Raw genomic sequence first — 568,656 nt, forward strand, 5'->3', positions numbered from 1 at the left:
GCTCACATTTATTACTTTAAAGAAAGAGACTCGTCTATCAAAAATTTGATACAAGTTTTTCACTTATTTTCAAACATCTACTAGAATAATTTTCATTCTTCCAGGTGTTCAAAGTGCCCAAGCAGGATGTAGGTTAGTTCTACCCTTAAACTTAAGGTGTAGATTATAAGCACGTTTTCCATTTGCAACACAACAGTAGGCATTCTTGTTAAATTAGTTTGAGAAATTTGTTTTATTTTGTACAAGGTACAATCCCTCTGCACAGTGAACATATATTACAAATCTGTGATTTAAAAAAGTATTGCCGTTTCATAGTCTCATTAATACCTCTGTACAATAATGGTTTTTCTTTCATTCATTTTAATTGTACACATATTAATTTTTTGAAAATTTAGTTTCTGAAAAATAATTGAACAGATCTTTCAAAGTCACCCATAAAATGCACAGTATACATGTTTAGGCTGACCATGAACCTATTTGTGATGGTGTTAGACAGAAGTTTCTAACAGTTGCTTTGTAAGATTGAAATGTCTTTTACTGATAACTGTTCGATAGGGGAAGGCAGCTATTGTCACCATAATCACACCCTCTGCCTTTCCCTTCTCCTCTGTATTGCCTGGTTTGACTTGTATTACATTTCCTTAAAAAGTCATGGACTGCTAGAGCTGAAGGGTTAGTAGAGCTGTCTTCCCACTCTCTGCTTCTCCCCTTTTTATGCATAGGAAAAAAGGGAGCCCAGAGAGGGCGACTAACTTGACCAGAGTAACACTGAAATCTCTTGATTCAGTGTCTAGCCATTCCACCTCTTGCTGAATACCTTTGCCCAGAGGATAGTTGACAAAAGCGGCGAAACTTCAAACTTGAGTGATGCTGCTTGTTTGCAGTTTGCCAGGCAGCAGTTATTGTACATGCAGGATAAGGGAAGAAGAGAAAACCTGGGATTGAGTTGAAGTTTCTCCTTGCTGATCTGACATCTTCATGCTGCTCATCCTTGCTTCACAAACACTTGCTGCCCTGAAATACTGAGGTAAGCTGCTTACCTATATTTCTTTCTACATATGTATGAGAAATATTTACTTGGGTCTCCAAAGTAATTTTCTAATATTTATATTTTAATAAGGCTTTTTTGGAAAGTAAATTTACTATTGCTACTCAGTTGCTCCCATGCACACATGCAACATTCATGTAAGTATTACATATTTTCCTCTAACAGTAAAATCTGCTTATGCCTTGAGTGATGTGGGAAGGGGAGATGTACTCATTTATTTATTTTTTTGCTTTTTCTGATTATTGCCCAAAGTATTGTGTTCCATGGCAGGCTTCCAGTTTCTATCAAGGGTTTCAGAACTCTCATACTTCCTGTAGCAGTATTCCAGCTTCGCAGTCATTTAGTTCCTCTTCTGTGTATCTTTTTGGAAGTGTTTTTTACTGGCTGGACTGTACCAGTGAATAGAGTGGTACAGGAGTAGCCGTTAGCTTCCTAGGTTTGCCCTTTTTGTTTTTAATTCTTGTGAGAAGGTTCTCTTTAGGGCTTGGGAGTTGATTTCATTTCATTTGGACTTATCTGAGCCTCAGTTTATCTGTGTTCATAGTGGAAGGTATAGACACATCTGAATACTGGGATCTGGAGCATTAGCTCATTGTAATGCATATTGGGCTAGCTCAGTAAGTAGTAGTTTTAAGATAGAAGGTGGAAGGACTTCATATCCTCATGCTGTTTACAGTAACGTTTTTACATCACGTTACAGCAACTGGTTACAGTCCATTCTTTTTTTGATCATTTAGTTCCATTAAAAAGCATAATGTACTTTAAGCAGTGTAAACTTGCTGTATCCACATTTGTCCAATTTCCTGTATACTTTTAGGTTTCATACTACGTCAATCTCAAGATTTATGAAGAACTTGAAAGCAAGTACTCTTGAGTCAAGGGATGCTGACCAAATAAAATGAGGAGGCCAACTAGCCGTCTTTTACTTAATCCCGACCAGTCTATGACTGCTTGCTTAAAGGATCATCTTAGAGCTCTGTTTTACATGGAATGATTCAGGTGTCGGATGGACTAAGTAGATATGACAAAGCCAGGACTAACTTGTAATGTCCTTGAACTTTGAATTGGCAAAATTTGATAAAGCTGCCCTAGGAATCTTATTGTAGACTGAAAGAGACACTGCTGCACTTTGGAAACGTGTGTGTGTGTCTCTGTGTGTTTAAACCTATCACTTAGGGGGCAGAAGAAAGTAAAGTCTTGTTTTTTAAAATAGAAGTTGTCAGCATTAGACTATATAGATTCTGTAATCTTGGCTGTTGTAATTTGATGGACCAGACAGATATGTACAGACATTTTAAGACTGTTCTGTTTAAGAACAGTTCATGTCTGTGTACTAATTGTCTTCGGTAATAAAACAGATGTTGATGGTAACAGCAACCAAAAGTACATATACGTTTCAGGTGCTTTAAAGTAATCCTCTTCCCTCCCCAGTCTCCTTTTTGTCCTAGGAAGGTTTGTTAAACCTACATGTTTTTAAAATATCACGTTTCAGATAAATATATATATATATATCAGCTATATTTAGCTGATGTTGATGAGTAGCTGTATCTTAAAATGTTTTAAAAATCATATAATCCAGGGCATTTGGGGCTGAGTGGGTGATAGGATTTGCCTTTGAGAACACAATTCCTTGAACAATTATCCCAGTCCCACCTGGACGCTCTTCTTTAGTTCCAGGTGAACGTAATAACTAACATGCAGCTGGAGCCAGTCTGTACCATTACTTCAAGTCAAGGGACTGTCTTCTTTCAGAGTCAGAATATTCAGTAGAGCACACTGCAAGAGAGAAGCTTATCCCTCTTAAGATTGCTTGTCCTGGGACGGCCCATTGGCAGGGCTCTGTCTTACTGGGAGGAGGTCATAATGACCAGGAATATGGCTGTTCCTAGGTAGGTCGTATGCATTCTGGATATAGCTGGAGTTATGACCGCAACCTTCTTGGACCACACTGACTGTGGGCTCTAAGAAATATAGTGAAAAATGAGTTCAGAGAACAGATTAGCTTTGGTTGCCTTGTTGGAGAGGAAGAGAGTTCTACTTAACTTGGGGAAAGGAGCCAGGGATTTATAAATCTATGGCAAATACATGAGGGTTAGGACTGAGGCTTGCTCAGGAGATGGAAAACTAAGTGAATGTGCTGTCAACATCCAAGCCTCTCATCAACACCAAAGGATTTAAAATATCCTAGAGGTAGGAGTCTTACCAGTGAGCCCAGGGACATAAACTGGGAGAAGGTAGAAGGTGATTTAGAGACTTGTTGATGTCTCTGATTGCTTTCTTTTTTAAAATGAGATTTGTATCAACAATCTGTGTGTGTGTGTGCGCGCGTGCACGTGCATGTGCCCATTTCCCACCCCCAGTATTTGTTTCATATTAGTCCTGGTGTTTTTTAAAGCAGAGTTGGTACAATAATTTGACTTCCTGCATTAGCTAGGAGGGTAGTCCTAGGAAAGACAGTTCACCTTAGAGATGCCTTTAAAAGCAACAAAAGAAGGATGTGTGGTCAAGGTGGGGTGAGTGGAGAGGGCTTGCTTTTACTTCAAATGCTGCACTATTGCCCTGATTTCACTAAGTTACTTATTTGAGACACCTACCAACTTCATATATATTTTTATTAGATGTCGACAAGGATGGCACATCTGTGTACGGAGACCCCATGTGCACAGGCGACTTCATTTCTACATAGCTGCTTTCTGGAAGCTTGCAGGTGAGGATGGGTGGGTCCTTAATTGTGGCGTAAGGGTTTTCACTGCTATTCAAGGAACAAGTACTAGAACTGCACACGGATTCTTTCATGTAATCTGCAAGGCAAGAGACATTTCTTAGGACAAGCAAGAATACAAGTCTTCATGTTAATATCAGAAGCAGACTGCAGTTGAGTTTATGTGCCTTCAGGATCTTAGAGCTGGAAAAGCCAGGATAATCCAAGATTTATTTACTTATTAAATGTGCTGAGAAGTGCTCTCCCAGGTAGGCAGAGTTCTTTTTCCAAAGAAACTTATGTTTTTGGAGGATAGGAACATTTTTGTTTTTAGTAGTTGGGTATTAATTCAAGATATGCATAATATGCTTTGACATGTATTTAATTTTTGTAAATTCCTGCAAGGGTTGCTGATAGTTGCATTTTATGAGATCAAGGCTCAGAGATATGAAGTGACTTAGCTAAAGTCACACAGCTAGTGAATGGCAGTGCCAAGAATTGAATCCATGCCTTTGGACTCCTTGGCCTGTGCATTTTCTGTGATGATATTCTTGTGAATTCTTCTTTTTTGAGATGTTGCCTAGGCTGGTCTCAAACTCCTGGGCTTAAGTGATTCTCCCGCCTCAGCCTCCTGAGTAGCTGGTATTATCGGTACGTGCCACCACACCTGACTTGAATTGTTTTCAATGACTGAGAAGCTTAGGTTCAGAAGAAGTAGGCATGCATGTTTTAGCACAGATGTCAGCAATTTGACAGCCTATAAGTGGCAGACTCTTAGCAGTATCCCTGCCCTCCAGGAGCTCATCAGAATAGGGTAGACTGAAGTGTAATTGAGGTGTAAAAAGCACGTCAGTCTTAAGCTAGCCTTTGGAAAGTTCCTGTTTTCTAGCAAGCCTGTAACGTGTTCTTGGGTTGCTTACCCCCCTGTTCTTGTCAATGCTAACTGAAACCTATTTCAGCAGTATCTTTCTGATACTAGAGCTCATGCTTCCTTTCCTGCCACCTCTCAGTTGTATAGTTGTACCATCCCCGAGACTTCAGAGTACAAAAGGATGCAGGCTGGTTTCCAAATATGAAATGAGGTACTGTAGTTTCACTGGAGGAAGATGGGTTCTTTAGTGACTGGGAGTTACGGAAGGAAAGGGGATTCCCTCTTTCAGCCTCTGTACCATTCTCTGTTTGGGGAAGATCACTGACTCCTGCAGATAGTCCCAGGCAAGGCAGGATTTGCCTGGAAAGAGCAGTAAACTCTAATCTAGCAGCTCTGACCTTCTTCTGTGAAGCTCTGCTAGACAAGGGATCTAGACACAAGCACTGAGCTGCTTGAGTTGATAGAAGTGATCTAAAAGGCGTCTCAGCACTAAATTTCTGTGAAAGGTAGCAGATGGTGAAATTCTTGGATGATCTGTCACTAGAACTACCACAGTTTACATTTTGGGCTGCTATTTATGCTGTCTCCAATTTGTGAGAGTAATGAAAATGGTAAAAAGTGAAAGTGATAATGTAACTCAATGGATGTCTTAGATGTACCTTGGGACCCTGAAAGCAGAACACTCCGTATGGCTGAAGTAGCTAGATGTGTGCCACCACAAGTAGTCTTATCTCCCATAAAAGGCAACTGGTTGGAAGAGTATTTACTTTTCTGTTAAAGTAGATGTCCATTCTGTTGATGTTTGTTTCAGCAGATAGTATTTCCTCAATCTTGTACAAAAATATGTTCAGCCATTAGTTCCTTCAAGTGTTCACACAACACTCTGTGGTATAGGTAGAGCAATAATTCTCTCTCTCCTTCTCCTCTCATTGCTTATTGAGGAAGTCATTGCTTATGAGATTTAGAGTGGAAATTGACTTCCTCAGGATCACACTGCTTATCACTAGCAGAGCAAACTCTGTAGAACCAGGCTCAGCATTTTCCATCACAATTTAGCCCAGAAGTAGAGAGGGATATTGGCTTTAGTCACGTCTTAAGATTGTGGCCTCTTTAGCATATGACTCTAGAGAGAAGGAGAAAACATCCTTGCGAGACACTGAACGATCTCAGCTAGCACCAGCAAGGCCTAAAGGGAGGCCAGATATAGGCCCAGATGCTGGTTGACTTTTATTTCAAATGCTGCACTAGTGCCCTGATTTCACTAAGTTACTTATTTGAGACACCTACCAACTTCATATATATTTTTATTAGATGTCGACAAGGATGGCACATCTGTGTATGGAGACCCCATGTGCACAGGTGACTTCATTTCTACATAGCTGCTTGGACCCTTGACTGTGACCTGCCCAAACCACATAAATTTGCCCCTTAGAGGGTACTTAGTTTTTTAGTACAAGGAAGTGGTGGTAAGTCCAAGAACCCCAGCATGGCCCATCTGTCCCACTTTGGGTTCTCTGAACTCACCAGCCAAGGAGTAAGGCAATAAGGCACAGAGCTTCTGGTTTGGAAGCTGAGGACTAGTAGTATTTAAAGAAAGGCTATTGCACCTGCCTCAACTGCATATTTTCTAACGTGATGAATAACCACTTTATGTAGCAATTATAGTCTTCATTCCAATTAGGTCATTTGAAACTTGTTACATAATGAATAGGGCTGTGCAGAAAGGACTATTACTACTTCAGAATGAGGAATCTGAAGCTCAGAAAATTTGCTAGTATAATTCCTAATGTTAGTAAGTAGTTGAACCCCTATTGTCTCTTAGTTGATACCAATCAAGATGTTTTCCCTCACTACGTGTCTTGTTATCCAGTGCTCCTGTCCTTATCTCTAAAGGCAAACTGTATCTGCAGCAGCTCCACCTTACTCTGAACTCACCAGTCAAGGAGTAAGGCAGTAAGGCACAGAGCTTCTGGTTTGGAAGCTGAGGACTAGTAGTATTTAAAGAAAAGCTATTGCAGCTGCCTCAACTGCATATTTTCTAACATGTGAGGAATAACCACTTTATGTAGCACGTATAGTCTTCATTCCAATTAGGTCATTTGAAACTTGTTACATCGTGAATAGGGCTGGGCAGAAAGGACTGTTGTTTCTACTTTAGAATGAGGAATCTGAAGCTCAGAAAATTTGCTAATATAATTCCTAATGTTAGTAAATAGTTTAGTCAGGACTCAACCCCTGTCTTCTCTTGATACCAATCAAGATGTTTTCCCTCACTACGTGTCTTGTTATCCAGGGCTCCTGTCCATATCTCTAAAGGCAAACTGTATCTGCAGCAGCTACACCTTACCCTTAACAAGGAATGTCTTTCATCTATGGGGCTAAGCCCAGCTGAGAGAAAAAGGCTAAGCTCTTAAGTTTTTTGTGGATATCCCATGACTGAGTTAGGGCAGTAGGAGAGCCTTGAAGTTCAATGCCTAAAAGAACCTCGGCCAGTTGATAGTGCCTCTTCTCATTTTCACCAGAAAAGTCGGGGCTACTTTAAAGTTTTGGGGAATCAATTGTTGGCTCTGGAGCAGGGGATGATCCTAAATGGATAAAAGAGAAGTTGATGTCTGTGGGGAGGGGCTAAGCTCAGGGGGAAGTATCTTCCATACAGGAGCAGAGGATGGAGCAGTGCATGTATGTGTTGGCTGGGTGGTGAGAAAAGGGTGTTGAATTATGGACTCTTCTGTACCCCATCTCTACTGGGACTGGAGAATGGGGAAGGGCTGGGCAAGCTGGAAACTCCACCTCAGGAAGCCACTTTGTTCTCCAGCTGAGTCATCCACCTGCCTGCAAGAGGGGAGGGCAGGGTTGAGTGGAAGAATAACCAGCTGCTCTTAGATACTTCCTCATCCTTTCATAGCCCCACCCCTGTCCCAGTCCCAGCCCTTCAGGGCATTTTGCAAAGAAAGAGGAAGCATCAACCCAGGCTACCCAAGCTCTGGGAGTCACTCCTCCAAGGCTTGTCATTTGCATCAGGATTGGCGGCTTGGTCCTGTAATGCCCTGGCATTTGGTCTCATCTGGTTCCTGCCTCCCCACATAGTCATACACTGTCAGAGACAGAGGGGGCTTCTGAGATGAACTAAACATTTTCATTTTATAAAGGGAGCATCAAATCTAGAGAGAGGCAGTGACTTTCCAGGGCCACCTTGTGTGTGGGATCTGAGCCCACCTTGGCTTCTAGGTGCATGCTAACCTCCACTAAGGCCCAACTTAACTGTCAGGGAAAAACCCAGGCACCGAATATCCATCTCTTGCTTCTTGGCTTGCTACTATTAATAGAAGGCCACACTGCCTCTTCTCTTCCTGGGCCATAAATTAGCATCCTTCTCTTGATTGAGAGATAGGAGGAGGAGGTCTTGGGGTCAGAACACTGGCTTTAAAAAGTAATCTTCAGGATGTCATTGGGCTCCTAACTACCTAAGAGCCCAAGTTTACGCAAAGACAGACTTGGAAGTTAGATGGGAACGAGCACACAGGTGGGGAAAGTGGCAGCAACAGTGGGCTCAAGGATTCCAGCATCATAAAGGCGATGGAGAATAGCAATTTGAAATGGCTGACAAGGAATTGAACACGAGGCAGTTTGTTGCAGAATCACTGTGCTAGGGGGAGAAGGGGAAATAGAAGGGTGTTGAGCAGTGTAAGTGGTCTCCCTTAACCTCCGGGATGACAGTGAGTGGAGTTCTTCAGTAAGTAACAGGGGAAAGGGCAGGCATTGACTAAGGCTTTTGGAATGTCAGAGCTTGAAAGGGCCTCAGAGATGCTGTTAGTACAGCCCCATCGTTTTATAGTGGAAGAAACCAAGACCCAGAAAACAGTGCTGTGACCTGGTCAGCACCATACAGCAAGAACTAGGACTACAACCCACATTCCTTAACTCCTAGGCTAGGGCTTTTTCCCACTGAGTTCAGAGAACACTGAGACTCTTAATTCTTAGTAGTTCTGATTTGGTTTGGCCCAGTAGTTTTAGGAACTAGTTTCATTTGTGCTAGACTAGCTTATTAAGTGTTTATTTCGGGGGGCGTTAGCCAATTAGTGGGATTTATTCCATGTTTTGGTAAGTATTGTTATAAAGTTCTGAACTGTGACATCATATTTTCCTCTTTTTCAGTTCTCTTATTCTGATGTATTGGTCCCCAACACCTGCTGGTACATTTGCTTACATAGCTCTCTTTTCTTTTTAAAGGATGATTGTAGCCAGAGTGGTAAAATAAGATCTGGCTGGCTGCCTGCTGAGCCCTCGCCTGCACTCAGAGGTCAGATATATGATTCTACACAATAGTAATGAAATGTATGCTGAGGCAGAGACACTGCTTTCCTGAGCTTTGTTTTACATGTATGATTGCGAATCTGAAAGTAACCACCCTAATCAATGTACAGGACAACACAGTGCATAGGAAAGTTGTGTGTTCAGTTATTGGGGTTTCTGGTCCTGAGTTTATTCATGCTTGAGTCATGCGTGTTCTTCAGCTAGAAAGGCCCTTAGAGAGCTTTCTGCCCAATCCTTATACCTTTTTGAGAAAGAAACTGAGGTGCCAGGTCATAGTCACGAAATAGAACTGTTCTTTGTTTTCAGCCTTACCTACTGTTCCTCATTTGGATGGTTTAAGTCAAAACACACAGAAAATTGCCAAAATAATGCTTCCAAGGGAGTAATGTCTGTTGGCTGGCTGGGGATGACCTTTTGTCCTCAGACAGTTCTCTTGGGCTGTGTATATCCTAACAAAGGCCGATAGTGACTCAGCCTTATCGCTGTCTTGTTCAGAATGCAGTACTTACCACCATCCCCTACCCTGAGCTCACCCCACATCTAATCATCTCCCCAAAAGGACTGTAGACGACTAGCTGTTCTTGGTTAGGGAATGGTTGTGTCTTGGTGTATGTAAAACTAGGTCTGAAAGACTAGAACGGTAATCAGGGACATCTGGGTCAGTCTAGACCAGTGTTTGGGGAATAAGCTGCATAAGGGTACCCTGAGGGTGCTCTTCACACATGCAGATTCCAGGGCCCCACTCTAGATTTGCATCAGAGTTTTGAGGAGATGGGGTGTGAATATCTGTATTTTTAATAAGCTTTCCAGGTGATTCTGGTACACTGTTAGATTTAGGATATGCATTGGGACCTCTGCTGTCATATCTGTTTGGCTTAAGCGCTTTTTTCTGAGACAGAGTCTTGTTCTGTTGCCCAGGCTGGAGTGCAGTGGCACGATCTGGGTTCACTGCAACCTTTGCCTCCCGGCTTCAAGCAATTCTTGTGCCTCAGCCTCCCAAGTAGCTGGGATTACAGGTGTGTGCCACCATGTCTGGCTAATTTTTGTATGTTTAGTAGAGACAGGGTTTTGCCATGTTGGCCAGGCTGGTCTTGAACTCCTGACCTTAAGTGATCCACCTGCCTCGGCCTCTCAAAGTGCTGAGATCACAGGTGTGAGCCACTGTGCCCGGCCTTAAGCTGTTTTAAATAGACCTCCTAGACAAAAGAATAGCCCCATTACATTAGTACCACCTTTACAGTATGCAAAAAACACTTCCCATTGGTGATTTTATTGGTTACTCATGATAACCTTGTTAGACAGTAGGACAGGCATTAGACAATAGGACAGGCAAAATTATCCCAACCTTGCAGATGAGGAAACTGAGCCTTGGAAAGCTCACAGTCCAGTCTAAGGTCACAGTTAATGAGCAACAGAGTGGCAAGTGACAGAGTTCCAAAGCCCCCTATTTCACACATTCCGGCATTTAAACCTAGGGCAGGACCTGACCTTTCATCTTTGGCTTCACCTGTAGACTTCCTAGAGGGATGATCCAACTTGCAGTTCCCATGTGTTAGGGATTTGTCTTGGCTTCTCTGCTCTTGGAGGCAGAGATCTCTTGAGGTTGGAGTGCCATACAATATTAACACTGCGTATCATTTTCATTCCTTGTGCCCCCAGAAAGCCAGCAGGTGCAGGGTGGCATTCCTTGCTAGTGCAACGACAGGAGGCCTCTGGGGCAGGTAGATCAACTTTATTTCAGATTTTATAATCAATTTAACTCGTACTAATTGGTTGGATAATGACGCTTTACATTTCCGAAGACATTTAGTTGGCATCTATAAAAAACCCACAAGCATTTGCTAAGCAGGTGCAACTGAAATCGAAAGATGAATTCATTATTATTATGATTGATTGCTCCTCCTGGGCACAGCTACCCAACAGCCCCAGGCCCTGTGGTCTTTTAACCTTCTGTGGGGGGCAGGCACACACAGTTTGTCTCAAGTGGAATTCCTGGCCATTTCAGATCTGCACTCTTTATCTTGCTAAGCCCTCTGTAATAAGACAGCAGGATTGGATACTCTACCTTTGAAGCCTTTGTCCATAATGTATGTGTTCTGACGTCTATCCATTCCACAAGCACCTGTGTAAAAATAACATGTAAGGAAAGAAAATATGGGGGTGAGGTTTACTTAGACTGCTTGTGTTCTTCTTTCTTTTCTTGCTTTTCCCCCCCCTTCTCCCCTACCCAGAAAATAAATAGTTGTTTATTGCTAGAAAATGATTCTGGGGGTTTAATCTACCTGAAATTGTTTTGATAAATGATTCTGGGTTTAATCCATCTGAAATTGTTTTGATTATAGGAATTATTAAAAGGCTCATAAGCTACAGCGACCCCCGGCATATTCAGCACTCCTTCCCTTTAACCTTCACCCTAGGGGAGTGTCTTTCAGGAAGGAATAAAAGGCTGTTCTGATGCCATTCCCTGCAGGTGAAACTCCAGGCTCCAAGGGTATAGGATAAGGAATGAAGCAGAACCAGTTCTTGGCTTGAGGGAAAGTTGTATGACATTACAAATCACAGTTCTGTTGGAATTTGGCATGGGTTTGAAGACAGTATTTATCACCTCTCAGCTCTGGTCCTGTCTGTCCTCTCCTGGATCCAAGGCTTATCTGAGGGTAGCCAGAGAGAAACAGAGGGAGACAGGTGGCTGAGGTTCTTGATTAGTCATCTTTGTAGGATGTACAGACATTCCCTCCCATAGCCAGTTCTCTTAGTTACTCATTTTTTGGGGTGTGCCATTTGCACATAATGTAGAATTGTTTTTGAAAAGTATTACCAGTGTTTTCAGCCCCAAGGATTTCTTTCTACCTTTCGGCTGTCAGTTTTTTCCTAGGCTCCAACAATGCATGATGGCCCTGAGCCTCAGCCAGAGGCTTCAGGGACTAAGCTTGGGTTCTTTGCTGCTGGTGATCCCAGAAAAGAAATTGTTTGGCATTTCTAGGTTGGGACAGTAATGACTCTGGCTCAAAGTCAGAGCAATTTTTTCTTCTAGCTTTTAACTGAGGACACAGCACCAAGCAAGGCCTGCAGCAAGTACTTACTAAAATACAGTTTGACTCTCCTTGACTCTTCCCAGTTTCTGACACTGAAGACCACCCTGTTGCTATCGCTCCTCTACGTAGAGTTCCCATGTTGAATTTGAAAGCGTCTACTCCTATCTGCCTACGTTCCACATATTACTGAGAGATATGGCAGAACCAGGCCCAAGTTTTTCTTTTAAGTTTGCTATTTTTCTTTTTTTCTTTTTTTTTGAGATGGAGTCTCGCTGTGTCACCCAGGCTGGAGTGCAGTGGCGCAATCTCTGTTCACTACAACCTCCACCTTCCAGGTTCAATCGATTCTCCTGTCTCAACCTCCTGAGTAGCTGGGACTACAGGCATGCACCACCACTCCCAGCTAATTTTTTTGTATTTTTAACAGATGGGGTTTTACCATGTTGGCCAGGCTGGTCTTGAACTCCTGACGTCACGTGATCTGCCTGCCTCAGCCTCCCAAAGTGCTGGGATTACAGACGTGAGCCACCGTACCCAGCCTCAAATTTGCTGTTTTTTCTGAGAGGCTTATAGGTACCTGTGTCCTTCAGAATCATGCCTGCAACTGCCTATATGCTGGCATTAGTTCAGCACTTTATGCCAGACAAGGGCTTCCTTTGCCCTTCCTGAGGGAAGCTGGCTAGGGTATTAACTTTTCCTTTTTACAGAACAGGGAACAGGCCCAAAGAGCAACAGTGGCTTGTCCAAAACCACACTAGCAAGTGAGAAGCTGAGTTACAGTTAGAGCCCAGATCTCTCCAAGTATTCTCTCTCACTGGATACCAGCCTGCCTGGGTGTAAGACAAATGCCAGCGCATGGCGCTCTGGCTACGCTAGTTGAAGAGTGAGATCTGTAAAGCAGGGAGAAATCTGGCCTAGTTCAGAGGATACTCCCTTGTAGAAAGAGATACAGGGTGGTGGTGGTGGGGCTGTGTGTGTGTGTATATGCTGGAATGGGAGAGATTGTAGTTGGTGGGGTTATTAAATGCCCTAGATACTGTCCAGGGGACCCACAGCTAATAACACAGCCTCCTGAGTATAGGCCCAGGGTCCATGCAGCCCATGCCTGCTCAGTGGGCAGATGAATTCAGAACATTCACCCTTCCTGGTATTACTGGACCCAGGGACCTGCAGGGATTGGTAGAGCAGCTCAGTTTCCTTAGAGTTCTAGAAGCCACCTAGAGCCTGAGGTCAGGCCTAGAGTTGTCTGGTATACCAAGGCCCTGCCCCAGGGTGCCCCAGAGGAGCCACATTGTAGGGAGGCCACATTCTCTGTTCATTCATTGCACTTGTTCCCATGATACCTTCTGTAACTCCTACCCACATGTTCCCATAATCAGGGCTAACTTTCCAAGTCTCTTGTGTGTGTGTCTCCCAAGCCACCAGATTTCAGCCCAGGCTGTACTCAGTACATGAGTACAGGTGATGTTGGTTGATACATCCTGCCCCAGCCTCTCCAGATCCCTGTTTGACAACCCTACCCTGTGATTTGAGAAAGCTTGGCTTGGGCCACTGGGGTTTCTGGAGTCTCTGGGAGACATTGGACTTTATTGGCCAGAGAGCTAACTCCCTGTTATCCACTCCAACAGGGCCCAGAGAACCCCAAAGATGTCGCCATCCCCAAGTCATTTTTGAAAGGTGTAGGATTGTATTTTGTGGCCTGTAGGGAGGGCAGTTTTGTTGTATCTTCTCCACCCTAAATAGCCTGTTTGTTCACATCCACCGTTCACTATGGGAACAGAATGGGTGATGGGGAAGATCCAGACAGGTTTCCATCTTTAGATAGGGGATTGAGCTGGTAGACATGTTGGGAGGGAAGAGGGCTTAAAAGGGAGAGTTCTGGGACCACAGGGTGGGGGTCAAGGTGCAGGGATGGGGATTAGGGCAGGTGCTGGGTCTGGTCTGGCATGAGGGGGTGGAGGGTAGGGCTGGGGTCTGACCTGGTGAGTGTGGCTCAGCGGGGCGGCTGAGGTGTCTAAGTTCAATGTAGAAGTCCTCGGGCGGGTACCTGGCCTCCAGGGCACTGATCTGGAAATGGGAGTCTAGTGAGAGGAATGACAGGGAGGAGCCATTATTCCCAGGGCCCTGGTATAGCAGGGGAAGGGGGTAGGAAGTACACAAGTGGGCCAGGGTCAGGGTGAGGCAGGCTGGGAGGACTTGGGGGCCTCTGTGTATAGCATCCAGAGGGGCCAGGGCCAGCGGGGCCAGGGGCTCTGTTAGAGCCAAGGTCATCTGCCTTGTTTCCCCTCTCCTTCCCTCCCTCCCTCCCTCTGCAGGAATTAGTGCTCCTCCACCAGGGAGGAGGCAGGGGGAAGAAGCCCTTGAAAGGAGCACCTTGGTAGGGCCTGGGTCAAGCAGAGGTTCCTATCCAGATGGTGAGTGTGTCTTTTGCTTCCATCTGGAATCCCTACACCCTGGCCCTGGTTTTCTCCCTTATGGTCCCTGGGTCATAGCAGGGACTTAGCCCTAATATAGTAATGGAAAGGGATTCTTGGGCTTCATCTGCTTGTGAGAGCCAAAATTTCTCCCTGGGGGAAACCATGTTCAGAACTCATAACCCTGTCCCTTCAAGCTGGGTGCTTCTCAATATGGAAGAAGAATAGGGTGGGACATGATGGTGGGGACCAGACTCACACCACTACTGACCTAACACGTTCACATAGCTGTAGGGGGTCCAGCCTGCTGTGTCTCTGTCAAGGGACTTGTTACTGAGCTGTTTGGAGAGTAGGAGAGCCAGTTAATATCTAGTGCCCCAGGTACCCCTCCCCAGTCTTCACTTTGCGTAGCTTCAGTGCACACACCCTGTAATAATCCTGACCCACCTGGGTCCTAGGCCGTTGAGAGAAAGGGCGAGCTAGGTGTTCCATGACAGGCCACCATGGTGTGGTTGATGCTAGTGGGAATAGAACATACCCCACCCCAGCTGTTGGGCTGAAGTTGTAGGGTTCCCAGGCCTCCTGGGGTAGCTTGAGCCAAGCTGGCCCTGACAGAGGAAGCAGATTAGCTGGGGGGTGGGGCTGAGCTTTAGGAGAGGGGCCTCTGGTGATGTCTCAGCTGCAACATGAGGCCATCTCCAGCACAGAGGGAAGTCTTGAGGCTGCCTGCAATATCACTGTCACCTCTGCCACCTGATCCTGATTGGGGCTGAATGTGAGATTTTCCTTTTCCTGCGACCAAAGGAAAGCTTCAGAACAGAGTGTCTTGAGGCTTATATTGTAGTCCTTCCATTCTCTGCATTTTCACAGCTGCCCTTCATATGAGGCAAGGATGGTTATCCTCATTTCACAGATGGCGACCTGAGTCCTGACTTGCGTGCCTTGCTCATGAACACACACGAGTCAGTGACAAAGCTGTGTCTGGAACTCAGTTCCCAGTGCCGTGTCCTTTCCATGTCATCACAGCTGCCTGCCTCTGCTGCAGATGCCCTATCTGTTAGACTGGTTAACCACAGAGAGCCACTCTGGGCCCCTGGGCTGAGGTGACCCAGAGGGTCACCAAGTTGGCTACTCTGCAGTAATTCCAGCCCCTTACCAAAAGAGGGTGGAGGCTGAGAGTGGCCTTGGGGTGTTGGCTTGATAGTGGTTGCCCTTGAGGCTGTATAGTATCTATATTACTATTGCTGGACCAGGTCTGTAGGCTGATGGTCATTCTCCATGGGACAGACAGGGAAGAAAGGACTCCTAGATCTCTAGGGCATAGCCGTGGACTATGAAAGCCATGCTTTTGTCCCTGAATGGATATTATGGGAAGCTAGGAGTCCTGAGATTCCCACTCCCACCATGGCCCTGCTCCCCACTGTTTTGTGTCTATGGGCACAGGCACAGGTGGGTGTCCAGAGGTATGCAGCATGAGCCTCTCAGACCTGTCCTTGGGGGCTGTTCTTCCTCACTTCTTGTTTCCCACTCTGCCTGGTATGGGTCCGGGCACATTAAGGGAGCTCCCTATGTATTATCTACACATAGGTGCTGAGACATCCTTGCCCAAGGGCCTGTTGACTATAAGAGGACATCTTGCCAACAGCCAGGGTTATGCTGGAAGCTGTCAGGGAAGGTCCTGTCCAGAAGGGTGCACACCTGCCATGAAGACCTACAGAACTCAGTGTCCACAGAACATTGGCTATGGCTGAAGTTTGGGTTCCACATCCCTTGTTGATTCAGACTGCAACAAACGGTTATGAGTGGGTACTGATGAAATGGATAGGTTCAGATAAAAGAAACATTGTGAGGTGGTTATCTGAATAACAGTAGTTACTCTATAATATGCCACTTGCACACATTGTGTTGGTAGCATACTGCAGTGATTTGTGGTAGGTGGTCTAGTTGTTGTTGTTGTTTTTTGAGGTGGAGTCTTGCTCTGTCGTCAGGCTGGAGTGCAGTGGCGTGATCTCAGCTCACGGCAGCCTCCACCTCCTGGGTTCAAGCGATCCTCCTGCCTCAGCCTCGCAAGTAGCTGGGACTACAGGCGTATGCCACCATGCCCAGCTAATTTTTTGTATTTTTAGTAGAGATGGGGTTTCACCATCTTGGCCAGGATGGTCTCAATATCTCGACCTTGTGATCCGCCTGCCTCGGCCTCCCAAAGTGCTGGGATTACAGGCGTGAGCCACTGTGCCCAGCCTACAAGGTGGTCTAGTGTTTTGATTACGTGTTGACATGTGGCAAAAGTGTCTACATGATTATAGGTGATAAAGCAAATACATGATTACATGACTTGGTACCAGTTGGTTACACACAGGGTACAGGGGTATATGTTATACTGAGTGATGCTGTGGGTTGGTTACACGGCACTCCACATAACATGCTGGCTCCATTACATGCCTCACAGAGTGTTTACGTGTACCACGGATTGCAAGGTTGCTTTTAATGTATTGGTGGTCAGTTCTACATGGACCCTCCATGTGGCGGGGGGCGTGCAGTTCCTTCCTGGGCAGAGGTGAGGGTTAAATGAGAGGGCAGTGAGTGGGGGCTGGGGAATCAGGGGCCCGGTACCTTGGTGGGGCTGTTCCTGTCCAGAGTGCTGGCCTGGCTGGTGGCAGGCCCCCCACATGCCAGTGCGTGGTAGCTGGAATTGGAAAAGCAGTGGGCATGGCTGCTACTTTGAGACAAATCTGGGAAGAGAACAAGGTGCCACATACCATCATACCCCTGCCCCTGGCATGAGATACCCCCAGTACTAATGCTTGCGCTGGGAGCCTTGAGAGAGCCCTGCAAAGACAAACAGGCAAGTACCCCATCCCCCAAGCTTCCTGGCATCCACTACTCCTACTGAAATCTGGAGAGCCTGATTTGCTCCTTCCCTTACGCTGGTCCTCCCTGCAGCATGCAGAATGCAGGATAGGCTCACCTGTGCCAAGGGGAGGCACTATCAACTGGAGCCTGGATGGGGCATGTTTGCTTTGATAGCCTTACATGTCCCTGAGTCCCTATTTAGGGCTGGACTCACCTGCTTCCTTCTAGGGTCACATCCTGGTAATGAGATCATAAAGAGAACCTCACTTCTGACTCTGCTCTTCCCTCCTAAGGATTCCAGAACCTCTCCATAGGGCTGGGGAATACCAGAGGAATGGCATAGGAAACCCTAGCCAGCCTTCTCAGTATAGTCATAGAAGAAAATCCCCAAATCTGTGTGTGGGATGTCTGCTTTGGCTGTAGTGTGGCATGTAGACCAGGAGCTCCTTGAAGGCATGGTGTGCACTGGCCTGCCTCTGTCTATCCTGCAGTGCCTAGCATGAAGCTGGACATACAGAAGGCAACACTTAGCAGGAATGGGCTGAAGTGATCTGGGTTTTCTAAGCACAAGATGCAGGAGGCTGCAGATGAGCCATGAGCCACGTGCCATGGAGCTACCTGGAGAGAGCTGTCACCTTGTGCTCACCCAGACAGGCTCAGCCTCACATAGCCCAGGACTATAGGGCAATTTCAGAGCATTTTGGCCTCTACTGTTTAGCCAATATGAAGCAAAAAACCTTTCGTATTTCCAAGGCAGCAGTCCAGGGTTCAGGGGAAAGGAAGGATATCGCCCAGCAGCCCCATCTTGACCCCACTCAGACTCCCAAATAAAATGCCTATTGGAGCTGTTAACCACATTCATGGATGCACTGGGCTCTGGCACACTTGCCAGAGGGACATTGTCCAAACTTTCAGACCTCCCAAGTCAGGTACTGTCCCCTTCCGCTGTACTAATAGGACCCTCCTAACTGGGAACTGGGAAGGAGGGTTGTCCTGAGGCGTTCACCAGGGAAACAGAAATGGATGAGCTCTGGGCACTGGGCTCCAAGGTCTAGCCTCCTGAGGTGGTACAGGCATCAGGTTGGGGAGACAGTCCTCTGGAGAGCTTAGGAAAGTGACTGGTTAGTGTGGGTGCTCCTGAGGCCGAAGGCTGGTGAGAAGGATAGGGAAGCTCTGGGAAAATGGCAGGAGGCTCCCAACCACAGCTGCTCAGAGCTAGGGACTCAGGAAACAATTTTCCCTTGGAACCCCAGATATCTTCTCTAGGTAGGCTCCTGCTCCCCATCCCCACTGTCACTCTAGGGGAGACTGAGCTTCCACATTCAGCCACAGCAGCCAACCCTACAGGCACAACCATTCCTGGGGTATGTGTGTGTGGAGGGGAAGAGGAGGGAGGCCAGGAGCATGGCCCTTACCTGAGAGGGAGTAGTCGGTGCTGGTCATCCTCATGGCAGGTGTGTAGGAGACACGGGGAGCCAGGTCTCGGCCCTTCTCTTTCTGCCGCCGCCGATGCCAGGCAAATAGGCCCAGCAGCACCACAATGAGGAATAACAGGAGCATGATGCCTGTGACAGCACCCACCGAGTGCCGCTCTGCACCCAGTGCTGGGCTGATCTTGGTGTAGGGATTCAGCTCCTCCATCATGAGGGCAGCTGCGGGCAGAGGGAGGGCCTGAGCCTGGGGCTGGCCTTCTTGCGCTTCAGGTCTCCTGGGCCTGGGTTCAGATGCGTGTAACCCCTCTAATGTTAGGAGATCTGGTTCTGGCTTTGGCCCGATTCCTGAGTCCCTATGTGACTACCCCCAGCCCTCACTGTGCCTTCATCCCTAAAGGGGATGGAGTCTCAGGGTCATGACAAGGAGCAATTGTGACTGTCGATGTGAAACAATAAATATTATTTTACTCTGTTCCAAAAATGAGTTAACAGATATTAATTCATTTACTCTTCAGCCCTGTGAAGGGATTAGTATTTTCCTTTCACAGATGAAAAAACCAATTTATCAAAAGGTTAGGTAATGTGCCCAAGATTACATAACCTATAATTGGCGGAGTCAGGAAAAATTGAACACAGCTCCTCTCCCTGCTTCCTAATTGTGTGGCTCAGAGTCCCTGGTTTGCTCATTTGTAACATGGGGACAATAACCCCACCCTCCCCAGTCGTGAGCACCAAGTGATAGACTGGCAAGGAAGGCTCTTAAGTACTGTGCTGTTATTTCCAGGATGACTGCCCGCAGGACCCCTCTTGGTTATATATGTGAGGGCTGCCCCCACCCTCCATGCTGATGCTTAGTCTAGGAGGCTGTCCTGCCAGGCCCACAGTGTCTAGACTTCTCCTTGACTGTTGGCTGCTGGCTGAACTGAGCTGGCCAACATCACTAGGGAGGTAAATGTGCTGCAATATCGTTCTCAGTGATTTATCCTCAGAATGCAACGGAAATCTGTCTTTTGGCTCCTTTTCTGTAATGTGAATAATTGAGAGCCCATTTTCATCCCCCATCTAGAACCAACATGTTTGCAGCACATTATAAAGGCTTTTATATAACAAAGCCAGCATTTATTGGAGTGTTCACTTATGGGCCAGGCACCCCGCTGAATCTCTTACTCATACTGTCTCAACGTGATTCTCACAACTGGACCCTGGGACTCCATCCCCTTTAGGCCCTATGAGGTGTCATCCGACTGTAGTGCTAGAACCAAGGTTGAGCCCCTTTGGGCTCCTCGGCCTTCAGAGTAACCTTGTGTCATGGGGGAAGATGATTAATCTACTCTTCCCGCTTTGCATGTGGAGTAACAGGCCTAGCAAAATCAAATAACCTACCCAAGGACACCTGGCGGGTAAGGCAGAACCAGAACTTGGCAGATATTCTAACTTGGTCTGGTGGCCTTTCCATAGTACTAGCTTGTGGCTACCCTTGCTTGGCTCATGGGAAACTTGCCAAGGGTGAGCCTAGGGAGGCTGTGACTGAGAGACTGCCTGCTCCTTATGCCTCTTCAGCACTTGGAGCCTCTGCAGCCCACCCTATTCCTGCTGTCCTCACAAATGTGAATAAAGGGAAGTATCATCAAATCCAGCTGTTCGAGTTGGAATCTCCCTAGAGCTGCCATGGGGCCCTTTCCACAGACCCCGGGGCTCTGCCACGTGTGTATTACCTTGGTCACACCTGATTCCTTTGAAGCCAGGGCTGCAGTAACAGGTGCCGGTGACATGGTCACAGGTGGAGTTGTTCATGCACTCACATAGCTGCTGACACCCATAGCCAAAGGTTCCTGGGGCACATCCTGTGTGGCACAAAGAGTTAGGGTAGAGGACCCACTCACTCTCCACCCCTCCCCTTCCATGTTTAGACAGCTATGGCAATAAGCCTGTTTTGCCTCCCACTGAGTGAAGCCTATTCCCTTAGCTCCTGTTGAGGAGCATTTATAGCACTGAGTGGGGGACACAGGGACAGAGGAGGAGTGAGCAGGGCCCACTCACCCCTACTTCCTCCTCATGCAACACATTTAAGCAGTATCTTCCACCTGCCATGCCCTAATCTGAATGCCATAGGGACTTTAAAGAATAATAAAAAAAAAATCCTGCCTCCCACTATTCTCTCATTACTTGCTATGACCTCTGCCCTAAATGCCCCCACCAACTGAAGGGAGAAATTCTTCAAACAATAATGTAGGCATGACCTTCCTCAGCATTTTTCCTTGGAAGTTGTCCCCAAAGTCAAGGGACCAAGGGGTACAGAGCCCTGAGTGAGTGGACCTTGAAGTGGGAGCCATCCTCTGCAGGAGGGTAGGGCCCAGCAGCATCACCCAGGATCAGGGGTCAGGGCAGCTTACTCTGCTCACAGTGTTGCCCGGTGAAGCCTGTGCGGCAGGTGCACTTGCCACTGATGTGGTCACAGCTGGCGCCATTCTGACACTGGCATACGCGCCCACAGTCCTTCCCAAAAAATGCTGCTGGGCAGCCTAGAGAAACAGGATTTCCAGTCACGAGAGTTGCTGCTGGGTGGGGACAAGGGGGACAGCAGGAACCAGACCTGTCTTCTGTCTCTTTTTTTGCTGAGCATGGGATGAAGACTAGTGAGACCCTGCACCAGAGTTGTCTCCCTGCTCAGGATCTTCATGCTGAAGTGGTAGGGGCAAGGTGATCGTTGCCTTTCCAAGACAGAGGGGCCTTGGAACCACAGGTCAGGCTAGGGTCTACTTCCTGTGTGGACACAGGCTGCTCCTCCCCACTCTGGGCCCCACTGTCCAAGGAAGGTCTGGTCTTGGTGATTGCTGGAGTACCTTGCAGCCCTGACCTTCCAGGACTTTGGGCTTGTCAATCCCCTGAATCCAGTCAGGTCTGGAGCTGCCCCTGCAGAGCTCCTCAGTTCTCGTGGGGCAGGAGTCAGGTACCACCAGTCCTGGGGCTGCCTGCATTCCTCCCTCCCTGCTGGTCTGGACAATGCCCACAGTGGCCAGTAGGCCGCAGCATGGTATTCTAAGTGGCTGGGAGGCCAGGAGGTGGGGCTTACGCTGTGTGCAGAAGAGTCCAGTCCAGCCAGGGGTGCAGTGGCAGGCCCCGTCCTCGGCGCTGCAGCTCGCCCCGTTGTGGCAGCTGCATGCGTGGAAGCAGGCGGGGCCCCAGAACCCGGGTGGGCAAGCTGGGATGTCGGTGAAATGCAGAGGGTGAGGGGAAGGCAGAGAGGGGCAGACGGAGAGGGAGAAGAAGGGGGAGTACATGTCAGAGCCAAGATGCCAAGATGGACCTGGCTGACATTTCCTGGCTTTCAGGGGCTTCATGCACTGTTCCCAGAATTCCTGCACTTACTTCTTGGCTTAGTTACCCAGGATTCCCATTAAGCCCAGATTCTCTGCCCACTCTCCAAGTCTTTGATGACTGACTCAGCAGGACTCTGAGGGCCCCCGAGCCTCCCCTCTCAGGGGACTGATTTGGAGCATGCGGGTAAACACTGTGGTTTACCGTGTATGTACTGTGTGTGTTTCCCCATGAGAATGGGGACTTTCCTAGGGCAGGAGCTCTCTTCTCTCAGTTGGTGAGCTCCTGATGATGGAGCCTGTCTCCTCATCAGAATGGAAATTCCCTCAGCCATCTAACTAGGACCTCCCCAAGGGTACTGGCTAGGTCTCACCCATCAGACAAGGAGCTCCACAGGGTCTCTGTCCTTAGTTTGGGGGCTTCTGGAAAGGGGCTGTTCCCTTCACATCAGATTGGTGCACTTTACATGAACAGCCTCAAGGACATCATTCACATGGGCCACCCAGAGGGCACTGCACCCTCCTGAGGTGGCTGCCCGGGCCTCATCTCACTTCCCTACTCCCAAACTCGAGCATGCTGTTGCACCACCTCTTCCCCATCCAAACTCGGGCTGCTCCTTGTGCAGGTGCTAATGGAGTGTTAAGTCTCAGAATTCATAGCATTAATGGTACTATCAACAATATCAGTACCTTTGATACCAGCAGTTAATACCAATGATCAATCCTAATAATCCATCATGTTAGCTATAGAGCTAAATGGGGCTCATTCCTACATGCAGAAGGAGATTTCATCCCTGGAAGTGGAGGCACCAGGACAGAGAGGTTTTGGGCAACAAAGGGAGAATTTTTGGGCCTGACCCCAGGTAGGGGCATTCCCAGGTGGCAGCAGCTTACCCTGTGAGCAGTCCTTGCCAATCCATCCAGGAAAGCACTGGCAGGAGCCATCGATAGGGCTGCAGGTCCCGTTGTTGGCACAGGAGCAGAGCTGGGCACAGTCCTGCCCAAAGTATCCTCCAGCACACACTGTGGGCACAGGGCAGCCTGGCACCCATCCTCCCACCTGTGTTCCTCTGACCTCCACCCACAGCCTCATCCCTAGAAGTTCCCAAGCCACAGCCATGATCACCCAGGGGTCATGGATCTGGATGGAGACCACGCCCGCCTTGGTACCCTTGTCACCCTTCTCCATTTGCACATAAATGAGTTGCCCCTCTCATGCCTACAGCTGCATTCTTCAGAAGGCTCTATTATGATTGCCTTTAAGAACAGCCTGAGGCCCATGGAGGTAGAATCACCTGACTTAGGTCTCACAGATGAGAAGTGGGAGGCTGAGCACTGTACTTCTGGACTCACAGTCCAGTGCTCCCTGTACTGTTCCACAGCCTTCTGCTTTCTATTACCACTTTCACCAACATCACGGATTCCACAACCACGAGGGTAGAGAATATGTACAGCTGGACAGAGAGGGACAAATGCCATGTGGCAGGCCTGCCTGCGGTTTGACTGTTAAAGGACCAGCCCTGAATGTCTGTCCCTGCCTGCCTCTTTCCTCTGACCTGTTGCTCAAGCCTCTCAGCTCAACATCTTCCTCAAGAAAGCCCTCCTGAGTTCACAAGGCCCTCTCCACCACTGGTATTTCCAATTTGAGTCACTTGGAGGATTTTGGTCACAGACCTTCCTGGAGGAGTCACTGCTTGGTCCCTGGAGGAAGAGCTGGTTTCCTCAGTCAGGCTGCAAAGCTCTTTTAGGACTAGGTTTGAGTATTCATTGAGTATTTAACCTTTTGTTTCCCTGTGCAATTCATCCCCCACCTGCTTTCTACAGCTTGAGCTCTCTAAAGCACAGCTTTCTTCATGGCACTCCTATGTCCTGCTTAGAGAGCCTCAGTGGATTCCCCATCGCCACAAAATAAAGTCGATCCTGGAGAGCAGCACAGAGAATGATGGGAAGGTGTTGATTCTTGAAGATACATGACTTCCCCAGGGCCCAGGTCTCTCACATCTTGGGCTGAAACCCTCTGCTTTATACCACACTGCCTCATATTGGTAGTTCTTCCCCAGCCAGACGGTGGGCCGCTAGTGGCTAGGATCTGAATCTACTCAGTGCCTCTCCTGGACGTGATTGGTAGTTGAGACAAATAATACAGGCAATGGTGGACCAGACTCTCCAGTCCAAAGCCTTGGATTTAGGTCTAAGTTTTCTTTATGTAGTCAACAAACATACACATGACACTTAAATGCACCAGACACTGTTCAATGTGCTTCACAAATACAGGCATACCTCAGAGATGTGGGTTTGGTTCCAGACCACTGCAAGTGAATATTGCAATAAAGCAAGTCACACAAATGTTTTGGTTTCCCAGAGCATACAAAAGTTATGTTTACATTATACTGTAGTCTATTAAGTGTGCAATAGCCTTATGTCTAAAAAACAATGTACATGTCTTGATTAAAAAACACTTTATTGCAAAAAAAAAATGCTGACACAGACACGAAGTGTACACGTGGTGTTGGAAACATGGCACCGACAGGGCTTGCTTAAGGCAGAGTTGCCACAAACCTTTGGTTTTTTTGTTTCGAGACAGAGTCTCGCTACGTTGCCCAGGCCGGAGTGCAGTGGTGCAATCTCGGCTTACTGCAACCTTTTCCTCCCAGGTTCAAGCGATTCTCCTGCCTTAGCCTCCCCAGATAGGCACGCGCCACCATGTCCGGCTAATTTTTGTATTTTTAGTAGAAACAGGGTTTCACCATGTTGGCCAGGCTGGTCTCGAACTCCTGACCTCAAGCCTTGGCCTCCCAAAGTGCTGGGATTACAGATGTGAACCACTGCACCCGGCCAAACTTTTAATTTAAACAAAACAAAACAAAAAACAACAAGCAAAATGCAGTTTCTGTGAAGCACAATAAAACAAGGTATGCCTGTATTTAGTTCACTTACTCTTGGAATACTATTATATAGTCTCACTATTATGCCTTATCATTAACTCTGCTTTGTAGATGAGAAACTGAGGCAGGTTAAGTAACTTGCCCAAGGTCACACAACTAGGAAGTTGTACTGCTTGCTGGCTAAGTGCCTTTGAGCAAACTCTCTGTTTCCTCATCTTTGAGGTGGGAATGGGAACCCTCACCGACTGTCCTAGGACCATGGTTAGTAGCTGTGGCAGGCTGGCTGATTTGGGGCCCCATGCTTCCCCTGGCAGAAACCTTGGCTCCCTTCCAGGAAGTTCCAGTGCCAAGAGGGTGACATGCATCTCACCTGTTTGCAGCTCAGGCTCCAGCTTTTTGAAAAGCAGGCTGCCCAGCCTCTTCTTTCCTACCTCTGGGAGGTGCTTGATTTGGGGAACCCATCCCCAAGTCCTGGCCCTCTGTGGGGAGTAGGGTGCCAGAGCTGCTCCCCCTACCCTACCCCCAAAATGAACTCTGAGCTTCTCTAACAAGAGTCTTATCTTTGAAGTCTTTCTCACATACATGAGGCCAACAAATTTACCCACAGAACTGCTAATATGATCAATCTAATCCATTAATTGGTCGACTTCTTAGCTGAATCAAGAGTAAGGCAAAGAGAGGGGCAGTGGACAGAAGGGGGGCTGGTGAAAAGAAAACATCTGGTTATATTTAATCTGTGTTTAATGATTCTGCGTAAGCAGTGTCTGTAATTTGTAACTTGCTGGAAAGCCAGTCATTAGAAGGTGTCAGTTCAATTTTTTACAAGGTTTAAGACTTAACCAGGGCAGTTGCCATTAATAGCAAACTCCATTAGATCTATATGTGGGAAATACTCATTAGGCCAGTGGGCGATAAATCAGACAACGCAGCATCTGAGAGTTACTCCTCGGGCTGCATGGGTCCTAATTTAGACCTAGACTATCTGTATTGATGGCCTAGTCTCCTGTGTTTAATAAGTGAACCTCGACATGTCAGGTTATGATTAAACCATCCTAGGAGGGCTGCAAGTAAATGAAACTGTCACATATGTTTCTCTGGGGCTCAAACTTCTCATGACCTCAAAGCATCATGTAGTAAACTTTCTATTCATACATATTAACAGCCCACACACTTGCAAAAATAGCCCAGCTCAGCAGTGATTATTCATCAAAAGAATGGGTTCCCCTGGGAGGTAGTGAGCTCTCAGTCAACAGAAGTATTTAAGCAGAGTCCAGATGAGATTTCTTGCATAGATGACCTTGAAGTTGCTTTTAGCCCTAAGTTTAACTTACCCTAAGCTCCCTTCACTCCTTTCAGGTTAGAATGCAAGTTCTGTAACCTTGTGTTCAAACCTGTTCTGAAGGTCCCAGCCTACCTTCTGAGCCCCATTTCCCACCCCCAGCTACCATATCCATCAGCTGTTCCCTGTAGCATGCCCATGTCTCTGTGCTTTGCCCAAGCTGCTTCCTCTACACAGAATGCTTTTCTTCCTTTTCCACCTTTCAAGCTAAGGCCCAGCTGAAGTCCTGCATGGTCCATGGAGCCTTCACCCAAATCCACACTGTCTTGTCCTAAGAAAGCCAGGGATGGCAATAGGCAATGATGTGTGGAGGCAGCTCCTACCTTCTCACTGGTTGTTCAATATTTGGGAATTTTGTGAATGATGTTAAACCATTGGTACCTTAAAATCAGCCGTGGTAGGAATATTTATATTTTAAAAATCTGCAGATGTTACAGATCAGGGTTTTTCCCCCACAAAGAGCTGGTAGGGTGGAACACCAATGCAAATAAGCTTTATATCTCTTTTCAACTCCTGCTGAGTGGTAGCAGTTCTTGGAGTCGGTATTGTGAAGGATTCTGAGGTCAAGTCAGGAAAGCATATGGGGAGGGATTAGGGATGGTGGCCTGAATATGACGGGGAGAAGGGCTTGGAAGTTGCCATCTCCAGCCAGAGCCAGCTCCTCTGCACTCCCACAGCATTCTCTGCCTTTACCCTTGGCACTCGGCACAGACCACATGGTGCCACTTCTGATGCAGATCTCTGTGCTTGTTTCACTTTTCATCCCTTCAGCATGCATGTCGGAATCAGAATTTGTTTCTGCCACTTGCTAGCTGCGAAATCACAGACAAATCATTTCACTTCTGTGAGGCTGTTAACTGTGTTAGGGCCTTTGTCTCATGCCATGTGGGGCTCAATTCTCATAAAGGCAGCCCAAGTCCTGAAGAGGGAAGGAGCTACCTCCATAGCGTATGATGAAAATCCCCAAGCCCTTCCTTCCCTGCCACTTTCCTCCCAGAACCTCTCACCTCCCCACCCAGTACCTTCCCACTGGAGACAGTACCTTGGTTGCAGAGAGCTCCAGAGAATCCTGGGAGGCACTCACAGATGCCGCTGATGTGGTGGCAGGGCCTGCTGCTGTGCACGCAGAGGGGGCATGGCTGGGCGCAGCCGTGGCCATAGAACCCAGGGGGGCAGACTGAGGGTGAAGGGAAGATGGTGGTCAGCAGCCCAAGAGACCCCAGCCAGCCTAGCTACCCTTCCTGTTCCACACTTCTCAGAAACATGGGGAGACCTGCATCCTTCCCTCATCTTGGAGGGCGCATCCCTTTCTGCAGAGAAGAGCTGTGGTGTGGCCCTGTTTCCATTGAGTAGCTGGGCTGGGCCCCAAACCTGGGGACAGAACTGCAGAGGGAGAGACTAGAGGGAAGGAAGAGATGGGGGCTGATTCAAGAGCCCAGCCTCTCTCAGGCCATGGCTAGTTCCAACTGGAGAGGGCTAGGGAGGATTAGCCCTCTGAGCTCTTCGGGGTCAGGGGATTAGCCTTACTTCTCTGGCATAAGGGTCCTCGGAAGCCAGGGGCACACTCGCAGCTCCCATCCTCTGGGGAGCAGGAGCCTCCATTCTCACAGCTGCAGGAGACAGAGCAGTTGGGGCCCCAGCGGCCAGGTGGACACGTGCTGTCACAGCGGATGCCTGTGGGCCAGAGGCAGACTCGGGTCAGTGGTAAGAGAGGTGAGGATGAAGGGAAGAATGGAGGGAAGGGGGACAGTGCAGTATGAAGAGGTGGAGGCAAGCATAGTGCATCCAGGAATGTAGAGGAGAAACCCGGCTGAGGCTTGGCTGGTCATGGAGGATTTTCAGGAAGAAGTGATGTCCAGAGTTCTAAAAGTCGAGGAGGAATTGACCAAGCAAATGAAATTATATGTACAAAGAGCAGGAGGCAGGAGAAAGAATCATGTCTTGAAAGAAATTACAAATAGCAAGTGTGGCTGAACCACAAAGTGCAAAATGGGGTACGGCAAGAGATGAGATTGTGGGAGTAAGAAGGGACCAGATCACAAGGGCCTCTTCTGTATGGCATCCAAGAACAGGACCGGGAGGAACCAACTATGGGCAAGTAAGTGCCAGCTGGGAGTGAGCCATATGCCCACGCATGTTAGCCCAGGAGCCACTGGTGCTGCTGGGTCCCTGCCAACCCACCCAGGGAGGGGCTCAGAGAGTAGGTAGGATCTTTTCAGATTCTTCTGACCAGACTCCTCAGCGCAGTATGTGTATCATTCATGCATACATACAATAGAAACCAGTACTTTGCAAAAATTACATTTACTGTCACTATGTATGTTGGACTCTGATGTTTTCTCTGTACTATGATGTATTCGATTTCAGCTTTTAAAATGCTAGTTGTAACCCAACAATTTGATTTAATGACCCTCAGTTTGACAGAGGCTTATGGGGGAATGGATGGAATTTCTCAATAAGAAAAAGGAACAAAGTCTATAATAGTCTTTTTGGGCTCAGGTAGAGGAAATGTTTGTTAGGTTCCCTACAGCCTGAAGGTGAAGAAGGAATTTTAAAAGGCCTGAGGCTGGATGCCCCAGCTCTGGGGTAGGTTTTCTTCCCAGGCAGAAAGGCTTCCAGTCTGACATGCATTAGGGAAATGGAACATGTGAGCCCAGGAGATTGGCTTGGCTTCAGCAGGTGAATATCAGAGGCTCAGAGAGGGGCAGAATTAGCTGAAAAATCATGTCTGCCTTGTTATAAGGACAGTGATTGTGGGAAAGAGAAAGAAAGGAGAAAGACACTCATGCCCAGTGAACAGAGCCAGCCCTACCAGCAGCAGGAGAGCAGTGGGACCAATTTAGAGGCAGACTGGAATTGTACAAGCCCACCTGGGCTGGCGAGGAGAGGGGAGGGAGGGTGGAACCACCGGAGAGGGGAGAGGGAGGGAGATGCAACAGGCTTTACTCATCCTCCTGTTCCTCAGTCTAGCCCAGCATCTGTGCTCCCTCCCTGTAATGTCTCAGTTTTGCAGCAGGGTAGAGGCTTCAGATGCCACTCTCTGGGAAATGGTTGCGGGTGGGTAGGTGGGGTGTGGGTGGGGGGGGGGGCAAGTGGTTTCCTCCCCAGGGAATGGGATCTGGCAGCCATATTTGCCATATTTTACCCATTGACAGGGGTCTCTCCCAGTGGTGGTTCAGGTGCCCAAGAGGTGAACCCTGGACAGGCATCATAGATTGACTAGAGGGAGCTTGGGAAAGTGGAAACCATAAAACTGTTCAAGGTTTTGGATCCATCTTCAAGTTTCTCCTTTTCCTGGGCATAACAAAAGCTGTGATCTGCCATAAGGCTTTTTTTTTTTTTTTTTTTTTGGAGACAGGGTCTCACTCTATCACCCAGGTGGGAGTGCAGTGGTGTGATCTTGGCTCATGGCAACCTCTGCATCCGGGGTTCAAGCAATTCTGCTTCAGCCTTCCGAGTAGCTGGGATTACAGGTATAAGCCACCACCACAGCTGGCTAACTTTTGTATTTTTAGTAGAGACGGGGTTCCTCCATGTTGGCCAGGCTGGTCTTAAACTCCTGGTCTCAAGTGATCCGCCCGCCTCAGCCTCCCAAAGTGCTGGGATTACAGTCGTGAGCCACTGTGCTGGCCTAGGATTTCTTTTGCCTATGGTTGTTGGAAACCCAGGATTCAGACCACAGGCCTAGGGACAAAGCTGTTCCTTGCACTGAGGTGGAGCTTTGCTGTCCACAGGGCCTCCAATTCCACTGCACACCAGGCACTCTTTGCCAGCTGACCAAGGCACATGTGTCACACGTAGACAGTGCTCTCTCCTAAAACTATAGGTATTACTGTGTTCATAAAACACAGTGTATGTGAAAGCACCACTGAATTCGTGGCAGCTGGTTGCTATTGTGTTTATCCCAGCCAGTGGCTATTAAAAGTATAGCTACTCTCATTGTGGAATCCTTAGTGTTTTCATGTCAAAAGGGGTCCTCATTTATGGAGATTGAGAACCATGAGTGTACCATGTTTATTCTCAGACTGAAGGTGGCTGCAAAGTCCCACTGGGTTCTAGGACTTGGCAGTTATTATATTCTGGGCCTGTTTCTGTGGGAGTGGGGCTGTTTGTGGTTCTTATATGTCCCAAGACCTTCTTGGAGCTTAAGACATGGGATCTAAGTGGAAAGAAGGGTCAAGGATTTCCCCATATGGAGTGCCCAGTTCCAGAAGCAACTTACTGATATGATCAAAGGGGCTGGCCTTGGCCTTTGTGGGAGGCTCCCAGCTGTAGTTTCTGAAGAAGCAGCTTCAGTTACCTTCCTGGGCCCCAGTTTTCGCTACAGTTGGATAGGGATAGTCCCCCTCAGAGGTCCTTTCCTTTCTTACTCTAGGGAACCCCCTTGCTTTATTTTTCAGGACTCCTCCCCACCCCCACATCTAAATTGGTGGGTAAACCTAGGCTAGGAATCCATACATGTTGATCTCTAGTTCATGCAGTGAAGCCAGTAGCCACTCAGCAGCCCATATCCTTCAGGGTCCGTTTAGGGCCCTCCTTCTCCAGGAAGCCTTCTTGGATGTCTGCCCAGGGAGACAAGCATCTCTTTGATAATCAGCAGCATACAGCTTTGTCTCTACCTGTTACTTGAAAGCTTCATACACAAGACCTGTCTCCCCTGCCAGCAATTTGAAGACAGGTACCATGGCTTACTGCCACTTCTGACTTTGCTTACCTAGGTGCTCCTTATGGACAGGATGCCATCTTGGTCATTTTTGCATCTTTGGTGCCCAACAGTGTTTGGCACACAGTAGGTACTCAGAAACTGTTGCTTTTTACCATTTACTGCTGAGTCTGGCATGGTGCTGGGCACAAGGTAGCTGCCAATATAAAGGCTTGGTAATTGCTTGAGTCAATAAATGCTAGTTGATTGAATAAATGGTTCCCCCTTAAGATACAATCCTGAGTCTTTCATCCTATTGGCCCTAATGTCCTGAGACCCCAGACAACTCCTTTTCCTTATCTGTGGCATGAGAAGGTTGGTGGAGATAATCTTTAAAGCCTCCCCCACTTTAAGGGGAAAAATTATGAATGGTTATAGGCCAACTTCCAGTTTATTTCAGTAAACATTTAATAAGCACATATTATGTGCAGGGCAAGATGAATAAGACAAAATGCCAACTGTCAGTAAGCCTATGGCTTATGAGGGTTAAGGGGAGACACATGCACAGCTCAGGGCAGCCCCAAACCTGTGCCAAGCCAAGGAATGAGCGGTGTGCCAGGGACTGGGAAGTTAGGCACAGATTTTTCTTGAGGCAGAGGTGAGTGGGGAGGGCTCAGTGGGAGGCCCATCTCTGTCTCTCATTGGCCCCCTTCTGCATGACAAACCTCAGGACATCAATCACTTCTTTGAAAAGACTTCAGGACCACATTTGGGGAAATTAGGTTTAGAACAGCAGAGGCCTTGCTGAAAGGTGGTTCACCAAAGACAGAATTTTTAAGCACTAGATGTCATTAAAATCTTAATTGGCTCACTCAAAATTAAGGCAATGAAAAATTAAAGTTGATTTCCACTTGGCTCCTGCTGAGATTCTAGGGTGCCAGTGACCAGGGTTGAGCCTTATTCTTTACTGACGGGCAGGAGCCAGCAGGGCAGGGGAAGCCAGGCTGGAGATACTGCAGAGGAAGCAATGTCCCTGGCTCTTGGCTGCTTAGAAACTTTCTGGTTATGAACACAGGCTGTGCAGCAACCTGGTGTTAATTATTTATCTGAGAACCTATACTGCCAGAAATGACTATATTTCTTTCTCTTTGCTGCTCATCACCTTGGGACTGGCTAGTAGGTTCACTTCTGAAATGCTTATTAAGCACTTCCTGTATTCATGGCCTGCTTTTACTGAGCACTTACTATGTGCCAGGCACTGTTAGCACTTTATAGGTAGTAACTCATTTAAGCTTCAAAACAACCCTGTAGTTGCAAGGATAATTATCTGTATTTTATGGATGGAGAGTTCAGGCCCTGAGAGGTTAAATGACTTGCCCAAGGTCATAAACCCCAGCAGTCTTGCTCCAGAGCTGGGTTCTTAACTACCGTGTTATCCATATCTCAGTGTGTGGCAGGCAGTGGATACAATGGTGAATAAGGCAGATGCCTCCATATAGCTGATGGCCACATTAGGGAGGCAGATAATAAACAGTTACCACAGTTGTCATTGAACTCTGATTTAAGTACCACAATAGGAAAAGTGTAGGGTAGAAGAATTAATAAAGGGAGTGCTTTTGTCTTGGTCAGGTTGGGGTGGGTATTGTAGCAGGGGAAGTGCCTTCCCAGAGGAAGAAAGCTTTACATTGAAATCTGGTAGACAAGGAGTTATCAGGTGAAAAGGGGAAGGAATGATCCAGGCAGAGGGAATGGCATGTGCAAAGGCCTGGAGTCAGGAAGGTGGTTGGCTTCCTGAAGAAGTAGACTGCAGCCCTGGTGGCTGGAATGTAGTGAGCCACAAAGTGAACAGAGTGAGGTGGAGTCAGGCAGAGCCAGATCCCGTGGGCCCTGGGCCATGGTAAGGATTTAAAATTTTATGTAAGAGTCGTGGGAAGCCACTGAGGCATTCTGAACAGGGACTGAAATGGCAGATCTGGGTTTGAAAAGTTGACTCTGGCCACCAGGTGCAGAATGAATGCAGCTGGGCAAGAGCGGAGGCCAAGGCAGTGCCAGATGCGGGATGGTACCCAGCAGACCGTGTGGTGGCAGTGGGATGGAGAGAAGTAGATGGATTCACCTTGTATTTAGGAGGCAGGCTGACAGGATAGATATAAGGACCAGGATTCTGAGACTGGACTAAGGAGAAAGGCCCTTGTCCCCTTCTCCATCATATTCTCTAGATTGAGCACTTACACCAACCATATGTCAGCTTTTGACCTACTGGAGTGACTCCAGTGCCTTGGACAGAGCTTATACCTAATAGATGTTCAATAAATATTTACTTGAATTAAATGGAATGGAGAACTGGAACCCAGAGCAGATAAAGGGAAAGATGCATACTCAGGGATCAAGAAGAGAGGTATTGAAGAAGAAAACGGTCAAGAGAAGTAGGATACCAAGAACCCAGTTTCACAGTACCTGGGTGGTGGCACAGCAAGGGAAGGTTACCTGTCCATCCGGCCAGGCAGCAGCAGTGGCCTGTGACGGGGTCACATCCATCAGCATGGCTGCAGTCACAGTGTTCACTGCAGTTCAGCCCAAATGTGCCATCCTGTGGAGAAGACAGGGAGAGAAAAATGATCAGACCCAAACCTCCAGAGGTTTGTGTACTTCTATGGATCTTTTCTTTAATTTTTACTTTTGGAGGGTCCAGTGAGATCTACTGGATCTTGATGACAAAACTGAGCCAGAACCCCACAGAGATGCAGGGAGACTGGGGCTGGGGCACAATGGGGACACGTTTTGTAAGTGGGGATAACACAGCCATGAAGACACTCTGAAGAATTATTTGGCTGCATTAACAGGAGTATGAGGTTGAGAAGGAGGTGATACTCCTGCTCTACTTCTCAGTGGTCAAGCTCAAAGGCCTGTAATGATCATTAACTAAAACTGTAAATGAAAGTGCACTTTGCAGATTGTAACACATTGATCATCTGTGAGGAATGACTATGATTTATTCTTTGTTGCCGGGGAAGAAGGTAGTCACCAATTCTTATATGCTCATTAGGTATCAAGAGCCTCATATACTTAATTTTTCTTAATCCTCACAGCAATTCCATGATATGATTCCATTGTATTCCCACTTTAAAGATGAGAAACAAGGTTAGAGAGGTGAAGTAACATGCTCAAGGTAACAAAGGATGTGACAAAGCCAAGATTTGAACCCAGGATTGCAGGACTCCAAATTGCTCATTAAGGACTGCATTGCTCATCCAGCAATATCATATCAGTGGGTTTAACTTATTTGTATCTCAGACCTATAAGATGAAGTGATTAAGTCTGGGTGGTTATTATTGAACAGTGCTTGCTTTAGTCACCACACACTCTGATCATAAAAGTACAGACTGTTGGAACCAGAAGGAAGCTTAAACATTATCTACCAACGAATGGCAACTCTCATGGATTAGTAAGGGCTGTCTTGTAGCACTGGGTTGTGAAGGAATCTGAAGCTGCATTTGAGCTCAAGTGCCAGAGTCAATAATGTTTACCAAGAGCAGCACGGGAAAAGTGATGCCATGTCACCACATCTGCCAAGTATTTGCCATTTTATAGACGAGGGGGATGAGGGCCAAAGTAGTAAAATAGCCACAGAGAGGTTAGGACTAGGACTGTGACCTAAATCCAAGTGTCCCATCACCTAGCTTAGTGCTGTTCTCTGTGCACTCTTGTGGACGAACTAACACCAGGGAAAGGGCGTGAGGGGATGCGGAGCCCAACCTGTCCCTCCCCACCCTGGCACTCACCGGGCAAGGCAGCTCACAGGTGTCTCCCAGCCAGCCAGGAGTGCAGGAGCAGGAGCCGTCTATGGGGCTGCAGGCTGCCCCATTGGCACAGGTGCAGCTCTCGTTGCAGTTCAGGCCCCACGTCCCACTGGGACATGGCAGGGTGCAGTCCAGGCCCTGCCACCCTGAGGGGAGGGAAAGGGACTGTCACTTCTCCATCCAGGCCCAGTGTGTCTTTTTTGCCCACTCCCCCCAGCTCTGCACACAGCATTCCACCCAAACCACTGCTTTCCTGAGGGCTGGGTTAGAACACACATTCCACACAGAGTTCAGAAATACAACAGAGCTGTTAGGAGAGCTGGGGCTAGAACCCAGGTCTCCTGCCTCCGGGTGCTCATTGTTTGTGCTGCAGGCAGATGATCCTACCTGGAACAGGCACCAGCTCAGGTGGGGAGTGCTGTTTCTGCCCAGGGTGGAGTCTGGCAGCTTATCTCAGGACCCTCTGTTTGAGGGACGTCTGATTCTCCATTCTTAGGCTGGTCACTGGCCTCTTTGCCTACCACACCATTTCTCCCCTTCCCTGTTCATGGTGGGGGCTGACCCCTGCAGGCTGCACATCCCAGGCTCCCCCTCAGCTGGCTCCCAGCCAGGCTGCCTGCAGGAGACCGGCCCACAGACTGGAGAGCGGGAGCAGGAGAGACAGGTGTGTCCTCTCCCTCTTTCTCTGCCTGGGGCCTCAGGTGGTGGCGCAGCCCCTCTCTCCACGTCCCACCTCTTACCAGGTGGCCCTCACTCCCAGGCTCTGGGAACGCTTTCTTTTGTCCCTCCAACCCTAAGAGTGATAGCAGCTTCTCCCACAGGTGTTAACGTGTCTCGGTTGCACACTTTCCCTGTGTGCTGTTTAGCTCTTCAAACAACATTGCAATGAATCCCCTCATTACATTCCTGCTATTGAAATTCCTGGCATGGGTTTTCTTGCCTGGAACCCAACCAATATAGGCTCCCTGACCTTGCATGTGGGGGCGGGGGTTGGGGCAGCCCCACCTGAGACCCCTCAGCTGGCAGCACCACCTGGGGAATGTGCTCATATGTCAGGGATGGGCTTGGGAGAGAGGGCACATTACCTTCCTTGCAGGTACAGGAGCCATCTACTGGGGAGCAGGTGCCACCATTGTTACAGCTACAGATGGACGAGCAGTTGGGGCCATAGGTCCCTGCTGCACAGGAAACGGCACAGACCTCTCCCTGGAAAGGGAGGGGGTGAATTTTGGATCAAAGGTTGCTCCATGTTGGATGGCTGTGGTAGGCAGGATAATGACCCCTGCTGCCCCCAACATGTCCATGTCCTAATCCCTGGGATCTGTGAATATGTTACCTTACATGGCAAAAAGGGACTTTGCAGGTGCGATTACGGACCTGGAGATGGAGAGAATGTCAGGCGTTCAGGGGTTATCCAGGTGGGCTCAATATAATCATGAGTCCTTAAGAGTAAAAGATGACCAAAGAAGGTAGGTCAGAGAGATACACCATGAGGAGCCCTCCACCCGCTTGTGCTGACTTTGAAGATGGAGGAAGGGGCCACGAGCTGAGGAATGCAGTGGCCTCTAGAATCTGGGATCAACAGCTCTTTTACAGCTACCAAGAAAATGAGGGCCTCAGTCCTGCAATCAGAGGAACTGAATTCTGTCCACACTGTGAGCGAGCAGGAAATAGACCCTCTCCTAAAGCTTCCAGGAAGGAACATGGCCTGCTGGCACCTTGGCTTCAGCCTCGTGAAACCCATGCCAGACTTCTGACCTTCAGGACTGTCAGATAATAAATTTGTGCTGTTTGAAGCCACTAAATTGTGATTTTTTACAGCAGCAATGGAAAACTAATATAATCCTTCTCAGTTATTGGAGGGGTCAGGCCTCCAGACCACAATACCAGGGACCTTGACTCCAAAGTCTGTATTAGGTCGAAGAAGCACCAAGTCTAACCCATTGTCTCCCAATCTTATTTCTCACCCATAACCCCATGACACGAGTAGTAATATCCTATCCGCATTTGCCTGAGCCTCAGAGAAGTTAAATGTAAATGATAGCTAATGCATATTGAGTCCTTTCTCAATATCATGTGCCATACACACTATCTCATTTAATTGTCACAGCACTCATAGGAGATAGAAGCTACTGCCTCAGCATTATTCTCACCTAACAGATAACTGCATGGAGAAGTTACTTAACTCTGCCAAGGTCACAGAACTAAACCCAGTTGCTCCTTGCTGGAACCCAGGCTGGCTGCTTAACCATTACATTACCGGGGATCCTAAACTGGCTACCCTGGAAAACATTCTGAGATAGAGATTAGTGAGCTCTTGAGAATAATCCCGATGAGAATAATCCCGATAAGGGATAAGGGAGGCGGTCGAGGCTGAGGAAAAGTTGAACCAAGGCACAGTTACAGTAACTTCTGCTGATCTGGCAGGAAGCTCTGAAGCTGAGATGACCCCTGGAGTTGTCCCACATGGGGGTAAAGGGAGGGAGATCCTTTATGCCTCCATCAATCACTGGCCATCCACTGGGATGGGGGAAGGGGCCATGACTCCTCAGGTGAGTTGGCTAACTTGGAGGGCGATGTCTATAGAGGGCCTCACCTGCGAGCCACTAAATTTCTGGCAGCTGGGGAAGAATGAGTGCTTCTGTCCTGAGGGGTGAATCTGGGCGTCCACTCTACCGGTAAGTGGGTATGCTGTTAGCTCCACTAAACAATTTGGACGAGGGGCAAGTTACAGGGTAGGAGACCAGGAATGGAGGCTTCAGAGGCCTTGAGGGGTGGGAGCATTTAATCAGAGAAGAGTGGGGTAAAGGGGATCCAGGTAGGAAGAGGGTTGTGGACAAGAGTGCAGAGGAGTATGAGCTGGGAATGTGCTAGGGGTGGCTGAAGGGAGGAGTGAAGGAGATAGGTAAAAGTGGGGCTGGGAGTCTAGAATGCCAGGGGAGGGAGTTCAGGCTTTCTTCCCTGAGTCCCCCAGGACATGCTTCCCCACTTAGGAACCTACTGTGGGGCTGTCTATGCCGGAGCAAGTGGTCACTGGATGTTGAATTCCCACCTCCAGCCCCTAGGGAGTGTCTCCAGCCAGCGTCTCAGGCCTTACACCTAAGCTTTCCGTGGGAATCCTGATAATAAATTTGTCTGGGCTGGGAGACCAGAGCTTGTCTGGGCCCCACTAGCTGTGTGACACCAGATATGTACTGCCCGTCTCTGAGTCTCAGTTCCCGCATCTCTGAAATGACAGGCTTGGCATAAAGGAGCTCCCTTCTCAACTCTAAGGGTCCAGGCATCTGGCTTCACTCCTATGTGGGCCACAGAGAGAACCGAGGGTGTGGGTCTTTGCCACGGAGAGGCTTCTCTCCAGCCCTTTTCTGCTTCTGTCTCGCCCTTGGGGGCAGGGAGTGTGGAGTCCTTCCCCGAAGGCCCCACGGTTCCTGCTCTTTCCCCCACCAGTCCCCAGCAGGCCTGACCAGTTGGAGTCTGTCAGCTTTCCCATTACCCAGAAAACTCCAATTTCTCCAAGATGATAAATAGCACATAAGAATCTGACCTCTGAGGGCCTTGGACTGGGTGCAGACTGCAGGCACAGCGTATGCCTTTCTCTTCATGAATCTGCTATCAGAAGGGGTTTCTCTCCCAGTGTCCTCATTAGTGTCCCAAACCCTGATCTCCCTGCAAGGCCTCAGGTTGCCTGTGAGCCCTGTTGCAGGTCTGTTGATGGGGCTCAGAGAGGCCTCCTGCCCTGGCCGTGATCCATGGGACAGGATGCAAGAAGCCAAGCTCGACACATCTGCTCCCCACAATGCCGTGTCAGTTTCCTCCCAGAGAAGCCTATGCCTGGTCTTTGCGACAGTCCTGGGAGGCCACTGGGCTGAGATGGCTTTCTGCTTCCCAGAGAAGAAAAGGGAGACTCAGAGAGGGGCAGTGGCTTATCCAGGACCCCTGGTGTGTTAGTGCCAAGGTTAAGGAGAAAGAACCAGATCTTCCATCCTGAAAGGCAGCAGGGGTGAGGGATCAGAGGGTGGACTCTGGTACCATCCTGCTTCCACAGCTTATTCACCATGTGACCATAGGCAATTTACGACATCCCCTGAGCCTCAGTTCCCACATCTGTTAAATGGGAATTAAAATGTCCTCTTCTCATAGGATTAAGAGGATTAAATTAGTTATTGTTTGTGTAGCAGTTAGAATAGTGCCTGATGGGTAGAAAGCACTATACAAGCTATTAGTGCAAAGATATAGCATCTCTTAGGGAAAGAATACCTTGTTTACCTTTTTATCACCTTCTCTGGGCTGGCTCCCTGTTCCCCCTCACAGCTGACACAGGCTGGAACTTTTATCACCACACACTACAGGTATGGTCTTGGAGGACGGAATGACCACTCCCTGAGGGCCACTGTTCCAAACACTTTGCATTTGTCAGTTCCTCTGATATTGTGAAATATAAGGTCTTCATCCAGTTTCCTGCCAAGCAACTCCTGGAATCCTTAGAATCTCCAAAGTGAGTTTTTGTTTGTTTGTTTGTTTGTTTGTTTTTGAGTCGGAGTTTCGCTCTTGTTGCCCAGGCTGGAGTGCAGTGGCACGATCTTGGCTCACTGCAACCTCCACCTCCCGGGTTCAAGCGATTCTCCTGCCTCAGCCTCCTGGTAGCTGGGATTACAGGCATGTGCCACCACACCCAGATAATTTTTGTATTTTTAGTAGAGATGGGGTTTCTCCATGTTGGTCAGGCTGGTCTCGAACTCCCGACCTCAGGTGATCCACCCACCTCGGCCTCCCAAAGTGCTGGGATTACAGGTGTGAGCCACTGCACCTGGCCAAAAGTGAGGTCGTTTTGTATGCTAATGACTGATGGCTGCTTCAGGATGGGGGCTGGTCACCAGAAAGACCAAGGCAGGATTAGAAAGTTGGGACTTACAGCCCCACCCGCTGAAGGGGGAAGGTATAAGGAAGAGGGGCTGAAGTTTAAGTTGATCACCAAAGGCCAGCAATGTAATCAATGATTCCCATGTAACGAAGTCTCCATAAAAACCCCAAAGGACAGGGTTTGGAAAGCTTCTGGAGATAGCTGAACATATGGAGGTTCCGGGAAGATTGTGCACCTGGAGAGGGCATGGAAGCTCCATACCCCTTCCCACATGTCTTGCACTCTGCATCTTTTCATCCATATCCTTTGTAATATCCTTTATAATAAACTGGTAAATGTGTTTCCCTGAATTCTGTGAACCTCTCTAGCAAGTTAATTGAACCCAGGGAGGGAGTTGCAGGAACCCCGATTTATAGCCCATCAATTAGAAGCACAGCCAAGGCTGGGCGTGATGGCTCAGGCCTGTAATCCCAGCGCTTTGGGAGGTTGAGGCAGGCGGATCACGATGTCAGGAGATTGAGACCATCCTGGCCAACATGGTGAAACCCTGTCTCTACTAAAATACAAAAAAATTAGCTGGGCGTGGTGGTGCACACCTGTAGTCCCAGCTACTTGGGAGGCTGAGGCAGGGGAATCGCTTGAACCCGGGAGGTGGAGATTGCAGTGAGCCGAGGTCACACCACTGCACTCCAGCCTGGGTGACAGAGCGAGACTCCGTCTCAAGAAAAAAAAAAAAAAAAAAAAAAAAAAAAAAAAAAAAAAAAGGCAAAACAGCCTGGAGCTTTTGACTGGCATCTGAAGGCAGGAGGGTGAGCAGTCTTGGGGCCTGAGCCCTCCACCTGTGGGATCTGACGCTATCTCCAGATAGATAGTGTCAGAATTGAATTGGAGGGCACCCAGCTGATGTCTGCTGCAGAATTGATTGATTGCTTGCTGCTGGGGAGAAATCCCCACACATCTGATCACAGAAGTCTTCTGTGTTGATTGTTGTTGAGTGGGAGAAGAGAAGAAACTCTTTGTGTTTTTTTTCCAGTCAGCTCCTAATAGCAAAAAGTCCAAATGGGGAATCAGAGAGTTTCTAAAGTGCACAGCTCTGCCCTGAAGGAGTGTAACCTTGGCACAGCTAACTTTGAGCACTCTGCTCTTCCACCTCACTGTCCCGGCCCCCTGGCCTCAGTACCAATGCATACCAGGTTCTAACACCTCAACAAGCACAAGTATTACACTAACTGTTAAAGTTTTTTGTCAAATTCCCTAACTTCTAGCCTCTGATCTGAGGGTGAGGCCTGGTGTATAATTGACTGGCCAGTCTCCGGTGATTGATGTTCATAGCAAGCCAATCACGAGCCTATCTCAGATTAGACTATCAGCTCTGCCCACCCCGGCATATCCCCTGGCCCAAGGTGTAGTGATACCTTTTTGATTTGGGGGACCACTAACAAACAAGCCTTAATCATGATGGTCTGTGTGGGACCCAAGTCTACATGGGTTGGCATTGATGTCCACACGTGCTCAGGCAGTCAGTGTATACATCTGTGTGTTTCTGTGGGTGTTTGCCTTGGGTATGTCTGTGTACATTTTCTCCTGGGTGTCTTCCCTGACACTCCTCTCCAGCCCACCAGCCCTGCCCTGGTGGGAATTGGGTGCATACATAGCAACCTTCATCCTAGCACTGGATGGTTGTGGTTGGCTCAGTGCCTTCCTCCACCTTAGGCCTGTGAGCTCCGTGGGGATGGATCTGATTGCATTCATGTCTAGATTCTCAGAGCTTGGGCCCCTGCTGGTACATAATGGATCCTTGATAAATGTTTAATTGAAATGAGATGTTTGTGTGTACATGCTGGCTTCTACTGTGGACAGGAGCAGAAGGACTTGGCACTTTCCATATGCTTTCTCTTGTATGCCAGGCAATTCAGCAAATGTTTGCTGAGTAAGGGCCAACTCTGAGCTAGCCATGTTGCAGGCTCCAAGGGCACAGAAGAGACTGGGACCCAGTCTCTGGCCTTGGGCAACTCCCAGGCAGTACCCACACAGGTATACTCATGCCTACATCCAGGTATGTTTCTTTGTCCACTTATTTACTCTCTGCCTCTCCCAGAGAGACTAGAAGCTTCATGAGAAGAGGGGCCTTACCTGTCTGGGTTCCCCAGTACCTGGCACAGAGTATGGGAATTTTGTAAATAATGTGTGAGTGAGGGGCCCTGGTAGGCTGGGTTCTGTGGTTCTCATCACACACAGGCAACAGAATATTGTCTAGTCTAAGGATGGGCCCCATGCTAACACACTTGACTCTGAGCCTCCATGGGGCTCTTGTGAGAAAGGAAAGCCAGGAGATCCTGGTCTATGCTTCCATGCCTCACCCCATCACCCCCTGCCCAACTCTGCCTACCAGAGAGTGAGAAGCACAGGCAAAAATTACCCAGTTGGCCTCTAGAGTATCCACTCTGGGAGACAAGACCTTCTGAGCTGAACAGACATTAGAGATGATCAAATCCACTATGAGCCAAAGTGGGCCCGCAAGGCAGAGCTGGGACTTGCAGGCCACTGCTCCCAGGGAACTGGCTGCAAGGGTTGTGCTGTCTACACCTGCCTCCTCCTGCCTAGAGCCTGACCCAAACCAGCCCTCAGTTCATGTCAGTTGATCTTGTCACACACTGGAGAAAAGGCCAGGATGAGAGCCAGGGTTGTGAGCTGGGGAGTTTGCATTTGGCATGTCATGTGCTTTGCTTAGCCTAGCAACTCTGCCTACTCCCTCAGCCAGGCCTGTCCCCTAAGGTCCTTTATTGAGGTTGTTCCCCTAAAATCACCATCCGGAATTCCTGCTAGAAGTAGTCTATCTTCTCTTCCGATAGATTCATGTTAATGCAAGATAATGTACAGGCCTTGGTTTCTTTATCAATCATCTGAGGCTATTGAAACCAGTCTCCCCAACTTCTCACCACTAAGGACCCTTGTTAGTATTCTCCGCCTACAAAGCCCTCTCCATTTGAAAGACACTGCAGTCACTCTGGGCTGGTGTCCAAGGCCAGTCATATATTGGACAAATACAATTTGGCCAGTGGCCACATGCCATGTGACTCTAGTGGCAGCCTCTTGTCCACCAGTCATGATCTAGATATTCCTATGATGTCACCTATGACCAATCAGAGCTTCTGATCAGCACACACTAACCAGGGATATCACATAGAGTTAATTTAATTCTAATTAAAAGCAAAAGAAAAACCTTGGTGTTTCAGTTAACTTCATCACAGGTAATACAGGATTTCCTGTAGGTTTTGTGAAATGTACCAAACTGCTCTTGGCAACCTGCTGCAGCCTTTGCAAGTGTCCAGCTGGGAACCACTGGCTATGTGATCTCTAAGGGCCCTTTAGCTCTGACTCTGAGCATCTTCTTGCCTGGACTGGGGGTCTTAACCCAAAGGTGTGAGGAATGGTAGGAAGGAGGGCCAAAGACGGGGAGCCCTCTTGGGCTTCTAAGAATCCCACCAGCTGTGGTCCACCTGCTCTGCTAATGCATGGCCTCGGCCTGGTCACACACCTGTCCTAATGGTGGGTAGATAGCCCATGATGCTAGAGCTGAAAGGGACACTGGGAATCACCTGGTCCAGCTGCCTTGTTTTATAGGTGAGTAAACTGAGGCCAAAAAAGGGAAAGTGACTTGCCCAAGATCACACAGCCAATGCAAGGTGAACATTCATTTGGAACTCAGATCTCCTAGCTCCCATTTGGGTCACAGGATGCTAACAGCCTAAATGTGGGAATTCTGGGTTGGCCTGTGCCATCCCTGTTGATATGGAAAGTGCACTTGCCACCTAAGCACAGAGCAAGACATCCAGAGGACATGGCCCTGATCTTGAGGGAGTACCACCCACCAAGGCCTAGATGCTCTGACCCTTTCTTAGCACCTGGAAGTTGATGCTTGGGTGTCTTTCTATCTTCATCTATCCCCATCTCCCCAGTCCACACCACCTACAGGGCAGGTCCCCATGCTTCTGCTGGGGATGCCTGCCAGTCCTGTTCAGCATCTTTTTTCTGTGAATGCAGAATGAATGTGAACCCTTCCTCCCATCCAAAGGCCTGTTAATTATAGATGCAGTACTGGCTATTAACATCTTGAGCTTGATTTGAAAGCACTACTAACAAACCCTCGACGCTGGTCCCACTAAAGATGCAAATCGCTCCTCTACCTTCCACCTGCCTCCATGCATAACATGATGGCACAGGCCCAGACCCCGGTGGGTAATGAGTTGTATGTTCTATTAAATTTGTTTCAAATATTGTTTATTGAATTTTCTCCCCTGCAATATGCTGCTTTGTAGTTTGGCCCTGTTTGGGAAAATTAATCAACAGCTGAGCTTCTCATGTTGATCATCTGTTTTCCTTGCAATGGACAGGAGGTTAATGAGTATTTTTTGGACTAATTGGAGGAGGATGGAAAGTGGTTGACCCTCCCTCACACAAAAGAGGGAGGCAATTGTGTGAGTCTGTCTTCTAGTCCCCTTAAATATGCTCTGTGGGTAGGAGGCAGTGTAAATGGAGTGGAACTGAGTTCTCTAGATACAGGCCAAGGTGGCATGAGCCTGCCAGCCTGTGGGAGCTCAGCAGAGATCACTCTGGGACCAGCAACCAAGGAAGTTGGCCTGGCTCAGCTATCCTTTTGTTGGAGGAGTAGGTGGGGTAGGATGACTCAAGGCAAGAATGGGTTCTGGACCTGGGGACAGAGTACATAGGTTCAAGTGAGGCAAAAGCACTAGCCCAAGGTGACTTCCTCATTCATTCATTCAATCTGTGTTTCTTGAGCATCTATGACAAGCAAGGCACTGTGATAGGCCCTGGGTCTTGCTAACCATTACACTAGACTAGATGAGACCTAAGGTCCCTTTCAGCTCCCAACTTTTTTTTTTTTTTTTTTTGGAGACAGAGTCTCGCTCTGTCGCCCAGGCTGGAGTGCAATGTTGCAATCTCAGCTCACGGTAACCTCCACCTCCCGGGTTCAAGCGATTCTCCTGCCTCAGCCTCCTGAGTAGCTGGCATTACAGGCGCATGCCACCACACCTGGCTAATTTTTGTATTTTTAGTAGAGACGGGGTTTCACCATGTTAGTCAGGCTGGTCTCGAACTCTTGACCTCGTGATCCACCTGCCTCAGCCTCTCAAAGTGCTGGGATTACAGGCGTGAGCCACCGTGCCCAGCCCTCTTTAACTCTCCCCCAGCCCTCCCACTTCCAGGGCAAGTTTCCCTGTTACTGCTCCTTTGTGTCACTTACCACAGTTGTAATGAAATAATCATTTAAAAAATTCAGCTCTCATTTACTTGATTGCAAGTTCCATGAGGATAAGGATTGAGTCATTTGTGTTCAGTACACATGGGTTGAATTATTCAGACATTCAGGAAATGTTTCTTAAGTGCCAGTATGTGTCAGACACTGTGCGAGGTCAGGGGATACACAGGGAGTGGAATAGAGCTTGTCAGTAATGTCTAGTGGCTAGACGGGGTGGGGCATAAAATGAGGCTGTGGCATGAAAGGGGCACAGGCTAGTCCCTCCCTACTTCCATGGGTTCTGCAGGCGGCCTGTAGTGGCTCTGGTTGCTTCTGTTCATCACCCCAGCCATTCCTGGAGTTCCGGAGCTACTAATGGGGACTGCTTTTGGTGTCCAATGCCGCATCCATGCCAGCAGCACACAAGAGTTGCATGCTTTACTGTTTACAAAGCCCCTTGCCAAGCAAGTGCCTGCTCCTTGTCAAGCAGAATGCCAGCCCTGGGCTGCTGCACTCTCCTGCCCACCCTTGTCAGTCACACCCCACTCCCAACTCTAAGCGCTAGGACAGTGGGACTCCCAAGTGGGGAGCCTTATTTGTAATTTCCTAGGGAGAAAGAGTGACACGTGGCCCACAAGGCAAACAGAATAGCTTGTCCAAATGCCAGCCACAGCAGCCTCTCCAACGCAGAGCAAACCTCGCTGGACCTAATTGGTGCGTCACTGATAAAGCAGCAACTGACAGCAGGTGCATGTTGGGGAAAAGAAAGTCTGCATAAGGTATGAGGAACAGAGAGCCACAGGGATGAGAAAGAGAGAGACTTGGAGGCCACTTGTCATATCCATCCCTGACCCTGCCTTCCTATGCTGAGGGAGAAATGTCCACAGCCTGTGGGGCTGAGTCATTCTGTCTGGCTCCCATGCAGGTGGGAGGAGGAGAAAGGTTAGGACTGGAAGCCCCATGTAGTATTCACTCTCACTTATGTCTATCAAAAATGAATAGGCTGCCAGTGATCTGAGGTTACTCTGTGCAGTTGTGTAGGGTGTGCACTGCACAAATCTAGAGGTTTTATTCAAATGACAGTCATTATAGATTTGTGTATATATTACATCAGTTTTCTGGCAGATGTCAGTAGAATGTCTTGAGAAAGGGGTAACTTATTCTAATTTGCACAAATATGTGATATGGCTCTGACATCTCAAGGGGCCTCTTTGGAGGAGCACAGACACCTTCCAACAGTTCCCAAACAGACACCAAAACATTTCAGAGAGATCTGGCTGGGTGCAGTGACTCATGCCTGTAATCCCAGCACTTTGGGAGGCTGAGGCAGGTGAACTGCTTGAGGTCAGGAGTTTGAGACCAGACTGGCTAACGTGGTGAAAACCTGTTTCTACTAAAAATACAAAAATTAGTTGGGCGTCGTGGCAGGCATCTGTAATCCCAGCTACTTGGGAGGCTGAGGCACAAGAATAGCCTAAACTTGGGAGGCTGAGGCACGAGAACAGCTTAAACCCGGGAGGCGGAGATTGCAGTGAACCAAAATTGCTCCACTGCACTCCAGCTTGGGTGACAAAGTGAGACTCCATCTCAAAAAAAAAAAATTCAGACCCAAGAGGCGGTCCATGTGGCCAAGAAAAGGTGTTTTAGATCAAGTTGAGGCCGTGCCACTTACTGGCTGAGTCATCCAGGGTGCTCCTAGGGACTCAGTTGCAGTTCTTGTGGAGCAGTTTCTTTTCTCCTCTGTATTGATGCTCTTGTGCTACCTGTAGCCCCTTCTCCTTTTCTAACCATTCTCTTTCCTGAGATTCTGTACCGAGTTTAGAGAAGGCATTACTGGCTAATATGGACTTATTGAGCAAACTCATGAGAGGTATTTGTACTTTACTAGGAGACCCAAAATCTAAAATCTCTGGAGATGTTTGCACAGTATATGCATGATGGCCAGCCCCAGGAGGGAGTGGGGAGCAGGACCCTGGTCCTAACCAATGACCACACCCCTTCACCCCTCCAGACAGGGCTGGCCCTGTGGCTTAGGGCAGACCCACACATCCCTAGTGCTGATGACAGGAGAAAGGAAACTCCATATTTTTCACGCCCCTGCCCCTTGGTGACAGGCTTGTGCCAGGCACTTTTTTTTTCCCTCTTATCTCCTTTTGTTCTATAACAGCCCTGCAGGGAGAGAATTCCCTTCCTAGAGAGAGAACTATCCTAGAGAGGGTTTGCAAACCAAGGCCGGAGAGGTCGATTTGCCCCAGGTCACAGCATGGGAAAGGGAAGGGGCAACTGATTCCAAAGCCCAAGTTCTCTCCCCTAGACCAGGCTGCCTTGACTGCACACAGGTTGGAAATGATGGGGACTCAAATGTCCTGAGCCCATGCAACGTGCCAGGCTTGCTACCAGGTGCCTGTGATGTGTAATTTCATAATCTCCTGTCCTACCCATTTGTTGTTAAATATGTGTTGACAATGAAGGCAGAAATGGCTTATGGGGGCTTATGGAGGGAACTCTTAGGGGGCATTTGTATCTTATGTTGTTAGGAAGCTCCTGAAGTACAAAAGGTTTCAAGACTTTAGGGTATAAAGCTAAGATGGCGGAATAACAGGCAGTGGGAGTGAGTTAGTATTTAATAATGTATATCCTTTGAATGAGAGAAAGCTGGTTTGATGATGATGATGATGATGACTATGGTGGTGGTGGTGGCGGTGCTGTGTTGCTGCTGCTGACCTCAGATGCTATCAGCATCCCACATCCAGGCAGGTCTCTGCCCTTATTTAGAAGGAAGGAGCTTCCTGCTGCAGCTTTGATTCCCCGTGCCTGGCCTCATCTCTCCCTGCTTCCCTGGCGCTGAGCCCTGTCCAGAGCTCTGTGGTTCCTGAGGGGCTGGGGGTGAGGATGGTTATGGCCACAGGGATTCAGAGCATCTCTTACAGGTCTGCTGGGACCTGCTCCCTCTGAGAACAGAATGAAGCTTCCCTGCAAATCCTGGGCCTCAGTCTTCAGGGGTTTCTGGGCAATCATTGACAGCATATGACCCTAATCAATCTATGTTAGGTTTCATGATATCCATAGTGCTAAAAACAAAACAAAACAAAACAAAAACAAAAAAACAACTTGGCTTTTTTTTTTTTTTTTTTTTTTTTTTTTTTAACACGGAGTTTTGCTCTTTTGCCCAGGCTGGAGTAAAGTGGCACAATCTCGGCTCACTGCAACCACCGCCCCCCGGGTTCAAGCGATTCTCCTGCCTCAGCCTCCCGAGTAGCTGGGAGGCACATGCCACCAGGCCTGGCTAATTTACTAAAAGTAGAGACGGGGTTTCACCATGTTGGCCAGGCTGATCTCAAACTCTTGATCTCAGGCGATCCACCTGCCTTGGCCTCCCAAAGTGCTGGGATTACAGGCATGAGCCACCACGTTCCACCCAAACCTTGTCATTTTTAAGTGCCAAAAAAATTGCCTCTAAACTTCTGGGAAAACCTATGTTGGGTGTTGGGGGAGGTCTTTCTGAGCATTTAGAGGAGTATGTATGTGGACCATGGAGGCAGGGAGGGGCACAGGCTGGCAACTTCTCCACGTGCATGTTCTGCAGGCTGTTTTGGTGAGCTTGTGTATGTGTGCTAGCGGTGGTATATATTCCTGATGTATTTCGTGTGATTAACACGTGAGCCCTATGTGTGTCAGAGGTACTAGATGTACATGTGCTCTGCATGTATGGAGAGCAGGTTAGGGATAGGATTTGGGCCTGCTGTCCCAGTGTCCTGGTTTGCATGGTAACTTAGAGGGTCACCCCCTACGTGATCCATGTAGTATGTGAGTTTGGTATGTGTGTGTGATATGTATTGGTGGTGTGACAGCTGTGGGGCAAGCTTAGCATCTGCATGTCAGACATCTGGGCTGATCCTGGCCATGAAGCCCCAACGGTGATTTGATCATAGTGGCTTTGAGCATGGTACGGGTCAAAGTCAGGGAGGGGTGGCTTGGATCTATAGGGTATACATGCATGTGTACCGTAAAAGAGCCCAGCGCCCTAGGTGAGGGCTGTGTAGTGTGGACTTGGGGCAGTGGCCTGCAGAGCCAGAGTCTGACAATAGTGATGGTGACAGTGTCCTAGGTGGGAGCCAGACTGTGGGGGACAGAGGGTCTTGCAGAGGCTAATAAAGAAAACTAGGGTCCAAGTAAAATGCGGTGCATTCACATTTTAGGGGATGCTTCTAAACTATCTGTGCATTTATTCAACACATATTTACTGACACTCTGTGCAGGGGACTGTGCCGGGCTTGGATAGGCTGGGGGTTAGGAGGTGGCAGGGTGGGGAATAGAGTAGGCACACAGGGATGAAATGGACAGATCCTTGGAGCTTTCTGTTTAGTAGATGGGAGAAAAACATCCACAATGTGCCACCAGAGTGGGTATGTCAGTGTCCTGTGGAAAGGCTCTGTCCCATAGGGAAGACAGCAAGAAGGCTTTATAAGGAGGTGGCAACTGAATGGAGACTGGAGGGTGCACCAGCAGGATGTGGCTGAGGGGGATGGAGAGCAAGGGTATTCGAGGGAATGGGCAGACTGAACAAAGGCGTGGCAGTGGGGCCACACGTGGGTTGGGGGGCTGCAGGGTAAGGCAGTTTGGATTTGCTGGAGTTCAGGGGTTAGGGAAGGGTGATGAGAGGCAGCAGCAGGAGCCTGGAGGTCAGGCTGGGCCCAGCCAGGATGGCCTTGAGCGACAGGCATGAACTTTGCTTGGGAGATAAAAGAGGGCCCCCTAGAGCAGGTGAGTGACTCAGTGTTCCAGCCTGTTTTAGAAAGGTGCCTGGGCCCTTCCTCTCTGGCTGAGAGTCTAGACTCTGGCAAATCCAATTGCTTATTGATTGTGGAGTCATTATAAAAACAATTATAGGCTGAATGCAAAGACAGCCCAGAATTTAACACTGGAGAGGCTTTTACTAGAGAACAAAAAAGGAGTTGGGGTGGGGACGGCTGCCTCTACTGTCCAGTGTCCTCTGGTCCATCCGCATCCCCAACTCCCCAACTCATATAAACTCTCAGGTTTTTTTTTTTTTTTTTTGAGATGGAGTCTCACTCTGTCACCCAGGCTGGAGTGCAGTGGTGCCATCTCAGCTCACTGCCACCTCCATCTCCCGGGTTCAAGTGATTCCCCTGCCTCAGCCTCCCGAGTAGCTGGGATTACAGGCGCACACCATGCCTGGCTAATTTTTGTATTTTTAGTAGAGGTGGGGTTTCACCACATTGGCTAGGCTGGTCTCGAACTTGTGACCTCAAGTGATCTGCCCTCCTCGGCCTCCTAAACTGCTGGGATTGCAGGCGTGAGCCACCGTGCCCAGCCCCTTGGGTTTTTAAAGCTAGTTTCCTCTAGATTTTTCTGGCCCTAGAGGTTTCTCAGTCAAGTTCTCACAGAGTGCCTCACCACACAGAACACGGGCCTGGAATGTGCCCTCCATGAAGGCACCCAAGCCCAGGAAGGGGCAAGTTTGATGGGAGCTCAGGGCAGACTTCCCTGCAGGGCAGACCTGGTGTGGGGCTGCAGGCCTGAGGGAGGAGAGGGGAGCAGAGCTACTGAGGGAGATGGGGTGGGAGGGGGCACCCTGGGGAGCAGTGAGGGCCTGAGGAGGGGCTCAGCCCTGGGCTGGGGAGTGCTGAGATGCCCCAGAGACTATGTAACCTTGCCACGCCAGTTTATTTATTGGTAAAATGTCGGTGGCACCATCACAGCCCTCAGAGGGCAGTGAGAGCACATGAGATGGTGTTTATTATGAGTGTTTTGTATTGGAGAACAGTGATACGGATGGACAGCGTGGTGACTGGGCACTCCATTCCTGCCACCACCTGGGGAACGGACACCTCCCCTGAGCTGCCTGACAGGTGCCTGATTCCCCCATCATTTGTCAGCCATTTCCAAATTCAGCTCTCCTGGCTCCATCACCCCCAAGGCCACAGTTAAGGTTTCATCCTGTTGGGGGCAGTGAGGATCACTCTGGGTTTACCCGCAGCTCACAGGCAGGGGCAGGCGGGCGTGTCAAGCTCATGGACTATGCAACCTGACTATTGGGTTCAGGTCTTGGCCCTGGGGCTTTTTGGACCTTGTGCAAGGTGTTAACCTCTCTGTGTCTTAGTTTCCCTATCTGCAAAATGGGAATTACAATAGTATCTTCTTCCAAGGGTAGTGGTGAAGATGAAATAAGTTAATATATGTAATGTTCTTAGAACAGTGCCTGGCCCAGAGTAAGTGCTATAGATGCTTTCAGCGTTTTATTATTACATATGACCCAACAGGAACTAGGCCCACTGCAGGTGCAAGAAGAGGCTATGATTTACCTACTCTGTGCCAAACACTTTTGTAGAGCTTGCCCTGTCTCATGCTCACAACCGTCCTACAAGAAACATCCACGTGTGAGGCGAGCAAAGGGTGAACCTACCCTAAGCCACCCAGGAGGTGAATGGCAAGGCTGAGATGCAAACTCAGGTTTCCCTGACTCAAAGTCCATGCTCTCCCCACTCTGCCAAGCAGCCTCCAGTGAAGACATTTGGGGAGGATGGGATCCAGCATCTACTGAGCACCTACTACATGCTCTATCACCCAGGCTGGAGTACAGTGGCGTGATCTCGGCTCACTGCAAGATTCAAGCTATTCTCATGCCTCAGCCTCCCAAGTAGCTGGGACTACTGGCACCCACCACCATGCCCGGCTAATTTTTGTATTTTTAATAGAGATGGGGTTTCACCATGTTGGCCAGGCTGCTCTCGAACTCCTGAGCTCAGGTGATCCACCCACTTCGGCCTCCCAAAGTGCTGGGATTACAGGTGTGAGCCACTGCACCAAGCCTGCGTGCTGGTTCTTATTCTGTGACATCACCATCTCCCGACACAGAGAATGGAGGTCAAATACAGTACTGTTTTGTCACAACCCTGCTCGAGACGGCAGTGGCTCCCTCTTGCCTGCTGACTTAAGCACAAGACCCCACCTTGGCATGCAGGGCCCACCTGCTCTGCTCCCACTCTTTTCCTTCCACTCCCTCCCTACACCCTCCTCGACACCTGTGCCTCATGGCCAGGGAGCCCCTGACTGGCTTCCCTGGGCCTGTCTCAGGGAATTATATCTCCCTCCTCAGAACTTTTAGGAGAAGCAAGAATATGAATTTTTTAGTGTTTTTGGGAGATAACTTTTAAATAGATTTTTTGTTATGTTTTTTCTGTTTTTTGCATTTACCCCCATTGTTAGTTTTCTTATTAGCCCCACTTTGAAATAATTTATTCATGACCTTTTTTTGCAATATCCTTCATTTTCCAGACATAATCACATCTTCTGGCAGGAATCCCTTCCCCTCCTGGGGTTGATAATTACTCTTGCAGATGGAATTATCGGCACTAATGACTAAGGGAGAGGTGGCTGGGAGGGGCTGGGCTAGGGGGCTGGGGAGCTGGGGCACTGAAGCTTGAGCGCAGGGCTAGCAGGAGCTTTCTTTGTTCCAGGCCTGCAGATTTTGTGGGGGGACTAGAGCCTGTGGGCTCTTCTGCACAATGAGGGTGCAAACGCTGACCCCCTGTCTCCTGGGGCTGGTGTAAAGCTCCAATGAAACAAGCTGTTGGGAAGGATGGGTAGAATCCCAGAGTGCAAAGTGGGGATGCTACAGCCCCACCCTACAGGGTTGTTGTGAGGATTAAACACAATGTACATAGAACAGAGTGCCTGGCCTAGGGCCCACTGCAAAATATGAGCCATCATCACCCCCATTTGGTTGTCTACTTTCTCCAGACCTTTCAGGGAGGCTTCTCTGATTTGTGGCCCTATCCCTGCCCTCTAGAATTGGTGAGGTCAGACCCAGGCCCTGGGTTCTGGCTAGGACTGGGAGCCAGCAGAAGCCCCATCTATGCTGAAGACTTGGACAAAAAGAAAACCGGGTATACTTAAAGCATAGATGCCGCAGATCTGCTCCAATAGCTTCTTTTGCTGCACAGAGATTGCTGCGGCCACTAGGCCTGAGACAAAGCCCCAGCCCAGACCCCAGTAATGAGGGTACTGATAATAAGGACATCAGGAACATGACAGCAAGAGGGTGGTCTGAGATGGCAAATGTTTATTTTTTAGAGTAGAAGAGTCAGCAGTTTTCCCTAATAAGCTGTACAGTGGGGTCCCAGAGGGGGAAGGCTGGCCTCATCTTAGTGACATAAAACCAATTTTCCCTACTTTGCTCTGTGAATTAATTGACAACATGACTTAACCCCCTGGTGACTCCCTTTGTGCCCCCACCGACCTGCCACCCCCACCATCCCTCCCTGCCCAGGGAAACATCAGTACGTGTCTGCTGTGGGTACAGGAAGCTCATGAGATGGAGGTAAAGGTGGAAAGAACAGTAGGCTGGGAGTCATGTCGCCTGTATTCCATCCCAGCTCTGTTACAATATGCTGTGTGACCTGAGGGAAGTTCACTTTCCCTTTCTGACCTTGTTTTTTTTTTGCTGTGCACTGTGGAAGCCCTGAGCATTCTTCCAGCTCCACCATTATGAAGCTGTTTTACAGTGTTACACCTGTTTTACAGCGTTACACCCTGCATCTCGCTCAGTGCGCATACCGACCCCGAAGGGCTGGCATTATTAATCCATCTCACCAATGAGAAACGGGCTCTAAGAGGCTGTGTTTCCTAAGGTCACACAGCTACTGAGTGACAGATGTGGGATTCCAACCCAGGACTGTCTGATTCCAAAGTCCATGTCCTTTTGCTTGCAGTGTGTCTTCTCTCCACAACCACATAATAAACCCTGACAAACATTTACTGAACATTCGCTACGTGCCAGGCTTTGTTCTAAATATTTTATCTAATTCAATCCTCAGAATAACACTACAGCATAGTGCCATTAATTATCCTGTTTTATTGATGAAAAAATGAGGCTTGAGAAGCTTAAGTAACTCCAACAAGACCACATAGGAGGTGATAACAGAGCTAGGACTTGGGTACTGGAGTGTGTGTGTGTGTGTGTCTTATTTTTGGATGATCATTTCTGCTATTTTGCAGTGTTTGTACTCCTCTGTTCGCACAGGCATGGCAGCTAGAGGATGAATTCCTCATTCCCGGTGCTGCATTCAGGAAAATCTTTTACTACAGTAATTGGGAAATGAGTCAATAGTGGGAGGTGAGGGGATGAGAAGCTGGTTTTCTGTTCTTAGGGCTAACAGCCTGTAGATCTCAGCTTGATGAAGAATGAAACAATTAGAAAAGAAAATGCACACACATGATATCCATGTCACCTGGCTGTCATTTTCAGTCTGCATTCTCTACTGGTCACACTTCTCTCACTCCCTAGTTCCAGCTTAGGAGCCACCCAAGAGGTGGACACGCACTCTGCCCAGCTGGGGGAGGCCGGGGGAGCGTAACGTCTTTAAAGGACATTGGAAACCTTGGAGGGAAATTCAATCACTGCTCCACTGATCTGAATTTTCATAACTCTTGCGCCCCGCTCCCACCTTCCCTGGTCAGAACAGCTGAGGTTTCTGTATGACCTACCAGTGGCACAGAGAAAGGTGAGAAAAATGCAGAAACAAATTTGTTCATTTGGGTGATGGAGTGCCTGCTCCCCTCGCCAGCATGCAGGGTTGAATAATGGCAGACAGGGCTTCAAAAAATTGCAGCATAAATAGATGAGCCCTTTAAGGTAATAGAAATGCTGTCATCCTGGGGAGAAATATGGGCCCCAAATCCTATGGGAGGGGACACTGGAGCCCCTCTCCTCTGCTTCCCGCATTCCCGTCTCCATCACAGTGGAGCTGAAAGGGAGCATCTGGGCTGAGGAATGGCCAGAGGGCCCCTTATCTTCCAGACACGCAGGACCCATGCGGGAGGAGGCAGCCGGAAGGGGGTCTGAGAAATCAAGTTTTTGCAGCCCTGGCAGTGACCTCACAGACAGTTCACTGCAGGCACCAAGGTGGCAGTAATTAGTCCTACAGCAGTGGAGGAGGCTCCATCAGTCTGGCCGCCTAGGTGAGGCCTTAATTAAGGAAAGGAAGCCTAGTCAGCAGAGGAGCATGGTGGAGCCGAGAAATCAGCCTTCTTCCCCCGTGTGAGCAGGAAGTCTATTCTCGGTTCTGTGGCTGCTCTTGGGAACCCAGGAGCCCTTCGCAACCCTGCTGTTCCCAGCCAAGGGAAAGATTCAACTAACTGCTTCCTTTCTCTCACCCCCATTTCCACCTCTACCCCCAAACAGGGCACTCAGGCCAGGACCAGTCATCCTCTTCAAGTGAGAGACCCCTTGGTGTAAATAACAACAGCAGCAGCAGTAGTGGCATCATCATCATCATCAACAGCAATAACAGCTAATGCTTGTTGAAAGATTACTAATATGCTAGACATTCTAAGCACTTTATATTTGCTAATTAATTTAGTCAGCCCAATAATCCTACAAGGCTATGTTATTATTCCTTTATATAAGAAACTAGAGGCAGGCTGGGTATAGTGGCTCACGCCTGGAAATCCAACATTTTGGGAGGCCAAGATGGGCAGATCATGAGAGGCCAGGAATTCGAGACCAGCCTGGGCAACATGGCAAAACCCCATCTCTACAAAAAAATCAGCTGGGCATGATGGCGTGCACCTGTAGACCCAGCTACTTGGGAGGTTGAGGTGGGAGGATCGCCTGAGCCCAGAGAGGTCAAGGCTGCACAGTGAGCCAAGATCGCACCACTGCATTCCAGCCTGGGCAATAGAGTGAGGCTTAGACACACAGACACACACACACACACACACACACACACACACACACACACACAAAAGGAAATAAAAGAAACTAGGGGCACAGAGAGGTACAATATCTTGCCCAATGTCACACAGCTAATATGCAGCAAAGCTGGTATTCGAAGGCAGAGAATTTGGCACCAGAGTCTCTGCAAACCACTACACAAAATTTCATAAGGCAGAAGCTCATGCCACTGCTCAAAGAATCTGGAGATGGTGTGTCAGGGGTCAGCTGCTCCAGTCCCACTGTAGCTATCTGTTTACATAAATTTCAGAGAAGCCAACAGGTAGAGTCAAGTCCCAGCCCTACTGGCAAGGCCTCTTGGGAAATGCCATGAATGTCCTTACTGTAAAGCTCAGGAATGTTCCAGAAACTTCTGCTTTAAGGGCATTGGGTCTACCAGGGATTTCATTCATTTCAGGGAGTTTGCTGAGCAAGATATTTGTGTGGTAGGCATTGTAGGCTTGTTAGGAGGTCCAGGGTTAGAGGGAAACATGTTATTGTCCTTAGGGAGATAGAACCTGAGTATGAGCCACACACAGTGGAAACAAAGGGATGGAATGGTTAATTCCGAAGAGAGGAGTATTCAGGGAAGGCTTCATGGAAGAGGCAGCCTTTGATTTCCTGAAAGGCTGAGAAGGATTTTCATAGATGCGATAGGGACTATGGGAAGGGCATTCTAGGAAGAAAGAGAGGTTTGAGAAAAAGCACAGAGGCCCCAAAGAACATATAGTAGTGCCCCCTTATCCTTGGTTTCACTTTCTATAGTGTCAGTTACCTGAGGTCAACTGTGGTTTTAAAGTAGGTTTGTGGCTGGGCACAGTGGCTCAAGCCTGTAATCCCAGCACTTTGTGAGGCCGAGGCGGGCAGATGACATGAGGTCAGGAGTTCAAGACCAGCCTGGCCAACATGGTGAAACCCCGTCTCTACTAAAAATACAAAAATTAGCTGGATGTGTTGGCACATGCCTGTAATCCCAGCTACTCAGGAGGCTGAGGCAAGAGAATTGCGTGAACCCGGGAGGTGGAGGTTGCAGTAAGCTGAGATCACGCCACTGCATTTCAGCCTAGGCAACAGAGCAAGAGTCCATCTCAAAACAAACAAACAAACAAACAAACAAAAAAACCCCAACAAAGTAGGCTTGTACAATACAAGAAGATATTTTAAGCCTAAGATGAGAGGATTGCTTGGGGCCAGGAGTTCCAGACCAGCCTGGGCAACATAGTGAGACTCCATCTCTACAAATTTTTTTTTTTTAAATAGCTGGGCATGGTGGTACATGCCTGTATTCTCAGCTGCTCAGGAGTCTGATGCAGGAGGATCACTTGAGCCCAGGAGTTTGAGGTTACAGTGAGCTATGATTGTGCCATTACACTACAGCCTGGGCAATAGAACGAGGCCCTATCTCTAAAAAAAATTTTTTTTAAAGATATTTTGAGAGGCCACATTCACATAAATTTTATAGCATATTATTATAATTGTTCTATTATTAGTTATTACTGTTAATCTCTTATTGTGTAGTACATACAGAATTCAGTACTGCCCACAATTTCAGGCACTGGAGGTCTTAGAATGTATCCCTCATGGATAATGGGGACTACTGTACTGTGTGTGGGGAGGAAATGAGTTATGTGTGCTACAGATTGTGGCAGGACTTAGTGGGAGATGAGATTAGGGTAGACTAGGTTCGAGGGCATATTACAAAGGCCTGGGATTTGAGGTTTATTTGGTGGGCAGTGGGGAGCCACAGAGAGGGGTGATGTGATGCCAACCTGCAAGTGGATGGACAGCTCCACTTAGTCCCCTCATCCACAATTCAGCTAATTCCCTAGCTCAGCGGGGTGTGAAGAAAGGTCCTCACCTCCTGGATAGGATCATCCTCACAAAGACAGGTATTTCAGGACTCTGCTGGCCTGACCACTGTGTCATATGACCCCTCACTCTGCCTTCTCCCATCCCTGTTCACCCTGGTGTTCTGTCTGGGCGAGGACCCTGGATTCTAAGAAGGCACAGAGTAGCCTTGAATCCCTGGCTCATGAGGCTGTCCAAGGTGCTGAAACGATGCCGTTTCCACTTGTAAGCACTCCCACTGGAATGACTAGCTCCCACACCACTGTTTCCGATGGGCAGGGAATTTCATTCCCATTTTATAGATGAGAAATAGAAACCCAGAAAGTTAGCAGAGCTAAAGCTACAAACTCATTTCTTGTTTTCTGGTCCAGGGCTCTTTGCCCCCACTGGGCAGCCACAGTGCAATTTACCAATGCATACCCCAAGTGATTCTATCACTGCTGCCAAACAAACATGTAAAATGCCCAGGCTCTCTTCCCACCCCCATCTCTATCTCCATTTCCCCAAATGTTGAGAGGCTTGTCCACTCGTACAGTGCCCCCTGAGACCGACCATTCAGGGTGACCCACAGGTGCTTGGGTGGACCTGCCTAGAACAGCAGTTGTGCACGTTCATGGCTCTGATCCATCAGGTATCCGTGGGTACAGCTCATCCCAACACCCTCCTACTGGTATCACGGGCATGGGGGAAGCAACGTTCCCCCACTACTCTCATAGCTTACCGGTAATTGCTGCCATTTCACCAAGTGTCTGTTGTATTTCAGGCACTGGCTTTGAACTTCTCATATAATGTTCCTAATTCTCATAAGCAAAGTCTTGTTTTAGCAGATGAGGAAGTTCCATGTCAGGCAGGATAAGTGGCTTGCCAGTAGTCAGTGTGGGGATTGGAGAGCTAGGATTTGAACTTAGATTTGTCTGGTTCCATGGTCACCCTTCAATCAAAGCTCATCAACTAATATGAGAGTTCAGTGTCTCCCACCACCGCTGGCTTTGTGATCCCAGGCAAGTCGCTAATCCTGTTTGAACTCCAGCTCCTCATCTGCAAATTGAGGAAAGTGAAAGTGCATCTCCATGGGCCCTTGTGAGGCATAAGTCAGACGAAGCATGCAGCCAGGATTCAGTGAGTGTTCACTGCTAGTGTGAATGTGCTTATTACTAGAACACAGGTTCCTGGATGGGGGTCTGATTAGTCTTTCCACATCCCCACCTGCCCCCTAAGTCCTAGCAGAGGAAACATCCAGTATTTCACATTTCAGTGAACAGGATTCCACTTCCAATGTCCTGGGAAGGAAGTGGAAGTGTGTGAAGGCCAATCCAGAGCCCCAAGCAGGACCTGCTTCTGCCCCGTGTCCCTGTGCTCTCGGGGGTGGAGACCACGTGACTAGGGCAGGCATGCCACTGAGCTCACAGGTGTGGTTCTGCACTACTTCATCAGCACTCCTCACGTTTATGTTGAGCCCGAGACCATTCTCAGCCCCTAGAGTCTACTTTCATAAAGCTGTCCCAATATCCTCCCTAAAGACCCCGGGCAGGGAGAGCTGGGGTGGGAGGGGACAGCTGAGGATGCGGTTTCACATCCACTGTCATGGGGGATACTCACATCCAATAGCAGGCAAAACTGATTTACTCCTCCCATCGTTCAGATAGGGAAATGGAGGCCCAGCAAGGTAAAGCGACATGTCCAAGATTACTGAGCCTAGAATGAAGGTCTCCAAACACTCAGAAAAGGGCTCCTTTAATTAGTCCTTAACTGACTACCTATCCTAAAATCATTCAAGGATAAAGGCGCGTACATACATTCACAAACCAAGCAACCAACAAAGGCATTGCTAATTATTACTGACTGCGGGACATCTTGAGGCGAGTCTCTGCTGAGTCTGCTCTGCTGATTGCTCCTACTTTGACCAGAACTGGCTGATTGTGGGAAGTTGCATTCACTCAGAAGCTGGAGTGAGGACAAGAGTAATGGCTTCCCCCTCAGGGCTTGATGCATACAGGAGTGAGTCATGCTGGTTGAGAACAATGAACTGTTCTGTAATCACCTCCTGCAGCCCCTGCCCAACATCCAACAGAGCCCCAGAGGAGCCTTTCCAGGAATAACGAGGCTGGGTGGGAGGAGATGGATGGGAATTCGCTGGGTCTCACCAGGGCAGCTTGACTCACAATCTGTATTAGCCCTGAGCCCCAGGCAGGGGGCATTCCACAGTGAGATGACTCTGGCATGCACCTGTGCCCCAAAGTTCAAGGACAGGAAGTCATTTGCATCTCAGGTGCAAGGAAGAGAGGCAGTGGCCTGGCCTCCAGACTGTTGGAGCACTGGGGACAGTGAGCAAACAGATGCTAGTCTCCCAGGCCTTTCTGGGGCCCCAGTTTTCCCTTGTTCTGAGGAGAAATGAGTAGGCAGGCAACTGGGGATAAAGAAGGGGGAACAGGGAGGAAAGACCCCCAGCAGACACACAGACAATGTATATGACCAGACCGTAAAACCCTCAATGAGCTTCCCACTCCTATGTATACACATACCTTCTTGCTCCTACTTTTCCCCTTTTCCCCCAGAACAGTGTTTCCTGACTTGATCCATGGAGTCCATACAGTGGACCATCTTAGAAGTTAATAGGTTCTTCTCTCTCCCTGTATACACCCCATCCACAGATGCCCAAAGTCCTACAGCTATGCTAGAAGCCAAGCTGGGACAGGGGTCACCCATGAGCAGTGTGGTGCAGTCACCTGACCACTTGGCTACGTGAGATTTTTTAATCCCAAACAATTATTCTCTCCTACCCAAATTCAAAACCCAGGGCACCTCCATTTTACTGTGGAAATTACAACAAAAAATGTACACTAACAAAGGTAAATTAAGAGAAAACCAGACTTCCTTCTCTTTCAAAGATGCCAAAGAGTTCATTTTTACCCAGTTTTATCTGCACTGGGGAGGAAGAAGGGGGATTGTAACTGTTTTTTTTTTTTTAATCTTAGTATAATCTTAGTAATGTGTTTTTACTTAAACAAATATATTTAGGCCAGAAGTGGTGGCTCATGCCTGTAATCTCAGCACTTTGGGAGGCCAAGGTAGGTGGATCACTTGAGGCCAGGAGTTCAAGATCAGCATGGCCAACATGGCAAAACCCTGTCTCTACTAAAAATACAAAAATTAGCTAGGCGTGGTGGCACATGCCTGTAATCCCAGCTACTTAGGAGGCTGAGGCACGAGAATTGCTTGAACCCAGGAGGCGGAGGTTGCAATGAGCCGAGATTGTGCCACTGTACTCCAGTCTGGGCAACAAAGTGAGACTCTTAAAAAAAAAAAAAAAAAAAAAAATATATATATATATATATATATATATATATATACACACACACACACACACACAATACTTTAAATATATAACATGTAATCAATATAACAAAATGATTGAGGTATTTTATATTCACCTTTTCATACTAAGTCTTGGAAATCCAATGTGTATTTTCCACTTCACATCTCAATTCAGAACTAGCCACATTTCAGTTTGAACAATGTTTTGTTCTGGGCCTTGCTCTGCAGACCAGGGGCAACCTGGCTTTAAAAGACATTGTCACCAAGCAAACCCTCGCTTGATCTACAAGAATTCCCTGTGGATCAGTGGATCTCCATCTTAGCAGCACACTGGCCTCAGCCAGACCATGCCTAGACCAAATACATCAGAATCTCTGGGAGTGGGGCCCAGGCATTGATGTTTATAAAGCTTTCCTAGTGATTTCACTGTGCAGCCCAAGTTGAGACCCATGGCTACATATCAGCGTCCTACTCAAAGTGAGGACCACTGACCAGCATTATTGGTATCACTTGGGAGCTTGTTAGAAATGCAGAACCTCAGGCCCCATCCCAGACTGACTGAATCAGAACCTGCAAGTGAACAAGGACCACAGGTGCTTAGAAAATTTACTACTGCCTGAGAAGCCTGCTAGAATGCACTCTATATATCCCATCTTGACACCTGATAGCAACCTTGCGAGGCAGGTGTTCTATTTCACGGGTGAGGAAACAGAAGTGAAGAGAGGTTGAATCACTGGTCCAAGGTCACACAATTGGTGAGTAGGATAGCCAGGGTGCAACCTAGGTCTGGTTCCAAAGGCCACACTCTTTCAACTGCACAATTGTACCACTTCCTACAGCACAATTAAACATGGCCATAGAGAACCCCTGAGTGTTTGGCTCCTTGAGCCTGCTGGGCATGCCCTGCCTTTGAACAGGATTCCACTTCCAATGTCAAGTTCCCCAGAAACAAACCTCATAAAGACCAGCATAATTCATGAGAAAATACAAATTGTAAACAAACATAGGGAAGATGTTCACTCTCCCTCGTAATCAGAGAAATGCAAATTAGAACAACATTGAGGAACCATTTTCTACCTACATAATTAGCAAAAATTAAGAAAACCTTAGCAAAGTTATTCTGAAATAGGTACATTCATACACAATTGGTGGCGGTGTAGATTTATAGAACACTTGAGGAAAGTAATATGGCAACATCCATCAAGAGCCGTAAATATATTATGCCCACTGACCCTGGGAATTCACCCTAAGGAAATAATTCAAGGGTGCGGTGAGGGAATGCTATTTGTATGAAGATGCTCACTGCAACATTCACTGTTAACACTGGAAACAATATTCAGCAGTAAGAGAATGGCTGAATAAACTGGGGGTACATCTGCTCCTGCAGTGTTATGAAGCCATTTAAAATGATAATTAAGAAGCCTAAGCAGCAACATAGCAATGTGGGTGAAAGAAAGCAGAATGCAAAACTGTCTCTGTACATTGTGGTTTTTCTGATGTAAAAATATTGTGTGCATAAGGATATGGACAGGCAGGAGCTGGGCACAAAGGAAGGCAACCTTCAGAGTTGGGGGTGATGGAAAGACCCCCTCCTCCTATTATTTTTAGTATTACAAACCCTGGCCCTTTGAGAACAGCTTCAGGGGCTCTCCCCTCATGAAGTCTGTCTCTGAGGCGGACACAAGGAGGCAGCTGGGTGCAGGGCCACAGTCCTGATTGCACCAGGAGGTGAGGGGAACTGGCCCGGTGGAGGTCAGGAAGGCCACGGGAGGCCCCTCCCATCTTACCATGAAGCCCGGAGCACAAGTGCAGCCCCCAGTGATGCTGTGGCAGTCGGCGCCATTCTGACAGGTGCAAGGCAGCTGGCAGCCATCGCCATAGTAGCCAACAGGGCAGGATTCATTGCAGTGGTGACCAGACCAGCCTGGCTGGCAGGTACAAGCTCCAGTTACTGGGTGGCAGCTGCACAGATGAGAGAAGGGTGAGAAGACAGCTTGTTCTGGGAAGCAGCCATGTCCCCGCCCTCTGTCTACCCCAAGCCTGGCTTGCCTAGGGTAGCAGGATCAAAGGACCTCTGGGATTAAATTGCTCAATGCCTTTTCTGTTTATCAGAAGATGCCAAGGCCACATGGTCTCATTAGCACCCAGAAGCTGAGGCTCAGGGTGATTATATAACTACCCTGAAGTCAACAGCAAGGAGAAGTCAAGAGCGGGATTAGAACACAGGTCTTCTGACTCCCACACAAGCCTTCTTTATAATTCAGACACATGGAAACCAAAATGGAGAGTGGCCTTTTAGTCCCTTGGCTTATAGACTATGCAGTCCAAGGCTTCATCCATCCCTCACCTAAGGTGAATGCCTAGTGTGGGAACAGGACAAGAAGGTAGCAATGATACCCCAGTGGCTCTCCACATTGTAGGTGTTCAATGAATGTTGGGCTGAGTGAAAACAAGACTTTGGGCCAGATGTGGCCTCCTCTCTCTGGCAATGTCTGCCCTGGAGAGAGCAACCCCAACCTACGCTTTGCCAGGCTCTTTAACAGTGAGCAAGCTCTTCTCCATCTCCTGTTTAGGCTAGAGAAAGGACCATTCGGCTAGAGGCAGGGGATCCCTGGCATGACCTCCAGAGAGTAGGGCAACCTCTAGCTGGCAGCCATCTGATCCAATAGCCAATGTCTATTCATGATCAGCGGGATGCCAGTTGTAACCATGTGCTGTTCAGAACTTCTGCGGGAGCATAATTGACCTATGGCCCCAGTGCTGAGTTTGAAATCCAGAGGCCACATTTCCCCTGCGCCACTTCCAGCTGGAACACAGCAGGGATACTAAGGTGGGCACACTCTTGGGAGATCTGGGACTCCTCTGATGGTTACCTTGGCTTTAAGATACCCCATCCTGGCAAACTTTCTTAGAACCGTGCTGTGGGTTAAGACTCTTTCTCCCAACTTTCCTTCCTTCCTTACATGTGATCTGTCAGCTGTCCCAGCCTCCTCAGCTTCCTCCCCACTTTCCCTCACAGATGCTTCCCCTAGTAAACCTCTTGCTCTTGGTATCTGCTTCTGGAGCAGCTCAAACTAACACACCAAAGAAGTGCTGGGTGGTAGAGACAAGCCTTTTAGATTCCTTGTGGCACTGGCCTGCCTGCTCTGGAGCCCAGCTCTGGGGATAAGGTCAAGAGAAGCATGCCCTGGGCTGGCAGGGAGAACCTGGGGCAAGTCTTGGTTCTGCTAACTTCCATGGGGCCTTGGCACCTTGCCCCGCTGGACCATTGGTGGATCCCCAACACCTGGCTCATATTCACTGCCCTGGTGAATATTTGGGAAATGAATACAGCTTCCTCTAAATATAATTATCTTCCATTGATTCTTTATTCTTTTCTACTGATTTATCATCTGTCTTCTCCACTAGGTTGCAGCTCCGTGGGGGAGAGCCGTTTGTCTTGTTCCCTTCTCAGGGCCCAACAGAGTCCCTGGCACACTGGAGGTGCTTAATATATATTTAGAAAATTAATTAATGAGCAAACTAATTGTGTGAAGCCTAGCCAAGCTGTTTCTCTTCTAGGGACCCTGGTTTTCTCACAGAAAATGAGGGGGTGGACAGGAACAGGCAATTCCTGAATAATACTTGCAAGTAGCTAGTAATCATTTCAGAAAAGTGTTTAGTCTCATTAATCAAGTCTAAACAACAATTGGACACCACTTTTCCTCCATCAAAACAGTGAAGATGCTTTAAAATGCTGGTAAAGGTTTCAAAACAATCTGAGGCTACATATCAGGAGACTTACTTTTAAGTCTTTAATACTTTAATACTTTTATTCAGACTCTGGTCTCATAATTCCATTTCTAAGACTCTATCCTAAGGAAATAATCATAGCTGTGGAGAAAGATTTATGCACAGAGATGTTCCCTGAAGCATTATTTATAACAGTGGAAAATGGAAGCAATTTAAATGATAATAAATAATATGTGACTAGGCTATTGAGGCACCAGGCACGTTATATATATATTTCTAATCGTCAAATAAGCCTGTGAATTAGGTATTTGAGCCTGTATTTCACAGATGGCATTTAGAGGTTATGTGACTTGCCCAAGGTCACATAGCTAAGACAGTGAGTGGCAAAGCTGTGATTCAAACCCAGGTCTGTCTGGCCACATTTTGTCCACTGCCTCATGCCACCTCTCACCACAGGGCATTGGTTAAATGAATTATGACATCCATATGAAGGAATGCTAAGAGATGTATTCAGTTGTTTCTCAAAATGTTTAATGATATAAGGTCAAGTGAAATAAGCACTTTGTATACAAAGCCATTTCTATCAATCAATGCTGCATCTGTTGGCTAAATCAAATCTTTCAAATATGAAAATATATCAAATCTAAAATATGAAAACGATATAGACATCGACAGATTTACCCCAAAATGGCTTTTGTGCTATCTCTGGATTGAGAAACTGAGTGATGCTAAGTTTTTTCTTTAAATGTATTCCCTAACTTACCAAAACTGAGCATCTATTTTATTTATAAACAGATGTAAAGCAATAAAAATTGTAAATATCTAACGAAGAAGAATGGGTGTAAAGGATGAGTGTTCAAAGACTTTCTGACCTTTACAGTTTGAGAAAAATTCCTCTCTGAGCCCCAAGGCACTGGAAGGGGAGACAGCGACCTGCGTGGGTATCGTGGGGAAGGCGTGCCCCTTGGTGGCCCTGACGCTCTGCTAGATGGTTTTGGAGCACTCTTCTCTTTAGGTTGCATCTTTCCAAGAGCTTCCTTTGAGGTTTAGGGTTAGCGTAGAGAGACTGGCTCAGTCACGGTTGTGGAGACTGACATGCTTGAACCTAGGAATGACCTGGCAGGTCTTGGCTGCAGCCATCAGCTCTGCTGAGCACTGGAGATTCTAAAAGGTCTCAGGCACCTTTCTGTCTCTTCCATCAATAGATGCTTCTGCTGTCTCTGCCTAGCAAATGGTCACGCTGGAGCTCATCCATTACACGCTCTTATTTTGGTGAGGGCACCACCTGGTGAAAAGCACACTCCACACACAACGAGCTAGCAAATGCTGACCTAAGTACTCTTTGCATTTCCTGCTTTTGATCTCTGCTGCCATCACTTTGGCTGCTCAGGGATATGTTAGGCACTAATTTTACTCTTTACTCTGAGAACCAGAAGGCTCAAAACCAAATCTAAAATCATTCCTTTTTTTTTTTCATATCCCTACAATTCTTCTAGAAATGGGATATCTACTTTCTTAATTTGATTACTCTACTTATCTTATAGAAACTCCAAAAGTCCCTTTGAAAAGAGGATGGAGAGTGACAGCTGACTGATCATGATGGAGAGCTGTGATTGCCATGCTTGGAACCTTTGTCCCTCAGCAGAGTGACTTGCACAGCCCCTCTCCCAGGCATCCCTTCTTCCTGGTGGTGGTCCCCATTCTCTTGAGTCACATGGCAGGCCAGGGACTGCTGTTTTTGGCTCAGGCAGAAGTTACAGTCACTTGTGTTTAGCCTGGTTCCGTTCTCTCTGGTTTTTTCTTTTCTCCCATTTCCCCCAGACATAGATTAATCACAAGTTAATAGGAACCAAAAGCTGAACAATACAGGAATCCTTCCAGAGTGGATTTTTCTGCCTTTCTTTCAGCTGCTATGAGATTTCTATCAATGCTGCATCTGTTGGCTAAATCAAATCTTTCAAAGGTAATACACGATCATGGCTGCTGGAATTAGTCTATGACAACCCAATTGTGGAGGGGACATTTAAGATCCCTGACACACAGGTGCTTTCTCTCTCAAGGTTATTCCTGTATAAAGGAGGATGGTTTCTTTGTGTGTGCTGCAAATAATTGATAAAGGGAATGAAGAGTTGGAGAATCTCACCAGCCACTTCTTCCTTCCCAGGGCATGGATTCAATCTCTGTGCAGCAGCCTTGCCGGAAGGGCACAGACCAGAGAGAGGCTGGAGCTGGGTGGCTAGGGCTTTCTTTGGCTGGGGGCTGGGATTACTTTTTCTGCCTAGGAAAGATGCTCAAGACCTTGCACACTGTTGTGGTGGGGGCTTTGTTGTAAGTTCTGCAGAAGGCAGGGAGCTTTGAGGCTAGGCTTCTAGGGATCCCACGTTCCTTATCTCAGGGAGTTGGGTGGAAGCTTCACGTTCAAAGACCACAGGAAAACATTTCCCCCACTGGGTTGATGAAAGGTGATGGACAGATTGGGAAACGTATGCATAGAGAGGAGAAGAAGGACGTATATCTTATGTGCATATATCAAGTGCCCTTATTACGGATACTTGCTTAGACAGAGATAGGTTTGAGGGCAGGACTCAGAAGTCCCAATCCCCACTCAGTACCTGAACTTTAACTGTCTTAAGATTAGAAGTCACAGAGTCATTCCTTTGCTTTTCTTGAATCTCAAGAGAAGACTCTATAATGGGCCAAAAAAGGCTCATGGGAAGAGAGGGGCTGCCCTCCATCCACATAGAGGAAGAGAGCTGTTTTCTGGTGTCCATAAGAACAATCAAGCGCAGCACGAGAGAGTTCATTTAGCCCAGAGGCTCTCAACCTCTGGGAATTTTTCCTGCCCCACCCCACCCTGGGACATCCGGCAATGTCTGGAAACATTTCTGATTGTCAGAACTTGGGCAGTGGAAGAAGGGTGCTACTGGCATCTAGTGGGTAGAGGCCAGGGATGCTGCTCAACATTCTACAAAGCACAGGACAGCCCTCTACAACAAAGAATTACCCAGCCCAAAATGTTCATGGTGGCAAGGTTGAGAAACCCTAACTTCAACTGAACAAAAACTTTGTGCCAGGGGCTCAGTCACTGGGCCAGTGTACCAAGAGAAAGGGAGAAATATGTTTTTTTAAAAAATAGGGTTGACGTCAGCTAATGGGTAGAACCTCCTAGAGGGATGGGCTGTTTAAGATGAGTTCAGGGACTCCTCTTACTGAAGGCCTACTCTGTGCAGGCACCGTGCAATGCTGAGGCTAGAGGCCACAGGGATGGACAAGCCAGGCTGCTGGTGCCCTCAAGGAGGTGGTGATGCAGACTCAGAGGAGACCAGGCTGGGGAGTAGACTGGTGGGCACGCTCAGAGCCCCCACTCTGAAGAACTGCTACTCCCTCCCAGTCCCTGAAACATGATACGTTTTAAAGACAGTAAAGCAAATAATCATCAATATTGGATGGGCTGAGATTAGCGGGAGAGAAGAGGGGGAGTCCTTTCAGATTAATAATGCATCGAGGACTCCTTCAGAGGAAGGATGAATTATACAGGGCATGGTTGCCCAGGCACAGGAGGAAAACAGTAACCCTTTAATTTGGGGCTTGGTTAGATTTCTGTGGCAGGAGCTCCCTGCATTGGACCCCGGCATCAGCCTTGCTTCCTGTCTTGGAGAGGGTCCTCCCTCAGCTTCCCAGCAGGAGCGACAGATTCTGGAATCTTAATATTTAGACACATGCAACAGTCTGAGCCAGCTGCCCAGTCCCCTGACCAGCCATATGAGATTTCTGTAATTAGCGCCTTGGAGCTCTCACTCTGCTCTCCAAACCCAGCCCAGATGCCACCTCTTCTAGGAAGCCTTCCCTGACCAGCATCACATAGTCCTGGGTCACAGTTACTTGGGCACATGTTGGGACCCAGCAGGGCCAGCCACATATATTTCATCAGTTCTAAGATGTACTTCTCCTCTACATTTTCACATCTCTGATATTGGGTAATTCATATCTCTGATATTGGCTATACAATCAATGGTATGTCATGGTTCAGTTGATAGAATTTTCCTAGTAGTAACCCAAATAAAGCTATGCCTCACTACTGGTATTGTCTTGTATTTGAAGAAATACGGTAGAAGGTGCTCGGGGTTTCCTCCTCATAGCCCAGCCCTGTGGGCGCTCAGTGTTTGTTGAATGAATGACCGAGTGAATGAATGCTCAGGTCATGGACAGGCCAGCTCCACTGGCTCTAGCACCCTCTCTGGACAGTCTCTTTCCCGGGCCTTCCACCTCTGCCTCACACCACCCCAGCTGCTCCACTCCAGGGAGGGAGGACCTTTTAGTTTAACTCGTTAACACTTGCCGACATGCCTCTGCTTGCAGTGAACGAGGCTCCAGAGTGATTTGTGAAAGATCAAAGCCTGGAAATGAAGAGGGGCCCAGGCTAAGTCCTGGCCGTCCCAGCGACAGGGCTGCAAAGCAGAGGGATTCTCTGTCTGCCCTGCCAACAGCAGCAGCACCCATGCCCAGGGTGGCCGGTCTTCCCTGGGCTGTCCGTAGGCCTGAGGGAGAAGGGATGCTCCCCTGACCTTCATCACCCAGATAAGAGGCAGCCACGATAAAGGGCTGTGGGGGCGTTCATCCAGGGCTGACAGTCTCAATTGTTACCTGGGGCAGTGCCAGCTGGTGCGTGAAGCGGGCAGGGAGGGGAGCTGGGAGCAGTAGCCCAGAACAGCTCTGCCTTCACAGGTTCAGGCTCCTTTGGAAGTGGGGGGTGGAGGGACAACTTCTGCCCGGATGTCCCCAAGCCACAAACGACACAGAGTGCTGGGGGAGGGGCTGGCCCCAAGTTCAGGCCCTGATAAAGGGCTGCCCCTGTTGTTCCTGCTCCTCTAGCCTTGCCAGGGTCTGCTGGGACAACCCTCCTTAGGCCCTGGATGGCCCTCGTGATTTTTAAGGTCCCTTCGAGTCCTGACCTTCTGCAGCTCAAGCCTCTACTTCTGCCCTGGTGCCCGTGTCTCTGGTTGGATGCCACGCAAGTGGAGGGAAATATTCTCCAGGACAATGTGCTCAGAGCTTGTGGCACCCGAGCCCTGCCATCCTAGCCCCCAGGGTCATGCAGCTGTGCTCCACCCCACCTCCTTGTTCTCTCCTTGCTCCCATGTGTGGAGTCTCAGACAGGCACATTTGGAAATGCAGGTAGCCAGGTGGGGTGGACAGAGGTGAGTGATCTGGCTCTAGTCCTGACTGTGGCTATGTGGCCTTGGCTTCCCCTTCTTTTCATCAAAGTGGTTCTCAGGGCTCAGTGCTGAGGTCCTAGCCCTTTCCCCCACCTGCCTGGATGTCCATGCTAGAGGTGGGGGGCCACATCCTAGCAAGCCTCCTCTCTACCTGAGCACCCCCCGCCCTTGTCCCGGGCTCGCCCATTCCCAGCTCATACCTGATGGTGTTGTCAGCGTCACAGGGGCAGGGCAGGGTGCAGCCTGGGCCATGCAGGCCCTCCGGGCACAGTCGCTCCTGGCAGCGTGGGCCCTTGTAGCCAGGCTCACACTCGCAGGCACCCGTGGTGGGTGAACACTGCCCCCCATTGTGGCAGTCACAGTGCTGTGAGCACTGGAAGCCGAAGGACCCGAAGGGGCACTCCTCTTGGCACCTGTGGGAGAGCAGAGTGGGGCTGAGGCTGTGGGCCAGGATCCCTCACCTGTGCTTCAAGATCCTCCAGGATGTGGTCCTCCTGGCCATCTGGCCCAGGCCTGGTGTGCTCCACGCTGCTCACAGCCTCCTCCCCTTTTCTCTCTCCTCCTCCAGGAAGTAGTCCATGGTTTAGTTCGCCCCAGTCATTTCTGCCTTTCATGCCAGGTCGGCTCAGTCCCCCCAGCAATGAGTTTGTACCACCATATTTTATTGATTCCAAGCCTAATAATTTTTAAAAATTAAAGTTGTGGTGAAATATACAGGTTATGGTTTAAATGTTTCTCTCAAAATTCTCATTGAAACTTAACACCCAATGCAATGGTATTAGGAGGTGTGGCCTTTGGGAGGTGATTAGGGTATGAATGGATTAGTGCTTTCATAAAAGGGGCTGGAGGGAGCCAGTGAGGTCCCTTTCTTTCTTTCTTTCTTTCTTTCTTTCTTTTTTTTTTTTCTTTTTTTTTTTTTTGGCTCTTCTATTCTTTTCGCCCTCTGAGGATGCAGGCTTCAAGGCACCATTTTGGAAGCAGAGATTGGGGCCCTCATCAGACACCAAACCTGTCGGCCCCTTGATCTTGAACTTCTCAGCCTCCAGAACTGTGAGAATCAATGTCCATTGTTTATAAATTACTCAGTCTTGGGTATTTTGTTATAGCAGCATGAGCAGACTAAGACAGTACACCCCATAGAATTGACTGTTTTAACCACGTACAGTTCAGTGGCATTAAGCACATTCGCACTGTTGTGCCACATCACCACCACCCATCTCCAGAATGTTTCCGTCTTCCCAAACTGAAACTCTGCACCCATTAAACAAAAAACTGTTTAGGTAGGTTTAAAAACACCTTGCTTTTTTTGTTTGTTTGAGATGGAGTCTCACTCTGTTGCCCAGGCTGGAATGGCATGATCTTGCTGCAACCTCCGCCTCCCAGGTTCAAGCTATTCTCCTGCCTCAGCCTCCCGAGTAGCTGGGACTACAGGGGTGCACTGCCACGCCCAACTAATTTTTGTATTTTTACTAGAGACGGGGTTTCACCATGTTGTCCAGGATGGTCTCAATCTCTTGACCTCATGATCCGCCTGCCTCGGTCTCCCAAAGTGCTGGGATTACAGGCATGAGCCACCTTGTTTTTAAAAGATATTTTTATATCTCTGAAATTAGATAAGTCTTGTAATTGGTGACATGTCATAGTTTAATTGCCAGTGTTTTTCATTCTTTGCAGCATATGAAACAGTGATGCATCTTACGATCAGTGGCACCTTAGGTTTGATGAAATGGGGTGATTTTGTTTCTATACAGTATCTCTGGTTTTTGAGCCTTTGGGCCAGATGTACAGTCTCTCTTGTCCTACTGGGAGACATATCTCCTCCCTGACTGCGGATTTTCCCTCGAGTAGAGGAAGCGTCTTCCTGCATTGGACTATAGAATGCCCTGTGACAAGGCTATTTTCCCTTCCTTGGAAGAAGGTCCCCTCAAGGTAGGGTCTGAGTCTCTCCCATCAGCCTGTGAGCCCCTAAGGAGGAAGCCTGGGACCACCTTTGTGTCCTGTGTGTGTCTGGGCTAGTACTTGGAGATCCCAACATAAGGATAATTATTCAACTTCATTTAACCCACAGCCATGGGTGTGGCTCCTCCGTGGGCGAGTGTGACCCCCCACTGCTGACCACCTGGTTTCCTGAATGTGCCTCAACACCCCTTACCCCCACCCTGGGCTCTTTCCCAGAGGATGCAGACTTATTGTCACAGCAACTAGATCCGGATAAGTCAAGGGTTAAACCTGGAGGAATAGGGGTAAAAGAGGGGGATGACTTCTGGCATCCCAAAGACAAATGGAAATGGCCTCTAGCCTCTGGGGTTCTGGGATATCTTTGTTCCAGCACTGATTCAACAGTGCGGATAATGGAGAACTAACCTAAAGCTCTGACATCCTCTTCTTTTTCATAAAATGGGACGATACTCACTAAACCTCATCGGGTTCTGTAAGAATTAAATGGGATAATGCGTGTAAACATTTAGAAAGGCGCCCAGACCATAATTGGGGCTCAATTAGAAAAGTTAGTTATTTTCACTAGTACTCATGTTAATATTGTTTTCAACAGTTCTTATAACAGAGCCCATCTGACCTTCTGGCCTTAAATTCAGGCATGAAAAAGCCCAAAGGGAAAAATTCTAAAATGTTAATAGTAGAGTGGATTTAAGGAGTTAGTGTTTTAATTATCATATGTTTCCATTTTCCAGGCTTTCTGTATATCTTCTACAGTAATCAGAGGGGAAAAGCAATTTAAAAAAAAATACAGCTCTAACTTCTTTATTATGTATTTTGGAGGATCGTGGGGGTGGAAGTATTCTTCTACAGACAGGGCAGGGAGATTCTGTGTCTGGATGACTCAGTTGTCTATGGTGAGGGTGAGTGGTCAGACCCTCGTGGATGTGGCAGGGCCAGCTAGCAAGTGTGTGGGGGATGAGAGCAGCCAGTGTGTGGGGCACCAGCCTTGGCAACTTGAGACTGGGGTGTCCTTGTCTCTGTTCTGTGCCTTTGCTGCTCTGTGCCCACAGTGACAAGGAGAAGAGGACGGTGACTGGGGTCTGGCCTTGAGTGCTTCCTTCCCAAGAAGATGCCACTAGCTCTCCCCTCTCAGAGCCACTGTAGCAAAGGAGTGATCTGGCAGAATAGTGGGGCAGCAGGGATCATGATGACAACACCCCCGGGCACCGTATACTGAGGGGCTTCCAGCTGCTCAGGCCCCAGAGCCTGTCCCCAGCCCCTGGAGCAGCACATATTCTCATCACCCTCACTTTAGAGTTAAGGAGGCTGCCATGAGACAAGTGAGGCAACTGCTCCAAGCTCACGCAGCCTGCATGTGGCTAAGATGACCCCAGATTGTCTTTCTGCAAATCTTGTCATATTTCAGCCAATCTGAGGCCTCATGAAGGGAAAGAGAGCAGAAAAGAGAGGGAAGAGGAGGCAAGAAAGAAGGTGATGTCTGGAGAAGGAATGGAAAGTAGAAGACAGAAGGAGGAGAAGTAGAATGGGGGAAGGGAAGGAGGGAAACTGAGGCAGAAGGGGAGGAAAAAGAGCAGCTGAAGACCCAAATAATCACTATCTGAGTTGCCAGCCCCTGTTCAGCCTGCAAATGGATTTCTCCAGAAGTCACTGTGCTTTGCTGGCCTCGAATGTCTCAAATGTCGGGTGAAAAACTCAAACCAGATACCTCCTGATACCTGTTCCTTTTCAAACATTCCTGCTCCCTCCTGCTTAGCAGGACTGGACAGAGCCCTGAACCCTAAACTCCTCTGAAGGGCAATTCCCTAGCCCACTATATTTTTGGGGTGCCTGGATCTACAGCCCCAGAAAAACAATCTGGAAATGAAATATTGACAACCTAATTCATTTACTTAATCAGCCTCTTTTTTTTTTCCCTACTCACAATTTAAACAACTTATTTATTTAGAGATCAAGCAACGATGGCTAATGAATTTTACACAAAGCATGCTAATAATGGGGCCTGCGGAACAGAAGGATAATCACAGCAGGAATTAGTTTTCTACTTAAACATCCTTCCTTTGCACCATATCAATCTAATGTGTCCAATATTGCCATTAACAACCAGATACATTGCTCAATTAAATTACAAAATGAGCTGCAAAGCCCTCGTTACATTTCGTGTTTAATTTGCACTGGTTTCTGCCTATCCGGGGAGGCCTGCATTATTACACCCACTCAACTTTAATATGCTCATGATGATTTGGGGTGGGTTAATGCAGCTGTCACCTACGAAATTAATGGAGGCAATTTTACAAAATATTAAACACCAGGCAGCCCGTTTAGGTGAGAAGCCCAAATGCTGCCTGGCCTCCTATTGAACCCTCCTGTGGTTGATTGGCAAAGCTTGCTGGAGGGCCCCTTGGCTTTAGGGGTTCCTCTCTGCCCAGGATCATGGACCAGGCTCCAACAAGCAGAGAGATTTTGGATTCTTTCTCTATTTGGCACATCTCGACAGGGAAAATCGACAGCACCAATGAGCTAGGGTCTACTGGTATGGAGTCCAGCCGGCTAGAGCCCTGGGCCTGCTCATTTCCAACAACAAGCGGGCGGTTTGCACTCTCATGAGAAAGTGGACTGAAAAAGGAGTCCTGTGCTGGCTTGAGGATCTTCCTGATTCCAGTCCGTACTGGCTCATCCTGAGCATTTCCTTATTTGGGGAGATGGTGAGGATGGGAACATGCACTCAATGTTTCAGCCCTCTCTCCCATGGGTCAGGGAGGGATGGATCCCCAGATGCCACACCCCACGTTCTATGCTGGGGAACAGTGTTGATGAACACTGGCTCACAAAGAGATCAGATCTGGCTTAAAAGACTTCCAGCTGGAGGTAAATAAGCCCAAGGCTAATGGACAATCTCTTTTCTGGACATCACTAAGGATTTGGGGCTGATTCTAGTGGGAGCTGGAGGAGCCCCGATTATGTCTATTAGAAATGGAGGGATTCATTGGTTAACTCAGCCTACATCCCGGCTTTCTGATGTCACCCAGGCATGGAATGATGAAAAATGTTTCCTCATTTTGTCTGAGAAGAGTATAAAGTCCAAGAGCCAGAAATGAAACATGGATCCCCACAGAACCAGGCATGGGGTGTGGGGGCTGCCTCTGTACGGCCCTTCTCTGCTTGAAGAGATCCATGTGGTCAAGAGTGAGAGGGAGGAGACTTGGCCTGGGTTCTGTGGGTTTCAAATATCTTTTTCCAGCTTCCAATCTACTCACCATCACACACACCGGTTGCTGTTTCTCCCTTTTCCTCTGCACCTGCCCTGTCATCATGGCCTCCTTCTTCCCGCTGTGGCACATGTGCACACATGGCAATTCCCCAGTTCTGTGTTTTTTTGATTATCCACTCTGCAAGGCTGGTTTCATTCCAGGACATTGGCACCGTCCTTCAGTCTGCTCTTAAGCCACAAGCCTTCAGAGGATGCAAACTGATGCCAGTATCCTTTTGGTGGAACCCAAATTAGGACTAAAAATGCCCTTCCAGAAGAAATCGTGCAAAACATATGAATGAAGTGATTTTGTACTCTCAGCTTCCTTGGATTATCTGTGCCATTGCCTCCCTCTATGAGTGCAGAGAGTAGAGAGTGGGGGCAGGTGCTCACCTCCTTCCCCCAGGTGAGCCCATTTAAATTCAGGGCTTGGGCCACTAGGCTAGAGAAGAGGGTGTCTCTGCAGGCCGAGGGTGAGGAGGGATCAGGTGCCAACCCTCCCTGGCAGGAGAGCTCAGAGTGCTTTCTGAGAAAGGAACTGGAAGGCTGGCAGAGAGAGGGCTATGAGCTGTTCTCTGCAAGTCTCCTATGAATATGAGTAAAATGGACAGCAAAGATAACAGTTAACACTATCCTTACCTGTCCCCCATGTATCCAGCTGTACAGTGGCACTGTCCAGTCACGTGGTCACACTGCCCTCCATGGTGGCAAGGACAATCCTGGCTGCAGTTCTGGCCAAATGTCCCTGGTGGGCAGGGCTGGGCACACACTGCTCCCTAAAAGAAAGGTGGGAAGACATGCATGGCGGTGCTCCAGAAATGCCAAACTTTCCTGGGAATGGCACACCTGCTGTGGCTCCAGGGACCACCCAACTTCCCAGAAGAAGTTCAGACAGCTGGACACCAGGGCTCCAAAGCCCTCCTCTTAGAGATGGGAGATGGGAGACTGAGGCCAACTTGCTCATCCAGTTATTCAGCACAATTTAGGAACTGCCTATTGTATACGAGGTGCTGTGTGAGACACTAGGGGTGATTCGATTTGATTCCTGTCCTCCTAGTCTACCACAGAAAGAGCCAAAAAAACCGCTAAGTACAAGGCAGTAAGTACTCTCACATGGGTACACAGTAAAGTGCTGAGAAGACATAAGGAAGGAGGCTGAGTAAACATGCTGGTATGGAGACGTGCACTTTGCTCAGCTTCTTTCTCAAACCCAGCTGACATGAGAGTCAAAGGGGTACAGGTATAAACCCACAAAGAAAAGAGGAATAGGAGACAAAGGATGTCACACACTGGAAGATGGAAAAGCAGGTGGAGGAGTGATAACTGCTTTGGTTTCTGCTTCCTGGGCAATGTTAAGTGCCTGCAAAGGGAGCGTCACAATGCTGGATGATGAAATCCTTTGTAACCTCAAAAAGCTCAGGAATCAGAGACACTGGGACCCTCCGAAGGTGAAGGTGCAGGTATGATCAAAACAGGACTGTTTGAAAGTTTATAAAATAGGGAATTAGACCCCCAATCTCTGCCCCCACCTTGAATAGCAGCCAGGTGAATTGTCCAAGTCTTTCAGAGAGGTTGGTGTCACAGGCTGTGGACAAGGGACACAGGCACAGATGAAGGTGGGGGTGGAACTCTCCTGCTGCTCTCTTCCCTGCTGCGCTCCTAAAGGCTGACTGCCGGACTGAACTCCCTGTGGCAGGAGGTTGGAGGGTTCCTTTCTAGGGACACTGAGGAGCTCAAGAGAAATGACCTAAAGATATTGATAGTTGAGGGTCCCATCAGTCAACACGCCTGACATCTCCCTCCACCCCCAGGTGTCCAATTGGCTTTTCTGGGGCTCACTGTAAAACATGAACAGATGGCCAAGGATCACCAGATATTTGAAATAGGCCCTCACATGAAAGAGAAACACTGAAATAAACAAATAGGCAACAGGAACACAGAGGAAATAGGAACCATGCCTGGAGCAAGGAAAACCTAAAAAAAGAGAAGGAAAAAAGCCTCTGTCATAATTAAAATGAACATGCTCATGTAGCTATAAGAAAACATTGCACCTATGAAAGAACAGAGTGCTATAAAATAGGATATCCAGAGAATAGGAAAGAGGTCTTGAAAATTAAAAATAAAATGGTGGAAATTAAAATGTTGCAATAGAAGAGCCAAAACATAAAGTTGAGGAAATTTATAAAGTATACCAGAGAGAGAGAGACAAAGATAGAGAGATGAGATTAAAAATAATAGAGAAAATATAGAGGACCAATTCAGGTGGTCTGACATCTAATTAACAGGAGTTCCAGACAGTAGAACAGAGAAAATAGAGGTGAGTAAATTGATGGAAAATATAATAAAATTTCCCAGAATGGAAGGATGGAGAACCTGGGTTTCTGAACTGAAAAGGCCTACAAAGTCTTTAGCAAAAATATAAAACAAGACCCACATCAAGGCATGTTATCGTAAACTTTTATATCTCTGTGGATAAAGAAATGATGTTAACAGATTTTAGAAAGAGGAAAACAGGCTAGGTATGGTGGCTCATGCCTATAATTCTAGCACTTTGGGAGGCTGAGGCGGGAGGATCTCTTGAGCCCAGGAGTTGGAGACCAGCCTAGGCAACAAAGCAAGATCTCATCTCTACAAAAACAAATAAAAATGAAAATACAAAGAGGAAAACAAACATACAAAAATCAGGAATTAAGAGGGTTTAGACTTCTTAACTGGAAGCCAGAAGACAATGGAGCAATGCCTTAAAAATCCAGAGGAAAAAAATAATTTCCAACTTAGAATTCTACACCCAACTAAACTAACACTCAAGTAGGGGACTCAGTAAAGACATTTTCAGATTTGAACAGCCTCAAAAAGTTAACCTTCCATAAACACTTTCTCAGAAAGCTATTGTAGGATTTGTTTTCCATCAAAAAGAATTACTCAAGAAAGCTGGGCACGGTGGCTCACGCCTGTAATCCCAGCATTTTGGGAGGCTGAGGTGGGTGGATCACCTGAGGTTCCAGACCAGCCTGACCAACATAGAGAAACCCCGTCTCTAATAAAAATACAAAATTAACCGGGCGTGGTGGCACATGCCTGTAATCCCAGCTACTGGGGAGGCTGAGGCAGGAGAATCGCTTGAACCTGGGAGGTGGAGGTTGCAGTGAGCCAAGATCACACAACTGCACTCCAGCCTGGGCAACAAGAGCAAAACTCTGTCTCAAAAAAAAAAAAAAAAGAATTACCCAAGAAAAAGAAAGGCATGAATTCCAGGAACTAGGGACTGCAACAGAAGACAGAGGTAAAAGGAATCCCAGGATAGCAGTGAAAGGAAGCCCCAGATGACAGCTATGCTGCAGGCCTGGAGAGCAAAGAGTTAAAGAGTTCAGACTGGAACAGAAGAGACAGGCTTCTAAGAAACTTGCCTCAAAAACAAAACAAAAGCAAAAACTGGAGAGACTTCTAATGGGTCTGACCTTATTGAGAGGAGTTTGAGAGCTCTGTTAGAGAGTTTTAAGGATAAATTAGTAACAATACACATGTATATTAACATAAATATTAAAAAATAATTTAACCAAACTGGACATGGTGGCACCTGTCTGTAGTCCCTGCTACTCAGGAGGCTGAGGCAGGAGGATCACTTGAGCCCAGGAGTTCAAGGCTGCAGTGAGCTATGATTGTGCCTGTGAATAGCCACTGCCCTCCAGCCTGGGCGACACAGCCAAATCCCGTGTCTTAAAACTTTTTTAAATGATTTAACCACAAATTGTAATATAACTCCACTGGGAGGGTGGGAGAGGGGTTGCGTGTTTGTATGGGTGTGTATGACAGAGCTGAATCTTATTCTGTGGCAGAAAGTCAATGGATTCAATGACTGTCTAAGATGGAAAAGTCAAGAAACGGCTATAAAGCATGTTATGTAGAAAAATGGAGGGAAATGCCAGAAGAAATACCTAAAAGATTTGAAAGTGTTGCCTTTAGGGAGCAGGATTTGTAAATGGAGCAGGGGACTCCCCTGCCCCCCAGTATTAGCCTTGTGGTATTATATAACTTAAAATTACATGCATGAGTCTTAGGTTTTTAACAGATCTGAGCCTGCTCTTGTCTCCTGCTGCCCTTCCAGCCCTGCGCATACCCGACAGTCATTTCTCTTATGGAGATCAAGGATGTTCCTCCAATTAATTAATCAATTAGTTCAACACACAATTATTAAGCACCAATAATCACCAACCCTGCAGAAGCTAGTTTATTCAGGAAAATTGTGCCAGACCAGAGTCATCTTTCAAGATCATCCAGTTTACTTGTAATGAGTTAAACAGGAGGCCATTCAGCTTAGACTCTCCTCCACACACAAGTCAGAAGTAGGGGGGCTAAGAGGAGGGGCTGAGGCGGGGAGGGGAGGGAGGAGTGAAGGGCAGAAGCAGCCGAGGACAGTGAGAGAATGCGTGTGTGTGAGAAAAGGGGAGAGAAGAGTCACTCAGGCCAGGTGCGGTGGCTCATGCCTGCAATCTCAGCACTTTGGGACATCAAGGCAGGTGAATCATTTGAGGTCAGGAGTTCAAGACCAGCCTGGCCAGCGAGGTGAAACTCCATCTCTAGTAAAAAATACAAAAATCAGGCGTGATGGCAGGTGCCTGTAATCCCAGCTACTCGGGAGGCTGAGGCAGGACAATCACTTGAACCTGGGAGGCGGAGGTTGCAGTGAGCCAAGATTGTGCCACTGCACTCCAGCCTGGGCAACACAGTGAGACTCCATCTCAAAAGAAAAAAAGAAAAGTCAGAGTAGGGGTCCTTCTTCCTCCTGGAGGTGTGGGGGTACTCCAGGCATGGCGGGGGCCTCTCTCAGTGCACATTATAAGTTCTAGGTATTCAAAAGGGAGGAGAAGTCTTTCTGGCTTCTATCTGACTCAGTCTTCTACAGTCCTGGGCTGGATAAGGACACTCTTGGAAAAACTTTCTTTTTTTTTGAGATGGAGTTTCGCTCTTGTTGCCCGGGCTGGAGTGCAATGATGTGATCTCGGCTCATGGCAACCTCCACCTCCTGAGTTCAAGCGATTATCCCATCTCAGCCTCCTGAGTAGCTGGAATTACAGGTGCCCGCCACCACGCCCAGCTAATTTTTGGTATTTTTAGTAGAGATGGGGTTTCACCATGTTGGCCAGGCTGGTCTTGAACTCCTGACCTCAGGTGGTCTGCCTGCCTCAGCCTCCCAAAGTGCTGAGATTACAGGCATGAACCACTATGCCCAGCCAAAAGAGATGGGGTCTCACTCTGTCATCCAGGCTGAAGTGCAGTGGTGCCATCCCAGCTCACTGTAACCTTGAACCTCTGGGCTCAAGTGATCCTCCCGCCTCAGCCTTCTGAGGAGCTGGGACTGCAGGCTCATGCCACCACATCTGGCCAGGTTCCTGTCCTTTTTAGTACTTCTCAGACACAACCAGTGCTCTCTGAGGTCAATAGAGAAGTCTGGTACGTAGAATGCATCCTTCCGGCATTCCCTAGGGAAATCAAGCATCCTTGAGACTTTTTAGTGAAGTGGGTGAGCACCTCTTTCAGCCCCTGCTCAGGATTCCCAAACTGCAGGCATCCAAGCCCGCCGAATCTCTAGTCCTCTTCCCTGGTTTGAGCTCATGGGGCCTGAGAGAATTTGATATCTTGGAGGTCCTGTTGCCTGGTCTGGTGGGAAGAGCACTGGGTTCAAAGTCATGATTTGGGCTCAGATCCCAGCTCTGCCTCCTCCCAGATAGGTGAGCTAGGATAAGTCAGGTGATCATTCTGAGCCTTAATTTTCTCATCTATAAAATGGGAGTAGTAACTCCTAGTCTTCCAGGTGGTTATAAAGACGAAGTGAGATTAGAGATGTGAAGGAACCTAGTACAGTGCCTTAAACAGGGGGCACTTAATTAATAGTAATTGAACCAAGTTGACACCTGATGAGGTGGCACATGGTGGGAGCCCCATATATCCTGAGACTGAGAAGAGTAGAAGAGAACTGTAGGAGTCATCACCCACTGCTGGCTGGAAGAACAGCCTTTTGGGGAGAGGCAGGGGGAGAGAGCAGCCAGAGAAGTCAGCTTAGGAGAGGGCTATGGCCTGTGGTTTCTCTCCTGCTGCAATGAGCTGAAGTGTACCCCTTCAACATTCCTTTTTTTTTTTTTTTTTTTTGAGATGGAGTCTCGCTCTGTTGCCCAGGCTGGAGTGCAATGATGTGATCTCAGCTCACTGCAACCTCCACCTCCCAGGTTCAAGCAATTCTCCTGCCTCAGCCTCCTGAATAGCTGGGATTACAAGCATGTGCCACCACACCCAGCTAATTTTTGTTTTTAGTAGAGACTGGGTTTCATCATGTTGGCCAGGCTGGTCTTGAACTCCTGACCTCAGGTGATCCACCCGCCTCGGCCTCCCAAAGTACTGGGATTACAGGCATGAGCCACCACGCCCGGCCAACATTCCTATGCTGAAGTTTTAACCTCCAGTACCTCAGAATGTGACTGTATTTGGAAACAGGACCTTTACATAGGTAATCAAGTTAAGATGAGGTCATATGGGGGGGCTCTCATCCAACATGACTCATGTCCTTACAAGAAGAGGAGACTAAGACAGACCCAGAAAAAAGACGACATAGAGACACAGGGAGAAGATGGCCATCTACAAGCCAAGGAAAGAGGCTCAGAAGGAACCAACGCTGCCGACACCTTGATCTTGGACTTTCAGCCTTCAGAACTGTGAGAATCAGTTTCTGTTGTTCAAGCCGCCTAGTCTGTGGCACTTTGTTATGGCAGCCTCAACAGATTCATGTACTTGCCCTGTGGTCAGTTAAGTGTGTATCTCCAATTGTAGTGGGATCTTGGACTGCTGTGGCATCTAGAAGGTTGTACATGGGGTAAGGTGATATTTTCTGTTCCTCTCAGAACTGGTTAGACCAAATGGCTTTGTCAAAATCTGGACAACAGTCGCACTTTAAGAGGATCTTGGCGGCCAGGTCCAGTCGCTCATGCCTATACTCCCAGCAATTTGGGAGGCCCGTAATCCCAGTACTTTGGGAGGGCAGATCACAAGGTCAGGAGATCGAGACCGTCCTGTCTAACACGGTGAAACCCCGTCTCTACTGAAAATACAAAAAGTTAGCCGGGCGTGATGGCGGGTGCCTGTAGTCCCAGCTACTTGGGAGGCTGAGGCAGGAGAATGGCATGAACCTGGGAGGCGGAGCTTGCAGTGAGCCGAGATCGTGCCACTGCACTCCAGCCTGGGCAAGATTGAGACTCCGTCTCAAAAAAAAAAGAGGATCTTGGCTAAGTGGAACATAAAAAGAGAAGGGGCCAAGATGGTGAAAGGACTTAAGGCCATGCCAGCTCTCCTGGAGGGGAGGCAACTCAGCCTCATCAAGCATCTGAAGGCATTTCTAATGATCAGTGATGCTCCAGGGTGGCATGGACACCCTCAATGGACAGTGAGCTGTGGTTGGTATGGGTGCTGTGAAGGTGATCCAGGCCACAGGCCGGGAAGTGGGGCTCCATGAATCTTCCTTCTCAAACCTGAGCATCTGTGATGCTAGGCCTCGGCCCCAAAAACTCTCTCCCTCTTTTTTTTTTTTTTTTTTTTGAGATGGAGTCTTGCTCTGTCACCCAGGTTGGAGTGCAATGGCGCAATCTTGGCTCACTGCAACCTCTACCTCCTGGTTTCAAGCAATTCTCCTGCCTCAGCCTCCGAATAGCTGGGATTACAGGTGCCCACGACCATGTCTGGCTGATTTTTTGTATTTTTAGTGGAGATAGGGTTTCACCATGCAAAACCTCTCTTTGGCCCTCTAGGATAACTGGTCCTATTTCCCAGCTCCTCAGCCTCCTCTCTTCCAGTCTTTTCTTTGTGTGTGTGTGTGTATGCATGTAGGCACACACACACTGCATCCAGTCCCCAACGTAAGACTGTGAACTCCTAAGGGTGGGGGATGTCAATCCTATTTCCTCCTGCCTCTCTGTCTCTAGTGCCCACTCACATGAAACTACTCAGACTTGGTTTCTCTGCTTTGAAAGGTCTCAGAGCCCAGAAAAAGAGGAGAAACAATTCCCCAGGCTCTTTGCAAAGACCCCTCCTGAAACAGGCTTCATGTTGGGCTAGCGGAATATCCTGTGGGCATGCTTAGGGCCTGGTGGCCAGGAATCTCTGAGGAGGGGCCTGGAGGGCCAGAGTTCCTAGCAGCTCCTCTCTCCAGTTCCACACAATGGCCTGGGTCTTTGGGGAGGTGCATGGTGTGAATAAGCAATCTCTATATCTCTGAGTTGGAAAATGTGTGGTTGAAGTCACATAGGGCCATTGGGAAGTCAGGCAACAGAAGATGCTAAAGTGGGAAGCCTTCTCCCCAGTATCCATTCCTTGGTCCCAGCTCTCCCTGGGAGGAGCCTCAGGCATGAATGCAACTTCATTATACAGTGACTCTGCATGCACAAGGGGTATTAATGATTCATACAAATCTGCAAGTTAAATGCTATGTCAAAAATAGAAATTCAATTGTCTACAATAAAATTAAAAACATAAAGTCCTCAAATCCAAAGGCTTCTATCGACAGTTTCCTGTCATCTGGAAAAACAAACCTCTTGCTGTGCTGGGGAGAAATACAATCCCTCCATGTGTTTGCTTCTCACCTTCCCCCTGTTCAACCACCCGAGCCTCAGCAGTGTCTCCAGAGAGGCCTTTACAGGCAAAGGGATGCTGTGTGCTTGTTCTCCCCACCACATCCTGATCCAACCTTTCTGCTGCAGCTGGGCCTCTGAGGACCCAGCCTGCTGGGTGGATTTCTGAAAGCTGGTTGGAGATGAGAGGGTCTTTCCAGAGACTGGTTCAGGGTGGAAGAAAAGGTGGTGGCGGTCCCTTTTTCTTCCTCAGAGGAGACAGACAGATGGACAGACAGACACCAAGGGCTGGGAGTCAGAAGACTTGGATTCTAGCTCCACCTCACTCCTAACCACCAGTGTGGACTTGAACAGGTCCCTTACCCTCTCTGAGCCTCAGCTTCTTCATCTGAGAAAGGAAGGTATTGACAGACCAGTGGGATTCAAATCTCTTAAAGCTGGGAAACCCTGTTTTTATGTGAAATCTTACCTAGAGCACCTCAATATAGAAACTAGATTAAAATGGAGAGGTGGGGGTGGGGTGGGCACCAGAGTCCTAACGATTAGGCTCCTGCCCCCACTCTCCGTCAAGAAACCCTAGGGTTCTGTGAAACACAGAAGGAAGTCCTATGGTCTGGATCAGTTCTTTCCAAATGAAGACCTGCAGACAGGACTGGCTGCCTCAGAACCATCTGGGGAGCTTATTAAAAATAGAGATCCCCCAGTCCCAGGAGGTCACAGATGCAGCCTGGGAATCTGTATTTTAACCCCCCACCACCCCCTTGTCAGCTCTGGGGTGCAGTCAGGTTTGGATACTGTGGGACCAAGTGGTCCCCAAGGTCCTTTCCTGCCCTAAAAAAATTCTGTCAAGACTGTGCCTGCATCGATGGGCCCTGCAGGTGTCCTCCCATCTGTCCCTGTGACCTCTGCATTCGCAGCCTCCTAAAATATCCTGCTTCTGCTCAGCAGCCCTTTCCTCTCTGGCTTTGCAAAGCCTCAGGCCCCAGGGGAGGTGGTGGACTGTGTCGCTGAGCTTCCCCTGAAACGGAGCGTGTTACTGGAGAGTCAGAGGCAGGGACGCAGCCCAGGAAGGTCAGCTTCAGCTGACTCACTGCCTGTAAGGGCTTGGTCTGCGAGGCAGGCACTGACAGGCAGGGTATGTTGGCTAAAAGGAGGCTTGTGGAGGGTCTGTGGCACCCAGGGATAGAAATCAAGCTATCATAGAGGGCTTCAGAGTTTGCAAAAGACTTTGGACATGCACAGCCTCACATGAGCCAGCCTCCAACCATGGCAGCTGGGCAGGGCAGGGCTCACTGTTGTTATATCAGTTTTGTACTTGGGGGAAGGGGAGTAATTGAGGCTTTTTTCAGGGTCAACATTGGCTTTGAGACCTGAATTTAGGCCCATGAGGTTACAAATCTTACCCTCCTTTCCCACAGTGGTTTTTCCCAGACATGAGACCTGGGCTGCTTCAGGCTACATCAGAATCACCTATAGTACCTGTTAAAATACAGATTCTGGGGCCCACAGAATCAGAATGTGTGTGTGTGTGCAAGTGCAGGGGGCGAAGTTAGATAAATTCAGGTCATCCATACCTGCTGTTTCTCCTCCTTTCCCAGCCTTTTCTGCCACCTCTGGCCCAGGGCCTGTGGCAGCTCATGTGGGTGCTCACACCCAAAGACAAAGCTAATCTTACAAGAAGAATTCAATTTCTTTGCACACGAGAGACCACAGGCTCAGAGAGGTGAGTAACTTGCTTCAGACCACACAGCACTTAGAGATGGCAGACCTGGGATTCAAAGCTGTGTCCATGGCACCACTGGCAGCGTTTAGTGATGCCCTATGGCGATAAATAGGAGGGAGGGTATTCAGAGTGGGAGAAGAATTCAGCTTTTTTTTTTTTTTTTTTTTTTTTGTGAGACAGAGTCTCACTCTGTTGCCCAGGCTGGAGTGCAGCAAATTGATCTTGGCTGTGACCTCTGCCCCCTGGTTCAAGTTATTCTTGTGCCTCAGCCTCCCGAGTAGCTGAGATTACAGACGTATGACACAACGCCTGGCTAATTTTTGTATTTTTAGTAGAGATGGGGTTTCGCCATGTTGGCCAGGCTGGTCTCAAACTCCTGACCTCAAGTGATCTGCGGGCCTCGGCCTCCCAAAGTGCTGGGATTACAGTCACGAGTACCATGCCCGGCTAGTTTAGCCTTTTAAGGTATGTGTGAGTGATGAAGGCTCAGCCCTCCAGTGCCCCACCCAGATCCTTTGGGCCCACTTACCGTCCAGCCTGGGGGGCAGGCACACTCGCCAGTGATGTGGTGGCAGGTGCCCCCATTCTGACAGGGGCAGCGCAGCTCACAGTGAGCTCCATGGCTCCCAGGAGGGCACAGCTCCTCGCAGCTGCATGGAGAAGCAGAGGTGTTAGACACAGCAGCATTCAGATCAGGTGGCAGGGCCCCAGTGCTCCAGGGTTCCCTAGGAATTCCTCCGCAGTTAATGGATCTGTATTAGGCACAGCATCCGCTGAACTGCAGTCCTGCTCCCTGCCAGGAGGGGGAAGCAAGGCTCAGACTGAATACATTGGAATGTAGGGTGCTTGGGCCAATACTTGTGGGATGACTTAAGTGTTCTTAGTGTACAGAAGAGTATTCTGGGGAGGAGGCTGAGGAAGGCTTCCCAAGGAGGAAGGCATTTTACTTGGGCCTTAAAGGTGAAGTTAATTTAACCAGGAGAATGGAAGGAAGGGCATGCCAGGCCAAAGTCATTGCATTAATGAAGGCACTGAGAAGTGCTCATGGATCCCATCTTTAAGAATCCACCTAGATTCAGAGAGGGGAAGAATCTGGAGCACGTTCCTTCCAGGCTCAGGAAGGCTCCCAGCTCCCATGACAGGCTCATTTGCAGGGACTGGGTGCTGTTGAAGGGTGGGGCAGGATTTGCATGGGGTCTTGGTCTTGGGCCTTCATCCAATGGCCCTGGCCTCTAGCTCACTAGGACTTGGGAGCTGGCCAGACATCGGGGTAGGGAACACCCTCAATCAACAACGTCTCTGTGGTCAGAGTCCTTGGCCACCCCTCAGGATCTAGGCTGTTGGAGAGGCCACAGAGTCTGCTACAGGGTTGGGAGGAGAACTTCAATCTTGCCTCTGAGGGGGTCTCAGCTAAGCAGTCTTGTAGGTCTCCTGTCAATACTACTCTCTGGGGAACTGGAATGAGGGGCTGTTTGGTGTCTGGGGAGAGAAAGTAGGGGAGAGGAACAGGCAGAGTAATCCTCCCAAATCTGTACATGGTATCTGCCTAGGACCCTCACCTCTCTCTGTCCCAAATGCCCTAGAAGGGAAGGCCCCAGGTGAGCAGCATCATTTGGGTAAGGTCAGAAGAGACTTTCAAGATAAGGGCTGTCTCTGCCAGGAAGGGCCTCCTGGGAGGGTTTTAGGGAGTGCCCACTCGGGCAGTCTCAGGAAGGACCAGTCAACGCGGTCCTGGAAGGAAGGAATCTGAGACCTGCGTGGGTGAGGCCTGGGCATTTAGACTCACAGGAGATTTCACAGCCAAGACTATCCCTCCTGGTCCCACCACCCAGCCCACCCACAAGGAGCCCAGGGCTGGGCGTGCAGCTGCGGTGAGGGCAGCCACTCCAGGCCCCGCCCCAGCCCCTCCACCTCCTCTACCCTCCCCACCCAGGCACCCTCCAGGTCCCGCCCCTCCAGGTCCCGCCCCTCCAGGTCCTGCCGCATGACTCACTAGACGCCGGTGTAGCCAGGTGCGCAGAGGCACTCGCCGGCGCGGGGGTCGCAGCTGGCACCGTGTCGGCACTGGCACGGCAGCTGGCATCCCTTGCCGTGGGTGCCAGGTGCGCAGAGCTCCTCGCAGCGCCATCCACGGAAGCCGGCGGCGCACACGCAGGCGCCTGTGATGGGGTTACACAGGGCGCCGTTCTGGCACTGGCACCGGTTGCTGCAGTGGGGCCCCCAGTGGTCGCTGTCGCAGCCTGCAAGAGACGGGACAGTCAGGGATCAGGAGCCCCGAAGGCTCTCCTTGGGGCAGGGGCCAGGAACCGATGCCCATGCGGCCTTCCCATCTTTGCAGCGCTGCTCCCCGGACAGGTGGCAGCAAGGGGTGCCTGGAAGCTTTGGTGCCTCATAACCTGCATCAGTTCTTCCACCAAGCCATGCAAATAGTCGCACAGGCTAAGAAGGGCAGAGCGTTTGTTTCCTCAAGGCAGCTTCAGAACCTACCTCCTGGTCCGGCCATTCTCTTCCAACCAAATGGCTGCCCTAAGCCCCCCTCTCCTGTATTGAAATTCCGGAGCCACAAGCTGTTTACATCCCTCTTTGCTAAGCTCTTGGTTGGCTGCCTGTTTCTGTTCCTTTCTGCCGGGCCCTTTCTTTTCCCATCTGCCACCCCTCTCCTCTGTGACCCTACCCCTCTCTTCTTGGGACCTGCGGGACCCAGCCCATTCCAGCTCCCATTTCTCTATCTTTCCTGCCCGCTTCTCCCTCTTCCCCACACGCATTGGTTTTCTCACCATTTGCATTTCACTCACTCTCTGGGAATATTTCCTCTAACTCCCTGCCCCTCCCCTGGCTCCATCTCCCTGTCACCCTTTTCATCTCTTCCTCATGCTTCTTCCTTTCAGTAATGCCTACGCCCCCTGGTTGCTTCAGCTTCAGTTCAGTTTCATTACTTTCCAAGCAGCCAGCTTCAGAAGGAGCAGGAAAAAGAAAGGCTTCCCTGGGAAGTAACAGGCAGCCTTCAAGATCTTTACATGTAATTAAATGTTTCAAAGAGAGATAGCTGAGCCAGTGTTGCAGAAATTCACACTCTACGGCTATGGAAAGGGGCTGAGTAGCAGAGCCCCAGAGAGGTCACCAAGCCTGCTGCCACCTCCCACTCTGACCCTCCCCGATGCATATGGGACACACAATAACAAGATGTCCTCAGTTATAGCCTCATTCGCTCAAATTCTGGGGTGAAAGTAGGGTGTGGAGTTCAGGCATGGACAGGCACACATAATGTTCTGGGAGAAGTTGGATGGAAAGAATGATTGCTCCCAGCTAAGGAGACCAGGCAAGGCTTCTTAAAACAGAAGCCATCTCAAGTGGGCTGTAAAGGATGTCTCACTTGTCTGGCTAATAGGGTGAGCAACCATCTTGCTTTCAGCACTGAAAGTTCCACATTCTGGGAAATCCCTCAGTCCTGGGCAAACTGGAGTGGCCGGTCACCGAGATTATCTGTTGCTGTTTGTGCTCCAGGTTTCTAGGGTTTAGACACTCAGAGAGGAAAGGGGGCAGGTGAGTGGGACTGGGAAGGTGTCACTGGGGTAGACTCAATATAAGCAAAGATACAGTGGCGTTCAAGTGTTGGGCGTGTACAAGGGTACAAGGTTCCAGTGTGGCCAGTAAGTGCATGTGATCTTTGGGGGCTGAAGGTTGGTGGAAGGATCAGCCCCACCAGTCCCCGACATGTCCCTCCTACCTGCTGACCAAGGTCAAGCGGTCAATGTCATGGAGCCTGCCTATCATCCTGTAGCAGACAGAATCACCAAGGCCTGGAACTCCCATTACCCTATCTTGGTTCATCCCTTCTTCATCTGTGCCCCAAGTATTCACACACACACAAACTGAACTGCCAAGTTATGAGTGAGTCTCACCCTATATTTTCCACCTGCTATTACAGTGAGTAAAGCAAAAATTAAATCCATTTATGCTACAGCCTCCACTCACATTGAAAAAGGCTCACAGAAGGCTGGACACCGTGGCTCATACCTGTAATCCTAGCACTTTGGGAGGCCAAGGTGGGTGGATTGCTTGAGCTCAAGAGTTCAAGAACAGCCTGGGCAACACGGTGAAACCTCATCTCTACTAAAATACAAAAAATTAGACTGGCGTGGCAGCATGCGCCTGTAGTCCCAGCTACTTGGGAGGCTGAGTCAAGAGAATTGCTTGAACCCGGGAGGCAGAGGTTGCAGTGAGCTGAGATTGCACCACTGCACTCTAGCCTGGGCGATAGAGCAAGACTCCGTGTCAAAAAAAAAAAAAAAAAAAAAAAAAGGCTCACAGGACAGAGAGTGACTGAGTATCCAGCAGTCCAGCACCTCCTACCTCATCCTCTCTTTGGGACACACACTCAGTGAGCAGAAGGACTAGCAGAATTATCTATGGTACCATTTCTCTTTTAGTTGCCAAGCACACGTAGTTGAATTCACATAGCTTATTGTCCATATGTTGTGACTATTATGATAATGACAACCACATTTTACTTATTTATTTATTTATTTATTTATTTTGAGACAGAGTCTCGCTCTATTAGGCAGGATGGAGTACAGTGGTGTGATCTCGGCTCACTGCAACCTCTGTCTCCCGGGTTCAAGCAATTCTCCTGCCTCAGCCTCCCGAGTAGCTGGGATTACAGGCGCCTGCCACCACGCCTGGCTAATTTTTGTATTTTTAGTAGAGATGGGGTTTCACCATGTTGGCCGGGTTGGTCTCAAACTCTTGACCTCAGGTGATCCACCTGCCTCAGTCTCCCAAAGTGCTGGGATTACAAGTGTGAGCCACCACGCCCGGCCAGACAGCCACATTTTAAAAGCTGCCTGTGTGCCAGGCACCATCCTAGAAGTGCTACATACATGACTAAAATTTAATCCTCACAACAACCATGTAAGTTAGGTTTTCTTATTTTCCCATTTGACGGAGAATACACGGTCAGAGAAGTTAAGTGATTACCTGAGGTTACAGCAAGAGCAAGCCCAGCTCTCCTGGTTCTAGCTCTCCCCACTGCAGGTCTTTGGGACACTTTCTGGAGGATGAGTCCAAGGAGTGAAGTTTAGAGGTGGCCTTGGGGACAAGGTGGCAGCCACGAAGCACAGATCAGGGATACCACAGAGACTAGCCACTTCTTCTCTGTTCGTCACTGTGAACCACCACAGGATCCAGCACAAGGAATTTCCTTCGTTTGTTGGGGCTGCAGTTACTGCCCTGAGACCTTGGTTCTGTATGAAACTGTTGGAGCCAAAAGGCAGTTTGTTCTCGGTGCATCGCAGGGCATACAGTTATGCTTTGCTTATCAAACAACCTCTGTTCTTTCTGGCACAGCCAAAACCCAGTAGGAAGCAAAACTAGCCGCCTGATAAGGAAGCCAGAATATTGTCATAAAGTCCACATGGTAACACTTGGGTGTTTTCATTCTTCTGCTTGTCCATTCAAAAACATTTACCAAGGACCTGCTACTGCCAGAAAGCACCCTGCCCTATTGGGGTGCACAGTCTAGTAGGGGCAGAAATGCTGGAGCAGCATTCATGGTACCCTACGAAAGTGCTCTAATAAGGGCAGCTCAGGGGATTATAGAAGGACATGTAAACACAATTCTATTAAGCCTGGCACTCTGCTTTCTCACAACACAGACTGGCATGTGAGTGTGTGTGTATATGCACATGTGTATGTTTGTGTCTGCATTTTTTTTTTTTTTTGAGACAGAGTTTTGTTCTTGTTGCCCAGGCTGGAGTGCAGTGGCACGATCTCAGCTCACTGCAACCTCCACTTCCCGGGTTCAAGCGATTCTCCTGCCTCAGCCTCCCGAGTAGCTGGGATCACAGGCACCCACCACCATGCCCAGCTAATTTTTCGTACTTTTAGTAGAGACAGGGTTTCATCATGTTGGCCAGGCTGGTCTCGAACTCCTGATCTCAGGTAATCTACCTGCCTCAGCCTCCCAAAGTGCTGAGATTGTGGCTCAGGACAATGTCTGCATGTTTTATGGGGCTCCTAAAAAGTATGTGAGCAAGAGCTCTGTGTCATAGTAAGAAACTATGGAAATAGGAAACATTTATAGATGAAAAAAAGCAAAGCAACTTGCAGCCATTAATATAGGGGCAAATAGCCTCTCATATCCAAATTGACAGGAAGAAGTGACATTCAATTTAGAATATTCTGATTAAGGAAGCAGAGAAGTGTGTAATTCATTCCAGAGAAATTTCCCACCAGAGTGATTAAACAAAAAAAAACAATGTTAGGGTTCACAGGGATAAGCTTCAGTTATCTAGAAAATTCACTTAAAACACCTCATTCTCCAGCAATGACAGAGAAATGAGGCAGAGCTGCAGCGAGTCAATTATCAACTCTGCTGAAGGTGACTAAAAACTACCATCATTATAATTACAAGAAGACTTTGCATTCTTTCACAGAGAATCGCAAACTCTTACCAATTTGGCCTTGGAATGTCACCCCTCACACATTTCTTTTTTTCTGTCCCAGGCTTTCCTTCCTAATTATATTGGGCTTTGGCTGATTTTTCCTTTTTTTTTTTTTTTTTTTTTGAGACAGAGTCTCAACTCTGTTGCCTAGGCTGGAGTGCAGTGGTGCAAACTCGGCTCACTGCAACCTCTGTCTCCTGGGTTCAAACAATTCTTGTGCTTCAGCCTCCTGAGTAGCTGGGATTACTGGCTGATTTTTTAAGTGGCTAGATTGTCTCTGGGCAGCTACTGGGGGCTGAAGGGCACCTGGAAGTGTGTGGCCCGGCTTGTTCTGTTCCTCGAGGCTGGGCAACTCACCCCCTTCCCCTGCTGACTGCTTCAGACTTTGGGGTCCAGGCTTAGTGTGCCCCTGGGTCCCCAAGAGGGCAAATGGCTTCACCACCGTCTTCTTCACCGACAGGCTTTTAAATTTGTAACTACAGTTGATCAGGCAGTTACTAATGCCAAGTCATGAGATAAAGGTGCAAAGTGAATTTTCTCATTTAATTCTCACAACAACCTATAATAATAGCACTTGCTGCAGATGGACACGGTATGCTGGCAGCCAGCCTGGGCTTAAACAGCCACCCTTGAAAATCCATAAAGAGGTGAGAGCAGAGACTGATTTTCCACAAGTGCCTTATTCAGGGACTGGTTTATGTGTGAATGGTGGGCGTAGGTCCTAGGTTTTCCACGACTGGCCCTATTTCCCAAAATTTTATTCTCTTAAGATTATCTATTGTTTACTCAGATTTTTTTTCTATTGTGGTAAAAGATATATAGCATACAAATTTCCATTTTAATCATTTTTAAGTGTGTAATTCAGTGGCATTAATTACATTCACAGTGTTGCACCAACTATCAGCACTATTTCCAAACTTTTCCATCACCCCAAATATAAAAACTCTGTAGCCATTAAGCAGTAACTCCCTAGTTCCTCCCCTACCACACTGGTAACCTTTAAGCTTCTTTCTTTCTATTTTATTATTTTTATTTTTTTGACAGAGTCTTACTCTGTCACCCAGGCTGGAGTGCAGTGGTGCGATCTTGGCTCACTGCAACCTCCACCTCCTGGGTTCAAAGGATTCTCCTGCCTCAGCCTCCTGAGTAGCTGGGATTATAGGCATGCGCCACCATGCCTGGCTAATTTTTGTATTTTTAGTACAGATGGGGTTTCACTGTGTTAGCCAGGATGGTTTCGATCTCCTGACCTCGTGATCTGCCCACCTTGGCCTCCCAAAGTGTTGGGATTACAGGCATGAGCCACAGTACCCGGTCTTTTTTTTTTTTTTTTTTTGATGGAGTCTCGCTCTGTCCCCCAGGCTGGAGTGCAGTGGTGCGATATCTGCTCACTGCAACTTCTGTGTCCCAGGTTCAAGTGATTCTTCTGCCTCAGCCACCTGAGTAGCTGGGACTACAGGCGTGCATCATTACACTCAGCTAATTTTCCTATTTTTTTGTAGGGATGGGATTTCACCATGTTGGCCAGGCTGGTCTTGAACTCCTGGGCTCATCGATCTACCTGCCTCGGCCTCCCAAAGTGCTGGGATTACAGACATGAGCCACTGCACCTGCCCTCTGTCTTTATGAATTTGCCTGTTTAGATATTTCTAGATTCTAAATGGAATCATACAATATCAGTCTTTTGTATCTGGCTTATTTCACTTTGCATAACATTTTCAAGGTTCATCCATGTTGTAGCCTGTATCAGGACTTCATTCCTTTTTATGACAGAATACTATTCAATTGTATGGACAGACTACATTTTGTTTATCCATTCGTCTGTTGATGACACTGAGTTGTTCCACCTTTTGGTTATTGTCTAGAAGACAACAGTGAACACTGGGATATAAGTATCTTTTAGAGTCCCTGAAGACAATTCATTAAAGGGACACAACTAAATATGTTTTGATGCCGTTATGGACTGTACTAGGAATAATAAATAATGCGGCCGACCATTACTTTTCTGCCTTCACTACTGTATAGGAAGGTTTAGGTGCCTGTGCCCAGTCTGCTGCATTAGCCCTGGAGTCTCTCTGGGCTGGAGGAAGACAGGAGCTAAGGTGTGTCCTTAGTTTGTGATTGCCCTTTACTTTCCCCACATCCACCATCTGGTCCCACCCTGCAGCCAGCTCAGCGGGGCACAAGAAGAGCTGTCAGCAGTGCTGTTGAAGGTGACTGGCCAGCCCTTCTCCCAGCTACCAAAGAACCCCCTCCCAGCTGCTTGTAGGATTCACTTCTTCAGACAGTGGTTCTTGGCCTGGCTGCAGATCAGCATCACTGGGGCAGTTTTAAGAAACACTCTTGCTTGAGATCTACCCATGGCCATTCCAAATGAATTGGTCTAGGGTGGTAGGGCCCAAGCATAGGTCCCTTGAAAAGCTCCCCAGGTGAGAACTCTTTTTTCCCATGATCTCTGTTCTCACTGGTCCTCTCAGGGAGATGTGCAGGAGGATGCTGGGCTGGAGGTGGGGTGGGAGAGAAGGTTAGTCCTTCCCATTCCATAGACAGGAATCCTGAGACCCAGCAAGCAGGAGGAGTTGGCCTCTGAATTGAAGGTCAAGGGATGGAAATGAACCTGGAAGCCACTGCCCCTGAGCTACCCCAGCTTGTACTAAGGACTGGGCCAAGGCCCCCACCTCCCTTCTCCTCTCCAGCAATGGGAAGGCCTGATGCAGTCACAGCCCCTCCCAGAAAGGTCTGTGGCCCCCAATCTTCCACCCCACCCACAGAAGCAGCAGCGAGAGCTGACAGGTCACGGGATTGCTCCTGAGTTTACAAAGCAGTAGGCAGGGAGGCAGAGATGGAGCAGCAGCCGCCGGAAACCATTCCAGCTGATAAATAAAGTGACTTCCCAGTGAGTGAGGCCATTTGTCAACTGACTTGCCCCAGTAAAAGCAAAGTCAAGTTCTCCGAGGCTGAGCCCCTTGCTCTTTCCAGGCCTAAGCTGCAATTCTGAGGGAGCACTGAAGGATGGGTCAGAGCCAATGCTGGGTACTCCTGGGCAGCCTCCTTCCCTCTTTGGGCCTCTGTTTTTACATCTGTAAAACAGGTTTGGATCAGTGGTTCTTGCCTGGAGTAGGTCACCCTCCCCAAGACAGCATCTGGAAATGGGAGGGGGGAATTTAGGTTGTCACAAATAATCCCAGGGACAATTGTACACAATTTAGAACTGTATCCTGGCTGTGTGCAATGGCTCGTACCTGTAATCCCAAAACTTTGGGAGGCCGAGGAAGGAGGATCACTGAGATTAGACACTTGAGACCAGCCTGGACAACACAGTGAGACCCTGTCTCTACCAAAAGCTAAAATTATCTACCAAAAGCTAAAATTATCCAGCTGTGGTGGTGCACACCTGTAGTCCCAGCTACTTGGGAGGCTGAGGTAAGAGGATCACTTGAGCCCAGGAGGTCGAGGCTGCAGTGAGCTATGACTGTACCACTGCTCTCCAGCTGTGCAACAGAGACTCTGTCTCTAAAAATAAGATAAATAAAATACAAATAAAAAATGCCAAAGATGTCCCCATTCAGAAATACTGGGCCAGATGCGGTGGCTCACACCTGTAATCCCAACACTTTGAAAGGCTGAGGCAGAAGGGTAGCTTGAGTCCAGGAGTTCAAGACCAGCCTGGGCAACGTGGCAAAACCCCATCTCTACAAAAATTATAAAAATTAGCTTGGTGTGGCGGCATGTGCCTGTAGTCCCAACTACTCAGGAGGCTGAGGTGGGAGAATTGCTTGGGCCTGAGAGGTCGGGCTGCAGTGAGCTGTGATGGCGCCACTGTACTCCAACCTTGGTAACATGGTGAGACCCTGTCCAAAAGCAAGCAAACAAGCAAGCAAGGGAAGAAAGGAAAGAAAGAAAGAAAAGAAAAGAAAAGAAAAAAAAGAAAAGAAAAAAAGAGAAAGGAAAAGAAAAAAGAAGGAAGGGAAGGGAAGAAAGGGAAGAAAGGAAGAAAGGAAGAGAAAGAAAGAAAGGAAGGAAGAAAGAAAGAAAGAAAGAAAGAAAAAGAAAGAAACAAACAAACACTGGTAGGTAAATGCTGGAGACTCTTCAAGTCCCAATGCTGTGTGATTCTCTGCCCTGTTGCCAAATGTCCCCACTTGAGAAACAGGCCAGAGGACACAGGGATAGGAGGTGTGTTTGTATGAAAAAGAAAAATTGGAGGTGGTTACCCGAGCTCTGAGCTGAGCTATCACTCAGTTTCCTATCTTTCTGCCACTTAGATTGTTGGAATTAAATATTAATAGACCAAGGTAGATTAAAACCCAAATCTCTTGACACAGTCCCTAAGCCTAGAAGATGCTGACAGCACAGGATTATAATGATGTATCATTAGCTCTTAGTGATCTATTTATTACACTTGTTACTCGGTGTTACTTAACCACACCGTCTATACCTCCCTTAAACCTCCAAGGGGAGGCTGGGATTCACAGAGGCTGCGGCTGCATATCCCACCCATCTCCTAGGGTAGCAGGGATGGAGGAGTGAGCACACGCACGTGGGGAAAACCCTAACCCCGAGAGCTTACCAGGGACCAGCTGCATTCTCCCATGGGTTGTTTCCTCTAATTTTCTTACTAATCCTGTGCCAGTTATTCATACCCTGCCTCATTCCAAAGAGGATCTGAGGTAAACCATGTGAGATGTGATTATGATTCCATTTTCCAATGAGAAAACTGAGGTTCAGAGGCATTAAATAACTAAATCAGGGCTTCTCAACCTCAGCACATTTTGGGCCAGAAAATTCTTTGCTATGGGGAACCATCCTGTGCATTGCAGGGCATTTAGTGGCATCCCTGGCCTCTACCCACGAGATGCCAGTAGTACCTCCCCGACACACATACACACAATTGTGGCAATCAAAAGTGCCTCCAGATATTGACAAACATCCCCTGGCAGTGGGTAACATCACCTGATTGTGAAAGGTGAAGTTGAGAGTCATATATTGGCTTTCTTTACTGCTAGGCTTTAGAAGTCATCTTGTGTACACTCCACATTTTACAGGTCAGGAAACTGGGCCAGAGAAGCTGAATGACTTGCCCGTGACCACACAGCTAACAAACTGGAGAGCTGCATTTGAAACTAGCTGACTGTATCCATCTAGGGCTCTTTGCCTCCCATCACACCAGCTATTACGAGATGAGAGGCTCAATGTCAAACAATTATCAAGCACCTATCATGTTAGGGGCTCAGAAGCCTGCAGTCAGTTTGAGAAACAGACAAGCAAATGGGAAACTGTCAGAACACGGGGTGATGAGAGGAGCTCTGGGCAAGCTGTCTGCTAAAACTGGGGAGGGTGCTCCACTGTCAGGCTAGAGACAAGGAGGCCCGGGAGCGGGCAGTGTCTCGGGCAGCAGGGCAGGAGGGGGAACAAAGGCCATGGGTACATTCAATGCCCTGAGCAAAGGCAGTTGCTCCAGCTCATTACCTTCCTCATCTCTATTGCCGTAGCTTCCACCACAGCTCCAGGCAGCCAGGTCCATTTCAACCAGGAGTATCACCATCAACATTTCAGGAGTGAGTGGGGAGATTCAGGAGCAGTTTTATCAGAGCCGGGCATCTCTCTGCAGATGGCTGAATTGAAACCAACACTGAGCCCCTGCTTGAAATATCACTGCACCTGCTTGGCACTGCACCATTAGGACCCCGTTCCTCAAGGGCTGCAGGAATCCCTATTAAAATGCAAACAACCCCGTTTGTGCCTCTGTGTGTGTGTGTGGGGGGGGGGGTTAGTCACATCCTGAGGCACTATCAGCCATTAATATCTCAGTTATCTCTTAATATCCAAGTGGCAATTAGCAGATCTGGAAGCCAGATTCAGCAGGGTATGTGTATGTTTATTGACCTGCTTTAGGAGAGAGGAGGTGGGAAGATGGGAAAGTCAAATTTATCAACTTCGGGGACTTTATCAGGGACTTTATCGGGGACTTTTTTTTTTTTTTTAAATCAGCATCTGCTCTGGATGTAGAATGCCACAGTATTGTGTGGACAGATAATGGGAAGGAACAGTAAGTGTGAGAGACTTTGCAGGTATGATCTTGTTCAATTTAAGCCACAACTGCTCAGGATAGCTATAGTTATCCCCCTTCACAGAGGAAGGAACCAAGGGCAGGTGTGGCCAGGTGGCTTGCCCACAACTTCACAGCGAGGGTGATCTCTGGCCTGTTTCTGAGATGAGGACATTGAGGACCCAGGAGGCACCGCAGAGCTGGAACATTGGAGTTCTTTTATACTTTGTTCAGAAGAAGGTATTGACACCCAGAGAGCCAGATCACCCATGAGAGGCAGGAGAGGAGCAAGACTCCCGGAACTCCTGCCAGGTCTCCAGACGGTGCTGATCACGGAGGCTGATGCCACCTACCTGCGCTCCCGGCAGGAGCACCCCGCACTGTCCTCCCTGCTGTTCTAGAGTCCAAGTCAGCACTCATGCACCACCCCCAACCTCTGTCCTGTGGCATTTATCCCAGCAGATAAAGGTACCTCAGTGACCCCAGCACTTTCACCTTATACCATACAGCAATGAGGTCTATGAGGCTCGGGGTGAGAGGCAAACTGCAGTGGGCTGTCCCACAGGGACCCAGGGACCCAGAAAGCTATCTGTCCTTAGCTCTGCTCAAAGCCCTCCCCTCCACCCACAGGCTTTTAATGAAGGCCCAGCTCCCAGCGGCCCAGCAGCTTCTGATCTGTTTGCATCACTGCCTTTGAAGCTTCCCAGCCCCAAAGACCATTTATCTCCACAATTTGCCTGGAAAGCCTCATAAATCATGTCTGTGCACAAAGGAATTACCTCTTTGGAAGAGCCTTTCAAAGGCAGCTGGCAGAGACACCGGGCTAGCCTTGTTGGTCCTGCACCCTCCCCGACGTGGCCCCCTCACTTGCCTTTTGGGGTCCCTGAGCAAGTCTCAGGCTGTGTGGGGGCGGGTAGGGGAGGGAGAGGGTAGGGATCAAGGGGAATTTGGTGATGCTTTCCCAGCCATGTAGGCTCTGAGGGAAATGAATTCACAGTCGGAGTGGGCAACGGCACTGGAAGTTGTGGGGTCCAAGCCCATTTCCTCTGAGGAGTGAACTCCAGACATGACCATTTCCCCATCATTCCCCTTCCCACCATGAGGTCTGGTCTGGAGGAGGGAGCCTCTCTCTATCTCTCTCACGGGCTGTGGGCAAGGCACCACCCTTCCAGACGTCAGTGTCCCCCTTGGCAAAAAACAGGATCAGGCCAGATGACTGTGTGCCAAGCTGTGCCCATGGAGTTCAGAGGAGTTCTCTGCCTGGAGCGGGGTTGGGCTGTGACAGGGGCCCCGGACCTCCCATTTCCAGGGCTCCAGAGCTGCTGTGTTTTCGACCTGGATCCTCACACAGGGACAAAGCACTAAGCAGCTAAAAGCGGGGAGGGTGTGCAAAAACCTAATTTCTGCCTTTAAACGTCTGTGTTTAATTCCTCTCACACTCAGAAAGTTCTTCCCTAGGTCTCACTGAGGAAGTTCTCACTGGAAGTTCTTTCTTTTCCATCACCCACTCACTGAGCAGCCACTTCAGGGCCTGGCACTGAGAAGGATGCTTGTGGGGAGGCAGTCAGACTGGTACTGTTCCTAAGGGACTTTCTGCCTGGTACTGTGGGCCACACCCCCACTAAGAATAAGCAGGAAGCAGAGACAGGAGCAGTGGAAGTGGAGGCTGTGCAGAGGCCCGGCTCCCTGGTGGGCCCACGGAGCATTTTGGAATGAAGGCCTGCCTCACCTGTTGCCCTATTCATGCTGGAGCTGGGGGCCTTTTTCACCGGGTGGGAAAGAGGAGTGAGAGAGGAGTTGTGTTGAAGCGACTCCAGCAGCTTATCTGTGGGTTCACAGGCACCAGGGAGAGGTGAAGCAAGTTAGGGTGATTTGGACCTGGGCAGCCGAGAGTCAGCCAGAAGGGGGCCGTGGGCCAGGGGCAGGAGGGACCTGGGATCTGCCCTCTGGGCTGTTCATCCTGGGAGTTGATGCTGCACCCCAAAGGCCTGGCAGGAGGCTGTTCCCACCAGCAGGTTCACTGGCTCTGCTGATCGTCCAGCAGCATTCACACCACCACTGTTTCAGCCAAAGGAATTCACAGTTGTGCCACCTTTCATTTTGGCAAAGGCAACATCTGGAGCCAACTGGTGCTCCTGGTGCTTGGAGTTGCTTTGGCCTAGGTCTACTAAGAACTGATTGGATGTAGGGTCCAGACTGGGTGGGGCTTAAGTGCAGCAGCTAGAGGTCACATGAGATGCTGAAGGCTGGGCTTGCTAGAGGTCAAAGTGCATTGGGAGCTTGGGTGTGGTGGGGAAGGGGTTAATCTACCTAGGATGGCCTTGTGTAATGAGTGGGATTTGATCTGGGATCTTGAAGGAGGAACGGGATTCTGATGGGTGGGAACACAAGGGAAGACAGTCTGAGTGGAGGGGCCGGTAAGAGCACAGGGAGGGGGCGTGCAGGGCTGGCAGGGCAGCCTGGAAAGGCGGGTACACAGCCTGGGTAGGCTGCAGAGGGCCTGGAAAGGCTAGACCACTACTTCCCAAACTCTCCATGGGGAAAGACCAAGTGTCTTGTTTTGTTTGTTTTCTAATCCATCATATGGTCCTCACTGAGCATGACTCCTGTGATGTTCATACCACCTGGGACTCATCATGAACATCTGACAACACCCAAGTTTGTCTATACTCTGCTCAATGAGAGGAACCCTCCAACCATGTGCGTGGCTGTGACAGCAATGTCAAAATTACCATAAAGGTTGCTAAACGTTTACTCTCAATTTCTTACTTATTTCATCATTGGCCAGTAACAGCCCCTAGACTGCATGTCTAGAGAGCACACTCTGAAGAGCACTGGGCTAGGCGCAGGTCAGAGGAGAGCTGAAGAGCCCATCAAGACAGGTTTGCAGGTGGTTTTACTCCAGCTAGGCAAGATTCCTGTCCTTTCTGTGTCCTTCAGGAAGTCCTGCAGATTCCCAGAGGCTGCTGTGCTACTTAAGGGATGAGGCACTTGGGGATGATAAATATAACCAAGGATGATATTCAAATGACTTCCTTACTGGCAGAGCAGGGTGCCCACCAGCTGCCTGGTGGGTTGGCGCCTGCTGGCTGTATTCAGGACGTCCAGGGCAGTGGCAGCAAACACACAATGCGCCCTACTATATGTGAAGCACTGTCTGAGTGCTTTACAAGTAGTATCTTACTGTACCCTTCCATCATCTCCATTTATAGATGAGCAAACTGAGGCACAGAGAGGTAAGGGACCTGCCTAAGGAGAGCATCCAGATGTCACCAGAGTCCTGGGGAAGCCTCCACCCTCCCTGCCTCTCACCCCATCTGGGAGCTGTGGACACTGGGGTCCTAGTCCAGGTCCCTCTGCTGACTTTCGGGGTGGCCTCAGGGAAGACACATCCCCTCTTTGGCGTTTAGTTTTTCCATTGTAAAATAAAGACACTAGCACTGGATGCTCCTTGACATGCCTTCCATCTCTCAGAGTCACCTGGGGAAATCCGTAGGGCAGGGATGAGAAGAGCACGTCCAAAGGGGGAAAGCAAATTGTGGGGTGCAAATGAGTGTTGGGCACCTCTGCTCACAGCTGCCATTGAATGATAGGCAGAAATAGAATTTCCAAACCAATACAGCAAATGAGCATTTGCCTCACTTTATGTAGCCCTTCTTCCAAGTTCTTGTGCAATGAACTTGCCCTTTAAATACTGTGGGAAACTTGCTATTTGAAATAGCCCTGTTTATCTCTAGCACACTTTTTTTTTTTTTTTTAATCTCAGATGGAGTCTCACTCTGTCGCCCAGGCTGGAGTGCAGTGGTGCGATCTTGACTCATTGCAACCTCTGCCTCCCGGGTTCAAGTGATTCTCCTGCTTCAGCCTCCTAAGTAGCTGGGATTACAGGCGTGAGCCATCACACCCAGCTAATTTTTGTATTTTTCGTAGAGACAGGGTTTCATCATGCTGACCAGGCTGGTCTCAAACTCCTAACCTCCAGTGATCTGCCCACCTCAGCCTCCCAGAGTGCTGGGATTACAGGCGTGAGGCACCATCTAGCATACTTTTGAGCTTCCACAGCACCTCTATGCTGACCAGAGCAAACACTGGCATTCCCACTGGTCAGATGGATAGCCTGGGGCCCAGAGAAGTAAAGCAGCTTGCCCAAGGCCATTGGTCTGGTGAGTTGGAGAGTTGAGACCCCAGGTCCACCCAGCATTCTCCATGGCGCCACTTCCCCAGTGGAGTCACTTCACATGGGCCCCACCTATCGGTGGGAAGCACGTCGCTTTGGGATTGGGGACTTCCTCAACTCTGTCTTGCTATTTATGTTATTTGTGTCATGGTCCATTTGTCCCCAGGCAGGGGAGGGACTTTGAGAGGAGCTCCCAGCTGGGTCTGCCAGTCAGAGGACACTCTATCCATCACTGCTGGACAATGACCCCTGGTTTCCCTGGAGAGAGGAGGCCTGAGAGTGAGTGACAAATGGTATTCCTGTCTATTGAGAGTTATTATCAAAGGATGGGACTGGATGCTCCTGGGATCTGCCAGGATGAAGCCAAGGAACGACACTTCTGCTGCAGCAGTAGGAGGTCAGCTTGGTGGGTCATTTGTTCATTCACTCAACAAGACTTGATTGCTATGTGCCAGTCACTGGGGATTGAGTGGGGAATAAAAGCACCATGGTCCTGTCCTGGAACTCACAGCCTAGCAGCAAAGTGAGACAGTAAGCAAAGCAAGGCCTTTATTCCTCTGCTCAAACACTACATCCTTAGAGTCTTCTTGGATTACCCTTTCCAAGCTCTCTCCCCCATCCTCTGGCTTTATTTTTTTCTTTAAAGCGCTTATTCTATCTAATACGATGTAACCACTATATTGCCTACTTTCATCCTTTTGTTTACTGTCTGGGATTCTTACTAGAATGTCAGCTCCATGAGGGCAGGGGCTCTGTTTTATTCACTGTTATATCCCCAGCGCCTCGAACAGTGTCTGGCATATAGTAGATGCTCAATAAATATTTGCTGAATGAGTGAATAAATTAACAAGTAAGTATATAATTATAAGTTGCAGTAAGGGTATGGAGGTGTAAACAAGAGCTTGATAGAAAACAATGAGAGGGACTTCCTTTCAATTGGGAGGCCAGAGAGGTCGCTCTGAGAAGGTGACCCGGACACTGAGAACCGAAGAATGAGAAGGAGATGGCCATGGGAAGAGCGGGAGGTAAGAAGTGCTTTCTAGGAAGAAGAAAGGGCCCGGGCAGATGTCCCGGGGTGGGGAAAGGCTTGGTAGAGTCAAGGCACGGGCAGGGGTGGGGGGCACTGTGAGGGAAAGGTGGCTCTAGGTGAGGTAGAGAAGGCAGGTGATGTGTGGCCACAGCAGGGAGCTGGGATTTTAAGAGCAATGGGAAGCACTTTAAGTGCTCCATCATGAATTCATGAAAGCAGTAAAGCAGGACTTCCCTGTGGCAGGACTTGCAACCCTGGTCTAAGAGGGAGACAGTCCCTCTCTGCAGCTCATCATCATCCCTGGTAGGCCAGTGCCTGCTCGCTTAGAATGAGAGAGAGAAAGAGAGAATGAGTCTTTCCACTCCTCAGATTTGTTCATGACACTGCCCAGTGCCGGTGAGATGCACTCCCCTGCCAGGTAAGAAAGACACAGCCAGGGAGGAGCCAGGTGAGGGCAGGAGGAGCAGTTGGGGCAGCTCAGTGCATCCAGGAGATTCAGAAAATGTGCTGACAGCTGTACACAAACCGAGACTTCTTAAATTACAGCGCCCCTCTTTAGGAGCAGCGGAGGCCTCACTAAATATAGTTCCCCTCATTGTTATTTATGTCTCTGGGTGCCAAGCAATGATTCCTGAAATCTTTCTTACCCGTCACTAAAAGCGGGTGCTGCATTTGCCAGAAGTTGGAGACGTAAGAGGGCAGGTCACGGTGGTGGTGGGTCCCCACATGCAGCTGAGAGTTATGGCAGGAGGTTCGGGGGTGTGGGGAGGACCAAAGCCATTCTGGGAGCTGATGGCCTCGTCAGTCACCCAGCAAGGAACACAGCCAGCACTTGAGCAAATGGTGTGAGGTTAATGACCCTTAGGATTTCTCATGACCTCAGGCGTGGCCCACAGCAGCAGGAGGCTTCATTAAGCAGGACATCTACATTTTCTGCTGCTGGAACATCCTGGGAGCTCTTAGGGGTTTGGGACTTTGGAGGGAATCTAATGACCTTCACTTGGTAGAAGTGGCCCAGGCCTCAGCACCCCCTCATTCTGTCTAGCGGGGCCCAGCCTCTTCCAAAGGACAACGCTTGTCCTCCATGTGGGTGTCACTTCTTTTTTTTTTTTTTTAAGACAGGGTCTCGTTCTGTTGCCTAGGCTGGCACACAGTGGCACAGACACAGCTCACTGTAGCCTAGGCCTCCTGGGCTCATGTGATCCTCCTGAGTAGCTGGGACTACAGGCACATACCACCATGACCGGCTATTTTTTTTTAATTGTAGAGATGGGGTCTCCCTACGTTGCCCAGGCTGGTCTCAAACTCCTGAGCTCAAGCCATTATCTGGCCATGGCCTCCCAAAGTGCTGGGATTACAGGGGTAAGCCACTGCACCTGCCCGGTATCACTTCCTTAAAGACCCTGAAGACCCTACATGAGGGGGGCTTCTCCATCCTCTAAAAGCCCCCTTATCCTTAATTAGGCTCAGATTAATGCTTCCTCCTTAGAGAAGCTTCAAGAACCTTCCTGCTTCCTCCACCTCATGTGCCCACTGCTTTTTGCATTGGGTTAAGGTGGATACTGACCCATCAGGCCCCTGAGCTTTGGAATCACACAGACCTGGGTTCAAATCCCACCTCTGCCTCTTACCACCCATATGACCTGAGGAAGCATTCACTCCTCGGGTCTCAGTTTCTTCATCTCTCCTATAAAATGGGGCTCTTGTGTGCCTGATAGGGTTGCCATCAGGATATGATACAAAAGTACCTTATTCAATGCCTGGCAAGAAGGAGGTGCTCGGTACTACATTTCAACAAAACATTCAAGAAAATGTGGAGATAAATGAATGAATAAAGTCAATGATCAAGGCATCATGCTATGTGCAAGTAAATTAATTAGGTAGCAGAATTACTGTCAGGATTGACGGTAGGTCATTATCATCATCCACTGGCTGTAAACTCCTTCAGGGGAGGCACTTGGTTTGGGCTTCCCCAGAAGCAGACCCTGAGGTGGCTCCAGGAAGCCAGGTAAGGGAAAGGGGCAGTGCACAGGGAAGGGAAGGGAGATGAAGTACAAGTGCTGCTTAACCCACCGGACCTCTGGGAGACTATGAAGGCCACTGCCTCAGTTATCCCAGTCAAGGGCACGGAAGCCAGGGCATTTATCCATCAGCCTCTCTATCCTGTCCTTGGTGAAGGGCAGCTTAGGTGTTGGGTGCTCCCCACTAGCTCTGTGTGTCCTTCTGTGGTGGAGTGACAGGTGCTTGCTGGGGGCAGCCTCTGGTGTGTAAAGGTGAGCACTGAGGGGTCTAGGGAATCAAGAGCATCTGCAGCTGGACATGGTGGCCCACACCACTTTGGGAGGCTGAGACAGGAGGATGGCTTGAGGCCAAGAGTTCAAGGCCGGCTTGGGCAACATAGTGAGACCCTGTCTCTACAAAAAAATTTTTAAATATTAGCTGGACATGGTGGTACACACCTCTAGTGCCAGTTACTTGGGAGGCCGATGTGAAAGGATTGCTTCAGTCCAGGAATTCCAGGCTGCAGTGAGCTATAACTGCACCACTGCAGTCCAGCCTGGGTGACAGAGAGAGAACTGTCTCTTTGAAAAAAAAAAAGCAAAAGCACCAGCTTCAGGGCCCAAGTCTGTTTTGTTCCCCACTGTATACACAATCCCTGACATAACATGCTGTCTGATGTGTATCAGGGGTTGATATTAATATTTGTTGATTCAGTGAATAATTCATCAGCAAACTCCATACAGGAAATGGTTAGAGAAGCTAGGGATAACAAAATGACATGGTCCTCAGGTCTTCACAACCTAGAGTGGAGAGACGGAGACACTATTCCACAAGAAAAAAGACAATGGCTAAATCACACTAAAAGTGGAGAAGCGAAAGGCCCCAGGAAGAGGTGAAGGCACTTGAGGTAGGAAGAGGAGGATAGCCTCAGGGCTGGGAAAGCTTTAGGAGGAGATGAGACTTGGTGGGGCCTGGAGGGAGAGTGGGCTTAAAGGATGGGGTGGAGCTTGGGAGAACAGCATGGGCAAAAGGCTGGAGGCAGAAATGGCATCACAGGTGTGTTGGGAAACACTTGGGCAGGATACTCTGGTTGGAGAGTCTCTAGGTTCTCTAACCTGTCTGGTTCAGAGTTGACATGTGGGGACAGAAATTTGGCCTCAGAGGATGTCTAGAGTTAGGATTGGGAGCAGCCGCCAGCAGTGTGTGCCAGTAAGTGCATGTTGGAGAGGCTCCCTGCTGCTCTCAGATGCTGCTGGGAAGGCTGGAGTCCCCCCACACATCCACACGCCCCCACGAAAGTTTCTCTGTGTCTATTCTATGCAGTGCACAACCTGAACATCTGTACCTCGTGGCTCTGTCTGGCTGGTATGAGGAAGGGAGGAGAGAGGAATAAGAGGCACTTAGAAACTGAGGAAAAATAGACACTTCCCCAGGCTGGAAGGATTGGGAGCCCCTCAGGTCTCCAGCCTCTGTACTCCAGAGCCGGGTAGAGGATGCTGTCACAGCCAAGCATCGGGTTCCCTGGAAGCTGAAATACTAAAATGGTGGTCGTCACTCTGCTGCTCAGCCCCACCCTGAGAGGACAGGAGGCTGAGAAGCAGCTTCCCTGGTGTCTCTCCTCTCTCTCTGTCTCTATTTCCATCTCGGTGGCCTCACTCTCATTTTCACCTCCTTTACTCTGCCCCACCTTTCTTTCTCTCTCATCTCCCCTCTCAATGGCTGGGTCCTGAAGAGGTGGAGGTGGGAGGACTAGGTGAGGCTGTCCCAGACTGACATGCTGGGAGATGTAGGGGGGTAGCTGGGAGGCCGTTTGAACTGGATGTTTGAACCAAAGGGGGTCCCAGTGGGCCTCCCCGAAGTGTGGGGTTTTCTTTTCTTTTCCTTTTAAAACATTTCACTTTCAAAGGAAGCCAGGCCCTGAGTGAAAGGAGCAGAATAAACTCAGGTGCACAATCAAAAGGCCTTTGAGCCTGGCTGAGAGCTCTGCGGTCCTCTCCTCTTCTGGGTCAGGGCTGGCAGGGGGATGGGGGACCTTTCAGTGCCTAATTGGCAGCTAATTGAATACTGGGGGTGGGAAATGGAATCCCCTCCCCTCACACCACAACCCCAAGGAAGTTGTTGGGGATTGGGTGAGCACAGATCTTTTCGACTCAGTGTAAAAGTGGATCTGTTACAGGTTTTCTTGCCTGCATCTTGGTGGTGGGGAGACAGGCTTCTGTTGCTTAATGAGCTCATGGCGCAAGCTGTCTCCAGCTGCAGAGCTCGCAGAGGATTTCAAGGCAAAGTTAACACTGTAGTTAGTTCTAGCTGGCTACCTGTCATCACTCAGGCTCGAGAGAGAGAACAATCTTATTAAAATGAGCAAACAGGAGGTAGGCTCCTCAGTAGAGCTCTCTAGGGGTGAGGACGGGGGTGGAGTCTGGTCACTCACAAAGCCCAGGAGAGCCCCAGACAAGTTTTTGCCTCATGGTTTAAAGTGGACCAAGGAGAACTTGGAAATCACTACTGTGGGGGCCTGGCCTGGGCCTGAGCTTGGGTCTGGGCATTAAGGTATAGGAATTCAGAGCATGAGCTGTGGACACCAATGGACCTGGGTCAAGTCCTGCTTCTGCAGGTGACCTTGGGCAAGTTACTAAAACTTTCTGTGCCTCAGTTTCTCCCATCTGTAGAATGCAAATGATAATAGCATTGACATGGTAGGGTAGTTGCAGTAATTGAATGTTTTTACACAGTGCAAGCACATGATAAATGCACAATAAATTGTAGCAATTATGATTATGAAGGACCAGGGCTGAGCAGGCTGTTCGCAGACCTCAGAGTCAAGAGTCCCATAGGTGACTCAGAGAGGTTGAGGAGGAGGATGTCAGTATAAAGTATTAGAACTGCAGAACCTGAGCAATCAGCTAGTCCAGTTCTCCCTTTTTGGGGTGAAGAAGCAGAGGTTTAGAAAGGGAAAATGATTTTTTCAAGGTCACAGGATGAACCAGGGCTGAGCCTAGAATAGTTCTCTTAAGTCTAGGGCTGTTTCTTTCTTTTCTTTCTTTTTTCTTTTTTTTTTTTGAGATAGAGTCTAGCTCTGTCACCCAGGCTGGAGTCATGCAGTGGTGCAGTCTCAATTCACTGCAATCTCTGCCTCCTGGGTTCAAGCGATTCTCCTGCCTCAGCCTTCTGAGTTGCTGGGATTACAGGTGCGCACCACCACGGCTGGCTAATTTTTGTATTTTTAGTGGAGACAGGGTTTCACCATATTGGCCAGGCTGGTCTCAAACTCCTGATGTCAAGTGATCTGCCTGCCTTGGCCTCCCAAAGTGCTGGGATTACAGTCGTGAGTCACCACGCCTGGCCCAGGGCTGTTTCTATCAGAGCATCTGAGCTGAACCACAGTCCTAGACATCCCCATGTGCTTGTCTTTTCCCTGCCATGTGCCAGTGAGTTATGGAGGTTTTCCTTATTTGTCATGTTTTTCTTAGGTCTCATGAAAGCAAATTTTCTATCCTTAGGGGTGGCTGAATGGAGGGTGGGGAGGAGATGGCCTAGGATAAGCCAGTGAAGCCTGAGAGTTGCCTTATCTGCCAAGCAACCCAACAGCACCAGGAGAAAGAGCAGCCGTGGTGGCCACAGACTGTTGTAACAGGCTCCCAAACCAGCACCCCACTTCGAGTCCCCTCCCTCACCCCACCTCTGCCCACCCCAGAATGGTCTTTCCAAATGACTAATCTGGTGAGGTCACTGCCCTGCCAAGAGCCTCTCCATGGCTTCTTTGTAAATCAAGGTTCAAGTCCAGGTGCATGACGGCCTGGCATTCAAAGCCCTCAGTGCTCAGGCCCAGCCTTCCCACTGCCCAGTCCCTCCATTCACCCCTTCATGCCCAGGTTCCTGGAAGCCCCTGCTTTCCTGTGCCTTAAACTTCACCAAAGCTACTCCTCCTGCTCCTGCACCCACAGTCCTGCTCCACTCTGTCCCATGCTAGACCTCCGACAAGGCAAGTCCATTTGATTTCCCTTATTATTCAGTTATCTTGGCCATGACTCAAATTTCTCATATGGAAAAGGGGGTAGGCTGAGGAACTTTTCCAGTGGTGATTTCTCTGATATTTCCACTTGCAAAAGGGTGACTCAATATCTTGGAGCTGAGGGAGAGAGCTAAAAAGTCAGAGAAACAACCCAAACACCTGTAAAACGGACATACCAATCCATGTCCTGCCCCACATTGAAAGCTGGAATGAAAGTAAAGATAATAGCCGTAAAAGTGCTTAGGATCACCCCTGAGCTCTTAAGTCCTCCCCCTAGACCTTGTTTTCCTCATTTGTTACATGAAGGGATTGAAAAAGGAGGTCTCTAGGAACTCTTCTGTCTCTGACATAACTTTCTGGATGAAGGGTCTTAACAACCATACACATGACCCCTGGGGAGAAAGAGAGGGAGGATAATTCAACCAGGGAGGGGCACAGAGGGGGGGCTTCAAGTATTTTTGTAATATTTTCTTTTCTTAAAAAGAATCTGGGGCAAATATAGTGAATATTAATATTTGTTCAGTCTGAGTGGTGGGTGTTTTTCATGTTATTTTCTCTATTTTCCTGTATGTCACAAATATTTAATAATTTTAAAAAGAATTTGGTGAACCTCTTCTCAACAGCCACCATTCCCTGACTTCCTGCACTTACGGAGATGCTGTCTCTAAGTGCAAACTATGGATCAACAGAAAGGACTGAATTTGGGGGTGGTAAGAGCCCCACTGCAAAAGGTATTCAAGCAGAGGCCAGATAGGCACTCAATATTGTGGGAGTGAATTCTACAGTGGGTGAAGGTTGGACTCTGTGACCTGAGAGGACCTTTCCAATTCTCAAGCCTCACAACACCCAGGGCTAGCGTATTTCTGCAGGCAATGGGACCCGGTGTGCTGTCCTTGGTGCTGAATTCCACCCCAATGAAATTTTGAACACAGACCTTGGAAACTAGAATAATAATCTTGTTACTATAAGACACAAATTAAGCCAGGCATGGTGGCACATGCCTGTAGCCCCAGCTACTTGGGAGGCTGAAGCAGGTGGATCGCTTGAGCCCAGGAGTTCGAGGTTGCAGTGTGCTATGATCATGCCTGTGAATGGCCTCTGCTCTCCATCTGGGGCAACATAGGGAGACTCCATCTCTTAAAAAAGAAAAACAGATACAAATTAATGGTTTAATTTCCAGGATATCCTGGTGATCGAAATGACAGGAGGGGATTCTGGCATTTGTTCTCCTGAAACTTCTTCTCCCACCTCCACTTTCTGCTAGTCGGTGCTTGTTCTTTCACAGCCTTAAACTGAAAAATACAGAACTGGGAGCCAGAAGCTCAGAATTGAGTTCAGGTTCAGTCACTGATAGCCTTTGTGACCCAGAGCAAATCCCTTACAACAGTGAGTCTCTGATTCTTCATCTGCCAAGTGGAGATCATTTTACCAGGTGATAGAATGCTTGAAAACATGCTTGTGAAAACACTTAAGTGCAATACTATAATTAGAAATTGGCAATACTCTTATGATTCGTGCTCCAGTAAGTATGCAGTGGAACGATCTCTCAAGGTGGGAAGCAAAAAAGGCAGGAGTGTGGAGGCTTGAGTTAAGCTGGAAGAATCCTTGAGAAAGTTTTAAGAAAAATGGTCCAGTTGGCTTCCCTGTGGGTAAACAAAAACCTTTTCAGATGGTGGCTGGTGACATTTGCAAGCATCACGGACTTTCAGAGTGGAGGTGGGCAGTGACATATCTTAGGTGGGAAGGATGATGTCACAGCGTTCATACTCATTGAGCTGAGGGACAGTGTCATCGTGTCCAGGAAATGGGGTCCACCAGGGATGGTATAAAGTGCTAGCAGGCTGAGTGTCAGAACCCACACTCTAGCCCTGGCTCAGCCACTAACATGTACACGCAGTGAAGAGTAGCCGGGCTCAAGTGCAACTTACCCACTGACTAGCTGTGGAAAGTCATTTCACTTCTCCAACCCTCAGTTTTCTCTAGGGGGAAGTGAGTTTACTAAAATCGATCCACCGAAATGGCTGTAAGAGTAAAACTGAATCAGATGACAAAGGGCTTGTTAACCAGAGGCGCTGTACGATGTTTGGTATTTAATCTTTCTAAGCCTCAGTATTCATCATCTGCAAAATGGAGACAATAAGACCTGACCTCATAGAGAGATAAATGGGATAAAGATAAGATGAGTCACACATACACCCTATTTGTTGTTGCTGTGAAGGAAGAGGAGAGGCAGGCTGGGACTGGGGAGAGATGGGAATCAGGAGCCCGGGGCTCTGGCTGCTGTTCTAACACAGGGTCTCTAGAATGAAGAATGGGACTCAGTCCCTGCCAGCTCTAATGTTTTATGCACCTAGGCACCAGGCTTCTCCCTGAGTTCCCTGAGCCTGCAGAGCTAAAGCAGTGCTGGCCTAGAGCCCTCTGAGGGGGATGAGGAGAAGCCAAACCATTCCATTTTCATTTAATCTCTGCTTGGCAGGGCCAAGCATCAAGGTCTGGAGAGTAAACAAACTTTCTCCTTCCCCCATTCTCCACATGTGGCTGAGCTCTAAGGGCATGACTTATACATGGTGGGCCCAGGGATTCCAGACAGAGACTCCTAGGGCTGTGAATTCCAAATCCTGCTGTTGTGTTGAGCTCCCTGCTCTGGCCTGGCTCTCTCTCTGCTGCTGGCATCCTCGACAGGAAAATTAATTGCTGCTGTCATTCTGCTTTTTGTTCCAGTCTATATCCCAGGAATAAGAGATCCGAATGACATTAAATAACCTGTATATAAAAGCCCTTTCTAAAGAGCAGAGCAGTGAACATGGAGAGGTGGGCTTTATGGCTGGGAGACAGCCAAGGGCAGCTCCCTGCTGGCAGCCCCTCCAGTCTCCAAGAAAGGGAAGCGTGCACATGTGGACACATAATGGGAGGGAGACCTTCATGCTTTCCCTTGGAAGCAGAGGAAATTGAGCCCACTGATCCAATATTGCAAACAAACACAAGCCCCCTCCCTCTCCCTCACCCAGGGGTTTACCTCACCACATTCTTTCTATTAGCCTGGTTTGAATTCTTCCCCTCTTGGCTCAGTGGCTAACAGCAAGGCTAATTCAGGTTCGGATTCAGCGGCTGCACGCTGTTGACCTGCCTGGGGCTGAGGGTCCACCGTGCCAGCACTGAGTGTGCTAACTTAGGAAGACTCATAGGTCAGCACACGTGAGTCACCAGGCACTTTGGCTAGCCCTGGCTACTACCTTATGTTGACGGCAGCGTTTACATGCATCACTAGCAGCATGAGGCTTATGCAATGTTTAGCCTTAAGCAACAGCCAAGCCCATACTTGGGACAAACTCAGGAAAATAAAGTCACACATTTATACCACATAGCATATTCCAGAGGCAAGTGAAATGGCTCCCCCTCAATTCAAATATTTTGATTCCCTGCTAGGTTCTCCTTGTCAGGGAAAAGTTGAATAATTTCCCTGTGTGCATGCTAGGGTAAACATCAAACAAAAGAAATGATGGCCCAGGCTGGGTGTGGTGGCTCACGCCTGTAATCCTAGTACCCTGGGAGGCTGAGGTGGGTGGATCACTTGAGACTAGGAGTTCAAGACCAGCCTAGGAAACATGGAAAAACCTTATCTTTACAAAAAATACAAAAATTAGCCAAGCATGGTGGTACGTGCTCGTGGTCCCAGCTACTACTCCAGAAGCTGAGGAGAAAGGATGGCTTGAGTCTGGAGGCAGAAGCTGCAGTGAGCTGAGATTGTGCCACTGCACTCCAGCCTGGGCAACAGAGGTGGACCCTGTCTCAAGAAAAGAAAAGAAAAGAAAAGAAGGCACAGAGGGCACATTCTCATTACCCCTTCACCCAGTCAGTGACTATTTACTGAGCATCTACTAAGTGCCTAGCACTTATTTAGGCACTGTGCTGCTAGGGGGCAGTGGTGGGCAAGGGTTGGGTATTGGAAAGAAGCATCAATATAAACACAGATCAAGCACAGTCCCTGGCTGCATGGAGCTGTGGCATGGTTGTCAGGGTTTCAGGCCCTCTCTGCAGCACCTCCTCCTGCCTCTTCCAAGGAGGATGTATGGGACAGTGAAGTGTCCACTATGCAGACCAAGAGCCCAGGGGAAACACAGGGTCATCAACTCAGAGGCTGTTGAGGTAACAGGAACCACACACTTCACTGTGGCCTGTGGTTTTCAACAATGTTTTTTAAAATCAGGGAACCCTGTCTTCTAGTGAAACCATAGAAAGAACCACAAATACAAGATATACAAAAGTAGAGATGTTGTAGTTGAAGCAGAGATAGGAGTCAGGAAGGGGTCCCTGAGTCCTACCCTCTTGGCCCTTCCTTCAACCCTTTTTCTAAGCACTAGGGGAAAACCATCAATTTTCCCAGCGTCACTTGAGCACTGTGCTAAGTACTAAGTCATTCACGATGAAACACACATGCACACGCGCGCGCGCACACACACACACACACACACACACACACACACACACACAAAATTACAGCCTAGTCTAACTCCCTTCTTTTAAAGATGAGGATGCTTCTGCCCCTCAGGAGGGACAGTGACTTGCCCACCGTAAAAGAGTTATAGGGCATGGTGGTTCATGCCTATAATCCCAGTACTTTGGGAGGCAAAAGTGGGAGGATTGCTTGAGCCCAAGAGTTCCAGACCAGCCTTGGCAATATAGTGAGGCCCTATCTCTACAAAAATTTTTAAAACTAGCCAGGCATGGTGGCATGTGCCTGTGGTCCTGGCTACTCAGGAGGCTGAGGTGGGAGGACTGTCTGAGCCCAGGAGTTCAAGATTGAAGTGAACCATGATTGTGCCCCTGCGCTCCAGCTTGGACAACAGAACAAGACTCTGTCTCTTAGAAAAAAAAAAAAAATAGTTAAAGGGGCTATAAACTAGTTGCCTGGAATACCAGGCCAGGGCTCCTTCTTCTATACCATTCTGCCTCTATCTTACAACAGCTCCTCTTCTAGGACCCACAAAATAGCAAAACCTAAATTTCTGTTCCAGCCTGCCTGCCAGGTGAGCTGGAGGCTGCTGAAAAGGACAGCAATGTAACCAGAACTTCATAAAGGCTTTTCACTCTTACATTCTAGGAGGAAATCCCTGGTTCGTTGGAGTCTGTCTACTTATGGTCTTAATTACTTGCATGTACAAGATCTTGCAATCTGTGCCTGGGGACTCTTTGAATTGCAGATTAATATTCAACTAGCTGGAACGATCTTCAGAAGGAGGCTTGTGGTAATTAAGTTGGTTAGAGAACACGTTAACCTAAGTTTTTTTTTTTTTTTTTTTTTTTAAATAGCACATGAGTGCTATAAATTACCAGTAGAGGAAAGACCAGTCCCTTAACAGTACTTCTTGGGAGTCATGGGGGTGGGGAGGGTGCAGGGGAATGCATGTCATTCTGGGAAGAGGAAGTGTCCTTGGGGATGCTTCCTAGTGGCTGGGAGGCTCTGTTAGGCTGACTCACATCTATGACTCAAGACTTTATTTTCCCCAAGACCCATTGACCCCTTCCTGGGAGGATAGGTGTCTTAGGGTGAGTTGTAGGGGTGGGTATTTCAAAAGCAGAGGCTGGGGCCACTGAGCAGAATCTAGAAAGTGAAAATTCTGGGTCACATATGGTTTTTTTTTTTTTTTTTGAGACAGAGTCTCGCTCTGTTGCCCAGGCTGGAGTGCAGTGGCGTGAGCTCGGTTCACTGCAAGCTCCACCTCCCGGGTTCACGCCATTCTCCTGCCTCAGCCTCCCGAGTAGCTGGGACTACAGACACATGCCAACGTGCCTGGCTAATTTTTTTTGAATTTTTAGTAGAGGCGGGGTTTCATCGTGTTAGCCAGGATGGTCTCGATCTCCTCACTTCGTGATCCACCCACATCGGCCTCCCAAAGTGCTGGGATTACAGGCGTGAGCCACCGTGCCCGGCCCACATATGGTTTCTAAAGAAAAGGTGGGTAGGGGGAAGAAGGCTTGAATGACTTTGTCCAAAGCTGTAGGTATTTCAGAAAATATTTTTTAGTACCAGTGCAGAATAATCTTCATATTTTGGATGAGGTGCTCTTAGTGTGGTGTTGTATATGACAAACCAGCATAATCCAATAGAGAATGGGTGTCCAGTGTTTTGGCTTCCCAGGGCCACATTGGAAGAATTGTCTTGGGCCACACATAAAACACACTAATAACAGCTGATTAGCTAAAAAAAAAAAAAAAAAGTGCAAAAAAACTCATAATTTCTTTTTTTTTTTTGAGACAGTCTCACTCTATTACCCAGGCTGGAATGCAGTAGCATGATCTCGGCTCACTGCAACCTCCGCCTCCTGGATTCAAGCAATTCTCATGCCTCAGCCTCCTGAGTAGCTGGGATTACAGATGTGCACCACCATGCCATGCTAATTTTTGTATTTTTAGTAAAGATGGGGTTTCACCATGTTGGCCAGGCTGGTCTCGAACTCCTGGCCTCAAGTGATCTACCTGCCTTGGCCTGCCAAAGTGCTGGGATTACAGGCATGACTCACCGCACCCAGCAAAATCTCATAATGTTTTAAGAAGGTATATGAATTTGTGTTGGGTCACATTCAAAGCCATCCTGGGCTGCATGCGGCCCATGGACTGCAGGTTGGACAGCTCTATTGAATAGAGTGCAGGGTTTGTCACAAGTGATTTGCTACTAACGTAGTTCCAAGCTGGCGAATAATTTATTTCTCATACTAAATAACAGAGTGTCAATGTTGGACGTGCATGATAACTTCCCTCTCTATCACTTGCATGTCTAGATGTTTTCTTAAATGGGAAAGAAAACATGGGGTTCCACCACTAGGAGCCACTGAAATGCCTATAACCCACAGCCAACTTAACTGGGCTCCAGTCCATGTGGGCAGCATGTGGAATGAGGATTGAGAAAACCACTTTCAAGCATGGTCAGAAAGTCCACTCTTGACAAGTGGGAAGCCATTGGGTGTGGCAGTGGGGAGAGGGGCACAGGTGCTGGGAGGGAATTGCCCAGCTAGAGCACTGGGGACAATGGAGACTCTCTATGTGGCAGCCACACTCATTGGTACAATACAGGGTGTGTGTAAAGGGGGTCTGGCAGGAGCAGTCACAGGTGGTGACCATCCCAGAGCTGGTATAGAAATGCCAGGTGGGGCAGGAGCTGCTCTGACCCTCCAAGGGCTTTAGTCTCGGCACTCAGTTGAGGACAGATGTTCTCAGGGATTGTTGTGCCCACTTGTGGCCACCGTAAGATTTCAGAGGATCCTGAGGGAGCAGTGAGGAGGGAGGGGACTGAGAAGGAAGGTGGTATGGGAGTGGGAGGCAGGTCAAAAGAGTTCTGGCCAGGGAACCAGGAGGCCTGGCTCCCTTCCTGGGTAAGCCATTGCCCAGCTATGGGACTTGGACTAAATCACTTCCTCCCTTCAGACCTCAGTGTCTTCATCTATAAAAACGACACTGGGACAAGAAAAAGCGAGATGCGGAAAGCTGTGTGTGGCCACCCACTTGTGAACATCGAGAAGTCAGAGGCAGAACAACCTCGGACTTGAGAGCCCTCATCTTCCCACACCCCAACTTCAGCAAGCCTCCAGTGACCCCAGACAAGTCACTCGGGCAAGTCGCGTAACTCCTCTGAGTGTTCCCTTCCCCATCTGAAGTGGATCCTAATAGCACCTGCTTCGGAGGGTTGTCATGAGGATCAGAAAAAACGATGCATGTAGCGCCCACAGTGCAAGCAGTGAGAATGGACCCCCAGGGAATTTAGCTATTATTATTATTATTATTATTATTATTAAACAACTTAAATGGCCAACAATGGGGAACTGGTTAGGCAGATTATGGTATATCCAGAGAATACTATGCAGCCATTCAAAAAGATAATTTTGTGCAAATAAAGGAACAGTTATGCCATGATGTTGAGAGAAAAAAGAACACAATAGCACATAAATTATGTATGTATTATGGTAAGATGATGTATGCATGTGCATAAAGAACGCAAAATAGGGCTGGATGAGGTGGCTGTAATCCCAATGCTGTGGGAGGCCAAGGTGGATCACTTGAGCCCAGAAGTTTGAAACCAGCCTGGGCAACATAGTGAGACCCCATCTCTTAAAAAAAAAAAAATTAGCCAGGCGTGGTGGCACATACCTGTAGTCCCAGCTACTTGGGAGGCTAAGGAGGATTGCTTGAACCCAGGAATTTGAGACCAACCTGGGCAACATTGTGAAACCTGATCTCTACCAAAAACATTATAAACACAAAAAGAAGAAAGCAAAATAATGAGCAGAAATATATTTTCTCCTAAAATCCTTACTGTTTTTCATTAAAAAATGTAAGTATTGGGTGAAATGCTTCTTGAGGGCCTCCAGCTTGGGCATTTGGAGGCCCAGGGCTCTCCGCTCCCTAGTTAGTGGCAGGTGCTGGAGCTAGGCTCTTGTGGTGTGGGGGAGTCTGGGACTCATGTGGGATGACAGACCCCAAAGCTAGAGCCAATGGGATGTCTTCAAGCGCCTGCCCATGCAATGTCAAAGCAGCCCAACTGACTCCTCCTTTGCTTAATTTGTGTCAATCGATTTCCTATTTTTAATTAATAATTCTAATTATGATGCAGCAAATTTACCCAACGGCCACGACTGAATTAATTAGGTTCCATTGATTGGGCCTGTAGAGTTATCCCACAGTTTCTGACATTATCGATTTCCTGTTGGGAACAAATAAGAAAACACAAGGAGGGCAGATGCAGCTGTCATCTCTGTGATGCCCACAAGCCCTAAACTGGGCCCTGAAGCACCTGCCCTCTGCTCCCTGCCTGCCAAAAGCCACAGCCATCAAGGCCACCAGGCAGCAGCGCTTCCCCTAGGAGCCCTGGGGAGGCCATCCCAGACTTTGCCAGCTTTCTCTAGGAAGCAGGGCCAGTGATGATGATGGGCCAGCCCCCGCACAGGGGTTCTGCAGTAAGGGCCAGCCAGCTGGACCGGGCTTAGTTTGGAACTCTGCTGCTGTATCAGTGGGTGGAGATTAACTTCCATCTCATTGTCCTTTTTGTAGTAAGAACCTTGGAGATTCTCCTCTTTCGCCTTGTCATTTTACAGATAAGGAAAGCAAGGCCCACAGAGGAGTGGGTCTTGACCAAGATAGCTCATGAGTCATTGCCCAGGTGGGGCTGGAACTCAAGTCTTTGTCCTCCATGCCCTTTCCCATCCACATGGAAGCTGAGCTGGAGGAGACTAGAGGGCAGCGGCAGAGTTCATCTTGTTCTCTGGCCTCCATCGTCAGTCAGGGAAGCATGTCAGTACCCAAGTGGCCTTGGTGAGCCAGCCCTGTCTGCTCTTAGCCTCACCCTCCCACTCAGGCTCTGTGCTTGCTTTGCCATTATCCTCTGTCTGGGCCTTGAGAATTCAGGCCTCCCACCCCCACCCCAGGTCTCCAGGCCCCACAACTGCTCTTGATATTAACATGGCAACTTATGTTGCACACCTGCAATCCTGAGTCCTTGGGGATACAGAAGGAGCCCCCATTTCCTGAGTGACTTCTCTGTGCTGGGCACCTGACATGCACATTCTAATCTAATCTCCACAACTCACTGAGGAACAGATGTAGGAGGAATCTGAGGCTCAGAGAGATCAATTAACTTGCCATATCCCCACAGTGAATTGAGGCCAAAGATCTGAAGCTGGGCTGTCTTACTCCAACACCCATCATGATTCTTTTGAAGGAGAAAGAAAAGAAGGACACCCAAGGGCCGTATAATAGTGGGGACTGTATAGGAAGCATATAGTCTCATGACAATGCAGAGGGGACACCACATCAGTAAAGAGAAGAGTGAGACTTTGCACCTGGCAAAGGTGGGAAAGTATAGGGAATGAATAAGAGTAGTTCCAGTTGGATACAGGCTGACTTAGGCAAGTGAAGGCAAAGAGAGACTGAGGCTGGAGGAGCAGTTAGGGGCCAGATCATAGAGGTCTTATCAATTTCAACAGGAGAATCTGAACTTCCTTTCTGGGGCCAGGAAAGTGACTGCAGGCTTTGAGCAGAGGAGGGCCATGGTTGGGGTGGTGGTTCTGGGACTGTGATCTGATTACAATGGGTTTGAGTGAGGAGAGGCCAGAGGAAACACAGAGGCCGTTAGAAGTTAGGCGATGGTCCAGGCACAAGCCAAGGAGACCTGGAACAAAGGCAGTAGTGATGGGGATCGTGAAGAGAGAAACATAAAAAGTTGAGTAGCACTGATAGCACCTGCAAGAGAGTAACTGTGGGGACTCCTAGACTTTGCCATGTCTGTCACTGGATTAGGGCCCACACTAATCCAGTATGATCTAATTTTAACTTGATTACATCTGCAAATACCGTATTTCCAAATAAGGTCACATTCACAGGCTCCAGATGGACATTCATTTTCAGAGACACTATTCGATCCAGTATACAGGAGAATAATATATCTGCCCCTTAGGGTGGCTCCTTCCTAGGGCTAAACAAGATTTGGTTATGTCAAACAATGACCTGGCTTCCATTGTTCCTCTTCCAGGCACTGGGTTTGCTCCAGAATTTCCAGCCAGAAAGCCTCAGAAAGACCACTTGTAAAAACAAATCTGGGAGGCAGAGTGATAGGCACGAAAAACCGCTTTGAGATTCCCAGGGTACCCCAGGAGGAGAGTGCTCATCATTCAACAAAGGTCCTGGGGAGGCAACTCCAGGGACAAAGAGCACCCTACTCCCACCCCACCCCACCATTCCCCAACATGGAGATGCCACTTTCTGTGAGAGGCAAGAAAATTAAACTGCTGAGAACTCTCCGCTTTCATCATCATGGGCTTCCTGTTACCAGCACTGCACCTGTAGCAACTTGTAGCCAGTGACAAGGGATGAATTATGAGGTCAGACAGCCCTCCCCAGAGAAAATAACCACATAGAGATGTACGCTTCACAGTTGCACTTCCCTTGGAAGCTTCCTGTTGCCAGCTGTAACCTAGTCAGGGATGTGCTTGTACGCGCTCAACAACCAGCTCTAGAGGAAAAAAAAAAAGTCCTGATTTGTAGCATTTGCCAATTTCCATGGTGTAAATCGTCCCACCATGATTGCTTTCAAGCTTATCAACATGACGTAACAAAACATGAAGTTGCAAAGAGATGTGCACACTTGACTCTCATGAGCTAGTGCAAGACAGCACCACAACAGCACGGCACACAGTTATCTGTGGACCAGGGAGCCACACGGAGGGGTCTACATACCCAAGTCCCCTCTCCCCTCACCAGCAATTGCTCTTTTGGATTAGTCACCTCTGCAGTGGTCATCAGCCAACTGGAATGAGCTTAGAGGTTTCAGAGCCCACTGTAGGAGGGTGAGGGTCATCTGGGCAGCTCTGATGATGCAAAAGTTGCTCTCGGCTAGATCTGAATCCAGATTCTGCCACTTACTAACTGCATAACCCAGATACACCATCTAACCTCTTGTTGAATGTTAATCATTCATTTAATCGTTCATTCAACAGTTTTTGACCATTCACTGTGATAGGGTTATGGGGAAATAAAGATGAAAGATAAAACAGTCCCTGGGTCAAGAAACTCATAATCTGGTGAAGAAAGTCATAAAAGTTATAGTATCATGGGGGTAGGTGTAGTTTCCTCATCATGAAAAAGGGGGTAAGGAGTCTACTCCCAGAAAACTGAATGAGAACACACATAGCAAGCTCCCAACACAGTATCTAGAACAGAGTAGGGGCTCAGCAAATGTTCCTGGGAATCTAGAAAAGCAGACCTGTGGTGAGTAATTAGATTAATTTATTCATCCAATAGACAGCGTACACCTGCCCTGGGAAGGAGTGCTGGGAACTGCAAGGTGGCCACCGGGCCACAGCCTGAGAGGACGATGAGAAGATTCCACCTTTCCCAGCCCTGAATCTCTGCTCATCCACTGATGATCTTCTTTTCCCTGTGCTACTGTGTGGGTGGGGTTGGGTGGGGTTCAGTGGGGTAGTGGGAGTTGGTGGGGGGGCTCTGGTAGATTCATCAGAGCCCACCTACTTGGGGTGGGTGGGTAGGCATTGGGATGGATGTCTTGGTGAGAGGAGAGAGACCCTTCCACATTCCTAGGTATCAAATCATAGAATGGGAGAGGGCAAAGAATTAGCTATTTATAGAATTATCTTTTCCTTCTATTTAACTAATTTAAAAAAAACCCACTCGGCTTCAGTAATCATCACTATATGGCCAATCTTGTTTCAACTATATCATGCTCCCGCTTCCCTCCTCCATCCTGTGGTTTATTTTCTTTCAATGATCAATTAGGATCATTTATAGAAGAGGATCAGTTATTTGCTGCCAGGTTTGCAAAATAACCCTCCTCTTGAGTACTTTTCCTGCAATATTTGTACACTGCCATCAGAGAGCAGCAGCCTGCCTCATTTACATGGTTCAATGAATTTTATGTGAGATCAGAATCACAACCCCGAGTTTTCTAACGACCGCAAAACAATTTGTCATTCTATTCTAAAAGAAAAACAAAGACTCTGCTTTCCATCCATTCAGTTTTTTTTTTTTTTTTTTTTGGAAGCAAGGAGTTAAAATTTAAACACAGTGTCTCCTCTTAGCAACGCCCTTGACAACCTGCAACACCGACAAAGTGTCTTCAATCCAAACTGCCTTCTTTTACAAAGCTTCCAGCTACAAATCCAAGCTGACAGCTGAATATCACCTTCAAAACGACAAGTTTAAGTGAGTTATTATTTGTAAAGGCCTTATAAGAGTGTCTAGCACATAGTAAGTGCTATACAAGTATTTGAGGTTTACTTTTATTCACTTAATTTATTATAAATATAAATTCATTCAAATGCCGTGGGAATTAGCAATGAATGAATCTTCTTTATGCTGGTGTACTTGTCTGCTCCCTGTGAATGGGGAAAGGGATGCCTATAGAGACAGGAAGTTTTCCCAAAGGTGGCCTAACTTGGGCAGGGACTGATTTCCCTTCTCCTCTGATACCTCCATGAGGGGAGATTCCGAAGCTCTCTCTGGTTCACCCATGGTCGTCTGACTCAGAGCAGAGCCAAAGCTCCTAATTTCAGGGATGTTGGACAGGGGTTATTTTTTGTTCCTGTCCTTCCCAAGTTAAGTCATGAAGAGCTGCTGGAGAAGCACAGCCCGGGTGAGTGCGATCGATTAAATTATCATAAGCAGTAGGGGACGGAGGAGGGGGAAGCCACACAGACCAGGCCCATGATTACTGTAATGGAGCTGTCATCTGCAGACAGACGGCAGCCTATCAGGCCTGGCAGAGATGGTCAGGATGACAGGCAGCCTGGGAGCCACCTCAGGGAACTGCTGGTGCCCCTGGGTCCTCAGGATACTGCTAATGATGGTGACAATAGGGACTGCAGTTAACTGAGCACCTTCTGTGGGCCAAGCACATTTCATCCTTTAGCATCTAAACAGATACGACGGTGCCCACTTTTCAGAAGGAAAAACTGACTGAGCGCCAGATGACTTACTCAAGCTTATACAGGTTGTGAAGTGAAGAACCTGGATGGGGCCAGGTCTGTCTAGCCACCATGTTCCCTCCCACAGCTGGTTTTTCTTACCATCAGCACCCGGAATCCTCCGGCCCTGCTGGTCTGACCCGTCCTTCCTCCCCTCCCAGGATGCCTCCCCCAGGAGGTCCTTGCTTGCTCCCTGGTGTCTGAGGGTCACACCCTTCTCCTCAGTACCCACAGGCTCGGCTCCACTTGCTAGAGGGGTCTGAGAAGCCGAAGCCCAGAGGCTATTTGCTGATGTCTTTGCTCCAGGCGCAGAATGACCATTGGTCTTGGGTCCAGAGAGAGGTTTCCCAAAGGGAGCACTGTGGCCTAAGAGTGAGTGAGCAGGAGTGCTGGGAGAACCTGATTTGTCAGGCAGCCTGTAGAGCACAGAAGGACTGGGGTGCTGATCTAGCGGCTGCCAGGAAGACAGAGAGATGAGAGGCAGGCCCTCAAGGACAAGAGAGGGTTTCAGGGAAGGAGCCGCTCGCAGGGCAGGCAAAGAGCCTGATTGTCACACTTCAGGGAAGGAGCCGGGTGGGCTTGAAGCCAGAAACAGTCAAGTGGTGAATGTGAGAGGGAGCGGGGAGGAAGGGCACTGGGGCACCAACATGTGTGTGATGGGGCAGTGCCCACCCCAGCAGGGTCCCTCCAGCCTCAGGAAAAGGAAGGGCAGTCCACAGGATGAGGCTGGCTGGGCCACAGAGCCGGGGAGTCTCCCTTGGGTGCCTGACTGTCTCGGGGTCCATGGAGCCCCCAGCACAGTTCAGAGTCTGCCCCTCCCATCTCATTCCAGTCACTAAGCAGGGCACAGACCAGCCAGCCAGTGGCCCTGCCCATTTGGGAGAGTCCTTCCGCCTTGCCCAGCTGTGCTCTTCAGGAGAAGTGACACCTGTGGCTGGGCTCCTTCCTCTAGGCTCTCCCCTCCGACTCCTCCCTGTGAAATAAGAGAGTGGGGCTACAGGCAGCACAGGGTGGCCTGGACTCAGCCCCGCTGTGGTTTCTGTGCAGTGCATGAAGAGTAAGGTGAACCCCAGATGCCCACTCTAGGGCAGGGAGTGGGGACAGAAGACCCTGGCTGTATCTGCTGAGTCAGCCAGCAGCCCACGACCGTGAATGACTGTGTGGGAGAGGGTGTGCGTGTGCAAGCTGGTGAGCGCATGTGTGAGTGTGTGCGAGCGGGTGCCTGCCTATGCGTGGGTGAGGGTGTCTGCGTGTGCAAGTGTGCACCTGTGCATGAGACTCTGTGTGAGTGTGTGTGGGGTTGTGGAATGGTGCTGAGTGTGAGGTTAGGAAGAAAAAGAGACCTTCACAGACACAGCCAAAGAGATACTGAGACCAAAAGAAACATTTGGAGAGAGACTGACCCTGGAGAGAGGCCAGAGGCCGGGAAGCCAGAATGAGATGTGTAGAGCAGGAGAGAAGAGAAAGAAACCAAGAACGCTAAGGTGAGGAGGAGAAACGCAGAAAGAAGAGAGATTTGGCAGAGAGGGCAGAGTCATCTGCTCTGCCCCCCAGATGGGGACCTCTTAGATGGCTTCGGAAGGTCCATCTGACAGTGAGGCCCATCACCACGACTCCAGGCCTGTGGGACTCTCCCTGTCTCCACACGTCAGGCTTGGTCCCTCATAAGTGGCAAGGGGCAGGGAGGCCAAGAAAGAGGGGAGGGTGCAGCGAGTGTGGATGATTTTGGTGACAGGGCCTGTGCGTGGGAACCAGGAGCTTGACCTCCTGACCCTTCCCTTCTGGGCCCTCAGTCCTCCCAGAGGCCGCAGACAGCACTCCCCTTGCCAAGCACCAATCCTGACATGGCATCCTTCTGCTGCTGAACGAAGTCTAATTTACTTGGGGAAAAAAACCTTCTGTGGCCCCCAAATCAAATCACTCAGGGAGGGAATGGGGTTGAAAGGAACCAGGGGAAATAAATGTATTCAGCAAGTGTATTTTTATTCCAATAAAACTTGATTCAATAACCCCCATGAATATTTCATTTGCAAGAGGCTGGCCCCTCCTGCGGCTGCCTTGGTCTTAGGCCAATTTTGCCCTCCCTCCCCTGGGGGCAGCACAAGCCTCTCCTCCAGGAACCCAGCAGCTCTGAGGGAGGCTAGGGAACCGCAAGCCCCTTCCAGCCCCGCAGCCAGCAGCAGACCGGCTCCTCCAGGGGGCCTGGCGCTGTTTCCGGAATGCTGCTGAGAGCTTCGGATGGAGAATTGGGTTGGAATACTGCTTGCTGGGTGACCTCGGGTATGCGACCTCACTCGCTGAGCCTCTGTTTCTTCTCCTCATCTTACGACATTCTTATGAGGATCAATAAAGACAATATGAAAAACCTCACATGCATCACTTATGCCATCCTTCCCACGGACTTAGAGCCAGGGTGTGGGTTACCTAGGAGCTTTTATCCCTCCAGCAAGCCTACCAGCTTCTGGCTCTGGGCTTGTAAGCTATTTCCACCGCTACCCATTTCCTTCAATCCTTCACCTGCCCATTCCAAGACAGCCCATGGCCACTCCGGTAAGCACACGGAGGTGGGGTTGTGATGGAGCTAAACCGGGGAGGGGATAACGGGCAGCTGTTGTTTTGTCAGCATAAAGCCACCGCCCCTCCCCAGCTCGGGTCCTGTAGGTGGTCCTGTAGGAGGTTGATTCTACCCTTGTACAGCACAGGGCCCAGGCCCCTAGGATTAGATCATTCAATTTCCTGGTCGCAGCGATTGGTTCTGGAATGTGCATGTGACCCAATCTGGCCAATGGGATTCAATCCTGGGACTCCAACAGGAACATTGGGTAAGTAGGTGTTCTCTTCCATTTGGGCTGTTAGGCTGGGAGACTGTGGTCCTGGAGCTGTTGGTGTGTATCTCTGCTATTACTTGGGAAGAGAAGACTTCAGAACAAAGCCAACACAAAGGAAAACCGAGGCAAGGTGCAGACAGATTGCTGACAACATCATCTGAGCCCCTGGTGTGGCTGGGCCTGAAGCAACATCCACCTCTGTTCTTTCCAGTTACAAGAGGCAACAAATCCCCATTTCTGCCTAAACCTTAGGTTGGGTTTCTGTCTTTTGCAATAAAAAGTATTGTTTAATGGTATCTGAAGCCTGTCTTTCCAATTCACTAATGAAAGCTTTCTTCCTTCCCAGGGAAATGTCTGGGGGAAAGACTGGCATTAGGTTGAAAGAAATGGTGAGACTTCCTGCTGGCTGGTCCCAATTCCCTCACTCCTGGAGATATCTTTAAGAATTACAGTGCCGGCCGGGCGCAGTGGCTCACGCCTGTAATCCCAGCACTTTGGGAGGCCGAGGTAGGCGGATCACGAGGTCAGGAGAGCGAGACCATCTTGGCTAACACAGTGAAACCCCGTCTCTGCTAAAAATACAAAAAGTTAGCCAGGTGAGGTGGTAGGCGCCTGTAGTCCCAGCTACTCAGGAGGCTGAGGCAGGAGAATGGCGTGAACCCAGGAGGCGGAGCTTGCAGTGAGCCGAGATCGCGCCATTGCACTCCAGCCTGGGCGACAGAGCGAAACTCCATCTCAAAAAAAAAAAAAAAAAAAAAAAAAAAAAAAAAAAAAAAAAAAAAAAAAAAAGAATTCCAGTGGCATCAGAAGTAGTGATGTTGGGTCTCCACACCGTCCAGGAGGACACTGGTCCTGAGAAATTCCCAACCTCTCTTGGGGAGGTGATGCAGGGGCCTGCAGGGACAACGCTTGGGGAGCCCACCCCTACCTTGTCTGGTGCTCCTGCTCCTTGATATTGTCATAAGTCAGTCAATCAATCAACAAAAAGTAGAGGAAGGTTGGGCTCAGGGTCAGGAAGCCATGGGCAGGCCAAATGTTCCTCTCAGCCTCCGTTTCCCTGTCAGCAAGATGAGAGGGTTGGACAATGTGAATTCAAACCCAGCCCTAGTATCTTTTATATGTATGAGTCTTTATTCTGTTGTAGACACTTGGAATAAAAAGAAATCTCTTAACCCTACAATCTCTTTGGGAATAGAAGCCATACATATATAAACAAAATAAAACAAACCAAAAAAGTCAATAATGCTGTCCTGAAGGTGAAGTCTGAAATAGAGGAGAATTGGCCAGGGTGGTCTGCAAGCTCCTTTCTGGCTCTGAAAATCTGTGAGAAGGAAAAAGGCTGTGTCCCAGGGAGACGGAAATTCAGCAGCCAGTGCCCGGGGCTCAAGCCCAAATGCTTTTCTACAGGAGGCTCTGGGACTGGCAGAGTTTCCCAGATACCCCTGCCCTTCCATGCTGGTTTGGCAAAGTGTGGAACTAAGACCCAGTTAGGCTGGTGTGAGTTGGACATCTCAGGATGGGGAGGGGAGCCGAGAGAGCAGGGGGAACACTGGCACTTGTGGGGATTTCCTCCTGCTCTCTGTTCACTATTCCATTTGCAAGAGTTTGCAAATTTCAAAGTGGTTTCTGGCAAGACAGCAAAATGTCTCTCCAGAGTCTGAGGATGACTTGCGGCTAGAGCTGGGGGACAGGGCAGTCCAGGGAAGGGCGGGCACAGGGAGGAACAAGCCATGTGATGCCTCTTGGGTCAGGCGGGATTAAGGGCATGGGGGTGATGAGGAGGCTCTGTCTAGCCAGGCAGGTGGTGGGTCTGGAGGCTCCACAAGGTCCAGGAATAAGGATATAAAGACCCATGCAGCGAGAACAGAGGGCCACCCTGGCCCTGGGTCATGGATGGCTGAGCTCAGGGCTCCTTCCTGCAGACAGAGCCTGCATGTGGTGGTAGCCAGGACAGGTGTGGGCCCTCAGGTCTGCTGGCGATTCCATCAGATGTACTCTCTCAGCTCCATGTAAGGTAATGCAATACATTTCCTGCAAAAAAGTGCCCAGTGTGGCCTCTGGGCCTACCTGCAGTGCTGATGGTCATGCCCAATGGCCTCAGGCAGCTGTGCTTTGACCACACTGTTAGGTGACAGACGTTTTTAAGAATCTGATGAAAATGTGGACTGTTTCTACCAAAATGTGCATGCATGCAGGCACACACACGTATGACTTTGTACATAATTTCAAGGAGTTCATGGTCATACTGTGGCCCAGTGCATGCACTCCAGGTTAAGCATTTCTGTTTGGGCCCAGCACAGTGGCTTACACCTATAATCCCAGTAGTTTGGGATGCTGAGGCAGATGAGTCACTTGAGGCCAGTAGTTTGGGACCAGCCTGGGAAGTATAGTGAGATCCTATCTCCACAAAAAATTTTTTAAAAAATTAGCTGAGGCGTGGTGGCGCATGCCTGTACTTCTAGCTACTCAGGAGGCTGAGGTGGGAGCATCACTTGAGCCTGGGGTTGGGGGTGGAGGGTGGGGGTCAAGCTTGTAGTGAATTGTGTTTGCACCACTGCACTCTAGCCTGGGCAACAGAGCAAGACCCTGTCTCAAAAAAAAAAAAAAAAAATTGGTTGGGGGTAGTGGCTCATGACTGTAATCCTAGCACTTTGGGAGGCTGACGGGTGGGGTGGATTGCTTGAGGTCAGGAGTTCGAGACCAGCCTGACCAACATGGTGAAACCCCATCTCTACTAAAAATACAAAAATTAGCCGGGTATGGTGGTGGATACCTGTAATCCCACAGGCTGAGGGAGAATTGCTTGAACCTGGAAGGCAGAGATTGCAGTGAGCTGAGATTATCCCACTGCATTCCAGCCTGGGCAACAAAGTGAGACTCCATCTCAAAAAAAAAAAAAAACAAACTTGTTTGAAGCTCTAGGTCCCTTGGGCTCAGAGAAAAGCCCAGATGGAGATTCCACTCTTTCACCGTCCTCTGGAGAGAGGCCAGTAGCAGCTGCTTCTTGCTCTGAATTCCAGGGTGCAGCAAACTGCCCATCAGCTCAGGGCCTGGGGCTGGAGCCTGCCTGGAAGAAGCACAGCTATATCCATGAGAGCCTCTAAACATGGCCCTGCAGGGTAACCCAGTCTGCAGGAGGCCCAGCTGGGGCTAGAGACTGTAACCATGTGCCCAGGCCACATGCAGACCCAGTGAAAAGGCAGATGAATGGGTGGTCAGGTGTGAGGACGTCAGCCAAGGCTCCCTGCCAGGGAACACAAGGCATCTGTGTGGCTTTATAAGGCACTTTATGAATCCCTCTTAGCTGGCCTTTTTGAATGGAGACTCTTCTCAAAGACTCACAGCCCCAGTTGCAAAAAGGCTCCTCTGTCTCTGCTCGTTGCAGAGTCTGCACAGACCCAAGTGGGGTCGGCGTGCCCATGAGTGTGTGCAGAAGAAAAGCCACTGAATCAATGGGCTGGATTACAGACCCTGCTGCCCTGGGCAGATAATTGCAGTGAAGCACCAGTTGCTCAGACCAAATGTCCTTACCCTGCACTGTCAGAGAGTGCCAATCACAGGGGATTAAAACCAGCTGGGGCACAGCCCTGCCGAGAAAGACTTGAGGCTAGACTGGCAGCCAAGGATGGGGTTGGGGATGGTGAGGGTCGGTCTGAAGGCTGCAGGGGGAGGGGAGCATACAGGGTTGCCAGTGGTGGGCTGAGGATGGGGACAGCTAGGGCTGGGACCAGGGCAGGAGAAGTTGGGACAGAGGGGATGGAGGTCACCAGCAGAAACCAGGTGGGTGGGCTGAGCAGTGGGAAAGAACTGCAGGCTCAGGGTGGGGCTGGTTCGTTCCTGGGGAACCCAGAGCAGAGTGAGGAACCAGACTCTGGATCTTGCTGACCCAGCAGTCTCTGTACTCCTGGTACCCAAACCAAAAGCTGGAAGAATTTTAAAAGCCACAAAGGCCTCCATTTAGAGTTCAGGTACTTTGGGGAACATGGCTGCCCAGAACAAGTCCCTCCATGGGGGCAGCGCCACCAGCTCCAGAATTCTGAACCTGCAGTCAGCCCTGGGGCGCCCGGGGCTGCGCCCACACATTCTCTCAGCTGACCTTCACACAAGTCTGGGAGGTGGGGATGTTACCTTTGGGATCTCACAGTGGAGGACACTGAGGCTTGGAAAGAAATGACTTTCCCAAAGTCACACAGCTGGCCAGAGGCACTTCCATGAGCCTCCTCATCTGGGAAACAGGTGTGCTAATATCTGCCTCAAAGAAGTAGTAATAACACATTGACTGTGTGTCAGGCACTGTGTTAGGCCCTTTACATGCATTATGTTGTGGCATCATTTCCAAAATGCTGTCAGGCTGGTGGTGTTGCCCCATCTTGCAGATGTGAAAACTGGCTCAGAGAGGTGAAGTAAATCACCCAAGGTCACTATATAAGTGACCAAGCCAGGACTGAATCCCTGGTAGCTCTGGCTTCAGAGCTTGTGAAAACCAAAGGAGAAGGGGCTCTATAAAGGGCTTTGTGGGTGGTAATTTTCAGGGATGGGGCCGGGACGGGGGCACTGTAGGGGCAGGGAGAGGAAGAAGCAGGATCTCAGCCCCTCCCAGCTCAGCTAAGAGAGGCCAGAGGCGAACTGGGTCCTGCTGAAAGTGGACTGGGCACCTATTTGGGTGGAGTGGGAGCTGTGGTGTGTGTTGGTTGGGGGAGTGTGACCCGCCCCTCCCTGGCTTTGAGCCTCCCCCACCCCTGTTAATGGCCGTCAGGGGAAATCATCTGCAGGAGATCAAAGCTGGCCTGGAGTGAGCCCCTCACTGGATAATGAAGATGAATTCCGGCCAGGTCTGCCCAGAAAGAACGTTAACTAAATGAAGATGACAGTACAGTGACTGTGGAGTTTGTATCAGAGCCAAATTGAACTCTCTCTTCCAGCAAGTCTATGCAAAACCTGGGCCAGTGCCCAAGAGAAGGGGAAAACACACCCGCATTCTCCTCTCCTTGCCCCCTCCTTGAAGTCCCCTGCTGCTGGCAGCCACCCAAGGGAGGGGCTGGTCCCAGGCTGATTCCTGAGTGGGGGGGCTCCTCGTGGTCCACTCCTGCTTGGCTTATTGAAACTCATGCTGGGCCCCTCAGTCAGCCTGAGGCAGGGAGGAGGGAGGAGGGAGAGGGGCTGGGCTGGAGAAAGCTCCAAAGGGAGGGACTTGAGGCGAGGAGGTCCACTACCTCTTCTAGATCTTTACCCTGAGGACAAGGGTAGCACGGTGGAGTCGGACTTTTGCTCAAGTCCTAGGTCTTAAAAGCCTAAGTGACCTTGAGCTAAAACCTAAAATCTCCAAGCCTCAATTTCTTAACCTATAATATGGGAATGATGATGAAACCTGCCACCCAGATCCACTCCTGTTAATGCTTTGTGAGTCCTTAGGAACGGACCATACCTCCTTTTGCCTTCAGGCCTCTCGGGACATTCCCCTGTCTCTTAATTTGTTCAGCCCCCCGCCGAGGCTGAGTCTGGGCTTGCAGACTTACACTTCTGTGAACTTCTAATCCAGACCCCAGGACCTGCTTCCCAAGCTCTGGGGTCCAGCATCTCAACCCCACAATGATGGGGGAATTCCTGGCCCACCTATTTCCTGAAGATGATAATTAACAATGCCTCCCAACTGCACAGCACAGAAAACTTAAAAGGAGAAAAGGGCAGGGCAGTCAGGAGAGAAAGGCCTGACCAGCATCGGTTAGAACATCCCGGACTAGTGGCTCCTCACCTTAGCCCCACATTAGAATCACCTGGGGAACTTTAAAAATGTCAATGCCAAGGCCCCGCTCCAGATTGTGATTCAGATCTCCGGGGATGGAGCCCTGACAGGGGATTTCCCCCACTCCCCAAAGCTCCCCAGGTGATTCTAATGTGCAGCCAGCATGCAGAAGCTATCTAGAGACAAGGCTTTTTCAACTTTAATGTGCATGAGAATCACCTGGGAGGTCTTGTTAAAATGCAAATTCTGATTCAGGAGGTGTGGCGAGGAGCCTGAGATTCTGTGTTGCTAACAAGCTCAAGGTGGTGCTGATGCTGCAGGACCGGGGACCACACTTTGAGTAGCACTGCTTGATGAAGGGACCACGGCTTTATCATCTTTGTTCATTGCCAGCCCTCCGGCTTCTCAGGAAACGCTTGTGGAATGGATGCACCCCTAATTGAGGCAGTGCAGGATGTGGAGCCTGATGACCTGTATTTGAAGCCTAGCATTATTATTATTTTTTGAGACGGAGTCTTGCTTTGTCACCAGGCTGGAGTGCAGTGGCGCGATCTTGGCTCACTGCAACCTCGGCCTCCCTGCTTCAAGGGATTCTCCTGCCTCAGCCTCCCAAGTAGCTGGGATTACAGGCGCATGCCACCACACCCAGCTATTTTTTTTTTTTGTATTTTTAGTAGAGACGGGGTTTCACCATGTTGGCCAGGATGGTCTCGATCTCCTGACCTCATGATCCACCCACCTCGGCCTCTTAAAATGCTGGGATTACAGGCATAAGCCACCACACCTGGCCGAAGCCTAGCATTATTGCTCTGGCTATGTGGATTTAGGCAAGGTACTTATCAACTGTGGCCTCACATCTGCATCTGTAAAACAGGTATGCTCTTACTGCCCCAGGAGCCTTATAGGATCAGTGGGAGAATAAAATGGTGTCATTTATATGAAATGTAAATTGAAAATATCCCTTTTTTCTTCTTTTACCTGGAAGGACACATATCCCACCTGCAGTGATGTCTTGGTGCCTGTGATCCGCCTGATTATCTCTGGTAGCCCTCATGCACCAGCACTCCCAGTCCTGAAATCCAGTGGGCACTGGACACGCTAGCTGTGGAGACCCTTCTGGGCCTCCCAGCAAGCTCCAGGGCCCTGGCCAGGCCAGCAAGCTCACTCAGAAACAAGCACACTTCCAGACTGATCAGCACACTTCCAGATTGATCAGCACACAAAGACTCAGAAGACACAGGTTCAAATCCCGACTTTACCCCTTCCAGCCACAGGCTGAGTCCACACTAGGGTTCCCAGTAGCTCTTGTAAACAACTTATCACCCTCTTCTGAGGCAGCACTGGGCTGTTATGCCTGAGTACCAGTGACCACGTCAAGCTGAACCCACTGGCAGTCACCATCCCTCACAGACAGGGGCCTATGATAAGGCAGGGCCACCTGAAACTCATTCTGCTCCATCACTGTGCACCGTAACATTTGCTGAGATAATGGGTGCCCCATGCATTCTTCCCGTTCACAATGGCCAAGCCCCAGCTTTCCCCTCTGCCCCACTGCAGGTCCACTTCCTGTTCCATCACCCCCTATCTCTGGGCTACGAGCCAGGCAGTGCCTCAGAACTACCCCGAGAGTCTGGAGCTTCAGATCCTGGGCCCCTCCCTTGATGATTCAGATTGCACAAATCTTGGGTGGGGGTGGCAAGAATCTACCTTTTCTTTTTCAGCTCCCAGTGGTTCTGATGCATGATCAGGGCTGAGAGTCACTGCCCTCTATGCCCTCCTCTCCTGTTGGCCTGATGTCCCCTGGAGAGCATTGGGCTTAGGATCAGAAACCCCAGGCTAGCGTTCTTAAGCTCTGCACCTTAAGCTGTGACCAAATGTGAGTTATTTAACAGACTTGGGCCTCAGCTTCCTCATCTGCAAAATGGGGACAGTGAAGACAATTGTCTTGGAGGAATATTCAGGGTCAAAAAAGATCAAGAGGGAAACCCTCTGAAAAGAGGGACGTAGCACACAGATGCAAGGTGCTCTGACAACTGTGATGTCAGCACACCCACCAGCTTCCTCCCAGAGTCCCCTGTCTCAGCTCCCTTTTACTGGGTGCAGTAAGATGTCTCTGTACCCAGTCTTACTGTACCCAGTCTCCTCTTCCTGGTGATCAGTTGTATCCCTGTCTGTTCTGGACTGCAAGCTTGAGGACTGGGACCTTGTCTTATCTCTGCAGCCCCTGCAGCACCCAGCACAGACCCTGCCACATAGTAAGTATCCAATAAAGGTCTTTCATAACACAGAAAATGTCTGTCCTTGTTAGAAAGCCAGTAAATGCAAATTAACACAACAGGGAGGTCCTATTTTACACTTCCTAGATTAGCAATTTAGGGAAACAAATAACATGCACTGCTGACAATGTTATACAGAAACTGGTACACACATTACTGATAATGTTGAAAATAGGAATGATCAAATGATCATTTTGGAAAGCAATATGGCAATATATATCAAGGGTCATAAAATGCTCATTCACTTTGACCCAGTAATCCCACTTGTAATACTGTATCCAATGGAAATCATTCAAAAGAATAACAATTATTTATATGCATGAAGATATTCATTGCAACATTACAATGGCCCCAAATGGAAAACAACCTAAATGGTCAAACAATAGGGGAATTGTTAAGTAAATTATGGTATATAAACCCAACGCACTATTATGTAGCCATTTAAAATATTTATGAAAACTATGTTATGTGGAAAAAATGCTTATGGTAAAATGTGAAATAAAAAAGTTAGAATGTAAAATTATATGTGTGTATAACTACATAATCAAAATGCTGACAAGGATCAGAAGGGACTATGCAAAACGAAATTAATTACTGTGTTAAGGTGGAAGGACTAGAGGTGATTTATTTTTGTTTTTAAACATTTCCTGTAATTTTGTTGTAATGCCATTTTCACAATGCAAAAGTTAGATAGCCAAATAATAAATGTTTGTCAAATGACTACAAGGAGAGAGAGGAGGGGAGAAGGGTGATGTTTGGGGGTCTCCGAATCCATCCCTGTCTGTATCCCAGAGTATCTTGAGAGAGATGCTCAAATGAACAGTTGGATTCTGGATGGAGCTTAGCCTTAGAGAAGTGTGGCCAGGCAAACAGAATTGCCTTGTTTTTTTTTTTGGGTGCCCTCAAATGATTCTGGGTACTTTTGGGGAGAGGTTAGATTTTCTCAGAAGCCCATGCTACCCTGTGGTGTTCTGATGGGGGTTGAGCCAGGGAGGGGTGCAGAGAATGTTCAAGTTCAAGGGCCTGGTGGCATTCGAGGTCTTCTCTGCTGGAGCCTTGCCCACAGGAGGTAGGCTGAGCCTGGGTGAGGAATGAGAAGTCTTCCTCTTTACACTCACCTTTCCTGACCTCTAAGGCTTTGGAAACTATACATCCTGTGTGCCTGAGACAGTCCCAGTTTTCACCTGCTGGCCTGGCATAATTATTAATAGCACTCTTCAGTCTCAAAAGTGTCCCATTTGGGACATGGCCACATTACTGAAACCTCTTTACAGCAGGAAAAGAGGAGAGGAAAGCTGCTCTGTGACTGATGAACGGTGGTGTGATGGTGGGGTCTTTCCCCTGAGGGGCGCAGACCCAGAGATGTCAAGAATTGTTCTAGGTGGGCCCTGGGCCACCTGCCCCCTACTCAAGACTTCCATGAGTTACCTCTGTCCTGGGAGCTGAGTGGGGACCTCTGTGCCTTCCTCTCTCCCTCCCAGGCCTTCCTCTTTGCACATTTCTCCACCAACATCAACGCCCCTCCTGGGGCTTCCGGCTTCCACTGCCTATGACTCTTCCCTCCTGCGCTCCTCTAGGCTGAGCTGTCCCTTTCCCTCCTCTGGACCTCTCCCTCCTGGTAACAGATATTTTCAGTTTTAATCAAGTATTCCTCCCTGTCTCCCCAGCACCAGCTCATCCTCTGCTAAGCCAGTGTAACTCCTTTTTCTATTCCTGGGGACATTTTTCATCCATACTTTCTCCAACCAATGTTATCTCAGCGCTAAGCGGGATCATAATTCTGCCCAATGTCATGGGAATTCTCAGCAATCTTGCTTCTGACAGTGACAATGTCCTTCAGGCTCAAACACCTGAGCACACACAGAGATTCAGACATGACTTCTCGTGCACACAGGCCACACGTCTGCAACTCATATGCTATGTACCTGCCGCATGCAAAATGGCAGGTATTCACATGACATATCCAGCCCATACCACATTTCCACATCACACCCAGTGCATATATATCAGAAACCTCACATGTAATATCTACCCTTCATGGACCCATGCTATGTCAATACACATGACATATCCCATACATGTTGTATACAGGCCTCAGACCACACATCCATTACCTCACTCACACACACAGTCCTCAACCTTTTTATTCTTTTTTGATATGGAGTCTTGCTCTGTTGCCAGGTTGCAGTGCAGTGGCATGATCTTGGCTCACTGCAATCTCCACCTCTCGAGTTCAAGTGATTCTCCTGCCTCAGCCTCCGGAGTAGCTGGGACCACAGGCATTCACCACCACGCCCAGCTAATTTTTGTATTTTTAGTAGAGATGGGGTTTCACCATGTTGGCCAGGCTGGTCTCGAACTCCTGACCTCAGGTGATCTGCCTGCCTCGGCCTCCCAAAGTGCTGAGATTACAGGTGTGAGCCACTGTGCCCTGCCACCCCTCAACTTTACATACAGGCTTTGGAGCCCCTGCAGTGTCAAGATCCTCCTCAGGAAAAAATGCTCAATTCCTACCACAGAGGCCACGTCCCCCGTGCCAAGCTGCACAAGGACTTCAGCAAGGAACATCCATTACTGCTAACGAGCATTACATGCCTAATTAATTCCCAGGCTTGGTCTGAGGATTCAACCTGGGGCCTGATTTCCATTCAGGGAAAATAAAAGGGAAATGTAAGAGGGCTCATAAGCTGTTTAGTAGGATTTAGGTCCTGCCTGCACTTGCCCATTCTGTACCCAAACCCAAACCACTGGGATTATCAGCCTGATAGGATAAAGCAAATACCTTGTCCAAGCAGAGGGAAGTGGGGTTTCCTTTCTGACCACCTTTCTGAAGCATCAGGACCAAATTCTCAAAGTTAGGATGTCTTAGAAGCCTCTTTTGATGGGGTCTGTCTTCTACCCAAGTAAAGGTCCCTTCACTTTTTCCATGAAGCACAGCCCATCCTAGGTACCCGCTAATTAACATCTGATATGCCCCAGTGCGTGTTCCTCGATGTTGGGTAGATTTGCTCATTGGCACACAGTCAGGACCTTCTATACCCAGTCTGGTTTCCCTTTGTGAGATAGGGCATAGAATATGCAAGGATGTTGTCTTGGGAGGGGAGGGCCTGGGTGAAGGGTTAGCAAAGTTGAGGTCTTCCTGGCAAATGTCACTTTGAGATCACTACACTCTCTCCCATGGAGGCCGGGCTGGGGTTCTACCTCAATCCAGCACCAGATCAGAGGTGGAGCACAGGATAACCATTTCCCACTCCAAGTGAAGTACTGTCCTCACATTCAGGAATTTACGTGGGGGGATGGAGGGGTGAAGACATCCATAAGGCAGTGAGGAAGAGTGGTGGAGAGGCTGAGCTTGGGCAGAAAGCTGATCTGAACTTAAATCCACATTCTGCCACCAATTCAGTGTGTGATCTTGAGCAACTACTTATCTTCTCTGGGCCTCTGCTTCCAAATGTGTAAAATGAGATTATGACAGTACTCCCTGCTCTGGTCTGAATGTGTCTCCCAAAAGTTCGTGTGTTGGAAACTTAATCCCTCTGCCCTCGTGAATGGATTAATGTTGTTATTACAGGAATGGGTTCATTATCTTGGGAGTGGCTTCGTTATGAAAGTACTGGTCTGTAGCCTGTTAGGAACCAGGCCACATGGCAGGAGGTGAGCAGCAGGTGAGCGAGCATTACTGCCTGAGCTCTGCCTCCTGTCAGATCAGTGGTGGCATTAGATTCTCATGGGAGCACACACCCTATTGTGAACTGTGCCTGCGAGGGATCTAGGTTGCAAGCTCCTTATGACAATCTAATGCCTGATGATCTGGCATAGAACAGTTCCATCCTGAAACCATCCCCTTCATGGAAAAATTGTCCTCCATGAAACTGGTCCCTGGAGCAAAAAAGGCTGGGGATTGCTGCTTTACCACATGTCTGTGCCATGCTCTTGAACTTCCCAGCCTCCATAACCATGAGCTAAATAAACCTCTATTTTAAATAAATTACCCAGTCTGTGGTATTCAGTTATAGCAATAGAAAACAGACTGTGACAGAAAATTGATACTGAAAAATGGGATTGTTGTTACAGCAGATACCTGAAAATGTGGAAGGGTTTGAGGACTGGGTAATGGGTAGAAGCAGGAACAGTTCTGAAGTGAATGCTGGAAAAAGTCTGCATTGTGAACAGAGCATTAAGGGTGATCCTGGTGAAAGCTCACAAGAAGAGAAGACTGGAGAAAGTCTGGAACTTTTTAGAGATTAAATGGTTGTGACCAGAATGTTGATAGAAATATGCATAGCAAAGGCCACTCTGACAAAGTCATAGATGGAACTAAGAAACAAGGTATTGGAAACTGGAGCAAAGGCCATCCTTGTTATAAAGTAGCAAAGAACTTGGCTGAACTATGCTTGTGCTTGAGAAGATTACGGAAGGCAGAATTTAAGAGTGATGAGCCAGGATATCTGGTGGGAGAAATATCTAAGCTGCAAAGCACGCAGCCTGCTGCATGCCTGCTTTTAACTGATTACAGTAAAGTAAGATAGGAAAGACAGGATTTAAAGACAGAATTTATGATTAAAAAGGAAGCCGAGGTGGGCAGATCATGAGGTCAGGAGGTCGAGACCATCCTGGCTAACACGGTGAAACCCCATCTCTACTAAAAATACAAAAAATTAGCCAGGTGTGGTGGCAGGTGCCTATAGTGCCAGCTACTCGGGAGGCTGAGGCAGGAGAATGGCGTGAACCTGGGAGGCAGAGCTTGCAGTGAGCTGAGATGGCACCACTGCACTCCAGCCTGGGTGACAGAGTGAGACTCCATCAAAAAAAAAAAAAAAAAAAAAAAAAAAGAAGCAGAGAAGAAATATCTGGAAAATTTGCAGCCTAGTCATGCAAAGAGGGAAAAGGTAGGTTTTGGAAATGGCACCTAGGTGTGGCCAAGAGATTGTTTGCTGAAGAGATTACCATACACAGAAGACACCAAGACAATAGGGAGAAAGACCCTGAAGAACATTTCAGAGATCTCTGAGGCTGCCCCTCCCATAACAGGCCCCGAGCTCTAGGAGGGCAGAATGGTTTTGGGGGAAGGGCCCCAGGGTGCCCTCCACAGGCTCCATGCCCAGAGCCAACTAGGGTCTCTGCTCCCTGAATTCCAGCACAGCATAGTGCTCCTTGGCTGACCCAGTCACAGCTCAAGCAGGCCCAGGTGCAGCTTTGGCCATCACTCTGGAGGGAACAGGCAGTAAGCCTTGGTGGCGTCCATGTGGTACTGACTCTGCAGGTATGCAGAGTGTGTGCACTGTGGGGTCATGGTGGCCTCCATCTAGATTTCAAAGGATGTAGCAGATGGTCTGGGTACCCAGGCATAGGCTGATCCCAGCAAGGCTATGGGGATGGGGCTGTCTGAGGCCTTGGGGGCCCAACCCCCACACCAGTGTGTCCAGACTGCAAGACACGGAGTCAAAGGAAATTATTCTCCAGCTTTAAGACCAAATATAATTTTCCCTGTTGGTTTTGGATTTATTTATTTTTATTTTTTATTTTTATTTTTTGTGAGACGGAGTCTCGCCCTGTTGCCCAGACTAGAGTGCAGCGCCATGATCTTGGCTTACTGCAACTTCTGCCTCCTGGGTTCAAGCAATTCTTTGCCTCAGCCTCCCCAGTAGCTGGGATTACAGGCGCCCACCACCACACCCAGCTAATTTTTTGTATTTTTAGTAGAGACAGGGTTTTACCATTTTGGCCAGGCTGGTCTTGAACTCCTGACCTTGTGATCCACCTGCCTCGGCCTCCCAAAGTGCTGGGATTACAGGCATGGGCCACCATGCCCAGCCTGGATTTACTTGTTATTCCTTTCTTCTTGCTAATTCCTCCCTTTTGGAACGGAAGTGTCTGTCCTATACCTGTCCCACCATTGCATTTTGGAAGTAGATAACTTGAATTCACAATCTCACAGCTGGAGGGAATTTACCTCAAGATGAAATGTGCCTTGAGTCTCACCCATATCTGATTCAGATGAGACTCTGGACTTTGGACTTCTGAGTTGGTGTTGGAACAGTTAAGACTTTGTGGCTATTGGGATGGAATGAATATATTTTACATGTCAGAAGACATGAATTTTGGGGGTTGGGGTGGAATGCTGGTTTTTTTTTTTTTGTTTTTGTTTTTTGGTTTTTCTTTTTGAGACAGGATCTCACTCTGTCACCCAGGCTGGAGTACAGTGGTGTGATCTTGGCTCAGTGCAAACTCCATCTCCCAGGCTCAATTGATCCTCCCCGCTCAGCCTCCTGAGTAGCTGGGACTACAGGGACATGCCACCATGCCTGGCTAATTTTTGTATTTTTTGTAGAGATGGGGTCTTACCATGTTGCCCAGGATGGTCTCGAACTCCTGAACTCAAGCGATCCTTGCACCTCAGCCTCCCAAAGTGCTCGGAATACAGGCGTGAGCCACTGTGTCTAGGCAAATGCTATGGTTTGAATGTGTTCCCCAAAAGTTTATGTGTTGGAAACAATCCCTCTGCCCTCATGAATGGATTAATGAGTGTTCTGCCCTCATGATGAATTAATGGATTAATGAGGGCTCTGCCCTCATGCATGAATTCATGTCACTGTTACAGGAGTGGGTTCATTATCGCAGGAGTGGCTTTGTTGTAAAAGTGAGCTCTCTCTGGCTCTCTTGCCCTCTTGTCATGTGATGCCCTCTGCCATGTTATGACACAGCAAGAAGGCCCTCACCAGATGCCAGTGTCACGCTCTCGTACTTCCCAGCCTTCAGAACCATGAGCTAAAAAAAAATCCTTTTCTTTATTAATTACCCGGTCTGTGGCATTCTGTTATAGCAACAGAAAATGGACTAAGACAATACCTCAGGGGGTTGTTGTGTAGTTTAAATGAGCTGAGGTACCCAGAGTATGCAGCAAAGTACCGGACACAGAGTAAGAACTTCATAAGTAGTATTACAGTAGTTGTTTTATTAGTAGTATATTATTTCTTCTAATATTACTGCTACTACAATCACCATGACTACTACTACTGCTGCTGCTGCCGCTGGTGCTGCCACTCTAATGGTCCTGTTGTGCTTAAACTCCTCAGTGTTGCAATAACTGCACAATGTGGCCTCACCTTGTACATTCAACCTTTATTTCCCCAAAGTGATTTTGCTTGACATGGGCTGATACCCCACACACATTCCCATCTCCGTGCCTTTGCTCATGAGGTCCCTGGCCTGGGAGGCCCTTCTTCCCCCTTTACCTAGCCAAATTCTACTCCTCCTTCAAAGCCAAAGCTTTTATCCAGCTTCCACCATGAACCACACCCTCCAAAGGCAAGTATTGAGGTCCTTCCTTATGCATTTCTATGGTGTTTATGATGACGATGAAATGTTTTAAAGACACAAAAAGTAATGAAACAAACACCCATGTACCCACTACTTAGATTAAAAAGGAGAAGACAAATTGTCAGTACAACCGAAGTCTCCTGTGTTCACTTCCTGAATGTGCTTCTCTTTTTCTTCTTAGAGGTAACCAGCATCCTGGATGTGATGTTCATCACTGCCATGAGTATCTTTCTGTTTTTAACACACATATATATCCACTATCAATATATATTATAGTTTTGCATGTTTTTAAGCTTCACATCTACGGGTGAATCTGTGGCTGATGGCTTGTGTCCTCTGAGCCACAGCCCCTCAGCCCACCTGCTTTCAGCACAGCTGTGGTGACAGCTCAGAGCACCCCGCCAGTGGCCCCACTTCAGTCCAGTGTCCTTTCTGCTTTCCTGCCTTGGGCTTTCTCCCGAGTTCCAGGAGGCTGATCAGCCTGTGCAGGCACAGCCAGAGGGGCCAGGAGCTGGCATCCCTGGGGACAACCTTCAACCAACGGGAACAGGGATCAGTGATAACCACCCCAGGTCTGTCCTTCAGAGGCCATTTCTCAAGTCCACGCTGCATGATTCTTCGGAGGGACTCCAGCTGCCCACAGCAGTGACCTACTCAGTCATGCACCCTTTACTGGCTTTCCTCTTCTCTATCCTTTCTCCCTGCTCCCTCATTCTCCCTCCCAAAGAAGCTCCCTGCACACTGGTTCTGCCTTTGGGAACCCAAGCTAAGGCAGTATTGCTTTTGCTCTCTGCATTGCTTTGCAGAATTATCCACGTTGCTCCATATTACTCTATTCATTCATTTTCACGGCCACACAGCATTCCACAGAACTGAATATATATCCCCTTTCCAGGTGATGGACATTTGTGTTGCCTCCAATGTTTTGCTATCACACACAGTGCTGCACTGAGCATTCCCATCCAGGTTTTCTGACAGCCTCAGTGTTTCCTATTGGCTTTTTGACACCGAGTCACACCTGCCTTGACCGTCATTTCATCTTTGGAGTCCATGTCTTCCTAACTAAAGGCAAGCCCTGGAAAGTAGAGGAAGGAAAGGGGCGGGGAGGCAAATTAATTCACCAAATAAATTGAGCAGGGAGCTGGGAGCCTTAAACATAAGCTGAATTCAGATTGGTACCCAGCTTGGCATCACCATCCACTCCCAAAGGACCACTCATTCATTCATGTAGGAAGTATTTATGCGCCGGGCACATTAACTGGGATAACAAGCGTCTATCAACTTCCCCTTCCCCTCTCTAATTCCTCCTTGCATTTTTTCTTTCTTCCCTGCTTCCCTGGGGATCCTCCCAGGCCTCAGGGACTCTTGCAGAAAGGGAAGTGCAGAGGCAAAGGCCCTGTCCCTGGCTGGGCTGCTATCCTTGCCAGCAATAACCTACGCTGTCTCTTAGAACAACATGCTGATAATGACATTTCATGGCCTGTTACCCTGCATGCAGATGGCCTGCAAGTGGCAGCTCCGAGTGCTTGTTGCCGGTCAGGCCTCAGTGATGCTGGGAGGGTGATGGGGAAACAGTCCTCGCAGCATCCAGCCCTCCCATTACACCCCACCTGCTCTGGGAAGGCATCCCTGACTCTCCCAGGCACCAAATCCTGTAGGATTTAGCATTTCCGTCTCATACTTACCATGAGTCAATGAACCAATAAGCATTTACTAAACATCTACTACAGTTGGGATAACTAAACCCACTATCTGCCAAAATGAGCCTGTCAGTTTTCGTATCTGAGCTCTACTGCTTTCTTAGTGGATGGCTTCAGGCAGGTGACTTAATCTTTCTATGCCTCAGTTTCCTTAGCTGTAGATAAGAATGGTCCCTGCTTCATAGGGTTGCCATGAGGGCAAAAGCAGTAATCATGTGTAGGTCCATAGAGAAGCACCTGGCACGTAGTAAGTGCTCTTTGAGGGTGAGCTCTTATAACGTGGAAATTCTCCTGGTCCCATCATAGGGTGGGGTGAGGGCAAGTGGGTGGAGAAATGCAAGAAGCTCTGAAACTCAATTGGGGCAGCTCTCTTCCATCAGAACAGGTCTCTCCCACCATCCTGGCAGCCCTCGGCAGGCAGGAGTTTATTTCCCTTATTAGACTAGATTTTCCCTAGGAAAGTCATCTTCCTCCTCAGATTAGAGGCTCTCCAGCAGTAGGAACAATGTCCTCGCCAGTCTGGCTGCTGCCCACTGTGTCTAGCCCGGGGTTCCCCACTGCCACTTCTTCTCTGGAAGAGGAGGTGATCGGGACAAGCACAGGAGGCACCCTCAACCCTGACATCCCCATGGCCACATGATACCTGGAGGTTTGAATAATTAACAGGAAATGTAAAAACAACTGCTTGAAACACTCAAAAAATTCTTTTTATTATCAGCTAATGGTAGCACTTACCAAAGCGGTTTTATATGTAATAAAATTTCTTTATTGTTTCAGGCTTGGCTTAGAGAGGCAGAAAAGGAGACAAGCCCAGAACCAGGGAGAGCAAAGAGAAGAGTAATTAACAAGATGAATAATGGAAACTTCCTAGGAGCACCAGGAATGATAAATTGAGGTGCATACCTGGCTTCTCTTCAAAGACGGGGTGACGGAAAAAGCAGAATTTCTGAGCCCAGGTTTGGGGAGATGTTGATACTTTGGTATGGAGGAAAGAGCAGGGCTCAGGGGAGAGCTGGATTCTTCTCCTGGTTTTGCTATTTGACCATGGGCATGTCACTTCCCTGCCTGCCTCTGAGCCTCCATTTTCTCCTTTATAAAATCGAGGGATGGTTAAGGGAGCGATGCCCTAAAGTCCCCTCAGTGGCTAAGGCTTTGCATCTTTGTGATGTTAGAATCTGTTTTTCACTATTTCCTCTCCTTTCACACCAGGGATAATAAGATTATAGTCTTTTTGCGGCACTTTAATTTAACGAGGCTGTTCAAGCACATCCCATAAAAACATGGGCGGTGTGCCAGGAGAACAGTAATGTCCCCATTTTACAGATGAAAAAACTGAGGCCCAGGCAAGCTAAGTCCCCATTGCTTCAGTTACAACTACTAGCAGCCCAAGGTCACACCTATTATGAAACAGATACCAGGCTGAACCCCGGTTCTGCCTCTGAGTCCTGTGTTCTTCCCACCTTATAATGCAGTTTCCTAGGGCAGATGATGAGAAATTGAGCCAAGTTCACAAATCCAATCACCTGGGTCTCACTGGCATCTGTGCCGAGCAGCACCTGGATCCAAAGCAGGAGGGGAAAAAAGAAGTGGGCATTCCAGGGAAGGCTTAGTTTAACCCTTGGGCACCTGTAGGGCTTAACAGTTCACTCAGGGCACATACTCCTGCCAGTGCAGTCTAGGGAATGGTTCTCAAATTACAGTCCCCAGGCCAGCAGCACCAGCAGGACTGTCTCCTGTGAACTTGCTGGAAATGCAGTCTCGGGCTCCACCTCAGCCCTACCAAAGGAGAAATGAATGATAAATGGGTCCATTTTCTACAGGGTAATGAGGTGACTACCTATGCGATAGAATTTGAGGGATGGCAGCGATGGGATGCATCACTCCACCGAAAAACATCGCCCTTGAGCAGACATGAAAAGACAGAGGAACTTCCATTCCACAGCGAAGAGGTCAGCAAGGATAAATGCTCCCAGGAATGGAACTGCGGTGACCCCACCCACTCCCAGAGGTGGCGGGAGAGGCTTTGCTCAGAGCAGGTCCTGACAGCTGAGGAGGAGGGGAGTTCAGTGATTCTTGATCTCAGCCTAACTTCAGCCTGGGGACCACGTCTCCTGCCTACGGGAAGAGGGAAGAGAGTGGATATGTGCATTTGCTCTCTAATGTGCTGAGCACTGAGTTAGACCTTTTACTGTTATCATTTCATTTGGTTCTCACAGATAGGCATTCTCCCTACTTTACAGACAGAGAAACAGACACAGTGAGTTGAGTAGACTGCCCAACGTAACTCAGGTTACGTTAAGTGGCTGCACCAGGGTTTAAGTTTCAACCTAGGTCTCGATTTCACCCCTCCCACCCCTGCTTTCTCCACCGGACTACATCCTCTAGGAAGCCTGGACTGTCTCAAAGCCCGGCACCTCCAGACAGAGCAGAGGTGAGCCATTTGGCTGAGGGTTCTGAGCCGGGTCAGGCGGCGGTGGGGTGACGGTCCTGAGCCGGGTCAGGCGGCGGTGGGGTGACGGTCCTGAGCCGGGTCAGGCGGCGGTGGGGTGACGGTCCTGAGCCGGGTCAGGCGGCGGTGGGGTGACGGTCCTGAGCCGGGTCAGGCGGCGGTGGGGTGACGGTCCTGAGCCGGGTCAGGCGGCGGTGGGGTGACGGTCCTGAGCCGGGTCAGGCGGCGGTGGGGTGACGGTCCTGAGCCGGGTCAGGCGGCGGTGGGGTGACGGTCAGCCTTCTCTCATCCCTACCTCGTAGCAAGTGTCAGTTACAGTGTCCGAACTGCTGGTCTTTCAATGATGTTCGCTGGGGTTTAAGAGATGAAAATGCCTCACGTGGTATCAGAGGGCTTACTGTCCAACAAGGAAGACAAATGTAACCCAGTCGAAACAGTTGCCAATGGCAGACAGTAAGTGGCTAGACACCAAAGTGAGTGGTTTAACAATTCAGAGAGGGGAAAGAGAGCTGAGTGTGACCTGGAGCAGCTCAGGAGGGCTTCCTGGGTGAGGTGGCAGGTTACAGGTTCGATCTTTGGCCCTCAGATTCAGCACCTGTGGTGGTGGTGGCTGCAGAAAGTGAGGCACTTCGGACTGGCTCTTCGTCAGCACACTAAAACAATTCCAGATGTTTCACTAATGCAATCCCGGCCTCTTTCTCACATAACAATCATCTTTTAATGACACACACTAATGCAGATTGGGTACACCGGGAAGTATATTTCACAGCGATACGTTCTCTGTCCTTCAGGTAGGGCCCCCTCCAAGTCCTACAAGGTGAGGAAGCTGTCTACAGTGGTGGTGGGAGGAAGGTTCATGCCAAGGGCTGATTATGTGGGCACAGAGGTGGCAGTGCTAAATGGGGAGGGTGAAGCCAGTGGATGAGGAGAGGAGTGGAGGGCATTCCAGGGCCTGTCCCTCATCTGGCTGTCGGAGCACTCACATCACGACTGTCATCACTCACTTCCATGGTTGAAACCTCTAGTAGACTGAAGCTCCAGGGAACAGGAACACCATGCATGGTTATGTATGTTGTGCACTGCTCAAGGTACCTGGCCAAGGGGAAAATGGGGCTGAAATCTAGTCCTCAACTGCCCTACTATAGATTCGTATCCACTCAGAGGAAGGGACTTTTTTTTTTTTTCCCCCCCGGTTTTCACAAAGAGGCCACTTAGGCTGACAATAGCCCTGCCCGAGACCATGCCTGTTTGGTCCTGGCTATATCTCTCTCAGTACATGTTTGGTGCATAAATACCTGAATGAAAATAAATAAATGAATGAACATAAGCAAGAATCCATGAATGACTGCATGGCAAAAAGAACTCTTTGAGATGGGCAGGTTTGTTTTTCCCAATTGGTAAATAAGAAGCTGACTTTTGAAAATTGGGGCAGGAACAGTTCTTCCTGTCTAAGCTGGATACAGCTCTGGGCACGGAACAGGTCTTTGGTAAGTTGATCGACTGGGCAAGAGATAAACTGTGTTTATTAAGGCTCACAGACTGCTGGGCAGAAAATGCAAGCTCTCTGCCTTAGGCTCACTACAGAACAAGATGAAGAACTTCTCTGGACCTCAGATTTCCTGTCTGCAGAGTGGGGGTACCCACAACCCCTTCCTCAGAGGGTTTCCATGACAGTGAATGGAACTGTGCATGAGAAAGGGCTCTGTGCTCCACAACAACTGCCCCCATGCACGGAGGGTCGCCTTGCGCTGCACATTGCACTAGGTGCCTCCGATGTACTGTTCAAAGGTTGGCAAACTGTGGCCTCTGGGTCAAACCCTGCCTGCCATTTGTTTTTGTAAATAAGGCTTTATGAATCACAGCAGGCCATTTCTTTGTATGCTACCTGTGTCTGCTTTTGCTCTCCAATAGCAGAGTGGAATCGTTGCGACAGAAACCTTGTATGTGGTTTGCAAAACCTAAAATATTTACTATCTGGTCCTTTACAGAAAAAGTTTGCCAATCCCTGTATTAACTCATTTAAGCCTTCTAACTACCCTCTGAGTTTAGGGCTCATAATATCATCACTCCCATTTTACAGATGAGAAAACAGATGAGACACAGAGTAGCTAAGTTACGTGCTCAAGGTCATACAGCAAGGAAGTGGCAGAGCTGGGATCTAAACCAGGGTCAGCCTGAGTCCATGCTCTTAAAAACCAAATCATCCTGCCTCTCTTGACCCTTAAGCAGCTTTTCTGATCATAAGGGTTCATGTACAAGATCCTCGACCCCCAGGACAAGGAGGGCTCTAGCTCAACAACTTAGAGCCAATTAGAGGGAGGTATTTGGTCATGTAGCAGAGACAGAATGCACAGATTTCTTTCCCTTTTTTTTTTTTTTTTTTCCTGAGACAGAGCCTCACTCCATCACCCAGGCTGGAGTGCAGTGGTGTGATCTCAGCTCACTGCAAACTTTGCCTCCCAGGTTCAGCGATTTTCATGTCTCAGCCTCCCAAGTAGCTGGGATTATTGACGCGCACCACCACACCTGGCTAATTTTTGTATTTTTAGTAGAGACGGGGTTTCACCACGTTGGCCAGGCTAGTCTCGAACTCCTGGCCTCAAGTGATCTGCCCACTTCGGCCTCCCAAAGTGCTGGGATTACAGGCATGAGCCACCACACCCGGCCAAGAATGCACAGATTTCATTACCCAGGGGACGTCAGAGCTGTGAATGGAGGCCAAGAAAGGTTCAGATAAACTTCTGGGGAACAGATATTTTTCCAGGGAGCTCAGAGCACTGGGGGGGAACATATCAGTTTCCCAGCACTGCTGTAAAAATCCACCACAAACTGGGTGGCTTAAAACACAGACATTTATCAACTCACAGTTCCAGAGGTAGAAGTTCTGAAATCCCAAGTCCTGGCAGGGACACACTCCCCCTGAAACCTGTTAGGGCAGTCCCTCCTCGCCCCTCCCAGCTTCTGGTTTGCTGGCATCCTTGGCCTTCCTTGCTGGCCGCTGCATAACTGCAGGCTCCGCTTTGGCCACCTCATGGGATCCCCCATTTGCATGTCTTTACACGGCCTAGGACTGCAGGGCATACTGGATCAGGTGCCCAGCCTCCTCCAGTATGACCTCATCTTAATTTAACTGATGACATCTGCAATGACCCTACTTCCAAATAAGGTCGGTCACATTCAGGCACTGGGGGTTAGGACTTCAATATGCTTTTTTAGAGGGGACATAATTCAGCCTGTAACAGGGAATGTCTCAAAACTCTGAGGGGCTGTCTCAATCCTTCCGAATCAGGGACCCAGCCAGAGATAGAAGAGAGTCCTTCAGGCAAACAAGGCGGGCTGGGGCCATGGCTGTTTCTTATGGTAAATATTATCTTCTAGAGCTTTCCTTGTCTTCACATATTGAGAGCTCTTCGAGGCTGGGTCTGAGTCTTATTCCCTCTGACTCCAGCAGGTGCAAGCACATAGTAGGTATTCAACAGTGGTTGGCAACCCAATGGTCATGTCTAAGTGTCTCTCAGTGCCACTGTCAGAAATGTAGCAGGGCCACAGGGCTGACCAGCTCTGTGGGTCCTCTTGGGCTGAAATCAGATCAAAGAACAGGGCCTTGCCAGGCCAGCTGGGATGCTGGGGGCGTCCTGGGGGACTGAACTGGCCCCATCTGCTCTCCTGGCAGGACTTCTGAGGGATGTCTGGGCAGAAGCCACGATAATACCACACTGCGTGGCCCAGAGGCCCTTCGCCTGTGTGTTTGCACAGCGAATGTAATTATGCCCGCGTGATGTTGACACAAAAGAAGCCATATTTGAGAAGGCTTTATCAGCATCCAGAGTCCCAGATGACCACAACAGAAAGGTTTTCACACACTGCAATCTAAGGAACGTCCTACCCAGAAGAACTGGCCCTGCTGAGAAGCCAGACTCTTTAGAAGCTGTAATGGGGCAGTGACAGGCACCAGGAACCTACTCATGTCCCCACATGGGACTCTGTCATTTATTCACTCAACAGACACACCCAGTTTCTAGTGAACTGAGCACTGGGGAATTGAAGATGAAAAAGACCCAATACCAGCCCCAGAGCGGGAAGGATGAACAGAAGTAAGCGACCACATAAATGCTGAAGTATTTACAGATCAACCAGCACGATGCCTGGGCAAGGGGGAAAGGGAGTGGGGTAATCATGACATGGGAGTCATTATATTATTCTTTTGCTTTTATATATATTTGAAATATTCCTCAATAAGGCTTTTAAGAAACAAAAACTGAAAAGATGCAAGGGGTGCTTGGTGTAGTGGGTGGTGTATGGAGGAAAGTTTTGAGAATGCTTCCCACAGGAGGCAGTGATCTGGGTCTAATCTGAGAAAGGAGAGGAAACCTCGACCCTTGGGGAGCTTGTACAAAGCAATGAACATCTCCACTATGGCAAGGTGATGTGGAAGGAATATAGTTGCTAGCATCACCCAGACCTGGGTTCGAATCCCATCCATAAATTAGGGAAAATAATACATACCTTATAGAGTAGTTGTTGGTACTAAGGAAGGTAATAGGAGAGAAGGGGCAATGGAGTAGACACTGAATTGTGATCATTTCATCCAACCCTCCACTCATTAATCCATCCATCACCTGCTCATTACCACACTGTGTTCTCTCTGTGCTCCAGTCCACATTGTGAACTTCTTCAAGGCAGAAAGGGAGAATGTACATCTTTCTATCTCTGATGCCACACACAGGGCCAGCACCCCAGGAGGTGCCCATAATTCTCAAGAGTAAACAGGTGATGAGATGTCCTCTTACTTCTGCATTAGGGGGTCACTTTTCTTAAAAATTGAACTGGTGTGCTGGCTCATGCTTGTAATCTCAGTATTTTGGGAGACTGAGAATTGCTTGAGTCCAGAAGTTTGAGACCAGCCTGGGCAAGGTAGCAAGACCTCGTATCACTAAAAATAATAATAATAATAATAATAAATAGCCAGGTGTGGTGGCAGGTGCCTGTAGTCCCAGTTACCTGAGAGGCTGAGGCGGGAGAATTGCTTGAGCCCAGGAGTTGGAGGCTGCAGTGAGCTATGATCACATCACTGCACTGCAGCCTGGATGACAGTGAGACCTTATCTCAAAAAAAAAAAAAAAAAAAAAAAAAAAAAAGAAATTGAACTGGAATGTGAGGAGAATGGAGAGGTGATGTCTTAACCATAAGGCTTGTGTCCACAGAACGAGGAGCTGGGAGAAAGTCTTAGCAGTGCCCTGCAGCAGGACAGACTGGATTATGAAGCTCAAACAGTGCAAGATGAAAAAGTATATTAAGTCAGGATAGTCTGGGTCCTGCTGCTATAATAAACATCCCCCAAATCTAAAAGCCTTAAAATAACAAAAATGTATATATCGCTCATACAAAATCTATTGTGGGTCCAGGCAGCTTCCCAGGGCGGTTGGCCTTCATGAGAGATTCAGCAATCCAGGCATTTCTGTTTTGTAGCTCTACTATCTCTACCTGAGGCTTCCAGTTTGCCATGGCAGGACAGAGCCTCTCATACCTCACTGCTCTCCTGTGGATGCCTAGAGCCCTGTGGCTGTAGAACCCAGGAGGGCTTTTGTCCAAGGGTCCTGAGCCATAGGCTTGGCAGGAGAGAGGGGAGGGATGGGGAGTCTGCTGCTGCCTGCCTGCCTGTCCACTTAAGGCACTTTCTGAGGGCTCGCCTGCCCATCCCAAGCCCTGAATTGCCCTGGGCAGTGGTTGCTCTGATTCAGGACCCCTTGGCTCAGCATCTCAGCTTGATATCAATGCCCACCCAACAGCCCATGGGCTCTACTCCATTTCCCCTTGTAGCCAGGCAGGTCTGGAAGACTAGTCCGGGCCAGCAGGCTGTGAATGGAGTGACATGTGTCACCTCCAAATGAAACACAGAAGAGTGGGTGTGATTCTGACATATACCCTAACTCCCTCAGTCTCTAACAACTGCAGTGCTTTATGTGGGCAGGGCGCTTTACAGTTTGCAGAGTGGTTTACAGTTGGCAGGGCACTTTCTTCACCCTTATCTCATTTGAGCCTCCCTACAACCCTGTGCAATAAAGATGACTGTATCCTGGCTAGGCACGGTGGCTCACGACTGTAATCCCAGCACTTTGGGAGGTCGAGGTGGGTGGATCACTTGAGGTCAGGAGTTCAAGACCAGCCTGGCCAACATGGTGAAATCCTGTCTCTACTAAAAATACAAAAATTAGCATGGTGTGGTGGTATGCACCTGTAATCCCAGCTACTCGGGAGGCTGAGGCAGGCGAATTGCTTGAACCTGGGAGGCGGAGGTTGCAGTGAGCCGAGATCCCACCACTGCATTCCAGCCTGGGCAACAGAGTGAGACTCTGTCTCAAAAAAAGATTACTGTATCTTCATTTTGCAGCTGTGGCAACTGAGGCTCAGAAAGGTGAAGGGACCTGCTCCAGTTCACATGGCAACTAAGTAGCAGGAAGCTGACTCCTCACGCTTCCTTGCCTTATTTTCTTCTTTCTCTTCCCCTAGCTTACTACCTCCCCCTGCAGCCCTTAACGTACACCCAGGATCCCAAATCGCCATCTGGACTATCCAAACTTCCCAAATATCCCACATAGCCTTTGAGAGTTCTTAACCTAATGGAGGAAGCACACCCCAGACTCCAGAAGTGTAGGTACCCAGGCTGCATGCAGTGTAGGCACCTCACGGGACGTGGTGGTCAGGCTTTCTTTAGAGCTCAGCTGAAGCCGAAGGGACGGCAGAGCTGGGTGGATGGTCAGACTTTGGGGACAGGCACTGCCGAGCATCCTGCAGGTTCTCTGCAGCTGCTGCAGGCTGAGGGCCTCAGCTCTTGGCTAAGACTTCTCACGCAGGCTTAGGCTGAGTGCCGGGGCCAAGGGGGCTTCCTTGTTTGCTTTGTTCTTAAAGGATTTGCCCATTTGTAGCAGACACCGTGCCCACTTCTAAAGAGAGAGCCCAGAGCAGTGATGAGGAGAGATGCAGCCCCTGAGCCTCAATACCCAGCCAAGCCTGACTTTGCTAACACACACAGTAGGCTTTGCTGGCCTCTGTATCTTTGCCTAGGCTGTCCCTTATCATATTTTTCCCTCCCCTCTGCCCAAGGCTCACCTGTGTACAATCTGCCAGTTCCCCTCCTCACTCCAATCCCCAGCATCACTGTGAGGAATGGGGACAACAAGGACAGGGAGGTCCCCAGGTTCCCCCTGCAGGTGACACACTGCTCTTTCAGGAAGTGATATTGTCAGTGAATGTACAAAATCAATACACACAGATTTCAGCACATCCCATGAAGTTCACCTCTCAGCAGATTCTGAAAAGCTGGGTCGAAAGGGAGCCACATCAGGTGTTGTGCTGACCTCTGCCTTTTAAAGGAGGACTTAGGAGGCAAACACCCTCCCCACAGATGAGGGATTCAGTGAGGTCCTCTCCAAATGCCTGCTGTGTAGAACAGGCATTTAAAAAGCTGCTGGGCAGTTGTCAATAGCATGGCATAGTGAAAAGAGCTTTTTTTGTTGTTGTATGTTGTTCAACAAACAGAAGTGGGATTCAATCCCAGCTTTGGCGTTTCCTAGCTGTGTGACCTGGGGCCAGTTACTGAACATCTCTAAGCCTCGATTTCTTCTACCACTTCCTAGCTAGGCGAGTTACATGTCTTCTCTGAGCCATGGTTTCCTCATCTACAAGATGGGACTGACTCTACCCTCCTCATGAGCTTGTATTAAGGATCAAATGAAATATGAGCACACACCTACAGCACTGGGAATAATAAACACGAACTCCCCAGTCTTTATGATGGCCATGAATAACCTGTTCCATCCCATAAAGAATAACACCTGGTGTCTAGAATAGACACCTTCTTCAGGTCCTTTTATGTCCTTACTGTTTTTAATCCCTTTTTCCCTGGCCCACAAACTCCATCCAAACCACCAGTGAAGCTGCTTGAAAAGGTGAGAACAAAAGGGGTTGACAGCAGGCAGGAGGCCCAGTGGGCCTGGGGGAGTCTGGGCCGAGCGGCTCTTGCAACATGCCAGCCAGGCTGCCTGCTCTACAGGGACGTCCCCCAGGACTGGGGCTGAGAGATGGCTTCTTGGCCTACATGCCCTCCCGTGGGGCAGAAGCGTGGTCTGAAGTAGAAGGTGTCACACTGGGCCTCGGGTGGAGGGGAGGCCTGAGGGGACATTGTTATCTCCATGGGCCCTGGGAGGAGTGTTTTTTTTTTTTCTTTTTTGACAGAGCCTCTACCCAGGCTGGAGGGCAATGGTGTGATCTCAGCTCACTGCAACCTCTGCCTCCTGGGTTCAAGTGATTCTCCTGCCTCAGCCTCCCTAGAAGCTGGGACTACAGGCATGTACCACCACGCCCAGCTAATTTTTGTATTTTTAGTAGAGGCAGGGTTTCACCATGTTGGCCAGGCTGCTCTTGAATTCCTGACCCCAAGTGATCTGCCCGCCTTGGCCTCCCAAAGTGCTGGGATTACAGGCATGAGGCACCGCGCCCAGCCAGGAGGAGGGTTTGTTTTACTAACTGCTCATGGAGAAGGCTCACAGGAGCAGGGGTTAGAGGACCCAAGGAAGAGCTCTGTGTCTCTCTAAGCCACCCAATCCTGCACTATGTCACCAAGGGGGTGACCCCGCAGGCACCCTTCTCTGGGAGGTTCAAAGGAAAGCAGAAACAGCCATTGGCATGGATTTCAACAAGGGACAGACGGCTTCTCTCTGCAGCCCAGGGGCTCTGTGGGCTTAGCAGCCATGTGAGCAAGTCTGCTTCTGAACCCAGCCACCCTGACTCCCTGCCCACAAAACACCTCCCCGACAGCTCACTGATGACCAAGGGAAGCAACACACACAGAGACATCTTGTGGGCTGGTCTGCAGACGCCAAGTGCCTGGCCTATGCTGGCTGGTAGACTGAACCTCCTGCCCACCTTGCCACGCTGGTGGGTGGCAAAAAGGGAGGGAAAGGCCTGGCCCTCTAAGGGTCCCAGATGGGCAAGTGAGTCCACAGGGGCCTAACTTGCCCCACAAGTGACATTGTTAAGTTCTAGGCAGCAGAATTGACAGATAAAATCCTAACGCTATCCCCTTGTAGAAATTTCTGGGGCCCTCTGCTCAGCACTCCACAGGCATTACCCCCTCCAGACCTCAAGGCAGCCTTGGGAAGGGCACGCTTTCTACATTCTCATTTTACAGTTGGGGAAACTGAGGTTAAATGACCTTCAGCCCAGCTCTCTCTCCTCTCAGAAGAGACCACCAGGGGTTTGTCCTATAATGAGAGGAAGGGCTGCAGAAGAGAGCTGGGGCCAGAGTGGGCATTCTGGGGGAGGCAGCCACAGTGCCCAAATTGCATCCCTCAGCCCCGCAAAGTCACAGCATAAGCTGGAGTCACCCCTGCCTTTGGAACTGGTTAAGTATTGGCTCCCAGATGGGCTATTATTTCCTGGACTGACTGCAAACCAGGCGAGGATCCACTTATTCTCAGGAGGGTAGGATCTAGTCCCTATTATCTTCCTCATCACAGAAAGCCTGTATTCTAGGTTCCAACTCTGGGTTTTAAATTGCATCGTACCTGGGGCTCCTGGGTCAGGAAAAGGGTTGGGGTAGGGGGAGAGGTGACAAAGGAGAAAGGCTGGTGTGTTCATAGTTCTAATTTACTGATAGCAATTAGCTTCCTAAAACGGCTGACCTTTCAACCTTCTGCCTGCCTTCACTGGGGGAACTATTGACATTTAGAATCTATCTGCAGGCCAAGTGCCGCAGTGAGGGAAGCAATGTTTTTTTAATGGGGACTTGCGCCTGTGGAAGCGTTTTCCCCACCCCATGCCATTTGCATACTTTACAGGGTATAGGTCGAGCTGCATGTTAACGGGTTTGCTGGCTTTCTGGAAAAGTGAGTGCCAGTGATTATGGGAATTATTACATATGTGGTTTCCAGATGCATCTGTTGTTGCATCCTTACACCCTCTCTCTGCTCTGGAAGAAGAGGCAGAAAGAGTGGCAACTGGGATGGGGCCCAGAGCTTCACTCCCTCAGGATCTAAGCAGGTAAAAGGGTCCTTTTCCCCACCTGCCTTCTGGCCAAGAACCCACCCTTCTCCCAGAGCTGATGGCGACTTCCAATAGTCACGGCGTCTAGCCCAGCCAGGGCCTCTCTGTCTCTGTAATCTATTCATCCACTCATTTATTCATTTATTCATTCAAGCAACTAATATTTATCAAGGGCTTCTTATGGGCTGGGCACTATTCTAGGTACTGAGGATACAGTCAAGAATTAGACAAATCTAGTCTCTGCTCTCATGGAACCTACATTCCGTGTTAAAAATTTTTAAAAATATAATTGAGACAGGGTCTCACTGTGTTGCCCAGGCTAAACTACAGTGGTGTGATCATAGCTCACTGCAGCCTTCAACTCCAGGGCTCAAGCAATCCTCCTGTCTCAGCCTCCCGAGTAGCTGGAACTACAGGTGCACATCAGCACACCTGACTAGAGCCCCTACATTCTGGTGGAAAAGACAGAGGATAAACAAAAGAACTAAATGCAATACGTGGAATAGACTGTCCAATGTGGGAGAGCAATATGTAGGGAAAGGGGAAGAGGGGGCTGGGGTAGAGACCTACACTTTTAACACAGTGTCAGGAAAAGCCTCAGCAAGGACACATTTGAGCAAAGACCTGAAGCGAGCAGTGAGCCATGTGGAGGCAGAGGAAACAGCCAGTGCAAAGGCCCTGAGGTTCCTGAGAGACCTGCCATGTGCAAGGGGCAGGAGGGAGGTCAGGGAGGCTAGCAATGAGTGAGAGAGGTGGGTAAGGATCACACGGGGCCTTAGACACCCACATGGGGCTTCGGCTCTTACCCTGAGTGTGATGGGAGCCATCGGAGGCCTGGCATGACCTGACCAATGTTTTAAAAGGCCCACTCTGACAGCTGCATGGAGAGTAGCTATTGGGATTAGAGAATAGATGGAGAGCAGTTAGGAGACTCTGGCTGTAATCCAGGAAGAAGGTCATTGCAGCTCCAGGGGAGTCCACACATCTTCCCAGCCAGGGCCCACCCTGACCATCAGAAGGGTCACACATAATCCCATATGTGCCAGGGATCAGCCAAGCACTCACCCTGGGATTGCCGGGCCATTTCAGAGGCTGGCACTGCCCTCTGGGGGTTTAAAGCCTATCTTGGGGCAAGAAGATGCCTGAGTTAAAAGATAATTAGCCTTACCTGGCAGCATTTACAGAGAGCTCTTCCCAAGGGAATGACTGAGGGCATCCAGTTCAGAGGAGCATGGCTTAGGCATTTTTCTGTGACAGATATGAGCCCCAAAGGACAATCATTACAACGAACACTATGCCTCATAGCACTTGACCATACAAAGTGCTTTCACCTCCATTATTTCATGGGAGTCTCACAACAACCCCACAAGTTAGGTATTATTATTTTATTATTGTTAGTATTATTCCCTTTTTGCAGATGAAGAAACTGAGGCCTCAGCTGGGGGAGCAGAGAGGAAGTACAGGGAGTCAAGACTGGGAGATGAGTGTTGGCGGGAAGAAGGGTGGACCCTGGAGAGTCCTGGGTCTCATTGCTTCCATTTTCCATGCCAGACAAGCCCATTCAGACTAAAGAGGCTGGGATGGGAAGCAGGAAAAAAGCCAAGACTTTCAGGAAGTAGACTCTGAGACCTGGTCCACCCCAGACCTACCAGGTCAAACACCCCCTTTTCCAACAGAGAAGTCTGTCTCAACTCCATCCAGGGAAGAAAAAGCACAGAGGGAAGACAAGAGTTGGCTTATCCCAAGTCAGCTCTCTCTCAAAGGCTTCCCCCTGCCCATTCCACCAGATGAGAGCATTCCGCCCAGCCACTTCAGATTTGCCATGCCCCAGAGTTGTTAAATGAAGGTGCTGGTGGCAGCCATCCCATCTGCAGGGGCTGGAGCCTTGGGGCATGCTCGGTGGCTCCTTGGCTCTGTGTAGCTTCTGCTCTCACAGCTGACCAGGGCTTAGAACTCAGAGGGGAGGGAGGGAGGAAATGACTGGGAAGGGCTCACTGGTCGATTTCGGCATCTCTGGCACCTGTTCGTTCAGGTGCTCATTTAGACTCCAGAGAAAGCGAGTGCTGTGCAGTTTCGTGGAACTTCCTTGGGAACTTGAGCCCACATTTATAATAGATTTATAAGAACAGTGTAGACATGTTTGCTGTTTTTTCAGCCCCTCCTAAGTGATGCCATTATGGCGGCCATAACTCTTATTTACTCCATCAGCAGGCTGCTGGCAACGGCACAAAAATAGATTTGGAGAATTTATCTCATACATGCATCATGAGGAGGCAACAGAGGCGCACAGGTGAGATTTATGTGGGTAGGGGTGAGCATCCATCATCCCCACTTTCCCATTAACGCTGCTCCTCAAAGAGAGGCATTAGCCTTCTTAATCAGAGCAAAGTAATTGTTTAAACTTCCTCCCTGCAACGGGCTCATCACTCCTCATTGCTCTCCAGGTGGGGCTGTGCTGGGGGTGGGGGGCAAGGTGTTTGCTTTCAGAGAACAGCAGGATGGATGGTAAATGATGATGGTGAGATGATGGCCCAGCCGTCCTTGTTACTTCCCCTGTTACTCTGGTATGGGCCACAGTCAAGGAGCTCCACAGAAGGGATGCCTGGGTGTTTGGGAAGAGGTCTGTTTGTTTTATGACTTGAAAGAGCTCTCAAAAGCACATAGAGGTTCTTGTCTCCAAATTCACCAGCCTCAATCCTGATCCACATCCTGGGCTGCGCTGTGACTCCATTTCAACTTGAAACGACTTTTCCCCTGTCTATTCCAGGCCTGCCTGTTCTTCAAAGCCCAGATCAAATCATGCCTCCTTCTCGATGCTTTCCCCAACTGCTAGCAGAGAGGGCTAGGAGAAGCTACTCTAAGCCGAGAGAAAGATGATAATGGGCCAACTCCCGAAACTACCATCATCCAGGCCTCCCCTCAGTGGCTGTGAGGCTGCACTAGGGGGCTTCTAGGAACCTTCTGAGGCCCTCCCATCTTTGAACAACTAAACCATGTTAGAAGGTTCTCAACTCTGGCTACGTATTGAAATTCCCAGGGAGCTTTTAAAAAATACCAAAGCTTAGCCCCACCCTTGACCAAAGAAATTAGAATCTCTGGCGAATTGGGCATCAGTATTTTTAATGCCCAGGTGCTTCTAATATGCAGCCAGAGTGGGAAGAATCAACTTAGGATCTTGATGACCCAGTTTATAATGACTATGGTAAATGCCAAATGGATGGATGCATGGGTTGATGGGCAGATGAATGGACAAGTGGACAGGTACATGGATGGATAGATGGATGGATGCATGAGTGGCAGGGTGGATGGGTAGGTTGGTGGGTGAATGGGTGGGTGGGCCAGTGAATGTATGGATAATAAATGGATACTTCCTTGTAATTGTTCACTACTTTCACTGGATTAACTTTGCCTTCTCATTGAGCTTCCTTAAGGCAATGATTTTTCATATCCTTTGTGTTTTCCACAATGCTTAGCATAGAGCCAGATATAAGTATGCGAAGGAGTACTAACATCCTTGCCTGTTAAAAACACTAGACGAGGAGATGGGGACTTAAATATTACATCTTCATTGATTGTGACTTTAGTTCAATTAACCTGCTTTAGATTTCTCATGCTGTTAGTAACAACATGGCAGGGTCAAGTGGCTCAGATAATTTTGAAATGTAGTATACATAGGGGAATGGGGTTATCATTATTATCATTATCATTATTTAGTTCCCCAACCCAACAGCAGTTTTCCCAATCTCCCTTACATTGCTGGTAATCAGCAGCCATCCTGCCTTCTGTGATGTTTTAGTTGCCACCCTCAGGGCCCAGACCCCTGCTCATGGAGACATGGCCCAGACACTCTGGGAACCCTTGAAACCTAACACTAATCCTCTCCATTCCCAGCCAGGGCCAGGACTCAGCTCCCCCTCCCCTGGCACCAATTTTTTTTTTTTTTTTTTTTTTTTTTTTTTGAGACAAGGTCTCACTCTGTTGCTCAGGCTGGAGTGCAGTGGTGTGATCATGGTTCACTGCAGCCTCAACCTCCCTGGGCTCAGGTGATCCTCCTACCTTAGCCTCCCAAATAGCTGGGACTACAGGCATGCACCACCATGCCTGGCTAATTTTTGTAGAGTCAGGGTTTTGCCATGTTGCCCAGGCTGTTGGTCTTGAACTCCTGAGCTCAAGCAATCTGCCCAGCTCAGCCTCCCAAAGTGCTGGGATTATAGATTTGAGCCACCATGCCCGGCCTCCCTGACCCCTTTGATCTCCACTGGAGGCCTTAGCCTTTCTTTTGCCAGTTCTCCCCTCCTGGCTGGCATCCTTGCCCTCTTGGGTCCCCAGTTCCCAGCTCTGCTCAGTTCCCTGAAGCCTTCCTGGCAGGGCTGCCTGGCCCAGCCCCTGTCTCCTAAGTGCCTGCCTGGTTGCGTTGATGCAGCAGCTCCTAGCCAGCTGCTCTCCACTGGCTGGCAGTCCACCCTGTACTCTAGCCAACCATGTGAAACACAAAAGCGATCAGGTCCCCTCTTGGTTTAAAATTCTCTGCAGGCTCCTCCATGAGGGCCTCTCACAGCCTGATCCTAACAGGTCCCTCCAGAGTCAACTCCAGCCCCTCATCTCCACCTGCCCCCACAGACTCTCCAACATTCCCAGACTACCTGGGCCCTTTCCCAACTCCTGGCCTTTGAATGTGCTGCTCCCACTGCCTAGAATGTCCCTTCCCCACTCTGGCTTCTTCACTTGGCAAACTCTAACTCGGTCTTTAAAAATCACCTCCAGGGGTGTCTGGATGAAGATTTCCTCCATTGGCCTGGGCAGAGTGAGCGGCCTGGAAAATGGAGTGAGCACACATGTTGAACACTTGGGCTGCAGAGGTATTCTTTTAAAAGTATCACAAGAAAGGCCAGATAATGGAATTAGGGCCTTACTCTACTATATAAAGTCTTCATTTTAAACACACAGTCATTGAGAGGTGCTCTTAAATAGGGAACTACCTTGGGAAATTTGATGCAGTCCTCAAACTTGAGGAAAAGGCAGGGTTATGAGGGTGGTAAAGGGAAGATTAAAGGTGGAAACGAAGGAAAGAGAGGGAGGGATAGTAAAGAGAAGAGAAAAGGATGAAATACAAAAGGGAAGAAGGGAATAGTCCAGAAAGTATATGTCTACATCTCAAGATTATAAAAGAGGCTATTCTCTAGAAGCCGGCAGTAAATTAGATGCTATTATTGGTGTAGACATGGAATCTGGAAAAGTGAGTACAGACTTAGAATCTGGGTGACTGGGTAGCCATCCCTCCTGTATTGAACCACACAAGAAAGACTAACCAAGTTAGCTCTTGATAAAATACACCCACAATTCCACCGGCAAGTGCTCACTGCCCTTAGACAAGATTCGTGGTCAAACTGTACCGGTTTAGCTCTGATAAGGCTGCACACTACTGAACCTTTAGATTATTTTACGAGATGTAATGCATAAATACTCTGGGCCATTGGCACTAAGGATTCAGTAAAACTATCGAGATTCGTAGGCCCAGGATAAAGCTCATATAAAGTTCGTGTTCTTTAGCTAATGCAGCTTTCAATTATGCTCACCCATTTTACACTGTAAAAGATGTAATTTAATCAAACATTTAATTTGCAAGTGTTTTTCTTCGTAAATGTCATGTACAAGGAGATATTCAGACGTGATCCACAACATAATTGCACGAGGGTGCCTCGTTCGGTAGCGTGTGTTTGTGCTGGTGTGTCAGAATCGGGGGGACAGAAACAGCCTCTTTGGTTCTATGTATTTCTTTTCTCATTTCAGAGCATAGAGCATTTGGAAAACAAACCAGCTGCTATTTATAATGTTTGGTAACATTCGGGACTCAACACAGTTTTCACGTAAAGATCTTGCCTGTGACACAAGCTCTGTGATTCAAGAACCAAGTAAATGGAAGGGACCAACTTGTTGTTCAGTTACTAGTTATTAAATCACAATGGTGGGAAGCCTCACGCGGCCGCACTGCTTAGGTTTTACATACAGAACAACCTCAACATGATTCGGGAGGCTCTGCAGTTGAGGGGTGGTGGTGGTTTCCATCTCTCTCGTAGAGACTGGCCAGGATAAAAAAGAAGCCCCGAATTCCAGAGTCAGGAGAATGGGCTTTCTGACCATTAGTATGACACTGGATGGAAGGCTTCGGGAAAGCATGGAGGCAAATGGCTCTGGTAGGGTGATCCAGGCCCTTAGTAATTGAAATATGGTCCTAAACCAGCAGCAGCAGCACCATATGTGAGCGTGTTAGAAATGCAGAGTGTCAGGCTCCACATTTCACCCCCTTCCCCAGCTACTATTGGGAATCTGTACTTTAACGAGGCTCCCAGGTGACTGATGGGTGCATTCCAGTGGGAGAAGTGCTGGTCTAGTTAATGCCTTACCCAATCCTTCCAATCACTGGAAGCATCTGACCCATTTGATTTCTTGCTGTTCTGGGCCTGGAGAGAAGAGGGAGGGGCTGTAGAGGGGGCAGGGTGTGGGGTGGTAAAAAGGAGCAGGACTTAACCTTCTGAGCCTCATTTTACCCTTGTAAAACAGGAGATCAAAATAGGAGCCCCAGTCAGCATTGTTGTGAGGATTATAAACAAGATAATGTAGATATAGTGCTCAGCCCTGCACCTGATATAGTAGGTACTTAATAGCTATTGATTCCCTACCCACATGAGCCCGACATGTGGACAGTCATGCAAGCAAGAACCTTAGCCTGCCCCCGATCTTCAGCATTGGGCCTACAACTCGTAATTCAGGCAAGGACATCTTCGTCTTTTGAGAAGAAAGGAAACAAAAGCCAGAGAAGAATGCAGGGCCCTCTCAGTGGTATGAGGCTATAAGCACCAATAACATAGAAAGGTAAGCTCAACAATGAGACCTCACCTACCCAGAAGGGGATAGAGTGAAGAACTGGTCTAGCCCTTAGGAGGCTGGAGCTCAAGACTTGACTCAGCCAGGAACTTGCTGTGTGACCTTGGGCCTCAGTTTCCCCCACTGGGAAACTGACAGCGTCGGATTCATCACCTCCAAGGTCCCCCTTCACCCTGTCATTCTCTGATTTTGCTTAGGGATGCCAGGAGCAGCTTTCGCCAAGCTGCATGTGGACTTTTCTCACTGGGAAAATTAATTCAGTCCTCAATGTTGCAGTCTATAAATTACTGGCCAATCTGTTTCAGAAATATTAAAGGAGCATTTATAAATTGCCCCTTCCATTCAATGCTGCAAAATAAAGATTTTGGGCCCTTCAGATGTTTATCTTACTTAAAACCACAGCAGGAATCAATCTCCCCCAGCCTTCATGGGAGAGAACATCATTTCAGGGGGTGGTGGGGAGGATGTGTCAGGCTGACTCTCCCTTCCCATTCCCCCAACTCCCTGCTCCTGAGAATTCACATTCCAAAATTCAAACTGGAGGCTTTCGGTGAAGCAAAACGAGGGTAGGGCGTCGGGGAGGTTGGCTGGTGGCAGGCAGCTTGGGCTGGGAAGATTCCCCTGAGCAGCGCTTGAAGGGCAGAGGGCAGTGGTGCTGGCTCAGAGACCCTAAGATCAGGGCTGAAGAAGTTAAGCTGTCTTTTGTAGTAATTGATTTTGACAGTGTAACAAGTTAATTCGTCACTGTTTTGCAACTTCCTTGAGAATGCATTGGTAAGCAGCATCCCGTAGGATACCTTGTAATCACTTGTAAACTCAAATTAGGTCTCCCAGTTAAATATTGTTGATATCAGGTAGAGCTGGGCTGCTACAATGACTACAAATGTGCTGATTTCACCTTTTCTATTACGTCAAGGACATGTTCTGGCTAAAAGTGATGCAAGCAGATGAAGGCTGTTATAGGCACCTAATTAGGGTCATCATACTAACTGGAAATACCTTTATAGGAGGGGTGGAAAGGTGGACCAGGTCCCCTACCCTTTAAATACACACTTATTCTCCTATTATTATGATTATGTTTAGGCTCACTGACATTTCATCATAAAAAAGGAAACAAACTAGGATTCAAAAGATCTGTTCAGGGCCCAGCTCTTAAGTAGAATTAATACCTGAACGAAAACCCCCTTTCAGCAGGGTCTTCTCAATACTTTATTGTAATAGTTTATCAGGAACAGTTATTTTAATGCCAGGCCATAAAGATGAAATCAAGCAGTAGCTTTATTTCCCAGGAGTTAACTATTAATTGCCACACAAAAAGAATTTAGAAATGACATGGGGAACAAATATTCCAGCTTCCTGCAAAGTGAAAAGAATTCTTTAATATTAGCATCTCCACAATAGGGTGCACACTGAGGCTTAATTAAAATGCACAATTGTTCTCTGATGTTTTTTATTCTTGGTGGTTTCAATGAGATGGGCTCACAGATGGAAGCCGGGGCCATATCCCTGCAAGATGGGCTGACAGCTCTTGATAAAGCACCACCTCTCAGCCATATAACAGGGCAACGGCAGTAAATGGATAATATCAGAATACAGGCTGTGCGGAAGGCAAATGCAACTTTACCTAAGAGCCTTAAAATGTTTTAACTACCATTTCCATCAAGCCTGGAAGTTTGAAATGCGGCACTAACACACTTCTTCAAGAAGCTGTTTTCTTTCCACCCCCAGAACTAATAAATCCAAAAGGCCTACTTAGGCTAAGACAAGCCAGGAGCTGAGGAGGCAGTTTCAGGAGCTGTTAATAACATCTCTCCAAGGGGTTGAGAGACAGCTTTGGGCTGGGCCCCGGAGCACCCCAATACAGTCAGGCAGAGACAGATCTGGGGAACAGGTTTCAGGGCTGAGGCATCCCAGTTATGTACTTCCCCCAGATTCCCCCTCCACAGGTCTAGAGGCTCTGAGGAAGGGATAAAGTTGCCTCTGGGTGCCTCAGTCATTCTCTCTCTGTAGGGAGGCATCAGGGGTCACTTCATGCTATCCTCCCTCTTCGGGGTGGCCCTATTCCAGTGCATCCTGCTCCCTACCAGGAAGGAGGAGGAGGAGGTGGTGATGCCTCCTTTGATGACATGCAATGCTGTTATTTAGCTGATACACTTTGAGATGTCTGTCCCAGTCATGAAAATCCTGAAATATCTCCATATTAGCTGATAAAGAACCATTTCCCCAAGCCCTGTAGTGCCCTGAGTCTCCCCATTACCCCAGACCACCTCAGCCCCTTCACTGGGACCTCCCCATCCAGGACTCCCAACCACTCGGCAATTAAAGGGTTGATCCTTCCCCTGCTAGGAGTCTGGGGGTGAGTAGGTCAGGGCCCCGTCATCAAACCCCAGTGACTGTTGAATATTTGGAACATCCCCCCTAGTTACCCTGGAGGAGCCTGCTCCAGATTTGGCTCCATTTAGAAACCATTGCTCTAACCTTAACTCACATGGAGGACCAATGGGAGGGTGTGGCTTAGTGGCACAGCCGGGGAGAACCCAGCCCAGAGCTGTTCCCTCCCCCGCGCCATCCTCACCACGAGGAAGTTCTCCACTAGCTCTAACCTAAGTCTTTGTTGCACTTTCTCTGGCTCAGTCCTGCCAGGCTCATTAGAGCCCCGCTACCCCTTCTCCCAGCCCATAGCATTCCTGCAGAAGAGGAAAGGCGCCCTGCTCAGCAGGTCCTCATTCGGCTAATTGGGTTTTAATGGTCCTAGGCAGAGGAACAGGGGCTCATCGGCTGCCATATTTGCCCCACAGTCCAAGTGGGGATGTCAGGAAAAGTGGGGTGTGTGGCTTAATGAGCAACACCTGCAGCCCTCATTACCCATGTGCTTTTGACTCAGCAAAACTCCCAGCCCTCCCGCCCCTGCCCAGTCCCAGAGACCCCCCACAGCGCTAGCCAACCAGTTGCCCCAGGTTCTTAAATTCAGAGAAATATGAACTGTGCTGGCTGAGGAGTGGAGAGGGTGAGCAGAGGGAGAGATCCAGTGATCCCCATTTGTCAGGGCCAGAAGAGGACCAGAACGTCCCAGAACCCCAGGGACTCCCCTGCCCACTCTACCTACGGTAGAACTGCTCCTTCTAGAAGAAGCCCGGCTCCCAGGCAGGGAGCTAACATGCTGATTTATTTACCTAATTATAGTAAAACAAACAAGCTGGAAACTAAGGCAAATCTGCTATCTTGCTCGAAAAACAACCACACCTCCTTGGCCAGGGTTCCTGGGAAGGTTGGGCAGCACAGAAGGACAGGGAAGTGTCTGAGGGGGAACCTGGGAAGGGACAGGTCAGGCAGTGGGTGGGGGAGCATTAGGATTGTGGGATGGGGGCAGGCGGGGAACCAAGGGACAAGAGAGACAGAGGGATGGACAGCAGAGGGATGAAGGATGGGGCAACAAAGAGATGAGTGACTAGGAGATGGGGCCCGGGACCGGAGATACTGTGAAAGGGGAGTGGGGTTGACGGCTAAGGAGTCAGAGGGATGGGGATGGAGGGGGAAAGAGAAGGCAGGGAGGTGGAGGACAGAGAGACAGAGACACGGCAAAAGCTGCCCCAGAAGTGGTGGCAGAAGGAAGAGATGGAGCAAGCACCAAAGCCTCAGGTCAGAAAATCCAAATCCAATAAAATCCCAAACTCCTTTCCATGCCCTTGAGACCCCCAAGCCAAACACAGTCTCTCCCCTTGCAGAACTAGCTCAGTACCCAGCTACTGCTGCTCTAAGCTGCTGCCCACCATTGAATGACACTGCACGCTCCATCCAGCCTCCACGCCTTTGCGCAGAAGCCTCCGAGGGATGTAGCCTTCTCCTCTCTGCAGTACCTGTTGGAACTGTCTTCCTCCTTCATCCATGTCAAAGGCCACATCCTCTGTGAAGTGTACCCTCCAGGCAAATGACCCTCTGTCCTCTGGGACCCCCCAAGGCACTTGGCCCCCCCGCCATGGCTTCAGCCTTGGATGTTGGTTAACCTGGTGTGTCTGTCCCTCTCTCTAGACTGTGAGCTCCTGAGGAGAGACCACATCTGTTCATCCCGTGTCCTCGCAGCACCTACAGCACTAAGTGAGCAGGAAAGATCTGTGCAGTTGAACTGATTGTGGACAGAGATCTAGGAATATGAGAGGAAAACTGACAACAGATGTGAGGATATGACAGTCTAAAGGGACGGAAACAGAGACCCTCATGAGGCCTAGCCTCTGTGGCTTGAAGCAGTCTGGGCAAACCCACCTGCTGTGCCCAGGACCCATGGCGTTGGCTCCTAGCCCTCCTGAGGACGCCTAGGGCTGGAATGGGGACTGGAGGGGCAGGGATTCCCCAGCTAGGGCCAGGGTAGCAGTGAAGATGGGGAGCCCAGTTAGGAGGAGGAGCTGGTTACAGAGACCTGGGCCTCAGGAAGGATTAAAACAATGTGACTCCCAGGCGCCTCACTGAAACGTGGTGACTGAAGGCTGTCACCTCAAAACCTGGGGACCTTTTGGATCAGGGCCAAGGGGTAAGTCCCGACTCTGATCAGAGGACCAGGGAGAGTGGAGCTGCCCCACCCTGACTTCACAGAGCAGGGGCTGAGGCCCAGGGAGTGCAGGCAGTCCAGGGAGTTACTGCAGGCCGTCCCAGGCATTCTGGCCAGGGCAGTTTTCCCACCTCACTGTCCCCTTCTCCTAACATGGGGCTGGAAAGGCTTGACCCCCACACGTCAGACTTAGCCTCCTTTACTTGTTCACTTCCATTTCTCTTGAGTGTGGGGCATGGCTCCAGGCATGGGGAGATGCTGGAGGAGGCAAGAGGAGGCCCCACAGCTGGCTGACAGCTACAGCAGAGACAGAAGGCAAACTCATGACCTACTCAATAAGATGATCACAGATTGTCATCAACGTCTGGCTGGTGATTAGGGGCACAGTGCCTAGGGTAGGGGGTGCTAGAACCTCTTTTTTTGAGCCTTTTTTTTTTTTGAGGCAGGGTCTTGCTCTGTCACCCAGGCTGGGGTGCAGTGGTACAATCATAGCTCACTGTGGCCTCAAATTTCTGGGCTCAAAAAATCCTCCCGCTTTGGCCTCCCAAGTAACTGGGACTATGGGCATGCACCAGCACACCCAGCTAATTTTTTAATTGTTTTGTAGAAACAGGGTCTCCCTATGTGGCCCAGGTTGATAATCAAACTCCTGGGCTCAAGTGATCCTCCTGCTTCAGCTTAAGTAGCTGGTACTATAGGTGCACACCACCACACTTGGCTAATTTAAAATTTTTTTGTAGAGACAGTCTTGCCCAGGCTGGTCTTGAACTTCTAGGCTCAAGTGATGCTCCTGCCTTGGCCTCCCAAAAGTGCTGGGATTACAGGTGTGAGCCACTGAGCTGGCTTGCAGCCTCTTTTTGGTCAGGTGATCTGGGAAGGCCTCTCTGGGAAGGTGACATCTGATATATGAGCAATCAAATGTCACCTCTGCAAAGAGCAGGAGGAAGCTCTTTCCAGGCACAGAGAGCAGCAAGCAAAGGCCCACAGGCTAGGGTGGCCCCCATGTTTGTCCCCTCCCATCTTGAGTATGGGCTGAACTTATAACTTGTTTCTAACTAATAGAATATGGCAAAGATGATGGGCTGTCCCATGTTAGGATATGAGGAAAGCTTTATTTTGCTAGCATGCACTAGAAAGACTTTTGTCCCTTACTAGCTAGAAGTTGCCACGTTGTAAAAGGCCAGTGGAGATGGCCACATGGCAGAGAACTGTGGGCAGCCTCTAGGAGTTGAGTGTAGCTCCTGACTGACAGCCTGCAGGAGGATGGGGCCCCAGTCTTATGGCTACAGTGAGATAAATTCTGCCAACAACCAGAGGGACCTTGGAAACAGATCTTCCCCAGTCAATCCTCTGATGAGACTGCAGCCCACCGACACCTTGGTTGTAACCTTGTGAGACACTGAGCAGAGGAGCCAGTTAAGCTGTGCCCAAACTCCTGACCCACAGAAATTATGAGATAATAAATGTGGGTATTTTATGCTACTAAATATGTGGGAGTTCTTTCTACAGCAATAGAAAGCTAATAAGGTGACATAGTGAGCTTTGTAGATATTTGGGGGAAGACAATAATTGCAGGTAGAAGACACAGCCAGTGCCAAAGGCCCTAAGGCAGGAAAGGAACCCTATGGAGGTCAGCATAGCTGGAGCAGGTGTGCAAGGGAGCAATTATAGGAGATGAGGTTGAGTGGCATGATTGAGTGACATGGAAGATTGTTTTTATTTGTGAAAGTGATAGACATTTTTGTTAAACCATCCCTTTAAATTATGGAAAAGAGTGTTTTCAGATGTGAGTTTTAAAAATACGATCTACAAAAACATCTAGGTCAGGTATGTGTATTCTGAGGAGCTAAGATGTCACTGAACCATAGAGTGTTAAAAAGGCATATTTTCACTGCTGTGAAATTTCTCTTTTATTCAAATGCTAACAAGTTACATAATTTCAAACAAATGGCTTTGCACCTAGACAAATTGATACTTTTATTTGAAAACACTCCAGGACAGGCTTGAAGCTTTAAATATCATTTCTAAGTGGCCCCTGGAGGCTTTTGAGCAGAAGAGGGATGTGATCTGACTCATGTTTTAGAGTTCACACTGGTTGCTGGGTAGAGAATGAGATGGATGGGGCAAGGTCAGATGCAGGGAGCCCAGATGAGAGGCAGTTACACTAGTCTTGGTGAGCAATGAGAGAACTTGCCAGGGGTCCCTCCCAACTAATCAGCCCTAGCTCCATTTCTGATGGGCCCCTGGGGTGGCCTGGAAAGCCTGGGGAAGTGATACAGCCTGGCCTTCATTCTTGGGCAGCAGAAATTCCAGGCCATAGTTCCAGCCCCAAACCATGCTGCAGGAGCACCTACTGAGTGTGTGCACGGCCTCTCCCCACAAGTCTTCATTGTAAGTCTTTCTGCCTGGGTACAAGGGCCCCAAGTGGGGCTTAGGAGAGACAGACCCCAAACTATTTTCAGGGAGCCTTTCTTGATTAACCCCCGAAATTTGGAGTATTTCTTAGCCTGCAAGCTCTCTACACTTGGGAGTTCTCCATTAAATTTGCATCAGTCAGATTAAAATCTGTGGAGGAAAGGGATAAAGGGAAGAAAACAAATATTTGTTAAGAACCCACTCTTTGTCAGACATTGCTGGGAGCATGTACTTCTTAAGTGAAGCTTGTGATTGGGTATGACTATCCTTACTTTTTTCTAATGAGGAAACAATCTCAGAAAAGTCACATTATAGGTTCAAGGTTGCACAGAAACTGTCAACTCTGCAGGTGGGATGTGAACCCAGTCTGTCTAACTCCAAAGCCCATGTTCAGAACCTATCACCACACCTGCCACCTAGCACGTTGATGAAACGCCATAGCAACAAAACAAAATACTGGCTGGGCGCAGTGGCTCACACCTGTAATCCCAGCACTTGGAGGCTAAGGAAGGCAGATCACTTGAGGTCAGGAGTTCGAGATCAGATTGGCCAACATGGCAAAACCCCATCTCTACTAAAAACACAGAAAATGAGCTGGGTGTGGTGGCGCACGTGTGTAATCCCAGTTACTCTGTAGGCTGAGGCAGGAGAATCACTTGAACCCAGGAGGTGGAGGTTACAGTGAGCCGAGATTGCACCACTGCACTCCAGCCTGGGCAACAGAGCAAGACTCTGTTTGAAAAAAAGAAGGAAAGAAAACGCTGTATCAAACAACTTCAAATCCCATTAAATAACACATTTTCCCCAGGTAATACTCACTACAACAGAATTTCAGGACAATTAATGAATTAGGGCCATCTCTTGGAAGGGTAGGGGTTTGTGAGATGATTTTTTCTTCTCTTTTTGAGATGGAGTTTCACTCTTGTTGCCCAGGCTGGAGTGCAATGGTGTGATCTCAGCTCACTGCAGCCGCCAACTCCCGGATTCAAGCGATTTTCCTGCCTCAGCCTCCCAAGTAGCTAGGATTACAGGCATGTACCACCATCCCGGCTAATTTTGTATTTTTTTTCTTTTTTTTTAGTAGAGACTGGGTTTCTCCATGTTGGTCAGGCTGGTCTTGACCTCCCAACCTCAGGTGATCCACCAGCCTTGGCCTCTCAAAGTGCTGGGATTACAGGCATGAGCCACCACTCCCGGCCTTGTGAGATGATTTTTATATGGTTTTTTAAGTGCTATTGTTCCATCATCTTATAGACAGGGTCTAGATTCCTCCATCAGGCTGGGAGCACTGTGAGTCAGAGCCTGGAGCTCCCACCCCAACCTGGGAGTGTCTGGAAGGCACCAGGTCTCCTTCTAAGCCCTCTTCCTCCTGGTCCATGCAGTGCCATGCCAATAAGCCCTGATTCACTGGCCCTTGTGTCCATAGAGACCCAGCAGGTTTTAAAAGCACAGTCACAGCTCAGAGGCAAGAGGGGAAGCAAATGCTGCCACGGGTGGGGCAGGAGGGGGATGCACCCATTGTCAGAGCACACGTCCCTAACATCCCACCAGAGCACCTAATATTCTTTGGCAGTTATCAGAAATAGGATGGAAAAATGAAACTTTGCAGCATACACAATAAGCTAGGAAATGATGGAACATAAACCAGGAGTCTATTTATTCTATGATGGTGAAAAAAAAAAAAAAGATCCAGTTTATCTCCAGGAGCAAATAAAAAACAAAGGGGAAAATGGCAAGTGTCAACTCCTGGTAAACCTCCTGTGGCCAAGTTAGATGGGATGCCACCCCCTGCACTTTTGTGTCCTTTGCTCTGCATGTCTGGATCTGAGGGTCCACTGCACTGGGGTCCGCACTGGTTGGGGGATGGGCTAACTCACTTCCAAGTAGCGTTTCCCTTGTGGAGACTCAGACCAGCTCCCTTAAAAGACACAGCCCACAGCCGTGGTCCTTGGGCAGGTGGGGGTGGGTACTGAGGTGCCCTTGAAGTCCCATTGCTCAGCAAACATTTCCTGCGTCCAAGAGGACACTGCCGAGTGTGGCTTAATGGCCTCCTGCGGCTCTTTGCATTATTGATTGCAATACCTGCTTAGAGGCTTGAAAATGAGATTTTTTCCCCCTATTGATTTTCCTGTCTTTTCCACTTGGCAAACATCAAGATCTCCCCTGACTTTCCACTGTGGAGGGTATTTAAGGAGGGCCCGGCGAAGTGGGGGAGCAGTGGGGTTTCCCTCACCTTCCAGGGAACTTGGACAGTGTCCACCCAGGTCTCCTGGCACAGAGGGGCTGGGGCCTGGGGTGAGGGCTGTGCCTTGGTGGTGGGAGGACAGTTTGTCCTTGTGTTCTTGCAGAGGCACCCCAAGTTAACAGGATTTGAGACCTGAAAAAGCCATTTCATCCATCTCCCAGTTCATATGGCTCTGAACAGGGACCCAAATGGACAGCAAATTTGAAGGAAAGGCATTGGATAGCTCTGTGGGTTTGGCCTCCCTAAGAACTTCCCAAATGCCGGAAGAGGAAGCCTGACACGTGAAGCTTCTGCCAGCTCAGGAACAAGATCATGAGCAGGGTGCCAGGACATTTCCCTGAGGGCAGCAGCAGGGTAGGCAAGAGGAGGCCGAGAGACGCCAGGGGCTCAGGGTCAGGGGAGCATGGCTCTTAGGGTCCCAGCACAAACACCAGAGCCCCCCAGTTGGTTGCTGACCTCCCTCCCCACCACCTCCCCACTGTTGGCATGCTGGGATCCATCTAAGGCAGTGTTTCTCTAGAATTGCTGGAAGCCCAGGGGGAATCTATAGGAATTTAAAATTTTTATGTGGCTATTTCAATGATAATTTTAAAAACAACAAACATCAGCATGTTGTGCAAAACCTGGAAGACCACATTATAACCGAGCACCAAGCTGTCCTCCCTGGCTGCCCGCCCTGGGTCCAAGTGGCCTGCGTCCAAGTGGAGACCCTGCTCACTACAGGTCTGTCTGAAATGCACCTGCTGCACTGTGGTCACACCAAGCTCCACGGCTGCGAGTCCCTGCCATCTCCTTGCCACACCCCTAGGGGGGCTGGGAGGTCTCTGGATGCCAGCCAGAGGGCTGAGCCTGCCTCCTTAATGCACCTCCCTGATCAGCCCACCGGGCTGAGGCTTGGAGTCATCCCAAAAATCAAGCCCCACAAAAACAAACCATTGTGTTTCCATTTTGCTGCAGGGAGGGTGGGGTCAGATGATGCTCTGTGGCCCCAGCAATCAGGAGAGAGAGAGACCCCCAGAAAGGAGAGGCACCATCTGCCTGTCACCCACAATTGATTCCAGTTCTCCTCCGTGTGAGGGTGGAGCGTGGTCACAGGGGGAGCTAATCTGCCTGCGCCCAGCTGCACCACCTTGCTATCTCTCTGGGCTTCGGTTTTCTCATCTGTAAAATGGGGATCATATTCATCCCTAACTCATAGGTTTGATATGAGGATTCAATGAGTTAATACAGATAAAGTGCTTAGAACGGTGTCTGGTGCATCACAAGTGCAGGATGAATGAAAGCTATTACTTACACAATGAACTAGATGGATTTATGAAGCTTTGCCCAGGTCTAATGTTTGATGACACCTCAGATCCAGTCTCGGGCCTAATGTTTGACTAAATCCCTGTACGTTACTACTGCAGTTATTATTACCCACACGGTGGTCACCAACAGTAATGATGCCTAGTACCTCAGTAAAATGCATTCCTATCCACTGTCTACATCTGTCACCTTATTAGAGCCTCAGGACAGCCCTGAAAAATCAACATTACTGTTTCCACTTTACAGATGGAGAAAATGAGGCCCACAGCAATTACAGGACTTGCTGGAGGCCTTAAAGCTGTTTTTGGATCATAAAATGGACCAGAATCCAGCTCTCCTGCTGCAGCCCCACGTTCTTTCCCGGCAGCATCCTACCTGTGGCAGGTGGGACCCTTTGCCTTTGGCCAACCAGACCTACAACACCTGAGCCCTGGGAAGCTCCTTTTCTGCTCACTGAGGCTCCCACTGTAGGGAGGAATGACATCAAATAGCCTTTTATGGCTCCCATAAGCACGCTAACAAATGTCTTGCTAGCAGCAGTGGCTGGAAGCAGATTAATGTCTCTGTGGCCCTAACACTTCTCCAGCCCCCTTTGCCTGTCAGGTCATTACTGGCTGGTTTATAGTCATGAGGCCCTTTTCCAGTTCGCTAAATGGTTTGCATGATAAAGAGACAGCAGGGCTAAGCATTCCAAGCTCCTTTCCTCTGGTGTTGCTGGCAAGGACTTAACGCCTCGCTTCAGGGCAGTTAGGAGCATGGGTTCTGGAGTAAAAATGACGATGCCACCACTTACTAGCTGTGTGGCCTGAAGCCAAATGCTTCACTTTGCTGAGCCTCAGTTTTCTCATCAGTAAAATGGGAGTAATAATAGTTTTTAAGGGTTGTTGAGGATCAAGTAAGCTAGTTCATGGAAAAATAAAAACCCCTGGTATTAATATATAGTTAGCAGTCAGCCCATATTAACTCTTATTATCATTATTCCTTATAAGCTGTGAGCCCCAATAGGGCAGGGATCCTGTCCTGTGCACTGCCTGGTGCATAGTAGGTACCTGATATATAAATGTTTTATGAGCAAATGAAGAATGGGAATTTGGAGCTGGATATAGATACAGGGTTTCTCTGTAGTGGCACTACTGACATTTGAAGTGGGATAACCCTTGTGTGGGCTGTCCTGCACGCTGTAGGATGTCTAGCAGCAACCCTGGCTACGACCCACCACATACCAATCGTGCTCTTTCTCCACAACTGTGACAACCAAAAATATCTCCAGACATTGCCAAATGTCCCCTGGCATTAAAAACCATTGATCTAGTGAAATCTAGTACCTAATTTGAAAAATGAGAAAGTTGAGGCCCAGAGAAAGTAAGTGACTTGCCTGAAATCACAAAGCAAGTTAGTGGCAGAGCTGGGATTCAACCCCAGGGGTCCCAATTCTAAGCCAGTGCTCTTTCCACCTGGCCCTTGTCTTTCATGGCCCACTGTCCAAGCCTCTTCCATCAGGCCATTGTCATGGGTTCCAGAATGGAAGAGGCTGGTTGCTGCTGCTCTGTTCTTCAGGTGACTGAATCAGGGGAGGTCATACTGAAATGAGGGTGCTGGTCATGGGGGAGAGTGGGTAGCCAGCTGTGCAAAGTCCCCTACCCTAGTGACAATGCATGAGGCACAACAAACTCTGTGGTAATGAGGCACAATGTATGGGTGAAAAACAGTGTCTGCCTGCTCTTGGGTGCCCCTCACTCACAAATTCACTCATCAAACATGGGCCCCTACTACAAGCCAGGGACACAGCGGTGAGACACCAGGGAGTGGCAGTGTGCTTGGTCACTGGGTGCTCCTGGGTCAGACAGTCTGGACTGAGTCCTGCATCTCATGGCTCCTTACCCTCTCTCAGCCTCAGCTTCTGCATCTGCAAAATGGGAATGATAATGGTATCCAGTAGGATGGTGCAAAAGTAATTGCAGTTTTGCCATTAAAAGTAATTGCAAAAAAGTACTTAGAGACCACAAGGGCAAATATCCCTTACCGTCCAAGTCTGTTTGGTCCTGAGCTCAGAAAGAAGGAAGGAAGTCGTCACAGTGAATGATTAATCCGAAACTTTATATGTGATGCTTTTCTCTTTCTGAATTTGAATTACCAAGGGTTTGGATGGGCAGGTGCCCGTACCTGCCATGAAGCAAGGAATAGGAATTTGCCATGAGGATTAAATGAGTAAACCAGCATGGACTGAATACTTTGTCAAGGCACCGTCTAAGTGCTTTACATGTAACACCTTATCTAACCCAGACAGAACCCCTGTAAAGAAGGTACTGTTAGCTCCATTTTATAAAAGGAGAGATTGAGGTAAAGAAGGTCATATTACTTGGCCCAAGGTCCCACAGTCGGGACCATGGTGATGCTGGGATAGGACCATCCTGCCTCCAGAACCTGTGCTCTTAACTGCCACAGAGTCAGCATTTAGCCCAGACTGCTACTGCTTCTATTATTATAGTATCATCCTAGGTGATGGAAAGGTTTGGCCATCCTGTCTTTAAGGCATTGAATATTTTCCATAGAAAAACACTGGGATGAAAAATGCTACTGTTCTAAAGTAGAAATTGGCAAAGTTTTTCTATAAAGGGCCAGATAATAAATATTTTCTGTCTTTTGAGCAAGACAGTCCCTGTCACCACTACTCAACTCTGCTGTTACAGTGAGAAAGCAGTCACAGGCAATCCAGAAATGAATAGGGATGGCTGTGTTCCAATAAAACTTTATTTATAAAAGCAGGCAATGGAATAGATTTGGCCCATGGACCATAGCTTGCTGACCACCGCTCTAAGAAAACTGGTTTAATTAGGGCGTGGCCTAGGCTCCTCTTTCCCTTTTCTCCAGCCCAAAGGAAATGACCTCAGCAGTCTGGGGAGGACAATCAGGAAAAGACTGGAGTGAAAGTCACTCTGTCTGGGCTCTGGGGTGGTAGTCTGCTCACCCAGAGGGTTGGCCCTGAGGTTGCCCCACAGGCAATGAGGACTGGGGAAGCCCAGCTTTAATCTTCGGAGATGTCGGTTTTAGAAACAGTCTGGGAGCTGAGAAAACTGTGTCAGGCTCAGCTGCCCCTTCAATCAGAGCTTGAAGTGAGCAGCCAGAGAGGTGGGCTCTGGAAATTTCCAAGGCACACCTGACCTGGGCATTACCTGCCCCACTTTAACACATCTCCAACCAAAGGCCAACTGCCCAAGCCTGTCCTGGCTAGGTGGCAGGTGTCCATGTGACAACCAGGACCAGTTTGGCAGGAAAGGATTAAGCATTAAGCCTTACGGGATCACCAATGAGCAAGCAAAAATGATGTTCAACAATTGCTGGTTGAAGGGTCTGTAACCCTGTATTCTACAAGAGGCTGGCTCTGGTGGTGGTGGGGGGTATCTTTGTAAAACCCATTTACCAAATCTGCAGAGCTAGATAGGTAATGCTGGGCTAAGGTGAACGTCATCTTACGCAGGTATACTCTTTCAAATTAATCTCCCTCCCCACCCCGCAGCAGCGGGGAGGCCTTGACTATATCACCTCTCAGTCTCCTCATCTGTGGAATGGGAATAACTTGCAAGGCTGTCGAGGAAGTGGGGGGATTAAGTGAGGCCAATGTCTGTGAACACCCAGCCCAGAGTCCACCACATAGTAAGTGCTTCATAGTATTCATATCTTTCCCTAGACTTTAGTGTAGTCAAGCAGTTGTAGAAACCAAAGTTTATAGGAACATATTAAAGGGAAAAACATGGAATCGAGGAGAAAACTATGTATTAATCTCCCCACCCCTCAAGAACTAGAAGATGGCTCTGATTCATTTCAGCTGTGGTGTATCTTGGTGGCACTTAGAGACTGCGTTGTCCCATATTCTTCATTCTATTCCACGCCTGTTCTGTGCCAAGCATTGTATGGGCATAAAGAAGGAGATAAAAGCTCCACCCAAGGTCCACCTTATAGAACTGTCCTCTCCCTCCCCGCCCTCACCTCCTGCCCCGTACACAGGTATAGGATAACACCTACCTGTTCAGGCCCTGATGACTATGCCTGTCTCTCTCTCCTAGACTCTACGTTCCTTGAGGGGAAGAGCTGACATTGTCTCTGCATTGCCTAGCCTGGAGTCTGCCCTCCAAGAGTCTCCACCGTGGGGTGCCGTGCCAGCCTCTGAGGTCATCAGCCAATCAGCTTCCAAGGTGCATGGGAAGCCACTGTATTTCTTGGTTGTTCTCTGCAACCCTTGGCTGTGACCCATGTCAAGAGAAGTTTAGAGCTGAGAGCAAATGTGGAGAAGGTGGCCCTGCTAATCTTTATTTGCTAAGCAAATTGTATTGAATTATGAAAGAGAATCGCTCATTTCAACGGCAGACCGGCCTGTGTGGCGTGTGCTCTCCCCAGAAAGGCCCTGCAGCTGCATCGGGGATCTGTCATTTCTCATGATCTGTACCATCCAGGGCTCGGGTTCCCAGTTGGGGCTGTGACCTGGAGCCAGGAGACATGCAGTGCACAAAAGAGGGGAAACCTCAGTGATTTCCTTTGGCAGCAGCAACAATAAGGAAAAAAATCCATGCCACTCATCTGCTGCCAATTATTAAAAGAAAGCTGGTTCCAACTCCGCATTCCTCCCTGCCCATAGTTCTTTTGCTGATGGGGCAATATGTGTCATCTGCATTTCTCCAAGAAACAACTCCGTTCACTCCGGTAATTAATAGGACACACGTGCCCACCCAGCATCAGCATCTGACGGAATAAATGAGCACCACTGGGACCCAGGCACTGCTCACAGAGCCCACAGCTCCTGCCAGAGGACTCCCTTCCGGCGCTCTGCTCTCCAGGAGCTCTTCCCTGCTCATCCAGGCAGGAAGGGGCCTGTGCCTTCTCTGAGCTTTCAGCAAGATGCCTTCGCGTCCCCAGCCGCCCTGCCCTATAGTTCCTTGCATGGTGCATGATCACACCCACTAGATAGAAGGCATTGTGTGAGCAGGAACATGCTCATCCATTTGTAAATCCTCTGCAGAGCCTGGCAATTGTCCCCTGAGTGTAAAACAAATTTTCTTCTGCTGAGTCAAAAACAGACCAAGAATGAGGGCTGACGAACACAAAGCTCCCCTAGTTTTTGGCCTGGTGGCTCCTCCTTGCATTCAAGTCTTGGCTCAAATCTTCCCATGAGCTCCCATGAGGGCCTTCCCTGACCACCCCACCTCACACACTTTAACCCATCACGCCCTTTTATTTTCTTCTTAGCATTTATCACCAATTGAAATTACCGTGTTTATTTATATTCTTGTTAATTGTGTTTCTGTTACTGAAGGGTAATATCCATGAAAGCATGCACCTTCTCTGTCCTGTTTACTGCTGAATCCCCAGCATCTAAAACAGGTACGCAGTAGGCCTCTGATACAGATTTATTAAATAAGTGACATGTATTCCTGAGTGAGCGAATGAATGAATGTAATCAGTGCTACAAGTCCACTTTACCTGAGCCTTCTCCCTGCTGGCTTTTGGAAAACCTTGGGAAGCTGGTCTCCTCTGAGCTCCTCCCTAGGCAGCTTTTTCTAGCTTTACAGAGCTTGGACAACTATCATCCATAGGCCCTCATGCAAGCTGTAGGGTCAAGGCCCAGGAAGGTTGCCTGGCTCGCTCCAGCAGTGGCACTAGAACCTCATCTTCCTGACTTGCTGTTGCCCCACTGTCTGCAAGGCCCCGGTCTCTGCCTTGCCCTATGGGCCCTCTGATTTAAGGTGGCAACTTTTGCAAGGGAACAGCAGAACCTTAATAAGAAATCGGCCAGGGCTGATGGATGGCAGATAGTTGGCACCAGCCTCAAGGTCAGAAGAAGTTATTTTAAACTATTCAGATTTACTAGGAAGGGAATGAGTCAGAGGAGGATTTAGGGGCTGGCCTCCTAGCAAGACATGTGGCCATGTCCCCAAGCAATCTAAGACAGACACTTCCTGTGCAGTGCACCCCCACCTCCGCCTCGCCAGCCTGAGATGAATGGCGAGGCCTCTGGTGTGAGGTGGCGAGGCCTCTGGTGTGAGGAATTTACTGGGAGCTGGTCAAATAAATCGGAAGTCTGGGATCTGAGCAGAATCACGCCCCCCTTCTTCCCCGCTGAGCCCTTGCTGAGGATGGGCGGTGGAAGTGGCTGTCCCTGAGAGGCTGTGCCCTTCCTTGTGGGCAGGCTGTCTCCCATCTCCCACAGCTTCCGGGAACCCAGCACTCCTAAGCTCCTGTGATGAATTAGACCCACCTCTTCACTCCATTTATCTTATCTCCTCCTGGGCACTGCCATCCAGGGAGCATTTCACCATCTTAGCTGCAGTGCTTCAGCGTACAGTCCTGAGCTGCTTCATCGTCTCTTCTTTCCCATCTCCTTTCCAGGATCTAACAGATCACTCTCTCCGTTTTTCAATGCCCATCATGGTCCTCACCTCCTCCAAGGAGCCTTTCCTGGTTCCCCAGGGAGACACAGGGTGAACTTGGGCTCCTCTTTGTGGCATGAATGTTTACCTGCTTTTTATGGCAGAGTTGGGTGGGCAGCCTATTCCCTTGCTGAGCTCCAAATTTTCACTGGTAATATCTTCCCCTTCCTTGCTGCCCAACCCACACCTCACACCTGGTATTGTCAGACCCATAGTGGGTGCTCAATAAATATTTGTTGAACTACATTAAGTGAACACCTGAGTTTAGGACAAGCCAACATGTTTTCCCCCACATGAGCTTGGGTGCTGGACAGGTGGACAAAGAGGTGTCAAAGGCCTTTTTCTTTTGCATATGGACTGTTTCATGTATTCTGTAAAGTTTAAATAAAATTAAAACAACCATAGTGTATCCATCAAACAGATCTTAACATCCTCCAGTCTTGCTACAGATGTTTTCATTTTAGATGAAAAACATTACCCGGTTGAAATTCCTTGGGTATCCCTCCCTAGCCCATCTTCTCCTTCCCCAGGGGTAACCTGAGCCTGACTGGTTTGATGTGGATCCTTTCTATGCCTGTATTTGTATTTTTATTACATATGAATGGACCGATAAATAACATATTCATTATTTTGCATGCTTTTACACTTCTATAAATGATACCATATGGTTTGTATGAAGCCCTCTGCAACTTGCTTTTTTCACTCAATATGATATATTTGAGATTCATCCAAGTAGACAGGTATAGCGCTAGTTCATTCATTTTAACTGCTGTGGAGACTCCATTGTATGAGTATATTACAATGTATCCACTTCCCTCTTGAGGGACCTGTAGCTTTTCACCATTATGAACAATAATGCAGGCTTGCGCCTGTTGGAGAGGCTCTCTGGAGCCGAGTTTTTCAAACTGCAGTTGTAACCCAGAGGAGAGTCATGAAATCAATATAATGGGCCATGATCACCATTTTTAAAAGTTAAATAGAAGAGATTTTAAAATATCGGTGTGTGAAAATGTATGTGCTGGGACATGACATGAAATGAATTTATGAATCTAGGTTGTGGTAGAAAAAAGATTTGAGATGCATGGCATTCTGAGGTTGGTATTATCTCCAGCTTTATTTAAAGTTACCAAACTGCTCCCTAACGTGGTACTGGCAATTCACTCTCTCATCAGTATCATATGAGAGTATCCATCTCCCTGTGTCCTTATTAACACTTGCTATTATCAGGAATTGATTTTCCTCAATCTGTTGGGGGTCATAGGGTGGCATCTTAGTTTTAATTTGCATATCTTTGATTCCTAGTGAGGTCAGCATCTTTCCATACACTTATTACCCGTCAAAATATGCATGCTAAGTACATGTTTATGTTCTTCACTAGTGTTTGAATTGGGTTTCATCTTATTGATTTGTAGGATTAAAAATATATTCTGGATATTAATCCTTATAGATTGCAGGTATTGCAAATATCTTCTCCCAAACTACAGCTTGCCATTTTACTTTGTTTAGGGTGTCAAAAGGCCTTTGCTAGCTCTGACATCCTGATTCACAATGAAGCAAAAGGGAACCCATGTTAGAGAGGCCCTCTAGAGCAAGGTCTTTCTGCATCCCCTGAATATATCAGGCCCCTAATAAATGTTTGGTGACTGTAACATACTCACTAGAGAATTCTATCAGATTAGGCCAGCACAGATCTGGGCTTACAGCAAGGGCTCTATGGAGACTTAATGACATGGTTTTGCTATGCTATGAGAAAAGTTCCAATGTCCAGCAGAGAAATCAGAAGCAGGATATTTTCATTGCAAAAAGAGCACTGGCTTTATGGAAGGATTTCCTGAAGGATGCCTGTAAAGTATGAGTTGATGTAACTCAGAATTCAACTCATGTCCAGTGTTCCAGACAGCAGACTGGGATCTCCAACAGGTGGCCCCAAGCCTCTCGACTCTCACCATTCCTGTGAGCTTACAGCAGCACAGTGATCCTTCATATTTTAAAGATGGGCCAAGAAAAAGTAAATGTCTTGCCCCAGATCACATTGAAGACAGGGGACAGAGTGAAGCCAGATCTCACAGCCACTGATGGCTCGGAGAAAAGGTCGGGACCCAGAACAGTGGGTGTTTTGAAGCAAGCAGATCCCTGAGCTCTCAGATATAGGAGAATGAGCTAAGCCACCTTGGGAAGGAGCCCATTACCTAGCTCAAGACTATGTTTAAGTCCAAATAGCTGCGTATGTATCCATGAAATAAAGGGAATGAGATGAAGGGCAAAAATGATATTTGGCAGGACCTCTGAAGAGGAAGAGGAACAAGAGCTTCTGTGACTCAAAGGTCACTTGCCTGGGCTGAAAGGTCCTTAGGGCAGGGACAAGGGAAGGATCTTATTCATCTCCATATGCCCGGAACCTAGCACAGTGTCTGGCACATGGAAAGGGCTTAAGAAATGTCTGCTGAATGAGTGGATGAATGAATAAACAGATGGATGTATGCATAGATGGACAGATGGATGGAAGAATAAAGAGATAGATGGATGAATGGACAGAGTGATGGACAGATGGATGGACTGATACATAGTTGGACAAGGGGATGAATGGTTGGACTGACAGACAGGATGGATGGATGGATGGATGGATGGATGGATGGATGGATGGATGGATGCATGTTCCTCATCTGGAAGAGGGATTGGTCTCAAAAGAACTTCTCAAGCAGGCAGCCAAACTTGATAACTCTGTCATGTTACTAAAGATCTTTGTAAAAAAAAAAAAAAATACCAAGTGGCATAACTATGAGAAATAACTGCTTCTAATTGGGCTGAATTATTCTGGCCATATAGTAGACATATTTTTATAACTTTATTAATTATTCAATTTGAGGCCATTTACCCAGCCTGCCAGAATGGGTTTTCCTTATTAGAGGGTGACAGAGTCTCCAGTTCTGCCACTGCCTCTGTTGCTGTGGCACTATTGAACAGTGACTGCCTGCTTTGGGGCAGCACCAGGGTCTGAGGACTGGATGTGGAGGGCATGGCTGCTCCTGAGAGGCAGGCTGGGAGTCAGAGATGTCAGGAGACAGTAAGGCTGTACCAGGATATCTCCCTGGCTGCACCAGGAAAGGCAGAGGGAGGTCAGGCCAGGACATGTCCAACCTGGCCTCTGTGGGTCATCTTCTGCCCAGATCCATTCACCAACTCTTAATCACAGCAATCTCCCCCCATCCAATCTGTTTCCTTCCAACGCCAAGGTAGCCCGCCATATGTTCTTCAGTAGCCTCCAGTCAGGGATGGAGGAAGTAGAGCATTGCCCAGCTACCCAGAGGGACTGGCTGGGGCTCCAAGGGCAGATCAAAGCCTTCAGCATCCTCTCTCTTCCCATACCTAGGCCCAGAGCTGGTCACATGCTACTTAGGAGAAGAAAGAGTTAAAAGGTTGCCCACCAGGAAACGCTGCAGAGTGAGTAGATGAAAAATAAGCCTTCAGGGGCTCCCCATGCCCACAGAATAATGCCAGAGCCCCTTGGGCTGTTGGTGTGAGAACACCATGCCACCTGCCCTGGCCCACCAGTCCAGCCTGGCTCCCACTCCTCTGGGTGCCTCCGCTTCAACCACACTGACCTGCTCAGCACTGGCACCTTTGCTATGTGGGTGGGCCTGCCTGGAGCACCCTCTCTTTCCATATCTGATGACTGAAACCTCACATCTCATCCTTCTTTGAGCTCTGCTTCTACCATATTTTTAGCATCTTTCCGATCTCTCCACAGGATATGATCTCTGCTTCCTCTGAAGGACCAATTTGACTCCTGGCCTCATATTGCAATTCTTGGGGCACGTGTCTGGCCCCCTACTCCCCATAGGTGAGAAGCATTGGAAGATCACGTGATATGGCTTTGCATTCTCTCAAGCATCCAACCCAGAGCCCCATAATCTTCCCTAGTCCCACCTCCACCTCCAGAAGGAACGAAAGACGTGATAAGACAGGAGAGCAAGTCTACCAGATTCCATGTAACACTGCTTAGTACCTTCCATGTGCCAGGCAGCATGAGGTGCTCCAGGTCATAGAGACAAGAAAGACGTGGGTCCTGCATGAAGAGGCCTCAGGGGATACGGGTGAGAGGGAGACAAACACAATCAAACCAAAACTGCCCAGGGTGGCAAGGACCGCCTGGCCATGTACAGAGTCGAGGCCCCTGGGAATCAGGGAACCTTCACAGCAGGGGGGCATCTGTGCTGGGCTTTGACAGCAAAAGAGCAATGGGTCAGTGGATGAAAGAGGGCAAGGGTGGGAATGATGGGAGGGAGATGAGGTTGAAAGCCAGGCAGGTGCCACATCCAGAGGGGCCAGGAAGGCCGGGCCAAGGAGATGAGCACTTCCCGGCAGGCAATAGAGAGCAGGGACACAGGTGTGGCCCAATTGGCGTTTCAGTAGCCTCCCCACCTCCCAAGTGTGGGAGGGGTTGGGGAGGGAAGGCAGAGGGCATCAACCAGAGTTTCAAGGGTGGTCTCCAGGGACAGACTGCCTGAGTTCAAATCATGCTGCTGCTGCTTATGAGTACCCTTGGGCCAGGTACTGAACCTCTCAGAGCCCATTTCCTCCTCTGAGAGATGGGGATGAGAATAATAAACTACTTTCTCTAGGACGGTGTGTAGAGGAAGTACTGGATGAGTTAGGAGAGATGCTGAAGCAAGAGCAAAGCCCAGCCTCCTTCCCTGTCAGCCTCAAGTGCCACCTCCTCCACAGCCCTGCATCGTGGCGGAAACACGCCTGAGTGGAGAGCTCACACTTGCCGTAGCCGAGTGACCTTGGAGGATGACTGGACTTCCCGGGCCTCGGCTCTCTAACCCCACCTTATGGGGCTGCGTCAGGAGGAAAGGAGGTCTGCGGTGGCCCACAGGTGGGCAGGGGCTGGCTGGCGCTGACATTCTTGGGGGCAGGGCTCCCCCATCACCAGGCCCCTCTCTGCCCAGGATGAGATGCACCTTCTCCCTCTCCTTCCCCTCAGAGTTCTAGGGACATCCTGCAGGCTGGTGGGAGCAGGTGGGTGCAGTTCGTGAGTCCCCTCCTGGAGACCCTGCCTGCAGGCTGCCCCTGGAAGTGCAGGTCCTTTTCACACCTGTGTGGGGCTGGGGAGGGGTATCCGCCCGGTTGCCAGCACGTGCGACAACGCCAGCTGGGCTCCCGCCACTCTATTCTGCTTTTGTCACATTCAAGGTGGGATCTCCACTGCCCGCCTCTTGCCAGTTCTCGAGACTCCCTGTGTGTCATTTATTTATTCATTTTGTTCTCAGGGAGCAGATGGCAGGAACTGAGTTGGGCAGAATGTACCTCCCTCCCCACTTACAACACTCCCGAGTACACAGTTCACTCGCAGACCCCAGGCTATCCCGTTTCTGGCTTTCTCAGGTCCAAAAATTCAGGAGGAGCCACACGTGCCAGGGCCCTGCCTCACCCCCACCTCCTGCTCAGATGTGACTGGCCCCAAATCTTCCCTGGTCTGAGGGGCAGTGGGCAGTGGGGAAGGGGTGAGACTCTGGGAGACTGCCCTTTCTCAAGAATGGGGAGAGCAGTGGCCCCACACCGCCTCCTGCCCCATGGCCTGCCTGCCTTCCTGCCTGTGAATTTTCTTGGGGGGACAGATGAGGATTTGTCTGGGATTTTCTTGGGGGGACAGATGAGGACCCTCAGAAGGTCTCCCCTCCTTTCCTGGTGGGCATCTGTTGTGCTGAACCCCTAACAACTCTAGTGGGGATGGCACCAGGTTCAAGAGGCCAAAGAAGAGACCCAGAAACAGCAAAAGAGACATGGGGTTTTACTGGGGGCTTATATGCAGAGGAGAGCCCAGCAGTGGCGGGCTGGGCAGAAGAACCACAACTGCTTGTAAAAGGCATGCAGTTGCTATAGCATTTCCACTCAGCACCCTAACAACCTCCACCTGGGAACCTTCATTCACACCCCCCCCCCCAGCACCCCCGCCAAAACTCAGGGCTTAATCCCCTGTACAGCCAGTGTTCCACCAGACAGGCCGACGGCTCAGATATTCCTCATAGACAAGGAACGAATCTCCAGGTTGGCCACTCTCAGATTCCCTAGCTCAGAACACACATTCAGGTGCGTTTGCCATACAGGGTCATTCTTGGGGTGCACTTAGGTGATCGCTCTCAGGTGCGTTTACCTGGCAGCAGCATCACAGGAACATGAGTGGGTGGAGGGTAGAGATGGGGTGGGAAGGACCAGCTGCCTTTGAGCTGGTGTTCTGGGGTCTCCATGGGCTGCCCCTTCCCAGCCTGATCCTCATCCTGACAAAGGTCTGGGCTCCCACAAGGGCGGGGCTCCCCAGCACCTGCTTCCTCCCCTTTCCCGTTTCTCCTGGGAGGCACTGTGGAAGAAACGGAGCATGGGAGAGAGGAGACTCATATCTCCGCTGGCTTCCAGAGTGTCACCAAGGCTGGAACATCTCAAAGAGAAGGAGACAGAGGCTGGGGGATGTGACAGCCAAGGGCGGAGAGATGGACATCAAGGCCGGCAGACCCAGGTTCTTGCTGTTCCTCCCCTGCGGCCCACAGCCCCCCAGGACTCAGGGGCTGGGCAGTCTCTTACCTGTCTCATGGTCTCTTTCAGGCTTGAGCACAGGCTCCTCACAATTGAGTCTGTCCTCGCACTTCTGACCCCATGACCTCGTGGAAAGCCTCAGACAGACCCAGCCCTGACAGTCACCAGATGCGGGACCTCAGGCCATTATGTAACCTCTCTGTGCCTCAGATTCTCTTTCTAAAAGGGGGACCGCAGCACACACCTGGCTCCTGCCTTCCACTGCCCTCCCATGATGGCCTCGCCATCCAGGTCCCCCTCCCATAAAAGCAGAGCCTTTCCTCTCCTGCCTCCTCCTCCTCCCTCCTCTCTGTGCTGGTGGTTCTGGCTTCTGCTCAAAGTTCTTGGAAGATGGAGGCTATGCTCTCCTCATCTCTGAACCCCCCATTTGGTCCTGAACCCTGGGCACTGTTGGCCTTTGAGAAGCGCTCAGTAAATGTGCACTAAGAGGAAGTCAAGGATGGAGAATACTGAGTCGATGAGGCCAGTGGTCCTGGCTATTGAATTCCTTTTTGTTCAAAATTAGAATTCCAGGGTGAATAGCAGCTCCTCTTACTCATAAACCTTGAAAAAGCATTTGCTGCTACGTACACAGCTCCCTTCTGTCCCCGTCACGGTGACTGTGCCCCAGTGTGTGGGGCTGACACAGAGCCCACCGTCCCGGGGAGGCCCACAGGCACACCAGATGCCGGCAGAAGGCGGCCCAGGCGGGTCTGCGAAGGGCCGCGGGCTTGGCAGAGCTGCACGCGAGGAACAGTGAGTGTAATTGCTTTGCGGTGATTCATCTGAAGTTGCTTTAACCTTGACAGCCGGCTCGATGCAGTGAAAAAACAACTCGAGAGAGAGCTGAGGCCTCCCGGCTGGCACAGCACCCTCTGCACACCCACTGCACGCATGAGCTATACCTGGACAGCATAGGGCTCAGCAGGAGCTCCCACCTGGAGGGGGCGAGGATGTGATCACAAGGCCGCCCCATCCCCCTCATGCCCTGCCTCCCTACCTCCCCATCCTCTCCAGGTCTGGGAATGAAGAGAGAATCAGGGTGGCCATGAGCGGGGTGGCAGGAAGGGGAGACATCCTCCATCAGGGGGCAGCAGGGAGGTCACCAGGGCCTCGGATTAGGTGAGCCAGTCCTGGACTTTGACTCCTTAGAAATAAAACATCATGAGCTGTCACAGTGGAAATAGCCCTGTTTACCTTCCCACTTTCTTTTTTCTTTCTTGAGATAGAGTCTCACTCTGTCATCCAGGCTGGAGTGCAATGGCACGATCTCGGCTCACTGCAACCTCCGCCTCCCGGGTTCAAGCTATTCTCCTGCCTTAGCCTTCCAAGTAGCTGGGATTACAGGCGCCCTCCACCATGCCCAGCTAATTTCTGTATTTTTAGTAGAGACGGGGTTTCACCATGTTGGCCAGGCTGGTCTCGAACTCCTGACCTCAAGTGATCCACCTGCCTCAGCCTTCCAAAGTGCTGGGATTACAGGTATGAGCGACTGCGCCTGGCCCTTCCCACTTTAAAGATGAGAAAACTGAGGCCCACAGAAAGGAAAGGACCAGGGTCCCCCAGGGAAGACCTGGAACAAAGCCAGCTTTCCTGTATGTTAAGGCACAGGACTTCTGCTATGAACTGAATGTTCAAGTCCCCCCTAAATTCATATTGAAACCCTAATCCCCAATGTAGTGCTGTGTGGAGGTGGGACCTGTGTCGAGTCTGTGGGAGGTAATCAGTCCCCTTAGAGGGCACTGATCTAAAGAAGAGACATGAGGGACACGACCCCCTTCTCCACTCTGGAAGACACCGTGAGAAGGCAGGCCCTCGCCAGAAATAGAGTCAGCCAGAACCTTGGTCTTGGACCTCCGAGCCTCCAGAACTGTGAGAAACACTTTTCCGTGGAAGCCACCAAGTCTTGTTACAGCAGCCTGAACTAGCTAAGGCAACTTCCACCCCTTCAGGGGCAGCATGGAACTTAGGGAAGAACACAAGTTCTGGGTTCTGATCCCAGATCTGCTGCTTGATAGTTGGGTGAATATCAGAAGTGACTCCACCTCCCTGAGCTTTGATTTCTTCATTTGTGGAATAGAATAACACATATGTCCTCCCCAGGCTGCTGGGCAGATGAAATGGGATAGTTGGCCAGGCGTGGTGGCTCATGCCTGTAATTGCAACACTTGGGAGGCCTAGCAGGGGCAGATCACCCGAGGTGAGGAGTTTGAGACCAGCCTGGCCAACATGGTAAAACCCCATCTCTACTAAAAAAAAAAAAAAAAAAAAAAAAAAAAAAAAAAAAAAAAAATCTATCTATCTATCTATCTATCTATCTATCTATCTATCTATCTATCTATAAATAAATTAGCCAGGTGTGGTGGTGTGTACCTGTAGTCCCAGCTACTGGGGAAGCTGAAGAAGAATTGCTTGAACCCAGGAGGCAGAGGTTGCAGTGAGCCAAGATCGTGCCACTGTATTCTGTATTCCAGCAAGATGGAGCAAGACTCTGTCTCAAAAAAAAAAAAAAAAAAGGGCGGTGCGGAGGGACTGTTTACGTGAAGCATTTGCACACAGCGGGAGCACAAATCACCATCACCTTCCTCCTCCAAATCGTGGCCCCTCATCATGCTTCTTTCTTCCCGCCTCCCTCCACCTCTCATTCATTCATTCTCCTTACTCCCTTGCTGGGAGGAGCCCTAAAGTTTTGGCAGTGGCCCTTCCTAGCTGACACATGTGGTGGGCCACACACACCCCCATCTGGCCCTGCCTATCTCCTTTTGGGACCCCTCACCTGTCCCAGGCCAGGGGCAGGGACCCAGGCCCCCATCCTATACCTCTGCTTTGCCCCCTATGTCCTGGGCTACCAGGCTGTGGTGTTGCCATTTTCATGAGAGTGTGTCCAGGGGCGCCTGAGACAGAGACACTCCCTGATGTACTTTCCAAATCAGGCAGTTGGTTGGGTTGACATCCCTGGAAATCCCCAATCCCAGTGCTGGCCTGACCTGTAGTCATAGGTTTTGGGGCTATACCACCAGGCCTCCCCAGGAGCACAATCATTTCTGGTATGAAGGTAGAGATCATCTTTTTGGTTTTTCAATAAATGCCAATTGTACATTTCATTCTATTATAAATCTGTATTTGTTTTAACTTAAGGAAATGTTTAAATTATCAGGTAACTAATGTGCCATTTACATGGTAAAAACTTTAAACTTTGTAGCTTCGAGAGTCTCTAGCAAAAGTCTTTTCAATAAATAGTATTGGGGAAACTGGATATGCACATGCAAAAAAATGAAATGGAATCTTTATAAAAAATTCACTCAAAATGGATCAAAGACCTAAATGTAGGAGCATACCTATAAAACTCAGAAGAAACCACAGGGGTAAAGCGTCATGACATTGAATTTGGCAATGATTTCTTGCATATTACACTAAAAGCACGGGCAATGAAAGAAAAAATAGTTAAATTGGACTTCATAAAAAAAAAAAACTTTTATATATCAAAAGACATGATCAATAGGCTGAGGTGGGGGCATTGCTTGAGGCCAGGAGTTTGAGAACAGCCTGGGCAACATAGTGAGATCCTGTATTTACGAAAAAAATTTAAAAAATTAGCCCAGCATGGCGACACATGCCTGTAGTCCCAGCTACTCAGGAGCCTGAAGCCACAGGATTGCTTGAGCCTGGGAGATCAAGGCTGAAGTGAGCTATGATTGTGCCACTGCCCTCCAGTCGGGTGACAAAGTGAGTTCTTATCTCTAAAAAATTAAAATAATTTTTAAAAATGACACTATCAACAGAGTAAAAAGGGAACTCAGAGAACAGGAGAAAATATCTGCAAATCACATATGGTCATGTGTTGCTTAACCATAGGGATATGCTCTGAGAAATGCATTGGTAGGTGACTTTGTTGTTGTGCAAACATCATAGAGTGTACTTGCACAAACCTAGATGGTATAGCCTACCACACACCTAGGCTACACCATCTAGGTTTGACTACCATCGTATATGCGGTCAGTCACCGACACAAACATCATTATGTGGTGCATGACGGTATCTAATAAGTGGTTAATATCCAGAATATATAAAGAATGCCTATAACTCAACACAAAACAATCTGATTAAAAAAATGGGCAAAGGGTTAGGGGATCATGGCAGATGGGAGGCAGGACTAGATTGCAGCCCCGGACAATGCGGCGGCTTGCAGTGTGAATTTTAGCTCCAGATCAACTGCAAGAACAAGCCAGCAATCCCGAGAGGAACCACAGACCCTCTGAAGGAAGCAGACTGCTCCTGCAGGACCCAGGAGACACCCCAAATACTGTGAGTGCCCCAAGTGTGGAAGTGGGAAAGGGAGACCCTCCTCTCCCGAACACACCCCCCCACTGGAGAGGCTGAAGTCTGTTTGTGGGAGAAGTTTCTGACTTTACCAGGAGCTGAATCAAGTTAGAGAGCCGAGTAAAATACAGGGGTAGAGGAAGCAGCAGAAAGGCTTAGTGGTCCCCAGGCAGCCCATTCCTGCCTGGCACCACAGGGATCCATCAGGAGGGTGGCCAGAGGAGCAGGAGGTAAAACTCCACAGAGAGAAGGAATTCTCTAGCAGAAATTTGTAACAACTTGAACGGGGCGAGAAGCCTCCTGGCCATAACTTGGGGGAGGGCACGAATCTGCTGTGGAGACCTCACAAGCAAGGGAAGAACTAAAGCCCATTTCTTTTGCAGCTGGAAGGCAGATAGCCTTGGGCAAGTTTTCAAGCCCATTTTGCCCTACACCTGGAAACAGACTCCGGGCTGTTGCGCGAAGGTGGCGGGGGAAGGGGGGACGGGGTGCAGCACGGTGGGAGTGAGGCTGGCCCTTTGATTTGCATGGGAGCTGGGTGAGGCCTCTGACTGCTGGCTTTCCCCCACTTCCCTGACAACCTGCACGACTCAGCAGAGGCAGCCATAATCCTCCTAGGTACACAACTCCATTAACCTGGGAACCTCGCTCCCATCCCCCACAGTAGCCGCAGCGAGATCTGCCCAAGAAGAGTCTGAGCTCAGACATGCCTATGCCCACCCCCAGCTGATGGTCCTTCCCTATCCATCCTGGTAGCAGAAGACAAAGGGCATATAATTTTGGGAGTTCTACAGCCCCACCCACTACCGGTCCCTCTCCACATTACTATAGCTGATGCTTTCTGGAAAGCGCCACCTCCTGGCAAGAGGCCAACCAGCACAAAAAAAGAGCATTAAACCACCAAAGCTAAGGACCCTCATGGAGTCCATTGCACCCTCTGCCACCTCCACCAGAACAGGCACTGGTATCCACGGCTGAGAGACCATAGACAGTTTACATCACAGGACTCTGTGCAGACAACCCCCAGTACCAACCCGGAGCTGGGTAGACTTACCAGGTAGCTAGACCCAGATGAGAGACAACAGTCACTGCAATTTGGCTTACAGGAAGCCACATCCATAGGAAAAGGGGGAGAGTACTACATCAAGGGAATACCCCATGGGACAAAAGAATCTGAACAACAGCCTTCAGTCCTAGACCTTCCCTCTGACAGAGCCTACCCAAATGAGAAGGAACCAGAAAACCAACCCTGGTAATATGACAAAACAAGGCTCTTCAACACCCCTAAAAAATCACACTAGTTCACCAGCAATGGATCCAAACCAAGAAATCCCTGATTTACATGAAAAAGAATTCAGGAGGTTATTAAGCTAATCAGGGAGGGACCAGAGAAAGGTGAAGCCCAATGCAAGGAAATCCAAAAAATGATACAAGAAGTGAAGGGAGAAATAGTCAAGGAAATAAATAAAGAAAACACAATAAAAAATTCAGGAAACTTTGAGCACACTTTTAGAAATGCAAAATGCTCTGGAAAGTCTCAGCAGAATTGGAAAAGTAGAAGAAAGAAATTCAGAGCTCGAAGACAAGGTCTTTGAATTAACCCAATCCAACAAAGACAAAGAAAAAAAAAGAAAATATGAACAAAGCCTCCAAGAAGTCTGGGATTATATTAAAAGATCAAACCTAAGAATAATCAGTGTTCCTGAGGAAGAAGAGAATTCTAAAAGCCTGGAAAATATATTTGGGGGAATTATCAACAAAAACTTCCCTGGCCTTGTGAGAGACCTAGACATCCAAGTACAAGAAGCACAAAGAACACCTGGGAAATTCATCGCAAAAAGATCTTCACCTGGGCAAATTGTCATCAGGTTTTCCAAAGTTAAGACTAAGGAAAGAATCTTAAGGGCTGTGAGACAGAAGCACCAGGTAACCTATAAAGGAAAACCTATCAGATTAATGGCAGATTTCTCAGCAGAAACCCTATAAGCTAGAAGGGATTGGGGACCCATCTTCAGCCTCCTCAGACAAAACAATTATCAGTCAAGAATTTTGTATCCAGCAAAACTAAGCATCATATGTGAAGGAAAGATACGGTCGTTTTCAGACAAACAAATGCTGAGAGAATTCGCCATTACCAAGCCACCACTACAAGAACTGCTAAAAGGAGCTCTAAATCTTAAAACAAATCCTGGAAACACATCAAAACAGAATCTCTTTAAAGTATAAATCACACAGGACCTATAAAACAAAAATACAAGTTAAAAAGCAAAAACAAAAACAAAATCAAAGTACACAGGCAATAAAGAACAGGATGAATGCAACGGTACCTCACATTTCAATACTAACATTGAATGTAATTGGCCTAAATGCTCCACTTAAAAAATACAGAACTGCAGAATGGATAAGAACTCACCAACCATCTGTTGCCTTCAGGAGACTCATCTAACACCTAAGGACTCACATAAACTTAAAGGGGTGGGAAAAGGCATTTCATGCAACTGGACACCAAAAGCGAGCAGGGGTAGCCATTCTTATATTACACAAAACAAACTTTAAAACAACAGCAGTTAAGAGAGACAAAGAGGGATATTATACAATGGTAAAAGGCCTTGTCCAACAGGAAAATATCACAATCCTAAACATATATGCACCTAACACTGGAGCTCCCAAATTTATAAAACAATTACTAATAGACATAAGAAATGAGATAGACGGCAACACAATAATAGTGGGGGACTTCAATACTCCACTGACAGCACTAGACAGGTCATCAAGACAGAAAGTCAACAAAAAAACCATGGATTTAAACTACTTCCCAGAACAAATGGACTTAACAGGTATATACAGAACATTTCATCCAACGACCACAGAATACACATTCTATTCAACAGCACATGGAACTTTCTCCAAGAGAGACCATATGATAGGCCATAAAATGAGCCTCAATTAATTTAAGAAAATTGAAATTACATCAAGCACTCTCTCAGACCACAGTGGAATAAAACTGGAAATCAACTCCAAAAGGAACCTTCAAAACCATGTAAATACATGGACATTAAATAACCTGCTCCTGAATGAGCATTGGGTCAAAAATGAAATCAAGATGGAAATTAAAAAATTCTTCGAATGACAATAATGACACAACCTATCAAAACCTCTGGGATACAGCAAAGGCAGTGCTAAGAGGAAAGTTCATAGCCCTAAACGCCTTCATCAAAAAGTCTGAAAGAACACAAATAGATAACCTAAGGTCACACCTCAAGGAACTAGAGAAATAAGAACAAACCAAATCCAAAACCAGCAGAAGAAAGGAAATAGCCAAGATCAGAGCATAACTAAATGAAATTGAGACAACAACAACAACAATACCAACAATAAATGAAAGAAAAAGCTGGTTCTTTGAAAAGATAAATAAAACTGACAGACCATTAGCCAGATTAACCAAGAAAAGAAGAGAGAAAATCCAAATAACCTCACAAAGAAACGCAACAGGAGATATTACAACTGACGCCACAGAAATACAAAAGAACATTGAAGGCTACTATGAACCCACCTTTATGCACATAAACTACAAAACCTAGAAGCGACGGATAAATTCCTGGAAAATTACAACCCTTCCAGTTTAAATCAGGAAGAATTAGATACCCTGAACAGACAAATAACAAGCAGTGACATTGAAATGATAATTTAAAAATTACCAACAAAAAAAAGTCCAGGAGCAGACAGAGTCACAGCTGAATTCTACTAGACACTCAAAGAAGAATTGGTACCAATCCTTTTGACACTGTTCCACAAGATAAAGAAGGAACTCTTCCTAATTCATTCTAAAGCCAGCATCACCCTAATACCAAAACCAGGAAAGGACATAACCAAATGAGGGGGCTGGGCGCAATGGCTCACGCCTGTAATCCCAGCACTTTGGGAGGCTGAGTGGATCCCTTCAGGTCAGGAGTTCAAGGTCAGCTTGGCCAACATGGTGAAACCCCGTCTCTACTAAAAATAGAAAAAGTAGCTGGGCGTGGTGGCATGCACCTGCAATCCCAGCTACTACTCAGAAGGCTGAAGCAGGAGAATCACTTGAACCTGGGAGGCGGAGGGTGCAGTGAACCGAGATTGCACCACTGCACCCCAGCCTGGGCGACAGAGCAAGACTTCATTCTCAAAAAAAAAAAAAGGAAATTCCGACACATGCTATGGCACAGATGAACCTTGAGGACATTATGCTAAGTGAAATCAGCCAGTCAGAAAGGGACAAATACTGTATGATTCCAATTATATGAAGCACAGAGTAGTCAAATTCATAGAGACAGAAAGCAGATTGTTGGTTGCCAAGGGCCAGGGAAGGGGGCAACGGGGAGTTAGTGTTCAGTGAGGACAGAGTTTCAGTTGGGGAAGATGAAAAAGTTCTGAAGATGGATGATGGTGATGTTTGCACAACAATGTGAATGTACCAATGTTACCAAATTGCACATTTAAAAATGTTAAAATGAGTAATTTTATGTTATGTATCTTTTACCAGGACTTTTTAAAGAAAGAATTTGTAGCCAACACTTAGTTTGAGAAGCACTGACCTTAAGGGTCCCGAGCTAGTTTAGGAGCATAGGCATATTTCTGAGCTGGTTAACATTCTATTTTAATCTGCAGATAGCTTAAAGCCAAGTCGGCCTGGGGTCCCACACACCATTCAAGATAAGAACACGCTGGACTTGGCAGAAGCTACAGCTGGTGATGGGCCAGCTTGGTTCCAGCTGCCTTCATCACTCAGGCCTCTCTGTAGTCCTGCCTTGTGCCCAGTGTCTGGGGAGTAGGGGAGCAATTCTGCAAAAGAGCAGGACAGTGTGTACCGGGCTTTGACTTATCCTGCACTTTGTCCTAAGTGCGTGGATAACACCAGTTTGGTGGAATACATGATAACGTGGAAAATAATGGGAAACGGAAGAGCAGCCTTCTCCCTCATCTCTACCCCAGGCCTTCTGGAGGGCAGGCTCAGGCCCAAAACCAAAATGCCATTCTGTAGCCTGGAACCCAAAATGCAAAGCACCCTGGGATGGGAGGCAGAGAAATGGGACCCAGGAAATACAATAATTAAATCATACAATGAAAGCTTAAATTTCCAAGTTAATTCTTGGGCATCGTTTATAAAAGTTAACAGGGCATATTTAATTTAGGAATTGGCTCACGTCCTTCTCCGTACAGCTGAAATCTCATAAATGAAGTATACTGGATCATTTCCCAGTGCGGAAATAAAAGTTATGAATAATGTTTCTATCTCAATCATTGTCAGTGCTTTAATATTCCTAATTACTTTAAAAAGCTAGATATTCAATATAGGAAAACTTTCTTCCTTTTTATCTCCACTTGTGAGATTAGTGCAATTTAATAAGAGTCACTCTGTCGTCTTTATTCAGTATAAATTGACATTTCATTCTTTTACTCTTCATTGTTATATGGGATGGAGGTTTATGACCAGGCATGCAGCCACTCCATTTCCCCATAGTGGTCCATCTAACAGCCCAGAATTATCTGATAGTTGGTGTGTCAGCCCACCAGGCAAATCAGCATCATCTCTCTTCCTTTATGGAGCAGAAAGAAATTAGTCCAGGCCTTAAAAAATTTCAGCTAGGGGCTTATAAGTCAGTAAAAGAATGAGAAGTCCCCACCCAACCCCGGTACTACATTTATCCCCTTCACTGCTGTCAAAGTCATAAATCCATTGGCAGCCACAAAGGGCAGGGCAGGGCAGGGTAGGGGCAGGGAGTTGGATGATGGATCTTCAAAACCCTCCCTGCCACTTCCAGGAATTTATCCTAAGAAGAAATTGGGACAAGTGGGCAAAGACATATGCATAAGAAGAATCACTACAGCATTTTTACACAGGGCCACAATCCAAAAATCCCTAAAAAGTCCAAAACATGTTTTAAAAAATTCAGCACCAAAATCCATTTAGAGGCAAAATCTGCATGAAACCGATTTGAGGTTATATATTGCCTTTATGTCACTAGATGTGATCAGTCATATGTCACTTCAGAAATATCACTGTTTCACCCAGGGTGCTGCCCAGACCCCCATGGGGGCATATGTCACACACAACATACTCACCACATGCTTTCTAAACTCTGAAAAATTCTAAATTCTGAAGCCAGCAGGCCCCACGAATCTTGGAAAAAGGACGGTGGGCCTATGACAGTGAAGAATCAGAAACAACCTCAATGTCCATCAACAAGGGACTAGTTAAATGCATGTGGTAATCCATAGAATGAAATTCTGTAAGGCCATTACAAATCTAGAGGAGATTCACGTTTATTAACAAGAAAATGAGTGCATGACATAAAGTTAAATTTAAACAGCAAGTTATAGACTAGCTCATATATTTGATCTAAATAATAAAAGTTATATCCAGATCTAGCCCAATGTGCAAATGTATAGAGGAATGGCAGGAAGGATAAGCACCCAAATGCCAGCAGTGGTTATCTCTGGGGTGGAGAGTTAACCTTTTTTGTCTAACTTTTGCTACAGTTTGATTTTTCTTTTTAACATGAACAGGTATAACTTAAGAACCAGAGAGAAAAAAACAAACAAGAATGATGCTTTCAATTAAACAAAACCAAAGCTTCTCTGAAAGGGTGTCACACATATAGACCCCACTCAGTGATCTCCAGAGACCACACTGAAGAGGGACCAAGATACTTGTCTCCACAGATTTGGGCCCACAAAGACCCTAAGGCACTGCAGAGAGCACACTGGCAGATAGACCCCCAAATAGCATGTAGCAAGCAGGCTCAAATTACTTGAGGAAAGCTGGTAACAATTTGCGTCCCATGGCCGACTCCTCTATCTCCACAGCAATATCTCAGGGCCACATCTTTTAAGCAGAGCTCACTTTTCCCTATGAACAACCATGTTTTCTCATGACAGATCAATTTCAACCTTGGACTATATTAACAGAGGTTGAGCATCCAGAAGGAGGTAGAGTTATAAGTTACAATTGTATAAATAATTAAGAGTTCAGGTTCAGGACATAGGTTTTTGCTTGGGTGATAGTCCCAGACTTACCATCAACTAACTGTGTCTGCTGGAAGTTCTTTAACCTCTCTCTGCTTCAACTTGCTCCTTTGTAAAATGGGGATAAATAACAATTCCCATACTATAAGTTTGTTGTGAAAATTAAACAAGTGGATAAGTAAATAAAGCACTCAGTGCATAGTAAAATTCAATATATAGTAGCTATCTCCACTATCATTTTTCCATACTGGTCACACCAAGCTCGCAGTTGTGTGGCCAGATCTAGGAGTGAGCATTTAAGAGGAATAAAGGCCACGGCCAACGGAGAGAAACCAGATGGGAAAGGTAGTCCCGATGACATCAGGTGAGAAGCAAGGGAGCTTGGAGAAGAAACACTTGGGGAGGAAAATGATCACTATCTTCTAATACCTGACCCATTGGAGGGTCTCTGGTTTCTTCTGTGCAGCCTCAATGGCTATTATCAACTGCTCTGAGATGATCATTTCTATACACACAGACTGTGGTCTTATCCAATGAGGTCCTTGGAAGAAATTCCAGGGACAAGGAGCATCATGGTCATCCATCACCCTGCCCTGGACTTTATTATGAGCAAGAACCAATCAGTAGAAGCTAAAAGGTAGATTTCCACTGCAGAGAAGGGAAAACTTTCCAACAATGAGAATGGGCTTCCGAAAGAGGTAGTGAGCTCCTTGTCAGTGGAGGTATTCAAGCAAAGGTTGGAAAGCTCTTAGCAGAGCATCTAAACATTCAGTGCTCTGAATGACACTGAAGGTGAGAATCTATGAATTGCTTTAATTCAATGCTGCTGTCCCTCAAACAGGGTTGGAACCCCTTTTAGAACTTCCCATGGGTTCAATAGCACATGCCTTTGAGTAGATCCAAAAGTCATGGCTCTTCAACCAATGAGGGTGGATTTAATTGAGAGCAAAGAGCTTTTGGGTTGCTTAGCACCAAGTCTGGTGACTGAATGGGAGGAGTTAAATCAGACAGCCTAGTTCTGTGCTATAAAGTAACAAGTCTGTTTCCCTGCTTGCTTGGTAAATTCACTCTGGGGGGCAAGTCATACTCTAAACTGCCTAGTCCTGTTCATCAAATGCCACCTTTGTTCCATCTCTTTCATTAGGCCAGAAACCCTGAAAAGACACAGACCATGTCTAAAAAACCCTCCAGGGCCCTCCCCACGGCCCAGCACAGTCCCGAGCATAGAGCGAGCACTAAACACAGTTGCACTCACTGGTGGTTTCTATATACTCAGGGCCCCGGGGGACCCAGGCTGTATTTCAACCTCCAATAGGCTGCCTTCAGCATTATAATCCAGCAGCAGCAGGCAGACCCATCCCAGCAGGGCTGACCTAATCCAAGTCAGATATTCCTTCCTCAAAGATTCCTTGTAAGCCAAGTTACGCAAAACAAAACACAGATAAGGGCGGGGGAAGCCCAGACATTTTACCCAGTGTGTTTTGCAGCTCAAGTCCACAGAAAGACTGGTTGGACATCTTCCTTTATTTAGCTCACCTGTGCCTCAGTTTACCTTTCATTGTCTGGCCCTGTTTCCCAGTCATGGCTCACTCAAAGCAGTAGGACAAGTGGAAGGAGGAGGCCACTGTGGTCACTGGAGGTCCTAACACATTAGGGGGTTTCTTGGATACCTCAAACAGATCATGGACTCCCTGAGCTAAGATAATCACCCAGGCTCAAAACAAAGCCACATACTGGCTTTGGCCAGAATGTTCTCATGCACTGCATAGACAGAGAGGCTCCAGTCAAGGCCTTTGGGAAAACAAACAAAAAAACATAACTAGATATTTCCACTGCAGCAGAGAGAGGGGAAAAGGACAATAGCACTACACTGGGCCAACATGGACCCAACATTCTCCTAAGTTTTCATGACTATGGTAGTCAGGTATGGGATGGGGAACATGGAGGTGGCTCCCCAAGATGGGCGAATAATCGGGCTTAGATCCCTAGTGGAGCCGCTTGGCTATGTTATCCACTCAGGTCACCATAAAGAGACTCTACTCCAACTCAAAGCAGGAGGAAATTTGGGCTTCAACCTTAGTCAAGTCCTCTTTGAAAATCAAACAAGACCATGATATTAACCAACCCTTGACTGCATAATGTGCCAAGTCATCTGCAAATATTTGGGGGCAATAAACCAGAGGGGAAGGAGGATTCATCTTCATCTGGGTTCTTGGCAGAGAATTCCCTGAACTGCTGCCAGGTATGCCTTACCCTCTTGGTGGCCAGCCCCACAGTAGAGACAATGCACCATGCCACTGTGGGTCACTGGGCCAGCCTGGAGAGCATCCACCTCACCCCAGGCTCAGTAGGAAGGCTTCCCTGGAGAAGGTGAACCATCCACCCACAAAAATGTAGGAACACAAGGACCTGCCCCTGCGAGTGTCCTGTTCTAATTTTGGGGACACAGAGACATCCCAAATGTCCACCAGTCTCACAAATCACTTCCTCTGAGCCTCTGTGGGCACCCACAAAACTGAGCTTTTGGACCAGTGAACCTGGGGACCAGGGCTAGACGACGGCGACCTCCTCAGTGTGTACTCCTGGGCACTGTGTCAATTTCACATCAACCATCAAAGACCATATCTAGAGGTGTTCCATCAAAAGTCAGAGTTGTCCAGATGATCCCACAATTCCCTACACATACAACACACAATGCCCTCACAGGCCCCCATAAATCACCATCCCTCAAGTGCCACCATGTTTTAACTGTAGGTATACCTCCTCCCTGATGTTCACACAGGCCCAGGTAGCCCACCCCAAGTCGCCCCAGCACAACACAAAAATGTAGCATGCACACACCACAACCCACTCCCCTACCAAGTCAGAGCCAGGGTGCCTCCTGACCCCCAAACCCCAGACTCACCGCTGGAGCAGTCGGGCCCTCCCCAGCCAGGCTCGCAGTGGCAGGTGTCCGGGGAAACGCAGCGGCCGTGCACACACTCCTCCGTACACAGGGCTGAGGGGACATGGGGAGAGGGAGGAAGAACCAGAACAAACAGTGAAAACCAACCATCTGGTCAAGGAGCATAATCCATTTTGTCACAACTCCCTGGTGCCCAGGGATGCTTAGAACGCATGACTGGCTTGGGGGGGAAAATCAAGCTACACCTGACCTGAGTTATTTAATTAACTCCAGAATGGATCCTACAAGAGTACATTTCATCCCAGCTCATTTCTTAAAATGAAACCCAAGCTGGAGAAGCGGTAACTCCGTTGGCTTTTTGAGAACATTTCCTGCAACGTTTAACAACAGAGACCGCCGCAAACCTCAGCTCCTAAATCCACACCCCTGCTCTCTTTCCCCATCTGCTTAGGAAATGATCTGTCCCTTGTATCTTCTGCTTTCCCTAGTATCCTTCTGAAAAGGCCCCAAAATGTATCAGCCTGCCTGAAAAGAAGGTCCCTTCTCACTTTTCCCCCCACCTTTCTGCCCTCCTCCCCAAATGTCCCTATTTTGGGGCTCTCAAATGTCAGCAAATCTGCAAAGTACACACATGCAGAGGAAAAAAGCAACAGCTAATTATAAGAAAGTAATTAAGAGAGACATCCACGATGATGATAATTGTAATTAGAAAGTGCCTGGCAATTTCTTATCACGCAGTTGAATGCTGCAGCCTCCTGAGGTGGGAGGTTACAGCGGCAGGCAGTTTGCCTCAACCACTCTGGTGCTGAGGCTTATTGACAGCAGTTTGAGGAAGGGAAATTATTTTTCTCTTTCTTTGACAGAATCCACATTTCCTCAAGGTCATCTTTTGCTCCTGAAAGATCTGCCCCACCATCTAAGCCATCAGTGAAGGATTACAGAAAGCCCCCATGTGCCACCTCCACCAAGTCTGAAAGCTCAGGGAATCAGCAGTTACCATCAACCCTGTCAATTCCTTAGACCAGATCTAGATGGTTTTTTGTTTTGTTTTGTTTTTCCCGAAAGCAAGAGACTTCTCTCTGCCCAGTACTGGCCTGGGCTAGGGGAGCAGATGGTCCCCTTTGATGGCCTCCCACCCACTGCCTGGCCTAAATGCCCACTGGGAAGATGCTGTTGGGTTAAACAACAAGGCTCATTTTATGGCTGATGTGGTCCTCTGGCCCCTCCTAAGCACAGAAACTGACCCCGAAGCTGCTGCCTTAGCTTTGCCCAGGCCCCAGGCAAGGTAGACCCCAGAAGAGCCATTTCACATGCCCCACTGGTCAGTGGTCTGGAGTCAGCCTGTCCACTGCAAGCCTGGGTTGTGGTGTGTCTGGAGATCCCTAGTACCTGGGTCCTTCTGATTGCCACAGGTAGCCTTCGGGGAGGGTTGTGGTGCTTCCCCAGTGCTGGAGCCCCGCTCGCTTGCAGCCCTGAGAAGCGGCTAACCCAGTGCTGGAGAACCCAGTGGGCCTTGACCCCGGGGAACAGCTCCACTTAGAACCACAATGTGCTGCTCACGCGGCAGCTAGCAAGACTGTCAGTCCTGCTGCCCGGGCTCCCCCTGTTCTCACTGGACTTTCCAAACAAGCTCAAATGGGTCAGTGCCCCCAGGACACACCAGTGTCCATCCTCTGGCTCCCCATGGGATGCCAGCCCCTCAGCCCAGCCAGCTCCCAGCCCTGGCCTCAGCTGCTCCCTGTCCCTCATCCCCACCCCCACAGGCTGAGGTCCCTGCATGCTCCACAGCTGGGCTCATCCGTGTTACAGCTTGTCACATTAGCTCACTAACACCGCCAACTGTTTTCTGACTGCAGAGAGCAGGACCTTGATCCCTGGGGTCTCTGCCGAGGGCGGTGAAATCAAGCAGTGACTTGCAACCTGCCGAGTGTCAGGACTCGAAGAGACTTAAGAGAAAATCATGTCCTGGCCCATTGTTTTATACCTGGAGAAGCTGAGGCCTGAGCGTTCATGGCCCCTTGGGCAGTGTGTGGCCTCTCAGACAGGGAGGAAGGAGCTTGGGGTGGCTCCTGGAGCTAGAGGCCTCTGAAGGTGGAGAGAGCCCAAGGCTGTGGGGACTTCACATTTTGCCCAGGCTGTATCCAGCCTCCCCCGCCCACATGGCTCAGGGGCTGGCGGTGGGGCCGTTCCAGAGGGAACAGCAGAGGGGTGCTGTGACAGGCCCACAAGAAGGTCAGTGGTGACCAGAGACAGAGGGTGGAGGAGCTGCTTCAACATGCTCAGCACCACACAGGTTAGGGATAGGGTGGAGGGCAGGTAATTTGAGAAGGAAGACCACCCAATGACCAGCCTGCCCCCTGCTCCCGATCCTAGAGACCCAGCCCATCTGCCTACCACCTGTGCCTTCTCCAAGCTGGGGGGGAACAGCCTTCCGGTGCTCTGAGCAAGCTCCACACTGCACTGCCTTTTCCCTTGGTCACTTCCCAAAGCCCCAGAGACCAGCAGGACAGTCTGCAGAACACCGCCCCCCACACTGCAGACACAGACCTCAGCTCAGTCCTGTATCCAGCCCCTAGACCCTGGTAAGGACTCTGCTAAGGCAGCAGCTTCGGGGTCAGTTTCTGTGCTACTCATGGAGGACGGTCATCCCACAGTCCCTTAGCTTGACCCCAGGGATGCAGGTGCATCTCCCTCCTTTCCTCATCGTCCTGGTATTTTGCCTGCACTATTTGCTTGTCAAAACCTCAATCCATTCATATTTCGTAAGTGTTGTTTGAAGCATGAAATATTGATAGCAAATACCCGAGGCTCAGGCTGCCGTATTTGGCAATTGGGCCACCGCGTGTTTGGACACCTGGTGGGGAGGGGCTGGGGGTGCTGCGGGGAGAGTCTCCTAGGGAGGATGGAGGTGGCCATCCCTGGCGCTGGGGCGGCTGACTCCTATGCCAGCAGCTGGCAGCCCATCTCCAGAGGCCTGGGGTTACTCAGCTGCTGCTCCTAGAGCGTGTGGGTGCCCTAAGCTCTTTCAGACCACAGACCCCCATGCCAGTGACTGCCTGGGAGGGGTTGGGTTAGGGTGCTGCCACCCTGGCCTCCTTCTTGGAAACTTACAACTCTAAACAGAGTGTTTTGTCAAGTCCCTCTTCACACTGCTGCACATCCATCTGCTGTCGTGGACAGGGCAGCTGGTTGGGCTCTGACAGCACCAGCCGTGTGATGGGGCCAGCCACTCACCCTCTCCTGGCCCCACCAAGAAATATGAACTGCACTCTCACCACCCTGCTTCAGTCCTGCTTCTGACCTCCCAGTGTGCTAGAAGCCTTCTAGCGAGACTCCATCTCAAAAAACTACAAAAAAAAAAAAAAAAATGCCATCTGTTTCTTGGTTGGGACTCTAACTGGTCCAGGAGCCAAGCCGAGGTTTGCACCCACACGTGTGATGCCAAAAGCCTGCTCGCACAGGGTAAGATGAGTAAGATCCAGCAGCAGATCTGTCACTGACTTGCTGTGAGAACTTAGCTCATCTCCCTCCCTCCTCAGGGTCTGTTTGTCTGTCTGTGAAATGAAAGGGTTGGATGACAGGATCTAAATGTTCCCTCCAGCTCTGGGAGTAAAAGCCTCCATGATAGCAACTGCCAACTTCTTTGGCTGACTGATTCAAGCTAAGTTTGAGAGGAATTTGTTCCACAAATGCAGGATAGAGCTTGGCCCGGGAACAAACGTGTTCAGAGGTACAGATGGAAGGCCAGGGCATCAGTTCTGGGGCAGCAGGTGAGCTTGCATAAGCAGGCCGGGACCCAGGACAGCGATCTTGGCACCAAGCAAAGGTGTGTGTGCGTCAGACTTGGGGTCTCCTCTGCAATCAAGCTGCTCAGATAACACTGGCCCTTCCCTAACCAAAGGTGGCCCCATCTGCTGTCCCCAGCTCATGGAAGCCCTCTGAATCAATTCTCCCTTCTATTGGGCCTCCACCCAAGATGACCCACAAGTCCCTGAGGTGCCTGTGGTCATATATTTTGCCTGGAAGTTTGCAAATGGTCTTACTAGTTAATGGAACTATAAAAATTACTTACATGAAAGGGTCAGGATAAATAAAGACAACTTCCACGCCCCCTGGCCAACTAGCCTGACATTCAGCTAAGATCCAAGAAGGCTGGGAGGTCAGGGAAAGGGTGGTAGCCTCCCAGAATCCTCCAGCATATCATCTCCAGAGCCACCCCCGAACCCAGTCTCCCCAGTGCTCCAAGGCACATTGATCAGTCTGCCATTAGCATTCTTGGCAAGAGGTCTCAGATCAGGCTGTCATTGGATTCAGCTTGGAAATAAAATGACCTACATCCACGTGGACCCAAGTGCCAATTCTGAGGTGACATGCTTAGCATGAGTGATTCTGCCATGCCCAAGGTCACACGGCATGTGTGTACGTATTAGTGTGTGTCTGTGTCTGTAGTGGGGCTCAGGGAGTCACCAAGGGGAATTCTAAAACACTTCATCAGATGTGTACCACTCATTCTTTACAGTTCCCAGCCCTCAGTCCCCTCCATAGCCAGGAAGAATAAAAATGGCTGGTCCTTTCCTCAGCCCACCTAGAGTTGGCTTTTAATTGCTGTGGCCACATTGGGCTTCCATATATGAAGAGACAATTATTGTTTTAACAAGCAGCACTTCCCCAGCAAGGCTGATAAGGTAGAAGGACATTAACGGCCAAACACTCTCCTGGGTTGCAGGACTGGGGCCTGCAGGGTGTGACTCCCACCCAACCTGGCCAAGAGCCACTCCCCATCCCTCCCACCCCTCCTTTTTCTTTTTTTTTTTTTTTTTTGATATGGAGTCTTGCTCTGGTGCAATCTCGGCTCACTGCAACCTCTGCCTCCCAGGTTCAAGTGATTCTCCTGCCTCAGCCTCCCGAGTAGCTGGGATTACAGGCACGCGCCACCAAGCCCGGCTAATCTTTTTGTATTTTTAGTAGAGACGGGGTTTCACCATGTTGGCCAGGCTGGTCTCGAACTCCTGACCTCAAGCGATCTGCCCACCTCAGCCTCCCAAAGTGCCGGGATTATAGGTGTGAGCCACCGCCCATCCTGCCACTCTCCTTTAATTTGGTGGTGCCCTTGCTGATTTGTATTCCAAGGCAGCAATGCATTAAAAGCCAAGGTCCCTGCTCTGCCACTCATTAGCTGCATGTCCTTGAGCAACCTCTCTGGTCCTGTTTCCCCTTCTGTAGAATGGCTGTTGACTTGGTTATTGCACAGAGTAAATGAGTTAACTCATGCAAAGCACCAAGTACCAGGGGTTAGTTATAACTGTTGCTTTCTTTTTAAAATGTTGCTGTTGTTATTAATATTCCTCTTCCCAGGACTGGGCTGGGGAGCTGGGGTACCATGGCCCCTGAGCATGCTCAGGCTCATTTCCAGCTCAGAGGATGATAGAATGGCCTGCGTTAGGCAGGGAGCGGGTGGGGAGGAAGGAGCCCTGGTAAAACTAGAAGGGCTGGGACTGGGAGTGGGGAAGGAGACACAGTCCAGAGTCAACTCACTGGTGAATGATCATCTACCAGGGCAGCACTGGGCATAGCCCTTTCCGTGTCTGGTCCTCAGAGAAGAGGAGCGTGGAATGAAAGGAGGCCCCAGTCCCACCTTCAGGCGCTTTGTCTCATGAAGCCCCAGTGGTTGCGCTTTGGGGGGGAAATGTGAGCTTGTACCCCAAGGTCCCCCTGCCCCCGTGCACGCTCTGCCCATTCATGCAGTACCATGTACATGTGCATTCACTCTACCAGTGTTTACCGGGCACCTCCTGTGGGCTGGGCTCTGTGGGCAGGGGTTAGATAGAGGAGTCCAAAATACAGAGAGGGCCAGGCCTTGCCCTGCCTCCTGGTCTTCTGGGCGGTGAATCCTCCCCCTACCTGCTCCTGACCCTTCCCCTAAAGAGCAGGGGCCTGGAGTGCCGCAGGGAGAATTCTCTCTCTCCGGCACCCCATAGAGAGCTGTCCAAAGAGGGACAAGGGCCGCACTTCAATTCCCACAGGCCAGGGTGTAAGGTCAGAGAACAGACCGGGAGCCAGGCTGTCGGGACTCAGGCTTGGATTCTGCTACTTCCCGGTTGCAAGCCGTGGGTTACTCAGGCAAGTTATTTAACCTCCCTCAGTTTTTTTCACCTGTGAAACATGGACAATGGTCCCTTACCTCACACATTCATTGCAAGACTAAATCATTAACACTTGTAAACTGCTGAGAACAATGCCTGGCACATGGGAACCTCACTATGTTTTTCAAAGTCATTCATTCCTCTGAGCAGTCACTCACTCCCAAAGCATTTATTAAGCACCTACTATGTGCCAGATGCTGTGCTGGGAATACCATAAGCAAATAAGTCACAGTTCCTTCTTTCGTGGTACCAACAACCTGATGGCAGGAAAGGGAGACGGCACCTGAATGAGTGAGTGAGCCACTGGATGGGTGGGTGGGTGGGTGGGTGAGTGGGTGAGTGAGCGAGCGTGTGGGTGGGTGGGTGAGTGAGTGGGTAGGTAGGTGAGCAAGCGTGTGAGCCAGTGAGTGAGTGGGTGAACAGGCGGGTGAGTGAGCCAGTGAGTGGGTGGTGGGTGGATGGGCACGTGGGTGGGTGGGTGAGCGGGTGAGCAGGCGGGTGAGTGAGCCAGTGAGTGGGTGATCCAGCGAGCAAGGGCACTGGAACATTACTGGTGCTGAAATCATAGCCAGTTCAGAGTGCAGGATGGGCCCTGAGAGAGTAGACACTTCTTCCACATGTCAGGGACAGGGGAAGACATAGGAAGAGCTTCACAGAGAAAGTGACACTTGTCTGTGTGACTCCTTCAGCCTCCTTCATCAGGCCCTCACTTCTCCAGCCTGCCGCTCCGGACGGCTGCCCTCTCATCTTTGGCACTGGAACTTCAGGTTGTGAATGAGCCCCTGCCCTCCCCACACTGGGCCTTCAAACAGCCTGGAACTCCATCTACAACCTGCATCTCCAGCTCTCCCACCACTTACTTGTGTACATTTCACATAAACTTGGATGTCACTTCCTCCAGGAAGCTTCCCCTGACTGCACTGCCCACCCACTCCCCACAGGCTGGATGAGGTCCTCTCACTGCTCCCACAGTATCTGGTTTGCCCCATAGGCCACAGCACTGACTTCTCTCTACTACTTGTCTGTCTTCCATACCTCCATGAAGGCAAAGAATGGGCTATGTCCCAGCACCTAGCATGATGCCCGGCACATGGCAGGTGTTCAATAAATATTAATACATCCTGAACAAATGAGTATCTGAATCTGCAGAGGCTCCCTCTCCTCTCATCAGGGCTCTAATTGTACTAACTTGAGCCATGCCCATCTGGCTGAAGGTGAATACATAATTAAGCTATAAGACCAGGGCAATGCTGAGCCCCAAATCCCTAGATGGCAAAATGCTCTTTAGAAAAATTCCAGTGACTCTGCATCAAAGCCTAGGCTCTGGCCTCCCCAGTCTGAAGCCCTGGGGGCCCTCTGTCATCAAATGCCAGTGTCAGATTACAAAATCCCCTGAGGACCTCCCTTGCAACGCTACTAATCGCCCCAGGGTATTAGCCTGCCTCACCTCAACATGGCTTAACTGTTAATAATTGTTTATCAATTAAAATTGTCAACTTGTCAGAACATTCCCATTGGGTTTCCACATAAAGCAATCACATCCAGCCACTGGGCCTGATAAAAGCTCCAGCATTGCAGTCAATTCCCTTAATCGATGCTTCGGGCCCCAGATCTGCTCGTGGCCGGCTCCTGGTACCCCAGCCTTCCTTGCTTTGCAAAGGATTTTCTCGGCCGAGCTGTTCGAACCACCAATGCTGTATCCCTGCAAGGAGCAACATCTTTGCTGTCTAGGTGGAAGTGGTACGATCTGTGCATGTCCTAGAGCAAGCAGAGCCATGACTAGGCTTCTCCATTCATCAAGCTGAGTTCCTGCACCTCATTTCCATGATGAAGACTAGGAGCTTGGCAATATTTATTTGCTGTTCTCTCTAACCATTTTAAACATTTTCTTTTTTTTTTTTTTTTTTGAGACAGGGTCTCACTCTGTCGCCCAGGCTGGAGCAGCCATCACAGCTCACTGTAACCTCCAACTCCTGGGCTCAAGCAATCCTCCTGCCTCAGCCTCCCAAATAGCTGGAACTATAGGCATGCACCACCACAATTAGCTAATTAAAAAAGTTTTTTTTGTAGAAACAGGGTCTTTCTCATATCAGATCCCAAGTTGCCTAAGCTGGCCTCAAACTCCTGGCCTCAAGCGATCCTCCTACCTCAGCCTTCCAAAATGCTAGAATTACAGGCATGAGCCAGCACACCCAGCCTAAACATTTTCTTTAGGTAGACAGGGAGGGGTCTTGTCCACCTCCCAACTCTATGCTTATACACCCAGGGTTCCTTCCCAGAACTGAAAACTTGTTTCCTTTGGCCCTTGGCCTAGCGGTACAGCTTTCTCTGCGTTATCATGCTGTACTGGATAATAAGAGCTGACACTCAGCACTTACTGTGTGCCACACACTGTTCCAAGCACCTTACATGAATTTATTCACCTAATCTTCCCAAGCCTTTTCACAAGTGGAAAGCACTGTTATTATCCCCTTTACACAAATGAGGAAACTGAGGCACAGAGGGAATTAACAATAGGGTTCCCCAGACCAAGTTCCATCCCAGCAGCAAATGAGAACTAGAATAGGAACTGAGTGGGACAGATGGCTGGATAGGGGATGAGGTGACCGCACACAGTGGGGGTCAGACCGGCAGCTGCAGCCATATCCCATCAGCTAAAATCTGTCCCTCCTCAACCTCCAGAGATGCCAGACACAGAAGCTTCCAGTGCAGCCTTGGAGCAGCTAAGTCTGCAGGCTACTGGCTATAACGGAATGGTTATTATGAGCGTGAAAATGACACCAGATGCCTGGGTTTGACTCCCCAGTTCTAGTGCTTCATTCCTGTGTGACCTTGGGCAAGTTACATAACCTCTCTGTGTCTCCATTTTCTGAGACACAGAGAATTGTCTGAGAATGTTAATAGTACCTACTTCATAGGATTGTGAGGATTAAATGAGTTAGTAATGAGGCCTAGCGTATAGTTTGTGCTATGTAAGTGTTAGCTATGTTGATGACAGTGGAGGAGGAGGAAGAGGGAAAGAGTAAGAGGAGGATGGGAGAGGAGAAGGCAAAGGAGGAACATGAGGAAGAGGAGTAGAATATTGTTATTTCTACTGCCAGCCGGTCAAGGTGGGGGTGGTCAGGGGCTGGTGAGGACAAAGCCCCATCATATTCTCTTGTGGCACAGGGGCTGCTACTCCTATTTTGTAGATGAGGAAAGGGAAACTCAGAAAGTAGAACAGCACATCGTAGTCTTTAGCTAGTTAAAGTGCAAGGCAGGGCTGCAACCCATGGTCCTTAAGCCTAAGCTAGAGCTTAGACACTTTACAGCACAGACCCCCAGCCAGACGTAGGGGCCCATTCTTTTAAACTTAAGGTCCTGGTGGATTTCACAGCCGCAGCTTTTTCTGCATCAGTGCCCTGGAAACCCAGCTCCACTGCTTCCTAGCTGTGGGTCCTTCGGCAGGTGATTTCACTCCTCTGAGTCTCAGCTGTACACATGTAGAGAGTGAAATGCATTACTGCAAAGTCACTGTAAGGATAAAATTAGATAACATGTGTGAAGGCCTGACACCAAAAATGGGAGCCCCTCCTTTGTCCCTCCCTCCCTTTGTGAAGGCAAATGTCCTCCAGGAAGGTCTTCATCTAGAATGTGCTCCACATGGGGCTGATGGGTCCCAACAAGCTTCGTTATCTTGTCTGGAGTTACAGCTTTCACAGTCTGGTCACTGTTAGCTCACCTTTCCCCTCTGCCCACCCCAGCCAAGCAGTTAAGTCTTTAGAAGAAACTGTGAAGGCCTGTGACAGCCTGTTTGGGGATGCAGTCTAGGAAGAAATGGCCCTGCCCTGGGAAAGCTTAGGAACCTCTTACCCTCTTACCATAGTTACCATGAAACTATGTACGTACACCATCTAGAAACAAGCCAAATGGCATTTCCAAGGATGTTTCATGATTCTTTTCTAATCACTTTGCCTCTCTTAAGTTCTTTCTCTAATTCATTAAGAATGGTAATTGCATTTTTCCATTTTAAACTTTTCCTTTGGTCTTGGGTCTCATTAACTTTGCCCATTGGCTTCAAAATGAGAAAAACCTCTGCTCTACAGTCACCACAATTTGAACTCATTTCATAGAAATTCAGAGCTGATAGGTCTTCTTACATTACAGATAAGAAGCTAAGACCCAAGGGAGGTGGAATCCTGCATCCATTCACACAGCAAGATGATGGCCGAGCAGGTGAATTCCATCTCTGAAAGCCAGGTCAGGGCGCACATCTAACAGCATCATGGGGGTTTCAAGCCTGAAGCGGGTGGCTCCCTGCTAGAGGCAAAACGCGAGTCCTCTCAACTTGGGTTCAGTGGCCTCCTCCTCCTCCTCTTCCTTGGAGCCAGAAGCCAGAGTTGGGGAGGCATCTCAGACAACAAATGCTGCTTAGTGCCCGGGTACTGCAGAAACCCCTCCAACCAAAACTGTCCCATCAGGGACCAGATGGCATTTGACTTTGGGGCTGAAGACCTCAACTAGATTCAAATCTGGCAACCCACAGAGAATGTAGCCCCAAACCTGGATCTTGCCTCAGGAGTTTCCATGCAGAGATGCAATTAAAAAACGGGGAGCAAAGGAGAAGCATGTGCTCTGATTAGGAAAAACAAGGGCGGCCACTCCTACAAAGCCACAGGGCTCGTCCTAGTGCTTGCACCTGCTCCTTGATTCTAGGGTCCAGATAGAAGGAGGAGGCCCAAATAAAGGAAAGGAAAAAGCAAGAGGAGGAGGAAGAGAGAGACAGAAAAGGGAGAAGGAGGCCCTGCCTGGCCTCCCTTCTGCAAGGCCGGGCCCTGCCATGGTCCCCTCCCCAGCATTAATCCTCTAGTAGTGCTTTATATAAGTCCATTGTGCAAGAAGATTAAAAGGGACAGGCAGAACAAAGCATTGGTCTCCCTAACAAAGGCCCCTCCACTTAGTAAATTAGGAGCTCTTTCTACCTGACACACTTTTAAAGGGAAATCTTCAATTACTATGTGCTGGCGGGGCAGGGCAACAAAAGGTCTGTCTGGTGACTTTATTCTCAAAGCCCTGAGCAGGCACTGAAATGGTTTTATGTAATAGAGATACTAATCTAGTCCATATAATTTTGAGAATCCTTTATGGAGGACTGAAGGATGTTTGAGCCCTGCGGCTGTTTCAGAGAGAATTTCTGCAGCTTATGCATTTACCTTGCCAAAAGTTTAGCTGAGCAAACAGAGTCCTCTAAATCACACTTGCTGTTGATTTCCTATCAGGCCTCCGCAGTTTGTTTGGTGGATGAAGCCCTGTGGATCAACAGAGGCCAAGGCTATAGTCCCTGCACCTGGCCACACCAAAGGGCTAGGGGCTGCCTTTCAGTTGCCGCCACTCTGGCTCCCAGATTTGGGAGTTTTCCTCTCTTTCCAGCCAATGCAGGATAAAGGCAACCAGAGGGGCAGTTCTCTGGCCAGGGGAGGGAGGAGGCCTCCCTGGCTTCTGCCCTTGGTTCCAGGTCTGCGTCCATTGTGGGAATGAGATTGATGGTGTCATTTGGCTCCCCTTCCCCACCCCATCAGGAGCAAAGAAGCGATTCTGGCTCCCTTGGTGACAATTCAGCACCACTGCTGCTTAAAAAGGGAAAGGAGAAAGGAGATGGGAAACAATGATGGGGAAGGTGACTCTCAGGAGAGTCTAGGGAGAAGTGAAGGCACAGCCTCTTCGAACATGCCAGCGTGCAGTTATGCACTTGGTACATAGGTTACTGGGGGCTTTTTCATGGACAGACATGTAATATACACATACAGCAAGTAATACATGCAGAACATACGGGTGCACACATGTGTAGGGGGAGCATTTTACACACAGCAAAACCCAGCTCTCAATATACATGTGTGTATGCAATAATAAACGCCATCACTTCCATAGCACCCTCCACATGCCTGGCACCATTCTGAGCTCTTTACATACCGTCACTTACTTAATCTTCCCAATGAGGCCACAAGGAAGGTACTATTTCTACCCTTGTTTACAGGTGAGTAAACTGAGGCACAGAGAAGCTAAGTAATTTGCCCAGAGTCACACAGGCAGTAGGCAGCAGTCTGGCTCTAGGGTCTATGCTGTTAACCTTGATATCAGCTGGTATAACACGCCTGCACAGACATCCCTCACGTGGATTGGGAGCAGCCTCCACACATGCAGACTCACAATCCCATATGCACCACGTGGACACACAGCCAGACATCAGAGCAGATATGCCCCTTCCTCAGAGGTCCAGACATATCACATCTGCAGCGTCAAATGAGGGATTCCAGTTCAACTAAGACTAGGGTAAAAGACACTGAATGGTAAAATATTAAAATATTCCTCTTCTCATTGGTAAATGGTTGCTTACCCTTCCAAGACCCCCACCTTCCTATCATCCAGCAACTACAGGGTTAACAGCTAGCCACACAGGGGACCTCCAGGACCTATTCCATTCTAACTTCGTGATAGGGGTGCCAAGCCTGTAGTTCAATGTTTATATTCCTACCCCCCCACCAGGTATAGACAGGGAGGGGATGGTGGGATGTGTGCCTGCAACGAGGGACCCTGCTCCTAGGCTCTCCACTGGGCTTGGCCACTGTCAGGTCAGCACAGCGTAAGGAGTGTCCAGCTCCCCAGCCAGTCCCCACCCCGCCTACTTGATGGACAGCTGAGCAAGGCTCTTGAAAGACAGGTCTCCAAAGACATTGAAGTAGCTACTGGGAGGCAGTGGGAGGCTCTGAGCTTGCATTGTCACCCTCACTGGGGCCACTCAGCAGCCCTCACTGAAGAGCAAGCATTAGAGGAGATTTGGGGACCGGCATGCCCATTGTCCACAAAAGCCCATTAGTGGCCAGGAGGGAGGAAGGCGCTCAGCAAACCAGGAGGCACTGCATGAGGAGCTCCGTCCCTCCCACGTCCCTCCAGTCACTGCTGCCCTACGTCCTGGAAGCTCAGCTTCTAACTCAGAGGTGGCCTCCTGGGTTCTGCGACAGTAAGCTCAGTCCCCACAGAGCCCCAGAGCAGGGTTCCCAGACTCTTCACACACATGGGACATGGGTACAGATACCAGAATTCTGGGAGAAGCTTTGGGAACCTGAGGTCCTGGAGGGGAGGATAAAAGAGGAGAGGAGCAGCCCTCAGACCAGGGACCTGTCTGAAGCAGGCCACCCTCCACTCTGGACTCTCAGGCCCTGCCCAGAGACTACTCCTTTGGGTATCCCTTGAGTGTACCCTGGAAAAGCCAGCCCACTCATCCTTGTCATCAACCAGCCTGCACGTTCCAGCACTGGGCCCTACAGATACAGAGGGGTCCCACATTCTGGGCCCTCAGGAGCTCATGGCCAGTGAGAGAAACAATAAACACATTGACAATGGGACCTGGAGTGAAAGGGGCTGCAATCAAGACAGGGCCGGGGCTGGGTAGGGAGGTGTCGAGTGGGGCTCCCAGAGAATGTTAGGCTCCACACTGAGTTTTCAAGGACCAGTATGCAAAAACTGCAAGAGCAGGATGGGGGTTCAAGGAGGCGAGGGCAGCCTGCACGAAGCCCCAGGGAATGAGAGAATGTGGAGAACTCAGGCAGCTGGGTGGGATGCAGAGGCTCAGCAGTGAGGTAACGGGACGTTGAGGAGCAAGACAGAGAATCACGAGTGTCATGTGAAGGACCCTGCGGAACGCACCTGGAGTGGGCAGCCCTGGACGGAGAGGAAGAAAATGCCAGAAACCACAGCAGTGGGGCAAGGCAGGAATAGAGTGGATTGAAGGTGCCTCCAATTTTCCAAGGCTATTTTCTGAGCCCCTACTATGTGCCTGGCACATCATGACCCACTGTAGACTCTACAGTGATCTGTGTTGAGTGTATAGTTCCATTGAGGAGACAGAAATTTTAAAAATGTATATTCTATGCCAGGTAGTGATAGTGCAAAGAAAAAAACAAAACAAAACAAAACAGGCTAAGAGGGTATAGAAAGATGTCAGGGAGGAGGCCGCCATTGCAGACGGGGCGGTCAGGGAAGCCTCTCTGAAACACAGTATTTGAGTGAAATGAGGGACGGGCCATCTGGTGCCGTGTGGCTATCTGGGGAAGAGCATTCCGGGCAGAGGGAACAGGAACTGCCAAGGCTTCCTGTGTACAGGAGGAGCCAGGAGGCCAGCGTGGGAGGCACAGAGTCAGCTGGGGCCAGGCTATGTGGGGCTTGCAGCATCAAGCAGCTAACGCCCAACAAGGACCAGACATCCAAGGTATGAATTCAGAAGATCAAAAGGGGGCCATTGGCAAGTTCCCGTAGAGAAACTGGCGCTTAGACTGGGCACAGGGTAGCCACTTCATGGGCTTCAGCTGGCCCAGGAAAACCCAGGAAGAGAGCTTACATAAATGCCTGACTGCTTCTGACACAACCAAAGGCTTCCCTTCAGAGGCCGCCCGGTGCAGATGGCAGAGGCTTAATTACATCCACAGCTGGTGATTAAGAAGCGATGCCTCAATCCTCCCACGGCTGTATCAGCACGAGGGGCCCTGCTGGCACTCACTGAGGGTGGAGGAAAGTCCTGCCAGAGAAAGCTAGAGCTTGGCCAGCAAAACCCAGCCGCCAGACCCCAGGTCTTCATCCCCTTGACCAAGTCCTTGAACACAGCCATCCATGGCTCACCCATCCCTGCACACCCCCCATAACTTGCCTTTCACCACCTTCACTGGTGGTCCATGCTGCTGCCCCCAGAGCAACCACTCCCTGATACCACCTCACGGCATCGCTTGCTACTTAAACCCCTTGTTGACCTCATGAGATTGTCCGGGCAGTGTCCTGACCCCTCTGCTGTCTCCCACGTCTCGCCTTTGCTCATGCTGCCCCTCTGCCAGACGAGGCCCTCCCTCACAAAAGTAAACCAAGAACAATAGCTAAGTTTTACTGAGCTCTTCACATGCCAGGCCCTCTACTAAATGCTTTATTTGTAGCAACTCATTGAATCTTCACAACAGCCCGAAGAGGTAGTTACCCAATGGGACTCTGTTTTACAGATGAGAAAGCCGAGGTATGGAGAGGCAAAACAACGTGCTCGGGGGCACACAGCTAGCAGAGGAAGTGAGTGGAGTCACTCTCCGGCCGGCTGAGGTCTGAAGCTCCATCTTACCCACTGCCCATCTCTTGTTCTCCTGGTGAATTCCTACTCATCTTTCAGACTCAGCTCAAAACTCACCTCCCTGAAGGGGTCTTTCTTGACCCCCATTCCTTCCATCCCTAGATAAAGCTAGTTGCCTCTCCCTAAGAGGTCTCTCAGTATTTGTGGTATGAGTCTATTTCACTCACTCACTAAATTCAGTGGTTTATCAGTACTCAGGGCTGGACACCGTGCCTGGCCCTGGGGAAAGCCTCGCAGAGACTTGATCCCTCTGCCTCAGGAACTCACTTCTGAGTGAGAGAGATGGACAGGCACAGCAGCTTCACAACCAGCAGGACAAGGGTGCAGAGGGGCCCCGGGGTGGCAGGGCCAAGGGAGAGACAGGATGGTGGGTACAGAGTACTTGTACCAACCACCGTGTGGCTCCCAAACAGGCGGAGTTCCAGGGTGGAACAGGAGGAATCCAACATAGGCATTAACAGAAGGGGGAATCCAGACAGACCACCAGGCATTGTGGGTGCCCAGACCATGAATTCACTCTTTCAACAATTATTTATTGAGGGCCTGACAAGCACTAACAAGTGGACAAGGACAACTCTTTGGTAGTTACATTTCTCATTGCAAATGAATTAATTGGTATCAGGGTTAAGCATCCGTATTTATGAGTTTGGTCAGTGTGAATCATCACCTGGGTCTCAGCTACTCTGAACATTCTAAATCAATGTTCTAAGCCCACGGACTGGGGACCAGACCACGGTGGCTGCATTAACTTTGACCTCTCAGTGGGGCTCTGTCGGGGGTGGACGGGCAGCTATGCCTTCCTTGCCTCCCTATTTAAACTGTGCTTATCCTTCTGTGATGGCATCTCTCCCGCTAGACCATGTGCTTCTTATTCATCTCTGCATCCCCAGGACCTAGTAGTACCTGCAAGGCATAGATATCTAATAATAATAAATGGTGATGGATGGATGTTGTTCTTCTAGGCAGCAAAGCTCAGCACCAGGTGTTGGTGACCCAAGAGAGTGGTGTCAACACTGTTTCTGGTGATGGCAGCAGGCAAGACTCCTTGGGGAGCCTCTTAGAGGTTTAGCAGGGAGTTTTTACCTAGCAGCTAGGGAGAGGCTGAGTTTCAGACAGGCCCCACCATGCTGCTTACACATATGCCCTTTCCTCCACCCCCCATGCCCTCTTGGCACCTTGATCCTGGCACCTGTTAGGACCCACACCTTAGCAAAAATTTGAGCTCAAACCAGTATAGCTTCAGTCCCCTCCTCCCCCTCCAAACCTCCTCCCCTGCCCTCTTGACTGACCCCACTTCTCTCTTCTGGCCACAGGTTTCTCCTACTCAGAGAAAACCCACTGTAGGAGGGGAAAGTACAGGATTTAAAGTCGCACTCATCTGAAATCTGGGCCTGCCACTTATCCATGTGGACAAGTCACTTAGCCTCTCTGAGCTTCAGTTTTCTGTCCTGTAAAAGGGCAGTAACAATAATGCTCACTTCTCCAGTCTACTGAGCAGATGATATACTGCAGGTGAAAGCGCCGGCTAAACCACCAGACATTACACAATTGTCATTATTATGGTCGAAAGTTAGCAATCACTCCAAGAAGGCATTGAATTAAATGTCACAGGGGTTGGTTATAAAGCCCCCATTCCACTTCTCTCTGTAAAACAGAGTCAGTTCCAGTGATATGGAGAAAGTGCTAATGCAGCTCCTCATGCTACAAAAGTGCTCCCAAAATACAGTAAAAATATGTTTAAATGCATAGCTGAGCTCTAAGGAGAGCACGGTAAATTTCTAAGTGTTGGGGAAAGGGGGAGTTTATAGGAGAGCAGAATGTGAGATGCTGAAGCCAAGGTAGCTCAGGGAACATTAGACCTGGCTACAGCCACCACCCCCCACCCCCAGCGCAGGCTGGGAGCCAGGGACTTCATACCCACTCAAGGGCAGACTTGGCCTTGGAAGTCGCCAGCTCCATGTAGGGGGGATTTGAACATGCTACCCACCAACCTAGAGATAAACAAGGTATTCTGGATGGAGAAAAAAAGTCTCCCACAAGAAACAAAAAGCCAGGATAGGGGAACAGGCAGTGACTGCTGAATGGGTATGGGGTCTCCTTTAGGGGTGATTAGATAGAGGTGATATTTGCACATCGTGAATATACTAAATGCCACTGAATTGCACACTTTAAAATGATTTTATGGTATGTGAAATTCACATCAATTAAGAGAAAAAACACCCCAAGCCTTTACCAAACACAGCATAAAATCCCAAATCAGGCTACCAAAGTAAAGGGTGATCTTGAACCGGGGGAAACCATTAGAGTGCCCGACAAGAAAATGTAAAACTAATGTGTAGGGCCGCTGAACAATTTGGGGCATAAGGGAGGGAAGAAAGGGCTAATAGTTAAAAAAAAAAAAAAAAGTACAACCTGTACAAGGAAACAATCTGCCATAATGGAGAATCAGCAGGCTCCATGAACAGGAGAATTGATACTCTAGGAACTTGAGCTAATAGAACTAATCGCTCGAGATAAAACTATCTGAAAGAGACTATAAAAGAAATATGTTTAAAATAATTAAAGCAATAAAAGAAGGAATGGAATTCATAATGAAAGAATAGGACACGACAGAAAAAGCACAACATATCCGAAAAAGAACCAATGGCACTCCTAGAAATGAAAAAAGAAACTGAAATTAAGACCACACCAGACAGGTTAATTAGCAGAACCACAGCATCTAATAAATGGATCTAAGGAAAATGTCCAAGGTGCAGCATGGAGAGATAAAGAGACTGAAAATGAGAACTTAGGAGAGACAGAAGATGGAATACGAGGATCCAACATATTGGAGCTCCAACAGGAGAAATTAAGAGAATGGAAGAAAGGAGATTTTTGAAGAGGTGTGGTTGGCAATTTTCCAGAATTGATGAAGGACATGAATCCTTAGCTCAAAGATGATATATACCTCTGAGAAGCAAAGAGTATAAAACAAACAAATAAAAACCCCCAGAAACTCCACACCCAGACACATCCTAGGGAAACTGCAGGGCAGGCAGTGCAAGACAAAGTCCAGAACACAATGGAACACCACTTCTCAAACTGTTGGAAGAAAATGACTGAAAGCCTAGAATGTCACAGGCAGCTTAACTATCATTCAAGAGCAAAGGCAAAATCAAAGCATAAGACAAATAAAGCATAGGAGCATTGGTAACTCATAGACCTTCCCTGAAAGAACTAAAGAACTTTCAAGAAGAATGAGGCTGAACCTAGGAGAGTGATGCAAGAGATGATGAGCAAAGGAATTAGGAAACATAGGAATTCGATTTAAATTTAAACAATAATTGTGCAAAGCAACAGCAATAATGAAACAGGAGTACATAATTTGGCATAGAGTTGACGTGTCGAATTTACTGAATTAAATCTTACACTGCCTGACCCCCTGCCCAACCCCCCACCAGAATCCTCTCCCCTCAACCAGAGTCCACCCGTGAGGCCAGTCTCCCAGACCCTCAGCTGCTGGCTCCCTCGGACACCATGTGCAGACCACCTCCTAGGGTTGGCACAGTCCCTTTCCCTGGGGACAACCTATGCTCCCCAAGCCAGCCGGGCCCATCAGCTGCATACGTGCCTGGAGTTTCTGGTGGATCCCTCCACTTCTGGATTTCCTGAAAACCATACTGCAGAGGGTGGCCTCTGGCATTCCAAGCCACCACTGAAAGGGCCAGAAGATTTCACCTGGAAGCTTGAGGGAGTTCATTTGCCGGGGGGAAACTATGTCGACCAAAAGGAAACAGGAGACGGGGAATTGGGCAGATAGACTCCCCCTCCTTGCCCGCTGCAGTGAGGCATGCTTTCTCCCTGCTGCCGCCCGCAGCAGAAGCCCTGAGTACTTAGGGGATGCACCTGCTGGGCCTCTTTGTAACAGATTCGCAAACTGAGTCAGTAAAGAAACCCTTGGCTCACGCCTGTAATCCCAGCACTTTGGGAGGCCGAGGCGGGTGGATCACGAGGTCAGGAGATCGAGACCACAGTGAAACCCCGTCTCTACTAAAAATACAAAAAATTAGCCAGGTGCGGTGTCGGGCGCCTGTAGTCCCAGCTATTCTGGAGGTTGAGGCAGGAGAATGGTGTGAACCCGGGAGGCGGAGCTTGCAGTGAGCCGAGATTGCACCACTGCACTCCAGCCTGGGCGACAGAGCGAAACTCTGTCTCAAAAAAAAAAAAGAAAAAGAAACCGTTGCCTAGTGGTTCTCAAGTGTAGTTCCCATCCATCAGGATCACCTGGGAACTTGTTAGAAATGCAAATTCTTGGGCCCCACCTCAAATCTTCTGAATCAGAGACTCTGGGACTGGGGCCCAGCAGTCTGTGGTATAACAAGTCCCCCAGGTGATTCTGGTTCGGCAGCTCACGTTTGAGAACCGCTGGAGTCAAGCACACAGAACCTGTCTCATATTGTTATTAAGTGCTTACCAAAGATACATTCGAATGAGTTGTGGTTTGTGAGCACCGTGGCCATCTGTGTGGGACTTGTGATAGCAACTAATACTGCTCACTAAATGTTTCTGATCCTCTCTGCCTTCAAGACTAATTAGAGCCCTCTTCTCTCTGCCACAGCAACTAGCAACATTCCAGAGAGTTGCTGCTCCATCAGCCTAGGACCTGGGGTGAGGCTGACAAGGAGCAGGCCTTAGCTAGCCCACGGCGGACACCTAATATGAAGAAGAAATTAAACTTCACTGTTTCAAGCCACTGGGATTTGGACGTTGTCTGTTACCGCAGCAAAACTCAGTATGCTCATAACTCAGTCCTGTATCATCTGGTTTGATACAAGACTAATATTTTCAAAGAACAGAGCTTCCCAAAATGCCTCAAACTCTACTACATATGTGAAAGTCTGCTTCTGCAAGACATAAAACTAGCTCCATCTGCAGAGGCAAAAATGCCTCTGTCCTGAAAGAAGGAAGAAAGGGAAGCTTGGAGGGAGGGAGGAAGGCAGGCAGGCACTTCTGCCCAGTGATCTCTAGGAAATATTTCATACCTGGTGACCAAAGTGGGCCAGGACTCCGCTGTAGCTGTAGATAATGGAAGCGGAAAGAGGTATGAGTTGGGCAGGGGTGGGTGGGAACCTCTGGTACGGATGGTTTCAGGAGGGCTCCCAGATGAGAATGGCAGTTCAAAGGCAGACGAAATTGTACAGAGAGGAGAAAAACAGTGCCCCCCTGCATCTGTATTGAGCTCTGTGTTTTCCAGGACACTCTGGGTCCCTGTTCCATCTCTTCCTCCTTCCACACACAGGGATGGTCCGTCCTATGTCACCGCTGCTCCACAGAGGCAAAGGACTGGCCCAAGATTGCAGAGCAAGTTGGTGGCTGAGTCAGCCAAGGCTTTCACGCCCGGGCCTGCTCCTTGTCAGCCTGCAAGAAACAAGGCTCCCAGAAGGTGACTCTGAAGGGAAGATGACATCCTCCCGCCCTGCCCAGGGCACAGGTGATGTTCTTGTGCAGGATCCAGAGAACTCTTGGCATCCGATGGGTTCTCACCAGGTTCTGGTGAAGTTGGAGGTTCTCTGGCCTCTGAGCGATCTGGAGAGACAAGTCGCAGGGCAGGGCTGCAGGCACCAGCCCCTGAATGCTCCCAGGCTCACAAGTCTCCCATCTGTCCCCCAGTGCCCTGGCATCATTCTTCACCCTCTCACTACCATTTCTCCCTCTCACAAGCTCCCTCACCCTGGGGTCTCCATTCTCTCATGGGCAAGTGCCAAAGCCCATGTGGGGCCAGTTGGTGCCCCCTCCCTTTCCTCCCATCACAATAAACAAGAACAGGAGGATGCTGGTAACAGCTGACACCAGCCTCTTCAGATTTCCTATGTTAAAGTCTCAAGCTGCAGCACCTGAGACACGCCCTTATTTGGAGATAGGGTCTTAAAAGGCAATCAAGGGTCTTAAACAGCTGACACCAGCCTCTTCAGATTTCCTATGTTAAAGTCTCAAGCCGCAGCACCTGAGACACGCCCTTATTTGGAGATAGGGTCTTAAAAGGTAATCAAGTTAAAATGAGGTCATTAGAGTGAGCTCTAATCCACTATGACGTGTGTGCTCATAACAAGGAAATGTGAAGCCACGGGAAGAACACCATGTGACGATCAGAGTCCTGCCGTTGCAGCCAGGAAACTACCAGAAGCAAGGAGAGAGGCTGGAACAGACCCTTCGCCCAGCCCCGGAAGGAAGCAGCCCTGCCAACACCTGGATCTCAGACTTCTGAGCCCCAGAACTGTGAGACGATAAACCGCTGCCGGTGAAGCCGCCCAGCCTGTGGTACTTTGTAATAGCCACCCTAGACAATTGACACACCCAACCCAGCCACCTGCACCTCCCGCTGCAGCCCAGGTCTGCCCTCTGGGGTCTGGCCAGCCTCCTCACCGCCCACCTCCATGCCTTTGCTGATGGGGTTCCCTCTCCCACCCACCCCTGACGGCGTCATTGCAACCCTCAAGGTGGAGCTCAAGGCCCCGTGAAGCAGGTGGCAGCATTCTCTCCTGCCGCGCTTGACTGTCTCTGTCTAGCCTTTTTCACATCCAGTCTCTGGGCTGTTATGGAATGATTTTACTGAGTGTTAGTCCCGCCTTCCCGTCATGAAAGTAGATTCCACAAGGGCAGGGGCTATTTGTATTTCTAACTCTTCTCTTCTATCTCGTAGCACAGCACTGTGGGTGGGCCATAGTAGGTGCTTAATAAATACTGGCTTGAAACACCTTTCTAGTACACCCTGTAGCATACTCTAAGTCCCCTCCTTTGACTAGGCTGGAAACTCCTTGAAGGCAGCAACTATCCATCATCTGTATCTATGCCCCTGCATCTTGCGTAGCAAGAAGTAACAAATACATGCTGCATGGGTAACATGAACATGTGGTAACGTTACCATGCAACAAGGACCCTGTAAGGGTTTCAGGGGATCCATGAACCCAATGAACCCATGAACTCAATGCAAAGGACTTTGTGTGTTGGTATGTTTATATAGGTACTATGCATTTTCCCAGGGACAGTGTCCATGGGCCTCTTTGAGCAACTAAAAGCCAGGACTCAAACAATGTGGAGCACCAATGCCATGGAGGAGGGAACTGACATTTACTCAACCCCCACTCTGTGCCTGGTGAGTGCAGGTGTTACTACTGCCATTTTACATGAATGAAAACTGAGGTTCAGAGAGGTAAAGCCTTGCCTAGGTTCGTGAAGAGACAAGCAGCCTGCCCAAGCCATCCAAGTGCAGAGACTCTGGAGCCAGACAGCCTGGATTCAAATCCAAGTTCTGCCACTTTCCAGATGTGTGATCTTGGGCAAATTACAGAAGCTCTATGACTCAGTTTCCCCATCTGTCAAATGAGAGAAATAAGGATACCTTCCTCATAGGGCTGTTGGGAGCAGTAGATGGATCAGCGTATGTAAAGTGATCAGAATGGTGCCTGGCATGTGGCAGGTGCTGGGAAGATGATGAAGATAAAGAGGAAGAAGCTGGCAGTGGCAGAGCAAGGATCAAACCCAGACCCCTGTGATTCTGTGTCATTACTACCAGCACCTAGGGTGCCACACATCCCATCTCCCTGCCAGAACTCTCCTGTCCCCTCCTAGAAGTCTTTCATCCTGAAAGTGGCTTTTTGAGCTTGATTTCCTGGTGGACCGTCCTAGGGTCACCTGGCCAGAAGGTAGTACCCAGTGGTTACATAAGGAGTAAGTCGGAAGGTATAAACTGCCCTTGCCAGTCAGCAAGACTGGGCCTCCTGTGCAATCAGGACGCTTAGCACTTCTGCCCTGCTCTTCATTTTCCAAGAGCTTTGCCACCGTTCACTAATGGAAATTAGAAAGGAAATGTGCTCGTCCATTCCTGGATCTCTGCGCTGACGTCCAAACTCCCTTCATAATTTCCCTGAGTCCATCACTGGGCCCTGAGCTTGCGCGGGCCGCTTACATCTGTCCCTGAGGCTTTGTGAGTCCCGTGTCCTACCCCTGGTCTCATTTCGCACTACTCCATACAGACAGAGCAGCAGCAGGAAAGCCTTAGTACTGATCTCACATCTACACCTGGGTCTCAGTTACCCCATCCCAGGTGAGGTACTGACCAAGGCCTCATCCTAGCTCAGTCCTCTGCCCTGCCCCTGAGGAACGGCCTTTTAGGTGAACTGCTTTGTATCTTTCCTACAAAACCATCACTACCGAACCCATTGGAGGGTACATTTTTCATTCATTCTTGTAATGCAATTAGAATTGAGTTTCTCCAGCATTGGGGGAGATGTAACAACAGTAGGAGAAAATTGTCATTTTATTCCCAACATCAACACACCCACTCTGCCCAAATTTTCCCTCTGGTGCGAACTCTCTCTACCCACTCGAATGGCAAAGAGAATACTAACAAGGAAAATTGCTCTCCAAATGAAGAGGCAGAAGCTTTGGGGGTGGAATCTCTTCTCAGTCATTAAACGAGGGCCTCCCAGCTCCTCTGACACTCTCCTACAGTAGAGGGAACCTTCTAAGGCCCACTGGAAAGTCCACTGGCCCCATGTCACTGGGTCAGAGGTGAGTGGGGAAAGAGTCCCTTAGAACCCAACAGGGACCCTACGATCATCCTCCCAGAGAGATTAAGTGTCTTGCCGAAAGCCCCATAGCTAGGAAGCCCAGATCTACAGGCTCCTGCTCCGGGGTGCCTCCACTGCACCACACTGCTCTTCTCCCAGAGGGCCTGCAGCTGCCAGCAACTCAGCTCTTGTCTTTCTTAGGGGACACTAAGGCCTGCATTTTCTGAGCTGCTCTAAGCAAATAGGAAAAGAGGCAATGTTTGTCTTTCATGCACCCACCTCTTCTCCAATGTCCCCCAAATCCTTTTTGGAAATCCTCCCAGCTCCCGGAACCACTTCCTCATGGTCCATCTCATCTTTGCCCCCATCCTTTTCTTACTGTGGTTTTGACATCCAACAACTCAGCCTTCCTTCCTCCCTTTCCCATTTCCACCCATCCAACTGTCCATCTACATACCCATCCATCTCTCCTTCCATCCAGCAAAGCTGTCTTGAGCACCTGCACATCTTAACCCTGTGCCAGGCACCCAGCACTTCTTCTCCCTTGCTTCTCAGAGTGCCCACTCCAGAAGGAGCCACTTCTCCCCTATCCCCCATCAAGGCCTTGAACTCACGCACTTCCATCCACCCTGTAAGGAGGTTGATCTGATGGCCCAACCCTTGCTACTGTATTTGCACCAAACTCATTATTCCTTCTGAGCACTGGCAGCAGGCAGGGACTTCTGGAGCCATCTGGCTGAGGACTGCTGCCTAGGGGCCGTGGATATCAGCCCCACCTCCCCTCCCCTCCCCTCCTTTTGCCTCTCCTCCCTTCCCCACTGAGGGCAGAACAGCAGCAGCCCCTACATACGTATGCAGAAGTCTCCGCTCTCATAGTAGCCAGGGCAGCACTGGGACCTCCGCCGGTACATGGTCCGGAGGCCTCTCCGATACGCCGTCTTATAACTGATCCTAAGGCACAAGGGAGAAAGCCACTTGAAAGTATTGAAAATCAATCACTCCCATTTAGAATGATATTTGTGTTAAGCTATATTGAGGATGCCATTCAATAATTACTTTAAAATGCATGGCGACTTCAAATATGAAGGAACACAATAAAAAAATCAATAGTGGGATTTGGGCTGTTGTGATGCAGAATGTATTACTAACATGGCACTTACTAAACCTGCTGACTTTTCCCCAGTCACTTCTAAATAGAAGGGCTGCAGAAGATACTTTCTGGAGTGACATTGTGGAGGGCAACCATGAACTTCTCCTTAGTTCCTTAAAACACCCAGATTCTGGGCTTGAAGAGCCCACGGGGTGACCTGGATAGGAGTCAGGCCCTGAGGGTTTCTGTGCCCGCCCTGTCCCACCCCTCTAACAAGCCAGACTGCTCACAGCCCCCTGAGTATTGGTCCCCCCACTTGAAGAACTGAGGCAGAGTCAGCAAAAGGACCCTTTGAGTCCAACTCAGTCCCGGAGAGTAGATTAATCTCCCCCACACCAAAAATAACACCTCCGGGAGAGGAGCCTCGCATGCCATCCCTGGGAAGGCCCTGAACTGACCCTTCACCCTGCAAAGGAAGAAGCTGAGGCCCATGGAGCTGCAGCACTGGGAGTCAGACATGTGGGTTCCAGACCTTACGCTGACACAAGTGTTAAGGCTTAGCCCCATGCCAGAGGGACTATGATCAACATCTCATTCCATTCCCTGGGGCAGGCACCATTACTATCCCCCTTTATTTTATTTCTTTCTCTTTTAGAGCTTTTATTCTATTTTTTTATGTTCCCCTCAACTCCCCACCCTTTGTTTTATGAATAAGAAAACTAAAATTAGTGAAGTTAGTGACCAGCACAGCTAATCAGGGTCAGAGCCAGGATTCAAACCTAGCTCACTCCAATTTCAAAGCTGCTAGGCTTAACCTACTGCCCTCTACCAGGTTTCACAGGGTAGATTCTGGCCTTACAGACGGCCACAGTGAAGGAGTAAGTAAAAAGAAATACTGAGTCCTTAGAAGGAAATCAAAATGGGGTATTCATAGGCAAAGCCCCTTCTTCACACGGACAGTCAAAGTGGAAGAGATTTGAAGTGGCTACTAGAGACTAGAGAGAGGAAGTGACCTGCCCAAGGTCATGGAGTGGAACTTGGACCCAACCCCAAGTCCTTGGGCCTTGAAGCCAGACCTCTTTCCACTTTTCCATCAGCACCCAAGGGGAGCTTGCCCTGTGGACTCTTCCTCAGCAGCACAGCAGCAGGGTCTGGTCATCAGAGACGCCTATAGGCTGCGTTCCATGGAGGGCCAGGCCAGCTTGGGAAGAGAGTCCTGTAATACAGGCTGGGACAACCCTCCCACACCTTAAAGCCCTCACTTCATAACAAATGACAGTGCAGAACTCTGGGGAAATCTGTGATATTTGGGAATGTCGTAAGCTAAGGTCATTCAACTTTGTCAAAAACCCATAATGGAAGGAAAGCTGGCCTCAAAGTAAAGCTACTTCCCTAGCACAGAAGGCAGCTCCCGACAGTTTCAGGGGTTGTATAAGCCTCTCAGGTAAAGAATAACTCAGAATCGACTCAGAGGTCATCCAGCCTGTTCTCCCCAGCAAACAGGATTATCCCCAAGCCCCGCAATGGGGGGTGGTCTGGGCATCATTAACGCCCCTCAGGAAAGAGTTGCCACCCAATTGTTTCTAGCTCACCCATCTTTGTTTGTCCCTGTGCAGTTTGGAAAGCAAGAGAGGGAAGCAAGGCCAGGTGCCAGGCTGCTCTCAGGGGAAGGATGCTGGGTTAAAACATGCCATTCCAAACCAAAGCTGACGGAGGGTGCAAGCTGTTAGCATGCACACTCTAGGTCATCAGGAAAGCTGCAAGGCAACTTAATAATTTAGCAAAATAATTCATGTTCTAGGAATACAGCCTATTTTAATAAGCAGCCACCACCTCAGTGGTGATGGATGGCAGCCCTAGCCTCCAAGTACCCAAAAGGGCCATACCCCTGAGCAAACTTGGCTCTCCCACTGGGTCTGCCAGGGCTTTGGGAGGAGCAGCACTACTATTTCTGCCTCTGTCTTTGACCAGGGCCGCAAGCAGCCAACTCTGGCAAAATTGGTGGGGTGAAAGAGAGCATTTAGTCCCACCTCCTCATTCCACAGTCAAATGCTAGAGGAAGGGGATGCAGTAATAGCTGAGTTGCTCCTATTGGACCACCTTTCTGCAAATAGCAACTATAAAATCTAGGGGGAAATATACAAAACAACTACCTGAAGGCACTTGAGGGAGGACAAAAGCAGGCTGATACTGGAGGCAAGTGGACATTTAAGAGAAGGGAATGGTCCTGGGCAAGTTAGCACAACAATACTCCGGGCAACTAAAATTCAGATAGAAAACACACAACCTTGCTCGTTTGAAGAACCACAGGACAAGGCCAGGGTGGACCCAGCAGGTAGCAGGTGAAAGGGGAAACCTTAAAAGGTGAGAGTCACAAAAAGGGAGCCCCAACATCTTTGTAAAATCCCTGCCCAAGCGTCTGGCCACTGATTTATCCTTATGGAGGACATATTCCAAGCAGCCTAGCTAATGCTAAAAATATTAAACTTTCAGAGTTTGGAATTTGTGTTTAGCCAAGTAACCAGGCCGCTAAAGAAATAAACAAACAACAACAAATTAATATTCTCTGGAGGAACATAATAGAATCCGGTCTCCCCATGTCATTCATAATGCTCACAATATAATCCAAGATTACTAGGCATATAAAGAAACACACTGGCCAGGCGTGGTGGCTCACACCTGTAATCCCAGCACTTTGGGAAGCTGAGGCGAGCAGATCACGAGGTCAGGAGTTCGAGACCAGCCTGGCCAATATGGCGAAACCCCATCTCTACTAAAAATACAAAAATTAGAAGGGTGTGGTGGTGGGTGCCTGTAATCCCAGCTTACTCAGGAGGCTGAGGCAGGAGAATTGCTTGAACCAGGAAGCCAGCGATTGCAGTGAACTGAGATCGCGCCACTGCACTCCAGCCTGGGCAACAGAGTGCGATTCTGTCAAAAAAAAAAAACTACCTATGCAGAAAAAAAAAAGCAATCAGTGAAGACCAACCCTGAGATGACCCAGATGTTGGAATTAGCAGGCAAGGATTTTAAAGCAGCAAGCATAGCTCTGCTCAATGTCTCACAGCCAGTTAGTAGCAAAACCTCAAAGAAAACCAGGACTTCGGCTTCTCAGCACAGAACGAGTTTTCTCATCTATGTTGCCGCCCAGCATGATTCCTGAATTATCCTCAAAGAGGAACTGGGCTCATAGGAGAAAGCAAAGGAGAAATCTGGAATCAACAGATATTCAGCAACTAGGAAAAGGGCCCACCCTGGGGTCTCTCCCTTACTACCTTATTTACCCTTCAACAGCTAGTCTCTCACCCTTCAAATAGTGTCGCTTCACATGTGGCTAATATCTCACACTTTCCTCCATTTTCCCCTGTATTTTTCAAAGTAATTTTCACACTCCTGACCTCCGTGGACACTGCAGGGTAGGTAGAACAAGGTTTATTAAGGCTTTTTTGTTTTGTTTTGTTTTGTTTTTTTGAGAGAGAGTCTCGCTCTGTCGCCCAGGCTGGAGTGCAGTGGCATGATCTCGGCTCACTGCAAGCTCCACCTGAATGGCGGAGTTCATGCCATTCTCTTGCCTCAGCCTCCCTAGTAGCTGGGACTACAGGCGCCCACCACCACGCCCGGCTAATTTTTTGTATTTTTAGTAGAGACGGGGTTTCACTGTGTTAGCCAGGATGATCTCGTTCTCCTGACCTTGTGATACGCCCACCTCGGCCTCCCAAAGTGCTGGGATTTCAGGCGTGAGCCACCGTGCCTGGCCAGATTATTAAGTTTGATGAGTACACTGGGAATCCCAAAATAAAGTGTCTTTCCCAGGGTCATCCCTTAAAGCATGTTGTTTCTTCCTTCCTCTTGCCTTTCCCTGAGTGACATGATAACATATAATCTGCAGGAGGGCTGCAGACAAGGGTACAAGACTGCCATGTGCAGTTGTTCATGTTGAGCACTGCTAAGGAAAGCCTGGTCAAGGTGCCGAGAGGTTGCTGAATTCTAGCCTGCACTCTGTTCTTCAAGCCAGATGCCCTGATATGGGGCTACATCTGCTCAGGGCAGGGGGCTGTCTTAGGTTGGGTTTTCCCCCAAAGGCAGACCCTAAGAAAAGGATTCAAGAACAAGTAGTTTATTTTGGAGGCAATCCTAGGAAGTACCGGTAGGAGGATGGAAAAGTGAGACAGGGAAGTAAAGGCAGCCAATCTATGGTATATTATTGAGCAGGTTACTTCTACGGCAACTGGGGTTCCATCACTGGAGACTTCTAGGATACATGTAGAACATGGCTAAGAGATGTTCCTGCCATCCCAAGTGTGAGGAAGTTGGGGTAGTTATCCACCACCTCCCCATCTCCCCATCCCTGGTTGAGGGATGCCCTCAAGAGCATTAACTCTCCAGCACTGCTGGCCTGTACTACCCGCAAGCTCTTTTGGCCAGAAAGAAGCCATCAGCAGAGCATCTTGGGTGTTCAGAGTGGAGGCGCGTGACAACATCTGCTCCAGCGGCCTTTTTCTAACTTGCACAGAGGCAAGCCCTGAGAGCCCAGTGCCTTTTCCCTGCCCCATCATCTGAGAGAGGTACTCACCGGTGCCTGGTGCACTTGAACCAGTTGAGGATGTCTGTGCATCGTGTGTAATAGATCTGATCGAAGGGGTGTGCATACGATTCCTGGACAGTCACAGCATAGCTGAGAACCAGATGGGAGATAGGAGCCATGATTAGCACTTGGGAAGCTGAGCTGATATTCCGCAGGGCATCTGAGCCCACAGCCCTGAGGCCAAGCTCCACAGCCAAGTGTCCGGAGGCTCTGACCTCCCCCCTCCCAACTATCCTCCCCCTGCCCTGAATGCCCTCATATTCCAGCCTCCCCGACCCCAGGTTGGCCCCAGGACATATTTACTGACCTTTGGCCCAGATCATTTTCTAAAATTCGAGTTCATTTGTTCATTTAACAGAGAATGAATAAAGAAGCGGGGGGTAGTTTTATTCTGTGTGGCTCTGGAAGGCAGAGCCAACAAGTTTAAAAATATGTGATTGTTCATATCTTTATGGTTTTCAAAGAACATGCTTGGAAGCTGGTCTTTGCAGCAACTCTGTGAAGTAAGTGGCCCCATTTTATAGAGGAAGAAACTAAGGTTCAGAGAAAAGTGACTTGCCCAGCTCACACTGCAGTATCAATAGGTGCTAACATTTATCGAGCACCCTGTGTCAAGTGTTTCAATACGTTTCATTCCTCACAATCTTAGGCAGGTGGAATTGTTCTCACTTTACAGACCAGGAAACTGAGCATCAGGGGGCATAAGTGGCTTCCACAAGCTCCCCCAGTTACCTTTTACTCTATTCTGCCTCTAGTATAGCTGGGGGTACATTGAGGATATGTCCCTGATAGAATTGGTTTTTGTCATCCTGCCTGTTAGCTGTAAACCTGGACCAGCAGGTGGAAGCCACAGGGAAGCAGATCTCAGCTTAACCAAAATAAGCCTTTCTACCTGCTGGCCCCTGGCAGGGGTTGCATGAAGTGTCATTCAAGCCAGGATGCTGAAGTGAGGACTCATGTTTCCTAAGCAGGCTGGAGAGAGGACCTCAGCTGAGATCTAAGGAATTAATTTCTATGTAGGCTGGTATTATTCAGTGTTTTTCCCAGAAGGCTCACTGACCTGGGCCAGATGGCCGGGTCCAGGCTGTAAAGCACGTCTGCCTTGCCTGAGGAAACTGCATTGGTTACCTTGCAAGGGGGCTGGGCAGGCCAGCTCCCCAAGTGGGTCCACGGTAGGCTCTCTGATGCCTGAAAGGTCAAAGGTCTGGCATCCAGAAGGAGGAGGCCAAAAGCAGTCAACAATGCTCAGAGGCCTGGGTGGTGGGAAATTCTGTTTCTCTGAAGCACTGGGGATGTAAGGAGGGCTCTCGGTGTGCCCCCACCAGCTGGCACACCTGAGATATGCCTCAGAGGCACACATCTAGGAAAAAAACAGCCCAAACCCTGTTTTAGCTCCAGGCTTGGGGAAACTGAGGCAACTCGAGCCTCACTCCAGCCACCCAGAGTCCTCTTCCAGCTCTGGGATCGCATGAATCTTTGCTCCAGCACATCTCCTGAATGCCTCACTTAGAGCAAGAGGATGAATGGGGAGCGTGCACGGGCCCTGGAATCCAAACGCGGAGGCAGTAGGAGGGCGAGTTTGAAGCCTGTTGCCTGTTAGCAGCATGCTCTTAGATGTGTTGTTTGACTCATATAAGCCTCTGTCTCCTCACCTGTAAGTCTAACCAGGTTGTGTGGTTACTGTGAGGATTAAAGGAGGGCAGTAATATTCTCTATCTCTCAGGGCAGTGGGAAAATAAAACGAGATACACTATACACGTAACATGCTTAAACAGTAAGTGTTTAATAGATGTTGACAGGCAATGATTCACTTCCCGTGCTAGGCACTGAAGGATCTTTCCTCCCTGACCAAGGTGGGGAGAGAGGGAGCAAGACCAACACACAGAATGGATTCCCCACCTTTGTTAAGCACTTTGGGGTCCAGCCTCCCTTTTCAGCCCTAACATAGACCTTGGATGCCCAGAGAGAAGCCCAGCAGAGGGCTGGAGGGGGCAGTCACAGGGCAGGGACCAGGCTTTGCAAGATGCCCTGGGCCGAACGAGTCTGGCAACCAGGCCTCGTACCAACTCCAAGTTCTCTGACCCGAAGTGTGTACCCCTGGTTTCATGGCTGGGTGGCTTAACACTGCTCATTTGCTAACATGCTAATGAGGGGCCAGATTAATCTTGGACGGCCAGGCTTTACTAGCCGGGAGAGGTCTTTACACTGGGTTTTATGGTGGAGGGGCATAATTAATGAGGAGCCGCCAGAAGCACTAATCCAGCTGAGAAATTCTCCCTAAGTGGTCTCCAGGGACCGGGGTGTGTTTCTGGAACAACACAGGCTAGATCCCTCCACATATAACTTACAATGGAGCTCAGCTGGAAAGACTGAGAAGAAGAAAGCACCTGGTGTCACCAGGCATCGCCCACAAGCCTTCCCCCTTGGGGCCGGAGAAGCCCAGAGAGTCCCCAGACCTCATTCCAGCTGTTAGGTTTCACTCCTTGTCTTCCCATCCAGGCTGTAACCCTGGCTGATAGCCTAAGAAGCCTGAAATGCCAGCTCAGTTCAGCTCAGTTCAGAATATTTTCACATTCCAAATGTATTCATGTTGGGCAGGTGTACAAAATTAGTGAGTACAAATGGGGCTCAGACAGAGAGAGAAGTCAGAGGGGGCCCTCCCTGTGGGGGACGCTCCCTGGAAGAGAGGGACTCTGGATAGAGCCACTAGGGCAGGCAGAGGTGAGCAGCTGCAAAGGAGGCACTCGAGGGGCTGTGAGGCAGCAGAGACAGTAGCAGGAAGCAGGTGTGTCTTAACAGGACCAGAGGGATGAAAGGGGTCCTCTGAGGCTGGAGTCCAAAACCCACAGAATAACGTGGGGCTCTTCCCGATACCTCTCTGACCCACTGGGAAATAAAGGTTTAAATTCACCAAAGCCAGAACGGGCAAGGGGCCTGAGTAACCTCAGAATCACGTAGAAAGCTTATGAAAAATGCAATATTGAATCAGCATCTCCGGGATAGGCCCCAGGAGACTTTTTCGAATGCACCTCCCGTGAGTCTGATGTGCACTAAGGTCCATGATAACCAGTTCCTGCAAAGCCACAGTTGTCAACAAGAAAAGACAGTAACTGACGCTTATGGCCCTCAAAGCACTTTTGTGAAACGGCTGCCCTTGATCCTCCAATGAGCCTGTGAGGCAAGGATAATGATTCTCCCCACTTTACAGAGGTGGAAGTAGGCTCAGAGCCGTTCAGAGACTTCCCCAGAGTCACACAGCTTAGAGGTGGAAAAATCCAGATTGGAATGAACTGAGGTCTTCTCATCACGGATCTTGTTTTCTTCCCACTTCACCAAAAAGGGACACACCACAGTACTGCCTTTTGCTCCATCCTCAACTTTGTTGGGACACCACACACAGGATCTGGTCTCCAGGGATCACACAAGTGCAGGCACTGTCCCTCTGCCTCCCAGCTGATCCTTCCTGACCCACAAGTGTCCAGGCTACCCCAGAGCCAGGTCCTGCCTGGCTGAGGTGCCTTTCCCTGCCCTAGGGCTGGGCTATCCACCCTCATGGGCATGAAGCACGGACCCCCGCTCCGAGTCCCCCGCCTTTCTTCTTCTACCATTCACTTCTCCCATAGGGCCCTCATCTTAATTTTATTCATTTGATTTATTAACATGTAAGTGGCAGAGTCATCCTGGTCAGCATGGCCAATCAATTCCGGGGTTTAATTCGGTTTTTTCCTGATTGGGTCTCTGGTCACTGTCTTTCTGCTCACCAAAGTCAATACTTTAACCTTGTGCTTCAAAGTCAGGCCGTCTGCAGGGACCCGGCCCATTCCCCCAGGACCTAGCGCCGCAGCTGGAATGCAGCCCGCTCTTCCGCTGCAGCTTTGGCCACCCTTCCCCAGCAACACCCTGCCCCCACCAGACTGGAAGTAGTGGGACCCCCTCACCCGTCCTCCTCAGGGCAGGCTGCTGGGGCCACACATCCAAGCTGCCACGGGGCTGCCAGTCCTGGGAGACCAGGAAAGGCATCACAGCATCAGAGAGCATGCCACCTGGGACCAAAGTCCGCATCCCCCCACTTACTGCACCCCATCTGGCTGTGGACAGGGACTGAGCCCCTCTGTGTCTCTACTTTCTCATCTGTGCAATGGCTGGGAAGTGCTAGTGCAGGGAGGGGTAGGACAGTGCATCGTAACTGAAGTTAATGTGAGTTGCCTCCACCCTGACCTTCCAGACAGAATCTACACATCTCTGTCCTGTCTCTCAGCATGTGGGCCATCTCCCCAGCCAGGCTGCAGACCCTTAGAGGGCAGCTCCTGGATCTCCTGACTGCCTCTGTCCCCTACTGCCATGCCCAGGGCGATCCCCCAGAGAGTGCCTGGCCATCTGAGGCCCACACCTTACCTCTCCCAGTGGCTGCACACGTTGGGGTCCTCGGGGTTCAGGGCAAGGGTGGCTTGCAGGAAGGAGAAGGCAATGAGCCCCGTCAGGGAGAGCACCATCCCGGGCCCTGCACAGGAGAACAAAGGAGGCTGCGTCTGTGATCAGACCATGTTCCTGGCAACTACTTAGTTTCCCATCGTCGTGGGTAATGAGCATTTGATATTTCACATTGCAGGCTTTGACTAACACTGTAACAGTTCACTGGTTCTGAGTAACAGGAGAGTGGGAAGCCTGAGTCAGGAAAAAGTCCAAATTCTAGGCCAGGGGTTCTGAATGTTTTTTGACTCAGGGACTGCTCTGAGAATCCAGTGAAAGGTATAGATGTTCTCTCCAGGAAAATGCCCACAAGTGCAAAATCGGCTATAATTGCAGGGTGTCCTCAGGCCCCCGGGCCCATCCTTGGACCCAGGGACCCCAGATCTGGACTGCTTTAAAGGGAATGCCCTCCCCATTCCCTTATCCCTCATCATTGACATTCTTTGCCCATCTACTTCCTTTCCCTACTCCCTCCTGCCAAGGAGAAAGAGAAAAAAGATGTCTGGTGTGGACCTGGGGGGAAATGAGCCAAGAAAACCCTGAGCTCTGGGCCCACAAGCCATGGAAGACTGGATCTTGCTTCTTCTGTCTCCTATGGGGTATCAGCTACTTCTGCCCAGAGTGATGCAGTCATCACATGCCATTCCCACTGAGGGATGCCAGGCCTAGACCACCTGGTAAGGGACCGTAAGGAATCAGTTTGCAGGCTTTGATCCAGGCCCCTGAAGTGACAGCCTATGGCAGGTATGTGCCTACGTGGGATGCCAACTCCCTTGCTTCACTAAATTGGGGTCCCCAACAAGGGGGTCCTCACAGAGGGCAGACAACCTTTCCAGTGGGAGTGGCTGAAGTGCCTCCTGAGGTTCCTTCCTGTCCTGGCACTCCAGGACTCTGTGGTCCTCCTGCCTCAGAGAACTTCCAGTCCAAGGGTTGCGACCTGGTGGGTCGCTGACCTTGAGGGGTGCAGAGGAGCTGGAAATCACACGCACCCAAACATCATCTGTAGGCTGAATGAACGCTGCGACTCAGAAAGACAGAACTATTTTTCATGTGTACATAGATGCTATCGTGATTTATTTAAAAGCTTTACTGAATTCAGAGTAGCTTTTCTTCTTAATCAGCAACACTAAAAATTACAACTTCTAATAACTGGGGGTGGGGGTGTCATAGAAAATATTTTGACATTGGAAAGGGGTCACAGGCTTGAAATGGTTGGGGATCTATCCCGCTGGCCCTGGGTTCGCAGATGAGGAAGCGCTCAACCTACTTAGGAGAACAGATACAAGCCGGCATGTATTTTGCACACACCCCCATTTGTACCCTCAGGGAAGCTAAATGGAGTGCCATTCTTCTGAAAGGTCAAACACTCTCCTTCGCTCCACAATGATTTCCTTGTTAAACTCTTTCTCAGCAGCTCCTTCAAAGATAAACAAATTGTCACCAATTCTGTATAACCGTGGGGGTCTAAATTAATGATTAATGAGGTGTTCCTGTTTGAGATCTGGAAATCATCTGACTGAAATGCAGATTTAGCCAGATTTCAAATGAATGCATTCTGAAAATCAGAAAGAGGGGAGCGATTCTGGTGTTTCTGCTCAATGTGCAGAGTCCAGGAGTATGCAAAGCACAGCTGCTCAGAGCTCCCCACCCAATCCCCCTAGCCCACTCCTCCATCCCCAGAGACCCAATGAGCACCTCAGAAGGCTCCACACAAACTGGAGTCTGTGCAATGCCAGGGCTGCAGAGGAGCTCAGCGATCATTTCAATCCATTCTCCTCTGGGAGATTCAACCTAGAGCAGAGAAAGAGCCTGCCCGGGACATGGCATTGAGCTATGCGGAGAGTCAAAAGTGGAACAAGCATCTTCTTCCAAGTGGGGTTTGGGCTAATCAGGCATCAAATAAAGAAATAAACAATGGGACACAGAGTTCCAGAAGGCATGGAGTCTGAATGCCAGCTGTAGGGGATGCCTTGCCTTGTCTTGATTCTCTCTGTGGCCCTGACTCATTACTTGGGCCACTCCTATAATCTCCAGCATTCTCCCGAGAGAACCTCCTGACAGCATCTTCAAACTTATTACACCAAGAGTATCAAAAGATGAGGCCACCTGGACAGGAGAAGATTGTTCCTCTGGTCCCTTTTGACCCATGTGATGGGAGAGAGAGGTAACTTGGATCATTGCTGTAATTTGTGAGATTTTAAAATCCTCATGAAAAGAAAGAGAGAGAGGGAAAGGAAAGGAAAGAAAGAAGAAAAGGAAAAAAAGGAAAGAAATAAAGAGAAAGGAAGGAAGGAAAAGGAAAGGAAAGGAAGGGAGAGGGGAAGAAGGAAAGAAAAAGAAAGAGGGAGGGAGGAAGGAAGGAAGGAAGGAAGGAAGGAAATTCTCCTTGTCTCCGATACTTCACTCAGGCGCAGTGAAGAAAGAAGCCATCACCACATGGGGGCAACTCATCCCCATTAACTTTAATGGGACTTTTCCAGGATCTCTCTGAGGACAGATCCCAAAGACATATGCTTATGAGATGACTGAGGGAAAATCAATCGTGCTGCAGTGATTATTAGGCCAACTCCATTTGGAGTGACAGAGGTTAACATATTGGGCACCATCTGATTTAGGGCATTAATAATTAAATAAGAAAATGCCCCTGGTTTCACTTCAGGGGAAGAGTCCATGTAAATAGATCTGCTGGTTCTCTTCCCTCTGGTCCAGCTCTCTACATATTAGGGAGCAGAGGAAGTTGCAGAGGTGGAAAATTTTCTTTCCTTATCGGGCACCATGGCTGCTTTACAAACCCTGATGGACTGGGCAGGGCGGATAAAGGGAAGAGAAAGTGCCCAGGAGGCGTACCTCTCACACCTGCAGACAGGGTGTTGTCAGCCCACATGGCCACCCATGGGCCATGGCCCAAACTGAGCACTCTTGGTGCACCACCTGCCCGGGCCTGGGCCGTGCTGTGGAGGACACAAAGAAATAAGATGCCATCAGCTGCAGTGCACTTGAGGACTCTCAAAGCAGCAAGTGATTAAGTCCCACTGGCAGAGCTGTGAAAGCCTTTGTGGAGTGGGTGGGACTTGGACTGGATGGTGTATGCAAAGGTGGAGGCTAGAGAAAGGGCATTTCTGGGTCAGGTCCAGCCCAAGCAGTGTGTGGAGGCAGGAATGTGCAGGAACTTTGGAGGAACCAGACAGCGGAGAGCTTGCACTGCAGTACAGTGGTGGGCAGCATGGGCACCTCTGGAGGGCATTCTCTACAGCTGGGTTCTGTGGAACACTAGTCCCATGAGACATTGATAGAAATCTCTCAGACAAAGATCTCCAAGGGTGAATAAGCTCAGGAAATGCTGCTCGCTATGTCCTCATCCTAAATATTCAGTCTAAGCATTTTAGCATAGCTTAGACTCTGAGAAGACCCAAAATAAAGAGACCATTTGACTTTTTATTTCACCCAATATTTCCCATGGAACTCTTCCCAGTGACACAGCTCTAAGAGCGGTGTTCCTGATGATAGCGGCTTAGGAAACTCTGCTCCCCTCCCTCAACACCAAGTCTGAAGAAAGGCCTGGTGCATGTCAAGCTGTGTCCTGAGAGTCTGCATGCACTTGTCTATTCTAACACTCAAGGGCCTCTTATGCCTGGCACCTGGTGTTAAAGGAAAATGCCGCCAGGTTGCTTAAGGGACACTGGCATCATAGCAAACGATCCCTCCTCCTGTCCAGGGCTTCTGCTCCGGCCTGGATCGGCTTTGCTGGCTGAGCAGATCTTAGAGATGGCAGCATCCTCTGGAGGCCCCTGCCTCTGCCTAGGACCCTGCCATCATTAGCACCAGCACCTGTGGAGGCCAGTCTCTCTCTCTGGTGGCAGCACACACCTGTCCAGACATTAGTTGCTCACATTATCCAAGATGCATAAATTGGGGCAGAAGGCAGACAGACAGATGGCCTCTGCCCTGGGATCAGCTGTTACAGCCTTAAGATCCATCTAAGCAAAAATCCTACCCCACCTGCTTCACTTCCACCACTGGCTTCATCCTCCTGACTGTGCCTAAATCTTGGACGCTGGAGCCTGGAGCCTGGCCAACGTGCCTGCAGCCTGCTCTCTGTCAATCCCAGTCCATCTTCCCGTGATCCTTTGCTTCTCAACATATTTGCACTGGCGGCAGGAGTGGCAGCAGTCAGACACTATTTTGTGGGCCCAGGGAAGTTCCCACTCCCACAACAATGGGGATCTATTATAGTGGCTGTTTAGAATGCTGTGCTGAGGAAGGGGGGCTGAGTGGGAAAGCTTGCCAGGATTGATTAGTAATGTCTGTCTTAAACTCTGGGGAGGGACAACACAGGTGCCATGTACCGTGCCTATATTGCTGAACAGGTGTTACCACTTTGGAAATTTCTCCCCTCCTATATTTACCACTTAGATATGGCCTTGGCTCTTCCTTCTGGACCCTAGGACCTAAGGATTATTTCCTTCCCCTTGTACCATGCCACTAGAACATATACTTCATGAGGGCAGGGGTTTCCATCTCTTGTGTTCACCGCTATGTCCCCAGCCCCAAGAGCATTGCCTGCACATACAGCAGCTCAAGACATCTTTGTCAACTGATTACTGACTCTGCAGCCAACCTCCACCCCAACCTCTCAACCATCCCAAGCCTCAGGATCAGCCACATTGCTTGTGTCTGGCCCGAGAGAGGACACCAAAGACCCATCCCAACAGCAGGTCACACTGCACAAGGCATTCCATGTTGTGTTAACATTGCATTTGCAGAGACACCAATCTGGTGGCATCAGATACTGTACAGTGGGCACCCAGGACATCCTGAGAGCAATTCAAAGACTCCTGCCTGGACCACCCCATCAGCACCAGCGCATGTCTGCTCCCCACACCAGCACAAGGCAGGCATTGAAGCACAGGCAGTAGCTCAAGCTGCAGTTGGGGACTGGGTGTTCCAGACGCCTCATGAAAAGGCGCTTTCAGGTCTGGGAAGCAGCAGAAGCAAACCCCAAACTGGAGCTGATAAAGCAAACGCCTCACATTTCTCCCGGCATGTGGGTGGAGAAAGAGCTTTCTATCTTCTAATTATAGAAGATACACACACACTTCTCTACTTTTTTCTGAATAAAACAAAAAGCCAAGTTTGCACACAATGGGGCAAATGCCAAGGTTATCGCCCCGTCTAGTGGCCTTCCCCTTCCTCTGCCCTGGCTCTCTCAGCTGGCTCCCAGTCCCCAGCCCTCTCTATTTACTGGCCTTGCTAGGGCCTGATTAGTGCGAGATGAAAAGAGGAGTTGGATCAGCCCTCGTAATTAAGAAGCTTCGTCCTTTGCCTTGATGAAGCCTCCTGCCCTGCAGCAATCCCACCAGGGGTTGGGTTTATGTTGAATGCTTTCTAATCTTCCTGTACTTAAAAAAAAAGAAAAAAAGTTTTAAAAATAAATCCACAGCTCTTAATCTCCTAAAGAGTGATTCCCTGACTGCAGGAGCACAGCAAAAATTCTCAGCGCCAATGTGGAGTCTCTGCCAGGTGCCTGGCCCCCGGGATAAATCAGCGGGGATTGGAGTCACCTCCTGAGACAAGTTAAATGTCCCCCTCCAAGTCCCTGCTCCACCACCCTGATAAATTCTGCTTTCTCCTTGCCTGGGAAGCCTCGGGCTGCAAATCCTGAAAATGGTACCATGAGGGTTGCAGCCACCATTAATCAGGGTCAAGAGACTGTCCTGTCCCCTGCACTCTCAAGCCCAGCAGAGAGCAAGTGGCCCTGACATCAGTCAGGCCCAGAGAAAAATCACAGCCTACCCTGGAGCAGAGCAGTAGAAACCGCCAAACTAATAAAGCGCCAGCCTCCCTCCCACAACAGGCACAGCCTCTGAATTCTGGGCCCTCAAACCGCCTCCTGCTCGCCCCAACTCCCAAGCAGGCAGCATCTGCACCCCCAGCCTCCAGCCCCTCGAAGATGAAGGGAGAAAACTTATCTATGTTCTTAGGCCATTCCATTTCTCACAAAGCAATTATCTCCATCTTTCCATTTCTTTGCAAATCAGGACACATTCAGCTGGCCTGACCAACCCGGACACCTGCCTGGCCCCTCCCCACCCGCAATCTGCCCACTCCTGGCCTTCTCAGCCACCCTCTCCCACCTCCTCCCAGGGCTATGGAGTTCTCATAACTGTAGGTGTCCCTCATGCCCTGCATTAAATCATGGTGACATCCACAAAACCTCTGAAGACAAGTCAGCCTCCCAGGGCCCTTCAGCTCCATGGGGATTTGTCCCCATTCCTGCCCCCTTAAAGAAAACATTCCTTAAACAACAAGGTGCAGCTACAGGGGCCCAGCGGGGAGAAGGGCGCTGAGGGAGGGAGCCCTCGAGAATCCCTGGAAGGCCAAGCCTCTCACGGGAGCTGAGCTGTGAGGATGATGGGCTGGACAGCAAGCCACATGGTGTCAGAACTGGTGCCGAGAAAAACCTGGGAGCAGAAAGAGTCCAACACCTCATCCTCTAGGAGGGGAAACTGTTCCCTGAAAGGGAGGTGACTTGCTCAAAGACACACGAAAACTTGGTTGCAGTCTTCATGTGAAGGGAATGGTGGAGTCCACCTGACTTGGGTTCGAATCCTACCCTTGCCTTCCTGGCTGTATAACCCAGTAGAGTCATTTACCTGCTCCAGGGCTGAGTGTTTCACGTCTTGCACATTAAGGAAGACCAACTTCAAGGGCTGTTAAGATAGTAAATGAGAACGCAGGTAACGTGGTTGGCCCAAGGTCTGGCACATAGATGGTACCCAATGAACTATTAGTTTCCTTCCCAGCCACATCCTTCACCTCAAAGACTCTTCTAACTCTGTACTTTTAGAATTTCTAAGGAACTGGAAGAAAAAAAAAGACAATGACAGAAAAATACTCTGCTGGAGAATCTAGGCATGGCTGTATGTTTTGGGAGACCCCTGGATCAGTCTTAACTGTACAATTATCAAGGCAGATCTCATCTTTCATCCATCCCCTCAGCAAACATTATTGAATGCTCATCAGTCACTGTGACACAGAGAAGACTCAGGCGGGGCCCTGCCCCAAGCCCCTGAACACTTGCTCGAGGGGAGGTGGGAATGGCTAGGAGAGGGTAGTAGACCCAGGATGTGGCTTAATTCAAAGCACCGAGGCCCCTCCCTGCAGGAAGAGGCCTCTCCCTGCAGGAAGCCTCGGGCCAGTGTGATGGGAAATCAGAGGCCTTTGCAGGTATTGATGCTAATGTCCCAGGAGATCCCCTGTGTGTTGAGTCTGGCCCATCTCCATTCTAGATGCCTCTGGATCCACTCTTGATCAGGGCTGCCTCTGAAGGGAGAGAACCTTTCACAAGCTCATCCAGTCTCCCAACTCCATCCTGTAGGGGCTCAGAGAGCCATACTTCCCCTGCCCTTGGGTCTTTCCTATTGAATTCAAAGTCAGTACCAGTTCCCCTCTGCCTCCTAAGTCACTACCTTGCTGTGTGACCCAGGAAAGGTTGCTTAACCTCTCTGAGTTTCACTCTGCTGGTGCACAGGGCTGGAGTCAGACTACATCATCTCTTGGGCCCTTCCAACTCTGTAAGCTTACCTATGAAGTATCACCCTTCCCTGCCCTTCCCCTCCTCATCTTCTCCTCCCTCTTCACCCTTGCACTTCAGGTTTGCGCCATCTCCCAGCTGCAGGGAGATAATGCAGAGGAGGCAGCAGAATTGGATTCTAGTCTTTGATCCTGGAAAACTCATTTAACTGCCCTGAGCCTCCTTTTCCTCTTTTACAAATAGGAAGGGTGAGAGAACAACAGTTTCTTGTGAGGATTAAACAGGTAATGCAGGTGGTGCCCTGCAAACTGCAGCCCAGTGGTGAAACGCGGAGATCAGTATTGCTGTCGTGGTCGGGATCCTTAGTTGCTGCCCACCTCTCTGTCCAATCTTCGGCACCCTTTGAAGATGGGCCTCTTTTGTGTGCTCCATTCCAGCCAAGAGCCCACACTAGGACAGGGTCTCTCCCGCCACACCTCAGGGACCACGTCTCCCCAGTCAATAGACCCCCTGAGTCTGGAGATAAACAGAAGAGCCTGGCTGTCAGCCCACAGACATGGGCATCAGACAAGGGTAGCCTCTCCAGGTTTCCTTAGAGAACCTTCCCGACCGACCTAGGCCAGGGGATTCTGAAGCCAGAAACCAATTGTTTCAAAGTTTGAAGTGCCCTACACATGTTCTAAAAAAAGGTTGTCAATATAGATAAACATGTTTTAACATATATCTTTAACCCAGCATTCCATTTCTGCAATTTCATGTTTAAAAACTGGCCGGGTCCAAAGACAGGTTCAAGAACGTTTGTTGCATTCTCTCTTGATAAAGAAATATTTGAGCCAGGCACAGTGGCTCAGGCCTGTAATCCCAGCACTTTGGGAGGCCAAGGCAGGCAGATCACTTGAGGTTAGGAGTTCGAGACCAGCCTGTGCAACATAATGAGATCCCATCTCTACAAACAATACGGGAAAAAAAATAGCCAGGCATGGTGGTCTATGCATGTAGTCCTAACTACTAGGGAGGTTGAGGTGGGAGGATCACTTGAGCCCAGGAGGCTGAGGCTGCAGTGAGACGTGAGCATCCTCTCCAGCCTGGGTGACAGCCAGACTCTGTCTCCAAAAAAAAAGAGAGAAAGAGAGATGCTTGCCACAGCACTGAAGCAACCTAAATGCCCATGAATGGGGCCTTTGCTAAATAAATTCCACCATGTCTATATAACAAACTATTATGCAATCATTAAAAATATTGATGTGGAAAAGTATGGAAGCCCATACACCAGAGCATTAATAATATTGGTCATCTTTTGGGGAAGGGATGGAAGATTTGTGCTTTCTAAGTCAAACATTTTTGTTACATTAGTATTTCTTACAAAGAGCATTATCATCACTATAGTCAGAAAAGCAAAGATATTTTAAGATTATTATGTGTAAATTCACCGACGTGGGAAGATGACCCTAAAGTCTTATTATGTGAAAAACGCAGGTTACAAAGCAGCATGAACATTATGATCACATTTATATAAACTGTGTGTGCACGGGCATACGGTGTGCGTGTGCCAACAGTGAGGGAGGAAGGACAGGAAGATGCTCGGAGTATGTTAAAAACATTAACAAAGATGTCTGGATGATGATATTTTGGGTGACTTTCTTTCTTTTTTTTTTTTTTTGAGACAGCATCTCTGTCATCCAGGCTGGAGTGCGGTGGCACGGTCACAGCTCACTGCAGCTTTGACCTCCCTGGGCTTAAGAGAGCCTCCCACCTCAGCCTTCCTAGTAGCTGGGACCACAGGTTCACACTACGACACCTGGCTTTTTTTTTTCTCTTAGAGACGAGGTCTCACTGTTGCCCAGACTGGTCTGGAACTCCTGGACTCAAGTGATCCTCCAGCCTCAGCCTCCCAAAGTGCTGGGATTACAGGCATGAGCCACTCTGCCTAACCAACTTACTTTCTTCTCTATATATTTTCAGTATGAGCAGGTCTCAATTTTCAGATTTCAAAAACCAGCCAGGCACAGTGATGCATGCCTGCAGTCCCAGCTACTCAAGAGGCTGAGGCAAGAGGATGTTTTAAGCCTCGGAGTTTGAGGCTACAGTGAGCTATGATTGTGCCACTGGGTGAGATCCAACCTGCGTGAGATGGCAAGATCCCATCTTAAAAAATTTTTTTAACCACAATAAAGCCACCTTCATTTTGAAAACAAAAAAGGGAGGGCCCTACAGGCAACTCCTCCACAGCTTACCCTCCTCCAGGCCCAGATTCTCCCCCTCTGCTCCTTAGGGCACATTTTCCCAAAGAGCAGGGGTTCACAGAGGACTTGAGCCCTAAACCTGCTACCCCTAGGGACACAGGCCACTTAGGGGAGCCTCCCAGCCAGCCCTTGAAGCCATCTGGCTGCGGTGAGACTGCTATCACAATGGTGTGGCATGTGTCCACGCTGTGATGGTATACTCATGCTATGATGAAAAACATTATGCCGTTTCAAAGACCCAAAATGATCTCACGACACAGAAAAATAGATGGATAAAGCACGATTTTGTCAGCTGTATTCAGAATAATAAATGAGTCAGGTATTCAGATTTTTAAAGCAATTTATTGAGGCTCTTTGTCCATGACACTGATAACTTCTGGCTTGCAGCCCGGTCGGGTCACGGCCGGCACTTCACCTCCCTCCTCTGCTCTCACACTGGCTCTGCTCCTCCCTGGAACAGCAAGCACAGGGAGCCCTGGAATCTCAGGAGGTTTCTGAGTCCTAATCCCAGCTCTGCCTCTTACCAACTGCATGGCCTAAGGATGGTCATTTAACCTCCCGGGCTCCCAGCTTCCTCTTCTGCAAAATGGGGTTAGTAATAAACCTGACTCCCAAGGTTGAGATGCCAAAGAGACACAGGTTATGAGAAGGGCCTGTGAACAGCATAGCCCCAGGGAAAATATCAGCATGGCTGGGTTTGGCATTGTCCTCTCTGATGGGGCGTATGGGATGCAGTACAGATACTACTGGGGGTGCACAGGGGGAATGAGTATATTAGGGTCCTGGGCCTGATAAGGACTGCCTCCCGGGGGTGGGGCAAGTCTGCCAGAAGGGAAGAAAGGAACTGAAGGTGAATTTCAGTAAGTTTGCAATTTGGCCCAGCCCAGGCCCTGCTGACTTGCAGTCTAAGCTAGTGATGATTCCAAGTCTGGACCAGAGGCCAATTTGGCTGCATTTCTGGCCTAGGCTGTGTCTGACAACCATCTCACAGCCACATGCATTTGCAATCAAACAATTCCTCTGAACTCTAATTTCCTGGAGGAGCAAGAAGCTCACCCACCTTCCAGAACTTGAGCACCCTATATGCCCTCCCAAAGGAAAGACCCACTAAAAAACAGTACTGTGGCCGATCAAAATCTGTCCCTCATCTCCCCAGGTTTAATTTGGAAAATGGTACATAAGTCCCAGAGTCACTGTGTGCCTGGCCTGATTAGTCGTTGTGTATTTCAGTGTTTTCCAGGAAATTGTTCATTAAGGATAAAAGCACCTGCTTACTGTAAGAGAGCATTACACAAAGACTCTGTCATGGGAGCCTGGGAAGAGCATTAATTAATGAAGTGAAACTGAACAAACATGCTATAAATTAAAGGTCTGAAAAGAAATGCCCTGGCATTTAGTGGATTATGAAAGAAGGATGAAATGAAACATCATATTTTTAGACCACAGTAGGATAAAAAAAAAAAAAAATGGGAGGGAGAAAATTACAAAAGGTGGCCGAGGTAACGATCTATTTCTGGAGCAACTGAAGCCTGTGCTTCCATTAAGAGAATTATCAATCAATTCTGTTTTGTCTGGGGGCATGTACGCACTGTGTGTGCTAAATTAAAAAGCTTAACATGTCAGCGTAGTTTCTTCTGAGGGTTCCGTGGAAGAATGCCGACCAAGGCATTTAGGCTTCAGAGAGGCAAGGCAGGTTATGAGGAGGAAGTCAGGGGGACTTGAGCCATGTCACTAAGTCAGGCCCAGCAGGGCACAGGCCACCCTGAGCACCAGTGTCAAGAGAAAATGTAGCCAAACCCCAATTAACTGGAGCCTTCAGTTAATTGAAAGGTGGCCAAAACAGCCGATCACACTCCCCGGTGCCAGTCAGGCTCAGTCCTCACCGGCGCATTTCAACCAAAGCCAGTGCGGTTTTTTCTTCCCCTCTCCTGAAAAGCAGCTTTTAGGGCTAGCTTCTGATAACTTATTCAGCTTAATTTCCCTCCCTTCATACCCACTCCTGAACAAGGACAGGCCTTTAGGAACAATGATCCTGAAGTCACACAAAATCCTGATAAATCCAGAGAAATTTGATCCTATTCATCATACTCCACTTCCCTGGGCAGGAAAGGAAAAGGGCACAATTGCAAAAGCGTTTTGGTAACAGGTGTTGAAACTACAGAAAGGTTTTTTCTGCATACCTTCCAACTCAGTAGGAAATTCAGAAATGTGAACCACCCATTCCTTATTCCTGGAGGCAAAATGGAGGCAGGGGCAGGTTTCCCGCCTGACTCCAGCTTCTCTCAGTTGCTTTCTGTTCCCTCCTCAGGCAGGCCTGGGCCCATGAGGTACTAACCCTCAATACACTGAATCACCCTATGTAGAAGGCAGGACGCTTGCACCAAGTCCAAACCATGCTTCCCCAGTGTTCTAATTCTGTGGCGTGCCCACAAATTTCTAAATTTGCCGTAATACATACAGGGACTCAATAGGGTAGGAAGAACGGGAGGCAAGCCAGAAGCTTGCTAAGCCATGGGAGGCCTCTGACACAGGTATGTTTGGCTGTGCGAAGAGGGAAAGAGGAGAAAGAAAAAGGAATAGGGGTGGGGAGTGAGGCCGGTGGGAGGCCAGCCTGGCAGGCTTGGGAGAGCAGGCATCTGTGGGCCTGGGTGTGCACAGCTGGCAGGAAGCGGGCCTGGAAGTCTGAGCTCAGCCGGGTATTGGGTACTAATGCCATATTCGGGGACTTGCGAGCCCTTACTAAGAATACTCTGTGAATATTCCCTGTTGGATTAGAACCTAGATGTAGACTCGGTTGAACATTGAGTGTGCTGTTCACTCATCAGCCACTGTGCACCTTACTGAGCACCAGGGCAAAAGAAAAATGGATGGTTCCCAAGACCTTGTACTGTGCCAGGTGCCAGCCTTGGTACATGGCCAGTTTCAGTCCTTCCAGTAACTCCATCAAGTAGGCATTATGATCTCCTCTTGCAGGTGGCGAAATGCAGGCTCACGTGGATGACCTAGACACAAATTCAGGACTACCGGCTTGTCCAATGCCAAGCTTCTGGGATGTCTCTGTCCTGCAGACTCAGGGGTGTGTGTGTGTGTGTGTGTGTGTGTGTGTGTGTGTGTGTGTGTGTGTGTGTGTGTGAGAGAGAGAGAGAGAGAGACAGGGATAGGCTCATCTCTTTGGATCAGAGCTTCCTCCATGCTCACGAGATTGGAGCAGCGGAGGGGAGGATGTTAATGCTATTGTGAGAAAAGAGAAGACGACTGGCTTGGAACTCAGAAGACAAGCTTGGGCTGGCTGTGTGACCTTGGGTAGGAGGCTGCCTGCTTGGTGCTTCATTGTCCTCTGTTAGCTGAGAGGAAGCCTCTGTCAGCCAGGGTTTCTCCCACCTGAACCACAGCACCCAGAAGAGGATTAATGGACAATTTTCTCAGTTCTCCCAAGGATGGTACATCCTAGATGCACAAGAGAAAAGTCAATCTGCTACATGCAGTGGTCACATTAGGGCCTGAGGGCAGGATTCTCTCCTGAACCTGGCTGAGAAGGAACTAGGTGGCCCCGAAGGTCCCTTTGGCTCTGACCTCAGGAGATGGGCTGCAGATGAGGATGCCAGACCTCCTGAACCATGTTAGGTCACAATATCCTGTGTGTATTTCCCTCCTGTCATCCCTTGGCCTAACATCATCTTTAAATGAGCCGATTGTGCCTCAGCTGTGCTTTGAGGAATCTAGGGAGAGACTGGGGATAGGCCTCAAAAGGGGATAAGCCCTACTCCTCACTCCCCACCCTTAGGGCAAGCATTGTGTGTGTTGGGTCGGTGGGGGGATCGGCGGCAATAACTGGCAAGAGATCTGAATAGGAAAGGTGAGCTTGGGGATCAAGAATTAAGCACATGATCCCCCTGCGCCTCCCCTACCTTAGAGGATGTGGAGTTTATTTTATTACACAACAGGCCAGTTCCCCAGCAAGGCAGAACAGTGGTTTGTACCCCAGGTATAAGCAATGCCCCATCCTATTCTGGGCTCCATCCAGAAAATACTCTAACAGCTTAAAAAGTGAGAGCACTCCTAGACCTCCTTAATTTTAGGCTTTGCTCATGGAGCCCCCGCGATGGGAACTGGGAAGGGACAGCAAGTTGTGGAATTCTGCTACCACTTCTGCACGGCTCTCAAGAAACAGCAGTAGCCGTGGCAACATCTTTGCATCAAAAAGGACATATCTAGACAGAACAGGCGCCCGCCAGACTCTGGACCATTCCACAAAGTGGAGATGAGGATAAAATCACCCCGAGGGAGGAAGGCAGAGGAGATATTTATTTCAAGCCAATTTCACCCACTGTGGAGCAATCACTAAAGCCAAATGGTAGAGCTGTGCATATATATGTCTCAGTGAGTAAGCGTGGGAAGAGTGAGTGAGCCGGCACGACCGCCAGCCTGGCGCAGCTGCCACAGGGAGGCCCTGTGAGGGGACAGCATCTGCTGATGAGACTGAGTCTGAGGACGGCCTGAGCTGAGCCCCCAGCCAAGTGCCAGGAGAAACAGGCCGGGGACAAAAAAGCACAGAAGTGGGTCTCTTGCCCCAGGTGTGCCAGTAATCAGCTGTGTGACCCCAAATGAGTCACTGCACCTCTCTGGGCTGTTCTTTGATGAGAAGGAGCTAGAATCACTTCTCAAGCAGGTGGTCTCGCTTGAGAAGAGGACATGGGCCTGAAGGCCTGAGTTTGAGTTTTCCAGCAGCATCCACCAGCCATGGGACTAACAGAAGAACCTTAACAGCTTCTCTAGGCCTTAGCTTCCCCATTTGTAAAAGGAGGTTGACTGACAGTCCTGCAGTTTGAAAGCCAAATCAGGATCCTAGTTCAGGTCTCTTGCAGCTCTGGAAAGTTCTACAGTGATTCCAAGCAAGAGCAGACATGAGCAGGGAGGGGTGCGTCCTAGTGCTCTCAGCACCTGCCACAGTGCGGATATCAATAAACATTCGATAACTAATCTATGATTGGATCAATGAATCAGTGAACAAGTTCCTGCATTTGCGAGAGGGAACTGAAGACGGTGGTGGTGGGAAGAGACTTGCCGAAGGTCACACAGCTGATCATAGCAGAGCTAACCCCAAATCCAGCACTCATCCCACTCCACCATGCTCCCAAGAAAGGGAAAGGAGGCCCTGAGCAGCACCTCCGGTGGGGGCTAGGCCAGGCCGAGGCAGCCTGCGGACAGGGGATGAGATTCCCTTTGGAGCATGCTGGATTAGGCCCCGGAATCCACCAGCCCCTCAGTCTACTCCCTGTCCAGCCCATTCACCAAGCCCCTGTCCCATGGGGTGCTTCTCGGGTGCAGACAGAAGGGCTGGCTGCCCAGCAGCTGGCCAGGCTCTCTCCCTGGCACCTCCTTCAGGCTTTCTTACAGGTATTTACTTTCCTCCTACAAAGATGTGCACAGAGGAGGCAACTAATGACAGAGGCAGAGCGAGATGCCTCAGGAAAGCTTCCGGAAGTTGACTTTCTTCTCTCCAGGGACCTCTGCTGGGAAGTCACAGCCTGATCCTATTCTATTCTCTCTACCTGCTTTCCTGGGCCCTCAGAAACTGTTTTCACCAGCCCTGTCTCCCCAGGACTCAGGGGACTTTGGCAGAGACCATTCCTTACCTCCTAGTGAGCTTTTAACAAAGCTCACCCTCATTCACCGTGTCCTTTGATCCCAGAAGAGCCTGTTACAGATGAGGACCCCGAGGTGGGACTCAGGAGGGTAGGAAGTTTCAGTGGCAGAGTGGGGACCAGGAGGGGACAGAGGGGGCAAGAGGCACCTCAGCCTTTCCTCCGGGTCCTCCTCTGTCCAGGAGGAGCTACAAAGGCAGAAATCAAAGCTCCCCCATCAGAGAGCTCAGGGCAGAGGCTCCAGGTGGGGATATAGGGAGGGGGAGACACTCCTTCTGGAGGGAACATCTCGTTCCTGCTCCCAGCACACACGGACACTAAGCCACTATGCCCACCCTGGCTGCGCATTAGAATGGCCTGACGAACATTTTTCAACTCTCAATGCTGTGACCTCATTCCCAGCCAACGAGGTGGGAGGGGTCAACTAGGTGTGGGTGGAGCTGGGCATCGGTGTTGTCCAAAAGCTCCCCCAGGTGATTCCAATGAGCAGCCAAGATGGAGAACCACCCACCAGGAGCTCCCTGAGAGCAAGGGCATCAACAGGAAAGCCCACCAAGGGGATGACCTTGTTCTTTCTTCGTCTCTTTCTCCCTTCCCACCCCACAGCACAGGTACCCAGCATGGGTACCCCCTTCCTGCCAATATCCTAGTTCTTCCCTGGAATCACAAGTGTCCCCCAACCCATCAAAGTGTCAGTGGGTGGCAGAAATATGGGCCCTCTAAGCCATTAGTGAAGTTGCCTGTTACATCCAAAAGGCCAGCTAGGCCCAGGTGAAAGGGAAAGGCGACATCACTCTAACAGGAATGCCCACTGACCCCTCCCCTTAGCAGCTATACAGCAACAGGCACAGGGCAGAGAGGTTCATAGCTCCCCCAGCCACCCCGGGGCTGGTACAAGTGCCCTGGGCACCAACCACCACCACCTGAGCCCAACCATAGACTGTCAATGAACAAACCTTTACCTGCACCTCTGCAGGCAGGTGCCGTAGCATCCATGGCAGATCCTATCTGTAGAGACAAACCTGTTCATCCTTCTCTCTCCCTATCTATCTCCTCAGCCATTATGTACTGAGTGCCTCTGATATGCCAGGCACTGAAGATACAACAGTGAATGAAGTAGACACTGTTTCTCCCCATAGAGCTTATCCACTGTAAGCCCCATTATACAGATTAGGGGAATGAGGCTCAAAGAGGAGTGATGGCAGAGCAGGCGCCGATCCAGAATTCCCGGACAGCCCTGCTGTAGAATACCTGCCCAAGTCCTTCTCTCCAGTCCCACAGTGAAAAGCAGCCAGACCCTCCTGCAAGGATAGGAGAGCAGAACTCACTTAGCAGAGGCCTGAGCTGAGAGCAGGCCCAAGCCCCAGAGCCTCGAGGTCTCCACATCTGATGGTGTCTGTTCTCCCTCCCTCTCCCTCTTCTAATGATAACTCTGTGAGCTGCAATGAAATTCACCTTAATAAGCACTCATTAGAAATATGCTAATGGGGAGGAAGCTGATATCATATGCCCTAAAACCCAAAGGGAAAAGGAGGTAAAAAAAAAAAATTCAATATTGGGTTTTGTCTCATTTCAAAGCCACTTACAAAGTGGCCATAAATCTTCTGTGAGACATGACATAACGAGGAGCTGCCAGCAGCTCGGACATTAATAATTAGCTATAGCCAGGTGCTGAACTGGATGCATTTGGCTTTGGAGTTCTTACTACAGGGAGAGAGAGGGAAGGTGCATAGACTAGGACCTGGGTGCCATCCCCAGCCTCACACCTGCATATCTGGAAGGGTAGGGGGCTGGGCCGAAGCTTGTGGCTGTGAGAGGCTACAATATGTGCCAGAAAGGCAAGGCTCAAATAACGGAGATGGGGATGAGCACACACACTTTGCTGGGTCCTTGGCAGGACCCTGTGAGGGAGGCATCTGGCTCCATGTTGTGGTTAAGGAAATGTGCTCTGGAGTCAGAGCTGGTCTGAACCACAAACCAGCTCTGCTAATTACTAGCTGAGTGACTCCGGACAAATGACTTAATCTTGCGGGGGATCTGTTTCCTCACCTGCAAATGGAGATAGCAATTGTATCCATTGTGAAAATTAAATGAGATAATTACACACGGTATCTGGAACATTGTAAAAACTCACCAAAGGTAGCTGCTATTACCGTTGGGCGCACAGTAAACAGAAGCTACTGTTTACACTGCTGCTTCCTTCAGTTTCCTTAAACCTCTCTTCACAGCCACCCAGAAAAGCCCCTGGGTGTTGTGTCATATCCTTTTTGGGTTTTTAATTTGCTGGGTGATTTTGGGAAATTGACTTAACTTCTCTGATCCTTCACTGCCCGTTCTACAAAGTGAGGATGATAATTCCTGCTCTGATCTACCTCTAGGGTGGTTGTAAAGATCAAAAAGATAACGCAAGCGAAAGTGCTTTGAAATGTATACTAAATGATACATGTTCAGGGAATTATCCTCATTCACCTCCAGCGGGAAGGCTGTTCTAGATGCCATGGTTTGCCTCCCCTCTCCCGGCTGCAAGGGACTCTCTCTCCCGAGACCTCACAGGAAGAGTCTACATTTCTTCTAGACAACAGTGTCAGCAGACTACAACTTTTAATTCCTACAGATGTCTAACTGAAGTTCCCAGGAGAGATGGAGATAAACCAAAGGCCACCGTTTGGATGGGATGGCCTCATCATCTGGAACGAGTTGTTTTTCATTCCCAATAAGACACGGATTGGTGCATGCCTTCCCGTGGCTCTGCCACGTGTGACTCACCACGCACGCCGACACCTCCCACAGAGGCCTCTATCCTGATCAGTGTGGGGACCCCGCTGAGCACAGGCTTGGATGTTGGATCCGTGTCAAGTTGTCATGAAGTGTCTAAGGACTCTCTCTCAATTCTGTCCCGATCTCACTGTGGACAGCGGCCTGTGCGCTGGCATCAGTCCACGGAGGCACACGCCGAGTAGCTGGAAGGCAGTGGGGGCAGAGGGACAAAACGGGGTCCTCGGCCTGGGTCCTGCATTGTCTGCATTGTTGGTGAAGGTAGGCACCTTCTCAGGGGGGTGTCTTATTGCCTCACCCTTGTACCTGCTCTTTGCCCATCTCCTCTGCCTTTGTTTTATCTTACTGCTTCCTACAGGTTCCCATAATGCCCCCACTTGCTCACTCAGTACCACTCCTGAAGCCATTCTCTCCAAGGCAGGCATAATGTGGACACCATTCCTCACTGGGAATTGGGGATAAACGGTAGCCCAATTGTAGCCGCTAGGTCCCTGGATTGTCTCCTGAGTCTCTTCTGCTGCCACTGACACCCAAAAGTGAGCCTCAGGCATGTCACATGCTCCAAAGCCCCAGTCTAACTGTTGTTGTCCCTAAACCACCACCTCCCACAGAAGCCCAGTCCATATCAATCTGGCTCCCACCCTAGTCCCTCCTCCTAAATTCTGACTCATGACCCCTCCCCAAATGGCACCTTACATGGTTGCGCAGCCCAGGGCCCTTGCCAGCCTCCTCCCAGGGAGTAAAGCCATGCCCTTCATCCAGTCATTCACTCAAGACAGAAGTACCTACTAAGTGCCAGGCGTCAGGCAAGGCCCTGCACATGTAACACGTCAAGTCATATTCTAACGGGAAAGAGAATAACATTACCAGAAAACCACAGACCCTGTGGTTTGGTCTCCTCCCTTTGGAGACCTAGACTTCAAGGCCATTGCCACGGTTGCTGGGAGGGAACACTGGCCAGAGGAAGGGGCACACATGCTGAGACCTGAAGGAGGCAGATGTGCTAACCAGGTAGGGCAACAGTGCTCCGGGCAGAGTGGGTGCCAAGGCCTGGAGGTGAGAAAGAGCAGGTGCACCGAGGCAGCAGAAGTGGCTCTTTCTCACCTAGGAACTCTAGGAACAGAGTTTGAGGAAGCAGGTGGTGCCTTCTGAGCTGGAGGGGGGCTCAGCCCCAGAACACAACACACCTTGTGAGCCAGGACTGTTCTGAGATAAATGGGCAGCCATTCAAAGGTTTTAAGCAAGGGACCAATCTGGCCAGAGTTGTGTTTTCAAAAGGTCCTTTTCTGATTAAAAATAATTTTTAAGTGGAAAAAAGTGAATGCTCATTAATAGGGGAATGATGTTTTAATGATGGACATTCACACCATGGACGATTTGGAGCCATGCATGGGAGCCATGCATAGGAAGAATGCATGGGAGCAATATTGGCTGACTTGGAGGGACTGCCAGGAGGTACCGGAGAGGGGGAAAAGGCCGAAGCCATCTAGTACAGTCCTGTATTTACGAAGCCAATAATTGCCTATAAATGTGTACACGCGTGCATGTGTGTGTCTGTATATGGCTCTTAGTTATATGATACAAAGGATACATGGCAAAATGTTGGCAGGGACTCCCTGAGTGGGCAGGGGGTAATGATGTGATGTAGGGAAAAGAAAGGAGAGAGGCAAACTAGGAAAAAAAAACATTTAAAAGATTGAACTGAAAAATGAGCTTGAGACAATCCCACTTAGGTGAGATTATTTACGCAGAGACCTTCAGGTCTTATCTGCCCTGTTCTCTGGCCAGTGCCCCTTCCCAGGCTCCTTTGGCAATGGCCCCAGAATATCAAAAGCAGTTAGGAGAAAGAAAAGTCAGCACTCTCCCACTGGCTGAGATGAGGAAAGAGGGATCAGACAGGATGGGGCTGGGGCAGGAAGAACGACAGGAGGTTGCCACAGTGGGCCTGGGGCCCCAGGTCCCTCTGTGGTCAAATGACCTGACACTCCAGCCAACCCCACATCCACCTCAGAGGCTGAGTAGCAATTGGGTTGCACAGGCTCTTTGGTCACTGTGTTCTTGCCCACCTCTTGCCTGCCCAGCCAGTGCCCCCTCTCTATCAGCCTGGGCAGTCTCTCCACATCTGTCCTGGCCCAGCTGTTGACAAGCACAGGGTTGAGGGTGGAGAGGGAGTGGGTAGGTCTGGTGCGGGGTCCCTGGTCGTCTTCCCTTCCCACTGGAGTTCTGAGGTCTGATGTTCCTGTTAGAGCAGAGGCTGCTTAAGGCAGGAACCGTCTGTCCCACCACTTCACTCCCCTAGGGTCCCCCAAATGGCTGATTCCTGGACATGGCTCTGCCATTGAATAGTAAGAGGACTTTTAACAAGCCAACCACCTCACCATTTGGGGCCTCAGTCTCCAGAGCTGTAAGGAGATGCTGAAAAGACCAGACAAGAGGAGGCAGGGCAGACACCCAGGACGGGATGGAGTCAAGGGTCTGCGCCCGGCAGGAGCACCTCCAGCCTCCTGCTCGCCCTTTGCCCCTGGCTCCCACTCAATGATCCTTTCTGGCCCCTCATCTTCCTTTCCTGCACAACCACGGCCACAGGCCCAGGCGCCCTGGAGATCTAGTGACAGGGAGCCTCTACTGGAAGAATCATAAACTCTCCAGATGCGTTCCAAAAGCCACATAGAGGAAAAGTCCTCTGTGGCATGGCGAGTCATAACCCCAGACAGTCTAGATGGGCTTGGTTTCTGATTCTGCCTTCCTTGTGGCCTTGACCGTCACTTGATCTCTCCAACCCTTGGTTTCCACCTGCAAAGTGGGAATGTTAACAGAACCTACTTCAAGGGGTTCTTATGAGAACTGAATGAATCAATATAGGTAATCAGCCTAGCCTGGGGAAGAGGTATTTCTAACTATTATTGGTGGTGGTGTCCATGGATCTCTTCAGCCTATCTTTCCACTGTCACACCCCCCTCCACCTCCCCAGCAGTTACCTTCCTGAGCTCTGAGCTGGACAGACCTCACTCTTCCCCCATCTCCATCAGCATCACGCAGAATACAACCCACTGGGGTTCAGACAAAATGTACTGAGTGAGAAGCTGACTGTCATGCAGTTACAAAGGTTAATTGCAGGATTCAACAAAAAGAGGGAGGGAGCCTGGCCCACTCATAAATACAGCCGATTAAGAAACAAGCATCATTTAATAATTATGCCACTGATAGAAATACACCATCCACTTAGCAGTTTTAGAGCCCAGTGGGGAGGTTCACCTGAGACACTCCTGATGATGGCCACACCAGGGCTTCCCAGCCCCACCAGACCTCACTGGAGCATCACTCAGCACTGGGCTCTTCAGAAGCAGCAAGTGGCCTTGGGCCTAGAAGAACGCCCATCCCATTGCTCCCTGGAAGCAGTGCCTGCTGGACCCCTCGAGCTGTCCGTTAACAGCATCTGGCTAATTAAAGCGAGATGCTACATTTCACTCTTTGACTGAGTCAGAGCTGTGGCGGGAGCCTGGGAGAAGCAGCCCCCACATCCCAGCCGGCTCCCCCTTTCATGTGGCTCTGGGGAGACAAAGCTTCTCTGATCCCTTTGAAAGCTGTGGTCCCTCCAGCCCCCGAGCAGGGAGCCAGGCCACCCAGGGGAGAACGGCAGTTCAAAGCCAGCCTGGCGGGCATGGTGGGGTCCAGTTGGGATCAGGAATAATTAGGGCATTCCAGACCATAAGAATCAATAACACAATTAACAAATATTGTGCTATTCCTCAGAATCTTGCTAGGAATTATGCTGTCTTTGATCATACAATGTTCCCTGACTGTTAATGACATGTAATATTAATTACCGGAGAAAGGGAACTACTCAGAATGAAGACTTCCTTGGAGAGTAATTAATATTCTTTGAGGAGTCGCAGAGCCTGGGAGTGGGGCTTTTTCCCCCAATTGTGATGACATTAACTGCAGTAAGCCCACCCTCCCTGTCCATGGGCAAGCAGGCCTATCCCTTAAGGAAAGGGTGACTTACACATAGTAGGCATGTTAGAAAGACTTATTAGTGGAAGGAAGGAAGGAAGGAAGGAAGGAAGGAAGAAAGGAAGGGGTTCACCTGGGAATCTGTTAGAATTTTAGCATATGAGGGCAAGAACAGTCTTTGAATCATTATCTAGTCCAACCACCTCTTTTTTCAAATGGGGAAATTGAGGTCTAAAGAGAGGAAAGATCACACCACTGCACTCCAGCCTGGGCAATAGAGCAATGCCCTGTCGAGAGAGAGAGAGAGAGAGAGAGAGAGAGAGAGAGAGAGAGAGAGAGGAAAGAATTTTCCAAGGCCACACCCCTTGTCAGTGACTAAGGGTGAAAACTCAGGTCTCAGACAATCATCCCATCCCCTTGCCACCAGGATCACCCTGCTGAGCTCTCTAGAAGGTGAGAAGGATTCAAGGGGCAAGGAAGGAATGTCAAGGGACAAGGGCTGGGGAGGTCCCCTTTTTGCCTCTAAATGCATTCAGAATATTTCAGGAGTGTCCCACCTCCCACCTTTGAACTACTTGGAATTCCCTGAGTAGGAGAGGAGTGTCCTGACCAGCTGAGACACCCCCTAACCCTAACCCTAAAACACAGGCTGCATGCGGAAAGCCACAAAGCCCTGACCAAAGTCCCCAGAAATGTCTCCTGCCCCTCAGACTCCTCCCTAGACCAGAAGGGAGGACAGAGCAAAGAGAGGACCAACACAACCTTCTTCCTCGGCACACACAAACGATCCCTGCCTTCTCCCTGAGCCACGTGGGGCTGAGCCACCTCGGGGGGAATTTAGACAGTGCACCCAAGGGAAGGTGGGGATGAGGGAGAGAACCCTGAGTGTGGGGTTGGGACACTGGCTCCAAGTTCCACTCTGCCACCAGTCACGGACAGATCCCTCCCCATCTCTGGGCCTGGGTTTCTTAATCTGTCAAGGAAGCTCACCACACCAGACAATCCCTACATCTCCTTCCAGGCTGATATCCCTAGATTCTGAAATGATAGGAGAAATCCCAGTCTCCTGATCTTCTAAGGAGTCCTCAGTTTCCCTTCCTGCTTCCTAGAGCAAAGACTTCTCCCAGGAAGAACAGGTCATTAGCTCTGGTTGACTCTTGTTTCCAGCAGACAAGAGCTCCCAGTAGCTGTGGGAGGGTCATCCCCAGGGAGCCCCAGACCCACTTCCCCCTTCTTCCTGGGAGCCAGAAACAAGCTCCCAGCTCCGTTCGCAGCAAGACAGACCGCTGACCCTGGGAGGGTAGGATAAGAAGGGGAGCAGGGCTGGCTCCCTCCCCACCCGGCTGCTGCCCAGATGCTCTTCATCAGTGCCTGGCTCCCAGCCTGAAAGCAATCATAGGCATTGAGTGGCACAATGGCCTGCCATGGGGCGGGGGGCAGGGTGTGCAGGCAGATGCAGCAGCACCGCCCTTCACCCCTCCCACCTGCCCAGCTCCAGGTTCCAAGGCCCCAGCCTCGGCGCCTCTCCTCCTACTTCCTGGGTTTTCATTCCAGGAGCTCTAGCACCACCTTGCCCACCTGCTCTTCCAGCTCTCAGCCCCTCATGGGCACTGCCAGCTTCTCCAGGAAACATGGGCCTGTCACCAGGGATGGAGAGGTAGTGTCTCGGTGTCCCCACTTATGAATATGAACCCACCTTGGTCTCAAGTCTCACCTTTCCCTCAATGCATCCCTAGTGCCCTCAGAGGGTAGGAAGGGCAAGAAAGAGGGTCCCTGGTTTTCAGAGACAAAGATAAAGGGTATGAGCAGCTCATGAAGGAACTGGGCATGGATCCCAGACTCCCCCCTCCTCCTCACCCTTCCTCTCACTGATTCGGGACTTTGCGGTGTAAGTCACCTCTCAGCATCACCTTCTAGGCAGATAAACAGAAATTATTCTGCAACTCGCTTATCCAGAAGCATAGGCTGACCCTTGATATCTGACCCCTGATATCTGAAAGGCCTTGCCAGGGGTCCTGTGGGTAGGACAGGGTTTGTCCCCTGAAACCTTCATCCCTTGGCCCAGTGGGGGATGTGACCATGCTTCTCTCTGGACCATTATGTGGATAAGATCTCTGTGGAGAGAAGCACTGGTCTGAAACCTCCCCTTCCTTGACAGGAGAATGCAGAGCGAGGGGCACATGAGACTCTCCCCCTGCTGTCCTCCCACTGTGGCCTGTGGATGCACATGGCCGGATGGCAGTGGGTGGCCAGCACGCTTCCTGAGGCCAGCCTGCCCAATTGGCAGTGGTGACCCAGAGCCCAGGACATGGCCCCAGGACCGGGCATGGGAGGGTATCCAGGCTGAAGGAGGCTGCCCCTCCCCGCCGAAGCCACCGCTTGCTCACATGCAGCCCTCCTGGGCCTTGTGTGTACTGCCATGCCGGTCCCGCCTTGACAGCCCTCTCCCCTGCTCTCCGCTCCTTCCCTTCTCCTCCAGGACCCTGCTCCAACACCTCCAGCCCCACCTTCTGTCCCCCAATGGAGAGCCTTTAATGGACACACCATCCTTCCACACTCAGTCCTTTTTGCTTCCCACCCAGTCTCTAAACTTCTCACAAAGGGCCCTGGTTTCTGTGGCTCCCACACTCCCCACAGCACTAACAGAGCTCACTTGGAGCCAAACAGGTGATCAACAAAAGCTCTTTAGTGGATGGGCTGGTCCCATCTCAAGGCAAGCTCTCCATGGCTTACCCAACGCCCATGAAAGAAAGCAGTTCTGGGCCAGGCGCGGTGGCTCACACCTGTAATCCCAGCACTTTGGGAGGCCGAGGTGAGAGGATCACGAGGTCAGGAGATCAAGACCATCCTGGCCAACATGGTGAAGTCTCGTCTCTACTAAAAATACAAAAATTAGCCGGGCATGGTGGTGGGCACCTATAGTCCCAGCTACTCGGGAGGCTGAGAGAGGAGAATCGCTTGAACCAGGGAGGCAGAGGTTGCAGTGAGCCGAGATCATGCCACTGCACTCCAACCTGGGCAACAGAGCGAGACTCCATCTCAAAAAAGAAAAAGAAAAAGAAAGAAAAGAAAGAAAGCAGATCTGACTCATGATGTGATCCAAAGAAGCACTTCCTGCTCCCTTTGGCCCTCATACCTGACACCCAGGTGCGCCCAGACACAGAGAAGTCACTTCTTAGCAGGAGGCACCCAGAGCATGGCAAGTGATAGGGTCTGTGGCTTTAGAATCAGGAACCTGGGTCCAGCTTTGGGTCTGTCTTCCCACTCTACTCCCCGGGCACTCTGCTGCTTCTCTGAGCCTCAGTCATCTTACCTGGCAGGGAGGCAGACAGGGTCACACGGGCTCGTGCATATTAAGCACCTGGGCAACAGTGGGCCCTCCCCAAATGCAGCTCCCCTCATCCCCCCACTGGCTGGCTCTGGGTTCCAATCTGGGCCCTGGTGACGGGTATCAACAGCTGCAGGGGGGCACTGCACAGCTCCCCGAGCATGGCCACCCTTGCAGCTGGGCTGCCACTAGCCCCTCAGTGGTCTGCTTCTCCAAAGACAGGCAAAAACAAACAAAAAAAACCCTTCTCTGACACCCACCAATGAGCAGCTTTGCGTGAGACAGGCAGCCCAGCAGTGCCAGCAGGTGTGGCTGGAGTAAATGATAGTGTAACCCTTGCTACCCGAAACAACAACATCATAACTGTCAGAGCAATTTTCCACATCAGTAGTTTAACACCTGAACTGTTGCTTCACTCCATTCTCCCTCCCCAACCTCGCGCTCGCCCACACTCCATTCTGCTGTACTGAAGTCGGCCCAGCTCTCAGCCATCTCTTCTGGGATCTGCAGCAAAGAGTACTTGCCCCGCAAGAGCCAAGGGGCTGCGAAATTAATCAGCACATGGGCTCTTCGGAGCAGAGAGGGAAGGAAAAACCCGGGGGCTCAAATACCCAATCCAGCATCTGTCAACATCTGGGTTATAAATAATCCAGGGATTTAACAGTGATTCCAACATTAGATGCCTTCAACACACCATCATAAAGATGCAGTTATTAACTTTTATTTACTGGGATTGTATTTATTTTCCTAGAATGAAAGGCAAAGTGCTGGAGGGACGTGCAAGACAGAGACACTTCTAAAATGCCGTCTGTCTGTTGGAGACCTGCCAGAGAAAGACGCACACACCTGGGTGGTAGTCAAAATCTTTAACAACTAGGGGGGCAAAGGAACCAACCAGCCACCCCTGTTGGGCCAGGAGGTAACCTTTTCAGTTGATGAACCTTGGTGGGGTCTCAGTGGGGGAAGGGAAGGGCCCAGGTGGCAGGGAGGCAGCTATGTTCCAACCAATATTCAAGTGTTTCAATATTTGCACAACCTTCACACATGCGCCTTCCTACCCTGGTTTCTCTAGCAGGTTTTCCCCAAGGAACCATCAAGCTCTCTGAGAGCCAACAAGATTCCCTTCAGGGGAAACTGAAGGCCAAATTAGAATCACAGAGTCAGGATGTCAGAGTTGGAAGGGATCATATTCAGATGCTGTTGGCCAAGTCTTCAGTTGACAAATGTGGAAACTGAGGCTGCTCAAGGTCACTGTGTGATTTATGAGCAGGTCCTGAATGAGACCCTGGCCCCTGACTTCCTGGTCAGTTCTGGCTGTCCTGGCTCTGTGCCTCAGTGTTGCAAGGTCACCCCCTGTGCAGTAATCAGGTGGGTTGGGAGACACACATGGTGATGCCCCCCACCCCCCGCTATGGGGTAAGGGCTCAGAGGCAAGACAGGAGGGAGAGCCCTCGGCTGTAGAATTTGCCTCAGAGTGAGGGCGGGGAGAGTGGGGCAGGAAAGAGGCCGGGTGAACCCTAAGAGACCGGGTTCTCTGAGCCTGGGAAGAAAACACACCCCAAATTTAGGATGGGGTGCACACAGAGGTGAAGGGCTCAGGTAGGCACTCCCTTGCTGACTTCCTCCAGTCTCCCGGCCTTAAATAGCTTCTATTATACAGGGACCACTCCCAAACTTATCATTCAGGTTGGGCTTTGTCCAGAGCTCCAGACTCATGTTTCCAGCGTCCTACTCAATCTCTCCATGTGGAAGTCTAATAGAAACCTCGATTTAACATGACCCAAACCTGATCTCCCCCATAAGCCTGTCCCTCTTTCAACCTCTCCAATTTCAGTGACTTGGGCCAAGAAACTTAGCCTTGATTTTTCTCTTTATCTCACCTCCCTCATCCCAACCCTCAGGAAATTCTGTCAGCTCAACCTTGAAGGTGGAGCCCAAGTCTGTGTTCTTCTTCCCCACTCCACTGCTGCAGCCCGCTCCTGGCCACGCCAGCTATCACCTGGATTAGAGTAATCACTTACTCATGGGTCTTGTTTCCACCCTTACCCCTTTTCCAGGCATGTGGTGGGAGCGGGTGATGGTCCTCAAGTGGCACAGACCCACCGACCCATCAGCCTGGGATTTGCTGCTTCCCATCTGGGACCCTGTGGGGAAGCTGCTGAGTTGGTCTTCAGGGAAGGAAGTATGGATGAATCAAAGGGTCTCGATGGCCACACCTGCACTTGGGGACACATCTGATCCCCTCAGCCAATGTGGCCTGGAGTCCCAAAGTCTCCAGGTTGGAAGGAGGGTCAGAGGCCCCCGAACCAACTTCCTGCCCAGCACATGGGTCCTCTCACAGCAGCCTGGAAGTGAATGTCCAGGCATGGCCCAGACACCTGCACTGCTGGGATCTCCCCTACCCCTGGCTGGTTCTGATAGCTCCCACCACCTTTCCACACCTTGGTTCTACTGTACTCCATGGAATGTTCATGATTAAACATCAGTCCCCCTTCTCACCAGCATGGCCTCCACAGAGAGGTCCAAATTTCAAAATTCAAGCCACCAGCACCTGGTGGGTCATCGGTCCCACTTGACCACTCCAGGCAGCCTCACCTTGCACGTCCCAGGCCTGTTCTTAAAGACAGCCACAGCTGGGGATCCAGTGGTGGCCCTGTGCTCGGCCACCACTCCCTGTGTCAGGACACGGCAGAGCCCGGCCCCCGAGAGGAGGGAGAAGATGCTGCTCCCTGAGTCAAGACTCCTGCCAGCCCCTTGGTTTGGAGCCTTCTTTCCTCTGTGGCTGTGCACCCTGTCCGTGCCCCCTTCCAGTTCCTTCTGCCTTCGTTAACCAGGGCTAGACACTAAAGCAGGCAATTCAAGTCCTCCCTAGTCTGGTGAACTCACAGCTGCACCATCTCTGGGTGGACCTATACCACCTCTGGGTGGTGTCTAAGATGAGAGGACTTTATCATCACAGTCCAATTTCCTCTGTACTGAGAGAACAGAGCAACGCAAGAGGAAATGAACTTCCCCAGGTCACAGAGCCAGGCAGAACCCCCTAAACCCCAACCTGTCCCTTCCCACCGGCCTTGGAACCCTGAGTCAGGTGCCTCCAATATGAGCAGCCACCCACCAAAGCTCTCTCTTCTTCACTGACCATGCTTTGTGGGGAAGCCCGGACTCAACCAGACCACCACTCCTCCTAAACCCTTGAGGCTTATGACTCTCCAGCTGTGGAAATGGGACCAACGCCTTACAGGTTTTAGAGAATAAATGGGACCAGAGACGTGCCAGCAGCTAACAGCTCCTGGATCAGAACATATGTGGTATTGACAACCCCACACGGACAACAGTACCTAGGCCATGTCTAGTGACATCTCCACGGGCAAACGTAGCCAGCCTCCCTCCTCACTCCCAAGGGAGCCATTCCACCCATGCTCTGCTTTCCTGATCACAGCTAGCAGGGTGCTATTCATCCTTTGATAAGAAAACAAATCAGCTCTGTTCTAATTAGTCAAAGTGAGCAAGGGAGTGCAAGGTCCTGACCTGCCATCATCCCACACACCCCATGTCACGGCAGCTACAAGATCCCACCCCTGGATCACAACAATCCCATTGCTGATCACACAGGAATCAAATCTGGGGGTGGAGAGAAGGGCACCTACTATGTACAAGGCTTTGTGCCAGGTATTCTCTTTAGCCCCACAGCAGCCCTGGGTCCAGAATCTCCTGCCATCTTCGTCCCTTTCTCCTGCACTAATGTCATTAAGAGGGGACATTGTTAGAAGCATTTAAGCAGGACTCCCAGCCCCCTAGCACCTGTCCTGCAGACGCCTGACAGAGGAAGATAAATATATTTATAATATGAAGCAAAGGGAATAACAAAGAGTGTATATAGTTGTCTATGACAAAGCTGACAAGCCAAAGCCAGCAGCTTTAATCAGTTCCCAGCTGAGCCCAGGAAATCTACAGGAGCACAGCTCTGACCTTTTGGGCTGATTTCTAAAGGGAAGGTTAAAGTTTTGTTGCAAAGTATTTTTTTTAATTTTAAATGAAAGAGGGGTGTAAGGTTGAATATACGTGCCAACCTCTGAGGTGGTAATAGGAACACAGGCACAGGATTTTATTTTAAATTAATCCATGAATGTACCTCCCGCTGTTGCCCCTTGAAATGTTTTGTTCTCCGGGTGAGACATAGCTTTTCCCATTTGTCGGATGAAATGTTCACTTGCGTGAATGACTTGCAAATGGGCTGAAAATGTATGTGGCTGCAGATTCCCAGATTCATTTTAGATAATAAAAAAAAATTGCTGGAAAAGGGACTAAATGTTTAAAATCATTTTCACCCCTCTAGCCAGAAGCACTGCTGAGGACACCTGCAAATCCTGAGCTGGCATCACCCACAGGAATTCCTCTTCCTGTGTGCAGAGTGGACAGTCAGGAGCTTCGTGTGGAAAGCTAATGCAATTTGGTTTAACAGTAGTCAACCATTTAAAAATTCTCCTATTCAAAAGGAAGGCTTCACCAGCTCACAACCCCCTCTTCCCATCAGATGGAACCGTGTGGACTCAGCCTCAGCCCAACTTCCTCAGAGGCTGCCTGCTCTGCCCCTTGGGCTGGGAACAGAGCTGGTGGTGCCAGGTCCCAGAAATGCCTGCTTGCCTTAGGCACAGACAGCCCTGTGCACCCCTCCGGGGCCCCAAACCTGGCTGCACATCAGAATCATCTGGGGTTGCATGGAGGATCCAGGGTTCCTGGGCCCCCACTCAGCCCCACTGATGGGAATCTCCAAGCGTGGGGCCTGGGAAGCAGGATTTTTGAAAGCTTCTCCAGAATCCTAATGAGTAGCCAGGCTAGGGAAGCATAGGCTTCAACAGTCCCAGCATGGTAAACAGCAGAAAAATCACCGGCTCTCAAATATCTCCTTCACCTTTGGGTACCTGAAGCCTCCCCCTTCCAAGGCCTGTTTCCATAGCATCCACATGAACCCACATTTTAAAACAGGCCAGACAACCAGCATCCAGTCTCCGCTTAATATCTCAAAGTCCTCCATGCAGTAGCTTCTAAACTCTGTGTCTTTAGACGAGCTGAAATTGCACCTCTTTTAAAATGTCCTTACTCTTAAAGGGACAACATTTTAAGCTGTTGTTTACACCTATGTCTCAATGAGGTTCTAATTTTTGCTTTGAGAGTTGATCTTCCTCTAGACCTTCCACGTTCCTGAACTTAGCTTGAGTAATAATGATTCTAAGTCTGTCAGGTTCACAGGATGTTTTCACGACCATGATCTCATTTGATTTCAAACAATTGTCTCACAGTTATTGCTGCCTCCACTTTCTAGATGAGAAAACTGAGGCTCAGGGAGTTTAAGAAATTTGCTTGAAGTCCATGTAGTAGAACTCACACAATGCCCAGAGGGCCTTGTCTTCCACTTGATGGCCAGCGTCTGGCTGTGGTGGCACCCACTGTGCCCATCTTGAAATATTTTCCTTCCCCTCCTCTACTGCAGACCTGTACCCAGGAGCCACAGAGGTCAGGGAAAGACCAAGAACCTCCAGAAATGAATGACCCATTCCTAGTCCTGGGGTCTAGGGCTGTTTAAGATGCTTGGAATCCAACGTTTTATACATTGGAGAGGAAATCCTTTGAGGCTTTTCAGCACCCTGACTTGGCCCACAATAGTGGTCACTCTAGGCACACCCTCTGCATAACCCAGACCACCATTCCCAGCCACAGAAGGACACTCAGTGACCTACAGCGTGTGGGAGGATGGGAAAGGCAAGATTCAGTCATGAGCATTGGTGCTAGAGGGGCCACGATGGCACTTACTTCAGACCATGAGGATAGACCTGGGGCCTGGAGACATGATCTTGGTGCAGTGGTACCTTCTGGGGACCTTTTGGGGAAGGGGGATGCTGAGGAGCTGGGAGAGAGCCCTGGTGGGAAGGATGGCCAGGACCTCACACCTGGGCTGGATTCTCGAAGGGTTAATTGAGGGAGACCAGTGAGGCCCTAGAAGAGGGTGCAGCGGTCACCACAACCCACATGAGCTCTCTGTGGACAAGGTGAGTTGGAGTAACCATGATTCTTCTAGATCAGGAAAAGGCAGGAAACAGCATAAGAGATCTTCTGAAAGGTTTTGATATCTCTTATGATGTGGTCGCTCCCTCTCCCCATTTTTCTTTGCTAATGGAACTCCAATTTGTCCATGTGATAGATGGAGACCCTTTCACCCCAGGAGCCAGCACCAGCCCCAAAGGCTGAGTTAAGATTGGAAAGCTCATCCTCCTTGGGTAGCCATGGTGTAAGGATGGGCACATGTTCCTATTCTGGGAGGGAGAAGTAGGCTAGAAAGGGCTTTGTTTCCTAAACAAAAGGACAAAGCCTCCCAAGGAAAAGCCCTCTCTCTCTCTCTCTCTCTCTCTCTCTCTCTCTCTCACTGCTTTCTGCCTAGAACGTGGATGTGATACCTAAGGGTGCAGCAGCCACCTTGTGATCATGAGGTAACAAGCCAACAGGCAAAGAACAGGAGAGTCAAAGGAGATAAAAGGCCTAGTTCCCCAGTGACACCGTGGAACCACTTCACCAGCATCAGACACTCAACCTCCAGATATCTTGCCATGTGAGAAATAAATACTCCCATTGGTTTAAAATACTCTAGTTGGTGGGTTTTACTTTTCCTGACTTGCAGCTGAACTCTGTGCTGATATCACATCCATGAGGGTAAGGTAGAATATAATTTCTAATGTCATTCATTCATGCATTCAATAAGCATTTATTGAGTGCCTACTATATGCCAGGCACTGCTCTAGGCCCTAAGGGGACACACACACACACACACACACACACACACACACACACACACCCTTGCCCTAGGAATTTATTCCTGCCCTTCTGCTCTATTCTACTAGGGAGGAAGAGGTGATTAAGAACATAAATAAGTAAATGATGTATCTGTTATGTGGTGATAAGTGCTAAGGTGAAAAATAAAGCTGGGAAGGGAATCCAGTATGCCAGAGCTAGAAGCAGGATGGCAGCTTAAACAGAGTGGCCTGGAGGACCTTGCTGAGAAGCTGAAATCTGAGCCTAAGTAGGTGAGGGAGAAGCCATGCAGGGATCAGGGGAGGAGTGCCCAGGTGCAGGGAAGAGAAGTCTAGGTGTGCCCACGAGGACAGCAAAGCCACCCTGGAGGCAGGCCCGTGGCTCGTGACATGAGGTCACAGCCTTAGCCCTCAGCCCTAGGTTCTTCAACTTTTTCTCAAAGACTGGGACAAACACCTAAAGTAGAAGCTCACAAGATCCTTGAATACGTGAAGTCAGATGGGATCAGATGAGGATCTCAGAAAATCTTGACAGGCCGGAGCAATGTACTGAGTGGGAGGAGGTGAAACATAATAGCGATGAATGTAAGGGGCTATGCTTCTCATCCAAGGGATCAACAGCACAGCAAAGACAGGCAGCCACACGGGTGAAGAAAGAAGCTCAGGAGTACCCTGTGGCAGGAAACCAGCAGAAGGATGTGTTCACTTGAGAAGCTGGTCACATAATCTCCACTTTTTTTTTAGACAGGATCTTGCTCTATCACCCAGGCTGGAGTGCAGTGGTGTGATCTCAGCTCACTGCAGCCTCAACCTCCCAGGTTCAAGAGATCCTCCCACCTCAGCCCCTTAAGTGGCTGGGACTACAGGCGTGTACCACCATGCCTGGCTAAATTTTTGTTTGTTTGTTTTTTGTGGAGACAGGGTTTCACCATGTTGTCCAGGCTGGTCTCAAACTCCTGAGCTCAGGCAATCTGCCCTCCTTGGCCTCCCAAAGTGCTGGGGGATTACAGTCATGAGCCACTGCACCCACCCACCACCAACTTCTTAATGAATATGATTTAAGTGAGGATGAGCACTCAGAGGGACAAACACTGATTCTTGTGCTTCTAGGCACTCAGTGAGCACCTACTATGTGCCAACCATGGTTCTGGGAAAACAGAAGTGCCCTCACGGAGCAGCAAGCCAGCAGTTACACCACCAGTGGCTTTCAAGTCTTTGAAAACAACCCACAATAAAAAGTATGCTTTGCATCATGACCCACTACCCACAAATACATGTGTGCATATACACGCGGAACTGAAACAAAAGCTCCACAAAGCAATATTTACCTCTACTACAGAGGAGCCAATCTAATATTTTCTATTTTTCTGAGATGATTTGAGGCCCACGGAATTGATCCTATGACACACTTGCTGCCAGCAACATGAAAAACAGTGAACCATGCGTGATAAGTGCCACCATATGGGACAAACAAGTGCTGGGGAGCAAAGATGGGATCAGGGCCAACCACCCTGAGAAGTAAGGTTCAGGCTGAGCCCAGAAGAGGAGCTTGGGGACAATCAGGCAATTTTTAAAAAGAGAGTGGCCCGATGGCAGTGATGGTCGTGAAACAACGTGAATGTGCTTACTGCCACCAAACTGCACACTTAAAAATGGCTCCAATGTTAAATTTTATGTGATGTATATTTTACCACAATATAAACATTAGTTTGACTTGTAGAAAGAGAGAGAATGGCCCACAATTTAAATGCCTTTAAATAGGGTAGTGTTGTGTTGCTTTAGGAATATTATGCAGCACTGTAAAATAAGAAACTTCCCACAACAAAAATGACGTTATGCCAAGCACAAGATGCTAGAGACAAAATAGTGCTTACTGTATGATTCCATTGGGAGAAGTTCAAGAACAGGCAAAAGTAATCTGTGGTGATAGAAAAACAAAACAAAACAAAACAAAAAAAACAATAGTTACCTCTGGGAGGGGAGAGGGCATTGATGCCAAAGGCACGAAGTAGCCTTCTAGGATGATAAAAATGTCCTGTATCTTGGTCTGGGTGGGGCCACACAGGTGTATCTATCTGTAAAGATTCCTCCAGCTGGACACTTAACACTTGTGCACTTTACTGCTTATCAGTTGTACCTCAACAGGAAAGGAAAAGTAAGAAAAAATTTTTTCGAGGAAAAGAAATGAGAGAGAAAAAAAAGAAATCTAATTGAATTACTTCTCAGGTGGAGGTTAAGTTCAAAAGTCATCTCGAAAGGGTAACATTGCATATAGTCAAAATCACCCTGGCAAATCTCCTAAATCACCCACAGAGATTTGTATATGTAGGTATATTCGATCCTGCAACATACTGCTCATATACCCTGAAGTTTGAAAGCCACAAGATTCAACCAAAGCCTAGAACAAAGAGAACGTGGAGACCCAGATGCTGAGGCCTGCAACCCCCAACGTCTACGGTTACCGCCACACCCATGTTGGGAAACAGAGGGCAGAGGGGGAATCTGGAGCTCCTGTCCACCCATCTGGGCTCGCTCCATCCTGCTTTAATATTCAGCCACCACAGTATGTTTTGTTCTATAGAACTGATTTGTGAGAATTAAATGAGCTGGGTTCTGAAGCTAGCAGAGAAGTTGCACATAACCATTACTCTATCTTTAGGCTCCTTCTATTTGGCTCCAAGGAGACTAAACAAGATGGAAACCCTAGGAAGGCCGATTTCAGCTTGGGAGAAGAAAGGGCTTGTGAACTGAAGTGGAGGAGCGCTCCAGTGATGGACTGGGCAGGTAGATAGTGAGTTCTCCATCAGCAGAGGGAAGGCACAGGCTGAAAATCTGTCACACCAGGTGACCTTTATAGGCCCTTTCCCGCCTGGAAGTTCTGAGCTGGCCAGCTGTCCTGGCTCCCCATCCTGGGCATGTCCCCTCAGCTCACAGCTGCCTTGACAATGAGATGTGGAGCTGGCTAGAGGAACCTGCCAGAAACTCCAGGTGGCTGTCCTAATAGAGGATTGTTCTGCCACCCCTGAGGATTTACAGCCTCCCTCCTGAGTTATGGGAAGGCGGGCGGAGCCTATAAAAAGATCCGTCCTGGCTGTGCAGTGCACGGGGCATCAATCAGTGGCAGCCTGGCCACTGGAGCAGAGTGAAGATCAGTCCTCTGGGCCTCACCTATAAATCCTCCCCGCATGCACACGAGGCACAGATGCGTCATATTCGAGAAGAGCTTGTGCCACCGTTTTAATTCCAGTGATGTGGGTGGAGGGCAAGAGAGAATGAGGAAGAAGCAGGCCTAAATGTAGCTGTCCTCTGAACTCACCTCTCACCCAAGCCGCCAAACCTCCCTCCTTCCAGTCCCATCCCTAAGCAAATGGTGTTGAGTGGGCAGATGAGAGAAGGTTGTCTACCTGGGGGCAGGGTTGTTGGATTTGCAGGGGTGGGGTGGGGTGGAGGTCCATTGTGGCCTGAACGAAGCTAAACCAGAGGTGGAGCCACCACACATGTTTCTGGAGGCTGGAAGTGCACCCCTTTCCTCCATCTTCTATTAGTGGCAGAGAGGTCTGATGGCAGAAGTTCAATGGATGGACAGAGAAGGGCCAGGCTGCCCTGGACTCAGAATTGTTGCACTGCACAGCTTGGAGTGCTTTTCACCTCATCACTGTGCCAATGGAGTTGTGCAGTACACAACCTGGATCGCTGCACGTGAGGGGCCTGCTGGATCTACATCACAGGTCTTTCTTCTTGAGAATAGGGTAGTGGAGAGAATATTAAACCAAGAGTTAGGAGACCTGGGCCCAAGTTCTAGCTTCATCCCTGACTTGCCATGGACCCTGGGCAAGTGCATTACTTCTCTGAGCTTTATTTTCCTCACCTGTAAAATGGGGACAATAATCCTGTCCCACTGGACCTTTCTCACCAGGTCTGGCATGTCTCCTGTGGGCCTCGTGGAGTTTTGGACAGAGGACAGCTTCTTCTACATATGACCCCTCCAGGATCCACTCAGACCCCAATCCCAATTCTTGGCCAGCCTTTAAAAATTACCATGCTACCTTTCTGGAGGCCACTCCCTTCTGGGACAGAACCTACTAGAGCTGACAGGATTTATAGCCATGCATAAGGTGCCCCATAATTTCTGAACTAAAAAGCAGTACATTTGTCTGACAACCAGAGAACATTTGAAATTGGAACTGTCCCAGAAACCCAGGTCCATCTGTTTGCCAGTTCCAGGCAGGTGACTGCAGCTACTAACAGCTGTCCCCACCAGGGAGGGGGCTCAGGGGCAGGAGGTACAACTGAGCACAGGCAAACTTCAGTGGCAGGACTGCCGGCAGCTGGCTGGGAGACTCCCGGACAGCAGATTTCCCTGTCTGAGCACAGCCGGGCTCATCTCTCAAACTAGGGCAACCCCTATGACCAACCCCTCACAGCACGTTAGAAACAGTATTTTCCAAAAGTTCACAATTTTTCAGGAATCTGGGCTTAGCTGCTGAGGGAAATAAACCAGAAGTGAGGTGGGATGGCACAGGGGCCTGGACTTGGCATCTGGCAGGCACGGGTTTGAATCCTGCTTCCACCACCCCAAAATCCCATGACCCTGGGCAAACTATAAACCTCCCCAAGCATCAGGTCTGTCATCTGGGAAATGGAGGTGAAGCCACGGACTCACAGGGTTGGTGCAGAGTGGAGAGAGTACACATGAAGTCCCTGATATACAGCAGGTGTCCACAGGGCAGCTGACCTTGTCAAACAGCTTCAGACCATTTTACTCAGGAGAGTAGGGGCTCTGGGGAACTAGTCACCACCACCAGCACAGAAGAGAGAAAGGAACATCTTTTTTAAAAACTCTCTCGGTCCTTCTCTTTCCCCCTTCCTCTCTCATTACCTCTGCCCTGCCCCAGCTCTCGCCCCAAGTCTTCTGGCCCCTCCTGATCCCTGGGGAGCCCCTTTTGGGCCTCGCCTCCCTCTGCCCTCTCAGTCTCTTCTTCTCTCCTCTATTTCCTACCTTTTTTCCTCTCCCTCATTTCTCCTGTCTCCCAGGCAGGTGGGGGACTTATAAGGAAAAGGCAGGAAGAATGGCTCCAAGCTCCCTTCAGAGGCCCCCATGACAAGAAAGGAAGTGAAGACCAAAGGCAGGGTCTCCCTCCGTCCCCTGTCCCAGTCCTGCCAGGCCAGAGACACCTTGCCCAGGCTCAGCTCTACTCAGGAATGGAGGTGGACTCCTGCACCCAGGACAGACCGTGCCCACAGCAAAACTGCTCCAGGTGCCAGGTAGCCCTGCCAGGCAGGGTGGCTGAGCTCTGAAAAGCAGGAGGAGGAAGTCACAAAGCCCCTCCAGCTATACACATATCCCCCACTCCCTGGGTGATCTCATCCATCTCTGGGCTTTAAATGTCATCAGACGGTGCCCATAGTTACATCAGCAGGGCCCTCACCCCTGAGCTCCAGATCCATATCGCCAGCTGCCTACTTGACATCTTCCCTGGGACGGCTGGTAGCTTCTCAAACTAAACAGGAACAAAATAGAACTCTGTGCCCCCTTGCTCTCCCCGCCCAGGGTTTGCCGCCATGGGGAGCTCACCACCATTCATACTGCTACTGGAGTCACACTGATTCCTCTCTCTTTCCCACATCCCCACATCTAGTCCATCAGCAAATCCTGCTGGCTCTGCCTCCAACATGCGTCCAGAATCCCATCACTGCTCAGACTCTGATCCATGCACCAGCATCTGTCACCCCAGGAGCACCCCCACTGGCCTCCTGCTTCCCCTCTTCCAGTCTACCCTCTACTCAGCAGCCAGGGAGAGCTTTAAAGATATAAATCAGATCACACTGCTCCACTGCTTAATACCTCCCAGTGTCTTCCATTCACAACCGGGATAAACCCAAACTCCTCACTAGGCCCAAAGGCCCTTCATGATCTGGTTCGTGTCCTCCCTGGCTGCATCTCCTTGTTCCCTTTGCTCCAGCCTGATGGTCCTCCTGTCTGTTCCTCCAGCAAGCTCGTTCCCAGCTCATGGCCTCTGATGTACTTCCTTTCTGCTTGGAAAGCTCTCTTCCCAGATCCGCCTCTGGCTGGCTCCGCCTTGTCATTCAAGTCATCGTCTCTGAAATGCTCTCTCTGACCCTGTCTACACTCACTTTGGCATCCCAGGCCCTGGCACGCCACCTGGCACACAGCAATCCTGGATAAATAAATATCTTCTAAATAAAAGTACAAGTGAATAAAGGTTTCGATTCTTACAGCTACAGGGTGGAGAACACAGCAGAGTCAGGCCAAACTGCCCCTCAGGATGTGCCTTTCAGGTTCCCTGCTCCTATCCTTCCTCCCCTGGACACACTCAGCTTGGTCATGGCCCTTGAGGTCATAGTTGATGCAGAGTTCCAAGGGGCATCCTCTCTCCTCACCTGAACGCTGACTTACAGCCCTGCCTTTCATAGACACATGGCTCCAGTGGGCAGAGCCACCATGGAGCTGGGCATCTTGATAAAGGCAAACAGCCCCAGGGTGATGGACCATGGCTCCCACCCTGGGGGTAAAGAAAGAAAGTGCCCAAGCCCAGGGCCAGCCGGGGCAGAAGAGGTTGTGCCCCAAGACAACCCAGAGGGAGACTCCATCCTACTCTCATGACGTTTCAGAAACCCTTGGTCCACATGCCCTTCTGCTGCTTCATTTTTATACAGCTAAAGAAGGCCCATGGATGGCTGGGCACGGTGGCTCACACCTGTAATCCCAGCACTTTGGGAGGCCGAGGCGGGCGGATCACCTGAGGTTGGGAGTTTGAGACCAGCCTGACCAACATGGAGAAACTCCGTCTCTACTAAAAATACAAAAACAATTAGCCAGGCATGGTGGCGCCGGCCTGTAATCCCAGCTACTGGGGAGGCTGAGGCAGGAGAATCGCTTGAACCCGGGAGGCAGAGATTGCAGTGAGCCGAGATTGCGCCATTGCACTCCAGCCTGGGCAATGAGAGCGAAATTCCGTCTCAAACAAACAAACAAAACAAACAAACAAACAAACAAACAAAAAAGAAGGCCCATGGATAGAGAGAAGAAATGTGAAATCTGTCTGAGGTTACATAGCTAGGAACTGGAGCTGAAATCTCCATCTACAGCCCTAACTTCCAGGCAGGTCAAACTGCACTGATCTGCTCAAAACATGGGTAAGTTTTAACCACGCTGGTGCCTCTCAGACTTTGTGAGGCCGGGGGGAAGGGGCAGCAGCTCTGAAGAGGCCATCACTGGCCTGGCCTCAGGGGATGTAGCCTTTCCCCCCTGAACCCCTGCTGGGCAGGCAGCATTCTGCAGCAGCCTCCAAGATGGGCCTCCTGCATTCTCCTAGGCCAGGCTCCTCCCAGCAGCCAGAGGGAGCTTCAGAAAACCCACATCTGATCCTATCAACCCTTGCTTATACGCGATTCCTCCTATCAAACCAAAATGCTCACGGTGCATTCCAGTCCCGCCAGCTCCTACCTGATGGAGCAACCTCACCTCCAGCTCGTCTTCTCCTTGCTCACCACATTCCAGCCACCGTGGCCTTCTCAGCCTTCAACTCCCCATGTGGCCTTTGCACATGCACTTCCCTCTGCCTGGAATGTTTTTGCCTTAACTCCCTTGTCTTGGTAACTGCTGCCTCTCCTTCAGACTGCATCAAATGGTAATTCCTCTGATGCCCTCCAGCTCCTGCCCAACTATCAGGCCTGCCCACTGGACACTGTGTGACCCTCTCCTCTGCAGAACACCCACAGTTGTGTGTGGTTGTGAGATCAGTGATGATCTGCTCCTGCACCATCCAGCATGATGGCCACTGGCCATATATGGTTACTGAGCACTTGATGTAAGTTACTGAGCACTTACAGCTCAGTGACTTACAGATGGGGCAGAGGGAGAATACCTGGGGAGGGAAGCCACCAGTCCAAACTGAGATGTGCTGTTTCAAATATCTCATTAATTTCATATATAGGCCACATGTTGAAGGAATAATCTGATACCATTTTGGATATAACAGGTTAAAGAAGATACATTATTAAAATAAGGCTGGGTTCGGTGGCTTATGCCTGCAATCCCAGCACTTTGGGAGGCCCAGGTGGGTGGATCACCTGAGGTCAGGAGTTCAACATGGTGACCTGAGATCAGCCTGGCCTACATAGTGAAATCTCATCTCTACTAAAAATACAAAATTTAGCCGGGCGTGGTGGCGCATGCCTGTAATCCCAGCTACTTGGGAGGCTGAGGCAGGAGAATTGCTTGAACCCGGGAGGTGGAGGTTGCAGTGAGCCAGGATCGTGCCATTGCACTCCAGCCTGGGTGACAGAGTGAGACTCCAACTCAAAAAATAAAATAAAATAAAAGTCACCTGTTTCTTTTTACTTTTTTAAAGTGGCTGCTGGAAGATTTAAAATCCCACATGTGCTCGCATGTGGGGCTAGCATTTTATTTCTGTTAGACTGCACTATCTGGTCGATGCTGCCTCCATCACCCCAGGCAGCTTCTGTTCAGCACCATGTGGTTTCACGGAGGTGCACAGACCGCAGCGTCCTGCCTGACGCAGCCACTCAATACACATTCGCTGAAGGATTAAACGCCAGGCTGCCCAGTCTGATTTCAGAAGGGAAAATGATGCAATTGAGCCACCTGATCTCCCTGGCTTCAGCCCCCAGCCTCCGACCCTCCACCGTCTGCCCAACAAAAGCCCAGGCCCAGATGTCTAGACTCGAGAGACTTGGCCGGGACCAGCAGAGCCAAATGTGCAGGGAAGGGATGGTCCTGACACTCAGTGAGGGAGAACAGAGTCAGTTTCTCTCTCTCTCTCTCTGAAATATCATTTCTCATGGTTTGGAATGAAACCCATTATTCCCAATTAACCTGCGGTGAACCCGCATACTTGCTGGCTTGCCCATAATTATTCATCCATAGTAATAGCTAAAGTAAATTCTGGCTGTCTCAGCGAGCACTGACATCTCCTTTGGGAAAACTTTCAAAGATGCCACGTCCTTGGTTCCTTATCTAAAGCTTCCCTGCCCCATTTTGTTTCATTTTCTTTTTTGCAGCTAATCCTTGTGAAGAAGGCATCGTAGACCAGGATAGCTCCTTCTTGACCCCGGGTGGTTGGGTGAGACGGCCAGCGCTGCTGGGTTCCTTCCTACCCGCAGGCGGAGCAGGAGCACCGCGGCAGCCGGACCATCCCGGCAGGTCACATACACACAGTTTGTACAACTGGCCAGTCCTTCTCCAAGCTCCCTTCACCCTGCCATCCCAGGAACTGGGCCCCATGAGTCCACAGAAACTGCATAAAGTGTCCTTCTGCACAATTTATTTTGGGGTGTCAGATGTAATTTACTAAGAGACCGTCTGCCGAAAAAAAAAAAAATTCCAGAATGAAACCTAACTTGTCATTTTAAATTAAGTGTAGCTCCTTTTGTTCATCTTTCTACCAAAAAGACTGCACTAAAGACAGAATAACCTCTTCTCTATAATCACAATAATAATAGCAACAGGAGGAAGGCCTGAGTCAGAACCTGGGTGCGTGTTAGGAGAGATGGGGCAGATGGAGAGCACCTGTGGAGGCCAGGGTGGTGAGCTGTGCCTCCTTCCTGACACCGCTCAGCCTGCCAGGGGCGTTTCCAGAGAGGAGAGCTCTTCTGGATATTTTGCGTTTTGCAGAAGAGATTGGCTAAGCAGGTGGTGGGTAGGGTGGGGGAACTGTGTGCAAGACACTCATAGCATGCTCTATTTGGGGCCATTTCTTTCTCCCATGAAGACAGCAGAGTCTCTTACAGGGAAGTCTACAGGGTGGACAATCTGAGCTGAATCCACTCAGTAGCTGCGATGGGTTCAGGCCCAGCTTCCTGGCCTATCAGGGCATGCCATGTGACCTCTCTGGGCTTCAGCGTCCTGTCTGTAAAATGGAGATCAAATCCTTCTTGCCAAGTGAGTTGAGTAAGATAATTTTTTGAAAGGAACCAGTAGTTTGTGATGTTCTATACAGGTGTAAGAGGTTCTTATTATTGTCGTCATCCCTCATAGAATGGGAGGGGGGCCTTTGAAGTGGACACTGTGATGCCCCTTCCCCCATTTGCTGTGAGGTGGGCTGCTGAAGACCCCCACTCCCCATCCCCACCTCCCTCCCCACAAGCACGGCCCTCAGCTGACTGCAGCCCCTGTCCAGGAGGTGGTCAATTCCCCTTCCTGACAGCTCACAGGCAGTAACTGCCTAATGCCAGAGGCTGGCTCACTCCCCACCAGGGCACCACTCGGAGGTCCAGCTCAGGCTCCAAAGCCCTGCCCCGGGGGACCACCAAAGGTGGACTTGATGGATGTGACGCCATGTCCTCGCTCAGCTCCTTCCTCTTCCCACCCTGCCTCCCTCCCTCCCTTTCAGGTTTCTTTCTGAAAAGCACCCCAGGAAGTCACAGGTCCTGGAGCCTTGTCTCAAGCTCTGCTTGAAGAAGCTGCTGAAGAGGACTCCTGCATGGTGAAGGCCGCTGTTGCTGCTGTGGCTCTTGTTGGAGTCACGGTGACCACAGCACCAATGCAGGATGCCATGTCCTGCCAGGGGAAGGAGAACACCAATGTTTCTGCCAGACCTGCAGGCCGGGGCAGGTATCTGCTCAACCACGGGGGCGGTCAAAAAGACAGAGAATCGGGGAAGCTGGGACTGGGAGGAGAGCTAGGGTCCCACCAGTGGTGCCAGGGCAAGGCCCTTGCCTCTAAGATTCTGGTCCTGCTCCTGTGAATGCTGGAGCAGACGGAGGATGATGAAAACGCCCCTTGCTCCAAGTACTCTAAGATTCCAAGGACAGAGAGGACTGCTGGTCCCTCACCCTACATGGGGCTGGGGACATGGGTGGGGGTCCCTGAAGAAGGGAATGGAGAGGTGGGAGGAGGAGGGACACCTGCATTCTGGGTCACCCTGTGCACGTCTCCAGAGGCTCTCTCTAGCTTGTCTCTTTTTCTGACCTTGTCTCTTTTTCTAAAACCACATGGGGACTCCTCCCACCTGTCTGCTCCCCCAAAGCCGATCTGCAAGAACCCCCACGCAACGCTCCCTCCTGTCTGAGAGGGTCCCCCCAGCCCTGCAGACTCACTACCATGCGCATTTTCCTCCAGTTCCCCCCACCCCCAGCGCTCACCCTCTCCCCGCTTCACCCTTTGTCAACAGCTCTTTTCACAAGGTCATCATTACCCACTAATTGTCCAAAATTTCATTCCCTCATCTTTCTTGGTTAAGGATTGATTTAAGGAATGAGTTCAATATCCCCGCCGTCTCCAAGTGCTTATTAATTCCCGGCGCCTCCAGCTCCCTGCGCAGAGCCTGGCTCACCTCACACCGCTTCACCCCACACTGATTGGTAAAGCCCCGGCTTTTAGGCCTGCAGGATGGGAGGCCTAATGTGCACTAATCTATCATTACTTCACACGGCTGGCAGAGTGACGGATGGTGGCGGTGGATGGCTCAGTGAGGGAGATGGTCCTCCGCCTCCTCCAGGACTAGGCTGGAGTCGGAAGTTTGCTCGGCAGGAGAATGACCACCACCTTTAACAGGGCAGGCAGGGGAGGCACTGTCTTGCAAGAGTGGAGACCCAAGACATCAGCAGGAATCAAAAAATGTCTCCTCTCACCCTGCCTCCCTCCAGGAGCTGGAAGGCTACCTAGTCCATTGCCTCGTGGGCTGGGTATTGTCCACTCACCCCTCACATTCACGGCCCTGCCTGCTCCGTGGCCTGGTGGGCAGAGCTGTGTGGACAGCATCAACCGGCAGCCTTGCCCTCTGCTTCTACTTGCATTCAGCCAATGAGGAGCAGCAGCAGATCGGAGGGAGGGGCGTGAGGCTGGGTGTTTACTGGACTGGGCTTTCCCCGCAGGGCTACCACAGGCTGCCTGTGTCATGAAGATCACAGCTCCCATCAGGTGATCCCCCCTCTCTCCTAATGCTCCCTTCCCTCACCCCTTCAGGTCTGAGGCCCCAGCAGTCCCACTGTCACCCACTCCAGGGGCTGCACCACCCTGTGTTTCCCCCATACTCTGCCACACCTTTGTAAAAGTCCCTTTATTCAGCTCCCATCAAATTACCCAGCTTTACTGTGCCATCTGTCTCCTACTGGAACCCTACGGGAACCCTGACCAATACCTCTCATTTTACCAATGAGGAAACAGGCTCAGACAGGACTGCAGCTTGCCCTAGGTCACACGCAGTCACAGCAGGGCTGGCTCCAAAACTCCAGTCTTTTGACTCTGTCTAATGAGACTTCACCAGCCTGACTTTTCCGCGTCCCTTTTCTGTCCCTCCTGACCGCAGTATGCATCTCTTTGTATATGGGCTACCCTGGGAGGGGAGTGTTCAAGGTGCTATCAGGGCTCAAAGAACCTGTGCCTGCCCAGAGACAGCAGTGTTGATGCACCTCAAACGCCCTCCTCCACAGCACGTTCCAGATGTCGGGGACATCCGTCTTTCAGTGGCTCTGTAGCCTGGAGCACCCTTTCTTATGGTCTTTGTATTTGTCCCCTCAGGCAACAGTGCACCTATTGAAAATGCCAAACCCTAGACCATCTCTACCACAAGCAAACCCCAACCAAACCAATAGATCTGGGGTCCAAGTTTCCACCCAAAGCCTCTCTTTTTTACATAAGTCCTTCATGACAGAAGGCAATTTTTTTTTAATTTTTATTTATTTTGAGATGGAGTCTCGCTCTTGTGGCCCAGGCTGGAGTACAGTGGTGCGACCTTGGCTCGCTGCAACTTCCTCCTCCCGGTTTCAAGCGATTCTCCTGCCTCAGCCTCCTGAATAGCTGGGATTACAGGTGCCCGCCACCATGCCCTACTAATTTTCTGTATTTTTAGTAGAGATGGGGTTTCACCATGTTGGCCAGGCTGGTCTCAAACTCCTGACCTCAGGTGATCCACTTGCCTTAATCTCCCAAAGTGTGGCATTACAGGTGTGAACCACCACACCCAGCCAACAGAAGGTGATTATTTAGTCAATAAACTTCTACTGGAGTTTCTCCTATAGCTGTGAACTGCCTCCCTCCACCATTACCCCTCCCCTCCCCAGGAAGGAGACCAGTGAGGTCGACAGGGACAACTCCGAGCCCTGCGAGCTGTTCACGAAGGGTCCAACTCACCCTCTACCATCACAGGAGTCATTCACTGCAGGGAAAAGGCCCTGACCACCTGCTTCCTGCAGAGACCACCCTTGGACAGTTTGCCACAAATCAACAGCCCATCCTGGCAGCTCAAGTCAATATTCTCTTGGATGGTCAAGTGCCTCTGCTCCAGAACAGTCCTCAGAGGGGCCGACCCTGCCTTCCTCTATAGCCTGAGACATGCTCCCATATGTCCTCTGTCTCCTGAGGCAGAATCCTCTCCCTGTGTTTCAAGGCACCTGGTGATGGGTTGTCTGCTCACCACTTTGTGGTCCACACTTGACACTTCATTCTGGCCTGGTCTCAATTATTTCACAGGGATTGAGAACCCACGAAAACTGCCAAGTCCATATATACCTGGCCCAAGCCTAAAAGTCATCAGCAAATCCTATTTCCATGGTCATCTTGAGATGGAATAGGCTATCACCCAGAAAGCCTCCCCAAAGGGAAGGATAAGGCCAGAGATCAGAAAGGGGCTGCAGAGAGATGGAGGTGGGGCTGTTCTATTATAAACCTCTGGTAACAGCCCTATCTCCATCCCTCCCAAGAGGGGAATTAAGCATGTGCCCGAGACTTAATCAAGAGAAACTCACCCCGGTGAATTGAGGCATGGTGTAGGGGAAACCTCTGGGCTGGGGATCAGGAGACCTGGATCCTCTCTCAACCCTGCCGCTTAGCCCTTCTTGCCTCCTGGCCTCTCCTGTAACATGTGGGGTTGGTTGGATCAGATGAGCTTTAGTGCTGTAAGTGATATAACTCTGCATTTTTCCAGGGAGAAGGAGAAGCAGTGGCCTTTAATCCTGGTACTGCATTCTAGATGATCCCAACCCCATAATGCCCTTCCTGAAATAGAGCCACAGGGAAGAAGCCCAGCCCAGCCCCACCTGTGGGGCTATCTCAGCTGTTGGAAGAAGCTGCTCTGAGGAACTGACATAGATCATTCCAAAAGGAGTCAAAACCCCCAGTCCCTTTAATTTGTAGATACCTTTGGGTGGTATGGTCATTTCAACAATATTAATTCTTCCAACCCATGAGCATGAGATGTCTTTCTTTTTTGTATGTGTCCTCTTCAATTTCTTTCATCAGTGTTTTATAGTCTTCATTGTAGAGAACTTTCATTTCCTTATTAAATTTGCTCCTAAGTATTTTTTTGTAGCAATTGTAAATGAGATTGCTTTCTTGATTTCTTTTTCAGCTAGTTTGTAATTGGTGTATAGAAATGCTACTGAGTTTTGTGTGTTGATTTTGTATCCTGCCAATTTACTGAATTTTTTTATCAGGTCTAAGAGATTTTTGGTGAAGTCTTTAGGTTCTTCTATATATAAGATCACATTGTCTACAAAGAGTGACAATTTTACTTCCTGTTTTCCAATTTGGATGCCTTTTATTTCTTTCTCTTGCCTATCTCTAGCTAGGATTTCTAGTACTATGTTAAATAAGAATGGTGAAAGCAATCTACAGATCCAATGCAATCTCTATCAAAATACCAATGACAGTCTTCACAGAAATAGAAAAAACAACCCGAAAATGCGTATGGAGCCACAAAAGACCCTGAAGAGCCAAAACAATCCTGAGCAAAAAGACAAAGCTGGGGGCACCACACTACCTGACTTCAAAATGGACTGCAAAGCTATAGTAACCAAAAAAGCATGATATTGGTATAAAAACAGACATATAAGCCAATAAAACAGGTTAGAGAACCCAGAAATAAATCCATGTATTTGCAGCCAACTGATTTTCAACAAAGGGGCCAAGAACATACAATGGGGAAAGGACATTGTCTTCAATAAATGGTACTAGGGAAACTAGATATCCATTTGCAGAAGAATGAAACTAGAGCCCTATCTCTCATCATACAGAAAAATCAACTCAAAATCTATTAAAGACTTACATGTAAGACCCATTACTATAAAACTACTAGAAGAAAACATAGGGGAAATACTGCAGCATATTGATCTAGGTGAAGATTTTATGGGGAAGACTTCAAAAGCACAGACAACAAAAACAAAAATAGACGAATGGGACTATATCAAACTAAAAAGTTCTACACAACAATGGAATCAACAGAGTGAAGACACAATCTATAAAATTGAAGAAAACATTTGCAAAATATTCATGGGACAAGGGACTAATATCCAGAATATATAAGGCACTCAACAACAACAACAACAAAAACACATAATCCCATTAAAAACTGGGCAAACGATCTGAACAGACATTTCTCTAAAGAAGATACACAAATGACCAATAAACATATATAAAAATGTTCAACATCACTAATCACCAGGGATTTGCAAATCAAAACCACAATGAGATGTCATCTCACCCCAGTTAAAATGGTTATTATAAAAAAATAACAAATGCTGATGAGGATGCAGAGAAAAAGGAACTCTTACAAGCTGTGGGTGGGAATGTAAATGATGACAGCCATTACGGAAAACAGTATGGAGGTTTCTCAAAAAACTAAAAATAGCACTACCATAGGATCCACCAGTCCCACTGCTGGGTATTTATCCAAAGGAAAGGAAATCAGTATGTTGAAGAAATACCTGCACTCCCATGTCTATTGCAGCACTGTTCACAATAGCCAAGATATGGAGGGTAGGGAGGCTGGGGTGGAGGGGGGATAAAGGAGATGTCTGCCAGGCATACCCTCTTTCATACAGTAGCCTTATGTAGCTATTTAGATCTAAATTAATCAAAATAAATAAAATTTAAAACTCAGAGCCTCAGTCACACCAGTGACTCAGCCACATCTCAAGAACTCAATGGGCACACACGGCTAGTGGCTACTGCAATGGCCAGTGTTGACAGAAAACATTTCCATCACTGCAGAGGACCCTTTGGACAGTTCTGGTCTAGAAGCTAAACTTTGTTTTTGGAAAGCGCTTCATCTTGCATTGCTGATTTTTTCTTGCTGCTGAGCCAGCCCGTTTACTCCAGTCCTCTGCTCTGGGGAGGTTCCCAGATGGTTTTAGGATGAAGCTGGGCCAGATGACCACAGGATAGGGGTTCTGTCTGCCTGAGAGATGGCCTTGGGTGTTTCAGCCACCTACCAGATCCTGACAGGAACAGTCAAGCTAACAATCATCTGGCACCTGAGAGAAGTTCCCCACAGATCTTAAGCTTCAAGCAATGACAAAGTTCACAGGCCATGCCTAGGCCAGCCCACTCCCTCCCTTACCATTTGATCTAACCCCTGGTAACTCCCACCTTTCAAGGATACTACACCTTGGGTGGGCGTAGAGGAGAAAGAGTCAGAGAACATTTTAGGGACTCCAGGATTTGGGAGATTTCTGCAGACATGACCAAAGGGAGCTCAGAAAACCCCAGAGGTCCTTTTGGGGTCCTTATCTTCCCCCAAATTATTCATATATATGGCTGGGAAAATCCCCACAAGGAGTTAAAAGCCAAGAAAATAACTTTGCTCTGATAGCGTAGATGCATGGCAGGGATGGGGTGGGGTAGTGGGAACCAGACAGCTAAATGGGTTATCGAGAAATTACAAGAGGCTTTAAAAAGTAGAAAACTTACCATAAGTCAAGCCTATAATGTATAGACAATAATTATTTTCCACTGAATTTTTTGTGTTTAATTTGTGGTGACTATCTCCTTTTACATCATGTATTCAGCAATCACTCTTCTCCTTGCTTAATATGCACAGTAATCTTTCTCCTCCGATGTCACATATTCAATAATTCCTCTCCTCTGGTTCCAGGGGGTGGGATGAGGGGAACGGCACATTTTAAATTAGTAACGGCTGTTTTTGTTTTTTTTTAACTTTACCTCCACCAAAGCACTGTAAGTATCGTGAGCTCCAAAAAGCAACTCAGAGCACAGCACCCTGTCTGCCCCCTTCCCCAATTCCATTGCCTTTTTCTTCTTTTTTTTTTTTTTTCTTTGAGACAGGGTCTCACTTTGTCACCCAGACTGAAGTGCAGTGGCGGAATCACAGCTCACTGCAGCCTCAACCTCCTGGGTTCAAACGATCTTCCTTCCTCAGCCCCTAGTGTAGCTGGGACTACAGATGCATGACACCAGGCCCAGATAATTTTTGTACTTTTAGTAGAGACGGGGTTTCGCCATGTTGCCCAGGCTGGTCTGGAACACCTGAGCTTAAGCGATCTGCCTGCCTTGGCCTCCCAAAGTGCTGGGATTACAGGTGTGAGCCACCATGCCCTGCCCTTCTTTTTCACTGATTGATTCAGGGTCTCACTCTATTGCCCAGGCTAGAGTGCAGTGGCACTATCACATCTCACTGCAGCCTCTACAGCCCCACCGCCACTTTGCTCAAGCAATCCTACCTCAGTCTCCCAAATAGCTGGGACTACAGGCTAACCATGCGCTGCTAATTTTTAATTTTTTGTAGACGAGGGAATCTCACGATGTTTCCCTGGCTGGTCTTGAACTCCTGGGCTCAAGCGATCTGCCTTCCTCGGCTTCCCAAAGTGCTATGATTACAAGCGTGAGCCACTGCACCTGGCTCTTCACTACCCTTTTGAGGGCTTTTCTCTGGTCTGCCTCAGGAACCAAACAGGCCAGAGAAGGGAGCGCTGGGCAGTTGTCCAGCTCCATCCCAGTTAACACAGGACATGAGGCCTCTAAATGAAAACTTGCTCTTCCTATTAATACCTGTTTGCAGTGGTGTACCCTGGTCTGTTTAGCTCACGGCCAGCTCTGTTTGTTGCTGTCCATGAGGTTTTAGCACCTGAATTCCCCAGATATTGTTTGGTTCTTCCCCTGAATGTGGCATGCACAGCAGTCAGGAGAGCAAATCCAGGACCTAGGTAAGACAAGCAGGTGCCTAGGGCAGCATTTAAGGAAGCCCGCACTCTCAGATGCTGACCCTGCATTTGCAGACCCTGAGAGTGAGTGCCTCCTTAAATGTTTCAGCCCCAGGTATTCAGCTTGCCTCACCCGGGTCCTGGGTCCCAGCCCTTCAGAGGGACCAACCCCTTGCCTGTCTGAAAGTCAGAAGCAAAAGAGAGAGAAGGAGAGTGGGGGTGGGGGATAGACACAATACCAAGAAGAAGTGATTCGGAAAAAAGGTCATTAACATGCTTCAACGGACTCCAAACTCTGAGAGTTGTTTTATTTTTTTTAAGACAGAGAGGAACTTAGCAGGAAATCAATCAACACACATGCTGAAAACTTATTCCATGACAAAAAAGAAACAAAAACCCCATAAATTCCTGTAGCCTCCGGGTAGCCAGTGTCTACTGCTGCTAATTAATTTTCCAGTACTTTCACTCTCCGGATATCTCAAAACAGGGTCAATCTGTCAGCCCGGGAAGCATCACAGCCCCAGCTCTAGGAGGTTGGTGACTCTGTTTTGTTTTGGTTTGTTTTTGAGATGAAGTCTCTCTCTGTCATCCAGGCTGGAGTGCAGTGATATGATCTCAGCTCACCGCAACCTCTGCCTCCCAGGTTCTAGAGAGTCTCCCTTCTCAGCCTCCTGAGCAGCTGGGACTACTGGTACACGCCCCCACACCCAGCTAATTTTTGTATTTTTAGTAGAGATGGGGTTTCACCATGTTGGCCAGGCTGGCCTTGAACTCCTGACTTCAGGTGATCCACCTGCCTCAGCCTCCCAAAGTGCTGGGATTATAGGCATGAGCCATTCCGCCCAGCTGGAGGTTGGTGATTCTGGAACTTCTACCACACGTGGGAGGAGGGGAGCAGAAGAGCCCAAAGCAACTCGCAGACCTTCAGGAACAGGCTCTCCGCCTGTGAAGCTCTGAATCTCCATTCACCCTGCAGTGCACCACGTCCCTGAGCCTGCTCAGGCCAAGAGGAACAGCATGCGAGAATGTAGAGAGTGCAACCAGGAAAAACCTACCTCCCTGTCTCAGTTTCCCCAAATGCAAAATAAGGAGATTGTACTCAACCGGGTTTCAGGTTCCCAAACCCATGTTACCCCACCCAGAATTAAAGCCACGTGGATACTTATCTAATCTATGAACTCCTTGAAGACAAGGATTGTCTTATCTCTGCAAGCCTGCCCCTGCCACCACCCCCCCACCCCCACCAACACACAGTGCCTAACACCCTCCGACACACAAACGGTGCCTAACAGAGGACTGCTGGATTGCTCTGTCTCCTACTCTCCTGGTCCTGGCCTGTCCTCACCATCAGAACCAGGCAAGGGTTTACCAAGCCCTCGATAGCTGGGAGACCTATGATCCAGAAACCTTGCTCCCAAGAGTCCCTTCTTCCTGCCAACTCTATAAGCTCATTGGTATCTCCCAAAGGAACAAAAAAGGAGAGAGTTCTGACTCTGTAAAGTTCTCCACAGTTGAAAAATTCAAATTACAACTCCAAATAGCCTGTGACTGACAGTCATCTTCTGCACTCTGAGCCCCAGAGGAACAAGCAAGCCACTGGTAGCCAGGGCCGTGCCCTGACCCCACTCTTCAGAGAGAATGTGAAGGAGCTAGAACATTCCCCAGGACTCCAGAGCAGATGGGCAAGCAGTGAGGTTCCAGGCAGCTGCACCCCTAGGACCTGAGGTTTGGTCACCTTCCTGGGTGCCTTTCTTGAGAAGGTGACCGGATGAACCAAAGACCCTCCACGTCCCTTCTCAGGGAACCTCAATGCCACACACAACCCCTCCCCATACCCCATCCTGAGCCAGCCCCATAGAGCCAAATGGTGATGCTGTTTTCCTTCACAGAGACCCAGGAGCCCTCGCCTCACAGGCGGAAGGACACAGTCTCATCCCCCTCCTGACAGTGGCTTGTAGTTTCCTTTTTTATTCATTTATTTTTCTGTTTCCTTAAACAGTATGTGCCTAGAATGAATACCAGGCTCTCTCTGGCAGAAAAAAAGGAGCATGAAGGAGAAATGTGAGAGCGGTAATCCATTGTAACACTTTAGGGGAAACTGCAAGCAATTTCCATTCTATTGATCCTCCCCGGGCATCAAAGCCACACTGAGTTTATTTGGAAAATTAAATTCTGGAGCATGTAGCATGAGGGGGCTCTAGTTAAGTTGTCTAGCTCTACGGCCACAATTTAATTACATTCTCACTCTGCCTCTCCATTTAAATACAGCAAAGGAACTGGGCTGCCTGGTCCAGGCCCCTAATCGGCCCTGGCTGTGACCCTGTGCCCACAACAGAAGAGCCTTTTGCATCTCAATTGCCCTCAGCTGACCACTCACCAGCTCCTCCGGCTGCGCTCATTTACATCTTATGCGATTTTTAACAGAATATATTCATTAAAATGTAAATGTTTGCTAAAGTAACCTAATTTTAAGCATTTGCTCCTTTTCCAAAGGGAAGATTTTTATCTTAACAAAAATCTGTTATTATTAGAAACAAAGTAACATATTACCTAGGCAAAAATTAGATACAATGTGTTATCCATTTGGGGAAGAAGCTAAGAATCAATGTCTGATTGGTGTTGCCTGTTGTTATCAGACTTTGAAGATTCACAGAATTTGTGTTGTTGTTGAGACAGGGTCTCACTCTGTCGCCCAGGATCTGGAGTGCAGTGGCACAATCACGGCTCACACGGCTCACTGCAGCCTCAACCTCCCAGGCTCAGGTTTTTGTTTTTGTTTTTTTTCAGAATTTGGAGGTTCACAGAACAGTAAGATTTATGCACACTTGAATGCACACACGCATGCACACACATTCACACTTTAGTGAGCCTGGCAGAAATTTGCCAGCTTTTTATTTAGCCACATAAGGACTTTGCGGTCATCTTCTATTCTCTTCTACTATAACTTCTACTATCATCCCAATTTCCTGAATACCAGGGATGTAGGATGCCAATCTTAGAAAGAATAGTCCTTAATAGTGAATATGTTTAGCTTCATGAAGAACTCACTTTCTCTGTTCTCATTTTCCTAATCTCATCTGTGGAAAGTTAGCTGCAGTCTAGCACAGGTCTACAGACCACCCTTGGGAACCACAGGCATAGACTAATTTTTCTTAATTAAATTTTTATTTAGTGCCAATGCTGGGGGAGGGGCGCTGTGTCTCTGCCGCTTATCAGCCCTGGTAATTGAGAGCAAAGTTCTTTTCACAGTAGTCCAGAGGAACTGACCTCCCATCCTGTGAGTTCCATGAATACTAATCTGTTTGCTCCTAAATGAGGAAGGGCTCCACTGAAGTTCTCCTAGAGGAATGTCCCCTTGGGCAACCAGCCAGACCTTCTGCCCAAGCCCCACCAAACCAGCACAGAGCCTGGCATTTGGTAGAGTCTCATTAACAGTTGCTGAATCCCTCTGAAAAGTCATTGGGCGGCCCCCTCCCTCACAGTGGAACTCCTCCCATATTTCCCAGCCTCCTCCTCTGCAAGGCACCCCCTCTAAGGACAACAGCAGGTGGAATAGGGAAGGAGATAGACATGCCTTTTGATGATCTCGGGACCAACGGCAAATAGAGTCTGCCAGTCCTCATACCCCTCCACGGGCCTGCTCCCCATCCTCTCACAAGCCCTGAGATTCCTCTGAAGGAAGTAACTTTTCCTGCCACTTGTAGGTGCCACAGGTAAGCAGGAATGGCAGATAGAACCACGGTGTGTGGGTGTTTGATCCTCGGGGCCCACACCAGAGGGAACATCAGCAGTATTTGACAAGCTGACCAGCTGTCCCAAGAATAGAACTGTCAAGCCAACAGGGAAATCATTACCTGATCTATAAATGATCACACAGGAGTAAGAACTGTCACTTCCTTCTGAGGAGTTTGCAGAATCGGGATTTTAAACAGACCTGCAAACTGGTGCAACACTGAGCTCCCTGGAGCAGCTGGTGTATTATTCGCAGGGAGAAAAAAAAATCAGAAGTTAAAGCACTTCAGGAGCTCAAGGGGACAAGAGAAGGTCTCAGGGACTCTGACTATCAAAGGATTTCAGACCATCCCTGGTGTCAGCTACAAACTTAACTCAAAGGAAAACATAACTATTCAGATCTTCTGCCTGACAGTTTGCAGGCCTGCAAGTCTCCATGGTCTTTCCACTTGCAAAATAAGCGATGGGAGTTAGGGCTGCAGGCAACATGGGTCATTTAGTCTAAGACACTTCTTTTACTAAGACACAGACTCAGGTTCCACCCACGGGGATGAAGCCGTTTATGGTGGAGAGAAGCTGGAAACATCTTTAGGTGTCCCTCACCCATGACGAGTAGCAGGCAGTGGAAACACACTATGGAGAACTCACCATCAGTAAAGAGCCGCATATCGGATGTATGCAGAGCAATATGGGTGGTCACAATAACGCGATGTTGAGTGAGAAAAGCTGAAATGGAAGATTTGTAGCACAATAAAATGTATGTTAATTTAAAACACACACACAGAATGACACTACATATTTTACAATGATACACTACTTGCATATTTTAGAACATATTCCAAACACTTCAGAGTGGGTGTCTGCGGGAGTGAGGAGAGGGGAAGGAGAAGATACACACGGTGGCTGGGCGTGGGGGCTCACGCCTGTAATCCCAGCACTTTGGGAGGCTGAGATGGGAGGATCGCCCATGGTCAGGAGTTCGAGACCAACCTGGCCAACATGGTGAAACACTGTCTCCAGTAAAAATACAAAAATTAGCCAAGAATGGTGGCTCACGGCTGTAGTCCCAGCTATTCGGGAGGCTGAGGCAAAAGAATCGCTTGAATCCAGGAGGTGGAGGTTGCAGTGAGCCGAGATTGCGCCACTGCACTCCAGCCTGGGCAACAGAGCAAGATTCCATCCTGCCACCAACACCCCGTGCCACCCACACCCCCCTGCCAAAAAGAAAAAAAAAAAAAAGAAAACGGATGCCACGAAGCAAAAGAAAGGCCAAACAAAAGCTGTTCATGACAATGAGTTATTAACTAAGTGTAACTGACTCAACTCCCTCCACCTGAAGTCCACAGACAAGGAAAGAATGTGAGGTCCAGAGAGCTTAGGACAGGGCTTCTCAGACACCTGGGGATCGGGGATCCTGTGAAAATGCAGATTCTGAGTCAGGAGGGCTGGGCAGTGGGGATGGGGCTGAGGGTGTGCCCTTCCAACAAGCTCCCAGCTGATGCAGATGCCGCAGTCCCATGGACCTCACCTTGCGCTGCAAGGTCTCAGGAGACTTAATCAAGATATAAATTGAGCAGCAAAGTCCAAATAAGATTCTATATGCAGTGTGGATGAATCTCAAAATAATTATGCTGCATGAAAGAAGACAGGCAAAAAAAGAGTACATATTCATAAACTATGCTTCCATTTATATAAACTTCTAGAAAATGCATACTAATATATAAAAATGAAAGGCAGATCAGTGGGTGCCTGGACATCAGGCTGGGGGACAGATGAATTAACAAAGAAAACTCTTGGGGGTGATGGATATATTCACTATCTTTATTATGGCGATGGTTTCCTGGGTGTATACATATGTCAAAACTCATCAAATTGTAATGCTTCAAATATGTGCAGTTTAATATGCATCAATTATACCTCCACAAAACTGAAAACAAAAAAAGAATCTAGGTGGCCTTCCTCCCCACGCATCCCACACTGAAGATGCCTGTTTCCACTTCAACCTGAGCTGAGCAGCTTTTCAGCTAGCCTGTGGTCTCCAGGGCTGGAACCCATCCCCCTCCCTCTTCCACAGCTCCCACCATCTCACCTGGGCCGCCCTAAGAATCCGTGCCCCGATTTCATCTTCACCCTCCATTCCCCATCCATTCTCCACAAAGCAGTCGGAGTGATCTCTTTAAATTACAGATCTGACCACATCACTGCTACCTCACACCTCCTCACTCTCCCCACAACCCCAAACCACCCCCGCCATCGCTACCTGCCCACCCCCTACCTTAAAATCCTTCAAGATGGAAGGGTATAAAGACCAAAATGTGCACCCTGCCCTGGGTGCCTCCCACCTACTCCCCCTCAACCCCTCTTTCCACCCCTCTCCTCTCACTCTCCACCCCTGCCTCGCTGACTTTCTAGGAGTTCTCCCAAAGCACCGTGTTTCCGTCTGCTCAGGATCTCTCTCTGTAACTCCCACCCCCAACCCCCTTCTCTTGTCTGGTGAACTCCTACACATCCTCCATCCCAGCTCAGCTCTCCTTCCCTCAGGACTCTCCCCGCCTGCTTCCCAGTTCACCCAAACCAAGGCAGGCTCCTTTGCTTTACGTGTTCCTAGAGCCATATTCCTTTCCTTCCAAGCACTCACTCCATCTGCATGCATCTGTCCCATGCAGCCCCCTACACAAGTGTTTCATTCCTGCTTGTCTCTCACACTGCATAGTACTCCCCAGGAAGGCCACCGGGTCTGTTCTGCAGCCAACACAGTGCCTGGCACCCAGGATGTACCCCATACATACTCGTTTCTTGAAAGAATGCTTAGCAAATCCTCCAAAGGGGCCATGGTCATCCCTTAGCAATGACATCTCTAGAATGTGGGGACGGCAGCTCATTTACAACCCCTGCTCCCTGCACCCTCCTCCCACCCTGCACTGCCCCGCCAGCCCCTGCTGCCTCAAGTTCTGCAGAGAAGACCCACAACCCGCCCCTGTTCCAGCAGGAACTCCTGCCTCCCTCACGTCTACCCTAATCCTTACCATTCCTCTCAAAGCCACTTTGCATAAAGTAAATAGCACATTTGCTTTTGTGGGGTTTTTTTTCTTTTTTTTCTTTCCACAATTTCAACACTGCTGTGTTTGGATATAATCATTTCCTTTTTGGGCTTGGATCCCAAACTCTGGCAGTGCCTTAAGGGTAGGAAGATAAGTGTCAGAGGACAATCTGGATTTAGACAAAAATCCCCTCCAGTAGGGCACACGCACTGGCCTGAGCATGTGAGTCCACCAAACCTCTGGACTTGCTCCCCAGACCCTGTCAAAGACTCAGGAGATGGAGGAGGTCACCCCAAAGTGTGGGGAGGTGGTAGGGGAGGTGTCAGGCAGCAGCGACATCAGGATGGCAAAGGTCAGGGGGCAGTGGGTCAGATGCCCACCCAGCAGCCAGGCACCAGGTAGACCAGAACACCAGAAGCAGAGCCAGGGAGCAGGCTTGGTCTTTGTCAGAACTTCAGAGCCCTGGGCAGTCCTAGGAATTAAAGAGGCAGGGCCAGGCAGGGGCTTAAAAAGTCAAGCACACAGCCAGGCACACAGTTCAGAGGGTCTGGAGCTCCAAGCTGCTAGTTGCCTTCACTCCTGCCCTTCTCTGTGCCATAGCATTTGCTCATCATTTCCCTGCCTGAATCCTACTGAGGCATCGGGACCACTTCAGCAGCTACTGGGGAGAGGTGGGGGCAGCCCCAGGACCTTCCTTCATAGGGTTCAGCTTCGCCTAGACAGATGAGGACATGGAAAGGAATGGATGCCCATGAGCCCCAGACCCAGGTTGACCACTCCCCATAATTTTCAGGCTTCTCTATCACTTTAGATGTCACTGGAAAAGAGGAGGAATTTAACAGCATAGACCCTCCGGGAAGCAGAGAGGGTGACTCATGGTGAGCTTCCCCTGGGGTCTGGAGTGTGGCCCAGGAGGCTAGAGTTTTTGGAAGAAGAGCAGTTTTTGGAGCTGGGCAGCCAGCAGTGGTCTGTCTGCCCCGGGACTGGCCAGCAGCCCCTGGGCCCTCTCTGGGGTGCCAGGACCTCAAGCCTTAGAGGAATCCCTTCTCTGCCCCCAAGCCATTGGAATTTGCCCTGTGGGGAAGGAGCTGGCATCATTCTCTGAGGGCTTAGAGCTCACCCAAGACAGTTTCCAGAAAGGAGACTGTAGGACAGGAAACAGGCCAGCTACATATATTAGGAGATCATCCTCAAGCAAAGGCACCTGACAGATGTCTAGCTATGGGAGCACTCCCTGTCTCCATCTCTCGAGCCCCGGGCTGTGTCCATCACCGAGTGGTCCTGATCCAGCTAAGTCAATCACCCCTGCTGAGCCTCCACCCACTCACCCCATGGACAGGGAATCAAATGCAGAGGCAAATACCATTTGTGTTAACGACAAAATCTAACTGAGAGATGGTCTAGACAGGTTTTCTCTCTGTCCTGTTTGGCCATGAAAACAGACATGATGATCCTCATTTACAAAAGGGGAAACTAGGATTCAGAAAAGTCAAGAAACTTGCCCAGGGTCACAGAGCTACTGATGGCTGAGCCAGGCCTTAAACTAGAGGCAGCACTGGCTTTGAAGTGAATCCTATCTACAATTTTGTCTTAGCTCTGCTGCCTACCAGCTGTGTGTGGCCTCAGGTGCATTATTTAACCTCTCTGAACCCCAGCTTCCTCTCTTAACAAATGTGTTAATTATGATCTATCTCTCAAAATGCAAGGAAGGATGAACTAAGATGAAATATATGAGAGTGATGGTACATGGAAAGCAGTTAATGTTTGTTCCTTCTTTCCAATTCCAAATCTTAAAACATATTGTTTTGGGATAATTCCAATGTGGAGGTTACAAAGGACTTTCCTGGGGAAAGGGAAGCATTTCTCAAGAGATTGGAATCTAGGAACACGCCTGGCCAAGCACTTCTCTGTCTTCACTGATGCCAGCTCCTTTGTTCCCCCATCCCTCTCTCTGTGAAAGGACAGAAAGAGCAGGCCTTCCCAGATACCTGTCATGTTCTTCCACACACAGGGGAGCCCAGCTCCCTGTCCACTGGGGCACCCACCTGCTCTCTGTGGCTCAGTGGCTGAGCCCAGGCCTGCCTCTGAGGGTGGAAGTCCTGTCGACAACCCTGAGACTGGCCACAGCTGGAGTGTCGCAACCAGGAACCACCAGGAGAGAGGCTGCCCCTCACACCCCCACCTCTCATTCCAGCAGGAAGGCTCTGGGTGGAGTTGGTGGCATTACGGCAGTCTTGTGTACTCACACGCAAAGCACGGTCTCTCCTACCTGGGACTCATTTCCCCTCATCCACAACCCTCGGAGGGGAGGAGCAATGGAACAGAGAGAAAAATGCCAAAATTGGCCAGGGTCGTGGGGCTTGATCTCAACAGCCCAGAGCTCAAGCTTCAGTCCATTTCCATGTACGATTCCAGCATCCTTAACGAAGAGTCCCACGTGCTTCCTGAGGATCCGCCAGCCGGCATCATACCTATGGCTTCCCTGTATCAATGTGAACTCCATGATTTTGATAACTGAACGGTGGTTATGGAAGAGAATGCCCTTGCTTTTAGGAAATACACATTGAAATGTTGAGGGATAAAGGGGTATCTCGTCTGCAACTATCAAGCAGTTCAAGTATACACGCATGCACACACTTCCAACCTTAGCACTACTGACGTTTTGGGCTGGATAATTCTGTGCTGGGGGGAGCCGGAGGACTGTCCTGTGCACTGTAGGACATCGAGCAGCATCCCTGGCCTCTATGCACTAATGTAGTAACACCCCCCCATGCCCCATCCTTACCCCAGGCATTTGAAACAACACAATTGTCCAGAGATTGTCAAATGTCTCCTGGGGGACAAAAATTGCTTCTTGTTGAGAACCACTGGGGATCTATATATATATGAGAGAGAGAAGGGTAAAGAATATAAATTCTTGGTACTGTTTTTATCTTTCCTGTAACTTTCCTGTAAGTCTGAAATGATTTCCAAATAAAAATTGTTCAAAAAAAATAAAATTTTATGAACACTTATAACATGAAAAGAAAGAAAGGAAGAAAAAAAAAAACCTTGCCAGGTTACAGCCCTCTCTATGTCTGCCCCAAGGCCCTGACTCCCTTTGCTCACAGATCAGGGATCCCACAGTGGAAGGCATTTAACCACCGGTCAGACCCTGCTAGACCTTCCCGCACACACGCTCATGGAAGCCCCATACTGGCTTGGTTCTGGTTTCCCCTCTCTGCAGATGGGGACCCCAGGGCCCAGAGGGAGGGTCCACCTTGCCTGAGGCCCTGCAGCTGGGAGCACCAGTAGATACCAGTACCTGAACCCAGTATGCAGACTCCTGGCCTTCTCCTCCCCTCCACCTACTGGCCCTTGTCTACCCAGTGAGCCTAGACAGCCATCTGGTGTTTTCCCTAGCCTCCATCAAGCACCCCACAGAGCACCAGGTACCAAGCACTGAGTGGACACCCTTGCAGAAAGAAAATCGAAAGTTAACCACATGTGCAATTTTTTTTCTTTATCCTGTTTTCCTAAAGGGGGTTGCAGGGCTGGGCAAAGTTGCCTTTCAGATGCTTCCCAGTCAGCAGATTTTGCCTCCTACCTTCGCCTTACAATCTGTGATGATTCTGAGTGGAGCTGGCTAGTTGCCATTTGAAGCAAATTGGTTATCCAGGAAAAAGCAAAAGAAAAAACTTTAAACAAACAAATAATACAAGGAAAGCCATGGGGGAGGAGGGATGGGGAGAGAAGGAAAGTAAATTGCACAAATGCAAATTAGAATTATTTAAAAATTAAAAGTTACTTTAAATTATTTAACCTAATTACCGCCCCGTTCTCCCAGGGAGACAGTCACTTGTGTTCTGCGGAGCACGGAGGATTAAGCAGAATCCTCTGGCACTAGGGAGGGGAGGCCAAGGAATCCAAGCTTCAAAACCCCTCAGCATGCTGGGGTGGGGTGGAGGCTGAGGGGAGGGGGACAGATGCCAGCGGGAAGGGGACATGTAATAAACATAACGAATGTGGGTATCACACTTCATGCTTTACAGAGCACCTGCTCATTTTCTTTAATCCTCATGACTGCCGGAGGGGCCTGCGTTGTTATCCCCATTGCGCACATGGGGAAGCTGAGGTTGAGGCCCAAGGTCACACAGGTGATAAGCAGTAAACCCAGGCCTGGAGCCCTGCAACCCTGGGGCCTGCAGGAGCCCTCTCAGCTCTGCTGGGCTAATCCCCAGGAAGGACAATGAGAGGGGGCGCAGGAGAGGGCACCACTGGAGTCTCATCCTGCCTCTGCTGCTTCCCTGCTGAGTGATCTTGGGAAAGAAACCTCACCTCTCTGAGCCTCAGTTTCCTCATGGAAAAGATGGAGATGCTACTTCCCACAGGGCTGTTGAGAGGCTTGCGGGGGACAAGATATCTAAAGCCCCTGGCACTTAGTAGTTGCTCAAATAATGGGGCCTTAGAGTTCCAATGAGCAACAGGGGAAAGATGAGGGGCATTAAATCCCACTCGAAAGCAATCGTATTCTTCTCAGGAGGCTGAAATGACAGGATCACTTGAGCCCAGGAGTCAAGGCTGTAGTGAGCTATGATTGTACCACTGCACTCCAGCCTGGGTGATGGAGCTAGACCTTGTCTCCAAAAAATAAATTGTATAAAGCCCAGTGACCTGTCAAGCCAGTAGTTCTCAAATGGGCTGCATACTGGAATCATCAGGACGCTTTCAGAACTCCTGAAGCTCATATGGGCCCCCAGAGCAATCAAATCCGAATCTCGGCATGTCTAAGCTCTCTGGGTGATTCCAGTTGTGCAGCCACAGTTAAGGACTTCTGCGCTAATCTGTCTCCATTAGGATACAACACAATAGCATGGATTATTCTGCAGTTGGAAGGATTTAGGGTAGACACTAAATGGGGCTTTTCTTTTCTGTAAATTGCTTTGTAGAGGTGGGGGTCTTGCTATGTTGCCCGGGCTGGTCTCAAACTCCTGGCCTCAAGCGATCCTCCCACCTCAGCCTCCTGAGTCACTAGGACCGCAGGTGTGAGCTTTTCTAGAAGCCAGGTCCAAGGAAAGATGTAGAGTGTCTATGGGGATTGGTAAGAGCAGAACTGAGCCCTTTGTGACCAAGGAAGGAAACAGGAGGAGGGGGCAGGGGCCTTCCAGAGGTCCTCCTCAGACACACTTGAGGCTAAACCAAGCAAGGTCCCTGGTAGGTAGAAAGGGAAAGGAGTGGAGGAAGAGGGTTTGTAGGTGGCCAAGAGATAGCACCCCTCAAAATGCCTGACCTGTCTGAGATCCTTGCCCACCTGAGACCTCCAGAGGTGACCTGACAGCCTTCACCCCACTGAATCTCGGGACACACATGCCCTCCCTGGCGCCTCCATTCACCCCCCACAGCACACTAAGATTCACAATACACTCTATGCTGTGTCAGGCCCTGGGCACTACCCAGGGCTTCAATTTCCTTTTTATTAGTCCAGGAAGGGCCTAATTTGCATGTCATTTGCATAAATTTGCTTGTTTCAGTTCAAAAAAGACCCCAACTCCAAGCAGGTGAGATAAAATAAATTAGCTTATTTATCGTCCCTCCTGCTGCAATTGTATTCCAACCTAACATCAGGCTTCACGGAGTGTTCACAGGGGAGACTATTACAACACCGCAGCCTGGAGAGAAACTGCTGGAGGTGAGGACACAGCCCGGCTGGACTTCCAGGGATGGAAGAAAAGCAAGTTTCTCCCCCGATATCAGGCCAGACTTAAGATGGAAGGCTGCCTCTGAAGAAGGAACACAGTAGATTCACTATTTTAACTATATCCCTCCCCCCGCCAAAAGAAATAAACAGCAAAAATCCTACTTTGCTATCCCATCCTGCAATGGGGACCACGGTGAAGTCTGAGCTCGGGCTGGAGGGAGGGCCGCTCTCCGGGCTGGCCATTTAATTGATTATCGACACATTCTCAAGGCCAAAGCACAAAGGATTCGGCTTTTAAGGTCCCTCCTGACTAAGCTTCTATACAGGGGTTTCAATGGATGCTCTGCATCACATAGTTGGGTGGAAAAATCCATTATCTTAACAGCTGGCACCAGGATGCCTCTGGGGGAAGAAAATCTTTGATATATTGTCTGGGGGACCTGGACCCTGAGGGTCGGGGTTGCGGGGGTGTTAAGTCTGGCAACCGCAGACGGAGCAGCACTGAGGCAGTGCCAATGCAGGGCACTCATCTGCTTTCCCCCGAGGGGAGAGGAAGGCAAGATGTGGTGGGGCACAGGAGCGATGAGGGGTGACCAGTTGAGAGTACCTGGTATCACAGCGGCCTCAGAGCAAGCCATCAACCCGGTTCAGATGCCCCCTTGAGGAGGGCATGGGAATGACACTGTCTTATCTTGATTTCAAAGGCCTGGGGGACCCCAGTGGATGCCTGGGTTATAATCTTAATAAAAAGACCTACTAGGCGGGGCCCGGTGGCTCACGCCTGTAATCCCAGCACTTTGGGAGGCCGAGGTGGGTGGATCACAAGGTCAAGAGATCGAGACCATCCTGGCCAACATGGTGAAACCCCGTATCTACTAAAAATACAAAAAAAAATTAGCTGGGCATGGTGGCACGCGCCTGTAATCCCAGCTACTCAGGAGGCTGAGACAGGAGAATTGCTTGAACCCAGGAGGCGGAGTCTGCAGTGAGCCGAGATCACGCCACTGCACTCCAACCTGAGCGACACAGCAAGACTCCGTCTCAAAAATAAATAAATAAATGAAAAATAAAAAGACCTACTAAATAAATGGTAGTTCAACAAATATCGAGGGCTTACTCTGAACAAGGCATTATGCTGAAATCGTCATAATGGCCAGGCACAGTGGCTCACACCTGTAATCTCAGCACTTTGAGAGGCCGAGGCGGGGAGATCACTTGAGGCCAGGAATTGGAGACCAGTCTGGCCAACATGGTGAAACCCTGTCTCTACCAAAAATACAAAAAAATTAGCCAGGTGTGATGTTGTGCACCTATAATCCCAGCTATTTGGGAGGCTGAGGCACGAGACTCGTTTGAACTGAGGAGATGGAGGTTGCAGTGAGCCAAGATCATGCCACTGCACTCCAGCCTGGGTGACAGAGCAAGACTCCATCTCAAAAATAAAATAAAATAAAATAAAATAAAATAAAATAAAATAAAATAAAATAAAATAAAATAAAATCATCATAATGAGCCTAGGATATAGGTTTTATAATTACCCCAATTTACCAATGAGAAAAACTGAGGTTCAGAAAGGCTACATAATTTGCCCAAGGTCACAGAACTAGAAGGTAACAGAGCCAGGATTTGCCCCTTAACCACCACTATATACAATACTAGGCAGGCTTCTCAGCCTTCCCATAAAGGCAGGAAGAGCAACATTATTGGAGATGAGGAGCCAGCATTACTGTGAATCTGATTCACCTAAAATCATCAGCTAATAGGTAGGATCTTCTGATTCCTGGCGTGGCGCCCTTTGCACTATATCATTTTGCCTCCGTCTGTGATGTCACCAACATCAAATGATTCTATAATTTGGTACTAGCTATTCATTGGCAACATGGCAGTGGCAGTGGTGTGATGGAGAGGAATAGGTCAGCACCAAGGCAGCACCAAGGACATTCCCAAACATCCCAATCTTCCCTAAATTGGGAAATATTCACTGGAATGAACCAAACAATCCCTGGATCGATATAAATCCTTAAATCCATTTCTGTTTTCAGATTAGTACCATGTGTTAACAAACTGTCAGTATACAAAGGCAGAACCCATGCCGAATATACCATTTTAACATTTTGTGAAGACTCCTAGGTACTTCTAGTTATGGAAAAAAATCCTGTTCTTTGACTCCAAACCCATTATGAGTCTACATGTTGTGCTCACATCCTCCCTCTAGATGTCTGGGCTCAGACTGAAGCTGACTCCTTTGTGTTCATATAGCTGCTCAGTGACTGCCTGGACCCTTTCAAAAGCTTTCGACTTCATTCATTGATTCATGCAACAGAAATCTGTTCAGCACCTACTAAGTGCCAGACGCTGTGTTAAGCACAAGAGGTACAAGGTTAAGTAAAGTAGGTGCAGACCCTAAACTCATGGAGCTTACAGTCCTCTAGGAGAGCAATATAATAGAATAATTAGATAAGTATATAAGTACTAACTATAATACATTTACAGTTAACTCATGAACTTCAAGGGTCCACTTACCCACAGATTTTTTTCCCACCAAACATAGATCAAAAATACAGTATTTGTGGTATGTGAAACCAAGGACATGGAGGGCTGACTTTGTATACGTGGGTTCTGCAGGTTCAATTACAGAACTTGAGTTTGTGTGGAATTTGGTATACGAGGGAGTCTGGAACAGTATATGTCCCACATATACCAAGGGAAGGCTGTATATTAGTTTGCTCAGGCTGCCGAGCAAACTAATATACAGCCATATATTATATTATATTATTCTGTTATAAATATATTGCTTTCCTGGAGGACTGTAAGCTCCATGAGTTTAGGGTCTGCACCTACTTTGCTTAATGTAATAAATACCACAGAACAAGTAGCTCAAACAGAAATTTATTTCCTCAGTGTGAAGAGTCTTTAAAGAACTAAAAGTAGATCTACCATTTGATCCAGCAATCCCATTACTACGTATCTATCCAGAGGAAAAGAAGTCATTATACAAAAAAAGATACTTGCACATGCATGTTTACAGCAGTACAATTCGCAATTGCAAAAATATGGAACCAGCTCAAATGCCCATCAATCAATGAGTGGATAAAGAAAATGTGGTATACATACCATGGACTACTCAGCCACAAAAATGAATGAAATAATGGCATTTGCAGCAACCTGGATGGAACTGGAGACCTTTATTCTAAGGGAAGCAACTCAGGAATGGAAAACCCAACATCATATGTTCTTACTCATAAATGGGAGCTAAGCTGTGAGGACACAAAGGCATAAGAATGATAGAATGAGCCGGGCATGGTGGCTCCTGCCTGTAATCCCAGCACTTTGGGAGGCTGAGGTGGGTGGATCACCTGAGGTCAGGAGTTCAAGACCAGCCTGGCCAACATGGTAAAACCCCATCTCTACTAAAAATATGAAATTATCCGGGTGTGGTGGCACACACCTCTAGTCCCAGATAGTCAAGAGGCTGAGACAGGAGAATCGCTTGAACCCAGGAGGCAGAGGCTGCCATGAGCCAAGATGGCACCACTGCACTCCAGCCTGGGTGAGACAGAGCAAGACTCCGTCTCAAAAAACAAACAAACAAACAAAAAGAATGATACAATGGACTTTGGGGACTCAGGGAAGAAGGGGGAGGGGGAGGGGGAGGGATAAAAGACAACATATTGGGTACAGTGTACACTGCTTGGGTGACGGGTGCACCCAAATCTCAGAAATCACCACTAAAGAACTTATCCATGTAACCAAACATGACTTGTTCCCCCAAAAACCTATGAAATTAAAAATAACTAACATAAAAATTAAAAATTAATGTAGTTTCTAAAAAAAATAACAAACATAATGCAAAGACAAGTTTTGAACCCCGTTTGTGCATTTGGGCTTGTCGTCACTTGCTGCTCTTGCCAACCAGGCTAAGCCTGGGTTAGCCTGCTAGATCGTAAGTGGCACGTGGTCTAGTTATGTCCATTGTCCTTGAAAAAAAAAACAAAAGAAAGAAATGTATGTCCTCACAGTTCTGGAGGCTAGAAGTCCAAGATCAGGGTGCCTATGGGACTGGTTTCATTCTGAGGCCTCTCTCCTTGGCTTGTAGATCCCATCTCCTCTCTATGTCTGTGTCTTAATCTCTTCTCATGATGATGCCAGTCATATTGGATTTAGGGCCCACCCATATGAACTAATCTTATACTACTTACCTTTTTAAGGCCTTCTCTCCAAATATAATCACATTCTGAGGTATTGGGGATTAGGACTTCAACATCTGAAGTTTTGAGGGACACCATCAGTCCACAACAACATTCTAAGACATAAAAGTTCAGGGATATATAACAGTAAGAGCAGATAACAGGGACTCTGGGGGGTCACTGAAGGTCTCCCTAAGGAAGTCACATCGGGGTTGTGTCCTAGCCTGGGTTCCCCCACAAGCAAACCTAAGACAAAGGTATGTGTGCAGGTTGTTTATTTGGGAAGTGATCCCACAGGGCAAGAGAGAGGTTCAGGAGGAGAGGAACCGAGAAGAAGGGAGAGCAAATACAGCTATAGGCCAGCGCTGCAGGCAACTGGGCTCCATCTTACTTGGACTCCTAAGGAGGGTTCCAAAAGGTCCATCCGGGAAATGAGACGGGGAAGCATTTATCCATCACTGCTGTCCCCACTGGCTAGGGACAGCCACACTGCTGGTGTTAACCCCTGAACTTCTACACTAGCATGTAGGTTCCCTCAGAGGTCTCTCACCTGTGTCAGAAAAGCCCCAGGACAGGAAGCAAGAGGTATGTGGAATGAGCCGCGGTGGGGCCCTATCAGGTTGCATCTGTGCAAAGCTAGTCAAAGCCTGTGTGGAACTGGTCACCACAGCAGGGGCTGGAGTAAGACGTGGTGGGGAGAGGATGTGAAGTGAGGCTCAAGCGGTGTCTGTACAAGCTGTGAACTGCAGGACGAGTAGGAGTTAACCAGAGCGGGGTAAGTGGCAGGAAGAGCTTTCCAAGCTGAGGAAACAGTATGTGCAAAGGCCCTGAGGCAGGAGGGCACACAGAGCACTCAGAGCACTAAATGAAGGCCAGTATGGCTGGAACCGGGGGAGAACCAGTGCTGGGAGATGAGGCTGGGAAAGCAGGCAGGTGGTACATGGTGCAGGCCCATATTCAGGATTTGGGGTCAGGCGTGGTGGCTCATGCCTATAATCCCAGCACTTCAGGAGGCTGAGGCGAGTGAATCACCTGAGGTCAGGAGTTTGAGTCCAGCCTGGCCAACATGCAAAAACCCCGTCTTTACTAAAAATACAAAAATTAGCCGGGCATGGTGTCGGGCGCCTGTAATCCCAGCTACTCGAGAGGCTGAGGCAGGAGAATCACTTGAACCCAGGAGGTAGAGGTTGCAGCGAGCTGAGATTATGCCACTGCACTCTAGCCTGGCAACAGAGTGAGACTCTGTCTCAGAAAAAAAAAGTTGGTGGTGGTGAGGTGGGATTTGGGATATTATCCTAAGTGTGACGAGAGCTACTGAAAGTTTTAAGCAGGGGTAGGAAGAGACCTGTAGCAGATTTCTGTTTAGAAAGGTCACTCTACCTATTTAGGTGCAGACAGGTTTAGAGTGGGAAGAACGGCTCTTTTGTGACTTCTCTGAAGTGTGGCATTCACTCCATCTACTTTCAACCAGGAATTAAGGTGACTAAGACCAGAAACTATTGCCTGTGGCAACTGTAGGTGTATCATGGCTCAAAGTGGTTTCCCTTCTGAAAGGAAATGGTTAAGGGGGAATGTGGGGGAATCCTGGGAAAGAAACATGACTGGTCAAATCCCCTAGTAAACATGCTAAAGACAGATGACAGACCTCTAAAAATAAACCAATGGTGTTTGCTAACAGTAAGTCCTTATCTGTAGAATTCTTTAAGGCAGATGTACCTCGTTTATATGAGTGTCTAGGATTGCTTATGGTAAATAAATATGGAAATCTACACATTTACAGAGCATGGATCCCTTTTGTCACATAAACTATGTAACTATCTGAGTATATGCTGGAGATTTTTCAAAACTAAAATAGCTCTCTTCTGTGTAAGTAATGGAGCCACATACAGTTCTTAGACACTTCATATGTAAATCTGGGCAGAGTAAGTTCTGATGTGAGGAAAAAAGGCTTGGTGAGATGTGTAGTGGTCCCAGACCTTTGTCTGTCTCATTTGTGCTTCCTGATTACTTATGTCCTTGAAATTATTAGTAAATCTTAATACTGGGCAAGATCTCTGATTCATCAGAGTCTGATGCGATAATCCCAGGCTCTGAGATGTCTCGGTAGGACAGTATGTTCACTCTCATCTCCAGGTTCATTCCATGCACATTTTCCCTGCCTTTGGGGCCACTGCTCTCATGGAGCTGATGTTTTTTGTTGTTTTTGTTTTTTGTTTTTTTGAGACGAGTCTCGCTCTATCGCCCAGGCTGGAGTGCAGTGGTGCGATCTCAACTCACTACAACCTCCGCCTCCCGGGTTCAAGCCATTCTCCTGCCTCAGTCTCCTGAATAGCTGGGACTACAGGCACATGCCACCATGCCCGGCTAATTTTTTGTATTTTTAGTAGATACGGGGTTTCACCATGTTGGCCAGGATGGTCTCAATCTCCTGACCTCGTGATCCGCCCGCCTCAACCTCCCAAAGTGCTGGGATTACAGGCGTGAGCCACTGCACCTAGCCAGATGTTTTTAGGTTCCAACTACATCTATACCGCCTCCAAAATGTCTTTGTCCTTCATTGTGTCCTAACAGGTAGCTTACATCCCAGCAGGAGTTCAACATTTCTTCCAATAAGGACCTCTTTAACGAATTCTCCTGAGCCACCCCCCGCCTTAACAAGGCCTCCAGGTTTCAAGAAATTTTGCCCACAGAACAAGTTATATTTATCAAGAAATAATTGAAAGCTGGGCACGCTGGTGCATGCCTGTAATCCCAGCTACTTGGAAGGCCGCAGTGGGAGGATCGCTAGAGCTCAGGAGTTCAAGACCAGCCTGGGCACTACAGTGAGACCCCATCTCAATAAATAAATACATAAACAAATAATTGAAACAGTTTTTCCAATTTTAATCAAAGGCATTCATAACTACCAGTCAAGAGCTCTGATCAGCGTGAAGACTACCTACCATGTGAACTTGACAGTCTCAAATAAAAGCAGAGAAAAATGGTCCCTTAACATAGACAAACGTTCAACAGAGGCGGGGAGATTCTTTTGGAAATTCTGGGTATACTTCTTAAAGGGACCCTGGGTTGGAAACCACTGCTATGAATCTATTTCTTTATACTCAGACACTTTGTCCCTCATCTACCATTTCTCTGATCGCGCACAAACCTCTTCAGTTTCCCCCATAGCTGGTTTGTTTCCTACCTTGGTACTTCACCACCCATGTGATCTCAACGTCATCAGCAAGCCTGAAGCTCATTCATCGAAGTCACTTTCTTTTTTGTTTTTTGTTTTTCGTTTTTGAGACGGAGTCTCACTCTGTCGCCCAGGCTGGAGTGCAGTGGCGCAATCTCAGCTCACTGTAACCTCTGTCTCCTGGGTTCAAGTGATTCTCCTGCCTCAGCCTCCCTAGTAGCTGGGACTACAGGCATGCACCACCACACCTGGCTAATTTTTTTGTTTTTGATAGAGACGGGGTTTCATCATGTTGCCCAGGCTGGTCTCAAACTCCTGACCTCAAATGATCCACTCACCTCGCCTCCGAAAGTGCTGGATTACTGGTGTGAGCCACCGAGCCCAGCCTCCTTTTGTTTCTAGAGACTGTGTCTCACTATGTGGCCCAGGCTGCTCTCAAACTCCTGGGCTCAAGCCATCCGCCTGCCATGGCCTTCCAAAGTGCTGGGATTACAGGCATGAGCCACCATGCCCAGGCTGAATGCTGACTTTCAAATCACTTGTAAAAAAGTTAAATAATCATCTCTGGAGTAAGCCACTGGGTGTGACTCTGAATTCACCCAGAGGCCCTTTCTCTCCCTCTGGAGGTCCTCCTAATTGCACTGGGGCCCTACAACCTCTTCCTGGCCTGGCTCAGCCCCTCAACTCTTGATAGCAGGTGTTCTCCAAAGGGGCAAAGGGGTCTGTGGCATGCAAGGGAAAAAAAACATATCTCCTGTCTGAATTATTTTCTCTAAATGGAGAAAAATAATTTTATTAATTATTTAGTGTTCATTGATAAGTAGTACATATATACTTCATTCATAAATTGACGTATATTAGAGTTCAAAACTTCTTTTATAAAGAGCAGTGGATAATCCAAAAAATGTAGATGCCATAGCTGAAAATCTCCCCATTCCCCACCCTCCTCTCCTCCCAGTCCTAGTGCCCTGGGTGTTTTTCTAGCCTCCACGTCCGTCAAGTCTCCACTCCGCTGCTATTTGCTGTCAATCTCTGGCTTGCTCTCCTGCCTTGATGTTTCAGAGACTCCAGTAAACTGACTGGCCATCAACTGGGCCAGGACCCTGCTCCCCAAGCCAGCCCAGAGGCTCCCACTGCCAGAACCAGTTCCTGGGCCCACAGCCAAGACCAAAGCCCCAGATCTCTATTTATGTGAGTAATTGTGTAGTTAAGGCACACCAACACTAACAAAAAAATTTAAAAATTCTCTGGGCATAGTGATGTGTTCCTGTGGTCCCAGCTACTCGGGAGGCTGAGGCAGGAGGATTGGTTTGGCCCAGGAGATGGAGGCTGCAGTGAGCCATGATTGCACCACTGCACTTCAGCCTGGGCAACAGAATCAGACCCTATCTTAAAAACAAAAAACAAACAAACAAAAAAAGATATGCTAACAATGTAAAAAAAGTCCCTTGAAATATTACATAATATAGTCCAAACTAGAAACAATCTAAATATCTACCAGTAGGGGTTTGGCAAAAATAAAATAAAATAAAATAAAATAAAATATGGTATATCTACAAGATGATCTATCAGCAGCCAATTACAACCTTATAATAACATTAGGAAATTCTCAAGTTATAAGATGAAATGCAAAAGCAGATCTATATACAAATCTGTATACGGTATAACCTCAACTATGAATACGTCAATATTCACAGAAAACAAGCCTAGAAGGAAACATACCAAAATGTTGCCAGAAGCTTTGTTTGCCTTTGCCTCCTTCAATGGTTCAACAATTCTCCAGTGAGGCTCCTTATGTGTGTGGCACTGAGCTAGGCCCTGCTTTACGGAATCACAGCTGATTTTGGTTTTCTACTTTATACGTTTCTGGGTTTTTGTAGTTTTTTGTAAAGAACAAGTTTTACTTTTACATTTACACAAATAAAACAGAAACAAACAGTGGTTTTCTTATGAGAGCTTGTACTGTAAACCCAAAGACTGTTTTGAAATCTGAATTGTATGTATTGATTCCTGCTTGCTTACATTTTTTCACTCCTTGTAAGACTCTCTAGGGGATAATCAGGTATGGTTTCTTCGAGAGAAATGATTATACTTTTCCTAGGTAGTTATTTTCTCTAGTAATTCAGGGGTCTTACCTCATGATCAGTTATCCTCATCCCTCCCCCCGCCTTAGTTCCAGGGAGGTGACAGGAATGACAGAGCCTAGGCTACCCAACAAGGAGGCTGTGACAACAGCAGCCACCTCCATCTCCACTGGAAGAGTCAAAAGAGATTATACTTCTACATGAAGGAGTGAAGTTAAACTTAAGGCAGAACCTTCCTATTATTAGCATGGCTGTTAAACCACAAACTGAGGTGATTCCTGACTCCAGCGGGGTGCAGAAGTGGGCCGGGTATGAGCAAGCTCACTCTGAGGTAGGGGTTGGTGAATCGCCTCTGAGGTTCCTTCCAGCCCTAAAGCCCAGCATGCATCATGGAGTCTTGGGTGAGGTCAGGTTGTCCCTAGAGATTATTGCCACTGAGATCCAAAGTACCCCTCAGCCCTCCCCACTGCCAAACAGAAGTATTCAGACACGAGCCCAAGGCCAGATGGCTGGGCTGCCCCTGCATGTACACCCCATTCAGAAGGTAGGGTGGCGAGTAGAGTCAGGACCACATGGCCTCCATGTGACTCAGGATCATAAGGAAAGGGTCTCCAAAGGACCAGCCCTGGTGTGTGATGACAGACCAAGACCAGAAGCCCTCACTGCTTGGGTAATTAGGTCCCGTAATTCCGCAGACCCCACTGAGGTCCTCGCTTCTCCCTCATCCCACCACAAGTCCAGCTCACCTATCCCTCTCGCCCTGTTCTTCCTCCAGGCCTCAGCCTCAGGAGCACAGCCCCTCCTCCACTGTTATCTTTCCCTGGTCCTTCCTCCTCCTGCAGAATGTGGGGCTGGAGAGGCTGTTTCGAGGCTGCAGAGGAAGCCCCCACCCACAGTTGCTCTCAGAAGATTGTTGGGGTAGGGAGGGATTGACACAGGGTAGGAGACACCAGGGGGAAGAAAGGGTAGGATGAGGCACACGGCACCCAGGGGTGCTGAGGCCAAGCAGCACTGGACAGGGGTGATGCTCAAGGGATAAAGGGGTGATGGAGGAGCTGTGAAACCACAGCTAGAAAGGAAAGTGTAACAAAAGAACCACTGCCGCTCTGCAATGATGGCACCTCTCCCTGCCGACACCCTGACATGTGGCCTGCCATTAAAAACCTGCCTCCAGGCCGGGTACGGTGGCTCATGCCTGTAATACCAGCACTTTGGGAGGCCGAGGCAGGTGGATCACAAAGTCAGGAGGTTGAGACCAGCCTGGCCAATATGGTGAAACCCTGTTTACTAAAAATCCCAAAAAAAAAAAAAAAAAAATTAACCAGGCATGTTGGTGCGAGCCTGTAGTCCCAGCTACTCGGGAGGTTGAGGCAGAAGAATCACTTGAACCCAGGAGGCGGAGGCTGTAGTTAGCCAAGATTGTGCCACTGCACTCCAGTCTGGGCGACAGAGCAAGACTCCATCTCAAAAAAAAAAAAAAAAAAAAAAAAAAAAACCTGCCTCCAGACCTAGCTCTTGATCCCGGTGGGGTGGGGTGGCTTTCTCCAGTGTCCCAGGAGAGCAGAATTCTAGGAAAGAGGAATGGCAGATGGGGGGCTGAAGCCATGGTAAGTGCTGAGACCCCCAATGTACATTCACGCGTGCATGCACACACACACACAAGTGATACACACACACATACTCATCACACATGCATGCACCAATACCTTACCTGTGCACACCCACCATATATGTAGACAATATGTGCATATACAACCCCAAATGCGTACACACACCACACAGGCAGCCACCAGCCATTAGAGTAATCAATGCCCAGTGCCTGCTTGGCAGCCCATTTGAACCCCTGTGTTTTCACAATGAAATATTTAATGGCAGTAGAGAGCAATCACACCCGTGGTGAGCGGGCATGACGGCCCTCCATGCTAAGGTTGGGCTCCGTTCTCCTTGGTAACAGCCACTCAGGCAGAATGAGGAGTGGGCAGCACTCCAGCCCCTCTGGAGGGAAGGAGCATGCTGCAGCTGGCCTGGCAGTCTGCTCTTCAGTCTCCGTGACCCCTAGGGGTGGCCCTGGCCCCAGCACACCTGCCTCTGGCCTCCCCAACATCCTGCTCACCCTCCTTTCCCTCAGTATCTCTGAGCAACAGCTCCCTGATCCCCAACTGTCCAACCAATACAGAATGTCGAGGAAGTCCTTCCCTTTCTGGAAACTTCCTTCGGGCCTCTGGCTGGATTTCCTTCAGGACTGGTCAGTTTCTTTCAGGACTGCCAGTCAGGACTCTGCTCCCCTCTCCAGAAGCTCTGGCGCCCACAGGCAGGTAAGTAGCCTCTCAGAGGGCGATGGTCTGGCCCATTTGGCACCGAGGCAGCATGTAGAAAGCAGGTATGAACCATGTCAGGAAAAGACGCCACTTATTTCAGCCGTGCTGACCTGGTCTTTCCACCCTCCAGGGCCTGAAGGAACTGGCTAGAGGCATCTGGCTGTAAGACGGGTGCTATTCTCCCACCCCCAGCCTACACTCTCTTAGCTACAGAAAGCTCTACACAGAACAGCTACCTCATCCTCAGTTCACCGTCCGAGGAGAGGAGTTTCCAGATCCTGGACTCACAAAAGTCAGCCCCAGTACTCACATACCTCAACCCCCTGCCCCTGTGCCCACCCCAGCAATCCCAAAGCACCTCTGCCATCCCAGCTGCCTGAGCCTGCGCACTCAGCCACCCCCAAGTGGGGTAGGAGCTGAGACCTTCATGGAGGTCGGAGAGCATCGGGCCACTGATTCCGAGGGCCCGCCTCACATGCAGGCTACCGTGTGGTTTTTACGGGCATGATAAATTCTTTGCAGTGGAAGGGAAAAGTCACTTTGAATTGCACCCACCACTCTGGCTTCTCAAGAAACAGCATGAGTCAATTTTTGTTCTTTCATTTGGAACTGGCAACTGAGGCCTTCTAGTCAGACTCTGGGGTCCCAGGGCAGGAGCTGGTGTACAAAGTCTAAGTTGTCCTAAATCTAAACTCTGAGTATGTGAGGGTGAACTCTCAGGCCCTCTCCTGCACCACAGCTTACCTGCTTACAAGAAAGACAGGATCCCAAGGAGAACTCTGACCAGAGGTCCCCAGAGAGAAACTGAGTCAGAGAGTCCCAGCTTTGACCCCCTAAGCACCTTTGCTCCTTTCTACCCTCTCCACCAAAATCAGCCAAAACAAAACTCTTCAAAGGTCAGAAACCAACCCAGGTTAAACAAGACAAAGGGACCAAACAACCAATGCAATAATGAATAGCTATAAGAGACATTTGGGTGACAATAGAGAAAATTTTAATATGGATTAGATACTAGAAGATATTAGAAAATTATTAATTTTGTCAGTTGCAATAATGTTCTTGTGATTATTGTGATTATGTAGGAAAATGTGGGGATTTTTGGAGATGTATGTTGACATAGGAGTGAATATCTTGATATAATTTATTTTAAAATGTTTCTGTGGGCCAGGTGTGGTGGTTCACGCCTGTAATCCCAGCACTTTGAGAGGCCAAGATGGGAGGATCACTTGAGCCCAGGTGTTTGAGACTAGCCTGGGCAAGACAGTAAGATCTCATCTCTATTAAAGGGGGAAAAAAAAAAAGGTTCTACAAAAAAGATAATAGTCAGATGCTGTGGCTCACACCTGTAATTACAGCACTTTGGGAGGCTGAGACAGGCAGATCGCTTGAGCCCAGGAGTTTGAAACCAACCTGGGCAACATGGTGAAACCCCGTCTCTACAAAAAGCACAAAAATTAGCCACATGTTGGGGCACACACCTGTAGTCCCAGCTACTCAGAAGACTGAGGTGAAAGGATCACTTGAGCCCAGGGTGGGACAGAGGTTTCAGTGGGCCGAGATTGTGCCACTGTACTCCGACCTGGATGACAGAACAAGACCCTGTCTCAAAAATAAAAAAGAAAAAGAAAAAGAAAAAAAAGAAGAAGCAGTTATAAACCACGTTTCCAGGCCTTGTGATACCAGTAGCAAACCTAGATTTTAGCTGCTGAGTGACCTGTGGTAGAAAAGGCATGTGCACTGGGTTCAAGGCCAGTACAGGCCCGCCTACCTGCCTGAACCTACTCTCTCTGAGCCTCAGGTTATTCGTACCTGTAAAGAGGGAATAATGAAACCATCCTTACCAAGTCATGAGAACTCAATAAACTTGCACATGCAGAAGCACACAGCACCCAGGGGCCTCCATCAACATTCATTCTTGTCCTCTTCTGCATTTCCCTACTTGGGAAGACCACCGGTCTAGCAAGAGACAATGAGACTCAAAATTTAAGGAAGGATTTCCACTTCCAGAGAGATAAAGTAAGCATATTTTTCCCTATTCCTTCTGCTAAGCACAACTAAAACCCCTGGACATTACATGTAAAACAAACATAAGAAGACTGTGAAAGGTAGAGGGAAGAGGCCAAAGCAACTAGGAACTTTAAGCCCCAAGGAACAACATGGTGGTGTGTTCCTTGGGTTGAATTTTTTTTTTTTTTTTTTTTGCTCCATATATCCCTGATTTGGAGCTAAAGACACTAGGAACCCAGAAATGCCAATAGGAGCATACACAAAAAACACCAACAAAATCCTGCTCTCTCTTGCCAGAGGACTAAGAAAGGGGCAGCTTAGCAAGACAAGAAACTTTTAGATAATAGCCACTCAGTCAGACACAGTGGCTCATGCCTGGAGTTCCAGCTCTTTGGGAGACTGAGGCAGGAGGATCACTTGAGGCTAGGAGTTTGCGATCAGCCTGGGCAATATAGCAAGACCCTGTCTCTATAAAAAATTTAAAAACTTAGCCGGGCATGGTAGCACGTACCTGGATAGTCCAAGATACTTGGAAGGCTGAGGTGGGAGGATCACACAAGCCCAGGAATTTGAGGTTACAATGAGCTATAATTGCACCACTGCAATTCAGCCTGGGAGACAGAACGAGATCCTGTCTTGGGGGTGGTGGGGATAACAGCCATTCAACTCCAGCCAAACACCAACTGTGGGCCCACAAGCAAAGGCCAAGAGGGAAGCCCAGACTTCTGTCTTCTCAAGGTTGTACAAGGCACCTCAACACACTCGCTGGTGGTATCAGAGAAGACCAAGAAAGGAGCTGAAACTTTCACCTTCTCCAGCTAGTAACAAACTGCCCCCTGCAGTGTCAGTGGAGACCATGTGGTGAGGTGGAACTCCTACCCGTGCTCAGCTGGCACAAGTAGGTGCCCTCACTCTTTGGTGTCAACAGAGGACAAGCGGGGAATCTAGATTTCTACATCTACCTGTCAGTAACAAAGCAGCCCCACCTCCTTCCCCTGCCAGAGTTGTCAGACAAAGTCAATTGACACAGAGGTTTAATTAAGATATAGAGTCTCATATTATAACATGAAAATGTCCAGGTTTCAATACAAAATCACTCACCATACCAAAAACCAGGAGAATATCAAATTGGATGAAAAAGAACAATCAATAAATGTCAACTCCAAAATGACAGAGATGTTAAAAATTATCTGACAAAGATTTCAAAGCAACCATTACAAAAATGTTTCTTTGAGCACTTATGAACATGCTTGAAACAAATGAACGAAACAAAAAATCTCAGCAAAGAAATGCAAGGCATAAAGGACAAAATGGAAAAACATAACTGAAATAAAAATCTCAGTGGGTGGACTCAGCAGCTGAATAGAGGGGCAGAGAAAAGCAGCAGTGAACTGGAAAACAAAACAACAGAAATTGCCCATTCTGAATAACAGGGAGAAAACAGACTTGAAAAAAATGCAGCTTCGGGGGCTTATGGGACTATAACAAAATATATAACATCTGTGTCATCAGAAGGAGAAGAGCAAGAGGAAAAAGAAGAAGAAAAAGAAAGCAGGGCTGAAAGAGTGCTTAAAGAAATAATGAGAGAAAACTCCATCAATTTGGCAAGAGACACTCACCTACAGATTCAGAAGCAAACCCCTAACAAGATAAACTCAAGGAAATCCATTCTAAGATGCATGATTATTACACTTCTGAAAATTAAAGATGAAGAAAAACAATTGAAAGCAGCCAGAAGTTATTTTTTTAAAAAGAACTAAACAGATATTCTGGAGTTCAAAAAGTACAATAACCAGAATAAAAAACTCACTAGAGGCCAGGCGTGGTGGCTCACACCTGTAATCCCAGCACTTTGGAGGCCAAGGTGGGTGGATCACGAGGTCAGGAGTTCGAGACAAGCCTGGGCAACATAGTGAAACCCCGTCTCTACTAAAAGTACAAAAAAAAATTAGCCAGGCATGGTAGCGCACGCCTGTAGTCCCAGCTACTCAGGAGGCTGAGGCAGGAGAATCGCTTGAATCCGGGAAGTGGAGGTTGCAGTGAGCTGAGATCGTGTCACTGCACTCCAGCTTGGGCAACAGAGAGAGACTTAAAAATTAAAAAATTCAAAAAATTTAAAACTCACTAGAAGAGCTCAGCAGCAGCTTTGAGCAGCCAGAAGAAAGAATCAGTAAACCTGAAGATAGCTCAAGTGAAATTATCTAGTCGGAATGGAAAAGAATGAAGAAAAATGACAGAGCCTCAGAAAGCCATAATACGCCATGAAGCATGTCAATACACACATAATGGGAGTCCCAAAAGGAGAGTAGAGGAAAGGCAGAAAAAATATAGAGAGAAATAATAGCTGAAAACTTCCCAAATTTAATGCAAAACATTAATTTACACATCCAAGAAGCTCAACAAATTCCAAGTAGGATAATCACAAAGAGATCCACACCTAGACACATCATAATCAAACTGTTAAAAGATAAAGACCAACACAGACTCTTGAAAGCAGCAAAAGAGAAGCAATTCGTCCTGTACAATGAAACTCAATGAGATTATCAGCTGTTTTCTCATCAAATCCATAGAAGCCAGAAGGCAGTAAGATGTATGTCTTCAAAATGTTGAAAGTAGAAGATAGTCAACCTAGAATTCTATAACCAGCAAAACTACTATACAAAAATGAATAAACTAAGACATTCTGGATAAACAAAAACTGACAGAACTCATTACTAGCAAATCTTCCCTACAAGAACTACTAAAGGAAGTCTTTCAGGCTGAAATAAAAGAACACTAGATAAGTAACTTGAATCCACGTAAAAAATAAAGAACGTCACTAAATGTAACTACATAGGTAATTATAAAAGACTGTATAAACCTATTTTTGTTGTAACTTTTTTTACCTATATGATCTAAAAGACAATGCCAAAAGCAATAATTACAAATACTGTTGATGGGCACAGAATGTATGATGTAATTCGTATGACAATTACTGGCATAAAGGAGAAGGAGAGGCCGGGAATGGTGGCTCACGCCTGTAGTCCCAGCACTTTGGGAGGCCAAGGCGGGTGGATCATCTGAGGTCAGGAGTTCAAGACCAGCCTGGGCAACATGGCAAAACCCTGTCTCTACTAAAAAAAATACAAAAATTAGCCAGGTGTGGTAGTATACACTGTAGTCCCAGCTACTGGGGAGGCTGAGGCAGAAGAATTGCTTGAACCTGGGAGGTGGAGGTTGCAGTGAGCTGAGATCACACCATTGCCCTCCAGCCCAGGCAACAGAGTGAGACTGTGCCTCAGAAAAAAAAAAAAAAAGAAGAAGAAGCAGAGACTGGAACTATATAGGAACAAAGTTTTTGTATACTATTGAAGTTAAGCTGTATTAAATCTATCTAGAGGAAATATTTAACACAATTATATTATACATGGGGAAGTCTAAAGGGATATAAAGAGAGATAAAGTTTCTATACTTCATTCAAATTGGTAAAATGACAACATGAGAAAACTGATGTTTTGTGTATATAATGAAATACCTAGAGCAACCATTTAAAAGGCTATGCAAAGATATACTCAAAAACACTATAGATAAATCAAGATGGAATTTTAAAATATTAAATAATCCCCAAGAAGACCAGAAAAAGAGGGAAAAGAAAAACAGAAAACAAAAATAAAATGATAAATGAAAAATGTATCAATAATTACATCAAATGTAAATGTTCTAAATACACTAATTAAAAGAGAAATTGAAAAATAAATCAGAGTTGAGGGACAGGAGAGGATGAGATTGGCAAAGTGGATTTAAAAACATGTCCCAGCTGGGAGTGGCAGCTCATGCCTGTAATCTCAGCACTTTGGGAGGTCAAGGTGGGCAGATCACCTGAGGTCAGGAGTTTGAGACCAGCCTGGCCAACATGGCGAAACCCCGTCTCTACTAAAAATACAAAAATTAGCCAGGCGTGGTGGTGGACACCTGTAATCCCAGCTACTCAGGAGGCTGAGGCAGGAGAATCGCTTGAACCTGGGAGGTGTGCAGTGAACCAATATCATGCCATTGCGCTCCAGCCTGGGCAACAAGAGTGAAACTCCATCTCAAAAAAGTAAAAAATAAAAAATAAATAAAAACATGTCCCAGCTAGAGTAGCTAAAAAACAAAACAAAACAATGACCAAATGCTGACAAGGACATAAAGAAACTATATCACTCATACATTGCTGCTCGGAATATAAAAGGCTACAGCTACTCTGGAAAATAGTTTGGCAGTTTCTTTAAAAACTAAACATGCAGGCCGGGCACGGTGTTCACGCCTGTAATCCCAGCACTTTGGGAGGCTGAGGCGGGTGGACCACAAGGTCAGGAGATCGAGACCATCCTGGCTAACACGGTGAAACCCCATCGCTACTAAAAATACAAAAAATTAGCCGGGCGTGGTGGCGGGCGCCTGCAGTCCCAGCCACTTGGGAGGCTCAGGCAAGAGAATGGCGTGAACCCAGGAGGCAGAGCTTGCAGTGAGCCAAGATCGCGCCACTGCACTCCAGCCTGGGCGACGGAGCAAGACTCCATCTTAAAAAAAAAAAACAAAAAAAACTAAACACGCAAGTACCATATGAGCAATTACGCTCCTCAGCATTCATCCCAGAGAAATGAAGACTTGTGTTCACACAAAAGCCTATACAAGAATGTTGATAGTAGCTTTATTTGTAACAGCCAAAAACTAGAAATAACCTGGATGCCCTTCAAAGAGTGAATAGTTAAACAAACTATGGTACAATCATACCATAAAATACTATTCAACAATAAAAGGAACAAACCATGGATAAATCAACAACCTGGATAAATCTCCAGAGAATTATGCTAAGTGAAAAATGCCATTCATAAAGGTTACATACTATAGGACTCCATTTATATAACATTCTTGAAATGAGAATATAATAGAAAAGGAAATAAGATTAGTGGTTGCCTGGGGTTTAGGAAGGGGTAAGGGTGGGAGGGAAGTGAGTGAAGCTATAAAAGAACAACAGGAGAGATCCTTGTGGTGACAGAAATGTTTTTTTTTTTTTCCTCTCTTCTCATTGCTGTCACTCAGGCTGGAATGCATGGTGCAAACATAATTGCAGCCCCCATCTCCTGGGCTCAAGTGATCCTCCCACCTCAGCCTTCCAAGTAGCTAGGATTACAGATGTGTACCACCACACCTGGCTAATTTTTTACTTTTAATTTTTAGTAGAGATGAGGTCTCTCTATGTTGCCCAGGCTGGTCTCAAACTTCTGAGTTCAAGCGATCCTTCTGCCTCAGCCTCCGAAAGTGTTGGGGTTACAGGTGTGAGCTACTGCACCAGGCCTGGAAATGTTCTATATTTTGACTACATTCATGTCAATATCCTGGTTATGACACTGTACTATGGTTTTGCAAGATGTGACCATTGGAGGAAACTGAGTAAAGGGTATAATTTCTTCAACTGCATGTGAATCTACAAATATCTCGAAACAGGACCTTAACTCAAACAAATGTAAAGAGGCGCTCACTCTCAGGGTGTCCAGTGGCAGGGTCAGCACCTGAGAGTGAGTGCTTCCTTAAGTGTTGACCCTAAGTGCCCTGCCTGTCTCACTCTAGTCCCAGCCTTGCCTGGGAATGACAGCTTCTTAGGCCCACTTATCAGGATTCTAGAACCAGAGGAACAAAGTTTGATCGCTAAGGGGAGCAGGGGTGGGAATCATCTCGATGCTCCACCACCAACCACCTCCCAACCACCCCAGGCCAAGTATCTTGCAAAGTGAAAGCTCGGCTGTATGAAGGATTCTGGGTAAGGAAGCATGGGTGGAATGATCCCCTGCACTCAAAGGAAAATCGACTGCATTCTGCAGAGACAGGATTTTAAAGGGGAGAGGGACTTTCAAGATCATCTGGGGAAACCGAGGCCCAGGAAGAGGGGCTACCCTCCCAAGGCTAGATTCCTCCCTGGAATTCTTACCGCAGTATGTCCTCCTCTCAGGAGCAGGAAGCACATTAGAATGAAAGGCAAACATGGCAACATCTCTGCCTTCTAGGTAATTCCCAGCAATGAATATCGCCAGGGCCACTGGTTCCAGGAAGAGCTGGACTTGAGCCCTCAGGACAAGGGGAAGAAGCAAGTCACAGATGGCAAGAAAAAACTAGTAGTCAAGGATGAATTTAGAGTACGGTGTCAGCCCTGCCACACATTCCTACTTCTAGCCTGCTCTGGACCAGCTGCCCTCCTAGGCAACCAGCTGCCTACACTCCAGAGGTAAGAAGAGAGGGGCTTTGGCCCTCCCAAAGACCACTCCAAGGTGCACCTCACCAGAAACCTCCAGGCACCTCCTCTCCCACTGCCACCTCCATTCCCCTGGAGGTATCACATACATATTAACTTGTTTTCTTTGCATTTTTTCCCTCTAAGACAAGCCTCTGCCATTGGCCATAAGAAAGAAAATCATCCAGCCGGGCTTGGTGGCTCACGCCTGTAATCTCAGCACTTTGGGAGGCCAAGGTGGGCGGATCACGAAGTCAGGAGATCGAGACCATCTTGGCTAACACGGTGAAACCCCGTCTCTACTAAAAATACAAAAAAATTAGCCGAGCATGGTGGCAGGCACCTGTAGTCCCAGCTACTCAGGAGGCTGAGGCAGGAAAATGGCGTGAACCCGGGAGGGGGAGCTTGCAGTGAGCCAAGATGGCACCACTGCACTCCAGCCTGGGTGACAGAGTGAGACTCAGTCTCAAAAAAAAAAAAAAAAAAGAAAATCATCCAATGTGAGCTGCACTCAAGGAAGCCGAGGGTCTCTCAGCCAGTCACCGTTCCCTCCCCAGGAGGGGTGCTCCCAGGCAGAGGTGGGAAGCCAGCCCAGTCACACAGCTCAATGCCTCATTCTGATTGGTCGGTGCTATGATGTGCTAATTGTCAAATATTTTGACTATGACCCTGAGTAAGACACTCTCCTGACCCACATGGTACACAAGGAAGTCTCATGAAAGTGGTAGCCCTCACCCTCTCCTGGGTATATTCAAAATGCTACGCTAAGGCTCATTTCATGTTCCCTTCTCTACATAACTACCCCTGTCAGAGAAGTCACAGAAGAATATACTGACTCACTACCCTAAGGACCCAAATCACTCATACAGACCACAGCACAGACCTAATGAAACAAAATCAAAACTCTCAAGACTCAAAGAGACCACCAGAATTTCTCTCAAAAGCATTTAGCTGAGAGCAAGGGGGACTGTGAGGATGCAGCCACTGCCAGGGCCCAGGCAGGGGGAGACAGCCCAACCTCCCTCTCCTCCCGCCCGCCAGTCTCCCGCAGGGCCTCCCATTGGCCAAACCCAACCCAAAGACAGAAAGCAAGGGAGCCCACACAAGAGCAAGCCTCTCCAGGGCAGAGGGCAGGGCAAGGAAGGGCAACAAGGGACGGGTGTCAGGGAGCAAGTGGCAATCAGAGAGACCCAAAGGGATGGCGGACCCCTCTCACACACAGCCACTTACACACCACGGCCGAACCCCAGGCCCAGCACACAGAGGTGGGACTTGGCACCCACCTATCATCTCTCCGCCCTCTGGATTGTATTCTCCCATCCCCATCAGCACAAGCTGGGTGCATCGTGGGGGGACTGGCTGCAAAAGGGAAGCTAGGGTGCCCTCCCTGGCCCTACCCTAGGCCTCTAAGAAAGAGAGAAGATAAAGGAGGCTTCTCCTCCTAGCATGACCAAACCCTCAGCCTGCAGAGCCCTAGAGCCAGGCTGGGCTGGCCCCTCACTCTGCCAGGATCCCAGTAGTGAAGGTAATTACATTTATTTTTCTCCTCTTGGCACAGAGCCCCCCAGTAACACAAGAATGCGCTTCCTTCCACCCCCACTGCCAAGTCTTTGCCTGGCCTGCATCCGCACACGCGGCATCCCCATGTCAGGGCCCATCCCCCAGAGGCTTGCTGGCAGATGTCCTGAGGTGGCAGCCAGCACAGAGTCCCCACTGCCAGGGACTTCCTGCCAGGGACTCCCCCCCAGCCATACAGGAGCACCAGCAGTTGGGACTCAAGTTGAAGGCTCCAGCAGTTTACCTTAAACCACGGAACACAGAAGGTATCCAAAGGGAGAAACAGCTGCAGGTTCCAGACAGTGGAGGCAGGGAGGACCAAGCTATGTGAATGGGGTGAGCCCCTCATGCCCCGCCCAGGCTTCCAGTCCTGTAGATCTGCGAGGGAGGGCCAAGAAGCTGTTTGGTGATATCGGGAAATTGTGGACAAAGGACGGGCAGAAAGGAGAGGCCGCAGGAGATGAGGCCTGCAAATCCCTGCACTGGGGAAGTGCTGGTGAGCCACAGCTAACTGAGACCTGAAATCAAAAATCAAATCTGCCACCTCATCCTCTCCTGCTCTCTCTGGCCCCTCCTCGTGAATAAAATAAATGAAATCAGCCAACTAGATACTTCAGATCATAGCTCATTAAAGCTGAAAAGGATGCCAGAGATGAGGCCAACCCTTCAATTTATGGATGAAGAGACCCAGAGAGGGGAAGCAGTGTGTCCCCGTTCACACAGAAAGATGGTGGCAGCATCAAGGCTAGCACTCCTCAAGTGTCCAAATACTGAGCGCCTACTATGTGCCAGGGATTCTTCCAGACGGTAAGGACACAGCAGTGAACAACACAGACAAAATTTCTGCCCTCGTGGAGTTGGCAATCTCCAACTCAGCCCAACAGAACTTTTTGTCTGATAGTGATATAGGCACTCCTGCTTTGTGCTGATTAGTGTTTGCATGATATATCTCCTTTTCCATCCAGAAACTTTTTTTTTTTTTTTGTAGAGAAGGGGGTCTCGCCATGTCGCCCAGGCTGGTCTTGAACTCCTGGCTTCAAACAATCCTCCTGCCTCAGCATCCCAAAGCACTGAGATTACAGGTGCAAGCCACCACACCCAGCCTTAAATTGTTTATTTTATTTATTTTTAATTAATTTTAATTTAAATAACCACATGTGACTAGTAGCTACAACATTAGACAGTGCCATTTCAGAGGATTCAGCTCAGCAAGCTCTCTCCACCCTGCCAGGAGCTAAGCTGAGAAGTGCCTCCACCCAGGGCAACACTGCCAATGACTATCCCCTGGAACTTTCAGAGGCCCCAAGATGGCTCCCAAACCAGAGAAACCTACCCCTTGGTAAGGATATGGCCGCCAACCCTTCTCCTCTCCCTGAGACCTCAGAAGCAGTTAGATATGCCCAAAATGAGCCGGCCACTTTTTTTTTTTTTTTTTTTTTTGAGATGGAGTCTCACTCTTGTTGCCCAGGCTGGAGTGCAGTGGCACAATCTTGGCTCACTGCAACCTCTGCCTCCCGGGTTCAAGTGATTCTCTTGCCTCAGCCTCCCGAGTAGCTGGGATTACAGGTGCCCACCACCACACCCGGCTAATTTTGTGCTTTTAGTAGAGACAGGGTTTCACCATGTTGGCCAGGCTGGTCTCAAACTCCTGACCTCAGGTGGTCTGCGCCTCAGCCTCCCAAAGTACTGGGATTACAGGGATTACACTGTGCCTGGCCAGAGCAGGCCACTTCTGAGGACAAAATTCGTCCCTGTCCTTGCTGTAGGTGGTTTCTTGCTCCCAGCCTGACCCCTCCCAGTTCTGGTCCTCATGCTGCAGGGGAAATGACTCTCACGATGTGATCTGGGAGGTCTCGGGCAGGGGGAAGCCCTTGCTTTCCTGGCTGAGGCCTGTGCAGCAGCAGCTGGAATGACACAGCAGAAGAAGAAGGGGCAGGCCTCTGGGAGGAGAGAAGTGGTGGTTTGATTAATTGAGATTACTTATAGGTAAAGCCAGCCAGGTAGGATCCATTGCTGCCAAGGACTGTTCAGGCAGAGACACCTCCTCTCTCCTGGGAGCTCCCACACACCCTCCTTCTCACTGCATCATCTTGTGTGTGTTTATTTGCCATCTCACCCCAAGACCGGCCTCTCCTCAAAGGAACTCAGGACACTGTGGGCACCCTTGCCACGCACAGGGTACAGGCTGCCCCTTCCTCCTGCACTAACACTGCACTCAAGGCCCAGCTCAGAGCTGGAGAGAAATGAGTGTGTGTGGAAAGAAGATGGGGGTAAGAGGAGAGGAGGGAAGAATAGGGGAGGGGAGGGGTGCAGAGAAGGAAAAAGAAAAGGATTGCTACCCTAGGTCAGCAATGGTCCTGCATGGCAAGGGCTGAGGAGCAGGAGGGAGGCAGAAGCACATGGAATGCACAGGTAAAGAGTCTTGATGTTCTCTTTACCATTAACCTCTCATCTGGAGCTCTAACGCCTCCTCCCACACACTCATACGCGCTCTCTGCAGCCCTCTGTATTAAGACCACAAAGCTTAATCTGAGTTCTAGTCTCAGTGCGTTTTCACTTTTTATCTGCTGGGCTCTTGACACTATCCCAGCATCTTTACCTTCCCTCAGCCATCGCTTTGTATCTTCGCATTGGTCTCTTAGACCTGAGCTTAGAAGGCAGTAGAGCTGTGAGCCCAGTGCAAGGAGTGGAAAAAAGAGGAGAAAGAACAGAGAATGGAAATGCCCCCAGAGGGACCACCTGAGCCCTGGGAACCTCCACATTGCACAGAGCACACCTCCACTTTAATTTACACATCTTATTTCATTTTCTTACCAAATAAACTGTCACAATAATACAGGAGCTGATTCAATTCAAGCAGAGCTGCATAGATCACATCAGAAAATGACTGATAGTCTTGATGCAGAAATTGCATTTATCATACAGACAAATAAAGTGTGAAGACATACACTCAGGATCAAGGTTTTATCTGTACCAGAGTGTACAATTGACCTGGACCTCCCCACCCTCAAAAATGAGGCATCAGCACAGGTTCGAGACAAGATTGAAATGGGGAACAGGAGGGTCAACAGAGTTGGGGGCCAGGAAGACCAGTGGGTTGGGATAAACAGTTCAGTGAATGTTGGGAGGAGATGCTCTCCAGACACCAGGCCACAGTCTCCACCTCCACTGGCAGGAGGGAATGAGGGACAGAGGACTGCACCCTGAGAGGAACTAGGAATGGCTCCACATTGGAAATTCATGGCAAATTGCTCCTATAATTTACTGGTCTGGCTGGAGAAATGCATCTTTGAACTTCAGTGAGAGACTTTGAAAATCATTCTCAACCGAGGCTCTCCAACCCGTCTGAGATGAATTAAAGGGAATTATGCACATAAACCCCACAGATCAAGGGGACACCCACTCTCCTTCAACTGCCTGCGAGGTGATTAGACAGAGTTCATAGCAGAACAGGCGCTCAGGCTGGAAAAATAAAATAAAATAAAATAAATTTGAAAGGCAGAGATTGATGGCTTCTGTCACAAAGTCTCTCCAAAGCCACAGGCTGTAAATTGAAATTCCCATTGATGCTGAGGCAAAGGTGATAGCTCAATGGCAGCTGTTGGCCTGGAGGAGTCTTTGGGGGAAGGATTCCAGATCCTTCTTGAAATTATGCACTGTCCAATCTTGGGGGACTGCAGCCATCATGTAGGGGGATCCACATCCCAGGGAAGTGGCTGTGGTTCTTAAGGATGCCCTATCATTGCCCTAAGGAGACATTGAGGCACAGAACCGCAGAAGGGTCAGGTCACATACGAACTCCCTTCAGCCAGAGATCTTCCTAATCTGGGCCCTGGGACTCTCACAGCAGCACTGTGCCCAGTACCCTGCACACAGCTGGTACTCAGCCATGTTTGTGGAAGACAAGATGCTTCCTGCCTTCCAGGGCCCTGCTGAGCAACCCACCCCAACCTCCACCTTCTCTGGCATAGCACAGGTCCCAGGCAAACCAAAGAAGGGAGGCAGCAGAGAGGCAAGTCCTAGTGCTGCCCAGACCCTGGTCCAACCTGGAAGCAGCTGACAGTCAGAAGTACAGAAATCTGGGCTAGATTTTCTAACCCAGAAATGGACGTATCTCAGGCTGGAGTATTTAGGGAGAAAGGAGGAGGAGGGATATGTTGAAGGCTACAGTATGCTGCCCAGAACCCCCTTCAGGACTGAGGCACTCATTCCCAAGTCACTCTCTAGAATTATCCTCAGCTACAGAGAGCCACTTGGCTCAAGGATACACCCCAAACCTCCAATGCCTGGTTAGTTGGCTAAAGAGAAGGTGCTTTCAAAGGCTTGGCCCTCTTGCCTCAAGGCAGGGCAATTCTGCAGGGCCTTCTCCAGAGCACCCCATGGGACTGGCCGAGGCCTTGGTTGCCACCACATTGCAGCCCAACTTCTCTTTCTGCTCCTTTTGCTTCCTTCACTTCCTCCACGTGTTGACACCAAGGGCACTCCCTAAAAATCTTGCTGCATGAGATCTCCACCTCAGAGTCTATTTCTCAGGAAACCCCACCTAAGTCAGGGGGCATGTCTAGAACAAGACAGACAATCATGAGCTATCCACAGAAGGCACCTCAGAGACCAGCTGGTCCGACTCTCTCCTTTCACAGATAAGGAGCCTGAGGCCCAGAGAGGGAAAATGGCTAAGAGAGAGGGTTCACCTGCGCAGGGACAGCCTCCAGCTCCCTCTCACACAGACTAGGCTTAGCAGGAAGATGAGTGTGGAGATGGGCCCCTTTGGATGTGGTGTTTGACCAACATCTACTTCACAAAAGGACAGCTATGCAGCTGAGGCTTGTGATAAGAACTGACTACCCACTCCTCCCAGGTACAGAACTTGTTGTTTGATGTTAAAAAGACCCTCTGTATCCCCACTAAAGTGTGGGACTTTCTTTGTAGAGGTGGCCAACATGCAAATATGTGTTCACATCTTCCAGGGCAGAAGTACCTGGCCAGGGGATTAAGGCACAGGAAAGGGAATTTTCATGGCCAAGATGGAGACAAGCCTGATGTTGTGGGTACCACAGAATTTGGAGTGACATTAGGCCCCTTGTTTCATCTAATCCTTCATGTCAGACCCAAGGGGACCCAAAGAAGGGAAGAGATTTGCCTCTGTCCACACAGCCAGTCCCTGGCAGAGCTGCTTCTAGAACTCGGGCCTCCTGACTCCAACTTTCCCAGGAACCATCCAGAAAGCTGAGGCCCCAAGCATCCCTCCCCAGAGAGAGGCTTGGGCCTCAGCTGAGTAATGGAGAAGGGTCAGGTCCCTGTCCCTATTCACCCCACAGCTTCTCTGTTATTTTGTGGGAAATTCGGTGTCCTGAAGCCAATAACTTGCTGGGTGATCTCTCGGCAGCTCTTGGCACATGTCCCCAGCATCCTTCTCAGAAAAGGGCACAAGCACTGCCATTTTACAGGATTTATTGGGAGCCTCTTTCTTTCAATGAAGGAAAGAGATACTTTTATTGGTTTTGGCTGGGTTGTTACAGTCGACAATCACCTATATGTCCCCAAAATTTAAAAATGGGGGAAAAATCACCCAGCATTTACATCAATGTGGTTCATCCCTAGAGGGAGATACATTAAAGAAAGGAACAAAATGAAAGCTAACTGATGAGTTGCCATTTTAAGACACTTGGTTGAATTAAGCTAAAAGCCTGTTCCCAGGGCCACAGTGATGATCCCCAAACGCTGCCAACACACCCGCATGCCAGGGCAGGGCTCATGGGGCCTGCAACCAGGGCTCCCCAACAAGAGTCATCATGCTCTAAAAGCTAAGGAAGAGACCCCTGCAATCTGTCCCCAAACTCGATTTTCCCATTTAGGACCCACTCCTCGGATCCAGGCTTGATCCCTGTGGCACCTAGCCAATCAAACCCTCCCTGCTCCAAGGAGTTTCATGTGGAGATGGAGGCACTGGAGCGGGGATGAAGGTTTTACTGCCAAAATGTGGAACTTTCGTTTTTGATTGTTTGCTTGCCTGTCCACTTGCTTCACAAAAGGTGGCCCCCTGGGAACTGATTAAAACAAAACAAAACAAAAAAGGTGGCCCCTAGTGGGAAGCCAGGGCCTGTTTTGGCACTAAGTAGCCTCAGTTTTCTCATCTTTAAAATAGAATGTACTTGGACCATGAAAACCCGGATGTTAGCCCCCATCTGTTGATGGCTTGCAGTGTGACTTCAAACCAGTCCCTCAGCTTCCCTGGGTTTCAGCTTCCTTAGCAGTAAAATCAGTCTGAAGTGCCTGTTTACCACACCACACTGAAGCTTAAAAATGTTGGAAGAGAAAAGATAGCCTTTCCAATAAATGGTATCAGAACAACTGGATATCCACAGGCAAAAAAAAAAAAAAAAACCTTAACCTAAACCTTATCTACATATAGATAGAGATAGAGACATAGACATGTCTATAGGGAGAGATGTAATGTTTATATATTTAAATTCAAAATGGACGGTCTTAAATGTAACATGTAAAACCTTCTAGAAGAAAACATAGAAGAATATCTCTTAGGGCAAAGAGTTCTTAGACATGACACCAAAAGTGCAATCCATAAAAGAAAGAATCAATAAATCAGAGCTCATGAAAATTAAGTGCTCTGCAAAAGACACTGTGAAGAGAATGAAAAGACACTCTACAGAGCGGGAGAAAATATCTGCACATCACATAGCCAACAAAGGACTTATATCCAGCTGCAGAAAGAACTCTCTAAACTCTACAGGAAGAAGTCAAAAAGTCAATTTTAAAAATGAGTGAAACACTTGAACTGACACTTCACCAAAGAGGACATACAGATGGCAAATAAGCACATGAAAAAAATGCTCAACATCATCAGCCATTAGGGAAATGCAAATTAAAACCTCAATGAGATCTCATGCAGAATCTCATATCAGCATAGCTAAAGTACAAACGCCACCACACCCAATGCTGGCAAGGTTGTGGAGAAACTGGATCACTCATACATTGCTGATGGGAATTTGAAATGGTATAGCCACTCTGGAAAACATTTTGGCAGTTTCTTAAAAAATTAAATGTGCTTGGCAAGTGGCACTGGTGTTCAAAAACAAAACAAAAAAAAACGTATCTACCATACAACCCAGCAATTGCACTCTTGAGCATTTATCCCAGAGATAATCTTATGTTCACATAAAAATCTATATGAGAAAGTTTATAGCAGCCTTATTTATAATAGCCCAAACCTGTAAATAGCCCAGATGTCCTCCAATGGGTGAATGGTTAAACAAGCTGTGGTACATCCATACCGTATATATTAAGTTGAATAGTGTTCCCCAAAAATTCATGTTCACCCGGAACCTCAGAATGTGACTTTATTTGGAAATAGGGTCTTTGCAGATATCATTAGTTAAAATAAGGTCATACTGGATTAGGGTGGGCCCTAAATCCAATGACTGGTGTCCTTATGAGAAGGCCACGTGAAGACCATGTGCCAACAGAGGTAGAGACTGGAGCAGTGCATCTACAAGCAGCACAAAGGCCTGGGGAGAAGCAAGGAGGGATTTTTTCCCTAGAACCTCCAGTACCTTGATTTCACACTTCTAACCTCTAGAACTGTGGGAAAACAAATTTCTGTCGTTTTAAGAACCCCCCACCCCCCGCCATGTGGTACTTTGTTACGGCAGCCCTAGAAAACGAATACACCGTGGAATACTACTTAGCAATAAAAATTAATGAATTGATGGCACAATAATCTAGGGAATTACACTGAGTGAAAAAAAGCCAGTCTCGAGAGATTACTGTATGATCCCATTTATATGACATTCTCAAAATGACAAAATTAGAGTGATGGAGAACAAATCTGTGGTTGCCAGGGGAGGAGGAGAGGAAGGGTATGATCATAAAGGAGGAGCACAAGGAGGTTTCGTTGGGTTTTTTTTTTTTTTTTTTTGCTTTGTTTTGAGACAGGGTCTCACTCTGTCACACAGGCTGGAGTGCAGTGGCGTGATCTCGGCTCACTGCAGCCTTGACCTCCCAGGATCACGCAATCCTTTCACCTCAGCCTCCAGAGTAGCTGGGACTACAGGTGTGTGCCACCGTGCCTGGCTAATTTTTTAATTTTTATAGAGACAGGGTCTCACTGTGTTGCCCAGGATGGTCTCAAACTTCTGGGCTCAAGTGATCCTCCTGCTTCGGCCTCCCAAACTGCTAGGGTTACAGGCATGTGCTACCATGCCCAGCCACAGGAGTCGCCAAGAGTTTTAAATCAGCAGTTCTGATTGTGGTCGTGGTTACATAAATTAATGCATATGACAAAATTCAGAGGAATATACACTTCCCCCAAAAAGTGAGTGCATGTAAAAACTGGGGAAATGGAAGTAAGGGCTGTAGTTTAGTAAGTGGTATTAATGTCAATTTCCTGGTTTTGGTCATCATCAGGGTGAAAGCTGGGTGAAGGGTACCCAAGAACTCTCTACTATTTTTGCAACTTCTATGTGAGTCTAAAATGATTTCAAATTTAAAAAAAAATTTTTTTTTTAATCCACAGGGATGGTGCTGGCCTGAGTCCCACGGCAGGGTAACAGCCTGCAGGGACCATCCCCCAGGCCTCCCAACTGCATTCAGTACTTCTGTCTTCCTCTCTGCGACTCTCCTTGGGAGAGGGCTGCCTGGGTCACGGGCTCGCAGCCGCTCCAGCACGCCTGCCTCCCTCCCACACTCCTGAATCCTGCCCATGCTTCCGGCCCCAGCTCAGTCCTGCTTCTTCTCCCTTGAAAGCTTTCCAGATTATTCTAGCCTGCAAGCATCCCTCCTTCCACTGACAGCTGCTTCTACCCTCCATTGCCTTTGGTATCTACAGACCTCACATAATTTCACAACTGTCAGAGGACCTCGTTCACCCTTTCCAGTCAGACCACCGGCTCCTAAGGACTCAGACCATACCACCCTCCCCACAGCCCTGGCACAGCTGAGCACTTAGAAGGCAGAGAGAAGTGGGGAGGGAGCGGGGACAGACCTCTCTTTATTTGAGTATATGTCTCTCCAAATTCTGTCCATATTTTGTCTGATTTCTGGGGTACTCCCTTATCTTTTTCCAAACTTGATGGGATTTAACATTTTTCCCTAAAGAACAATCTCTCTCTTCCTACTATAATTTTGCCTAACAACCCCCTGAGAATTAAACTTTGGGGTAAAATTCCACTTTTAAGTTGAGACTTGCTCCCTTTGTGACTAACTGAGATGCCAGGATCAAACCAAGTCTTCAATCCCATTACATAAAGCCACATAAAAGCTGCCCCTGCTAACAGCACTTTCCTGATTTCCTCAAGCTGGCCGGCAATAAGTATTCCTAATTGTGCTTGTTAAAAAGTGGATTTATGAATCCCAATTAGGCCGCTTGCACTTACGTGGCAGCAGTTTTCGATACCACCAAACCTCCCTTCTTCCCAAGATGAAATTATTTTTGGTGGGTGACAGGGTAATTACTAAAACATAAAAGGACCCACCCGGTACCACAGCAGCAGCTTCAGCAATTCTGTTAGGAGGCCTTGAGGACAGGCAGGGTTTTGATGGCAAATCTAAACCCAAGTTCAGCGTCCCCAACTCTGTGACCCTCAGCACACAGGTATATCTCCTGGCTCTTTCTCCTTGGACCCAGTACCAACCTCCAGATGCCCTGCCTCGCCATTCATCCTGCTCCTGATTTCCCAGCTGCTCCCCAACTATACTGTGGGCCTTCTCCAGAGCAAATTCTTCCACTCAAAAGGCCTTTCCTCAAACCTACTCTCCCCCAATCTTCCTTCCTTGACGCCTGGTCAGATGCAATCAGCAGCAGCCACCCACAGCCTCTTGCACCTATTGCTGTTCAAGCATTTACTATATCTCTCTGACTCCTTGTGTTTGCCTCCTACACAATTGTGTTTGTCTTGTGTTCGTCTCCCGCACAATTAAGGAGCTATAAGCTTCCCAAGGGCAAGGACCGGGTCTCATTCATCCTGGCTTCCCCAGTGCCTGGTTTGTAGTAGGCTGGCTCATTCGCTCATTCATTCATCTTCTTAGGACCTAAGTTTAAAATGAGCAAAGGATCTGAATAGACACTTCTCCAAAGAAGGTATATAAGTGACCAATATGCACATGAAAAGAGCTCAACACCGCTAATCCTCAGGGAAATGCAAATAAAAACCACTTTGAGATAACTTCTTCAAACCCACTAGGATGGTTACAATCAAAAACTCAGATAATAACAAATGCTGATGAGGATGTGGAGAAATGAAAACCCTCATACACTGCTGGTGGGAATGTAAAATGGTGTAGCCACTTTGAAAAACAGTCGTGCAGTTTCTCAAATGTTAAACATAGAGTTACCATATAACCCAGCAATTCCACTCCTAGGCATGTACCCAACATAAAAGAAAATACGTGTCCCTGCAAAAACCTGTACATGAATTTCATAGCAGCATTATTCATAATAGCCAGGAAGCAGAAACAAACCAAATCTCTAACAACCAATGAATGGATAAATAAAACGTGCTATATTCACAAAGTGAAATATTATTTGGCAATAAAAAGGAATGAAGTACTAACTAGTTCATGCTACAACACGGATGGACCTTGAAAACATGCTAAGTGAAAGAAATCAGTCACAAAAGACCACATATTGTATGATTCCATTTATATGAATTGTCCAAAACCGGCAAGTCCACAGAGACAAAAGTAGATAAGTGCTTGCCAGGGGCTGGGGGAGGGGAAATGGGGAGTGACTGATAAGGGATATAGGGTTACTTTTTTGGGGTAATTGTGGGATTATACTACAAAATTGACTGTGGTGATGGTTGCATAACTCTGTGCATACACCAAAAACCATTGAATTGTACACTTTAAAATAGTGAATTGCGAGATGGGTGGATCACTTGAGGCCAGGAGTTTGAGACCAGCCTGGCCAACATGGTAAAACCCCACCTCTCCTAAAAATACCAAAATTAGCCAGGCGTGGTGGCACATGCCTGTAATCCCAGCTACTCGGGAGGCTGAGGCAGGAGAATCGCTTGAACCTGGGAGGCAGAGGCTGCAGTGAGCTGAGATGGTGCCATTGCGCTCCAGCCTGGGCAACAGAGCAAGGCTCAGTCTCAAAAAAATAAAATAAAAATGAAACAAAATAAAAAATAAAATGGTGGATTTATGGTATGTGGATTATATTTCAATAAAGCTGCTACAAATCTTTCTCTTGTTTTAGTCATTTAGGCACTCATTATGTGTGGAGGGTGTGGGTTCATGAAGGACTGAGCCCCAGTGGCCCGAACTCCTGTACGTCCCCCTCCTTGGGGTGGCTGAGTGTTGGGTATTCTTCCACTACTACAACCTCCCTCAAGAGGTCAGCCCCCTGCTTGGCCCAGGAAGGACAGTACAGGTGACGGGCCTCTTTTTTCAATCAGTCATGATGGGGGAAATTTAATCAACAACAGGACACTTTGCTACTTCAAGACATAATATAATGTAGTGGTTAACTGCAGTCTCCAGAACCAGACCACTTAGCATTAATCCCAGCTCCGCCTATTACCAGCTCTGTGACCTTGGACAAGTTCCTTCACCTCTCTGAGCCTTGGTTTTCTCGTCTGTAAACTGAGAGGATAATAACATTATCTACCTCATAGGGCTGATGTGTGTGTGGATAAAAGGAATTAATGCATATAAAGTATCTGGCCGAGCACAGTGGCTCATGTCTGTAATCCCAGCACTTTGGGAGGCCAAGGCAGGTGGATCACTTGAGGCCGGGAGTTCGAGACCAGCCTGGCCAACATGGCAAAACCCCAACTCTACTAAAAAACAAAGAAACAAAAAAACTAGCCGGGCATGGTGGCGCATGCCTGTAATCCCAACTACTTGGGAGGCTGAGGCAAGAGAATCACTTGAACCCGGGAGGCGGAGTTTGCAGTGAGCCAAGATGGCGCCACTGTACTCCAGCCTGAGCAACAGAGTGAGACTCTGTCTCAAAAATATATATATATTTATTATATATATTTAATATATATTATATATTATTACTTATTATATTATATATTTATATATAAAGTATATATTTATATATAATATATAAAGTATATATATTTTATATATACATTTTATATATATCATATATGTATATCTCATATATATATATTTATATATATAAATAAAGTACCTGTCATAGCATAAGTGCTATCCAAGGATTAGCTGTAATATTTCCCCAGATGGGGGAGTGAATCTCATTAATTGGTTTAGTGACGGGCAAGGCTTACAAAATGCATATTCATCTCAATCAGCACCCCCAAGCACTCATTTCTCCTTGAGCTGCACAGTTCTTTCCCCAACCTTCTCTCCCCTTAGCCCAAGCACGCCAGCCCCTCTCCTCCTGGGAGGAAGGGTCTTGCTGGAGAATACAGGCACAGGAAAGAACACGGCGTGTGTGGTCTGGCCATTCCCGAGACCCTGAGACAAGGAGGCAGTGTGCAGCAAGGCCCAGGCTGGGCAGAGCAGCCAGCCAGAAGGGCCCGGCCCTGCCATCTGCTCTCCCAGCCAAGGTGAGTGGCCTGGCATGGATTCACACTTGGTCACGGCCCAGCACCTCTACCAAGTGCCCATTAGGGAGCAGAGCCAAGGCTCAAACCTGCAGGAGCCATTTCCCATCCTGGGGAAGAGGCAGCAGCCCTGCCTGAAAAAGAGGCCTCTTCAGCATGCTTGCCCACCACCCACACTCCATTTTGCCTAAGAGTGGCAATAAAAACCAGCTCTCTGCCCAGAAAGGCAATGGCTGAGGATGCTGTTCTCCGTAGGTAATATGGCCTTCAAGAGCCCTAGTGAGGAGCGGGGAGACCAGCGCTCAGTGGGTGGTGCCACCCTCTACCTTACCAGGCTCCTTAACTGGGTCTGGAAAATTCAAATGCTTCCTAATGATGCCCTTTGGAGGCAGGAACCTAGTGGGCTTAACCCATCTGGTCACATCTGGCAGACACACTCACACACCAGCGTTATGTTTACAAGCACACATTCACATATGGTCCTGCACACTTGAGCACACACATGCACATATAAACAGCTTACATACATATACAATCATAGACACATGCACACAACCCCATGCACTCACACACACACGCACACTATCATACACACACTTACATGAATACATATATGCTCACATGAAGGCATATGTTTACAAGCACACACTCGCATAAGATCACACACTGAGGCATGCACACAGCACGTAACAGCTTACATACATATACAGGCACATGCAAACATGCTCATATGCACACATTCACTCCCACCCACTGTCATGTCCACACCCACACTCACACTCACATGAACACACATACATACAGCAGCCCCTTATCCACAGTTTTGCTTTCTGCAGTTTCAGTTACCAACCACAGTCCAAAAATGTTAAATGGCAAATTCAAGAAATAAACAGTTCATGAGTTTTGACTTGCATGCAATTCTGAGTAGTGTGATGAAATGTCGTGCCCTCTTACTCCCTCCAGCCCGGGACATGAATCATGCCTTCGTCCAGTGTAGCCACGCTGTAGACGCCCCCTGCCCATTGGTCACTTAGTGGCCATCTTGGCTATCAGATCGACTGTCGGTGGTATCTCAGTGCTTGTGTTCAAGTGACCCTTATTTTACTTTTTTTTTTTTTGAGACAGTCTCACTCTGTCACCCAGGGGTGGAGTGCAGTGACATGATCTCAGCTCACTGCAACCTCCACCTCCCCATTTCAAGTGATTCTCCTGCCTCAGCCTCCCAAGTAGCTGGAATTACAGGCGTGTGCCACCACGCCTGGCTAATTTTTGTATTTTTAGTAGAAACAAGGTTTCACCATGTTGGCCAGTCTGGTCTTGAACTCCTGACCTCAAGGGATTCACCCACCTCGGCCTCCCAAAGTGCTGGGATTACAGGCATGAGCCACTGCACCCAGCCCCTTAATTTACTTAATAATGGCCCCAAAGCGCAACAGTAGTGATGCTGCTATATTGTTATAATTGGTCTATTTTATTATCAGTTATTGTTAATCTCTTACTATACCTAATTTACAAATTAAACTTTATTATAGGTATGTACGTACAGGAAAAAACATAGTCTATATAGGGGTCGGTACTGTCCACAGCATCCACTGGGGGGGCTTGGAACATGTCCTCCGAGAATAAGGGGTGACTGCTGTATACTCACACCCTCACATGGGCACACAAACACACGTGTGTTCACACACATCCTCTAGCGCATGCACACTCACACACATACCCAGAGGCAGCCCTGCAGCCCGCTGGGGCTTCAGGCTCTGCTGGGAGGACAGGTTGCCAGAAGCCAGCAGTCAAGTCACAAGATGGTCTTCTCGTTTGCCAGGCTCTTTTCCTCCTTCGGAAAATCACAACCCAGGCAGGATTCCCAGGGAGGTGGTGTGAGGCGTGGAAACAGGTCCACGGAGGCCTCTGAAAAGCCTTGTTCTGAAAGACATCTCTGAGGATTTCTACAGCCCATGGGGAGGACTAGGTAGTAACACTGACAGCATGGGAACATCTTTTATTAGGTCAATAGAAAATAAGCTGGGGTTCTGCGGTTCGTGGAGGATGCCTTCCTCCATTACCTCACTGAGTCCCTGCTGTGCTGCTTACTGACGGGATCATCCTGAGCCTCAGTTTCCTCCTGGAGCTGCTGTGAGGATTAAACAGGATAACGCGTGGGAATTGCTGAGCCCAGTGCCTGCCACGTAGTAAGCCCCAGTAAATTAGACCTTTTATCCTCAGCATTATTATTAATATTGGATATTAATAGTAATAAATCCCATAGCAATCCTCTGAGGTATTATTTTCCCCATTTCACACAAATGAAAACAGAAGTCCAGCACTTTAAATGATTTGTATACAAGATCACACGGCCAAGTGGGAGAACTGAACTCGGGCCTTCCTTCTAACGCCAGGAATTCTTTCCACTTCTCTATGCCCACCACCCACCCGCATACCTGCTTCTCCTGGGGCAGGACCCCCATTGAGCTTCACCCAGCTTCTCAGCATCTCCTGCAGAGAGGGCAGGAAGGGAGAGGAGAGGAGAAGGAGAAGACAGCACCTTTCTTCCCCAGTTCAAGCCATGGAAGCGCCGGGCTTCTGCTGTTTGGGACATGCCCTGAAATGGCTGTTATCTTATATTTCTTGGTCCCCATTCCACCAGTGGTCCCCAGGGAAGGGCCACCCCAGCCCACTTAGACAGTAGATTCTTTTATGCTTCAGATACCATCTTCTAAGACTAGCTGGGCCCAGCCAGCCTCTGGGTGCTCCAGCCTTCCCGTCAGACTCCACCACCTCCCCACTCCAATGACACATGCCAGGGCATCTGGGGTGAGGCCACAGAACCCCCCAAGCCCAAGAGCTAGTCCAGGTTCCTATTCCTGCCCTGGGCCCTAAGTCACCTTGTGACTATGGGCAGGTCACTTCCTCTCCCTGGGCCTCGGTGTGCTCTCTGCCAAATGAGGGGGTGGAAAGGTCCTTTAAGTTTTAACCTTCTCTGGGGCTGGAAAGCTGCAGAGAATCTCAAAATCCAAGGCAGGCTACTGGGGAAGATCCTTCGAGACCAGGGGAGCTTAGCAAATCATATCACAGCAGGAAGGCTCTTCAGAAAACACCACACACAGAAAGCATTCAAGTAGGAGAGTCAATAAAGTGACGGAGCCCTGCCCAGGGGCTTACGAAGCCTTGTCCCCACCACCAAGACTACGGAGCCAGCCCTCCACAGACAGCCAGACCTGCTCTTCCTCCTCCACCAGGTTTCCTTTTAGAAGGAAGGCTTCTACTTGTGACAGGCTATGGAGCCCCAGAGAAAGAGGCAGCTGGGGAGAGGGGGTGCCCATGCACTCACACATGCACACAGACACAGAGGAGCCACACACAGCAGGACGGAAAACCAGGCCAAGAGGCCTGCAGGGCACGAGCTCTTGGGCCCCAGAAATAACAGCCCCTACCCCAGAGAGAAGATGGCTCCCCATTATCAGACCAGCATCCCCACACGACAGAACCATCTCCTACCGCAAGCCAGCAGAGGGGTTGGGACTCATCACCTTATCACACTGTTGCCAGTGCTGGATGGTTTCCACGTGTTTCTCCAGAGCTTCTCTCCATGCTTCCCTCTGCTCCAGGCCCAGGAGGCTGACAAGCATGGGCTTTATGAGAGGAGGCCCCCTTGATCTCTGGCTTCCAGTTGGGTTGGGTAGTGGGGCACGCCACAGGATGTCCCAGAGCTGGAGGAGACTGAGCTGGGTCACTGTGATTTGGCTGCCTCCATCCCAGGAGGCCCCACTCCTGTCACAGGCAGTCCTCTCTACACAGCGCCCTCTCCAAGTCCCTGCAGACCTGGCGGTGGTAACTGCTCCCCACTGGTGCTAGCGTCAGGGTGCTGCACTACCCTTTGCTGATTTTCCTGCACTCTGCCCTCCCCTTTGTAAACAGTCCCTTTATTAAGCACTCATCAAATTGCCCGGCTTGTGTTCACCACTTGTCACCTGCCAGGATCCTGATATATCACTCAAGAAAAAATGTTCTTAGTCAAATAATGATGACAAACCCATCATGACCAGAAACAACAAAGTCAAGCAGAAACAAATTTTGGGTTAACTAGCCTTGCAGCTTCTGAGCACAACCAAGCTCTCTGTGGTATGCTTCCCCAGCCCCAATGCGCACCAGGGCCAGAGCAGGACTGTCCACAAGCCCCAGGCTCCCGGTGGGCCATGGCGACCTGGATATGCACGTGTCCCAGCCGAATGGGGAGGCCACCACTCAGCTCCCTCGACTGTTGCCAGGCAGAAATGTGGGCCTGGAGTTGCAGATCTTCTCCAGGAAACTGGAAATACATTTTTTAATGTAAAATCTTCTCTTGGCTTACATGTTTTCAAAGCAAAATTCAAGCCAAACTTATCGGTAGCCAAGAGAGAGCTGTTTGTTCCCCTACAAGTTACAATCTGGGACTGAAATTCCATCTCCTACATAGACAATTCAGTAGGATGACAGCTTTGGTGGCCCTTCCGAGGCTGCATACTCTGAATCTCTGAGTCTCTCTCTGCTCTGGGGAAGGAAGAGGAATGGCAAGGCTCCCACAGGGAGGAAGGGCCCTTGGCAAAGCCCAGACAACAGAGAGAGCTGGGTAGCGGGGAGCAGCTGGGTGGAGGCCCCAGGACAAGGACACAGAGCTGGCCAAGATGGGAAACTGGAATTTAGGTGATTAAAATGAGGGGACCCCATTGGGCAATGGGGCTGGCCTCAGAAAGGTTGGGGTTACTCTGGATCTATTTGTTTGGTCTCAAGCTCTGTTTGTTTTGAGGCTGCAACAAATTCTGTCTGAAAGTGGCAGTGGTGCGAACTTCCTGTCCTGTTGGGAAGTGCTGGCAGCAACTTTACCTCCTACAAGAGAGGGAGATTCATGTCATTCACAAAGGTCCAGAATCTGTCCTCCTTAGAACCACTGCATCACTAGGGTTTAGGCGGCTGTGTCCCGGAAAGGGCATCTCATCCCTCCAGCTGCCTCCGAGCCCAGGCAAGCTCACAAACTAGCTGGGTAGAGGGGACTCTCTCCAGTGAAGGAAAGCCTCTGGCTACATACTCCCTGCCTCCTGCTTCTCTCCTTCCCTGAATTACTCTAGAATTGCCTGCTCCCTTGTCTGGCAGCTGCCCACGGTTCCACCAGGAACTGTGAGGCTGTTTTTCAAACCTTCTGTCTTACCTCCCCCACTAGATTGTAAGCCCTCTGGCAGCAGGGCTGGGTTATAAACGTATTTCCCCTCAGGGCTCAGCCCAGCTTCTTACAAATGGAGGTCTATAATATCCACATTACTGGGCATTTTTGGTGATGTGACTAGAGACAGTAATAAGAAATTATAAGCATACTAATAATGATGACAGATGCCTTACATCTGTGCAGCACTTTGAACTTTAGGAATAAGAATAATAAAGTTAATAATAATAATGATAGATGTCTTACATTTCTATAGCACTTTGAAGTTTGCAAGGCACTTTCATAGACTTAATTTCACCTCATCTTCAAAACCATTCTTATAAAAGGGGGGAGATGAAACAAGATAGGCAAAATGCAAGTAATTGCTGAAGCAGGTGATGCGGACGTGGGAGTGCACTATACTGTTCTCTCTACCTGGGGTCTCCAAAATTTTTCATTGTAAAGAGTTTTTAAAAACCCACTCTAGTATGTAAGTGATGGAAGAGGCATTATTCTCACCCATATGTTCTAAAGCAGAAGAAATGGAAACCCAGAGAGGGGACTTGGCTCGTCCAAATCACTCAGTCTGTGTGGACCCACAGAACCAGAGAGGCAGCGTTCCCATTCCTGGCCAAGTGGGCTCCTTCCTACAGCAGCCTTGCCCAAAGTGGGTCCCACAACACCACTTCCTTAGGATGTTAAAAGCGTTCTATAGAGAATAAGGTCCCATGGTTAAATAATTTTAGAAAATACTAGGTTAAAGAAAGCAATCATGTCCATTTCCTGCAGACTTTTTGGAACCTTTATAGAACATTCTGCAGAACTGGTGTTCCACAGAACACAGGCTGGGAAATGCAGGCTGCAACAGACCTGCAGGTAAAGAGGAGCCCTACTTCACACCCCAACCCCCACCATCCCCCAAGGCAGGACTTTCCAGAAACCGGAACCCTGGCCAAGTGAAGTCTGCATGAAGGAGTGTGCTGCAGATGAACCCCCCTGAGGGCTGACAGAAGTAGGACACATAATCTGCCCAGGGAGAGGGGACGGTTATAGGGTGTGATACGGCCTCTAGATAATGGCGGGGTCAGAACGGAAGTTGTCAAAGATGCCAAGAAGGCACATGAGGCCCTTCCTGGGCCCTGCCCTCCAGGCTCCCAAATTACATCAGGGCTCCACAGAGTTTCATTCTGAAGAAGGGAGAGGAGCTGTTTTTCCTACACAGGCTGCCCCTGAGCACTCTACAGAAACAGATGCTCCAACCGTCTCCTGAGTCATGAACTGAGCTGCTGATTCAAACTCCCGCCCCTCCCTTGCTTGCTAATCCTCATCCCTGGACCCTTTTGTGCTCACACCAGCTTCTCTGGCAGCTTCACAGGCCCTTTGGGCAGCTATAGTGATGCTTAATCACTAATGAAGCATAGGTTTTTCCAGCTTTCTCTCCACCCTTCTCCCCCTCAGTAGTGACGACTTGGGTCATGGAAGAGCAAGTAAGAGAAAAATACAATTTGCTTTGTGGAAGCTCGGAATACATGTGTTTATCATCCTCAAATAACAACTAACCCTCACCAAGCCCTTACCGTGTGCTAGGCCTTGTGCTGAGTGTTCACCCACTTCCAATCCCCCCAACAACCCTACAAGTTAGGTTCTATTTCAAGCCCATTTTACAGATGGTCAAACTGAGGTACACAGAAGCTAAAGGATTTGCCCCACATTACTGAGATGATGGTGGTAGAGCTGAGCCTTGAACCCAGGCAGGAGGAGTCCACAGGTGCTGCTCAGAACCCCTCCACCAAGCTGCCCTCGGCAGGCAGCCTAGGCCAGGAGCCTGCAGAGCTGAACATCCTCCAGAGGCAGGTCTCAAGAGTCAAAGGTGGCCCTGGGGCAGCCAGCCTGAATGCACCAAGACCTACAGGCTGTAGAGACCTTCTCTGGCAACCCTAGCAACTTCCCAGACCCATAGCTTAACCATTTCCCATTATCTTCTCTCCCCACTCCCAGTCCTGGCCACCAGCCCTTAGGAGGCTTTTACCTACAGCTGGACCGGCCCCAGTCAAGGCAGACAGTAGGATCTGGAATCAGCTGTGCTGCGAGAGACTCAGCATTCCAAGTCCCCGGGGAGCTCTGGACAGCCTTGTGCCATCTGAGCTCCACCCTTCTCTTTGCCCCTGGCCTGTTGGCTTCTTCTAAAATCCTAGCTCCCTTAAATCCTAGCTCTAAAATCCTAGCTCTCTCCTCTAAAATCCTAGCTCTCTCCTGCCTCATTTCCCAGCTGGCACTCCAGAACCTTAGGGTCTGAACCCTGGCCTTCATTTTCTGCTTCATCATACCACCCCCAGGAGAACAGACCCTGCTCCTTATACCTCCAGTCTCTGATTAGGGTCATGCGCCAAATGAAATGAGTGCCTATGAGGGAAAAGGAAAGGCAAGGAGTTTTATCGAGGCCTACCGTGTGCCAGGCCCTGTGCCAGCCAAGTGCCATACTTACCTGCCTTATTTACTTAACTCACCCAACAACACTATAAGATGAGTAAAAGTATCACCATTTTACAGATGAGGAAACAGAGGCTCAGAGAGGTTAACTAGTTTCACCAATGTCACACTACTAGGTGAGTGGAGGACCCTAGTCTGATATGAAAGCCCAGGTTACGAACGAGGATGCCATAGGGCTATGACAATAACAACACCACCTCAGTCTCCTAGTGTTAACAAAAGGCAGGTGTGACCCTAGAGAGATAACACCGTGTCCATTTTACACAGCACTGTTACCCAAACAGGTTAAGCAGCGTGCTCATATCACTGGGCTGTTCATAATACCAGCACCTAGCATAGAGCATACTATGTGCCAGGCATCCTGCTAAGCACTTAGCATACATGTCACATTTCATTCTCACAACGCTACAAGAAAATCCTATTATTATTATTTTGTTTGTTTGAAACAGAGTGTAGCTTTGTCGCCCAGGCTGGAGTGCAAGAGCATGATCTCAGCTCACTGCAACCTCCGCCTCCCAGGTTCAAACGATTCTCCAGCCTCAGCCTCCTAAGTAGCTGGGATTACAGGTGCCCACCACCACACCAGGCTAATTTTTGTATTTTTAGTAGAGACAGGATTTCACTATGTTGGTCAGGCTGGTCTCGAACTCCTGACCTCAAGTGATCCGCCCACCTCAGTGTCCCCTAGTGCTGGGATGACAGGCATGAGCTACTGCACCTGGCCAGAAAGTACTATTATGATTATTCTCACTTTACAGATGGGGAAACTAAGGCTTAGCAAGCTAAAACAAACTACCCAAAGTCACCACAGCAAATGCCTGTCCAGCAGCCACGCCCTTTCCCCATTCCCTGAGTGCCCCACTTCTGTCTAGGTGCCCACTTCTCTCCAACATGACTCAGGGAAGCATGACCCAGTGAATCTTCCTTACTCTGACCCAATCATGGTAGTCCCTTTCATCATGCTAGTGACTGGTTTAGGAAGGAGCATGTGACCCAGTTCTGGCCAGTAAGATATGAGGAACGCCTGCCAAAGGTCTTCTGGGGAGAGTGTCCTTGCTCTTAAAAAGAGATGTCCATTAAGAGAGACAGGCAGTCCTTTGTTCCACTGGACATTGTCATTTCTTTTTTTTTTTCTTTTTCTTTTTTTTTTTTTTTTGAGATGGTGTTTTGCTCTGTCACCCAGGCTGGATCTCAGCTCACTGCAACCTCCACCTCCCGGGTTCAAGCGATTCTCCTGCCTCAGCCTCCGGCTGATTTCTGTATTTTTAGTAGGGACGGGGTTTCGCTGTGCTGGCCAGGCTGGTCTCAAACTCCTGACCTCAAGTGATCCATCCACCTTGGCCTCCCAAAGTGCTGGGATTACAGGCACGAGCCACTGCACCCGGCCAGACATTGTCATTTCTGAATGTAAGACTGGAACTACTGCAGCCATGTCACCACCATGAGGCGCTATTGCGAGGATGTGCTAACACGCCGAGAGGAACAGCCAGAGAGGCGGAAAGGACCTAGATTCTTATTATTTAAGCCTCTGATATCATGCTTTTCTGTTACTTGCAGCTTAACTGATATAGCCAAAGAGAATGTCAACTTCAGTCCTCTGGCTATAGACTCAAAACTAGACCATTTGAGTCCAAGCCCACAGCATGTATCTATACGCAACGCTGAAGAGTGGGTATCAGGCTGTCAAACTAGACAGACCCAGGCATGGTTCTGCCCCCTTGACCTTGGGACCACCTGGTTTACTCCTACATGGAAGACACAGGCCAGGGCCCAGGCCCAGGCCCACCACCCAACCCTGAATATGATCCCTGAAGGACAAGGATCCCAATCGGGTCCCTACAATGGAATGCAGATGTCCTACAATGGAGGGAAGATTCTGGAGCCAGCCTCTGCCCAAGTCTCATTTCATTCTCCATTTCCACTGCCTTCCTCTGCTGCTGCCCCATAAATCTCCAGTTTATTAATCCTTTACATGAAGCAGTCGGTTCAGGATCCTGATTTACTCCCTGTTCATAAAACGCTGAGAAATTAAAGATGAAAATTACCCAGAAGGACACCGAGCCTCCAGTGGGGGAGTCCCAGAGCAATCCCTGGCCCTGAACCAGGTCCTCTCTGCCCTTCCCACCTTCGGAACTCAGGGTCTGGTGATGTCATTTCACTGTCCTCATCCCACAGGAAGTAAGGGGCTCTTTCCTATGCTTCCACACCCTCCACGCCTACTCTGCACAAAGCAGGAGAGGGGGCGCCACGCTTTCCCTGAAAACCCATTTCAGAGTCTCCTATTTTTTGAAGATCTTCCTCTGCTTAAATCCCTTGTGTTACACATGGCGGAGGGCGGGGAAGGTGCAGAGAATCAAGTTAGGGACAAAAATTAGGGAGCCGATTAAAGCAATTCAAAGGTCAAAATATAGCAGGGCAAGGTGGCTTATGCCTGTAATCCCAGCAATTTGGGAGGCTGAGGAGGAGGATTGCTTGAGTCCAGAAGTTTGAGACCAGCCTGGGCAATGTAGGGAGACCTCATCTCTATAAAAAATTTTAAAATTAGCTGGGTATGGTGGCATGCACCTTTATTCCCGGCTACTTGGGAGGCTGAGATGAGGGGACTGCTTGAGCCTGGGAGGTTGAGGCTGCAGTGAGCCATGATGGTATCACTACACTCCAGCCTGGGCAACAAAATAAGACTCTGTCTCAAAGAAAAAAAAAAGGTCAAAATCTGTAACAAATCCAGAGACATGGCCAAGAGGGAGAATAGAAACTGACTACCTACCCAGGGGTCTCAACTACCCAGGATCATCCTCGTTTCTCAAGCCTCTGAGCAACAGCACTACACCCCAATACCTGCCAAAACCCTCCAGGCACTCAGAGCAGTGATGTTCTCTAAACTCCAGAAGAGCCTGGGTCCTCCTACAGGATCCTGGAAGCGTCCCAAGACTGCCCGGGCTCCCACATCTCACAGTCCACCCCAAAATTGCCTGCCAAATCCCACCTCTTCCCCACAGGTCAAGGAGAGCCACAGGCAAGCATCAAGTCTCCATATCAAGGACAAGGACTATCCCGGTTCAGTGTGACAACAAATCTTTAACCCTACTACATGCCAGGGACAGCACTGGGTACTGGCTCCCTGTTTGACCAAGTCCCTCCTCCTGAGGCTCTCACTACAGTGTTGAGTGTATTTGACTATAATAAGCACAGAGAGTCAGAACAGAAAGACAAGTCACTCAGCCCACCAGAGGGAGGGGAGTTCAGGGAAGGCTTCCTGGAGGAGATGGTGTCTGGGTTGAATTGTGGAGGATGAGTAAGAGTCAGCCACATAAGGAAGGTAGGAAGGGCTTTGCAGTCAGAAAACAACATATGCAAAGACACAGAGGTGTGACACAGCACTGTGTGTTCTGGAGGAGGGAGGACCAGAAGCGGCTTGGTGCTACCCAAGCATCAAGTGCAAGGTGGATTATAGAGGATGGGGTGAGGCTGCTGGGCCTTGACTCTGTGCTAATGAGTTTTGACTTCATCCCGAGGGCAATGGGAAACTGTTAAAGGGTTTCCGACAGGCAGGGACATGGTCCAGTTTGCACTTTAGAAAGATCCTTCTGCCTGCCACAGGGAATGTGGACTGGGGAGGGAAAAGACATCACAGGCAAAAGGGAGAGAAGTCCCAAGCCAAGGCAAAGGACTCCTGAGCAAGAAGCAGCTCTTCAGTCTGGGGGCACAGGCTGGGTCTGCCCTCAATACCATTCAATACCACCAATGCCATGGATAAAGTCTGGATGGGACAAGGAAGAATGAGAGGGCGTCCTGAGAATTCCATGGGGGTGTGGAAATGGCTGTGCTGGAGGGAAGAACAGCAGCTCGAACCCTAGTCCTCTGGCCCAGGAAGGGTCCCCAGTGAGCCTCCGTGCCTCCTGGCTGTGGTGGTTGTTTGCAGGCAGCTTCCTGTCCCCACCTCCTGCCCCTGCTCAGCATCCAGCTCCTCTGCCGGTCCTGGTTTGGGGAGAACACAACCCAGTTCATTTCCTCCACATCAGAACAAAGGGGCAGAGGAGCTGAGCCAAGATGGGCGGCCCGCTGTAACACCCCGGGAAGAACAAGACTGCTGTCCCCGCCATCTCAATCTTGATATTCACCTCAATCATTCTCAGGACCCTCCGTGTGCCCGGCATGGGTCACATGCCACTCCCTCACCCAGCACCTCCTTCCCTTGTCCACTGGCAGCACCATCCAGGCACCCCGGGCTGTTGGAATCCTGGTGCCTGCATGCTAACACCCATCACACCTCGTCACACTAGTTATGTGTCTGTCCATTTCCACCAGACACAGTGCCTCATCCAGGGACCACGTTATCTTCATTCCCAAGTCCAGCGCTCTCGTGATTCACAGGAGGGCCTGGGTGAAGCCTGGATGAAGAAACTCCCAGATGGACTCTGGAGTGTGGTTTCTTCTCATGGTGTCTTATCGGCCAGAGAAGGTGTGTGCCTGATGACAGTGGGGTCCCACACCCTGTCTCCTTCCAACTCACTCCCCCCAACAAAAGACCACCTAGCTGCCAAAACAATACCCTTAAAATTGATGGTCTCACCATTTCACCTCCAAATAAGGACGTCAGCAGCATGTTTTAGTGCCTAACATCTGCTGTTATCTCTAATTCTCAAATACTCCTGCAGAGTAGTGACAATGGCTGCCGTTTTAAGGGGTAAGAAATGCCAAGCCCACCTTCCAGGTCCACCGTCCTGTGGGGAAGCCTAAGATTATGACTTTGGGCAAGTGGGGCTGCCTCTCTGGCCTCTGTTTCTCCATCTATAGAGTGGAATAACAACAGGACCTCCTTCCTGGAGTAGTTTGGGAGAATTGAATGAGTAATCCTTGAAGACACTGGCACGTGGCTATCTCCCGCCGGGCTCAATGCTGTCTGGAGGGCAGTCTGCCACACAGCAGGCACTTCCTGCCTCCACCGCCCCTTCCCATGGATGGCCAGGAGAGGACCACTCCTGAATGATAAGTGAACCAATAAATCAATCTTTTATCTAGGTGGGAATAAATTATAACAGGAAGCTTTTGAGGCTGGTATCTTCTGTGGCATTAGATGTATTTTAATATCATTAATTATGTATTAAGTGTTTGAAGGGAAAATACAGCAATATCCTATAGGATGTATTTGCACGGTAATAGAGGATTGATTCGATGCAATATCTATACTGAAGCTACTGGGATTCAGGTCCTGGGGCTTCGCAGTGGTGGTAAATCACAGCCACAAAAATCTCTGCAATAGTAAATAATAGTATCCGAATTGCTGGAGGGACTCTCAGCGCCTGCTGATGAGAACTGGGCTGCCACCCAGCCAGGAGGGTGTGAATAGGGCCAGCCCTGCATCCCCACTGCTAGGAGCCCAGTTTTCTGGGTGGGAAACCCCCTCCCCAACCCACCCTGAGCTGATCTAGGCCAGAAACGCCTGCCCACCCCAGTCCACAGATGCCCCAGAGAAAGGCTGGAAGCTGCTTCCTAAACCTGGAGTTTGCTAAAGGCTTTTCTGCGATTCCCTCAGGGACTCAGATGCTCGAGTAAAAAGAAAATGCATGTGTTGCTTCTCAGACTGCAGGTTGTGTGCCCCTTTCAATGAGGAGACAGGGAAGGTTGGAGGAGATCCCCACACGCACTCTTGGGGAGATGAAGGCCACCAAAATCCCTGTAGTCTAGAGCCCAGGAGCACCGCCTGGAGGCAGTAGAGATGGACTCCTACCTCAGCAGTGGTGACAATAGTGTTTCACTGTGTGCCAGGCCAGGTTTAAACCCACTGCGTGGATTAACTCATTTAACCCTCACAGCAGCCCCTGAGATAGGTTCTATCATAACCCTGACTGTACAGGTGAGAAAACTGAGGCAAGGGTGTCTCCCCTAGATATCAGCATGTCTCACACCCTCCCCTCCTCCAGGTATAACTTAAAGGCCACCTTTTTATTGCAGACCTTCCCTAACACTCTTTTTTAAACTGCAACCCCACCCCCACCCATCACTGCCTCTTCACCTGTCCTGCTTTCCGCCACATCGCTTGTCACCTTCAAATAAACCATCTACTAACTTACTTGCTTAGAGTCCGGCTTCCTCCACGAGAATGGAAGCTCCACAAGGAAAGGATTTGTGTCTGTTTGTCTTGCATTGCTCACTGCTGTACGCCCAACAGCAAGAACAGTCTGCCACAGAGCAGGTGCTCACTAAACATTGACTGAATGAGTAGAAGTTGAGTCACTTGCCCAAGGTCACCTGCTTTTAAATGGCAGAGCTGGGGTTCGAACCCAGGCACTCTGGTCTCTGACCCACTTCAGAATGATCTCACCTTACTCGGGAAGGACATTCTCCTCTCTGATTAAGACCTCTACAGCTGTCATGGGGGACTCAGCCTCCTCACTGCTGAGTGAAACTCCATAGGCAATGATGAGCTAGGAGCATTTTCTGTTCCCTGAACTGAGTTAGGAATGCCAGGTCTTCTGGTATCAACCCCCATCTGAATCTTTGTGGACAAAGACATGTAGGCCTGAGCAAGGACCCTCTCCAAATAACTCATGTCATTACTGAACACTGAGCAGTCTCTCACCTGCTCAAGAACCACTGATGACTCCCCCCTGCCTACAGGGGAAGGCCCAGACTCCAGCACCTGGCCCCAGTCGTGAATTGATTCATTGATTAATGATGGCTGAATCAGACCCTACATATGCGCTTTCCCAGATTTGCTTGGCCCCACCTGCCTCCCAGACCATCACCTACTTTCTGGGTGGAGAGCTAGGCCACCACTACCAGTGGTCTCATCTAACATCACTGGCTGCCCCAGCCTCCCCCAGGGTGAGGGCCAGGCTCTGGCACAGCCTGCACTGCACACTCCTCAGAAGCCAGAGCAGCTTCCGTACCAGGGTCCACCCACCGGTCATGTGGAGCACTGGATGCTGTCATGACTTCTGGGCCCAGGTGAGGCACCATGCCACAGGGCATGGGATTGGGCTTCTCCAGAGGCTTCCCAACAGGGTCAGGTGATATGACCCGGAGGTGCAAGGGAGTTAATGCTCCATGAGGAAAACCTGAACCAATGAAACACCAAAGAGCTAGCAGATAAACTCTATCACTTGTACCTGCAACAAACTGTTCTGAGTCACAGTGGCTCCACTCAGCCTAACAGGAGCCATCCCTCATGACTAAGCAACCAGCTTTCTTTTCTCCCGAAGTGGCGGCTGGCATTCGCTTTTCCTCCCTCCTTGCCTCACTTTCCTTTTTCCTCTCCCTCTCCCTGCCCTGAGCTCCACCCCAGCCCCCCAATAAAGCACCAGCACAAAGACTTCGCTCAAGCTCTGTTTTCTGGGGAACCCAAAATCTGCTCTGCTGTGGAAGGGCCTGGGTGTCCAGCAGGGCCTTGCTCAGAGGAAAGACACATGAGAGAAGATGAATGACTTGACTTTGAGAAGATGAGATCTTGCCAACCCTGGAACCAGGGGAGAGTGGGGGCTGAATTTTCGGAGACACAGACAAGGGTGCTCCTGCTTCCCCAGCTGCCTTTGCAACACTTCCCCTTGTGGGAAGGCAAAAGCAGCCAAGGTCCCCTAGAGCTGGACTTACAGAAAGGCCACGAAGGGACGCAGGCCTGTTGCCTGTCACGCGTCTGAGGTGCTTCCGGTGAACAATTTATACGAAGCGATAAAGACCACACCCTGGAACCTCTGTTTTCTAATACGCCCATGGGGACTGGCAAGTCAGACATTCACTGAGTCTTTGTCTTTGCTACATTCCAGACACTAAGCTAAGCCTTTTACCTGCCTTGTTCATTTGAGTTTCACAACCCTATGTATTATTAATCTTAAGTACTGTTATCACTCTCCTCTTACAGATGAGAAGCAGGGTGCTCAGACAGGTTAGGTAGCTGGTCAGAAACCATGCAGCTAGTGCATGGCAGAGCCAGGACTCAAATCCACATTGAAAGAGGAGATGTCTTGCATGGGGTGACCCATAAGGAAGATACTTTTTGGGTACAGCTGTCCTGGGGAAGCTTTTTGGGTACAGCCCTCCTGGGGAAGCTTTTTGGATTTGTGTCTTCCGTGGCATCAGAAATATTATTAAGTATGTATTAGATGTTTGAAAGGAAAAGACATCTTTGACTCCTTTGTTTCCTATAAGGCCAGCCCAGCCCCGTGGCCCCTCCCCAGCCAAAGATGGGTATACAGACGTTGAAACATCCATGGTGGTCCTTCCCTAACAGGAGTAAGTCATGGGGACTGGGCAAGCAGGCAATAGGCACAAGTTGGACTGTGTTATTCCCTGCCCTCTTGGGATCTGGGCCGAATCAACTACCTCTGGGTAAGAAAATCTCCCCCGCAGCTGCTCCTCCTCCCAGGGCCCAGGGTCTCTACCCACTGAACCAGGCCCGCTGAGTGGAAGACTGTCACAGTGTCCCCCAAGCTGGAGGCCCAGGGAGGGGCAGTGGACCAGGAGGAGGGGCTGACGGAACAGCAGAGGCTTCTGGGGCTTCTATCCTGCCCTACCCTCCCGGTTCTGGGAGAGTGGTCTGGACCAGAAAGAATAAAACAGAGAAAAATTCTTAATATAATGACCTTCAAGAAGAGCAACTACATTTTACCTTGAAAACTGCAGAACTGAAAGCACAGTCTGTATAGACAATGCAAATGATATGCAAACACGAATGCAAATGGACCAGGGGCCCTGCCACCTCGGAAGCATTCTTAGGCCCCATGTGCCTCCAGTGGGAGGCAGAGGAAAACAGACAGAGGGCAATTAGGAAGGTCTCCAGGAACTGCAGGAGGCTTTTTTGCGGGGAGGAGGACACCATAGGGACCTTAGAGGGGACCCAGGTCCAGGGCTCCTGTGCACTGTGAAGCTTCCTGAATCCCTGGAGATCTCTGGGCATACCAGCCCTGCAATACACACACACATAGAGCAGTCATGCCATCATGGAAACACTGACACACAGAGACACAGCTGCTCACAGGCACAAAGCACGCTACTCAACCCAACACGCAAAGACACAAGCACAAAGACATATACAGACGTCCTCACATCCCTATCTACACCACCACACTCAGAAATACACACGTGGATAACAGCAGCACATACACAGACAACAAAGAGAAACACACCAATCTAGACACAAGTGGAAACACAAACACAAATACAAACATAGCCATACTGACAACTGCAGCCAGTCAAATAAATCTATCTGGAAAAGAAAGAAATTTAGATGTCCTGAATGCCTTTGTGTGAGGCATGGTGCAGAACATTAAATCTTCATTTAGTCTTCACAAAGCAGCACTAACAAGTAGGGGCAAGCCGGACATAGTGACTCACATCTATAATCTCAACACTTTGGGAGGCCAAAGCAGGAGGATCACTTGAGCCCAGGAGTTTGAGACCAGCCTGGGCAACACAGGGAGACCCCATCTCTACAAAAAAAAATAAAAAATTATCCTGGCATGCCAGTGCACACCTATGTTCCCAGCTACTTGGGAGGTTGAGGCCAAAGGATTGCTTGAGCCTGGGATGTCGAGGTTGCAGTGAGCCATAATTGTGCCACTGCACTCCAGCCTAAGCAGCAGAGTGAGACTCTGTCTAAAAAAAAAAAGAAAGAAAGAAAGAAAGAAAAAGAAGAAGAAAGAAGGACAGATGGAAAGAAAGAGAGAGGGAGGGAGGGAGATAGGGAGGGAGGGAGGGAAGGGAGGGAGGGAGGGAGAAGTGGTTGGTTATCTCAGTATTACCCCAATATTTACTGACAAGGAAAAGGAGGTCCAAAGATGAGCTGATATGCTCATGCCTATCCAATAAGCAGTAGGAAAGGGCAAGCAAGAGACCCAACTCTTGATGATACCACAATGCTGCACCATTCCCCTCTGCCCTCCTCCCCATACAAGTGGGACACAGAAGTTACTGTCAACTCCTTCCTCTTCCACCTCGAGGTCCTCTCCCACCTGGCTTCCTTGGAGATACTTCAGCCCTTCTCTCTCCTGCCCTATCACGCCTTCAGCCAGAGGGTACTCTGCAAGACAACCTCACATTAATTCTGGCCTATGCATAATCTAATTTGGAAATCTACTGAGAGAGGAAGGAAATCATTTATTTCAATGGAAATGGGACACAAGGCTGAATTTTCTGTTGCCACTTGTCTCTGGGTAAATGATCATAAGAGAAGAATGACTCTTTCCCCCAAAGTATACAAACTTTAAGCACTACCCTGCCTACCCTCTTCTACATACACACACACACTCAAAAAGAAATGTGCTTCTCAGAGCAAAGAATGAACAAGTGTTCTCACTTCCTGCCATTAACTCACCGTGGCACTCTGGGCAAGGCACCTAACCTCCGGATCTCGGTTTCCCCATTTGCCCCTGAGAGGCCGGAGAAGCTGATTCCTGAGGCTGCTGCCCTGCCCCACCCTGCATGTTCCCTGACAGTACAAGGGTCCCAGGTTGACGGTTGCCCATGGTGTTTCCCAGAAATGTCCCCTGGCGTTGAGGACTCCCTGCTAATGCTGGGATCAGAGAGGGGCTAAGGCCTGGGCCCTGACCGGGGAGGCAGGACAAGGTCAGCCCAGCCCCAGGGTGAGGACTCACCCGTCATCCCTGGACCTCCAACCTGCCAACCTGAGACACTCTCCATCCATTTGGTAACTTGAACTTCCAGGGGTGCAGAAGGGCGGCCAGCTGGGAGCGGGGCAATCTTAAAATATAACAAGGCCACGATCACTGGAAGTGAGCTGGAAGAGTTGTGAGATGCCAAATTGTTGGTTTTGAGTGTATTTTAGGGCCTCAGACTCCCTTTCCAAATTAATATTCATGGAGACTGGCATGCCATTTATTTGCATATGTAGATTGTTGCTCATCCTCTGCAGGAGGAGAAAGAGTTTTGGGGTGTTTTTATTTATTGTATTTATTTTAAGCTTGGATGATAAACCAGGCAAGTCAGGCAGGGGAAGGACAGGTTCCAAGGACAGGAGTGGGTTTTAAATAATTTTTGGTCTGAGAAAAGATAGGCCCTAGATACACAGGGGTAAGTCACCTCTACCGACCTGCAGAATCAATTCCAGAACAGTCCTTCCAACATCATACTATGAAGCTCCTACCTCAGGAAGCATGGCCACCTCACGTGGTCCACATGGCCTCTGGAAAACCAAGCCTGTTGTTGTCACTCAGGGTTACTAACCATTGGGAGGTAGGCATCAAGTCGGGGTGTGACTTGGGCCAAGCCACTTGAACTCTTTAACATCCTGTTCTGAGGACAATAACCTGCTCTACAAAGTTGTTGTAAGACACAGTCTAGAAAATACATGCGCCTGAGAAGTGCCTGCTCAACCGCGAGGCCCTAACAATGGTGGTCCTTGCTATGGTCTCACACCTCATCTCTCCCGCAGTAAACATCGCCCACTCCTCCCAGACACCCCCAAAGAAGGCTCTATGTCCTGCCCACTGTCATCCAAGGCCTTCTGAAGACCTGAGGCCCATTAGTAAGTCCTCTCCTGCTCGTTACTGGCTCTACCCCTCTTTTCTGCACCAAGTAACACATCTTATCTGTTCCACCAGAAAGCTCAGAGTCCGCTGCTAGAATCTAGAGGTTCCTGAATTATTCCAAAGTCCTGGGGATGCAGCAAAGCAGTGGGGCACAGTGGGACACAAGGAAAAAGAGACTGGGAGAACAGGCACCCAAAGGTCGGGAGAACTTCAGGAAGATGTATGCAATAGAAAACATAGAGGAAAGAAGATGACCCTGTTCCTCACTCCTCTCCTGCTGGCTGAGTGAGCACAGGAAGCCACCCGACTCTCCCAGAGCCACGCTTTCCTCATCTGCAGGATAACACCAAGAATCCCGACTTCACAGGGTGGTTACCAGGCTCAGTTAAAATCTTTCCTAAAAATCACCTGAAGTAGTACCCAGCACAGAGCAGGAATTCATTAAATTTAGTCCCTTTCCCCAGTTGAGGTGAAGAAAAAAGGGTGAAGATTAACTGATTTCTCAGGTAAATAATCTATTCCTATGATTTATTAATTCAACAAATACTGAAGTGCTGTGTGCTTGCTGGCCACGACCCTGGGTATAAAGACAGATACACCCACCCCCACTGCCTTGGGTCCCAGGGGTCTTATATCCAACTGGGAAGACAATAAACACACCAATAAAATGTTATCAATGACAACAGCAGCATATTAAGTGCCAAATTTGTGGTGCGGGCAATAATTGCTACAGAAGTTCATGGGAAGGAAAGATCAATGCTTGGATATCACTGTGGGCTCCAGTAGTGAGGGGAGGTCACCTGAGGATGCAGGACTAACACTGGTCTTAAAGGAAAGGGTGATTTGGATTAAACACAGGGAAAGACAGAACTTGAAGCTGAGTCAGCCATAATGGTGAGTCCTAGCAGTGAACAGGTAGGGACTGGGGAGGCAGGATGCAGGCAGATTGTTGAGACTTTCAACTGTCTATTTGAGGAACTTGGGCTTCATCTGGTAGGTGCTATGGAAAAAAAATGTAAGATAATGAGTTGGTTAAAACAATGTTTTAGGCCAGGCACAGTGGCGCACTCCTGTAATCCCAGCACTTTGGGAGGGCAAGGTGGGAGGACTGCTTGAAGCCAGGAGTTTGAGACCTGCCTGGGTAATATAGCAAGACCCATCTCTGTAAAAAAAGAAAAAAAAAAATTAGCCAGGCATGGTGGCATACACCTGTGGTCCCAGCTACCCTGGAGGCTGAGGCGGGAAGATAGCTTGAGCCCAGGTGTTCAAGATGGAAGTGAGCTATGATTGCACTACTGCACACCAGCCTGGGCAACAGTGTGACCCTGTCTCCAAAAACAAACCAAAACCAATGCTTCAGTGTGATATGAAGGGGAAAGAGATGAGAGGCTGGAAAATGGCTCCCAGAGCAACATATTGGATTTGCAGCCATGGATTCCGGACTCATTGCAGAGACTCTACCCCTCAGTAGAATTTATAAAAACTATCCCATTTACAGAGCCCCCATAGACTACTCCCAAAGACACATGTCCCCCCATACACCTATGCACTATGCTCTGAGGATGGCAGAGTAGGATGCAGTGCCATCACCCGGCATGAGTTAGAGAGGACCTGAGCAAAGAAGATTTCTCATGTCAGAAGGGAGAGAACATATACAAGAAACATCCTAAAAACAAAAGGCAGCCAGGCATGGTGGCTCACTCCTGTAATCCCAGCACTTTGGGAGGCCGAGTGGGGTGGATCACCTGAAGTCAGGAGTTCGAGACCAGGCCAACACAGTGAGACCCTTTCTCTACTAAAAATACAAAAATGAGCCAGGCATGGTGGTGCAAGCCTGTAATCCCAGCTACTCAGAAGGCTGAGGCACAAGAATTGCTTGAACCCGAGAGGGAGAGTTTGCAATGAGCAGAGATCACGCCATTGCTCTCCAGCCTGAGTGACAAGAGCAAGCCTCCATCTCAAAAATAATTAATTAATTTTTTTTTTAAAAAAAGCAAGTCGATGCTTGAGTATTGCAAGCAGAGTGTATGGAATGGGGGCAGGGGTACCTGCTCAGGTTTTGAGCCCAAACATCTGGGAAGGTGGTTTCGCCAGCAACAAAAGTGAAGAAACCAGAAGGGGAGATGACTTGAGAGGTGAGGAAACATTAGATTTCAGTTTAGGCATATAGGTTTCATGATGGCGGCCAGGCATCCAAATACTGCTTTTAATAATAATAATATCTGCCCAGTGCAGTGGCTCACGCCTGTAATCTCAGCACTGTGGGAGGCTGAGGTGGGTGCATTGCTTGAGCCCAGGAGTTCAGGACACTAGCCTGGGCAATATGGCAAAACCCCATCTCCACCAAAAAAAAAAATAAAAATAATTAGCTGGGCATGGTGGCAACACCTGTAGTCCCAGCTACTTGGGAGGCTTAGGTGGGAGAATCGTTTGACCCAAGCAGGTCAAGGCTGCAGTGAGCTAAGATTGCACCACTGCACTCCAGCCTGGGCAACAGGAGTACGATTCTATCTCAAAACTAATAATAATAATAATATCTAATCAGGAGATGAAACGTGGCTTGAGACATGGAGATTGATGCGTGATCCAGGACTGGAAACCAGGAATCCAGGGCTGGCGAGGGAGTCACTGCGGCCTCCCTCCCAGAATCATGCTAGTCAGTACTGATCGTATTTGGATTGACTATCAAAGCCACTGTGATTGTAGAGATAAGATTTTTATCTTGGCCAAATGGTCCCATTTTACCACTGAGAAAAAAGCAAGAGGAAGCAAGTTGGGCAGAAAGATTTTATAACCTATCCATACTTAAGTGCTGGAGTTTCAGTATGAGCCATGAACCACCTCCTCCAGGAAGCCTTCCCTAGCTACTATGGCTCCCATTGATGTTATGCTCCTCCTATAATGGTGGGTCTGCAAGTCATGATTATTTATTCTCTAGTTCTGTTCTCCATTTGATATTCTTGATGGTCTAGTCCTCACATGTCCCCTGCATTAGATGATTATAAATTCTTTGATTCAGAGATCAATTTACAAATAATCTTCTACTCTCTTGTACTAATCAAGTATAATTATGGTGCTAATTCAGATTTATCTTCCCAATAGATCCCCATCCTAGGTTCAGTAAACTGAGGCACAGGAGGTGAAAAACAGGGCTTAAAACGAGTAGAAAGATAATTCAAACCCATGTCTTGAGCTCTATGGCAACCACTGTTAGTTACTCCTTTCACCCTTCCAAAAGAATCCTAATTTTGATCCTCTCTGAGGCCCAATACACAAATCAAGGTTGTTCTAGGCCAAGCCAGGTGCTGTGGTGCACATCTGTGGTCCCATCTACTCAGGAGGCTGAAACAGGAGGATCACTTGAGCCCAAGAGTTTGAGGCTGCAGTGAGCTATGATAGCAGCACTGCACTCCAGCCTGGGCAACAGAAGGAGAGCCCTTTAAAAAAAAGATGGTTCAGCCGGGCGCAGTGGCTCACACCTGTAATCCCAGCATTTTGGGAGGCCGAGGCTGGCAGATCACCTGAGGTTGGGAGTTTGAGACCAGCTTGACCAACATGGAGAAACCCCATCTCTACTAAAAATACAAAATTAGCCAGGCATGGTGGCGCGTGCCTGTAATCCAGCCACTCGGGAGGCTGGGGCGAGATGGCACCAGCCTGGGCAACAAAAGTGAAACTCCGTCTCCAAAAAAAAAAAAAAAATTGTTCTAGGTCAATTACAATGACTTCCTTCTCTTGCCTGTGGTGGTTGACTTAGGCGTGACACATGATTCACAATTCTAGCCAATAAGACAAAAGGGAAAGTCTGCTGAGGGGCTTCTGGGTAAGACTCCCTCCTGCCTTTTCTGCCTCTGCTCATGATTGTGAGGATATAACACCTGGAAATGTTGCCACCATCTTGTGATCTTGGGAACAGGAAAGATGAAAAGCATCCGGATCTTTCATGATGCTGTTGAACAAACTGAAAGAACCAACTATAGGGCAGACATAACCCAGACCTCTTGTTATGGGAGATACTAAATTCCTTATTGTTTCAGCCAGTTGAATTCAGCTTCTCTGTCACTTGCAGCCTTCATTCCCACTCCAATCAAGGGCTTTTGTCACAATGGATACCTGAGCTAACCATTATAAAAGATATATAACTAGTAAAGTCCTGGCCCCTGCCCTCATTGTGCCTATCCCAAGGTTTGGCATTCAATAAGTATTCAATCTATATTTGATTAATTGATCTTCCCCTTGCTCACCAGGTACAGGGGATATATTCCCTGAAGGCATCTTTCTTCCCTTTACTAAGCCTCACTGATTATCTTTAAGTTTCAGCCTCACATTTTGACTGTGGTCTCAACATTACTGACCAGGTCCTTCTCCATAGTCTCCTCCCACCTCTGAGGATCAAACTAAAAGCAAGGTACTCACACTTGGCCCAGAGAGACCATCAGCGAAACTCCTCATTCCTAAATATTTGTTCTTTGAAATGTCTTTTTCAATTAGATCTCACCCAAATGTTTGAGAGTCAGGCTGAATTCCAACTTCCTGCTCCAGAACAGACATGTTAAGCCTGCATAATTACTGCAGCCAGCTTTATTTGCTATAAAAACATGGATTTTTGCTCCCTCTCAACTATAAAATAATCGATAAATAGAATCCAGATGAAAAATGCTGGCGTTTAGGAGAACAACTCTTTTATGGTTCTTTTCTTTTGGGTCTAATTAACACATTGGGGATAAAGTGTGCTGTTACATTTACCAGGCCAGCCAAGTTGAAACACAAACTCTCCTCTTCCTGCTGAGATACAGCTTCATATCAGAAATACAGGAAGACAGACAGACAGAGTTTCAAAACATTTTGAGATGCTCAACAAACAGACCTGTGAACCTGTGGTGTGGACTTCCTTCAGCACCTCTCTGTTCACACTGGCTGTTCAGTTGTTTCCCCCACCCCTCCCAATTCCTTAAGAACACACTGCATAGTTACTGTCAAATGAAACACAGTCCCATTAGCAGGAGAAGCAATCTCTCTTTCAGTCTTTTAATGAAGAAGGCATGTTTTTTTGGACAATGACCACCCAGGCCATGGAAGTTTCATGAGGGGCTCTCGGAGTGGATGACACCTTTTCAATTATAACACTGCTATAATAAACCCCCACAGAGCCACCGGGCATGGAGTCTACATCCAATACACGACACCTATTTATTCCCTAATTATATTGCAATATATTCTCTCTGTGTATGTGCTGATGAAGATAAAATATTCTTTTAATTCTATGGCCTCTTGGATGGGGAGGGGGAGGGGATGTACATAGCAAGTCTTATGAGTTCCTAGAGCTAAATCACAGCCTTCGTTCCAGGCTTCCCCATCTTATAATCTCAAAAAATCATTCACTTTCCCTTGTTCTACCACATTGATTCTCAAAGTGTCCAAGTGTGGTCTCCAGAACTAGAGAATCAGCATCACCAAGGAACTTGTTTAGAAATGCAAATTGCTGGACCTACTCCAGACCCATTGAATCAGAAACTTGGGAGTGTGGCCCAGTAACCTGTGTTTTCACAAGCCCTCCACACTGAAATCTGAGAATCACTAGTCTGCAAGGAAGAAATGCTTTACTAGGAAGAAAAGAGCAGCATTTTAAATTGAATCCTGTATCAGGGAACACCTGGATTCTATACGGGCTGGGCCCCTCTTACTGCACAGCTGTCCCAATCTACAGATTCAGGGCTCCATTTACTCATCTGTACAATGGGGCTCCAGAGCACACCAAACAGCTGTGGATGCTGGAATTTAAGAGGGACATGGTTACCTGGCACCAGTCTCTATGGATACCTAGCAAGATCATAGTTGCCAGCACTCACCAGCTCCCTTCCTGGCAGAAGATCTGCACAGCAGTTCTCCAATGCTGCCTCTAAGGTCACCACTGCAGCTGCCTTTGGGTTACCCCTGGCAACCAGGAGCTGGGGTCATGCAAGCCCACAGAATCTCCAAATCTCACAGCCAACAGCGTCAAATCTTTCACCTTGGAGCCTTGAACCACTAGAGGGGAGGTTCAGAATTCCCTATTATATTGTCCCATTTCAGGACTTCTTCAGACATTGTTGTGTATTTGCCTCTGTTCTACGACTAAACTTTAAGCCTATGGAGGAGAGAGCCTAGAATGTCAGCATCACAAGGTATGGGACTCCTCCTGTCTGATTCATTGCTGTATCCCAAGGGCCTAGTCCAGTGCCTGGCACAAAGAAGGAGCTCAGTAACTATTTGCTGACTACGTGTTCCTGCCTTTCATAAGTTCGGAACACTGAAGCAGCTAGAAGTTATGGTTGGGAAGAGGCAAAAGGGCTGGGTGCGGTGGCTCAGCCTGTAATCCCAGCACTTTGGGAGGCCAAGGCAGGCAGATCACTTGAGGTCAGGAGTCTGAGACCAGCCTGGCCAACATGGCAAATCCCCATCTCTACTAAAAATACAAAAATTAGCCTGGCATGGTGGCCCACACCTGTAGTCCCAGCTACTTGGGAGGCTGAGGCAGGAGAATCACTTGAACCCAGAAGGCGGAGGTTGCCGTGAGCCAAGATCATGCCACTGTACTCCAGCCTGAGAAAGTGAGACTCCGTCTCAAAAAAAAAAGAATGAAAAAAAAAGAGAGAAGGGGCAAAATAATGAGAATGATTGAAACCCCTGGGAATGATGAGAAAGGAGAAAAGAAGCAAACGCCAGAATACTGCCCATCTGACCCCACCACACTTGGCTCATGGGGAACTGACTTGCCGGCCGATTGCTCACCCTAAGTCTAGGCCTAGAAGACCCCTGGGGCCAGGTTCTGAGCTTGAGCTCTGAGCAACTGGCTCTTCTAGCTTCCCTAGTGATTCTCACACAAAGGCCCAGTGCTCATTGGCCCTGACAGTGCTGTGCTTTGACCAGCCGCTTAACCAGCTTTCCTGCCTCCTTCTTAGGACTCAAGCCCTGTATCCTGACAACCCTCCTTCCCCAAATGGAAACCTACCCGAGGATCAGCTCCTAATCTTGCCTTCTCCACGGACTATCCCTAATCCAGCCCCTCCCGAAGTGATTTCACCTGAGAATGCCTACATGCACTCACTTCCTTGACTACAAAACAATGGCTCCTCTTTCCCTATGGGTTGCACCTGATGGGGCTGAGCCCTGTGTGCGGGCTCCATTTACCCCCAGAGCTCGGTGCAGGGACAGAACAGGTATGCAACAAACTGTCACATGAGTGATTTATCCTGGGAGATGCTCCCAGCACAGCACCTAACCCGAAAATCCAGAGACAGGTCCTCTGCCTCTAACCTCACACACACCCAGCCCTCGAGCCTGTCAAGGATGTGCAGTGGCCTAACTGGGAACACTTGCCCTGTGCGAAGAAAGCAGTAAAGTTAGAGTGGAATACTAGAAAAGGCCCTGACCCAGAAGTCAGGAGACTTGGTTTATCTACTCTTCCTCCCGTATAGCAGCTCTAAGCAAGTCCTTTCACTTCTCTGGACCTCAGTTTGCTGATCTGTGAGTGGGAGGAAGTGGCGAGATTGCAGTCCTAGACCTCGAATTTCTAGCGGCTTAAACAAAATGTGAGCAACGGAGAGAGCTGGTGCATGGTGTGCACCAGGAAAATCCGCCGGAGGAGCAGAGGATGCTCAACGTCTGCTCAACGCCCTCGGGGCACCCCGCCCAGTCTGCAGGGAGTGACGGCAGAGGGACCCTCTCCGGAAAGCCTCGAGCTTTTGGTACCTCTAAACCCCCTAAACCTCTCAAGATAATCTCCCGACAGCACTCCAACAAAGAGAGCTGCTGGGCCGGGGCTCCGCTGGCTCCGAGAAGCCGCAGAGGTCGGCGAATCCGGCCCCTCCGACTCCGGGAACGAGTGGGACTGAGCCCCCGGCAGGCTCCGATTGCCCCAGCCGGCCGCCGCGAGCCGCACCCCCCGCCCCCCACCCCCCACCCCCCACCGGCCGGGGTTTTAACCCTTGTTTCCCTGGCAGAGCGCCGGAGGGGCGCTGGTGCCGGGGCGCGAGGACCCCTGCCCAAGGGAGCCGAGATGGCCAGGAGCCCAAACCATCCCAAAGGCCTCCTCCAACCCGCCGCAGGCCCTGTTCTCTCGGCTCTTGGAGGGATGGAGAGTGGGCGATCCTGAAGCGGAGCCACTTTGAAATATTTTTCCGGAGAACATGACCACTCGGGAGACAGTCACACTGGCCTCGCAGCGCGGGCTGCGGGGCACCGATCCCGAGACGCGGCTGCCGCTGGATGGAGCCCGCGAGTCCAGGTCCGGGAGAAGCCGCCCGGGCTCGGGGGCTCTGGGCACCGCCACGCCGAGGCTCGGCGCTCCCGGGCTCAGGACAGGTGACGGCTGCATCCCACTCAGGGACCTTGACGCCCTCGAGGAACGATTCTGCCTATTTTTAAGTAGTATTTTTTCTAACAAATTAGGAAAATAAACCAAGTCCAGGAGGAAGGCGGCTGCGCTCGGCAGCTCCAAGGAGCCACAACCACCACCCATTTCCCCACCTCCAACACTACCGCCCACGGCTGGGCGAGAAGTTGGGAACTTCGGGACCACGCTCCAGGCGCGCGCAGAGAGTCACTTGCTTCTCCTTTAACTTTGGGAGCCAGGGTCGCAGTCTAGGGCAGGAGGATCGTCCTGGGAGCCAACCAACAAGGCCGTCCAGGTCCTGGACTTCCCGGAATAGAGTAACGGCTATGGGATGGGAAAGAAATAGGGGGATACACGTTCCGCCTCCCTTCTCCCAAAAGCAAAAGCGTGCATGGCACTTGCTGGGGCTTAGCGGCCGCGGGGCGCATCGCCGGCCGCCGCCGAAAACCTGCTGCGTCCCCGCAGGCTCTGCCTCCCGACCCCGGCGGGGAAGGCGCCGGTGCAGTGAGTGCAGCCGGCGCACCCGGGGCGGCTTGAGAGCGGAGTCCCCAGACTCAAGGGGGCGGACGGGCGCCCTCCCCGGGACACCCGCGCCGCGCCACTGCTCTCGGGTCTTCCCCCGCACGTGGAGGCGCCGCGGACGCTGCATCCCGACTGCGGCCGGAGGGCTGCGGCTGCCCACATTGAGGCGCCCTACATCCTGCCGGACCCCCTGGCGCTCCTGCAAGCCCCGGCATCCACCTACTCCCGGAGCCAAACTCGGCTTCGGCAGCCGGGACCCGGGCAGGGCGGCCGGGGTCCGCGGAGCTGGTGGAAAGTTAGTCGCGGGGCCTCAAAGTCCCCTCCCCAGGGCCGGAACCCCCACCCCCGCGTCCCCTGGTGCCCCCGGCGTCCGAGACTCCGCGTCCTCGCGGTCCCCACTCAGCCACCTACCTGCTCCCGCGGCCGGCCCAGGGATCGGCCGGCCAGTCGCGCGGTCCTGTCCTCCGGAGCCCGAGCCTGGCCAGAGCGCCAGGCAGGAGCAGGGGGCCGCGAGCAGCCGGGAGCCGGGCGGCGGGCAGCGGGCACCGGGAGCGACTGAGCGAGCGAGCGAGCGGGCGGCTGGAGCCGCGGCGGCTGCTGCCGAGCCAGCCCCCACCCGCTTCGTCCCTCGGCCCCTCCCTCTCCTTCCCTCCCAGCCTTCCTCCTCCCGGCTCGCAGCTCCCTCCCTCCGCTCTCCCGCACACCCCCCTCATTTTTTTCCTCTTTCTCTCTGTTTGGTCCTTTCAGATCCTGCTGTTACGCGCGCGCTCGTTCGTTCTTTTTCCTGTCTTCAGTCTCTCTCTTCAGCTTGCCTTTGGATTCTCCTTTTTCTCCCATTCATCCTTTTCCAGCATCTCACCTCCCTCCTCCCCACTTTCGTTCTTTTGGTCATTTTTCTTGCTCCCTCTTTTCTCTATTTTCTATTTTCTCCTCCTGCTAACCTTCTCGCGCGTCTACTCCCCTTTCTCTTCCCTACTCCCCCTTTCCCTCCTGGGGGAGTGGAGCGGCCTGCGCGCCTCCTCCTCTATGCTCTCGATGGGAGATCCCGGGGATGGGAGTGGGGGTCTGGGGGTTAAATGGAGCCAGGGGCACCCCCAGGCCGTGCTCCTAACAGGCCGAAGGTCGAGAGGGAGGGGTAGGGCCGGAGACAGGGACTCAAGACAGGGGCTCGAGAAACGTCCCGGCAAGGAAAAGGGCAAGAAAAGCAAAGAACTCAAAATGTTAAGACCCAAGTCGGGCTGAGCCGTGCCTGGTGAGATGAGGAAACTGAGACCCAAAGAGAAGAGGGCAATGAACTTGTCTTGCCGAGGTCTACTCCAGGCAAGGTCGAGACCCCCACCGCTCCTCGCAGCCTAGGACTGGGCTCCTGCGCTGATGCGGGAAGTGCGAGGGCGCCTGAGGCCCGTCAGCTCGTTCCCGTCCCTTTGCCTGCCTCTGCGCCCAAGTCCCGGGGGCCATGGGGAGGAAGCCTTCCTCCTCTGCTACAGCACCTGGGGCCGCCTGGCTGCCCCACGACACTCCTAGTGAGGCCAAGCCAGACAGGGGTAAAGACCTGGCTCTTAAGAGTGGTGCAGGGAACCCCCTTTCCTCCACCTCCTACCCCTTCCCAGGAAATGTGGGCTGACTCCTGCTTACACGGGATAGGAGTGGCGGCAGGGTACTTTGCTCGTGGGGTTTGCCCTCTTTTGTCCTTGAACTAAAACTGGAGCGGAAAGGCCCAGGGTTGGAAAGGTGGTTATACACACCTGGGGAGATGAATTTTTGCGAATAAAGTAGGCCTAATGCCTGAGACTGGGAGCTGTGTGTCCGTCCGTGTGTCTGAGCACCTAGCCCACCCGGGCCATTCTGGGTCTGATGGAGCAAGTCCCTCCCCTAGAAGCTTTTCCTGGCACTTCCTCGTTTCAGCCCAGTGGAGTCGGGCGGGAGGAGAGACGTGGGGTCTCCGTTCCCATGGAGTCCACGCTGCGGCCCGACACCACCAGGATTCTCATAGTTCCACCCCTAATTTCTGGGGCCAGAAATTTCTGTGGTACACAACCAGAAGCAGAAACAGAAGTACAACCAGAAGCAGAACCTCTGCTCAGCCCCTGGGTAAAAATCTACTTTGGGGTGCTAGCAAAACTCTGCACAAATATTCTATTCATTCCTCGCTTTGGGATATCAAATTAAGTCAATAAAGCCCGGCCTGGGCCTCTGTGGTTCACACCACAAAGCCAGAAGAAGCATCTGCTCAAGGCTGAGACTTGGGTGGGGCACGTGGAGTGCTCACCCTCAGAGTCTGCAACTGAGGGTGAGCGCCTCCTTAAATTCTCCCCTCAGAGCCTCCCTGCCTCACCCTAGTCCCGACTGCAGGCAAATCTGAGGGCTGCTGTTCACCAGCTGTCTGGCCTTGGTCCATGGCCGCCCCCATGCTGGCATTATTTCCCCACCTGACCATGAAGAGGCTGAATTCGATGTTCTCTAAGATTTTCTCCAGCTCTGAGGTGCCACAGTTTGTGGGTATCATAGATGCCAAATTTGTATGCCTGCTCCACCACTTACTAACTGTGACACTGGGCAGTCACTTAACCTGTTTCCCTATCAGTAAAATGGGAACGATGATAGTACTGTGAGCTGTGTGAGGATTAAACCACATAATGCACCGAAGCACAATTCCTGACACAGAGTAGCACTTGACTACTGTGAGCAATTAATACTGCACAAGGTAGGGTTTGGCATATCTTTCCTTCATCTTCACATTCCCATTTTCATTATGAGTTGTAATCCCCACCATGTCCCACAACCCTCCCTCTATGTGGTAGCCATCCACTTATAAGTCTCAGACTTCAGTTCTGATAGGTTTGGGAAGGTAGACAGGTCTTCCCATCTCATCCCATCTCGATGACCAATAAATAGGAAGAAACTCCCGCTCCCTCCTCTTATACACTCACACCTGCCAGGCTTGAATTGTGTGTCTGAGGATTGCTGGCCCCCTCCACGCTGGGCTGGGGATTGCCTGGTTTTCTGCTACACTCTAAAAAGCCATACCAATCTATAGAGCTGCACCTTCCATACCCAGATGGCAAGGCTCCAAGGACACATGTCCCAACAGAGCCAGAAACACTTTTAGCAAGCATCTCTGAGGTTGGCTGGGGGTCACATTAGAGCCCATGGTCCATCATTCATTTGTCAGTCTCTGAGTGCCTACTTACAGGAGGCGCCACTCTGCACAGCCCACTGCCATATCCACCTTCAACTAGCTGCAACAAGGTCATTTTGGAAGCTATGCCATCTAAAGCCAGGCTACTCACTGAAGGGCATATTTGAGATAAAAATCCACTATTCTGTGCTATAAACCCTGCTATCAAAAAGTTTGCATACCTGGTTGATGCTGCCAGAAAAAAAAAAAAAAGCAAGCTTATACTCTGGAGTCGGAAGACAGTGGAAAAAAAAAAAAAAAGAAAAAGAAAAGGAGCAGAAGCAGAGTAGGGAACCTGGAAGAGGAAGCCTGACTTCAAATCCTTGGCTCTGTCACATGTTAGCTATATGACCACAAGCAAGTGCAATTGCACCCTCTGCACACTTTGGCCTGGACAGGGGTGAAAAGTAAGGAAGCCAAAACTCCGGCACCTAAGGTGAGAGGATCTCCTCCTCTTAGAAATAAATTATCTGAAGGCTAGGACACTGGAGAGAGGATCCAAGGCTCAGACCACAGTGGTCTTTCCTTCAGTCAAGTGTGCAGGCAGGGAATTCTCTTTGTTTTCCTTCTCTCTCCCTCCATTCCTTGAGGGGAGATCGCCTTTCCCTCTCTATCTTCCTGCAGAACTCTGACTCAAAGCCCCAAGCAGGAATACCCACAAAGCAAACCCAGGGATGACTGGAATTTGTTGAATGAATGAACGATTTCAGAACTTGTGGGGTCTTTTAAAACTGCAAGTGGAACACAATATGTCAGAGTGCTTGGGAGGGCGGAATGTCTCCCTCCCCACCAGACTCTAACATAATTGGGGTCAATACCATGTCTTATTTACCTTCATATCTGATACAAAGCCCAGCATAGGGCCTTGCCTTGGAAAAAGAATAAGTAAAATATCTACAATTTATTAATAAGATACACACATGTTATCATTTAAACTTCGTGACAATTCTGTATAGTAGGCATTATTATTTCCCTTCTACAGAGGAAAGACTGAGGGCCAAAAAAAAGTAATTTGCCCTAGGCCACATAGCCAGTAAATGACAGAACCTGAATTTGAACTCAAGCTTGTTCTAAGCTCTTTTCTCGATGCTGTAGTGTCTTGCACTATGGGACTGGGACTTGGGTAAGGCAACCTAGGGAGGCATTCACTCTCAGGAGCTGAATGCACATACACAAACCTGAAAGTAACCTTCGAAAAATGCCCCCAAAGAATTATAGAGAATTTTGGGATCCATGTGGTCCTAGCCATCAGTGAGGTGCAGAGAAGAAACCATTGCTCAACTGCATTACATCCACTGATAGAACATACACTGATACAATATATGCCAGACCCATCTGCAAATATACCCACACACAACAATCCTGCCCGATACACAAATTACTGGGAGATGACAACCCAACACACCTACACACACACCAACACACCCCAAACATCCCCTGCACACACAAATATAACACAATTCCTGCACTCTTAAAAACGGGCGGGAGGCAGAGGATCAGAATAAGACGCAGTGGCATGACTCTTTTCACAAGCTTTTTATGAACCCACAACCACCAATCGAAGTCTTGATTAACTTGGTTGTATTTATTAAATCATGTTCAATATTTAATAACTTTGAATATGGATTGAATATTTAATGAGATTGGTGGAGATCTATTTGTGTATAAACGTCAGAAGTGCCAATTGCTTTGAATTGAGAATTGAGTCTGTGACTCATTCTCAGTAGCTGGTACTGGAGAGCTCTCCATTCTACATTTTCATGGATTTATTTAAATTACAGGTTATCATCATGACATTATTACACCATTACTTATTATGATGCTCCACTATTATAACATTATTAGGCTGTCCCAGAAAATGTGGCATTTAGATACTGAATTTCCTTGCATCCAGTAAAACCTGGATTGGGGTCTCTTGGTCTCCTTCCTCCATGTTTACTAGGAAAAGGGGCCAAATATGACACTGTGAAATGCATGCTGTCTTAAGCCCTCAATCCTCCCACAGGTACAAGATGATCTGGAAGCAATTTCTGGGTTATACTTTGTCCAAGACTAATTTGTCCAAAAGAAGAAACTCTACTTTGTGGACTGAAGACAAGCAACATGAATTTCTGAAACTTCTTTTACAGAAATATGAGAATCGGATGCATAATGCAATTTTCAGAGGCATCATGGGGATTCGTGAAAGTCCTTGGAAGATTTGAGATTCAGGAACTCAATGAATAAATTTAACTATCCATAAGTGTGGATTTTACACAAGGTACAGTTATATATTAATGATGTTCTCTGGCTAATAAGTAATTACAAAATGTAGTTTGTTAGGGGTCAAAGAGAAATCATTGGAAATAGCCCTTGTGCCACAGCAGGCTGTTGCCTGGCAGGATATAAACTGCTTACTCACAAGAGAGACCAAATGCATTCTCCATCAAATAACTCTCATCACTGACATACCTTTGTCATATTCTGATTTGCTCTGATTTTGGGTCCAAAGCAAATGTAAATAAATGCTACCAAAAGAAGAATAATTATAACACCACCATTAGGTGGAGAGTAGCCTTCTGACTGAAATCAATGTAATCATACTTCTTGGATACTGTTTTATATATATGTAAATATATATATTTATATATATTTATACACACAGGGTATGTGTGTGTGTGTGTGTGTGTGTGCGTGTGTGTATACATATATATATACAGGGTCTCACTCTGTTGCCAAGGCTGGAATGCAGTGGTGTAATCATGGCTCAATGCAGCCTCAAACTCCTGGGCTCAAGTAATGCCTCTGCCTCAGCCTCCTCAGTAGCTGAAACCACAGGTGTGGCTACCATGCCTGGCTAATTTTTTTTTGTTTTTTTTTTGTTTTTTTTGGTAGAGACAGGGTCTCACAATGTTGCCCAGGCTGGTCTCAAACTTCTGGCCTCAAGCAATTCTCCCACCTCAGCCTCCCAAAGTGCTAGGATTAAAGGCCTGAGCCACTGTGCTCAGCCACTGTTTTCATTTTATTTGCAACAAATGATTAGAAAAATTTGCACCTCTAAACACTTTTCTTTATTCTCCTCACCTTCAATACTCGACCAACTTTTAAATTAAATTCTACCTGATACCACACCAGTTTATTTGCCCATTCTGAATCCCCCATAGTGTCCTGGGCTTCCTGATTTTTTTTTTTTTTTTTTTTTTTTGAGACAGAGTTCGCTCTGTTGCCCTGGCTGGAGTGCAATGGCACGATCTCAGCTCACCGCAACATCTGCCTCCTGAGTTCAAGACATTCTCCTGCCTCAGCCTCCCAAGTAGCTGGAATTACAGGCATGCACCACCACGCCCGGCTAATTTCGTATTTTTAGTAGAGACAAGGTTTCTCCATGTTAATCAAGCTGGTCTCAAACTCCTGACCTCAGGTGATCCACCCGCCCTGGCCTCCCAAAATGCTGGGATTACAGGCATGAGCCACCGCGCCTAGCCGTGCTTCATGATCTTATTTATGCTGTTCTCAGAGCCTTAATGACTTTCCCATCCTCTTTTAAGCTTGGCAAACTCGTCTTACCCTTTAAAATTCTGCTCATCACTAAGGCCTTCCTTGGTGCCTTTACCCTACCTGTTTACCTACCCTGATTGGCACTTTTCTCACTGTAGTTTGATTATATGTTTACAGGTCTACCTGCTCACATTGTATGGTGAATACCATAGTCATTTCAATATCTCCAGTGTCTTGCATAGTGCCTGGTCTAATCCTGGGCGGATGCATGGATGAATGAATGGATGATGGGTGGATGGACGGACTTGGAAATAAAAACATACGGGTTTTATTATACTTGCGGCTCTTTATCCTTTGACTTGGGTTGAGCAGGGTGTTGGAGTAGGAGCCATCTTATTTTCCAGGAAGCTCATAATGCCATTCATTCTTAGACTCAAGTCAAAGCTCAAAGGGATTAGCTATGCCTTTGTTTTACAGAGAAAGTCATCCCCCTCATGGTTTCCCAATAACACATGTTTTCATTCAACAAACATTTATGAAGTTCTTACTATGTGCCAGGCTCCCTGCTCACTGCCTTGACTCACAACCCAAATCACTAAATCAACCCAGGTGGATTTCTAGTAGCAGGCAGCATCCAGGAACAACTTCTCTCCAGCACTGTTGGCAGTTTCCTCGCAGAAACCAACAGACTTTGGGGGAAGCAGAAGAATCTCCTCCTCGAGAGGGGGTCTGGAACTCTGGCTGAGTGGCAGCTTGACTTGGCAAATTCTTAGCTTTATATAAGCACCTCAAATCCTTTGTGGAAGTAGGTAGGGTATCAACACAATTCTCACACATTAAGCAAAATGTCCTCCTCTTCTTCAGCTTCCTCTGCTACCACTCCCTTCTCTACATTTGTCCTCCAGCAATGCTGAAAGAGGCTTGTGGGCCCTGTGCCCACTAGAACACAAGCTCCATGAGGAAGGGACTTTGCTTTGTTTGCCATTATACATCCAGCATCTAGAACTACACCTGGATATAATAGGCCATCAGTGAGTATTGGATAAGTTAATGAATGATATGTCATATTTTTGTCTTTGCTAGTGATGTCTTCTGTGCTTGGGACGACCTGTTTCTTCACACTAACTCTTACTCATCCAGCAAGACTAAGTCAGGCATATTCTCTCCTAGATAATCCTCCCTGAAGCCCCCGGGTTGGACCATACACCCTTCCTCTGGGTTTCCTGGCACCATGTGCACAGGCCTCTCTTTGCACTAACCACAATGTACTGCATTTATCTGTTATGTGTCTGCTCCCCATTCCAGACTTTGAGCATCATGAAGACAGGAACCATATGCTATTCATCGTCATACCCTCAGCTCCTTGGCAAGGTATCTGGAACACAGAGAGAACTCTATAAAGATTTGTCAAGCTGTACTGAACAACCCCAAGCGGATGCAGATTGGGTCACACCAAATGTGACTGCTGATTCATGTGGTCATTTGGCAAATATTGATTGAGTGCCTATGATGTGCCAAGCACTATTCTTAGCCAACGCTAAGCCAAATACACAAAAATAATGATAAAGTGAGTGCTTGTCAATTAGGTACAACCCAGGTATTTTACCAGGCTAGTTAATTGGTGTGTTGAGTCAATATGAAGACTGTTTTAAACTTCAGCTTTTGCTATAATATTATTTAAGCCTAGACAGGAAATTCAGGGTTCCAATAACTCAATGCTCTCTCTTTCCTGGGCTTCAGTGTCCACACCTACATGATGCACATATACTGTAGTCTCCCATGAGATATTTTGACATATGTTTATACAGGATCCTCTGAAATTCCTTGCACATTTTTAAATCTTAACAATTTGCCTAGAAACACTTTACAAATTGCATTAAGTATTTCAAGGCTTAGAAAACACTATTGCACAAAATGCCTTTGTATTTAAGATCTCATGATAAAGTCCATGTATTTATCTCATGATAAATAAAGTCCAATCAGCTTTCGATTCAGTTGAAATTCAATGTGCCTTTAAAAGCCATGTATTGATTTATTTGATCATACCCATGACCTATGTTACATTTAAGAAACTTTTATTGAGCCCTTTTATTGTATCATGCATTGTAGTAGGCACTAAAGAAAACAAAGATTAATAAAATGTGATCTTGACCTTTAAACAGCGCCAAGTTTGTTGGGGGAGCCTGAAACACAGCTGACCTACTGTAACATGTGAGATTGAGAGATGTTGCAACCCAGGTATACACAAGATGCTATGACAGCATAGAAGACCAACACATTCATTTTGTCTGCAAAGGTATCAGGGAATGTTTGATAAAAGTGGTGACACCTGAGCCAAGCCTAAATAAATGAGTAGAATTTGGCACAGTGAAAAGAAAGTACTAGAGAGAGGGGAGTGACATGGCACAGTGATAGGAGGCACATGGCACACTCGAGGGATACGTGCCATGGGCAGCTAGAGCAAAATGTAACTGCCAGGAAAGAGAGAGGAAAAGGTTGGAAAGGTGAGCTGGGCTCTGATGGAGGAAGATATTGATTGATAACAAGGCAGAATTTTATTCTGGAGATAATGGAGAATATTATTAAAGCTTAAAAGTTTTTAAATTGGCCGGGCACTGCGGCTCACACCTGTAATCCCAGCACTTTGAGGGGCCAAGGCAGGTGGATCATGAGGTCAAGAGATCGAGACCATCCTGGCCAACATGGTGAAATCCCGTCTCTACTAAAAATACAAAAAATTAGCCAGGCATGGTGGTGGGCACCTGTAGTCCCAGCTACTCAGGAGGCTGAGGCAGGAGAATCGCTTGAACCTAGGAGGCAGAGGTTGCAGTGAGCCGAGATCGCGCCACTGCACTCCAGCCTGGCAACAGAACGAGACTCCATCACAAAAAAAAAAAAGAAAAAGTTTTTAAATTATATGATGCCTTTATGCATCTATTATATAAAAAGACATACATTATAATACTCTGTCACACACACAAAAATGAATAAACACCAATACTATCTGATATGGTTTGGCTGTGTCCCTGCCCAAATCTCATCTTGAATTCTCACATGTTGTGGGAGGGACCCAGTGGGAGGTAACTGAATCATGGGGGCAGGTCTTTCCGATGCTGTTCTCCTGATAGTGAATAAGTCTCATGAGATCTAATGGCTTTATAAAGCAGAGCTTCCCTGCACAAGCTCTCTCTCTTTGCCTGCTGCCATCCATGTAAGACATGACTTGCTACTCCTTGACTTCTGCCATGATTGTGAGGCCTCCCCAGCCATGTGGATCTGTAAGTCCAATTAAACCCCTTTCTTTTGTAAATTGCCCAGTCTTGGGTATGTCTTTATCAGCAGCATGAAACCAGACTAATACACTATTTGTCTTTTATGAAATGAAATATCTACTCTGTACCAGGCAGGTGCCTTGCTAAGATAGGAATTCTTGCATTTTATCTTCACGAAAACCCTGAGATGTGTCATGATGCCCATTTTACAGATGAGGTAATGGAGGCTAAGAGTAGTTAAATCTCTTAGCTACTCTGTAGTGGACCTGGAACTTGAAATGTGTCTGACTCCAAAGTCCGTGATCTTAACTTTTAGGCTACGGCAGCAGCTTGTACAAACAATAAACAGATTCACGAATTAGAGGTTTACATAAAATTATTTTTAGCCTCAGGACATATCAAAAGCCTTAAAATGTTTACACTCTTAAACCCAGTAATGACAATTCTGAGAACAAATCTTACAGAAATAATCGGAAATTCACCCAAAGATTCATGTATAAAGATGATTATTGCAATGCTATTTATAACAGAGAAAAGTTGAAAGCAACCTAAGTACCCAACATTAGGAAAGGGTCCCTTATAAAATGGTGTATTATTTAATCATTAAAATTTTGATTGCATGGGATAGAATTATATAATCTCAATCTGTAAAGAAAAAATGCACAGTAAAAAAAATGAAAAAGAAACATTTCACAATGTAATTAGCAGTGGCCTCTGGGAGAAGTTAGAGGTGATTTTTTTCTCCTATGCATTCCAAATTGTCTACGCTTGAACACCTCATTCTTGAAATCAGGAAAAGATACAGTTAAAAAAAATCCATTCTGTGTCTTGATTACAGTCATGTCAGCTGGGTCAGCCTGGATTGTCAGCAGGATGAGAAACGTAACAGCAAAATCACCTCCCTGGCCCTTGATCCTACGATGTCTGGAGATCAAAATATTGACCAAGCTGGCACCCTGTCAGTGACACCCAAGGGTCCAAACTCAAATCATTTCACTTATTCATAGTCGCTCATGTATTCAAAGAAAGCAAAATAATTCATCTTACTTTATTTTCTTTATACTGAAAAGTTGCAGAACTTCATTTTAAAATCAGAAATATACATTGCAATTTTCTTGCAATTTGTTAAATTAACACATTTGTTAAATATTATGTTTGTTCTTAGCATGACTGTTAATTATTCAGGGGAGGTGGAGGGATGGAAAACAAAGAACAAATCCAGAACTTTGGGGCCCAACCTGGGACACCGACTGTGTGGTTAAGTGCTGAAACTCACTGTCAGACTGTGGGGCTTTCTCCGAGGAATTAGAGTTAGGCTAATAACCCAATTTGGAATAATTTAAAGCTCTTTTTAGGGAAGTTTTTGACTCAATTGGGCTCATTATGCATAGGTTTAATGCGTAACAATTTGTTCTTGAAAGCTAACATTATTGTTGGCAATAAAGATAGGAAGTGGAAATAAGCTTCCAATGTGTAAAGCAGATTTATTTCTCGTTTCATATGGACTTGTTCTGGGTCTCTGCGTGTGAATCACACTGTGCTCCCTGCAATAAGATGCTGTCCATGCAGTTGGTTATGATAAATGACCTGTAATTGTGAATCTGATATTGGTTTTCAATATTGAATTTATCATTCTGTCCTCTTAACAGCTATTAAATACTTTTAAGAATTTATCCATTTGCCTGATCCACCTGTGATTTTTCAATATGTAAAATTTATTGGTTTCCTAGTTTTTTGGGATTTTAACGGCCGACAGCATCATTAATAACGCTGAGTAATGGAGCTGACCTCTTTCAAACCTCGTTCCCTTCCACTACTACAGAACATCAAAATTGAATCAAAATGGATTTGATGTGGGAACCCAGCAAGAAAACGGCGGCGGTGGGGTGCCTGACTCGAAATGCGGCTGGTGCAGGCCAAGCCACACACTGTCTGCTTCGACTCTTCACCTCCAATCCCCGGGCAGAGGGAGCCAGGCCTGGGCTGCCTGGGCCTTCCCAGCCTCCGCCTCCTCCTCCCATTGGATGAGCCAGCTCAGCAGCCTTCCTCGCCTTGAGCTGCCTCAGTTTCTTCAGTATTGGGTGATTGATGGAAATAATAATGCCGCTTGCCTGGCTCCCTCACGGACAGCGCTTTGTGAATTAATGAAAGCACACAGACTGTACACACAGAAAGCCCCCTCCCAGACAGCTGCATCGCTGCCCTAGAATTCTCATGAGCTTGACAGGGAGGGATCTTTGCCCTTCACCATGAGGACAGTGCAACCAGAGGCTGAAACAAATTAGGCCCTGTGGCCTGGCGCCGTGGCTCACTCCTGTAATCCTAACTCTTTGGGAGGCCTATGCAGGAAAATCGCTTGAGGACCAGCCTGGGCAACACAGTGAAACCCCTTCTCTACTAAAAATACAAAAATTAGCCCAGCGTTATGCTGCAGTGCCTGTGGCCCCACCTACTTGGGAGGCTGAGGTGGGAGGATCACCTGAGCCTGGAAGGTGAAGACTGCAGTGTGCGGTGATCACACCACTGCACTCCACCCTGGGTGACAGAGCCAGATCCCGTCTCAAAAAAAAAGAAAAAAAAATCAGGCTGTGTGGAATAACAGCAGAGTAGGACTTCCCCTGACCCCTGGTTCCGTATGTTAGGACCACCCATGTATGTTGCCCCCTGAACTGCAAGAAGCTAGCTCAGGGTCAGAGCTTTGGGTTATGCCTTTGCTGGTTTTTTGTTTTTGTTTTTGTTTTGTTTTGTTTTTTGAGACAGAGTCTTGCTCTGTCACCCAGGCTGGAGTGCAGTGGGGAAATCTTGGTTCACTGTAAGCTCAAACTCCTGGGCTCAAGCAATCCTCTGGCCTCACTCAGCCTTGCAAGAAGCTGGGACTACAGGTGTGTGTCACCATACCAGCCTAATTTTTTTTATTTTTTGTTGCCCGGGCTGGTATTGAACTCCTGGCCTCAAGCAATCCTCCCATCTCAGCCTCCCAAAGAGTGAGGATTACAAGTTTGAGCCACGGTGACTGGCCTTTTGTTTTTCTTAAACCCAGCCTACAAGGCTACATCTCATGGCTCCTGTAGTACTACTCACTGTGTTAATGGGACACAGGCACACAGACCTGCAGAACTGAGTTCTCAAGTTCAGAGAACATGTTGACCACCAGCCACGGGGGTTCCCTCAGCTGGAGGCCCAGAAGGGCATGAAGCCAGAGCTGTGCACACATGCAGAAGGACAAAGAGCCTCAGAGCAGGTGGGGGGAGTGGGCAGAAGCTTCCCTGAGGGGGGATCTAGCTGAGTTTCCTGGTCACCCTTCTCAGGGTGACTCCATGATAAGCGGCCCCCTGCTGCCTCCAACCTATGGATAATTGAAAATTAGGCCGGGCGTGGTGGCTCACGCCTGTAATCCCAGCACTTTGGGAGGCCGAGGCGGGCGGATCATCTGATGTCAGGAGTTTGAGACCAGCCTGGTCAACATGGTGAAACCCCGTCTCTACTAAAAAATACAAAAAAATTAGCCGGGTGTGGTGGCAGGCGCCTGTAATACCAACCACTCGGGAGGCTGAGGCATGAGAATCGCTTGAACCTGGGAGGCGGAGGTTGCAGTAAGCCGAGATCGCACCATTGCACTCCAGCCTGGGGGACAAGAGTGAGACTTCATCTCAAAAAAAGAAAAAAAGAAAATTAACCACCTCCCCTGAAGCCTAATTTCATATTCTTGGGGCAGCATAACTGACTTCCAGTCCAACGGAAATCTATTTCCTTGGAAGTTTTGTCTATTCAAATGGGCTAAGTTCAAATCTATCAGAAAAAAAAAAACAAAACAGGAGCTGTCAATAGAGTCACTGACAGGTGAAAAATTTCCAAAGGGCTCCTGAGACAAGAGGAGATGTGATTTCTACCAAAAGCCACAGGGCCACCTGGTTCCAGACCTAGTCTAGGAGGCAATAACAGATAAGGCGCTCAGTTCAGACCAAAAGCCAAGTCCCCAAGCTCCCTCTGCAATGCTCCTTCTGCAGCGCTCCTTCTGCCCTACCATGACATGATTTACAAACTGCTAGAAAGGAAGATATGCCTTCCCCAAATCCCAGACATTTCAGAACCTTCTGTAGACTCAGCTTTTACTACCAAGGTCTCTCGTATACTTTTTGTGTCAATGGCTCACAGCAAAAGGTAATTTTAATCTGACAAATGTTTATTGAGTACCTATGAGTGCCTATGTGCTTGGTGAACTGGGTGAACTCCTATGGAGACACACACACAAAAACAAATAAAATACATTCTCTGCCATCAGGCAGGCCTGATAATGGCACTGCACTTAACAATCAATTATGAAACATTTACTGCACGCCTGGCACTGTGCTGGATGCTGCAAAGGACACAAGGAAAAGAATCATGCTCAGTCGCTTCCCAAGGAGCTTACCTTATTGGAGAGAAAAGATCTTCATATACCAACCATGACGACTCATAATGAAATGTTTAGATATGTGGTGGAGGCAGTGAGTACAAAAGAATTGGAAAGGATCAGTGTAGGCTCCAAATAATCAAGGTAAACCTTATGGAGTTGGAGGTAATGGAAAAGGATCATGAGAGAAGGATGGGTGGGGACAGTGAGGATAGGACAGACGTGTGTGTGTGTGTGTGTGTGTGTGTGTGTGTGTGTGTGTGTGTGTTGTCAGGAATTATTATCTTTATCATTCAGCCTTCAAATATCTGCCCACCCTTTCAGGTACTCACTCACACATATCCTACAAAAGAAAGGGTCAACAAACATTAATGGAGAACCTGCCTCATGCCAGGAGGCATTTTGCACTTAGATCCATTACCATATGCACCCTTCCCAACCACCACCCTGCCAAGTAGACATCATGTCCCTCTTTTATAGAAGAGGACCCCAGAGTTCAAAGGGTATGTCATTTGCCCAAGACTGCTTCACCAGCAATTGGCCAAGCTGGGACTCAAACCAAGGTCTTGGCCTCCAATGCTCATATTTTTTACCATTGAATCACATGGACTCTAGGAAGAAGTGGCAGTACCCCAAGAACACAATGCTGGACCAGAATCTAAAAGGAAAAGGAGGAGGAAGGGAAATGGCATATAATGACTGTCAGGCCAGGTGCTATGGTGGGCAAGAAAGAGCAACCAGTAGACCATTCACCTTTGGAGACAGCCACTACTGCATTCCCTTGGGACATTTCCTGGAGCTGCCATCCCAACTTTGACTTCCAACCATGATGGCTGCTACTTTTGGCAAAACACCAGTCCTCTAGAGGACACAGGGCTCTCTCCTGCAGGAGCTGGAGTCCTCACTGAGGCTTATTATCCTTCATCCAGAGCAAGGCAAGCTTAGTTAGGTTTGGTGCCCAGACCTGGGCCATCTCAGAGCTATGTTATCTTCCAAAGTATGGGAGGGAAAAACCCTCACTGAATCAGAAAATACATCTTTTCAGTACTTAAATGGGTCCTGTTTTAAGCCAAAATCAGTGTAATTAAATAAGAAAATAAGACCAAGTATACCCCCCACTGTCATTAATTATGAGCAAGAGGAGACGGAAGAAACTCTGGTATAGTTTATTTAAAAGGTGCAATCCTGAAGTGAGACAAAAAAAAAAAAAGAAGAAGAAAAGAGAGAAAGAATAATTAAAATGAAGGTATCATTATTGTTTCTTTAAAGGATCTCGTTGGACAGAGGGGTCTGATTGACAGACAAGTCACATGAGGTTCTCAGAGTGACTGTTCTGAAGATGAATATGCAGGAAGCCCTGGCCTCTAGGACCTCTTGCCTACCTCCCACAGCCTTTCTAAGCAACCGGGAGAGTAGGAAAAACACCGAGGGGCAGAGTCTGCTGGACAAGGACCCTGCCCCTGGGCATGTTAATGTCAATCATAAGAAATGCTTAAGTCTCTGAAGCTCTCTTGGCATACAGGGGGTGAAGCTACTACATTTCTATTATCATCGTTATGGCTGCTATTATTAACATTTATCCAGTACCAACATTTTACTTAGCACAGCACAAAGTGTAAAGGAAGATCCAGCATCTGCTTTGAAAATAAACATCTAGGCTCCCCCACAGATTTGTGCCCCAGCAGAGGAACCAGCCTTTAGCCACTCAGGGACACTCCACAGCCCCACCTCCACCTCCATCTCCAACACTATGTCTCCATTTTCCTTGGGCTACTACGTCAGGTCTTCTGGAATCTGTTCAGCGTTCCAAGGCCCTGGCTGGGTTGCATGACCCTCTGTGGCCAAAGTCAGGGTTCAAAGAACCAGGCAGAGAGCAGAAACAGACATGAACAACCAGGACTCTGAGACAGAGCTAGAGCAGGCAGGGTGCATGGCGAAAGAAAGCACCGTGCTTTCTCACGACTCACGTGTGAGTCAAACTAAATGCTTCACTTAATGTCACCACTCTACTGCTCCAGTCGCCTTGTTTTTCTTATCACCTCATCATGCAACCTCACACTTTACGAATCCTCTCATACACTTTAAAACTCAAGACCCACACCATAGTAAATTTTATCTGTACAAGTCTTTGGAACACGAAAGCATTGACAAGTGTCCATGGCCATCTAAGAAATGTACAAATATTATATATACACATCAGTTCCTCAAGCAAAAGTCCCACTTCCCACTGCCAAATGTTATTTTTTACAGCAGCTCTGCAAGATGAGTGAAGGCGTATATTTCACCAGAGTGAGCCACTTTTTATAGAGTGGGGGAGAAAAAAGAAGCCCAAACGCTTTTATTGCTTTCTAACCAACAGGATTTCTGGATGCAAATGAATGAATCACCTCTGTGACGATTGGCTGCCTGAGTTTCCTTGTCACACTTGGAGCAGGCTCGGTGGATGTGACTTGTATCCTCATGAGTCCAAGGCAAGATAAAGGACTGACATTGCTACCAGTGAGTTATGAGATTTGTCTTTATCAGTGAAAATAAGGTCATAACGCAGCCCAGCCATCGCCTATTATATGTGGCTTCCATCTACTTTTCTGTATAATGTGATCCACTGTGCAAGGTGATTTGGAGAAGCCCAGTGAATAAATTAGTCATTTTTAAAAGCTGCGTTAAGTCTTTAAGGCCACCAGGGTAGCTTTTAATGCATTGCTGCCATTCTTCAATAGACACTGGTCTTCTTTTGACATGCATTTTGATGACAGTCTGGTGAAAAAAGTAGCTGGGAAGATTCTCCTAAGCATATTTAAAATTAAAGGCTGGACGCGGTGGCTCACACCTGTAATCCCAGCACTTTGGGAGGCGGAAGCAGGCAGATCACTTGAAGCCAGACCAGCTGGCCAACATGGTGAAACTTCATCTCGACTAAAAATACAAAAATTAGCTGGGTGCAGTGGAGCACACCTGTAATCCCAGCTACTCAGGAGGCTGAGACAGGAGAACTGATTGAACCCGGGAAGCAGAGGTTGCAGTGAGCTGAGATCACACCACTGCACTCCAGCCTGGGCGACACAGCGAGACCCTGTCTCAAAAAAAATCAAAATAAAATAAAATTAGAGAAAAAAAAGTAATATGGTGACCCACAGCTGGATCCCAGTTAGAAAGCTAACCAATCATGGGATTGAGTTCCTGGCAGCTATTTCTTAAGAGAATGCATAACAAAATCATTCATTCATCCCTCACCTGTTAATTGTGATTTAAAAAATAATAAGATCGGCTGGGCACGGTGGCTCACACCTGTAATCCCAGCACTTTGGGAGGCCTAGTTGGGCAGATCACTTGAGGTCAGGAGTTCAAGACCAGCCTGGCCAACATGGTGAAACCCCGTCTCCACTAAAAATACAAAAATTAGTTGGGCATGGTGGCGCATGCCTGTAGTTACCGCTACTTTGGAGGCTGAGGCAGGAGAATTGCTTGAACCGGGGAGGCGGAGGTTGAAATGATCTGAGATCACCCCACTGCACTCCAGCAAGGGTGACAGCGAGAGTCTGTCTCAAAAAATAATAGGAAGAAGAAGAAGAAGAGGAGGAGGACGAGAAGGAGGAAGAGGAAGAGGAAGAAGAAGAAGAAGAGGAAGAGGAAGAAGAAGAAGAAGAGGAAGAAGAAGAGGAAGAAGAAAATTCAGCATTAGCTTAGTTTATGGAGTGATTTCTCCATGTGAGGCACTGTGTGGACCTCTGAAGTCTCAGTTCTTCCAAAAGTTTGAGAGGGGTCAACATGCTTTACATTATGGGAGTTCTTTAAGAGGAGACGAATGATGAGGAAATTCATAGGTGTTTTCTGAAACACTGCACAAGTTGACACTAAATCTCATGAAAAATGATGCTTTTGATGTGCAGGATTTAAAAAGATAAAAATAAAAGATTCTGAAAGTGGTTTCTCCTCCACACAGCCTTTGGTCTGGAATTTGCACATTTGGTTTTCCTGTAGCTACTTCTGCAAAAACAAGCGCACCTACTCACTGTCACAACACAGTAGGCTAAATTTTCTCAACAAATATATTCTTTGTTCTCTTCCACAGTAACAACAAAGCTTTGAGAGTCAGCAGAGGGCAAGGGAAACACAGAAAGAACACAGACACAGGGCTTGATCTTCAAGGAGTTCAAATACGATTCACTGAATAAATAATTACTGAGCATCTACTCTCTACTCAGCTAACCGTTCTTTTCAGACACAAGCAAATTCATGGGGAAAAACAACTGAGAGCCTTTCCCCCCCCAATATACAAAGAATCTAACCCATTCATTCATTCAACATGTGTTTATTGAAAACCTAATACAGTATGTGCCAGGCATTGTTCCAAGCCCTTGGGGGAAAGTAAACAGAATAAAGTTCCTGCCCTCATGGATCTTACACCCAATGTGGGAGACAGACAATAAACAAACGCATACATAACATATGCATATCTTACACATAATATACATTTATAATGAGAAGCGCATAATAATAATATAATATAATATAATATAATATAATAATAATATAATATAATATAATTCTGGATCCCAACTGCCTCGGTTCAAACCCCACCTTTGTCAATTACTAGCTGTTGAACTTTAGAGAACTTATTTAACGTTTGATGTCTATTTTTCTTATCTGTAAAATGGGGATAATAATAATAATACCTAATCCACAGAGCTGCTGTTAAGATAGTTATGTCAGGTCAGGCGTGGTGGCTCATGCCTGTAATCCCAGCACTTTGGCAGGCTGAGGCGGGTGGGATCACTTGAGGACAGGAGTTCGAAATCAGCCTGGCCAACATGGTGAAGTCCCATCCCTACTAAAACTACAAAATTTAGCTGGGCGTGGTGGCACACACCTGTAATCCCAGCTACTTGAAAGGCTGAGGCAGGAGAATCACTTGAACCTGGAAGGTGGAGGTTGCAGTGAGCTGAGATCGCGCCATTGCACTCCAGCGTGGGCGACAGAGCAAGACTCCATCTCAAATAAAAAAGAAAAAAAAAAGATAATTATGTCAATATATGTAAAGTGTTTAGAACCAAAGCAGGCACATAGTTAGTACTATTATGTGTGTGTGTGATTAATATAAATTCTCCACTTATCAGGTAGAGATAAGGGAATGAATTAAAAATAAAGGGGCCTGGCACAGTGGCTCACGCTTATTATCCCAGGACTTTGGGAGGCTGAGGTGGGAGGATCGTTTGAGTCCAGGGACTCGAGACCAGCCTGCACAACATAGGAAGACCCCATCTCTACCAAAAAAAAAAAAACCTAACCAGGTGTGGCACTACTTGGGAGGCTGGGGTGGGAGGATTTCTTGAGGCCGGGAGGTCGAGGCTGCACTCCATGATTGTGCCACTGCACTCCAGCCTAGGGCAACAGCACAAGACCCTGTATCCAAAAAAATTAAAATAAATTTAAAAACAGAGGGACATAGAGGGGCCAGGTGTGGTGGCTCACGCCTGTAATCCCAGCACTTTGGGAGGCCAAGGTGGGCAGATCACAAGGTCAGGAGTTTGAGACCAGCCTGGCCAATATGGGGAAACCCCGTCTCTAATAAAAATACAAAAATTAGCCAGGCGTGGTGGTGCACCCCTGTAGTCCCAGCTACTCAGGAGGCTGAGGCAGGAGAATCTCTTGAACCTGGGAGGCACAAGTTGCAGTGAGCCGAGATAGCGCCACTGTACTCCAGCCTGGGCGACAGAGCAAGACTCTGTCTCAAAAAAATAAAAATAAAAATAAAAGAAGGACATAGAGATGATAGGGGGTGCTATTTAGATTGAGTGGTTAGCGAAGGCCTCTCTGAAGGAGACGACATTTGAGCAGAGGCCTGAATGAAGTGAGGGCACAAGTCATGTTAATAACCAGAGAAAAGCATTTTTGGCAAAGGGAATAACAAGTGCAAAATCGTTGAGGCAGGGTCATGCTTGGGGTGACAAGGAACAGCAAGATGCTAAAAATGGCTCAAGCAGAGGGAGGGGGAAGAATGGCAGGAAATGAAATTGATGAGGTAGCTATGGGCCTGGTTATATGAGGCCTCGCAGGCCATAAGAAGGGGTCTTGGATGTTGTTCTAAGAGGAATGAAAAGTCAGTGGAGTGTTCTGAGCAAGGGAGTGACAAAATGTATGTTTTAAAGTCTTCTGCATATGGTGGTTCCTTAAAAAATTGAAAATAGAATTACAATATAATCCAGCAATTTTACTTCTGGGTATATACCTAAGAAAATGGAAAGCTGAGTCTTGAAGAGATATGTGTATACCCATGTTCTCAACAGCATTACTCACAATAGCCAAAAGGTGGAAACCACCCAAAGTGTCAATCGACAGACGCATGAATAAACAAAATGTGCTCTATCCATACAATAGAATATTATTTATTTATTTTTATTTACTTATTTTTTTTTTTTTTTGAGACGAAGTCTCGCCCCGTTGCCCAGGCTGGAGTGCAATGGCGTGATCTCGGCTCACTGCAAGCTCCGCCTCCCGGGCTCACGCCATTCTCCTGCCTCAGCCTCCCAAGTAGCTGGGACTAGCCACCATGCCTGGCTAATTTTTTGCATTTTTAGTAGAGATGGGGTTCACCATGTTAGCCAGGATGGTCTCGATCTCCTGACCTCATGATCCACCCGCCTCGGCCTCCCGAAGTCCTGGGATTACTGGCGTGAGCCACCACAGCCGGCCTGGAATATTATTTGTCTTAAAGAGGAAGAAAACTGCTGGGCGTGGTGGCTCACACCTGTAATCCCAGCACTTTGGGAGGCAGAGGCAGGCGGATCACTTGAGGTCAGGAGTTCAAGACCAGCCTGGCCAACATGGCAAAACCCCATCTCTACTAAAAATAACAAAATATTAGCCCGGCTTAGTGGTGCGCACCTGTAGTCCTAGGTACTTGGGAGGCTGAGGCATGAGAATCACTTGAACCCGGGAGGCGGAGGTTGCAGTGAGCCAAGATCGTGCCACTGTACTCCAGCCTGGGCAATAGAGTGAGACTCTGTCTCAAAAACGAAAAACAAAAAGGAAGAAAATTCTGACACATGGGTGAACCTTGAGGACATTATGCTAAATGAAATAAGCCAGTCACAAAAAGACAAATACTGTATAATTCCACTTAAGTGAGGAATTTAAGAGTTAAGTTCATAGAAAAAGAAAGTAGAATGGTGGTTGCTGGGCCTGGAGAGAGGGGAAAATGGGGAGTTATTGTTTAACAGATACAGAGTTTCAGATTTGCAAGATGAAAAGTGTTCTGGAGATTGGTTGCACAATAATGTGAATATACTTAACAATACTGAACTATACTTAAAAATGGTTAAGGTGGCTGGGTGCAGTGGCTCATGTCTGTAATCCCAACATTTTGGGAGGCCGAGGTGGGCAGATCACCTGAGGTCAGGAGGTCGAGACCAGCCTGGCAGACGTGGCAAAACCCTGTCTCTACTAAAAATACAAAAATTAGCCAGGCGTGGTGCCACATGCCTATAATCCAGCTTACAGCTTTGGGAGGGTGAGGTTGCAGTGAGCCAAGATTATGCCACTGCACTCCAGGCTGGACCACAGAGCAAGACTCCATTTCAAAAAAAATAAAAAACAAAACCAAAAAAAAGGTTAAGGTGAAGCCAGGCACAGTGGTGCACACCTTTAGTCCCAGCTACTTGGGAGGTTGAGGCAGGAGCATCACTTGAGCCCAGGAGTTTGAGGCTATAGTGTGCTGTAATTGCACTTGTAGAGAGCCACTGCGCTCCAGCCTAGACAACACAGTAAGTCCCTGTCTCTAAGAAAAGAAAAGAAAAAAGGTTAAGATGGTGAATTTTATGTTATGAGTATTTTACCACAATTTTTTTAAATCTTCTGGAAAATAGATTGGTGACAAGTGTGGAATTAGGGAGACCCCTTAGATGTTTTAGTTATCTATTGCTATGTAAAAAACTAACCCAAAACTAAGTGTCTTAAAACAACCACCATTTTATTATCTCTTATTATTCTACAGGTCAGTAGGGCTCAGCTAGGTGGTTCTTCTGCTCCACCAGGGGACAGTAAAAAGTTATGGGGGCAGTAAAAAGTTGGGCTCAGCTGGGACTCTCTCACTCCATGCAGTCTGAGGCCTCTTCCTCTTCATGTGGTCTCTTCACTTAGAATCTCTGGCAGAGATACTAGTACCTAGACTTCATACAGGTAGCTCAGGGGTCTCAGAAGTATAAAATCCTTCTCAATACTTAGGTCAGAAACACACAGCATCACATCCTCCACATTCTACGGGCTAAAATGAGTCACAGGTGAGCTGAGATGTCCATGTTGTACAAGCAGTCCTTGAGGACTGCTTCATTGAGGACCATCTTTGTAGTCCAGCCATACAGGAGACCACTGCAGCAATCCAGGTGACAAAGAATGAAGGATTAGAGCAGGCTAATAGCAGCGAAGGTGATAAGAAATGGTTGATTTGAAATATATTTTAAAGATAGAATCTGTGAGATTTGCTGATGGGTCAGATATGAAGTAAGAGGAAAAAAGGAGTCAAGGATGAGTCTAAGTTTTGGGCCAAAGCCACTGAATGAGTGGTGGTCTCAGGCATTAATCAGGCAGCAAAGCATCACCAAAAGCTGCAGACTTGGAGCCTTGGAATTAAGTCCTTCCTCTTTTGTTTAATTACCATATTGCCCTAGTAACCCCATCTCTCTGGAGTTCTCCTTCCTGATCTGAAAGATGAGGATGATAATACCTGCTCACCCTGTCCTGTAAGGTCATCACAGGATCAGATGAAAACTTGAATGTAACTACAATTGTCTTGAGTTTGTTACACACGCAGTGGCCACAGAAAAACCACCACCTTGAAATTACAAAATCCGGTTCCAGTCCCAGGTCTGTCTTAGATTTGCTGAAGGAACTTGGGCAAGTCATTGAACCTTGCCTTGACTGTCCCTTAGCTGTAAAATCAGACAGCCCATTATATCTGTCCTGCCTATGCCAAAGAAATTTTTGTGAAAATTAATCACAAAAACATGAAACACATTTTTGAAAAGGCATAAAATGGCAAGTAAAAGGTATTATTATTGCATCGCTAATTACAGACCTAATATCTAGGCTCGGGGAAAATAAAATCCTTGGAGTCTATAAAATCCACCCATTCTCATTTGACCCAGGGGTTCCAGGCTTGGCTTGAGGAACAGCCAAGGGAGAATACCATTCGGAGGTGCTGTAAAATACAACACATAATTGCAAGTCAATCATACACATGGCATGAGGGTTGGTGAGTTATTCATCATAATGGAATACAGATAACAAGCTTATATTTGTAGCACTTTGACTCTAAGGGAAATTGTTTTGTTGCTTGATTTTTTAATGCACTGGAAAACCAAGGGGTGAAAGTAGCAGGTCATGTCACAGAAGCAAAGAAACCACAGGAACTGAGGGAATAAAGGCCCAAATAAACAGCTCTCTTCAAAAGTGAGTGTGTGGGCTAGGCACAGTGGTGCACACCTGTAATCCCAGCACTTTGGGAGGCTGAGGCGGGTGGATTGCTTGAGCCCACGAGTTTGAGACCAGCCTGGGTAACATGGTGAAACCCTGTCTCTAGAAAAAACACAAAATTAGCCGGGCGCAGTGGCTCACGCTTGTAATCCCAGCACTTTGGGAGGCTGAGGCCGGCAGATCACGAGGTCAGGAGTTTGAGACCAGCCTGGCCAACACAGTAAAACCCCATCTCTACTAAAAATACAAAAATCAGCTGGGCATGGTGGTGCACGCCTGTAATCCCAGCTACTCAGGAGGCTGAGGCAGGAGAATCGCTTAAACCCAGGAGGTGGAGGTTGCAGTGAGCCGAGATCGTGCCACCGCACTCCAGCCTGGGCGACAGAGCTAGACTTCATCTCAAAAAAAAGAAAAACAGAAAACACAAAATTTAGCCGGGCATGGTGGTGCACGCCTGTAGTCCCAGCTACTCTGGAGGCTAAGGCAGAAGTATCATTTGAGCCTGGGAGGTCGAGGCTGCAGTGACCAAGGTAGCGCCACTGTACTCCAGCCTGGGCAATAGAGTGAGACCCTGTCTCAAAACAAAACATAAAAAAATGTAAAGTGAGTGTGTGACATGTGTGGCCAGGCCAGGTTCTGGAACCCAGGGCAAGGACAGCAGGACAAGAACTTCAGCATCTCCAGTAGCCACAGACAGCTTTTGGGTTTTAAGGTCTCATCTGAAAGACACCCACACACAAAATAGCCTAGTATTCAATTTATTCTCTGTAGAAGAATAAAAGACCGAGTCAATGCTGCAAGGATGTGAACTTGGTTTTGGAGGCAGTCGGGAGCGGCCGTCTAAACACTAAACCATCCCCTTCAGGCAGGGAGCACATATATACTAAAGGACGGGGAAAGCAGTCATTCCTTTTAGAAAGAGTGCTTCTGTTTTCATTATCATTTAAGGCTGTAGTCAGTGTTGAACAATAATAAGAAGCTGGCATGGGGAAAAAAATGCACCCAAATCACAGGTGTACACAATAAAAATGCTATTATAGACTTTTGTGAATATAAATAATTTTTTAAATGAGGCTGCTAAGACTGGCATCCCAGATGCTACCTGAAAAAGAGTCATGTTTATATATTCCAGCAGTTGCACCAGTCACCAGTCTCGGATTGCTACCACAGAACGGACTGGGTCATTCTTTTGGCATGAATATCAATGCAGACTGGCTGTGGGACAAAGAAGGAAGACGCGGATCGAAGTGGAGAGAGCACAAAGGGCAGAGAAAAGGGACTTGATGCTCAAAGGGGAGAAATTGAAGAGGACAAAGGAATAGGAAGAATGAAAGGCAATAAGGACTGGCTTACTGGGAATCCTGCTAAACTATACAGCCTCAATTGTACCTAAGCATGGGCTTCACTTCCTGATTTTGTCTTTGCGTTTAGCAACAAACCCAGATGGTCAGGGTGCAAATTTCTTTGCTTTCCTCTGTTCTGGTGGAGGCACTGCAATAATAAATGAGTATTCAGCAGAAGCATAATAATGCTGGCTTTATCAGAGTTACCCCATGTACACATGAGCTCGTAGATGTCAAGGGGGCCTAGTCCTGGTCACAAAACGGGGGCACATTGGAATTCCATGTGGAGGTCAAACGTCAATGTGAGTGATGTAAAGTGGGCAAAAGGAAGGGCTTCCTGACAGCGGGGAGTGGGGAACACAGGAGGCATAGTCAGAAGAGCTGGTGGAATCCCAGAGATATGGGTCTGCCCAGAGGAGGAGATACAGGCTAGAGCAACCTCCGCATTCCCTTTTGAATTGTCCAGGTACAAAACACTTAGTCAGTCGGGCAAGGATGCTTGGTGGGTGGTATGCTGGACCTAAGAATACTGACCACCAGCTGGAGAAGGCGTGGGGAGCTTGAACATCTATCAAGTGAGTTTCAGCATCCTCAGTAGATCCTATCAGGCACTGGTGTTGAGTCCTTAGGGCATGAGTAAAGAGATGAGCACATGCAGGTGGAAACCACCAGCCGGCAGTTGAGGAAGTGGGACTGGAACTGGATCACTGCTGTCTCTAGAAAAAATACAAAATTTAGCCGGGCATGGTGGTGCATGCCTGTAGTCCCAGCTACTCTGGAGGCTGAGGCAGGAGTATCATCTGAGCCTGGGAAATGAAGGCTGCAGTGACCAAGATGGCGCCACTGGATCATCTGGATGCCCCATCAGGGCCTCTAAGCAGGACTCAAAACAGTCTGCTCTTCTTGCCCTCTCCCAAAGGACCTCTCTCCACACTTGGCTCCTTAAGCTAGTGGCACCACCATTGTCCTAGTTTCTGGCTCCAAACCTAGAGTCATCCATGCCTCATATGCTGTTGCTGCTGCTGCTGCTGCTGCTATTGCGCCCCCTCCACTCATTGCAATCTGTCTTCCGCCAAGTCCTTAGGACTTCTCTCCCCTCCATCCTTTCTTTTCAAGCCCTTCTGGCCTTCTCATGCTTAAGTCATTTCTCCTCTGCAGAAGCTTCCCCTTATTCTCTCATTCCCTTCATCCTTCCAGATCACCCTGGCATCACCTCCAGATTGATCTTCTAATACACTACTTGGATCATACCATTCCTCGGCTCAAAAGCTTTCCAGGGTTCCCCAGTGCCTACAGGACACATCCTGCCATTTGAGACTCTCCCCAGTCCTCCTGCCTGAAACTTTCTAACCTAACCCTCTGTCACAGCCAAAGCCACCTTCCATTTTCCCATTGCCACATATCTGCTGCTGTTACAATTTCTGCTCTGCCTAGACACGGTTTAGTCACCATCTCCACTGCTTGGTCTCACCCTGCCTGAAATATTTCTCTTCCCTGAATGCACAATACAGAGTCTCTACCATTCTTCTGGCAATTTGTCACTCACTACCTGTGACATCTCATCTGTTATACATAACATTGTGCTATTACTTAACGTTTTGTCTCTTTCCCCACATCCCCGTCGGGTTGGAATTTTTTTGGTCTGCAAGCACCATCCAGGTTTTAATTTTTTATGTACCCTAGCCTAGTACCCTGAACAGAGTAAGTGCTCACTAAATATTTATTAATTTAGGAGACGGGAACCTTACGAACATTCTTCACTGACTTCCAAAAGGCTTTAGCCCCCATTGAGGCAACACTCTCCATGACCCAGGGCAAGCATCCCACCTCCTCTGACCTACGGCTCAGCTCCAGTGAAAAATTCAAGAGCTTTTCTAGAAATGCCTGCCACAAGTCAAGGTAGCTTCCAGCAAGATTTCATGAAGGTCCCAGGTTTTAACCCAATAAGGTGGAGGCTAATTTTGGCTCGTGACTCATTAATCTCCACAATTGGGGTTAGGAAGACAGGCCCTGCCCTCATATTGCAAAAGCACATCCTTACCCCCCTCCCCCCGGGTACACACATGCCCCACTGTGCACAGACACAGGCCAAGGCAATATAATCATCCATGGCACAATTTTGAAACTTCGTTCCCAAATAGCCCATGGAACTGAATTTCTGATATCTGAGTGCATACACGGATGTGCATTTTCTATTACTTGTTTAGGCAGACTATAAAACATCACTACTGAGGAGTCACCAATTGATGAACAGGTCGCAGGCTTCAAGTTCATGGGTTGGCTATTTGGAACTTAGAAGTGTTTTTCCCTGAAAGCAAGAGTGCCTGGGTTTTCCAGCCAACCTACACAAACCCATTTAACCCTTAATGTACTGCATTATAATACCACAAAGTGATTTTTATTCTATTCAGGAGGGGTTTGCAAATGTGAATGCCTGAAGTGGCCAGGTGGACAATACATAAGCAAGGAGAGTCAGACCAGGAACATAGGGCATGATGGACATTGCATCTAAAAGGGGCCACCAGCCACTCCAGGCTGCTTCTAAAAGGGGCCACCAGCCACCCCAGGCTCCAGCATCGGATGGTTGCCCTGGGAGAATGCGGACCCAATGCGGCACATTGGGAGAAGCCAAAACCCGAATTTTTATGTGAAATAGTTGGCAATTAATTAGAAAAAAGTTTCAACACAGTGCAAATGAAACAAGATCTATCAGTAAGCTGAAATTGGGCCAGTCTTGCAAACTCTGCTCAATAATGTTGCTTCTGTGGAGAAAATGCATTTTAATTTCTACAACTCAACACCAGAAAAGCATTTTCCCCTCTTCTGACTCTTCCTGGGCACTATCCCCAAGGTAAGGCACTACCTTGTGTGAGAGAAGGCTAATGTCTCTGTGGTTCTAAGAACTCAAGGCCCCTCGCTGAGTTTGAGGACGTGACCTCTCCACTCCTTCCTGGTGTGTCTAGGTCATTGGTTCACAGGGTGTGTGCAAATTAGGACCTGCCTATGTTCTGCTTTTGTGGTGGTCGTGGGGATTTATTATTGCTCCGCTGTTTTTGTCTCTGTTTTCTTCTGATTATAAATGTTACATAGGTTCACTAAGAGCAAATTTGGAGATTTTTCTCTCCTAAAAGTAATCACTGGTTTTTGTTACTGTTGTTGTTGTTGTTTTTAGAGACAGAGTCTTGCTCTGTCCCCAGGCTGGAGTGCAGTAGTGCGATCTCAGCTCACTGCAACCTTTACCTCCCAGGCTCAAGCGATTCTCCTGCCTCAGCCTCCCGAGTAGCTGGGACTACAGGTGTGCACCACTAACCCCAGCTGATTTTTTGTATTTTAGTAGAGTCGGGTTTCACCATGTGACCCAGGGTGGTCTCGAACTCCTGAGCTCAGGCAATCCACCCACCTCGGCCTCCCAAAGTGCCAGGATTACAGGCATGAGCCACCGCACCCAGCTGTGAAAGTAATCACTGTTGATGATTTATTTTTTCTATCTTTCCTTTTAAAAATTTTCTCACATTACACAAGTATTGTGGGTTGAATGATGCCCCTACTTCAAATACTTGTGTCCACATCCTAATCTCCAGAATCTGTGAATAAGACTTTATTTGGAGAAAGGTCTTTGCGATACAACAAAGTTGACGATGTTGAGATGAGAAGGTCACTGGATTCTCTGGGTGGGTGAGTGCCTTTATAAAAGGGAGACACACAGACACACAGAAGAGGAAGAAGCAATGTTACCAGGGAGGTAGAGGTTTGAGTGATGTGGCCGCAAGTCTAGGAGTGCTGACAGCCCTGCAGCTGGGAGAGGCAAGGAGCAGGTTCTCATTCAGAGCCTTTGGAGGGGCACAGTCCTGCCAGATTTTGGACTTCCGGCCCCCAGAATTGTCAAAGCATTAAATTCCTGCCTTCTCAAGTTGTGGTAATTTGTTACAGCAGCCCAGGAAACCAATACAACAAGTAATACATGATAAATGTAGAATGTAATTAATTCAAACAATACAGGATTACACCAAGTAAAATGGGAGCAAGTCCCCTACATGCTACACAAATCCCATTCTATTCTGCCATGAATAGTAAGTGTTTCTAGGCCTTTTACTATGGACTTCACACAGACACACAAATGTTTATATATATTTTATGTGCTTTTTAAATAAATGAGATCATAGTATTCTGCTACTTGCTCTTTTTAAAATTCAGTATTTCTTGGGGATATTTGCATGTCTGAACATAAAGATCTGCCTTATCCTCCTCATTAACTGCAGTATATTCTATGAACATTGCCTATGTCATTGTTTTCATTAATTCTAAACTTATGAATGTAACAATATTACAATAATAAATCAAAGTTGACTTGCTTGGCTACAGTTGAAGCTATTTCTCCCCTTTTCAATCTACACATTATAATACATATCTATGTGTTCACCAAGGATTTCTGGCTCTCCACCTGCTACCATTGGAATTGGGTGTGCCCAAGTAACTTGCTTTGGCTAGTACTGTGAGCAGGTCACTTGTGTCATTTCCTATGGGAAGCTTGTGCTTAGTTTGCCTCATTCTTTTTCCCCTGCCAAGCAACTGCAGAAGCACTGAGAGGGTGCTCACCATCAGCCTAGGTCTCCTGGTGAGCTCAACAGAGCAGAGGGACATATTGCATGAGTGAGGAATAAACCTTTGTTGTTTAAAACCACAGAGACAGGGCTTTTTGCTACTGCAGTATAACCCAACCAATCACAACTGAGTATATATAACTGATATCATATGTATTTTTATATATAGAATATATATATATATATATAAAACTAAAGAAAGCTTAATACAAGTATTTTGACAGAGAAAAGTGTGGTTTATTACAGCCTGCTCAGTATTAATCAACAATATTACTTTGTTTTTTGTTTTGGTTTTGTTTGTTTGTTTTTGAGACAGGGTCTCACTCTGTCACCCAGGCTAGAGTGCAGTGGTACAGTCACTGCTCACTGCAGCCTTGGCCTCCTCAGGATCAAGCAATCCTCCCATCTCAGCCTCCCGAGTAGCTGAGACTACAGGCATGCACGACCATACCTAGCTAATTTTTTTGTATTTTGTAGAGATAGCGTTTCTTTTTTTTTTTTTCTTTATTTGAGACGGAGTTTCACTCTTGTTGCCCAGGCTGGAGTGCAATGGTGCAGTCTCAGTTCACTGCAACATCCGTTTCCCAAGTTCAAGTGATTCTCCTGCCTCAGCCTCCCAAGTAGCTGGAATTACAGGTGCCCGCCACCATGCCCGGCTAATTTTTGTATTTTTTTAGTAGAGATGGGGGTTTTCCCATGTTGCCCAGGCTGGTCTGGAACTCCTGGACTCAAGTAATCCACCCACCTCGGCCTCCCAGAGTGCTGGGATTACAGGTGTGAGCCACCACACCCGGTATCAACAATATTACTAACAATACAATTTTACTTCCTATTTAGTCATTTTTCCTTTTTACATTTTCATTAAGACGATGAACTTAGTGACAAAGGAAATGAAACACTACATTTTCAATATCACAAATATCACACTAGCCATAAATCAATAAATGCATTTGGTGAATATGCAAATTCATGGCATTGTTTTCAAGTCTAGTAAATGCCACTACCCTCGGCGTCTATTAAAAAACAATGGGTTTCAGGTTGTTTTCTATAGTTTCATGTATATTTGAAATAACAATGCTCTGTGCGCTCAAAGAACACCCCTTCTCTCTTGCTCAGATTGGCAGGTGCTTTTAGCTTCACGGAGGGGGAAGTACTGTTGTCTGATCAACAGTGATGCCTCCAGCTGATTAAAGAACATTGTCTGTAGAACTGGAAGGGGATCAAAATGCTTTCCGTTCTCCAGGACAGAAAAGATAAGGCCCTGAAGGCTTAAATGGTAAACATGACAAGAGCCTTATGGTTTCAGTGAAAGATATCTAAGATCCAAGCCCTTTCTCTTCAGGGAGGAAGAATATTTTTTAATGATATCTCTTAAAAATGTCACATTTAATAGAAAAAAAAAGTGAAAAGGAAAGCCCTCTGCATCCCCCATGCAAACACTGCAATCAGAGGAGGTTCCTGAATCACAGCTCTGACTCTGTCACAATTCCACATGGAAGATGAGCAGCAAATACCCACAGCCTCCCACTCTCCTGGGCTTGATCACAGCAGCCAGACGCACAATGAAGGAGGCCTCTGATGATGATGACATTCTATTTAAAATTCAAATCTTCACAAAACGCCAGGCTTCCCATCACCTGGTATGAAGTCTTTAAGAGAGGATCCTAAGCTGGAGGATACAGCCTCATTCCTCACAGGTAGGAAAAGGAGTGGAACGAAGAAGACTATTCTCACCCACAACACCTCCCAGCCTCACTGCCCTCTCCAAGTGGGTCTTGTTTGTAGAAATGGAAGGGGATCAAAGTGACTTCAGTTCACTGCCCTCTCCCCAAGTTGATCTTGTGATAGCAAAAGCGGCTGGGCACTGTACAAGGATTCCTGAGTGAATTCTGGGCCCGGTGTAAATCAGTGCTACTGAAGATGAACAGCCTGTGGGTTAATATATATTGGCAGAGTTCTCTGCCCCTCAGCTTGAACTAACCGAGGCGGCATTCACCATCATGTATTTACTTTTGTCTAGCCTCTGGATTACCAGCCTGGTTCTCCTATTCCTTTTTTTTTTTTTTTCCTTTTTTGAGACAGTCTTACTCTGTCACCCAGGCTGGAGTACAGTGGCATGATCACAGCTCACTGCAACCTCCGCTCCCTGGATTCAAGTGATTCTCATGGCTCAGCCTCCTGAGTAGCTGGAATTATAGGTGTATGCCACCACACCCAGCTAATTTTTGTATTTTTAGAGAGATGAGGTTTCGCCATGTTGGCCAGGCTACTTTTGAACTCCTGGCCTCAAGTGAGCCGCCCACGTCAGCCTCTCAAAATGCTGGGATTACAGACATGAGCCACCACACCCAGCCTCCATTCCTTTTTTAAGAACATTATTTATGCTGCTCTCAAATATTTAACAAATACCATAGTTTTAAATATAATTTATTGAGTTCAAATGATTATTATGCATCATGGTAGGCAGAATTCTGAGATGGCTCCCAAAGATTCTTGAACCCTGGCATACACATTTTTCCTAGTTATTCAGTCAAAGGCTAATGTAGGTGCCACTCTGAAGAGATTTTATAGACGAAATTGAAATTTTTTAGATTTAAAAAAAATGTCCCAAATCAGCTGACCTGAACATAGGAGATTATCCTCAGTGGGCCTGATCTGATAAGGTGAGGCCATAAAGTGCCTGGCTTCCTCTGATGAAAGAGCTTGGAAGTGTGCAAGGGCATGGCAAGGAACCGCAGGGGCCTCCAGGAGCTTTGAGCACTGCTGGCTAACAGCCAGCAAGAGAACTGCAGGCCCGGCCCTACAACCACAAAGAACTAAATTCTGCCAAAAACCACGTGAACTTGATAGAAGACCCCAAGCTCCAGAAGTGATTGCAGCCCAATCAACACCTTGATTTTGGCCTTGTGAAACCCTGAGCAGAGAATCTAACTCAGCCATGCTCAGACTTCTGAACTATAGAAACTGAAATAGGCCAGGCATGGTGGCTCATGCCTATAATCTCAGCACTTCAGAAGGCTGAGGCTGATAGATCACTTGAGCCCAGGAGTTCAAGACCAGCCTGGGCAACATGACAAAACCCTATCTCTACAAAAAAAAAAAAAAAAAATTATGAACATTAGCCAGGCATGCTGGTGTGTGCCTGTGGTCCCTGGTACTTGGGAGGCGGAGGTGGGAGATGGCTTGAGCCGAGGAGGCGGAGGATGCAGTGAGCTGAGATTGTGCCAGGGCACTCCAGCCTGGGTAAGAGAGCCAGACCCTGTCAAAAAAAAAAAAAAGAAAAAAGGAAAGAAACTGTGAGATAATAAATTACTGTTTTTAAGCTGCTAAATTTGTGGTAGTCATGCAATAATAGAAATCTAGTATAATCAGATACAGCATATTTGCTCTGGCCTAAAATGTAAAGAAAGTTAAGTACAAATGCAATTTTAAATTTTATACCTCATTCTTCTTCCTTTAGAAGCAGGTACAAAAGAATAGAATGTCTTTTCCTTTATTAAATAATAAAATTTAAATTGGGTCAGGTGCAGTGGCTCATGCCTGTAATCCCAACACTTTGGGAGGCTGAGGCTGGTGAATTGCTTGAGGGCAGGAGTTCAAGACTAGCCTGGCCAACATGGCAAAACCCTATTTCTACTAAAAATACAAAAATTTGCCAGGTGTGGTAGCGTGCACCTGTAGTCCCAGCTACTCAAGAGGCTGAGGCATGAGAGTCACTTGAATGCAGGAGGTGGAAGCTGCAGTGAACCAAGATCACACCTGCACTACATTTTAATACCTCATTCAGATGTATCCAAAACCTAGAACTTTAGGATCATTACTAAGTACTCCTTATTCTCTTTCATTTTTCATAACCTTCCTATTGTAATTATAAGGTTTTAGAATTCAGTTTATCAACATAAGATGTAAAATGGGATTCACTTTCCCAAGTTCAAACATATACAGTAACAAAATAGCAAAAGAGCCGGGCGCGGTGGCTCACGCCTGTAATCCCAGCACTTTGGGAGGCTGAGGCGGGCGGATCACGAGATCAGGAGATCGAGACCATCCTGGCTAACACGGTGAAACCCCATCTCTACTAAAAATACAAAAAATTAGCCGGGCATTGTGGCGGGCACCTGTAGTCCCAGCTACTGGGGAGGCTGAGGCAGGAGAATGGCGTGAACCCGGGAGGCGGAGCTTGCAAGTGAGCTGAGATCGCGCCACTGCACTGCAGCCTGGGTGAAGAGGGAGACTCCGTCTCAAAAAAAAAAATAGCAAAATAAGCCAAAAGACTTTATGTAGTGCATTTATCCCATGAAATAACTATATTCCATGACTGGTAATAGAAATCCTACAAGATGGATGAAAACTTAATTTCATCAATTAATACAAAAAAATGAAATAATAGTAATGTTTCTGTTTTGAAATTATAAATTGCTATTTACATCACTGAATTTTCTCCTAATCTGCTTCAAGACAAAGAATTTTCTTTTTCTTTCCTGTATTAATCATTGAAGATTAGTTTCTAATTAATTTTGGAGCATCAGAGCCTTTCAGCTCCTTGAATAAAGATATTGTTAAAATTCTAAGGTTTTGTTTGTTTGTCTGACTCAATTAATTGGATGCATTTTAATGCCAAGTTTCCAAGACACAGAGAAGACTTTAGGAAAGGCACTCAAAAAAAAAAAAAAAAAAAAAAAAAAAATTCAATGAAGCAGCGCCCCTTAGTGGTAGAAGGACAAAATTATCAGTACAGTAAAGATCTTGCTGAGGTATAACAATTTGTAAGCGCAAAATAATTTTCCCTTTAAAAAATTAGAAAGAGTTAAGTAAAACATTTTAGAGTAATCATTGCAAAGTGGATTATGGGGATTCGCAGGGCGTTTAGAAAGCCGAAAGGGAGTCATTGCATCTGCTGGGGAAAGTGAAAATCGAGGATTAACAGCCTTTAACATGTAGGAAATTAAATTATCCCTAATACAAGTAGCAGAGTAATCTCAACAGCCATTTGTCCTCCAATGACTCTTTCACTGAGATGAAGTACAAATGAAAGTAAGCTGATTTTGTAGATATATGGGGTAATTTTAGGTACAGTATTTACATGACCCTTTAGCATCATTGATTCATTAATATCAATACTCAGCAACATAAGACCTGCCAGCCATACTTTACAGTTGCAATCACTAAGGCTCAGGGAAATGAGGGAAGTGGTAGAGTCAATACTTGGATGTCACTGTTTCCAGTTCTGTAACCCTGTAACTGGGTCCATCCATGGTCCACCACATAGAATGTACTCCATCCTAGAACTCTCCTTGTCTACTAGCTAAAAGGTATATGGCTGAGTCACTACTGTGTGAACTCTGTAGCCCAACTGCTTGGGTTCAAAGTCTGGGTTTCCTGTAATCCCAGCACTTTAGGAGGACAAGGTGGGAGGATGCCTGAGGCCAGGAGTTTGAGCTCAGCCTGGACAACATAGCAAAACCCTGTCTCTACAAAAAAAACTTAAAACTTAAAAACAAAACAAAACAAAACAAAACAAAAAATAAACAAACAAAAAAACCCTGGCTTTGCTTTACACTGAGTGTGTGGCCTGGGTAATCACTTCGGTCCTTCTCTACCTCAGTAGAAGAAGTAGCAAGACATTGTGTTGAGGATTAAATGAGAAAATACAGAAAGCGTTTGGAGAAATGCCTGGCACCTAGTCAAAATTTGAGAAACCTTAGTTGTAATTAGCTGATATTGCATAGATTGACAAATTCTCCAACGTATCGCAAACTTTGGGTTCTATTTAAACTCAGGATGCATTCCAGCTATCAACAATGGTGAATTACTTGGGAGGAGTAGACTTTGGATGGAAAGAGAGCTTCAACGTTTATACTTGGCATACTTCAGTACTGTTTGAATGTGTTACAACATGTATGTTGCACTATTGTAATTTTAAATAAATAAATACAGAATATTTCAAAGCTTGCTTCAGTAATCCACTCTGGCCCTTGGAGTTCACTTGCTGGAATTTCTTGCACACATTTAACCCCCGTCCTCTTAGCCCTTTGCAAAGATGTCCCACTCCACCCCAGGCTAATTTTTTGATGAGACCTTTTGATTACAATCCAGTAGTTGCTGATGGCTGCACTCCAAGAGCACATCTGCCAGAAGTCATGTCAATGCTACAAACTCCTCTGCAGTGTAAGCACACTGGTGCTCAGCCTGAAGAGTGAAGTCATGCACCAAAGAAAACAAGCCACAGTCACAGATTTCAGTCGGCAACAGAGTACTGAAAGCTGTCACAGCATTCTTCTGTATGGATGTCAGGCTGTCCATCTGCACTTGGATTGACAAGGAAAGGGAAAACTGAGAGGAGAAGCAACCCCCAGGCATCCTTCCCAGTGTTACACTGTAGCCCAGACCAAACCAGAACATGCAGGCCACTGATGCTCTCCCACCTCCTAGAGAACTGTGCAATTCAGAACTGCCCTAGAAATCTCGAGCAGCTTCTAGCCGGGTGTGGTGGCACACACCTGTAATCCCAGCTACTCAAGAGGCTGAGGCAGGAGAATCGCTTGAACCTAGGAGGTGAGGGTTGCAGTGAATGGAGATCTTGCCACTGCCCTCCAGCCTGGGTGACAAAGTGAGGCTCTGTCTCAAAAAAAAAAAAAGAAAAAAAAAAACAAAAGAAAAAAGAAAACTGTAGCAGCTTCATGAGGACATTTAATATCTAGTGAAGGATTTTGGAACAAATAGCCCTACACAACTCTTGGACAAGTTCCTTAATCTCCTTTATAAAGAGAGTAATTAGTTAGGGTGATGATAGGTGCGGTAACAAGTTTATTTCTCCCTTACAAGAGTCCACTGTGGGCCAGGCGCGGTGGGTCACGCCTGTAATCCCAACACTTTGGGAAGCCGAGGCAGGCGGGATCATCTGAGGTCAGGAGTTCGAGACCAGCCCGGCCAACATGGTGAAACTTCATCTCTACTAAAAACACAAAAATTAGCTGGGCATGGTGGCTTGCGCCTGTAGTCCCAGCAACTCGGGAGGCTGAGGCAAGACAGTCGCTTGAACCCAGGAGGCAGAGGTTGCTGTGAGCCAAGATTGCACCACTGCACTCCAGCTTGGGCCACTCCGTCTCAAAAAAAAAAGAGAGAGAATCCACTGTGGATGCTCCTGGGTCAAAGGCAGCAGCACTCTGCTGTGAACAGTCCTTCAGGGACCCAAGTTGATGAGGGGCCTGCCATCTCTAATGCTGGCTCTCAAAATCCCCTGGGCATTGGTCTCCCGCTGGTAGAACAGGAAAAGGAGCATGCATGGGAGGTTTTTATGGGCCAGGCTTGGAAATGGTGCCATTATATTCCGCCAACTAGAACTCAGTCACATGGCCACACCTGTGTATCTGCAAGGCAAGCTGGGAAATGTCATTTATCTCTGTGCCCAGAGAAAAAGAGGGCATGGATTTGGCAAACAGAGAGCCAGAACCAGTCTCTGCCACAAGAAATCACATATTTACACTGAAGAGTTGTGATAAAGATTAGAGATAATGTGGTGATATATCCTTGGCCTACGGGGTCATGGAGTTTGGGAAAGACACATCAAATATGAAAAGAGGAGAGCAGTAGAATGCCCAAGCAGAGACCAGATAGTGGGCTGAGCTGAAGTAGTCACAAGCAACAAAGGTTAAGGTGCTGGCAGAGCAGACTGATTCATTTAGGGATAAGGGATTTGAGCTAGGTCACTCAGGTAGTCACTGATGCTGTTCACCAAAGGGCTTCAGTGCTCTGCCCTTCAGGTCATGAGGTGGCACACACTTCCTGCCCCACCCACCCCTATTGTGTGGTCAATAGGCAGAATTGAAATGTGTCACTTCTGGACTGAGCTTTTAATTGCTGGGATGAGACTCTCTGGGGGACTTTTTTCCTTTGCCAATGACCACAGTCTGTGTTCCAGAGAGGGCCTGCTCTATCAGCCTGGGTCCTGGAAAAGGGCACAGAGCAGAGCCTCTTGGTGCCTAGGCAACATCTTGTCATTTTAAGTCACTGAGATTTTTTTGTTTGTTTTTTTGAGACGGAGTTTTGCTCTTGTTGCCCAGGCTGGAGTGCAATGGCACGATCTTGGCTCACTGCAACCTCCACCTCCCAAGTTCAAGAGATTCTCCTGCCTCAGCCTCCCGAGTAGCTGGGATTACAGGCATGTGCCACCATGCCCGGCTAATTTTTGTATTTTTAGTAGAGACAAGGTTTCTCCATGTTGGTCAGGCTGGTCTCGAACTCCTGACCTCAGGTGATCTGCCCTCCTAGGCCTCCCAAAGTGCTGGGATTACAGGCGTGAGCCACCGCACCTGGCCAAGTCACTGAGATTTTTAAAGTTGCATATTACCACAGCATAAACTGGCTTATTCTTACAAGTATAGACACTTTTTTTCAGGCAAGAGGCATCAGATGGCCTGTGAGGCAAACCAACCAACCAACCAACCAACCAACCAACAAAAAGGCACTCTTGTCCATTTTAGCTCATTAGTTCCAAGAATTAAGGAATCATGCTTTTTAAAACATAATTTATACATTATCGCCAAAATGCAAGCAAAAGAAGTGCTTAATGGACCTTGAATTATTTAAAATACTAATAAAGCCAACTTTCAATAGAACTCCAGACACACTCTCTTCCTTAAAAGATCATTTGACCCAATTTGAAGAAAGTTTAAAGCTACCAAGTGCTAAAAAGCGATGTCATGGGCATATTAGTATCTAATCAACACCCCCCCCCCCCCATAACCTGGTATAATCAGAAATAAAAGAAAAATGAACGTGAGGGAGCTTTGAAGGGAACTGTGGTCAGCTGCCTGGAACATATTTATGTAGGGGACAAATCTGGCAACTTGACTGTCCTCTGGGCTGTCCAGAACTGACCTCCTGAATTAGGGACAGCCTCCTGCACTGCTGGTTGCCTTACAGGCCAGCTCTGTGCTGTTTTCCTAATTCGTGCAATTCCACCTCAGATCTCATTCACATCAGCTCACACTGCAGGGTAACTTGACATGGAAGTACAATGAGTGGGAGATCGTGGCTCTCTTTCATGCATTCCTGTAGAGTGACAAGAGCCATCCAACAGAGCATCCTCAGTTCTGCCTGCTTCAGCATCACAGGAAGTCTGATGTTTCCAGCCAGCTGGTTGAGCTGCCTTAACTGGAGCTCACCAAGCAGACTATAAAGTCTCTAAATGCAGGACCTGTATTTTACTCATCTCTGAATAGCACGGTAATTACTTCTGAGCCTCCTTGGAATTCAGTCAGATTCTGGCTTGAATATTGATCCCACCACTTAATAACTGGGTAACCTTGGCCACTTAACTTCCCTAACCCTGTTTTATAGTCTATAAGATAGGAATGATAATGCCCCACTCCTTTGACTTGTTGTGGAAATTAAATGGGACACGTATACAAAGCTGCTAGTGCAGCTCAAAAGTCTTAGTTGAGTGCTTGGAAGAAGAGTGGATTCTATCCCATCAAGGGTGTGTGATCTCAGAAGAGACTGTGTGCATCTCTTTATCAAGAGCTACAGGCTGGGCGTGGTGGCTTACGCCTGTAATCCCAGCACTTTGGGAGGCTGAGGTGGGAGAATCACTTGAGCCCAGGAGTTTGAGACCAGCCTGGGTAACATAGTGAGACACTCCCATCTCTACAAAAAAAAAGAAAAGAAAAGAAAAGAAAAAAACGCTAGGCGTGGTGGAGAAGATCGTTTGTGCCCAGAAGTTCGGGGGCTGCAGTGAGCCATGATCATGCACTATACTCCAGCATGAGTGACACAGCAAGACCCTGTCCAAAAAAAAAAAAAAAATTAATACAAACATGTACGTTTGTGATTGTGTCACAGTGGCAGTTTAAAGGAGAAATCCTTTGCCAGAGGCTGCAAAAGCTATAAAAGTTGGAGTGGAACAGTGCTTCAAGGGAAGAGATTGGTTTTCATTTTATCTGCATTGTTTGATTATATAAGTACATGATAACTTCAATAGGGATACCAAAACAAATAAATAAATTTTAAAAAGAACATGAAAGGCCAGGCGCAGCAGCTCACACCTATAATCCCAACACTTTGGGAGGCCGAAGCAGGTGGATCGCCTGAGACCAGCCGGGCCAACAGAGCAAGACCTGCCCCCCTCACCCTCCCATCTCTACAAAAAAAGAAAAAAACTTTAAAAAAAGTACATGTAATTTTAAATGAATATAACTTTTTAGAAATGTTCGGCTGGCAGGGTTGCCGGCTTATGTGCTGAGTCTTTTACCTCGTTTGGAGATAGCGAGAGCAACGAAGAGAAAACATTAATTACCCGGTATTAGTATTAATACGGCGGCTCCATTCCCACATGGACCTGGGGGGGACAAACAAAGTCTCCTAATCTTGGACAGCTGCGCCCAGCCCTTCTTCACCTGCCGTCCAGGTATCATCCTAGTCTTCCCTCCGTCTCTGGGGTAGGTCGTTTCCACCCCTCCGCCCTGGTCCAGGCCACTGAGGGAAGGGAAGAAACTAAGGCCGGGAGGGCCGGGCCCCAGCCTGGAGCGTGTAGCTCCGGGCCTCCCCCGGGCGCGGCAGTTACGGCGGTTCCGGAGCCGCGGCGCCTAGGGCCGAGGGGCGGGTCCGAGGCCGCGGCCTTGCCTCCGCCGCGCCCGCCACTCCGCGGCCGCCGGGAGACACGCCGCCATGCTGCAGAAGCGGGAGAAGGTGCTGCTGCTGAGGACCTTCCAGGGCCGCACGCTGCGGATCGTGCGCGAGCACTACCTGCGGCCCTGCGTGCCCTGCCACAGCCCGCTCTGCCCGCAGCCCGCCGCCTGCAGCCACGGTCAGGGCCGGGGCGGGGGCGGGGACGGGGCCGGCGGGAGCGGGCGGCCGCAGTGAGGGGCTGAGCGCGGCCGGGAGGCGGAGCGCCAGCGGCGGGGACACGGAGGCGTAGGCCCCGCGGCCTGCGCCCGCTCGCCGGCCTCACCCCCCGGCTCTCTGCCGGTGGGGACCCAGCGGCCCGGGTCCGCGGCTTCTGGGGCGCCCGGGACTCCCTTACTGCTCCGCCCTGTCCAATGGGAGGGCCCGACAGACCCGCACCCCATGCCGGAGGCCGGGTGGTTTGGCTCCTCAGAGGGGCCTGAGGGCGCGGAAGCCGAGGCCTCCTCCCGCCGCAACCTCGCGCCGTGGAGAAATGGGGAGGTCCCGAGCTGGGAGCCCCCGGGAGCTACAGGCCAGCTGCTGCCGCTGCGAAGCTGACATCGCCTGCTTTGCAGCCACAGGTTTCCTGACCTGCCCGCACTGTTGCCCCAGACTTTTCCCCCAGTGGAGAGCCACTTCACCGTAGATTTGTGAACTCTCTGGGCCCGCACTGGAGCGGAAGGTCACGGGGAAGTTGGACTGGGGACTCCTGGGCCCCAGTCCTTGGTTTCTAGGCCACAAGGGTGGCCGATAGAACGATGCACGTTACTGGCTCTCTTCCCCCATGGGAGGATGAGAATGGGCTGGGGGTCCTTGTCAGCGAATGTGTGGAATCCTCCAAACATTGTGATTAAGGTGAACATTTCAGTTAGAGCTTGGCTAACCAGCTCTCAGATGCAGGTCTGGTGGGAAACCTCACCTCTGCACGTTGCTTGCACGGAGCATTTTCTCTGTTCAATCTTTCTGGCCCTTGGAGGCTGCTGAGCACGTGCAGAAGCTTGACACAGAGCCAACTTTAAATTGCTGGGCATCATACACAAGTGGTATAAATGTGGGGGTGCTTCATTTGAATGTGTTTGTCAATGATGAGTTAACACTGAAATATTCAGGTTATGCTGAAAATGTGCTTGTTCGTTGTTAAATCAGCCATCCTCTCCGGCACCTCTGGCAACACCATAAACCACGTTGAGCTTGTATTTATCACAGCTTCCAAAAAAATGAGGGTGCTCAATATACCTGAACTTTGGGCCTCTACCAAAGTAGATTTGTCTTTTAAAAACTCCCACCATGGAGTTAAGACTGGAAGTTATTTTGCATGCCAGAGCACCGTGACATTTAAATAAACCAGGTTTGAAAACATTGTCTAATCTCTTACATTTTGAATTATGTTTCAGATGGGAAACTCTTGTCTAGTGATGTGACTCATTACGTGATCCCAGACTGGAAAGTTGTTCAAGATTATCTTGAGATCCTTGAGTTTCCTGAGTTGAAGGGAATTATTTTCATGCAGACAGCTTGTCAAGCTGTGCAGCATCAAAGAGGCAGGAGGTATACGTTTTGCATTCTTTATTTCTATATGGCATAGGTTCCCCCCACCTTAGAAAAGGTCCCTTGTCGGAGGGGGATGGGAGGAATTCATTATTTTGTCAGAAGGGACTTTTAAAACTAATTTCGTATTCTCTTTGATAGTGAGGAATGCAGTAACATTATTTTATATTTCTGCTTCAACACCTGGCCAAGAGATCTGACTGTAGATTAGTAAACTGCAGTGTCCCCAGTATGTGGGTATTTAAGATTCTAGTGTGAATTGTCTTTTGGCTTGCATTTTTATAGTGGCAGGGTTATTGCTTATTTCTTGTTGATAATGTGTATTATTTAATCTTATTTATAGATACATTGTTTCAGAAGCATACGTTCTTTTCTTGGGGAAAAGAGTACTTTATTTTTAAATTTTAGACTCTTTTATTGGGGATGCAAATTGTACTTGTAATGATTTATTCAATGAAACCAGAAATAGCTTGTTTTATTTTTAGATTACTAGTGTAACTACCAGCCATAGTCATTGTATTTGCTAAACAAAGGCTTTCTAATTGAACAAGTCTAAAATTCTTGCCTAGTACTTAAATGAAGAATAGCTGTCTACCTTTTAAACAAATACTTTGAAAAACGATTTTGCTTCCTTTAATGTTGGGAAAGGTTTATGACTTGAACTTAAAACTGTATGGAAATAGCATATTAGAATTATACGTCCAACCTTTTAACACTCTAAGTTATTTAATAAGCACCAACTATGCATTTATTCTTTTTTAAAATGTTGTGGTTTCTTCAGGCCTTAGTGATAAAAGATGAAGTGTTTTTATTTGTATATGAAAATGGCAAAAAATTGTCCTCTTATTATATGCTCAGTTCAAAAAACATACATTAACCAGATTGTGTGCAGGTTTTTTCAGATAGAATATTTTTAAATGATCTTCAAGTTGATTTTGTTCAGACACCAAGATATAGATGTTTATACACATCCAAATTTAAATGCTGCTCCAGGTGTCATATTTCAGTTTCTGCTACTAAAATCAATTTGTTGTTATCATTCAGATTGCTAACACACTGCGAGCCTTTTCAACTTCTGTTTTCTGAAATATTTTTAATGTTAAGGATTGTTTTAGAAACCAGTTCCTGGGACATTCAAAGACAAAGAGTTGGAATTTAAACGTTTTTTTCTCCTGAACATTTCAAGAGTAGTTAACTTGATGAAAAACTATTGGTTTTCCACTGCCTTACCATGTCTTTGAATATACTAAATGTGAAAACAAAAGATGAGGAGTTATGAAATAGGGCCATATGATAACACCCTGATTTTGTTCGTTGGGTAAGCACTTTTTAAGCTCTTAGTTCCAGGCCTTGGGGAATAAAAAAGAAGTCTTTTTTTTTTTTTTTTTTCCTTGAGATGGAGTCTGGCTCTGTCGCCCAGGCTAGAGTACAGTGGCGTGATTTCGGCTCACAGGTCACTGCAACCTCCACCTCCCGGGTTCAAGTGATTCTCCTGCCTCAGCCTCCTGAGTAGCTGGGATTACAGGTGCACGCCACCACGCCCGGCTAATTTTTGTATTTTTAGTAGAGATGGGGTTTCACCATGTTGGTCAGACTTGTGTTGAACTCCTTACCTCATGATCCGCCTGCCTCAGCCTCCCAAAGTGCTGGGATTACAGGCATGAGCCACTGTGCCCGGCCCAAAATCAGTCTTAGTCCCTCTAACAACAAACCTATTGTCTTGCTGGGGTTAGATAGAAGAAACAAGACAGTTATTATGAAGCGCCTTAGACACACGAAGGATAATTTAACGTGGACTATGCAAAGTGCAGAAGTAAACGTGGAGTGGAGCAATTAGGCCAAAAAATCCTTTGGGGGAAATGGATTTGAGACTGGTCTTTAAGGCGTATTACGAGTATGATTGAAGAAGAGGAAGAAATCAGCAAATTTGGGACTTGGCACTTTGTTTACCTGTTAAGCAACCAGCAGGTGCCTTCAGGTTGACATAGCTAAATGACCCAAATTGTCTGAGCACTAGAAAGTGTCATTTCTTAAAGGCTAACTTTCAAATTAATAATAGGCATTGAATACATAAGATCTGAGAGATGTGCTTGATTAATTCAGCCTTCCTAAGTGTTAAGTGTAAGTTATTTGACTTTTTTTAATTGACAGATTAAAATTGTATGTATTTGGCCAGGCCTGGTGGCTCATACTTATAATCCCAGCACTTTGGGAGGCCAAGACAGGAGGATAACTTGAGCCCAGTTCAAGACCAATCTGTGCAACATAGTGAGACCCCTGTCTCTATTAAAAAACTTATTTTTAAAAATCATATATATTTATGGTATACAACATGATGTTTTAAAATATGTATACATTGTGGAAAGGCCAAATCAAGCTAATTAGCATATGCATTACTTTACATACTTAACATTTTTTTGGTGATAATTAACTTTTTATATTTAACTGAACTTGGCCTAGCAGAAGCTCTCTAGTGTTTTGTTCATTTAATGTTGGGGAACATTTTGTTTTGTTTTTCATTTCTTCCTTGGACATTTTTGAGATGCAAGTAAATAATTCATTTTATCCAATATGCTTTTAGGAACATTCTTGGTTAGGAAAGTTTTGTCAGTTAATAATCCCTGGTCCTGTCTGGTGTCTGGTGTAGGATGCTTTGCTTGTTCCTTTTGACTCCCTCCTGAATTCCTTCTGTATAGCTTCAGAGAGTCTCCATATTTCATGCCTCAGTTTCTTGATGGTATATAAGATGGGAATCAGGCCAGGCTGAGTAGCTCATGCCCATAATCTCAGCACTTTGGGAGGCTAAGGCAGGTAGATCACTTGAGGTCAAGAGTTTGATACCAGCCTGGCCAACATGGCGAAATCCTGTCACTACTAAAGATACAAAATGCGCGAGATGACGTGGCGCATGCCAGTAATCCCAGCTACTCAGGAGACGGAGGCAGGAAAATCGCTTGAACCCGGGAGGCGGAGGTTGTGGTGAGCCGAGATCATGCTACAGCACTCCAGCCTGGGCAACAAAAGCAAGACTCCGTCTCAAAAAAAAAAAAAAAAAAAAAAAAAAAGATTGAAATTGTAGAATATTATGGTTGGAGAGATCTGAAAGGTCACATGATCTAACTCCCCATCCAGTACCTCAGTGTTCTCAACATGAGTGATATATCCATCTTGTTTCTAAAAGAAAAAAATCCTCCTGGATACCCAGTGTTATTTTCTTCTATTGTTATTTAAATGTGTTTAAACATAAATCTCGGTATAAGTCCTCATGTTTAAGTACTTTAATACAACCCTAGTGTAAGCTAAATAATCAAAGTAACAAAATCAGAAAACCGCAAATGAACATTATTCAACGTGACAGATAACATTGTTTTGCTGAAACAAAATCACCAGAGTTAGGTTTAACAATGGAAAGACACAGCCTTTAATCTGGTTATATTTGTAATAAGATTTCCTATTTTGACTTCAATAATATCAATGCAGAGAATGCTTGTTCTCATAAGTGTATTGCACAGAACAGTATGACTAATGTCAGGTCTTAAGTCGTTCAGGATAATCACATGTTCTGCCATCTAATAATCTTCAAATAAATGCTTATTTAATGAGGAGTCCCCCTGACAACTCTGTAAGGCTGTTTTGTCCACCATGTTCATGTGTTCACATGTGTGTTGGTTTATTCAACAAATGTTCACCAAGAGACTATATGTGCCAGAAACTGCTAGCACTGAGGGTACAGTGGCGAACCAAAGCAGATGGAGTCCTGGCAGGGTGACAGGCAGTAATCGGGCAATTACACAAACAGATGCAGAACTGCAACTGTGACAAATGCACTGAAGCACAGGGATGGGGCGCCAGGAGAGCCCAGACCACCCAGGGAGGCAAGGAAGGGCTTTTCTGAGGGGGACGCCTAGGTGGAGGTCCAAGGGTTGGCATAAACCAGGCAGAGTGGAGGAAAGCTTTCAAGGCAGAGGAAAATGCCTGGGGCCCATGGGGAGGGGCCTGTGGCACACCCCAGGAGCAGAAAGAATGCCTGGGTGGGATGGAAGGCCTCATGGCCTCAGGGATGTCAGGGAAAACTTTTAAGCAAAATGGGATAACATGATCAGATTCCTGTCCTGAAAGGATTACTCAGCGGTGGTTCACACTTGTAATCCCAGCACTTTGGGAGGTGGAGGTGGGTGGATCACTTGAGGTCAGGAGTTGAAGACCAGCCAGGCCAACATGGTGAAGCCCCATCACTACAAAAATCCAAAAATTATCTGGGCGTGATGGTGGGTGCCTGTAATAATCCCAGCTACTCAGGAGGCTGAGGTGGGAGAATTGCTTGAACTTGGGAGGCGGAGGTTGCAGTGAGCCACGATCACGCCGTTGCACTCCCGTCTGGGCAAAAGAGCAAAACTCCATCTCAAAAAAAAAAAAAAAAGGGATTACTGGGCCAGGTAGAGAAGAGGCCTGGAAAAAAGAAGGGAGGAGGCTTTTGCTTTAGTCCAGATGAGGGAATGTTGGTAGCTTAGAGATAGAGAGAAATAGATGTTTCCAAGGAGTATTTAATAGGTAAAAATATATAAAACTTCCTAAGTGTATAACTAAGAGAATTGAAAACATGTCAACATTGAAACTAAAAACATCATACACAGCCGGGCGCGGTGGCTCACGCCTGTAATCCTAGCATTTTGACAGGCCAAGTTGGGCAGATTGCCTGACCTCAGGAGTTCCAGACTGGGCAACACGGTGAAACCCATCTCTACTAAAATACAAAAAATTAGCCAGCTGTGTGTGATGCACGCCTGTAGTCCTAGCTACTCGGGAGACTGAGACATGAGAATTGCTTGAACCTGGGAGGCGGAGGTTGCAGTGAGCCAGGATCGCTCCACTGCACTCCAGCCTGGGTGACAGAGCAAGACTCCATCTCCAAAAATAAATAAATAAATAAAAATGAAAACATCATACACAAATGTTCATGGCAGCTTTCTTCATCATAGCCAAAACATGGAAACATCCCAAATGTCCGTTAATTGATTATGGTTAAGCAAAATGTGGACTATCCATACAGGGGAATATTATTCAGCCATAAGATGGAATGACGTACTGATAGATGCTACAGTGTGGATAAACCACAAAAACATGCTAAGTGGAAGAAGCCAGAGCACACATAAAAACATCATATGTTGTATAATTCCATTTATGTAAAATGTCCAGAACAGGTATATCAATAGCAACAGAAAGTAGATTAGTGGTTGCCGGGGGCTGGGGTCAAGGGGAACAGGCAATGACTGCTTAATGGATGGATACAGATTTCTTTTCCGAGTGATTAAAATGTTCTGTAATTAGATCGACGGTGATGGTTGCATAACTGTGACTATACTAAAACCCACTGAACTGTGTGTGTTTTAAGGGCAAATTTTATGGTATGTGAATTATATCTCAATAAAGCTGCTCTTTTTTAAAATCTCTAGAACTAGTGATAGATTTAGGTACAATAAAGCTGCTCTTTTTTAAAATCTCTAGAACTAGTGATAGATTTAGGTATGTGAGATGGCGGGGAAGGTAGGGTCAAGAGTATCACTGAGGTTTCTGGCCTACATGACTGGATGGAGAGAGGGAACACTAGAGGAAGCCTGGGGGCAGGGGAGTCAAGGTCGAGAGTTTGAAGTGTCTCTGGGGCATCTGAGAGGGCCGCACTGACGCCAAATGGCAGTGCAGTTAGAAGGCAGTCGTTCAGATGGCCCCAAATGTACTCCATAAAAATGTTTTGTGAGTATTGTCTAATATAAATGGCAATATAAACTTGTGGAAAACTCAGTGGTGTCTGAAGGTAAGTCTGTGAGACCCTACCTGGGTTCTGCAAAATCCAGGTGATGAAACACATTTAGTACAGAATTCACTTTGTAGGTCTTTCCACTGGTGTGGGACTCCCACTTCTAATCCTTAGAGAGAACAGTCAGCAGCGGAAAGGGATGTTGCATCTGTAGGTAAGGTCACCACTGAATAAAAATAGTAAAAAAAATCAACCTAAAGAAGGTAGGTTTAACTGCCCCTCTGAGAAATTGCTTAAAACATTAAGATGATGGAGTTTTAGAAAACATCCAAGCCAGTCCAAGGAACTAAGGTTTTTCTGCAAGAGTTGAATTTATATTTATTTATTTATTTATTTATTTATGAGAAGGAGTCTCGCTCTGTCACCCAGGCTGGAGTGCAGTGGTGCCATCTCAGCTCACTGCAACCTCTGCCTCCTGGGTTTAAGCGGTTCTCCTGCCTCAGCCTCCTAGATAGCTGGGAATACAGGCACCCACCATCATGCCTCGCTAATTTTTGTATTTTTAGTAAAGACAGGGTTTTGCCAAGTTGACCAGGCTGGTCTCAAACTCCTGACCTCAAGTGATCCTCCCGCCTCGGTCTCCCAAAGTGCTAGGATTACAAGCATGAGCCACCACACCTGACCTGTACTTGACTGTCTGAAACCATTGTTCTCCTGTCATTCTGGTCGAATTCGCTTAAGGCACATGGTGCTGTTTGCTGACTCCGTGCAGGATGTTCATCTATCTGGTCCCATCATATGCACTACAAAATCCTGACTAGCAAAAAATATGACTATATCATATGTATGCGCTATTAAATTATAACTGTAAGCCCACATGTCTACAAGCAAACCTGACTGTCACACTCAGAGTGATTCGCTGTTTGTTTCCTGCTTTCTGCATTAATATTCTTTTGCCGTTTGTTCATTTGTTTTATCTGGCTGATAGGTAGCTGACAAATGGAAGCTTGCACTAAAAGTCTAAGAAAATATATATGGGAGTGAAACTTAAAATTGAGAACATTTTTTGTTAAGTGATATATTTTTCTAAATATTAGGAAGGATTGTCATTACTCTAATCTGGTGGTAACCCCTGGGTCTGGCTTGTGGCAGACACATCAGTATTTGCAGAGAACAGAATTCAAGAATCCCTGGGTCTGCACGGTGGCTCACGCCCAGCACGTTGGGAGGCCAAGGCAAGAAGATAGCTTGAGCTCAGGAATTTGAGATCAGCCTGGCTAACATAGTGAGACCCTGTCTCAATACAAAAAAAACCAAAAAAATTAGCTGAGCATGGTGGCCTGCGTCTGTAGTCCTAGCTGCTTGTGAGGCTGAGGTGGGAGACCACTTGAGCCTGAGAGTTTGAGGCTGCAGGGAGCCATGATCGCGCTGCTGCTCTGCAGCCTGAGCAACAGAGCGAGTTCCTGTCTCAAAAAAACAAAAGCAAAAACAAAAACCCTGGGTCTGAAGTGAAGGTGTGAAAACAAATGCAGTGATGTCTATGAAGCTTAGCAAAAGGCAACGGGGCTCTGGAAATGTCAGTTTATTCAGGGGCGTTATTACCCTGCACTTGGATCACTGTTATCATGTAGGGCTGTGCATTCATTTGTTCATTTGGAAAGCATTGATTCAGCACCTGGGGGTAAAGCACTGAAGTAAAGCCTTACTGTCTGCTGTCTCGCACATTCCGCCCTGCTCTCGTCTCTTGGGCTCTTTGTCTCCACTCACTCTTATTCATCCTTCAGAGCTCATGGGTCACCTACTCCAGGAAGCCTTCCCATCCCTCCCATCTTCTCCTTTCAAGCACTTATCCCACCGAAATGGGTGGTTCTGTCTTATGTTTGGTTTGTTTTTGCCAAGTAGCATAGCTTTATTTTAAATTGTGGTAAAATGTACATACATAAAGTTGTCATTTTAACTATTTTTAAGTGCACAGTTCAGAGGCATTAAATACATATGCCTTGTTGTCAGCCATCACCAACATCTGTCTCCAGGACTTTTCATCTGTCCTAACTGAAACTCTATACCCCTTAAACACTGTCTCCCCTCCTTGGCCCCTATTCTGCTATTCTACTTTCCATCTCTGTGAATTTGACTACTCTCAGTACCTCATGTAACTGGAATGACACAGTGTTTGTCCTTTTGTGAGTGGCTTATTTCACTCTGCATAATGTGTCAGGGTTCACCCATGTTATGGCATGTGTTGGAACTGTCTTCCTTTTTAAATGTGAATAATATATTCCACATTTTGTTTATCCATTCATCCATTGATAGATTGCTTCCACCTTTTGCCTGTGTACTGTGAGTAGTGTTGCTGTGAACATAGGTATACAAATGTCTGTTTGAGTCCTTGCTTTCAATTTGGGTATATACCCAGAAGTGGGATTACTGGATCGTATGGTATGTCTATTTTTCCTTTCTTTGCTGCAGACATGGGGCACTGCCCTATCTATGCCGTAGGACACTATTCAGATGCAGTGGGATGTCTAGTTGGTATTCCCCAGGGCATTCAGTGCAGCACCCCTCACCTCCCCCAGCAGACCTGGCACATAGAAGCAAAGATTTTCTAAATGAAGGATGCTTAGCAAGAGAGATCATTTGTAAACAAATAACTACAGTAAGTTCAGATACTTTGTAATGGTGCACAAAATATGATGGTAGGTAAAGGGAATAAAAACTTCTAGGGGACAAAGGAAGCACAGGCAATATTTTTTCAATGTTTTCTCTGAAATAACAAATTGCAGATGCTTATGAAATCACTCCAAAAATTGTTCCTATTACTTAACAAATAAGTGCTCATTCTTAAAATTCTAAGCATTACCGAACTGTGTAAGGCAGAAAGTGAAAGCCTGCCCAAACTGTTAACAGTGTGTAGGCCGGGCGCGGTGGCTCATGCCTGTAATCCCAGCACTTTGGGAGGCCGAGGCGGGTGGATCATGAGGTCAGGAGATCGAGACCATCCTGGCTAACACGGTGAACCCCGTCGCTACTAAAAATACAAAAAATTAGCCAGGTGTCTTGGTGGGCATCTGCAGTCCCAGCTACTCGGGAGGCTGAGGCAGGAGAATGGCGTGAACCCGGGAGGTGGAGCTTGCAGTGAGCCGAGATTGTGCCACTGCACTCCAGCCTGGGCAACAGAGTGAGACTCTGTTTCAAAAAAAAAAAAAAAAAAAAAAACAATATGGCATAGACTCTTCTAAGAGGCTTTTAAAATAAGTTTTAAATGTGTCTTTATCCAGGCATGGTGGCTCACACTTGTAATCCCAACACTTTGGGAGGCCAAGGCAGGAGGATCGATTGAGCCCAGGAGTTTGAGATCAGCCTGGGCAACATGACAAGACCCCGTCTCTACAAAAAAAATACAAAAATTAGCCGAGCATAGTGGGGTGTGCCTGTAGTCCCAGCTACTCAGGAGGCTGAGGTGGGAGGATCATCTGAGCCCAGGAGTTTGAGGCTGCAGTGAGCCATGATCGTGCCACTGCATTCCAGCCTGGGTGACAGAGTGAGACCCTGTCTCAAAAATATAGTGTCTTTGTGAAAGTGGGAAAATTACTGATATAATATGTTCTACGCATCTTGAGAGGTGAGGGAACAGCTTTTGTTTGTACAAGTGGAATTCTGTTAAGAAAAGCTGCCCTTCATAGAAATGAAACTGAATCCCTTTGTTTATTAAGATATTTTATGGCCGGGCGTGACGGCTTATGCCTATAATCCCAGCACTCTGGGAGGCCGAGGCGGGTGGATCACCTGAGGTCAGGAGTTTGAGACCAGCCTGGCAAACATGGTGAAACCCCGTCTCTACTAAAAATACCAAAATTAGCCAGGCATGGTGGCGGGCTCCTGTAATCCCAGCTGCTCGGGAGGCTGGGGCAGGAGAATCACTTGAACGTGGGAGGCAGAGGTTGCAGTGAGCCGAGATCGTGCCACTGCACTCCAACCTAGGCAACAGAGTAAGACTCCGTCTCAAAAAAAAAAAAAAAAAAGGATATTTTATAAGTTGCTATTTATGATTCTTTTCACAGTGACTCAAAATTAGAATTACTAAGAAAATAAAATCGATTTCTTTTTTTTTTTTTTTTTTTTGAGCCGGAGGTCTTGCTCTGTCACCAGGCTGGAGTGCAGTGGCCTGATCTCGGCTCACTGCAAGCTCCGCCTCCAGGGTTCACGCCCATCTCCTGCCTCAACTTCCTGAGTAGCTGGGACTACAGGCACCCACCACCACGCCCGGCTAATTTTTTGTATTTTTAGTAGAGACGGGGTTTCACTGTGTTAGCCAGGATGGTCTCGATCTCCTGACCTCGTGATCCTCCTGCCTCGCCTCCCAAAGTGCTGGGATTACATGTGTGAGCCACCGCACCCAGCCCTAGTGAAATCTATTTCTTGTTTTCTAATAAAGTGTAAGACCACACAGATTGGTGATCAGTGTTTATGCATTTAACAAGATTCGTTGGGGAGTTCGGCCTTTGCTTCAACGAAAAGACTCAATTTTTAAAACCTATGGTGGCAGGCTGGAGGTGTGGAAGGAAGGGTACAAATGTTATTATATTAAAACACATGTTAAATCTGATTTAATATGAATCCATTTTTATTTTATATTTATTTTGTTAGAGACAGGGTCTCATTCTGTTCCTCAGGCTGGAGTTCAGTGGCACAATCATAGCTCACTGCAGCCTCAGACTCCTGGGCTTAAAGGACCCTCCTGCCTCAGCCTCCCGAGGAGCTGGAACTACAGGCACGTACCACCATGCCCAGCTAATTTTTGTATTTTTAATTTGTGTAAAGATGGGGTCTTGCTACTTGGCACAAGCTGGTCTGCAACTCCTGGGCTCAAGCAATCCTCCTTCCTCAGCCTCCCAAAGTGCTGAGATTACAGGCATGAGCCACCACACCCAGCAAATTCATCTTTAAATAAGCAGTTGACTCCCTTTAACATAACTGAGTGTTTTCTGTAATTTTATAGTATCTAGACTATTGAAAAGCACCTTCTTAGAAACTGGCCCATAGGAGACTTGATGTTTGATTTATGGCTTCGGCCAGCATTGTGGGAAGGATCTTTTTTGTTGTTGTTTTTTGAGACAAGGTCTCACTGTGTAACCTAGGCTGGAATGTAGTGGCCCAGTGCAGCCTTGACTTCCCAAGCTCAAGCAATCTTCCCACCTCAGCCTCCCAAGTAGCTGGGACTACAGGTGCACGCTACCACGCTAATTTTTGTATTTTTTGGTAGAGACAGGGTCTCCTTATGTTGCCCATGCTGGTGTTGAACTCCTGGCCTCAAACCATTCTCCTTCCTCGGCCATGGGAAGGATCTCTTGATGGACAAAACCTTAAAACTTTCTGTTAGTTGTCTGACAGATGAGGCTAGCTCTCATTTATGTAAATCAGGGTGGCTGCATAAATAAAATTCACAGATAAATCCCCAAACTTATTTACCTTACATGTTCTTGTCTAGGGCTGCCAGCAAAAAGTCAAATGTATTAATGCTTAATGACATTTATAGAACAAAGTGAGGTCCAAAAATAAAGTGCTAAACTCTCTGCTTGCCTCCGTGCACTCAGGCTTTGAAGAAGGGGCTAGGCAGGGCAAGGTGGTATAATTACATAATAAAATGGCTGGAAGTCTCTGAAGGGGAAAGGAGAGGGAAGGAGTTTAATTGATCTGCAAACTAATTAACTAGGCCCTGCCCAAGCACCTTCTAGCAGGCAAAATCGAGAAACAATAGCAGCCCGATAGGACTGAGCACACTGAGACCAATATAAATACATGTTCTTCAGGTTTAAAGTAATCAATCTTTTGCTCTAAAATACCCCATCCTTTTTTGATCCTTAGCAAGAGATAGCAGTGGATGAGTACCTGCTTTGTTAGAGTTATTTTTCTCCTCCGTGTCACAGACAGTATAACAAACTGCGAAACCTGCTGAAGGATGCGCGTCATGATTGCATTCTCTTTGCTAATGAATTCCAGCAATGCTGCTATCTGCCACGGGAAAGAGGAGAGTCCATGGAGAAGTGGCAGACCAGGTATGGCCCTGACTTGCTGCTGTTTTCACACTGTCGTCTTCTTTCATTTCCTCATCATTGGCTGTTTGGGAGTTGATCTAAATAGTCTGCTAGAACAAACCAACAATTATTCTGGAACCATGATTAACACCGAAATGCTTACCATGTCAATATTTTAGATATATCATTTGAATATATAACTGATACATTTTTTAAAAATTGCAGTTAGGAAGATATAGGTACCCAGAATATGTTTGCCCCAGACCCTAGCAGCTGTCAGGATCATTCCAGTGAACTAGAAGTCATAACTTTAATGCGTGTATGTATGGAGAAGGCAGAAGAGCTCCTTTTTTGTTTTTTTATTTTTTTTAATTTTTTTTTGAGACAGGGTTTTTTGCTCTGTCACCCAGGCTGGAGTGCAGTGGTATGATCACAACTCACTGCAGCCTCGACCTCCTGAGCTCGAGTTATCCTCCCACCTCAGCCTCCCAAGTAGCTGGGAACATAGGCCAAGTAGCTGCCACCACACTTAGCTAATTTTTGTATATTTTGTAGAAACGGGGTCCCATTATGTTGCCCAGGCTGGTCTTCAGTTCCTGAGTTCAAGCAATCCACTTGTCTTGGCCTCCCAAAGTGCTGGGATTATAGATGTCAGCCACTGTGCCCGGCCAGGCTCCTACTCCCAGTCTTATTAAACTGAAACTGGTCATTTAATTCTGAAAAAGCTGCTTCAGGAAACACAGTGTCCTGATTTAAGTCTGCTGAAAGCAGAGCCTAAAGTGAGTCCTTGAGTGTGGAGTGTTTATGTGGAAAGCAATTCCCAGAAGCAGGAGTGAAGAAGCGGGGAGAGTGAGATGGAGATGGAGATGGAGGGAAGGTGGTGAAGGATGTGCTGCTGCTGTAGGAAACGAAGACTCCATCAGTGCTGCTGAGGAGCCACACGGAATGTGCCTCAGAAGTTACCTTGAAAGCTGGGCATGGTGGCTCATGCTTATAATCCCAACACTTTGGGAGGCTGAGGCAAGAGGATCAGGAGTTCGAGACCGGCCTGGATAACATAATGAGACCCCATCTGTACAAAAAGTTAAAAATTAGCCAGGGATGGTGATGTGCACCTGTAGTCCCAGCTACTCAGGAGGCTGAGGCAGGAGGATCACTTGAGCCTGGGAATTGAGGTTGCAGTGAGCCATTGTTCACCACTGCATTCCAGCCTGGGCGACAGAGTAAGACCCTGTCTCAATCAGTCAGTCAATCCAGTCCTGCACACAGTTCTCCAGACCTGTTTCCCAGTTCTCTGTTTCCCAGTTCCGGTTCTTTTTTGGAAGATTTCCAGGCATTCCATATGGTTCCATATCAGACCCTATTGGATTATGATCTTCAGCTACTTGCACCTTAGTTTTTCTCTTAGCCAAAGACTTGCTTCTTCATCTTTTAAGCCTCACATAATATAGCTTGTCATCTTGTGTGCTGCCCCAGTTAAATGGTGTAAAAGATGGCAGAGCCTCATGGTTTCTAGGCCATATCAAGAAATGAAAGTGGTTGCAGTGGTGGTTGGATGTCTTAGGGAAGAGAAGTCAGGTTCTTTCTGGTTCATATTTGTATCCCCCAGAGCACCCAGCCCAGGGCTTCTTTATAATGGATACTCCAGAAGTATTTGTTGAACGAATGAATGGTTATCTATATAGTCCAAAGGATAGCAAAAGCCAGATGTGAAATTCTGAACAAGAGCTTGTGTTTGTCTGCCTGGGGAGAGCTCATGTGCCCTTTGCTTTTCCAGGAGCATATACAACGCAGCTGTTTGGTACTATCATCACTGCCAGGACAGGATGCCAATTGTTATGGTGACAGAAGATGAAGAGGCAATTCAGCAGTATGGAAGTGAAACAGAAGGAGTATTCGTGATTACTTTCAAGGTATTTCCAGATATTGTATATGTATGAGTGCTCATTTTCTAAGTAGTACCCATAAGGCTCTAGATCCCTTTGGTAACACAGAAAAGAGAAAAGAGGAATAGACATTAAGTTCCATTTTGGCCAGGCGTGGTGGCTCATGCCTGTAATCCCAGCACTTGGGAGGCTGAGATGGGAAGATCACTTGAGCTTAGGAGTTCAAGATCAGCTGGGCAATCTAGTGAGACCTTGTCTCTACAGAAAAAAAAAAAAAATATATATATCTCCAAGCATGGTGGCACGCACCTGTAGTCCCAGCTACTCAAGAGGCTGAGATGGAAGAATCACTGGAGCCTGGGAGATGGAAGCTGCAGTGAGCCGTGAACACACCACTGTACTAATGCCTGAGTGACAGAGTAAGACCCTGTCTCAACAAATGAAGTTCTACTTCTTCATTATGCCCCAACTATTTAATGTTGACTTTCACAAATTCAGACCAACTTTGACTATAAGGCCCACAGCATCTAATACCAGCCCAGTAAACTCCTACTGACAGTAAACTAACATTTATAACTATAACAGTAATAGTAATGGTGATGATGATGATAATAGGTTGAATAAAATTGCCAATATTCTTATTGTTGACCTATAAAATGGCAGTTTGACATGGTTCTACCTAATGGTAATAACCAACACATCTATGCCAGCCACTTTTCTGTGTGTATTATTTCATTTAATTCTTGCAACAACCCTATGAGGTAGGTATTATAATTTAATCTTATTGGTAAGGAAATGGAAACACAGAAAGGCTAAGTAACTTGTTAAAAGTCACACAGTAGAAAATGGTAGGGCTATGGTTAAAATCCAGGCAATCGGACCCCAAAGCTCTTAGCCACCATGCTATACTGCCTTCCAAGTTATTTTTCTGAAAATGCACACGAAACAAACTGTCTTAAAGGCCAGTCTTTTTTTCCAACTGTTCTTCACTCTTCCCCACTTGTGAATGTTCATAGGGGTTAATAGGGATAAATGAAAGGGTTGAGATGTGATATTATTTATGTGAATGCTGTCAGATCTGCTTAGTACAGATCTCAGACAGGAGTGGCATTATCAGTGACTGTTTCTTTGGGCTGTCTCAGCAACGCAGTTCTTCCTATCTCTTAGGTACCTTTTGTGAGAGTAGGATGACTGTTAATCTCTCAACAGATCGCTGGTCGCTTCTGTCTGCCCAGCTGGTCAATTAGGTTTCACTTGTTGATATCACTTTTTGGTGCAGAAACTAGAATAAGGCCCTGTATTACCCCTGTCAGTTTATAGAAAGTCTAGTTGGGTTTTGAATTGCAGATTCTGTAAGGGTTCCCAGGTGCATATATTGCTAAAGATTTGCCAATAGAATTTTCTTGGCCCTGCTATAAGAAAGTGCTCTGGCATGCCAGAGAATTCCAGGGGCGCTGGATATTAATGGCAGTGTCACTTGTTTTTTCTGTTGCAATACATCATGTCTTGTTCCTGCAGAGGACAGTTGACTAAAATTACATTTTTCTACTTTTTTGAAAATTACTTTTCTTTGTAGTCCAGTGGTATAGTACAGTTTTATTTTCTATAGTGTTTCTCAAGAAAACTGTGTGACCAAGGGCTCCATAGAGGTGAATGATAGTAGAAAAAAGAGATATTGTGAAGTTCAGATGAAAGGGAAGCCTAGAATTCTCTGTGGGGACTTGAAGTTAGATGGAGAAGAGCCAAGATGATAAATCCCTCTTGAAGACGTAGTTCATAATGACAAAGTGTAGTGTTGATAAGTGATAAGTGACCATAGAATTGGGGCACTGACATTAGCACAGACAGAATTTCTGGAAGGAGTAGGGAAAGAAAGGAAGCAGTTTGAACAGGACTCTGAAATTAGTGGGAGAAATGCTGGAGTTGACAGAAAGTATAACCTGTTTTCTTTTCAATTTGAGAAGAGAGAATGTGCTAGACTCTACCCCTCAGACTTAAAGTTGAGTTAAAATACATAAAAAAGACAAGAATGGCCTGGCACAGTGGCCCACGCCTGTAATCCAGCACTTTGGAAGGCTGAAGCAGGAGGATCACTTGAGCCCAGGAGGTCAAGGCTACAGTGAGCCAAGATCATGCCACTTGTACTCCAGCATGGGCAACAGAGCAAGACCAGTGAGCCAAGATCACGCCACTTGTACTCCAGCATGGGCAACAGAGCAAGACCCTGTCCCTTAAAAAAAAAAAAAAAAAAAAAAAGACAAGAATGTACACATACTGCTGGGCACAGTGTAATCCCAGCACTGTGGGTGGCCAGGGCAGGAGGATCACTGAGCCCAGGAGTTTGAGACCAGCCTGGGCAACATAGTGAGACCTCATCTCTACAAAAAATAAAAAAATTAGCCATGTGTGGTGGCATGCGCCTCTAGTCCCAGCCACTTGGGGGGCTGAGGTGGGAGGATTGCTTAAGGCAGGGGGAGGTCAAGGCTGCAGTGAGCCAAGATTATGCCACTGCATCCAGCTTGGGCTATAGAATGAGGTCTTGTCTCAAAAAAAAGTACATATAGGCCATTGTCTGCAGCAATTAGATACACATAAAGACAGGCTGCCTGGACGTGCGCAGGTGTGTATGTGGTGTGTGTGGAGAGAAAGAGACTTGAAAGCACAAAGTAGCCTAGGAGGTGGAAGTGTTCCACGGTGGAGTGGCTTCCTGGGGCTCATTTGGCAGGCTCAGGGGTTAATGTGGTAGTAGAGAATGAATGGTGGAGTGAGGCTCAGGAAGTCCTGCTCACTGAGCACCCCCTCAAGATGGCAGGCCAGCAATTCCTAGTCAGGAGTTTCTGTCATAGTACCATGGTGAAGAATCAGTACCTTCTGACCGTGTTTCTCTGTGCCTTTATTAAATACAGAATTACCTGGACAATTTCTGGCCTGATTTAAAAGCTGCCCACGAGCTTTGTGATTCTATCCTTCAGTCTCGACGGGAGAGAGAGAATGAGAGTCAGGAGAGCCATGGGAAGGAGTACCCAGAACATCTTCCCCTGGAAGTGTTAGAAGCTGGGATTAAATCTGGACGCTATATCCAGGTGAGGGTGGTAATTTAGAATGTGTCAGGGCTGGGCACAGTGGCTCATGCCTGTAATCCCAGCACTTTGGCTAAGGCTGATAGATTGCTTTAGCCCAGGAGCTGGAGACCAGACTGGGCAACATAGTGAAACCCTGTCTCTAGAAAAAATTTAAAAATTAGCCAGGCGTGGTAGTGTGCACCTGTACTCCCAGATTACTTGGGAGGTTGAGGCAGGAGGATCACTTCAGCCTGGATGGTTGAGGCTGCAGTGAGCCATGATTGCACCACTGCACTCCAGCCTGGGTGACAGTGAGAACCTGTCTCAATTAAAAAAAAAAAAAAAAAAAGAATCTGTCAGGACCAGCCAGTATGTTTTCTCCTCTTTTTACTGCATCCTGTCACAGGCCTCTGATTTCACAGGCTGCAAACAAGATGGGCATGAGTAAGTCAGGGTTGTCAGTGTTTCAGGTGGCTTGGGAGTCATTCTTTCCAGACACTGATTGCCCAGCTTGAAGCTACTCTGCGATGATGTCCTTAATTCTGTTACATATTGAACATCATACAAGCAGACTGTGGAAGTCGCCTGGTAAATGCCTCCTGTCACTAGAAAAAAACATACCTCTTTGAATCAAGGTCTGGAGGTTTGGTGATGTTGTAAAATTGGTGAAATTTAGCTTCTTTCCTCCTTTGCCATTTTTTTCTCTGCCCCTTTCAAGGGCCTCTTTGTGATCCTCCCAGGACCCTAGAACTCAGATGCTGTCAGGGTCTTGGGAAGGAATCAGATACAATTTTTATTCAGATTTCAACAGTTTTATATGCACTCATTTATGTGTGTATGTGTGTGTAGCTCTATGCAGTTTTATCACATGCATAGATTTGTGTGTCCACCACCACAATCAAGATACAGAATTGTTCTATCGTGGATTTTGCATTTCTAATGAGCAACTCAGTAGATTGTCAACCACAATCTAAGAGCATCACTCCAAAGCCACTCCCTAAAAGTGTGGGGATTTTAAATGAGTATGTCTAGAGAGGCTAATGTTTCCAACTTAGTAGTAAAGTTTATGGCATTCCTGGGAGGACTTTTTTTAATTTTAATTTAATTTAATTTATTTTTTTATTTTTATTTTTTTGAGACCCAGTCTCGTTCTATCACCAGGATGGAGTGCAGTGGTGCAATCTCGGCTCACTGCAACCTCTGCCTCCCAGGTTCAAGTGATTCTTCTGCCTCAGCCTCCTGAGTAGCTGGGATTACAGGCACACGCCACCATGCCCAGCTAATTTTTGTATTTTTAGTAGAGACGGGGTTTCACCATGTTGGCCAGAATGGTCTCGATCTCTTGACCTCGTGATCCACCCACCTCAGCCTCCCAAAATGCTGGGATTACAGGCGTGAGCCACCGTGCCTAGCCCCTGGGAGGATATTTTGAGATAGAAGATTTTTAAAAGACTACTCATCAGTTACATAAGATAGAGCCTGGTACTTTCAGCACTTTGTATAGCTAAGAGTAGTTCAAAATGATGGTATTTTTCTCCAAAGAAAATAAACCTTAGTGATTAATATTATTCCTACCCACGCATGGTTTCTCATGCCTGTAATCCCAGCACTTTGGGAGGCCGAGGTGGATCACAAGGTCATGAGTTCAAGACCAGCCTGACCAACATGGAGAAACCCTGTCTCTACTAAAAATGCAAAAAATTAGCTGAGCGTGGTGGTGGACACCTGTAATCCCAGCTACTTGGGAGGCTGAGGCAGGAGAATTGCTTCAACCTGGGAGGCAGAGGTTGCAGTGAGCTGAGATTGTGACACCGCACTCCTGCCTGGGTGACAGAGCAGAACTCCATCTCGACAAAAAGAGAAAAAAAAGTGTATATGTGTGTGTGTGTGTATATATATATGTGTGTGTGTATATATATATGTGTGTGTGTGTACATCTCGAAAAAAAGAAAAAAGTGTATATGTGTGTGCGTATATATATGTGTGTATATATATATATATGTGTGTGTATATATATATATATAGTTCCTAAAGGGATCACAAACCTTAAAAGAATATTATGGGGATGTTTTCACATAATTTTAAAAACTGGACCTTTTGGAGATAAACCAGGCGGAAAAGAACATTTTTCATATTGATTTTTTAAATTATGATTTTAGGGAATTCTGAATGTCAACAAACACAGAGCCCAAATAGAAGCTTTTGTTCGACTTCAAGGAGCCAGCAGTAAAGATTCAGGTTCAGTATAAACCTTACATAAATTTCCATACTCCTTTTTTATTCTGACGTTATACAATGAAGAAAGCAAAGTTGAAATTGTCATGTCATATGTGCCCTGTTATGTATGCCTACATACATTGGGTATGTGAGATTGTGGCGGGGGGTGGTTCCCCTAGCTTTTTGTCTATAATTTCTGATTTTATTGCAATAAATTTAAACTACAACACAGAGAAGCAAAGTAACTTGCCCAAGGTCACACACCTGGTAAGTGGTGGAGTTGAATTTGTAGCCAAGGCAGTTTGGCTGTGATTTTAACATATTAGTCTGTGCTGCCTCAATGTGCTATATTGCTTTATTGGAGTAAATTTTTTTTAAGTAATAAAAATGAAAAAATGTGTAAATAAGTTGTATCATAATCAGGTGTAGTTCTTAGTTCTGTAATGACAGGGTGAAAAAGAAACCCTGCTAGTCAAAGGAGCATGGCTGGGTGGAGAGAGAATGAGAAACTGGCTTTCTTCGGGCCCTTGCTCGTCAGCATTCCCCCTGTCGGTTCTGCCCTATCTATAGTTCCTCAGCCCACTGACCAATCCCTTGGCTGTGTAGGATCCTAAAGGTATTTGACAGAAGTCCAGCATAGGCTCACATAGTTGCATGCAGGGAACTAATACCTTTTTAAAAGGTGGTGAAGGGGATGGGGATATTTTTTTGAAAGATGATTGAGGGTGGCACTTATGAAATCTCAATATACAGTATGACATGGTGCCAGCAATTCTTCATTCCTAACCTGCAGAACAAAAGTTTGACTCTACCTTTGAAAAGAAAAAGCTTTACTTGCAGGAGTACTGATTAGACTTCGAGTATATCATGCGCGGAATGCCTCACTGGTGTGCCATTCCCTTGGCTTTATGGGTTTTTTCTGTGCTGCCCCAAACACAGATTTAGTCAGTGACATCCTAATCCACGGGATGAAGGCTCGAAACCGCTCAATTCATGGAGATGTGGTAGTTGTGGAGCTGCTTCCTAAAAATGAATGGAAAGGAAGAACCGTAGCCCTGTGTGAGAATGACTGTGACGACAAGGCTTCGGGCGAGTCCCCAAGTGAGCCCATGCCTACAGGTGAGCCAGCTGCAGAGCCACTCCGATGTCCATTTTTCTTGTGGAATTATATTTGTCTCCTCTTTAGCAATCCAGAAATACTGCCCTTATTTTATTTATTTATTTTATTTAAATTGACAAAAACTGTATTTATTGTGTATAATATGATGATTTTTGTGTATTTACTGTGTATAATATAATATGATGTTTTGATATAATGCATTGGAGAATGCTAGACTGAGCTAATTAACCTATGCATTAACCTCACTATGTGATGAAAACACTTAAGATCTACTCTCTTAGCAATTTTCAAGAATACAGTACATTGTTATTAACTATAGTCACAGGTTGTACAATAATAGTTCCTAACACGAGATATAGTCTCTTCCTCTCCATTATCAATTTTCCCACTCTGCAGGTTTATTTTACTCTTATCAGCACCCAAATATGCTGTAATGGCTTCCATCTTAAAATCAAACCAAAAATCCTCCCTGAGTCCCATGTCCCTTTCAGCTGCTGCCCCTTATCATTAAAGTCAGAGTATAGTTAACTCCACGTTCTCTCTTCCTCTCTGCTGGTCTCTCATGCCTGCCATTCTGACACCTCCCAAGCCCTACTCCTCTAAAATTGTTCTTGCCAAGGTCACCAGTGACCCCATTGCCTGAGCACTGGTCAGCCTCCATCGTCTGGAAGCTGTCAGCAGCATTTGGCAGGGGCCCTCTGCCTTCCCTGGGTCTCCTCCCAGTTCTCCCACCCTGCTGGCTGCTCTTCTCAGTTCTCCTCCTGGCTCTCCATCTCATTGTCCTCTTGTATGTGCAAGGGCCCCATGCTGGATCTTCTGTTCTCTGCGCTCTCTCCCTCAGGGATCTCCTGCAGTCCTTTAATTTTAATTTTAATTTTAATCTCTGGCCCTTCCTTGGCTTCCAGTTTTGTTTACTCAGTTGTCTATTTGGCATCTTCCCCTGGACGTCTAATGGGCATCTCAGACTTAACGTGTCCCACACAGACTCCTGATTTCACCCCTAGACCTGCTCTTCCCCACGTGTTCCCCAGTCTCAGTAAAGGGCAAATTCATTCTTGGTCAACCCAAGACACCTTGGGGTTATCCTTGACTTTTTTTTTTTTTACTCATCAGTAAATGCTGGCAACTCCAACTCTAATGCATGGCCTGAATTCAGCCACCTGCCATACTTCCCCCACAGCTCTCCTGCTTCAGTCCACTGGCACCTCAGGATTGTCAAAGCAGCCTCCTCACTGCTCTTCCTGCTCCCACCCTTGCCCCTCCCCATGTAGTCTTTTCTCCACTCAAAGACACAATGATCCTTCAGAAAGTGAGTTGAGCTGGGTGCTGTGGCTCATGCCTGTAATCCCAGCACTTTGGGAAGCTGAGGTGGGTGGGTCACTTGAGGTCAGGAGTTCGAGACCAGCCTGGCCAACATGGTGAAACCCTGTCTCTACTAAAAATACAAAACTTAGCCGGGCGAGGTGGTGCACACCTGTAGTCCCAGCTACTGGGAAGCTGAGGCACGAGAATCGCTTGAACCTAGGAGGCGGAGGTTGCAGTGAGCCAAGATCATGCTACTACACTCCAGCCTGGGCAAGAGAGCAAGACATTGTCTCAAAAAAAGAAAAAAGAAAAAGAAAGCAAGAGTTGGCTCCTGTCATTTCTCTGCTCAAAACTCCTCAATGGCTGGTTCCTGTTTCACTCAGAATAAAATCCAAAGTCCTTACCATGGCCTGCATGGTCCCACCAGCTGAGGCCACCTTCTGCCATTTTCCTCTTCATGCTTTGCTCCAGCCGCAGTGACAACTTGTTCTTTCCACCACCTGGATGAAGCTTTCCCCAAATATCCTCACATCTGTTTTCCTCACTTCCCTCAAGTCACTGTTCAAATGTCACTTTATTTAAAATAGCTGCCACTTCTGACCCTCTGTCACTCTTGATCACCTTACCCTACCTTGTGTCTTTCTTAGCAACTGTCACAACTTCACATTTTTTTTTTTTGGTCTATTTTCCACCCCCACAGACACCCAAACTGATTTTATATAAACCCCTTGAAATCAAGGACTTTGCCTGTTATGGTGCTGCTATATTCCCTGTACCTAGAACAAAGCCTCATACCTGGTTGGAGCTCAGTAAATATTTGTGGGAAAAAAAAAAAAAAAAAGAAAAAAGAGAACATTTTTAATTATTAAAGTTTGGTCTCGGCTTCAGTCAGTGATGATTGAAAGTGTTGTGTATCAGTCTTATGATCTGTACACTTTTCTGTGTATAATGGACCAAATAAGGTTAGCTGGTGAGAGAAGGCAAGAAAGACTGAAAACGCGCAGTTGAGGGCACGGTTTAAAACAAGAGTGAAAATCATTGACTTTTCCCAATATACCAAAATGAGATTGATAAGATAATGGCAAAAGAGAGAAAATGGGACAAGTGGATTCTAAATGTTATCTCAGGAAGAGAGAGCATACTGACAATGTTATTTTAAAAGTTACCCATCTTTGCTGGGTATGATGGCACGTGCCTATAGACCCAGCTACCCAGGAGGATGGATTGAGCCCAGGAGTTTGAGACTGTAACATATTATGATAGTATCTGTGAATAGCCAGTGCACTCTAGCCTGGGCAGCATAGTGAGATCCTGTTTCTTAAAAAAAAAAAAAAAAGAAACGAACAAAAACAAAAAGTGTTTTTAAATTATCCATCTTTAAAATAAAATACCAAGAAGGCAAATCTTCAAACATACCTTTTCTTGTTGTTGTTATGTGTGTGTTTTGGTTTTTGTTTATGTGTTTGTTATTGAGACGGCATCTCACTCTGTTGCCCAGGCTGGAGTGTAGTGGTGCATCTCGGCTCACTGCAAGTTCCGCCTCCCAGGTTCAGGCGATTCTCCTGCCTTAGCCTCCTAAACAGCTGTGATCACAGGCGCACGCCACCATGCCCAGCTAATTTTTGTATTTTTAGTAGAGGTGGGGTTTCACCATGTTAGCCAGGCTGGTCTTGAACTCCTGGCCTCAAGTGATCCTCCTGCCCCAGCCTCCCAAAGTGCTGGGATTACAGGCATGAGCCACCATGCCTGGCCGTTATTGTTGTTAATAAAAGCTTCCTTTCAAAAACATTCTTGAGTTGGGTGGATGTGCTTGAAAAAAAATAGGACACTGTATTTCTTGTTCTTTTCCTTACTGCTTGAGGTGGTCAGAGTCCAGATAGATGGCACCTAACCAGTTAATGCCTTGTTTTGTTTTGTTTTGCCAAAGGTCGAGTGGTGGGCATACTTCAGAAGAACTGGCGGGATTATGTGGTGACATTTCCGTCCAAAGAAGAGGTCCAATCTCAGGGCAAAAATGCTCAGAAAATCCTGGTTACACCTTGGGATTACAGAATTCCCAAAATTCGAATTAGCACTCAGCAAGCAGAAACCCTCCAGGTAGTTGGCATTCTACCTCTACTATGGGATCTCTACGCTTTCTCCTTCTGTCTTTACCAGCTTTTTAGCAGTACCAGAAAGCATTGTTAATTCCTTTGCATATAAAGAAATAAATTATTGATGGCATCTGGCATTCCAAGATACTGGGATGTGTTTTTTGGGGTTTTTTTGTTGTTGTTCTTTTGTTTTTCCAAGACAGAGTCTCACTCTGTCACCCAGGCTGGAGTGTAGTGGCGTGATCTCAGCTCATTGCAACCTCCACCTCCCGGGTTCAAGCAGTTCCCCTGCCTCAGCCTCCCGAGTAGCTGGGATTACAGGCTCCCGCCACCACGCCCGGCTAATTTTTGTATTTTTAGTAGAGATGGGGTTTCACTGTGTTGGCCAGGCTGGTCTCAAACTCCTGACCTCATGATCCACCACCTCCACCTCCCAAAGTGTTGGAATTACAGGTGTGAGCTACCATGCCCAGCCGTGTTTTTATGTTTTTTAATTCTTTTTTTGTAGAGATGGGGTCTCACTTTGTTGCACACGCTGGTCTTGAACTCCTGACCTCAAGCAGTCCTCCTGCCTTGGCTCCCCAAAGTGCTGGAATCACAGGCATGAGCCACTGTGCCCAGCCCCAAGATTCTGTTTTTTAAAAATTCTAAATATATGAAAACCATCCATTAAGTAGTCTGTGGTTAATAAATTCAGGCCAGAGAGAAATTGTCCTAGAAAGAGCTGTGTAGGACAACCAGAGAGAACATACATTATCCAGCTGTCCAACATAGAAACTTTCTATAGATACACTTTGCCAACACTAACAAGCTTTCCTCCAGCAAGCAATATAGAAATACGATCACTCTGCCCTGTAGGGATGATGTAGTGGTACTTCACAGAATTGATTATCCATAAAGGAATATAGCACTGGAGAGAAGACATAAACAAGAAGGTTAGAAATTAACCTTTACTTGTGTCAAAAAGTATGGGCATTGCCCAATTTAATTCCCCCTGATATTTTACAGTTTGTAAATGAGACACTAAAGCAGGATGTCCCCAGCCAGTAACCTAGCCATTGTGCTTTTACATCTTGAAGCCTTATGCAGGCTCTCCAGGCCAGTTGCACCTAATACATTTTCCATTCCCATGGTTTGCTGGAATTTTGGGGTAGTGGGGATTCAGTTTACACGACACCTTCTTCTCCACCAAAGACCATCTTAAGAGGTCTTCAAAGAGACCAGGCGCAGTGGCTCATGCCTGTAATCCCAACACTTTGGGAGGCCGAGGCAGGTGGATCACTTGAGGCTAGGAGTTCAAGACCAGCCTGGCCAACATGGTGAAACCCCATTTCTACTAAAAAAAAAAAAAAAAAAAAAATTAGGTGGGCATGGTGGTACACGCTTGTAATCCTAGCTATGTGAGAGGCTGAGGCAGGAGGATCACTTGAACCCGGGAGGCATAGGCTGCAGTGAGCCAAGATAGCACCACTGCATTCCAGCCTGGTTGATAGAGCAAGACTCCATCTCGAAAAAAATAAAATAAAATAAAATAGACTTCAAAGAAATTAGGAACTACCTCCCACACACAAAACATTAAGATTGTTGTTTTAAAACTTAATTTGGAGCATGCATAATTGAGTTTTCCCCTAGTGTTGCAAGCGTTAACTAGAATATATTACAGTTAACTAGAATATATTACGGCTCTCTTCAGCAGACTAAAATTTCCAGCCCTCTTCATTGATGTAGAGAGGTAATGCCTCCCTTCAAAGCATTGGGTCAAGCATTTCATACCATCTGGCAATTTAGTAATAGGAAGAATGAAAAACAAAAAAAAAACCCTACCATACACCACTATTTGCACCTGGCCACTCTCCTTGGAACCCAGTATTGTTTGCCTCTTGTTTGTTTGATGCCTCTAATTGACCCACTTAACTCCTGGTGCTCAGCTGTGTTTTATTTTTTCCTTTTGTGCAGGACTTCAGGGTGGTCGTGCGCATCGATTCCTGGGAGTCAACATCTGTGTATCCAAATGGACATTTTGTGCGTGTTTTAGGAAGAATCGGAGATCTGGAAGGGGAAATTGCAACCATCCTGGTGGAAAACAGTATTTCAGTTATTCCTTTCTCAGAAGCTCAGGTCAGATTTTCCAGAAGGCTTTGATCTAGTGACATTTTCTTTTTGCTTTTGTTGTTGTTTCATCATTAAGAAAGAAAAGTCTTTGTGCTGTGGAACAACCCACTGTGTGAAGGCACAGATAATGGAAAAATCTCAATCCTCTTTATTCTATATTTGGACCAAACTGAAGTCAGCTTCAAGTGTAGAATTAGTTTTCTATAGCCTCATAGCTCTCAAATTTTTATATTTTCCAACTGGGCTTAAAAATGATATGTCAGTGTCTCATAGTCAGTATACATCCATCCCCAGCAACTACAAGGACACCTAGTTACAGACCCAACTGAGCTCCACACTCTCTGTCCAAATCATTCAACCAGAGGCTGCATAAAGCTGCAGGGGGTGGATTCCTGGGATCCATACATCTCCAACCCATGGGTCAAAAATTATGCTCATTATGAAACAGTTTTTGTGACCTTTACAGAAAACAAAAATCTCATAAACATAAAACATCAGCTATTTCCATCACTTTATGATCTTTTAAAACCCTCATAAATCTTGTGTATTATTCTTGAATGACTATATTCATTGTGTGCACACACTAATTTCTGTTCTGCTTCTTTCACTTAAAATTATTTTTATATATTGACATAGCCTACTTATTTTAATGGTTATGGTAAATTACGGTATATTGACGTACCCTAGTTTGCTTAAGCATTTCTTGATTTTTGGGCATTCAGCTGTCTAACTTTTCAGTGTTATAAAAAAATGTAGGCCAGGCGTGGTGGCTCATGCCTGTAATCCCAGCACTTTGGGAGGCCAAGGCAGGTGAATCACCAGGTCAGGAGTTTGAGACCAGCCTGGCCAACATGATGAAACCCCGTCTCTACTAAAAACACACAAAAAAAGTATCTAGGCCTAGTGGTGGGCGCCTATAATCCCAGCTACTCGGGAGGCTGAGGCAGGAGAATTGCTTGAACCAGGGAGGCGGAGGTTGCAGTGAGCCGAGATCGCACCGCTGCACTCCAGCCTGGGTGACAGAGCGAGACTGTCTCAAAAAAAAAAAAAAAAATGTTACTTTGAACATTTTTATAAACACCGCTTTTTAATTTCTTTTTGATCATTCTCTTGGAATGTAATCCTTAAAGTGAGATTACCAAGTCAAAGGGTATAAAAGATTTAAATAGCTTCTAATATGTACAAGCAGATTGTTCTCCAGAAAAATTGGACCCATTTGCATTACCATAAGGAGTGTCTGGGTGTTCTTATTTTCATTAAAGTTTTTCACAGAACGGGAGCTATCATAGTAAACTATTTTAGAATATTTTACATCATTAAATTTTTATATTTAACATTAGTTTCTGGAAATTATTTGTTGACTTGTTTGGCAGCTCTTAGTGAAAATGTTACAATAAAATAAAGTGTGGGCTATACATCATAGGACTAGAATTTTCTCTTCCCTTTTAGCCTACTTAACTGCAAATTGATGGCTTAAACAGATAATAATGGAGAGAAAATGCCCTAGATAGGTCCTGTATAAAATTATCTTTAAGGGGTAAGCTTTTAATATTTGGAACATGTTGATTATTTTTTTCAAGGCTTAAATTTAAAGCTTGACTACATTTAAACAAATGGATCATTTGAAAATGGGCTACATGTTGTACTCTTGTTCCAAGCCCCTGTAACTAAAGAGGCTGGTAGAAGTTGTGGGACATTTTCTGTCCAACTGTAAGGGTCCTCAGGGGTGTAGGACTTTGTCTTTCTTGTTGACTCCTGACTTTCCAGAGCCCAGCACAGTACCTGGGATATCTGAGGCACCTAGTAAACAATTATTGATCAAAGGAAGCCAACATAGGTTGATGAAGAAGGTAATTGAGAATGAATGAATTTCTATGTGGTCATACTGAGAATATTAGTGAGTGGATTTTTACAGAAATTTGTGGTGCATGAATTGCTGAATATTTGGTTTCTCATACAGATGTGTGAGATGCCAGTAAACACACCAGAAAGTCCCTGGAAGGTGAGTCCTGAAGAGGAACAAAAACGTAAAGACTTGAGGAAAAGCCATCTCGTATTCAGCATTGACCCCAAAGGTTGTGAAGATGTGGATGACACACTCTCAGTCAGAACCTTAAATAATGGCAACCTGGAACTTGGGGTCCACATCGCAGATGTAACACACTTTGTGGCACCAAATTCTTACATTGATATTGAAGCTAGAACAAGGTAATGCTATTTGAAATCAGCTCTATGGTTGTGTGTATGTGACTGGATATTTTGTGTCTGTACTAGTTTCAGGTGTTCAAAGATCTCATGTTTGTGCAATTTTGAAGGTCCCTTCCAGAAAAAAAAAGTTGAGGTCCACTCTCCATTTTCCTTTAGAAAAACAGTACCTTGATCAATTTACCTTTGCTTTTTAACATAACCTTTTCACACATTGTTTCCTACTAAATCGAAATGGGTTAAATTTTCATGTAGTAATATACTATTTTTTAAAAATACTGGATCATTACACTCCAGTTTTTCTTATACGACAAAGATTCATGTCACTTGCTCTTTCTTTCTCTTATCAGTGGAAGAATATTCAGCCCAAAGCAGTGTCACTTAGAAAAGTGGGACCATGGGAATAGTTTTATTACCCAGTCTGCTGCACTTTATGAAACAGCAACAGCCTTGGGGAATCTGTAGTGAGATTTTGGCCATTTACCTCCCTGCGGCCCACACAGTCAGCAGTTCTGCTTCTCCCTGCTAAAGGTCGCGTTGCCGCGTGTGTGTCATTCACAGGGCCACCACTTATTATCTAGCAGATCGTCGCTATGACATGCTGCCTTCCGTCCTCAGTGCAGATTTGTGTTCCCTTCTGGGAGGCGTTGATAGGTGAGTTTATGGCTTTTGTCTTCAAAGCTTGTCCTGGCCCTTCTGTGGCTCCTGATGCTGCCTGCTTCTGGCCTCATGTTTCTTCTCTGCTATGCCCCACCCCAGCCCTGTGTCTCCCCTCTGACCTCTCAACCTCACCCCCGACCCCAACCCCACACCACTTATCTTTAGGCAGCTTTATTTCTCTAGCCTTCCCTGCCCTTTCCCTCCTCTCTTCTGTCTGCTAGCAGTGGGGCTCTGCGTCTCCCTCTGTTGCTGGCTTTTTAAAGTCAGCTAAAATCTGAGAACAAATGTATGTAGCTTTGTGCTTATGCATTCCCTGGCGGAAGTTGTTTGGCATGAGGATCATGAACTCGGGGAGTTTTTTGTTTGTTCATTTGTTGAGTTTAAACTTTGTTTCTCTTTGAATAGCTAATAGAATCATATAGGCCCGAACTCATATGTCCCAAGAGGTATTTAATGAAAGGTTCCTCCCTATCACTTTCCCTCACTTACCAGTTCCGTATTAGTTTTTCTAGATATAATACATACATGAATATGCATATGTGATCTTTTTTACACAAATGGTTGCATTTTATATATATATACTGTTTAGCACCTTCCTTTTAAAAAAGAACTTAATGGTATCTTGGAGATCATTCCGTATTAATAACAGTTGCACTATCTATGGAAATTTGGATAGTTTCCAATCTTTTGGTATTACAAACAAAGCTGTACTGAGTTAACTTTGAACATAAGTCATTTCACATTTTCATTTTTATTTTTATTTTTTGAGACAGAGTTTCACATGTTGCCCAGGCTGGTCTTGAACTCCTGTGCTCAAGTGATCCTTCCGCCTTGGCCACCCAAAAAGCTGGGATTACAGATGTAAGCCACCATGCCCAGACCATTTCACATTTTTTAAAATACAGTATATGTGAAAGAGAAATTCCCATATTTGATTATGGGATTTCTGTGTCAAGAGTATGTGCATTTGTGTTTAGATCAATATAATCAAATTGCCCTTCTTAAATGTTACACCAGTTATATTCCTGTCACCAATGTATGAGAGTGCATATTTTCCTATAGCCTTGCCAACACAATATGTTGTATTTTTTTATCTTTGCCAATTTGATAGATGAAAAATGGTATCTTAGATTGGTTTTAATTTGCATTACAAATAAAGCTAACCATTTTTTCGTATGTTTGTCACTTATGTATCCCTTTCTGTTAACTATATTCTTCGCCCATTTTTCTTTTGGATTCAAGATCAATTACTGATTAATTTGTAAAAGCTCTTTACATATTAGGAAAATTAGCCCTATGTTTTTTATGAGTTCCAAATGTATACCTTTTTTTTAAATAAAATGACTTGGTGGCAAAGAGTTTTTTTACTAAATGAAATTTTTGCTAATTTATCTGTCATCAAGATTGATATCACAGTTCAGTGCCATCCTGTAGGATTTGCAAGACTTTGCTCTAATTTACTGAGCTAAAAAGACTTGACTCTATCAGTGTCATGCTTTTCTAATCAAAATAGAGGACATGGCCGGGCACGGTGGCTCACGCCTATAATCCTAGCACTTCGGGAGGCCAAGGCAGGTGGATTGCCAGAGCTCAGGAGTTTGAGGCCAGCCTGGGCAACACAGTGAAACCCCGTCTCTACTAAAATAGAAAAAATTAGCCAGGCATGGTGGTGCACGCCTATAGTCCCAGCTACTCAGGTGGCTGAGGCAGGAGAATCACTTGAACCAGGAAGAGGTAGGTTGCAGTGAGCCGAGATCGCACCACTGCACTCCCACCTAGGCAACAGAGCAAGACTCCATCTCAAGAAAAAAATGGAGGACATAAAGTAAGGTTTGTAATGTCACATATGAACTCATTTCAAATTTGTTCAGAGCTCAACAGTCCCCAGTCTAACTTTGTTGTTTTAATTTAAAATATTTTTTGATTTAGTTGTAAGGTGGTTGGATTGACAAACCAGAAACCTGTAGCTTTGTAATTTCTTTTAAGTTACAGTTAGGTCAAATTCCACTTGCTTCAAAAATAGAAGACTTAGGTGGGGCATGGTGGCTTACACCTGTAATCGCAGCACTTTGGGCAGGAGAATTGCTCAAGTCCAGGAGATTGAGGCAGCAGTGAGCAGTGATCATGCCATTGCACTCCAGCCTGGGTGACAGAGCAAGATCCTGTCTCAAAAAAACAAAAAACAAAAAAAGCCAGATGAATTTGAATAGTGATGTTGTCAATGTTACTGTTTTTGTAGGTATGCTGTAAGCATCATGTGGGAACTGGATAAAGCCTCTTATGAAATTAAGAAAGTGTGGTATGGCAGAACCATTATTCGATCAGCATACAAACTGTTCTATGAAGCAGCCCAAGAACTACTGGATGGAAACTTAAGCGTTGTTGATGATATTCCAGAATTCAAAGACTTGGATGAGAAGAGCAGACAAGCCAAGCTGGAGGAGTTGGTGTGGGCAATTGGAAAGCTGACCGACATAGCTCGCCATGTCAGAGCTAAACGAGACGGATGTGGTGCCCTGGAACTGGAAGGGGTAGAGGTTTGCGTACAGCTAGATGACAAAAAGAACATTCACGACCTCATCCCCAAGCAGCCCCTGGAAGTCCACGAGACAGTGGCTGAATGCATGATCCTGGCCAACCACTGGGTCGCCAAAAAGATCTGGGAGAGCTTCCCTCATCAGGCCTTGCTGCGCCAGCACCCTCCTCCACACCAGGAGTTCTTTTCAGAACTCCGGGAATGTGCTAAAGCCAAAGGCTTCTTCATAGATACACGGTATTCCTCTTTTGAGGGGGCAGAGGAATGGAGTGGCATGCTGTATATTTAGTTATCTTACAGTTGTTCTTAAAATGTGACAGCCAGATCTTTGACCAAAAAGAGAAAACAGATTCTTGGCTCTCCTCATTTTTGAAGACACATTTTTCCCTCTTCATTGTTATGTATAGAGACTTAAAACAAGTTTATTTAGGCATAATTTTGTTCCTTGGTTTTTTGTTTCAATTTTTTTTTAGATAGAGTCTTGCTCTGTCACCCAGGTTGGAGTACAGTGGTATGATCTCGGCTCACTGCAACCACCACCTCCCAGGTTCAAGTGACTCTCCTGCCTCAGGTTCCTGAGTAGCTGGGACTACAGGCACACGCCACCATGCCTGGCTAATTTTTTTGTATTTTTAGTAGAGACAGGGTTTCGCCATGTTGGCTAGGCTGGTCTTGAACTCCTGACCTCAAGTGATCCACCTGCCTCGGCCTCCCAAACTGCTGGGATTATAGGCATGAGCCACCACACTGGACATTTAGGCATAATTTTGACCCACTACAATTTGGGTTTTTTTGTTCGGTTGGTTTTTTTTTTTTCTTTGAGATAGAGTCTCGCTCTGTCATCCAGGCTGGAGTGCAGTGGCACAATCTTGGCTCACTGCAACCTCCGCCTCCCAGGTTCAAGCGATTCTCTTGACTCAGCCTCCTGAGTATATGGGATTACAAGCATGTGCCACCACGCCTGGCTAATTTTTGTATTTTTAGTAGAGACAGGGTTTCACCATGTTGGTCAGGTTGGTCTCAAACTCCTGACCTCATGATTCGCCCGTCTCGGTCTCCCAAAGTGCTGGGATTATAGGCATGAGCCACTGTGTGTGGCTGACCCACCATAATTTGTAATACAGAAGTAGGGAACCTGTTAGTTACCCTTGATTTAATTTCATGTACCCCTTAAGTTACAAAGAAATAATCCTATTTATTTCAGTACTTTTAAAATGCAGCATCTTTGTGACAATATCATAAGATACTACACCAACAGTGAATTTATACCACCCTCAATTGAGTGAGACATTTTTACTCCCTATCTCTAGGATAAAATACTTCTTTCATTAAAAACCAAGTATAGGCAGGCTGGGCACAGTGGCTCATGCCTGTAATCCCAGTACTTTGGGAGGCCGAGGCGGGCAGATCACGAGGTCAGGAGATCGAGACCATTCTGGCTAACACGGTGAAACCCCATCTCCACTAAAAATACAAAAAATTAGCCAGGTGCTGTAATCCCAGCTACTTGGGAGGTTGAGGCAGGAGAATGGCATGAACCCGGGAGGCGGAGGTTGCAGTGACCCAAAATCGCACCACTGCACTCCAGCCTGGGTGACAGAGCGAGACTCTGTCTCAAAAATAAATAAATAAATAAATAAAAACTAAGTATAGGCTGGGTACAGTGGCTCACACCTGTAATCCTAGCACTTTGGGAGGCTGAGGCAGGCACATCACTGAGGTCAGGAGTTCAAGACCAGCCTTGCCAACATGATGAAACTCTCTCTGCTAAAAATACAACGAGCCAGGCATGGCGCACTCTTGTAATCCCAGCTACTCAGAGGCTGAGGTGCGAGAATCGCTTGAACCTGGGAGGCAGAAGTTGCAGTGAGCCAAGATTGTGCCACTACACTCCAGCCTCTGTATGGTCACTGTATGAGCTGTCTGCATGCCAGGCACATGGGACAAGGGCTTTCAGACATCCTCTTGGTTAATTCTTAATGCTGAGGTGATGGCAGCATCATTCATATTTACAGATAAGTCAATTAAGTCTGAAGAGATTAAGTAATTTGCCTGTAATTTAACAGTCAGGGCAGAGCCAAGATTTGAATCCAAGTCTGTTAAACTTGCAAGCTCACATAGTGACCACTTAACACCTTGCCTCTCTGTTCATCATCATGCTCTATTTCTCCTTTCCCCCTTTTCCCTTAGCCAGCCACAATATAGGACTGAATTATATGTTATTAGTTTTATTTTTAATATACCTCTATATTTCCTGGGGCTTTGAAATTATTATTTTGAGGCTGTATGCAGTGGCTCACACCTGTAACCCCAGCACTTTGGGAGGCCGAGGCAGGAGGATCACTGAAGGCCAGGAGTTCAAGACTAGCCTGGGCAACAAAGTGAGACCCTGTCTCTACAAAAAAATTATTTTGAGAATAAATAAATAGAATGCTTACTACCTCTTTAAAAAAGAAAAACTAATTTAGGTTTCTTTTACTTGTACACCAAGTCCATTATTTTACCTATATATAGAATGTTTAAGGTTAAGGATGTAAAGAATTCAATTCAACGAGTATTTGACCACCTATTATAGCCAAGCACTAACTTAACCTAGTATTAAAATCAGTACATGATTCATTTCTACTTAAGAAATGTATTTAAATTCTGACACTCTTGTTTTGTTTAAGCCGTAAAGCAAACTAGATTTCTGTAGTTGAAAAGAGGTGCTTCTGAAACGTGTCCAAAACAAATTTACTGGCAGATGAAGGTATTCAGACGGATGAGTGAAGGGTTCCCCTCAAAGTGTTGTCTTGTAAATTACTGTCTGGGACTAGCTAACGGTTTTTCTGTTCTTTGTCAGGTCCAATAAAACACTGGCTGATTCTCTGGATAATGCGAACGACCCCCACGATCCCATTGTGAACAGGCTACTGCGCTCCATGGCCACGCAGGCCATGTCGAATGCTCTGTACTTCTCCACCGGATCCTGTGCGGAGGAGGAGTTCCATCATTACGGTGAATCATACCATATTCCTATGTGTGGCTGTAACTTTGCGCTAGTTATTTTAAAATAGTTTTTGTTTATTTTGATCTTTTGCTTTCTTTTTGAAGGTCTTGCATTAGATAAATATACCCACTTTACTTCTCCAATAAGAAGATATTCAGATATTGTAGTACACCGCTTGTTAATGGCAGCCATTTCAAAAGATAAGAAAATGGAAATTAAGGGAAATCTGTTCAGCAACAAAGATCTTGAGGAATTATGCAGACATATCAACAACAGAAACCAAGTAAGAGGGAATTTCAAAATTCTCTTACCTGTCATCTCTTGCTAAGAAAATATCAGCTTTATTGTGTAGTACCGTGAAGTATCATATATTCTAGCAAATTAAATTCTAGAATTATTCTAACCAGTGCTTTCAGAACATTTGTAGATGTTCTCAGGTAACTTGTGGATTTGGGAGATTTGACGGTAGATTATCAGATTTTTTTTTTTCCGAAAGGTGGAAATGTAAAGATTCAAGCAACGCATAAAGATATGATGACAGAGGCCAGACGTGGTGGCTCACTTGAGGGCGGATCACTTGAGGTCAGGAATTTGAGACCAGCCTGGCCAATATGGTGAAACCCCATCTCTACAAAAAATACAAAAATTAGCCGGGTGTGATGGCACGCGCCTGTAGTCCCAGTTACTTGGGAGGCTGAGGCAGGAGAATCTCTTGAACCCAGGAGGTGGAGATTGCAGTGGGCCGAGATCACACCACTGCACTCTAGCCTGGGTGACAAAATTGAGACTGTGTCTCAAAAAAAAAAAAAGATATGAAGACAGAAACATCACCTGTTATCTTACCACCCAGAGCTAACAATTAATGATTCTAGACACTGCTAACATTTTTATTTATAAAAATATCGGCCAGATGCGGTGGCTTGCACCTGTATTCCCAGTACTTTGGGAGGCTGAGGCAGGTGGATCACGAGGTCAGGAGATCGAGACCATCCGGGCTAACACAGTGAAACCCCATCTCTACTAAAAATACAAAAAATTAGCATGGTGGCAGGCGCCTGTAGTCCCAGCTACTCAGGAGGCTGAGGCAGGAGAATGGTGTGAACCCGGGAGGCGGAGCTTGCAGTGAGCTGAGATTGCACCACTGCACTCTGGCCTGGGTGACAGAGCGAAACTCCGTCTAAAAAAAAAAAATCACACCGTGCCTGCTGTTTGAATCTGCTTTTTTCATGTAACCCAACTGTTATTGATAGCACACCATGTTATATCATTGTTTTGAAGCTGCTTTCTATTCTATTTCATATTACTAGTTGCTACAAGATTGCACAGCATAGAACTAGACTATTGGGTAACGCAGGAAATTGGAAACTACCTAAATGTTTAATGTAATTTTCTATATCCAATGGTATAGTTGTCTGCTGTGCAATGTTGTAGCACTAGCCATGTGGACTACCTAAATTTAATTAAAATTAGAAGTAGAAATTTGTCTCAGTAGAAATTTGGCCAGTGTCTCAGTCACACTGGCCACATTGTATAGCTCAGTGGCCACTTGTGGTTAGTGGCTACATATTAGGCAACACAGATAGAGAGCATTTCTATCATTGCAGAAAGTTCTGTTGGGCAGCACTGTTCTAAGCAATCAAATTTATAACCATCCTTATGGATACACTTATACAGACATTTCAGATGATTTCCTGGAAAAATTCCTAGAAATGGAATTGCTGAGCCAAAAGGTGTGCATGCACAAATGAAACTGATAGGTCAGGTGCAGTGGCTCACGACTGTAATCCTAGCACTTTTCGAGGTCGAGGCCGGTGGATCACCTGAGTTCAGGAGTTCCAGAGCAGCCTGGCCAACATGGTGAAACCCCGTTACTACTAAAAATACAAAAATTAGCCAGGCATGGTGGTGCATGCCTGTAATCCCAGCTAATCGGGCGGCTGAGGCAGGAGAATCACTTGAACCCGGGAGGCAGAGGTTGCAGGGAGCCAAGATCGCGCCATTGCACTCCAGCCTAGGCGATAGAGTGAGACTCCATCTCAAAAAGAAGACAAAGAAACTTTAATACATATTACTAAATTGTCTTCCTTATCAGTAGTGCTAATTTAGACTTCCACCAATAGGGTTTTCATTGGACAGGCTTGAAAAGAAAGAAAGGCTGGCCGGGCGCGGTGGCTCATGCCTGTAATCCCAGCACTTTGGGAGGCCGAGGCAGGCGGATCACGAGGTCAGGAGATCAAGACCATCCTGGCTAACACAGTGAAACCCCATTTCTACTAAAAATACAAAAAATTACCCGGGCGTGATGGCAGGCGCCTGTAGTCCCAGCTACTCCAGAGGCTGAGGCAGGAGAATGACGTGAACCCAGGAGGTAGAGCTTGCAGTGAGCCGAGATTGCACCACTGTACTCCAGCCTGGGTGACAGAGTGAGACTCCATATCTCAAAAAAAAAAAGAAATGCAAGTAAGACATGTGTAATACTTTTCCTGTACCCAAGGTGAACATGACCCAAATTTGCTGATCTCTAATTTCATGAACTATAAATGGGTTTCATTTTATAAAATAATTCATTTTCTAAGACATTTTTGAGGAGATAATACTAGATGGTTAAGTTCCCACAAAAAGTAATTTAATTTCATAGTAGAGAACAATTTTTATATTAATAGTTTTACAGAATCTCACATTTGAATGAATATGAATTTCGTTTCTTTGGGGAATGCCAGGGGAGTGTTAAAATGCTTTGGAGTTGTGCTTCTTACAGGCAGCACAGCATTCTCAGAAGCAGTCTACTGAGCTCTTCCAGTGCATGTACTTCAAAGACAAAGACCCTGCCACCGAGGAGCGTTGCATATCTGACGGAGTTATTTATTCAATTAGAACAAATGGTGTGCTTCTATTTATACCAAGGTATGTTACATCTAATGCAATGGTGCATAAGAAATCATAGTTAAAAGTGTAGAACACAAACTGTACATTAGATATAATTTATTAAAATATTTAAGCAACTAGTTATCATATGTACATAATGTAATGTATAATTCAGTATATAAATGTGAAGATTGGAGGCCAGGGGTGGCTCACGCCTATAATCCCAGCACTTTGGGAGGCCAAGGTGGGCGGATCACCTGAGGTCAGGAGTTCGAGACCAGCCTGGCCAACATGGTGAAACCCCGTCTCTACTAAAAGTACAAAAATTAGCCGGGCATGGTGACGCATGCCTGAAATCCCAGCTACCTGGGAGGCTGAGGCAGGAGAATCACTTGAACCCGGGAAGCAGAGGTTGCAGTGAGCCAAGATCGTGCCACTGCACTCCAGCCTGGGCGACAGAGCAAGACTCTGTCTCAAAAAAAAAAAAAAAAAGTGAAGACTGGAGTGTGTGTGTGTGTGTGTGTGTGTGTGTGTATATATATACACACACACTTCTATATCCATTTTAGGGTCTTTCTTATCCAGCAAAATACTTTGTTTCCATCTGCTAAGGTGAAATAAATACGTGGAGGTAAACCACAGGAAAAGTGATTTGTTTTTAATCTAGGAGAAAAACTAGTATTCTAGATAAGCATACAAGATCTGTGTACTAAGAATACATTGTCTCTGGATTTATATTCTGGTCATAATATAGGTTTGGGATTAAAGGTGCTGCTTATCTAAAAAATAAAGATGGTTTAGTCATCTCATGTGGCCCAGATAGCTGTTCTGAATGGAAACCAGGATCCCTTCAACGATTTCAAAACAAAATTACCTCTACTACAACAGATGGGGAATCTGTTACGTTCCATTTGTTTGACCATGTAACCGTAAGTCTGTGTTTCTATTAAGTATTATTAATATTTTAAATGTAAGGAATAAATAATGTGATTTAGTAATATGTATTTTCTTCTCTATGCTAGGTAAGAATATCCATACAGGCCTCACGTTGCCATTCTGATACAATCAGACTTGAAATAATTAGTAACAAACCATACAAGATACCAAATACAGAACTTATTCATCAGAGTTCCCCCTTGCTGAAGAGTGAGTTAGTGAAAGAAGTAACTAAATCTGTGGAAGAAGCTCAGCTTGCCCAAGAAGTCAAAGTAAACATCATTCAGGAGGAATATCAAGAATATCGCCAAACAAAGGGAAGGAGCCTATACACACTTCTAGAGGAGATACGGGACCTAGCTCTCCTGGATGTTTCAAACAATTATGGAATATGAGAGGCTCTTACTTCACTAAGAGCTGTCATATGTGAATGTTTTACAGTCTTTTCAAACTTAACATTTAATGTGTGTCACTCAGTGCTCTAGTCGATCAGGACTGGGTAGCTATTTCGCATATATGTAAAATGTTCTCAGCCGGGCACGGTGGCTCACGCCTGTAACCCCAGCACTTTGGGAGGCTGAGGCGGGCGGATCACGAGGTCAGGAGATTGAGACCATCCTGGCTAACACGGTGAAACCCAGTCTCTACTAAAAATACAAAAATTAGCCCGGCGTGGTGGCATGCGCCTGTAGTCCCAGCTACTTGGGAGGCTGAAGCAGGAGAATTGCCTGAACCCAGGAAGAGGAGGTTGCAGTGAGCCGAGATCGCACCACTGCATTCCAGCCTGGGCAACAGAGCGAGACTCCATCTCAAAAAAAAAAAAAAAAAAAAAAAAAGTTCTCTCATTCATTAAAGTTGCATTAAATAAAGTATAATTAGGTCACTATGGAAACAGAGTTTTCAGTAATGAGTGGACAGTAAGTGGTGGCTCTGCAGATGGCCCCTTTCTAATAAGTTTAATAAACCCGAAATTACTGGTTATCTCGTCTCCAATCAGTTCTTTCAAATGTTTTATTTTTCCAGTAATTACGTTTGGGTCATAGGCCCCTCTGACATTTGTCAGGTAATTTTCAGTCACTTTCAGATAATAAGACTTAGTCCTGAGTCCACTTCTCCACTTAAAAATTCCTATTTCATATTTGACTCAACCCTTACCTGCTGTCTCCAGTACTAGCTGGGATTAGGACACAGGGCGGGTGGTAGGATGCACAGGTAAAGTTCTGTCACAGGCCTTCCTTCCCACTCTCCCATTTTGATGAGGTGCATTGGCCTTCCCCTTGTTGGAAACTTGTTACTTTGCCAGCAAACACCCCACTAGAAAAATTAACTCTAGGCCGAGCGCAGTGGCTCACGCCTATAATCCCAGCACTTTGGGAGTCCGAGGCGGGTGGATCACAAGGTCAGGAGTTCAAGACCAGCCTGGCCAAGATGATTAAACCCCATCTCTACTAAAAATACAAAAATTGGCCAGGGACAGTAGCTCATGCCTGTAATCCCAGCACTTTGGGAGGCTGAGGGGGGTGGATCACAAAGTCAAGAGATCAAGACCATCCTGGCCAACATGGTGAAACCCCATCTCTACTAACAATACAAAAATTAGCCTTGTGTGGTGGCAGGTGCCTGTAATCCCAGCTACTTGGGAGGCTGAGGCAGAGAACTGCTTGAACCCAGGAGGCAGAGGTTGCAGTGAGCTGAGATTGCGCCACAGCTCTCCAGCCTGGGCAACAGAGCGAGTCTCCATCTCAAAAAAGAAAAATTAACTCTTCTTTCTCAGTTATCTAATGTAGTTTGTGAGGGTAGACAGAAGCCTGAACCTGCCCTCCTGAGGAAGCAGTTTCTATAGGCATTGGCATCTTGAAACTGCTCTCCATCTTCTAGCTGATCCCCTATTGGCTGCAGTTAGCCACAATCCTCCTAATGCACATGCTTCTTGGCCCATCCCTGTGGCAGTTCCCAGCAGGCCCACAAACCCCTCCCCCACCCCCATCCCAGATGTTCTCCTTGATGTTCTTGTGCTCAACTTCCTGGCTTTTCTTAAATTTTTTTTTTTTTTTTTTGAGATGGAGTGTCGCTCTGTCACCCAGGCAGGAGTGCAGTGGCACGATCTCGGCTCACTGCAAGCTCCACCTCCCAGGTTCACGCCATTCTCCTGCCTCAGCCTCCCGAGTAGCTGGGACTACAGGTGCCTGCCACCATGCCCAGCTAATTTTTTGTGTGTGTATTTTTAGTAGAGACGGGGTTTCACTGTGTTAGCCAGGATGTTCTCGATCTCCTGACCTCGTGATCCACCCACCTCAGCCTCCCAAAGTGCTGGGATTACAGGCGTGAGCCACCACACCTGAGCTAACTTCCTGGCTTTTCAATCAAACCATCTTTGTCACTTCCTGTCCCCACCTGAAGTCAGAAAGCCTGAAGAGAAGATGCCTGCCTGTCCTGGCTTTGCAGATGGAAGCCACTATAGCACCATCACTCTGCCCTTTCCCCAAGGAAAAAGAGAGTGAGAGGCCAAGTGCCATGGAAGATCACTTGAGGCCAGGAGTCCAGGACCAGCCTGGTAAACATAGTGAGACACCATCTCTACAAAAATTAAAAAAGTAGCCAGGCATGGTGGTACATGTCTGCAGTCGCAGCTACTTGGGAAGCTAAGGCAAGAGGATTGCTTGAACCCCAGGAGTTTGAGACTGCAGTGAGTTAGGATTGGGCCACTGTATTCCAGCCTGAGTGACAGTGAGACCAACACACACACACACACACACACAATAGTGGCGGGGGACTGTGGGTAGGGGTGAGGGGGTGGGGTGGGAGAGCCTTTCCTAACACTAACCTTTCTTATTTGTAACTACCCCCTCTACCTGGCAGGAAGAACTCCAATCAGGTGTTCTCACGATTTGGCCCTAACACATCTAACCTCAAAATCAGCATTCCTAAAATCTGCCTTATCCCCTTAATCTTATTTCTGTATCATTATTGTACATGTGCTTCCCAATACTTGGAATCTCCTCCACCAAAAGCAAAGTCTTTCCTGTAAATCCTCCCGAGATGCTATGTTCCCCACGATACTTTGCAAGTTTCACTCCAACTAGTCAGTAAGTTCCCAAAAAGCATTCTTTGAACTACCCTAGCACCTATGAGGGCCAGGCAATGTATCGGCCTTTCATGTGACCTTTTAACTATTAAAGTAACTCCTTAGAAAACATGTAAAAATCTTGTATTTACCAAAAGTGTAAACTGCAGAACTATATAGCAATGAAAACCTCCCATAAAGCCTGTAGATAGTTTTTAAGATAATTTTTACTTCTTTTAAAAAATTGACATTAATATTCAGTATATATGTACATCTCAAAACTTCACCCAGGCTGGGCGCGGTGGCTCACACCTGTAATCCCAGCACTTTGGGAGGCCGAGGGGGGCGGATTACCTGAGGTTAGGAGTTTGAGACCAGCCTGGCCAACATGGTGAAACCTCATCTCTACTAAAAGTACAAAAATTAGCCAAGCGTGGTGGCACACGCCTGTAGTCCCAGCTACTCGGGAGGCTAAGGCAGGAGAATTGCTTGAGCCCAGGAGGCAGAGGTTGCAGTGAGCCAAGACTGTGCCACTGCACTCCAGCCTGGCCAACAGAGTGAGACTCTGTGTCAAAAAAAACAAAACAAAACAAAACAAAAAACTTCAACTAGACTACTCTGGGCACACTGTCCATGGATTAGCCCTGCTTTGCAAGGAGCAGTAAAAAACAGAAACAAAACCTCCCAACTTAGTGAAAACAAGGCATTCAATGACAGACCAGCAGCAGAAACTGCTTATTACCTCCTAATCATTTTATGAAGAAATACCTATATAAAAACAAACACTAAAGAGAACAAATAGATTTAACTAAAGTGACAAGCATAATTATAAATAAATACCAGATTATCAGATTTTAAACAATAATCTATAACAGTTTTACTATCTAAGGATTTTCACTCCAAGAAGAAAAAATACATAGTAACGCCAAGCTTGCAGGACGATGACTTAACAGATACATTTTCTCTTAATGGAAACTTATCTAGCTTCAGTAATATTTCTGGATGTAGCATCAAGTTGCTGTTGCACATTTTTAAAAGACTGGTCCAGCAGTGTTTCCTCTTCATTTAAAGTATTGGCAATAGCATCATTACATGGATTGTCCAGAATGTCTTCGTTTAATCCATTTGACTCCTCCTTTTGATCCTCATCAGTATTAACCTCTTCAACCGTGTGTGCCCTGGGTGTATTCATTAACATATCTGAAAGAAATCATACCATTATTATTCATTATAAGTACCTGATCCAATCTTACCGCATGAGTACAAACCTCTTCAAAAGCTCAGTTTAGTAAAATGAAGTCTAAGATCACTTAATGTTAATTATGATCACTTTCTTCTAAATATATCTTTTTTTTTTTTTTTGAGATGGAGTCTCGCTCCATCACTTTGGCTGGAGTGCAATCGCACGATCTGGGCTCACTGCAACCTCCACCGGGTTCAAGTGATTCTCCTGCCTCAGCCTCCCGAGTAGCTGGGATTACAGGTACCCGCCACTACACCCGGCTAATTTTGGTATTTTTAGAAGAGACAGGGTTTCACTATGTTGGCCAGGCTGGTCTCGAACTCCTGACCTCAGGTGATCCACCCGCCTCAGGCTCCCAAAGTCCTGGGATTACAGGCGTGAGCTACCACGCCTAGCCAATAAGCCCATTTTTATACAATTAAGATCCATTTTAAATGCAAGAGAGGCCAGGCCCGATCCCAACAATGTGGGAGGATCATTGGAGCTCAGGAGTTCAGGACCAGCCTGGGCCACATAGTGAGACCCCATGTCAACAAAACATCAAAAAAAATAAAATAAAAAAAAAAATAATTAGCTGGCTATGGTGGCGAACCATGATCGTGCCACTGCACTCCAGCCTGGGTGACAAAGTGAGATCCTATAACCAAAAAAAAACAAAAAAAAAGCAAAATGGTTTTGAATGTTATTCAACTCACACTCTTGGATCATAGTCAAATGTAACTGTTCTTATTCAAAATCAAACTACTATTGGCCAGGCACAGTGGATCATGCCTGTAATCTCAGCACTTTGGGAGGCTGAGGCAGGCAGATCACTCAAGGTCAGGAGTTTGAAACCAGTCTGGCCAATATGGTGAAACCCTGCCTCTACAAAAAATACAAAAATTAGCCGGACATGGTGGAGCACGCCTGTAATCCCAGCTACTCGGGAGGCTGGGACAGGAGAATCGCTTGAACCTAGGAGGCGGAGGTTGCAGTGGGCCGAGATCAGCAACTGCACTCCAGCCTGGGCAATACAGTGAGGCCCCATCTAAAAAAACAAAACTGAAAACTACTAGAAAGAGGTCTAATAAAAACCAAGTGCGTTTAGGTTTTATGTCAGAGTGATCCATAAGAAACTTTAAAGTACTTATTTCCATTTGGACAAATTTTAAGTTGTATATGATAAACAGAGGTGAGCTTTAAATACCAACTGCCAGGTATACTTGATATTGACAGCAAAGAAGCCACTGCCATCAAGAATAATGCTATCTTCATGTAATGTTTCACATGGTACTAATAAAACATCCATTTATAAAGAAAAAGTAAATTGGCCAGGTGCGGTGGCTCACACCTGTAATCCCAGCACTTTAGGAGACCGAGGTGGGTGGATCACGAGGTTAGGGGATCGAGACCATCCTGGCTGATACGGTGAAACCCTGTCTCTACTAAAAATACAAAAAATTAGCCAGGCGTGGTGGCAGGCACCTGTAGTCCCAGCTACTCGGGAGGCTGAGGCACGAGAATGGCATGGACACGGGAGGCGGGGCTTGCAGTGAGCCGAGATCACGCCATTGCACTCCAGCCTGGGTGACAGAGCAAGACTCCGTCTCAAAAAAAAAAAAAAAAAAAAAAGGAAAAAGTAAATTCAGCTGGGCATGGTGGCTCACACCTGTAATCCCAGGACTTTGGGAGGCTGAGGCAGGCAGATCACTAGGTCAGGAGTTCAAGACCACCCTGGCCAACACAGTGAAATCCCTTCTCTACTAAAAATACAAAAATTAGCCAGGCATGGGGGCACGCACTTGTAGTCCTAGCTACTTGAGGAGGCTGAAGCAGGGGAACTGCTTGAACCCGGGAGGCAGAGGTTGCAGTGAGCCAAGATCACGCCACTGCACTCCAGCCTGAGCTACAGAGCAAGACTCCATCTCAAAAAAAAAAAAAAAAAAAAAAAAAAGCAAAAAGAAAAAGTAAATTCATCTTAACTGAAAAAAAAAGTAGCCAAAATAATTTTCACTTAAAAATGTTAATATATTGGGTGAAACTTCGTTTACAACATGGTATCTAGTTATTATAATTCTTTTTTTTTTTGTAGAGACGGGGACTCACTATGTTGCCCAGGCTGGTCTTGAACTCCCAGGCTCAAGTGATCTGCCCACCTCAGCCTCCCAAAGTGCTGGGATTACAGGCAAGAGACACTGTGCTGGGCCTATAATTCTTATTTTTCCATTTTGAAAGGAAAAACTGAATGGGAAATTAAGAAAGATATACGCAATCCTGCTTACTTCATTCAAAACCAACTTGCAATTCTTTCTAAATATAGTTTTAACAAATTTGGTTATATAGTTTCCAAACCCACAATGTGTGTTAAAAACAGCAAATTTAGGCCAGGTACACTGGCTCATACCTGCAATCCCAGCACTTTGGAAGCCCAATGCTGGAGGATTGCTTGAGACTAGAAGTTCAAGGCTGCAGTGAGTCAAGATCACACCACTGCACTCTAGCCTGGGTGACAGATTGACAACGTTTCTAAAAATACTAATAATATATTTTTTAATAAAGCAAATCTTCAGGCAGTTTTAGAAGTGAAAAGGGAATGCTAAAGATAAGCAAATTAAACAGCTACTTTCAAAAGTACAGCTCACAACCAAGTGACAAAACACAAGAAAAAGCATTTTTTTTTTTTTGAGACGGAGTCTTGCTCTGTCACCCAGGCTGGAGTGCAGTGGCCCGATCTCAGCTCACTGCAACCTCCACCTCCCAGGTTCAAGCGATTCTCCTGCCTCAGCCTCCCAAGCAGCTGGGTTTACAGGCAGGTACACACCACCATGCCCGGCAAATTTTTGTATTTTTAGTAGAGACGGGTTTTCACCATGTTGGCCAGGATGGTCTCGATCTCCTGACCTTGTGATCCACCCACTTCAGCCTCCCAAAGTACTGGGATTACAGGCGTGAGCCACTGCGCCTGGCCTTTTTTTTTTTTTTTTTTTTTTTGAGATGGAGTTTTGCTCTTGTTGCCCAGGCTGGAGTGCAATGGGTTGATCTCAGCTCACTGCAACCTCTGCCTCCTGGGTTCAAGCAATTCTCCTGCCTCAGCCTCCCAAGTGGCTGGGATTACAGGTGCACACCACCATGCACAGTTAATTTTTGTATTTTTAGTAGAGGTGGGGTTTCACCATGTTGGCCAGGCTGGTCTTGAACTGCTGACCTCGGGTGATGGCCCACTTTGGCCTCCTAAAGTGCTGGGATTACAGGCATGAGCCACTGCACCTGGCCTATTTTTTTCTTTATTTATTGTTATAATTATTGTCCTAAAGGTAATAGTATATGGCACATGCTTTAAGGAGTCAGGGAAGAATGTTTATTAAGAATTTAAAATCAATTTCAAGTGATTAAAATAAATTCTTTTTTTTTTGAGAGCGTCTCACTCAAGTCACCCAGGCTGGAGTGCAGTGGCACGATCTTGGCTCACTGCAATCTCCACCTTCTTGATTCAGGTGATTCTCGTACCTCAGCCTCCCAAGTAGTTGGGATTACTGGTGTGCACCACCACACCTGGCTAATTTTTGTAATTTTAGTAGAGATGGGGTTTCATCATGTTGGCCAGGCTGGTCTTGAACTCCTGACCTCAAGCGATCCACCTACCTTGGCCTCCCAAAGTGCTGAGATTACAGGCATGAGCCACCACGCCTGGCCAGGTGATTAAAATAATTTTTTAAGAGGTACTCAGCTATCCAGAAAACCATCTTGGATTCATTTATTCTTTAAGGAACACAGCCATTCTCTCTCTCCTCTCTCACACACACTGTCTCTAAAATATACATAAACTTAATATCACACTTTTCCACTCCTAGAAGTATTTTATTTTGGGGGCTAGCAGAGAAGTTAAAATTTCTAACATGTCCTTGATATATTAATGGTAGCATATAAAATTTGGCATAAAATTTACCATTTCCTAGGGTCTGACTATTACTCAGCAGCTTTGCCTGCCTTCTTTCCAAGGCCAGTTGTTTATTTCTCTCAATTCTTTGTTGTTGCTCTTCTGTTAGGCTTCTACTTAACTCAGAAGCAAACATCTCACTTTCAGATAAGTTTGTCAGAAAGGGATCTAATTCAGTAGAAGTGACATCATGTTCATTATTCTCCGCAACTTCATCTGCAATAGAAAAGAAATAGTACATCTGTGGTGTTAGACTAGTTAGAGAAGGGCTTCTCATTGAAAAAGAATTTAAAGTGGCAAGGTGACAGACCTGAAAAAACAATTTGTGAAGTATAAGAATGTTGTGGGCCGGGCGCGGTGGCTCACGCCTGTAATCCCAGCACTTTGGGAGGCCGAGGCGGGCGGATCACGAGGTCAGGAGATCGAGACCATCCCGGCTAACACGGTGAAACCCCGTCTCTACTAAAAATACAAAAAATTAGCCGGGCGTAGTGGCGGGCGCCTGTAGTCCCAGCTACTTGGGAGGCTGAGGCAGGAGAATGGCGTGAACCCGGGAGGCGGAGCTTGCAGTGAGCCGAGATCCCGCCACTGCACTCCAGCCTGGGCGACAGAGCGAGACTCCGTCTCAAAAAAAAAAAAAAAAAAAAAAAAAAAAAAGAATGTTGTGAATACATGCTTGATTCAATTAAATAAGAAATATTTATAAATCAGTTTAAAGAGGAATGCTAAGTCAAATAAAAATACAATTTAAAATATGCATGAAGGCCGGGCGCGGTGGCTCACGCCTGTAATCCCAACACTTTGGGAAGCCGAGGCGGGTGGATCATGAGGTCAGGAGTTCAAGACCAGTCTGGCCAACATGGTGAAACCCCATCTCTACTAAAAATACAAAAATTAGCTGGGCATGGTGGCGCATGCCTATAATCCCAGCTACTCAGGAGGCTGAGGCAGGAGAATTGCTTGAACCGGGACCCGGGAGGCGGAGGCAGCAGTGAGCAAGATTGCGCCACTGCACTCCAGCCTGGGCTACAGAGCAAGACTGTCTCAAAAAAAAAAAAAAAAAAAAAAGAAAGAAACAAAAAGTTCTTGATTGTAATTAGAAATATTTTATGCTTGGCCTAATCAAAGAGCTTAAGGAATCCAAACCATATTCTTGTTCTACATTAAACCAACACATTTCAATAGTTTCCCAGTGTCAATATGGGAAAAGGTAATTTTAATACATTTTATTTTATTTTTTGAGACGGAGTTTCACTCTTGTCACCCAGGCTGGAGTGCAATGGTTCGATCTTGGCTCATTGCAACCTCCGCCTCCCAGATTCATGTGATTCTCCTCCATCAGCCTCCCGAGAAGCTGGGATTACAGGCACCCGCCACCATGCCCAGCTAATTTTTGTATTTTTAGTAGAGACAGGGTTTCACCGTATTGGCCAGGCTGGTCTCAAATTCCTGACCTGAGGTGATCCACATGCCTCAGCCTCCCAAAGTGCTGAGATTACAAGCGTGAGCCAATGCACCCGGCCAGTAAAAGGTAATTTTATGTAGGACATTATCTTTTGTAGAGTTAAACACAGACAAATGAAAAAAGAAAAGAAATTTAAAACTTTATGGACATATTTCCAAATTAATTTCTTTTTAAATTCAGTGTGCTCTACATTATAAGTAATACATTATTAAAGCCCTGTAAACCAGTTAACTCAAGGTAGGATGTCCCCAACATGATCCACAGTGGTATTAAAGTAAATAATAGATCTTCCATTTATATTTCATTTAAGAATTAAGAAAAACTATGTTTTACTAACATATTTAAAATAAGACTGGCAGTGGTTAACTGTCCCTTGTCCTTATGACAGAGTTACTGTCTGATCTGTGAGCCACTCTATAGGCAAGATCCATATTGTAAAAGGGTGGAGAATGGGGCCCCCACTGACTTTACAATGTCAGATATACAGCTGTTTCTGATTGCCCAGTCAAATAAACTGATGGATTTCATCTTACTAATTTAACCAAACAACCCCAACAAAATGTACAAGTGTTAGGTTAAAAAGATTCTACAAAATAACAAAATGCCTGTAGGTAGAATAGAAGCACAAGCAAAAAATAAAAAAAACAGCAGAGCTGACACTTTACCTTCTATCTACATCATCCATATTATGAAATTAAAAGAAAGATAAACCCCATCACATCTGACAAGTTGGTCAAAAAATTCAAGTCACCATTTGAAATATTTATATACATTATCCTTGTTCTATGTATATATTATGCCTTGAAATATTAGCTAATTATAGAAAAACTATCACAATTAAAAAAACATTTAAAACATAAAGACAGACCTTTACAATTATTTCAGTGAGATTTAAAAATCATGATACTTAATTCAGCCCTTTACAATCAAACTCCCTTTTAAGGTTTCTTCCTTAATAGTGAAAAACGAAAAGCCACTTTTCCTTCCTGACATGGAAAACAAAAATGTAGGAAGAAACTAAAATGGCCTCCATTGTCAGGAAATACTGATAAGAGTATATGTATGAAACATTGCTGAAGCAGTTAAGAAACAAGCATTAGAGCCACTTATGAGCCAGGCGCAGTGGCCCACACCTGTAATCCCAGCACTTTTGGGGGCCGAGGCAGGCAGATCACCTGAGGTGAGGAGTTCAAGACCAGTCGGACCAACATGGTGAAACCCCGTCTCTACTAAAAATACAAAATTAGTCGGGCATGGTGGCACATGACTGTAATCCCACCTACTCAGGAGGCTGAGGCAGGAGAATCACTTGAACCCGGGAGGCAGAGGTTGCAGTGAGCCGAGATCACACCACTGCACTCCAGCCTGGGCAACAAGAGTGAAACTCCGTCTCAAAAAAAGAACCACTTATGAAACATGGGGTTTTTAATGTGCTTCATCTTACAGGGTTGCAGGATTCTAAATCAATAAGAAAATACATAAATAACTACTTTTTTTTTGTTTTTTTCAAGAGATGGGGACTCACTCTGTCACCCAGGCTAGAGTACAGTGGTATGATCATAGCTCACTCCAGCCTCAAACTCCTTGGACTCAAAGGATCCTCCTGCCTCAGCCTTCTAAATAGCTGGGACTATAGGTGTTGACCACTCTGGTCCCTAACTCCTGGCTTCAAATGAACTCAAAGAACTAATTTTGACTGGACAAGGTGGCTCACGCCTGTAATCATGGCCCTTTGGGAGATTGAGGCAGAAGGATTGCTTGAGAACAAGAGTTCAAGACCAACATCACCAACATAGCAAGACCTCGTCTCTATTACAAAAAAAAGTAAAAAAAAAAGCAAAAAACTACTTTTTATGAACCAAGAAAACAAAGGTATCTTCAGTAGTAAATGACCTATTTATATAAACAATATATTTTGTAAGCAGCAGCTGGTTCCTTTGAGTAGGATTAAAATGAGATTTAAAGCTGGGTGCAGCAGCTCACGCCTATAATCCCAGCACTTTGGGAACCCAAGGTGGGAGGATCACATGGACCCAGGAGTTTGAGACCAGCCTGCAAAACATAGGGAGACCCTTTCTCTACAAAAAAAAAAAGAAAAAAAAAAAAAAGAAAAACTTGGGCAGGCAGGTGGTGCATGCCTGTAATCCAAACTACTCAGGAGACTGAGGTGGCAGGATTGCTTAAGCCCTGGAGGTCGAGGCTGCAGAGCTATGATCATGCCACTGTGCTCCACCCTGGGCAACAGAGTGAGGCCCTGCCTCGAAAAGAAATAAGTAAATAAAAATGAAATTTTAAAAAATTAGAAGTACGCATGAAATTCATTTACTGCAACATTCATTGGCAAGTGATTATGGCAAAGAAGCTAAAGCTAGAAATATTCAGTGTGTTACAGGATGCCGTCATTGTAGTAAAGACAAACTAAAACATAAGTAAACTATATAAAAATTAAAGGGAAACAAGGGCAATGCAAAAGGAAACAGCATAGGGGAGTCAGAAATGATGGGAGTGGGGATGCAACTATAACAGTGTAATGGGGAGGCTTCACCAAGTTGTCATTTGAGCACAGTTTGAGGAGTGTAAGACAGTCATGCGGACTTGAGGGGTACAAGGGAAGAGTGTTCCAGGCAGAGTACGGCAATACAAAAGCCTTAGAATAAAAATGTGCCTGAAATGTCCAAGGAACAGCTGGAGGCCAAGCACAGTGGCTCACACCTGTAATCCCGGCACGTTGGGAGGCCAAGGCAGACTGTTTGAGGCCAGGAGATACAGACCAGCTTGGGCAACATAGTGAGATCCTGTCACTACAAAAACTAAATTTAGGCCGGGCACAGTGGCTCACTGGCTCACGCCTGTAACTCTAGCACTTTGGGAGGCCAAGGCAGGTGGATCAACTGAAATCAGGAGTTTGAGACAAGCCTGGCCAACGTGATGAAACCCTGTCTCTACTAAAAATACAAAAATTAGCCAGGTGTGGTGGTGCACACCTGTAATCCCAGCTACTGGGAGGCTGAGGCAGGAGAATCACTTGAACTGAGGTGGAGGTTGCAGTGAGCCGAGATCGCACCACTGCACTCCAGCCTAGGCAACAGAGTGAGACTCCGTCTCAAAAAAAAAAAAGTACATTACAAATCACATCCGTATAGAAGTAAATGTATTTAATCAACAAATAAAATGGTCAAAACATTTTTACTTCTGTGGCACCTGATCAAAAAAATTTGGAGACTATTAAGATACAAATTAAATATATGACACAACAAACAAAAATCTCAGATTCAGTTCTCTTATTTGTACCCTATATTTCAGCATGCTTGTAATTCTCTGAATGGTCCATGTTAATTTATCTCCTTTTTTTTTTTTTGAGACAGAGTTTCACTCTTTTTGCCCAGGCTGGAGTGTAATGGCGCAATCTCGGATCACTGCAACCTCCGCCTTCCGGGTTCAAGCAATTCTACTGCCTTAGCCTCCCGAGTAACTAGGATTACAGGCATGTGCCACTACGCCAGGCTAATTTTTTGTATTTTTAGTAGAGATGGGGTTTCACCATGTTGGCCAGGCTGGTCTCGAACTCCTGGCCTCAAGTGATCCGCCCGTCTTGGCCTCCCAAAGTGCTAGGATTACAAGCGTGAGCCACTGCGCCTGGCCTTAATTTATCTTTTTTTTTTTTTTTTTTTACTGCCATAGAATATAGAGCCTGAAATCCAAGTTAATTTACACCTCTGCATAGATGGCTCCCCCATTCAAAATCACCTCTGCCTGACCTCTACTGTTCATTCAAAATACTTTTTTTCTTTTTAATTTCTTTTTTCTTCCTCTCACCCCCAAATCAAAATTCTTCTGAATCCTCCTTTGTGAAGTTCTCCCTCTACCCCCAGGGACATGTAACTATGCTCTCCTTTGCATCCCACCCTGCGACCTACTCATACCTCTAATTACAACACCTACCACACTACTGGCAATGTTGTATGTCTGATTCATTCACTACTGTATTTGCCCACAAAGGGGCCTGATCGTAGTCATTTTTTTAGCCCTGAACCTTTATCACATACCGGGCACCTCAAAAAGTAACCCAGTAGTATATGCTGTGGAATTTAGAACTGTAATAACTCATTCCTTTACATATACCCAATCCTATGCCATCCATACATACCATATTTTACCAAGAAATTTAAATCACGGATTATTTAAATCACATTCCTTTTTTTTTTTGAGACGGAGTCTTGCTGTCGCCCAGGCTGGAGTGCAGTGGCGTGATCTCGGCTCACTGCAAGCTCCACCTCCTAGGTTCACACCATTCTCCTGCCTCAGCCTCCCGAATAGCTGGGACTACAGGTGCCCGCCACCACACCCGGCTAATTTTTTTTATTATTTTTTAGTAGAGACGGGGTTTCACCATGTTAGCCAGGATGGTCTCGATCTCCTGACCTTGTGATCCACCCGCCTCGGCCTCTCAAAGTGCTGGGATTACAGGCGTGAGCCACCGCGCCCGGCCTAAATCACATTCCTTTACATGTTTGAAAGTAGTTTATAAATAACTTTAGGGTATTCTACATGGAACCTGTATTTTCTTCCACATCTGTTAAAAGTTAAAAAACAAAAACAAACATGTATGGAGCCATCGCACAGAAAATCTGATAACTATACAGACCCTGTCGGCAGGAACCATCTGTTTTAATGTGTGTGACTGTCTATGGTTGCACTGTACAACTAACAAATGCAATCAATACCAGGAACAGTCACAAAGGTCTCACTAAAGTCCTATATCCGAGAGCTGCGCTCCAAGTGAAATGCAAACTTTCATCATAAATTATTTTGCCTAATTTCCCAGTACCACTTTATCCAATGGTGTATATGTATATGAACACTTTTATCTTGATATATATTTTTATTAACAAGTGCTATATAGGATCAGTGGGTCACCAGAGTTTTCAAAAGTTCATATTCTACAACAAATTTGATATACAACATTCTAGATGTACCAAGGCTTTGTTTTTTTTGAGACAAGAGTCTCACTCTGTCACCCAGGCTGGATTGCAACGACGCAATCTCGGCTCACTGCAACCTCCACCTCCTGGATTCAAGTTAATTCTCCTGCCTCAGCCTCCTGAGTAGCTGGGATTACAGGCGTGCACCACCCCACTCAGCTAATTTTTGTATTTTCAGTACAGATGGGGTTTCCCCATGTTGGTCAGGCTGTTCCCAAACTCCTGACCTCAAGTGAACTGCCCACCTCAGCCTCCCAAAGTGCTGGGATTATAGGCATGAGCCACCACGCCCAGCCCACTACCAAGGCATTTTAACTTATCTATTTATTGTACTTTACCATACTCTAATTATATACACAATATGGACTAAGGATCTGGTCCTATAATACTGCCTCCTCTAACTACTTCTATTCTTTCTTTCTTTTTTTTTTTTTTTTCCAGACAAGGTCTCTCACCCTATTTATTGCCCAGAGTATAGTGGTGTGATCCTGGTTCACTGCAGCCTTGAACTCCTGGGCTCAAGTGATCCTCCCGCCTCAACCCCCTGAGTAGCTACAACAGGCATGTGCCACCACACCTGATTAACTTTTTAAAAATTTTTGTAGATGGGGTCTCACTCGGTTGCCCGGGCTGATCTCCAACTCTAGGATTCAAGTAATCCTACCTCCATGGCCTCCCAAAGAACTGGGGTTGCTCCAAAGGTAATGAGTTATCAATTCACAGTCACAGATCAAACTCCTTGTTCTACTCTTTCCTCCCTTTTCACTATTGCATGTGGCTAGTCTTCAAAAAAAAAATAACAAGCCAGGCGCAGTGGCTCACGCCTATAATCCCAGCACTTTGGGAGGCCAAGGTGGGCGGATCACGAGGTCAGGAGTTCAAAAACAGCCTGGCCAACATGGTGAAACCCCATCTCTACTAAAAAAAAAAAAAAAAAAAAAAATACAAAAATTAACTGGGCATGGTGGCGCATGCCTGTGATCCCAGCTACTCAGGAGGCTGAGGCAGGAGAATTGCTTGAACTGGGACCCAGGAGATGGAGGTTGTAGTGAGCCGAGATCATGCCACTGCACTCCAGCCTGGGCTACAGAGTGAGACTCCAGCTCAAAAAAAAAAAAGTTGGCCAGGCACAGTATGGCTTGAGGCCAGGAGTGTGAGAGCAGCCAAGGCAACGCAGGGAGATCCCCATCTCTACAAAAATTTTAAAATTAGCCAGGCACAATGGCATGCACCTGCAGTCCCAGCTACTCGGGAGGCTGAGGCGGGAGGATCCCTTAAGCCCAGGAGTTGAAGGCTGCAGTAAGCTATGATTGTGCTACTGCACTCCAGACTGGGTGACAGAGCAAGATTCTGTCCCTAAACATGAAACAAAAAAGCAAAGCGCTGGGATTACAGGGTTGAGCCACCACACCCTGCCTAGATCTATTTCTAAAAGCAAAATTGTTATAAAGTAGATAAACCTATATTCTTACCATTATTGCTAACAAAATCTTCATGTAAAATAGGGAGATCAAGTCGAATTCGTTTTAAACAGGTCTGAAAATGAAAAGAGATTATTTATTTTTACCTCTTTACCAATCATGTTGGGGGGAGATAATTTGCTATTACTTTTCCCTCTCTACCAAAAGAGATTTCAAAATGAACACTTTAAACAGCAATTTAGCCTCAACTAAATCTACCCTACCATTTAGCATGTGAATGATATTTATAATCATCTCAACACTTACCTGAACTTCCTTTTTACTTCCCAGGTATTCAACTCTGTCAATAAAATCCTCAAACTGCAGTTTAGGGAATAGCCTATGTGCCCAGTGCTCCATGTGTCTGATTAGCATCTTCAAGTCTTCAGCCTGCCACATAAAAATAAAAATGCTAAACAGGAGTCTCATTCTCACAGCTGACCCCGTCAGCAACTTTCAGAACTGAAAAGCTATGCCAAAATCACTGGGGTCATTTTATATTTATAAGGTTGAAAAACTTATAAAAGGAACTTTAATAAGAAAAATATTGGCCAGACACAGTGGTTCACACCTGTAATTCTAGCACTATGGGAGGCCTAGGGGGACGGATCACTTGAGCTAAGGAGTTTAAGACCAGCCTGGGAAACATGGTGAGACCCCATATCTACTAAAAATACAAAACAATAGCCAGGCATGGTGGTGTACACCTGTGGACCCAGCTACTCAGGTGGCTGAGGTGAAAGGACTCCCTGAGCCTGGGGGGCAGAGGTTGCAGTGAGCCAAGTTCACACCACTGCACTCCAGACTGGGTGACAGCGAGATCCTATATCCAAAAAAAAGAGAGAAAATTATTAAGAACTTAGAGGACTGCAGTCTAAAAGAGCACTGGATACAGGGGTTTTTTTTGTTTTTTTGGTTTTTTTGGTTTTTTTCAGAGAGATTCTCGCTTTCTTACCCAAGCTGAAGTGCAAGGGCGCAATCTTGGCTCACTACAACCTCAGCCTCCCGGGTTTAAGCAATTCTCATGCCTCAGCCTCCCAAGTAGCTGGGATTAGAGGTGTGCGCCACCACACCTGGCCTAAATTTTGTATTTTTTAGTAGAGAGGAGGTTTTGCCATGTTGGCCAGGCTGGTCTTGAACTCCTGGCCTCAAGTGATCCGCCCACCCTGGCCTCCCAAAGTGCTGGGATTACAGCATGAGCCATAGCACCCCGCCTGGATACAGATTCATAAAAATTAGATGAAAAAAAATCCCAGTACAAAAACTTAATAAAGTTGGCCAGGCGCAGTGTCTCACGCCTGTAATCCCAGCACTGTGGGAGGCCGAGGCGGGTGGATGACCTGAGTCAGGAGTTCCAGACCAGCTTGGCCAACATGGTGATACCCCATCTCTACCAAAAATACAAAAATTAGTTGGGCGTGGTGGTGGGCACTTGCAATCCCAGCTACTTGGGAGGCTGAAGCAGTAGAATCGCTTGAACCCAAGCGGCGGAGGTTGCAGTGAGCCAAGGTCGAGCCATTGCACTCCAGCCTGGGTGACAAGGGCAAAACTTCATCTCAAAAAAACAAAAAAAAAAACACTTAATAAAGTTAAAAGATAGTAGGCCGGGCAGTGGCTCACGCCTGTAATCCCAGCACTTTGGGAGGCCAAGGCGGGCGGATCACGAGGTCAGGAGATCAAGACCATCCTGGCTAACACGGTGAAACCCCGTCTCTACTAAAAATACAAAAAAAAAAAATTAGCCAGGCCTGTTGGCGGGCGCCTGTAGTCCCAGCTACTCGGGAGGCTAAGGCAGGAGAATGGCGTAAACCTGGGAGGTGGAGCTGGCAGTGAGCCTAGATTGCGCCACTGCACTCCAGCCTGGGCAACAGAGCAAGCAAGACTCCGTCTTAAAAAAAAAAAAAAAAAAAAAAGAATATATTAGATATTAGAAACACTTGAAAAACTACAAAACTCTCTAAAAATATACTATCATCTGCAAAAAATTATACCTACACTCCTACATAATTCAAAAATAGATTTCAAAATGTGCATTTGTAAAGTGATTCAGTTACTAAATGTATTCATTTTTTAACCACACTTTACTGACATTTATTATGAACCAGGCACTGTGCCACATCTTGGGGACACATAAGTGACTGATACAGGCAGAGTCCTTGCCCTCATGAAATTTAAAACTTTGAGGTAGACAAAGTAAATTTTATTCCTGTAAATTATAAAATAAAAACTGAGACTTTACAGACACAGGTGTGATTTTCCTATAGCCAAGGTTTAAGCAGCAAAAAATGAGACTGCACAAGACATGCTTTCTAATTCTTCAAACAGTTCCCTTTCTAGTACATCACAACTGTTTCTCAAGACATACGACGACTAAGGATAGTATCTTAAAGCATTCTGAGATTTCCAAGATCATAATGGGTCCACATTTTTATTGCTATTTTAAAAAACAAAGGTCTAACATAAAAATCAGTTCTTACCTCATGACCTTTACCTTTGAATTTTGCCTTATCAAATACATGCCTTAAGGCTGGAAGTCCTCTCTCTGAAATTAATCTGTGAATAAAAGTATGTTTTTAATTTCAAGTTTTATTTTCTTTTTTTTTTTTTTGAGACGGAGTCTCACTCTGTCGCCCAGGCTGGGATGCGGTGGCGCGATCTCGGGTCACTGCAAGCTCGGCCTCCCCCAGGTTCACGTCATTCTCCTGCCTCAGCCTCCCAAGTAGCTGGGACTACAGGCACCCACCACTGCACCCAGCTAATTTTTTGTATTTTTAGTAGAGACGGGGTTTCACCGTATTAGCCAGGATGGTCTCAATCTCCTGACCTCGTGATCCGCCCACGTAGGCCTCCCAAAGAGCTGGGATTATAGGCGTGAGCTACCACGCCCAGCCTAATTTCAAGTTTTCTAGAGTTTGGTCCAAAGCAAGACCATAAGAAAAAATATGTTCTGCTGAACTAAAAAAAAGTTTTTAGAAATATAAGAGCTCCACATCATACCAACCAAAAGTTTATAACATTAGAAGAAAAACAATGGATATTAAAAATAAAAAGTATAAATGTATAAGAATATAGTAAATGTACCTCTGAGCATCCAGCTTGGGTATATTTCTTTTAACTGTTCTCTTTGGAGGTACACGAACAGGTGCTCCATTTCCTGACTCTGGTGAAACAAACCACGATTCAGTATTACTGTACTTAAATGATTTGTATTATTTATTATGTATCATTTCCAAGCTGATAAGATAACTAAACATGGGACACCTTTTTTTGAAACAGGGTCTCACTCTGTTGCCCATGCTGGAGTGCAGTGGTGCGATCTTGGCTCACTGCAGCCTCAAACTCCTAGGCTCAAGAGATTCTTCTGCCTCAGTATCCCGAGTACCTGGAAGTACAGGTGCTGCCTACCACACCCGGCTAATTTTTAAATCTTTAGTAGAGTTGAGGTCTCGCCAGGCTGGTCTTGAACTCCTGGGCTCAAGCCATCCTCCTGCCTCGGCCTCCCAAAGTGCTGGGATTACAGGCAGGACCCACTGTGCCCAGCCTCCTTTTTTTTCTTTTTTCTCCTCAAATACCTTTTACCACAGCCACCACACCCCGGCTAATTTTTGTATTTTTAGTAGAGACGGGATTTCACCATGTTGGCCAGGCTGGTCTCAAATTCCTGACCTTGTGATCCGCCCGCCTCAGCATCCCAAAGTGCTGGAATTACAGGCATGAGCCACCGTGCCTGGCCTCACAGCCTCCTTTTTAAAACTCTCTATACATACCTTCATCAGGCTCAGTTCCTTCACCATCTTGTCTCTCTGGAGAGGCTGGAGGTGGGAAAGGAGGAAAAGTTTCATCTTCTACATGCTCATAATCTGGTAGGTCAATCACGCCATTCTCCTGTGGTTCTAGCATCTTTTCCTCTAGGGGAAAAAATTAAAGTTATTTGTATTCATCCAAAATAGTCTCCACTATATAGACAAGTTCTACCTGCAGCCATTTCATGTGTTTCAATCAGTTAGACCACATTTCAAACTCACACATCATGAAAAGTAGAGAAGATACTAATTATGAAAAAAAAGACTAGCCTAGAAATCTAAGTTCCAATGTAGACCCTAACACTAAATAACTATATCATTTTGAACAAATCCTTTTACCTCAACTATTGAGTTTCCCCTACCATAAAAAGATGAATTTGACTTTTCAGAGGGTTTCAAACTGTGATCCAATAGGGTATGAAATACGCAGGATATAGGTACTTCACCCCCACTTCAATTAGAGCTGCTTAAAAAAAAAAAATCTGGGCTGGGCGCGGTGGCTCACGCCTGTAATCCCAGCACTTTGGGAGGCCGAGGCGGGCGGATCACGAGGTCAGGAGATCGAGACCATCCTGGCTACACGGTGAAACCCCGTCTCTACTAAAAATACAAAAAATTATCCAGGCGTGGTGGCGGGCGCTTGTAGTCCCATCCACTCGGCAGGCTGGGGCAGGAGAATGGCGTGAATCCAGGAGGCGGAGCTTGCAGTAAGCCAAGATGCCGCCACTGCACTCCAGCCTGGGCGACAGACCAACACTCTGTCTCAAAAAAAAAAAAAAAAATCTGTTTATATACACCTACTACGTGCCCACAAAAATTAAAAATAAAAAAAAATTTTTAAATGTGTTTACATATTGGTCTTCTAGGTAAGGTTTCCTGAATGGGAAATTATCCTCAGGTTGATAACTCGAAAGAATGTTTTTCAGTACTGCCTTACTTAACTTCTCAATAACAACTGACACTTTTGGTCAGTTTTTTTCTGGGAAAAATGTTTACCTTAACTTCTAAGACATGCCGGTAATCCCAGCAGGAGGCAGAGGCAGACGGACCATGAGGTCAGGAGTTCGAGACCAGCCTGGCCAACACAGTGAAACCCCGTCTCTACTAAAAATATAAAAAAAATTTAGCCAGGTGTTGTGGCACGCACCTGTAGTCCCAGCTACTCAGGAGGCTGAGGCTTTCCTCCCTTTCTGGGCACTCCTCCTGGATTTTCTTTGCAGGTTTATCTTCTACCCCGGCCATTAAGTATCCAAGACTCCATCCTAGGGCTTCTTCATTCATTTATGCACAGAGCTTTAATAAGTACTGATTTATAGATGACTCCCTGATTTTTATCTCTACCCTAGGCCTTGACTCTGCGATCCAGATCACTACTTCCCATTTTACACTTCCTAAACGCCTGAAAGGCACCTGTAACTCAGCAGGTACAAAACCAAACTTCTAAATTTTCCTAACTCATTAAATGACATCTATCCAGCTATGCAATTCAGAAACCTACAAGTCATCTTTAGCAATTCCTTCCCCTATCCCACAGATCCTGCCCATCTTATTTCCTAAATATCCCTTGAATCTGTCTATTTCTCCTTATCTCTATAACCACTTCCCAACATTTCTTGCTTGCATTACTCCACTACTCTCATCCACTCGTCTCCTTCAATTGTCCCTATTACATCTAGACTGAATCTGAAAATATAAAGCTGATCACCTCACTTGGATTAAGTATTTCAATGGTTTCTGATTGCTCTTAAGATAAAGACAAAACTTCAAGGCCCTGTGTGATCCAGCCTCTTACTACCTCACCAGTCTCACTTCACACTACTCTATGCTTTTTCTTTCCTTGAAAGAGCTATATCCCTCAGGCCACTGGCTCTTTACAAATACTATTTCCTGTCTTGAAAAAGCTATTCCTTGACTCCTAATATCTTCCAGATCTCAACTATCACCTTTTCAAAAGTTTACCTCAATTTCTCTAAATCCTTCTTTAGTAAGCATTCATAGTGTCAAGTACAAGTGTCATGGCACTTATCCAGTTTCAATATCAGGTTTTATTTATACAGTTATTTATTGTTCGTCTCCCAAACTAGACTGTAGCTCAAAAAGGGCAACGAGGTTAAGTCTCTCTGTGTTACACAGCTGGAACCCCAATGCTGTTACACAGCAAGTGCTCAATATATATCTTTTTTTTTTTTTTTTTTTTTTGAGAAGGAGTCTCGGGCTCTGTCACCCAGGCTGGAGTGCAGTGGCGCGATCTCTGCTCACTGCAAGCTCCGCCTCCCGGGTTCTCGCCATTCTCCTGCCTCAGCCTCCCGAATAGCTGGGACTACAGGCGCCTGCCACCACGCCCGGCTAATTTTTTGTATTTTTCATAGAGACGGTGTTTCACCGTGTTAGCCAGGATGGTCTCGATCTCCTGACCTCGTGATCCGCCCGCCTCGGCCTCCTAAAATGCTGGGATTACAGGCGTGAGCCATCGCGCCCGGCCCCAGGTGCTCAATATATATTTGATGAATGATGGAATGCAAAAAAAAATTCCAGTTTCCCCAAATTGGAGTTAGACGATCTTTAAAATCTCACTAATTCTAAATTTCGGTTACCATAAATATAAAAGCAAAGCATCGGCTGGGCGCGGTGGCTCACGCCGGTAATCCCAGCACTATGGGAGGCAGAGGCGGACGGATCATGAGGTCAGGAGTTCGAGACCAGCCTGGCCAACACAGTGAAACCCCATCTCTACTAAAAATACAAAAAAAATTAGCGGGGCGTGGTGGCACACGCCTGTAGTCCCAGCTACTCGGGAGGCTGAGGCAGGAGAATCATTTGAACCCAGGAGGCGGAGCTTGCAGTGAGCCGAGACCGCGCCACTGCACTCCAGCCTGAGCGAAAGAGCGAGACTCCGTTTCAAAACAAAAACAAAGCATCAATTCCTGATCATGACCCACTGTAACTTCAAGCAAGCTACAAGAATCTATACTAGGGTTCAGACCTTTGAGGCTGACAGCGAGCTTTGAGTTTGATGACAGTACCTAAAATATATTAAGTGTACTCAGGAACTGGCCAAGCATGGGGTGGGGCTTGTCAGGAAACTGGTATTTCTTTCTTCTATTTGTAGTGAATAAGATGCTCAATAGACGACTTTTACTCCTCGTCAATGGTCGCATAACTGTCTCTTTTTAGACACTTATGAAATTGTCTGAACTTCCTCCTCTACTTCTCCAACTCCCAGAAGAGTGAAGGTAACAAATGTTATGTCCAAACCACGGTTTGTTCCCAGACCCTGGTTTCCAATGCCCACCTCTTTTCCAAGAAGTCCAAAGAGACGCCCCTCATCGCAAAGGAAGTGCTACCGTGCTGCCTCGATGTCCCCCTTGGGTGCCATCCCTGAAACATCGAACCTCCCATACCTCTTCTCCAGCCGTCCCCCTCATCCTCGTTCCCCGCCTACCCTCTCTTCAACTTCATTCATTCATCCAACATTCGCTGGGGGATTTCTACATTGACACGCCCCGGACAGAAGCCTGGGGTAAAGATGATCAGGAACACGTTCCCTCCCGCTAAGCGGCTTGGCAGAGTAAGAGGCATCCCAAAACCTAAGCAACCGGGACACGCGCCCACCTCCCCGCCTCTCCAGGCCGGGTCAGGTCGACCCCCCAACCTCCTGACCCCCTTCCTGCGACAATTAGGCTTTCCCGCTAGTCTGTCTGGCTCCCTGGCTCTTCCATCTGGCTCCCTGGCTAGTCCGACTCCCCTCTCCCCGCAAGAACTTCATTGGCCCGCCAGCCAGCTCTCACCTCACGCAGAAAACACGGGACACAGCGCGGACCTCGGCGTGCAGACTAAGCGCGCTTCTCGCGATACTCGGGAACTCCTGGGGCGAGAAGGGCCCGCAGCGTTTGGCGCCAAATCCGTGCGGGGGGCTGGGCGGAGCCTGCAAAACCCGCCTCTCAGGTTCCGCCCAGCACGCCGGTCCCGCCTTCGGTCCCACAATTTCCGCCCTACTGAATTCTTCAGAGGAACTCAGTTAAGCCTCCTTATTTGCATAAAGTTAATACTTGTTATTCTGGGGTTTTTCTTTTTTTTTTTTCTTGAGACTAAGTCTCGCTCTATCACTCAGGCTGGAGAGCAGTGATTCGATCTCGGCTGACTACAGTCTCTACCTCCCGGGCTGAAACGATCCTCCCACCTCAGCCTCCCTTCCCCGACTAACACCACCACACCGAATTTTTGTTTTAATGGGTTTTTGTTTGTTTGTTTGTTTGTTTTGCAAAGACGGGGATTAGTTGCCCAGGCTGGTGTCGAACTCCTTAGCTCAAGCGATCTTCCCACCTCAGCTTCCCAAAGTGCTGGGATTACAGGCGTGAGCCACTGTGCCCGGCACTTTAAACCTTGGAAATAGGTCTCGGTTTTTGGAAAACTGAGTTGTGGGAGGAGGAAAAAGGACAGAGGCAAGCAATAGTGAATAAGAAATTACCGCTTCTTCAGAGTTCATAGCAGAATGCTTCGAACTCAGAGTTTTATGAATTGTTTATTGAATAATAAGCTGAGAAAAGAGGTGGTAAAGAGAGGAAAAATAGGGCTGAACATAGACACTGGCCAGGTGCGGTGTGGCTCGCCTGTAATCCCAGCACTTTGGGAGGCCCAGGCAGGCGAATGGCTTGAGCCCAGAAGTTGAAGGCGGCAGTGACTAGGATCGCACTGCTGGCGATCCAGCTGGAGATCCAGTCTGGGTGACAGTGAGATCTTGTCGCAAAAAAAAAAAAAAAAAAAAAAAAAAAAGCGAGAGAGTGTGAATGTAAACAAAAAAAAATGTCAAAAATATGTTACTTGGGGCCGGGTGCAGTGGCTCACGCCTGTAATCCCAGCACTTTGGGAGGCCGAGGCGGGCAGATCACGAGGTCAGGAATTCGAGACCAGCCTAGCCAACGTGGTGAAACCCCATCTCTACTAAAAATACAAAAATTAGCCGGGCGTGGTGGCGCGCACCTGTAATTCCAGCTACTTAGGAGGCTGAGGCAGGAGTATCACTTGAACCTGGGAGGCAGAGGTTGCAGTGAGCTGAGATCATGCCATTGCACTCCGGCCTGGGCGACGGAGCAAGACTCTGTCTCAAAAAAAAAAAAAGTTATTTGGTCAGACTTGGTGGCTCATGCCTGTAATCTTAGCACTTTGAGAGGCTGACGCAGGAGGATTGTTTGAGCCCAGGAATTCAAAACCAGCCTGGGCAACATACTGAGACCCTGTCTCTATTAAAAAGAAAAAACATTTTTTAAAAAGTTAACTTTTCCATTTTTAAATAGTAAGTCCAAATATATTTGTATTTGTTTGTATACACACAAACATACACACACAACCTCAGAAAAATATATAACTAGAACCTATGCAATGAAAGTGGCATATGGGATAGAGTGGGATGGGAACTTAACTATAATTTTTTTTGAACATACAAATGTATTAACTATTCAAAAAACTAAATTTAAAAATGTTATCTGAAGCAAATATAGCATCATTAAGATTTGCCAAACCTAGAAGATAATTAGGGAATACTGGCAGCATTATTCTCTCCACTTTTCTTTCTTTCTCTCTGTCTTTTTTTTTTTTTCTTCTTTGAGATGGTCTCACTTTGTTGCTGAGGCTGGAATGCAGTGGTGCGATCACAGCTAGAATCAGGTGATCCTCCCTCCCCAGCCTCCCAGGTAACTGGCACTACAGGCTCGCACCACCACACCCAGCTAATTTTTTAAATTTTTTGTAGAGATGGGAGTTTCGCCATGTTGCCCAGGCTGGTCTCCAACGCCTGGTCTCCAGCGATCCTCCCCTCCTCAGCCTCCCAAGGTGTTGGGATTACAGGCGTGAGCCACCGCACCCAGCTACTTTTCTGTAGCTTGAAACATTTTATTAAAAATTTAAAAAGTGAAGCCAGGTGCAGTGGCTCACACCTGTAATCCCAGCACTTTGGGAGGCCAAGGTGGGTGGATCACCTGAGGTCAGGAATTCGAGACCAGCCTGGCCAACATGGTGAAACCCCGTCTCAATAAAAATACAATAATTAGCCAGGTGTGGTGGGTGCCTGCCTGTAATCCTAGCTACTCGGGAGGCTGAGGCGAGAGAATCGCTTGAACCCAGGAGGCAGAGATTGCAGTGAGCAAGATCACACCACGGCACTCCAGCCTGGGTGATATAACTAGACTCTGTCTCAAAAAAAAAAAAAAATTTAAAAAACACTGGGTCCCGGATGTCGAGGCTGCAGTGAGCCATGATCATGCCACTGCACTCCAGCCTGGGTAACAGAGTGAGACCCTGTCTCAAAACACACACACACACACACAGACACACACACACACACACACACACAAAGATAGAAAGTAAATTACCAATTCTGTCTAAAATTATGTGTGCACATGTATCTATGTGTCACATTTCCTTTATTTTATGATTTTATTTCTATACTTGTGAGATAATATATATTAATATTAAGCAATTAATAAAATTAACATAAATTTAGTTTTTTTTGTTTTTGAGACAGATTCTTATTCTGTCACCCAGGGTGGAGTGCAGTGGTGCAATCTTGGCTCACTGCAGCCTCAATCTCCTGGGTTCAAGAGATTCTCTGCCTCAGCCACTCGAATATCTGGGATTACAGGCAGGCACCACCATTCCCGGCTAATTTTTGTGTTTTTTGTATTTAGTAGAGATGGGGTTTCACCATGTTGGTCGGGCTGGTCTCAAACTGACCTCAAGTGATCCATCCACCTCAGCCTACCAAAGTGCTGGGATTACAGGCGTGAGTCACCTCACCAGGCCTAAAAGTTACATGAATTTGAATGAGAAATGTCCATTTCAGTAGTCTGAATTGTTGAGACAAGAGGCATTCTTTTAATTATCCAGGTAAGTTTATATACTATACTTTTTGACTAATAAAGTAAATGTAAAAGCACTCTGAGAAGTTAAAAAAAGTTATACACCTTCCCCACGCCGCCCCCAGCCTGCCAAAAACGAACAGAGCAGATACTGATACTCTTGAAGGTTTAAATCTCAGTTCCGTCATTTACTGGTTGGTGACTTTTAACTCTGATTCAGTTTCCTTTTTTTATTTTTGATCACCTGAGTTGGAGTGCAGTGACACAATCATAGCTCACTGTAACCGTGAACTTCTGATCTCAGGTGATCTTCCTAACTAGGCCTCCCAAAGTCCTGGGATTATAGACATGAGTCACCCCGTCTAACCCAGTTTCCTCATAGGGTTGTAAAGAGGAGTAAAAAACCATATTTAATGGTATGTTACTGTAGTATCGCAGGTACTTCAGAGTCTGAGGCAGGAGGATTACTTGAGCCCAGGAGGTCAAGGCCAGCCTGAGCAACATAGGGACATCCTATCCCTAAAAAATAAAAATAAAAGTAAAAGACATTAATACATTTTATATAACTATCCATATGATTTTTGGAATGTTTCACCCTTTCAGAAAATGTAAAGATTTTGGCCGGGCATAGTGGCTCACACCTGTAATCCCACCACTTTGGGAGGCTGAGACAGTAGGATTGCTTGAGTCCAGGAGTCCCGGACCAGCCTGGGCAACATGGTAAAACCCCATCGCTACAAAAAAGCAGGAAAAGAAAATGTAAAGATTTTGTTAACTGTTTGTTGTTTTATCTGAGTTACAACCACAGTTGTCAGTCATTGATATTGTCAATAACTAATTGTCCACCGGATGCAGTGGCTCCCGTCTGTAATCCCAGCACTTTGGGAGGCCAAGGCAGGTGGATCACTTGAGGCCAGGAGTTCAAGACCAGTCTGGCCAAAATAGTGAAACACCGTCTCTACTGAAAAAACAAAAATTAGGCCTGATGCAGGTGGCTCAGGCCTGTAATCCCAGCACTTTGGGAGCCCAAGGTAGGCAGATCACCTGAGATCAAGAGTTCAAGACCAGCCTGGCCAACATGGTGAAAACTCATCTCTACTAAAAATACAAAATTAGCCCATCGTGGTGGTGGATGCCTGTAATCCCAGCTACTGGGGAGGCTAAGGCTGGAGAATCGCTTGAACCCAGGAGGCGGAGGTTGCAGTAAGCCAAGATCGCACCACTGTACTCCAGCCTGGGCTACAGAAGGAGACACCATCTCAAATAAATAAATAAGAATTAGCTGGGCATAGTGGCACACACCTGTAATCCTATCTACTCGGAAGGCTGACGAATGAGGATCACTTGAATCTGGGAGGCGGGAGGTTGCAGTGAGCAAAGATTGTGCCACTGCATTTCAGCCCGGGCAACAGAGCGAGACTTTGTCTCAAAAAAAAAAAAAAATTAAACTGAACATTTTAGTACCTTGTTCAGATTTATCCAAAACTAGAAGTTTAGGATCATTACCAAGTATTCCTTATTCTCTTTTCATTTTTCATAACCTTTCTATTGTAATTTTTTTTTTTTTTTGAGATGGAGTCTTGCTCTGTCACCCAGGCTAGAGTACAGTGGCACGATCTCTGCTCACTGCAAGCTCCGCTTCCCGGGTTCACACCATTCTCCTGCCTCAGTCTCCTGAGTAGCTGGGACTACAGGCGCCCGCCACCACGCCCGGCTAATTTTTTGTATTTTTAGTAGAGACGGGGTTTCACCGTGTTAGCCAGGATGGTCTCAATCTCCTGACCTTGTGATCTGCCCACCTGGGCCTCCCAAAGTGCTGAGATTACAGGTGTGTGCCACTGTGCCCCACCTGTAATTTAAAAAAAAAAAAAAAAACAGCAAAAAGCAAGAACCTATTGTCTTCTTTTCATACATGAGGAATATAAGAATATGTTTTTCTTAGCCATTTCACCGGAGATATAAAATATAGTTTTCCTACAGACCGTGTCATTAAAACTCTTTTAAAAGAGTTTAACGTTTTAGGCCAGACACGGTGGCTCATGCCTGTAACCCCAGCACTTTGGGAGGCTGAGGCGGGCAGATCACCTGAGGCCAGGAGTTTGAGACCAGCCTGACCAACACGGAGAAACCCCTTCTCTACTGAAAATACAAGTTAGCTGGGTGTGGTGGTGCATGCCTGTAGGAGAATCACTCCAATGTGGAAGTGGGGGGATGCAGTGAGCCGAGATTGTGCCACTGCACTCCAGCCTGGGCAACAGAGCCAGACCCCGTCTCAAAAAAGGAAATAGAAAGAAATTGAGGCTGGGCGCGGTGGCTCTGCCGGGCACAGTGGCTCATGCCTGTAATCCTAGCACTTGGGGAGGCCAAGGCAGGCGGATCACCTGAGGTCAGGAGTTCAAGACCAGCCTGGCCAACATGGTGAAACCCTGTCTCTACTAAAATACAAAAATTAGCTGGGCATGGTGGCACATGCCTGTAATTCCAGCTACTCAGGAGGCTGAGGCAGGAGAATCGCTTGAACCCAGGAGGCAGAAGTTGCAGTGAGCCGAGATTGCGTCACTGCATTCGAGCCTGGGCAACAAAGAGCGAAACTCCATCTAAAAAAAAAAAAAGAAGAAGAAGACTTTTGAAAGACCAAAAATTGAATATAGTGTCAGACTTTTTCTAGCAGGGAACCCAGTCCACCACAAATCTATATAGGCTCTCAGAGATCAGGTTTGAAAGAAGAGAAATGGAGGCTGGGCACGGTTTCACGCCTGTAATCACAGCACTTTGGGAGGCCGAGGCTGGCAGATCACTTGAGGTCTGGAGTTCGAGACCAGCCTGGCCAACATGGGGAAACCCCATCTCGACTAAAAATACAAAAATTAGCCAGGTCTGGTGGCACATGCCAGTAGTCTCAGCTGCTCGGGAGGCTGAGGCAGGAGACTGGCATTAACACGGGAGGCAGACGTTGCAGTGAACCAAGATCAGGTCACTGCACTCCAACCTAGGCGACAGAAAAGACTACATCTCAAAAAATAAATAAGTAAATAAAAATAAAAAGAAAAGAAATGGAGTCTCTTAAAACCAAAAGACCATGAACTATCTCAATCCCACATTAAAAAAGCAAAATCCCTGAGTCTTCTTTATTGGCTAGTGTTTTTTGGATTTATCACTTGTGTAAGTGCTGGGTTGCCAGTGATAGTGGTCTGCTGTGTATTTGAGGGACTCCATCTCAGGATTCTGACATATACTTGCCCCCACCTGTACACCACATGCCCAAACTGGCATGCCCAAACTAGCACCCATTCAGAGCTGCAGCAGCATTAACAATTCAGTTGGGCAGGCCAGAGAGTTAAGATCAGTTCAGCTGCAAATGATGGGGGGAAGATCCCAAAAACTAAATAGAGACTGGGTGCGGTGGTTCACATCTGTAATCCCAGCACTTTGGGAATCTGAAGCAAAAGGGTCTCCTGAGGCCAGGAGTTCAAGACCAGCCTGGGCAACATAGTGAGACCTTGTCTCTGAAAAGTAAAAATAGGCCAGGTGTGGTGGCTCACGCCTGTAATCCCAGACTTTGGGAGGCCGAGGCGGGCGGATTGCCTGAGGTCAGGAGTTCGAGACCAGCCTGGCCAACATGGTGAAACGCCGTCTCTACTAAAAATACAAAAATTAGGCCGGGCACGGTGGCTCACATCTATGATCCCAGCACTTTGGGAGGCCGAGGCGGGCGGATCACGAGGTCAGGAGATCGAGACCATCCTGGCTAACATGGTGAAACCCCGTCTCTACTAAAATGTAAAAAATTAGCTGGGCGTGGTGGCCGGCACCTGTAGTCCCAGCTACTCAGGAGGCTGAGGCAGGAGAATGGCGTGAACCTGGGAGGCGGAGATTGCAGTGAGCCGAGATCGCGCCACTGCACACCAGCCTGGGCAACAGAGCGAGATCTGGTCATTTAAAAGCATGCTGGCAACCTCTGCTTTCTTGATGACCTCACTATCTTGAAAAGAGCACCGCTGGGTGCGGTGGCTCACGCCCATAATCCCAGCACTTTGGGAGGCCAAGGTGGGTGGATCACGAGGTCAGGAGATCGAGACCATCCTGGCTAACATGGTGAAACCACATCTCTGTTAAAAATACAAAAAATTAGCGGGAGGTGGTGGCAGGCGCCTGTAGTCCCAGCTACTCGGAGAGGCTGAGGCAGGAGAATGGTGTGAACCTGGGAGGCAGAGCTTGCAGTGAGCTGAGACTGCACCACTGCACTCCAGCCTGGGCAACAGAGCGAGACTCTTTCTCAAAAAAAAACAAAAAACAAAAACAAAGAGCACCAAGCCATGAGGGATCCACCCCCATGACCCAAACACTTCCCACCAGGCCCCCATCCAGCACTAGGGATTACAATTCAACATGAGATCTCGGCAGGGACAAATATCCAAACCATATCAACATGCTATAGAGAAATCTTTCTTTTCTTTTTTTTTTTTTTTTTTTTTTTTGAGACAGAGTCTTGCTCTTGTTGCCCAGGCTGTAGTGCAGCAATGCGATCTCGACTCACTGCAACCTCTGCCTCCCGAGTTCAAGCAATTCTCCTGTCTCAGCCTCCCAAGGAGCTGGGATTACAGATGGGCGCCGCCATGCCCAGCTAATTTTTGTATTTTTACTAGAGACGGGGTTTCACCACGTTGGCCAGGCTGGTCTTGAACTCCTGACCTCGTGATCTGCCCGCCTCGGCTTCCCAGTGTTCTGGCATTACAGGCATAAGCCCATGCCCAGCCAAGAAGTCTTTCATGAAGGAAAGAGTAAAGACAAGCAACCATAAAGGACAAGGACCCTCTAAAGTTCCACTAAAAAATCAACTTGCAAAAGGCAGATTAATAAGAGAAAAGGATTACAAATGTATTCAACATGTATACACTGGGGCATTCCGAATGAAGACTCAAAAATACAGGGCAAAATATTTTTATGCTTGGGTTCAACAAAGTATGGAGAGGCATGTAGAAATGTAATTGGAGGCTCACACTTCTAATCCCAGCACTTTGGGAGGCCGAGGCAGGCAGATCACCTGAGGCCAGGAGTTCGAGACTAGCCTGACTAACATGGTGAAACCTCGTCTCTACTAAAATACAAAAATTAGCTGGGTGTGGTGGCAGGCGCCTGTAATCCCAGCTACTTAGGAGGCTGAGGCAGGAGAATTGCTTGAACCCGAGAGGGAGAAGTTGCAGTGAGCTGAGATCACGTCACTGCATTCCAGCCTGGGTGACAAGAGTGAAACTCCATCTCAAAAAAAAAGAAAAAGAAAAAGAAAGAAAAGAAAGAAATATAATTGGAGAAAAAGGCATTTGAACCAGAGCAACTGTGTCTTGAATAAGAGCTGAAGTAAAATGAGGATGAGACCCGTTGGGCTGCATTCCCAGGAGGTTAGGCATTCTTTGTCTCAAAATGAGATAAGAGGTCAACAGGACTGGTATTGCAAGAGACAGGTCACAAAGACCTGCTGGTAAAACAGGATATGGTAACAAAAGCCAGCCAAAACCCACCAAAATCAAGATGGTGGCGAAAGTGACCTCTGGTTGTCCTCACTGCTCATAATACATTATACATAATACATAATACATAATACATTCTAATACATTAACATGCTAAAAGACACTCCCACCAGTGCCAGGACAGTTTACAAATGCCATGAAAATGTCTGGAAGTTACCCTATATAGTCTAAAAAGGGGAGGAACCCTCCATTCTGGGAATTGCCTGCCCCTTTCCCAGGAACCTCATGTTTAATCCACCCGTTTAGTATATAATCAATAAATAACCATAAATATACTCAGTTAAGCAGCCCAAGCTGCTGCTCTGCATATTGTTTTTTTTGTTTTTTCTGTTGAGACGGAGTTTAGCTCTGTCGCCCAGGTTGGAGTGCAGTGGCACGATCTCGGCTCACTGCAACCTCTGCCTCCTGGGTTCAAGCAATTCTCTTGCCTCAGCCTCCTGAGTAGCTGGGATTACAGGTGCGTGGCACCATGCCCGGCTAATTTTTGTATTTTTAGTAAAGACGGGGTTTCACCCTGTTGGTCAGGCTGGTCTCGAACTCCTGACCTCGTGATCTGCCCGCCTCAGCCTCCCAAAGTGCTGGGATTACAGGTGTGAGCCACCGCGCCCAGCCTGCTCTGCATATTAGTTTACTTTTTTTACTTTCTTAATAAACTTGCTTTCACTTTACTCTGTGGACTTGCCCCAAATTCCTTCTTGCACAAGATCCAAAAACCCTCTCTTGGGGTCTAAATTAAGACTATGTTCCAGTAATCTCTTCCTGGCGACCACAAAGGGACAATATTGGAGAATCACCCTACCCAAAAGAAATATACTGCAGCATGAATTGCCCACCTCTTGTTAAGTGGTGGAGTATATTTTATCCCAGGTAAAAGGCAGAATTGAGTTAGAGACCCAATTTAGGAGAGTTAGAGTCCCTCCCAAAAAAAAAAACTGGGGGTTGGCCGGGCGCAGTGGCTCACACCTGTAATCCTAGCACTTTGGGAGGCCGAGGCGGGCAGATCATGAAGTCAAGAGTTCGAGACCAGCCTGGCCAACATGGTGAAACCCTGTCTCTACTAAAAATGCAAAAATTAGCTGGGCATGGTGGCGGGCGCCTGTAGTCCCAGCTACTCGGGAGGCTGAGACAAGAGGATTGCTTGAATCTGGGAGGCAGAGGTTGCAGTGAGACGAGATTGTGCCACTGTACTCTAGCCTGGGCAACAGAGTGAAATTCTGTCTCAAAAAATAAAGCACATTAAGCTGGGTGCAGTGGCTCATGCCTGTAATTCCAGCACTTTGGGAGGCCGAGTCAGGAGGATCACGAGGTCAGGAGATCGAGATTATCCTGGCTAACACAGTGAAACCTTGTCTCTACTAAATATACAAAAAAAAAAAAAAAAAAAATTAGCCAGGTGTGGTGGCTTGCGCCTGTAGTCCCAGCTCCTTGGGAGGCCGGGGCAGGAGAATTGCTTGAACCCAGGAGGCGGAGGTTGCAGTCAGCTGAGAATGCACCATTGCACTCTAGCCTGGGCAACAAAGTAAGACTCCATCTCAAAAAAAAAAAAAAAAGAAAGAAAGAAAGAAAAAAAGAAAAAGAAAAGAAATTCCAAGGAAGCAGTGGACTATGTGTGTCCAAAATGCAGGGAGAGAAATCCAGGGCAACAGTAATAAAATTGGAAGCCCATTGGCTGGGCATGGTGGCTCATACCTGTAATCCCACCACTTTGGGAGGCCAAGGCAGGTGATCACTCGAGGTCAGGAGTTTGAGACCAGCCTGGTCAACATGACGAAACACCGTCTCTACTAAAAATACAAAATTAGACATACGTGCTGGTGAGCACCTGTAATTCCAGCTACTTAGGAGGCTGAGGCAGGAGAATCGCTCAAAATGGGGATGCAGAGGTTGCAATGAACCAAGATCGCGCCACTGCACTCCAGCCTGGGCAACAGAGCAAGACTCTGTCTCAAAAAAAAATCTATATCTATATCTATATCTATATCTATATCTATATCTGTATCTATATCTATATCTATCTATATATCTATATCTATATCTATAGATATATATCTGTTGATGTTTTTGAAGAAAATAAATTAGTACATCTATGTGGACAGAAAAATCAAATGATACAAACAACAGACACAAAAAGCAAAAGGAAAGATTTTCTTCCCATTGAGCAAGTCTGTCTTTTTTTTTTTGAGATGGAGTCTCGCTGTGTCACCCAGGCTGGAGTGCAGTGGCATGATCTCGGCTCACTGCAACCTCTGACTCCTGGGTTCAAGCGTTTCTCCTGCCTCAGCCTCCGAAGTAGCTGGAACTACAGGCACCCACCACCACACTTGGCTAACTTTTGTATTTTTAGTAGAGATGGGATTTCACTATGTTGTCCAGGCTTGTCTTGAAATCTTGACCTCGTGATCTGCCTGCCTCGGCCTCCCAAAGTGCTGGGATTACAGACATGAGCCACCACACTTGGCTAGCAAGTCTTTCTAAATATAATCACTGTAAACAATTTTTTATGTTTTTTTTCCAAGAAAAAAAAAGGACATTACTTTGTGTTGCTATTTTGTTATTATGAGTAATGCTGAACCAAATGTCCCTGTTATACATAAATCTTTGTTTTTGTTTTTTTTTTTTTGATTCAAAGTCTTGCTCTGCTGCCTAGGCTGCAGTGCAGTGGCGTGATCTCGGCTCACACAACCTCTGTCTCCCGGGTTCAAGCAATTCTCCTGCCTCAGCCTCCTGAGTAGCTGGGACTACAGGTGCGCGCCACCATGGCTGACTAATTTTTGTATTTTTAGTAGAGATGAGGTTTCACTATGTTGGCCAGGCTGGTCTCGAACCCCTGACCTTGTGATCTGCCTGCCTCGGCTTCCCAAAGTGCTGAGATTGCAGGCGTGAGACCCTACGCCCAGCCTAAATCTTTGTACATCTTGGATTATTTCCCTAAAATAAATTTCTAAATTTGGACTATATACATCATGGGCATTATAGGAAATTGCTTTTTAAAAAAATAGTCTATAGACTGGGCACAGTGGCTCATGCCTATAATCCCAGCACTTTGGGAGGCCAAGGAGGGAGGATCACTTGAGTTCAGGAGTTTGAGACGAGCCTAGGCAACATAGCAAGACCTCATCTTTACAAAAAAAAAAAAAGCGCTGGGTATGGTATCACACACCTGTAGTCCCAGCTGCTTGGGAGGCTGAGACAAAAGGAGTTCCAGGCTGAGACTTGAGCCTGGGAGTTACAGGCTGTAGTGAGCCATGATCGTGCTACTGTTCTTCAGCCTGGGTGACAGAGTAAGACCCTGTCTCAAATAAATAAACAAAATAAAAATATAGTCTATAAACTAAGTTTGAATGGCACCTAGATTTGCCAGTTTCTGTGTTAGGCCCCAAATCCATAGAACTCAAAAGAAGTATGGATTATGATATATCCAAATATATTGAATTTATGCAAAATATGGCTTGCTATAACTTGAAATTGAAGGTGAGTATCAAAACTGGAGAAAGGTATGATAGACAAAGGAAAAATAATCATATTATTGTTTTTTGGCATAATCAAGACGTTTAATTAGAGATATTTGAAAATGTCCTAGCCAAACAAACCTACTAACAATCGATAAAACTAATTTTACCTATCTACTCTTTGGCAAGATACCAGAGACTTTTTAAAAGATCATGGGTCTGGCAATCAGATGATGTCCCTGTTCTAACCCTAACTAGCTGTGCGACCTTGGAGGACATCACTGAACTCTCTGAAGCTGAGTTTTCCTATTTATAAAGTGGGCTGCCTGAACACCAGGACCTCTAAAATTCGGCTCTAAAATTCTAAGATGAATTCAGTCTCCCACTCTTTAAATGCAAAAGCCGCATCTCAGGTGCCAGTCTAGGATCCAGTTACAAAGGTCTATCTATTTAGAGAAAGCATAGAGGGGAGCAAGGATAAATAGCTGCATGGTTCAGCGGTAATCATAATGACACAACAATGTTATCATTATAATAACAAGTTTATATTTTATGAGGCTGTACAATTAAAGCAATCTGGCACATTGCACAGAAGAGATTCCTTGCTCCCTGGGAGTATATAAATAAAGTACAAAATGCATGAATGTACCAATAATAATAGTTCACAATATCTTTTTTTTTTTTTTTTTTTGAGACAGAGTCTCGCTCTGTCGCCCAGGCTGGATGGTGCCATCTTGGCTCACTGCAAGCTCCGCCTCCCGGGTTCACGCCATTCTCCTGCCTCAGCCTCCCGAGTAGCTGGGACTACAGGCGCCTGCCACCATGCCCGGCTAATTTTTTGTATTTTTAGTAGAGACGGGGTTTCACCATGTTAGCCAGGATGGTCTCGATCTCCACATCTCGTGATCCACCCGCCTCAGCCTCCCAAAGTGCTGGGATTACAGGCGTGAGCCACCACGCCCGGCCTTACAATATCTTAAAATATACACGAACTCATGACTATATGCCATGCATAGTTCATTGTTGGAGATGAAACCTTTTCATGCAAATTCTCAGCTCTCTATAATTTGACCTGCCCCTGAGCAAGAGGGAATTATAAAAACACCGATAAACTTTATAATGGCTCTGCTGTATAGGTCCCACATCCTCTTATTATCATAGTTGCCTGATCACTGTAGCTCAAATGGTCATTCTCATTTTAAATTTCCTGCTTGTAATCTTTGCAAAGCACTTGGCAGGAAACGGATGATGCAGGGGTTTTCCATTGAGTGGAAGAAAGCATGAGGGAAAAACAAACAACAACAAAAAACCCCAATTATGACATGTATTTGAATGAATGTCCTGGGAAAGAGATTTGAGATTTGTTTACTCTCAAACCAGACTTGAAAATAAGAATATCCGGGATTCTGGACTGTGATTTCAAAGGAAGTCACGACTTCCTTCTCCACAGCTGCCCTCGAGGAAGCTGGTATGTCCTGAGTATATCTTCTTTCACTGCGCTATCCAAGGGTAAAAAGCAAAATACCACAGTACCACGTCTGCCAAGCCAGAACGAGGTCCCTACCCTGACTCCCACCAAAAAACAGGTGCTGGATCTGACATCCTGTATGGTTTAAGCCACATCCTTAGAGAGCAATTGAAATTGCATCATCTTTCACCTTGTTGAGGCATCTTTTCCTTTAATTAAAGGGCAAGAGACCATTAAAAGTGGCTCTCAAAATAACCTAGTGGTTTCATTGCATTCAGAATGTCGGACGTGAAGAACCAAGGAAGCGGATGTCCTTGGTGGGGGGCTGGAGGGGAGGAGGGCCAGCAGGGGCATGGGGCGGGGTGCAGAGGGGATAGTAATATCACTCTTTGCACTGTAACTCTTTACTCAGTTACTCAATAGGAACAGCTGCCAAACTCACAGGAGCTTAAAAATCCAGACAATGGATTTAAAAGCAATTGATATAGAGCCAGAGTTCTCTCAGGATTAAAGTATAGAAAAATGTGGTATTAAAATAAGAAAAAAAGTAAGGTGGAATTTCTTCATGTGAAATAACTTCCGTGTGCAATGAGCAAGTTTTTTTTATTTTGAATTTTCCAACTGAACTTTTCATAATAAAAGAATAAAAGATCTTAATTTGTAAGGAAGCAAATATGGACTTGCCACTAAAATAAAACTGTTCAACTGATAATATCATAAACCTCACTGATCCTATAATATCAACTGCACGTGAATATGGATGAAAGTGTATCAAGCAAGGCCAGGCGCGGTGGCTCACACGTGTAATCCCAGCACTTTGGGAGGCCAAGGCATATGGATCACTTGAGGCCAGGAGTTCGAGACCAGCCTGGCCAACATGGTGAAACCTCGTCTCTACTAAAAATACAAAAATTAGCCAGGTGTGGTGGCACATGCTGGTAATACCAGCTACTCGGAAGGCTGAGGCATGAGAATCACTTGAGCCCAGGAGGCAGAGGTTGCAGTGAGCTGAGATCTCGCCATTGCACTGCAGGCTGGGCAACAGAGGGAAACTCTCAAAAAAAAAAAAAAAGTGTAAGTGTATCAAGCTTTCTACTACCTGTTGTATACTTTTCTGGTCTCCCTCCCCTCAACTAATAAGGTAGTATTTGTTATATAATTTAAAAAACAGAAAAATTTGGAGCAAAACCCACAAAATTCTCAGAAGACGTAAGTGTTTTAATGTGAGAAAGGCCTATATCATTTTTTTCAACCTAAAAAGCAAAAGAGGACAAATAAAAATATATTTGGGTCAGTCTGCTTTATTTTCTGGGAAAAAAAAAGTTTTTCCATGAGTTTATTTATTTTTCTTTTCTCTGGTAATTGTTTCTTTTTTTTTTTTGGAGATGGAGTCTCACTCTGTTGCCCAGGCTGGAGTGCAGTGGCGCGATCTCGGCTCACTGCAAGCTCTGCCTCCCAGGTTCAGGCCATTCTCCTGCCTCAGCCTCCTGAGTAGCTGGGACTACAGGCACCCGCCACCATGCCTGGCTAATTTTTTTTTGAATTTTTTAGTGGAGACGGGGTTTCACCGTGTTGGCCAGAATGGTCTCGATCTCCTGACTTCGTGATCCGCCCGCCTCAGCCTCCCAAAGTGCTGGGATTACAGGCGTGAGCCACCGTGCCTGGCCTGGTAATTGTTTCTTTTGCCCAGGCTGGGGTGCCATGGCATGCTCATAGCTCACTGCAACCTCAATCTCCCCAGCTCAAGCAATTCTCTCACCTCAGGCTCCTGAGTAGGTGGGACTACAGGCACTTGCCATCATGCCTAGCTAATTTTTGTATTTTTTATAGAGAGAGGTTCTCACTATATTGCCCAGGCTGGTTTTGAACTCCCGAGCTCAAGCGATCCACCCACCTTTGCCTCCCAAAGTGTTGGGATTACAGGCATAAGCCACTGTGCCTAGTTGGTAATTGTTTTACTGAAGGGTAACATACAGACAGAAAAGTACACAAGTCATGAATGGAACACACTGTGTAACCAGCACCCAGATCAAGAAAGCAGAGGTTGCCAGCACCCAGAAAGCCCCCTTCATCTCACCTTCCTCACTCTCTTCCTCAAGGATAACCACTATCCCAACTTCTACCACCATAGACTAGGTTTGCCAGGTTTTGAACTTTATATGAAAGAAAAAAATAATATTACTTTCTTGTGTCTAGCTTCTACTCAACAGGATGTTTGTGAGATTTACGCATATTGTTGCAAGTAGTAGTCCATTTTTACAATGCTATGGAGTATTCCATTGTGTGAATTTATCACAATTTATCCATTTACTGAAACTTGGGTTGTTTCCCCAATAACTATTACAAATAATGCTGCCATAAACTTTCTTGTAAATGATTTTTGGTGAACATATATAGCCACACATCACATAAAAACGTTTTGGTCAACCACAGCCCACATATATGATGATGGTCCCATAAGAGTACAATAATAGGGCCGGGACCTGTGGCTCACGCCTGTAATCCCAGCACTTTGGGATGCCAAGGCAGGCGGATCACGAGGTCAAGAGTTTGAGACCAGCCCGGCCAACATGGTGAACTCTGTCTCTACTAAGAATACAAAAATTAGCCAGGTGTGGGGGCGGGGGCCTGTAATCCCAGCTACTTGGGAGGCTGAGGCAGGAGAATTGCTTGAACCTGAGAGGCGGAGGTTGCAGTGAGCTGAGATCATGCCACTGCATTCCAGCCTGGGTGACAGAGCAAGACCCCGTCTTGGGGAAAAAAAAAAAAGATTGTAATACCAAATTTTAATGTAGCTTTTCTATGTTTAGATACAGAAATATCATTGTGCTGCAACTGCCTACACTATTCAGTACAGTAATGTAACATATAGGTTTGTAGCCTAGGAGCAATAGGCTGTATCATGTAGCCTAGGTGTGTAGTAGGTTACACTATCTAGGTTTGTGTAAGTATACTCTATGTTGTTTGCTCAATGATGAAATCGCCTAATGACACATTTCTCAGAACATATTCCCATCATTATGCAATACATGACTGTATATCGAAATAAAATACACAGTCATGGCCGGGCGCAGTGGCTCACGCCTGTAATCCCAGCACTTTGGGAGGCTGAGGCGGGAGGATCACGAGGTCAGGAGATTGAGACCATCCTGGCTAACACGGTGAAACACCGTCTCTACTAAAAATACAAAAAATTAGCCAGGTGTGGTGGCGGGCGCCTGTAGTCCCAGCTACTCGGGAGGCCGAGGCAGCAGAATGGCATGAACCCGGGAGGCGGAGCTTGCAGTGAGCTGAGATCGCACCACTGCACTCCAGCCTGGGCGACAGAGCGAGACTCCGTCTCAAAAAAAAAAAAAAAGGAAAAGAAAAAGAAATAAAATATACAGTCATGTATATTTTGGGTCACAGGGAAGATGTTAAATCTTAGAAGATATCGCCAGTTTTCCAAACTGGTTACACAAATATACTCTCACCATCAGTGTAAGGAAGTCATAATAGTTCCACATCATTATCAACATTTGATATTGTCTTTTTCTTTTTTTATTAATTAATTAATTTGGTTTTTTGAGACAGAGTCTTGCTCTGTCACTCAGGGTAGAGTGGAGTGCAATAGTAGGATCATGGCTCACTGCAGCCTCCAACTACTGGGTGCAACTGATCCTCTTACCTCAGCCTCCTGAGTAGCTGGGACCACAGGCATGTACCATTACACCTGGCTAATTTTTAAATCTTTTGTAGAGACAGGGTCGCCCTATGTTGTCCAGGCTGGTCTTGAACTCCTGGGCTCAAGCGACCCTTTTGACTCGCCTTCCCAAAGTGCTGAGTTTACAGGCATGAGCTGCCATGCCCAGCTTGTCTTTTTTCAATTTAGCCAGAATAGTGGACGTAGTATCACACTGTGTGTTCTTAAATTGTGGTAAAATATACATAATAAAACATTTACTATTTAGATTGTTTTAATTTTTTTTAAGAGACAGGATCTTGCTATGTTGCCCAGGCTAGCCTTGAACTTCTGGGTACCAGGAATCCTCCTATCTTAGCCTCCAGAGTAGCTGGGACTACAGAAGTATGATCCCCTCACACTGTGCCCAGCTTAAATCATTTTTAAGTTTACAATTCAGTAGCATTAGGTACTTACACTGCGGTTTTAATTTGCATTTCCCCATAACTAAGGAATTTCAGCATCTTTTCATATATTTATCGACTATTTGGATATCTTCCCTTGTGAAGTTCCTGTTCAAGTGTTTTGCCCATTTTTAAAAGTGTATTTATTTATTTTGAGACAGGGTCTCACTCTGTCACCCAGGCTGGAGGCAGTGGCTTGATCTTCGCTCACTGCAACCTCTGCTTCCCAGGTTCAAGTGATTCTCCTGCCTCAGCCTCCCAAGTAGTGCATGCCACCATCCTCGGCTAATTTTTTTTGTTTGTTTGTTTTTGTTTTTGTTTTGAGATGGAGTTTCGTTCTTGTTGCCCAGGCTGGAGTGCAATGGTGCCGTCTCGGATCACCGCAACCTCTACCTCCCAGGTTCAAGCGATTTTCCTGCCTCACCCTTCCAAGTAGCTGGGATTACAGGTGCCTGCCACCACGCCCAGCTAATTTTTTTGTATTTTTAGTAGAGACGGGGTTTCACCATATTGCCCAGGCTGGTTTCCAACTCCTGACCTCAGGTGATCCGCCTGCCTTGTCCTCCCAAAGTGCTGGGATTACAGGTGTGAGCCACTGCGCCTGGCCAACTTTTTTGTAGAGACAGGGTTTCACCATGTTGGCCAGGATGGTCTCGAACTCCTGACCTCAAGTGATCTGCCCTTCTGGGCCTCCACCAAGTGCTGGGATTACAGGCCTGAGCCACTGTGTCTGGCTTTGCCCATTTTTTTTGGTTTTTTAATTGGATTGTCTATCTCTTTTTGTGTTAATGCGTAGGGGTTCTTCATATATTCTGGATATGAGGTTTGTGGGTGTTTTTGGATATATGCATTATATGAGCCAGGTGCAGTGGTGCATGTCCATAATCCCAGCTACTCAGGAGGCTGAGGTGAGAAGATCGCTTGAGGCCAGGAGTTTCAGGTGGCAGTGCACTATGATTGTGCTTGTGAATAGCTACTACACTTTAGCCTGGGTAACACAGTAAGACCCCTCCTCTTAAAAAATATATTCATTGCAAATGTCTTCTTTCTTTTTCACTCTGTTTTTGTTTATTTATTTATTTAGAGACAAGGGTCTTGCTATGTGGCCCAGGTGGGTCTTGAACTCCTGAGCTCAAGCGATCTGCCCACCTCGGCCTCCCAAAGTGCTGAGATTACAGGCATGAGCCACGACGCCCAGCCTAATGTTGTTTTTAATTGGAAAAGTTATATATATATATATATATATATATATATTTCAAAAGCCCTTTAAAGAGATTGCAGCAGCTGGGCGCGGTGGCTTATACCTGTAATCCCAACACTTTGGGAGGCCAAGACTGGTGGATCACTTGAGGTCAGGAGTTTGAGACCAACCTGGCCAAAATGGTGAAACCCCGTCTCTACTAGTACCAAAGGCTGCAAAATGAAAAGGAAACTTAATCTGCCTCCAGGCTTCTCAGAGTTCCTCCCCGGAGACAAACACTATTAACAATTGCTCTTTTGTGCTTACGGAAATTTTCTTTCATATAAAAGCACATATACAAATATATTCTTGTCCAGGTGTTCATGCCTGTAGTCCCAGCACTTTGGGAGGTTTAAGTGGGAGATCACTTGAGGCAAGGAGTTCAAGATCAACCTAGGCAACATACGGATACACTGTCTTTACAAAAAATAAAAAAATTAGCCAGTCACGGCGGCGCACGCCTGTAGTCCTAGCTATTGGGGAGGCTAAGGCAAGAGGATCACTGATCCCAGGAGTTCAAGGTTAAAGTGATCTATGATCCAGCCTTTGCACTGGAAATGGAGTGAGGCCTTGTCCCAAAACAAAACCAAAACCCACAAAACCAAATATATCCTTTTTTTTGTTTTTCTAACAAATAGTTACTACACAATGTTCTGCTCCATTTATTTTGTTTCACATCATACATTTTGAAGATCTTTCTATACCAGCATAAATATGTCTGCCTCATTCTTTGGAATGACCGTACTGTATAGTACTTCTTTGTATAAATGTGTCATGATTTATTTGTATGTCATAATTTACTCTCCTTTTGACAGACAGATTCCAGTTTCTTTTTTTCTGTTTTAAATAATGCTGCAGTAATCATGTATGTAGAAAAAGGTTTTTTGGTATATATGTCTAATAATTTTTTTCTTTTTTTTTGTTTTTGTTTTTGAGACGGGGTTTTGCTCGTTTCCCAGGCTGGAGTGCCATGATGTGGTCTCGGCTCACCGCAACCTCTGCCTCCCAGGTTCAAGCGATTCTCCTGCCTCAGCCTCCTGAGTAGATGGGATTACAGGCGTCTACCACCAAGCCTGGCTAATTTTTTGTATTTTTAGTAGAGATGAGGTTTCATCATGTTGGCCAGGCTGTCTTGAACTCCTGACCTCAAGTGACCCCCCCACTCTGGCCTCCCAAAGTGCTGGGATTACAGGCATGAGCCACCGTGCCCAGCCCCAGGTCTGATAATTTCTAAGGAAAAATTATGCAATGCTGGGTCAGTATTGGGACTTTAAACAGTTATTGCCAAAATGCCCTTTAAAGAGATTGCAGCAGCTGGGCACGGTGGCTTACGCCTGTAATCCCAACACTTTGGGAGGCCAAGACTGGTGGATCACTTGAGGTCAGGAGTTTGAGACCAACCTGGCCAAAATGGTGAAACCCCATCTCTACTAACATACAAAAATTAGCCAGGCATGGTGGTGGGCACCTGTAATACCAGTTACTCAGAAGGCTGAGGCAGGAGAATCGCTTGAACCCGTGAGGTGGAGGTTGCAGTGAGCCGAGACCAGGCTACTGCACTCCAGCCTGGGCAACAGAGCAAGACTCCCTCTCAAAAAAAAAAAAAAAAAAAGAGAGTGCAGCAATTATACTCCCAGCAATAGTGTATGAGAATGCCTTTTCTCCCATATGTTCAATAATATTGATAAGTGAAAGGTGATCTCTCATAATTTGCATTTCTCTAAGCGAGTAGAATTTTGAAAGCCATTTGTATGACTTTATCTGTGAACTACCTATATTGATGTATTAATACTTTCCTTATGTTTCTATTGGATGAATGATGATCTTCTTTTAATTTGTAATTGCTCTTTTTCTTTTATTTTTATTTTTTGAGACATTCTTGCTCTGTCACCTAGGCTGGAGTGCAGTGGCGCCATCTTGGCTCACTGCAACCTCCGCCTCTTGGGTTCAAGTGATTCTCCTGCCTCAGCCTCCTGAGCAGCTGGGACTACAGGCGCGTGCCACCACGCCCAACTAATTTTTGTATTTTTAGTAGAGATGGGGTTTCACCATATTGGCCAGGCTGGTCTCGAACTCCTGACCTTGTGATCCACCCATCTTGGCCTCCCAAAGTGTTGGGATTACAGGCGTGAGCCACAGCGCCTGGGTTTTTTTTTGTTTGTTTTGTTTTTTAACTTGGAGTCTCGCTCTGTTGCCCAGGCTGGAGTGCTGGATTGCAGTGGCGCAATCTCGGCTCACTGCAACCTCTCCCTCCTGGGCTCAACCAGTTCTCCTGCCTCAGACTCCCGAGTAGCAGGGACTACAGGCACATGTCATTACACCCGACTAATTTTTTCTTTTTTTTTTTCTTGAGACGGAGTCTCGCTCTGTTGCCCCAGCAGGAGTGCAATTGCACGATTTGGCTCACTGCAACCTCTGTCTCCTGGGTTCAAGCAATTCTCTTGCCTCAGTCTCCCAAGTAGCTGGGATTACAGGTGCACACCACCATGCCCAGCTAATTTTTTTTTTTTAAACAAAGTCTCACTCAGTCACCCAGGCTGGAGTGCAGTGGTGTGATAGCTCACCACAACCTCTGCCTCCCAGGTTCAAGTAATTCTCCTGCCTCAGCCTCCTGAGTAGCTGGGATTACAGGTGTATGCAACCATGTCCGGCTAATTTTTGTATTTTTAGTAGAGACAGGGTTTCACTGTGTTGGCCAGGGTGGTCTTGAACTCCTGACCTCGTGATCCGCCCACCTAGGCTTCCCAAAGTGCTGGGATTATAGGCGTGAGCCACCGCACCCGGCCAAATTTTTGTATTTTTAGTAGAGACGGGGTTTCACCATGTTGGCCAGGCTTGTCTCCATCTCCTGACCTCGTGATCTGCCTTCCTTGGCCTCCCAAAGTGCTGGGATTACAGGTGTGAGCCACCGCGCCCAGCCGATTGCTCTTAATTATATTAAAGAAATTAGACTTTTATTATATTGCAGATATTGTAAATGTTTATTTTCTCAGCTTACCATTTGTGTACTTATATCTCTGTACAAGGTGTTTTTTCTCCATGGAGAAATGTTAAATCTTTGTGAGGTTAATTTTATTAATCTTTGCCTTTATGGTTTTGACAGTTTGTGTCTTTCTTCAAATGTTTTTCTCATTCCAAAATAAAAAAAAAAATTTCCCATGATCTTATCTAGCTTCTCTAGCAGTACTTGTATGATTTCACCTTTCTTTCTTTATTCTTTTCTTCCATATTTTTTTTTTTGAGACAGGGTCTCACTCTATTGTCCAGGCTAGAGTGCAGTAGTTTGATCATGACTCACTCTAACCTGGACCTCCGGGGCCTAAGTAATCTTCCCACCTCAGCCTCTCAAGTAGCTGGGACTACAGGGATGTACCACCATGCCTGGCTAAGTTTATCTTTTGTTAATTTTATTAAAAATATTTTCTTAAGAAATGGGGGTCTCACTATGTTGACTAGGCTGGTCTTAAACTCCTGGCCTCAGGCAATTCTCTCGTCTTGGTCTCCCAAAGTGTTAGGTTACAGGCATGAGCCGCCGTGCACAAAGTTTTTTTTTTTGTAGAGATGGAGTCTTCCCATATTGCTCAGGCTGGTCTCAAACTCCTGGCGTTAAGCAATTGTCCCGCCTCTGCCTCCCAAAATGCTGGAATCACAGGCATGAGCCACTGTGCCTGGCCTTGATTGCATCTTTGATGCACCTGGAATTTATTTAGCTATTTACTTTTCTCCAAATCAACAGGTCTTTTATTACATCATTTAAATATCACAAGTAGGTCTTAGGAGTCATCTGGCGTCTTCTTTCTGTAGCTGGATAACTCTTAGATCTTATTCATCATCCTGCTGAACAGTTCCTTTTTCAGAGACATAGATACCATTCAAAAATTTCCTGATATCCTTGTTTTAAACTGTTGTGGCTTGCTGAATCAAAGCCGCTGAATTTGAAACAAGCTCAATGTCATTTCCTTCAAAGATTAATTCATCTTTCTGGGCTTGAGATACTGAACAAGCAACACCTGGTCTCATCCGCACCCTGCGGATGTATTTTTCACCCAAGAAATTTCGGATTTCAACAACAGACCCATTCTCCGGGATAACGACGATGATGGGGAAGTAAGCATACACAGACCTCATCTTGTAACGGAAGCCCAGTGTAACACCCTTGATCATGTTCTGTACATGACTACAAATAGTCCGAACGGTAGCCAGTTCTTTTCTGTTACCCCACCATTTGTCAACCAGAGCCTCTTTTTTTTTCTTTCCAAGAAGACTGAGTTCTACATTGATGTGATTGAAGTCCCTCCGCAGGGTTCCTCTGGGGCCATTCACGATAACTGTGTGTCCCTTCAGAGTAATGTTGACATTTTCTGGAATGTCGACAGTCTGATTAATGAGAATGGTCTTCACTCTCGCAGTACACACGGCAAAGGACCTGGAATTTATTATAGGATAAAAAGTAGGGATACACCTTCATTTCTTTTCTTTCTTTCTTTCTTTTTTTTTTTTTTTTTGAGACGGAGTCTCGCTCTGTCACCCAGGCTGGAGTGCAGTGGCGCTATCTGGGCTCACTGCAACCTCCGCCTCTCAGGCTCACGCCATTCTCCTACCTCAGCCTCCTGAGTAGCTGGGACTACAGGCGCCCACCACTGCGCCCGGCTAATTTTTTGTATTTTTAGTAGAGACGGTGGTGTTTCACCGTGTTAGCCAGGATGGTTTCGATCTCCTGACCTCGTGATCCACCCCACCTCGGCCTCCCAAAGTGCTGGGATTACAGGCGTGAGCCACTGCGCCCGGCCCCTACACCTTCATTTCTTTTTCAAATGGCCAGGTAGTTGTCCCTGTTTCCTTAACTAAATACTCCATGACATTGAAAGTCCTGGCCATTTCCCAGATACCTATTATGTTCTATTGGTTTTTACCAAAAATAGTTGTGTCCAGTGCTATCTCACTCTACTTTCATTTGCCTTTGGGTGTTGATATAGACGTTACGTTTTTTCTGTTTATGACAAAACAATAGAGATCTGGGCCAGGCGCGGTGGCTCATGCCTGTAATCCCAGCACTTTGGGAGGCCGAGGTGGGTGAATCACCTGAGGTCAGGAGTTAGAGACCAGCCTGACCAACATGGTGAAACCCCATCTGTACTAAAAATACAAACATTAGCTGGGCGTGGTGGCGGGTGCCTGTAATGCCAGCTACTCAGGAGGCTGAGGCAGGCAAATTGCTTGAACCTGGGAGGCGTAGGTTGCAGTGAGCCCCAATTGCACCACTGCACTCCAGCCCAGGCGACAGAGCAAGACTCCATCTGGAAAAAATTAAAAAAATAGAGATCCTAGGTTTTTCTAGAAGTACTGTTAAAAAATATTAATCCCTACTGTTTGAAATTTCTAGAAATGAAAGTCTTTTCTTGTCCAGTATTTAATCATACGGGTGTGTCATAAATGATGTAATCATTTCTCTTCTGTTGAATATTTAGGTAATTTCAGATTTTACCTATTTAAATAATACTATGTTGATCATTCTTCTGTATAGCTTTCATAATTTCTTTACAAGAGAGTCATGGAAGTGGAATTACTGAATCAAAGTGTGTGAATATTTCTGAAGAAGAAATTGTCTCCAGGAAAGCCTCTATAAATTATTCTCCTTCGGCCGGGCACGGTGGCTCACACCTGTAATCCCGGCACTTTGGGAGGCTGAGGTGGGTGGATCACCTGAGGTCAGGAGTTCAAGACCAGCCTGCCCAACATGGCGAAACCCTGTCTCTACTAAAAATACAAAAAAATTAGCCGAGCGTGGTGGCGGGCGCCTGTAATATCAGCTACTCAGGAGGCTGAGGCAGGCAAATTGCTTGAACCTGGGAGGCGTAGGTTGCAGTGAGCCCCAATTGCGCCACGGCACTCCAGCCCAGGTGACAGAGCAAGTCTCCATCTGGAAAAAATTAAAAAAAAAGAATAGAGATCCTAGGTTTTTCTAGAAGTACTGTTAAAAAATATTAATTCCTACTGTTTGAAATTTCTAGAAATGAAAGTCTTTTCTTGTCCAGTATTTCATCATATGGGTGTGTCATAAATGATGTAATCATTTCTCTTCTGTTGAATATTTAGGTAATTTCAGATTTTAGCTATTTAAATAATACTATGTTGATCATTCTTCTGTATAGCTTTCATAATTTCTTTACAAGAGAATCATGGAAGTAGAATTACTGAATCAAAGTGTGTGAATATTTCTGAAGAAGAAATTGTCTCCAGGAAAGCCTCTATAAATTATTCTCCTTTGGCCGGGCACGGTGGCTCACACCTGTAATCCCACCACTTTGGGAGGCCGAGGTGGGTGGATCACCTCAGGTCAGGAGTTCAAGACCAGCCTGCCCAACATGGCGAAACCCTGTCTCTACTAAAAATACAAAAAATTAGCTGAGCATGGTGGCGGGTGCCTGTAATCCCAGCTACTTGGGAGGCTGAGGCAGGAGAACCGCTTGAACCTGGAAGGCAGAGGTGGCAGTGAGCCGAGATTGCACCACTGCACTCCACCTGGGCGATGAGTGAAACTCTGTCTCAAAAAAAAAAATTATTCTTCTAGCAGATTATGTTTACATGATGAAAACCTATCACCATCACCATTTATTTAGCTCCTGTATGTTAGGCACTATTCTTTCAAAGTTTCATTTAATGCTCATAACTATTTAGTGCAGTAGTAGACAGTATAATTCTCATTTTATAGGTAAATTAACTGATGCTCAGAGAGGGTAAGTAATCAGCCAAGGGCAGAACTGGAATTAATCTCAGGTCTTTCTCTCTCAAGTTGATGCTTTTTTGTTTTGTTTGATTTTGAACCTAAGATATAGAGGTCTGAGTTAAATGTACTCCTCAATTCTTGATATGTTTTCATCACTGGTTGTCCTTGTATTTCTTCTGTTTTCCAGGCTGGTGTGCAAGATCATGGCTCACTGCAGCCTTGACTTCGGCTCAAGCGATCATCCCACCTCAGCCTCCAGAGTAGCTGGGACTGCAGGCATGTGCCACTATGCCTGTCTAATATTTGTATTTTTTGTAGAGATGGGGTTTCGTCATATTGCCCAGGCTAGTGTTGAACTCCTGGGCTCAAGTCATCCACCTGCCTCAGCCTTCCAAAGTGCTGGGATTACGGGAGTGACAGGAGTGAGCCACCACACCTGGCCTGTATTTCTTGGATCTTCACATTTGTGATCTAGCTACACTGTGTACAAATGGGATGAACCAGTATTTGCCAATATTCAAACATTTTTGACCTACAAATAGAGCAACCTGATATGGTTCAACCAAATATATATGTTACAGTGTTTATTATTATACATCACTGATTCATACACATATAGTTCAGTCTTATTCTTGTCTGTATGGTCAGCACTTATGTTAGGCCCTCAGGAAAAGTTGACAGAACCGATGGATCACTGCCGGTCTGAAAAGGAAATGAGGAAAACAAATTCTCCTACCTTGAACTATTCTGCAAACTTTAACCATTGGGGTAATTGTTTATCTGGGCTTCTTGGATCATGATAAGGGCTTAGGGTTTACTCAGTGGAGGCCAACCCAGCATGCATAGAATCATAATATTTCAATATTAAAAAGAATGCTGCATTTTACACAGAGTGGAAGTGAGGCCTTGAAAATTTCAATTAATTGCTCAAAGTCCTAATAGTTTTTATTTGAACTAGTAAATATAAAATTATACCAGAATTCAGATAGACTGCCTTGATAATAGATTACTTTGAAAAGTTTCAATTTTTTTTTTTTTTTTGAGATAGTCTCACTGTGTTGCACAGGCTGGAGTACAGTGGAGTGATCTTGGCTCACTGTAACCTCCACCTCCTGGGTTCAAGTGATTCTCCAGCTTCAGCCTCCCAAGTAGCTGGGACTACAGGCACCCGCCACCACATTCAGATAATTTTTGTATTTTTAGTAAAGACAGGGTTTCACCATGTTGGCCAGGCTTGGTCTTGAACTCCTGACCTCAGGTGATCCTCCCACCTCAGCCTCCCAAAGTGCTGGGATTAAAGGTGTGAGCCACCACCACACCTGGCCTTCAATTCACTTTTTAATGTTTATTATTTTACTCTGATACTAAAAATTATGCATGTTTAACATGAATAAGGACACACTTCTACACACACATGCATACATTTACATCTATGCCTCTATATTAAAAAGTATGGGGGAAAGAAATGGGGAGATGTAGGTCAAAGAATATAAAGCAGCAGATATGTAGGATGAAGAAGTCTAGAGATCTAATGTACAACATGAAGACCATAGTTAATAACATTGTATTTTATTTGCGTTTTTTGTTAAATAAGTAGATTTTAGCTGCTCGTCATACTTTACACAAGCCTTTATGTGACGGTATAGATATGTTAATTCACTTCACTATAGTAACCATTTTACTATCTATATATATCCCATAACATCATGTTACAAACCTCAAATATACACAATAAAATTTATTTTTATTTATTTAATTTATTTATTTATTTTTGAGACGGAGTCTTGTTCTGTCGCCCAGGCTGGAGTGCAGTGGCGCGATCTCGGCTCACTGCAAGCTCCACCTCCCGGGTTCACACCATTCTCCTGCCTCAGCCTCCTGAGTAGCTGGGACTACAGGCACCCACCACCACGCCCGGCTAATTTTTTGTATTTTTTAGTAGAGATGGGGTTTCACCGTGTTAGCCAGGATGGTCTCGATTTCCTGACCTCGTGATCTGCCCACCTCAGCCTCCCAAAGTGCTGGGATTACAGGCATGAGCCACCGCGCCCGGCCTATTTTATTTATTTTTGAGACAGAGTCTTGCTCTGTTGCCCAGGCTGGAGTGCAGTGGTGCAATCTCGGCTCACTGCAAACTCTGCCTCCCTGGTTCAGGCAATTATCCTGCCTCAGCCTCCTGAGTAGCTGGGATTACAGGTGCCCACCACCATGCCTGGCTAATTTTTGTAATTTAGTAGAGACGGGGTTTCACCATGTTGGCCAGGCTGATCTTGAAGTCCTGACCTCAAGTGATCTTCCAGCTTTGGCCTCACAAAGTGCTGGGATTACAGGTGGTAGCCGCCACTGCATCCACCCAGAATAATTTATTTTTTAAAAAACTATGAGTTCAGGCCGGGCGCAGTGGCTCACGCCTGTAAACCCAGCACTTTGGGAGGCCGAGGTGGGCGGATCACCTGAGGTCAGGAGTTTGAGACCAGCCTGGCCAACATGGTGAAATCCTGTCTCTACTAAAAATACAAAATTAGCCAGGCATGGTGGTGCATGCCTGTAATCCCAGCTACTTGGGAGGCTGAGGCAGGAGAATCACTTGAGCTTGGGAGGTGGAGGTTGCAATGAGCCAAGGTTGCGCCATTGCACTCAAGCCTGGGCAAAAAGAGCAAAACGCCACTCAAAAACAAAAACAAAACAAAACAAAAACACCCCCCCAAAAAACAAAACAAAACAATGAGTTCACACTGATACCTCCAATTCCAATACAATAGCGTAAGGTATTCTCCCTTCCCATACTTCTAACGTCATTCTACCACAGTGAGAAAGCTGGCTCTGTCATGCTTAATATATTTAGTGACTTAATCAACCATCCTGAATGCAACTAACCTCCCATCTAAGCTTCTAGGCCTTCCCCACTTGGATGCCTTGTTCTCCCCTCTTGGGCCCTACGGCTAAGACTTTGTGTAGGACTGCCTCCCAGGTGTTCAAGCCCTCTTCATTTTCTCAGGTTCCTCAGCCTCCTTACCTGCTAGGTCACCAACACCTGGCTGTGGATAACCAGGTGTAGATGTTTCCTTTGTTCTGTACACGTTTCCTTTGTTCTGTACACCTAATGTCTTTGACACTTAGTATTTTAGGATGGGAAAGGGGAAGAGGAACACTGAATGTGCACTTTTAAATGGGTATTGTGCCTCTTATTAAGCTCTTTATTCACATCTTATTTCTTTAGTAATTCACAGAATTGGAATTTTTGGATTAAAGTTCTTTTTTTTTTTGAGACGGGGTCTCACTCTGTCGCCCAGGCTGGAGTGCAGTGGTGTGATCTTGGATCACTGCAACCTCCGCCTCCCGAGTTCAAGCAATTCTCTGCCTCAGCCCCCCAAGTAGTTGGGATTACAGGCACCCGCCACCACGCCCAGCTAATTTTTTGTATTTTTAGTAGAGATGGGTTTCACCATCTTGGCCAGGCTGGTCTTGAACTCCTGACCTCGTGATCCACCCGTCTCGGCCTCCCAAAGTTCTGGAATTACAGGCGTGAGCCACCGCGCCTGGCCTGGATGAAAGTTTTTTTAAAGGGAGTCTTGCTCTGTAGCCCTGGCTGGTGTGCAGTGGTGTGATCATAGCTCACTGCAGCCTCAAACTCCTGGGCTCAAGTGATCCTCCAGCCTCAGCCTCCTCAGTAGCTTGGACGACAGCTGCACACAACCATGCCCAGCTAATAGAGACGGGGGACTCACTATGTTGCCCAGGCTAGTCTCGAACTCCTGGGCTCAAGTGATCCTCTTGCCTGGGCCTCCCAAAATTGGGATTACAGGCGTGAGCCACCGCTCCTGGCCCGAAAGAGTGTTTTTAAGGCTTTAAAAAAATATTGCCAACATGGTGAAAACCCGTTTCTACAAAAATACAAAAAGGATCCGGGCATGACGGCGAGTGCCTGTAATCCCAGCTACTCAGGAGACTGAGGCAGGAGAATCGCTTGAACGTGGGAGGCAGAGGTGGTAGTTAGCGGAGATCGCGCCACTACACTCCAGGCTGGGCAACTGAGGGAGACACCGTCTTAAAAAAAAAAAAGTTCCCAAGTCTAAAAAAAAAAAAATCATCAATCTGCTCTCAAAAACTGTCGCAACAATTTACAATCTCATCAGCACTGAGTATCCATTTCCTTGCACCCTTCTCAGTAGTATTACCATTAAACAAACAAAATTTATATGCGTCAGTTTGTTGGGCTCAAAGGAGCCTCTCGACAAGTTTCCTATTCCCCACGCTGCCTCTCCTCTGGACACAGGAAGGGGTCCTTTTCCTTATTTATTTTGTTATTTCATTTTCGTCAACACGGCTCGGCTTGGGGACAGGGGTCGGGGGCAGGCCGGTTACCGCAGAGGTGGAGGCCGCGCGGCACCTGGCCTGGAGAGCTCACCACACAGCGACACAGACTTCTTCTCAGCTGGGTCCACCTGCTTGCCTCGGGGCGACAGAGGGCGCCACGGCGTCCGCGACGGACCCCGCCCCCAGGCAGTGCGCCGCGCTCCCGTGACGTATTTCCGCGTCATCTGCCGCCGAGGCTTGCCCCCATTGGTTGTCTGCGAGGCAATAGGGGCGGAGCCGAGTGGGAGTGTGGAAAGCGCCGCATCCCGGGTGGGAGGCGAGGCTTCCCCTTCCCCGCCCCTCCCCCGGCCTCCAGTCCCTCCCAGGGCCGCTTCGCAGAGCGGCTAGGAGCACGGCGGCGGCGGCACTTTCCCCGGCAGGAGCTGGAGCTGGGCTCTGGTGCGCGCGCGGCTGTGCCGCCCGAGCCGGAGGGACTGGTTGGTTGAGAGAGAGAGAGGAAGGGAATCCCGGGCTGCCGAACCGCACGTTCAGCCCGCTCCGCTCCTGCAGGGCAGCCTTTCGGCTCTCTGCGCGCGAAGCCGAGTCCCGGGCGGGTGGGGCGGGGGTCCACTGAGACCGCTACCGGCCCCTCGGCGCTGACGGGACCGCGCGGGGCGCACCCGCTGAAGGCAGCCCCGGGGCCCGCGGCCCGGACTTGGTCCTGCGCAGCGGGCGCGGGGCAGCGCAGCGGGAGGAAGCGAGAGGTGCTGCCCTCCCCCCGGAGTTGGAAGCGCGTTACCCGGGTCCAAAATGCCCAAGAAGAAGCCGACGCCCATCCAGCTGAACCCGGCCCCCGACGGCTCTGCAGTTAACGGGACCAGCTCTGCGGAGTAAGTATGGGGCGGGCGGTGAACCTCGGGGCCCGGCTGGGGAGGCCCGAGCCGGGGAGCAGGAGCGCGCGCCAGGCTCCGATCTGGTTTGTCACGTACGTCTGGGGCTGGCAGGGGGCGAGAAACTCCCGGCCGCCGAGGTATCGGTGACTAAGCACTGATTGTGTTCCTGACTCAGACCAGTTAGCGGATCCCGCGGGTCTCCATTCCTCTCTGTACCCCTTTTCCCGACCGTTTTAGTGGTTCCTGGCCACTGTACAGTCTTCTCCCAAGAAAATAAAAGCTAGCACGTCTCCCCTGCCTCCTCCCAGTTCTGTTCTAAATGTGATCATCTGGGAGTCTGGCCTGTAACGGGGAGAGGAGGCTAATGTTTTGGAAAGAATTAAGATCGCATCTGTGCTTTTGAGACCAGCTCAGGGTATTAAGTGTGGAGCATCATCCTCACCTTCATGCCTGACACCTGTGGGGCCTGAGTGCCTTGTTGCAGGCCAACTGCCTGGCCAGCGGGGGCGTGCTGGAAGTCCGTGTGGACTTCGTGGCTTTTCCTTGCTGACTTTGGAGGTTCCTGGTACTTGGCCTTCCTGGGAAATTGCTCAAGAAAGCGGCTTTCTTCTTCATCCTACTCTTCATTCATTCATTGAACAAACCATTTTCTCACTAATGATTTCCTAGCTTTCCGTACTTCACCAGGAGCCCCTAAACTCCTGACCTGAGGCATGAACACCATGACCTAGAAACCACATGCTAGGTGCTCCATCTCTGCAGCTTCCAGCGTTGCTTACAAACGAGCACTTTATTTCATTAAATAATCATGAGTCTGTTTCCTGGGGGTTTCTGAGCTCCCACAACTCTCTTGGGTTCTAGGTAAGGGACAAGACTATGTGAGGGAAAGCTGCTTAGCTAGCTAGAGAAATAGCCAGAAAAGATTAGGTTATTATTATTTTTTTGCCTTTTTTTGGTTGTTGTTTGCCCAACCTTCAATAAGGATTGGGTTCTTAATCTTTTACCTGCACACTGCAGACTTTAGGAAGCTAATTGATGAAATCAGAATAGGCTTGGACCTTATGCTCTTTGGTGATTTCTGTAACCTCCCTTCCTTTCTCTAGATTTTTAGAAAATTTTATTTTTTAAACTTTTATACAGATGGGGTCTTGCTATATTGCTTAGGCTGGTCTTGAACTCCTGGACTCTAGCGATCCTCCCAAAGTGCTGGGATTACAGGCATGAGCCACTATGCCCAGCCAACTTTCTCTAGATTTTAATAACCCGGGGACCTGTTGGCTTGATGACTTGTTCCATCCCTGTAATGATCACAAGGTCGATGGTGGACCTGTGGTGTGTGTTCAGCTGTGTTTTTCAGACCTGCTCCCAACAGACTCTCTTCTTTAGTCCCCTCTCAATCCTGTGGGGTCTATTTTGCATAATACTGACTTGTATAGGTAGTTGGATTGCATTATTGCATTGCAAACATTTGTTCTTTTTTTTTTTTTTTTTTTGAGTCGGAGTTTCACTCTTGTTGCCCAGGCTGGAGTGCAATGGTGCGATCTTGGCTAACTGCAGCCTCTGCCTCCCGGGTTCAAGCGACTCTCCTGCCTCAGCCTCCCGAGTAGCTGGGATTACAGGCATGCGCCACCATGCCCGGCTAATTTTGTATTTTTAGTAGAGATGGGGTTTCTCCAAGTTGTTCAGGCTGGTGGCAAACTCCCGTCCTCAGGTGATCCACCTGCCTCGGCCTCCGAAAATGCTGGGATTACAGGCATGAGCCACCGTGCCCAGCCCATTTGTTCAGTTTTAGTATACAGTGTTTCACCCTCTTAAAATAGACTGAAAGTCATGACTGTTGTTAGGACAAGTTTTGACCACAGTGGATTCTGGCTGAGTGTTATGGCCTCATTATCCTTTCCTATTTGATTTGGAAGTGGATACTGAGTAGAAGTACCTGTTATCATTCTGTTGTAATCGTGATACCACAACTGTATTCTCTCAAGGAGGAGGAATTTCATTAAAACAGTAAAAGCAGGATGAGAAGAAACTACCCCAGATTTGGTGGCAGAAAAATTTGGATGGTACTGGGAGAGTCTAAACAGTGGTTAAAAGGTAAGGGCTCTGGAGTCAGGCTAAGTTTGAAGCCTAGCTCTGTTGTGGTTTTTTTTTTTTTTTTTTTTTTTTGACAGTCTCGCTCTGTTGCCCAGGCCAGAGTGCAGTGGTGCGATCTCGGCTCACCACAACCTCCACCTCCCGGCTTCAAGCGATTCTCCTGCCTCAGCCTCCTAACTAGCTGAGACTACAGGCACGTGCAACCGTGCCTGGCTAATTTTTGTATTTTAATAGAGACAGGGTTTTACCCTGTTGGTCAGGCTGGTCTCAAACTCCTGACCTCGTGATCCTCCCACCTCAGCCTCCTAAAGTGCTGGGATTACAGCCCGGCCTCTGTTGTGGTTTTGTGACCTGGTTCAAGTCTTTTAGTCTAAGGCTTAGGTTTAGTTTTTTTCATCTGCAAAAATGGGGCTAATGATAGAACCTACTTAGCATAGTTGTGAAGATTAAATGAGGTAGTACATAGTAAACTTCCAAAGCTGTTGGCTGCTGGTGCCTTTGTTACTGCCTAAGTGTTGGACCAAAGGAAACTGGAAGGTGATTTTCATTCATGGTGGTAGATTATGTGTTAAGGTGCCTTTGCTTCTGGACAATCAACTCTCCCTAGTTTGGTTTTTTGTACCATCTGCATCTACCTCTATGACTCATTGCTGTGTTACAATAGGAGGCATCTTTGTGTAGGCTGCCCAAGACAAACAGGGACTGTTTCCCTGTGTTTCATAGCACTAATGAGAGGGAAAGCTGTACACATCTTCATCTTTCACTTCTGAGAGTGTTCCTCAAGCAAAATGTTCCCTATCTTGGGCTACCAGCAGAAAGAATTCTGTTGCTTTCATGATTTCTGTGATTAGACCAGGGCACAATTTTGAACGTTATCAGACAATGTGAACTAAAGAGGAAGAAAATCCATTTTGACAGTAAAGAACTCTTGGTACCAAATTGGCAAGGTTGCTTTTCCCTTGGCACCTGTGCTTACCTCTAACATAGCCCTTACCCAGTTCAGAGATGGAGTTGGGTAATACGGGACCTGAAGTTGATGCAAGTTGTAGGGGTCCTCAAAGAAAAATCATGCAAAAATAGCTTTCTTTTGTGTATTTTGCAGAAACATGTGAGCATATTACTAGGGTCTTAAGTGTTAGAATGAGATAATGAGATAATATTGTTCCTCTGTTTAAAATGTTCTTCTGGTTCTATTGCAGTTACACAAAATCCAAACTCCTTATATTGGACTATGAGACTGAGTGATCTGCCTGTTGTCCCCACCACCCCCTCCCACCAATCTCTTTAACCACATTTCCTGCCACTCCTTTCTTCCACCACACTAGTCCTCTTTCACTTCCTCTATGGGATGGTCTATACGCACTGCAGGCCTCTGTACATGCTGTTCCCTTTGCCTGGAATGAATCACTCCTCCTTCCCTAGGTAGGCAGGAAGCAGTCTTCACCTATTTGCCTAAATGTCACTTCCTCTGAGATGTTTATAAGCATCTCAGAGGAATGTGGTCCCTCTTTGTCATGTCACCTGAGCTGCTGCTTTTTTTTTTTTTTTTGGTATGGGGGTCTTGGTATGTTGCCCAGGCTGGTTCTTGAACTCCTGGACTCCAGTGATTCTACCACCTCAGCCTCTTGAGTAGCTGGGACTATAGGTGGGTACTACTGTGCCTGGCGCTCACCTGAGCTTTTAATAAGACTTAATCATTGTAATTTTTCATTGGGGTGTTCTTAATATTTATCTCTCCTGTACACTATAAACTTTAAGCACAGCACTGCCTTTTTGTTTTTTGAGACGGAGTCTCGCTCTATCGCCCAGGCTGGAATGCAGTGGCACTACCTCGGCTCACTGCAAGCTCCGCCTCCCAGGTTCATGCCATTCTCCTGCCTCAGCCTCCCAAGTAGCTGGGACTACAGGCGCCCACCACTGCGTCCAGCTAATTTTTTGTATTTTTAGTAGAGATGGGGTTTCACCATGTTAGCCAGGATGGTCTCGATCTCCTGATCTCGTGATCCCAAAGTGCTGGGATTACAGGCGTGAGCCACTGTGCCCAGCCTGCACTGCCTTTTTTTGACTCACCACTCTGTAAGTACACCCAAAATAGTTCTGGCACATAATAGGTCCATAGATGTTTGTTGAGTCAGTGAGTGAATGAAATTTCTAATATTTGCACAACGGGTTTAATAAACCTTTTTATGTCTTTTCCTTTTCTTTTCCCCTTTATGCTCATTCCTTTTTTCCCCATTTTCTTTTGTTTTAGTCACCCACTCAACCATTCTAAGATATTTATATGGTTTTATAATTCCACCTGTTAGTCTGGTTATGTGTATACCCTTGGGAAGTAGAAGGATGGTTTTGTATGTATCTGCTTAGGATTCTAAAATGTTATTGTGCTACAAATCTGCATTTCATAGACAGGATAGAATAGGTTATGTTGAGGTAACAACCACAAAATCTCAGTAATTTAACACACTTTCAGGTCAGTGGGAGGCTCTGTAGATTGGAGTCCTTTAGGGATCCAGGCTGATCGAGGCATCGTCTCTCAAGTATACCTACATGAGGAGGGAATCTTGTGAAGAGCTACATTCAGGCTCTTAAAGTTTTGCCTAGAGGTGAGCCTTGTCATTTTTGCTGCCATTTCTTTGGCCAGAGCAAATCATGTGGCCATGTTGACCTTCAAGGAGGGCAGTGACCTTTTTGGAAGGGGGAGAACCACGAATATTTGTGTGTTTTTTTTGGGTTTTTTTTTTTTTTTTTTTTTTTTAAGAAAGGGTTTCGCTCCCACTGCCCAGGCTGGAGTATAATGGTGCGTGCCACCACGCCCTGCTAAGTTTTGATTGTTTTGTAGAGATGGGGTTTCACCATGTTGCTCAGGCTGGTCTTGAACTCTTGGGCTCAAGCGATCTGCCCACCTCATCTTCCCAAAGTGCTGAAATTATAGGTATGAGCCACTGTGCTGGTGCACCAGGAGTATTTGAACAGAAGCAATGACCATCCCTAAATTTTATATCAGTTTCTTCTTTGTTTTCTTTTCTTTTCTTTTTTTTTTTTTTTTGAGATGGAGTTTTGCTCTTGTTGCCCAGGCTGGAGTGCAATGGCATGATCTCGGCTCACCGCAACCTCCGCCCCCCAGGTTCAAGCTATTCTCCTGCCTCAGCCTCCTGAGTAGCTGGGATTACAGGCATGTGCCACCGTGCCTGGCTAATTTTGTATTTTTAGTAGAGACAGGGTTTCACCATGTTGGTCAGGCTGGTCTCGAACTCCTGACCTCAGATGATCCGCCTGCCTCAGCCTCCCAAAGTGTTGGGCTTACAGGCGTGAGCCACCATGCCTGGCCTTAGTTTCTTTTTTTAACCAATTTTGTTTTGAGCTCTATTCATGATGCTATACAATATGTGTCTAGTTCATTATTTCTCTTGGTTGTAGAGCAGTCATGTTTGCCTGCCACATTTTACTTATTTATTTCTCTAGAATTAGACATCTTTGTTGTTTCCCAACCCCTTGCTGCCTCAAACAGTCATGACCATGCCCATCCTTGCACATCCTTGTCTCCTTTGGATGTTGTGAGAGAGTTTCCTGTGGAATGTACTCAGAAGTGGAATTGCTGGGTCTTAGGGTACATTGTCTCTCCTTCCAGGATAAGGCATGTTATCTCTTTCTCTCTCTCTTTTTTTTTTTTTGAGACCGAGTCTCACTCTGTTGCCCAGGCTGGAGTGCAGTGTTGCAATCCTGGCTCACTGCAACCCCTCCCCACAAGGTTCAAGCAATTCTCCTGCCTTAGCCTCCTGAGTAGCTGGGATTACAGGTGCCTGACACCATGCCCAGCTAATTTTTATATTTTTAGTAGAGACAGGGTTTCATTATATTGCTCAGGCTGGTCTCCAAGTCCTGACCTTGTGATCTGCCCTCCTTGGCCTCCCAAAGTGCTGGGATTACAGGTGTGAACCACCGCACCGGCTATTAATCTCTTTCTTTAAAACAATACCGTTAATCCAGTTGCAGTAGTGAGGCAGGGTACCTCTCAAGATCTCACTTTTTCTTTGACCTTGGGCAAGTCCTTTCTACTTTCTGACTCTTGGTTTCCTTAATCTGTAAAGTGGAGGTGATAATTGTTTACAAAATCTTTACCATGGTGGCCTACAAGGCCCTACCTGACCAGGTCCTTAGTTTTCTTCCAGTGTTCTCTTCACTCATGCACTCTAGCCACACTGTCCTTTGTGCTGTTGGGTTGTAGGTTGGGCACATTCTTATCTTAGAATCTTTGCATTTGCCATTCCTGCTGCCTGGAAAGCTTGTCTCTCAAATACCGTATGACTTGCTTCCTCACTTCCTTCACCCCTCTGTTGAAATGTCTCTTCACAGAGGCCATCTTTGATCACTGTAATACAGAACTCCCTGTCATTTTCTACCCTTTGATTTTGCCTTATTTTTCTTTGTAGCGCTGATCACTAACTGATGTTACATCGTGTATAAGTATTTATCTTCTTCTGCCACCCCAAGTGTAAGCTTCATGATGGTTGGGGCTTTGCCTTGTTCATTGCTCAGTGTGTAGAACAGATTCTGGCACATAGAAAATACTCAGTAGATACCTGTTGATTAAATGATTGACTAGATCCTACCTCAGAGGAATACCTTTGAAGATGTATAAAATTTCTTTGAAGGCTATAAGGTGCCGAATAACCTTAGGAGGGTTCACTGCTTGGCCTTAGTAGCGTTCATGATTTTGGATTTTGAATTGTTTCTATGTAACCCTGAAACACTCAGACTTACTTATTGCATTCAGGGTGTAGTTCATAGCATCAGCAGTTCTGCCAGGTTTGTAAGGAACACACATCTGTTAGAGTGTGAAGGCCCTGGAGGAAGAAAGGTTGAGACAGGTTGATGTGCTTTTTTTTGTCTCTTATGGCTCTTTCTGAGATGTGTACCATGATGATAACCAGGAACTTTTTTTTTTTTTTTTTTTTTGAGAGACAGGGTCTTGCTCAGACACTCAGGCTGGAGTGCATTGGTGCTCACTATAACCTTGAACTCCTGGGTTCAGGGAATCCTCCTGCTTCAGCCTCCTAAGTAGCTAGTACTACCGGCATGTACCACCATGCCTGGCTAATTTTAAAATTTAGAGATAGGGTCTTGCTGTATTGCCCAGGCTGGGCTCAAACTCCTTGCCTCATGCAATCCTCCCTCCTTGGCCTCCCAAAAGTGCTGGGTTTACAGGCATGAGCCACCATGTCTGGCCTGATAAGTAGGAGCTTTTGAAGTGGTTTCACACTGATTTTGTAGTTTTGAACTTGGATGCTTCTTTTGGGTAGTTGATGCAGTAACTAATACTGGTGCTGTCTTTCAGAACAGCTTCATGTGAAAAAGGCCTGCTTAAGCCTGTGTCTTTGGGAAGAACATCTCTGCCGCTGTTACAGCAGATACAGTAATAGCAAAGAAAGTCTTAAAGATGATTTAGCCCATGGCAAGGAAATATATGGGACTCTTGTTTGAATATAAACACTCACAGAATTCCAGTTTCACTTATTTATGCACCTTTCAAAGAAAGGAAGAAGATACTGTGGTAGAGTACAGTAGTCCTCCCTTATCTGAGTGGCATATGTTCCAAGACCCCTAGTGGATGCCTGAAACCACAGATATCAATAGTACCAAACCCTGCATATACTGTGTTTTTTCCTATGCAGTATATGCCTATGATGAAGTTTAATTTATAAATTAGGCATAGTAAGAGATTAACAATAATAACCAATAAAAAAGAATTATAACAATATATTGTAATGACAGTTACATGAATGTGGTTACTGTACTCACTGTGGGTAACTGGAATTGTCAAAGCAAAACTACATTTAAGTGGGTACTCCTGTAGCTGTTGGCCCTGCCTTGCCTATCTAGCTTAATTTTCCTCTGTTTTTCCGTTCACCTGCTGTGGTCCACTTACCACTTTCTTTACTCTCCTCACTGTGCCACCAGCATACTGTTGCTTACCTTCTTACATCTGTCTGGTCTTGCTGACATGGTTTTTTTTTTTGTCTGAAATGCCCTCCTCCACTTTCTTGCATGATTTTTTTTTTTTTTTTTTTGAGACGGAGTCTCACTCTGTCACCCAGGCTAGAGTGTGCAGTCACATGATCTTGGCTCACTGCAACCTCTGCCCACTGGGCTCAAGTGAGTATCGTGCCTCAGCCTCCCGAGTAGCTGGGATTACAGGCGCACACCACCACGCCGGGCTAATTCTTGTTATTTTTAGTAGAGACGGCGTCTCACCATGTTGCCCAGCCTGGTCTCGAACCCCTGACCTCAGGTGATCCACTGCCTCAGCCTCCCAAACTGCTGGGATTACAGGCGCCTGGCCCTCTTGCATGTTTTTATTTTTGTTTTATACTTGCCACTACACTTTAACTTCTGTGAAAACAGGGACTGTGATTGTCTTGTGTACTGGTATTTCTCCACCGTCTGCTGTGGGGCCTAGAATAAAATAAATGGTACCCATCTTTTTTGTTTTGTTTTGTTTTTGGAGATGAGTCTCACTCTGTCCCCAGACTGGAGTGCAGTGGCGCGATCTCGCCTCAGTGCAACCTATGCCTCCCGGGTTCAAGCGATTCTCCTGCCTCAGCCTCCCAAGTAGCTGGGCTACAGGTATGCGCCACCACATCTGGCTAATTTTTGTATTTTTAGTACAAAATTTAAAAATGATGGCCTCGATGTCGTGATCCGCCCTCCTCGGCCTCCCAAAGTGCTGGGATTACAGGTGTGAGTCACCGTGCCCGGCCCTTTTGTTTTTTTGAGATGGAGTTTCACTCTTCTCATCCAGGCTGGAGTGCAGTGGCATGATCTTGGCTCACGGCCACCTCCGCCTCCCACATTTTCCTGCCTCGGCCTCCCAAGTAGCTATGATAACAGGCACACACCACCATGGCCGGCTAATTTTTTTATTTTTAGTAGAGACAGGATTTCACCATGTTGGTCAGGCTGGTCTCGAACTCCTGACCTCAGGTGATATGCCTGCCTCAGCCCCACAAGGTGCTGGGATTACAGGCGTGAGACACCGTATCTGCCCCGGATGGTACCGATCTTTCAAGATCTTACATAAAGCTTATCTCCAATGTGTGTAGTCTTTTCTGAGCAACTCCATGCCATGCTCAGTTACATCACTCCCTACTTAGTTATAATAGTTCTTTTTTCTTTTTTTGAGACAGAGTTTTGCTCTTGTTGCCCAAGCTGGAGTGCAATGGCGTGATCTCGGCTCACTGCAACCTCTGCCTCCTGGGTTCAAGCGATTCTCCTGCCTCAGCCTCCCAAGTAGCTATGATTATAGGCGCACACCACCACTCCCAGCTAATTTTTGTATTTTTAGTAGAGGCAGGGTTTCACCATGTTGGCCAGGCTGGTCTTGAACTCCTGACCTCAGTTGATCTGCCCACCTCGGCCTCCCAAAGTGCTGGGATTACAGGCATGAGCTACCATGCCTGGCCTGTAACGCTTCTTTTTTTTTTTTTTTTTTTTTTTTTTTGAGATGGAGTCTTGCTCTGTCGCCCAGGCTGGAGTGCAGTGGCACAATCTCGGCTCACTGCAAGCTCCGCCTCCTGGGTTCACGCCATTCTCCTGCCTCAGCTTCCCGAGTAGCTGGGACTACAGGCGCCTGCCACCACGCCCGGCTAATTTTTTGTATTTTTAGTAGAGACAAGGTTTCACCGTGTAGCCAGGATGGTCTCGATCTCCTGACCTCGTGATCCGCCTGCCTCGGCCTCCCAAAGTGCTGGGATTACAGGCGTGAGCCACGGCGCCCGGCCTGTAACACTTCTTAATGGTGTGACCTCGGTCATATCACTTAACCTCACTGAGCCTAGTTTTCCTCATTAGTAGAGTAAGGCTGGTAATAAGAAACCCATGAGGGAAGTAGGGTGGGAGAGCATCATCCAAAATAACATACACGGAAGCACTTTATGGGGAGGCAAGAGTGGGAAAAGAAAAAAGCACTTTATGATCACTGGAATGCTATGCAAATGGATGTGTTAATGATGCCGGCTTTTGATTTCTTCCTTCTTAGAAGGCTGAATGGTTCCTTTTGTTCTTAATAGCAAATTGTAAATGTTGATAAATCATGTTGATTTAGATATTTCATACGCTGCTTGTCCTTCAAATCTAGCCCAAACCTACATCTAATCAAGCCTTTAGACCTAACTTCCTGTTTATAGCAAATACGGGGATAGAGGAATGAGTTAATGGCACCAAGAGGAAACAATCAGACAAACCTAGGATGTGGAACATTCTCTAAGACAACTGACCTAGTCTCTTAAAAAGTCAGTATAGGCCATTTGCGGTGGCTCACGCCTGTAATCCCAGCACTTCGGGAGGCCGAGGCGTGCAGATCACGAGCTCAGGAGTTCGAGACCAGCCTGGCCAACATAGTGAAACCCCATCTCTACTAAAAATACAAAAATTAGCCAGGTGTGGTGGCACGTGCCTGTGGTCCTAGCTACTTGGGAGGCTGAGGTGGGAGAATTGCTTAAATCCAGGAGGCGGAGGTTGCAGTGAGCCAAGAGCATGCCATTGCACTCCAGCCTGGGTGACAGAGTGAGATTCCATCTAAAAAAAAAAAAGTCAGTATAAGGGTGGGCATGGTGGCACACACCTGTAATCCCAGCACTTGGGCACTTGGGGAGACCTGCCAAGTCAGGAGGATTGCTTGAGCCCAAGAGCTAGAGACCAGCCTGGGCAACATGGTGAGACCTTGTCTCTACAAAAATACAAAAATTAGCCAGATGTGGTGGTGCGTGCGTGTAGTCCCTGCTATTTGGGAGGCTGAGGCGGGAGGATTGCTTGAGCCCAGGTGGCGAGATTGCAGTGAGCGGTAATCGTGCCACTGCACTCTAGCCTGGGTGAGAGTGGGACCCTGTCTCCAAAGAAAAGGTGATATCAAGGGAAAAAAAGGAGAGTGGTGCTGTTCTAGGATAGGAGACTAAGGAGACATACAGATCAAATGTACTGCATGGGTTGGGCATGGTGGCTCACACCTGTAATCTCAGCCCTTTGGGAGGCTGGGGCAGGAGGATCATTTGAGCTTGGGAGGTCCAAGCTGCAGTTAGCTATGATTGTACCACTGCACACCAGCCTGGGTGACAGAGTGAGACCCTGTCTCAAAAACAAAACAGAAAAAAAAATGTACTGCATGAATCCCAATTGTGTACCGGATCAAAAAATAGTTATAAAATGCATTGTTGAGACAGTTGGGGAAATGTGAGTAGAGTATTGCTAATTTTTTTTTTTTCTTTTTTTTTTTGAGACAGTCTCACTCTTGTCGTCCAGGCTAGAGTGCAGTGGTGCGATCTCGGCTCACTGCAACCTCCGTCTCCCGGGTTCAAGTGATTCTTGTGGCTCAGCCTCGAAGTGGCTGGGATTACAGGCACGTGCTACCATGCCCAGCTAATTTTTGTATTTTTAGAAGAGACGGTGTTTCACCATGTTGGCCAGGCTGGTCTCAAACTCCTGACCTGAAGTGATCCGCCTGCCGCGGCCTCCCAAAGTGCTGGGATTACAGGCGTGAGCCACCGTGCCTGGCTGTATTGCTAAATTTTTAATGTAATGATGGTACAGATATTATATAGGAGAATTCATATTCATACATAATGCACAAAACTTACTCTGAGGTTCAGGAAAAAAACTCAAACATACACAAACAGTGGATAAAGCAAATGGAACGGAATGTTCACAGTTGTTTTGTTTAGTTAGAGTTTTACTTTTATTCTTTCAATTTTTCTGTATGTTTGAAAAAAATTTGTAATACATTTAAAAAGTACCCCAAAAGCAAAACTCATTCCAAGTCTTATGTACTTTAATGTCAACTAATATTTGCTCTTTCCCATCCCTAGATTCCTTTGTGCTGCTTGTCTACATTGTATGATAAACATCACATTAAATGCAATCTCTCCCCTCCCACCCCCTCTTTTTTTTTGAGATAGGATCTCGCTTGCTGTGTTGCCCAGGCTGCAGCGCAGTGGTGTGGATCGTGGCTCACTGCAGCCTCACCGTCTGGGCTCAAGTGATCCCTCCCCAGAGCCTCCACTTCCCAGTACCCGGGACTATAGGCACGTGCCAATACACCCAGCTATTTTTTTTCACTCTCGCCCAGGCTGGAGTGCAGTGGCACGATCTCATGTCACTGCAGCCTCCACCTCCCGGGTTCAAGTGATCCTCCTGCCTCAGCCTTCTGAGAAGCTGGGACTACAGGCATGTGCCACCATGCCTGGGTAATTTTTGTATTTTTAGTAGAGATGGGGTTTCACCTTGTTGGCCAGGCTGGTCTGGAACTCTTGACCTCGTGATCCGCCCACCTCAGCCTCCCAAAGTGCTGGGATTACAGGTGTGAGCCACCATGCCTGGCTATCGCCCAGCTGTTTTTGTATTTAATTTTAGATTCAGGGGGTATATGTGCAGGTTTGAGCATGATGCTGAGGTTTTGGCTTCTTGCATAAGTACTTTATTATATTACTATATAATTTTTATTCACTAAATCTACTTTATGAATCTTTTTCTTATTAGGAAACATACTTTTTTTGTGTACAGTGTACAATTGAATGTACAGCATTGCTGATTCGATATATCATTATTGGTAGATTTGAGAACACCAAAATACATTTAAACAAACAAACTAGCAAAAAAAAACCTTTTCTGCTGGCTTTTCTTTTCTTTTCATTTAAGACAGGTTCTCACTCTGTTGCCCAGGCTGGTCTCAAACTCTTTGGCTCAAGCGATCCACCTGGCTCAACCTCCCAAAGTGCTGGGATTACAGGTGTCAGCCACTGTGCCCAGACACTTTCTCTTTTTTTCTTAACTCCCTCTTTGGAACTTTTTGCTAGCATTTCTCTGTGTGGATATTCCACCACATCCCCCTGAAGTATGAGTCAAGCAGTGGTGAATCTTTCTGACACATTGAGAAAGCAAATCCAGAGAACACAGAGACTAGGAACAAAATGAGGCAAACCTGAGAAAAAAGCTTAGGGTTCCAGCTTTGTTTCTGTTGTTCACTTCCAGAAACTGCCAATTTCGAAAAATCGTCCTGGTCTCTTGCTGCAACTTGATTGTGTTTTTACTTCATGTCCTGTGCCCTTGTTGCTCAGAATCCCAAGAGAGCTGTTTAGAGGCTCAGTTACATGTTTGCTAAGTTTTCGTCTTCTCCTCCCAAGATGAATAGTGTTTTGTTTTGAAATAGCAGGTGTTTTCTGAATCCCATGAAGGGCCAAAAGCTAAAAGTGCTGATCCTGACTCTGATTTCGCTGCATAACTCCCAGGGGCATCCTGCTCTGATGTCAGGAAGGGAGTCAGGTTAAGAAGAGGTCACCTGGAGGTTGAAGAGAAAATGGACAAGGTAGAAAGACCTTGAGCCCCTCCCTTTGAATAGTTGCCTGCTTAAGGACAATGCTTTAAAATTTTTGAATGTATGAATACCTTCTAAAGAAAAAACCTATAGACATTACATTCTCCAGTTTAACTGTGTTTATTCCATTGTATATGTTTTTGGATAGTCGAGATCAGTTGATTTTTTCCTGATTTTTACACATGGACATAATCCTCATCCTTGTCATTTTTATTGGCTGAAGAGTAGAGTTTGATAGGATCTGGCTAAGCAAATGACACTTTGTTGATTATTAGGTGGCTTCCAGATTCTTATTATTTAATGATAGGCTTGTAAATGTTTTTGAGTCCATTTATTTTGTTTTGCTTCTAGATGAATTCATCTACCAAATCAGAGGCAATGGACCGTGCTACTGCTGTTGTTACATATTAACAGAATATGTTCCAAAAAAAGATTGAACCAATTTACAATGTATATTTCAACTGTTTCCTCAAGCCTCAGAACTTTTTTTTTCAGTTTAGTGGTTTTTGATAGTTTAATAGGCAGTTTAAGGGCTCCTTTAAAGGTCAGCTTGCTTCCCTTTAATTGTTGTATTTTTGAATTGCATCAATTCAGTTTAAACTCATATTTATTGAATGCTTACTGAATGTAAATCACTATTCTGGGAGCTGCAGGTAGGTGACTCAAGATGAGTAACATTATCTCAGCCTTCAAGGATCTTAAAATCTAATATGAGAGTGTAGGGGGAGATTTTAGGAGCACAAGAAGGAGGAAACAATGGCTGCAGAGTAAGAAAAGTGCCACAGAAAAGCTACAAAGCAAGCACTGTTGGAGCTTGGCCTGAGGAGGGAGTGTGCGCATCCAGGAGGGGAGATGAAGAGAGCCTTCATGGAGGAGATGACAGTTGAACTGGGTCTTGAAGGATGGCTAGGATTCCATGGGAATGGAGGGGCGTGGCAGGAAGAGAGCACGGGATGAGCAACTTCACACAAGTGGGAAAGCCTGGGATGTGCAGAGAAGCCAGCAAGTAGTTGAGTGTGACGGGTGCATCGGTTCGGGTCGAAGGAAATGAAGCTGGAGAGGTAGGCTGAGGTGGTTTTGTGGTTCCAGGCTGAACATTTTGAAAAATCACATGCAAATTTTTCTTCCTTTCTGATCATTTTAAAGTATTTCTGAGTAGTTTTTATATGCTTTGTATTTTGAAGTTTTATAAATGATGTGGTTACTACATTGTTCCATTGTGTGTAATGTATTAAGAAAAAATATTTCATTTTTAAATATTCAAAAGCGTGTTTTTTGACTGGGCATTATGTATAGCATACTTTTCATTAGCGGTTTAACATCTGTCATCTCTACACAACTAGCAGGAATATGTGGCTTCATTTTCTTCTAACCTTTTTCCCCCTTTTGTGATTAACTCTTTTTCCCATGTGGAATTAATATGCTCGGTATGAGGTGTATGTCTAAGTTAATTTTTCTCCACAGTGAAGTCTAGTGTCTTACTGGAGTTTACTAAACATGATGCATTTATCCATCTGTTGTATTTTCAGGTTTACCTTGGTCTTTATGATATTTTTATCTACTAAAACTTTTAACCCACTCTTACGTAGTTTTGAGAGTCATATATATTTTTTAATTTGGTGGGGTTAAGGAAAACTTCAGCAATTTTCGTGGGGTATCTTTCCATTTGTTCATGTGTTCCTCTTTCTCATTTTAGGGTATTATAGTTTCTTAATAATTCTCTTGCGTCCTGAGTTAATATTTCAAATACGTAACATTTTGATGCTGTTGTTATTGAACATTTTTAAGTTTGTATTTTCCATCTCGACTATGGTTTGTTTTGTATGAACTGGTTATATCCAGCAGCTTTGTTAAATCCACTTAATCTATCTAGTAACGTTTTTTGATTGAATATATATGCATTTGTAGATTTACTAGTGTCATCTGCAAAACAACTTTTTCTTTTCAATGTGATAGATATTTTATAGCTGTCTCATCTTGCGTTGCTCTCAGTAGCAGTTCTGGTGTCTCAGGGAACACTATTAAGTGTAACGAGGTTTCTCAAGGACCTCCTGGGCCAGGGACTTTTCTGTTCTTTCCAAGGAGCTGTGAAAAAAGGAAGCAGCTGCCCAGATTTATAGAAGCAGAGCTTATTAGGGCTGGATGGGACCTAACAGGTTCTCTAGACCTGGGCCTTCATTTGAGAGATGAGGAAACCAGACCTAGAGAGGTGTGAATTTGCCAGAGTTCACACTGCTGCAGTGGAAGGAGGTGGTTGAGCTTTTACTCTTATTTTTTTATGGTACATATTACATACAGTACATGTTTTCATTTGGGAAAGTTACTTGGTTTGACAGTTTTCCAAGTTTACCCAACATTAAATTTTGGTAACTATGCAATATCCTTAAAAAAATTATTTTCAAGTAATTATCTGAAGCTCTAGAAAAGGTTACCCCTCTATATCCTCACTCTCCTAGGTGGTTGAGGGAAAAGAGAATAAAGAAAAGTTGTGGGGTTGGGGCTGGGACAGGGAGGAAAGGGTATTTTAGTCCTTGATCCTTAGTAGGAGGGCCTATTTTTAAGCTTCATAATGTCAGTTTTAAAAGCAGTGGTTTTCAAAATAACCGCAGACGAAAGTCCCCTTGAAATGGATGCCTTTCTGGAATTGACCTATTTTGAGTTTAGCTGTTACCAGAAGGGTTCAGAATCTCGAATGCTCTTAAATGCATTTACTTTTCAGACAAAGTGGAAATTGAGTGCATAATCCACGTGGGTTCCAGATTCAGGTTAAATTTAGAAATTTGGGGAGTTGTGGAGAGAAGACATGAAATGAGTCAATCGTTGTTTTACAGGTTTGTCCGAATCCAGGTTAATTATATTTCCTTCTTTATTGAATTATAATTTGTATATCCAGGTTAGTTTTACAAATTAGATCAGACCCTCAGTCCATTTGAGAGTAGACTCAGAGTCAGAATTATTTGCCCCCTTTGCTGCTTTCATACCACCCTTTAGTAAACAGTCCTCAAGAATGTCCTTATGTCGGGGAGGGCAGACCTCAGAAGTTAGCAAGAATTCCAAGCTCACTGTAAACCTTTTGTTTAATGGTTTACTCAAATCCAGATAGAAATTCTACCAAAATGCCAGCCTGTATTTCAGCTCCTCTTTCTTGGAGTCTTTAGGATGGTGGGAAAACAGGCAGAAGAAAGCTGTTTAACATTCCAATAATTATTAATAATAGAAAATGTATCCTGCTAATCAGGCACTCATTTGCGTCCACTGATAAAACTAGGTCATTGGAGCCAAGGAAAGGTACCGTTCACTAAAGGAAAGACCAGTAGATAGTCAGGCATGGTGGCGTGTGTCTGTAGTCCCAGCCACTCGGGGGCTGAGGCAGGAGAATCACTTGAACCAGGGAGGTGGTGGTTGCAGTGAGCGGAGATCGCGCCACTGCACTCCAGCCTGGGTAACAGAGTGAGTGAGACTCTGTCTCAGAAAAAAACAAAACAAACAAAAACAGTGGAATATTGGGCTAAGCTCTTAACACATTATATTTAGAGATTGCAACACTTCAATATTTACTGGAATACTCCTATAAAACGGTCTCTTTTGCCTTGTTTTATTTTGGTAACTAAGTGAATGCTGGGTTAGCCATAAAGGTAGCTTGCTGCATTTCTATTTCTTGTGTTCTAAATCACTGAATAATTTTTTAAAAAAGTAGTTCTAAAGCATTTCCAGTTAAAAAGGAAGGCGTAACATTTATTAGGGGAAGTCAAGGGGAGAGGTAGTGAGGAAAGTACCAGAAACCACCAACAGGTGTTTCGGTTACGTTGAACAAAGAATCAGCTTGATATGCAGTCCCTGGGAAGAGTTTGTAAATTCCTGAAGGAGGGTGAGAGCTGGAGGGGACACGGTGAGCGGAAATGGTGAGCGGAAATCAGTGGTTCCTGAGGCACAGAGGACTTGGGTTACCGGAGGCTTGCCCTCAGCTGAGGACCTGGGAACAATTCCTGAGCAAGTTGCTTTTTTGATAGACAAGGATGCATCTGTAGGACCACTGCTGTTAATCTGTGGGGCAATAAGAATTGATCCTACTGCAAGAAAGAGAGTAGGATAAGTCAGAAGACATGGAACTTGTATCCCTAGAGGACATCGCAACTGGAAAAATAGCTACCATTTATGAAGGCCTACCTCATCTCTTTGCATTCATTATCTTGAATTTGCACTAAAATTCTGCAAGAAAGGTCATAGTATTCTATTTTACAAATAAGGAAAATTAAGCTCAGGGAAGTTATTTCATAAGGTTGCACAACTAGTAGGTGGTAGAGCTAAGTTTAGACTCAGGTCTGTCCTACTCTGATAGGCATGCTTTTTCCACACGGCCCTCTCAGTACTGTGTAAAATGCCAGAGGGCTTTCTGGATCTTCACTTCCCAAAACTGCTAAATTTAAATTAATTAAAATTAAAGTTGAAAAATCAGTTCCTAGGTTGCACTGCCCACATTTCAAGGGCTCAGTGTCCATGTGTGGCTAGTGGCTACTATACTGGACCAGCACGGATTAGAATGCTTTCTTCATTGCAGAAAGTTCTATTAGTGCTGGTCTAGAGGTCATTCAGTTTTGCCCCTTTATTTAATTTTTTCCCCCTTTTATTCCACAAAGGAGAAAATGAGGGACAAAGAAAGGAAGTAACGTTCAGCATCAGACAGCTAATTAATCCAGTTTTTTGGACTGGTTGCCTGTTAGATTTTCCCATGCCCCACATTCTTCCCTTAAAAAAATGAACAGAATGGAAATGTGAGAAATGGAGTGACTCCGCTACTCTCCCAGCTTTGCCTGGCCTTTAAACTAGATTCTTTCTCCCAAAGAATCCTGCATTTTACCAAGTTCAAAGGGCATGTCCGGATTAGTTTCCCCAAAGGAAATGAAATATATTTGTTGGAAAGGAATTCCATTCTTAATGTATGAAATAGCACTTGGATTCCCTCTGGTTCTTTCTCTGACTTCCTACCAAGCGCTTTGTAATTGAACTTGCAGCTGCTAACCATTTGTCTTCCAAAGGAGACCAACTTCAAACAGTTCAAATGACAGAGGGATGTATACTTTGAATGCAAGCAGCTGCCTATTATTTGCCATTGATTCAAATGGCATTTATGTTAGAGTCAAATAGATTTAGATTATGGCCAAAATTACAACAATAGATTTCTAACTTGTATGTTAAGAGTAAGATGTATTAACAGTCATTGAACTGATGTTTAGTGTTTAACTCATACATACCAGGCACTGGGTTGCAACATGAACTAAAAGGACTTTTGCTGAAATGGAAAAAGATGTCTTATTATGGACAAGTTGAATGCATTTTAAATTCCTGTCTGAATTATATTGCTGGTATTTGCCATCCATGTACCTTCCTGTTTAGCCTTGAAATTCAGTAAAAGCCTCAGTGTGGATCATACTTCATAGCTCTGAAGTAAAGTGAGGAGTCATGTGCAAATGTCCTTTTAGTAGATGCTATTAAAAGGCATTTAAATTATACACTCCAGTGTCTAAATGACAGTCTGAAGTGTATGTGTGTTTGGAGGATGGGCAAGTGGGAGCAAAAGGAGGCATTGTGCTGGGGCGATTGATATTTTTAGGAAGCCTAAATGTAATGTTTGATTTCGGTATAACTAACAGACTCATGGTTTAGAAAAGTTGTCTATCAAAAACTGAGAAATTGAGGTTTTGGTTTCTTCTTAAAGAAATGTTCAAGTCATGTGCATGAGTATGCTCAGAGAGATTAAAAATGGAGAGAAATTGGAATGGTGGCAAGGTATCCAGGAAAGTACCTGTCTTCTCTGAGAGTCCAAGGGCAGGAGCAGAAAGGACTTTAAAGATGGTGGCAACAGGCTGGGTGCGGTGGCTCACACCTGTAATCCCAGCACTTTGGGAGGCTGAGGCGGGCGGATCACCTGAGCTCCGCAGTTTGAGACCAGCCTGACCAACATGGAGAAACCCCATCTCTGCTAAAAATACAAAAAATTAGCCGGGCGTGGTGGTGCATGCCTATAATCCCAGCTACTTGGGAGGCTGAGGCAGGAGAATCAATTGTGCCATTGCAGTCCAGCCTAGGCAACAAGAGTGAAACTCTGTCTCAAAACAAAACAAAACAAAAAAAAAGATTGTGGCAACAGCTGGAAGGGGTCCCCAGGAGCTCTGACACAGGGTTTTCCAACTGCCCAACATCACGGGGTTGGGGAGCAGAGCATCCAGAGGGCTCCGTGTATTGTTTTGTAGTATAGGGTCTAACTTCTAGAAAGTTGGGAATAGGCTTCTGAGAGTTTTGGAGTCAACAGGCCTGAATGCAGAATGATCAAAAGAAGATGGCTATTCCTCTCAGAGTGGTGCTGGTTTTGGGGGCCAGCAGTGCAGTGAAAAGCCCAATTTCCCAATCCTATTTTGAATATTTCTGCCCCCACAAGCGTTTCATTTGACTCCAGAGACTAACCACTCTTCCAGAGGGTCTAGAAGTCTTCAGGCTTCAGAATTTTTAGGCCATAGTGCTTTGGAATAACAGTCCCTTGTGTAGAAAAGTGTGAGATCTGAGCTCTTTTCCTGGTCAACCTGTGAAGTCACTGCATGACCAACTCTGTGCCTCAGGTTTTTTCTCTGCAAAGTGGGAGTGATGGTAATGGCTTCCTACCTTTCAGGGTTTGTATATGAGCTGCACATAGTTTCATGGGTTACCACTCAGCATGCTTTCACGCAAGTAGAGATTACATTTTATTGTTGAAAGAAATCTTGGTTGTCTTCTGTTGTAATCTTACCTTGAATCCAGGGCTACAAAGAAGGGTTAAAGCTAGATATGGCTCATGCCTGTATTTCCAGCTACTTAGAAGGCTGAGGCGGGAGGATTACTTGAGCCCAGAAGGTTGAGGCTGCAGCGAGCTGTGGTAGTGCCACTACACCCCAGCCTGGCCAACAGAGCAAGACTTCGTCTGTTAAAAACAAAACAAAAGAAAAGAAAAACCAAAGTAAGGTTAAGAGAAGTTGGCTATGTCACACAGTATGTTCTATTTGGAATTTTGTGACTTTTGAGTAACATAACCTAAAGGCCGTGTGGCACAGTGGAAAGGCTTTGTAGCCAGCAGACTTTGAGTTTGAATTCTGACCCTGCCTTACTATGTCTGTGGTCTTGTGCAAGTGCTTTTACATCCTTGGGTCTGTTCCCACATCTGTAAAATGGGCATAACAACATTTATCCAACAGAAAGGATTCATACACTCTGTGTGTAAACTGCTTTTTGTGATTAACAAGACTAATGATAACAGCCAAGATTAGATCCCCAGTGCAGGTTGCCTTACTTTCTATCAGGTGAGAAGGAGAGAAAATTCTTATTTCCCAAAGAACTTACAGTGACGGGGCTCTTCAGCTGCTCTTTATCCAACAGACTTAGAATAGAGACAACACCGGGCATACTTGCAATTTTTTAGGATGTGCAGGAAGCAAAAGAATTATTTTCAGTGAAACAGGAGTCTGCAAAAGGTGCCTTAGGAAACAACTGCCACACAGTACATCCCAATATAGACTCCTCCCAGCTTCTCTAGGGCAGCCATCTGCCTGACAGGCCCCACCCAGATAAGCCCAGCTTTCTTCTCCCAAGAGTTTAAGGAAGATTTCCTGATGTATGTGTGCGTGTGTGTGGGGGTGGTATGGGGTTGTGTTGGGCGGGGGTCAAGAGGGGTGTTAATTTGGGATGGGTAGTCACTGGCTTTTGGTGGCATAACTGGAAGGTAACACTCCCTGTGGCTGAATCCTGATCCCTGTGGGGATCAGCGCATGGTTCATCCAGACATCTTCCTCAGTGGGTCCTGGCCTCTGCTCATACTATGTCTTCTACTGGGGATTCCCGTCTCCACCTCCAATATACGTATGTTGAAATCTTCATCTTACGTCAAAGCTCAACTTGGAGGTCATGTCTTATGTAAATCCATCACAGACCTCTCCTCCACCCCATCTGGGCAGCGGTCATCTGCTCCACCCTCCGGAGCACTCTGTACATATTCCATCACACTTCAGTTACTTATGTAATTGTCTAGTCAGCAGAAGATACTCCTCTCCAAAGGGCAAGGTTCTGCTAACCGCTGTGAAGCCTGGCTTTGAGTTTATGAGGGGTGATTCTTTTCAGTTTATAATTTCTTGGCACAGGAGGGTCACAGTGTTGTTGGTAACCGTAGCATCTGTCCTGGGAGGCTCTGTATGCTCTTCATTGTTCATACATCCATTTATTTCTTCACTCAGCCACATGAGGCATGTGGGATGTATGTTATCTCTGCTTGATACATGAGGAAACTGATTCTGGTTAAAGGACTTGTGCCTGTCATACAGGCAGCTAAGAGTGCCTATAGTCCTTTGTATTGCCTTTTCAGCCAACAGTCCCATCCCAGCCCAAAGGAGGAAACATTTGGGGAGCATATACTGGTGAGAACATCTTCCCTATTCTGTGGCGTTCTCTTAGCCTTATGCCTGGCACAGAGGAAGGCTCTGGGAATGTTTGGGCCGGATGGATCTGGGAGCCTCTTTTGCATGCCAAGCTGCATACTTATCCCTAGCAAATGCTGGTCTCCTTGATGGATATGTGACATGGGTGGCTGAATTTACATGGCACCTGGTGGCTTCTCACACTCCTCCGCCACGCCTCTGGGGACTAGGATAGGACAGATGGCCACAGACAGGATTCTCAGCTCTGCAAATCACATTTGGGAAAAAGTTAAGTTTGTGCAATAACACAATTTTGGTAACATGGTTTCATGCTGCTGGTAAATTCTATAACACTCTCTGGATAAATCACACTTCAGCAGAACTCACTTGGGAACAGAGTTTAATTTCACTGTAGGTGGCTGTGATTCCCACCCACCAGTCTTCACACCCCCGCTAATATATCTAGGCTGATAAGGTGAATGCTGTGCTAAGCAGGCTATTTCTGGGCCCAGGATAGAATTACATTGTGGTTTTTAAAGAATTTTTTTCTGTATATTTTTCTATTCACAGACCCTTTGAAAGAAGAATTACATTATGTTAATCATCCGTTTCCCCATCAGCACCTTTAATTCCTTCTCCCCAGAGTATAACCACTTGTCCTTAAAATGACAGAGGTGGAAAAGATCTTGATAGTTCAGCCTCCTGTATGTATATATGAAGAGGTTGAGGCCCAGAGAGACTGGGCAGCCTACTCAGTTGTCAGATGGCTGGTGAAGACCTGCATCCGGATCCGTTGACTTCTCTCCTGTGCAGGGCCCTTGTTTTTTGCCCTGCCCTACTGCTTAACCTTGTCTTCTGTCTTACAACTAGGGGAGAGTCTATGGCATGTTCAGTTTGAAATGAATAAAAGTGAATACTTGTTCATTGTTAAAGGACCCCAACACAGAACTAATTTCCTGTTAACCCTTACATTTTCTCTTGACATATCTTTGGTGAGGACCATTAAAGGCTTAACACATTTCTGTACAGTGACATGCAGTCCTAGGGGTTAACTGTGTGGGTTTGAGCGATAGGATTTAACTTTTAGGAAAAAGGGGAAAAAAGAGAGAAGGTTGATAAGTGTATTTGGAGAGAGAGAAAAAATAGTTAATTTTTCTCTTAACAGTTAATCTGAAATGATAACACAATTGTGCCTTTTGGCTCTAAAATCACCATATTTTTGATATATAATCCAAAGGCAGGTATCCAGACTGCTGAAGGCTTATTAAAATGTAACAATAGGTCCAAGTCTAGAACTTGAAAAAACTTCTCATTTGTCAAAGAAGTTCCAGTATTCTACATTCTCTTGCTAATGAATTTGGGGAGCCTTGGAAGCTCAGCAACTGGGATGCCATCGACAGGTTTGCGGTCCTCTCTAGTCTGGGGTAGGTCTTAAGGGGAAACTTTTGGGAGGGACACACATACAGTACAGTGAAACTGTACATGAACTACTCAGGAGACAGATCACTTGGCAGGGATGTGGCGATCTTTGTACATATTTGTTCTGCTTTACTAGCTACATTGTAAGCTTCTGCAGATGAAGAGTTCAGCCTTGATGTCCCATCTCCCGCCCAGGCCTGCCATGTACTAGTTGATCAGTAAAAGTGGAATGAATGAAAGCCAGTGTTAGTTTACAGAGCTTCTGTGGGACAGAAGCTTTGTTCAGTTGAGTTTCCATCAATATCAAATGCAATGTTATGTGCGTTGAGTTTCTTGATAACTGTTCTTGAGGTTTCTTTTTTTTTTTGGTCCTTTTTGACTGATTAAGCAAGGCTGGACTGGTTGGAGACCCCAGATGGGACCAAGAAATGCGAATCCTGCCTGGATTGTTGTAGGTAGAGTGCTTAATATGGGGCCTGGCATGAAGGAAGTTGGGAGTATTATCTGGTCAACTGGAGTTTAGTTATTAGGTTGTAAATGACTATGGTAGGTACAGATGTCATGAATATACTAGGGTCTCAGGGTCTGAAAGAGTTAAAGCTCCTCTCAGAATAGCCCAGGCAGTTCCCAGGAAGTAGCTTCTTAGGCAGGATGTGGCAAACCAGTGGGTAAATGAGAGCCCTTCTCCTTTGGAAGAAAAGGAAGTAGGTGGGGAGAAGTGAAGAGGAAGAGCTTGGTAGACAAATCTTTTTATCTGCTTCTTTTTTAAGTGCCAGACAGACCCTGCAGATTTTTGATCCAAAGTGACCAAAGTCCTAAGAATGCCAATAATATTGGTTTTGCTATTGTCTTTTCCCTGCAGCTAATAACTCAAGTTTAAGATCCACTAGAGTGTTGTTTCAATAGATTTTGTTTTCTAATTTTGATCATTGGTGTATTCTTCAGTGCGCTTTCAAGATTCACAGTGAATGTGGTGTCATCCAAAATCACATTCTTTTCTAACCAAGGATAAGTCAGAAGAAAAGATATATATATGTATATTAGAAAAGTGTCTCTTTAATGTGTTTACCTATTTATCCATTTTAAAACACATTCCCACCCATTCTCTGTCCAGGTGCTCATAACAGTCCCTTGTGATACAGGACAAGAGTGTGCTTCCATTTAAGGCAGGAGAGAGATCTTGCCCATGGTTAGATGACCAGTTACCAGCAGAGTTAATAGAGGGCTCCAGACCCTCTGACTTCAAGTTCAGGGTTGTTTCCACAATTTTGGTCCTTTTTGTTAAGAATATAGTTTATACATTGGAGACAAATTATTGATGGAGGCTGCAATTTTGCAAATAAAAATAACCCTCAAAAATCCAGTAATGTGTATGTGAAATGAAATAGGTGAACTGAATTTGGTGAGCTTTAGTGTCGCTGTAAAAGCAACTATCCTTTGTAAACTTACTGCATAGCTAATAATGTAAATCAGTGTTGTGTTTAGGAATCAGCTCCAGGACTGTGGTTTGATATGTGGAAACACCTCTGCGTTTGCTGTGGGCTGGTAGACAGAATGGGCTGGACCTGGCTGTACTGTGAAAGGCTTCTTTGAGCTGGTTCTTTGACCAGGTAATGAAAACGTTAAGCATCTAAAAACGAAGTCTTTAGGAGGCTTCCAAGGATCTGGAAAGCTGAACTCAGCAATTTTTAGACTTCAGTTTTCTGGACAGGACAGCTCTTCTAGTCAAGGAAGCCAGTATCTCCTGCATTTGTGTAGCTCTTGACTCCATTTCTTTGAAGGTTTCAAATGATAATTTTTACACTTACCCAGATAATCTACTCTGCCTGAGCACATAATTGGTAATTTGGCCCAAAGACTGCATACTTAGATTGCATCCTGGTCACACTGATATCTTACATGCATTTTAGATATTTAAATATTAAAACAAATATTCTTATGGCAATTTTTGTTTGTTTTGAGATGGGGTCTTGCCGTATTGCCCAGGCTGGAGGGCAGTGGCTATTCACAGGTGCAGTCATAGTGCACTGCAGCCTGAAACTCCTGGCTTCAAGCCATCCTTACATCTCAGCCTCCTGAGTAGCTGGGACTACAGGCGCATGCCACTGTGCCTGGCCCTTGTGGAAATTTTATTTATTTATTTATTTTATTATTTTATTATTATTATTATTTTTTGACACAGTCTCTCTCTGTCGCCCTGGCTGGAGTACAGTGGCGTGATCTCGGCTCACTGCAACCTCCACCTCCCAGGTTCAAGCAATTCTCGTGCCTCAGCCTCTAAAGTAGCTGGGACTACAGGTGCTCGCCACCACGCCCAGCTAATTTTTGTATTTTTAGTAGAGACAGGGTTTCACCATGTTGGCCAGGCTGGCCTCGAACTCCTGACCTCAGGTGATCCACCTGCCTCGGCCTCCCAAAGTGCTGGGATTACAGGCATGAGCCACCACGCTTGGCCCCTTGTGTCAATTTTTAGAAGCTAGGATGTCAGGCTGCTCTTTACTGAACCCTAAATATCCTGAAGCATTCTGGGCTGGTGTCTAGGACCATCTTGATCCTAAGGGAATAAGCTTGACTCTTCTCCTCTTGGTGCTTCAGCACTGCATTTTCCTCAGTGGGATTGGAACAAGCATTAAAGCAAAACAAAAAGTTGTAAATGAGACTTAGGGCAACTAACCTGCTCTAGCCAGAATGAAAAATTTGTTGACGTTTAAAGTTCTCTGACCTCCCTGTGTCTACCTGTTCATAATACTAAAACAAATTATGAACTTAAGTAATAAGAAAAAAGATTATGGCAGATTTCACACAGCTAAAATAATTACAAGAATTCAGCAACCACAAAAATATTTCTCACTGCAAATTCTCATCCATTTCTGTATTGTAGGCATTTTTTTTTTTCTTTTGGTTTTAGTGTTTATTGTATACCTCACACTGGGTTAGACTCAAGTTTGGGGGATACTTCCAGCTTAATTGAGGGTATGAGCATGTAATTGCAAGGCATTGTGACACATGCTCTAACTCTGGTGTGTGATACAGCACAGGCTATGGGAACTCAAAGGGTGAGTGACTAACGCTGTCTTGAGGAGTGAAGGACTGTATCCCCAAAGCAGGGATCTGGGCCTGTCTTGGGGTTTTTGGGTCTTCTGTTTTGTTCTTATTTTTTTCTTCTTCTTCTTTTTTTTTTTTTTTTCCTGTAACCTTATTTATGGTGAAGGGACTTTTTTTTTTTTAATTGTTTACACTTGCCCTTTTGATATCCTCTGCATTCGTGGCTCTTATCATCATCTTAGACTTGTGAACCTGCCTCAGGTCTCTGTTAGGAGTTTCTGGCCTATCTGGTCAGCCATATACTGAGTAGCTCCACACGTAGAGCCTGCAGGTTATCTCCAACTCACCTTTTCCAAAAAATAGATTTATAATCCTCTTGTCGCCTGTGATGACCTCTCATGCTAACTACCCAGAGTCAGGCAGACCTCATAGGTTAAACACACAGTCCTCTGTAAGACTGCCCTTCATAAGACTGTTACAATCTAAGGGGTTTCCTGACCACACACACTTCTGTTGAACTAGCTACAAATTGGGGTTTTCACTATCCTCTCAGGTTCCATAGTTTGCTAGAGCAATTCACAGAACTCAGGAATGCACTGTACTTCTGATTACAATTTTATTATAGCAAAAAGGGTACAAATCAGGAGCAGCCAAAAGAAGAGGCATATAGGGTAAGGCCTGGGAGGGTCCCAGATGTAAAGCTTCTGGTGTCTTCACCTCTTGGAATCAGGGCACAGTCACTCTCCTAGTACATTGATGTGTAACAATATGCACAGAGTATTATTAACCAGGGAAGCTCCCCTGAGCTTCAGTGTCCAGAGTTTTTACTGGGGCCCCATTACATAGGCATGATTAATTGAATCATTGGCCATGTGATTGAACTGAATCTCTAGCCCTTTTACTCACTGCAGGTTAGGCTGTATTACATGGCTCAGAGCCCCAACCTTGTAATCACATGATTGGTCTTTCTGGTATGGCCAGCCCCCATCCTGTGTCTTTTTTTTTTTTTTTCCCCCAGTCATCTTTTATTTGGAGGTTAATTCCCATTAGGATATGAAAGGATTCAGCAACGATCGAGACTGTGTTCCTTATGGAGGGGCTCGGGCCAAGAAGGTCATGGCGGGGAGTGCAGAGCATGCCCTCTTCTTCAGTGGTACTTGCATAGCCACTTGTGCTTGAGCTCCTTGTAGGAAAGGCAGTAGCTGAAGAGCACGTAGCTTGCCAGCACCATGGTAACCCCTGAGATGCTCCCCTTCTTCATGTCAATGCACTGCTTGTAGTACCAGTAATAACCTCTTCAAAATGCTCCGGTAGTGCCACTATTGCTGAAGTCCTGCATCAAGCTCCAGCTTGGCAGCTCCCCTAGTTTGACCTCCAGAAGTTTCTTGTTCTTCACTGGTATGACTGATGCCATCTTGGAGTCCTGGTGTCCACTGTCCCTGTGTCATCTTTTTAAGCAAACTGTGGGCCCACATTGAATCACCTTATTGGCGTAAACTATCAGGGCCCACTGTGAATAACAAAGACACTCCTATTACTTGAGAAATTCCAAAGATTTAGAGGTTACCTCCAGAAACCAGGGACAAAGGCCAGCCAAATTCTTTATTATACAACATCCTCCTAACCCCCAAAGCTGTCTAGTCCTCATCTTTGTGATGTGGTAAGTCAGATCCCTCTGGATGCCCAGCCAGAAACCTGGCATCACCCTCAACTCCTCCCTCCCTCCCCCCATATCCAGATCATCACCCAGTCTTGCCAACTCTGCCTTCAGTTTCTGTCCCAGCTCTTTATTGCCTGGCTGCTGTGGTGTTCAAATTCTCATCTTGTCTTGTTTTCCTTGTTGCCTTCAAGCTGACTTTCCTGGCTTGGCTCTCCCATTTCTAAGTTGCCAGACTCTTGGTTCCAAAATATAAAACTGATCTTGTCACTTTCTTTAGAATTTGCTGTTGCAGAACAATGTGTGTATTATAATTCCATTTTCGTTAAACAAAACATACTATATATATTCACTGGAAATGTATTTCAAAGAAATCTAGAAGTGTATATATTCTACAGTGTTAAGAGTAGTTATCTGAGGGAAGGTGGAACATAGAGTTTTACTTTAGACTATATATTTCTAGACTAGTTGGATTTTTTCATACTGAGCACACATTAGTTTTTTTAGGCCTGGTAATATTACAGAAGTCAAATTACAGAAGTCACCCTAGCTCCCCACTCGCCTTCTAAACCTAATTCTTTAGCATGGTGTGCTGTGCCCTTCATGGTCTAGCTCAGTTTACCTGCAGCCCCATCTCATCACTCACCTGGATGCATCCACTCTCAGGATATTCTCAGGATTAAACTTGGGGATTACATTTTCTGACCTTCACTTTCCCTCCCTTATCTTAGATGGAATTAGGGAGTTTTTCTGTATGTTCCCATAGCTCCCAATGCCTACCTTGCTTTTAGCATTTTGACCTACCCTACCCTGTAGATTGTTGTTACACTTGTATAGTTGTTGCTGTACTTCTTCTTAGTATCCTTTCCTATGTTTGGCTTACATTGTGATACACACCCCCCTACAATCCCCCCCAAACACACACACCCACCCACACACCCACCTTTCAGACTGCCTTGTGAGGACAGGGATCTTGTTGTCTTCATAGCCTAGCCTCTAGTATACATAGTGCTTGTCATGGAGTAGACGCTTCATAGTAAATCTGCATTGTATTTTCACAGCTGTAGGCATAAATGGATGTAACCCAGAGATTCACTCAAGTTACCTATCCCATGCCCTTTTCTAGATTGGAGCACTCCCCGAGGTTTAGATTCTCATCATCAGTTCTGCTGTGGGACTCACATTTCCCTTTCTATGTTTTTTCTCTTTTTGCTCTGTTCTTGAACTAGCTTGGAATTTGGCTCCTTTTCCTTGGTTTCCACTATAACAACAGTGAGAACAAAGTATACACAAAGCTATTTGTGTGCACAGCAGATTGGACTTGGAAGGTTTGGGGTGGGGAGGGTATATTATATTACAGCAATACAGGTAACTTAAAATCTAATGGTGTTAGGTGTCTTTGGTCTTAAATGACCTTTGCTACCCTGCCATGGTACCTCCTTTCCTTCTGCTCTTGCTGCTCTTAACGAGTCCCCAAACAAGCTTTTCTCATTTTATTTTGCAACGTAATTCAGCTCTCCAGCTGCACCTCTACATGCTGTTCAGGGCTGCTTCTGCCCACCCCAAGGCTGAGGAGCAGGCCCTTCTAAACTATGGGCAAGCTTTCTGGTTCTCTAGTAGGACCAGATCCCACTGTGAACAGGTATTGTTAGCCCAAAGACTTATTTCCCCACCCCACATCTTTTTTCAGAAGACAGAAGCAAGCACTATCAGTTTTGGTTTTAATTAAGTTTCTTTCTGTGATATTACTTCTTCTAGGTAGGTTTTGACTTTACTAGACCAATTGCTGTTAATTTGATGGTCTAACTAGTAATTTTCTACCCCTAGTTTAACATGTTGAATGTTGACCAGGTGCAGTGTCTTACGCCTGTAATCCCCGCACTTTGGGAGGCTTAGGTGGGTGGATCACCTGAGCCCTAGAAGTTTGAGACCAATCTGGGCAACATAGTGAAACCCTGTCTCTACAGAAAATTACAAAAATTAGCCAGGCATGGTGGCACGTGCCTGTAGTCCAGTTACTTGAGAAACTGAGGTGGGAGGGAGGATCGCCTGAGCCCAGGAGATTGAGGCTGCAGTGAGCCATGATTGCACCACTACACCCCAGTCTGCGCAACAAAATGAGACCCTGTCTCAAAAAAACAAAAAACCTATGCTTAAGTGAGCACCTGCATTGACTTCCAGTCCTGATCCTGAAATCAGGATTCCCTGAAGGTTGTTGGAAAGTGATCTGGGGGTAGGGTTTTTTCCCAGAGGTGATACGTGCTCAGGGATGAGATTTGCTGACCCTCCTGTGTGTATTTGGGCAGGGAGAAGGGTCCAGCTGTAACAAACAGCTGTTCTTGTATATAAGGGGGAAGCAAGTCTGGAGAATTGACAATTTCTCCTGTGGACTAGAATTGGAGACATATTTTGAGTGCTGTGTTTCATCTGACTGTATCTTCCTGCCCTTGGGTGTGCTTCTGGGCACTGGCTACTGACCTTTTGCCTTGGGGACCCGACCGTACTTATGGTTCTGTTAAAGTTGGAGGGTGTCCAGGTTCTTGGCATCTTCAACAAAGAATTGGACAAAATGCACAAAGCAAGGAAGGGACGAAGGGATTTATTGAAAATGAAAGTACCCTCCACAATGTGGGAGCGGTCCCAAGCATAGGAGCTCAAAAGGCCCCGTTGCAGAGTTTTGGGGAATTTAAATACCCCCTAGAGGATTCCATTTGTTATTTTGGGTACGCTGTATGTAAATGGAGAGGTTGAAGTAAAGTTACAAAGTCATTTGCGGCCTATGACCTATGGAGAGGATATTTCCTGTTATAGCTGAAGAGTGAATTGGCCTTATGTTCCCTACCTCCAGACCCAATTTTCCTGCCTCAGTTCTGAGTTATGAGGTTTAACTGATTGGGTCACATTGGATCCTGTACCTTCTCCCTCATTGAAGAGCAAACTGCATTCCTGATTGATAGACCAGCATGGGCCATTATTATACAGGGATTTTCTAAAAAGCTCTTTTTCTTTTTTTAAATTTATTTAAACTATTTTTTCCTCATTATGACTGGAAGGATAAAAGATATTTTTCTATATCAGCTTCTCAAGAACAGGGAATGGGTAATGTCCAGTACGTCATCTTTCTAAGGCCATAGCCAGCTTGTCTTTTCAGTAACAGCCAGCCCCACTGTTTAGTGGTCACCACCAGACCCAGGGCTCCCTTTGTTTTTCTGATGCTGACCACATTTTTTTTTTTTTTGAGACGGAGTCTCGCTCTGTCGCCCAGGCTGGAGTGCAGTGGCGGGATCTCAGCTCACTGCAAGCTCCGCCTCCCGGGTTCACGCCATTCTCCTGCCTCAGCCTCCCGAGCACCCGCCACCACGCCTGGCTAATTTTTTGTGTTTTTAGTAGAGAGAGGGTTTCAATGTGTTAGCCAGGATGGTCTCGATCTCCTGACCTTGTGATCCGCCCACCTCAGCCTCTCAAAGTGCTGGGATTAGAGGTGTGATCCACTGTGCCCGGCCTTTTTTTTTTTTTTTTTTTTTTCCTTTTTTCTTTTTTTTGAGACAGAGTTTCACTTTGTTGCCCAGGCTGGAGTGCAATGGCGCAATCTTGGCTCACTGCAACCTCTGCCTCCTGGGTTCAAGCGATTCTCCTGCCTCATCCTCCCAAGTAGCTGGGATTACAGGCGTGCACCACCATGCCTGGCTTCTTTTTTGTCTTATAACTTCTGTTTTTTTTTCCCCCCTCTCCCTCCAAACTCCATCACTTTTCCTTTTGTACTTCTACAGAAGCCTGATCCTTTAAAAATTATCTGGCTGGGCGCGGTGGCTCACACCTGTAATTCTAGCACTTTGGGAGGCCGAGGCGGATGGATCACCTGAGGTCAGGGATTCAAGACCAGCCTGGCCAACATGGCAAAACCCCGTCTCTACTAAAAATACAAAAATTAGTCGGGCGTGGTGGTGCATGCCTGTAATCCCAGCTACTGGGGAGGCTGAGGAAGGAGAATTGCTTGAACCTGGGAGGTGGAGGTTGCAGTGAGCTGAGATTGTGCCACTGCACTCCAGCCTGTGTGACGGGAGCGAGACTCCATCTCAAAAAAAAAAAAATTTCATATGCGGCTAATATGAAACACATTTTATATACTGGGACAGAAGGAACCATAGGCTGTCACTTGTTTTAAGCAACAATATGACACCCCCTGTCTGATTCAGGATGTTATTCAATATTTGAGGAAAGTCTTTGTGAGTGGGTGGTCCTCATGACTCCAGAGGCTCCTCTGTGTGTGTGTATGTGTGTGTTTTTCAACATGACTGCAGAAACATGTTGTGGGAAGGTAATTTATGTGATTTCAGAAGACTGTTTGATTCCCAGGGGGTGTTTTTGTTTGTTTGTTTCTTTTTAAAGGATAGGAATATGTGATTCTTATTCTACCTGGGATTCTTTTTAATCAAACCTGTTTTTATGACATAAACAAAAAAAAAGTCTGTTGGCTTGGAAACTACCTGATTTACAGTGAAATTAAAAATAAATGCCTTGGCCAGGTGTGGTGGCTCACACCTGTAGTCCCAGCACTTTGGGAGGTGAGGTGGGTGGATCACCTGAGGTCAGGAGTTCGAGACCACCCTGGCCAATGTGGTGAAATCCTGTCTCTACTAAAAATACAAAAATTAGCTGGGCATGGTGGTGGGCACCTGTAGTCCCAGCTACTCGGGAGGCTGAGGAATGAGAATCACTTGAACCGGGGAGGCGGAGGTTGTGGTGAACCGAGATCACACCACTGCACTTCAGCCTGGGTGACAGAGCAAGACTCTGTCAAATAAATGAATGAACGAATGAATGAATGAATGAATGCCTTTCAGCCGTGCACAGTGGCTCACACCTGTAATCCCAGCACTTTGGGAGGCCAAGGTGGGTGGACCACTTGAGCCCAGGAGTTTGAGACCAGCCTGGGCAACATGGCGAAACCCAGTCTCTACAAAAAGTACAAAAATTAACCAGGCATGGTGGCCCAGCTACCCCAAACGCTGAGGTGGGAGGATCACCTGAGCCTGGGAGATCAAGGCTGCAATGAGCTGTGACTGCACTGCTGCACTCCAGCCTGGGTGACAGAGTAACACCCTGTCTCAAAAATAAAATAAAATAAATGTCTTTCAACCTGGGGAAGCCGATTGAAAAGGTAAATAAATTTACCTTATTTATTTTTCAAAATAAATTTACCTGTCCTTTCATTTTCTTATTTTTTTATTTTAAGCTTTATTCCCCTAATACTTACTCTTGGCATATATATATATATATGTGTGTGTGTGTGTGTGTGTGTGTGTGTGTGTGTGTGTATGTGTGTATATATATGTGTATATATATGTGTGTATATATATGTGTATATATATGTGTATATATATATGTGTATATATATGTGTGTATATATATGTGTGTATATATATGTGTGTATATATATGTGTATATATACACATACATACATACACACACATACATACATATATATACACACATACATATATACATACACATACATATATACACACACATACATACACACACATACATACATATATACACGTGCATATATATACTTATAATTTTTATATGTACAATTTTATATATATGTACACACATACACACACACATATATACACATACACACACATACACACACACACACACACACACACACACACACATATATATATATATAAATTTTTTTTTCTGAAACAGGGTCTCACTTTATCACCTAGACTGGAGTGCAGTAGTGTGGTCTTGGCTCACTGCAACCTTGACCTCCCGGGTTCAAGCGATCCTTCTGCCTTGGCCCCCCAAGTAGTTGAGACTACAGGTGCATGCCACTACACCTGGTGCATTTTTGTATTTTTTGTAGAGATAGGGTTTTGCCATGTTGCCCAGGCTGGTCTCAAACTCCTGAGCTCAAGCGATCCGCTTTGGCCTTCCAAAGTGCCAGGATTACAGGTTTGAGCCACCTTGCCTGGCCTGGCTTATAATCTTTTTTTTTTTTCCTTAAGTGCTAACTGCGAGTTAATGGTTTATAATATTCCTAATCCTAATTCTATACCATTGTCGCTGGGTGCAGTGGTTCACGCCTGTAATCTCAGCACTTTGGGAGGCCGAGGTGGGCAGATCACTTGAGGTCAGGAATTGGGGACGAGCCTAGCCAACATGGTGAAATCCTGTCTCTACTAAAAAAAATACAAAAATTAGCCTGGCATAGTGGGGCCTGTAATCCCAGCTACTTGGGAGGCTGAGGTGGGAGGAACACTTGAACCAGGAGGTGGAGGTTGCAGTGAGCTGAGATCGTATCACTGCACTTCAGCTTGGGTGACAGAGTGACTCCATCTCAAAAAAAAAAAACCAACAAAAAACAGCAACAAACCAATTCTATACCATTGTTCACAGATTAGCCCCTACTAGAATGCCCTCTTTCTCTTTTTTTTTTTTTGCTATCTCATTATTTTATATCATTCTAGACCAGTTTGAGCCTCATATCCCCACAAAACTTACTCTAGCATATCCTCAACTACACAGCTGCCTGTGTTCTAGGCCCTTTGTGAGAATTAGGCGAACTGTGGTACAGTCATTGCCCCAGAATCACTTTTGAAGTTGGTGGTGAAACCATAAAAGCAATAAAGGTAATTAACTACATTGTGCATTTTCCCCAGATTATTTATTGCATGAACAACATGAAAACGTGGGGATTAAATCACCTTCTACCCTGCCACAGCAACTGATTTCATTTATCTATGTTTCTTTGCAGTGCTTGTTCGTATACATTCATTTTTCCCCCATAGGTAATACAATATAATTCATTTGCACCTGAGAGTGTTTGTCAAAATTTCTGATACCTATAAGTGTGTGTGACTTTGGATAAGTCACTTCTCCTGAGACCCAGTTTCTCCGTCTAAACCAGGGGTTTAGACTACATGTCCTGTAAGGCAATAATCATGAAAATATCTTCTGTTGTGGAGTATTTCACAGTTGCTTGAACATTTGTATTGTTATTCTTTACCATAACTACATGGGATTGAGTGGAATATGATATTCCTTTTTTACGGATTGGGAAACTGAAACTGAGGTAGCCAAAGAAAACACTCTTAGGTGAAAATGAATTATATTGTAGTACCTATGACGGGAAAAAAATGAACGTATATGAACAAGCACTGGAAGGAAACATAGATAAATGACTTTAAGGTTGACTTTTTATCTCTGGTTTTTAGCAGTTTGACTATGATGTGTCTAGGTGTGGGATTTTTCTTTTTTTAAGTATTGCTTAGGGTGCCCTGTGTTTTTTCGATCTGGATGTTTGTTGTTTTTTGTTAATTTTGGGAAATTCTTGGCCTTTATCTCTTCAAGTATTTCTTCTGTCCTGTTCCCTCTTGTTCATCCAAGACCCCAACTACATATATGTTAGACGATTGGATCTTGTCCTACAACTCTTGGATGCTCTGTTCTGATTTCTTTTATTCTTTTTTTTTGCTTTAGTTTGGTTAATTTCTTTTTTGTTTTTTTGTTTTTTTGAGACAAGCTGGTCCCAAAGTCTGGGCCTCAAGTGGTCAAGCTGGTCTCAAACTCTGGGCCTCAAGTGGTCCTCCTGCCTTGGCCTCCCAAAATATTGGTATTACAAGCATGAGCCACCGTGCCCAGCCTCCATTTAAAAAGTTCTGTCGACCTATCTTCAGGGTCACTGATTGTTCCCTCAGCTCCATGTAATCGGCTAATGAGCCTGTTGACCTCTGATGCCACGTTTTTAAAATTTCTAGCATTTTAATTTGATTCTATTTTTAGTTTTCACCTTTGCTGAAATTCCTCATTTGTTCATACATGTTGTCACCTTTAACATATTAATCATAGTTATTTTAAGGCCTCTGTCTGATAGTTCCAACATCTGGGTCATCTGAGTCTGGTTCTGTTTATAGCTTATCTCTTGATAAGGTTGTTCCCCCCCATCCCACTTCCCAACCCTTCTTGATTTTTGTGTTTTTCTTTCCTTTTTTTTTTTTTTGAAACAGAGTCTCACTCTTTTCACCCAGGCTAGAGTACAGTGGTGCAATCTTGGTTCACTGCAACCTCCCTCCCGGTATTAAGCAATTCTTCTGCCTTAGCCTCCTGAGTAGCTGGGATTACAGGTGCCTGCCACCATGCCAGGCTAATTTTTTTTTTTTTTTTTTTTGAGATGGAGTTTCACTCTTGTTGACCAGGCTGGAGTGCAATGGCGCAATCTCGGCTCACGGCAACCTCTGCCTCCCAGGTTCAAGTGTTTCTTCTGCCTCAGCCTCCCGAGTAGCTGGGATTACAGGCATGCACCACCATGCCCGGCTAATTTTGTATTTTTAGTAGAGATGGGGTTTCACCATGTTGGTCAGGCTGGTCTCAAACTCCCAACCTCAGGTGATCTGCCCACCTTGACCTCCCAAAGTGCTGGGATTACAGGTGTGAGCCACTGTGCCCCACCCATGCCTGGCTGATTGTTTTATTTTTAGCAGAGATGGGGTTTCACCATGTTAGCCAGGCTGGTCTGGAACTCCTGACCTCAGGTGATCCACCTGCCTTGGCCTCCCAAAGTGCTGAGATTATGGATGTGAGCCACCGCACCCAGCCATGTCTTGTGCATTTTTTTTTTGAGGTGGAGTTTTTCTTTTGTTGCCCATGCTGGAGTGCAATGGTACTGTCTTGGCTCACTGCAGCCTCTGCCTCCTGGGTTCAAATGACTCTCCTGTCTCAGCCTCCTGAGTAGCTGAGATTACAGGCATATGCCACCATGCCCAGCTAATTTTTATATTTTCAGTAGAGGTGGGGTTTCGCCATGTTGGCCAGGCTGATGTCGAACTCCTGACCTCAAGTGATCTGCCTGCCTCGGCCTCCCAAAGTGCTGGGATTACAGGCATGAGCCACCGTGTCCAGCCCGTGTCTTGTAATTTTTGATTGAATTTTGGATATTATGTGGTAGAACAGAGAATTAGGTAAATTGTCTTTATCCTCAGAAATGGGCATGCTTTTCTGTCATGCTGTTAGTTTGTGTTAGGCTGTTAGCCAGATTTGAGCTGGGTTTGGGCTTTCTTTTTAATATTAACTTAAATGCATCACATGCTTCAAATTTCTCCAGTAATGGGTTTTTATCTTGCACTTAGCGGGGAGCCTGAGTTGCATACATTTATTTTTTTTCTCAGTCTTTCTACTGCTTCTTCAGCTCTGAACTGTCCCTTAATCCTTTGCCACAAAGGGACTCTTTCTCTACACTCTTGCCCCTTTCCTAGGGGTAAGCTGCAGTTGCTTTTTAGTGGTTCTTGGCTTGAAGTAGAGGTAGGGAGGTTCTCATTGTCTTGATCCAATCTCAATCTTTTTTTTTTTTTTTTTTTTTTTGCGATGGAATTTCACTCTTGTTGCTGAGGCTGGAGTGCAGTGGTGCAATCTCGGCTCACTACAACCTCTGCCTCCTGGGTTCAAGCGATTCTCCCGCCTCAGCCTCCCGAGTAGCTGGGATTACAGGATGTGCCACCAAGCCCGGCTAATTTTGTATTTTTAGTAGAGACAGGGTTTCTCCATGTTCGTCAGGCTGTTCTCAAACTCCCAACCTTAGGTGATCTGCCCGCCTCGGCCTCCTAAAGTGCTGGGATTACAGGCATGAGCCACTGTGCCCAGCCTCCCGTCTCCATCTTTAGCAGACCCTGTGAGTATAGACCTTGGGTTTGGGGTTTTCCCAGCATTCTTTCCCTTCCTGTGTATGGCAGCCAGACTTTGCCTTGTATCTGCGGCAGGTCTTGGGCAGGAGAAAGTTTTGTATACCTCCTTCAGCAGTTAGTAGACTTTTGCTTTCTGTTGGTGTTGAGCACAGCTTTAGGCTTAGATTCTTCATCAACTAGGAGAAGCTGTGCTTCAATACAGTTATTCGTTTGCATGGTTCCTAATGTGCTTCACTCAATTTAGCAGAATTTTTTTTTTTAACCTCTTCCTTGACGCTAGCTGCTTGTGCAAATCACATCTTGGCCGCCTACTCTTCTTCACTTGCTGACAGATGTGTAGGTGAGAAAAGTCTCATAGTCATTGTTCCTGAAAGAAGCTTCCAGACCCACTTCTAGGGCCAGTGACATATGCAGGAAATCAGCTGCTTCTGGGCCAGGACAGAGCTGGTCTTTTTTTTAGTGGGGGATGGCGGGCAGTGGGGCAGGGGACATTCAAAATTTATTTTCCAACAGACAGATAGCATCAGCAGGTACAACTACAAGGGTATCTACATAGATCATACATTCACAAGGCATTATTAGTTCAACAGTGAGAAAGCCACTCGTGGGTTTTCTGTAACAATATCCCACTTCATAGTGTAAACAGGTACTATTTTGTTCACTTACAATTCCGGAAGGAAGGGCACACCTTGCAGGGGGGAAGAAAAGGGGAATCCTAAAGTAAGGTGCAACAATTAAGAGACAACACTTTGGCTAACAATCTTGGATCCACATTTCAGTCAGGGCCTTCCACATAGAGGGGAAAGACTTTTCTCTCAGAAGTTAGAATCTTTCTTCCTCCTTTCTTGTTAAACTGAGAGCAGTGTTTTGTTTGCTCAATATTACATGTACAAAAGGAGATTAGAAGAAAATGCATCACAAAACCATCTTGAACGTTCAGCTCTTCCTGCCAATACATCACAACTCTTAGGTTTTAGACGGGGCCTGGGAATACGTAAGTGTTTTTTCTTTTTTTTTTTTTTTTAAGTGAAAGCAAGTTTATTACGAAAGCAAAGGGATAAAAGAATGGCTGCTCCATAGGCAGAGAGCAGCCCAGTAATCTTAAAATAGGAAAATAGACACTATGGCTACAAAAAATAAAAAATAAATGAGGTAGATAAAATTTTCACACCCAGGACTTGCCTGTTCCAACTTCATAGCCTTCATGAAATATTCATCAAGAAGACAAAAAAAAAAAAAACCTTTATAATTACTTGGCATAAGTCGCAACAAGAAAATTCAACAAAAAAATTAGCATGTATACCTGTGATAGGAAACACATCCTTCCATGAGTTTCTTCTCAAGAATGAAAACCTAGTTCTTCAGTAGAGTAGGCACTGGCAAACTAAGTCACCTGAGATTTCCTGCTCAGGTGCCCTCTTCTTCTGGGGTTCAGGAAGAGGAAGGCATCTAAGAAGTGTGGGAAAGGACATTGGCACTCTCAGGGCAGAGCTGGTCTTTCACATTGTGGTGAAACTACTAGAAAGAAGAAAAACATGCTTGTGGCTACTCTGTGCCTGCGAAATAGGTGTGAAGCCTTTAGGAGTCAGAAGACCTGGGTTCAACTCTAATAGTCACTTACTCTGTGAACTTGTGCAAGTCACTTCTCTGTAGTTTTTCTTACAGTTAAAACTTTAAAGTTTTGTCCAGTGCTAAAATTCTCTAATCCTAACATATCCTTCTGTAGTGTTACAAGGATAGAACTCTCCAGGTAAATACCAAGGCTGTGCTTTTCTGCAAGCATAGTGGTTAGCTTCTCGTGTTATATGGTTTGAAGCCCTAGTTGTTACTTCTTGCCTGCATATAAACCCCATTGACGATGATCTCATTTTGTTTTTCCTTTGAGAATAAATTGATTGTTTTGTCTTCCCAGGTCTTTGAGAATGCGTAAGTTCCGGCACTAGAAGGCCCTCAGTAAAGTAACTAAAGGAGTATATACAGCTAAGGGCAATTTAAGTCAAAATGTGATAATAAGTAAAAAGTGGTTGTAGAAATTAAATGAGAGTGAAATATTTTTTTAAAAGTTGGAATCATCTAAATGCTAAATGCATATTTAATATTGTTTTGCTACTGTAATCTAATTAGTTAAAAAGAATAACATTTGGGCTGGGGGTGGTGGCTCATGCCTGTAATCCCAGCACTTTAGGAGGCCGAGGCGGGCAGATCACGAGGTCAGGAGATCGAGACCATCCTGGCCAACACAGTGAAACCCCGTCTTTACTAAAAATACAAAAAATTAGCCGGGTGTGGTGGCGGGCGCCTGTAGTCCCAGTTGCTCAGGAGGCTGAGGCAGGAGAATTGTGTGAACCCAGGAGGCGGAGCTTGCAGTGAGCCAAGATGCACCACTGCACTCCAGCCTGGGTGACAGAGCAAGACTCCATCTCCAAAAAAAAAAATAATAATAATAACATTTGATAGTATTTATTGAGCACCTACTGTGAGCTAGATGAGTGTGGGTGAGCTCCTTTAGTCTCCTGACAACCCCAAGATGTGTTTACTACTGTTAGCCCCATTTTACTGATGAAAAACCTGAAGCTTAAGGCTTTTAAGAAACCTCTCTGGCCAGGCATGGTGGCTCACCCCTGTAATCCCAGCACTTTGGGACGCTGAGCCTGGCGGATCCCAAAGTCAGGAGTTAGAGACCAGCCTGGCCAACATGGTGAAACCCTGTCTCTACTAAAAATACAAAAATTAGCCGGGCGTGGTGGCAGGCACCCATAAACCCAGCTACTTGGAAAGCTGAGGCAGGAGAATCGTTTGAACCCAGGAGGTGAAGGTTGCAGTAAACCGAGATTGCGCCATTGCATTCCAGCCTAGGCAACAGGGCAAGACTCTGTCTCCAAAAAAAAGAAACCTCTCCAACTTGACGTGGCTATTCAGTGGCCAAATAGGGCTTCATACCCAGATAGCCTGACTCCCAGGTTCGGGTCAGGGTACATTTTTATGTATCATAAAAGCATAGTTGATGAATTCTCAGAAACCGAACACACCATATAACCAGCCCTCAGATCAAGAACAGGGCATTACTAGCACCCAGGAATTCCCCTCCTTCCCTATATTAGGGTTCACCAGAGAAACAGAACCAACAGCAGTTGTGCGTGTGTGTGTGTGTGTGTGTGTGTGTGTGTGTGTGTGTGTGTGTGTGTGTGTGTATGAGAGGGTTATTGATGTTTATTTTAGGGAATTGGCTCATGTGATTATGGAGGTCTGGTAAGCCTAAAATCTGCAGGGATAAGCCAGCAAGCTGAAGACCCAGGGTAGGGTTGCATGCGGTTCAAGTCCAGAGGCAGGCTACCAGCAGAATTCCTTCTTTTGGGCAGGTCAGTCTTTGTTCTCTTAAGGTTTTCAACTGATTGGCTGAGGCCCATTCACATTATGGAGAGTAATTCACTTTAAGTTTACCAATTTAAATGTTAATCTCATCCAAAAAACCCCCACAAAAACCAAAAACATTTTCACAGAAACACCATGGCCCAGCCAAGTTGACACGTAAAATTAACCATCACACACCCCCTCTTAGTTACTTCCCCCTGAAGGGTAATCACTTTCCTAATTTATAATTGCAAAGATTAGTGTTGCCCTTTTTTGAATTTTCTTTCCTTTTTTTTTTTTTTTTTTTTTTTTTTGAGACAGGGTCTCATTGTCACCCAGGCTAGAGTGCAGTGACGCGATCTTGGCTTACTGCGACCTCCGCCTCCCAGGCTCTGGTAATTCTCTCACCTCAGCCTCCTGAGTAGCTGTGATTACAAGCACACGCCACCACGCCTGGCTAATTTTTCTATTTTTTGTAGAGATGGGGTTTCACTATGTTGGCCAGGCTGGTCTCAAACAACTGGGCTTAAGTGATCCTCCCGCCTCGGCCTCCCAGAGTACTAGGATTACAGGTGTGAGCCAGCATGCCTGGCCTTGAATTTTTGACAGATGGAATGACATAGTGTATTAGTCTGTTTTCACACTGGTTTATAAAGAACTGCACAAGACTGGGTAATTTATAAAGTAAAGAGGTTTAATTGAATTACGGTTCTTTATGGCTGGGGAGGCCTCAGTAAACATACACTCACGGCATAAGGCAAAGGGGAAGCAAGGACCTTCTTCACATGGTGGCAAGAGAGAGAAGTGCCAGTAGGGGAAATGCCAGACACTTATAAAACCATCAGCTCTCATGAGAATTCACTCACTGTCACAGGAACAATGTGGGGAAAACTGCCCCCATGACTCAATCACCTCCCTCTCTCAACACATGGGGATTACAATTTAAGATGAGATTTGGGTGGGAACGCAGAGCCAAACCATATCATATAGTACATACTCTTTTCGTGCCTGGCTTCTTTCACAGAGCACATATACACATTCCTAGAATTTGATTTCCTATAGGTAGTTGAACAGCCTCTCCTAGAGTAACCTGAAGGATTGAGGTATGGGAAGGTATAGAACGCCTTCCCCAAGATGTTGACTGGGGCTGTCCCTTGCCACTGGGTCTGCACTGCGGCGCCCCCCCCCCCCCCGTCCCCCCCAACACAGATGGGCTAGCCTGGGGTGGAATCTGGAAGTTGGTAAGCTGTGCTTTTGGCACTCTCTGCCTTCCTCTTTCAGGTCCATTCTCCTTTCCTGTCTTACTACTCCTTATACGCCTAACTCTCAATCCTCAGCCATCCATGGTTTGACTGTTCAGAGACCCATGGTGCCAGTTCTTTTTGTTCTCATATTGCCCCCTGTCCATTGAAGCTCCTCAGCCCCTCAACTTGAACACGCCCCCGTTCTTATTCTGTACCTCCTCAGATTACTGTCACATTGACGGACTTGAACCTCAGAGATAGACAACTTTTCCCTTCCCTCCTCTCCTCCTTCCCATATACTTTTCTTATGGATATGGAACTGAGGACCAGAAAGGAAGGTAACTTACCCAAGATCTCACAGATGGGTAAATAGGGGTAGAAGGTGTGGATCAAGGGATTGTATGCAGCCTTTATCTCTAGGTGCTGGTCTCTCTTACCTTGGGTCTGTCTCTTTTGCCTCTCCTTTCCTCTTTCCCTGCTACTTGACTTGTTTCCTACCCTGGTAGCATTCCTGCTTGCCAGATGCCACAGGGGAAGGAGAACTTTACAACTCCCTGGGCTCTCTGGTAAGAACACCCACCTGCACGGGGACCCTTCCTCTCCTTCCTACAGTGATTGGTTGTCATCCTCTTCCCTTCCTGCAGTGTACCCTCCTGGCAGAGGCAAGGCTGCCATCGAGGCTAGAGCAAGGCTCAGATTGGGTGGCATGCAGTTGTGGCCTATTTCTGTTTGCTGTGTGGCAGTTTGGAGATCCCATTTCTTTTTCTGGATATCACCCCCCTACCTCCTCCTGTCATTCCTTAGGCCAGCCTCTAAATTCAGTGACCATCAGGGTTGAAAAGGGCAGTGTGGGGCCTAGAAAGGAGCTCTCTCCTAGGAGTTAGGAGACCTGCCAGCAGTGAACTGTGTGAACTTGTCCCTTTGGGCCTCAGTTTTCTCATCTGTAAAATGAGAATTGGATAAGTTGGTCTTCAAGGTCCCTCCCTGAGATACATTTTATGCTGCTGCTTGATTTAAACCACTGAGCCACAAATGAAAGGTTCCAGTTGCAACAGTGTAATTAGGCTTAGCAGATGGGTGAGATGAAAGGAAGGACATGTTCTTGCCCATAGGATTATCCTTTCCCACCCATTTCCTTGCACCTCACTGGTGTTTCCAAAAAGCAAATGACAACCCTTGTTTTTCTCTGCATTCCCATTCAAACCTTTAATCTTCTTTTATCTTGATGAACTTGTATTTACCGTTAGACAGCCATGATGCAGAATTCACATTACAGTGTGTGGTTCTAACTCTGCCATGGTGAATGTGATGGAGGTTGGAGCCGATCACAGCTGGTCCCTGGAGAGAGGGCTGTGTGTGTCAGATTTATTGTGCTGCAGCTCCAGTTTTGTTTTGGTTTAGTTTTTAAATCCCCAGTGTCAGTTTTGCTGATTTCAGTTAAAACTAAAGATTGTGAAGGGAGACAGAGACAGGTTCATGCCCTCTGAGTTTTAGAGATTGGTGATATAGTCGTTGGGTGAGGGCCCTCTGTCTTATATCCTTTGCTTAAAACATTTCACCTTGGAAAGGCAGAAATTAGCCTTGTTGAACTTCAACTCCCTCTGCAAGAGGAAGAAATACTGAATACTGTTTCATTATTGATATCTTTTTAATGAGTACTGAAAGCCACTACAGGATCTTTGTTTCACCTTCAGATAAAATGTTTCATCTTTCATTCTCTGAAAAAAAAAATTGAGTATTTTAAGAATAATTAAAGGAAAGGCAGTAGTTTCTGGATCCTGCCGTTGCTGCCTTGGCCTCTCCTGCCTTTTCTCCACTTCCACTCCTCTCCCTCTATATTAGTGTAGAAATGTGTCAAAAATTTCTTGCTTCTTCCATTAGTTTCTATTTTGACCCACCCCAGTGAATGAAATAAGCATAGAATTGTTACTTCTATTTTACAGAAGAGAAATTCTTATTTTTTTGTTGTTTTTATTTTTAAGTTCAGGGGCACATGTGCAGGATGTGCAGATTTGTTAACATAGGTGGACCTGTGCCATGGTAGTTTTCTGCACAGATCATCCCATCACCTAGGTTTTAAGGCCAGCATCTATTAGCTATTCTTCCTGATGCTCTCTCTCCTCCCCCACTGACAGGCCCCAGTGTGTGTTGTTCCCGCCCCTGTGCCCCTGTGTTCTCACCATTCAGTTCCCACTTACTAGTGAGAACATGCGGTATTTGGTTTTGTATACCTGCGTTAGTTTGCTGAGAATAATGACCTCCAGCTCCACCCATGTTCCCGCAAAGGACGTGATCTCGTTCCTTTTTATGTCTGCATAGTATTCCATGATATATAGAGGAGAAATCTGAAATGTGGCAAGGTTAAGTGACTTGTCCATGGTCACACAGCTGGTTGATGAACAATTTGTGATAAGAATCCAGGACTCTTGAATACTAGTGATTTGTCAACACGATTCCATCTCCAGTCCTCATCCATACACACCTGCCATTAGGAAAGTCTTTACCACCCCAGCCTATAGTCTTTGTCATTTCTCTCACTGGCCAGCTTCTGAAAGTACAGGTCAGAAGCCAGTTCATTAGCTGGTAGGGTGGGTGGTTAAACGGCAAGGCATAGGAGGTAGAGGAGGGAGAAAGGAAGCACAAAGCTCAGGCTTAGTTTTTCCTCCAGAAGGTGTAAGAATTACTTATTTCAAAGAGTCAGAAAAGTGAACAGAGTCAGCATTCCCTTTTCCTTTGCAAATTGATTGAATTTCTATGGCGAGTATTAGCTGCAAGGCAGTGTTAATCTGCTCCAGCAGATCCATCATCAGATTGATGTGCAGGGGAGACAGGATTGTCTCTGGTGCAAAGGCCTTTTTGTGTAGGGCACACCATCTTTATGTATGATTGAGGCCTGGTGTGTTAAATGCCTCACACTGGGATCTTACCCATGTTTGTCAGTTGCCTCCCTTGAAAGTATTGAGCTTTTTGAAGATAATATAGCATCATGGTTAAGGTAAGACATTCGTTCTCTCTGCCTGAATTTGAAACGTGGCTGTGCCACTTACCAGCTCTTTGACCTTTGACATCTTAGTTCACCTGTCTGTGCTTGAGTTTGCTCATCTGTTCTAATTAGGGGTTGTGGATTAAATGACTTAATAAATGTAAAGCACTGAGGAGAGTTACACAGTGTTGTGAGGAAAGCAGTTTTTCTTCCATGCAGCCCTCCTTCCATTCCCCCATCATGCACAGTGTGTGTGTGTGTGTGTGTGTGTGTGTGTGTGTGTGTGTGTTGACAGCTTTTCGAATCTGCATTTCTAGCTGGCCTGCTGAGCCTGTCAGGCAGCTGTAACCTCACTCAGGTTTTAGCTGTGGGGTCCATCTACATTTGACATGTGTTTCTAAATGTGGTCCTCAGTAAGCTCCTTTGTGGGGAGACCTTGGAGAAAGGAAACCAGAGAGTGTGCACTGTGCACCCCCAGCCACACATGTTCTGGGTTCCCACACCTTAGGGACTGGGGACACTGCAAGACATAGCCGAACCTTGGATGAAAATATTGAGTAGCTGCCTCAGTTTGCTTGGACTGCTATGATAACATATCATAGACTAAGTAGCTTAGACAACAATAGTTTATTTTCCCACTGTTCTGGAGGCTGAAAGTCTAAGAGCAGGGTGCCAGCATGGTTGGGTTTTGGCAAGAGCCCTCTTCCTGGCTTGCAGATAGCTGCCTTCCTACTGTGTGCTTGCATGGCCTTTCTTTGATGTGTGCAGCAGGTGGGGTGGGGGGAAAATCAGTGAGGAAAATCAGTAACCTCGGCCTTGCATCTTCTTTGGTCCCATGCATGATGTTATTTGTAAGGCAGTGTCAGATCTCCTCATACATGGAGAGGCATTAAGTCTTCATTTCCCTGTCTTCTAGAGGTTTGGGATAGAGGGTGTGAAGGAAGAGCAGATTATGCTTACTCTATCTTTTAAGCTCAGAACTGGGGTGTGTGTGTTGGCAGGAACACCAACATGATGATGTATAATGAAGGCCTATCTTGTCACCTGTGTCACTTCAGCCACCCCACACAATTGTCACTGACATGCTTCACCTCCCGGGACTTCAATTTGAAACCCAATGAAATCCAGTGAAACACAGTGGAAACTCTTACCACCTTCCTGTTAACCAACTCACAGGAGTGATGAACACTTTTCAGTTCCCTGGATGAAACACTCTTGAGCAATGCCCACAGCATGCTGAATGCACTGCAGGCAGGCTGCTCTCTGCCATACCCACTCGCTTCAGCACCCACTGGCTGAATTATGTGCTTACCAAGAGCCAGCTTGTTCCCAAACCCATTTGTTCAGCTGTAGCTGGTATTGTAGTTAAGTAATGTATTTAGGTATCAGATAAACTGATGAAATGTAGCTGCAAATGAAGTGATTTTTTTCCCCTATGAACACTAGTTAAAAGCTGTGGAAAGACTTATAAGTCCAAGTCACTAAAACACATTACTGTCAAACTAGATGAACATTAAGATTGGGGGAAATCATAAAACTCTAGAATTTTATATTGTGATTACTCTGCAAGTAATCACAATATAACTTTAACCAGCTTTAACAAATCAGGAATAGGAAATTGTCGACAATGTATTATGTTCTGGTCCATGTGCGAAGGATGATGTGGACCTCTTAACCAGTGGGTCCTCTTTGGACCCTTATTCAAAGAGTCTTGCCCTATGTTAAAGAATGGGCGAATGAATGCAGATTTATATACATTGAGTAAAAATAAGAATTTTAGATATGTAATTTTTATGATTTTTTGCTGTGACTTTTTTGATTAACCTGGTTCCTGGACCTGATTACATTGAAAATGAGGATTTCTACTGTTGTGATTCAGTTTAAAGTTGGTTTGATTTCATTTTAGTGAATTTAGGGTATTTTATTTTGCGTATGGTAAAAACAATAAAACCAACAGTAGTGGGGCTTTTTAAACTGGGGTTTTAAAGCAAATTAAGGTGGCTCATTCTGGATTTTAGTAGGTTCTTTTGTTCCTCTCATTGACTTGCAGCATACTGAGTGAGAAAGACCTAATTTTTTCACTTTATAAATGAGGAAATTGAAGCCCTGAGAGGTAAAGCATGTTGGTGATAGTCATCCCGGGTGGCTGGAGTGAAGTGGGCAGAGCCACAGTGGGAGGGGGCCTCCTCTCTAGCCTCCCACTTTGATTATCTGTCTGGCCCCAGACCTGGAGCTTTCTTTCCATGATAGGAGTACTTCTTTGGGTTGACTTCTCTGGTGACAGTATTGACTTGTGCTCCCCACTTTGGAACAGGACCAACTTGGAGGCCTTGCAGAAGAAGCTGGAGGAGCTAGAGCTTGATGAGCAGCAGCGAAAGCGCCTTGAGGCCTTTCTTACCCAGAAGCAGAAGGTGGGAGAACTGAAGGATGACGACTTTGAGAAGATCAGTGAGCTGGGGGCTGGCAATGGCGGTGTGGTGTTCAAGGTCTCCCACAAGCCTTCTGGCCTGGTCATGGCCAGAAAGGTGAGTTTGCCTTGATTAACAGGTAATTGGATTATTTCTCAGGGTACTTAGAAGCCTGGGGACCAGGGTAGAAGGAAGACTGATTTTACTCAATACCTTTTTGTGCTGTTTGAATTTTTTTTTTTTTTTAAGACGGAGTTTCATTCTTGTTGCCCAGGCTGGTGTGCAACCTCCATCTCCTGGGTTCAAACGATTCTCCTGCCTCAGCCTCCTGAGTAGCTGGGATTACAGGCATGCGCCACCATGCATGGCTAATTTTTTTGTATTTTTAGTAGAGACAGGGTTTCTCCATGTTGGTCAAGCTGATCTCGAACTCCTGACCTCAGGTGATACGCCCGCCTCAGCCCCACAAAGTGCTGGGATTACAGGTGTGAGCCACTGTGCCCAGCCGTGCTGTTTGAATTTTGAATGCTTGTTATCTATATTAGATTATGGATAAACACACTAATGACTGTGTTAGTGTATTAATCCCCATCCCATCTGGAAAATAATAAGTGACTCTTTTTTAGCCTTCTGTGTGCTGTGGAAGGAATGCCAGGATACCTGTTTATTACTTATCAAGTGCTGGAGAAGCTGCTTTCATTCACCCAGCCCCAGCGATGCACAAAACAAGGATTTCAAGTTGTTTCCCTCTTGTGCTCCAGCCCTGCCAGTGAATCCCCTTTATCTTCCTGCATTATAGCATCTGAACTCCTATCATAGCATGTACTTGTAGAGCTGGACTTCCCTTTCCTATCTACCCTTGGTCCTCTTTTGGAATACAGCCCCTTGCTCCAGAGAGGTTGGGCTCTTCAATGTTTTTTTGCACATGGTGTTCACTCCTGTGCCCATAATTTTTTTGTGTGCTGTTGCTTCTGTCTTTTCAAACAGTGCCCATTTTCTAGGTCCACCTCTTGTCTAGCTTTTACCAGGTGCCCCAGCCCACACTGGTAACCACTGCATCCATGTTCTCTGACACTCGCTGTCTGTGGGATTTTTTTAGAAGTTCAACCTTACTACGTAACTATTTAATGTGACTGTCACTTGTCTCCCCAGCTGGAACAAGGGAAAATGTTAGGATGACATAAGGTAGCACCTTAGACTTTGGCTTAGTCTCAACCACATCAGGCTCCTGAGCTCAAGGAAGAATCTTTTGGGCAGCCTAGGTTAGCATACCTGAGTTCCTCATACCCTTCTACTTTCACAACTCTTGAGTGTGAACCAAGTCCTCAAGGTCAATTTCTTTTCATATCTGAGCTCCAAAGCCTCTCTTGGAGTAAGCCCTCCCTTAACTTTGTTCCTGTCTAGGCTCCCAGGAGCCGAGGCACAGCTGGAACAGCCTCCAGTGCCAATGCCTGCCTTAGTACAATGACACTCATTTCTTGGTTGAGCAGAAACTTGTTTGTAACAACTTAACCTGTTTCTCCTCCCTCTACCTTAAAGAGCTTAAACATTTAACAAGACTATATCTTTCATCCCTTCCTCCCTCTTTCTTTCATAAAACCTCTCTTTCTTCCACCTTTCTCCAGCTAATTCATCTGGAGATCAAACCCGCAATCCGGAACCAGATCATAAGGGAGCTGCAGGTTCTGCATGAGTGCAACTCTCCGTACATCGTGGGCTTCTATGGTGCGTTCTACAGCGATGGCGAGATCAGTATCTGCATGGAGCACATGGTATGTGACACCCTCTCAGCCTCTGGAGCAATGGCCTTAAGAGTTGGGTGGCTCTGGCCTAATCTTTGGTCTGGGAGGTGACCAGCTACCTCCCTGCTGCTCCTGGGATCCACATCACTATCTGGGGCATCTGGGAAGTCTAACTGTAGAGCTTGGGATATTCACAAGATGGCAGGCCTCCTTTCTAGGTCCTTGCCTCTCTTGAAGGAAGTGGGCAGTATTCCTGGTGGGTGTACCTAGAGCACCTCTCATAGTTTTTTTGATTCTGATTACCCTAAGATGTGATGTAAGTAAAATCTGGTAAATACAGTTTAAATCCATTTCTTGTGTACAATGCTGTATGCTAGGTGCAAGGCTCTGGAGTTAAAAAGATGACATAATCTACTGTAAGGGCAGCCTGAAGGGTTTCTCTGGGTTTCTGTATGATGCACGTTAGTGGAAGGAGAGGGCAATGGAGAGAGAGGGCATTCATGGGCTAATTAATCATATGCATGTTAGCTGCCAATCATTTTACCACTATGTTCTTGGAGTCCCTCCTTTTCTTCAGATATAAGTCTTCCAACACACTGTGCAACTTAGGGAATTCTGCAAGTATTAGTCTTTGCTTTATTCTCCCTGGGCTGATGGCTTAGAGATGAGGGCTGACGTGAGTCTGCACACTTGGTGGCTGTTGTGCTTTCAGTCCAGTATTGTGTCTCTCAGCTCCTACCCCATTTTATTCCTGATACTTGAGACCTGCCCTGACCTTTAGAATAGGGATCCTGGTGTGCAGCCTTAATGAACTTTAGAAGAACCCTCCTGGGAGGATTCTCTACTTGTGCCTCCATTATTTTGAACCTCTCTTCATTGTAATGATCACGAAGTGCTGCATCCACTGTTATAGGCATCTGCTGACATTTGTGGGTGCCATATGGAACCTAAATCCTAAAAACGTCTTCTGCACATCTAAAGGTTAGAGAAAGTGCTTGTTCCTTCTTTCCTCAATGAGAGCAGAGCATTCTCTGTGGGAAGCATATGAACATTTCTGGCTTGGTCCTAGTGCTTGGCCTGGGGTGCTGATTATTTTCTGCTTGGGTCTTGGCTTCCCCTCAGGGAGCTGTTTCTTATCCCTTGGGTCTCTTGTGTTCTTTTTTTTTTTTTTTTAATTTATTTTTATTTTTTAGGGTGATGAAGGGTTTTTTTCCCCTTTCTTTTTTTTTCTTTTTGTTTTTTTAGACAGAGTCTCGCCCTGTCACCCAGGCTGGAGTGCAGTGGCGCGATGTCGGCTCACTGCAACCTCCACCTCCCAGGTTCAAGTGATTCCCCTGCCTCAGCTTCCAGAGTAGCTGGGATTACAGGTGCGCACCACCACGCCCCGCTAATTTTTTTCTATCATTACTAGAGATGGGGTTTCACCATGTTGGCCAGGCTGGTCTCGAACTCCTGACCTCATGATCTGCCCGCCTCGGCCTCCCAAAGTGCTGGGATTACAGGCATGAGCCACCGTGCCCAACCAATCTTTTTATTTTTCTTACATTGACCTCTTTTGAGATACTAGGAGGCTTCTTCATTTACATTGACCTTTTTTGAGATGCTAGGTGGCATCCTTATTCTGGAATTCTTTATTCACTTTGAACTTACAGATGTTGATCACATCTCTTGTGCCCTTGCCATGTCCTCCCCTTCCTTCAAGCCTTCCTCCTCCTTCAGGAGAAAATGACACTGGAAATGACTGGAGTTGGTTTCCCATTCTCTTAGCCCATTTCCAGTGACTGCAGGTCAGTTTTTCCCCCCATGGATTTGGCTCTCTGGAAATAGTGAGATGTTCCTGCACAAGTCTCTGGAGTTATCGTGGAGAGCATGAGACTGGGAGGGGAAAATGTTTCAAGGGCCAAGCACAGTGTCTGGCACCTGTTAGGTGGTATGTGTTGAGTGACTGAATGAGAGTGGCCAGGATGGGGAAGACCTGGTCAGGCTTGGGACTCGATGGGGGAGGGTTAGGCCTTGGAGCCTGCCATAGGACCTTTTGGCCCTGGGTGTACATAGACCCAGAGGGCAGCTAGAATAGTCAGTCAGTGGTAGTGAAGAGGCTCAGGTGCTGCCGGAGCGTCTAGATGGGACCATGTAGGAAGCAGCTGTGGCCTGAAGACCAGGCAGCCATGAGAGCCAGAGTGGCTTTCTGCTTCAGCTCTGGGCACTCTCAGCCCTTCCTTATTCCTGAGCAGGTCCTGTTGCAGGAAAGGCCCTGCCCTGGCTTCCTCTGGATGGAAAATTCTGACTATGGGCTGCTGCTTCCCTTGGACCTTCTGCTTTGCCTCAGCTTCAGTTTTTCAAAGGTGTTGTCAGGTAGAGAGACCTCTGTTCGATAGCCACATCCCAGCTTCTGAAGGTCTTTGGTCCTCTCTCTGTCACAGTCTTTGCATGAGTTTTGTGTCATGAATATTATTTTCCCAACACTTTATTATGAAAATTTTCACAGGCTGGGCATGGTGGCTTACACCTGTAATTCCAGCACTTTGGGAGGCTGAAGTGAGCGAATCACCTGAGTTCAGGAGTTCAAGACCAGCCTGGCCAACATGGTGAAAACCCATCTCTATTAAAAATTACGAAAATGGCCAGACACGGTAGCTCACACCTGTGATTCCAGCACTTTGGGAGGCTAAGGCGGGCAGATCACCTGAGGTCAGGAGTTCGAGACCAGCTTGACCAGCATGGAGAAACACCATCTCTACTAAAAATGCAAAATTAGCCAGGCGTGGTGGCACATGCCTGTAATCCCAGCTACTTGGGAGGCTGAGGCAGGAGAATCACTTCAACCCAGAAGGTGGAGGTTGTGGTGAGCTGAGATTGTGTCATTGCACTCCAGCCTGGACAACAAAGGCAAAACTCAGTCTCAAAAAAAAAAATTACAAAAATTAGCTGGCGTGGAGGCAGGTGCCTATAATCCCAGCTACTCAGGAAGCTGAGGCAGGAGAATCACTTGAAACCAGGAGGCAGAGGTTGCAGTGAGCTGAGACCACGCCATTGCACTCCTGCCTGGGTGACAAGAGCAAAACTCCATCTCAAAAAAAAAAAAAAAAAATTCTAGCATGCAGGAAAACCTGAAGGAAGTGTACACTCGTACACCCACCACCTAGATTCTACAACTTATGTTTTGAGATATTTGGTTTACCATATATCCATTTCTCCGATCAATTTTGGGGGGCGCGTGGGGTTCTGTTTTTGTTTGTTTGTTTTTGAGACAGGGTCTTGCACTGTTGCCCATGCTAGAGTACAGTGGTGCAATCTCAGCTCACTGCAACCTCTGCCTCCTGGGCCCAAGTGATCTTCCCACCTCAGCCTCCTGAGTAGCTGGGACTACAGGCACATGCCACTATGCCTGGCTCATTTTTGTGTTTTTAGAAGAAATGGGGTTTCACTATGTTGCCTGTGCTGGTCTTGAACTCTTGGGCTCAAGCAATCTGCCTGTCTCGGCCTCTCAAAGTGCTGGGATTAGAGGTGTGAGCCACCACGCCTGGCCCTGGGAATGTGTTTTAAAGTAAATTTGTGTCATCAGCATTGGTTGAGCCCTGTCTTCTAAAGCACTCAGCCAGGGGCTGATCTTTCCTAGAAATAAGCTCTGTGTGCACTGCCCAGTCTGAATTTTGAGACCCAAGGAGGGAAATTGATGCTCTCTGATCAGAACAGGAATGCTTTTATCTTTGGGGAAGTAGATTGCTGCTCAGGTTGGTAGCTGAGCCAACCGGAGAACTAGGGACCCAGAGTTAATGGTTCTTGTGCAGGAATAAAAGCTTTTGAACTGTTATTTTCATAAAGCATTTGTCTCTTCCATAGAAAACCTTCACAAAAGCACCATTGACTTAGTTAATAATTGGCTTCTAAAAATAAGCACAATTTCAGCAGCTTAAGGCAAGGACTTGGCAACAGTGAATTAGAATTAGAAAGTTGTATGGTTAGTTGCAGGCAACCCTGGGGAATCCTGACTGGTGTATGCCCCTTACATTTTGTAATTCCATCGTTCACACTATACTCTGCTTGAAGCTCTGTGGAGGTTAAAGGGAAGAGAGCCAATGTTTCCTTTTTGTTTTAAAATTAACTGATTAATTTTACAGATACGGTCTTGCTCTGTTGCCCAGGCTGGAGTGTGGTGGCATGATCATAGGTCACTATAACTTTGAGCTTCTGGGCTCAAGCAGTCCTCCCGCCTTAGCCTCCCAAGTAGCAGGAGGACAACAGATGTGCATCACCATGTCCAGCTAATTTTTATTTTTTGTAGAGATGGAGTCTCACTACTACGTGGCCCAGGCTGGTCTTGAACTCCTGGCCTCAAGCAATCCTCCTGCCTTGGCCTCCCAAAGATTTGGGATTACAGGCATGAGCCACTGCACCTGGTTTGTTTTTTCCTTTTTAATAGAGATATTTCTCTTACCAACCCCCAGGGGAAGTGTAAACCAAGACAGTTATCTGGGCTGCCCCCTGTCCTAGGCTGCATTTAGGGTCAGTTGAGAGGTAGTGCTGGCTGAGCACAGTGACTCACACTTGTAATCCCAGCACTTTGGGAGGCTGAGGCAGGAGAATTGCTTGAGCCCATGAGTTCGAGACCAGCCTGGGCAACAAAGTGAGACTCCCCATCTACAAAAAAAATCAAAAATAGCTGGGTGGGGTGGCACGTACCTGTGGTCCCAACTACACGGAAGGCTGAGGCAGGAGGATCACTTCCTCCTCTGAGCATCAGTAGCATTGTCTGTTCTCTTCATTCAACTGTTTGTTCCCTGCCTTGTTTCAGAGGAGGATTTAAAATGCCTTACCTCTTATGAATATATTCTGTCTCCCTAAGGAGAGAGTGTGTTCTATCTTTATCTTAAAGGTTTAAAAAAAGACAAAAAAAAAAAAAACCTAGTTCTTACATATACAGAGGCATTTGATAAATGATAGAAGATGATGATAACTGCTCAATATAGACAGGATACTTTAGAAAATTTGTTTTGAGTTTTCAGGAATTAGGTCTACATCTGAGAGTAATTTTAAGTTGCAAGTGGTAACTGGCTACACCTGAAGCCATAGGGGAACTTAACCTATTTCTGCCTTGATACATCAGGATCCCCTTAGTGAGGCATTTCTTCAAGATCGCAGGTTAAAATGTAGAACCCCTTAACGGGAGCCCCTGGTATGTGAGCCCTGCAGAGCCTGGCTTCACACCATACTTGCATCCTCTCTTGTGCTCTCTTTCCACTGCCTCTGTCCGGCACCCCATTCATGTCATCTCATCTCCTTACCAGTCTCTCTGCCTCCAGAGTCTTGTTTGTCTCCCTCAGCTGCTGTGATTCTCATCTTTAAACACTCAGGTTGGATTCTTTTACTTCTGACTCCATAAAGTCAAGTCCCGGTTCCTTGGTGGGGTTCTGGTCACAGCCGGCCATTTCTAGCTTGCACCTCTTCATGCACCAACAGTGAAATGACCACATCATCCCAGGAGTACTCAGCAACGTGATGCGTCCCTGCTTTGATCTTATTGCAGTGCTCTGTTCTTCTCTCCCTTTTCTCCTCCCCTTTTCCAGGTATAGAAATCATGTTCATCCTTTGAGTAATATTCAGCTCAAATGCCATCTTTTAAGTGAAGTCAGAATTACTTCTCCCTTCTTCTGCATGTCTGTATCACTTTCTTAGGCAGTTATGGTTTCATTGTAATGTTGGGAAAAACTCCCAGACCGTGTTTTTCCTTTACTGTCACACCACAACAATCAACACAGAAGACTTATGTGACCAAAAGTGTGGAGGGATTTTCTCTACACTCTAAGCAGTGGACACCAGCTGGGTGTCCTCCTGTTTAATTCTGACACTACCAGATGATCATGTCAGATCCCATGGGTTCAGGGCTCAGTCCCCAAGACTGCACCACCACCAGTTGCCAGTCTGGGCCTCCAAAATGTCTGACTGACTGGCTTTAAGTTGGGACTCCCATGATCCTATCTTTGAGTTCGATTAATTTGCTGGATTGGCACACAGAACTCAGGGAAACACTTAATTTTACTGGTTTATTATAAAGGACATTGCAAAGGATACAGATGAAGAGACACATAGGACAAGGTATGGGAGTGGGGTACGAAGCTTCCATGCCTTCCCTGGGCGCACCACCCTCCAGGAACCTCCATGTGTTCAGCTGTCCTGAAGTTCTCTGAACGCAGCCTTCTGGGGTTTTTTTGTGTGTGTATTTTTTTTTTTTTTTTTTTTTTTGAGACAGAGTCTCGCTGTGTCGCCCAGGCTGAGTGCAGTGGTGTGATCTCGGCTCACTGCAAGCTCCGCCTCCCAGGTTCATGCCATTCTCCTGCCTCAGCCACAGCCGAAAGTTATCACTTGAAAGAATAGTTAGAACATTGTCACTAACTGGTCTGGTATTCTCGATCTTAGGATGGAGGTTCTCTGGATCAAGTCCTGAAGAAAGCTGGAAGAATTCCTGAACAAATTTTAGGAAAAGTTAGCATTGCTGTGAGTATGTTATGAAGTTTTTCTTCTAAGTTCCTCATTGATAAGTTAATGAGTCGGTAAGAAATGGACAAGAGAGGAAGATGGGAAGTCAATGAGGGGAAAGTTTATAAGAAAAGTGGTATTTTCTCACTAGACTCTTCCCTGTCTGGAGTCTATATACACTATTCTCTCTCACATTAGAATGAGAAAAGTGACTTTCTTTATATTAAAATCTGTGTGTCTTGAAAAACGGGCCAGGCACAGTGGCTCGCACCTGTAATCCCAGCACTTTGCGAGGCCAAGGCAGGAGGACTGCTTGAGCCCAGGAGTTCAACTCCAGCCTGGGCAACATGATGAGACCTCGCTTCTACAAAAAAATAAAAATAAATAGCTGGGCGTGGTGGTGCACACGTGTAGTCCCAGCTACTTGGGAAGCTGAGGTGGGAAGATCACTTGAGAGGCTGCAGTAAGCCATAATCCATGATTGTGCCATTGCACTTTAGTCTGGGCGACAGAGTGAGACCCTGTCTCAAAACAAAACAACTCTTTATACCATGTAAAAAGATGGTTGCTTGATAAGGCAGGTTAAGAAAATGAAACAAAAGAGTAAAAAATAAGGGGCTGGGCGCGGTGGCTCATGCTTGTCATCCCAGCACTTTGGGAGGCGGAGGCGGGCAGATCACCTGAGGTCGGGAGTTCGAGACCAGCCTGACCAACATGGAGAAACCCCCATCTCTATTAAAAATACAAAATTAGCCGGGGGTGTTGGTGCATGCCTGTAATCCCAGCTACTCGGGAGGCTGAGGCAAGAGAATCGCTTGAACCCGGGAGGGGGTGGTTGTGGTGAGCTGAGATCACGGCACTGCACTCCAGCCTGGGCAACAAGAGCAAAACTCTGTCTCAGAAAAAAAAAAAGCCCAGGCACGGTGGCTTACACCTGTAATCCCAGCACTTTGGGAGGCCAAGGTGGGTGGATCACCTGAGGTCAGGAGTTCGAGACTAGCCCGACAAACATGGAGAAACCCCATCTCTACTAAAAATACAAAATTAGCCGGGGGTGGTAGCGCATGCCCGTAATCCCAGCTACTCAGGGGGCTGAGGCAGGAGAATCACTTGAACCCGGGAGGTGGAGGTTGTGGTGAGCCGAGATCGCGCCATTGCATTCCAGCCTGGGCAACAAGAGTGAAACTGCGTCTCAAAGGAGGAAGGCAAATTTGTGATGATGATAAATGAAGTATTTTCCTAGAGTATTTTAAAATAGATTGAGTATTTTTCTTATCACCAGTATTTTCTTTTCTTTTACATTCCCTTTCCTCTAGGTAATAAAAGGCCTGACATATCTGAGGGAGAAGCACAAGATCATGCACAGAGGTAAGAAGTTATTTGCTAGTTATTTTGCTTTGAATTTTAGATATAATCCAAAGGCTGTTGCTTCCTCTTTTTTCTATGTTTTGTTTTCGTGTAAAAGCCTTTTAATAACATGTTAAATCTTTTATTAAAAGTCTTTGTTTAGTTTGGTGGCTGAGGCAGCAACTCCTACCCTCTTTTTGGTCTTGCTACACCTATTGCCTATAGCTGTGATGGACAATAGTCATAGTCACCCTGGAAGCCCAGCTAAGAGCCTCAACCAGCACTTAGTTACCCAGTCTCCGGTGTCACTATTCACTGGAACAGTGAACAGTGCATGTGCATATGCCTAAAGCCAGGACTGGCCAGCTGCATATGAGTTTTACTATAAAAGAAACTGATTTATTGCTGGGTACAGTGGCTCATGCCTATAATCCCAGCACTTTGGGAGGCCGAGGGGCAGCGGGGGGAGGTGGGGGGGTGGATCATGAGGTCAGGAGTTCGAAACCAGCCTGACCCAACATGGTGAAACCCCCCTCTACTAAAAATACAAAAATTAGCCGCCAGCCATGGTGGCGAGCACCTGTAATCCCAGCTACTTGGGAGGCTGAGGCAGGAGAATTGCTTGAACCTGGGAGGCGGAGGCTGTGGTGAGCCGAGATTGCACTGCTGCACTCCAGCCTGGGTGGCACAGCGAGACACAGTCTCAAAACAACAACAACAAGAAGAACAAAACACATTAAAAAAAGAAAGAAACTGATTTATTTTAATAAAGGTACACATACACTTAACCATGTGACCATACCATCTTAGGCATTTGTCCAAGATAAAATATAACATGCATCCACACAAATGTTTAAAGAAGCTGTATTTCTTGTAGAAACAACTGAAATGTCCTTCAACAGGCAAAGAGAGAAACAAATTGTAGTATATCTATACAACAGAATACTCTTCAACAATAAAAATGAAAAGACTACTGATAACACCTAACTTTGAATTTCAGGAACATTTATGCTGAGTGAAAGAAGGCAGATACAAAACAGCCCAAGCTGTTTCCATTTATGTGAAATTAGAGAATAACAACAAATCCATAGTGGCAGAAAGTAGATCAGTGGTTGCCTTGAGGGGTCTAGGGAGAGATTAAAGGAGCATGAAGGAACTTTTTGGGGTGACACAAATGTTACATCTTTTTTTTTTTTTCAAGAGCACACATCCACTTCTATGTATTGACTTCTCATTAGTTTAAATCCTTGAAGGGGGCTGGGCACGGTGGCTCATGCCTGTAATCCCAGCATTTTGGGAGGTCGAGGCGGGCAGATCACCTGAGGTCAGGAGTTTGAGACCACCCTGGCCAACATGGTGAAACCTTGTCTCTGCTAAAAGTACCGAAAATTAGCCGGGCGTGGTGGCGGGTGCTTGTAATCCCAGCTAATCAGGAAGCTGAGGGAGAAGCTTGAACCCGGGAGGCAGAGGTCGCAGTGAGCCAAGATTGCGCCACTGCACTCCAGCCTGGGTGACGAGCAAGACTCCGTCTCAAAACAAACAAACAAACAAAAAACATTCTGGCTAACACGATGAAACCCTATCTCTACTAAAAATATAAAAAATAGCTGGGCGTAGTGGTGAGTGCCTGTAGTCCCAGCTACTCAGGAGGCTAAGGCAGGAGAATGGTGTCAACCCAGGAGGCGGAGCTTGCAGCGAGCAGAGACTGCGCACCACTGCACTCCAGCCTGGGCGACAGAGTGAGACTCCGTCTCAAAAAAAAAAAAAAATCCTTGAGGGGTACAGCATCACTTGGATTCTGTTTCCAATAGCCATAGTAGGAAGAGTGCTTCAGAATTTGGCACAAACTATGCCACTGGTTCTGTGGGCCCGAGTTACCTTTCTCCAGATTACTCCAGTGTTGTTTGGTTTACCACCAGGAGTCACTGTGTTGTTCTTTGCTTTGTATACATAAGCACATCTCTTGCCCAAATAGAATTCTGTTTCATCTCGGGCATAAACACTTTCAATTTTAGGAAGAACTGCCTGCTCCCATTGGTTCCGGATACCCTGCTTATAGCCGGCAAAAATGGCCTTGCACCACAGCCTTCCACATATTTCCTTTTAGAAGTCCTGTTCCCAGCAGGCCTCCATGGCATCCAAGATGGCGGGAAGTGCAAATGTTATATCTTGACAATGGTGATGGATACATGGCTATATACATTCGTTGAAAGTCAGCTGTCCACTAATGTGACTGCATTTTATAGTATGTAAATTATACCTCAGTATAGTTGCTTTTAAAGAAGATGAAGCCAGAGGACAGGAAATTGGTAAACATAGTGCTGTCGGCCATGTCCCTTCAGCCACAGCACTGCCAACACTGACTGGTGTTGAGAGGAGAGCTGAAGCGGAGATGAGTGGACTAGGGTGGGCTGTTGGAACTGACTGGACAGCTTACAAGCCCCGTAGATTAGGTGATACATCACTGGTGAGCAAGCTGAGCACTGAGTGGAGCCACCTTTGACATGGCTGACTCCTGGATGCATTTTTTTTTTTTTTGACGTCCCCCTTCTCTCCCCTAGTGTTCTTTTTGTTAGTCTAACTTCTTCCAGATACTGATCTTTCAGGTCTTCAGTTAGAGGTCACTTAATTATGACAGTGTTTGCAAGTGTTGGAGGGTGGTTCTGATTCAGTAGGTCTGGGGTAGGGCACAGGGACCTGAAAATTTAGAAATAGGCAATTAGCTGGGCGTAGTGGCTCATGCATAGTAATCCCAGCACTTTGGGAGGCCGAGGCGGGCGGATCACTTGAGGTCAGGAGTTTGAAACCAGACTGGCCAACATGGTGAAACCCCGTCTCCACTAAAAACACAAAAATTAGCTGCGTGTGGTGGCGTGTGCCTGTAATCCTGGCTACTCAGGAGGCTTAGGCAAGAGAATTGTTTGAACCTGGGGGGCGGAGGTTGCAGTAAGCTGAGATCATGCCATTGCACTCTAGCCTGGGCGACAGAGACTCTGTCTCAAAAAAAAAAAAAAAGTTTAATTGTAAAAAATATATACATAAAATTTACCATTTTCTCAAGTTTTCAGTGTATAGTTCAGAGGCATTAAGTACATTCACATTCTTGTGCAGCCATCACCACCATCCATCTCCAGAACTTTTTTCATCTTACAGACCTCAAGCTGTGTCCATGTAACAACTCTCACCGGGCGTGGTGGCTCACACCTATAATCCCAGCACTTTGGGAGGATGAGGTGGGCAGATCACCTGAGGTCAGGAGTTCGAGACCAGACTGGCCAACATGGTGAAACCCCCTATCTCTACTAAAAATACAAAAATTAGCCAGGCGTGGTGGCACACGCCTGTAATCCCAGGTACTTGGGAGGCCGAGGCATGAGAATCACTTGAACCTGGGAGACGGAGGTTGCAGTGAGCTGAGATTGTGCCACTGCACTCCAGCCTGGGCAGCAGAGCAAGACTCCATCTCAAAAAAAAAAAAAAAAAAAAACCCACTATTTCCCCCTTTCCCCATCCACTGGAAACCACCAATCTACCTTCTGTCTCTATGAGTTTGACTACTCTAGGTACCTCATATGAGTGGAATTACACAGTATTTGTCCTTTAGGGACTGGCTTGTTTTAGTTAGAATAATGTCTTCAAGGTTCATCCATGTTGTATGATGTGCTAGACACTGGTTCTTAAGTAAGTGCTGGTTCTAATGCTGTGGTCCATAGCCACATTTTGGGAAACACTGCATTGGGGGTAGAGTGAGTAGCTAGGTGGGCTGTGTAGAAAGAGGAGTAATGGCAGCTTGTCCTAGTGGGATTTGTCGGGAGAAAAGAAATAGAAAATGAAGCACAAAGAAGAATATTGTGCAAGTGTTCCCTCTCATTTCCAGGGAAAATTTCTCAAAATATTGAAAGATTTCTGTCCATGGCAGACTTGTAGTTGGAATTTGCATGACCAGCTTATAGCTTGTACATATGGTTCAGTTTTGTGCATCTATTAATTTCAACCTGGGCCACCAAACTGCATTGTTAAGAACTAGAGACTATTGGCTGGGCACAGTGGCTCACGCCTGTAATCCCAACACTTGGGGAGGCCGAGGTGGGTGAATCACAAGGTCAGGAGTTCAAGACCAGCCTGGCCAACATGGTGAAACCCCCGTCTCTACTAAAAATATAAAAAATTAGCTGGGCGTGGTGGCGGATGCCTATAATCCCAGCTACTAGGGAGGCTGAGGCAAGAGAATTGCTTGAACCTGGGAGGCAGAAGTTGCAGTGAGCTGAGATTGCGCCACTGCACTCTAGCCCAGGCAACAGTGTGAGACACTGTCTCAAAAAAAAAAAAAAAAAAAAAAAAACAACAACAACCAAAAACATTCAGAGAGAGGACAACCATTTTGGAAAACAGGTATTAAAATTTCTTGTTAAATTATACCACCATGAACTGCACTCCTTGGCATTTACCTAAGATAAATGAAAACATTTGCTCATGCAAGGACTTGTTACACAAATATTCATAGCAGCTTTATTTATAATTGCCCAAAATTAGAAGCAACAAAAATATTATTATCAGATGAGTGGGTACATTTTAGTGTATTCAAACAATGGAGTACAACTCAGGAATAAAACTATTGATACATATAACTTCGATGAATCTCAAAAACATGCTAAGTGGAAGAAGCCCTGTACAAAAGAGTACATACTGTGAGAGCCTGCTAATACGAAATTTTAGAACAGACAATCCACAGTAACATATAGCAGATGAGTGGCTGCCTGAGGGTTTAGAGGTAGGGATAGTTTAACATCAAAGTGCATAAGGGAACTTTTTTGGAGTAATAGAAACACTAAATCTTGTTTGTGGTAATAGGTTCACAGGTGTGAACATTTTTGAAAATGCATGAAAGTATACACTTAAAATGGTAACTGTAGGCTGGGTGCGGTGGCTCACGCCTGTAATCCCAGCACTTCAGGAGGCCGAGGTGGGTGGATCACCTGAGGTCATGAGTTTGAGACCAGCCTGGCCAACATGGTGAAACCCCCGTCTACTAAAAATACAAAAATTAAGCCGGGTGTGGTGGTGGGCGCCTATAATCCCAGCTACTTGGGAGGCTGAGGCAGGAGAATGGCTTGAACCTGGGAGGCAGAGGTTGCAGTGAGCCAAGATCATGCCATTGCACTCCAGCCTGGACAACAAGAGCAAAACTGTCAAAAATCCTCAATAAAATACTGGCAAACCGAATCCAGCAGCACATCAAAAAGCTTATCCACCATGATCAAGTGGGCTTCATCCCTGGGATGCAAGGCTGGTTCAATATACGCAAATCAATAAATGTAATCCAGCATATAAACAGAGCCAAAGACAAAAACCACATGATTATCTCAATAGATGCAGAAAAAGCCTTTGACAAAATTCAACAACCCTTCATGCTAAAAACTCTCAATAAATTAGGTATTGATGGGACGTATTTCAAAATAATAAGAGCTATCTATGACATACCCACAGCCAATATCATACCGAATGGGCAAAAACTGGAAGCATTCCCTTTGAAAACTGGCACAAGACAGGGATGCCCTCTCTCACCACTCCTATTCAACATAGTGTTGGAAGTTCTGGCCAGGGCAATCAGGCAGGAGAAGGAAATAAAGGGTATTCAATTAGGAAAAGAGGAAGTCAAATTGTCCCTGTTTGCAGACGACATGATTGTTTATCTAGAAAACCCCATCGTCTCAGCCCAAAATCTCCTTAAGCTGATAAGCAACTTCAGCAAAGTCTCAGGATACAAAATCAATGTACAAAAATCACAAGCATTCTTATACACCAACAACAGACAAACAGAGAGCCAAATCATGAGTGAACTCCCATTCACAATTGCTTCAAAGAGAATAAAATACCTAGGAATCCAACTTACAAGGGATGTGAAGGACCTCTTCAAGGAGAACTACAAACCACTGCTCAAGGAAATAAAAGAGGACACAAACAAATGGAAGAACATTCCATGCTCATGGGTAGGAAGAATCAATATCGTGAAAATGGCCATACTGCCCAAGGTAATTTACAGATTCAATGCCATCCCCATCAAGCTACCAATGACTTTCTTCACAGAATTGGAAAAAACTACTTTAAAGTTCATATGGAACCAAAAAAGAGCCCGCATCGCCAAGTCAATCCTAAGCCAAAAGAACAAAGCTGGAGGCATCACACTACCTGACTTCAAACTATACTACAAGGCTACAGTAACCAAAACAGCATGGTACTGGTACCAAAACAGAGATATAGATCAATGGAACAGAACAGAGCCCTCAGAAATAATGCCACATATCTACAACTATCTGATCTTTGACAAACCTGAGAAAAACAAGCAATGGGGAAAGGATTCCCTATTTAATAAATGGTGCTGGGAAAACTGGCTAGCCATATGTAGAAAGCTGAAACTGGATCCCTTCCTTACACCTTATACAAAAATCAATTCAAGATGGATTAAAGATTTAAACGTTAGACCTAAAACCATAAAAACCCTAGAAGAAAACCTAGGCATTACCATTCAGGACATAGGCGTGGGCAAGGACTTCATGTCCAAAACACCAAAAGCAATGGCAACAAAAGCCAAAATTGACAAATGGGATCTAATTAAACTCAAGAGCTTCTGCACAGCAAAAGAAACTACCATCAGAGTGAACAGGCAACCTACAACATGGGAGAAAATTTTCGCAACCTACTCATCTGACAAAGGGCTAATATCCAGAATCTACAATGAACTCAAACAAATTTACAAGAAAAAAACAACCCCATCAAAAAGTGGGTGAAGGACATGAACAGACACTTCTCAAAAGAAGACATTTATGCAGCCAAAAAACACATGAAGAAATGCTCATCATCACTGGCCATCAGAGAAATGCAAATCAAAACCACTATGAGATATCATCTCACACCAGTTAGAATGGCAATAATTAAAAAGTCAGGAAACAACAGGTGCTGGAGAGGATGTGGAGAAATAGGAACACTTTTACACTGTTGGTGGGACTGTAAACTAGTTCAACCATTGTGGAAGTCAGTGTGGCGATTCCTCAGGGATCTAGAACTAGAAATACCATTTGACCCAGCCATCCCATTACTGGGTATATACCCAAAGGACTATAAATCATGCTGCTATAAAGACACATGCACACGTATGTTTATTGCGGCACTATTCACAATAGCAAAGACTTGGAACCAACCCAAATGTCCAACAATGATAGACTGGATTAAGAAAATGTGGCACATATACACCATGGAATACTATGCAGCCATAAAAAATGATGAGTTCATGTCCTTTGTAGGGACATGGATGAAATTGGAAACCATCATTCTCAGTAAACTATCGCAAGAACAAAAAACCAAACACCGCATATTCTCACTCATAGGTGGGAATTGAACAATGAGATCACTTGGACACAGGAAGGGGAATATCACACTCTGGGGACTGTGGTGGGGTCGGGGGAGGGGGGAGGGATAGCATTGGGAGATATACCCAATGCTAGATGACACGTTAGTGGGTGCAGCGCACCAGCATGGCACATGTATACATATGTAACTAACCTGCACAATGTGCACATGCACCCTAAAACTTAGAGTATAATAAAAAAAAAAAAAAAAGAAAAAAAAAAGCTAAATATAGAAAGCCACCTGCTTTCTAATTGTACTGGCTGCCATCTTGTCTTCTTTCTACTGACAAGAAAGTATCAATAAGAGGTAGTGATTGGTTTGAGGGGGAAACAGTTTTTCTACCAGTTTAGTCCTTAATCTGTGGCTTCTTAAGACCTCTGAGTTCCATGTTAGAATATTTTAATGTATTAGTTTCTAGGAAATAGGAGTAGCTGAAAGGAGAGGAGGAGTGAACATTCTTAAGCATGGAGTTATGTTCTAGGCTGCGATTGACATATGCAGTCTACCACTATGCAAGGACGAATGAGGTCAGTGTTGTAGGAACATCTGGTGGAGTAAAGGCATCCCATCATCTGTGAAGTGGAGTCCGCCTGCCTACTCAGAGGTTGCTGTGAGGATTAAGAAATTACATATGGAAAGCAACTGGCAAAGTGTTTTGCTTATAGAAAGCTCTAATATGCTAATTGCCTTCCCCGTTTCTTTATATAATTTATAAGGAAACTAAAAACCAGCGATTAAAACCTTAGCTTTGGTTTCTATATGTGTAAAATATAGTTCTTATGTTTGTCTCTCATTAACCTGTAAGTTTCTTCAAATCTGGGAACATGTCTAATTGCTGTGTATATATCTTCAGTCCTGAAGATGATAGTAGAAAACAGTTCTTCTTTGAAGGTTTGTTACATGGATGGATGGATGATTAACTTGTGCCAGAACACACAGGAGTCAACAGTGAAACTGGGCCAAGGACCCATGTCTCTTACTCTTAACACAGTGTTTCTTTCTAGTCCTGTGTTTTTCTGTACTATGTACCTACTATGGATCATGCCCTGTGTTTTGCAATGAAGACCTCTAACTTTATTTCCATTCCAAGGAGAGGGAGGTTTCAGCACACTCCTGGAACAACCAGCTTTCTTTTCCCTTCCGCCTAGTGCTGCCCCCACCTGCTTAGGGCTTTCTTTTTTGGCTTCACCAATTGTTGCTCTTTGGCATGAAGAGATGCTTTGTGAGCCAGATGGGTCTCTGAACAGATGTCTTTGATGGAGAGTTTACCACTTGCACAGCCAAGAAAGGGAAGTCACTAGAAGGACTTCTGTGTGGGCTGGCCTGGCTGCTCAGCATTTCAGACTCCTGTTGTTTACAAGTCTTCTCCAGAAGCCCTGGAAGAATGAACTGTAAGGCCTGGACTATGGAATGGTACCTGTGCACCAGCAATTCCTGAGCAAGCAGCACAGTGAGTAGGTGATTCCTGGAAACCTGAGTTCAGGTGAAAATGAGAGAGAGCAGTCTCCTTGTCCCTGCCTATGGGCTTCCTCATGGCCAGTTCTACCTCTGTTCTAAATATATTCTTCACTGATGAAATTTCAACTTCATTTATTCTTCTGTCCTTGAGGAAAAGTGGGGAAGAGTAAAGAGGTCTTTTCTCTGCCTCAAATTTTTATTTGTTCTTATTTGTTGATACTTATTTGCTGGAGATAGCTTAGTGGTTTTTTTCTCTTTCTTTTTGAGACAGGGTCTTGCTCTGGTGCCCAGGCTTGGAGTACAGTGGTGCAGTCATGGCTCACTATAGCCTTGGCCTCCTAGGCTAAAGCGATTCTCCTGCCTCAGCCTCCTGAAGTGCTGAGACTACAGGCATGAGCTGCTAGGCTTGGGTTGATTATTTCAATTACCATTTGCTATGTAACGAGGCTCCAAAACTTAGTAGTTTAAAATAATAATTTATTACCTTACACAGTTTATTACTTTTTCTGTGGGTTGGCAGGTCCTCTTTCCCCATCCTCTGTGAGGCTAAAGCCCTGGTTTCTTCCAGTAGCAAGAGGGGGTAAACCCTACTACTTAAGTACCCTTTAAGCCTCTGCTTATGTCAAGTTTGTTCATGTCCATTTGGCTAAAGCGGGTCATGTGTTTCAAGCCAAGATTTAAAAAGTAGAGTGAAGTCTCCATCTCTTGTTGGGAGGAGCTATGAAATATGGTGGCCCGTTTTTTTCCACTGTATCACAGTGATAAAGTTGAAGGTTCAAATTGTGACTGTGCTACTTGTTGTGTAACCTTGGATGAGTCATTTAACTTCTCCAAACCTCAGGAAAATGGAGAAAACAGAACCTACCTAAAGGGTTGTATGCAGATTAATTAATACATACAAAGCACTTAGAATAGTACTTAACATGTAGTAGGCACTTAATACATTTTACCTGTTGCTTAGATAAATTGGTAGAGGTTTTTATGATTACCAGCAACAGAAACCAGCCTGACTTGGTTTAAGCTTCTAAAAATTTATTCATTAGAAGGATCTGGCTGGGAGCGGTGGCTCATACCTGTAATCCCAGCACTTTGGGAGGCTGAGGTGGGCAGATCACAAGGTCAGCAGTTTTGAGACCAGCCTGGCCAACATGGTGAAACCCCATCTCTACTAAAAATACAAAATTAGCTCGGCGTGGTGCCGTGCGCCTGTAATCCCAGCTGCTCGGGAGGCTGAGGTGAAAGAATTGCTTGAACCCAGGAGGCGGAGGTTGCAATGAGCCGAGATCGTGCCACTGCACTCCAGCCTAGGTGACAGAGTGAGACTCTGTCTCGAAAAAAAAAAACAAAAAAAGAAGGATCCAAGGGAAGTTCAGAGAGTCCTTTGACAAGCTGATCCTACAAACCACGGTAGGGTGGGAACCAAGGCTACTCTAGTTGGGAGGTTGGCTCAGTCAGGCAGAGAAATAGCTCCCTGGCGTACAACTCTAACAGTGCTATTGCTGCTGGGCCAACTGTCCTCTCCTAGCCTTATTTAGGGGGTAGGCATGGGCTCAGTGATCTCCCAGAGGGGTCCAGAGTCAGTGCCTCTGAAGAATCCACTCTCACCACAGTCATGCAGATATCAAGGGGACAGCATCCTCTCCTGCTCAGTGTTGGGGGCTAGTTGATAGTCCATTGCCTAGTCCAGGTTGAAAGTGATTTCTGAGTGTGCCCTGCTCTAATAAAAAGTAACGTACAAAAATAGTTTATAACACAAGGTGCTCTGGGTGCAATGTTTTGCTCTTTCAAAGCATTCACTCTAGGTAGGATTCTTCAAATAGAAGTTTTCATAGAATCTTGAAAAAGGCAAGCAAATTACATCAATTTGATTCATACATTTCTTCTTAGGAATATGTCAGTGATTTAAAGGTAGGTATTCCTGCACTTAGGAATTTTTAAATGAGAAGAAGTGCCTCGTGGTATTTTGAGGAAGATTAGCTGTTTTCAGGTACCATTTAGTTACTGTTTTTCCACCTAGGTGGTAGCCTCTTGAACATTTTTCAGTTATCTTTCTTCAGCTGGGTGAGTATGTCCTGGTCCTAGTTTGGTACATTGCCTTGGTTGTACACATGGTAGTTTTCCTACATTTCTAATGTGTCTGCACCAGGTGGGAACCCAAAGGCAAGCATGTTCTCACCCTCATTCCTGAAGTGATTTGTCTCTGCCATAATGGAGCAGGACTTCTTGGGCAGAATAAGTTCAACTGACAGTCCCAGTGCCGAAGCTCTGGCTAGCTCAACTGGTCCACTGTGATTTGTTCTGTTATTATACAGAACATTGTATTCTATTTCCCCTGGGTGTTCAAAGGGAGAAACAATCTGTGTGGTTTAGCCTGATGTATGTGATTTGTGAGCTGTTGATCAGGGGGTGGGTATAGATCTGTCACCCCTTTGGGGAGTGTTAAGTTTCTCTAAAATCTCTGGGTGACATTCTGACAGTCATGGGTAGGTACAGGTATATGCTCCTCCGTGTCTATTCGCCTACCTCCTCAGTCTTTTCCCCCATCAAAGAGAAGTAATTCATTTTGTAAAATATTTATAGAATACCTGCCAAGTGCAAGGTATTAGGTGAATTACTCGTTAGGCATAAAGTTGGCTCATAAATGAATTGTGTCCTCCAGGAGCTTAGAGTCTAATGGGAAAGGGACATATCTGTAAATGACTCTTGTATATTGTGGAACATAGCCAATATCATTTTTTTGTGCGTGAATCACTACCCTGCCAACTTTCAGATAGAATCCGATGTGACATAGTGACATAGATTATTAGTCAGAATTCTTTGGTGTGGCAGAAACCCACCTCAAGATTACTTAATCAGAAAAGAGAATGTATGGTTTGGGTCACCAGGAGGTCGGAAGGCAGGGATGAATATGAGGTTGAAATGATGGCCTCAGGTCACCTCTCAGCTTTGCTCATTCTTGTGTGGGCTTCCTTTTCAGTCAGATTCTCTTCACTGGAGGCAGGATGGACCTCACTAGCCCCAGACACATCTAGTCCTTAGTGCTCCCTATCCCAGAGAAAGTACTCCACCCACTCTCCCCAGCATCCAGATCAGTGTTTGAACCACTGATTGGCAGACTGCCTCTGCTTGGAGTGCTTGCCCATGGCTGGACCATTCACTGTGTCCAGGGGACTAGTGTTGCCTGGTGGGCCACCCTGGGTTATACACTCACCCCTGTGGTACAACAGATGGCGCCTCTTGATGAACACCCTAGCAGAAACAGTTGATGCTGGGGAGGAGTGTATCCCAAATGAAAAGGAGGGGCTTTGTTACCAGGAGATGGGGAGAATGAATGGGTGCTGAAAGCAAGCAAATTTTTAAAAAGTTTTCCGCTTACAAATTCTGTTAAGCATTGGGTCAGAAAGACAAAACACTAACATAGGATGAAAACAACAAGCAGTTAACACAGGTGTGAGCAAACTGGTCCATGGGCTAAATTTGGCCTGCTGCCTGTTTTTGTATGGCCTGCAAGCTAAGAATAGTTTTCAAAATTTTGTGACATGTAACAATTATACAAAATTCAATTTATTATTATTTTTATTTTTTGAGACCGAGTCTCGCTCTGTCACCCAGGCTGGAGTGCAGTGGCGTAATCTCGGCTCACTGCAACCTCTGCCTCTCAGGTTCAAGAGATTCTCGTGCCTCAGCCTCCCAGGTAGCGGGGATCACAGGCATGTGCCACTACGCCTGCTAATTTTTTTGTATTTCTAGTAGAGACGGGGTTTCCCTATGTTGCCCAGCCTGATCTCAAACTCCTGGGCTCAAGTGATCCACCTGCCTTGGCTTCCCAAAGTGCTGGGATTACAGGCATGAGCCACTGTGCCCTGCTGGAAATTCAGATTATTGTGTCCATAAATAAAGTTTTATTGGATCACAGCCATGCTTGTGTAAATGTTGTCTGTGCCTGCTTTTGTGCTATAATGGTAAATTTGAGTAGTTACTTGTGAAAGAGATGACTGTGTGGCCCTCAAAGCCAAAAATATTTACTCTCTGGTCCTTTTTTTATAGAAAAATCTTCCTAACCAAAAGGGGAAGGAGAATCCCTTGACAGAAGCTTTAGAATTTAAGCACAAAACTGGGCTTTTAAGCACAAAACTATGGTGGCTGTAGCCTGTAATCCCAGCACTTTGGGAGATCAAGGCGGGTGGATCACCTCAGGTCAGGGGTTCGAGACCAGCCTGGCCAATGTGGTGAAACCCCGTCTCTACTAAAAATACAAAAAATTAGCCAGGCATGGTAGCAGACGCCTGTAATCCCAGCTACTCAGGAGCCTGAGGCAGGAGAATCACTTGAACCCAGGAGGCAGAGGTTTCAGTGAGCCGAGATCGTGTCACTGCACTCCAGCCTGGGTAACAAGAGCAAGACTGTCTCAGAAAAAAAAAAAAAAAGAATTTAAACACAAAACTAAACTTTTAAATGTGTCAGCTTTAAGTTCTCAAGGAAAACATGATAAGTGACGTGGGTAGGAGACAGGATTATTTTTCCTGATCCTGGAGCTCTGAAAAGAATTAGCTGCCAAAATTTATGTCGAGTCTTTTCATCTGAAGCTGAACCAAGTAGGTAGTTGTGCTGTGAGTTAAAAAGGGTTGGAGGTGAAGAGGGCGCTAGGATACTGCTCTCTTTCATTCTATTTAAAGCAATAATTTGCATTGCCACCCTGCCGTTCTTAACCTGCTCTAATTATCAAGGCCTTATTTTGACTAAGACCCTGAAAAAGCGTTGCATGATTTAGATCAATACGCAGTTCATCCAACTTAGCCGTAAATTATTTCTGCCTTGGAGTTGTTAGCTGATAAAGATCAATAAATGTTAACAACAGTTTTAAATTATAACTCAACTTGTTTTTCTTTTCCTTCTATCTAATGAAACCATGTGTAACCTAGATTTTTAAATTTTACGTATTTATGTGTGACATGTATGTGTGTATGTATAAATGAACGAATGACAGGTCTCGCTCACTCTGTCGCCCAGGCTGGAATGTGGTGGTGCGATCATGGCTCACTGCATCCTCAACCTCCCCAGCTCAAGCGATCCTCTCACCTCAGCCTTCTGAGTAGCTAGGACTACAAATATGTGCTATCATGCCTGACTAATTTTAAAAATTTTCTTTTCTAGAGATGCGGTCTCTCTCTGTTGCCCAGGTTGGTCTTGAACTCCTGGACTCAAGTAATCCACTTGTCTGGGTCTCCCTAAGTGTGGGACTACTGGTGTGATCCACTGTGCTTAGCTGCCAGCTTAGATTTTTGAGGGGTACATAGCCCACTGTAATTGGATACCTCTCTTCAGAGCCATAGTAGCTTATTATACCTTGGGGCCATCCTGCTTGGAGTGTGCCTCAAAAGTGTTCCTTTATTCCCTAGGTTAGAGAGTTATGTAAAAACGGGGCTCTCAGGTCAGAATGAGATTTAAGGCTTCTGCAGAGCCTATATGAAAGTGTTTTTGGGCCGGGCACAGTGGCTCATGCCTGTAAGCCCAGCACTTTGGGAGGTTGAGGAGGGCGGATCATGAGGTCAGGAGATCAAGACCATGCTGGCCAACACGGTGAAACCCCGTCTCTACTAAAAATATAAAAATTAGCTGGGTGTGGTGGCACACGCCTGTAATCCCAGCTACTTGGGAGGCTGAGGCAGGAGAATTGCTTGAACCCGGGAGTCTGAGGTTGCAGTGAGCCAAAATCGCCACTGCACTCCAGCTTGGCAACAGAACAAGACTCTGTCTCAAAAAAAAAAAAAAAAATGTTTTTGGGCTGGGCACAGTGGCTCATGCCTATAATCCCAGCACTTTGGGAGGCCAAGATGGGTGGATCACTTGAGGTCAGGAGTTCGAAAACAGCTTGACCAACATGGTGAAACCCCGTCTCTACTAAAATACAAAAAAATTAGCCTGGCATGGTGGCGGGTACCTGTAATCCCAGTTACTCAGGAGGCTGAGGCAGGAGAATCACTTGAACATGGGAGGTGGGGGTTGCAGTGAGCCAAGATCACACCACTGCACTCCAGTCTGGATGACAGAGCAAGACACCATCTCAAAAAAAAAAAAAAATTTTTTTTGTATCCTTTTCCTGGGGAGAGCTGGGAGTCTCCAAAGTGTCTCACGGTGTCCCAGTGACAGCCTCCAGCAAATGGGGTCTTCAGCAATGGTCAGGATTACAACCTCTAAATTCTTCCTCTCCATTCAGACTTGTTGGCACTGATAGCAAGATCTGAAGTGGCTTGTTTGGTTTTGTTTTGTTGTTTTATAAGCTGTTTGTAGCAGACTCACACGTAATGATTTGAGTGGTTTCTTCTGCAATTTTTGCAAGGAACTATGCTGCCTCTGCCAGGCATCGCTGAGCAGAAGTCAGAGTGGCCCCTGCCTCCACCAGCCTGAGGCTACACACAGGATTCTGTTCTGAGCATGGTTCCTATCTGTGTGTGACTAAGGACTGTTGTCTGATCCTTGAAACACAGAAGGTTGCCCATGGTATATACACAAGGTGCTCCTGGCTACATCTCTCTCCCATCACAGCCATCCCATAGCTGTGTGGCTTACACAGGAAGGGATTCCTTTTGACTGTGTCAGACTGCCCTGCCTTAAAGATGGAGGGAGACAGAGTGGCTCATTAGTAGTGGAAAATTCAGTATGCTGGTCTCTTGGTTAGAAATGTGAGTCTCGTTTTATCTAGAATTATTTCATCTGCTAGATTCACAGTGATGATTATAGCTCCAGGTGAGTTTGTCTCTTAGCTCCTTAAGAGAGGCTTAGATCTCTTTAGGGAAGCATGGAGGAGATGGTATTTGAGCTGAGCTTTGAAGCATAGGTAGAAGTTATATATGTGGCAGGGTCAGGGAAAGGAATTCCAGGTAGAGGGAAGCATGAATCATGGCATAGAGGCAGGAAAACACAGACATGTTTTTACAGGAAATAGCAAGTGGTTCAAGTTGTCTACAACAAAGGGTTCCTGATGGCAAGGGGTGAGAATTAAAGTAAGAAATAGTTGAAGCAGTGAGGAGGGTCTTCACTGCCATGTTCAGGAAGTGGATTTTATCATGGGCAACAGGAAGCAGTGGAATGATCCTGCACAGAGAAGTGAGATGTGCTGTGGTTTAAGGAAGAGGACTCTACTGTTACGGCTAAGGTGAGCTGGAGAGGGGAGAGGTCAATTAGGAGGCCGTTGCTATGGGCCAGTGAGAGATAAGGGGGGGTCTGAGTTAGGATAGTGGCAGAGTGAAGGGACAGGATGGGGACAGATGGGAGAGAGATGGTGCAAAGGGCAGGGACTGGTGTGGGAAGATGGGTAGGGGAGTAGCAGGGAGACTTGGCCTTGGCCCTTCCTGGGGTGGTTGTGGTGGGAAGGAGCCTGAGGCCCATGGCCGTGCTCCAGGGCTGTACGTGGAGAGCTGTGTTCTCCTCCTCCTCAGATCACAAAGCCTCATTTCTAATGGAAACCTGAGGCTGGGGCTGCCCTTTCCTAAGTTACAGATTATTTCCTGAGGAGGATCCCAGCCCTAAGAGAGCTGGTTTGATTTGAAAATCTGGACACATAGGAATGAAACTCAGAGTGAATTTTATTAACCACTACCCAAAGCAAGATGGAACTTAGCTCATGATGCCCAACACCATAGAGGAACAAGAGTGGGCTGGGCGCAGTGGCTCACGTCTGTAATCCCAGCACTTTGCGAGGCTGAGGCAGGTGGATCATGGGAGGGCAGGAGTTTGAAACCATCCTGGCCAACATGGCGAAACCCCAACTGAAAATACAAAAATTAGCCGGGTGTGGTGGTGGGCACCTGTAATTCCAGCAGGCTTAGGCACGAGACTTGTTTGAACCTGGGAGATGGAGGTTGCAGTGAGTCAAGATTGCGCCACTGCACTCCAGCCTGAGTGACAGAGTGAGACTCTGTCTCTAAATAAATAAATAAATAAATAAATAAATAAATAAATAATAAAATAATAATAGAGTCTAGTGATATAGCTCAGCTTGAGGATGGGAACCAGCATAAGGCTTGATAAGACCAAACTAATTAGAAACAAACACGATGGAATTTTCTTTTTTCATTTGAAAAAACATTTCAAAGTTTATTGTTGGAGGTAAGTGCTTACCACCCTGTGAAGTGCGTGCAGGGCTGTCATTAGGTGGTGGTAACAGGCACCAAATCCCCAAGAAGCTGCTACCCACCAAGTGACCTCCGAGCCACTGTGTCCTCTCCCTTTACCTTTCTGGCTATGCATAGAACCTTATGGAAGTTTCCTTCTAGCCTGGCTGTTGGCTTCCTGGGTGATCCTGGCAGAGTTGTTTATTATTTCTGAATCTCACCTTCTTTTAGAGGTAATCTCAATTCCTTTTCCATCTCCTGGAACTGTCCTCAGGATCAGATGAAACTCTGACCAAGTGTTGTGTAATAGCATTAAAGTTATGGCATTTAAAAGCACATTGCGTATACAATGCTGGGCTCCAAAGAGGCAGAAGAGATAGTTCCTATCCTCTTAGAGCTGTGAGTCCTAGTTGGAAAAGCAAGACTGTACTTTACAAGTCAGATGAAAGGTTTATGGGTGAATTAACACATGAGGTCTGGGATTTGCCTTAAGACATTCCACTCCCTCCCACCCTGCAAAGAAAAAGCTGGGGGTTATAATGAAATAAGATTGGGGCGGGGCACAGTGACTCACACCTGTAATCCCAGCACTTTAGGAGCTGAGGTGGGTGGATCACCTGAGGTCAGGAGTTGAGAGTAGCCTGGCCAACATGGTGAAACCCCATCTCTACTAAAAATACAAAAATTAGCTGGGCGTAGTGGCACATGCCTGTAGTCCTAGCTACTCGGGAGGCTGAGACAGAATTGCTTGAACCCGGGAGGCGGAGGTTGCAGTGAGCCGAGATCGCACCAGTGCACTCCACCCTGGGCGACAGAGCAAGACTCTGTCTCAAAAAAAAAAAAAAAAAAAAGATTGGTAAAAAAATGGATTATTGTTGAAGCTGGGTGATGGGTACATGGTTACTGTCTCTACTTTTGTGAATATTTAGATTTTTCTGAAAAAAAAAAATTGGCTAAAAGAAAATAGCATATGTACTGACATAACAAGTGACATACATGATAAAAAACCTCAAGGGTTCCAAGGAGAGGGACTCTTGTGGGTGGACAGCTGTCAGGGGAGGCTTCACAGAGGAGCTGGGAGCTGGGCTTTGTTTCAGTGAGGATTCTTGGTTACACATAACAGAAACCAACTTGAGCCAGTGTAAACACAACAGGGGACTTCCTTATAGGGATCCAGGGGGCCCTTAGGGAACGTGAGGACCAGATGTAGTCAGTGCTCGGGAAGGGATGGGACAAGACAGGGACCAGAAAGCCACTGGAATTCTAGGCGGCCTTCCTGCTTATTCTGCGTGCTTTGCACTTGTTTCTTTGCTTCTCTGTCCAGAGGGCAGGAGGAAGACACCACCTCTCAGCAACCAGTGTGTATCAAGTCCATCCCAGACACAGCCCAGATTCAACCTGACCCTCTTAGCACAATTCCCAAGTCTCTGAGTAATCCACCAACACTTATATAGTGTACATTGTGGGTGGGGCTCCTTCGGGTGAGTGAAGGGAGGTAATTAGGGGGATACATCTGAATTAGGAAGCCCTCCTTTCTCCCTTCTTCATTTGTCTGAATCAGACTGGAAGGACAGTAGGATATACGTGAAGAGAGAAGATATCTCGATTGAACAGTAAGTGCTTCAGAGTCAAACACGAAGGGAACATATATGGAACAGTATAGATCCTCCTGGCACTGAGGGGGTGTGAACCCCAAATATCTGAGACTACTCTCAGTTAATTTAGAAAGTTTATTTTGCCTAGGTTGAGGATGCATGCCCATGACACAGCCTCAGGAGGTCCTGACAACATGTGCCCACGGTGGTCAGGGCAGGGGTTTTTTCATTAATTTTTGAAACGGAGTCTCACCTCTTGTTGCCCAAGCTGGAGTGCAATGGTGCGATCTCGGCTCACTTCAACCTCCACCTCCTGGGTTCAAGCGATTCTCCTGCGTCAGCCTCCCGAGTAGCCGGGATTACAGGCGCCTGCCACTACGCCCGGCTAATTTTTTGTATTTTTAGTAGAAATGGGGTTTCACCATGTTAGCCAGGCTGGCTTCAAACTCCTGACCTCTGGTGATCCACCTGCCTTGGCCTC

The 568,656-nt window shown here is 47.1% G+C and overlaps 4 protein-coding genes, 2 long non-coding RNA genes, 2 other non-coding genes and 3 pseudogenes across 63 annotated transcripts in view, besides 40 other annotated features; 3 read left to right on the top strand and 8 right to left on the bottom strand.

Moving 5' to 3' along the window:
• Window positions 1-213: 213 nt before the first annotated feature.
• MEGF11 (multiple EGF like domains 11) lies at window positions 214-358,665 on the bottom strand. 25 transcript variants are annotated; one of them, NR_169557.1, is made up of 27 exons: window positions 358,520-358,665; window positions 233,221-233,326; window positions 228,814-228,915; window positions 224,001-224,101; window positions 199,317-199,409; window positions 87,157-87,403; window positions 85,693-85,813; window positions 75,468-75,604; window positions 69,823-70,035; window positions 62,462-62,636; window positions 35,738-35,858; window positions 34,635-34,798; window positions 33,340-33,442; window positions 27,738-27,884; window positions 27,253-27,387; window positions 26,904-27,022; window positions 22,881-23,009; window positions 21,743-21,871; window positions 21,063-21,191; window positions 20,385-20,513; window positions 18,652-18,888; window positions 16,997-17,115; window positions 14,655-14,721; window positions 13,949-14,050; window positions 11,000-11,056; window positions 3,643-3,849; window positions 214-3,009 (listed from the first exon to the last, which is right to left on the bottom strand). NR_169557.1 is itself a non-coding variant. In NM_001385028.1 (26 exons), exons 2-26 carry the CDS (start codon window positions 233,316-233,318, stop codon window positions 2,849-2,851), a joined length of 3,423 nt encoding a protein of 1,140 aa, NP_001371957.1. In that variant the 5' UTR covers window positions 233,319-233,326; window positions 358,520-358,665; the 3' UTR covers window positions 214-2,848. The 25 variants fall into 25 exon arrangements, 20 of the variants coding, with proteins under 20 accessions (NP_001371957.1, XP_047289121.1, XP_016878159.1 ...); NM_001385028.1 differs by lacking the exon at window positions 26,904-27,022; NR_169554.1 differs by lacking the exons at window positions 26,904-27,022; window positions 233,221-233,326 and having other exon boundaries at window positions 13,949-14,036.
• Window positions 7,272-7,491: an enhancer, noted in NCBI's record as "active region_9610". NCBI's record gives its function as "activates an Ori minimal core promoter by ATAC-STARR-seq in GM12878 lymphoblastoid cells {active_cell/tissue: GM12878}" and the evidence as "EXISTENCE:reporter gene assay evidence [ECO:0000049][PMID:35858748]".
• Window positions 7,272-7,575: a biological region, named in NCBI's record as "ReSE screen-validated silencer GRCh37_chr15:66194834-66194998".
• Window positions 7,411-7,575: a silencer, noted in NCBI's record as "fragment chr15:66194834-66194998 (GRCh37/hg19 assembly coordinates)". NCBI's record gives its function as "represses an EF-1alpha promoter that drives an FKBP-Casp9 reporter gene in an ReSE screen in K562 erythroleukemia cells {active_cell/tissue: K562}" and the evidence as "EXISTENCE:reporter gene assay evidence [ECO:0000049][PMID:32094911]".
• Window positions 7,578-8,369: an enhancer, noted in NCBI's record as "H3K27ac hESC enhancer chr15:66195001-66195792 (GRCh37/hg19 assembly coordinates)". NCBI's record gives its function as "activates a minimal SCP1, AML or CMV promoter by ChIP-STARR-seq in naive H9 embryonic stem cells {active_cell/tissue: H9 hESC(naive)}" and the evidence as "EXISTENCE:reporter gene assay evidence [ECO:0000049][PMID:30033119]".
• Window positions 26,705-27,274: an enhancer, noted in NCBI's record as "H3K4me1 hESC enhancer chr15:66214128-66214697 (GRCh37/hg19 assembly coordinates)". NCBI's record gives its function as "activates a minimal SCP1, AML or CMV promoter by ChIP-STARR-seq in naive H9 embryonic stem cells {active_cell/tissue: H9 hESC(naive)}" and the evidence as "EXISTENCE:reporter gene assay evidence [ECO:0000049][PMID:30033119]".
• Window positions 57,386-57,680: a silencer, noted in NCBI's record as "tiled region #15210; HepG2 Repressive non-DNase unmatched - State 10:DNaseD, and K562 Repressive non-DNase unmatched - State 10:DNaseD". NCBI's record gives its function as "represses a minimal TATA promoter and a strong SV40 promoter by Sharpr-MPRA in HepG2 and K562 cells {active_cell/tissue: HepG2 | K562}" and the evidence as "EXISTENCE:reporter gene assay evidence [ECO:0000049][PMID:27701403]".
• Window positions 58,709-59,222: an enhancer, noted in NCBI's record as "OCT4-NANOG-H3K27ac-H3K4me1 hESC enhancer chr15:66246132-66246645 (GRCh37/hg19 assembly coordinates)". NCBI's record gives its function as "activates a minimal SCP1, AML or CMV promoter by ChIP-STARR-seq in naive H9 embryonic stem cells {active_cell/tissue: H9 hESC(naive)}" and the evidence as "EXISTENCE:reporter gene assay evidence [ECO:0000049][PMID:30033119]".
• Window positions 62,006-62,509: an enhancer, noted in NCBI's record as "H3K4me1 hESC enhancer chr15:66249429-66249932 (GRCh37/hg19 assembly coordinates)". NCBI's record gives its function as "activates a minimal SCP1, AML or CMV promoter by ChIP-STARR-seq in naive H9 embryonic stem cells {active_cell/tissue: H9 hESC(naive)}" and the evidence as "EXISTENCE:reporter gene assay evidence [ECO:0000049][PMID:30033119]".
• Window positions 62,510-63,011: an enhancer, noted in NCBI's record as "H3K4me1 hESC enhancer chr15:66249933-66250434 (GRCh37/hg19 assembly coordinates)". NCBI's record gives its function as "activates a minimal SCP1, AML or CMV promoter by ChIP-STARR-seq in naive H9 embryonic stem cells {active_cell/tissue: H9 hESC(naive)}" and the evidence as "EXISTENCE:reporter gene assay evidence [ECO:0000049][PMID:30033119]".
• Window positions 69,467-70,443: an enhancer, noted in NCBI's record as "H3K4me1 hESC enhancer chr15:66256890-66257866 (GRCh37/hg19 assembly coordinates)". NCBI's record gives its function as "activates a minimal SCP1, AML or CMV promoter by ChIP-STARR-seq in primed H9 embryonic stem cells {active_cell/tissue: H9 hESC(primed)}" and the evidence as "EXISTENCE:reporter gene assay evidence [ECO:0000049][PMID:30033119]".
• Window positions 85,225-85,725: an enhancer, noted in NCBI's record as "H3K4me1 hESC enhancer chr15:66272648-66273148 (GRCh37/hg19 assembly coordinates)". NCBI's record gives its function as "activates a minimal SCP1, AML or CMV promoter by ChIP-STARR-seq in naive H9 embryonic stem cells {active_cell/tissue: H9 hESC(naive)}" and the evidence as "EXISTENCE:reporter gene assay evidence [ECO:0000049][PMID:30033119]".
• Window positions 85,726-86,226: an enhancer, noted in NCBI's record as "H3K4me1 hESC enhancer chr15:66273149-66273649 (GRCh37/hg19 assembly coordinates)". NCBI's record gives its function as "activates a minimal SCP1, AML or CMV promoter by ChIP-STARR-seq in naive H9 embryonic stem cells {active_cell/tissue: H9 hESC(naive)}" and the evidence as "EXISTENCE:reporter gene assay evidence [ECO:0000049][PMID:30033119]".
• Window positions 87,017-87,517: an enhancer, noted in NCBI's record as "H3K4me1 hESC enhancer chr15:66274440-66274940 (GRCh37/hg19 assembly coordinates)". NCBI's record gives its function as "activates a minimal SCP1, AML or CMV promoter by ChIP-STARR-seq in naive H9 embryonic stem cells {active_cell/tissue: H9 hESC(naive)}" and the evidence as "EXISTENCE:reporter gene assay evidence [ECO:0000049][PMID:30033119]".
• LOC105370867 (uncharacterized) lies at window positions 124,304-125,613 on the bottom strand. Of its 2 annotated transcripts, none has more exons than XR_932377.3 (2): window positions 124,797-125,613; window positions 124,304-124,674 (listed from the first exon to the last, which is right to left on the bottom strand). It is a non-coding gene; the product is annotated as an uncharacterized LOC105370867 (long non-coding RNA). The 2 variants fall into 2 exon arrangements; XR_932376.3 differs by having other exon boundaries at window positions 124,766-125,613.
• Window positions 128,351-128,851: an enhancer, noted in NCBI's record as "H3K4me1 hESC enhancer chr15:66315774-66316274 (GRCh37/hg19 assembly coordinates)". NCBI's record gives its function as "activates a minimal SCP1, AML or CMV promoter by ChIP-STARR-seq in primed H9 embryonic stem cells {active_cell/tissue: H9 hESC(primed)}" and the evidence as "EXISTENCE:reporter gene assay evidence [ECO:0000049][PMID:30033119]".
• Window positions 128,852-129,352: an enhancer, noted in NCBI's record as "H3K4me1 hESC enhancer chr15:66316275-66316775 (GRCh37/hg19 assembly coordinates)". NCBI's record gives its function as "activates a minimal SCP1, AML or CMV promoter by ChIP-STARR-seq in primed H9 embryonic stem cells {active_cell/tissue: H9 hESC(primed)}" and the evidence as "EXISTENCE:reporter gene assay evidence [ECO:0000049][PMID:30033119]".
• On the top strand, window positions 145,148-145,247 carry MIR4311 (microRNA 4311). Its single transcript, NR_036196.1, has one exon. It is a non-coding gene; the product is annotated as a microRNA 4311 (primary transcript).
• Window positions 153,070-153,945: an enhancer, noted in NCBI's record as "H3K4me1 hESC enhancer chr15:66340493-66341368 (GRCh37/hg19 assembly coordinates)". NCBI's record gives its function as "activates a minimal SCP1, AML or CMV promoter by ChIP-STARR-seq in primed H9 embryonic stem cells {active_cell/tissue: H9 hESC(primed)}" and the evidence as "EXISTENCE:reporter gene assay evidence [ECO:0000049][PMID:30033119]".
• Window positions 161,631-162,131: an enhancer, noted in NCBI's record as "H3K4me1 hESC enhancer chr15:66349054-66349554 (GRCh37/hg19 assembly coordinates)". NCBI's record gives its function as "activates a minimal SCP1, AML or CMV promoter by ChIP-STARR-seq in primed H9 embryonic stem cells {active_cell/tissue: H9 hESC(primed)}" and the evidence as "EXISTENCE:reporter gene assay evidence [ECO:0000049][PMID:30033119]".
• Window positions 170,434-170,634: a silencer, noted in NCBI's record as "fragment chr15:66357857-66358057 (GRCh37/hg19 assembly coordinates)". NCBI's record gives its function as "represses an EF-1alpha promoter that drives an FKBP-Casp9 reporter gene in an ReSE screen in both phorbol 12-myristate 13-acetate-treated (for megakaryocytic differentiation) and untreated K562 erythroleukemia cells {active_cell/tissue: K562 | K562(+PMA)}" and the evidence as "EXISTENCE:reporter gene assay evidence [ECO:0000049][PMID:32094911]".
• Window positions 170,777-171,339: an enhancer, noted in NCBI's record as "H3K4me1 hESC enhancer chr15:66358200-66358762 (GRCh37/hg19 assembly coordinates)". NCBI's record gives its function as "activates a minimal SCP1, AML or CMV promoter by ChIP-STARR-seq in primed H9 embryonic stem cells {active_cell/tissue: H9 hESC(primed)}" and the evidence as "EXISTENCE:reporter gene assay evidence [ECO:0000049][PMID:30033119]".
• Window positions 178,130-178,630: an enhancer, noted in NCBI's record as "H3K4me1 hESC enhancer chr15:66365553-66366053 (GRCh37/hg19 assembly coordinates)". NCBI's record gives its function as "activates a minimal SCP1, AML or CMV promoter by ChIP-STARR-seq in naive H9 embryonic stem cells {active_cell/tissue: H9 hESC(naive)}" and the evidence as "EXISTENCE:reporter gene assay evidence [ECO:0000049][PMID:30033119]".
• Window positions 184,427-185,395: an enhancer, noted in NCBI's record as "H3K27ac-H3K4me1 hESC enhancer chr15:66371850-66372818 (GRCh37/hg19 assembly coordinates)". NCBI's record gives its function as "activates a minimal SCP1, AML or CMV promoter by ChIP-STARR-seq in naive H9 embryonic stem cells {active_cell/tissue: H9 hESC(naive)}" and the evidence as "EXISTENCE:reporter gene assay evidence [ECO:0000049][PMID:30033119]".
• Window positions 185,396-186,362: an enhancer, noted in NCBI's record as "H3K27ac-H3K4me1 hESC enhancer chr15:66372819-66373785 (GRCh37/hg19 assembly coordinates)". NCBI's record gives its function as "activates a minimal SCP1, AML or CMV promoter by ChIP-STARR-seq in naive H9 embryonic stem cells {active_cell/tissue: H9 hESC(naive)}" and the evidence as "EXISTENCE:reporter gene assay evidence [ECO:0000049][PMID:30033119]".
• Window positions 201,232-202,012: an enhancer, noted in NCBI's record as "H3K4me1 hESC enhancer chr15:66388655-66389435 (GRCh37/hg19 assembly coordinates)". NCBI's record gives its function as "activates a minimal SCP1, AML or CMV promoter by ChIP-STARR-seq in primed H9 embryonic stem cells {active_cell/tissue: H9 hESC(primed)}" and the evidence as "EXISTENCE:reporter gene assay evidence [ECO:0000049][PMID:30033119]".
• Window positions 220,633-220,872: a silencer, noted in NCBI's record as "fragment chr15:66408056-66408295 (GRCh37/hg19 assembly coordinates)". NCBI's record gives its function as "represses an EF-1alpha promoter that drives an FKBP-Casp9 reporter gene in an ReSE screen in K562 erythroleukemia cells {active_cell/tissue: K562}" and the evidence as "EXISTENCE:reporter gene assay evidence [ECO:0000049][PMID:32094911]".
• Window positions 235,546-235,840: a silencer, noted in NCBI's record as "tiled region #9514; HepG2 Repressive non-DNase unmatched - State 13:Ctcf". NCBI's record gives its function as "represses a minimal TATA promoter and a strong SV40 promoter by Sharpr-MPRA in HepG2 cells {active_cell/tissue: HepG2}" and the evidence as "EXISTENCE:reporter gene assay evidence [ECO:0000049][PMID:27701403]".
• Window positions 247,910-248,800: an enhancer, noted in NCBI's record as "H3K4me1 hESC enhancer chr15:66435333-66436223 (GRCh37/hg19 assembly coordinates)". NCBI's record gives its function as "activates a minimal SCP1, AML or CMV promoter by ChIP-STARR-seq in naive H9 embryonic stem cells {active_cell/tissue: H9 hESC(naive)}" and the evidence as "EXISTENCE:reporter gene assay evidence [ECO:0000049][PMID:30033119]".
• Window positions 272,603-273,397: an enhancer, noted in NCBI's record as "H3K4me1 hESC enhancer chr15:66460026-66460820 (GRCh37/hg19 assembly coordinates)". NCBI's record gives its function as "activates a minimal SCP1, AML or CMV promoter by ChIP-STARR-seq in primed H9 embryonic stem cells {active_cell/tissue: H9 hESC(primed)}" and the evidence as "EXISTENCE:reporter gene assay evidence [ECO:0000049][PMID:30033119]".
• Window positions 274,162-274,662: an enhancer, noted in NCBI's record as "H3K4me1 hESC enhancer chr15:66461585-66462085 (GRCh37/hg19 assembly coordinates)". NCBI's record gives its function as "activates a minimal SCP1, AML or CMV promoter by ChIP-STARR-seq in primed H9 embryonic stem cells {active_cell/tissue: H9 hESC(primed)}" and the evidence as "EXISTENCE:reporter gene assay evidence [ECO:0000049][PMID:30033119]".
• Window positions 285,410-286,066: an enhancer, noted in NCBI's record as "OCT4-NANOG-H3K4me1 hESC enhancer chr15:66472833-66473489 (GRCh37/hg19 assembly coordinates)". NCBI's record gives its function as "activates a minimal SCP1, AML or CMV promoter by ChIP-STARR-seq in primed H9 embryonic stem cells {active_cell/tissue: H9 hESC(primed)}" and the evidence as "EXISTENCE:reporter gene assay evidence [ECO:0000049][PMID:30033119]".
• A 24,744-nt stretch (window positions 358,666-383,409) lies between the features above and the next one.
• DIS3L-AS1 (DIS3L antisense RNA 1) lies at window positions 383,410-398,414 on the bottom strand. Of its 4 annotated transcripts, none has more exons than NR_183867.1 (2): window positions 398,241-398,414; window positions 383,410-383,958 (listed from the first exon to the last, which is right to left on the bottom strand). It is a non-coding gene; the product is annotated as a DIS3L antisense RNA 1 (long non-coding RNA). The 4 variants fall into 4 exon arrangements; NR_183866.1 differs by having other exon boundaries at window positions 398,141-398,414; NR_183868.1 differs by lacking the exon at window positions 383,410-383,958 and adding an exon at window positions 390,255-391,102.
• On the top strand, window positions 398,224-438,813 carry DIS3L (DIS3 like exosome 3'-5' exoribonuclease). Of its 14 annotated transcripts, NM_001323939.2 has the most exons (18): window positions 398,483-398,650; window positions 399,903-400,056; window positions 410,459-410,582; window positions 411,739-411,867; window positions 413,624-413,759; window positions 416,639-416,815; window positions 418,954-419,032; window positions 419,951-420,130; window positions 423,364-423,533; window positions 425,486-425,647; window positions 427,602-427,849; window positions 428,408-428,500; window positions 430,746-431,279; window positions 433,885-434,039; window positions 434,136-434,314; window positions 436,790-436,935; window positions 437,651-437,825; window positions 437,919-438,813. In NM_001323939.2, the coding sequence occupies exons 4-18, from the start codon at window positions 411,848-411,850 to the stop codon at window positions 438,225-438,227; spliced, it is 2,763 nt and encodes a 920-aa protein (NP_001310868.1). In that variant the 5' UTR covers window positions 398,483-398,650; window positions 399,903-400,056; window positions 410,459-410,582; window positions 411,739-411,847; the 3' UTR covers window positions 438,228-438,813. The 14 variants fall into 14 exon arrangements, with proteins under 14 accessions (NP_588616.1, NP_001310865.1, NP_001310866.1 ...); NM_133375.5 differs by lacking the exons at window positions 398,483-398,650; window positions 410,459-410,582 and adding an exon at window positions 398,224-398,282; NM_001323936.2 differs by lacking the exons at window positions 398,483-398,650; window positions 410,459-410,582 and adding an exon at window positions 398,224-398,251.
• Window positions 398,280-398,939: a silencer, noted in NCBI's record as "silent region_6562". NCBI's record gives its function as "represses an Ori minimal core promoter by ATAC-STARR-seq in GM12878 lymphoblastoid cells {active_cell/tissue: GM12878}" and the evidence as "EXISTENCE:reporter gene assay evidence [ECO:0000049][PMID:35858748]".
• Window positions 403,932-404,432: an enhancer, noted in NCBI's record as "H3K4me1 hESC enhancer chr15:66591355-66591855 (GRCh37/hg19 assembly coordinates)". NCBI's record gives its function as "activates a minimal SCP1, AML or CMV promoter by ChIP-STARR-seq in naive and primed H9 embryonic stem cells {active_cell/tissue: H9 hESC(naive and primed)}" and the evidence as "EXISTENCE:reporter gene assay evidence [ECO:0000049][PMID:30033119]".
• On the bottom strand, window positions 441,106-491,632 carry TIPIN (TIMELESS interacting protein). 12 transcript variants are annotated; one of them, XM_017022390.2, is made up of 9 exons: window positions 491,565-491,632; window positions 461,554-461,630; window positions 457,730-457,870; window positions 457,044-457,122; window positions 456,440-456,515; window positions 454,230-454,352; window positions 453,975-454,038; window positions 446,065-446,271; window positions 441,106-442,096 (listed from the first exon to the last, which is right to left on the bottom strand). In XM_017022390.2, exons 3-9 carry the CDS (start codon window positions 457,860-457,862, stop codon window positions 441,873-441,875), a joined length of 906 nt encoding a protein of 301 aa, XP_016877879.1. In that variant the 5' UTR covers window positions 457,863-457,870; window positions 461,554-461,630; window positions 491,565-491,632; the 3' UTR covers window positions 441,106-441,872. The 12 variants fall into 12 exon arrangements, with proteins under 12 accessions (XP_016877879.1, XP_024305739.1, NP_001385213.1 ...); XM_024449971.2 differs by having other exon boundaries at window positions 461,554-461,690; NM_001398284.1 differs by lacking the exon at window positions 491,565-491,632 and adding an exon at window positions 458,913-459,036 and having other exon boundaries at window positions 461,058-461,600.
• Window positions 443,449-443,684: a silencer, noted in NCBI's record as "fragment chr15:66630872-66631107 (GRCh37/hg19 assembly coordinates)". NCBI's record gives its function as "represses an EF-1alpha promoter that drives an FKBP-Casp9 reporter gene in an ReSE screen in HepG2 liver carcinoma cells {active_cell/tissue: HepG2}" and the evidence as "EXISTENCE:reporter gene assay evidence [ECO:0000049][PMID:32094911]".
• Window positions 452,121-452,257, bottom strand: SCARNA14 (small Cajal body-specific RNA 14). The gene has a single exon (NR_004388.1).
• Window positions 474,813-474,972: an enhancer, noted in NCBI's record as "active region_9611". NCBI's record gives its function as "activates an Ori minimal core promoter by ATAC-STARR-seq in GM12878 lymphoblastoid cells {active_cell/tissue: GM12878}" and the evidence as "EXISTENCE:reporter gene assay evidence [ECO:0000049][PMID:35858748]".
• Window positions 484,153-484,852, bottom strand: RPL9P25 (ribosomal protein L9 pseudogene 25; annotated as a pseudogene).
• Window positions 491,332-491,591: an enhancer, noted in NCBI's record as "active region_9612". NCBI's record gives its function as "activates an Ori minimal core promoter by ATAC-STARR-seq in GM12878 lymphoblastoid cells {active_cell/tissue: GM12878}" and the evidence as "EXISTENCE:reporter gene assay evidence [ECO:0000049][PMID:35858748]".
• Window positions 491,732-491,921: a silencer, noted in NCBI's record as "silent region_6563". NCBI's record gives its function as "represses an Ori minimal core promoter by ATAC-STARR-seq in GM12878 lymphoblastoid cells {active_cell/tissue: GM12878}" and the evidence as "EXISTENCE:reporter gene assay evidence [ECO:0000049][PMID:35858748]".
• The window catches only part of MAP2K1 (mitogen-activated protein kinase kinase 1), a 104,633-nt gene continuing 27,803 nt past the window's right edge, over window positions 491,827-568,656 (top strand). Inside the window, exons 1-5 of one of the 4 annotated variants that reach the window (NM_002755.4) lie at window positions 491,827-492,342; window positions 539,942-540,152; window positions 541,661-541,807; window positions 548,195-548,272; window positions 549,571-549,622. In NM_002755.4, coding sequence (NP_002746.1) covers window positions 492,263-492,342; window positions 539,942-540,152; window positions 541,661-541,807; window positions 548,195-548,272; window positions 549,571-549,622 — 568 coding nt within the window. In that variant the 5' untranslated portion in view covers window positions 491,827-492,262. Of the gene's footprint in view, window positions 492,343-506,793; window positions 506,863-539,941; window positions 540,153-541,660; window positions 541,808-548,194; window positions 548,273-549,570; window positions 549,623-568,656 lie in introns of those variants that run through there. The other 3 variants (XM_011521783.4, XM_017022411.3, NM_001411065.1) reach the window with 3 other exon arrangements.
• Window positions 491,962-492,251: a silencer, noted in NCBI's record as "silent region_6564". NCBI's record gives its function as "represses an Ori minimal core promoter by ATAC-STARR-seq in GM12878 lymphoblastoid cells {active_cell/tissue: GM12878}" and the evidence as "EXISTENCE:reporter gene assay evidence [ECO:0000049][PMID:35858748]".
• Window positions 494,476-494,652: a silencer, noted in NCBI's record as "fragment chr15:66681899-66682075 (GRCh37/hg19 assembly coordinates)". NCBI's record gives its function as "represses an EF-1alpha promoter that drives an FKBP-Casp9 reporter gene in an ReSE screen in K562 erythroleukemia cells {active_cell/tissue: K562}" and the evidence as "EXISTENCE:reporter gene assay evidence [ECO:0000049][PMID:32094911]".
• Window positions 507,895-508,014: a silencer, noted in NCBI's record as "silent region_6565". NCBI's record gives its function as "represses an Ori minimal core promoter by ATAC-STARR-seq in GM12878 lymphoblastoid cells {active_cell/tissue: GM12878}" and the evidence as "EXISTENCE:reporter gene assay evidence [ECO:0000049][PMID:35858748]".
• Window positions 508,712-509,505: an enhancer, noted in NCBI's record as "OCT4-NANOG-H3K27ac hESC enhancer chr15:66696135-66696928 (GRCh37/hg19 assembly coordinates)". NCBI's record gives its function as "activates a minimal SCP1, AML or CMV promoter by ChIP-STARR-seq in primed H9 embryonic stem cells {active_cell/tissue: H9 hESC(primed)}" and the evidence as "EXISTENCE:reporter gene assay evidence [ECO:0000049][PMID:30033119]".
• ATP5MFP6 (ATP synthase membrane subunit f pseudogene 6) lies at window positions 519,715-520,140 on the bottom strand (annotated as a pseudogene).
• Window positions 533,332-533,831: an enhancer, noted in NCBI's record as "H3K4me1 hESC enhancer chr15:66720755-66721254 (GRCh37/hg19 assembly coordinates)". NCBI's record gives its function as "activates a minimal SCP1, AML or CMV promoter by ChIP-STARR-seq in primed H9 embryonic stem cells {active_cell/tissue: H9 hESC(primed)}" and the evidence as "EXISTENCE:reporter gene assay evidence [ECO:0000049][PMID:30033119]".
• On the bottom strand, window positions 551,311-551,755 carry RPL35AP32 (ribosomal protein L35a pseudogene 32; annotated as a pseudogene).

Source organism: Homo sapiens, chromosome 15, assembly GCF_000001405.40.
Source record: "Homo sapiens chromosome 15, GRCh38.p14 Primary Assembly".
NCBI classification, from domain to species: Eukaryota; Metazoa; Chordata; class Mammalia; order Primates; family Hominidae; genus Homo; species Homo sapiens.

Coding starts and splice junctions, on each gene's coding strand:
- MEGF11 (NM_001385028.1), bottom strand. CDS start 233,318: ATGGTGCTCTCCCTGACGGGGCTCATTGCCTTCTCCTTCCTGCAAGCC. Junction 27,388..27,737: donor AGGACCCTTATGCCAGAGAA/GTAAGGCTAATC, acceptor CTTCACCCTCAG/TCTGCCCCCCTGGGTTCTAT. Junction 3,010..3,642: donor TAAAAATATATATGAAGTTG/GTAGGTGTCTCA, acceptor TATATTTCTTAG/AGCCCACAGTCAGTGTGGTC.
- DIS3L (NM_001143688.3), top strand. CDS start 398,512: ATGCTGCAGAAGCGGGAGAAGGTGCTGCTGCTGAGGACCTTCCAGGGC. Junction 423,534..425,485: donor AGCAAGCAGAAACCCTCCAG/GTAGTTGGCATT, acceptor CCTTTTGTGCAG/GACTTCAGGGTGGTCGTGCG. Junction 434,315..436,789: donor ATATCAACAACAGAAACCAA/GTAAGAGGGAAT, acceptor TGCTTCTTACAG/GCAGCACAGCATTCTCAGAA.
- TIPIN (NM_001398281.1), bottom strand. CDS start 457,862: ATGCTAGAACCACAGGAGAATGGCGTGATTGACCTACCAGATTATGAG. Junction 456,516..457,043: donor CCCAAGCTGGATGCTCAGAG/GTACATTTACTA, acceptor TTTTATTCACAG/ATTAATTTCAGAGAGAGGAC. Junction 442,097..446,064: donor TAGTCAGACCCTAGGAAATG/GTAAATTTTATG, acceptor GATTTCTTTCAG/ATATGTTAATGAATACACCC.